This window comes from Tinamus guttatus, unplaced genomic scaffold (assembly GCF_059628265.1).
Source record: "Tinamus guttatus ecotype Peru unplaced genomic scaffold, ASM5962826v1 Tinamus_guttatus_pri_ptg000047l, whole genome shotgun sequence".
Classification (NCBI taxonomy): Eukaryota; Metazoa; Chordata; class Aves; order Tinamiformes; family Tinamidae; genus Tinamus; species Tinamus guttatus.
The window spans coordinates 648,724-1,225,439 of NW_028288581.1; the positions used below are offsets into that span (position 1 = coordinate 648,724).

Here is a 576,716-nt window from a genome sequence, read left to right on the forward strand (position 1 = left end):
GTAGGAGAGGAGTGTTCTCTGCTTTCAAGAATGTTGAACCCTTATGTCTGGGATTTTGTTGGTCTACTTCTTTTTTTTTTTTTTCTTTAGAGTGGCCACTCGGCTGTTTTATTTCTTTTGTGAATTATCCTTGAAATAATTTAGTACGGAGGAAGTGTAATTTTCTTGATCTCTCTAAACATCTAGGCCCTTTAGATATTTGAACATAATTGGGTATGTTTTCTTTTGAAATCATAATGAAATACAAAGTATTGCAGTCAATATTAACGCTATCTTTTTATAGAGCTCTTTGCATAGACAGCAGTCATTAAATATCTGAATATTCTTCTTATTACTATCTTTACAACTACTAACATTCTCTAAAAGTTATCTTTGAGTAGTCGGTGTAAATCACCCATAACTTGACTGTTATAGACTATATATACACTATGTGTTGTATAATCATATAGCGCCCTTTAGCATCAATCTTGTGTCTTACAACTTCATTGTAAGATGTTGTTTTTAAGTTTACCAGACCTTTTGCCCAAGAGTTGAGCTTGGCAGGAAGAGCATCAGAGCAAGGCGACACGCATGGCTTCATAAGCAACGTGGGTCTGTTGCTTCTCGCTTCACTGGCTCTTAGCAGTTTTTAATTTTCTTTCAAATTACTGTTTGTCTTCAGTTATTATGTGTAACAAAACAAACCCCCCAAATAATTTTACTCAAAGTTCCCAAATGCAATTTTTTTCAGGCAGAGATGAAGCATGGGAAGTCATCGCCTCCAAAGGTAAATGCCTTATAATGTGGTTAGTGTGTGAAAGCAGCAGTTTTTATGCTAAAGAATAGATGAAACCTGAAAATATGTAACAAAGTGGTGGCAAATATAAAAGTAATTCTGATTGCCATTTAAAATAAGCGAAAACTGTCTATAGGTACCTCTTAGTCTTGTCTTCAGCTAGATATTTAAAATGTTCAGTTGTTAATGATCTTAGCTATTTAACAATAGGGCACAGCAGATAAATCTGTACAATAGAGATATAATATTATAATTCTCAGAATTTATGTTATGAGTGACTTACACAATAATTATTTAGAAGTGGGATCTGTAATTCATCTGTGTCATTCGTCTGCATTGGTAATTCGTGATTTGTGGATTCAGAATGGGATATATAGATAGAAATAGATATATTTATCCCCATGGGATAAAAAGGTGACTGTAAGTTTTGATTGAGACACATGACTGTCAGATTTTTACCTATTTATTTTTTTCTCTGTCCTGAGAGGCAACTTGAGGCTGTTCTGTAGCTGTGTAAACTGAAGGGGTCTCTAATGGGCTTTAAAGCAAATGGATTGGTTTTATCAGAGTAACACTGTGGTTAAGTCTTCCTTTCAATTAAGTCTTAACAGTGGCATAATGTTGACATGTGTCACATAGTGGGTTTTTTTGTTTTGTTTTCTTTGCTAATGGATATCTTGGTTTTGGAACCTGGTCTTTCGATATGCTTTTTTTTTTTTTCTCTCCCCTGTCCCTGCTTGCCCCTTAAGTTTTGGAAGATACTTTAAAAACTTACCTTGTGAGAACCACTAGCATTCACAAAAGCTGGCTTTTCTGATGCAGTTCTGAAAAGCCTTTTTTTTTTTTTTTTTTCTTCCCTACTCTCATCTACACCAGCAAGACTAACTGCTGCAAACTTCATAGTATTCAGCAGGAGGGAAAGGTAGAAATGTGAAGCAGAATCCAGAGGAAAGGGATCTGATGATTTTTTACACCCAATAAAACATGATCTGAAAGCAAAGAATATGATCTGAGAGCAAAGAACAGAGGAACTGGTTTTGTATAGTCTAGGAAAACCAAAAAAAGATTACAGGTTTGAAAAGAGGTACATGTTGATTTGGAAGTACTAAGGTTAAATCTCTTAGTCTTGGATTTTCTATCAGTTATCTAGGAAAATGTCTGGCAGATGAGACTGTATGATTCTGTTGATGACTTCATGCTTGTCTCACCTATTGACTTCCATGACAGCAAGCTTAAAAATAGACAAGCAACCTTATGTTTGTCATCATAGCCTCTATTTTGGTCAGTTTAATCAAATACCTGTTTAAATCGTCTACACTTATCAAATACTGTTACTGTATATGCTGTAAAATAGGGAATGGCCTTTTCACATAGGAAAATCTTGTCATAGCAGAAATTATGGCAATTACTTGAAACATAGTGCAGCAGTCTCATGTTCCTTAAGTCAAGTGTCAAACAAGCAGAAGTTTAAGAAAGAAAGCTTTTCAGGTGGCTAATGTTTTTTCTGGGAGATCTGAAGACAAAGTCTGAAGAGACCTAATCCAAAAGAAGAACTGTAGCAGGTGCTCTCCATAATTCAACACAGTTTTTAGTGCCTTAAAGCCAATACTTAAAACTATCTGAAAGACCATCTATATAAACTCTTAGGTCAGTAGTATTTACTATGTTTTGTACAATATGCATAGCTTTCTAACCAGCCCAACAATAGTGACAAGTGCAATGAGAAATAAAAAGTTTTCTTTTCATCTTACAGTATGCTGAGCACTCATGATCTTCAAGAAGTGCTGATGTTTTAAAAAATGCCTTATTAGTCAGTGATTACCACTTGCTGAACTACCATGTTAGTTTTTTTTTTTTTTTTTTTTTTTTCACGTCCTTCAAAAGGAAGTCTGGTTCTGCTTGTGTCATGTTCTGCTCTTCAGGTCAAATAAGGTACATTTGAAAGGCCTGCTACTTTTTTGGACTGCACAGAAATCACAGTTTGTAGCATTCGTGAAAGTGCGTTTGCATTCTCTGAGTTTAAAGTATTTCAGGCCCGAGTGCTTGTATTATGAAACATCATTTTCTATGCTTGTGATCTTTCAGATAGTATTGGAAGGAGGCAGGAATCTAGGAGCAACTTGTATCTTAGCTCTCCAGCCAACAAAGCTTTCAGGAAAATGTGAATTAGCAGACATCACCTGATTCAAGCCTGGAAATGGAGTTAGCAGAGTTTCACACAGCTGGGAAGAACACCTCAGTAATCGTGTACTTGGTCATTAGTGTGAGGTTGTCAGGCTTGCCTAAATGAGAAGATTGTGTTTGTATAGTTTATTCTCCCTGCCAATTACCATATTAAACACAAGTTACAAGTTTGTTTGTACTTTCTCCCTGAAGTAGCCCTTCATGTTATTGGGATGGGTTTCTTTTTGATAGCAAGAAGTTCAATTTGTTCTACACATGCTCTAATTTTACCTTCCATTGCTTCGCTACCTGCACGCTGAACAAAGTGGTGACACATGCTAATACGTGGCCATGTTGAGCTCTAGTTTTAGGATCAGGATTGTCTTTGTAACTTCACTTAGTTTTAAGGACAAGATGCATTGGCTTTGCAGCTGTGTTTGCAAAAGATTTGTATATGTAAAACATGAATAATCAAATTTACAGCAGTAGTATCACAGACTAGTATAGCACTTCGGTAGTTTTATATATCTTACTGAAATTAGGGAGCTGTGGAAAAGTGAAATCAGTTGTAGGGTATCAGTCTACAAATAGCAGTCCTTGGAGTATATGTGATAGGCATTCCCCCCAAAAAATTCATCTGAGGAATTTTGTCACTCTTTTGTTTTTAGTAGTGATTCTTAGTTATGAGTCTGTGCCTCTGTAGTGATTGTCTTGGTGCAAAAGTATTTTGGCAGCTTCTTTCATTTGGTAAGAAATTTAGTAAAATTTCATGTCGCGGATGAGGAGAATGTTTTTACTGTGTCATTATCAGTTTTGCCATTCCTCTTACAGCCTTTAGATTTAATGCAGGAATTATCAACCTTATTAGGAATTTCTACAAATCAGGTACTTGATCTTTGTGACTTGCTAGAGAAGTGAATCGCAATAATTACATTTCTATATAGACAATACCTTTTCAACTTAGGTATGCATTTTGAATGTGAACTTGTAAGTAAATAATATGAGAAAACAGTGTGGGGATAACTGCAATCTAAACTGCTTCATATTCTACCAGGTTTTTATATTGGGAACAGATATACTGTACAAAAGCTTAATTTCACTTTGCATTTGATTAATACTAAGTCTGAATACTAATACTAAATCTTAAGGAGTGGCTGACATACTTTTTGGTGACCTATATATTCGTCTGTCTATAACCTTTCATAGAGCTGGCAGTATTTCTTTGTCATTTGGTGAGGAAAGAGGCCGTGAATACAGAGGTGACACTTGATCGCTCAGTTGTGCCAAAATGGCTGGTGTAGTTGCAGCCTCCCTGGTAGCATTACCCCATACATCCTCTCAAACCCTATAGCATTCTTTGGTTTGAGCTGAACGACTCGTAGCAAACACACAGGCTGAACTGCACAGCACCTGAACGCGTCTCTACATGTCGGACTCCTTTGGAGATAATTAAGTGTCCCAATGCACTACATCTTTCCAAGGAGGCTACATCTCAGGCTGTGTCTGAACTGTTATTATTGTCTGCAGCGTGACCTTGGAGACAGCCGGAATGTTTCTATACTAGCCAATTTGGGGGTTTTGCCCTGGCAATGTGCTTTTTCAACTTAGTGCCAACTCACAGTTACTGTAACTTTCATGTAGGTTTGGCAGTTTTTGCTGGTTTCTGTACTATGCAATTCCCAGTGGTGAATAATGTGAGAGATTGGGTATGCTGTCAGGCATGTATGTCTGTTAGGACTGAAAAGATTTAGTCAATTACTGTTGACTGTCATTCCTCTCGTGTCATTCTTCTCGCTGTGTACATCTTTTTTTTGGTCATGAGTCTGTATTCATATTTGGAATTTTCAGTAGTTGTTCATTTTATGGATCAGAGGATAATGCAATTGGCTGACTGTGTCCAGTGGTCTTTTATAATAACAAAATAATACAGCAAAAGGCAATATGATTTGATTAAAACTAGTGCAAAGCTATCAAATCAGAATCAAAACAAATGTAGCAAAAAATTACTTTTATGTTGAATTGTACTTAAATTTATCTTAACTCTGGTTGAGTTTCTTCCATTATCTTGTTTGGTGTTATAATCAAAGGTTCATCAAGATGCTGAAAAATACAGCTGCTACGTGATATCTGACCCTGCATGAACTGCTAGCCTGGCCTGGTTGCAGAGGGAGGTGCATCATTCGTGTCGGTTAGAGTTGTGACAAGTTGATGGTATCATGTATCATGGTCTGTGCATGTCATGGTCTGCTGGTTGGTACAGATGTCTGAGGGAAAGCAGGAGTTCTGGTGCCAGTCAACTAATTATCTAGTGTTATTCACATGTATTAAATGTTGAAGCAGTGTTAATGAGACTGTGAAGAATTCTAAAGCCTTTCTATTATTGGTTTCTATGTGTTTTACAGAATGACTCAACCATTGTTTTTTCTAGAAGTCTGAATGCCTAAATCTTTTTTTCTTTTTTTTCTTCTTTTATTTCCCTCTGCATTTATACATGTATGTTTGGGTTTTTCTACAGGATTTACTTGAAGTAAAAGATCACTGACTACTACAATGGAAAAGTCATGGATGCTTTGGACCTTTGTTGAAAGATGGCTGCTAGCTTTGGCTTCCTGGTCTTGGGGTCTCTGCCGTATTTCTCTTTTACCTTTGATAGTAACTTTTCACTTGTATGGAGGCATTATGCTACTCATGTTAATATTTGTATCAATAGCAGGTATATTATATAAATTCCAGGATGTGCTGCTTTACTTTCCTGAACAGCCGTCTTCATCACGCCTTTATGTTCCTATGCCGACTGGTATACCACACGAAAACATCTTCATCAGAACCAAAGATGGAGTTCTTCTTAATCTTATTCTGCTGAGATACACAGGGGACAATGCAGCATATTCGCCAACCGTCATTTACTTTCATGGGAATGCAGGCAACATTGGCCACAGGTTGCCAAATGCTTTGTTAATGCTGGTGAACCTGAAAGTAAACTTACTCCTTGTTGATTATAGAGGGTATGGAAAAAGTGAAGGAGAAGCAAGTGAAGAAGGTTTATACTTAGATTCCGAGGCTGTCTTAGACTATGTGATGACTAGGTCTGATCTGGATAAAACAAAAATCTTTCTCTTTGGCCGTTCCTTGGGGGGAGCAGTAGCAGTTCACTTAGCTTCTGAAAATTCCCATAGAATTTCTGCCATCATGGTGGAGAACACCTTTCTTAGCATCCCACACATGGCCAGCACTTTATTCTCTTTCTTTCCGATGAGATACCTTCCTCTGTGGTGCTACAAAAATAAGTTTCTGTCCTACAGAAAAATCTCTCAGTGCAGAATGCCTTCTCTCTTCATCTCTGGGTTGTCTGACCAGTTAATTCCACCAGTTATGATGAAGCAACTTTATGAATTATCCCCAGCTCGGACTAAAAGATTGGCGATTTTTCCTGATGGGACTCATAATGACACTTGGCAGTGCCAAGGGTACTTCACTGCACTCGAACAGTTCATCAAAGAAGTGATAAAGAGTCACTCCCCTGAAGAAATGGCAAAAACATCATCTAATGTAACAATAATATAACTGATACACTTTTTTTCTTTTCTTTTTTCTGTGGGGGGAGGGAAATACATGCACTGTACCTTGATTTGTGACAAGTGGTAAAAGAATGTCCATTTTTAAATGTATATCATGTCTGTACTTGTCTAAAGAATGAAATTAAAATTGGAAAGGTCTAATGCTTTATTAAGATGTTCCACACAACTTTTACATATGCAGCCTTGTAAATGAACCATTCTGTATGTCTTTCACATACTTTTTTGATATCTCTGTCCATATCTTCCGTTTGTTTTATATGTGCAATGGATGCTATTAAAGAAAAAAAAAAAAAACTTGTTACAACAGTAGTACAGAATGCATTAGTTTAGAGCAATGTCAGGCTCTCCAATATTCATTGCTGCTATGTGCAAGCCTTTCAGCCAGTCATGGCTGGCACAGTGTTTTGTTGATTCTCTTGGGCTTTCTTTAAAGTCTGCCATGCATGAGATAGTGTTTTATTTCTTGACATTTAATATGCAAAGATGGGGAGGCTTTACTCTGCTATGTTATATAAAATAACATTAATGGTAGAATATACTTATAGGCATACCATCCTGGATTGTTACTATTTTTTATGGTTATGTATTTAAATATATATTTATATGTGTTTGTATAAATACACATGCATATACATACAGAATGCAAGTGAAAAGGAAAAGTCATTTTCCCTGTTTTTATTTATGTGCCTATATGGAGCGACTGTTGGATGTTCCCGGGCACTTTTTTCATCCAAAAGTACCCTTCAAAGAGAGATGTGCAGTCTGACTTGTAGAGCTATTTTCTGCTTAAGCTCTCCTCTCTGGCTTCTTGGCAACCTTTTCGTTAGTAGAAGTCTGCTCATGCGTTTCCAAGGCAAAGTGGGCAGCAAAAGGGTGGGCGAAGGGGTAGAAGGGAGGGTTGTGCAAGGTAAAGGTGCACATATTTGAATTTAATTTTTTTAAATTGATATATTTAAGCATTTGTGCCCTTTATTTATCCTACAGAATAAACAAATCCAAGTAATTATAAATAATCACATGATTAGGGATTAACGTGTGCAGCTGCTATGATAAGGGCAATAAAAATGAGCAGTGCATAACTTCGTAGACCCAAGTTTGGTAGTCTAAACCAGACACCACTTATTTTAATACTTTTATCCATTTGCTTTTAAAATATCTTTTAAAGTGTTGTTGTACATTGCAAAATAGTTTAAGCATTAATGAAGGTGTTAGTTTTCTTTAGCTGTGTTGAGAATTTGAAGCTAACATTGCACCATTTTATTCTATTAGATACTATCAGTATTTAGTTTATGAGAACTTGATTCTGACTAGATGTTGTTTTGTTTTTCAGATTTTAAGGAACCTTATGCTAAGATACCATAACAACGTTTATGTGGTATTAGCTCTGTCTGTACTGGGCTGTGTGACTATATAAATCTCTAGCAGGCCTAGTTGCTCATTTCTTGCAATTGATAGTTCACCCATTCAAAATAGATTTTCATGGGAAGAAACTGGGAAGAAATTTTCATGTAGAAAAACTTCCTCCAAATTGCTACAAATTCTTTTTCAGATTTATTGAAAATCATTCTGCTGCAGTTTCCTGATTTAGAAAAGTTTCTTAGCATATCTTAATAGTTTTCCCGATGGACAGTGGTATTTTAAGCATGTACCTAATTTCTGTCATTGACTAAAATTGCTTTTTGAACTGGTGCATTAATGATTGTGACTCCAGTGACTATATGGAGTTACAGGTATCGTGTACCTATTGGGTAGTAGTTGTCAGCAAACAGTAGATAAAGAGATACATCTTTATTAGAAAAACAAAACAAAACAAAAACAACCACTCAGACATGGCCATCCTTTCTCTTAGAACAAAGAAACAAAACACTTTATATGTTGCTGATCTCTCTGGTAAGTATCCTGTGTCATACTACTATTAAAGTTTGTTTAGAATTGCAAAAGCTATAGGCCTGCACAGATAGCTCAAATCTTGAACATACTGTGGCTTTGAAAGTTTATGTCAAACCAGAGCTGTCTCCTCAGCAATCCAGTAGTGTATGGTATATATAGTATTTGGTGGTTGTTTTCTGTGTATTTTCTTTGGGAACACTTGTTCGTGTAACAAAAAGGATGGTTAAACTGTAGCTTTTTTTTTCTTCCTTCCTCCTCTGTGGAGTTTCTCTAAAAGCACAATGTGGTTCTTGCTGTATTTGCAATTTTTTTTCCCAGCTCCTTTGCGATGTTTTCGAGTTAGCATAGAGGGATGAAGGGAAAGAGAAAGAAAAATAGCTGGACATGGACTGCTTTTCTAAAAATAACCTGATAAATCCAATGGCATACACTGCTTGTTGAAGATAGAATGCAGATGGACAGCTATTTCAGAAGTCAAAACTTGCTATTAAGTATCATGGTGTTCTTCATAAAGTGTGAATTTCCAGAGCACCAAAGGACTTTTTTCTTTCCCTTCCGCTTGCTTCAAATCAGTCCAAAGGGACCAAAAAAAAAAAAAAAAACCGCCAACCCAGAACATGCTGCTGTCCTTCTGACCTCCTATGTAGTGTCACTTGTGAAGCATTACTGGCACTTGCATATGAACAAGACATTGTCCTTATTGGGAACCCACAGTTGCCATGGTCATGTCTAACGTGTGGTATTAGATGATGGCAGCCTAGATACAGGGCACTTTATGAGCAGTTTTAAACAGTGGTTTGGGTTATCAGGCGCTATCTTTTGGCTCTATCTTTTCACTGTCGTGTCTGCAAGATGTGAAGATGAAACTCTGCAAATAGCAAAAAGCCAACTGCAAAAGACAACCGTTGTACTTTTAAACTTAATGTGGTTTCCTTTGCTTTTGACTTTTTTATTTATTTTAAATGGGTTGGACACGTACTTTTGGATGAATGCCTATCATTCTATTTTTATTTGCATTGGCTGTGAAATACCCTGAGAGAAAAGAGGAAGAAAACATTAATAATCACCTTATGTGAATATTTCATTGCTGTAAATATGATCTTTTCCTTTTAAGTGGGGGGGGGAGAGAGGAGGAGCAAGAAACTTGTTGCTGACCCTTTAGAGCTGACAAGTCAAGGCATGATTTTATGTTACCATATGTGTATTGGCAACCCACAGTTATCTACTGCCAAAGCTGTTACCAGACAGTATTTTGCAGGAACCATAGTAGCTTTAAATTGTTGTATTATGACTACTATTGCATTTATTTCACTTGATACTATTATATGATGAACCATGCTGGTTCTCCATTAACGTACAGAAGTTTCCCAAATGTTTGTTTTATATACAGATTTCTAGTCTAGTTTGGGAAGGGGAGTTGAGTTTATTTCAGAGGTTTGGAAGAAAGTCTCCTTTTGGCTTAAATATGCTCTTTGTGGAAACTCTCTCTCTTTTATAAAAGAGGAACTTGGAAAAAAAAAGTCAGGAATTGAACTAGCACAGTTGTAGCAATAGAGTCCTTATAAGGAATCATCCAGTATAAGACCATGTGTCTGGTTTTAATTAGAGGAAATACTTGAGACTTCCTACTAACCCAAGTTTACATTCCCAATACCTACTTCCGAACTGTGAAATATAAACTTTATTTTTCAGATGAAAAAAACTGATATAGCTACCCACATGTCCATTTCTCAGGTAAAATTAGAAATACAGCACAAATCCCTTTGAAAGATTGATAGAGATTGGCTGAGAGCAATCTCTCAGTCGAAGGGCAGGTGGATTAGCTATTTATATAAAATACGCATATCAGCATCTCCTAGCTAATCACTTGTGTCACCTTGGATGTTCACGGTGGGGCGTGCAAGGCTGAAGTGAAATTCTAAGGTATGGTCTCTTCTGTTAGCAAAAAGATACAGGCATACCTCCATTTATACTTCATAATTAGTGAAAAGTCCATTTTTATTTTTGTAAATGAGGGATGACTTATCCAGAAGCACTTCTGCCAAATATAAAATTGGTGTCTTCTGCATGCTTTGGGGCCAACCTGGTGTTTCCCCTTAGGACTAGTATCACCATTCTCCTTGTGTAATTTAGAGTAGAACCCACTGTAGTGTAAATAGAGAAAGTGTATTCAAAATCTAAAGAACACTGATGTTTTGAATTCAGAAACAGCCACTGAGTAAATAATGCAAGGATTTTACTTGAATTTTTTCTTGATGTTTTAAGCAAAGATAGCATATGAAGTATTCTTAACTCCTAAGTTTTGTAGACAAAGCATAAGTGTTACCAGATGTGTGCTAAGCGTGGTAGAGTTTTACATTCTCATTCTAGTCTGGATTTTACAACAAAATTAATTTTACAAAAAACACTTTTATATTTTTATGTACTGCGATATGCAATAAATTGATACAATAAAAGTGATATTAATGTCTTATTCAAATTTGTGACCTCTCTTCAGTATGAGTGTAGGGGTGCCTTTGTATGTTAAATGATTAATTTTGAGATATAATTTTGCCCTTGAACCAGCGCACACAGAAACATCTGCATTGTTGGATGTGGGGTTGAAATGCTATTACAGTAGGAAAAAAGTTAATTGACAAATATTCATTTCTAATTCATGTCCTTGCTTTCTGGAAGCATCAAGAGTAAAACTGATATCCAGTAGCCTCTGCTGCTTTCTCATGTGTTGCATGTTGTTGGGGACTAAGAGATGAACTCAATATTGTGTGGCTTCAATTGAAATACTTTTTCTTTTTTTTAAGTCTGCTTATGACTAGTTTTACTTCCTACTGGTGAAATTATTTTAAAAGCTACTTTTAAATGCTCTAACGGCGCTTTAGTCTGTGTATAGTTAGATATTTCGTATAGCTGCTGTATTGAGATGCTCAAGTTGAAGCAAATTTCTCTGGGTTACAGAGAAATGCGAAACTGAGCTTAAATTCCCTTCACAGATACAACCAGTTGTGCGAAATGCCTCACAGATAAGGATCTACTGCTGTCTTTTCTAAAGTTGCAAAGTACATGACTGTCTTGAGCTGCAGGACTTCTACTAATTTAACCCAATACCTAGGGAACCCAGTGCGCAGAGGAAGCCTCTGATGTTTCTGATTCTTGAAAGAGTGAAAGAAGAGGAGAAACTTGGATGTGGGTACTTGATATGTATAATACCCATGAATAGACAGCAAGTTATCTGTCTTGAGAACTGTGTCACTAGAACTTGCTTGGGCAGTCTGCTCTGGCAAATCCAGGACTTCCCTCTGCTTTTTTTTATCTGAAAAGTGAAGGCAGCTGGGCTTCATAATGCGCGTTTGTCCTGGAACGCCTCATGAAGTTATGTGTTTAAGTCTCATGCTACTTTCCTCTGCTTAGCAAATGTGTGTAGACCTTTATAGCAAAGATATGGATGTGTATACTTGAATTTTTCTCAGAATTTGCAATACTGCTCAAAATTATGTATTAATATATTAAGAAAACATGTATTAAGAAAAAACTAGATAAAAGGCATGGGGACATGCATCAAAATTGAATGCTGTAAAGGAAACCTAAGCCAAAGGCAGGGGGCTTCCTGTGTATGACAAGATCAAGTACAGGCAGGTAAAGTTCTAGGAAAGCATCGGTTAAATAAAAATTACCTGTTCCAAAGATCTTGTGTGCCTATATGGTTTTAATCTCCGTGCCTAAGCCCCTTAGGAGGCTTGGCACCTGAATCTTGCTGTATTTAACGTTAGGTTCTTTCTTCTCTCAGCAACAACAAAAGAACAATTTAAAAGTTAAGTATGCTGCTGGCACTGTCATGTTAGGATTGTTATAGTCGGATGTTATCGATCGTTTACTAGTTTCTAACTTAGACTTAGTTCAAAGCTTTATATCCTTTGCGGCTTGATTTTAGATCTATTACAGAGATTCCGTATCTACCTACACAGAGAGAAGATGCCTGTTTTAGAATAAATACAGAATATTTTCTGAAAATCTGCTAGAAAACCTTAATTTGGTTGCTTTAACATGTTAGGCTTCAATTTGGGTGGGAGCAGAATCTTTTTTTTTTTTCTCTCCTGGATAACAGTAATCTTCCTTTCTGTGACAGATGAGGAATCTTAAAGGCAGGCCTGTTTAACATGTAACAGCGCTTGATTTCACTCGCAAGAATTTCAAGTGCATCTTTAATAGTCTTAAGTAATGAATTCAATAATGCAAAAGTACAAGGATATGATTGTTTGCATAAAATGTGACTGCATTTCTGTGTCAGGCTCCAGAGAGGCATTTCCCTAGTTGCTAGCAGGAACAGAGGGCAGATTTTGCTGCTTGGAGACAGAAAGCTCTGCAGCTGAGAGACCTCGCTGGTGCGGCCTAGTTGCTTACAAAGCCTCCAAATGAAAGGTCTCACAGAGTACCCTTCTTTTCCTGCTCTTGAAGACTCAGGGCCAATGTAGCAATTAAACGTGGCTACAGATATATAATGCTATGAAGTGAACATCCGTGTATCCCTGGCCTGTCCCCTCTGCTAAAAGTACTTGGTGTGTAGCAGCAGCAGCAGAGTAACCGCTCCCCCGTGAATGGCGGTGGCTTGTTGTTTGTTTTGCCACCCCGCAAATCCGTTTTCAGCCCGTCTGTGCATAGTGTTGTAGAGGTGAAGTGCAGTACCCCATGCTGCTGGGAACCAAACCGGTGCAGCGAGCTCCACCAAACCAGTGACAGAGCTCCTTCCTTTGGGCATTCAAGGCAGCAAGAAGAAATTGCTGTAGCATCAGGGGTAGTTTAGTCATTAAGCTTTTGTAATATTTATATTTTGTGTTTTCTCCTTTTTATGTTTCTTGTGGGCTCTGCTACATACCTTGAGACAGACCTATGATTTTTTTCCTTCCTGTTCCATTTCCTATTCTCTTTCACCGCACTGTAAGAACCATGTTGTACAAAATGTTTAATGATAGGCGTTGCTGTGGGTTTACTTTAGATAGGCATGCGCGTTCCTGCTTTGGATCCAAGCCTGCTGTTCTCAGAGAGCTGTTGCTGAAAACAGCTTTAATAAAATCATAGGTGCTAGATGCTTTTAGGTAAGTAGCATTATTTGGTTATGTTAGAATTGATTTTTTAAGTAATGTTAGAATTCTTTGAAAAATAATTCTAGTAATTATGTTATACTTTAAATGTGAATGAAGAAAATGAAGTCCATGTCTTAACTTTCTCCCAGCAACTCAAATTAAATTTCATTCAAGCTAACTTTTTTCTTTTTTAATAGCAAAATCCAAAATAGCAAAATGCGTCCTTTCACATTGTTTGTTTGAGATAAGTGTTTAGCACTTATCAGGAAGCTGTCATATGGAATTTATCCTCATCTCTTCCTCCTCCACAATAATCTGTTAGTACCATTTTCAGAGAAGGTTTGAAATTAAATGTGCTTTAGCTAAAAACTGCTTATTCTTTGCTGTTCTATCTGTTCTTTGCTGTCATGTGGGGAAAGTTATTACGGCTTCTTTGTTTTTGTAATAGTAATAGCAACCAGTTCTGTTTTGCAGCAGCTTCAGAGATCTGTGAGCAATTTAGAGATCTGTTGCTAATTTAGACCTATGCCATTGGAGATGCACTTCTATCATGGCTGTTGCCACTGGCCAGGGTCTCTGTGTTGCAGCATCTGCACAATTTGCTCTTTTAAAAACAGGGCATTTGTTTTTAAATAAACTTTTACATTTCTTCGGGGAGTTGGGTTTTTATTCAGGTCTGCTTATTTAAGTCTTCTGCTTCTCTTTTGTTCGTTAAACTTCATTATGGGATTTTCCTCCCCCTCTAATAAAATGCTTTTGTGGTTAAAACACTGGACTGGATTTCAGGAAATCAAGAGTTCAGTTTCTGGTTCAACCACAGACTTCCTGTGTGATCGTTTACTATCTCTGCTTCGGTTCCCCGCAGATGTAGTGATGATGTTTCATAAACTTGCAGGGTAGCAGGGCACATCTTGATCATATAATCATATATTCTGCATAACAGAAACAACAGAGATAAATCTACTTTCAGAAGTTAATTGTGTGTTTCAGCTGTAACATCTTGGAGGCTGGTGGATTTGTGAATAAGATTAAGTGTGGCTATTTATGGCTAACAGTCTTTGCTGGAAAAGTACTTTTTTTTTCTTGATTTGAGTTTTACCTAGGTGGTACTTCCACTTTCAACCCCCTTAAAATTAGACTGAACTAAGTAAAATTTTTAGACTGATCAAAGCATTTTTAAATAGTTTTCCTTGACTAAATTAAAGAGATTCCATAATCTCTTGCACTAAGGCAGTAATACTCACTCTGTTCACGTGAGTGATTCAGGAAGCATCGTATGACTGGATTTACAGTATGTGCATGGATCAGCTGTATTATGCATGCAAAATTGAGTCATATTTTCAGAATAACATTGTTAGAAGGCTCTATCCTTCTTTGCTTCCAGATACAGATACCGAGGACTAGATTTCTGTTTAATGCAGTAGCATTTTTTTTCTCTAGGGGTAGTTGGGAAAAAGCTGCTTGAACTGTCTTGAGATGGCTGCTTGTCACCTTAAGATGTTGCTGTATACGTGTAACGTATGTGCCTTGCATTAAAACAATGATATGGAATAACATTTTTCTAAAGAGTTTTTGAGAAAGGTGACCTGTAGAAACAGGTTACTAATCACAAACTGATTAGTATGCTGTGATTCTTTAAAACTCTTAAATTCATTATGATTTCTTTTCTGAACCCCTCTGAACCCCCACCTTGAACCCCGCTTTTAGGTTTTGGCCATTGTAACTGTATGCAGCATTAAGTAATGGTCTTGTTAACGATAAAGCTCAATTGTTATTAGCTCTTTTTTTTTTCTTAATCTTCTCCATCATATATATAAATATTTATTACATTTATATTTCAACAACAATGATCCACTGACAGCTTATGTTTGTCCGGAGTCATCACCTTTTCAGGTCTGCAAATGGAAGGCCTCAGCTCAACAATCCTTAGTCTTCTTTCACCATAACTTATAAAACGGGTCTTCATAGAATGGTTGATGTTGGAAGGGATCTCTGGAGCTCATCTAGTACAACGCATTACTCAATCAGGGTCACCTAGAGCACTTTACATAGGATCATGTCCGGGCAGGTTTTGAATACCTCCAAAGAAGGAGACTCTGCAAATTCTCTTAACCTCTTCCTGTATTCTGTCACCCTCACAATCAAGTTTTACTCATATTCAGATTGATCTTCCTGTATTCCTGTTTGTGCACTGCCTCTTGGTCTATCAGTGGGCACCACTCTTGACACCTTCCTTTAAGATACCAGTTTGTACAAATAAGATTGCCCTCTCAGTCCTTTCTAAGCCAAACAGGCCCAGTTCTCTCAGCCTTTCATCACCGGAGAGATACTCCAGTCCTCTAATTATCTTTGTAGCCCTATGTTGGACTCTCTCCTGTAGCTCCATGCCCGTCTTGTACTGGGGATCCCAGAACTGGACACAGTAATCCAGATGTGGTCTCACCAGGGCTGAGGAGAAGGGGAGAATCACTACCCTCAACATACTGGCCAATGCTCTGTAGTGTATCTCAGGCTACCATTGGCCTTTTTGGGCAACAAGGGCACATTGCTGGTCAGCTTGTTGTACACCAGAACTCCCAGATCTTTCTCTACAGAGCTCCTTTCCCACAAGTTAGTCACTAATCTGCATTGGTATATGGGGTTATTCCTCCCTTGGTGCAGGACCCTGCACTTGCCTTTGTTGAACTTCATGAGGTTCCTCTCTACCCAACTCTCCAACCTAAGTTCCTCTGAATGGCAGCACAACCCTCTAGTTCATCCAACACTCCTTCCAGTTTTGTATCATGAGCAAACTTGCTGAGGGGATGCTCTGTCCCTTCATCCAGGTCACTGATGAATAGGTTGAACAAGGCTGGACCCAGAATTGACCCCTGGGAGACACAGCTAGCTCCAGGCCTCCAACTAGACTCTGTGCCACTAGTCCTAACTCTCTGAGTTCTGTCATTCAGCCAGTTCTCAAGCCATTTAACTGTCTGCTCATCTAACTCCCACAAGCCTTGGTGAAGTCAACATAGACATCCATCACAGAAGGCTATCAGATTGGTATAGCATGATTTCCCCCTGATGAATCCATGCAAACTACTCCTGATCTTGTCCTTCACATGCTTAGAGATGATATCTGGGATGACCTGTTCCTTCAGCTTTCCAGGGATGGAAGTGAGGCTGGTTGGCTTGTCATTTCACAAGTCCTTCCTCTTTTGAAGACTGGAGTGACATTGTTTTTCTTCTAGTCTTCAGGTACCTCTCATGCCCTCCCTGACCTTTCAAAGATGATGGAAAGTGGCCAAGCAATAATATCCCCCAGCTCCCTCAGCACTCTTGGGTGTATCCCATCAGGTCCCACAGGTTTGTGTATGTCAGGTTTGACTAAATGATCTCTAACCCAATTCTCTTCCACCAAGTCTTCCTTCCTCCAGATTTCCTTGCTTGTTACAAGCGTCTGGGATTCCTGAGGGCTGGCCTTAGCAGCAGACACAAAGCAGCAAAGAAGGCATTGAGTAACTCTGCCTTCTCTGTATCCTTTAAGACCAAGGCACTCATTGCCTTGGATGGACACATATTTTCATAGTCTGCTTTTGCTACTGAAAGGCCTTTGCTACAGGTCCCTTTTTGTTGGCCTTGACATCTCTTGCCAGATTTAACTCCAAATGAGTCTGAGCTTTCCTCATCATATCTCTGCATACTCTGACAATATTCCTCCTCTATTCTTCCCAAATAGCGTATCTGTATACCTTTTTTTTTTTTTTTGAGTTTTGCCAGGAATTCATCCATGAAGGTCTTGTGCCCTTGTGCCTGACTTCTTACTCCTAGGCATGCACCAACCTTGAGCTAGGACGAGGTGCTCAGATACTAACCAACTTTCTTGGACTCCACCTTCCTTCCAGGGCCCTGACCCATGGGATTCCTCCACGTAGGTCCCTGAAGAGGCCAAAGTTTGTTCTCTTAGCAAACAAAGTTTGTTAAGCCCAGGGTTGCAATCCTACTTATTGCCCTGCTTCCTCCATGCAGGGTCCTCTACTCCACCATCTCATGGTCACTGCAGCCAAGGCTGCCCCCAGCCTTCATATCTCAAACCAGTCCTTCTTGGTTTGTTAGTAGCAGCTCCAGCAGCACACCTCTCGTCTTTCACTTCTCCACCACCTGGGTCAAAAGTTATCATGAATGCTCTGCAGGAAATTACAATCAATTAGTAGTCCTTAATTTGCCAACATGTCATTTGTGTTAAAATGTAAATTGTTTAAATAGTATGTTTCCAGGAATCTCATGGTATTTTTCATGACTGACTCTTGCTGCCATTGTTCAATTATTTTTTTGAAATCTGCAAAATTTGGCTAAAATTCTGTTTGTGTTCTGATCCCTTCATTAGATCTTAATGGAGCTATAGAACAGCACCAGATTAATAACAGAGTGATCCCTTTGCAACTTGGCTAGAAATATTTCGGAATTAAACAATTTGTCATCTGTAGGCTGTGCTGGTTTTTCTTCTTTCCCCTTTGTAATTCTAATTTATCAAAATGATGAGCAAGTCAAAGCCAAACGTCTTGCAGAAGTCCTCCACAATCACTTTTGTCAGTCCATGTAAGGAAGGCATGGGTGATTAGAAAACAGCCTATTTTATGTAAGAGTAACTTGTGTGATGTTAATTACTAAATGTCAGATATTTTCTTATACACTAATGACCACAGAGACCTCTCTGGCCAATTATATCTTCATGAATCACTGATCATAATTTGCATTCTCTCCCTTGGTTTCATTTGCTTAAATAGCACTTCTTTTCTAGCAGGTATATTGCTTTATTTTTGAAACAGTCATTCTTTGTCCCACAATAACAATGTTCTAATGTGAAACGGTACCTCTAGGCACATCTTTTTGTTTCAAATAATAGCTGAGTATGTTCCACAAAATCTACCTCTTAAATTTGCTTTAAAATGCAGCCTCATCAACAGCTACACCTAGCATATTCTTGAAAATAGATCTCGTGGTATTCTGTTCTTACTATTCCACTGTTAGTTTCACTATCTTTTTCCACAGTATATATCTTCTAGGAGCATGTTAAGACAGACGATAATTTTTTTCTCTGCTTTTTCTTAAAAAGAGAGAAAAAAAATTATTTGTTTTTCCTCTGTTTCTTCTTCTTCCCCCTTTCCTTCATTTTAGATCTGAAGTTCTTCTGGCAGGTGTTACTGGGAAGATTCATTGCACACTTTTCAGACCTGTGAAAGCTTTATCTCCTGCAAGATGAAGTTTGCTTTTGTGGTAAAAGAAGGTGTCAGTGTTTAGCAGGAGTTAAGTCGTTGATTTTAGTCTTAGCATGATACTTTTGATTTTCTGGCCCAAATCACTGAAAACCTTAACAAAAGAATAAAACTTTAGTTTTGTGTATGTATGAGAAGACATTGTAAACATGTTTTGGGTGTTTCAGGTACCCTTGCTGCTGAAGAGGGCAAGTATGTTAAGGAAGGAATTATTAATGGAGGGTTTTAGTATGAAAGAAATAGTAAGATCTTAAGAATAGTTGAATTTAGTGCCAATCCTGTAAAATTCACCTGAAAAATTAAGCATGTATTTTCATATTTAAAGCTTTTTTCACTCGCTTTCTCTTATTTATTCCCTCTTCTGTTATTCTCCTCCCCTTGCACCAATCCAGCAAAGTCAGTGCATTTATTAGGTCGGTTTAATAAGAAGTCATCCCTTTTCAAATTAGTATGATAAATTTGACTCACAGAGCCTGCCACTTCATACACCCGAGAGAGCAGTGGTTTGTTACTCATGCCTGGGAATATTTGTCACTGTTTAAGGACACCACAAAAATTATTATATGAGCCATTGCAGGCATATATGCACTTTAGGTATGAAAATATAAATGCATATGTATGTATATATTTATAGACACACAACACCACAGGCTTATGTCTGTTGGATAATACTGCCAGGAAACATATTTCTTCTGCATTCTTAGATAAGGCTGTAATTACAAGTGGTACCAGTTATGCCTAAATTTAAAGATAGTGGGAAATGGTAGTAGCAAGTTGGCACACAAATAAATAGTTGAAAGTGAAAGGAGGAAGGCAGATTGAGCAAGAAGCTCATGAGAAAGTATTTGTTGCCAAAATGCAGCACAGAGAGAAGAAAACTAAAGGGAGACCTAATCTTAGACACTCACTGTACATTAAGTTTAATGGTTATATCAACTGCTTCATATGACAGGAAATGATCTGGGCGTTTTGTTCACTTATTCTGGATGCTCTTAGTTTCAGAGAGCAACGGGTAACATGGATTGCACCTCAGAAGGAGGCAGCTGAACTATCCCTCTGGCTTTAGTGTGGAAAGAGCAGCGATGAAATCCGTGGACTGTGTGCACGTCATCCCGCAGAAGGATACCGCCTCCTCTCCCTCTGCCCCCCCTGGTGCTGCCTGGGGCACCAGGGGACTTTTTTCTGTCACATTCCTGTGGCTTGCAATGCTCCTGTCCTCTTGTCTTGCAGCAGTGTCTCTTTACCATGTTATCACCCTGAAAACAGAAGTAGAAGCTCTCCGTAGCAAGCTGATCTACAGGGTCCAGGCAAGCTCCCGCCTAGACCAGCCGCTGGTGTCCCCTAAAGACAACGGAGCGGGTGCCCCCGCTCCTTCCTTCCCGGAAGGCTCGGCGGCTGCTGCCAGGCAGGTAAGCTGGCAAGGTGGATTCTGGTGGCAGGGGCGAGGGAGCTGAGCAGCAGACCCGGGGCTGCTTTTGCTCACTGCTACTCATCTCCACTAGGGAAGCAAGGTCCCCAGTCCTGCCACAGCCGAGCACTTCCAGTGGGGAATCTGGAATGGGAGCAGAAACAGGAGGAGGAGGTCCATAATCCACACTGAAGAAACGGGTAAGTAGCACCCAGTGGAGTAGCTGGGGTCACTGTGGTCGGATGCTTTTCTGAGATGGGTGGCAATACTTGAATGGAATCTTCTGCTGTAAGCTAATTAATGCTCCAATAACCTGTCTTTGTATATACATATTTCTATATGTATATATTTGTATATGTGTATACACACACCAGAATGCATGGTAATAACCGAAAGTGTATTCCTTAATGGTTCCCTTCATAACTATTGGAGATACTCATGCTATCTCCATGTTAAACTTTAAAAATTAGGTCCCAAATCTACTTCTCACAGCCCCACAATTTCTCAAATATGAGTAAAGACAGCTTTGATTTTCAAAAAATTTAAATTGTTCGGTTTTAATTCCATTACTCTCAGGCTAATGTCCAGTTTCGTTTTCTGTAGTCAACATTAGGAAGGAAAAACTGTGACTAAAAACATAAAAATGCAAGTCATTTTTCTGGGAAAATGTGCTTATCCTGAAAGAGAGAAGTGACAAAAAGCTCCTTATGTTTAGGGAAGTAGGAGCATTCAAAGAGAAAGTCTTGTTTGTACCTGTCAAAGGAGGCAGACTGTGAGGAATTCGGGTTATTTTTTTCTTATGGCTTTCTAAAGGTACTAGAGAGCACTGAGGAGTGTGCTCTGTTAAACACCTTTTGAATGTATTATAATGCTGGAATATTCATGGAAGAAATCTGTTTCCTTTAAGGAAAAGTCCCTAAACTTTTTGTTTGCTTGTTTGATCCTGACTTGTGGTAGTATAAAATGCAGAGTTTTAATACAACAGTACCTACTCTAATTACAGTGTATTACTAAAAACATTCCTGAATTGCTAAATTAGTTCAGTCCTCCTATGGATACTTTCAGATTGTTTTGATTGATGAATGCTGACATTTTGAATCACTATTTGACTATGATAAAATGGAGTAACTCTGTAGGAAAAGCCTAAATTAGACTTCATGTAAAGCATGTTTTTCATTGATCAGTTAACCTAAACAGTATTTCACTTAAGATTCAGCTTGCTAAATTAAAAATTTAAATTTAAGCAGAAGTATTCTACTTACTTCCACGTCTCTCAAAAGACAATATTCACATAAGGATCCAAGAGCTGTCTTTTTTGTTGGTGTTGGTGGTTTTTTTCCTCACTTATTGATAATATTTAGTTCAGGGTCTTTATTAAAAGTGATTTCACACACAGAATTAAAGACAAGATTGCTTATTTGTCATTTTTTGTAGCCTGCTTCCCGTGGAATATCACAGGAGTCACGGAGTTTCTCTTTTTTTCCATTCCCCAACACCTTCTAAATAAATTTTTGAGATCTTTTGTACCTAAAGCCCAAGCACCATCAAAATAAGGAGACATTTCTTCTTTAATCGAGTTAACATTCGAGTTACTTGCACCGGTGTTCTGCAAGTTACTCAGTACCCTTCACAGTAGCTTTTATCTTTATTCTTAATGCTGTTTATGTTGTATGATGGATGGGAGGTTTGTGGATTCTCAGCTGTGCTTCTGACAGAGATAATTTTTTTTTCATTAGGTATCCCTACTTACCTCACATAAGAACCAGCTTATTTAGAATTTTATTTCCACAATATTTATACAATTCTTTTTCTACAACATGTATTTTGACTATACATATATATGCAATGTATATTTAAAAATAAAAGCTCTATAAAGAGCTTTTAAATTGTCTAGATGGATAACAGAAAACACAGAACATAAACATTGATTAAAATGACTAAGTATAGTCAACTTAATAGTCAATTACATTGACTTATCTACTACAAACTATTTCCTAAGAAGACCATGCTATTTTGTGTGAGAATAAATTACAGATCTTGGACTTAATATGGAAGACCATCTCTTATGCATCATTACTTTTCTGCATGTTTAAACTAAAACAAAATAAACTTGTCAGTAAGATGTTACATTTTCTCAAATCAGACTTTTCTTCACTGGTGACTATTGCCTTCCCAGTCAATTTGTCAAATTATTTTTTTTAAGCGAGAGATGGGAAAAAGAGGGGCATATGGTGTTGTTCGTGGTGCTGAATCCTGTCCGTTACTTGGTCAGACACACGGAACTGTTATCCCTCAGTTTTATTCTCCTGCATTTGTTGCTCAGTGTCAGAATCCTGCCAGCCTCCAAATTGTCCTGCAGCCTCAGTGCTATGACTGATAAATTGACTTTTTTTTTTTTCATTCTATTTCATTCTATTTCTGCTAGAATAAGGGCTCCAAATAGAGTCTGGAGTCTGGTTGGATAATTCGTTGTCAAATCGTTTTTGCACTTCAATGTGTACTGATTTCTTAAATCAGAGAGCAGTGGTAAAAGATAGAACGGTTTTTGTTAATAAATAAAAAGCCATGGTTTGATTCTGTTATTGTTTTTAAACTTTAATTATTAAACTTCAGAAATGAACATGAATATTATGAATATTATGAATATTTTTAGGAAAGCCTTTCTTAACCATAGAGAATTTCCATTTTAAAAGTTTTTGTTGTTATTTTTGTTTGTTTGTTTGTTTGTTTTTGCTTAATATTATGTCTGTAAAAGTGGCCAAAAATAGGACTTAAATTAAAATGGCAACTGAATGAGAACTGACATCTTATTTTAATATTTTTGTTCGGGCATGCATTTGTACATGCTTATGCATGAATACAAGAGACATCTGTACTGTACATTGTGTGTCTTGAAAAAGTTTCCAGCTCAAGTAACTTGCAGAAAGGCATTTTGAACATCAGTTCCAAGTAAAGCTATATAGTTAGCAATCAAAACCAGAGGTCTCAATGCAATGAGTAGGTGTTAGTGGGTGATTTCAAAAGTCACATATTATTAATATGCAGACAGATAAGTCATCTAACCGCTTCTGGTACACGTAATTTCAAGATACTTAAGAACATAGATAATTTTTGTGTGTCTTTTTTTTTTTAACAAATTTCATCAGTGCAGGAAAACTGCTACATGACAGAAACCATTTCTAAACCAAATGCCTGAGCCACAATTATTCATTGCATTGCCCGTATGTTTCTTGCTAAGATATATGTCCACATGTCCAGGAAAAAGATACAGGTTTTGCTACGCAAGCCAATTCAGTACATGAATGCCATGTTTCCTTAGCATGGGCCTAGTTCTGATTTCTATTGTGTGAATCCAATTCCAGTCCTGAGCTAGAGAGATAAACATCAAGTCCTCTGTAATCCCAAATTCTAGCAAGGTTTTGGTGTTGATCAGGTTAGTAGAATATATTAATTTAGTGTATTGAGATTATCCATACCACTCAGTTTAATTGACTTGATTGAAAAAAATTGAAGAGAAATTCTAACTAAGCTTTTAAAGCAATGAAACAGGCAAACAAGACATAAGACTCAGATATTTTTTCAGCTAGCAGTTCTCAAGTTTGTCCTCTGATGTCAGCTATGACCACAGAGAACATAGTGTCCTGCGAACCTGAGTATAAGTTATAACAATATATCACCTTTGCCATTGTTCTAGATACAACCAGCTTTTTGGAAATTCACCTATTTGCTGGGTAGAAGTGTTTTGATCTTGTATGTTGTTAGTTTAGGCCTCTGTGAGAAAGGAATGAAGCAAACTTTTAAAATTAGAGTCTGACTTGGACGATGTTTGAATCAAGAAATGTAACCTTTGCCACTAGACTAAACAAATACCAAATGTGAAATTCCCTCCCCAGTTATTCAAAATACTTCTTATATAAATTGTATGAAGAGAGGAAATGTGAGAGTTCTCTAAACTTAAAAATAAAGGCCTACTTCTTGAAAAGAGATGTTATTCTTTTGTTTCTGCTGACAACCAACTAATTCAAAAGGAAGTAACCACTCCTGCGTGGAAAGACAAGGACTTCATCCAATACGTTCAGTTTTACATGAAGAATTGCATTTACTGAATGAATGAATGAATGAATGAATGAGTGTTGCATTTTATGAGGAACACTGCAATGAAAAATATGCAAAATAGGTTCTCATTTTGGGCTAAAAAAATGTACTTTGTTTTGCATAATAGAGGTCCGCATAAGCCATACTTAGTAAATAACTAGTTATATCTATTGTAAGAGTCTTCTAAATCTATTAAGATAAATGTAAAGCTACAAATACTTGAGGATATTTATTACATCTGAGTTGCATCTGTAACTATTGCCAAACCATTTTAATGAAGAGATGGACCTAATCTAACTTATGTCTCAAAAATCCTCTTCTGTTAAAAAGCACCAAATTAGCTAGTCTACATAAAATACACCAGCAAAAATTAAAGGAATATTTCTTGCGAAAATAATTAAAGAAGTTATGGGAATAAAAATCATTCAAGAACATACACATAATCTATAAACAGAATTATCCACTGTTTAAGCTTGTTTCAGGAAGTCTATAGAGAACAGATCAAAACCAAAGAAGGAACCTAAATAGGCATGTCTGGTTTTTAAAGTTCAGGGTGGTTGTTTTTTTTGGATTCAGCAGAAATTGAGATAGATGTCTCAGATCTCAGATATCTAAACATGATTTTCAACCCATGCATAGATATTTGACAAACCAGCAATTTTCTTTGGATGGATTATGAAGTTAGATCACATGATACTAAAATGATTAGGCAAGTTAAATGATACAAAAACTTGCATGGGCGGTGAATTTGGCCATGCTGGTATCAGACCTTAAATCATGCTGATGTGCAGAAGGCTGAGTTCCTATCCTGCGTCAAAAGTAAGACTTTGCTAGCTTTTTTGAACTTGTGGTCACATTGCTCAACTAATACAGATTGCATCCCTTCATGCACTGCCTATGGTTTATGAAGGCATATGGGGTCACTAATTTCTTCAGAACTGGCTCTCCACTACATGGAAGAAGATAGATTTTGAAATGTTTTCTCCCCGCCCATACCTCACAGAGCAGTATAAATGAGAAAAGAAAAATGTCATGAAAGCAAAGCTGTTGTCTGAAATCACAAGCCATCAGGCATATGTTGTTGTTCTCGATCCAGCCTGTTCCATCCAGCTAGACATCATGGTGGTATTCAGTTTAAATATTATTACATATTTTAAAGAAGTATTTCAGTCATCTTGTATTCTGAGTCCATTATTAATTATTCAAAAACCCCTTGGCTGAAGCTCAGATTTGATTTACTCTAAGCTGAGAGGCATTCAAGTAGAATTTTTGACCCTATTGCTACATGCAGTGTGGCTAGAAGTGTGTACTGCTTGCAACTTGATGGTACCCTTGGATACCTCTGACAGATGTAGTGACCGGATCTCAGAGAGTAAAGCTCTTCCCATTGTAGCAAGAGTGGCCAAATCTGGTTGAGGCAGGGATTTTTACCTGAAAAAAAGGTAAGCAGAGATGAAGATTTAGCAATCCAAAGCTGGTTTCCTTTTCTTTTCTTTTTTTTTTTCTTGATTCCTAGTAAATTACTAGTTTAGCAGATTCCGAGGCTTGTCAGATTTCAAAGTACTACTACAGCCAAAGGCTGTAAGCAAATTTAACTCTCAGTTTTTCAGATTGCAGTAGATTTTAAAGATCTTTTGTTTCATGAGCCATTATCTTAACATATAAATGTATTTTTCTGTGATCAAACTTCTAGTTTAGTTTCTCTTCAGTGTCAACATTTGACATGAATCCATCATGTTTGACCAGTACTAGGGAACTTGTTATGTATGTATTTGCCAAACAGCCTCTCTGTATCTTTCTTCTTGTTCTCAGTAGAGGTCTATTGATTCTGTGTACCTGAAAATATATTGAGAGTACATACATACTTATTATGAGAATTTGGATTTATTACTTTTACAAATGTCATGTAACTATCATATGTATGATTAACATCCTACAGAAACTGTGAATTGCAAACTAATTTCTTTAAACAGTACAATGAATTTCATTAGAAAATCTGATATCTGTCATGGCTGACCTTTTTTTTTTAGCTTTTGTTTAGGAATTTAATAAAGCTTTATTGTAATGATTCCTAGCTCGTTTGACTTACTGCTACATTATTCTATTGCATTAGAACCAAGGATTAGAACAAACAAATATAATTTGTGCTACTGTTTGAGGCCTACTGCTTAGACGCATGATCTCTGAAAGTTATCTAGTATGTTGAGGTATGAATTTGGTTATGGTGTGTGTCTGTCTTAAAATGAATAGATGGACTCTATTTGCAAATACACAGTGAGACTGTTTTTTTTGTCATTTCCATTTTCCGTTTCTTTAAAAGCATTTCCAAAAACATACTCCATTCTATTAATGATTTATATTCTTTTGATTTTTAACTGATTTCACTTTGCAGTGTTGCAGGCCTGCTTACAACTGATTGCTGACAGCAAAAGTGATGTCCAACAGAAAGGTAAGAATATACGACAATTTTTAGTTACTTGATGTATTAGCCTGTCCATCCAATTTTAGAAAACTTCAAAGTAGTAACTGAGTTATGTGGCATGATATTTTTTGTAAAAAAAAAACAAAAAAACAAGAAACTCCAGAAAGCTCTATGCAGCTGGACATACATGCAAATATTCTCTTTTCAGTGGGGAAATCCCACTGTTAATAGTGGAAGTCAGCATTGTTAAATTTAAGTAGATGAAAATTAAAGAAGTAAATTTGTTTTTCTCATTAACCCCAAATTCTTGTTTCTTCTAGATGACTCAAGCATTGTCCCATGGCTCCTTAGCTTTAAACGTGGAACAGCTCTGGAAGAACAAGGAAATAAAATAGTGATCAAAGAAACAGGATACTTTTTCATATATGGACAGGTAGAAATGCTCGATTCACTTCAGTACCAGATTCAGATCACTTCAAGTTTTTAAGGATTTGTAATGTCTTCATAAAATGTGTTTGAAGTCTTTTCTTCTTCCTTCTCCAGGTTTTATATACGGATACAACATTTGCTATGGGACATCTAATACAGAGGAAGAAGGCCCATGTGTTTGGTGATGATCTCAGTTTGGTGACATTATTTCGTTGCATCCAAAATATGCCACAGTCTTATCCGAATAATTCTTGCTATACTGCTGGTAATCATCTAAATTTTCCTCTTCTTTGTTTACAAATAAACTGTATCAAGTAGAATCTGTAGTAATGGGTGATTAAGTATTGTAGCAGTTGTATGGGCTACATTCATGGATGAACTTAATTGTAAAATTACAGAATACCTTCAAAAAAAGTATAGTTTCATATATGGTATTTATAGTCTGACTATAAGCATCTAATTTATGTGATCTGAGTAACTTATCTCACTCTCCATCCACTCTGTAAGAGGCTTAGATACTTCGGTGTTTCCACAGTTAGGTGCCTGCCAAAGGCACTCGGCCAAAGAGGAGTACACACTGTCCTTAAGGAAGAACTCATTTTAACCTAGGGGTTGAATAGAAGATTTAGATATGCCAGTAAAACATTTAGGAGTTCTGCTTTAATACATAAAACATGAATTTCAGACATCCAATTTTTTGTACTTTCTCATGGAATTTTCAAAGATCTTCCTTTCAGGTTAATTCTTTGCACCTAGTAATGACCATTGCAGTTTTACTGTTCGAATAGATGGGAAAGTAATTAGTTTCTATACAAATCTTATTTTCAGTGACTTGCACAAACCAGACACACCAAAATAATAATAAAAAAAGACATTTTGTGCAAGTCTATCAGGGCAAGTGCTCAACATAAATGTATATTCCCATACCAGTATTTAAAGGGTTATTGTCAAGGCCTTTTTAACCTCATTCAGCATCCCTTTTACTCATCTTTCTTTCTTCCCAGTTGGTAGATATGGAGGGCTTTTTTTTTTGTATTTTTATTTTCTAACAAGGGCTCTATGAATAGAAAGTTGTCTTTTCTAACACCTTGTATTTAAACTGGGTGACATTCAGTGTCAGGAGTTCAGTTTTGGCACATATACACATTGACACGTCGGCTTTATGCAAAAGTGACAGGAAAGGAAGCTCATTTTTTTTCCACATAAAAATAAATTAGCTATTTCCTCCTGTCAAATAAGACAATCCAAACTTTTTCTTTAACTTTCTGCCCCTCCTCTCACTCATTCTTGCATCATAACCAGCCTCAATTGCATGTAGCCTTCTTTCTCACCCTTGTTTTACACCTTCCTTCCTAACTAGGATCTCTGCTCAACTCTGCCACTTCATGGTTCCCGCTTCCCAAATCCCCGCTCCCCACTTTCCTCTGGAGAAGCGCACCTTGGTGTAGCACTTCACACTGCTGCCCATGCATGGGCAGTTACGGGTTCAGCTCCATGGCTCTGATTTTGGAGGCGGGCCGCTCAGCTGCCATGTCAACTGACGCGTGGTTTGCAGGAAGCAGCCTGTTGTGTGCTGCAGTTGCAGTGAATCAGCTGATGTTTGGTAACTTCAAATGATGGCAAAGCTGATGAAACTTCCTCCAGAAGTGTGAGGCTGCGGTGGTTTAGGACCAACAGCATCCAGTGCTGTCCTTGGCTGTTGAGTCACCGTAACACAAGAACATTTGCTTAAGCACAGGAGGACAGAATTGCTAGGGAAAGATAGTCCCAACTCCACAGATGTTGTTAAATATCAACTTTGGGTGGGCTTAAATGTGTAGGATTTTGTCTAATGATAAAAAAGCAAGAAATGCTTACATTTGTGAAACAGTGTATAATAGTGTATTAAATACCATTTATGAAAATACTGTATATGAAATATTGACTTTAAAATATTCCAAATCTCTTGCCAGGCATTGCAAAATTAGAAGAAGGTGATGAGCTTCAGCTTACAATACCACGAAGAAGGGCCAAAATATCCTTGGATGGAGATGGTACCTTTTTCGGTGCAGTTAGACTCCTCTGAAGCCCCTTTTTTTTCTTATTATACTTAGTGCAATTTTCCTCTCTTCCTATGCTTCTGAGAAAAAAAATATTGGATTTCAATAAAGCTGCTAATTCAGTCTCTCACTTTCCTCCATATGCACACGCCTTCCTAGACCTTTTCTTCATTTTAAGAAACAAACCCAAAAATGAAACCCACCAAACATACTTGTGAGATATAACCATCATGCAATCACCCAAAACCAAATTTGTTTTAGACAATGGAAGACTCTAAGTAACATCTGTAAATATATGTGTTTTGATTTTCTAAGGAATACAGTAAAAAAAAAAAAAAAAGAAGCCAGCATACAGTTAAGAAATTAGATTTGTATCCCATAAGTTTCAGTTCAGTTCCTAGGCTAATTATAGAGTTACTGTGTACTTTCGAGAATATTGCTCAAATCTGCCTGTACACAAAAATCAAAGGTGTAAGCCGTTCTAAGCAGATTTCTTCTTTTGTCTGTCTGCTTTGTTCACTAGACAAGATTTTTTTTTCTGTTTTTTTTTTTTTTTTTTCCCCCATGAATGCCTGTATACAGGTCAAGGCTTCTAGAAGTTATTGTAATACAAACATTAAATACTTATTTCACTGAACTTCACAGAAGTATTGAAGTGCTACTGAGATAGAAAAAAAATAAAAAAAAACACAGTAATGAACGCTGCTTTATTTGAAAAAAAAAATGTTCTAGGAGCTGACTGTTCTGTCATTAGTAAAGAAAAGGTTCTTTGTGTACTGCAGTCTCCTTATCCATTTTTATAAATAGTACTGACTTGATTGAATTGTGGTGACTGACAATAAGTGAAAAATATTGGGAGCCTGGAATTTCAGATATGGGAAACTGATGAAGCAACCTTCAGCTCTCCTGTGCTTTATGAGGCATTTCATCAGAGAGCGTGTGTATTGGATTACCACACTGGTAAGTCCTCAGCGAGCTCTGTCAGATTGAACGCTAACCGCAGACTGTCAGGAGCATCACCAGTAGAAGAAGGGGAACAGTTATTGCCTTTTTCTCAGTACATCTGTTAGAGCACATCTAGAATACTGGATCTTGTTTGGACCACCTCCACGTGGCACTCAAATACAGGAAAGATGGTGAGAAACTTGAGGGAGGCAGCTGGAATGCAAGGAGGTGGTCGGAGTGGAGCACATGCATCTGATGTGGAGCAGCTGGAGGAACCGTGTTTATGCCACCTGAAGAAGAGGAAACTTAATGGCAACTTTCCTACCTAGTAGTAGATTAAGAAGAGGTAGATGGTGGTGTGAGAAGAGACATGTTCAGAATTCAAAATGTGAAGTTCCAAGGTGACATAAGGAAAAAAGTGTTTGCCAAGGGGACAGTAAAGTGCTGAAGCGGGTTGCCCAGAGAGACAATTCCCATTTCTGAGGGTTTTCAGGACTTAACTGGGTAAAGCTCTGAACAACGTGGTCTGAATTCAGTTTTGATCTTGATTTGGGCAGTCTGGAATACAAACTTCCCCAAGTCCCTTCCCATCTGAATGACTCTATGGTAAGAACCAGAGGGATGCAGGAGACAGGGAGAAGACTAAGGCTGGAGAGAACAGGTCAGAAAGGGTCCTGCTGGTGACAGAAAGATATTCATTTCCTGAGTGTAAATGAAATTCAGATTTCTCAGTGTGTGCTCCAACAGTGTCATCAGATATTTATGAAATGCCCGCTGCTGGTTCCAGTTAGGCACAGCAAGCTGCTAGCAGTCATCAGGTAGTGCATAATCTGAAACTCAAGAGTGTAAATTGAATCAGAACACATGGCCAACTGTAATAATCTTCATTCGCTCACTTGCAGGTTTCATCTGACTTCTTTTTTCTGGCCCCCTTACTTCACTCAATGGATAAAAGACATTTGCTTCGTCCTGTGAAAGCTGGGATATTGATGGGAACTGTGTTAAGCTGGGCCACTGGCTATTTTTTTTTTCCAAAAATATTGTTAGGAGATAAAAAATAAGGCACTACTTGAAGGAAAAGAGGTTATAGTCTCCTGGTCAAACAGTTAAAATTGTCCCTGATAGCTACCTGAAAAAACAGCCTTATTTTTCACGTGGTTTTTGTTGAATTGTTTGTTTTCTGGAGTTGTTCCAAGCCTGACTTAAAACCATTTCTCCCCAGACATGCAGGTATAGTGTGCAACTTAGAGATTTTTTTGTCCTGGGATGTGGGGCTGTCTTTAGATGAGCTTCTTTGGGACTAGGGATGGCTACTTCCAGATTCTTGGAAAACCTAGTAATAACCCTTCAGGAATCCAAGCTGAGTTTCCTCCAGATCTCGCTTTGATTTTGGTAAGAGTTCCTTCAGCATGAAATATTTTAAATAGAACACTTTGAGCTTGATAAACCCATATTTTTCATGAAGTGCTGTTTTGTCAGAAAATTTCCAAGCTACTCTTATTTTTACCTCAGAGGTTCCTTAAACCAGATTTTTCACAGGTGGTCACTGATTCAATGTTCCTCATTCTCCAGCTGGCTGAATGATGTGATCTGGTTTGCAGAAGTGTTGAAACTCAGAGCTGCAACTGACTGTAGCAGGAGCTGTGCTTTGAGTATATAGAAGGCTGTATAATTCTACTTAGAGATACTACCACAACAAATTTCTGGAAAAGCCCAGGGGAAAATAAATCCTGATCTGGAGGCAGAAATAATTAATAGTGTGCAGTGAGCCAAGAGCTATGCTTTGGAAAAAAAAAAGCAGAAGGAAAAATTGTTAAATCCATCCTTGGACTGTGAACATCATCTACTTCCTGCATTGTGTGGTGTGGCTCTTAATAGGAAAGATAATATGAAATGATATGAAGTAATTTCTAATATAAGTGCAAGAAGAGATTATTGAGACAATTTTGCCCCATCCTCATTGTATAGATTCATTAACTTTGCATTGATGCCTTAAGTTTGGCATGTGGTGGGGGTTGGAGGCAAGACCTCCAGACACTTCTTTCTATTTCCCATACTGAAAGAGAAGTTTGAGTTGCAATAAACCATGAAAGATGAGTTGTGTGTAGCTATTGAATAGGTGGTGACAGTCCTTGGCCTGTGTTTGTCTTTCCTCTAGGGGAACTACTAAGTTCCTAACATAACCACAGAGCAACCCTAGCAGTTTTAAAGCAGGATTAATAAAAGAAATAAATAAATCAGGTTGACATTCTCGATCTGTAAAATCGTGATACTACACTTACCTGCTGGAAAAATATCTGCTCTACCATCAGTAGAAATAGTGAGTAGTAGAAAGAGGAGAAGCAAATGACACCTTTTCCTACACTTTTTTTTTAAACTCTTTTTTCATTCTTTGCCTTCTTTTTCCAGCATTTTCTGGCTGTAGGCTGACTCATATTCATCATCACTGATCACAGAACATGAGGGGGGAAAAAAAAAGGACTAGAATAAGGGCTTTTGAAACAGAAAAATAGCTACCTTAGCTTTCCTGCTCTGTTAATTTTTGGTAGTTAACCTCACACAGCCATAATCTTTTTAGAAATGTGCCAAAAATGCAGGGAGATGGTGATGAGACCATCTCATGTTGTTATACATATGTACTTTAACCCACCAGAGGGCAGCGGTGTCCCGTGTCAGCAGCATTGCTTTTACCTTTGAGTCTTACCTCACAAGACACTGGTAGTCAAAATCGTTTCTCCTTCCATCCATTTGCGTATATAAGTCCTGAAAGAGAAAAGAGGTGCTTCTGGAGCACAGTGCTAATAAAATAATCTATTATGCCTGTGACATAGCAGTGAGCCAAAGCCAGCAGCTGTGTATTTGCTTCCGAGATTTTGTTTTTCCCGCTGAACTTCCTTTGTTTTGCCTAAGGGAAGAAAAAGGTTTCGGTTTATTTTCCAAAAGACGGTAAGACATACGAGCATGAGCATACATGTAAAACCAGCCTAAACTACCAATCTCTTTAAATGGAAAAAAAAAATGGATGTATTAATTGGAAAAAAAAAAAAAAAAAAGCTTTTAACATCTTAAGTGTTATGGCCACTACTACAGCACTGTAGTATAAGGCTTGCCCTGTCATTAATTTCACTTTTTTTCATTAATTTCACTTTTTTTCTTTCTTTCTGTCCTCATATCTGAATCTACCTACTCTCAATGTGTATGCTAAACAGTAAACTCTCTGTGGTATAAGAATTTTGATTATTTATGTTTATACATGCATACATTTCTAGCATGAACTGATCCTTGTGAAGACTTTGAGCAATCTTATTGCTTTGCTTTGTGTTGTTTGTTGACCAAATTGGAAAAATTAAGGTGGAAAGAGCATTTTTCAGTCACTTAGAAAACAGTGCTTTGAGATATTTTCAATAAATTAATTCTCCTCATTTCAACTTAGCAGCACAGTGGTGAGAAGAGAAATCCAAACCTGTTTAGCTATTAACATTTTTAAATTTGTATAGGAATTATTTATATTTCTATAGCTACCTTCATATTCTGATACAGATTTTGTACTAGCTGCAAATCTATGCAGTGCTGGTAAAAGAATAGCAGTGCAAATCCCATCCCTTTAATACTACTCTCGAATTCACAGCTGCCAGATCTGATATGTTGTTTTAGTCTCTTCAAATATTTGCCTCTTCAGAGAGGGCGGTTGCTTATGTATCTTCATTAGTTTCTGCACAGAGGCATTGTATTAAAACTGATCCTCTGGGAGGTACAAGCTGCTGGGCCATGAAGAAGAGCTGAGCAGAATGGCAACATTATGCATAATTGTGCCTCGCCAGCGCCTTATTGCTCCGTTTCCTTCCACTGCTGATTGCAAATGTAGCAGATCACATTAGCTAAGTTTAAACACCCAGGGTGGGATTCATCCGACTTAATAAAGACATCCGCAATAAGGACACATCTCCTCATTTTGAGATGACCATCTTGCATCCCTCTACAGTCAATGGAGAGAAATCGATACTTGCATGTCACAGTTTGTCTCCTTTGTCTCCTCCTAACGCAAACAACTCATGGGTTGGGTGAATCATACTGGAAATTACCTTCTTTTCCTCCCTGACTGTAACAGCCTCAAGTTACCAGTTCACACAACGTAGCGGTACAAATTGAGTTTGCAATCTCACTCCTGATTACTGCAGCAGCCAGTGAGCGAAAAAGGATACATGCTGGTTTATTACAGCACTTCACATACTGGAAAGGGACAAGCTTGTTTCCAAATGCTTTACTTGTTGCTTTAAGAAAAATGGACATTAAGAAAGGAAAAGGAAAGATTGTTGTGTTAAACACCAAAACCAAGCCCCCGGATAATAAGATTATTGTATTTTGTTCAAGTACTGAGAATGAAGGGCGATTTAATTGGTTGAATTGAAGTATTGACTTGACGGTTAAATGGGTTGGGGCATGTCTTGCAGGAGAGAAAAGCGGTAACTGTGAGCAAAGTGAGAGATGGTGGCATATAAAAACAAATGAAAGAGGACAGTCTTTGTGGTATCATTTGGTATTAAGTTAAATATTTTAAAGTGATTTTTTCCCCATTATTAAAGACTGCTACAGAAGAGGTGTATTGGGCAATATTTGTTAATAAACTCTGTAAACGAAGTAGTCAAGGAAATTCTGACTGCACAGTATGGAATAGGAATATATCAATAATCCTGACAAAAATTTAAGCAAATTCATAGATGGCTTCTAAGGCTGTCTGTTGTTAGTGCATTGAAAACTAGAGAAAAGTACAGAAATCATGTGGATATCCATATATTTATATTTAAAAAATGAAATGAGAAAGCAGGTGGGCTCTGTGATTAAACTTAGCAAAGACCTTATACGCACTTCTTATCATGGTCATAAGCCTTGGTACCACTACATGTGGAAACCTATGGCCTTCACAGGAAGAGTGGTACATTTTTATGCCATGAACCGTTTCTCTTCCCACACCTCCCTTTCTTGTCTCTTTTCTTGTAAATCTGCTCAAGCATCAGCCTTTCATATCCTTCCTCTCTAGGGCCTTTGGATATATCTTCCAAGTCTTTCCCTTGACTTCGGCTAGAGGAACACTTGCTCTGATGGGTCCTGTTCAGAGATGATGGTCTTATGACATTGAGTAATTTATACTATACGTGCTATCACATGAAACACCCTATATTAACTCAAGATCATTCTTTAGATAACTTTTTTGTGCTTTTTTGCTGTATAATTCCTTTTCAGTGTTTCATCAATGGAAAAATACCTCTGAAAGTGCATTTTTGCCTGTCATGTACCTTTTATTCTAAGCTAATACCTATGTTTTCTCATAATCCTTTGTGTGGCTGGAGTTCCCAATCTGAACACAGCCCACTGTTACCACATTATATATTGTAATGTTCATATTAATCTAGAGAGATAGGGATTGTTTGTGCTTGTGTCTGTATCTGCACTCAAAGTTTTACAGTCTGAGTAATACTTAGACTTAAGTAATACTTAAGTAAAACTTAAATAATGGGAGGAGAAAAGAGACAGTGACATATTACAATCTCGTATTACTTTCAGTGAACTGCATCATGAAGAAGGTGCTCAATTTGTCTAAGAAAGTATGTGGCAAAGCCTTATACCTAAATTGTTAGCTTCAGTGAAAAACACTCACTATCAGTTTATTATAATGGGACATTCATAATTATTTAAATATGAACTTTATATGAAATCTGAAGTACCAACACATTAACATCAATTTTCAAAGCCTTTTAAGAGTGTTTATGAAATTGTGCAGGTAGCACTTACGCCGTGAAAGACTAATTAATGGAAAATAGCTAGAATCAGGTGCAGGAACAGATTTCAAGAGCTGAAAGGAGACCTGTTTAAAGGTAAGGTGAGTACAAAATTAATTTGAATAAGATTTGATTTCAGAGGTTGTTTTTGTTTGAGTAAAGTTACATAACTGTGTTCAAGTCTGACTAAATTTCATGTCTAAGTGAGCAAACCTGACAATAACTGTTGAAGTGCCATTACAGAATGCACTGGATGGAGTGGAGCCACATTTATGGACTCAGAACAGTTACTCTACTTATGAATATTTTGCATGTTATTTGTGCTTTGTGCATTAAGCTACTTTAAGTGACCATTAAAGTGTAGGTCAGGAAACCAAAGATGCTAAGCCTGGATACTGGCAGTGTGGAAAAATTTAATCACTGCTGTGCACTTTCCGGCATCTCCATCCTCAGATGCAGAGTCTAACCTTTCTCTGGGTCTGGTGGTCTGGCTGGTGCTCCTGAAACCATTTCACATGCCCAAGACAAAAGAATTTGTTTCTATTTTGTTTTATTCTGGGTAGTCTTCTGTCAGCTATCTGAGCTTGAAGTGACCTGCTTCGTAAAATCTGTGGGGAGAGGTGGATTTCTCTAATGGTTAATTCAGTTGTCTGAGTCTGATGCTTAATATAGATTATGTGCCCTTGCGTCTGTATTATGTGCCCAGCAATACTTAAAAATCAGATAGTTGCTGCTGCACCTTGGTAAATGTAATTTTATTTCCCATTCTAAATCATGTCATATATGACAGAGGCTAAGAGCCACCCTCCATCTCTATGTCTTAGGTTCAAGCTACAGAAAGGTAACTGATTATATACTCTTGACCCAAGCACAGTTGTAGAAGGCTAATGATTTATTAAAGCCAGGCACCGCATCCTCCTATTGTATCTTACCATGATAGAGTTTATTCATCCCAAGGTGTTCTGAAATATCTGTTCTCTCTGGTTATGATATAACAGAGCATCCTAGGAAGAATAAATTGCAGGTGACACTATAATGTTCAATTCTACAGACAGTTCCTGGATTTAAAGCCTATACATCAATTACACTGAAAGTAGACTCTTCCCTACAGCGGAGCTTCTTCCCTACACAATTTATGTGACTTATTAACAATGTATCATTACTTAATCACCAACGAACTCTGCATTTAATATTAGTATCAACAACACAACAGACAAACCAGTGTGCAAGATACTTACAATTGTTAATATGTACCTTTGAATTCCTAAGCACTCTTTTATAACTCATTCCAGGAGGTTCTCACGCCTTCAGTGACAGGGCACCCACCAGCCCTGGGGGTCAGAGTGTGGTCCCCTCCCCTGGGAGTGGGGTCCTTTGGGTGCTCAGCCCTCCTAGAGGCAGTGGGTGCCCCAGTCCCTGGTTCTCCCTGTGCTGCACTCTGTGACCCCTGTGCTGGTGGGAAGCCCCCATGATCCACGTGGAAACCCAACAGACATCCTGGGGTGCAGCACCCCTTGGCCTTTGAGATGAACAGGGCCTTCTCTCCTTAGCAAGCAAAGCATGGGGCCCAACTGTAGTTTGTTGGGGTACAATCAGCAGTGGTAACGATGAGTTCTGGCTCTGTGCCCATCCACATGTACCTGCCATAGGCTGCAGCTCGCTCGCCCTCGCCCTGCCGCAAAAACCTTTCTCCTGCCAAAATTAAGGCTCCAATGTCATCCTATTCTGAGCTTTCATGTACTTTTCTCCACTCACAGTGTAAGACTAAATTCAACAGCTTCCCTGAGAGCAGGTTTGGATCAGCATCCCTGCACAGGCAGTTAGGAGCTACATTTGCATGTCCTCTGAACTGGCCGTATTACCCAAAATACTTTTTGTGTGAGTTCCTGCCACAAAGTATCATGGAAAACTGAACTCAAATTATAGAAAACCACTTAAGGATTCATTTAGGTGAAATACAAGTAATTTAAGTCCAAGTGCACAATTCAACTTAACTCTACATGACTATTTAGGCAGACAAGAGTCTGTAGGTTCTCAACTCCCCATGTGTAAAGTTCCCTAAGTGTCTAGCATTCTGCTGATGTGCATGCCCCCAAGCAGTTAAATGGAATGTCTCAGCGCTTATCTCAAGCTTAAATCTGTTTGACATTCATAAATTAGTCACTCCTATTTATGACAGCCCAAAGCATGACACATTTTCATTCCAAAACATGGCCACAAGAGGAGGAAGTGGTCGCCTGACCTTATTATATACAATAGCTTAGCAGTTAGTGCACTTGCTGAAGAAGTAGGGCACCTGGAGTTCAGTGCTCTCATTAGCCTGGGGGAGCAATCAAATATTTAGCTCGGGTCGACATGTGCTCTGAAAGGAAAGAGCAAGGCAGCCCCTCACAAGCGAAGGAAGGATTTAGTTGTGGAAGTCAGGACAGAATTTGGTACTGTGAAACAGTCTTGTGTTTCTTGAAATTTGAAGATTTAACTCAGTGGTTTAGAGTGCCAAAGCTGAGTTCCGAGTTTCATGGTGTTGTCCACAGGCAAGCTTATCTGCCAGATGCTAGCTGCTGTAAATCCCACAGTGAGGTATCTACCTGGGTCTGCTGCTTTGATGTGGTGATTCTGGGCCTTTTCCAGTTCTGGGTGATAAGATCTTAAATTACTTTCACATAATGCACTTTAATCTTTCACTTTTAAAATCAAAATGTTTTCTAAAATGTATATATTCAACCAAATCACATTCAGGGGGATGTTTATTTTAAGGGACCTTTCAATGGCCAAATGCTTGAACTGATAAAACTAGTAGGAGTACAGTAGTATTTGTTTCAGATATATCTAGAGATAAATTTAAACAGCTAAATCTTTTTTTTGTTTGTTTGTTTTTGTTGTTGTTTTGTGTGTCAGAAATACTTTAAAATTTTGACCAGAGTATCTTGATGCTTCCATTTATGCATTGGTAATGCTTTAGTGTTATGACATTTGCTTACTACTATTTTTTTTTCAGTGGGTAGCAACCTCAGATTTGTTTATCACCAAGAACCATAATTTCTTTACCAAAGTTGGACTTGCAGCAAGCTTTGTTTCTTTTAAAAACTGAGATCTCTGGGTAGCAGATCATCAGAGCAAGAAAATTTACCAGCTAAATCTCTTTTCTTTAGATTACAGAAATCCTTTTCATTGTAGCTATATTTTCATTATTTTGATTAGCATGGGAATTTAAGGGTGATGTAGGGAATTTAGATTCTCCTCTGTCAAATTACTGTCTCTGATAACTAATGCTTTGTTTGAATAAATGAAACAACTATATATCTTTGTAGTGTTTAGTATCTTTCAGACTAATTTGTTTTAGGAGAAAATGGTAGCGTGATGCTTTTTATTTAATGACCTCACTGCAAACTACCCCTTTCTTCCGTTCCTTATGTAAAGGCATTCTTATCAGGTAGGTGACAACTCACTGCCCAAAAGTTTCTTTTTATTTCAAGCTTTCTGTTGTTTCCTTCTGTGTTTTTTGTTTACACATTCATCAGCTCTATAGTTGGCATTACAGAAATTATCATCCTGCTCAAGTATTGAGAAATTCTTTGCACCAGGTTTCCTCTGACAAGCCTGTGGCAATAAAACAATGGTGAAATGCTTCTCCAAAGCAGCATAATTAAGCACTATTTCTTTTAAATGGCAGTAGTTGACTGGCAGATCCATCACATAATCAGTTAACCCCTGTTGAGGCTACACAACGACCTTGGAAGATAGGCATGCATGTCAAATTTAATTGTCTAGATCAGAGATTCAGATTATGCAGCTTGCACTGTACCTTCTTTGTCAATTTATGGCATGGTTCATCTCTTTGGGGTGTTCAAAACATGGAAGGTTTGACTGTTAAAATGAGGGGCATTTCCTATAATGAGAAGTAATTGAGTCACCTGCCAATCTTGTGAGTTTTCTCTACTCCGCCTAATCTAGTCACTCTTGCAGCACACAGCTGCTATTTTGGACTCTACAGCACCTGCAGAGAATAGAGGTCTCTGCAAAAAGATAGCAGGAAAAATACAGGACAATAGCTGGTCATCAGCAGTTTTTGGCTGTTGCAGATGTCTTGGAAACTGAAAATTTTAGGTAGAATCTTGGCGATCATGCACTGAACGTCTAAACCCTTCTCAGTTTTATCGTGGGCAGACTTCCTGCCCTTATTTATGATTTCATTTTTGCTTTCAATGTTGTCATCTCATCTTTGCACCCTGAGAAAAACAAACAAACAAACAAAAAAACACAATTTCTTGTTATTCCTCTTAGGCCTGAATCCACGCATCTCTAGAGGTGAAAAAAGGAGATCCATTTTTGCACATAAGCTGTTGATCACTGTTGGTTATTGATGCACCTTTTAACAGCTGTGGCATCAGTATCTGTCTTGCTAACACAGACTTCAGACTAAGAAAAGGTAGTGTGATTTTAAAAAATTGTTTCAGTAAATGGCACCAAAGTGTGTTCAATTGTCTAACAAGCATGCATGAATAAGTAATACTGAGAACCTTCTGGAAACTGATTTCTCTCTGAATTTAGTAGCCAGGATACTGTATGTCACAGTATGCAATGGAAATGCTGGATATACAGAGTTTACCCACAGTAGAAAGGAGTCTATCAATGGGAGTGTTCTTATAAGTGATTTCAAAGGCATTAAAATATCTTGAGGCAGGACTTGATTTATCAACATAGTAGAGGGGTATAAAAGGAAGAAAATAGTTGCCCCATAATAAGACATTGACCTGGTTACACAAGTGTTATTTCATTTGAGATGTTTAATGGGAGGAAGAGATCACTTTTTTACATCTCTAAGTGAGGCACACTGTTATATATTTGGGTATATTTGTTAATGAGCTGAAAAAGTAGAATGTAAGCAACTAGAATTGTTTTGCAGGTCCTCACAACGCACTTAAAGTTCAGGCAAGTGAAGGCTTAGAGGTAGCTTGGAAATGTAGGTCAGGGAACTGTGTGGTTACAGCGAACTGGAACATGCAGAAGTAGTGTGAACTCAAAATGAATTTGTTTCCTCCAGTGCAAAAACTAAGCTGAAAATGCAAAATACATTAACTAAAAAAAATTCTCTTGCATTCAGACTAGCTGTGTATAATCCTGTTTGGTTTCTCCTCCCTTTGATGCCTTTTCTCCTAGGAGGGAAAAAAGAGATAAGGCATCAGAAACGCACCCGCACACTGAAAGACAGTTAAGACATCAGAAATATTGATTCTCTAAGAGGCAGCTTGGATTAGCTAAACAATATCTCCTGCTAGTCGGCGTTCTCATTCCAGAGGCTAATGGGGTCACCAAAGGCCTCACACTGTTGCTGTTTGAGAAAAAGGAAAGTGGCAACATGAGGCTATAATGAGCTTCCAGAAAGAAGCTGCATTTGCCAGTGACCTCTGCCAATCGACCTCAGTAGGGTCTACCCCCACTGGATCTGAATTCTCTCTGAGAGCCATCAGTTTTATCATGGTTTAATTACAGTTTTGCAATGCTTTAAATACAATGTGCAATGCTGAATACTGTAGCGTATTTTTTCTCTCTTCCAGGCTCAATTAAGTCAATAATTATTTTTCAAAGGGTTTTGCAAAAAGATAGTGCTTAACACAATTGAAAAGTCAAAGAATAACCACCAGAATATTACATGAATTTCCAACTGGAAGCTTCATCACAAACCTACCACCTATTCTGTCTTCCAGAGTGAACATTTCAAAAAGTGATGCAAAATTCCATCTCTTCATAATATTATCAGCTCAAAGTATACTACTAAATAGTGATGTGTTTTATTAGGAAAACTCCAGTTATCTTCCTTGTGTATAATTTTCTATATAAAAAAAGTGAATGCCTCACAATGTTTTCATGAAAAATCTTTCCATGTCAGAATTTCTTTGGTATATCTGAGGATATTCCTGATTTCTGCAATAACTGACAAGAGTTTCTTCAGCTTTTAAAAGTTCTTTCACCTCTTACTGCCACAAGATGGTAGACTTCTACTGTATGCTGCAGTGAGCAGCCTGGGAAAGGGAGCTGTGCAGTGTGTGTGCTCACAGTAATGTCAGCAGGAGTTATGATGAAAACTAAAAGAATTTGTGGGAAAAAAATATATATAGTTTACACTTATAAGTAAGTGTACACGTTAATGTATCTATTTTCAAGTATATTCTGTATCTACTTTCAATTAACTTGTATATGTAATAATTTTATGAAAATACCAAATAATATTATTAAAATAATTGTTCATTTATTTAATGCATTTAACTAAAACCAAACAAAAAGAAGAGTACTTAAGATTTTAAACTCTTGAATATCTCTTAATGTTTGAAATGTGTGCTTTCAAAATGTTTGCACCTGAATATTCCCATAAAAGAATATTTCATATTCTTTTATTCAGGTCTTGTTGTAAGCTTTACATAAATCCATCCTTGGCATGAAACAATTGATTCTAGACTAAGTGCAAATATTTACTTTCTGTGGGAAAAAAAAAAGGAAACTGAAATGTCAAAATGCAAAAAAAAATTGAAATATTCTTGCTATTGATAAAATACCGTGATCTTCAAAAGGTGGGGAAATAAAAGACTAATAAAACCAGCAGGCATCATTCTGAATGCTATGTAGCTTTTCTTTCTTTCTTTCTATCTGCCTGTCCATCTATCTATCTGTCCATCCATCCATCTACCTACCCAACTGTATTGGGGAGAGGGAAGAGGTGGCTGGACTTAGAAGGGAGAAGAAAATATTTTCCTATTTTAGTCTTTCCTGGTGACTTTTAGAGTCATTTAAAGCGGTTAAAGCACACTTTTCATAACTGTCACAATTTACAAGGCTTACCTTATTCCTAGGCTCCTGAGATGTGAAGGGAGCTGTAGGAGGCAGCATAATGAGGAAAATTATTTTTGGCTGTGAGTGACTGATGGGCTGCAGTACATATTTTTATGTATTTGGGGATTTTATAACATTTGTCTGATATTTATGCCTTTAAAATAAGAAAGCAGAAAAAATATTCCATTTTCATGATTTTTGCTCCCTGGAAACTCTGTGTACAGAAAATGTATATGGACGATACATCGACAAAGGCAACTTTCTATTGAACATGTTTGCCTTGTCTTCTAATGTGGTTGCAAAAAATAAACTATTTGGGTTGTTCTTCAGTTTTTTTGGAAGTTGCGACAAGATTGCTAGAGTGTGTGCCCTGAACAGGGAAGCACAGGACACTGGCTGGTGTATCACAAATTAGCACATAACCTTCTAGCTGGAAAGACTCTAAGGAAAATCTTTTGTGTTTGTCTTGTTTGTTTGTTTGTTTTTCAAATTTTTTGAAAAAGAAATTTTCACTTGTCTGTAGAGATTTAGGTTAAAATAAAATAAATGTTAATTTAAACTTGTTTAAAATATAGGATGCTTTGTTCCAAATTCTTCAATATTAGATTGAAAAATACCTCAGCTTTGTTAAGAAGGGTTTACAAGATTGCAGTGCAACTCAGTCCAGACAGCCTCGTGATTTATGGAAGAACAGGTAGAAATAGTGCAGCAAGAACAAATTAGGTGACATTCCATTTTTTTTGACATTGAGAGTCTGTGGTGTCATCATAAGAAATTAGGATATTTTACACAGGTCTTGCATCTCAGAAGGCACAGATGAAGCCAGTGAAGTATAATTAGCATCTATGCATGTCCTATTTATTTTAAGGATACAACTATACTATTAAATAACAATGTTTATACATAAATTCTAAAATCCAGTTACAATGAGGAGAGTGGTAATATTTTGAATATAATGCCCATGAAACAGAATAATAAACTTATTTTGCAAAAGAAGAGGCATGTTAAAGAATCATTTGAATATTAAAGAGAACAAGATGTCTGACATCCTTAAATCTTCATTAATATTGCAGTGATTTAAAATTTTTATGATTTCTGGGCCTGTAGCAATTTTATTTTGACCTTCCATAGAGGGAAATCTCCATAAAGAAATTACTGAACCTTTCTTTTGTAAGTAAATCTGTAGAGGTAGATCGGATACTGATGACTCAAAACCATTGCAGTAAGTACTGAGAAGGTAGCTATTTCATATTTTTTTGTGAAAAAGGTGCAGAAAAACAGAGCATATTCGTCCTGGAAGAGGTTTAATATGTACACATGTACATATAGACAGAGATCTGCTTTATTTTTTTCCAATAGTAATAATAATTTAATTCTGCATTGCCCTGGGCTGGTTGAACCTTATTCACTTCTGAACAAAACCTTATATGTGCAACTGTGTTAGTGTGGTGCTTTATCCAAAAGGAATAAAATCTCCTCAGATGCTTCTCTTTGAAAGCCTTCTTGGTGTATGTTTCCCAAGTAGCCAGAACAAACCCTGAACTCTCTGCAAAAGTCAAGATAGCCACATGTTTAATTAGTATTTTGGAAAAGGTTGTTTGACACAAAGCAGAAAGTTCTTCTGTCCATACCAGAGAAGTGGGGATTCCTGTTCAATTCAAGCATGCCCACAGAAAGAGGACAGCTCAGCTCTCTAGTCAAGGATGGTGGATAAGCTAATACGGCCATGTAAGCTGGGATCTACTTTTATAGTCACAGATTCTTAGCTGTCAGAATAAAGCAACTACTAGCACAAGATTTGCTATTCATTCATTCATGAAAGATGTACTGGTCTCTCAAGGATTTTTTTTTTCATTTCATGGAATTACTGGAAAGCATTAAAAACTCTTTTAATAGCTTAATAAGTCCCAGTTTTAATTTGTTAGACCTATGTAAAAACTAAAGCATTGGTGTCCCAGGCATAATCCACAGTCAGGCTTTTGAACTTGCAAATGTTATGCAAGAGAGACAACTCTAGCACTAGGCATCTGCATGTATTCCAAAGAAGGTGCTCCATCCTGCCAACATTACTTGCAAGCAATACTACTTCACAGGAATGGGATTTGCAAAGTTAACAAAGCTGACACTGCCTGACAGATCACATTCACTGACAGATTTTTTTCTTTCCTTCAGTTCTTCCTTAAAGATACTTTTTTTTCAAAATCCTTTGCATCCAGTGAGAACAAAACCTTGTACCTTAGTATCATATGTGCTGGGGTGTAGGGAGGGAAAAAGTTCACAGAGATTGACTCCAAGCTGCACTCCAGAAAATGCTGGGGGTAAAGCATCCAATGTGCCTTCACCAAACAGACCTTTTTTCTTTGGAAGCATCACCTGGTACATTGCCAGCATGAATTTACCAGACAGCCTCATAGTGCCCACCTTATATCCTTTTTAGCAGAGTGCTGGCACTATACACAGACCTGCACTTGATCCAACATAACTCTAGCACTGTGTCAGGGAGTCAGAAGGAGAAGTAAGAGGCAATGGAGGAAGAAGGTTGCGTGATTCCTACAGCTCTGGGGAGAGAAGCACTGTACTGGCTAAGTCAGCACTTGGTTCAATCAAGGACCTTGTAGCAGAGAAACCCTACTGCAGACTGTAGTGTTGCTCTTACCAAATCTGGTCTCCCAGCTGTGCTGTGCTCTGTCCCCACCATGTGGCCATGGTGGCAACCAGAGAGGACTGCATCCCCTTGTAAAGCACTGTGCCTGGTTCTGACTATTCCACCCTAAGGAAGCTGCGGAAACAGCTCAGAGAAAAAACTTAGAGGAGACCACAGATAATGACAAACAACTTGGAAAAACAGTCAGTTGTTCACTTCTATTCACAGAATAGGAGCTTGGCATAACCAGCGGCAGAGGAGTTTTGTTTTGTCATAAAAGAATTTTTGGTTTTAACATTAAGGATGTTCCTGCATCTGGGAGGAATAACCCCAGGCAGCACTACAGGCTGGAGACTGATCTTCTGGAGAGCAGCTCTGCAGAGAAGGACCTGGGCGTCATGGTGGACAAGCTGACCATGAGGCAGTAGTGTGCTCTTGTGGCCAAGAAGGCCAATGGGATCCTGGGGTGCATTAAGAAGAGCATCTCCAGCAGGTCGAGGGAGGTGATCCTGCCTCCCTACTCAGTCCTAGTGAGGCCACATCTGGAGTATTGTGTCCAGTTCTGGGTTCCACAGTTTAAGAGGGATGTGGAACTGCTGGAGAGAGTCCAGCGCAGCGCCACAAGGATGATCAGGGGCCTGGAACATCTGCCCTATGAGGAGAGGCTGAGGGAGCTGGGCCTGTTCAGCCTAGAGAAGAGAAGGCTGAGAGGGAACCTCATCAGTGTCTATAAGTATCTCAAGGGAGGGAGCGTAGAGGATGGTGCTGGCTTCTTTTCAGCGGTGACCACCAACAGAACTAGAGGTCACAAACTGAAACACCAAAAATTCCATAGGAACTTAAGGAAAAAATTCTTAACAGTGAGGGTGACAGAGCACTGGAACAGGTTGCCAAGAGAGGTGTCCTTCTCTGGCAATCTTCCAAACCCGCTTTGATACAGTCCTGTGCTACGTGCTCTAGGTGACCCTGCGTGTGCAGGGGGGTTGGACCAGGTGATCTCTAAAGGTCCCTTCCAACCTTAAAGACACTATAATTCTGTGATAATGATAGAGAAGATACAATGGTTCTAATGGGAGTGAAAAGGTAAAAAAAGCACCTAACCGGGGTGATCTAGGTGTACCAGATCTTTGGGACAAGGAGTTGAGCTTTCTGTCCTCTGCTACCATTACTTTTCTGTGAGTTTACCAGACTTTATTACAAACCAAAGAAGATAAAAACACCCTTTTAAGATCCCCGAGTGCTCAGAGATGAATGCAGTCTGTCTCATGTCTTGTCATTCAGAGCACTAAGTGTTAATTGCTGCTTGAAGAGGAAAGGGTGGGAAGGATTTTCCCTTCCTTCAGTACATCTACACATGCCTGTAACTATGGAGTATTTTGTGCTCTTTGTGGATGCAGTTATCTCATCAGAAGTGTGCATTCACACCATCTTTAAAACAAAACACAGAATGTTATCTTTTGGGTCATTCTCTGAACTTAGAGTTGCACACACCACTGAACTTTAGGAGAAAAAGTAATTTGTAATGAAAAATGGTATCCATTGAAGACATTCATGAATTGTTTCTAGGTAATTACCCACCTGCTCTCAGAAGATCCTTGCTCACTACAAGACAGATGCAGAAGCACAGTCGGTTCAGTTTTATACACTTATTTGTGGCCAAGTGCTTTGGTAATAGCTTTGTGACCTTTCATTTCTTGCCCAGTTTAAATCTATTTTAGGTGAACAGGGGCTAAAACTGGTTTCCATCTGTTCAGGGGGTTCTGAAGTGGTATTTAGGGTCTTGGGCCGTTTCCTTTCATTAGTTATTCATACCAAGAAACTCACTGCAACTGGCAGACTTGCTGACAGCTTTTTAAAGAGAGACTGAGGACTTAACAAGTTCCTATGCAGGCAATAACTCTAAACAGAGTAGAGGCATGCTGATGCAACTGTTACTGTTTTGTTCTGTTGTTTTGTGCTGTTTCAGTGTAGTGTTCAATCCAAAAGCTTGCAGTTGGCTGAAATATCTTAAAATAAAAATTGTTCTCTTAAACAACCAGATAGCATTTTAACATTTGAGTACCATTTCTCATGTAAAATTAAATACTGTTCCTATCCCCTTCTTTCCTGAAATACACCATACAGTGAATAGAATTACCATGAATGGAATTGAAAATCATGGAGGTTATATATATACATATATATATATATATATAATCTGATCTGTATATGTATCAATATATACAGATATATACATTGATTGATACAAAAACCAGAAGGAGACACTCTTAAGAAAGTGGTCTTTACAGATTTAATCTGTAAAGAGTTAATCGGTAATATCTTGAATGTAGTTCTGCGAAGTTAAGTGAGAACACTCAGGCATGACTGCGATACATAGCTCTGAAACCATCTTTCTTTACTTGGGAAAATTGCCAATTAGTGATTACACTCTTGTTATCATAAGCAACCTTTGGACTATAATTAGTCCGAAAGGCAAAAGTCAACAGAGGTGCACCATTCATCAAACCCATTGCCACCGGAGCCCGAGAGGATCTAGCAATGGAGCATCTAGCATCTCTCACACTGTACCATGTTAATAGTCATAAAGTTTTGCCTCCTGTTTAACAGACTCCCCTTCTTTTGATAAATAGATGATAGATAAATATAGAATAGATGAGTAGACAATAGATAAATATAGAAAAGAATTTGGCCATGAGAGTGAGGTAAGACTATTGTATTTTGTTTGCTTTATGCAGCAAGTCCCACCTATAATTTGATATTTTTGAAGTCAGACATTTCAGCTTTTTTTTTTCTCTTGATTGGAAGAACTCTCTGTCTCTTCATGCTTGCCTTGGTGCATTCACTCAAGAATAAGCTCTCTTCCCTTTAGCAGCTACTGGCAAGACTTAGACATTCTCACTCTTCATTGTCACCACTTTTCTCTCTTCTGTTCCATCTTCCTGCCCCTTTCTGACATGTCAAAAATTCTTAGTTGCAGGAGCCAAGAGCATAAAAATAGTGCTGACCAGTATGTAATTTCACAAGGTAGAAGTATGTGTGCAGAAAATGACTGCAGTAAGGCACAAATAAACCTTACATCAAGGACATTGAGTGCTCCCATTAAAATAAATTTTAAAAAGGAAACCTAGAAAAAAAAAAGTATTAGTGTCTTAAAGATACATAGAAGAAGTAGAGTAAATAGCACTGTTGCAACACAGTTTAGCCTGTGTGAGAAATCAATTTTGAAATCTATTCATGAACTTGTTGAAGCTATGGGTAGTCAGATCAGGCTCTCTGGAACCCACAGCATTATCTCATTTTCACCAAAAAGCCGGGAATTTAGTTTTCCATAAGAAGAGAATTGGTCCCTTCACTATTTTTGTAAAGCACAATTTGTTGCAATAGTATATAATTATTGTGCCAAAGCAAGCTTGGAACATATGCAATTAAAGTAGAAATAGTGCTTGTGTCATTACCAGACTGAAGACGAGCGACTTCTGCTGACAGCTGCCCTGCTAGAACATTTCATCCATATCATGGGAAAATTTCTGATCATCCTCTAACTGGTGCTAATTGGTAAACACTACCTTAGACTGGACTTGACTCAAAGCTTGAACTGTTCAGATATAACAACTTTCCCTCTGTCTCAAGGGAAAATTTTATGGTTTCTAACTTGGAGCACGGCAGATAATTACAGGTGGAACTCTAAAGCTGCCTACTATTAAATCCCTGTTCTGAGCCGTTTATAACATTGCCAAATCTTGACCATTTAGCCTGAAATTTCTCATGCTGACTATCCTCCAGGGTGAATTTTGCTTCCAAGAGTGAAGAAAGAGGAAAATACTTTGTTTCCTTCAAGTTAAATAACTTCTCTGTGAGCAGAACCTTTGAAATCCTGTTGTTATAGGGTTTTTTTGTGTTTGTTTTGAGGATGAATGCATGCATGGATTCTTGGACAACTAATATATTTTGAATTAATTGTCTTTTATCTTCACTAAGAAGGTGTCTCTCCTCTACCTATATTTTTATGAAACTTGTAGGACCTTGATACACCTGTGGCTTCTGTCTTTGGAGAAATTTGGTAAGTATTAGTAAAGAGATAAAGAGACTATCCGACTGAGGGCTGCCTGATATGCGTGTACGTCCACACATTCTTTCCTTTAGGAAACAGTTAAAAATCTACTGAACGGGAAGAATTTTGAAAACTCCCACAATCTACCCCTAGTCCAAGCAAGTTAGAAATTTGCTTCTCAGTCATGTAGAGAACAGTAGCCTGAAATTGGATAAGCAATTCAGTGAAAGATTGTGAGTCAGGAAGGGTGGAAGGGAACAAAATAGATTAGCTGAGAACAAGCTGGGTTTTTCTGGACAAGTGAAGTCAAAGAATGCGTACAGAAAGGCCTAAGGGAGCTAAAGCAAATAGTCACAGAGAATAGTGATAAAGACTGTTGGGACTGATGCAATTAAGGCCAGCTTCCTAAAATACATTCACAAGAGGAATGTTTAAGGTTGCATAACCTTAACATCTTCTACATGCTAATTTTTCAAGTTCTTGACTTTGCAACTTTGAAGTTTTCTTAATGTAGTCTTTTGGGGATATATTTTCATTTATAGTGATAAAAATAGGCCATCTCAGTCTTTTGGGCCTTGCAAGACTGACCTGATCCCAAAAGCTTTAAAATTCTGGGTGCAAAATCCAGACTCTGTGAAGGAGACTTGACATGTGTCTAATCTGCTCAAATCAGGATCAACTGTAAGATCAGACCAGGTTTCTCAAGTATTTGTGGGGCTTAGTCCTGAAAACCTTCAAAGATAGAGATCTCCCTTGGCAACGTTTTGCACTTGTTGACTCTCCAATATCTGTCCATTTCATGCCCATTTCATTGACATGATGATTGCCCTCATGGTGTAAATGTTTCTCCTTATATCTACTCTTGAGCCTCTCTTGTTTTAGCATATGCCTGTTATCTCTTATCCTCTCTCCTGCCTTGCACCATTGTCCTCTTGGTTCTCTCCTCGTAGGTATAAGAGGGTAGCTGTGAGGTGCCTCTGAAGCCATCTCTGCTTCAGACTGAACAAGCCCTGCTTCCACAGTTTCTCCTCACATTGGCAAGTGCTCCTGCCCCCAACTGTCTTGGTGGTCGGTGATGAAGTTGCTTCATAGTACCTGATATCTTTCGTGGATTTCAGGGGTCCAAATCTGGATGCAGTACTCTAGAGGAGGTCTTTCCATGTCAGGTAGAAAGATTATCATCTCCTCCCTTGAGCTACCTAACTTGCTAAACTGAAATCCTAAAGAAGCCAAGAATTATGCTTCTCTTGGTAAAAGACAGGAAGAATTCAGGCACTCTGCTTTATTCCTTTCTTTGTTGTTTTCTTAGCTGTTTTTATCTCCTCCTCACCCTTTTGTTTCAAGTAAGTGCCCCAATTGCATCTGTTTTTCTTTTCCTCCTACACACATACACTTAAAGGCTTTAAAAGATCACACTGGGTCATAGTTACTGGGGCATAATTATCTATTATTATTTCACAGTAGCCAAGTGATCATTATTAGCAGTAAATTGAAATAGTTACTGAAGAACAAGAAGATAGCATTTGGGTACTAATGAGGGGATTAAGTGATATTTCACTATTTGTTAGACCAGTATAGGATTTAAAGTTTCAGCCTTTTGCAATCTTTATACAAAAATTGACATAAAAAGATGTATGAAAAGTAGTAAATAATACAGTGTTAGTATAGTTTTGTATGCCATTTGAAGCAATCTTCTTAATGAGGGCAAGTGCTTAAATAGGATAACTGTATCCACCAAGGATGTTCAAACTGAAAAGTTTGATTATAACAGGAAATATAACTAATTGGGTAAAAAATTACCAAATCATTAAAAAAAAAAGAGAGATTTGATTGCAGTTATTGGTATACACATCTTCAAAAGCTATACAGTATGCATAAGCGGTGTGCTTAGCTTTTATGCACCATAAATGTGTGCTTAACTTTTGCTATAGTGGTGACTCTTTAAAATTAAGGAAACATTTTTTTTTGGTGTCACTGTCACACCATTACAATGTTGCACTGCATATTCATTACCTTACTATTAAAAACCTTGTGTTGTACAACTACATTATTTCCATGCAGCATCTTTTTGTATACTCTGCTAGGCAACAGGAGATAACCTAGAATATAGTGAAAGGATGCCATTTGTAGACCTACAGGTCAAACTAAAGGTAATCATCAATGACAGATGAAGTCATAACTGTGTCTTTCATCTTCCTGTTGTTTTCATTTACTTCAGTTTCATTTATCTGTAAGAGGAAACAAGCATGTTTTCCAAGTTAAAGCACACATTCAGGTGTTTTACAGATGTGAAGCTGTATTCAGAAATGGCCCCAGCAGAGTTGTATAAAGCAATGAGCACAGATGGAACAACTGACAGCAAACATCGTTTTAGATAACACAGTTTGATGATGAAGTATAAACTCTTAAAATCTCCAGATGCACTTGCTCATGCATCCATTTCCTGCAGATGAAAGCACTCATGCGCATAGTAAGAAAGCTTTAAGGCATTTTCAAAATCTGCCAGAATAAATTGATCTTCCAGTCCTACATGTTGGTGATTTACCCAACAGTAATGAAAATTCCAAAGTGGATTAAGATGTTTGCAAATAGATACGAAGCATGTGAATTTGCTAACAGTTTAATTAATATTACTGGTTGTTTGTCTTAAAATTGATGTGAAAATCAGGAGCTTCATGGACTAACTGTGAATGAACACATCAAATCCTTAGTCTTTCTTTGGCACTGTGCTTATATGAAGTGTTAGGCAAATATTATGCAACATGCTACTTACGGTTTTGGTACCTATGACATACTTGGAATTGTAGGCTATTGTAACTGACAGAAATGGAGGGAAAAATCTAACAATAAGCCATGAATCTATATCATTTCTTTACCAAGATTACGTAGGAAATTCAAGCCCATGTACAGTATCTTGCTCATGAAATAAGGGGTAATCTTTATTTTGAGGCAGATCCTAAGTCTTGCTAGAGAAATAGCTTTTCCCTCCTGATAATGCTGCTCCAATTACAGCTCTTCAAAGTGCACTCCTGCTGTCCTTTGAAGCAAATCTTTCCCAGTTCTTGGACATAAACGTTAGTTTTCTTCTCATTCTCCACAATTAACCATCCTTCCCAACTAAATGTTCCAGCTTCTTTTAATTTTTTCTGCTAGGCTACGCACAACCTAAACTTTATTTGCCTACATTATTTTATTGGTGGTTATTTTTGCCTGAATTAATGTTGTTAGCAATCTGTACAACTATGAATACATCACTGATCACATATCCTGATAACACTTTTGGGAGTACATTTTCATACTCTACTGTACTTGTGTATCAGGTCATCTTTTTTGTTCTTCTACAGAAGATACCAAATTATTTTAATTACATAACTTTTTATTTTTTATTTTTAAATCTTTTCTCATCTTTTTGTCTTTTTGTTTTATTTTTATTTTTTATTACAAGCACCCAGGCTTTCTGCCTCATATACTTTGCTTTGGTGTTGTTTATAATGCATTTCACTTCCACTCGTTTTGCCTTATTACCATGTTTTTCTGTCAAGCCCCACAATTCTTACTAATCTTGAATGAAGTTAACGTCATCAATATATTTAGGTAGCCTCATTTACTTTCATCATTGACAGATGATGAAGACAACCAAATGGAGTGCTGTTTATAGGTGAACTTATCAATGTTTATTATAGAAATTGGACTTTTATTTCTATTCTTCCCTTTGTGTATTTTAGCTAGTCTTTAATTTCTGTGGAGTCATCATTTCATACCACAGTTGCCCGCAATAAATGCAAAAGCATAAAATACATCTTCAAAAAATCTTCAGTAAAATCTAGCAAATATGTTACTATGCTAACTTCCTCCCTCCATAAGAGAAGCTAATCAAAATAAGATAACATAAGAGAAGTTAATCTCTTAAACTGTGCTATTCTATTGCTCCTATAGAGTTGTAAACATGAAATATTCAAATACATGTACTCCGGCTACCCTCACTCCATTCTATCCCACTTCATCATTTATGCAAAGACATGTCTAGACGCATCCATTCCTTGAAAATGAGCAGCCTTAAAGCTGTTTATGAACTTCTGATATTACAGACATATGCGAATTAACTAGTGTCAGATCCTCAAAGGTTGCTAGCACAAGAATTTTGTATTTCTGCTCCCACCTGATCCTAGGTCTCTGAAATCATTTTTATCTGAGCCAGAGGATTGTTTAATTTTGGTTATCATTTCTTCAGCTTTCTGTATCAGCAGAGTATCTCTTGTTTTCCTGTCCCCCAGGTTGCAATAGCATCCTTAAATGGATCTACTCAGAAGTCATTTCTGCATTATTAGTTTTAGAATAAAGACACTGCATGAAATAAGGGAGCCAGTGAATTGCTGCCTATCTCAAGATATATACAATTCAAGCCCTTCATCTTTGAGAAGAGCATCTGGCATAATATCTTACTTCTGAAATTGCAGAGTAGTCTATAATATTGAACTTAGAGAAACAGTTTTTTATTGAGAGAATGATTGCTTGATAGTAGGCATTTTTGAGATGAATGTGATTCATATAACCAAGAAATTAAAGGAGAAAATAATAATGCACATAATGATTGACCATGTGTTAAAAACTAAGGCTTCTGAGTGAGGTTAAAAACCTTGAGCTCTTTTTGAAAATAGAAGTAATGACACGATGTAAAGGAAGCTTTACACTCCAGGAAGATATTTAATCTTTAAAATGCTCTTAACAAAATGGTGAGAGGTAAAACTCAGAGAAATAGTGTGCATGAAAGCACACTTCATATGTCAGTAAGCAGAAATAGATGTATTAGCAAGTTTTTTTTGTTTGTTTGTTTTTCCCTGCAATTCCGCTGATATTATCAAAAAACCAGAAATGAGGAAGAGATCTAAGCCTCATCCAAATCTGTCCTGCATGGTTTTGCCATGTACATTGGATTTGCTGTCTGTGTCTGTAAATGAAAGGCTTCTGAACCACAGAGCTGAATAAAGGAAATCCATCTCACTTTTTTTTTTTCCCTATAAATTTGAGTTCTCTTTTGTAAGTAAGTGGAATACTTTATAAAAGAAGGGTGTTGCCTGTTTACATCCAGCTGACAGTGCTAAACTGAGAGACAGAAAACATGAGTTTGAATCAACTTTGAGAAAGAGAACAAGTGAATTTTTGTGCCACCAGCAGGATAAGCAGTCCAGCTACTTGACTGTAGGAACAAAGTCTAGTTTCCTGTTATACTCCCACCACTTCAAGGCCACCACTGCAGTTTTTGTAGAATCCAGATGGCAGATATCTTCAGAGCTTTCTACTATATTTAATCCCTTATTTCAGAAAGTGAAAGGGCTTTCACTATAGAATTCATCTTATTTTATATGCTACAGTATAGATTGGAGGTAGTGACCTAAGGCATCTTCAGTATTGCCTAGGGAAAAGTAGATCTTGCATGAGGCAAAGAACTGCCTCATCTTGAAGTAGAAATGAAAAATATGTCAGATGAAATATCCCTGGTAAACACCTATGTCTCTCCATTAACTATATTGGCAGTTTCACATTTCTAGGTCAGATGAAGACATTTAATTTATAGATATCTATATTAGGCAAGAAAAATCTTATCCCTGGTTCTTGAATTTTACTGATACTTTGTCCTGATCTAGTCACATAGTTGCTTGATTCTTCCAGGGTTGTGAGAGCAGAATTTTAGACAATTTGGGATCAAATATAAAGGATTAGTTTAGATCAGATCACATTTGATTGACACGGCTTTTTTGGATTATAAATTTTGGCTGAAGAAAAAGAGCCACATCTGGCAGTAAACACTTCAGGAAATGCTGCTGTTCAGGTGTTAAGTAAGTGATTTGGACATTTTATGTACAGAGAAATAAATTATAGAGAGCTTAAAGTAAAATGAGTAGACAATCATAAAAGCTGAAATCGTTCTTGTAAGGGAATAAACCAAGAACCTTGATCCAAAACATGGTAAAATCTGCTAAAGTCATCTGCTAATTCATCTCATTTATTTCTGGGACTAAATAAGCTGATAACTCCTGTTTTTATCTTTGCTGATTTTCAGAGATTATATTTTTCAGTTTTCCTTTTACTATTAATTCAGATGTAAAAGGAGCTCTTTCAGATGCATTTTATTTCCTTCTTTTTGGTAGAATAGTGTTTGATGTAAATTGAATATTCTATTTGATGTATACAACAAAAAATGTATGACCTTGTAATTAAAAATTTCAGTATAAATAAGGCATTCTACAAGACTTCGTTGTGTGAACAGAAGACGTGTTTTCTTTTTTACTTTATTTTTATTAAACCAGCCTTTAATAGGTTTTGTTCTGCAAAATCTCAAAAGCTCGCAAGTAATTCACTAACTTAATCCTTGAGGCCTATAAAAATATTTAAATGGGCCCATTTATTTTTGCAGCATCAGCAAGAGAGTGCTTCTTTTTTGCTTGTACAATTAAAACTTACCAGTCAAACTGTGTGTCAGTCTAGTTCCAACATAATTTCATAGTAAATCAAAGTCATCAAGAAAAGCAATTGTAACTCTGACTATACCTCTTCCACTGCCATGCTTCATTAGTTACAGTACCAATATCCACAGAAAGTGTATATGCAGCATAAATGTGGAAGAAAGAAACTTAAATTTAGCTTGCAAAGCTCAGAATCACTTGAAACTTCACACTTAGAATAATTAATATCAGAAACGGGTCAGGCAAAACCCTGGCAATCTATCATAGCTCAGCAATTCACTTTCAGGCACATCCTGTGCTTTGAGCAGTTAGCTCCATCCATTTCTAAGTTATATGTTTCAAATCCCATGAATAATCTGATAAGGAAAGATCAAACTATATAAACATTGCATTGAAGATATAAAGAATTCCCAACAATACCTAGAAATAACTTAATATATCTTGTTGAATTTCCTACTCTCTCTCCTTTATGCGTCCTTGGGTTCTTTCTGAATTTCTGTAGTTACTTTTCTAAGGTACTTCTAGCAGTAAGTAATGGAAACTCCCTGATAAACCACAGTACTTTGTGTAGTATGCTTTTTTTTTCTTTTTACTCTTCTTTGCCACTTCAGGAACATATTTCATTTCTGTGTTTTCTGTCTTCACAAACCATTTCTGCTTTCATGTTCATCTCCGATCTATACCAACATAATTCAGAGCCCCAAAGCTTTCAGTGCTGCTTAGACAAGATACGTGCATACCAGCACAGCAATTAAGGCCTCAGCCTGCATTTAGAAAGGCAGGCTGAAATTCCTACTCTAAAGCGGGAATCACAATCTTTCTCACATTCCAGGTAAGGAGTTGATAAAGACTGATGTCTACAAGGCTGATGACTGTACTTGGCGTAGTGATTGTCTCTCATTTGTGGATCTCAATATGGTCAGTTTTATTTAGAAGGAAAATCTTTCCTCAAAAGCATCTTGCTTTTCATTGGGAAATGGTGAATGTAAAAAAAAATCTACTGAAAAAATCTACATTAGAGTTAGCCTTAGTTTATTATGCCCTAAATACTACCTGAGTCTGGCAAATCTGCCTGTTTTTCTGAAGCTTCTAGCTGTATTTGCTACTGCATATGCAGGGTTACCCCCACTGTTACAGAGAACTCTTTATGACACATTAATGTGATATGGTGAATTAAAGCCATTAGTCTCAATTAAGTTCTACACATTTTACAACCTTTTTGTTGATGCTCTAGGTTTAAGTAGCTCTTGAAAGACTTCTTTTTTTCCTTACATATATCAGTTAATGGCATTTAACTCTGATTTAATGTATAAAACTATAAAAACATATTGGAGACTTAAATAAGCTTTCACCTCTCCCTCTTCAGCAGGTGCTGAAGATTCACCTGCTACTGGAAAAAACATTTCAGCTTCCTTTTCCTGATGCTGCATACCTGATGCAGCGTGTTGGAGTGATGCTGCCGTGCTATAGGACAATCAGGAGCATATTTTACACCCCAGCCATAAGTCCAATGCTCCATGGCTGTACATTTTCTTCTCAGATGCATAATGGAAGAGCTATGTTAAAAACTCTAACTGACTTTTAGCCTTTCACTTTTTGTAGAGGAATCATATTACAGAAATAAATTATATGCTTTGGATTAAAAATAAGGAAACATTTAAGCAATTCTTTCATGAGGGAAGACCCTCAAGCATTTGTCAGTTCTGTGCACAAAATGGAAAATAGCAGAAATATATACCAACTCATATATCCTTAAGTATAACAAGTATATAACAGTATAACAATTGTTCTTAGAAACTCACCTATTATAAAAGGAGTTGGTTAGTTCGTATATGATATTGAAGGTTCATGCATATTTGTTAATCTTGCAGAAGACATCTTCTCTATTTAGAAGAATAATGTCATAGAAAAATTCTTTAATCTTTAAGAAGAATTAACACAAAGAGATAAAATTGCAATAAAACAACTGACTGTCTTTTACACCTTCCCTCAACAGCTCTTCTGAAAGTGCTGGTAAACAAGGCTATTCTATTTTTACTGCACTATTACAAAAACACCATGAAATGAAGTAATCGCTTGGGAAAACAATGCTAAACTGAAGCAGGGAAAATGGCACGTTAGGCAAGTCTTTTCTCCATAGATTTGTTCTAATAAGTTATCTTCCCCTAGATTAAAATTAAAAGGTGCCATGAGCTAAAGTCTACTCCTTCTCAAGATTAGAAGAATTTAGTAATGGGATTAGGGATAATTTAGTAATGCAAATGTAGAGACAAGAATTTTTTTTCATTCCAAATAAAGTATTGTCAAGATGAAGTTTAGGTCACCTATTTCTATGTACCACTTCATCTGGCTAGGAGAATGTTAAAGGAGGCAGACCACTGATTTTGCTGAACTCCAGAGGAAAAAATATGAAGAATATAAATGAAGTAGCAGAAAGAAATGTGTGTGATGAACACTGGAAAACTGTAAAGGCAGTAAAGGAAATGGAACTTTAAGCTAACTACATCCTAAATATATAGATAATTAGTGTGAGGGACAGACCAGAATTTGTGATCTCATGCATTTCTGAATTGAATGGGAGACCTGTGTTATTGAGCACCATCTTTTGTTATTTTTTAACCTATATCTTTTGGTTTTATGTATTAACAGTTCCTTGAAAAACCTTGGATAACCTGCAAAATATTTTTCCCAATGCTTTTTTTTTTTTCCTTTCCAGAGAGATATGACAAAAGCAACTAAATGAGAGGCAAAAGAGTGTCCACAAAGAAACACTGGCAGAGACAGAAATTCCATGTGATGAAGATGATGTTGGAAGGAATTCCCATTACATTGAAAATTTATCTCCAGACAAATAAAATCAAACCTAGCTGCACTGTTTTTTTTTTGACACACTGTGGAATACTAGTCATTGACATGTTCAGTTAAGTTAAATTTTAAAAGATACATTCAGAAATAGCCCCAAATTTCTTGAACAAATAGTCCTGGATTGTATGCAGCATTTATTAAAGTAAATAAAATCTTGTCTCTGATTTTAGTGGGCATATCTGAAAAGATTTCTATTCAAGAAATGCCTGCCTCTAGTATTTTTCTAGATTTATTTGTCTTAATTTATAATATTAAATCATTTCTTACTAGAAATTACTTTCAAAAATTTAATTTGTGATAGGATTCTAATGCAAATTTGAGGTTGGGCCACAGACCAGAAAATGTGAATGTAGGTGTGACATTCTTAAATTCTGAAAATTTTGGAGACTATTAGAAAGTATGCAAAATGCTACCATTTTTGAATTTCTTTTCAATACAACATGATATTTGTGGCTGGCTTAATGAATAACAAAGACATAGCATGGCTTTCTAAATCAAATACAATACTCTAGTTGATATTTACATTTTTACCCAAATGGGACAGTGAAGAATTTCAAAAACCTCTGTAGATTCTCCTGTTAAACATCTTCCTGAAATGTGACAATGCATCCAATAAAAACCAAGCAAACAAACCAGCAAACAAAAAATAAAAAAGACCCAACACTTTTTAGGGGTTAGAATATGAATCATCACAGCACATACACACTCACAGAATCATCACAACACAGTGAATGCACTCAGCTCAAACATGAATCTTAATATTGATAGCACTAATGTCACCTCGTCAAATGGAAAAGCTAATAGCTGAAAGCAAGCTGGAATGTTATACATAAGTTTAATTCAGAATTGCAAATTATGCTAACAGAGTAAAAGTAAATAACCTGAAATATTCCTTGATTATAAGTTTTAATATTGAGAGAAGAGCAGAATCCTGTAAAATAGTGGTGAACACTACATGACATTATATGCAGATAGTTTTTATTTTTATTTTTAAAATGTCATAAAGCAATTTTCACTTGAAGGAAGCAGACTATAAGGTAAGAAGAAAGGTGATTCCTATGGTTATTGTATTCCACGTGTAAATGGGTCCTCATTTGTTTCCTTAAAGATTATCATCCATAATCTTTCATATTTGAGCATGATGTTTTCATAGTGGCTAGTTTTGGCATTTGTTCAGTAGACTATGAGAAATACTTTTTGATAGTTTTCAGTCTTATATTCCTGTATAGTATAACCAAAGTTTTGTCTTGGAATAGAGTAACTAGTTTTGTGTAACGAATAGAGTTCTTTTTATAGAAATGAACTTAATTAGATGATTGTTTGAGAAGTCTGTCTTAGTATCTAGAAAAGTTTTGAAATATTGACATTAGGGGGGAAAAAAAACTGTTTTTCCTTAAAGGACTTGAAATGGATTGGCAATGGCTTGTGTACAAAAAGCATTGTATAAAAAATCAGGCTGGGGACATAATAAGGAAGCGAACAGCAAATTGACTTAAAAAATCCTCTGTAATTTTTAAGATCAGCACATGAATGCTGAATTTAGATACTGCTTCTGTGTAACAGATATGACTTCAAGTTTAGTTTTAAGCAGCCTAAGAAAACTTAGAAGAGTCTAGGATACATTGTATTGGATATAGCTGCTAAGAATGTCACAAAAACCCTTTGAATCTTTCCTCAAAGTTCAAGAGAACTACACCAGCTCTAATAGTGACTTAGGCCACAGAGGTTACTTAGGTTAGTTAGGACTTGGGTCATTTTATGGTTAGCTTTTGCATGTATCACATTATGCATGTTTCAGTCTTTTTCACACTGATATATGGAAGTCTGTTTTGTAAAATCATTTCACATTGATGATTTCACATCTAGGACATGTGCAAAGATAATCCTCACAAGTAAACTTTTCACTCAATTCTGGCATGTTTTTAGTAGAAATGTGTGTAAGATTGATATATCACTGCTACCACTTGTCTCTGTGAAGCTGGGTTTAGAAAGGCAAAGCAAGAGGGGAAGTTACCTGAGTGACATCAGTGAAGCAAAACTAAATAGCCTTGTGCAGATCAAAACATGCTGATAAACAAAAATCAGCAGCCTGTGTGCAGAATAACAGGGAAAAAATCTATACACAGATGCAAAGACTTTATCATAATGGCTTTCAAACACCTTGACTGCCAATGTGTTATATATGCTAAGTTAATTATCAGCAAAAATATGTTAAAGCAACATTATCTAAATCCTACATTAACAAAAATACATACTATATATGCATCCTGGAGGCGAGCTAGTAGATAAGGTGATATAGCAGATTCTCATATTTACCATGGTTCAGCCAGTGGTTTAAAGCAATCGTACTATGACTCAAGAGCAAAAATTTTCTCCATTACTTGTATAAAAATACATGCAGACTGCAGGAGTTCATTTGTTCCATGCTTCTTTCTTGAACTTTTAAGATATTTCATTTACTATGGGAGCGCTTCCATCTTGAGGAATTATCCAAAAATGCATTTGTGTTTTTTTCTTCATCATGTTCTAGAAAGCTAGAAAAGTATGTAGCAATTATTACTAAAAGAATACACCTTAAGGTAACTAGACAATTGTTTTGGGGATTGGTGACAGACAAATAGTGTAGCAGTTCATGTGTCAGTCAATCGTTTTGTTGGCCTTCCTGCACATCTGGGTGACTTTCAGAAATGGGAGAAGATGCTTAATTTGGACTTAAGTTGTTGGTACCTGGAAGATACCATGCCTGACTGTCCTTCCTTCACTAGAAAACCCTGCCATACTCTGGACTGCTTTGTAAAGCCTTGGGGGTATTCTTTCTTCTCCCTTTCTTTTCCTCCTTTCTCTTTTAATTCTTCTCCTATTGTAGGTCCAAAATTAGGTAAAATCTTTGGAATATTTCAAACCGGAATTTCATGGTTATAGAAAATAATTGAATTTTCATACTGACTCGGAACTAAGGATTCTAAAATCTGAAACTATTCACACAAAAGAAATTCTATTTCCTCTACAGCCCTGCCCTCATCTGCCAGCTATGTAGAATGGGACAATTTACAACAGAATCCAAACCAGCTATAACAAGTTGCACTCCAGGCATTTCAGATGCATTTTTTTTCAGGCTGCCTCATCTCTTCTTCTCTGAAGTCTTTCATCTTTGTTCACAATGAAAACCTCCACTGGCATTAAAAATCTTTGGAGACTGGATGAACAGTAAAGCATTAATTTACACTGCTAATTGATGTATAAATTAAACCATATTCTTCTGAGAGTACCTGCTTTCCAAGTCAGATTTTCATGCGGAAAGTTGTCCTGTCGGTTCTGCAACAACATACCTTTCCCTATAATGAAAGGCTTTGTAGCCAGAAAAAATCAAAATTAATAGTCAAAATGAGAGTCAGAGAGAACCAGAAGTTGAGAAGTGGAAGTCAAAATCAGATTATTAAAAGTAACTTAGTTTCTGACAAAAACTTTTGCCTTGTCATAAAGACAATGAATTTGCCTAAAAAAATGCCTATGTATCCTTCTCGGTAGGCTAACTATCTGTCAGAGTTGCTTACATTTGCACTGGGAGAGTGGTCTCTCAGATATTCCAGTCTCTGCCTGGAGACAGGACAGATTGCTATGTAAATGCCAGTCAGTATTGCAATAAAATTATTGTTATGCCACCTTCATCTTCTTCCAGTATTGCAGGGTGGGATTGTTTATCATCACTGTGTGCTTTATTTTCTAAATATGTAGTGCTGGAGGCAATCCTTATTTGTTAACAGATGATTTTTTAAGGAAATGTTCTGAAAAAAACATATGGGAAATCTTATCACTACCTCCTACTGATTTTTGTGGGTACTCTACTGGTGAACCAGAATTCACTCTGCTGTTCCTCATTGTGTTCCTCCCTCCACACAAACTGAGACATCCTTCTGAAGCATTCATTCCCCAGCCATAATATACAAAAATCTCCGCCTCAGATTCAACACTTTCCCTCAGATCTGTCCTGATGCCTCTTTGCCAGGACAGGGGAAAATCTGGAGAAGTTGGGGTTTTCTTGTGAATAACTGTGGTCTTTATGGACCTGTTTGTCTGCTCAGCTTCAGAGGAAGCAGGATTGGTGTGCCCACTGCTAGTTAACATAGCACTAGTACTGACTGGTCGGAGAGAGATGGTTAGGAAATTTCTTCCCCTCTTAAAATACTAACTCGCAGGAAGTAGATCATCCTACAGACATATACTCCTTGTGACAAAGCTTTGTAAAGAGCACAAGTAGGTTTCCACTGATCTTCTGGACTGCACCAGGGATTTGGTGTAGTATTGTCAGAAAGATCGCTTAACAGGCTTTCAGAATCTTTTTGATGTTTCATTCTTAGTTTACTTTCTGAGATCCCATCTAGACATATTTCTTTTTTAATCTGGAATACTAAACAAATTAGAGTTGTACTTCATAGTCTAGTTCTAGCCAGTAGCTCTTCTTTGAGCCTCTCATGGATTCTTGTCTAGAACTGATTGTTCTTTCTGGGAAGCATAAAATCACTTTATTTTCGTACTGGAGACATCCCAGGCCCCTGCTGAATAAAGACAGTATCATTTTTATTGACTTAAATTGTATAGAAAAGGTGAATTTCAATGTTATTTCACTGATTTTATATCCTGAATGCTGCATAGGTGTTAGACATCTAGAAATAAACTGTCTCCATGACAACCAACTTAAATTTTAAGAACATAGTTATCAGGCCACTTATACATATGTTTTTATGTGTGTTGGGGGAGTATAAAAATATTTCTCAAAAAATGGCTCATACAAGATTCGTTCTGTCTCAGGAAAAAAAATACTTTCTGCAATAGATTTTCCTCACATTAAGTTTAAAGAACGACTCTCAAGCCATTAGCATGAGAGTCCTTGCTTATAAGTAATATAAACCATATTCTTCCTAGGAGAGATTGGAGATGCTGTTTGGATCATCTTAGCTGAACTGTGCTCAGTTGGTGGGCTCTGAACAGTTCCACCAGCAGGTATTACCACAGCCAATTTCATAGGTGAGAAGATGTTGCAACAGAGCAATAATTTTTACCGTGGCTGAACACAAATCCAGGAGTAACTGCTACTTTCATTGCCTTAGGCCAATTCAGCAATCTTTCTACTGGAATTTCACTTTGTTAAACAGCAAAATACAATTCTAAAGTTTATAATACTTCCTAGACATGTCCCAAATGCTATTGCACATGATCTTTGCCTGCAGCTTTATTCTTTCTCTTTTTGAGGATGCACAGAATGACTAGACTTAAGATGAGACAACAGCCTTGGCCTCAACTTCATAGTTGACCATGTGAATTGAAAGATCTGTCTTCAGCAAAGTAATGAAAAGTCCAGCTGTAAGAATCTCACTATCTTCTGCATATCCTGTTTAAGATGTGCACATTTAGGTGCACCCACAAATATCTTGTTGATATTGACACAGACTTAAAGAAATATTGAGGAAGATATTGCCCAAGATGAAAATCATAGCCAGCTTCAGTGCTGCAACATTCAGTGTTGCTAAGATTTAATTTTAAGTGTCATCTGAGACTCCTTGATAGACAGGCAGGCTACCTCATATATCTCATGTAGATATTTAAGATCCAGGGGAAAAAAGGTTGCTCCTCAAGTAGGCTCTTGCAGCAATACGCTGAGGAGGAAGTATATGGCAATTAAGCATGTATTTTTAAAATCTACTTCCATTCAAGCAAGGCCACATACAGCACTTTCTTTTGTTTGACATTTAATGAGTTGCTTCTCCACTAAATACATCTTTCTCCAAATATGTGGTTTCATTTAGCAGGCAGTGCAGATAGAAAGAGAATACCATGTCAAACGGCAAATTTTCTCTGCGCTGTGCTTATCCAGTCTCATTTAGAGGGCTTGTCATGTACTCCTTCCACACCATACAGTACAAGAAGACCATATGGCACCTTATCCAGCATGAATAAAATCCAGCACAATGATGGATTTTGACCAGCAAAATCATCAGTCACTCTTTGTCTGAAACCTAGTAATAAAGTATACAGGGCTCTGGCTTGGGACAGGGGAAGCATTAGTGTTATAAGCCAAACTCTTAACCATTTTATTCTCAACACTTTCCAAGAGCATCAAAATAGGATCTAACACATGACAAGAATGAGTAAGCTTAACGAATTAGCTTGTTAGCCTCCTACAAAGAAGACCTTGCATAAGTTGCAAGAATTATAATTTACTTCTGGCAAGTTCCTGCCTAAATACTTTCCCAGATCTTTTAAAAAAGTGTGTGAAAAAGGCAGTGACAAATGGTGCCAGATGATTCCATGTGATGTGATTTGCATTGAAATGTACAAAGTGAACTCCACATAGGAAACAAAAGCAACATTTAGATTTGAAATTGGAATAGATCGTTATTTTTTGCTATTGTGTTCCTCTGCATGAAACCAGTAAGGTCTTAGCAGGCCTGTCAGCAAAAATGAGCACCAGATATCTCTGTTCAATATACATTCTCTTGTAAGTATTGTATCACACAGTATATTGGATTTGTAATGCTGAACATAATTTGCTAGAAATTACATAGTTCCCAAATTAGTTTGTAATAGTGCCATTTCACCCACAGTAATCCACTTTCCTGGACTGTTCTGATGTGTGCCTTATCAAAGTCTGAAACTTCAGGCATTTGTTTTGCCTGAAAGGGGATAATCTGTTTATTACAGCGCTACTGCATGTGTGTGTGTGTTTTTGTCTGTAATTTTTTTAAAGCATATACGAGCAAACGTACATTCTTCGTTTATGTATGAGAGAGAAAATAAGAATTGATTCCTGAATCTACTATTTCATCATAATTGAAAATCAAGAACAAACTCAAAATCACCTTCTGCTAACGGAGCATTTTAAGTACACTTTTTTAATGAAGTGAGGCTTATGCAATTGTGTTCTTTGTCCCTGTGCATCATGAACGGATGGCTAATTTCTGCCAGATTTGACAAAGAGTATAGAAAAGCCAAACATATTCAGTGCTTTAGATTTTGTTAAAAATGGGCAGCAGGGCGCTGGGTTATTACTTGCCACACAGAGTGTAAGGTTCATAATCACATCTTTTGTTAAATGCTAAAGACTCAGAGTGCAGGCAATATGTGGGGAAATCAATTTGATGATTAGCTCTGCTGCTGACAAAACTATCTTTTGACAGAAAGTTTCAAGTCTCTCTTTTTTTTTTTCCCCCTTTTTTTAATGGTTATTGCTAACAGAGGCTAATAGCCAGGGAGCTTAAAGAGATAGGGAGTTTTCAGGAGATACTCAAAACAAGGAAGCAAGAGGGAGTCTCAGGCACTAAGTTCAGAAGCTATGATCAATGAAAAAGGAAATGGTGTAGGTACAAGTCAGGGAAGGGAGCAAAAGATATGGTATGGTCGGCTAGTCAAAGGCAGAAGTCTGAGGATTATATGGGTGTCTGACAAAATAACAGTGTGACAGTGTAATTTCTAAGCCTTCTTTCTTACTAATATTTAAAGGCACAGCATTTACTGTGTTAATTAAGAGACACTCCTCTGATTATTTTTTTTTATGTGACACAAATCCTGCAATAAGTTTCATTCAGTCGGGCTGAAGTACCCACAAAGAACTTCACAGAGGTGGTCTCTTACCTTTCATCTAATTCCCTGATAGCGTATCCCTGAAAAGTCACTGCACATAATTTCTTCGTTTACCTGCTTGCAGGTGCATGGTGAACCTGCCAGCAGGCTTCGCGTGCATTACACGTGCAGTCCGCTTTCAAAGAGGAGCAGCCAGCTCCCCCCAGGGCCCTGCACTGCACCTGGACGTGCACCCGCACCAGCTCCCCAGCCCCGTGTGCCCGAGACGTTTCCCACTCGGTAGCGGCTCAGCTGGCCAGCTGTGTCCTGATGCAGCCCGGCCAGCTCCTGGCCAGCACGTGGCTCTGCGGCTTGGCCACTGCAGAGCCAAGGCATGTTCACGGGAGCAGCCAAGAACCAGGCGGACCCACCTCCACAGTCTCCATTTCCATGCTCTAGGGGATTGAAAGAGATTCTTACGAGGCTCCGATCCTCTAAGTTCTTCCCCTCACTTAGGAAATGGGGATGCTCTAAAATTAGCATGCTTTCACGAGTTGTTTAATAACCAGCAGAGATGGATAAAGTGTTGCTTTGTTGGTTTTTTTTTAAGGTTTTTATTTTTTTTCTTTTTTCCCTCCACAAAGCTATTACTAGAATTTCCCATCTGAACTGAAACCTACCCAGGCAAATACTGTACTCAGGATTTCATTCAACCTTTATCTGTTATACCCCCCTTATATATATATACATATATATATATATATGTATACATATATATATATAGGTGAATTGCTAAGGTAATTGCATAATCTGCCTGAGCAATCTGTATAGCCCCAAGAGATGCCTTGTGCATCAAAATCTTTAAGTGGGAACTAGAAATAGATTGCTGTGGTGTTTTCACCTACTAGTCCTGTGGCTCTTTCTTTGCTATTTTTTGTGGAACTGTGATCATGTCAGAAATACTTGCCCTGTTCATGTTTCTCATATAATTGGATGGCAAGAGTGGTAGTGACCCTAAGGGACTAGATTAAATATTTAATGTATTAAATCTCTTGCCACTTGCAGGAGTTCATACTAAACATGTTTTTTTTCTCCATTAATTTCATTAATGTGAAATAATTCCATTAATTCAAGACCAAACACAGCTATGTTATGACTACCAAGGTTATTATTTTTGTGTTTGTTAAAAAAAATGATTCTATTAAAAGTAAAAATCAGAATTATCTTGATTAAAAATGAATGTTCATGACAATTTGAGTTTTTGAAATGAAAAGGCAACCATATTAATTTCACTTCTGAAATATATGTCGGTCTTGATTGCCATTAAGTCAGACAAAAAAAAATAGGAGCTTAAATGTCTTGTATTCAAACAAATATGTATTAGACATGTCTATTGCCTATGATCAAGCATATGCTATGATTTGTGTGTGGAAATATGCCTACAAGTCAAAACACATACTAAGTGAATCTAAATACACATGTAAATTAACTATGACAAATGCTTTTATTATTTCATATTGTGACTTTCATTCATTTATATGTATCTGATTTTTGTTTATAAAATATTTAGCTTTCATTAAGCTTTTCATATTAAACTTTACATTTAGAGATCTGAAATCGCAGTACAAAGGCAGGCAAGTATCATTATTCCTATTTCGCTGAAAATTAATAAAACCCAGCAGGGAAGACTCAAATCATTTAGTATGGCTGGATAAGAAGTATTTAGAGATTTAGCTAGCAAGACAACGATTGAAAGCTGGATACAAGAAAGGCTGTTTCCCAAGAATATGTTTGTCAAAGGTTTTCCAAAAAATAAAGAAACAGAGTCATGAATTTAATCACAGTCTCACGGGAATAATAGAGTTGTGGTGGAAGAGACCAGACCAGGATTGAGAATCCACCACAGTTAACAGGAATTCTGTCATTCTTTTCAGTGGATAGAGCATCATCCCTGGTTTCCTGATCCCGGCTCTCTTAGGATTTCCTACACTGTCTCACAGCGTTAAGTACTATTGTAGCTACACTGGTCTTTATCAAAAGATGATCTTACTGCACTTTGCAGCTTGTGACTCTCTTTTGGGTGTTTTTTTGGTCTTGTTGCATGCATACATTTGTGTTTGGTCGAGAGGTTAATAAGCAGAAGGAATTGATACTCCCTCAAAGCTAATGTTGCCATTTGTTTGTCTAAAACCTACAGAAAAATAACAGCTTTCACTAAATACAGAAAAATTGCTTGCTGCTTAATAGGTTTCTAAATGAATTGTGGTCCCAAGCGACATTAGCATCCTCCACATTTTGCTATTTATATGTAAGTATCTGTCTGCTGAAGGGATGTGGGAGGGTGACAAATCTACAAGAAAGCTTTTCATTTATGATTGCCTCATTTAGACTGGGTGGATTAATTTTCTGTACTGTTTAGAAGCAGGTTAATAGGCTCTCCTATTTAAATCCAAGAACAAAGTCAGTATAGCAGGCAAATAGGTTGCAAAGATTAGTTCATTTACTTCACAAGGAAGATGTTCTCTTTTTCTCTTTTTTTTTTTAATTTTCACTGCTTTGCAACTATGCTCAACATCATACTTTTGGTAAAAAACACACAACCAGGCTATATTAGCAATGTGAAAGCTTTATCACTATTTCCCCTACACTGAGCACCACAGGGTGTTTTGCTTTTATTTGGAAATATGAACCATGGCAGAAATACTGCCAGAAGTACTACTTTTATATCTTTATATATGTATATATATATTAAGAAAGACTGACTTCTGTATGAAAAACAAGAAGATATGACAAAACTACAATAGTCCTATGGCTCTGGTTCACAAAGAATGTCCTCCCTGCAAGAAACTAAGGTGTAAAAAGTGAGGAAATCCAAGTGCTGGGCTATGCGGTATCCTAATTTAGTTAGAGACTAATGAAAGAGAATCCTCCAGATCAACAGCTCAGAAAAACATTGGTATTAGAGAAAGGTGGAAATTTTAATATATTTTGTAAAAGCTTTCAAATGAGCAGAACTCCTAGATCCATAGCTGCTTATAAGCATTTCTATCACTCTTAGCAACAAGGAAATCATATTTCATCGAATTTCAGCACTGACTGCTCTCTGTCAGAATGAATTCTACCACAAAGAAGTGAAAAAAAAAATATTTACAGCATTTTTCCTATAGTTTTCTTACAGATTTTTAATTAAATGTATCATTAATGTAGATCATGTATAATCTATTGTCATAAATCAGCAGGTGAATTTTCTGAGGGAGGAACTAGACATTCCAGAGGAATGTATCTAGAAAAATAATGTATTTAGAAAGAAGAATTTAGAAAAATAGTGGTACATTTTAAACAAGGGTAAAGAGAGGACAGAATTCAGTAACAGTTGCACTAGTTAAGCCACTAAGGATTACAGGATTACAGATAGGAGTTTTCCAGACTTTATATATAAACATATATATATATATATATATATATATATATACACACACAGTCTCTCACTAGTTTTACTCTGCTCATTTTTATTCAAGCAAATGAACCTACTGTCTCAGTTTCTACAACCAGAAGGGGAAAAAAAAATAAAAAAAGATTCACTCGAAGTGATTGATTCTTTTCCTCAAAATATTTAGGAGAAAAAGTGATGCATTTTTAAAGGAAATGACACTGCAGTGACAGCATGATGAATGCCAAGGTCCATGAATACCCACAGAACCTGTTGCTTTTCAGAGAAGGTAACAGGTACAAGCACCCACTCTCCCGGAGAAGGAGGAGTGGGACTCATAAGAGAGTTTAAATTAAAAAAAAAAAGATGAAGAAAGTAAATACGAAAAGAAAGTAAGTCCAAAGGAAGCTGCAGAAGTTCTTAGAACATGCCATGATCATCACAAGTTTTGTGTGATAAGTTCTTCCTGTCACAACCTGCCTATTACTTCGGTTGATCTGGTTTGTCCCATGAGTAATCAGGTAAGTATCTACTTCTATGAGCCTTTTACTTACATATTAATCATCTAAAATCAAAGTTAAGGAGACCCAAAGAAAGATTCAAAAAGGCTCAGAAAGGCTCTTTTTCCCCACTCCCCACACAAAGTTAGCCATTGAAGGATGCTAAAAAAAAAAAAAAAAAAAAAAAAAAAAAAAAAAAACAGAAAAATATAGTTAATTGATATAAACTGAAATATATTTTAAGAAACACACTTGAATGAGTTCATTTTGTTGGAAATGTGACTTCTTATGGCAGAGAAGACACAGAATAGGTTTTGAAACTGTTTTCCAAATTAGATGTTGCAGCTGCTATGACTTCCACTAGCTACAAAATAGCAGCAAGATGAGAAGTGCTTAGGGCATGAGGCTGACACACTTTATTCTGTGCTGCACAGATTCGTTCAAAGGTTAAGGAGGAATAAGAGACATTTGTCATCCTGATGGCAGAACATAACCTTTCATATTCCTGTGGTGATGCTTTAATGAAATTTATCAAAGGGACTTTTCACAGACCTAAAACCTGCCAAGAACATAAGAAGATGTGTAATAAAATCCAGTGGTCCACTGAAAAAAGGCATGCACGATGTGTTAGAAACGTAGCCGCCTGAGTGGATTTTTCTCTGGTACATGGATTACCTTACTTCACTCATTCTTCACCTAGAACAACAGCTCTTCTGCCCTATACAATGCTTACATGTTCTACTGTGCTTTGAAGAAATACTGGCCTATTTTAAAAATAACGCTTACATTTATTTAGTCATTTACTTACCCTGCAGCAAAGACTAAAATCATTTTGACAAGTTTTGACAATTGATTGTGCAATTATTGGTTCGCCAGTGCTCCCATATCTCTTACATTACATAGCCTTTAAAATGAAGCACTTCAGTGCTTGAGGAAGAAAAAAATCTGTTTGTGCGGAGGGAGACACACAGTCAGGGCTTGGGAATTGGGGGGCGGAACGCTCTATGCTGGCATGGTGACTACTGAGGGCACTGCACGAGGGCTTGGTGTGAAAGCGTGGCCACATTCAGCGCCAATGAGAAATTTGCTGTCACGCTTGAGAGAAAGGAGACACCGAAAACAAGATTCCTTCAGCTAACGCATTTACAGGAACAGAGTGTCTCCTCTCTTTCTCTTCATGAAGAGAAGCTGGAGCGGAGAGGAAGTGATGAGGGGCTAGTGGAAGAGGGGCTAGTGGAGAGTAGAGCTATGGTTTGCTCCTGGAGTTATTGGAAGCTCCAACACTCTACTAATGAAAGGGTCTCAGTCTAGTGCTTCAGAAAGCTTTTGGTACATGCTGCTCCTTAATTTTTAAAGGAAAATTACATATGAATTCTTGTCATCAAAATATGTTGCCCTCTGGCTTTTACAAAATGCCAGGCTTTTAGTCGTCTTTTGTTTTAGTATCTCTCTCTCTCTCTCTCTTTTTTTTTTTTTTTTTTTTAACAGGGAAAAAGTGTTCAATAATATTGTTAAACAGCTTTTTTTCTTTTTTTCTTTCTCTCTTTGCCTGTATTCTGCATTTTTGACTATGGTAGGAATATGTGGATGGCAAGAATGAATTTCTCCATTATGACAGGTTGGCAAAGTTCAGAATTATTTAATGTTTAAAAAAAAAAAGGAAAAAAATTACAAAGGGAAAAAAAAAAAGTAATTTTACCTGATTAATAATGTATAGTCTAAAATGAAAGATAGAAGTGGCCAGGGGTGGGAGGGAAGCTCCTGCTCTAAATAATCATTTGGTTTTATAAGATGTAAAACACATAAATGTGTTATGTGACATCTACAGGCTTTGAATAGCACTTTATCCATTTTTAATATGTGAAAAACTTGTTGTAGATCAGGAGACATAGGTTCTGTTTGCAAGCTGACAAAGTCTGTTCTACATTCTGCTCCAACTACGTGATCAGGTAACTTAAGAGTATTCTGAGGCAGTCGGCAGCTGTACTGTGTTTACAAATAAGGCCCTTGGTGGGTCTTATCTGCCTTATGCAGGATCTTTTTCTTTGACAGCCAAAGGCTTGATACTAGTGAGATTGTTTGAATGGTACAAATGTTCTTAATGTAGAATTTAATATGCCAAAATGCATATTAATACAGCTACTGGAGATGTTTTTTATAGAGACAATTTCTGTCTTTTGTTTGAACTCTTGCAGGAATTTCTTTTTAAGATTAAAAAGATATAAATAGTGCACTTACTGTCTGGGAAGACATGAATTTACATTTGTTCTGCTATACAAAAAAAAATCAGAATTTATTTATTTTGGCAGCTGTGGATAGTTCACTGTTGGGATGAGCAGATTAGCATATGTGCAGTACATGTACAGTACATAATCTGCTCAATCTTTTAATGGGAAACAAAGCTATGCCTCTAAATTTTATTTTCACATCCTTTATTTTTTCCTCTAGGCTTCAATAACTTCATATAAATAAAATGTATAGGGGATTTTATGTTGGATCTCTGCCAGTTTCATTCTCCAGATCAAAACCAAACGTAATAACAAATTATCATCTCATTATTCTGAATGCCATGATTCCATGCATATTGTCTGCTTTTTTTTCCCTAATAAATAGAATAGCTCAGTAAGAACTGTGCTATATTTAGGGTGTAAGAATGCCCAAATTTACTATCACTTCCTGTTGAAATAAAATAACTAGCCCCTTTCATCTTTATAATGCATAGGCTATCTGTGCTAGGTAAAGAAACCCATAGTGTAATAGTAAAGTAACCATTCTCTGGGGGTCATAACTTTGGAAAGCTTTAGGAGCTATTCTCTGTTTTCTGTCAAAATATGTCATTTATTTTAGACAGGTCTTTTCCTGTCCTAAGTTAGAGCTTATTCTCAGATGAAAGCCTTTATAAAAAGTAAAAGTCTGAGATGAGACTTGGTTGGTTTTAAATATACTTTTCTGTGCTTAATCAGCTCATTATTCATGAAATAAAAATAATGTTACCCGCCAGCAGACACACTTCCTGGTCTTCTCCTGAAAATGATGATAAAGCACATGGGAAGTATGACTGCATTTTTGTTTTTGCTTTAGTATTTGTCATAACTGTTTAAAAAAAAAAAAAACTTAATCCTTGCCTTAGGTAGCATGTTACTCACACATTCAGAAATAATCAAATAGCACTGTAAATAAAGTTTCCTGCTCCAGGGGGCCTGAGTTTGTTAGTAGGTGTCAATATGCTTTGAACATCTGCTCTACTCAGACAATATTTTACAATATTTATCCAACTCCTTATTGAGACATGACAGAGACATGTCTCTGATTTCTCAGAAACACATTCAGGGAATGTATTTCTTCCTGTAGACAGTGCTTGTGGTAGGAATCTTTATGCTTGGTGAATGATCAGACCCCTTAATGAATGTCAGTTGCTAGAGGAAATTATAGCCCACGGCTATGCCTGACCCTAGGAAATCTCAAGCATCATTCCTGCAAGACCCTCATCAGAAGATTGATAGATGATGGATAAACCTCCCCTCCCTCTCCAGAAGGCGTGAATAAGTAAGAAGCTGCCATTCTCCAACTTCAGAAAAGCAGAGGGAGTTCAGGTATCCTGCAATTTTGCCCTGTTACAATGATCACTGACTCTCCTTTGAGTATCCTCTCATCATTTACCAGCTCTGTTCTCTTTGCTTATATCTCTTTTCCCTGCCCTGGTATCTCCACAGTTGCTGTAAGAATACCTGGTGCATTTTACTGCTGTTAATCCCGTTCCCGTGTATTTTTTAGTGTTGCCCAATGACAAAACTCTGCTGTCATCCCCTTTCACTCCTGAATGAAAAAGATAAGAACAGTGGTAGACTGTAAGGACCTGATTGTCTTCAAACCCATTCTTGCCCACCTTTGCTGTTGTCTTTCAAATGAGGTTTGTTTGTCAGCCCATGCTGGAGGGGGCAGTAGTGAATTTTCCAAACATAAGCAAGACTGGGAAGGTTCCTCAAAGCATCATAATATTTTCCTCCGGCAACTTTTTACTTGCTATAGGAGACTCAGTGATTTCACATCTTCAAAGTCATTAGTCATGTTGTTAGGTATGTTTCAAAATTGATTATAATTTCTTTAGGAGAACGCAATAATGAATATAGGTTGATTTAAAAAGAGGTGTTAATTACGTCTTTGGTACCAAATAACTTTCTCCAGCTGGAAGTTGTTAAGTCACCAATGCATTACTATCGTTAATAAGTCTTTTCAGTTCTCAGATGTGTTATAGCTTTAATTTGTGAACATAGCATTTTAGACTATTTTAAAGTGCAAAACACTTCCTTGGTTAATTAACACTAGCTAGACACCCAGAACAGCATAGCCCTATAATGTGTCCAGATAATAAGATTTAATTGATTCTTGTATGTCCTATTAAAAATGTATCAAGAATCTAAAAGATTAAAGTTGAAAAAATAGAAACACTACCAGTCTGGCCTACATCTGGCACTGAGACCACATCTGAAAACTTTAATTTCAAATGCAAATCCACTCTCCATGCAAGTTTCCAAGAAGTAATGATATGGCTTTTAAAACAAGAAATTGTTACTTAAAGCCAAATATAGCCTGTTATTTTGTGGCTTTTTAGACTGAATGCAAGATGAGGTGAATAAGTTGAATTCAGCCTCATACATTATTCATAGGGAGTGAGCTAACATGATCATTCTTTTTAGCTAAAGCCACTGCAAATAGCACAGCTATTCATTTTAACACCGTTAATACAATGAAGACATGTTAATATGGAATCTCAGTGTCTTAAGTTTCTGGTACTATTTTATCTGATCTTTGTATGTTTAAATGATTTTTCTATGTACTTTTATCTTTTCCAAATGCTGTACTTTCTACTTAACTTTTTTAATAATTCCAAATGAATGCAAATACAGACAAAATGAAATAGTTTATCTACATTTATCCAATAAACTCATTAAACCCTCTCAGCTGTTCTTTATTTCTTGCAGCAGTCTTATATTGAAAAGAAATAATTAATGGTGAAACCCTTGTTAATGGGTGGCCTGCTGACAGGTCGTCTGAGTTCACATTGACCTCTGCTTGTTTGCAGGCCAGAAAACTCCCATTTTGACTGTTTGTAGCCTTCTTGACCAATTTGGATACTAAGGACCTGATTAATTGTTTGGGACGCCCCAGAGAGCATAATCAGACACACTCAAATGTTCTAGTAGGCTAAATTTATCCTTTTTGCGTGCACATAAGTGGCCATACACATAGTAGCAGTGTCCAACCCCATAGTTGTTACAAAAATAAGCTAAATAATGAATATTTGGGTTTCTATGTTTTATGGATGAAGATAGGAGGAAAAGTGATGAAATAACTTCCCAGTGTCTTTCACAAAAGCTCTATCAGTGCTTGAAATGCATCCCAAAGTCTGAGTTTTAGTCAACTACCCTGATTGCAAAAATGGCCTGTACAACGCAGACCCATGATATTTTTATGTTTGTTGTTGTTATTGTTGTTGTTGGTTTTTTGTTTTTTTTCCAGCTTTGTTGGATTTTAAACTATTTTGAACAAGCATGAAGCAGCAGTGACCATGATGTTTTATAATATCCTTAACAACACAATTAAATTACTAATTCTTCACAGGCAGAACTTCATAAATAACGGCAATCCTTGTCACCTTCCTATGTGAATGCACATGTCACAGGGAGTGTGTGCAGCCCATGCAGGGTATACATCAATGCTGGAATGTGGGGGTTGTTCTCCTTCCCAGCTTTGCTCTAGAGACGACGATGATGTGTCAAACCGGTTAGGTGGTGGAAGGGTAACCTTCATTCCTGGGTGAGGGGAATTTGTTAATGCTAGATTGATACTTGTCTGGATAGGTTTTATAAGTCTAGTGCTTAGACTGAATCTGTTACAAATAAATATGTTATTGGAGTAAAATCTTCTTTCTATGAGAACCAAGGCATTTATAATTTTCCTCACTACATTAAAAGGAAAAGCATCAAGGTTTTAGCTTGGCTTTAGCAAGGTTTATAGGAAGGTTTAGTCACAGTGCTCTGATGATGAAACCTGTATTTTTAGGAGAATAGATAGTTATTAAAGGAAAGCAAGTGAACATCTCCCTCCCTCTCTCTTCCTCTCTTTTTTTTTTCTTTTTTTTTTTTTTCCTTTTTGGTTTGGTAATCATAGGCTAGGCTTTTCTTTCATTGCTTGAGGTTAAATTCCAAATATTAAAGCATGACAATATTTTCCTACTTGTTTCATTATGCACTAGAAGTTGCTGAATAATTCCTATTAAAAACTCAATCTAGGGCAAAATGCAGTATACTGTGGCAGTGAGCTCTTTGCCAGAGTTTCAAAGTCTGGCACGCAGTCAGGTATGAGAAATGTGGCTTGCAAGTTCTCTGTTATTTACTCACTAAACTTGCTTTCTATTTCTGACTGAACAATCTGCCATTTTCCTGCAGCCCTACTAAATGACATGATTTAAAAACTTCATCTTAGCACTACTCCTGTTTTGGAGGTGCTGTTTGGCAGCCTAGCACAGCTCTACAAATAGATGATGAAACTGGTCAAAAATATCTCTAACCTCACGTGCAGGGGAAAAGAGAAAGAAGCTACAAGTATCCTGATAATTTTGTTTGAAAACATGTAGTTTCAGTTCAACCACACATTCTGAAGTGTAAGGATGACAACTTTAAAAATTATGCATTGGACTGAGAAGTCAGGATCGGAAGCACTTTCTGATAGTCCATGAGAAGGGCTGGTCCCCTCTTCTGTCCAGGTTTCTACTTTCTCAAGGCCCATGTTTCACCATCAGCTTTGCATCTCTTACTGCTTTTTTCCACTCTCTAGCCAGACCTCAGCAATTCCTCTAATCTGTGCTCTGTGGAATGTCCAAGGGCCACCCTTCCAGCAGCAAACCCTTCACGCTGTGGAGCACATTCAGAGTCCTGCTCTCTGTCCAGCAGACACATGGTATATCCTTCAGCCTCCTGTGCATTACTGATCTGACAAGACCAGGTCTCAAGACACACTCAGAAACTGATTCTCACATCCATCCCTCCTTTCTCCTCTGGTGCTCTAATATACAGTGACTTGTACTCTGCTGGAGGCACAATTTTATATGAAATACTGTGAGATTTCACAGCCAGTGTTAGTTCTCTCTCCTTTTTATCCCCAGCTATTCACTTACCTGACACCTCCTCCATTTAATGTTAGTTCATATAACGTCGTCACTCTCTTTTTGAATTGCTTCAAATAAAAATGTGCATGCAGAAATAGGCAATTATATCTAATGTCTATATATGTTTATGTGTATGGCTCGAATGTGCATTTGTATTTCTCAGGGTGGAAGGAAGACAATCCGAACAGAAAGAGTGGGATACTGAGATAAGAGGAGTGGGAAAGTGTGTGTGAATGTGTTGTAATTGTCTTTAATGGAGTGATGAATGATGAGGGTGGTGAACATCCATTCAGCAGATATAAGCCAGATGTTTGGCAGCGTTGGGTAGGCCCACTGGTACAGGTGAAGGACATTGGATAGAGCTGGGTAAAGTAATCATCTCCGGGATAACTTTTTAAAACTAGCTTAGAGCAGGCTCCAAATTATGTAATATTGACTTCTCTGCTCATCAACGGACTCTTTAGGTAGGCATGAGAGAGAGATGAGGGCTGAGAAAATTGCAATGACCTAAACTGTAGGAATTTGAAACAATCGCGGGATCCTCAGCACCTAAAAAATCTATTTTGATGTTGTGTGCTATGAAAATAAAGCAAAACAACAGGAGCAGACTCAAAAATGGGGGTTCATCACTAGGAACTGTTAGGAAAATAACTGAGGGCAAAGAAAGAATATCATCATTATCACTGCTACGTTTTGTCTCCCGTGCTTAGCTGTGAATGAGACTGATTCTACATGCTCAGCCAACATAAATAATTCATATTAGCAAAACTGATGTGTGAACAAGTGAAAATGATGCAGTATTTTGTACCGCTACTTCCTACCCTCATTTATTTTAATGCTGCTATAGTAGAAATGAATCTGTGCTGTTTTGAATTTGTCTTATTTAATGCTGTAAAATGTTATTTTACCTCATAGTAATACCTTCACTACTGTCAGTATCAGACAATATTTTGATTTTTTAAATAAAATCATCTTTATAAAATAGAGGATTTGTGTTTTTGTTTTTGCTATGGCATTTCTAAGCAATGGGATTTGGAAAATCTTAAACATCTCCAGGATTTTTTGCAGTAGATCAAACTTGAATCACCTAAAAAAAAAAAGTCTACCTTTGATTTTGAATAAAGAAAGAAAATTGCATTTCTGGCTTTAAGCCAGAAGATCAGCTATTGCAAAAAGGACCAAAAATAACCAACACAGATGGGGAGAATAATACAGAATACAAGCAATTCTTCTTTATCATCTTCACTGGAACCTTTCTTATAGTTAAATTATTGTTTTGTTCAGTTTTGCTTCTTTCTGTGTAAATATGACGGAGAAATCATTGCTGTTAAGTCAAAGTAAAATTTCATCATCATTTGAATTATAGGTAAAATGATAAAACAACTGATCTCTCATAAGATTGTGTGGCCGCCGTTGGCCAATAATTATTCTCAGTGCCAAATTCTGTATCATTATTATCTAGATCTTTTGTACCTATTGAAAGCTTAAAATTAGTGTCCTAAATTTGCTGTGTCTGTAAAACACACCTTGCCTCTCAGTAGAGAGCCTACTGAAACTGAAATTAATATGAAAAATCTGTAGGTCAGGGGTAGTGCTCAGTTTTATCTCCTCCAATTATCACAGTTATGACAGCATGTATGATATAGAGAACGAGTATTCAGTGCCTCCAAGGCTAGTAGATGCTGCTTTTATATGTAGGCAAGGGAAGAAAATAACCTCCATGACTAACGTAGGTGGTGGCTCTAAGTCTTCAAAGGCACATGACTGTGGGGCAGCAGCTGAACACCTGTGCTAAGTAAGGACAGTGGAATCAAAAGAGCTCTGAATACCTGCAAGAGTGCAGATCTGGCAAGGTGCATCTTATGAGGGGCCAGATCAAGTTTTCTTCATAATTTTACGTGGTGATGAAATTTTAAAGATTGCTGTTTTCTTTTGTTAAATGAAAGCTACTGTCACTTTTGGGTTGTGATGATAGCACTTTCTACAAAGTAGAAACCTGTCCATTCTCCTGTGTGTGTCACAGGAAAGAGCTGACAAGAAGTTTCGTTCGAATACAGACAAGTGCATGAGCTGTATTGAAACGTACAATTTTTTTATTTAAGGGCCTAAATATACCTAGTCCTGCACCAAAAACACACCATAAACATGAAAAAATCCTCTCCTTCTGTGGAAAAAGGGACTGCATTCTGCCCACAGAGCCGTGTGAGCCAAGTGAGGATGGTCAAGCAGGCAGATAGGTCACTGCAAAACTTGGGTCAAGAGGCATTATCTGAGCTGCCGACTCCTTCATAGTGCTAATGCTACTATATAAGGCAGTTTTATTTTTTACATATCAATCTTTTATATAGAGGCAGATAAAATCCTAGATGAAGTTGATCTCAAAGTAGAAGTCAAATACTTTTAATGGACGAATATTTTAGTGGGAACACAACAGCTATACGACATGAAGGTGGAGCTGGAAGATATGAGGTTAGAAATATAGTATAGAAGTTACAGTTTTGAAATGAAACCACAGAAGATGAAAATCATAGATTTCCTATTTGCTGTCAGTTTATGTCCCAAATTGGGTATCTGTTCTTGGTACTGTCACACCTTTGCATTTACCAAATGATGATTAAATAAGAAACCTCTTAAAAAAAGACAAAGTAAAGCTTTATCTTTGGAACAGGGTTCCAAACATGAAGGCAAAAAGATCTCTAGCTTTTTCTCCCTATTATTTTCCTTTCTGACAACAGTTGAAAGGAAAAAAAAAAACTCACTATCAACATAGCAACTAACATTGTAACAAATAGGAGAACATAAAAGAAACTAAAGTGTGAAATCATTACCAAAAAATTCTCCCTAAATATTCATGTATTTCAGATATCCTGTATAAATGTGGCTTAGAAAATTCTGCAGTAGAACATACAGAACAGACAAGATCAAATTTCAGAATACGAATTATTATTCTCCTTCTGGCATAAGGAAGACAATAATTTATATAAAAACTGATCAGCTGACTAGTATTTTATATTTAAAACCAATTTAAAAACTTTCATGAGAGACTGATGAAAAATGTCAGTGTGGAAATGGAACAGTCTTTCATACCTATGAAAATAATGGCAGGCTGAATGAGGTGATACCTACCTTCAGACAGACATAGATAATTAAGTTTAGTTTTGATTTAGAATAGTTCATATATATATATATATATATGGCAGAATTCACAGTCAAAATGCACTATTTGAGTCACATAGAGAAGTCATTATCCAAAATCAGTTGCCTCTTATTTATAGAATGCAGGGATGTTTCACTGCATGAACATTCATGCACTGTAAAAATATTCCTTTGCTTTTTATTCACTCCTTTTCCTTGGCACAGAGAATGCAGTGTAGTAACTTAGGAAGAAGTGCTGTGGAGAAGATCTTTTCAGTTGTTAACTTAGTCCTTTCACACTAGTTTTACAGAAACCTGTAGTACCAAAATCGGGAGCTATCTGTCGTGAGATCTTAGATTCTTTCCTCTCTGACTGCCCTCTAATTTCTTCTTTCCTTCGGCATCCCCTGTAATCACTGATTAGAAAACAGAGTTGACATGGCCATGTCCAAAACAAGAAATCCATTTTTAAAAAATTATTTTTAGGAAGTGGAAATAACCAGGAAATAACACCAAACTTCTGTTTTGTATTATTTATTTATGTCATGAGAGAATATTGATGTCATTTGATTTAGCATTTGTTTTAACGAGTAAAGAAATATCACACACACACACGTCTCACACACAAATACACACGCGTATGCCACCTTCGTTGCATTGATATGATTTTAAGGTTTCCAGGTTTTCTGCGTTTTGCACTGTACTAAATATGACACATTGTTTTGTGGATTAAACTCTTATGGAAAAGGTGCTGAGCAAATACCAAAAGAAAGGGGTCACCTAACAAAGAAGCCATCTGTTCTTATGCCACAAATTCCCCCACCAAAGTCTATTTTCAGTCACTTGTATGGCTTGGACATCCTGCCTTCTCAGTGTGCATATACAGTACATTTAAGCTCACATCAGAGACCTTCCTGGTTGGCGCTGGTTAAAGACTCTGTGAATGTGCTGAAGATATGGGCTCCAAGAGAGAGGAAAAAAAACAGGCTGCTGAAAACAAAATGTTAACACTTTTGTAAATCTGCCAAGTTTTTCAATATAACTGCCAACAGTTTGATGTTTAGAGGAACTCTGCGGAATTGCTAACATGCATGCTGCATAAATGGCTATTCATTAGAAAGATGCCGTAGTTTATATGTGACTGCTTTCTTTGGCTAGCTAATATATCAAGTATGGTACTTGCTTTGTACTGTGAAAAACTTTCACCATTACCATAGTAACCTCTTGCATGTTGGCGGAAGCTGATGTCATTCATGGTATTATTCATTCTTAGTGAATTGGTCCTCAAAGTGCTAACAAGTTCCAGGGAGATAAAGAAGACTAAGTATACATTCTGGTTAAACATGATTTAACCCTCTCACCTCACAAGGTCCCTGCAAATATACAAATACCTATGTTTTGTATATACACATACGTATATACAGTTTCTCTAGAACCTCCTAAGGAAAAGGTCATACTGCCATTTTTGTGTGGCATAATACTGGAGTAAAGACCATACTAAAAGGCAAGGATCCTCTGTCACTACTTATCTTTCTCTCTGATATCTCAGCATTACAGGTAAAACAGACTTATTTAAAGAAAAATAATTTAGGCTTTTCTTATATTTGTCTGTTCACCTTGAGTTACTTTATTCTTCACCATTATTAATAGTCTTTATACTACAATATGTACTGTGTCTTCCTTAAGTGCCTTTACAGATACTATTGCATAAGTCTGAAGTTTAAATAGTTTTTTAGTGGGATATTCCACAAATATTCCGTTATTAAAATGATAGTACAGACTTTAGCATTTTGCTCTTGCACACTAAAATCAAATGAGCATTTGCATTTGACTGGAGTGAGGACAGAATGTAATGATAGACAGAAGCAAACCTTGCCCAGAGTTAAAAAATAACCTAGAACACTTATAGTTCCTTCATCCGTTTATTTCTTGGGTCACACATACTAGTGGGAGACGCATGTGGTGACAAAGGGCTCTCTAACAGTTCCAGATCAAGAAAACGGAGACAGCAGCACTTCATCCTGCTGCTTTTCTCTTTCCTTTTCTGTGTGTACACATGTGTAGGGAGAGAGAATACCCATGTAAAACAAGCTAAAGAGGGCAGAGAAGAAAGAGCAAACTTCCCTTGCTAGACGGAGCACACATGGATGAGTACAAGGAGAAACGAGGGCAGCATGGAAAAGAACCAACCTTACTGAAAGCTGATTCTGCTGGATATGATGAACTCACCTCCAGTGTAGCCTTGCTGGAAGACACATAAATTTTGCTTTACTTCTCTGCTTAAATCCATATGACAATTGCTGTCACTTCACCCCTATGACTGAATTTGCTCTTATTAACCCTTAGTTAGACCTGAGGGAAACTAATATCTTGCATTTTAGTTTCTAATATAACCAGGCAGCACAATATAATGTCACTTGTGGACACAGCTTATGAACCTGGATGTCCTAATTAGGTCTTTTTGTAAGCTCAGAGCTAGACACATTATAGTTATTGAAACCTGATAGTCCTTTTTCCTCCTTTTACTTGATGATTACATCTAAACTGGGTTTAGATATTTTGTAGTTCATTTTAGTGGATTGTAATGATTAAAGGACAAAGTCCTCATTAAAGATCTTATCCCAAGACATGCATCTTCAACAGGGACTTCGAAAATTCCAGCCCAAATAAATACCCAAGTTTATTTTCTTGCTTATCTATTTCCATAAATAATATGATCTAAAGTAAATCAATCTGATCTAAATGTAGGCACCTGAGGTTGACATTCTCCATATTTTTCACTTCCTCCTTCCCTTCCTTCCTTCCTTCCTTCCTTCCTCTCTTCCTTTCTCTCTTTCTTTCTCTCTCTCTCTCACTCTTTCTCTTTCCTCCCTATCTCCTTTCCTACCTCTTTCTCTTCCTCACTCCCTTCCTTCCTCTGAAGCAGGAATCTTGCCAGCTTGCATTCTTTAGCTAGTGCTGAGAATGTGATTCTTGGTATAGAATTTGTAATTCTTGGTATAGAATTAAAAGAACTATATTGAAAGGAAAAAGAGAAAGAGAAAATCCTCCAAGGAATGTTAACATATGAAGTTTGCTCCAGAAGCTTCCCTGGAAGGAGGTGGCATTCTGCTACACACACATACAAAATAAATTCCGTAGATAACAAGGAACAACGAAGATATACGAACAGCTGAGTTTGTACATGTCTTACGAGCTCCTTGCAGTTAGTTTTATCTTGGATGAGATTCACACACTTCAGTGGTTGTTTAATGCTCGTTTCTTCCTGGGCAGGGAAAGTTCTGTGTAGTCTTCTGAGACAAAATCCATCATCAACCAGAACAAGCGATGATGGCAAGCTGCATGAGTCTTTAAAACCAAATTATTTTCTCAGCACTTTTCTTATTTGAATATGAATGATGACATCACATATTTGAAACAGAATGCTAACAAAATGAATAAGAGAGTTTATTATTATTGTTAGTGTTTTTTATAGTCTTATATGGACACTTTCTTCTCTGCTGAGGAAAGGAAGAAAGCAGTATAACTCCTGGATGATTATCAAGGTCTATCATAATAAACAGAGGATTGGACAGCTAGTGCCAAAAGGTTCTACTTAAAGGAAACATCACAATACACAAGATAAGCTGAGAACTCAGTTAGTTCGTTGTGTCAGTCTGAACCCTAGTACCGTATTGGTAAAGATGTCTTTAGATGAACTAGTCATATATACCTGAGCTCGAGTTTTGGAATATGAAATGAATATAACTGGTAGAATCAATTCTTGTCTGGTTCCCATTTATGGCAAGGAAAGCAGTCACTAGTCTGTTTAGCTAAAATGACAACAGGTGTTGACACTTTTTTTTTTTAGTTATTCCAATAACTCCTTCTGAATTTGTAAATTAAAGTTATTTCATCTCATTCTTACAAGGGCAAGGGAATATTTATCTCCTGATTTATGCTTCATTGTCACATTAAAGAATTGCATCCATCTATATCTGTTCACCTGTATGACTATAAAAACTACTGAATTTTGCACATGCATAAAAGAATAACTAGCACAATGTAAGAACTCAGCCTCATCTGCTACTATTCTGATTTCACCACTAGCATGTTTTGATGGTGATTATTTTGCTGTCTGCAAAGTCTGTGATCTAGTAAAACTAATGGAATGGTCAAGTTTTATTACACCTAACTGGTCGGCTAAGTTGTCTGAGAGTGCTATCTGTTCCCTATGTTTAATCTCTTTGGGACTGACAGGTTAATTTAAGGAAGGGTTTATATTTTTAAGGTAATTTAAGGAAGAGTTTATATTTTTACGATAAAAATAGAAGCAAAAAGTCTTCTCTTATCCCAGATGGCAAGCAAATACCTTTTTTACTAATCATAGTAAAAGAGTTGCAGAACTAAATCCTGCAAGAAAAAATATACATTTTGCTTGTATTTCATTTTCCCTAATGAATGTAAAATTAGTTAGCAAAGCATTTATTTTCCAAAGGAGTTTTCAAGTGTTAAGAAACATTTATTGGAAGTTAAGACAATTTTTTCTTTCATAACAGGAAAAGAAATGCTTTCTACCAAAAAATATTTTTCTTTTTTTTCTAAACAAAATAGACACTGGGTGTGAGATTCATTTGACTAGGTGATTACTGGCACCACTGGGAATTATTCAAACTCTGTTCAGACTGCATGTACTTACAAGCTCCCTTAAGGCTATGGCACAGGTACCTTACTCTAAGAATGACAGGATGTACCTCCATTTCACCCCTTCATTCCAATCCAGAGGATACTGGATTCGGAAGATCAAATCTGTATTTGCAGGAGGTAGTAATTACCAGCCATATAAACAGCTCCGTGATACTCTTGTAAAGCTAGTTTCAGCCTGCTGCTATGACAACCTAGCAACTATTGAGCTCCGAAAGCTGCTCAGCCATGGGCAAAGTTTAGACCTTCTACTGACGGATGGTGATCAGCGACCAGCTGGAGATAGCCAGGCTGATTTCCCTATGGAGCAGAGGAATATCATTAATAGCTCGAGGCCCTGTGCTCAGATGTAACTCCACAGCTTGTTTGTGGAAGAAAGGGAACTGGAAGTGTTGGTATTGTGGTCTGGAATAAAGAGGTTGTCATCAGTTCACCCATGATGGTGTACATAGTGAGGGTAGGCCCAAAGCAGTATGGAGATACAGGATGTTTAATTGTCTTTACCTTCTGGAGATACTGCCAGGAAAAAAAAAAAAAAAAAAAAAAAAAGTCCTCTACCTCCTCCCCTCTTCCTCCTGCTCCCTTCTGTTCTCCTTCTTCACAAGGATTATGCACAAGGTGTCAAATTCCTCTGAAAGACTTCAGACCTACACCTCATATATCTCTTGTCAATGTAAGTGAAAATATGATACTTCTGTCATGCTTTCCCCTCCCTATTTGAGTTTTGCTGCAAGTGTCTTAAGTTTCCCTAGTTCCTAGTTGGTTTGTTCAGTCAGCTATCTCTACGTTAGTGTAGTTTTTGGCCATTGCAAATGGCTTTGGGTGCCCTTGCTGGAAGCACAGCAATGTGGTTAGCCTGGACTATGTAAAAGTACTGTAAAGGTTAGATATTTTTGGCATTTCCATCATGTTTTTCCAAGAACATGCCCCAGAAAATGCCTCAGTGCCTAAGCAGTGTAAACTTTTGAGGAATGTAACCTGCAGGGTGCTAGCTACTACATGTACTGAAGCAGCAGAGCACAGATACAGCCAGTGATTTAAAATAAATTCCTTTTGCTGAGTAAGCTGCTTGATGAGGGCTCATGCTTGTAACACAGTATGATATATTCATTAAAACATAATATACTTATTAGCAATAAAAGGACAACTTGTGTGGCAAGTGAGATCAGAGCTGAATTTCTAAAAATCAGAATCACGACTTCTTTTGTCTGCAAACATTTATAACTGTATTAAACTGATGAAAAGTTGCAAGAAAAAAATATGAAGTCATCTTTGTGCATATGCAGCATTTACTAAAATCCAGGAAATCAAGTTTCTATCCAACAGACTTATTAAGAAACTAGAAACACTCACTTTTCTTAGCAGGATGCAAACAAAACCTTTTGAAAGAGTGGAAGCAGTGAAGTATAAGATGAACTGGCTGACCCACCAAGAACAAGAAACACAAAAACACTTACTCGGTGTTTCAGAAATACATACTCAGTTTGTGACTGAGACTTATTCAGACTGGGGATTCATTCTCACTGGAGTAATGAGGAATAGTTTGTCTCGTTCCAATCAGCTACATTTCCCACTTGGCAGCTCTGGACATGCACATTATTATTTGCTATAGCTCATTGAATGGGTAGGAAGTTTAATAATCTAATTGCATTGTTGCATGCCCTTCCCTTGAGACAGCTTTTCTGACAAAAGATGGACCCAGGATTAAGGAACTGCTCTGGGTTCCAGTGAAAAAAAAAACAGTTCCTTTCAAAATACCAGTTTCTAGAATTCATTCACAGAAAAAAATAAAATAAAAAATAAAGAAAGGAAGCTGTGCTGTAACCTGATTTAATTCAACTTGCAGTAAATCTTACCTTGGTGCAGCCATTTTTCATCCTTAAAAATTAAGAAATATTTGCATGTCACTCCTGTAAGTAAATTATTCACATAGTATTCAAAATGTTTAAGAATCTATAGAACAGTTGTCAACAATAAGTATTTCAAGTAAAAGTTTCCAGAACGCCTGAATTCCAGAATGCAAGTCTTCTGAATGTTTAGTCCCACCATATTTGTTTTTATGTGTATGCATAACATATTTGCTTTCATGGAAGCCAAGGCTATCTAACTCAATATTTAAAATACAGTCATCACAAAGCAGCTGAAGCTCTTGGTACCCCCAATTCTCAATTAACACCTAAGTAATTATTAGTTTTTTTGTTGTGATAGGCTCTTACAAACAGTCACAAGTTCAGGCCAGCAGTATTCTTATGCACAGGTTAGTAGCTGTTCTAATATTTCCAACTCTGACAATCCCAGGAATAATTTTCATGAAGATATGTGGCACATCATTGAAATACTATGGACCTTAATTTTCAAATCATGAAAAGGAAGCAATGGTTTTATCAATTTGCCCAAGTTTAGCATTTGATTCACTATACAGAATGAATCTTGATATGCAGAAAACCCATGGTGCTGCAAAAGCAAACCTTTGAATATGGCACAAGAGTTCTATTTTGACACTTTATTTAATTTCCTTTGCTTGTGCCAGTATTAAAATAATCTATCCCTTGTTTGTGCCAGTATTAAAATGATGTATCCAACACTGCAATTAGTTTGTTTCTAGAATAGAAAGTGATATATGAGTTTCCAGGCTAGGATACAAAATTTTAGTCTTGAAAACATGTCCTTATTTATGAATTTAGCTAACAGATCTGAAGAAAGAAAGCAATCTCATCAGACCATTGTCTTATTTGAAAAAAAAAAAAGAAAAAAAAACACAGTGATGAGCATAATTTGAAGTGACAGACACGAAAATACTGTGAAATTCATACACACTTGAATGAATACAAAATTTTTCTCCTTGACTAACTTTCATAATGTTTCATTAGCCTCGGTGGAAAAGTTCAGCAAAGACATTTGTTCAGCAAAGACATTTATTCACCAAGTAAGCTAAGCTACTGTGTACTGGTTTCCATCTCTTCCCTTTTTTCTTTTCCTTACAGTTTTGATGCTGCATGAGCTCCCTTTTAAAAATAACAGTCTCTGAACAGAATATTCTACAGTAAGCAATAGAATGCAATTCTTCAATCTGTGTATTCTAGGTCACTTCCTCCTCTTTACTTACTTCATAGTCATGTATCACCTGCCATAACTGAGATCAGAGTAGATCTTAACAATTATCTCTTTACCTGTCAATTTCTTTTCTTTGGCATAACCTGTCCATTTGTGTCTATGTAGCAAAACTGAAATGCCTTCAAGAGCATGTTTGGAATGTTCTTCATTCAGTTTCCTATTCTTGTGTGACTTAGCTTCTCTACTTTCTCATTTTCAGTTTCCTACAGCATTGTTATGGGTGTCTAGAAGCCTTTTGCTATCCTCACTTCACCCCATGAAATTCATATGAGTCAAGTGTCTCCCAACTTTCAGGCAATGATTCTCACCTCCCACCTAAGATTTAAGCTGTCAAACTACAGAAGTTTTTCTTCCCCAAATGACTGTTTTCCTTTAAGAAGCAGCTAACACATCCGAACAGCATGTGTGGTAGCTGTTTGGCACAAGAAGAGGCAATGTCATGCCCTTATCTTTCCAACATACATAGCTAAAATAGTATTTCCAAAGAAAAATTCTAAAAGGGATGCACAAGTTGAATATATCATGAGGACAGCGTGGGGTTAGTCTGATATCTTGTTTAAACTGATCTGAGGAACATACTACTCAATAAAAGAAGATAGGTGAAAGTTGATCCACTTCAACATGTGAGGACGAGGCATTTGAGGAGCCTCAAAACAACCACAAAGGTTCAGTTCCTCATCCTGCCAAACTCAAAGCTCTGAGCTGCAAGGAGGGATGCTGATCACACTATTCACAGCATTTCGTGACTGTCTGACTGGCATTTCACTAAGGCTCATGCCATGGGAAATCCCATTTCCTCCTATGGCTGTTCTCTACCCTTTTGGTTCGCACCAGAATCTCCTATCGTTTGTCTGTTATGGAGTTTACTGACAGTAGATCAAAATAACTTCAAATTCCTTATGATTCAAAATTTCATCCTCTGATGGATGTATAATGATACTTTCTGGGTGAGAAGCAGAGACTAATCATCTCCTTGCAGGTTAATGTCAGATGTGATAGTAATTTAGATTCATAATTATCAATAAAAGAATGAAGGCAAATTTGCAATAGTATTCTTGGTAGGCTGTCCACTGATCAGAATGATACTTAAGCCACATTCTGTTCGCACTGAAGTTCAAATACACGCAGTTAATACCAGCGGATAATCTTAAATCACTATTATAAAGATTTTACTCACATAAATACATTTTTAATTTCATATTCATATATATATATATATATATTTCTGTGGTGAACCTTGCTAACTTGAAATATTTTATTTTTCTTCATTGAATCTGAATCCGTAGATTTTCAAAAGATAGGTTGTACATGTTTCTATGTTAGCAAACCAATGAATATCAGAAAATTGGGTGGCTTTATATATGTTGACTATTTTGGTAGTGAATTGGCCTTTTTCCTAAGAGGGAAAGGAACTTTAGAAACAGACACTGAAGTATTTTAGGGAGACCAACGTTCAATACCTTGCTCTAGTGCCTATTATTAGTTATTCAAGCAAGAAGCGGAAGGAGGCCTTCCCTCTACCAGATGATGTATCCTAACTATGAAGTAACAGAATCTCTTTTTCTCTAATCCTAGCAGTTGGCACGAAAAAATGTAAAGGTATTTAGAGAAAGGGCAGGATGCACTTCTTCCAAGCTCTTCTTATGAAGGTAAATTTCACAGGACAGTTAAGCCAAACTGGTGGCTACCTGCTGCACGAAGAGATGGTCTCCATCTCCTCTTGCTACTGGCACAGTGGCTGCTCTCTACTTCTTTCCCAGCTACCCAGCATTGACTCTAAGAGTCATGGAGCTAAACTAGCTATAAGAAGTGCTGCTTAGTTTTCCAGCATTTCCTAGCAATTTGTCCCATGCTTTGCTCCAACAGAGGAAGTGGCAGGAGCAGGACTGTCACCTTTAGGATAGCCAATAGCTCCAAACCCAGCTTTGCTTCACTGTAAAACCACACAGCCTTAGCGCAAGCAGCAGCCCAATTTACTGCAGCCTCTTTGGGAGATTTCCTTCTGTGGCACCTCAATCTCTCTGTGCCTTAAGTAGCTTAAGCATGAGCAAAACGCTCTATGAAGATATAAGAGTTTTTTTCTCATGCTAAAAAATTGTTTTTCTTCTTTTAAGAACCAACAATGCATCAACTGCTCATTTCATATTATTAGTTCTAATTCCTTTGTAACTTTTTTGGCCTCCTTACCAGGGATTAGCTACCAGGGATTTTCCTCTCCCTGTTGTCTCACATGACTCACCACAGTGACTTTTATCACAATTATCTTTGTAAATAAACCTTAAAATATGAGTGTTTGCAAGAGTAAGGCTCACCTTTAATACCGGCATTGATTTCTATTTGACTTGAAATTGCTGCTTTTAAGTAATAGTGTAATGTGCCACAATCTGCGGGCCATTCACACTGAAAGCTAAAAAGAGTCCATTTGTTATAAGATAAATGAGCTTCTCCTGAAATACCAAAACAACAATATTGTTTAGGACAAAAATATGTAGTTTCAATTTATTCTATATAATTGGATGAAAAATCAATTGCACTAGGAAGAAAACATAGGATACTGTTGACGTATATAATGATTTTGGAAAAAAAAAATTGCAAAGAAATACAGAACGGGTGTGCCATAATTATGGTACTTCCCTATTGTGTCACCTCCATTTTACATGCCTATTCTTGTGCAGCAGAGGTGTCTCTAAAGTAAAGGCATACATTTTTTGAGCAAAAAAAGAAAGCCAGGCACTACTAAAGACTTGTTAAGAGAGTCATCCCACCGGAGTTATACATCAGTCTCTCCGGGTTGAGTGGAAATCGATAGGAAATGATAGATCTTATTCATGAAAATTGTTCATCAAACACAAGAAAGAAGTTCCCTAGCTTTGGCATAACAGCAGACTATTTAGAGTCTTGGCCAAGGAGCAATAAACCTGTTATAGGCCTTCCTCAGTCTGAGCCAACTTTCAATCCACTTTCTCCATGGATCTAACAAGACCCTAAGGCATGCAGAGAGTGGCGGGAAAAGGAATAGGACCATCTACAAGGGCACTAAATGTTCAAGCATGGGATGACGGGCCGCTAAAACTTCCCTTGAAGCTGGTTGTGGTCAGATCCATGATTGGCAGCTTAGGCATCTCTGGAAACCCAGAGAGAAATCTGGTAGCTGGCTGTGTGCACCAGGATCGCAGCTGGGATTTACATGGGGACAGGGGCTCCTGACCCCACCATCCACTGCAGAGCAGGTGCAGGTGCCACCAACGGGTGAGCAGAGACCATTCAGTGTCAGGCGACACTGAATAGCATAGGTGCTTACACTTATATTTCCAGGTAATTCTGGAAAACATGCACTCATGTGCTGCAATAGGTATGTTCTTTAACTAGATAAAAGTTAAGCATGGTACATCTTAACAACCAGTCTCACCACTAGATACACAGGCAGAAGTCTTCCCCATCACCAGGGACTTGTGGTTTTGCCGCCCGCATGTTTTTTTGCAAGAGTGCTCTAGGTGACCCTGCATGTGCAGGGCAGTTGGACTAGATGATCTCTAGAGGTCCTTTCCAACCTTAATGATTCTATGATTCTATGATTTTTGTCTACTCTGCCAGCAAACGCAGCACTAAAGCGCAGGGTGTGTGCAAGCTGCTCATAGTACTGGGACAGAAATAGATACACCCAAGCTGCCATTTATTCCATAACCACAAACCCTGCAAGAAGTGTTGCTTTTGCCTCCGTCTCACAGGGTGCTAATTATGACATTCCCAGTGTCTCCCTTTTGTTCAGCATGACGTGCCAGCAGGGAATCAAGTGGCTCTTTGTTGCGCTGAACTACACGCGGGCTACTCCGATCTAAACAGTCATCCCTGCCCTTCGAGCTCTTTACTGACAGAAACGAGTAGACAATGAAGTTAAATAGATATATATACACATATATGTACATACATATAGATAGTGTGTGTGCATGTGCATATATATATATAAAAGCAACAGCTCCTCACTATGCGACCCGCAGGGTGGGTGAGCCCCAAGCACCGCGTGTGCGGGCAGGAGCCGCAGGAAGGGGATGGCTGAGCGGGGGGATCCGCGGTGCGCGGAGCCGCAGGGCGGTGCTCGGGGCGGGCGGCCGCGGGGGGTGTCACCCTCTGCCCGCTTCCAGCAGCAGCAGCAGCAGCTGGACGTTTTCGGGAGGAGCGGTGAGGGCTGGCGGGCAGAAGGCGTGTGCGAGCGGCAGCAGAAAAGGGAGGGAAGTAGGAGTGCCGGGGGCGGAGAGGGGGGGACAGGCAGGGAGAGGCTGCACGGAGAAGGGCTGCGAGCACCGTGCCGCAAGAAAAGGTGGAAAAAAAAAAAGGAAAAAAGAAAGGAGAGCGGCCAGACAGAAAGTGAAAGTGTGTCCGGGTGCGGGAGCGCGGTGTCGGGCGCCGGGGTCGCCTCCCGCTCCGCGCCGCCCCGCGCAGCGCCCGGGAGCGGCGGAGCCACGAGCCGGGGCCGCCCGCGGAGGTGAGCGCCGCGCCGGGCTCCCTGCCCGCCCTGGGAGCAGGTTGTGGGCGCGGGGCTGGGGCCGCGGGAGGGTGTGCGTTCATTTATTCGTGTGTGTGCGTGCGGGCTTGCCCGCGGAAGCCCCTGGCCGCTCCTTGGCGATGGAGATGCCGTGAGGGGATGAGGGAGAGGTCCCGTGGGGCGATCACCTCGGTGGTCACTCGGGTCTGCTGGTCACTCTTTTTGTGTGCGGAGGTGAGAAAACTAAGCCTGTCTCTTTTTCTCGGGTTTGCCTTAGCGCTTTCCCTTAAATCAACCCATTTCTTGGCAAGCTATTGCACTTCTGCAGACCCCCCCCGTTTGGGTGGAGCGGCGTTGCAAGCCTGCCAGGGCACCCGGGTAAATCAGTGCTGACAGGAAACTAGATGGGAATGTTCTGATAAACATTTTTTTTCATTGGTAGTGTCAGTTGGTTAAATCTCTGTGTTTCGTGAAAGTGTATCTTCCAACAGGGCGGGAGGCAGCTTTCATGATTTCCACCAGCCTTCCTCAGGTGGCTGTTGAGTGCTCCCCAATTTTTTGCTTTATTTTTTTTTTTTTAAGTGAGGAATTAGGATCCTGTGTGCCTGGGTACCCTGGCTTAAAGGGGTTGGGATCTCTGCTGTTGGTATCCTGCTGGCCTCACGGGCTTCTTTTGGGGGAAATGCTTTTTTTTCCTCCTTGAGAAGACACCAGCTTGAAAACTCACACGTCAGTCCTGTGAAACAGAAGTGTTTTCCTTGGAGCAGTGCGGAGTCCTCAGTGTGATCTCAGGTCTGTGTCTCCTGCCCGTGTTTGCTTTTAGGTAGAGTCTCAGGCGGATCTTGATTTTCTTGTCTTCTTTCCCCCCATCTTTGTAAGAGAGCAATCTCCTGTAGAGTCTTGGCAAGAGTGATCGTTGCCAATATGGTACACCAAGAACAAGTGGGCAGCGCTGTAGTAGTAGCTTTCTGGCAGTACTTTAGGTAGGATTTTGTGGGTGTAAAGCCATTTCCTTTTGCTTAAACTAGACTACAATGTCTGTGTCTTAGAACTGACCTAAGGAAATGCATTTTTCTGTGTGTAGGTATGTGTTGATATGTTCAGAGTGATGGGACAAGTTCCCCTGGCGGGACTGTTGTCTCAGAGCAGTGGGGAATCCAGGCAGACTGGGATTAGGGTGGTTGGTAAAGCGGAGCTCTGAACCGCTGCCGTGCTTTTGTGTTTTTAGTAGCTCGCAGAAATCACTGCTGTAAATCACGTTACACAAAGAGAAAAGCTGTTCTTTGGCCTCAAATGATGACATAGGAACAGCAAGCAATTTATAAGTGGAAGGGGAAATGCTTTGACTCGTACTACACAGGCTAGTCCAGAACCAAAAGTTTCTTTGCTGAAATACACGCCTTATATTTTCTGATCCTGCTATAGAACTTTTTTATTGTGAACTGAATCTTGATTGTGGAATAACAATTTTTCAAGCAGTGGCAATAATGTTTTAATATGCAGAACATGTATTTAATATGGAAAATGGATAAATGATCTAAATCTGACTGGAGGGTATGGTATACAAATTCATTTGAATAAATCTGCCTAGGATATAGTTTTAAATTGTATGGTGGAAATTAAATGGAGCTTGAGTTGTTTGAGATTTGTAGTACTTGTTGAGGCAACTGACTGTCATGAAGCAGTGGTTTATTGTGTTACACTGAAATTGCGCTTGCTTTTTATTCTAGCTCAATGTTACTTTAAGTAATACCACTTTTTCAAACCAGCATAATGAGAGGAAAAGCACTTGGCATGCACTCCTGTCAAACACTTCAGTGCTAAATTCAGATCTTTGAGGTTATCTATGAAATAACATGGTTATGTAGGATGTCGTTCCAAGGAAAACACACATCTACAGCAAAATCCTGTCTTCAAACATATTTTTTTCCCCGAAAATGGCAGTCACATTGACCACTTTTGACCACATTTTTTCCTTGGGGGAAGGGAAATGGTTCTTAGCTTGGAGATGGAAATTCTGGCATGGGATCAATAGGTAAGTGGCTGTAGTAAATAAGGCACTTGCATGAGGTGGATTACACTTGAACAAGGGCTTCTTCTGTCTGACCTGGTTGTCCAAACTAATAGATTATTTCAGCGTTTTTCATTTTGTTTCACAAGAAGATGTGCTGAAATACACAGTTTGTAATGTATGTATACACACAAATTAATTTTAGTTCAGTTGTGATGTACGACAGAATATATATTTCACATCTGAGTCTTTTGTTCAAATGTTAATGAACATGACTTCTTTTTGGCCACTTCTATACAAAGTGACAAGCTAGAGAAATCTCTGCCTAAAAAAACAAACTGAAACAAACATCCACCCCTCCAATACTGTGATCCTAAAACATTTTATAATAATTGTTAGTAGTGTCTCAGGTTAAGACTGTGCTTGGAGCTTGTTATTCTCTTTCAGGGCATAGTCTATCAAACCTTACTTGTATATTCTCTATGTTTTTTTTTTCTTTTTTCCATTTCATCTTCTGTCTGCTATTAACTGTCATTAAGGTGATTGTAGCTAATGAATATATGTTGTAATGCTACAGAAAATTAGTCATAATTGGGCATTCAGTTGATGATGTCTGGGAATATCTCGTCGTCACGTGTTGTCAACAATAACAGTTGCTGGAGATACTTGCCATTTTGTGGGCCAGCCATGCTGGATTAAGAATCTGCCTGTTTGAAATGAACTACAATTTTTGGCATCATTTTGAAAAAGAAGACAAATATTTCTTGGATCAATGGAATGAAAAACTTTCCTGGCAAACTGCTAACTCTATCCTTTGCACTTATATTTGTTAATTTTGCCTAAGGTGTGTTTCATGTACTGCCAAACCTAGCTGTTAATACATTTAGCTTCTTAGAGACATGTCACAGCAGCCAAATAAACAGCAAGATACATTTTTTTTGCTGTTCACACAGCCTTTTCACGGAGTAATTACTAATACAGAGTATGATTCATGCCTATGAGTGTGCATGTTCCTAGCCACTCTAATATATACTGTGAGTTTTGAATTTGTTGTTGTTCCTTCTTCCTACCTGTTTTTACTTTAAATAGTAGTTAGGTATGCCCAATTCCTGAGTCTTTTGTTGTGAATATTAATAAAATTTGGTGAGGAAACAATTTTTCTCTTCCTTAAAATATTTGAGATCTTGGAAGTTCTGTAGTGTAACTTTGGATATTTAGTTCCTCTTGGGATTGTAAAAACCAAGGAAGTTAAAAGCTGTGCATTCAGAATAGTACAGTAACTAACTTGAAAGGTACAACTGGATGGGAATCTTGCTTGTGGAGAAGCTAGATCACATTTACAGCTTGTACTCTTGGGATGTAGGTGAGATCTTTAATCATTGTGTTACTGCACTCTCTCTTCCCAAAATTCTATCTTTGATGTGCAAAACCTTTTGAGAAAAGCTTTTGTTTGAGTAAAACTTTTTTTTTTTTTTTAATGAGAAAACAGCTGGCCTGTTTTTAATAAGAACATCTCTGGTATGAGTAAATGGCTATAGGAAGAGCATGATTGTGCTTTATTTCTATTGTATATGACCAGTACTATATTTTAGGGGGGTTTATTTCTGTGATATTAAACAAAATAAGAATGCTAAAGGGTAGACTAAAAGAAATTTAAACAATTCCAACAATAAGGTACCACAGATTTCCAATTAGATTAAAAATAGTTTGTTTCTGTTTTGAATGAATCTGTGTATGTTTGGAGAAGGTATAAAATACTAATGTTAGTGCTGTCAAGAAGATGAAGGAGCATGTGCTTGTCAGCAGTGTGAGTGTGATACTCAGACTTACGTTGATTCAGAGATAACACATGGTGTGGTGAACAGCTAGTTTTTCTGATACTTTTTGTCATAAGATGTTCTGATCTAGGGTATTGTATGAGAGAATAAGTTTTGGGGAATGATGTAAATTGTTCCAAAAGGCAGAGCGTCTTTTAGCAGTTGAAAGGTATTTAGTTTTGAACATACTCTGTTGGCCTCTTTAAGCATTATTTTCTTCCTCTGAGAAAATGGCTAGGTGCCTGTGGCACGACTGGCACATAGATATGTTTGGCAATGAGGCATTGCTGTTCAAAGATTTGTCTAAAAGCATTTGAACTGTGGGATTTTGGTCATAGCTAGCTGTGTCCCATAGCCATATGAGCCATATGAGCAAGGAAGATCCTTGTGTGGATCCTAGGTATGTTGTAGCTGTGCCGCAAGTGTATATCAGAACCACGTTGGATAATAAAATTAAAATTGGATAGTAAAAAGTGACTGAGGGATAATACTTATGATCCTGAAAACATACACGGTTTTATGATGGCAAATGTCAAAACACAAGCGAAGCACTCAATACAAGAAAATTCTTTTGTCACAGTAGACTTGAAATAAACTGGTTAAAAGTTTTCCAAAAAGAATTTTTCCTTATGATACCTAAAAATCTGTGTGTCTGCTTTTCTGAGATCACAGATGATTTCACTAAGAGCCTAGAATAAGATGCAAAATGTTTGGAAGGACTTTCTGAAGGCTGTGTGAAGTATCTTCTTAGATAATCTTTTAAAAAATCTTTTAAAGGAATAATAGCTATTCCTTTTTGTATTGTGGTAGTTTACTACAGATCAATTTTCAATTGAGATGGCTTTGTGCCAGGTGCAGTTTCATTAGGTGTAATAAAACAAAAGCATCTCACCAAGTAAATTTACCTTAGAGTTTGGGAAGTAGTGTGTAGGAGGAAAAGAGGAGGGAGGACCACACAGTGTAGATAGCTTTGTATTTTTATGGTGATCAGCAGCTAAATTCCATAGGCTGGAAGATTAATCTAAGCAAGTACCTGGACTTGCTGTATAACCAAGAGAGAGATGAATTAGATGGTAAGTATGTGATGTATGGCTTAGACTCAGGATGGTGACCACAGGTTTTGTGGTCAAAATGGATGGGCCTAGGGGACCTTGCATATAATTGCAGAGTCAAATGAGGACTTCCCTTGGAACAGAGTACGTGGGGTCCCTCCATTTTGATCTTGGTGTCCTGAATGTCTTCTAAAAAGGGAGAGTGTGGTCAGTGTGTCAGATATAGCTTATGGATGCAGTGTGTCCTAATTAGGAATTTTATTTAAAGAATATTAGAGATTTAGCACCGTGATCTAATTACTGCTAAGCTTCTTATTAATTTTTTATTAGTACTGGAGGAAGACTCTTTATGGAAAATAAACCCTTAAGGAAATTGGGACATCTAAATTCCAATATTTATAGAAAGCTTTATTTCTGTGACAATGTTCAATAGAAGATGGCTAGAAGGAAATACTATTTGTTTACTCTTATGCAATGGCAAAGAAACCTATTATATACAATCATCACAGCCCAAATGACTCTGGCTTTAGACACAGGTAGGTAGGGTCAGATTCTGCTCATGTGGATTCTTCTAGTGGAAAAGTAGTTCACAAATAACATTAGACCACAGTCATCCTTGGCCTTCAAGGGGTCAGAAAGAGAAGTCAGGGTGTAGTCATATTGGTTGCATGTTCCTGCAGTTTCTAGCAGCCAAGACAGTTTTTTGTAGACATAAGGGTGCAACTTGGAGCAGTTATAAGGCTGCTCCAAAATGTATTGTGTTTCAAGAATAAGGTTATGTTTGTACCTTGCTTCTACATAGCTAGGAAATGCAGTTCAGCTGGACCATAAAATAAGGTAGACAGTATTATGGCCCATCAAGCAGATGGTCATAGAAGCTTTCCTCTCATAGGAGGTTGCTCAGTTAAAAAACTAATTTTGGTAGGCAGACTTGCTCTTTGCAGAGATTAATAAATTAGTCTAAGCCTTGGTTCTGGAAGGCAGCTTATGCTTTGTAGCAATAAAACTTAATAATTTGGTCTGTGTAAATGGTAAATTTTAACATTTTGGGAGCTTTGTGACCAACCTGGAGTAATATAATATAAATAAGATTTTTAGAGAGAACACGAGCTGTTTATTAGTTTAATTGATCTAACTGGAAAAGAAACAAACGTGCTCTTGGAGCTCAGAGTGCCCTCCCTTGCTGGACCTGGTGAAGCAATTAAGCCTAAAAGCTTGTCACTTCTTTTTCTTACTCTATTGCAGTAGTAGGTTTTTAAATTAATCTTTTGTTTATTTGTCTTTGCAAAGCAAAGTGCTCCACTTTTAGGCCGACTTACTGTATGCCTGGGGACAAGAAGTGTGAAAATGTGTATTTATTGCAAGAGGAGTAGGATTCATTTCAGAATGTGAGATGGTGCCCCGAACTCACAATTCCTCAGTCCTGTCACATCCCTTCCTTTCCCAGCAGGACCTACTAGTCTACATCCCTGTGTGCCAACACAGCCATATAAAGGAAAGCACACAAAAACACTGCAAGCTACTCTTCTCTGCTTCCACTTCCTACCACAGATACTGTTCTCTGGTGTCAAGTGGCCCAGTACTTCCTTGACCCCTTTCACTGTTTCTCACTGGATGTGTTTCAGTGTCAAAGGCTTTGGCTCTCGCAGTAGTCCCAGGTTGAAGTCTCCTGATTGTTCCCACTACATATATGCTAATTAATTCAGTATCCCTACCGGAGATAGTGAAGTAGTTCCTTCAGAAGAGCGGGGGGCCGGGGGAGAAAGACGCCGTTGGCCGGCTGATTTGCTCCAAGGTCTGCTCTGGATAAACAGTATGGATACAGATCCTGCCAAGTTTGGCTTGCTCTGCCTGGGACATTTCTCTAGCGCTCTCCCAGGAGGTCTTCTGCCCTTAACTGCCCCCCTCCTGCCTGTGATAAAAAGAACTTGGAAACACTCCTGAATTTCTGAACTAGCCGGATTGTGGTATGAGCATTTCCTGTAAGAAAACCCTAACTCTGATGGTGACTGCAGCTTACCAGGCAGAAGGATAAGTAGAGGTGTAAGCGTGAAGGGCAGTGACGTTGGTGGTTGTGCTCCAGTTCTGTATCAAGTGAGTCTTTAGTATACAGTGGACCTTTCTACCCTTACGGACACATCTTCCCTCTTTGTGAAAGGAACTGAGGGTACATACAACTGCCATGTGCTCTAACAGACACCGAGTCCACATGACTGGGACCAAGACCCTTCACAGGGCTGGTGGTTCCTACTCCAGTGGGTAAGCGTTGAGGAAGCCAAGCAGGTTCTTGGTAACTTTCACACACAGGGCCTCAGTTTGTGCCTTGGTGGCTTTTTTCCCCCTACTTGCTATCATATTCCCTCAGTTTCTGGATGAAAAAAAAACGTGCTGTATTTCCTTCACAGGGTTTTAACAAAAGAGGAAAGAGTCAGGATTAAGATAACTCTGCAGTTGTTGCAGAAAGAAAAGTCTTGGAAACCCAAGGGCGTGCAGTGACTGCACGATGTGGTCTTGGCTGTGTGAACAGCCCCTAGGCTGTAGTTGTGCCTTCATTTCTCCACCTGATGGAAATCATTGCGTTCCAGCAGATCTGAATATCTTGTCAGTATTAATCTAATCACCAATAGAGTAAAAAGGCAGAATGGGCTGGTTTTAGTATTTCCTTTATGCAGTTTTCCAAGAATGGGGAGCACCACTTCAATTTTTTTTCTTTATTAATTTCAAATGTAGCTATTGTGAGTCTTCTCCACTAGAAAGAGTGCTAGAAATGCACTTAATATCAGAAACCAAAGGCTTTCGTGATCTGAGTCCTGTGTAGAAATGTAATAAATGACAATTCTTGCCCCAAAACTTTCTATCAGAGAGAAGAGCAAGGGGAAATCAGGTATTGTCTACAAGGACTAATGAGATGATAGCAAATATAATTTAAGTTAGAGGAATTTCATTAGCTAAGAACACACTCAATTTCTATTTTTTTCTGCTGAATATAGTAAGCCATCAGACTAGCTAGATCTTAATCTTTTTAAAGCCTGCAATTTAAATAAAATACATAGTGAGGATTCAGTCAGTTCAGCGCAAATGAATAGCATGGAATTACTCATCCTTTATATGCAAGGACTGTACACTGTATTGCCCATTGGGAGTTGAGGAGGGGAAATAGAAAGCTGGTCCACTTCTAAAACTCGATTACTCTGAGGCTGTGATGCAGACATACCAAGTTGCATATCGGATCATGGGAAGCATAATCACAAAACATAGTGACCACTGTGGCTTTTGAATTTGGTCTACCTAGTTTGTAGTTGCCAGGATCCATCCGTCCCGTGTTGCCACATGCTGTAGCTGGGGTTAGCACAAGTTGACCAGGTCTTGAAATCAAAGTGTGCATCCAGCTGAGGGCAAGCACCATGGCCCCTTCCTATGCTCCATATTTTGCCTCTTGATTTGATGCAGTGGCCTGCGCACTGGAGACGTAGATATCTGAGAGGCCCATCGGAGGCCGTGGGTACTGCGGTGTTGGTGAGTGAGCTGCAAGGGTTATTTGTGGTGATAAATACCGTGGCATTTTGGAATGGTTAAGGGTGGGGCTGGTTTAAATATTCGGTTATATCCAGGTTTAAATATTAGCTGGTCATCTCATAAAGGAGGGGCAGCAATGCTGGGGCTGCTGCAGTGCATTTGCTGAACCAGCAGCTCTGGAGGAAGCTGTGTCCTTTTTTTATCTGGCTTGTGGGTTGGGTGCACATGTGTGAATTCCATCTGGATTCAGATGCAAACAGCTCGCACCAGGAGCCCACCCTTTGGAAAAGGCAAAAGTCTGATTCACAAGAGTTCCAGAGATAAAATGCAGAACTGGACCAAAAGAACCCTGTTGATGGTACTAAAAAATATTGGTGTAGTTGTGTTGCTTTCGCATCTTCCTTACTTTTTTCAGCATTATTTGCTTCAGTCATTCTTAGTGAGACATGAGCAATTCATGGATACTGCCTATAGGAGTATCCATGTATTATTTAGTCTCATATAGCTTTATCTATGATGTCTATTTTCACAAGAACATATCAACCACAGAGAAAAACAGATTGTGAAATTTTAAAAGGGAGCAGATAGAACATAATACAGATTGCAGTTTTGCTTCAATATTTAATTGTGGGATATGAGTCAGAGTTCTTCTAACCTGGGAACCAGTGAAACTAAACAACTTCAATGAAATATTTTATGCATAAGTATAACGACATGGCTCTGGATTGCTATTAAAACCCTTCATTCACTTATTTGCTCTAGCCTAGAAAAAGCTACAAATTTGCAGCTCACTTCATGTTGGCACTAGTTAAATTTCAGCCAACATCTGACAGCTGAAGCCCACAAGTGCCATTTGGAGCTCCCAGCTGGTGCGGCCACTGGCTACTGATGACCTTTCCTCTTCTCTTCCACAGACATAATGGTTCAGGAGTGAGATAATAAGATATATTAAAGAGAAGCAGAAAGAAAACTGATCCCTGTCCTCACAATCTATGCATCATTTTGTAACTCCAGCATCTGCTTTTGTGAAAATATAGCCTGTGACTGATTCTGTTTCTTGTATTTCAAACGACCTTCGGATTTCTTTTCAGAACAGCTCCTTTAAAATGTACTATAATGATTTTTGAAAACTAGAGCATGAATGAAGGTTAAAGGGCCTATCGATGTATCAAAATATATAATAGTAATTGAGATAAATGGTTAATCTTATTCCGTGTTAAATGTTCATAATTGTATCGTTTATTGCTATTATCACTGCAATTAGCCCAGGATCACAGATTTCTTTAGATGACCATTCTGTGACCTGTCACCTTCCCCTCCCGCTTCTTAAAGAATGTGGCTTCTTCCTGCTGGGACTTGCTAGCAAATTGTCTGAAGTCTGTTTGTTGTAGTGTCCTAAGCACTGCTAAGCAGAGTAGAGCTGTTCTCATTAGCTGTCTGTTACCCAAGTCTCAACACAAAACTGTTGAGGATTTGCTTGTGACATGAATATGTCTTGATTTGTTTAAAATACATTTTGATCCAGCTGCATGGATGGCATCTAACTGTGCTCTGGCTTTCAAATCCTTTGTGAATTAGACTTAAGTGACCAAAATCAATGAAAATGTCTGAAGATTTAGTGTGATTGATGGGCATGGTTATGTTTGCAGAATGCCTAGATTTTAGAAGAGTTCAAGGTTTGCCTGAGCAATGAACTAGATGATTGTTTACTTTCAAGGAAAGAATTGCTGGTAGCTGTTCTCCTGCCTTCTTGTCAAATGCAATTTTTTATTTTTCATTTTTTTTTCTTGTCAGGGTAATGCTGCTGTTGCAGCAGTGCAGAGCAGCTTATTTGATGCAAGATTATTACTGTATTCTGTGATGCTGCATTCTCTGATGCTGCTGGGGTAGCCCGTTTCTTCTGGATACTGTTTCAAAGGCGTTCCCATGCTGAGAGCTGATACTGAGACCTCCCATGCTAAGACTGATCATCCTGGAAAAGACTGGAAAGTGCTTTGATGGTTTGTGTGTGTGTGTATCTGCATGTGTACGCGCACGCATGTGTGCGTGATCATGCGGTCGTTGAAATTTGCCAGATATTACTGGTGGTTCTCAAAGCACCAGGAATTAAATATTCCTTGTTCTGGGTGTTCTTGGTGGAAAAAGCAAAGCAATGTTATCTTAAAGAACAAGAATAATTTTAAAAAGGGATGAGAGTGTTAGAAGTTATTTTCTTTATCTGTTTACCCTTCCTGTTAAGGGGAATTAGATCCTTTTGGTGTAAATGAGTTCTAAGGAGTTAGCCAAATCAATTTAAAGCGTGAAAAATTGGATTAATATCCTCAGCTTATCTGAGGAATTGTCTGAGCGTGTAATAGTCAAAGATTGCTTTAAATATTTTATTCAAAATAATGCTGGTAATTTAATTGTGAATTATATGTGGGAAGGTGTGATGACTGTGTGTTGTTAAGTTTACTGAACCATGCTTAGTTAATGCACTCAAGCTGCAACAAAGACATGGTCAGGCTATGTTTTACTTTGGATAAAAGGTATTTATAATATTAATATGGCTAATGTACCCTGAGGTGCAGCATACCATCTTGCTCTCTTTCTGTACTTGAGAGGAGTGAGGAGTGTGTGTGTGTGTGTCTGCGATCTTGTTTTATTTAAATTGCAGGATAGACCAGCAGCACTTTGTGCCTTTGTGCTCCAGAAAATGAAAGCATAAGCAGTCTGTACCTGTGACACATGACAAATGGGGCCACTCAGTCAGTCCTACACAGCATGCTAATAGCAGAGCTCAGTCAAAGCTGGAATGCGCCTACATCATCACAAAAGTTCAAGTATTTGTTGGTGCTGCATGTGGCTTCCTCCAGGGTTGCTCAGCCCTGGCAAGTAACTTCCCAGTTCGCATCTGTGACAGCCTGGCTTTCTGTCTGTCATCCTTGGACATTAAAGCCACAAAAGCCTGATTATATTTATCCAATACAGCAATATATAACATACATACATACACACACACATATATATATTGATTTGGCCTTATCTAACTCTTCCAAAGAAACTGGAAGTCACTCTATCCCACTAGTGAAAGTTTTCCTCTTAGTTTCAAGTAGCAGGTGGTTTTTAAACCTTAGCAGGAATATTTTCTCAAGTTAAATTTGGTAATGCTTGCACTTTTCTGATTCAAATCCTGTAGAGAAATATTCTTGTTAATACACTTCAAAAGGTTAAGAGACCACCTTGAATACATTTTATTAGCTTGTATTGAGAGCTGAAGCATTGCTAGACATGCCATTTCAATAATAAAAAAAATCTGTACATGCACTTTAACAATTTGTCACTGCTTTTCAAGCTTATTAACTCATTAAGTCGCATTTAATGAGGATAACCACAAAGTAATTAATTTATACAGTATGTTTATTGCTTCCCTAATGAATTTATGTATTAAATTTTGATTTAAGAGTTCCTCGATGAATATCCTGATCTACTTCTATATATTGATGCAATTTGTTTGTTGAATAAATAAAAATATTTTTCAAGGTCTTCATTCCAAGGTCTACTCTGGCTTTCGCTATACCACTCGAGTTAAGAGTGGTGTGGGTTTAGGTTTCCTTAAACAGACTTTATTAGTGCCAAAGTCTGTACGGCTCTGTTTCTTTTTTATTAAACTGCTTGGGAATTGCACTGCAGAAAATCTTTTCCTCAGTTCCTCCCTAGAGCTTCTCTATGGACAAATTTAGTTTGCTTTCTCTAGTAAACTGTAGCTTTAGGAGACTGAAGAACTGAGTACTAATGCATTATAGTATTCACTTCCAAATAAGTTCTCCTCATTTGCTTACTTTCTCATAGAATCATAGACTCATAGAATCGTTAAAGTTGGAAGGGACCTTTAGAGATCATCTACTCCAACTCCCTGCACACGCAGGGTCACCTAGAGCACGTGGCACAGGACTGCGTCCAGGCGGGTTTTGAAGATCTCCAGAGAAGGAGACTCCACAACCTCTCTGGGCAGCCTGTTCCAGGGCTCTGTCCCCCTCACTGTTAAGAAATTTTTCCTTAAGTTCCTGTGGAAATTTTGATGCTTCAGTTTGTGGCCCGTTCCTCTAGTTCTCTCAGTAGCCACTGCTGAAAAGAGGCTATCACCGTCCTCCTCACTGCCTTCCTTGAGGTGCTTATAGACACTGATCAGGTCTTTTCTCAACCTTCTCTTCTCCAGGCTGAACAGGCCCAGCTCTCTCAGCCTTTCCTTATCGGGCAGATGTTCCAGGCCCCTCATCATCCTTGTCCTGTCCAGTCCTGTGCTGGACTCTCTCCAATGGCTCCAGCTACTATGGAAAGCGCTGAAGCCATTAATATTATGCAATCATTCAGTTCTCAGGCTTTTCTTTTAAACAATTAGTTGTACTTTTTTTTTTTTTGTAATTATAAATGATACAATAATTTAAAAGGGAGTAAACTTATTTTATGAAGTAGTAGTTGTCGTCTGTGGTACTAAAGAGAGTAAAACTGGAGTACTTACATGTCTTCAAGGACATGTATGTTTAATGCATATTTTTCTCTTCAAAACAATGCTTTTGTACATTATCAAATGATGTGTGAAATAGATGTTGAGGATTAAAACATTATTCTGTGTGGGGGAGAACACATTTTGTCAGAAATAGTCTGAATTTTGAAAGATAAATAGTCCGAATTTCGAGAGATGTTGTGTTATGGTTTCAAAGTAGATGAGAGTCTCAGTTATGTAGTCATAGAGAATTTTTCCCCTGTTCTGTGTTTTTGTACATATTGGAGCTCTTTACAACTTAATTACTCAGCCTTTGAGGGACATCATACTGATCTTGATTTACTCTATTATGCTGTCTGTGAATATCTGATATTAATTGAGTCTGTTTAAAAAGCACATTAACAAGTATAATTTATTCAATATCTTCTTAGCAAAGAAAATTGCATTTATTAAAAGTAATTCAAAAAAGAAGCAAGAGCTTCCCTTTATTAAATAAGGTATCTGCAATGTGTTGGTTAGTCTCTTCCCTAAGCCCAGAGAAAACAGTAATGGCTTATTTCATACCGTATGTGGTAGCTGTGTGTAAATATTGTCCTTTTAAGTGCAGCCACTGTAACACAGTGAATGCCATTTGCAGAAGGGTTGTGTGAACTGTTTCATAGGACACTGTATGGTAGAATGCAGCAAACAAAATCCATTAAAATACAATGGACTGCAGCATGAAATTCTGTGACAAAATCTCTTCAGTTGAAATGTTATGTTTTAATCACTGAGTATCTCTCTCTTCCTGACTTCCCCTCAAACATGTACACACAAAAAAAAAATCCCCCCTTGCTTCACCGTGTCTCCACTACAGCTATCCCAGTGGACTGAATTTATGTGAACAATTACACACTGCACAGACCTAGGTAGCTTCCACAACTCGTCCGGCTTTGCCTCTTAGTGACACTCACATTTTTTTGCCAGACATTGCGACTAATGTAGTAAACTGGATATGACTTCTTTTCTGATTTCCTTTTCCTACCAGTGAAGGGATTAAGCCATTCATTGGCAGATCAGTTGCAAAGTAAATACTATCAGTATCAACTCTGCAAAATTAAAGTTACACTGCTTAGGTGTGGATTTGTTTATTTCCAATGTAAGTAATGCTGCTGTAATTCATAAAGGCAAAGGTATGATCTCAAAAGTATATTTACCATAATGCTATTTATGTAGGTTTCCTCATCTTCCCACCCCTTTAATGATCAAAAATGTTATACAAGTGGACTGAATTTGAATAAATCTGTTTTTGGTGTAGATATTCAAAGTCTACATTTATAAAAGAAAAAAAAAAAAGACATTTTTTATTCATCCAGCATGAAGAAAGGTTTCTTTTTCTGCCTCCGAAGAATCTCTACTTTTATGTAATTCGCATTCGTGCCATTGAGGAAGATAGTGATTAAGGCTTAGAGATCTTCCCTCTACTGTGGTGTTTTTCGAGGGTAAAAGAAGACAGGCACCTTATTAAAACAGCATGGAACCAGAGATAGCATTTGTAAGCTGATAAAACATATTCCTGTGGATGACATGAGTCATGTGACCTGTCAAGGTAATGAATGAAATATTGTAATAATGTAGGGATATTACAAAGGCTACTGTATGCAGAGACAATGTTTCCTAAATTGAAAACAGGTTTATTAATGGTGTTCTTATAAAGAAAGGACTAATCTGGGATTCTGTTACCGTATTTAATTAACAAGTCAACCATTAACGATCCGTGCAGTTCAGCCTGCAAAGTGAGTGATGATCAATTTTTTAGTTGTGCTGTGTTCCTGGCTATGAAAAGGTGGTTGCGAACCTCAGAAAGCTAATTCGGAAACAAAGATCAATATTTCATTCTGTCTTTTGCCAGTGATAATATAGTAGAAAGAAATGTTCACATGTGCTTAGACTTGTTTAGGATTTAACCTTCCTGCTTATTTGTTTGGATATATTATTCTTCACCAAATAGCTTAATCCAATCATCTTGTATCAATGGGAAATTCTTGGTGGAAACGGGTCATTCGAAATATGAAACGTTGACTCTCCCGTCTAGAAATCTGCGATTCATAAGGAGCACAGTATGAACCAGGTGAGGAGGAGCAAGTTTTCTGCGGCACCGGAGGCTCAGCTGCCCCTTGGACATGGTTCTGAGGGCAGGCGGGGAGGTGCTGGGCTGTGACGGTGACAATGGGTGGTGGCACAAGTGGCTGGAGCGCTGTGACCTGCCTGGCGTTCCCTGCAAACACATGGAGCAGCGCCGCAGCCAGCACAGATGGCCTGAGCGCAGAAGGGGGACCCAACGGGAAGCGCGACTGATTTATCTGCCATTGCCTCTCCTTTTGTCGCGGCGTTAATGGGATACAGGAGGAAATGGAGCAATAAAGGCCCACTTCGGAGGGATGCGGTGGTTTCAGCGGCAAAAAAATGTTAATGAAGTGTTGAGAAAGCTTTTGGGTGGTGTGGTGTGTTCGCATATCAATATATTGCCTTTTTAATGGGTGAGGTTCCCTAATGTCAGTGGGCCTGGTCATGATTTAATGCCAAAGGAGCTATTATTCAGTTCTGCACAGGCAGAAAGGGAGGTGAGAAAGGGAGATGAAAAGGCAATTCTTCTTTATTTAAAATATTATTACACTTTTATGGGCTGTGAATATAAGACATAAATGTGTGATGTGATAGAAAAATCCAAAGAGATCAATTTAATATTTAGGATTAAGGCAAAAACCAACCAACCAAAAACCCCTACAATCTTGCAATTAATGCAAGGCTTCCAGTCAAGCGGCATAAAGAAATCAGGGGTAAAGGGTGACCTGCATAAAGTTCTCTTTGAGCTGAAGCTGCTTCACAAGGCTGGTGCCTAGTCCAGTTAAAGCAGACTAAAATTGCTAACATTTGGGTATCAAGAAATTGAGAAAATCCTCCATACTACAATACTGGTTGATAGATGATCCAGTGAGCTGCTTTAAGAACGTAAATATTGGAGTAGCCCCTGGAACATCACATTTTTCACTGGATTGCTTGCACACAGCAATAGTTTCACATGATAGACACCTTATCTTCTGCAAGGACAGTAACAGAGGTTTGACCCTATTAGTTAGCTGACAATCTTCTCTTACCTACCTAGGTTTGCCCCATCATATCAGCTCTGTCTCTACAAAGCTGCTAGACTTACATGCAATATTACTATCCTATTTGGCTTAAAAATATGTAAGAACCAATGAACACTGTTGTAGCAGAGATAACTGACTGCCTGTCCTGAAGTTTGGCATCTTATCCCAGGCTCCTGTTATTTTGTGGTGGCCTATGAGTACAGATATTTGAGGAGATTTCTGTAATAGTGGCCATTTCCCTTCAGTATGCTTTAAATTATTCCAGAGATTGGATACTTTTCTTATTTGAGTCTTTTTAGATTGTCAGTATTTTTTTTCCCAGTGCTGCATCATCATATAGCTAAGAGCAAAAACATACAGTACTTGGGGAAGGGATCTACAGCTGCCTTGTTTTTCTTGCTCTTTCATTATACGCCGTATTAAAGGATTCACAGCCTTTAGGCTCTGTTCTTCTTTTGGTGAGACTATGTGTGCAAATATCCATGAACGGAGGAGAGACTCTACGCTGAATGCGTCCTGATGCCTGCACAAAGGTGTCTAAAACTACAGACCTCAGCTAATGGAGCAAGCAGGCTGTGCATTGTTTATTTTAGAAGGTAACAGGCTCTAGCACCTAAGGGGGAAAATACTTGCTGCACAGTGTGTTCAAAAGAAATCTTTATTGCTATTCTAAACCTTGGGTATTTCAGCTGAGCATATGGAATTTTCAAAGAAATGTCACCCCAAATCATAAATAAGTATTTTTCTGGTGCCCAGGCTAGTAAAGAGGTATGAAAACCATGTTGTCTTGACTCTTCTTCCAGGTAAATTGTCAAACAAATGAAATGGGTGCAGCTGAAGCAGCACATATTCCTGTAACTAAAATGTGCCCAAATTGTGCACAAATTTGTATTTGTGTAATACAAATTAAAACTCATATAAAACTGTCCCAGAGAAAGGTGCCAGATGCATTAACAAAACTTGCACATATTAGGGCTCCATCGAAGTGTGGCAACTGTTTATGCAGAAAAATGGTTTAACTAACTAGTTTTATAAGTGATTTTGCATTGGTTAAATACATACCAACTGGTCAGAATTGACTCCCGTGCTAAATATCCATCAACCTATTAATTAGGTTAACCCATCTAGTCTTGCAGTTATGTTAGTGCAGTTACTCCTGTGCAGCTCTGCTTGTGTCTACACATTATATTGCATGGACATGGTCTCGGGAGGCAGGTCGTGAGCTGCCAGTTTGGCATATCTGCTAGTGACAAGGATGTGCACTGTGAAAGGTGATGTATTGTTGGCAGACCGATTACTTTTTTCCTGGAATGATTACTGGCAAACAGGGAGAAGAGTGGTGGGTCACAGTGCTAGTTTCCCTTTTCCCAGTCTTTCAAATACAGAGCATAAGAGAAACAGAGCTAGAAAACCTGGAGAAAACCCTCCTCAAAAGATCAGTTCTTATTTTGTTCTCGGCAGCAGTTTGTCTAATTACATGAACCTTGAAGGCTGTGAACCTTGAGAGCAGCGCTTCTCCGAACAGCAAAACATCAGACTGCAGATGGCACTTTGCAGAAACGGACCAAGAGAGATCAACAGGACTGAGAGGTCTGATGGGATCTCGGAGACTGCATTTTGGTCTCTGTGTTCTTTCCTGTCAGTTAGGGCCTCAGCAGCAAGTTTTTCTCTCTAAGGAAAGAACGAGGGCTACTGCAGAGATGTCATGGATTGCGCTGTGGGTTAGCTCGGTGCCTTGCCACTCTTGACTCAGCATTAACATTTGCTGTGGCAGAGATGTCTGTGTCGGGTTGTTCAGATGTCAGCAGCAAAGGTGCTAGACGAGAATTGCTCTCAGCTTTATGCCAGGCTCTGTTCTTCTGTGACTGTATCCCTACTTCTAGATAAAAAAAAATCTCCTATGGGATGTGCAATCCCACCCCCCTCCAGCTTCTTACTCTTTCACTCCAGTATTTCCAGCCTTCTGAACACAGGGCAACCCAGCCTGTGCTGCCTGCATCACCTTGTCTTAACTGTGATCAACATCTTAGCTGTGACCAAGGGCCAGAAAGGTGGGTTTTGCTCTTGTTAAATTTGTGCCTCAGGTTCTGTGAGTGGAATAAGCTTGGAAAACCTGACCTACTGAGATTTGGCAGTCTGCTGCTAACTCAGCAGATGAGCTAATCCGTGGTTAATGCTAATCAGCAGCAGTTGTGGAGAGGAGCCTCTTCTGTCGCAGAGTGAAACATCTCCACGTATTCAGAATAAGGAGTTACTGCAGCTGCATGCCTTTTTTGAGTGGATGCATTTACTGCCAAGTTCTCAGTGTGCCACAGCTTAGAATATGAAATCATACATTACTTTGGGAATTTATTTTGCTTTTTCGAAATCATGGTAGACTGGAATTTGACTATGGTGTCCTTCAGCATTTACATTTCTTTAAATTTGTGCTCTTATGATCTGCCAAGAATGTTCTTAGTTATTGTTTGAATATCTAATCCTTTATGTTGTTTCCAGAGTGTATTCATATCCCTGACCTTGTACTTATTAGTGACAGTTGCTTTAATACTGCCTTTGTCTCAGAGCTGCAAATCCTATGGGGTGTGGAACTATCCTCAATACTAGGTAACCTTTCTAGGAATAAACGATGACATTCGGCTTTGTCCCTCCCAACACCTCGTAGGTGGTGTGCAGTCAGCAAGGCAAAACAGTTTGCATTTCCTGACATAAGGTGCCTTTAATCTACACACATAATGCTGTATTTACCATGTGGGAACCTTCCTCCTGCCACACAAATAACCAGCTCCCCTAGTTTTTGTTGCTTAATGGCTGTTGTAAGTTTACCCTTGAGCTCCAGTTTTAATATCCAACAGATCTCTTGCAGAATCTTGATTTGATTATATTCCATTTACTGGGAATATTAATTCTTCTGATCTTAAAACACCATGCTGCGGGCCAGCTTCCTTTCTCAATATATTGTGGTGATACTTTTGTTGCCAGGAATATAGCAGCATCATTTTGACCTCTCACTGAATTCAAAAACATCTTTCAGTGAAGGTGTTACTCTACTTTTGGAATTACATAGTGCCTCTTGCCAGGTTTCTGCTCATATATTTGTAGCCTGAGAAAATCCCATAAAGTCAGTGTTAAACCTCCCACTGATTTCAGCAGTGCCAGGATATATCTGAAGAGTAATGAATTAAAATGCATAAACAGATCCACGGTGTTTCTGTTTGATCAGCTTAATGCTAGCAAATAGTTTGCAGACGTGCCTAATCCCAAAAGGTCATAAATCATGATTAATGCTTGCTTAAGGGGATAAATGACTATTGAAAAACTTGGCATTTTCTGATTATCAAGTTTTTATGAAAACAGTTCTCTTTCACTTTAGCAAGTGTTTTCAATTAAATAAACCTGCCTTTACACAGATTAAAAATTGTGATAATCCTAGGTGAATTTGGAATTGGCCTTTTCTCTGTGTGTCATTTTTTTTATTGTGTAGCATTTACAATAATGTTATCACATTGGTGTTTGAGTTCTAAAGTAGCTTCTGGGTAAAAACATTTGTCTTCCCCATACATACTAAACCCTATTTGCCTGTATGATTTATTATAACAAAAATAATGGTTTTTGTACAAAAGTGAAGTTTCACTCTATGTTAACACGTAGTTCAAGTCTACCTTGTTTTTTAAAGTGCCCAGAATGTAGGTCATGCATCTAGGAAAGGAAGGTGTGAGGAGATGACGAGGAGCTTACAAAGCTTTCATTTTACCTGGGCTGATGGTGACATGTTTCTTTTCTCAATTTTGGAGCCTTCCAGCTGGTGCTTGGGAAGTCTGCAAAACGGACTAAGGAAAATTCAGAAGTTTGTACTTGCCCTAAGGTGGCCTGGCCATGCTGCCATTTCAGGTATTGGATACTTTGGCAAGAGAAAGTCTCAGCTGTGTAATATTCAAAGAACACGTGAAAACACTGTGTTTAAAGCCTCCAGGAAAATAAATAGCATCCAGGCACCTTGACCAGAGAGGTCAAGAAACAGTAACAAGTCAGAAAGCAACTGGCAGAAGAACCTGTGGGCTTATACTGGAAGGTATAGTAACAGTCCACTATGGACACAATCTGTCTTGTCTTAGCATAAATTTATTCATCACGTAAGTAAACCAAATTATATCTGCTAGGATAAGGTTGTACCAGATCAGTGATTCAAGCTGCATAGTTATTATGTTGACGACCCAGTGTTTGCACTGCAAAACCAGGATTCAGTGTTGGCTGCATGTGCAGTCTGTCAACATTATCTGTGACCTCCTGATGTTTCCCTTTCTCTTCTGAATCAATGAAATTATTGTTGTGAGGGAGATGGAGCTGAGAAAACAAAAATGTAGGTGTAGGTCAAATGGGGACAAGGGAAACCCAGAAGAGATTTGGGAGATTTAGAGTTTTTGTTCGCTGACAGTAGAACTGTATGTTTTATTACCCTGATCTCTAAAAACACCTCTAAAAGTAGGTGTTTCTTCAGCTTACTGACTTAAAAGATTTCTTGAAAGAACGATATAGTTTATTTGTCCAAAATAAAATTTTTAAAATGTGGTTTAGATAGTGATGAGCTGCATGAGTTGCCTTGGTAACTCACTGCCTCAGAAGTCTTACCGTAGCTTTAAAACATAAAAAAAAAGAAAAACAAAGAAAACAATCAGCATGCAGAGTAATTTGAAAAAGTGAGAGAACTTGCAGAGATGTTTATTTTTGTCTCATCAAACTGCATCAGAAATTATTTTTACTAAGGTGGACAATTGAAAGCTATTGTGATGCTGGATCCACCTCACATGAAATGAGACTTTTTTTTTTTCTAAAAAAAGAAAAAGGATTCTATAGCCCTAATTAGAACAAAACACACTGCAAAAATGTGATATCATTTGGCAGAAAGACATATGGTCACGCATTTCCATTCATTATATAACTCAAAACCTTGTTAATTCTGTCCTGTGGGTCAGGTGTAAAGGGGCTGTCACTAGTTCTACTGTATTTCCTTTCTCTCATGAGGAGCTCTGTGTGTTACGTCCAGTTTTGTGAATTCACTGGGTCTTGTTCAATCACCAAGATTCTTCTTCTTCTCCTGGTGATGGATTGTTTGGAGGACAGGCAGAAACAGAAAGCTTTACAGAACTTTCTATGGATTCTAGAGAAACTTAGAAATTCAAATGTTAGTTTTTCAAAACACATATTTCTCCACTCTCTGTCCTGTAACTAATAATGCATGAAGCATTGGTGGTTGTGTTAGATTTTAGGGTCTGGCCTTGAAATTTTTTAAAAGGCTTATTCCTCTCAGTAGGTGATTGCAATATAAAGAGTTTGCTGAAGCTAACAGTAGACTTGGGCTTCTGAAAAAATGAAACTAGAGCTAGAATTATGTAATTAAATCCAAGTTCTTGCTTTAAATTACAGAGTTGTATGGTTGCAGCAGTGGCAATTTTGTTTCTTTTCTCAGCATTCTATTCTCAGTGTTGGAAGACAGGAAACAATGGGGAAAATAAAATTCCTCACTTGAACAGAGGATAGTCATCACAATGGAGGAAAAAGTCATCCTAATTACTGTCATGGAGATAGGATATACCAGCTGACAATCAAATCTTGATGATTGAACAAGTCTCAACTAGTACAGAGAACTGTGGTTTTAACATGCTGTTTAGAGTTTCTGTGTCTGGCCTGACATTTTGATGAAAATAGTCTGGTTTTTATGCTGCCCTTCAGAAAGGACAAATCAACATATCTAAACAATTTTAGGTATCAATAGGTATCAGTTGATGAAGTCTGCTATCCATGAGATGCTAAAAGCTCTGTGAATGCAAGGAATCAGGAATTGGGCCTGATAACTGAGTCTTCCTGATTTCTACTGTTGGGGTCTCTGTCCAGTGTAGAAACAAACAAAAAAAAAAAACAAATAATAAGGAATAATACTAAGGAACTATGTAGAGGTTAGGTGGAACAGTGTTCATATGTATTACAACACAGTCACAAAATTACTGCCAGAGTGCAGTGTGCAGGGCTGTCAGAACTGAATGTGTCTCCTGAAATGAAAATGGTGCATACACAAGTGTCCTATTCCTTTTTTTTTCCTCTAGTAGGAAAGAAGTCAATTATTATGATCTTTTATTTATTCATAACTTGCTCGATCAGCTAGAACAAAGAAAGAAAATTAGTATAACTATTCATACATTAATAAAAAGAGAGACATTCTAATAAATCTGTAGCCTCATTTCTGCAGAAAGGATAATAACTGGAGTCAAGAATTAATCTGATATAATTTGATTGCTTGGGACTCCTATCGGTCCTTTCAATCACTCAGCCACTACTGCATATTTAATGCTTGCTTCCTAGGCCGTGTTCGTTATTCACCTCATGGTTTTCTGCATGATTTTGATTGCTCTGGCTTTCAGCTGTTTGCCACTACAAGGGTTATATGGGAGCATTATGAAGTATGAATAACAAATTGCACATCTCAACGTAGCTGCAAAGAATGTCTGTTTTCAGGGCTGATGTAGCTCTGAAATACAAACAACAGGAATCTTCTTTATGGGATAAATTTGTTTTTGGGATAAATTGTTGACAGCAAGTTAACCATGAGGCACCAATGTGCCCTCGTGGCCAAGAAGGCCAAAGGGATCCTGGCCTGCATCAGGAGGAGCGTTGCCAGCAGGTTGAGAGAGGGGATCCTCCTCCTCTACTCAGCTCTGGTGAGGCTGCACCTGGAGTATTGGGTGCAGTTCTGGGCTCCCCAGTACAAGAGGGACATTGAGCTTCTAGAGAGGGTCCAGCAGAGAGCCACAAAGATAATTAAGGGACTGGAGCATTTGTCGTATGAAGAAAGACTAAGCGAGCTGGGCCTATTTAGTCTGGAGAAGAGAAGGCTGAGGGTAGATTTGATCAACATGTTCAAGAACCTGAGGGGTGATTGTAGGGAGGATGGGGCCAGGCTCTTCTCCGTGGTGGTCGGTGACAGGAGAAGGGGTAATGGGTGTAAGTTGAAACACAGGACATTCCATCTCCATGTGAGGAAGAACTTCTTTACTGTGAGGGTGACAGAGCCCTGGAGCAGAACAGAGAGGTTGTGGAGTCTCCTTCTCTGGAGATCTTCCAAACCCGCCTGGATGCCACCCTGTGCCACGTGCTCTAGGTGTCCCTGCTAAAGCTGGGGGATTGATCTCTAGAGGTCCTTTCCAACCTTAAGCATTCTATGATTCTGTGATAAATTTGTTTGTGGGGTAAAGTTAAATACTCTTGCTCATATTGGATGGGTACTCCAAAGTAAATTCCTTGCCTTTGATACTGTTCGAAGTAGATTTAATCCTGTTTTCATCTATAGATATCCTTTGGGATAAATCCTTCGGGGATTTAAAGAGATGCTGGACATGTCCCAAGGGATAATCAAAATCCTTCAGCTTTGACATCCTGAATTAAATCATATTAACTTTACTTTAGCATAACTTGTTGAGTTTATATCAGTGTATTGGAAGCAAGGTAATAATTTTGTTAATAATAGCACAAATAAAAATATATATTTGATAAGTATTTCTTTGCTAGAAATACAGAGAAGAAAGCAGTAGGGGAACCAGTCACAATGCAAACTAATAATCCTGTCGCATCTGCTGTTTCATTATCTTTTTGAATGCTGTGTATTAAACCTTCTGAAGAAAATTATGTTTCGTTATGGTGGCTGTTGCTTTTCATAGATGTTTTCATAATTGCAACAGGAACTGATAATTCTGTATTTAATCAGTGTTAGATGCTAAATCTGCTCATCTAATGATTCATGCCAAATTTAAATGTATGATGAGGTGTGTCTTTTTAGACTTGCTTTACTTGCTTTATAATAATTCTGCATGTAAGTGTATTTCAAAGCTTCAATGTCTCTTAAGAAAAAATACTCTTTCGAACTTTTCTTTTTAACCATTTTAACCTCAAGCATAGCCATTCTGAGTGTCCAGCGTTAAAACAAAACAGTACTCCTTTTACTGGGATGTTAATACCACTAATATACCATCAACATGCCTGGATAAAGGAATAAAGCCATGAAAGCAAGTTTTAAAGGACCTTATCTGGCAATAAGGAATGTACATGACTCTGCATAGTCATGTTTGTGAGCCTTCTCATGTGAATTAAGTTTTACAGATGCCTTACTGCTTTGTGTGTGGCACGGGCTGTTCTGTAGTATTATTATTATATAACTGGTTAAATGAAAATGCAACATGTATGTGTAATGTGTGCATTAGAGTTAATATTATCATGGGTATAGGACCTTCTTAATAAGGAGTTAAAGCTGCTAAATCCTATGTGAAACTTGTTAGTATTTTGCTGAAATAAACCTTTTAAAAGTTCTCTTCAGAAATCTATAGAAGACTTTGGCTAAGCTTGTGACACAACAGAAATCTGAATGCGTTTTCTGCAATGATTTTTTTTCTAATTTGATTGTCTAACTGACTGTCTTAAATTTTTATTTTTATTTATTACTATCAGATGTCCATATTGTGCAGTGATGGTCTTCCCAGATGGTAATTGGGAATGATAATTACTTGCTATTAGAGGCAGTTACAGTTAGTTATCTGTATTGGTTCATCCTGATGTAGAGAAGGGTGAGATCAATCAAAATAATATCACGTCAATGGCAAAACATGTCAAGTCTAAAATAACACCTCTAATAAATATCTGCAGATACAAATAATGCTATCACCAATTGTGTTTTATTAGGTAGGACATGATTTGGAGTCCCTTCCTTTTCTGCTTGTACAGCTTCCCTGATGTGAACTGATGATTACTTATATTGGCATCAATTTATTTGCTGACAACCCATTTTATCTGTTTGAATCACCCATCTTATCAAGCTAATTTTCAGTTGTTGAAGTAATGTCTGCTGATGAAGAGAGGGCTGCTTAAAATATGAATGCTGTTCATCCAGGGAATTTTAAAAGTTGTAAGACATATTTGCTGATGTATTTATTTATTCTTTCTTTAAATTATTTTTTACAGATTAAACTCCTGAGTGCCTCACTAAGTCAAGGATCCAGCTATAGCTGCTATAGGTGTATATCTGCACCTCTTCTGGGAGAAGAAAAAGGTACCCATAGATGTGTTTATATATATATATATATATAAGGTATATATTAGAATTAGAATCTTTATGTAAAATCAAAGTTGTCATTCCTCTCATTTGGTCTAAATTATCAAATAGGTGAAATTAAAAGTGAAGTCATGTTGTGAGATGCCTTGTTTCAGTCCGAACAGTCTGACTAGCAGTTCCTATGACAGATATCACTGGAGATGATAGAATGTTTTATGAACTGTGGCCTTATAGAGAATGGAGATAAAGAAAAAATATTTCTGGCTCTGCATGAAGCCCAAAGCTGTCAAACTATCCTAATATAACTGAAGACCTTGACGTTAAGGTATGTGAATACCTACAGTATCAGCTAGTTTTTCTCCTGGGAAATGCCAAGACTGGAGAGCACGAAGGTGCCCCAAAGATGACATCTGACCTGTATCAAAGGCATGAATAGGTTGTCATGATTTACTGGCCTGTATGTCTTGTCTCTGTGACTTGAAGTAAGTGGCACAGCTTGATAAGTAACTAAAAAGTGGCTTTTATTCTAGCAGTCCCTCTCTTTTTTGGGGGGGAGGGGAGGAGGGCCCTAAGACTGGCATAGGAAACCAAGGTAGAGTTAGAAAAGAGAAGGAATGAGCACTAAACATTTGTGAGAGATAATGTTAAGGCTGCAAAGCTAAAAGAGACTAGGAAACAAAAAGTCACTAGGATTCTATACAACCTAAAGTTGGATTATACTTTATGTAACTACAAATTTGATGTTTGCCAAAAGCTTTTTGCCATCTGAATCCATATGTTGAAATGGAGGATCTGTCTGTTCCATATGTTTCAGGCCTATAAAAAATTACTAAATCTCACTCAGTCCCATTTTCCGTGTTTAACTTTCTTCAATGATATTTAGGAACTGAGTAATTCTTGTTTGCTTCTATGGTTGTCAAGACCTTAGGAGCAAAAGAGAAGGTGAGGACAGTATTTCAGTGTCTCTTCTTTATCTTCATGTGGAGTTAAGACAGCCAGTAACATCTAGATTTGGTTACTGAGCAGGAGTTTGTTTTACGTGCAGATCCATAACTTTGGGATTACTTACAAGTTAGGTATTCATGTGGAAACTATAGTGCTGTACAGTACTACATATTTTCAGAATATATGTGCATTACTGCCTGTGGGGATGATGCAGAATATCTTCATATGCTTGTGTCTCATTTTCACCCATGAGTGTGCATTTTGTGTTTGCCCAGAGATCTTCCATGTGGCCCTATTTGAAGTCCCTTAGATGAAAGCAAACAGATGTGCTGGAGCTAGGAGATTCAAATGTGCTGAAAGGACGAAGGGGACCAGTTGCTAATGTTTAATGTTGCTTAGATGCCCTTGGCCGTGTGCTTGCTGTAGGGATTCCGGCAAAGGTGACTTTAAAATAAGTGTGTACTCAGACCAAATAGACTCTTAGATTAGGTGGAATGTAATTTTTTATTGAACTCCCTTTAGAGCTCCCAATCTAGGTCAGGGAAAACAGAATGTAGTCAGTAAAACTGCTAATATTGCAAATTGCCTAGGAGCTTAGGGCATCACAGCTCTTGCTAGAAGGAAAGAGAAACCACTTAACTATACACACTGTTTTAAAAAAGCTGTCCATAAGCAAAGGAAGGCATGATTTTCTAGAAGTATGTGCAGATCACATAAATTCATAGTTTTGCTTTTTTTTTAGTACAAAAAAAAATGGTGTCTCAGTTGAAACAACTATTGCAGTACATTACTGAGTGTAGAGTACTTATATTTACTAGAATTTGGGGTATTTTTGGTTGAGAACTAATCAAAGCCAAATTACAGGAAAATGGTAATAGAAATCCCTTTGACTGTTCTGAACAATTAATATTGCTATTGCTCCACTTCAGCATAATGGAATTTTTCATATGTAAATTTTCCAACTCTGTGATTGCTCATTGGAAAGAGTAGTCAGGAATCAAAACAGCTTTTTCTCAGAAATTTTCCCCCAACCCGCCTTCTTTTTTTTTATTATTTATTATTACTACTATTATTTTCTATGAACTAAAGAGTCTTCAGAGCAAGATGCTCGTTTTCTGCTTTGTTGGGGGGAAAAAATGCAACCTCATGTTGCTAGTTACCGCAGAGATTCTTTAGTGGTGCATCTTGGAAGCATGTTAGCAAAAAAAACCTTCAGTGTGTTGAAGTAATGTGGCAGTAACTTGAATTTCTACTGTGAAGCACTTACTATCATCTCACAGATTGGTTTTACACTTAGCCTGAGGCCAGCAGTGGCTTTTAACCTTTAAGCTCAAGTGCAATCTGGTCTGAAACAATTGCAATGTTATTGGGTAGGTAGGAAGGAGGTGTCCAGCCTGTTACAGCACTCAGAAATGTTTTTAGTCCCATGGTATCACTGGCCTCTGTGCTGTTTTTCTGTGTTAAGTGCGGTCAGATTCTGTGTTTTATGGGACTTGTCCAAGAGTATCTGAGAGCAAGTGAACCGCTTTTCTTAAAACCCAGTTAGGTCAGGCTGTGTGGTACACCCTCATTCCAACACATGGTTGTTTCTCCTCTGCGAGTAAGCACAGTTGTGAAACAGTTGCCAAGTCGTGGAGATAAAAGCTCAGTCAATGAGACAGTTTCAACTCCCACTCATACCATTGCCCTGGATGTTTGCCGAGTCTTCCGACTATGATCCAAATTGGTGTTCGGGGATGCCCCTGTTTGCGTACTGTTGAGCTGATAGGCTTTGTAGCTTGAAAACCTTTAGTGCTTGTTGCAGCCCTGCGTTGGTGCTCACACATTATTTGGTTTGGAGGGTTTGTCCCCATTTCGTAGTTCAGAGTGATGCAAAGGTTAGCGGTGGGGAGTGTGGAAAGACAGCCCTTCCCAAACATCTCCCTGTGCCAGAGCAGCGGCTCCATCACCGTCACGTCCCGACGGGGGATGAAGCGCAATCCCTGTGGCACAGCAGCCCGCTTGGTGCCCTCTTCAAGAGAGGCACGTCGGGATTAGCTCCTGTGCTCCCTTCGGCAGCAGAGCCAGCTGAGAAAGCTGCTCAAACGGTGCTAGTCAGCGCCTGGTTGTCGGTTCGCATACGCTTGTGTGCATGGGGCAAAAAATCACCAGAGAAGCCCTGAATGTGGGGCCGGGGAACAATGCTATATTGCCTTTTGTTTTATTTTTATTTTTTTCTTTTTCCTAACTAGTCAAAAATGACTGAAAATGATATTCAAAATGTATGCTGGTTCTAAAACTGAAGTAACAGCTGATTTTTATAATTGAGCTAAAAATCACTCCAGATTCACTACTACAAAGGTCACGATGAAAGATTATTAAGTACAAAGCTAGAAGTGGTGGTGTTGAAATAGTAGGTTAATAGCAGGAAGCTGAAATCAATATACATTAAAATATTATGCTATATGTACCAGACAGCTATTCACCCTATGTGAGGGGGTGAACAGCATTGCTGGGCTAACATGTTACCATGTTGCAGAGTTGCTATGGCAATATCAAACCAATGAATAAACCACATCACACAGGCAGGGAGTTGAGTAAGTGTGAGATTGATTCAGTTCAACACAGGAATATGTGGGAGCCAAATTTGTCAGGCTAAAATTTCTGGTAGGAATATCAGTTTCTTTCTACACTTTCAATATTTTATTAGAATGATTTTTTTAATGAATTCCTAAAAGTAGTAGTGGAGGTATTTTTTTTCAGCATAAACTATACTTCAACTGATGTTATTTCTATATTTCAACATATATACAGCATTTAAGAAATGTATCGATGCTAAATGAATATAGCTAGACATGTGTTTTTTATTTTTGTAAAGAAAAAATACATATTATTTTTAAATAAACAAAAATAATTGTAGTGAGGAAAATTCAGGTAAAATAAAGTAACTCATAATGAATTCTGTTATCAGCTGGATACTAATATTGTAGAAGTTGTGTTTGAAAGCATATTTTCAAATACATCTGATTAAACTTGTTCTTTATTTGTGAATGTGAAGTGTTAGTGGCATAATCCATAAAATTTCCAGAAATGGTATTTTGAATTATATAGCATGCATGTAACAAAAGGCAGATATCTGTGTTTATAAATCGATTGTACTGATCAATATCTCAGTGATAAAATCTTTTTTTTTTCCAGTTATTTTAAAACATCCTGTGAAAGGAATGATTTTAAGAAAATGTACTGTCAGCAGTATATTTCTGTTATTTACCAAAAATGAAATATATATCGGGCGTGTTTTTATTTTATTATTTCACTGATTCATCTTAATCCAGATGGACCATCAAGTACGATAAAGATTTTAGTTTTAGTTTTTAAAAGTCCTGTTGTATGTTGCAGAGGACTGACAGGGCAGTTCATTGTATGCAGGTTCTAAATGTTCCAAACTGATATTTGTTTGTGTAGATAATGCAAACTATTTTTAGAGCTTTTTTTATTTTGCTTTTAGGTTTTCTGATAGTTTTGGGTAGAAGGTGTGCCTCTTTTACTGTTGATTACTCCAAACTTAGTGTTAATTTATAGCCTTAAAATATGCCTCTGTGTATGTGCTTTTCTGTTTCACCCTCAGTTTCCTCTATATTATGTCCATGCTATTTTTATTTTATAATTCCCTCCCTAAAATGTGTAGTTTATTAACATTAAATTAAACAGTGTTCAGTTAAATTTTATTTTAATCCTTAAAATGCCAGAATGGTCTTACCCAGTACAGTCAATAAGATGAAGAATGCCATTTGACTGGGGTATTTCTATTCTGTTGTGTTCGCTTCGGCTTTCTTTAGTTCAAGGGACAGAATTCTATAGCTCAGTTTGTTTACTGAACAGAAACCGGTATTTGTTTGCATTTACTCTTTTGGCTTAGATTCTCAAGAGCGGTGTTTGCCAGACTGCCCTCAGTAAGTTGTTTTGCATTGGGGAGGAGTGATAAGGCAGCGGTAGACCCAGTGCAAATGTTGGCTGCACTGTTTTTTCCCAGAAAAGCTTGATTTGAGGGAAGGAAGACAGAAGTAAAATGGTGTAATAAAGATCTTTGGAGGTCTCAGTTATGTGTTTTTCTGAGTTTTACTGCAAGTGTTAGCTCTGGCTAAACAAGGCTCCTAAACTACGTTCATGTGATGGCGAGCAGCTGCATCTCTGGAGACTCTTCATTTGTGATATTTTTACACTTCAACATCTGAAGGATCTCAGCAGGACACTGAGGGAAACAAGAGAAGGACTTGCAGTGCAGATGCAGCCGGTGCATCCTAGCTACTGTGAGAACTGTGAGGATGACAGAGCCCTGGAACAGGCTGCCCAGAGAGGTTGTGGAGTCTCCTTCTCTGGAGATCTTCCAAACCCGCCTGGATGCCACCCTGTGCCATGTGCTCTAGGTGTCCCTGCTGGAGCAAGGGATTTGGACTAGATGATCTCTAGAGGTCCCTTCCAACCTCAAGCATTCTGTGATTATGTGTGATTAATGGAGTAAACCTAGATAAACGTGAAGGTTGCACAGATGGCAAGCAATTAACATGAGCCATAAACTACTTTGTGTGGCAGACCACGGATGCCTTGCTTTTCTAACCCTCCCTGGCCGAGGGGACGAGTGATCTGGGAAGAGTGGGAAACACGTGCAAATGTGGCCCAGATACCATGCTGCTCTGTGCAGCTCTGTGTGCAGGAAGATACGGTGCTGCAGGGTTGAACCTCTCCTGGAGGACGCATGAGGTGGAGGCAAAGTTGTCATTGCTGGTGCTTCTGCCCCGTGGGTGTCCTGAGCACGTGCAGGTTTCCATGAGCTCAGCTGTGCAACTAAAGTGGAAATACTGTCACTGAGGAAAAGTGCTTTTGAGAAAGACTCAGTTTCCTGCCTGTTGCTTGAACTTTCTCCAGTCTGATGTTCCCTTTAGAAATACTCAGAAGCAGTTTTTAAAGTTGGAATCCTTGGTGATGCAGACATTGCTGAAGGAAAAGCATGCTTCGGGGGCAGGCAAGGAAGAAGCATCTCTTTAGGAAAGTCTCAGATGAGGTGATCTTTTTCTCTGCTGTGTTTATTGCTTCAGCGGCAGGGTGCCCTCCCCTCCCTTCTCCACCTATTTCAGTCTATTAACTCCTGTAAAATGACATAAATTATAGTATCTTGCCTGTCTTCCTCCAAGATGGCTTTCCTGTCATTGAGCTGGTGGTGGGGAGACCTTCACCCCCTCTCCTGCCCTCTGAAGCAATTGGTGACAATGGTCCCTTATGGGTAGCAGCGTGTACCCAGTGTTGTAGCACATCCTAAGTGCTGTGTGAAGAGTGCTCTGTGCTTAATCAGTAGCATTAGTCCTCCCATGCTAGCTGCTTTCATCTTTGTGCCGCAGAGCAATATGCATCAACATCGTAACAAATACAGAAATGAAAGGATTTTCCCAATCTGGGGGAGGCACAGAAACATTCGCTTGAGATAAGCAGTGGGGGGCTGCACAACACACTGCCCTGGAAATTATCTCCTATCTGGACCTCTTTCAGGTGTGTAGCTCCTTGCTCTTTCTTCATACCAGTCCTTTTGATAAAACTCCCACTGACAAAAATCATGTGTTCACGAAAATTTCTGAATACATTTCTATACATTTCTATTAGCTTTTTTGTTTTTTTTTGGGGGGGTGGGTCTAAAACTCAGCTCTAGTGTCTTCCTGCACCATTCTCTCCTTTAACTCACTCTGCATTTGAGATGGGCTTCATCTTTCTCCACGGTATCTTTGTGCCAGCTAGGGTACCACTGTGGACAGTAAGGAGTGCCCGTAGGTCTTTGCATCCCTCTTCCAGAGCACCCACTGCTCACATCTGCCCAGGGGCAAGGGGCTCATGTTCACTGCAAGTGGTGCATTGCCAAGCAGTATTTCCTCTAAAAAATGTAAACTAAACAAATATAAATATTTAAAAAAATATTTTTCAAGTCCTTCATTAGATAGATGCACTTATGCATGCTAACACACAAAAAAAGAAAGGTGCATAAGGCAATTTCATATTCTCTGAAAGTTCTTGCTTAGGACTTACCTTGTGTAATTGCCCTGTGTTTTCAGTGATTTTTACATTTTCAGTGCTTGCTTCATATATGTCTGCATGCTCAGTTTTGTAAGTATGTGTGGAGTAGGGAGGTAAACACTGAATCTGATGATGACCTTTATTTATAAATACCATTTCAGCATTGGTTGCTGACTTTCAGAATTACAGAAGTGTACTGTCACTTTATATTTACCCTTAGTCCCTTAGTTATGTGATCTATTTTCTAGCTTTACGTTTGACTTTTTTACTATTTCTTTTGGAGTTTTGTGTCACAGGTCTCTTACTAAGCACTGTCTTCTGTCTCTCTCCCCCTTTTATTTTGTGTCTTCTTCAGTCTGATAGTGTGCTTCTGTGCATTTGATGTATAGTCTCTTATAATAACTGCCAGTTCTCTCATGCTCCAATATCCTTTAGGTTAGCTTCCCATGAGAGGCTGTCTTGCTGCTGCTTAAATCTCTGAAGTCAATTATCCTTGTTCTTCTTTTCACATCTTCCTTTCCTAGAATCATGAATTCATTTCTTACTTTTCTACAAATTATCTTCTTCTTTCATATTCTGTACTAATTTTTTGCTATTAGAATGTGTCAAGAGCAGCTTTGTGGAGGCAAAAGAAAAGAAGGCATTAGGGGGGAGACTATTTAAGTTTTAATTCTAAATTGAAAACGAGGCCACAGATGAGAACTTTATCAGTGCCTCAGTATCCATGGCTCTTTTTCTCAGAGCTGTCTAGTCACTGCTGGTCGTGTCAGGGCTGGCCAGTGAAGTTAGCGGCAGAGAGTCTGAGAAACTTCCTTTTTTTTTTTTTTTTTCCCCTTCAACTGAGGAACATGTTTTTGGCATCTCATGAGTTCTCTTGGGTCCTTAGTCAATAACACCTTCATATCTTCCTGTTGGAGTTGGTGAGAGTCTCTTTCTACTCCTTTTGGGACATCTGGCTCCTTCTTCTTGAGCATAGAAACTGCTTTTGCGCCTTCTCTGTAGGTTCAAAACTGTGTTCCTGTAGCTGTTTGTTTGGTAAGACACTTATTGCAGCACTGGCTGCCAGCTGCCATTTTTTCCTGTAAAGTTGCTGGTGGTTCCTGTGACCCAACTTCAGTTCTCTTTGGTACAGCAGGTTTCCTCTACCATTCTTCTTGGCATCTATTTGAACACTATGAGTTTCTCAGACAAGCTGTGCTGCCCGCAGCTACTGTTTCTGTTTCTTGAAGGACTGCATTAGCGGTTGATTTAATTAATTTATTTAATTGTATTCCAAAAGCTTCTCTGCTGGCATCTCCTGCTTAAATATATGTCGGATGTTTCTGCTGTATCATTGTCTTTTTTCTATAAAAAGAACAAGGCAGAAGAGCTACTCATAGGCTAAGTGGAGGAAATAAGAGCACAGAAATAGCAGCAAGCCTGCCCCCTCCCTGGCAGTCTAGAGCTGGCTAGTGAGTGGATAGGAATGGTCTCTTGTAACAGCTGTCATTGTACTCTGCAGTGTAAAGGATCAAAGCTATTGGATACATGAGCTGCAGTTCTGCTAAACGTAGATAACTTTATCTCTGTTTACACTCCTATTACCATGTGTCACAACTAAAACCTGTGTCTGGTGGATGAAGCCACATGCTTGTCGTTGGTTTTTTTTTTTTTTTTTTTTGATTTGGGCAGGCATCAATGCATCAGCTTGTTTCACACTTATGATGTTCTTTGCCTGTCTACCTGTGTAATGGCTGGGGTTAGAAATGCCAGGTAGCACTGAGACGTTGTTAAATACATATCCAATGTGAGGTGGAAGCTTCCCTGGAGTTCATCTTCAGAAAAGATGTGCAAAGATTGAAGAAGGCCAGTAATTACGTGGATATGTAGCTTTGGATCAGACAATAGCCACTTGGTTGACTGAAATAAATGCATGATCACATAGGTAGTTTTAGTGTGCAAGGAGAAATAAATCTTAAACTGGAGGCGCTTTAGTATATTTAATGCTAAAGAGAACCAAATATAGAATTACTGATCTTATAATTGGATCTCAATTTTGACACTAGTTGGTAGTTCTTATGGTCCATGGTGCTTCATGGTGAGTCCTACAGTCTTGGTTGGCTACTCGTGGCAACCAGAAGACCTCTCTGACTTTGTTGCAGCTGCTTTCTGGCTATGTCTTTAAGAATTGGGCAACCTGAAGACAATCAGCTCATCTGCTGCTAGTTCACAAATTAAACTGCCTTAGCAACAGCTGGAGTGGATAAGTGGGAAAGATGATTTTCATATGAAGTACAGATAATTGTGGTCTCTACCAATTAACCAGGCTTATTTTCTGGTAGGAAACTTGATGTAGTACAAAAAAACGAGGAATGGTCCCTAAAGGCTCAAAAAAACAATGAATGCATGCCCCCCCAAATACAGATGTTGGGGTAGCCTTCCTTATTTAGTTTAAAAAACATAAAATATCATAGATTATGAGGGCATCAATTTATGCCTTTATAATATAACTGTATATGTATATATAATATAAATACATATATACAATGCTTTGCAACGTAGCTATTGCATAAATTGCAATAGTTAGCTTTCAGCAATAGAAGCTGAAGACTTAATTCTAGTCTAATTTTGTGTAAACATTTGAAGCTTGGTCTTGGAGTTTTTGTATTGAAGGGAATGCCACAATTTATTACAGTTCAAGACTGGTGAACATAGGATACAGAAATTAACTTTTCCAAGATTGACGCACAGTATAGATGGAGAAGTCCTAAAGAGTGGTCTATCAGGCCAGAAAACAGTATTTATTTCTGTCTGGGTTATACTCCAGCCTTTGTGGCTCTTCACTGGTGCCAGGAATTAAGCTTGTAGGTTTTCTTTGAATGACATGGAGAGATTTCTTGCTATGAGAAAAAAATAAGGACACATTTTACAAAAACAGTACTCTTTACTCTGATCCTGGATGAGTTACAACTCCTTTAGTTATAAGCTAATTAAACTTTCCCTTTGCTGTTTCTACTAACAGAAGCAGATTTCATTCTCATTTTAAACTGCTATGAAATGTTGTCGTGCTTAGCTGAAACTCCCTCTCTTGTTAACAGAATTAATATAAGGCGTGAAGACTTCTGTACAAATTAGGTATTCATATTTGAAAAAATGATTTCTGAGGAGCTTGAGAATGTCATAAATATCTCATACATGTTTTAATGTTTACAAATGCTATCTCTATACTATGACTGTGAACATATAGCTGTGTCAACAGAAAATTATTTAATCCGATAGAATAACAGTTTATACTTGCAGTGTAGGTCACAGATGAGAAGTTGTTCCCACAGAACATGTATTTACATCTTACAGAGGCACGTAATAATACTATTTGATTTTAAATGGATTAGATAACTACCTAATCGTATTCTACCTATGGCAGTCTTTGTGTTTTTTAGTAGAATTGCTAGTATCATTTCCTTCTGTCAGGGGAACTTCTGGGTTCTTTCTCTCTATTGTAACTTCTGAGTTTAGAACTTATATGTGAAGTTTTATCCAAGTTTAAATGTTTTAAGTGAACTGTAGGTCTCTGGAGATGAAATTTCATGGTGAATTTCTGTCACTGACTGTGTCACTGTAGTGTCTGGTACAGCAGTTGGACCTTAGGTTGACTTGGATGTCCCTAAATGCTCATTGCTGTATGCACTTGAGTGCTGGAACAGAAAGTTATGGTTACTTTGAGCATTAAAATTCACTTCAAGTATGTTGTAATTCTTTCACATGTGCTTGGGTAGTACAGTCCATTCACTGAAATAGAATTTGAAAGCGCACAATCATGCCATAAAGTTTATTAATGGAACCATTGTTGCTGCTGCTCACAAACTTTCCAATTTTTGTCAGCATTCTTCCCACACCCTGCTGCCTGATCTTTGTTATTTAAGTTAGAGATAAAGGAAATAAGTTACTGTAACTATTGTGAAAGATATTTAGAATGGTGGTTGAGCTGAAGCACCTCCTATGCAAGTTGATCAGGGGATCTGGGGTGAATGCCTTTCTGAGGAAGCAACAAGACCACAGGAAGGCAGCTGCGGAGATAAACTGGTCACTGAAGTCATTCATTAGTGGTCTACAGTGATCTGAAGATATAAAAGCGATAAAGTTGCATTATTTTTTCCTTAGGGAGCTTGAGTTTATTTTCCTCTGCAGATTATCCCTAGATGTTACAAATAACCAAGGATAAGTATTTAAAGATAAAGGTGGACAATCTAGTTTCAAGCTGAATATATCTTAGTATAATATAGAAGGTACAATATTTTTATTTACTTTTTAAAATAAACAGACAAAGCAAAAAAATGTCAGTTTTTCTCTCTAAAGATAGAATGGCAAAACTCTCAGGAGACTTCATGCTCCATCTTCCCTCTTCTTCCATTTAAGAAACTCTTCACCAAACCCCCCAGATCCTACACCCCAGGAGACAGTTTAATTGGAAACTTAAATCAGAAATGAATAAAAAATAAGATCCTAATCACATTTCCCTACAGTCTTTCCTCTAACCCTGAGGATAGCAAGACTGTGCTTTCTTATAATGAGAGAATTAATACCACTCGCTTTCACAGAGATGCTGTCAGGAGAAATCTGTTGAGGTTTATATGTATAGGCTGGCAGCCTGCCCTGTGAGCTCAGGAAGTCATGGCACCATGCCCTCAGGGCTGTAACTTTTTCTTTCTCATGACTGTGCAAAATCAGTCAATATTTTCTCCTAACCTTGGTTCTTCTGCAGAAGACATTTCTGTACTGCTGCGTTTCAAGATAAAATTCTCTCCTACTTCTCATTGTCAGATTTCTTCCTACAGCCAATGCATCTTAAATTTCTCACACAGCCCAAGTTTCTTAATTCAGTTCAGCTTTTCAATGACTTTTCTCTGAGTACTGATCTCTGAGCCTCTGATAGAGGTAGCTAAACCTCTGGTATTGCTGGAACTCGAGTCCAACTTACAGAAGCTAACTACTCTATAAAGTTAAATGCATGGTAATACATGCTATATAAATACCTTGAATCAGAGTTTCGGAAGAATTCAGTTTGCCATAAAGTGGTTGGATTATCAAAAGTTTTCATTGCTCAACATCACTTTCTGACACTATCAGAAGGAATGAAGCTTTCTTGCTATTTCGTCCCTAACGAAGAAAAAAAGATAAGGAAACAACACTAAATAGTAAGGGATGAAGTGAAAACACGATCCTACTGAGGCTAGTATTTTAGAATGATCCAAAATACTTAGCCAGTGTGACAGAGAGTTAGAATATGCAGCTTTAAAAATGAAATGAATAAAACCAAAGAACTTATCTTTAAAAAGGAAACACTGAAGACAATTTTACACACACACACACACAGACACACACACACACACAAAGTTGTGCCCTGTAATTGAAAAAGGAAGATATTCAGAGAGGTGATCTCAGGTAATAAAAATCTATTAAAGACTGTAAGTCTGAATCACCTGCCAGTCTAGGCTGTCTGTTTGTTTGTTTGTTTTTTGAATGCCTGATTTTTTTGGCTATTTGAATGGAATATTACAGTTGTAGAGAGAACATGAAAGCAGGTGGCACTGCAGTGTCTTCTTTGCCAACATTAAAGATAAGGAAACGCTTCAGGTATCACATTTTCATTTGAATTAATTCATCTGAAGAGAGAAACTAGAGCCAAAGCAAACAGATTCCAATCACATTTGTAGACTATTCCAAACAAGTATTACAAAAAAAATCTACTGAAGTATTTCATGCATGTTACCCTGGGAGCATTCAACATGAATATTGACAAGGTTGCACTAGTAAAGGTTCTGGAGTGATGACATCCACAAATCCCTGAAATCAACAGCTTAATGTATAGCAGCCAAAGTTGTCAAAGTGTTGGACATGAACATGAAGAGGGAAGAGTACTGAGAACAAGACAGAGAGCATTTGCTCTGTAATTTGCTGCTGTATACAGCTTTTGTGTGCCCAGATCTTGGGAGCTATGCATACATCTGGTGTTCTAACACCAAAAGAGAACAGAGATGGGGCACTAAAATGATGGAGTTGGGTGAAGTTGCTTCCTTTGAGGACTGGGATGGAAGTAACTTTTTCTTTTGGGAAAGTCTGAAGGGAAGTAAGACCCTTGTAATTTTGTAAAATCATAAAAAATTGTAAAATCATAACAATGTTGTAAAATCGTAAGAGTGGAGCTGTTACTCCTGCGATATTAGCGTTAAGAGGTACTTAATTGGAGGAGATTGGTTTAGAAAGGATAGAGAGACTTTTTAGCAGATTTTTTTTTCTGTAAGAGGTTATGTATGCAGATATCAGGAGGTTAAAAAGAAAAGATGAACTAGTTGGTAGGGGGCCTATAGACACATAGACAGATGTTAAAGGAAGCATTCAAAGTATTCTTTACTATCCCTCATTCCATGATTGTCAATAAAGGAGAATCTTGGGGAAAAATAAACTGACAGGGAGGCCTGTTTGGATGGATAGAAGCTTGTTTGGATGGATAGAAGGATTAAAGCTTAAAAGATGACTTTAGTCTTCTAAAAGTACAGAAAATGTGTAGCCAGAGAGTATAATATGACAAAGAAATCTGCCTCTTGACTTCTTAAGGAGCTGCCAAGCCCAAGTCTAGTTGCTATGCTCCTATGGTGCTAACCTGCTTCAATCATTGTTCCCATGGCTGCTGTTCTAGACATCCTAGGAATATTTCAACCTAAGATCTATCAGGCTCACTCATACATTTTACTGGTTTGTCAAAACAGATCATGGATGTATGGTACCACTCTTGACCAAAATAGCCATTGCCTTATTTAGAAGAACATTGTCCTTTTTCTTAAACACATGACATATTCCAAACACTGAAGAAACTCGCATTAGATTCACAGGCTGTAGCTTATATAACTCTCACATAATGTAAAACCTTCCTGAGCAAGTTACTGGAGAGCAAGATAGACAAGAAAAAGTGTATTTACCTCATAGAAATTGTTTCGGAATGTAATCAGAGGTCACTGAATTGCTGTAGTTTAGCAAGGCACCATCTATTGAAATAGAGTCATTTTGTAGAACTTCCAAATTCAAAGTGGAAAGCAGCTTAAGTCAACAGGAAAGGCCAAAATTGTGTGTATATTGTAAGCTATGTGAAAGATTATGGGTTATAGTCATTTTTTTAGAAACTCATTTTCATCACATGTTCAAAGAAAATTGTAGACCTTTGACCAATCTGAAACTGCTTAAAAGATAAAAATTGATGGTTTTTTTGTTTGTTGTTTTTTTTTTTCTGCTAATTGTTAAGGCTTCTTGCTTCTTCTAATGAAGCAGAATGCTGCTGTGCAGCAATTCACACTGCTGACTGTGAGATGCCATTTTAAATAATTTCTATGAGAATATTGGGGTTTAAATAAATTCTTAGTTAACTTAGTTAGCTAACACTATTCCCCGGAGGGAAATAGAGAGTGAGCAGCAGTAAAGTCCTTCAGCTGTGGAGCTACTTAAGCAGTGTTGTCTGGCAGATCCTTTGTTAGAGTCAGTTGACAGCCTGGACTTGAGTGCTGCCGATACAAAAGCTAAACTAAGGAAGGCCCTTTGCCCTGTTTGATTACAGCAATGTCATTAGCTTGGTTAAACTGATATTATCAGTGACATTTTTGATAAGAATCAGTTCATGAATGGAGAACTGTTGCTTGAAACTAAATACGACACATGTTTTAAGTGAGCAAAATAAAAGCTTTCGAAGCATTTGCATCCATGGTATATCCTTTCACACAGCAGACATATCTTCAGAAACGGGACTTAGTAGGAAGGCTAAAGTGCTTGCCTTCATTTCGATAAGCTTTTGCAAATGTCTCAGAGCAGCAGCTACCCCCTCTCTGGTTCTTCTGGACTTCTACAACAGTATTAGGATATTGATGCTAAAGTTGCTTATTGATTTGGATTTGGGATCTCAGGAGGCTGCTTGAACCTTTACGATGAAGAATCTTTAAAATGAAACCCCTTTAGGATGTAGGGATTTGACAGCTGTCACCAACTAAGGATCAGCTTTTTCAAAACATGTTTCCAAACATTTGTACATGATAGATGTAGATGATTGTAGACATGATTTGTAGATGTAGATTTGCTTGATCAAGAACTAACCTTTCTTCCTCTTCTCTCGCTTAAATAGCAGCAGACTTTTGAGACTACTTGTGATTGTTTTCTTTGTATCACTAGGGCACTTTCCTTATTACTGCCTCCTTTATATATTCCTCCTGCAGACACAGCATAAGATCTGTTATGATATTATAGTTGTATGTAATATCTGCATATTTTCCCAATGTGGTCATTGTGAGTCTATTGAGACCTGTTTCTTACTTGCCAGTTTTTATGAAAGACAATAAATATATTTTAAAAAACCTAAATAAATACTAATTTTACTTGTGGGGGATGAAATTGTAATTCTGTCCCTCACAATTTTCATTTTGCCTGCTCTTTTGAGACTCATTTCTAGATATTAACAATTCACTTGGGTTGCACACACAGAGAAAGAATAAAATCTCTAGTATCCAGTACATAATCTCACTTCTCAGTGTTCTTTATTTTTTAACTTTGTCTATCTCTTTTCAACCATGTGTAAACAGATATAATTTTGATGCTGACACTACTTACTTATCACATTACTTATCCAAATTATCTCATTATGGAAAGACTAACGACATTGATTTCTTTTTTTTTTTTTTTTTTTTTGCTTGTTTCAATGACTATTTGCACAACGTGATACTTTTCTAACTTTCCTGTGTCTTATACACAGCAATAAATTATCGGTGCTGTAGAAAATTGGAACTCTCCTTCTCTCATTCCTGATTTGAAAGAGGACATTTTTTCCACACTTTTAAAATTATGTTTCTTACTGCATCATCTGTGTGATTTTTCTTTAAAAAGTGTTTAAAATTGCATATATGAGAAGCTCAAAATGTGTACTATGTAAGAACAGAACTGAAAGCATTAAATGTGTATATGAAAGATGACTGAGAACTTAACCAATCTGTCACTTAAGAGCAGTGCACTTTTGAACAGTGACATTCCTATTGTGAAACAACAGGCGTAGTTAGTATACATAGTGATTGATGACCTCGTTGCTACTAAGAAACTGAGAGAAGCAGAGATTCTTAAAAACAGTAAACAGTTTTCAGTAAAGATGGAACAAGTATAACCAAGGCTAAAATAGAGGAATTACTGAGCTATTATCATGAGCATTTTTCATCAGAGTCTGCTTCCAGTTATACTCACATATCATAGCCTTGTGTTATCTTGTCTGCAAGAGGGAGCAGATCCTGCTGTGTCCTCTGTGTGAGTTTGAGAGGGGTAGATGGATGTGTTAAGACTGACTTACTGTCATTTATGACTGCATCTCTGGATCCTGGCTTTGCCTCCCTTTCTAAATGAACTTTACCACAAAACAAGTTTTCCAAGCTGAGGTGACACTCATGGCCAAAGGAAACTCGGCAGCTCGTCGCTCCAGGTCTCGGTTTCTGTGGCCCTGGTGAACACAGGCTGTGCGCAGCCTGAAGCATCCGCCACGTGCCAGCAAAAGCAGATGGTGGCTGGCAGCAAATCCAGCTCACAGCCTGAAGTTTCCGCTGTCCATGTGCTTCCCTCCAGCCCTTGTGCCTCTCTTTGCCTTTCACCTGCCTACGACCTGCTTGCTTTTGTGTTATGGAGGCTGATTTTTATTCTTGCAGACTAAGAGCTTGATTATGTTTTTCTAATACAGTTTATGCAGTTTTGAGACATTGCTTTCCTAGCTGCAGCAACCAGAGGACACTGCCAAAATGCCAGCTGAAAGGCAGATAGCCAGGTGTTAGCTGAGCTCTGTCAAGATGGTCAGGATTAGTTCTGTGACTTTTTCTCAAAGACTTTTACAATCAGGCTTAGATTAAAGGCCAGCAGTCCCTGCAGTCAGGTTGGCAGAAGCTTTAGCAATGAAGATCAGGGCAAGCAGCAGCCCCTTAAATCACTTGAAGCTAGGAGAGAAGCTGACCATTCCCAGCATTCCAATAAAATAAGCCAACAGATCAAATTCCACATTTCACAAGCACAAACTGTCCTAATGCAAATGGTATCTATGCTGTTTTTCAGCCTGCTAGTAATTTGTTATCTTTGCTTTTTAGTGCTGATACTTTAAAGGCAACAAAAATGAGTAATTCCTTTTAGACAGCTGTGTATGCATCTGTTGTGCTAGGCAAATACGAAGGAATTGGCTGCCTTGACCTAGAGCCATTAGGTGAGCTGTAGAGGTCTACATATGTTTGGGAAAATAGTGTGTGTTAGAAATGAATTTTATATCTTTTTATGAGATAAATTTTCTCCAAAAGATAAAATCTTATTGGTAGCCAATATTATTTTATAAATGCTAATTACAGACAAGCAAATAAACTTTATCTATTCTCTGTCTTTCTAAAGGAGGAGCTGAAAACGTGTTTAGTGTCAATGATTTAGGTTCAAAAAAGGCATTTTTGAAATCTGCATGTTTGCTGTTCTTTATCATCTCCTAAATGTTGCTGCTAGTGTTGGGACACTGATATTGGAGGGCAGACAGTGAAGAATTTGTGAAAATATTCTGTTCTTAAGACCTGCTCCTGGAGTCCTAGAAGTTAATGTGAAATTTGCAAGTTATACGTTGTAGTGCTTACACGGTGGCTGGATCCTTACACTGTAATTTAGCATAGCATGATCCTAATCGCAAGATGGGTGAATCTAATTTCTTCATCAAACAGGACTCTTAAATTCTTAGAATTATAGTATAAAATTTCATGCAATTTTCCTTCTGACTTAAACTTCTCAGAAAGTTCTTGAGTCAGTTCTACTGCCATGAATTTTTTTTAAATGAAATTTTTCTCATTCCTTTTTTGGGGGGGCAGGATGCTATTAGTCTAATTTTCTATTTTATTTTCTTGTAGAAATAAATTATTTTTGGAGGAAAACATGTTTAAATGTGCCATGCATTTACTTCAGAAAATGAGCACTCTGACTCTAAGTATTTTAATCTGGAAAATCTTCCTGTTCAGAGAGGCAGGATATACATTTGTTGTAACAGTAGGTGCTCAGAACAGCACTTAAATCATAAATCATATATTCCTTGAGTTTGTCCTCTTTATTGAGGTGAGAATTTCAGTTGAAAACAGTTCTGAAAGTTCATTACATCTTTCTGATATGAATGTAATTTTCAGGTTATTTTTGTATTGAAAAGAGGAAAGAAAATGTATGGAAAGAAAATACCAAAGTTAAAGATACTTTATTTTATGTTATAATGGTTAAAAAATAATCTTAGAATCATAGATTTGTTAAGATTGGAAGAGGCCTCTAGAGATCATCTAGTTCAATATCCCTGCAGGCGCAGGGTTACCTAGAGCATGACCCTGAGTGTGCAGCGGGCTTGGACTAGAAGATCTCTAGAGGTCTAAATATCCCTAAATATATATGTATATATATATCTCCAATAGAATTTTTGTGTGTTCACATACATGTAAGAACTGTTGTGTTGAATACCACGTAAAACCTGCTGGCCACTGATTCTATCTCCAGCAATGGTCAGAAGCAGATATTTTAAAAGGTAGTATAAAAAGCAAGGCATGTGCACAGTGGTTCTTTTTCTTTTCTGGGACAACATCCAGGTCATAATATATGGATGCCTAAAAGCCATTGGTAGACATATTTAATTCCATTTGCGCTTGCCCTCCATAAAATCATATGGCAGTAAGTTCCACACTTTAATTATGTGCCATGAAAAAATATAACTTCGTTGTAAACTTCCTTCATGATAATCTGTGGCACTGCTTGGTTATTGTATTGTAATAAGCCGGGAAGAAACTGTCTCTGTTCATTAAACTTATTTACAGCATCTTTCCCAAATTATTCTAAGTATTGTAGTCACTGCATACTTACGACAATCTGTATCTTTCTTTTAACTTTGCTAGTTTTGCTACCTTTGTATGGTTGAAGTGACCAGAACTGCGTAGAGTATATAAGAGGTGGGCGTATTTTGGTTTCAGAGAAAATGTAATAATACTAAGCATAACATTAATGGAGTAATTTAAATTTAATGACAGAATATTGAATGCAAACAATGTAAGCATGAAGTAAGGTATTAGATAGAAAACCCTAAATGGGATTGATTATGCCCACACAGTCTCTCTGTTGAGGACTCTGAGGTCCTCTCTTCAGGTACAGCAGAAGCTGAACCTGAAACAGTAGAGACAGAACTGAGTTACAACTCTCCAATCTGCTTGTGTGCCAGAGACTGGAGAGATTACTTAGTCTAGACTTATGAAAGTGTTCAGTAGTCCTGGATTTATTATTCTACTGTGAGCCTACTTAACAATGAATGACAGCACTGCATTAGGTGTATAATTCACATTAGGGTCTTCATGTATTAGGTTTTTAAATGCATGTGTATAAACTTGTGAGAGTAGGCAGGAAGAGTTTTGGCAGTTAAAAACTATGCTTATTATGCCTTAGTGTTTTTCTGCCAACATTTCTGTTTTTGTTAGACAATTACACTTGTTATCATTAATTTGTAGTACTACTATGAAACTATGATACACCTGCTAATAAAGCTTTTCTTTTTTTCATCTAAAGGTCCTTGAAATGGGCAGTTTTGATACAGTACGGGGACAATCATTTCAGGAATGCTGCAGGACATTCTTGAAGTTGTAGTTCTTCTATATTTTTTCATTCCTTAAAAATACTTTCCTGGGAAATAACATGATGAGGACAAAAAAGCTTTTAAAATAAAGTACAGAGCCTAGCAGAGAACAAATGTGTATAATGTATCCAGGAATACTGTCTTGAGATTAAAGATGTCCAATAAAAGTTGATTGAAAGTTGATATAATCAGTCAATAAAAAAAACTGTGATTCTGGAGAAAAATTGTTTTAGAAAGGCCATGAAAAAGAAGTGCACATTGATGTTACCTCAATTCATTTTCGAAATAGTGATGTGCAAAGTCTTTTTTTTGGTTTTGGAAGTATAAACCAAATGATACTCCAGTGGATTGCAGTCTCTTTTCCCAGCTGCATTGCTCCCAAGAGAAGCTGCTCTGGGCAGGCTCTGTGACTCCAAGACAGATCCACAGTCCATCCCTGAACAAGGGAGCTTCGGAATGGGGACTCTCTGCTATGTGTGTCAGAAAGTGAATGGCACTTTCAGAAGAATGTTTTAGGAGAACAAAGTGCATATGGTTGATTTTAAGAAGCAATTAAAAACAAACCAACAAACAAAAATGCCCAAATAAAGGTGTGCCTTGGAAGCAGGGAGTAAAACGTCCTAAAAAAGACAGAGGGGCAGCTCCTGGAGAAAGCAGTTCCTTTCTACCTGCAGAGCTGGTGCAAAGAGGAGATGAGGTTACATGACTGGGGTAGGAGACAGAGTGTGCAAAGCAGAAGCAAAAAAAGCAGTCTGAAGGTGGAATTTGACAAGGTTAAGGGGATTATCTGAAAGAAATGGGACAAGGTGGTAAAGGTATCACATTTTGTATTTTAGTGTGTGATGTACTTTGTCCAAGTTCCTGCTGCACCACAGCCAGGGGCTTTTATCGTATCACACCAAAGTAATAGAGAGCTGTGTCCCAGTAAGGCCTGACAGTAGAATATAAACTTCAGCAACTCAAGTAAGACACTAAATAAAAGGCATCCTTTTTTTTTTTAACTTATGTTACATACTGAAAATAAAGCCCAAGTATATTTAATTCCTGATTTTACTGCTTTCAGTAATCTTGTGTTTTAAGACCTGTATATTTTTGTTGTTTCATTATTTTATTTTTGTCCACCCTCCTCTTGTTAATTTAGATTGTTACCAAACTTAAATGAGTTACAATTTAGAAATTTTTTGAGAACTGCTAAGCTATTTTTTATTTTCCTTTTTTTGATCACAATTTTTTTGCCTACATTTACTTGCGGCCTCATCAGGCAACCCTGTTTCACACTGCGTTATAAATCTGCTAGATATTTTTATTGAATTTCAGATCTCTAGGAACCTTCATCTTAGCTGATTTGTTACTTGAATATTTTATTGTATGTTATTTTAGTTTGTGTCACAAGGAAGTGTATTTTTTCTTCTCCTCTTAGGCTTTATTTCCTGAATTTTGTGTTTGACCAAATAAAATAGATTGATTTTCCTCATATTTGTATAAAAATTATCCTTATATGACTAGATGAGTATCCTTATATAATGTAGATGAGTAGATGAACCTTGAATAGCTTGCATAATGTTTTTGAGAGTCTTATATTCAAGAAAGGATCCAAGACGCCATATGATGGTTCAGTGGGGATAGTTGTAAATCGTAATCTCACTAGAAAGTGAGCTCACGTATCAAACTGATAATACATAAATGGCCATATTCCATGGAAATGCTTTTTTTTTAAAAAAAAAAATATTTCTAGAGTTTCAGTAAGAACTTTAATAAGAAGCCAAATCATGATGATCTTTGATAAATGTATGCTATCCTCCCTAAAGCATTTAACAAAAGTTGAAAAGTTAACCATACAAAAATGACCAAATTCTACATATTGGACAGACTTCATGTGTCATAGGTTAGACTGAGTTCAAGTACGTAGTGTACAAGCAACTCTACAGTAACTTGACATATGAGTTGCTATCTGGTGTTTTCTGATAGTTCAAAAGCTTAGGTGAAACCTTTATCACACACACAAACTTCCATTAAAAGAGAAAGAAGAGAATTTGACCTCCAAAAAAGTTTGTTAAGATTGCACTGGCAAACATCAGATGGTGTTAGGAAGAATATTTAGAGAATGGTATAAAATATTAATCATAAATAATATTTTTGGAACAATTTATCACTTGTGTGTATATTTTCATTTCCAGTACTTATGTGTAATAGTGTGATGTGCTTCTGCTGCTTATTCTTTGTATATGAATACTACATCAAGCTTTCTTTCCTGGTAGTAGTAGTGCATGTTCTAGTGATTTATCCCAGATTTAACTGAGGCATTATTGCAATAAGTGAGAGACATATTCAGAATGTTTTCTGTGTTTTGGGGTCAGCACTGCAGTTTTTTTTTTCCTCTAGAACCCTGTGGGCAGAAGTATGAAATGTGAAATGCTGGCTCTTACTTGGAAGAGCCCACAACAGTCCCTGGAAGCAGGACATGTGCTAGCACAGTACATTTGGAATCACTTTGGTGTGGGGAGGTGTATCCTTTCTTTCCAGACTGGCCTTATATGTGTTCAAAGGGAGCCTAGACAATTCATGGGAAGAGCAATTTGTTAGTATTGGTAAGTACCCTATGACACTCAGGAATGCCTCTGAAAGTAGCTGGAGACTGGACAAATAGAGAAGATGCCATGAATGCTTGCCCTGATTTTACTTTTCCTGATGGCTGCTGTTGGAGATTCTTGAGGACTAGATGGTTCAGTAGAGCTGTTCTAACATATCTGTTATTCTTCTCATTCCTTGAAGGCATACTTTGCCTTGAGTGGGTTGTTCAAACTGCAAATTTTGGTGAAAATTATCCACTGAAGTTGTTCTTCAAAAGAACTTGTTCAGAAAGATTAATAAAATCATCTTGGCAACCCTCTTTACCTGTGAGCACTTCACTTTGAGCTTCCCTTGCACATATAACTTATACTAGAAGAAAAAAAGAAAAAGAAAAAGAAAAAGAAAAAGAAAAAGAAAAAGAAAAAGAAAAAGAAAAAGAAAAAGAAAAAGAAAAAGGGGAGGGAGGGGAGGAGAGGGGAGAGAAGGAAAGGAGAGGAGAGCAGAGGCAGACTCGCATAATTATTTCAAATTTGTGGAAGAAGTCTAGAGTCCAAAGTTGTGCAGGAAGTTTGAAGACAAGTGAGAGAATTAAGCCATTTAGGAGCATATAAGCCAGTTGGAACTCACTGTTCTGCCTATGTTCATGTTATGCATCACTAATATTCTGTAATTCAGATGCTGGCTAAAACAAACTTCTGGAAATAAATCCCCAAGGATAAAGCAGAGGGCCTGGTTTGGTCTCATACAAAATGGGAACTGTATTTAATAAAGTTAGTCCTGTAGATGAGCTTGCCTGAAAAAGCAAGCCATGAGGTAAATATATTCGCAATCACAATTTTCAGTTTCAAGGAGACTTTCAGACAAATAGGTTTTCATTTAAAAGCTGCAAAACGGCAATTTCTAAGATGTTATCTGGAACAAATATTGTAAATATAGTATTCATTTGTATACAAATTGTATATACATATAGGCATATACATTTCTATACATTTGAATATATAGGAATTTAAAATATCCAAATATTTTATGCTAACCTCCAGAGAGTCTTTTAATGAAAGATTTAAGCATATGGTCCTTTCTCCAGAAATACAGGCCTTTTGGGTGTAGGATAACTGCCAGCTTGGGAGCAGAGTAGTTTTCTATAAAAATTGTTGAGAGGAGAAAATATATAATATAATAAACTATATTTTACCTAAACTGCTTAAACTTTTGCCCACTAAAGTGTGGCTTGTGATTAGACATTAAGCGGAACTTCAGGTGTGCTTTATAACTTCAGGTTTGTGTGCTTTCCAATGGAATTGTTTGGTGGAAAATAACATGAGAATAATAAGGATCTCTCTCAGAAAGACTGTAGAATGTTGATCCATATTTACCACTATTAAATAATCGAATGGAGCAGTGAAGCACAAATTCTCAGCTGATTACGTATTTTTGACAGTTGAATGGACAGATGCCTATGCCATTAGAGATTGATCCTTGCAGTCACTAAAATTTTTATGTGAAATCAGATAAGGAAAAATAAAAGCTCACTGGGGCTTGGCATTCCAGAAGCTGACACTACGTAATTAAAATAATGCAGTAAAATAATCAAAATAAGAACAAAACCAGGTCTGACACAGTATTTGGATGTAATGAAGTTGTGTTTTTGTATCTGTACCGCTGTTTTTCTTCTACTTGGGTGTCCCTACAGATCTTCAGAGGTAGCTGTCTGGACAGGCTCTCTCCTTTGTCCATGAGAGTGAGAAAGGGGTTGGAGGCTGACTGAAGCAGGCCTTGTCAGCTTTTGATATCATCGCAACTGAATAATCTTGCATAATCTTGTTTTCCTGCAGTCCTCTCTTTTAATCGACTGGACTAGGATTAGTCCAGATTATGCTTTTTACCCCATGTAGGCAGTGTACCCAAGTAATGATATAGCAGGGGTATCTAGCGAGACCCACTCCTGGGACACACTCCTATATTCCACAGTTCAGAGTATCTCCATTTTGCTCAATAATTCAGTCATTCCTTACCATGCAAGATCTTGTCTATTATATGTGATTAAGAAAGGAATGGGCAATGGTAGCTGTGAAATAAGGTTATGGACAGTAAAACACTTGTTCCTTTGTTTTTGTTTTTTCTCCTGAGCACTTGTGGGAAAGCTCTTTTCTTGGTATTTTTGGATGTCTGCATGATAGTAACTAACAGAGGGCAAATTACACTCTGTACTATTACAATCAAAGCCAGTAACATTTTCAAGTTGTTTCCTGCAGTTTTTTCTTTGGTGAGGCCTTCAAAGTGCTAGTAAAGGGCTAATAGGCTGTTTCTGTGCTAATCAGGCTATTTGTGTCCTGGATCATCTACTTTACATAAGCTTTTTCTCAGTCCCAACATTCATGTGCCTCACAGTCTGCCAGCCAGCCAAACATTTCATTAATGATGCTTCATCAGCTCAGTGACAGCATCACTACCTTGGTTTTCCTGCAGGATTTTACAGTGGTTTTATCAAAATGCACAGGACTAGGCAAACTTGAGACTCAAACCACAGGTCTCCATCTTTATACCCTATTTTTCAATGAACACAATGTCAGTCTGTATTTTAAGACAAAACTATGTTACACTCTTTGTATAGAAAGTAAATTGTCTGCCTTGTAATTCATTTGACTCTCTTGTGTTTGCTACAAATCAAAAGACTGTTGCAAAGAACTGTACCTTTAAAAAAGGCTTTTATTTAAGAGCTAAATAGAATATATTATTTTGTTGTACAGAGGCTCTTGAGTGTAGGTCAACTATAATGCAGTCACTATGTGAAATTAGGTTGTGCCAAGCTTGCTATCTCAGAAAAACTATTCAAAGGCACATCAAAAAATGATGGTAAATACTCCTTTCAGTCTGTTTTAGTTTTCCTTTAACACCTGTAATAGTTATAAAATACAGGTTAAGGTTTCCATGTGTATTTTCCTGCCCTTTAGCATTTTTTTAACTGAACGACAGCTTACTTTTTCCTTTCCTGTTCCCTTTGTGTAAGAAAAATGAGTATGACTTTTATGGAGTTTTCTCAGTAATATATTAGGATTCCTTCAGTCTTTGTTTGGAGCCATTAGGGAATGTTTCACTGCTAAGCGTAGCATTTGAGCTCAGGCTTTAGAAGGGGGAAAAACAGACTTAACTTATAGATGCTTCACATAAGCTTGTCTGCTAGCATTTTCCATGGCAATTCATTAGCTGCTAGGAAAATGTAAATGGGCCCTTTGGAGCTATTATTTTGACAGCCTTATGCTGGAATTTTCTCTTTAAAAGTTCTATACATGCAAAGTGATCCTACTTGGATGCTACATGTGGCATATTTTAAGATTTTCTATTGTTTTTTTATGTCAGTGACACCATTTTAACAAAATAACAAAGTAAAAAAAAATATTTTGCATATCTTGGGCAAACATTTCCCCTGTCTTTTCTTTGTTTCAGGGAGTGAGATAAAAAAGCTTGTTTTGTTCCTTAAGCTTACAATGTTCACAGGATCACTGTTATTGAATAACATGACATCCAGATTATTATTTTTGTATGTAGCCAGATTTCTCCTTTATGATCATTAATGAGTATTCTTGATATTTCTAAAAGACTCAGGTTTTGGTACAGTACACGTGATTGGAAATATCTATACAGCCAAAAGCAGCTATGAAGAAATTCTGTTTCTGCATAAGTGTGAGAAATATTTTTAATGAAGAAAATCAAAACCATATTGTATCTTATATTATTTTATCTTTTCATATTGTAATTTCTCAAGGAAAAATAGCTTTATATATTTCAGGACTTTAAAAAGTCAATGCTTCTTCTCATTCCATGTGATTTTTTAATACTCTTCTAATACAGGTATGATTGTATTCCAGTGTTCTTTGTGCTACAGCTTGATTTAGAAATCACAGCAATGCTTTCAAAGCCAAAAATGCTTTGTCTTCTTTTTTTGGCACACAAAATTAATTGCAGAGAAAGTAGTATCTTTTTGTTAATGAAGCGACAGTGTTAAAAATGTGCCACAGTGTTATTGTAGAATGCTACAAAACTGTCACTCGGAAGTCTTTGGGTCATGCTGAGTTTCTTTGTTTGTTTGTTTATCTTTTTTAATCCTATTTTCTTTTGAGTACCCTCTGACTTTGGCCCATAGTAGTTTTTTTTTTTCTTTAAACAAGATCCAGGCATTAGACCCTTTCAACCCAAGCCAGGAGAGTGGTTCCCAATGGGAATATTTGTGTTCTGTTTAAACCTACTCACCCAGAACGTGGTAAGTGGGTCACTTTTAGTCCAGCCTACCTTTCAGAGTGCTGAGAATTAGCACTGTAATAGGCTCAATTTTGCCCGTGAAAAGACAAAAAAAAATAATATGTTTTTAAATGCATGGTCTCTTGTGGGAAGGAGGGGAACTATAGAAGATTGCTGTTCTCTAACAGGTTGATTCTGATTAGAGTCCAATGTTATTTGTATTTTAGAAAAAATTGCTCAACTACCTGTTTGCTAAGCTTCTTATTTTTTGCTTCTCCTGAAGTACTTCTGCAGTGCTTTAGTTATACAAGCTGTTAATGCACTATGGCCTTCCCTTTCATAATTGATCTTGTCAGCAGTGAAGTCTGCTAATTTGTGGGATAGCCCAAGATGAGGAATAGGAAGTACTGATTTCTGCTCATCTCCACTTGTTGCCCCTTCACTGTTAGCTTTTTGCTCTCCATGGTATAGGAAGATTTAGCCAAATTAAAAGTTATTTCTCAACTTTGAAGCACTGTGTTTCATTTTTTTTGGAGATTCCACAACAGTCCTTCAAGATGCTTAGGAGTGACATCCAGACCCCAGGGGCTACTTTCAGGCTGCAGGAGATGGCGTAGTTCAGGTGCCCAGGCTTTCCAAGCAGGACACAGGATCCTGCTGTGCTGCAAGGCCACGGGTTGTGCATGGTTGCCTTCAGGGGAGCGAATGCAGCCCCATGGAAGCATGAATGGGAGCGTTGTGCAGCCTCATGGCTGATGCTGCCTGCAGGAGCTGAAGGTCCTGTTAGCTCCTTTTTACATACCTACTTAGGCAGAAGAAATTTGTTTGTGTGTCATGAAAAATGAGAGTCTTGACAGATCTCAAGTTACTTTTAGGTATCTTGGGGTCTGGGTACTTCCGCTATCAAAACCAACAGCTGAGTTGCAGATCTGAATCTAGTTCCTCGTGCCACTGACCTGCACCACTGCCGTGTCTTCTGCTTGGTTTCACCTGGGCACAAGGACAGTGAGGCAAATTCATCCTCATTTCTTTTATTCATACAAATCTAGAGTAATGAAGTTAAAAGTATGTACAGTGTTTACAGTGATATCGTATCTTGATCCTTTGATAGGTTTGATTATTGGAGGACTTTTCGCCAATGACAGAAGATTTTAGTATTTGTTTAAGTGCTGCTATATAGTGATCGGCAAGTGCCTTTGAGGCCAGGGTAGTTATTTGCTTCCTGGAAAGTAAGTTTAAGGCACTTGTTTGGAAAGTTTCAGGGAAAATCTTCAGTGCACCTGTAGTCTGGAGCAGCTTGCAGAGCACACTACCAGTAAAATTAACAGACCTAGCAATTTCCTGCAGTGTCCAGCTCAGCAGTGTGTATAACTTGGAGATGGTGATGATGACAGCAAAAGCGAACAATCAGCAGCCTTGTTTTCTAGGGTTTTTATTGTACAAACTACAAAGTATTTTGCGCTAGGGCAGTAGCCATTTGTAAGAGTTGCACAGTAAAAATAATATAGTCACTGGGTGCTAAGTGCCAGCAGTGCTATGAAAGCTGGAGCAGTCCCAAGAGCACTCTAGCAAGCAAATATGAAGCAGGTAATAGTAAGAACATTTTCATAAAGTAATCCCATCAGTTTTTTTCCTGATGGTGGTATTTGTGGGGCGGGTAAAAGAGCCTATTTTGTTGCCCAGCATCATAGATGTATCAAACATAACTTACCTGCTGAGAAGCTAAATATCCAATATATGTCATAATGATCCTTTAATTTGAGTGTAATGTCTATGGAATACTGACAGCAGCTTAAGTAGGTAACTCAAAGGAACCTTGGTAAAGATTTCATCACGTTTAACTCATTTGTCATTAAATGTGGTATAGAATTAATGTGGATTGAGAACTGCATTACAATTTACCAAAATACAAGATGGAAAATAGCTAGCAAGCCATCTGACAACCAAGATCTATCATTGCATGAGAATTAAGATCAGCAAAGCAAACGGCCTGACTTGATATAGCTACTGACATAATGTTCCTCCGAGTGTCTCAGAAACTTGATAATTCCAGTGCAAACACAAGTGTGTGCGCCTGCATTATGCATAGTGTTAAATCTCCCCTCCCACATTGTAAAAATACTTGAATAGTTAACTCCTTGGCACCAAATTCTGAGCACTGTGTGCTGTGACAGCTGTTTGGAAGCAGGCTGTGTGGTAGAGATGAAGATCTCTGGCAGGCTGGCAGCGGGTCCTGGCAACTAGAATGAACTAGCAAAGGGGAACAACCGTGTCAGCCTCGGAAGATCACCCACACTATATCCCCAGGGCTGAGTCGTAGTTCACACTGGATGCTGCAGTATTTGGGAACTGAAGAATGTGGAAAATGCAAGTTAAATTTAAGAAGCAGGCAGAAGCCCAAAGTTGGTTGGCGTTGGATGCATAACAATTGCTAAGCAGCTGGTCTGCGCTGGCTTATGCAGTTTGTTTTCTCTAATATTTTGCCCTGCTTCTTCTTGCTTCAGTGTGATATCCAGCCCATTTTCCCATTGTCCTTGGACATTTAGACTCTCAGCAGCTTGGGGAAAGATTGCTCTGCCTTACAGTCCCCGATGGACTCAGGCTTTAATAACCTACTGAGGCTTTGGTCACCTGTAGAGGCATGATTACAATTCATATAATTAATGATGTTTTATAATGACAGCCCTGATTTCCTCAGGGCTGAAGTATATATTTTTTCTCTCATTATTGTGCTACTTTGTGTTTGTTCTTTATGAGTATTTTCTCACTAAAAGTGATAGGAAAGCAATTTTATACCCTAAAACATGATTTTGGAGGCTTATGGCTCCAAATTGCCACAGGCAATTTGTGGGGGAAATTGCCACAGGCAAAAAGAAAACTTTAAAAGATGTACAAGCAGACTGAAAATACTGGGAAAGAAAGCTTCAGCAAGCTTGTCAAGTGGACATGTACAAACTCCCAAATTTCAGTTAAATCCCATCTCCAGTTTTGCAGTGATTTTCATTTTAATGTGTGGCTGCACTTAATTTTGGAAGTGATATAAATCAGAAAATGTTTGTCATCTGTCTGTTTTAATGGTCCTTCCTACACTTTTATATTCTGTGAGAGAATGCTGCTAGGCTTTCGCACCCCCGTAGTCCTTTTCAGGGAGTGAAGAAGAGTAGGAAAAATGAGGTGTCTAGACAGAATTTTTAAGAGCAGGAAGTGAATTCCACAGCTTTCAATTCTCTTTAATATGCTCAAAAGCTAAAATAGCCGGACTGTGCCTGGGATGCTTTAGGAAAAGCTATAGTTTTTTTTTTTTTTTTTCTTTTTAAAGCAACATAAGCTGCTGTGGAAACCTATTTATTCTCCTGCCCATTTCTGCAGATACTGCTTCCATGGAAAGAGCCTGTGGCTGCCTTGCTTGTTGCCTTCACGGGAAGGATGGTGGTAACTGTAGGATGTAGGAAACCATAGTGAAAAATTAACACTGATGGACAAATACCATTTCTAAGTTTTACTGGTACACTGATCTCAGCAAAAGCTGATGTTGTTGCACCGCATAAGAAGCAGAATTTATTAACACAAATATAATTTCTTTGTCTTTGTGGCCTGACCCTCATCTTTTTAGCAATAATACTGGAAGGGATACCTGGGTTTATGGAGGCCTAATGTAATAACTGTTTGGTATGAAGTTTATTTAAAGGCATCTATTGGTATTTATGTTCATCAGGAAATTCTTCCAGAAAAAGACACCCTTCTTTGTTGTCTCAAAACAGACATGTAATTTCCCACAAAACAAGTAAACTTATTTAGGAGCATTCTATTCAATTTTTCTATGACACTTTAAACCTAAGACTAAGGTCTGTGGCTAAGCCCTTGGCGCCTGGTTCTTTTATGTTGTTTCCTCACTGTTGTCTTTAGCAGGAGTCTGACAGTCTTGGGAGGCCGGACCTGCAGTTCAGAGAACCTCTTGAGAGAGTGACCTCCAAGACGCCTTCATGGCAGGGCTTCCCTGGAACTGTAGTCTCTAGTGACCCTAGGATTCATGATGTGGAGGCAGTCCAGATGGCAGGACTGCCTTGAGACACTGCAAGCTTTGTTCCTTTTCAGCTCACCAGCCAAACTGGCGGGAAACCTGGCAGGCTTTTGGTGGGACCTGCTTCTCCTGCATCCAAGTAATATATTGAGCACTGTGCTGTTGCCCCTTCTGGCGCTTTTGTTTTATTTTGACCAGAAATACTATGTTGGGACTGAACAACCTTGTCAAGAAGAGATTCACTGAAACATGTACATTTCTACAAATGCTGCTGTTTCAATGAATCTGCATCTTGCCAAAATCCCATCCCACCTTTTTATCCTGTTCCTAGCATGGGCTGCTGTAAGCTCATCAGTTCTAATTCCCCATAGGGAACTTCCAGTTCCAAAAACATTCCTTTGACCTCTTTGGAAATTAAGTGGATAATGAAGGCTGTGTGTGTTGCTTGCTCTGTGCAGACTTATCTCGGACATGAAAATAGTTCTGGTTCTTCACAGTAAGGTGAGATGTGGCTGCTTTATTACTTAATCTGTCATACAAAAGCTAACCATGAGTTTTCATCATTTGACTTTATAACTATGTTTTTCCTTCTTAGTCTTTACCTCTTCTTTTTTTTTTTTTTTTTCTTAAGAAACAGAGCTAATAACATTTGAAACTAGAGATCAGATCACTACCTGTGTAAACAGGCTCTAAGACGTGTATTCCTGGAAAATTTCAGTTTTGTTTGTTTGCTTCTTCATTTTCAAAAAAATAATGAAATTTTAAAGGTGGTGTAGTAGTCTAAGAACTTCAGATTTTGCCCAAGAAATATGAGTGTGCCAGAGGAACCCATAATCTCCTTTTGTTAAATTACCTTTAAAGAGGTGGCTTCTAGCCTAAAAGCAAACCTTTTATTTTTTAAAATAGATTTTGTTGATAGAGAGGGAGGAATACCCAATAAATCTATGGTTCTTCAAACTTTTCTATGCCAAAGACACTGTAAGTCACTCTAGCAGCTAAAATATCATTTTTACTTGCTTCTCAATATTTGCCTTATATATACACTTTATAATGAGGCATTAGAATGTTTGGTACATTTTGTAACTGTTCAGAGAATATGGATTGATATATTAAGCATGTAAACCCAGATGTCTCCTTCTCTGGAGATCTTCAAAACCCGCTTGGATGCTGCCCTGTGCCCCATGCTCTAGGTGTCCCTGCTGGAGCAGGGGGATTGGACCAGGTGATCTCTAGAGGTCCCTTCCAACCTCAACCATTCTGTGGTTCTGTAACTCTGTGAAAACAGATCTTATTTGAGTCTTGACTATTGTATTTCCTTGAACTTGTTTCTGGCTGTTCTTTAAACCACATAGAATTCTTACCAAGATTAAGGATCACTGTGGAAGAGCAATTTTATTTGTATGCCCTGTATCTTGCAGAATTTTATAAACTATTTTAAAATGGGTGAAATACAGCAATGAATTTTAATTTTCTGTCCAGTTATTGAATTCTTTGATGGTTTATTTAACTGTGTCCTTGGATCTCTGCAGAGTTTCTTTAACCATAGCTAAGGATATTCCTCCTGGATTTTTATTTTTTATTCTATTTCTACATTATCTGAGCAGCACAATAGAATAAAAGCTTATGCTACAGCTTCTCTATCTAACTTAAGTACATCCGGCATACTCCTTGGAATAATTGTCAAAGTCTGTAAGTTCTCCTCACATTCTTCTCATATTTTTAGTGGACTGTCTGAACTTGGCAGAACTGCCTTGTGTAAACTTACCTACCAGCAGTTTCAGTCTGCAAAGACAGTCTTGTGCTGTCTTGAGAGTGCTTAAGTAACTTTCAGCCCCTATCATGTACCTAGGAAAACTTAGAGCACAGCAACTCGTTATCGGTTTGGCAAGTCCCATACTTTGAACACAAGATTCCTACTTTTAACACTAGTCCTGTAGTGCCTGTAGTTCAGATTTTGGGAAAATCACAATCTCCCTTCCTCCCTATGGTAGAACTTGCCCTACTAGACCTACTAGACCGTGGGTGCTGTTGCATTTAATCAGATTTATCTGCTAGACTTGAGGAGAGGATATACTACCAGCAGGTACCGTAAGATAAGTGTGTCACTGCCACCTTAGTCTTTCCATTGCTCATGTTCACCGGATCCCCGATCACACATCTCTACTTTCTTGGAAGAATTAAGAGTTTAGTCTTCTCTGCCAGCTCACATCACAATCGTTATTAGGACTATCTATTTCTGTCTGCCACATGGAGCCAACATAGCTATCCAAAGTAGAAAAAGAAGTATCGCATGCCAGCAAAAGGCCCTGCAAGGTAACACCCAGGCTGTAGCTGAGCCAGCTGTTAATCATCTCTCTTGCATCCTGGGTGTGAAACACACTTCAGGTCTCATTTGCAGAGACTCACATGGTTCGGAAAGGTAATTTTAGAATGGGAGCCAGGCTGTTGTCTGCTATACCAAGAATGCACAAGGAAATCTGACTGCTGTGTGTACGTTTAGTCTGCCATGAGCATCAGGGTTGTGCTTCGTATGGATCTGGTTAAACTCTTGCTCTAACTGCAAAGGTTTCCATATTCTCACATCAAGCTCAGTAGGTTCTACATCTCAGGAACCTTTTATCTGTGTACTTTAATCCCAGTTCTTCAATCCAGAGGATACCTTTCCCCCATAACCCATAGTCTTCCTGTTCTGTCTAAGTTTTCAGCATCTTGGCGTGTGTAACTTATCTTTATGTATTCCCAACATTGTCTATGTCTGTGCTTGTTAGGTCTGAATATCAGTTTAGAAGTATCTGCAATAAGTCACTGGAGAAATTTTGCAACTTTTCCAATTTTGTGCCTTATCCAAGTTGAATCAGTCTTTTAAGAGTAATACTTTAAAATTTTGAAAATTCTGAAAAACAATAAGTTATGTTGTGAGGATTTTTTGTTTTGTTTTACCAAAAAAAAAAAAAAGGGGAAAAAAGTTTGGCCTTCAAAGACCAATCCAATATAATTTCTACAGAGAACAACTGGGGTCCGAGTGGAGTGATATCTCTGCTGCTGTGATTACACAGCCTGACCTTTCTATTCTCATGTGCACAGATTTCCCAGTGTATCTGTGGGAATTTCACCTAAGAAACCTTATCTGAGAGGGGCATTTGTGAATACACATTCCCTTTTAATACTTTGATTGTAAAAATAGTTTGATTGAAAAACAAATCAAAAGAATAAAAATCTGATTTTAAAAGAGCAAACACTGAGGATTAAATTAATCTGTGAATGAATTGCTGAAGACCTTATGTATAATGTAAACTCCACCTAATCCTCTCTGCAATGCATGCTAGCATTCTTGCCTTCTTTTTGCTGTTATGGCTTATTGGATTTAGTATTATCCTAACTCCAGTGTACTGTACATAATGCTTCCAGCATGCTTTCCAAGATAACACATTGTAATGAAATTGCTGTCTGTGTATTTTCAGTGTATGAGATTTTCTTGTTTTTAAAGATTATTATTATTATTACATGATCTATCTAGTTTTACATGGACTGACCTAAAAATAGTTTTGATTGTACAAAAAGAAGTCTTAAAAAGTCTGAGTTTAATGATTAGAGGTACAGAATATGTACAGATAACATTCTTTTTAATTCAAAAAAATCAGAAAATAAAAAAGTACAGAAGCTCAAGTTTCATATTTTACATGTATTTTCTTCCATTTTACACATAAAGGCTTTTGCTTCAGAACACCTAGCTAGTTAAATGGCCTATGTACTTTGCAGATGTCCAAGCTTCTGTTAATCTATTCAAGTTACTCAAGAATTTAAAGTTATTTTTGACACTGATTGGCTCCTCGTTTTCTCCAAATATACACGTTTGTCCTCATAATTCTCAATTTCTTGTTTTGTGCCAAAGTTACTGTGGAATGAAGGAAATATGTTCCCACGAGTTACACTGTTGATTTTACAGTTCTCTTTTCATGGCTACAGAAGAAGGAACTTCAAGTTCATAGCAGTTTTCTCTGTGCAGAAACTTGAAACAAACTATTATGTTTTAGGGTCTGTACACTTCCCTCATGATCAAAAACGGTAAAGCAGTAGAAGATGTGTGTAACTGATGCCTTGTCTGCTTGCACAGCATTATGCACGTCTGAGGCAATTTTGCACATGGCCTCGCCAGTATGAAGCCTGACGGGTGAGACAGGCTGGTCACTGAGGTATCTGATCTGTCAATCAGTTGCATTTGAAGCACCTGCTCACCAAGCCAAAGAGAGGCAGTGGTGCTGTTTTTTAGGGAAGAGATGTTCAATTCCAGTTTAATTCTAAGTAAATTAACAAATACTTTTTACAGTGTTGTGGCTGGTTCAGGAAGAAGGTTTTCAATAGATAGCAGTGTCACAATTTTGTACACCTTTCCCTAGATACATATATGTATCATATATATACATATGTATATACATATATACACATATACATATATATATGTTTCTCCAATTTTGTCTACTATGGGTTCAAAGAGTCTGCTAAAAATAACTCCCTATTCACTTTTTCCATTCAACTTCCTAATAAAAATGCATGGTCGCTATGTAATGCAATGTTAGTTCTTCAGTACCCTTCTTGACATCTCCACATGTCCATATACCTTCATATTATTTTTACATGGAACTTTGGTGTCAGTATTAGTTATTTTGTCTAGTTTACTACTAACCCTTGATATGTAAATCGTGTCTTTCATCTAAGACAAAAGTTGAATCTTTCGTCTTTCATCTCAGCTGCAGTTAAACACATAGATCATCTAAAATCACTAACCTTTTCTTACTTAGTTTAGCATCAAATAGCTGCCATGCTATTGATTTCTATCTGTGGAGACAATCCATAGACAGTCTTTGTGCTACTTTTCAAAATTTCAATATTAGCATAGCGAAATTGTTGGTTATTATTCCTTTCAGACACAGGTCTGAACAGAAACTGGAAGGAATGTAGTCTTGCTCTCACACTAGTTTTCTTTTTGAATACTTTATAAAATGAACACTGCAGTTCTTTGTGGCATTCCTACAAGGGGATAAGTACAATTGGGTCATCCAAGAGCAGTAGATGGACCATGACATTACCTATTCAAACAGTAGCCTGTGTGTGTTTGCCAGCAAATCCTCTTTGTGCACAACAAACCTACTGTTTAGCAAGTTACACAAGAGATTTTGTCTCCAGATTTTGTTTAGTCTCCTTGAGAAAATTAATTTATTTATATGAATATTTATAAAAAGACCCAAAGAGATGCAGCAAATCAACCGTAGAGGTGCCTGTTGTCAGAAGAAGAGTGTTTTATTAACTTCACTAATCAGACAGACTATTCCACAAGTGCCCTTCTTGGTACACAACTACACTGGTGGTGACCAAAAGCAGAGCACCTTAACTGAGGAGAAAATGCCTCCTTCATTCGACTAAGAGTAGGATATGAAAAAAAAAAAAAAAACAGAACGGCAGGATTCCAAACCGCTAAAGGATAAAAGTGAGGTCCTATGGTTGGTGATTTTGGGAGATTTCTAACGTATTTTCAAAGTTGATCAAGAGAAGATTAATTTCCTCATGCAAAGGAATATAGCACAGTTAATCAAAGTGCAGAGTTAGACTAATGAATGACATCAAAGCAGCATTAATTTCACATCACTGCTATCTAATCTCTGCTCTTCGCCCACCTCATTGTTTACACCTGGTTTTCAGTGAGGACAGGCACTCTCCTGCTCCAGACTCCCTAGCTGTAGCACTTACCTGCCCCTTCTTACCCACCAAAGCTCATTGCAATTGTTTAGCCTTGAGTCCTCCTATGCTCCAGTGTGCCAGTACCATAAGATGTATTTGATAATGAGAAGAATTGCTCTTAGACTGTAGGTCCTAGAGCGACATTCCCAACAAAGATGATCTCTGACGACTGTGAAGTTCTGACTTGCTTGTAATCCTGAGAACAGGACCGTGAGCCAGGGGCCTGTGGATCTGTGCCTTTCGCCTCGGTCAGCCCTGACTCTGCTTCTGCTGTGTTTGGGATCCAAGGGTCAGGCTGAACTAACACAATCAAGTCACAGGAAGCTTGCCAGCTGGAGCTGGATTTAGTTGTCCTTCTCAGGCCCTGTGGCTGTCATCCTGGCTCCCTTCTCTGTGCTTTCCCTACCCTAGATATGCCTTGGGCAGCTGGCAGGAGAGCCGAATAGCAGCTGCTTATTTCCCATTCTCTTGGATCTTGATCAGCTCAGGTAGTCAACCTAGCAGGACTGGAAGCAGTACATCTCAAAAACCTTGTCTGCCTTTATTTTGATTATTTTGATATTGCTATCCTTAAGTTGGTGATACTCTTCTTCTGCAAGGAGATTCCTAGGAATCCTGCAGATCAAACAAGACTAAGTGCTGTCGTTCCTCTAGAACCTGATCATATGAAGAATAAGCCAGAAGAACACAGTACAAACTGCCACAGATCAGAGTGCAATTTGAAAGAACTGTTGTTATTTTAATCTTGTATTTTTTAAACCATTTGTGGGGAGAAAAGCTTTTCTTTGTCCACTGTGTACCTCTGTTAGTATGGAGGAAAATCAAGGGAAAGATCTGTGAGGAGGGTGGCAGATTTCAAGCCCATATTTCTCACAGAGGGTTAGGGACTGTTTGTTGCAGGCATGTAGATAATAACTCAACTTCTAATAACCCAGATAATCAGAGTACAGCTTGCTCCCGTCACTGTGCCTGCTCTGAGATGAGAGCGTTTTTGACCTATACACTCTGTTTTCCCCTCATTGCCACTGTTTGCAACATCTCAGAGAACATCTTGGAGAGCTGCAGGGCTCTCCGTTTACAGGTGGGGGATAGCTGGGTAGCCAGGAGCTGCCAACTCATTTGAGAAATATTGTGAGGGCTGTCAGCCAGTTTGTAGCAGTATGTTGCTTTATTCCAGTAAGCTAGAAGCTCACTATAATGTCCTTTTATCTCCTGTATTATGAACATCATATTTTTAGGTGTAGAGCACTTTGATGTAAGGTAACTACCTTCAAATCGCCTGTAGTCAGATTAAGATAATTGTAAATAAAAATATTTATTTATAATTTTCAAAATAGTGTACAATTATTTACACACAAAAATGAAACCAGTGAAACAACAGCAGCACAAGTCGCTATTAATTAACTATCACAAAGATAAATCAGAAAAGCCTTGCTCTTTCTGTTCAGCTGCCTTGCTGCAGAGAACTTCCTGACTTGTCTCAAGAAGGACGCCGCTATTTTTGTGTCTTACATCTTGGACTGTATTCATCAGATTGTACTGTTCCTGGTGAAGAATACCATCTTTTAGAATCAATTTCTCTGTTGGAGGTTTCCAGTCACATTTCTTTTTCTTGAATATATTTGTTGCTTACTCCTGATGTAGATTATGCTATACTTCTTGATGATTTGTAAACTGAACCTTCCTGAGATGCAGATCAAGTCCCTGTACTGTACTTCACCTCTCTATTAGAAGCAGCTGAGGGAGGATGACCCTTTTCCCAGCCTTGTTACCCTCCGTCTCAGTCTGAAATGTCTACATTCACAGAGTCTTATTTTCCTATCACCTTTTAAACTGATTAGCATATCCCACATCACTATTTAAATGGAATTTTTAGATATAGCTCATTAGTAGGTTTTGACCAAAATTGGATGCAAAAAGACATTTAACCTGATGTAAGAATAAGAATAGTTAGATCTCCTAAGTTAATCATTGAAGAATCCCATTCGTTCACTCTTTGATCTGGTTTGCCAGTTTTGAGGTGTACCGACTATAGTTATGCATGTCAGATGAACCACAGAAAACCATCTGTAGCTTTTACTCTGCAGTTATTATGTATGGTTTCCTAATCAAAATGAGAACCAAGTTAGAGGTATACAAAAAAAAAAGATTTCTGATATTGCAAGGCTTCGTACCTTTTAGGATATTATTATTGGTATATCTGTGTGCTGAGCTTTTATAGCTTTATTTGTTTTTTTTTTTAAATTTATTTAAAAATATATCAGTCCAGTTTTAAAATTTGTCTCTGATGTTTAAGTGCATGCTAAAATGAAACTGTCCTTAGCACTTTTCTCTAAATATGCGCCAGCATCACTCTTAATTGCATTCATCAAATGCTGATGTTCTTTAGTGTATGTGATATTTTCCTCTTTAAAAAATCACCAAAGAAATTAAATTCAGTAAACCCTTGGCTATGCAACATTAAATTTGCATAGATAAAAGACTGACAGTAGAAGGTGCTGAGCATTTTCCACTCTTTACTCCAGCCAAGGCCATAAGATTAGACCTACAATCAACTGATGAAAAAAAAAATCCCACTAATTTCTCTACTCGAATGTATTAATTCAGCATTACCTGGTGCTATACTGTCCTTGAATTTGACAAAAATAGGTGATAATGACAAGGATAATTGTTTTTAAAACCAGAAGGACTTTCAGAAATTGAGAAATGCCTAGTCTGTAGTTAATACCGAGGTCAACACACACATTTGAAAGATGCTATGCAAACTAGTCATGGTGTGCTGTGCATAATTACTCATTCTTTCATCCAAGATAGCTCGTTTATGTCATTTTCAACTAATCGTAGGTCATCCACTTTAAAGGGTTTAGTTTTGCTCCCTTTGAAGGCTATGACAGAACCCCTACTGCTTTTGAGGTTAAAATCTAAGCCTTCTAAAAGAAAGGTTTATAGTCAGTGCCAGTTTGCATGTCTTCCTCTTCTTTAACAATTTGCATTGGTAAGTGGCAATTCTTGAAGATTTCAGCATTACATATTTCAGCTGAAGTGTGAAGGGAATAACTTCTCATGCAGCCTGTCCTCTGCGAGTCTGGCAAGCTACTGGGTCACACTAATGCTCCTGAATACTTGCTTTTATTTCTCAAGGAAAGCTCCACTACAAATGAAAGCACAAGCCTTAGAGGTAGATCAGAGTGTTGTGATTTATCTCACGGGATAATTCTTTTTAGACATGTTTTACCAAGTTATGCTTTTTGCTTGTGTTGCTTTTTCAGGTATCCTTCACCATTTGAAAGAGAAGGTAATTACTATAATATTTCCCAAAAAAGGATATTAGAATATAACTACTTCTCTAATACAATGTCTGACTGAAAAAAGTGATCATTTGAGAGGGAAGAAATGAACCTTCCAATTTTTCCAGAAATAGATTAGCCATTCCAGTAAGAAAAGAAATGCATTATTCTCTAAGAATAGGATCCACAGGTTTTCAAATCATTGGTGAATGAAATATAACATAAAGTACATTGTGTTATAAATAGGAAAACCGGTTTCCATCTTTCTCCATTTTCACTGAATTCAGAAAGTCTGCCAGTGTTTATTGTTGCTCTAATGGCATGTGCAGTAACTGTACAAAGCTGCCTTACACTTTGCTTGTTCATGTGTAAATCAGCTGCTTGCTGAGTTCAGAAATTTTTTTTCTTTATTTGTTCATGATTGTACAAAACACAGAAATCTGACCGGAACATTTCAGTTATTGCTGTTTGGATGAAGTTACTGCAAAGGCACCTTAGATTTCCTTCTTCAGCGGATCCTCAGCACCCACTACAGCCTAATGGAGATTTCTGTGTCATGTTCCACAAAACAATTCCCTTTCTACTTCTGAAGAATTCTCTCTTTCCTGCTTGTTAAGTCACTGGCATCACAGCTGTGACCTGTCTTTTCCGCACATGATTCTGGGAGATGTTCTTTTCTACCACGTTTCTGATGGCTTTAATTTATAGCCTTCCTGACTGCCTTAAATTGACCTCATCACATTTTATAAAAATACATACATACTATTTTGTTGCTGTCTCGGTATTGGTTGGATGTCCCTACAGGTGGATGTCCTTAATGCTCACGTGCTAGTGTACATTCATTTCTCAATGTTTTGCACATCTCTCATTTTCCCTCTACTTCAACTACCAAGTGTTTAATGCTCACCAGCTCCTAATTTATCTCTTGCTAATTTGAGGATAAGACATTGATTCTGTTATGCTTGTGCTGTCTGCAGTAAATTCTGCATCTCTCTGAGCTCATTCACTGAGCTCAGCTACTTGTGCATGTCATCTTCAAGTCATATCATTGTATCTTACGTCATGTTAAAAGTTCTTATCATCATGCACTTGATCATCATTCTCTTCAGCTCAGACTGCCCTGATCTGCCTACATTAAGGCCTGAACTTAGGATGATGAATGCTTCAGGGACTGATGTGGACAGAGAAAAGAAGGGACTAAATAAATAAATATGACCATCAGAGACTGGAGGATGTGCAAAAATCAGAACGATCATTCCAGCTGCCTGTACTCACACTTTGCAAGTTATGGCAGCAGTGCTGATTCATTAGAAGTGACATCTCTTTTGCCACTCTGCATTCCTTTTCTCCCTAAGTCCTGTTTCTGCTGTTTGCTTCATTGATAAGAAAGAACTGGGAGCAAAGTAGGCATTAACAAATTGAGCCGAATTGCATGAAGGATGGAATGCAGAAAGGTTTTGGAAAAGAAACTATATGGCATTTAGTGCAAGACAAAAAAAAAAAAGAAAACAGATTGAAGATAAAATAGATCTTGTGTAGCATCTTGGTTAGTTTTAGTTTTTTGTTTTTGGACTATTTGTATTTTATTTAATTTAATAATATTCTTCTTTGATTGCAATGCTTACATTAAAATATGTAACTGTTATTTGTCAGTACAATAACAGCTATCCAGTATTCATCCTGAATCTGTAGAAGTATTGTGTGATGCCAGTGTGAAGTATTGTGTGATGCCAGTTAAACTTAGATCTAATCCATTTTTCATTTATAAAAAAATGGATATGGAATGTAGCTTACTATTCTGTAAATATTTTATTTAATATTTGTTCCAATTATTCTGTGCTATTTCCTGTTCAGACTTTCCCTTGTAACTTCTGTGCTGACATTCCAATTACCTTATCCTACTATATTTTTCAGAAACACCTATAAAAACTAAATCATCACCTGTTTCATAATAATTTTGTTTTTTCTTGCTTGTTTGTCATTTTCTTAGGTATGAGCAATGATTTAAGGAGTCACTTAAGCAACTGGATTTTCACAGCCTTCATTCAACTAAATTCTTCCTTTTTCTTCCCATATATAGGCAAAGTACCTCTAGAGATATACCAGTTAGTCTTCTTTCCCCCTTACTCAATGTAAGGTTTGCTATTTTTTGGAACATTTAGGATTAGAGTTGGCTTTGAAATACCAATTGTTGTACCATCCCCTGTTGTATGGTCCCTGCTCTAGTACGGTCCCTGAAGAGACTGATTTTATCATTTGATGCTTAATTCTTCAGCTCTTTCAACTGTCAAATATAGCTTTTCATAATTTAATCACTTTCCGTCTTAACTACTACAATTCTTTCACATTTCCTCTAACAATATTTCAAGGGGATTAGGCTGTTGTTAGTAACATTTGCCCAAAGTAGTGCCTCACATGTTCTCTATCCCTGACTTTTTAGCCAACCCTAATACTGTCAGTATTTGTCTCCTGGTTTTAAAACTGTCAAGTCAATTACAGATGAAAAAATAAGAATACAAAACAATGGATAATGGTATTTGCTAATTATTAGGAGGATAACAATAAACTCTGATGTTGAACTGAGCATCTTTTTTCTGTGCATTTATTTCCTGAATACTGTAAACTTACAAGTATTGCTGATCATGCAATAGCTGTACACATGTGAGTTTACTGTGGCTTATTCTTTTTTTTTTTCCCTGTGTTTTGTAATAGCGATGATTGTCATGTTTATCTGCTTATCATTTTAATGTGCCTAGAGAGTTTCTTTTCAGTATCATAACCATCTTTTCTTTTTGAAAAAAATGCAGTAATTTGGTAACACATCTAATAATAAAAATTGTATACATATTCATTGATAATGAAGAAATTAATTATAAACTACTAATAATGCCGAAGACAGGACTAGCCAGTCAGAGAAGATCATTTTCCAATTATATCAAGCCATGGGGTTTTCCTTTTTGCACTTGCCCTTGTTCTAGTGCTTTTCAGCATGTATGACAGCTTCTTCATGATGTCTAGTTAAGAAACTGCCAGGGAGGTCTTTGTCTCCAAGTGCGCAATCTAAAAACAGTCATTTGGATGTGGAAGAAGCAATCAGTTCTCTCAAATGATACCTAATTTCTGCTGGTAATCCTGCTAGAGTTCGTCAGTACTGGGTAAGAATGTAAGTAACTGTAAGTGACTTTAACCTATTTTTTTTTCCAATCCATTACAAAATCACATATTGGTGATATCTTAAGTTAACAAAATATCTTAAAATATCTTAAGTTAACATTAAATGGAGAAGAAGCAAAACCATTTTCTTATTCTACAATGTTTTGATCCTGTGGTAGAAGAATGGAAGGAAGATCCCTTATTTCCTGAAAAAAAAAAGGTATTTCTAGTGAAACAGGAAACAGGAAAGGAGGAAAGTTTAAAGGCTGGGGGAAGGGAAAAAGGGGAAGAGGAGAAGTCCAGTTCTCTGTGAGTCGACCAAAAAGCTCACATCAATCTCATAAGCCAATTCCTTTGAAAATTTATTTGGAAATACTGCTCTGTTTTGTTCTGCTGTGGTGCATATAGAAAACATTTGTATATAAAGTGTATTTTGCTAAGTGTTTACATCTGCTGTGGCTCATTCATGCCTTCCAGAGGAAAATAAGGCTAAGAGATATTATCTGAAAAATGGCTTCTTGGTTGCTGGACTGAACAGCCAAGGACAGTTTGCTAAGTAATATAATTTGTCAAAACATATGAGCAACGTTAGTGCTGTTCAACATTCCTTTTTTTTTCCCCTCCTTTTTTTTTTCCTCTTTCTTTTTTTCTGGTGAAGCATTGCAGCGTTAAACCTCTAAATAATGCAATGAAATTGTAACACTGAAAGGGAACTATCAAGCTTTGGTGTACTGAGTGAAAATGGTGTAAAACAGTGAGCATCTGTCATATAGTTATAGTGTTTTTCTCATTATTCAAATTGCTTTCAAGTAGTTCTGCACTTGCCTATCAATTTTTACAATTATAGGTGAAGTATAAAATACTGAGTTTCTAAAAATACTAGATATTCAGTTGTTTGTGGTAACTGAAGACACTAAAAGGAGGGTAACAAAATATTTAATGACATGAATTCAGTACTGAGTGTCAGTTTCTGACAACAAAAACCTTATTTTAAGCAGTGTTTTGTTTGCTAGATTAATCTAGGAAACATTCATAGGTGTTCCTTCTAAGATAAGCAGTGAGCCATTCAAGTCAAGATTTGGAAGTGGTGTGTGCTATGAGATGTCAGTTTGTGATAGCTATCACAGTGATGGCCAACTAGGTGAAAAATTGACTTTCAAAAATCTGTAATTTCATTGAAAGCGGAGTTTGTACGTGGCATGAAAGTGATTTAATTTTTTTTCTGCGGGGAGAGGGTTGATTTTTCCAGAAGGGCTAGAATTATACTCTTTTCTGACCTTGATTCTCTTTTATTATTTATTCATCTTTGTTTTTGTGAAGCCGGACAAGGTCAAATATATGAATACTCCTGGTTCTAACCACCAGATTTTTAACCACCAGATTTGATATCAGTTTTCTCTTTGTCCTCAATCCAAGTACGCTATAGGCTTAAGCACTGGAGTAGTCCTATTGAAACCAGCAGCGCCGTGATGATAGAAATGCACTTGTGTTCCCTAACATTTAGAGAAGGTGCTTTCACAATGCACTTAGAACTTATCTAGATATTCTTAGCTTATATGGTCACATTTTAAATGTTGTTTAGGTCTTTGTTTTCTCTTTGTCTTCAGAATTCCTTTGTCATTGCATGACTTTGCAGTCAAGAGAAAGTATCTAAGATCCAGTCTTCTTGAGGTGAATAAACAAATTATACAATTTGTACTGTAAAATCACTGACAACAAAATACTTTGCATTTTGAATGCATTTCAGAAACCTATATCTTCCTGTTTGTTTTCACATCTGAAACCTTTGTTTATGGCATAGACATCCACCACTGTGAATACTACATTTTCTTCTCTCTCTGTTCTTTCTCTATCTTATACAGTAGCAAAAGGCTGCAGTGGAAAGCATGTTTGTTTCCATCAGCTGGATCAGATTTCCTCCTCTTTAAATATTTCTATTCTGGCTTCCTTGGTCTCAAGTTCATCTACCATTTCTCAAGGTCCATCTGTCTCTGCAGTAGTGTATATCGCTTCTTCTGATTTCTATGCATTTTCCATTTCATTCCCCCTTCTCTACCCCGTGCTTCCTTTCTGTCACTCCCCTGGGATCTTTTTCTTCCTCCTTTTGTGCTGCTTTTCAGTCTGTTTTAGAGATTCCCTGTTGCTAGAAATACATAACACAATCTTCTTTTATTTAAAATTTTCCTTCTTCTGCAAAGCCCAATAATGAAAATTACCCACGTAATGAAACTAAACATTCCAAAAGAACACACACACATGATATCCTAAAGGTCTGGAAAGGTCTTTTGAGGCAGCTGCCTGCCAAGTGTCACATCTTGAGACTGAAATATGTTTGGGGCCTGTCTTTCATTCACCTACAGGCTGCATTCATACTTGAGCAGCCAACCACTCGTTTTTGGCACACAGAGTTGAGAGGATGGGGAGAGGCCACAGGGTGAGAGCTGCAGGTGGATGTATGCGACTCAATGGAGTCACACAGTCCAGGGATCCAGCTGAAAGGTGAAATCCCCAGTATTATGCTATGTCATAATATTGCAGCCCCTCTCATATCAAAATAGCCCCATGTGCTTCCTTGGTTACATGGCTTCATGTACAGATGCTCCTCACATGCTAGGAGAGAAGAAATTGGAGGCATCTCATCTGTGTATAGAAGGCTCTGTGTATAGAAGGTCTGCTCCCAGTTAGCTTGATGTAAACATGAAGTCTAGTGTTAGAAATGTCCAGGCGTCCATCCTGTACTTTGATAGTCTCTTAAGAGAGTATCTTAAAGGGAATATGCTTCTCCATTGTTCTTTATAAGGTGGAGTATGCAATCTAACTTCTTACATAAATGATACAAGTTGCACCAAACTAAATCTCTGTTATGGCCATGCAGTAAATAAATGCACAAGTTCGTCAGATCTAAATACTGTTTTTGCTACGTTTGGTTCAAGCCAAAATCAGAAATTTTTCTCCTTCCTTTTATCTCTGTGTTAAGGAAAAGGCCTTTTGCCTATTGCTCTTGTTTGCCAGTGTTTACCCAGAATACTTCCACCTTTAGCCACTGTGTGTTGGTGGATCTTAGACAAGGCAGTCTGTATGCTTGATAGTACCACGAGATGTAAGGAGCATATCCATCAATAGGAATTGCTTGAAAGGCTTTTTGTCAGATTACCTGACACTTGCTTATGAACTATGACTAACACTCCCACTTAAAACACTCTATATGTTTATTTTATAAGCCATATGGCCCAAACTGGGCTAGTGTTTTACAGGTGTGAAAGGAAGTCTGGGTAAATTTAATTACTTTTGACTGCTGAGCCATACAGTAAAAAGTTTCCATAGTAATATAGTTACTGTATTGTGTTTTACATAATTTATTGCTGTTTCCCCTGGTTGTTTCTGTATTCTGTTTTTCTTTCTTTTGAAGAATCATGTTTTCAGGGGAAAAAAAAAGAATACTAATTAAGTTCTGCAAAACTATTGTTGCATATATTTTATCTAAAAGAAATTTTGAAATGTATAGTCATTAGCTAGAAGTTGAGAGATTTCACCTAAGGGTTTCCTAATGGATTTTTTAAAGCCTGGAATACCTATCTTTCTTTGTGACAATTTTCAGGAATAGTTAATGGAACCTGAATTAATAATTCTTACTAACCAGGTAGACATTTTCCCCTTCGCATAGAATCATAGAATGCTCAAGTTTGGAAGGGACCTCTAGAGATCATCCAGTCCAAACCTCCTGAACACATAGGGTCACCTAGAGCACGTGGCACAGGACTGCAACCAAGCGGGTTTGGAAGATCTCCAGAGAAGGAGACTCTACAACCTCTCTGGGCAGCCTGTTCCAGTGCTCTGTCACCCTCCCTGTTAAAAAAATTTTTCCTTAGGTAAGTTCCTGTGGAACTTTTGGTGCTTCGGTTTGTGGCCATTACCTCTAGTTCTGTTGGTGGCCACCACTGAAAAGAGGCCAGCATCATCCTCCTCACTGCCTCCCCTGAGGTACTTACAGACACTGATTAGATCCCCTCTCAGCCTTCTCTTCTCCAGGCAGAACAGGCCCAGCTCCCTCAGCCTCTCCTCATAGGGCAGATGTTCCAGGCCCCTGATCATCCTTGTGGCCCTGCACTGGACTCTCTCCAGCAGCTCCACATCCGTCTTGTACTGTGGGGCTCAGAACTGGACACAATACTCCAGATGTGGCCTCACGAGGGCTGAGTAGAGGGGCAGGATCACCTCCCTCGACCTGCTGGAGACGCTCTTCTTAATGCACCCCAGGATCCCATTGGCTTGGTCGCCATTCTTGGTCACAAGGGCACACTGCTGCCTCATGGTCAACTTGTCCACCATGACACCCAGGTCCTTTTCTGCAGAGCTGCCTTCCAGAAGGTCAGTCTAGAGCTGTACTGGTGTCTGGGGTTATTTCTCCCCAGGTGCAGGACTTTGCATTACCTTATGTATACAAAACAGTAGTTAAGAACCTTTCACACTAATGTAAGATTTAGATATGTGTAGCCTATCATTTTTGCTTGACCAGAGTGCTCAGTGAGGTGGTGATTGTGGCAGGATTGTGTTTGTGGGTGACTGTTCTGGGAAAGGCAATGCAGGAATTGCATGTAGAGGATGATGCAGCCAGAACGCTTAAGATACAATGCAGGTCTGCCTTTTGTGTGCCCTTAATCTGAAACAGGGTAATGCATCAGCGTATTGATTTGTTATTGGAGGGTTGCTAAAAAAAAATGTATAGATTTGCTCTCATTTGAGTTTATTTCATATTTAAATGTGATGCATTTTACCAGGCATTTTTTTTCTTACAATTAGTGGTTAAGATATCATTAGATAACACACACACACATGTTACATACCAGGGAGAGGATGCAGCTCCTTTCTTCTGACATAAATATTGCTTCCATAAAAAAGATGCCATATGCTGCAAAGAAATGACAAAACATTTTAAGGAATGTACACACAAACATGTTTCTTAGCTCAACTGAAATGCACCCATGCATAAACCAGGAGAGTGTGAAGATGGCTGTGAGCTCTATCTTGATTTTTTATCATATAACAAACTGACAAAATGGTCTGTGATGGTAAAAGGTGGTTATTTTTGGCAAGCTATATCAATTTCCTATTCACACAGCAACTGGTGGCTACTAAAAATAACCCTGTTTTAGTACCAGCTAGGAATCTGGTCACACTTGGCACACAAACAACATGCACAAATAAAAATTAAGATCCCGTGTTCTGCTATTTCATTCGAGCCCACTCATCAAGCTTAGTTTGCTGCCATTTGAAAGCTATTGAAAAGCCATTAACTGGCAGGACTGTGAGAGCCGCAGTGCAGCAGCACACCTCAGTGCTGGGAGAATGTGGCTGCAAGTGCACACCAATTAAATCCTTCTATTCCTGGGGACGTGGGATTAGGAGCGGTGTCAATCAATTCTGCTACAATAGCACGTGCAGCAGTCATGGTTGGAGACACAGAGAGGTTTATCATAACTCCAGCAGCCGGGTGAGGATGACTCGGAAGCCTCTGCAAGATCGTGGAACAGAAGCTACGTTAAATAATCTATTCTGAGGTGCACTGGATACCTGAGGAAGTGCTCTAAATAATGCATTTCCTGGGCATGACAGTTGTAGCAGAAGAGAATGCTGAAACCTGTAGCAAGGCTGCAGCCTGAGATGAAAGAATGTCTCATTACCATTTTATCAAATGCTGTAAGTAAAAAGCCAAATGATTATTTTGATTATAAGTCTGTCTTTTTTATTTTCTGAGGTGTGTCTTTTCAATGAATATGCAAAAGTAGAAGGCAGATGCTGCATGATGTCAGTGTGGCAGTCAGGAAGGGGAGTTGTTACTTTGCATGTGAATATGCAGGCAATGTTTCTCTTTTCTTCTCTGTTCAGGGGTAACCTCATTGTGTGATAATGCTCTGATTCTGAAGTTCATAGTGATTAGCTTTTAAACTTTTTTTTTTAATCATTCACTGAAGAAAACAGCATCCCAAAAGAAGCAGCATGCCATTCATAATGCTGTGTTAGAGATTCCTGTAAGAACAACCTTGGGCATGAGTCTGGTATTTATGAGAGCAATACAAATGAGAATATTTTCATAATTAAGAGCATACCTCATCATCTATTATAGATCAAACCTTTAACATCACTTCTTAATGCCTATTTGATGTGAATGACTTAAAAAAACCCCAAACTTTTAGCCTTGAATCATGCAGGCTACCCCCCTCAGGACAGAAATTAGGAGCTATGCTTATTGTATTGATTCAATGCAGAGCAAATTCCTAGCAGCATTTTTTTTTTGGTCTGCCTATCAAGACTGTGCTTGTCTTCATAGTTTCATGGTTTTCTGGCTTTTTATTTTTGCCTTTTAAAACATACAGTGTTTGAAAATAAGATTGATAAATTATTGTTTAAATGCTTGTTTTAGACAGTGAGAAGTACTTTGTTAGCAATGCAAATTTTTTTTTTTTACTGCAGGACTTGGCAAACTTCAGACTCTTAGTTATATATGAAAAATGGCATGCATCTGTAAAAGGTTTTTTCCCCAAATTATCGTCTTTGTGTAGTAAGGTGATTTCTGAAACTATTTTTAATATACTGTGTTACTATTAAGAAATCAAGAATGTTGTTCTTTGATATTTTAGCATGCAAGTAAGGTGCCTTGGAAGTCATTTCCTAATTCAAGGAGAAATGAAATATTAGGGTTTCCTCTTGTCTAGATTCTGTGGGATTTGTATGTGGAGCTGCTTTTCATGTCAGTGAGACTTAAAAACTGAAATTCCCTGTTCATGCAGAGAAGGATGGGTTCCTTTAGTTTCACTGTGCAGTTTTAAGAGTGCATTTTAGGAATAAGTCTGTAGGCTTGTCATGAAACTTGATAAATGCAAATGAGGAATTTGCAGCATAATAGCCATCTTGAAGATGTCAGAAAAGTATTGTTCTGTCTATTTTTACCTTAGAATGACTTTCTTAAATTTAAGCTGTATCAATCAATTATATATGTCCCTGTGTGTATGCTCAATAGCATATTATAAATGCAACTCCTCAGTGAAGCTATAGGTTCTTTAACTGGAAAGAGATAAGGATGACTCTGAGGATATCTCATTAAAAAGATGCAAACTGTGACTTGTTAGGTTGCTTGATGCATTGACTAGAGGGCAGGGATGAAGGACCAAAATACACCACAGGGAAAGGTGAATGTATTTTTGAAAATATTATATGCTTCCTGTTCTCCAAATTCAGAATTCAGTAATAATTTCTCACTAAATCAGTATTTTACCACATAACGTGAAAATTTGTAAAGAGTGACAGATAGTGACTGTAACTGGCCACAAGGACTTTTCCCTGCCTGTGCTTCTCCATACAAAATTAGCAAATGTGCTTCCTTGGATCTCCACCTGTAATTAGAGAAGCAGAAATGCTTCCTTCCTGTGTCTCTCCTGAGCATTGCCATTTCACTCAGCATGCCAATAGCATTGCTGATCTCTGCATTTGGCAGCTGGGGTCAATTGTGGACAAGGGCTGAATGCAGGATGGCAGCACCAGGGATGTTCTAAGATCTGCTGAGAGCAGCTGAACCAGTCCTTGGCTAGAGGATAACTCTTTACACCCTGCGTTATATTTAATCCATTACACTGGCAATTTCTTTATCAGTGGGAAGAGATATTGAACCACAGGAAATGTGCTTGCAGAGTGTGTGGCCTCTGAGTTGACTTTGGGGACAGGGGAAATATTTAAAGGGTGTAAACTACTGGTACTTGAAAGTTGATGTTTTATGAACTGTAGTGCTTTGTGCTTGCCTTTTGCAGGCCTTTGCACTTTTTTATTCTTTTTTTCTAATTTCTGCAGACTAGACTGTGGAGAGGTCAGTTGTGACCTACTATTCTTCTCCTACCACTATAGCATAATTGACTAATATTCTCATTTTATTTATTTATTTATTTATTTATTTAATGTGCTGCTCCCACTAGGAAACTGTTAAGACACGATATACTGTGTCACTCTGTCACCTTGATCCTGTTGTCATAGGGTCATAGCATATTTACGTTTGGGAGTGACCTTGGGAGGTCACTAGTCCAACCTGGTCTAAGCAGCTGTAGGGTTAAAGCAGGTCAATGACCAGTGGGAGCTTGTCCCTACTCCCATCCTTGTGGTGCTCTTGGATGAGGCCCTCTACTGCTTGATGCCTGCCATCATACCAAGCTTCAGCTGGGAACTGGAGCATTTAAGATACCCAGACAGTATTTGGCCCAAGTTTGTTATTCCTGTCCATCCATTGAGGGTCCACCTGTTTTACATTGTTAGTACTAATGGCCATCTTCTTTTGTAGCCAGATATCTTTGCAGCCTAGAGCTGTCCTTGTCCATGCTAGTAGTTTCTTCTTTGCAAAGGGTAGGGTAAGCAACGTAGTATAAGCTATCTAAAAGAGAGAATACATAAGAGAATACCATGTTATCTGCCTTCTGCATAGCATCTTATCTCAGGGTGTGTGTCACAGACTGCACAGATGTATTTACTTTTCTAAATTAAGCAGCACCTTGCTGCTATCCTCTTTCCCTTGTATATCTAGTTAATGAAGTAAATATCATCATACCCGTGTTATGGCCAGTTTTCTACCTGTCTTCTGGAGGTCTGTGGATTTCTTGTATGGGATCTGACAAGGTAACTATGAAAACAAGACTATTCCCAATAGTCTTAAATTCATTACTCAAGAGTCTAGTTTCCACTGTAAGTATTCCAGTGATCTGTAAATCCAAAAAAAATTAAAATCTTTGTAACAAGTTATTCACATACGAGCTAAAAATCTGAGCAAAGTAAATTCATCCAAATATTAGATCATAAAATCTGAACATCAGAATCTACTTTTGGGGGGGGGGTCTTTTCTTGGTTTCTGTTTCATTTATGTCTTTTGTATGAATTTCGGAACACAGAATGGTGTTTGTAACAGACCAATACTTACAGAGAAGCAGGATGAAAATATTAATTTGATGTTTATTGGTAAATTTCATCCAGGATTTGAATCAAGAGAAAAAGCAAATACAATAATTCTGTCCAACATCCAGACCTCATTACTCCAAGCATCTGAATAAGTGACAAAAATTGTCAGTGAAGAAAATTAATTAGAAAAGAAGATGATCTGAAAGATTTGCCCTTTAAATGTTGCTATAACCTCTTAAGAGATTTTGTAATTTGTAGCGATTTATTCTTTCGTTGTGTTGCCTCCTTCTCATATAGTTTTGACTTGTCTGCAGTCTCAGAGATCTTAATTGCATTTTTTATCTTGAAAGGCTGAAGTGAGAAATACTGTGAATACCAGTGAAATGCTTGGAGGTGTCATCTAGAATATTTTTCACACTAATTCACAAAATATTTTAGAATAAAGTTATTATAATATTTATGAATATAGAAAGGTAAAGTTTGTGCATTACTGTTACCGTTTCCACTTAATTTAATTTTACCTCATTTTTTTCACAACTTGCTGTTTTTATGCTTTTTTTTTTTCTTTCAACAGAATTATTAACCACTAGAGGACTTAAAATAGTGGGCTGAACTTTTCACCCAGGGTGTCTCTTTCACCAAGGTTATAGGATAGAGTGCATTAGAATGCAGCGTTCTGGAATATTTTGGTGGAAAGAGATGCATTGTCCAAAATCCCCAGTTAGCTGTTTGAATTCAGTCTGCGAGCTTTTGCCAAGTAATTCAGCAGTTCTTACATTACCAGAATGTTCTGCAGCCCCGGTTTTGTGCCATGATAAACCTTATGCACCTCTACCTGAACCTTATTGCAGCTTGGAAAGGTGTGGAGGAAGATGGTACATGATACACTAGTGTTAGTTTACAGGCAAGTGGGAATCGAACTTGGTTCTCCTGTGACAGAAGTGATGATGCTATGCGTGAAACACATTTGATACACTGGTGTCATCACTGATGTGCTGAGATAGGCTGTGAGATTTTCATCTATATTTTGGTAGAGTGAACATTACAATTTAGATTGAATACAAAAAGACCAAGAGCCTGAAAAAAACACTGGAGTCCCTGAATTGGTCTATGATAAGGGAACACATTGCTCTTAAGGCAAAGTGTGTGCAGGATGTTTGATGAGTCAACGTGTAGAGGTGGTACATAGGTCATCTGTCACACTGGACCATCGGTGACATGGAAGAACTAGCAGAGTTTTCAGTGTTTTCCCCTTCTCCTGAACAGGATTTCTTCTATCCCAGGGTTGAGCAGGAGATGATATTTGTTCAGTCAGTCTCTCTGATGATGTTTCTCTGACCTCTCATATCCTTTTGCCACATGAGCCTGCTGCTGCCCAGGACCTCAGGGCACAAAGAAACATTTACACAGATTGTAGGAAGAAGAGCGACAAATAGAAGCAAGATGTCTATGCCAGCATCTATTCACAGAATCACAGACTGGTTAAGGTTGGAAGGGATCTCTAGGAATCATAGAGTCCAACCCCTCTGCATAAGCGGGGACACCTAGAACAAATGGCACAGGGTGGCATCCAGGTGGGTTTTGAAGATGTCCAGAGAAGAAGACTCCACAAACTCTCTGGGCAGCCTGTTGCAGGGCTCTGTCACCCTCACAGGAAAGAAGTTCTTCCTCGCATGGAGGTGGAACTTCCTGTGTTTCAGCTTACCCCTCGTCCTGCCACCAGCCACCACAGAGAAGAGCCTGGCCCCATCCTCTCTACAATCCTCCCTACAACTTGAACATGTTGGTCAAATCTCCTCTCAGCCTTCTCTTCTCCAGACTAAATAGGCCCAGCTCGCTTGCTTAGTCTTTCCTCATAAGATAGATGCTCCAGTCCCTTAATTATCTTTGTGGCTCTCTGCTGGACCCTCTCTAGAAGCCCAATGTCCTTCTAGTACTGGGGAGCCCAGAACTGCACCCAATACTCCAGGTGCGGCCTCACCAGAGCTGAGCAGAGGGAGAGGATCGTCTCCCTCCAGCTGCTAGCAACACTCTTCCTGATGCAGACCAGGATCCCATTGGCCTTCTTGGCCATGAGGGCACATTGCTGACTCATGGTTAACTTGTTGTCAACCAGGCCTCCCAAATCCCTCTCCACAGAACTGCTTTCTAGCAGGTCAACCCCTAATCTATACTGGTGCCTGGGGTTATTCCTCTCCAGGTGCAGGACCCTGCACTTGTTCTTGTTGAAGCTCATAAGCTTCCTCTCTGTCCAACTCTCCATCCTGTCTAGGTCCCTCTGGATGGCAGCACAGCCCTCAGGAGTGTCAGCCACTCCTCCCAGTTTGGTGTCATCTGCAAACTTGCTGAGGGTGCACTCTGTGCCCTCGTCCCAGTCATTGATGAACAAGCTGAAGAGCCCTGGGCCCAGTGCTGACCCCTGGGGGAAAACCACCGGCCATAGACCTCCAACCAGACTCAACAGCCTTCCCTTTTATTTAAGCTGATATTTCATGATTGTGTCAGCCAACTCTAGCTCTGTGGTTTATATCTGCAGTCAGAGAGCTAAGTGCAGTATGGCTGCAGGGGAAATTACCTTTAACTTGTACATGCGTATGACACAGTGACACCTATGGCATAAGGTTAAGATTATTGCTGAAATGAGAGATTAAGCATAAGTGAGAGAACCTGCCTGTACGAAATGAGATTGGGAGAAAAAGTGGGGTTTTCGTCCCATGAATTCCAGAAAGAATGAGGGGACCCCTGGATGGGACATGAGGAATGTGCTGATTCTCATGAGTCATTCCTCTTTCTCTAGTTCTGGGACAATAAATGTTTTTTTAAGGAAAGGTAATTGTTTCAGAAGTTTGTTGCCCAGTTAAAATACAGAAGAGTCATGCTAGTACAGTGCATAATATTTCTCATTCCGTTTTGACGGACTGAGTCTGAATTGTAAGTGTATAACTGATGCACAATGTATATAGATGAAAAAACATGTTGTCAGTATGATAATTAAGATATCATGATTATTTTAATCTTATAAACTGCAATAAAGAATCTACATCTAGAAAATCACATATAGAAAAAAGTATACTTCTCTTTCTCACTGTTGCTCTCCTTCTAATCACAGGATAGGTACAGGACAAAAGGAAAGAAAAGGAAAAAGAAAGAACTCTAGTTCTTTTGTACCAGCTCATGACACTAGATTTATTTGCTTTTTTAATTTCAAGTTACTGGTTTCATAAGATAGAAACTCAGCTTTTTAAAAAATTATTATTTACTTAAACTGAAGTTCTACCTTTCCACCAAAACATTGGTAAAAATCATGAGAACGAATACCAGGAAAGACATAAAAAGAACTTTTAATTTGATATCTGTATTTAGACATGAAAGGTGATAAATAGTACAATTATAATATTTGCCCCTTTGTAACACTCATTAGTGTCTAAGTGAATAAAATGTTTTCTACTGATGGTAACAACTCATTGCTTTCAGTAGCATGTGGAGATTATAAATAGAAGATTTATATTAAATTGCTATTAGGAAAAAATTGCAGCAAGAAAAGCAATATTAACTTTGACATTTGAAGACCACAAGATTTCCAGTGTCATATTATACTAAGAATAGATTCTGGTAATAGCATTTGTCATGTAAATTACAGTCATTCCAAAAATAATTGCCCATTTCATCATTTCATTTCCCTCTGTAAAAAATCTGTAATGACAGAGACACAGCAGAATTTTCTGTGGAAAACTTTATCATGAACTTCACAATATAAAGAAGTCTCTTGTATTTGCAGTACTTTAATCACTTTTTTTTTTTTTAATTAGCCAGTAAGGAAATGTAGCTATCTGGAAAATAAGATGAAAGAAGATTGTAAAGGTCACCATACTAAACAGGATGCTTGAAACTTCAGAATTCCAGTTTTACCACTGCAAAAATAGAAAAGAGACAAAACAGCCTGAATTTTTCTATTTCCAATGGTGCAAATTTTGCTGATTTGTATTACCTAGTTTGTGAACATTTTGAGGATATGAAACCTATTTTCATTCTTGAAAAAAAGTTCTTATTCTAAATTATCACAATTGCTTTTCTCATTTCTGAAAAAAAATAGTGTTACGTGGAACTTTGTGTCTGCATCAAAATTGCCACAGTATAAACAATAAAGCAATTAAATTTTAAATTAAAGTAATTCTAATTTGTTCTTACAGAAAAGGATAGAAATTGGTGAAGTCAATGGGAGTCTGATTTGATCAGGAACAAATAGATAGTTGTCCTGATGGAAATTTGATGGTATGTTGTAATGGAGAACTGCCAAAGCTAGTAATTTCGTATTTGATTGTTTCTTAAAAGGTATCATTTTCTTTTATTTGTTTTAAAGCAACTGCCTTTAGTGAAAACAGCAACCAAATAAGACTTACTAAAAGAAATCTTTAAGTTCTAGCATTTTATGGCTAGATTCACCCTCAGGGAATAGATAACATGGGTCAGTCTGCTGTAATTTGTAAAAATACAAATGTCAATAGTACCATGGTATCTGCTTTCTTTGCCAATTGCATTCTTGTACACTGAAATCGGCTGCATATAACAAATTCTCCCCATCTGTAAGGTGATGCAGAGGCCTTGGATTTAGGCAATTTTAATCTCTTGTGGTCCAGTAAGACGGTTGGCAAGGAATGTGGTCAGGAGGGCACAGTACAGGAGTAGAGGAAAAGTATTTGTCATCTGTTACTTTTTTTTTTACCCAGTTGAATAAAAAAGTTCCCACAGGCTTTCCCCTTGGAAGTATTTTGTTATTTTTTACTTCAACTGGGTTTTGTTTTAAAATGGAAAATAACATTTTCAGGAAGAGGCAAAATGTGGGGTGTGACCTCTGTGGCTGGAAATCCCGCTTTGAAGGTTTTCTATGCAGCGTGGCTTTTCAGAAGCGATCAAAGTCATATGTAGATTATGTAGACAGAGGGGCAGATCTGGGGCATACCACCTCAGGATGATGGAGTGCTGCTGTGGTGCCATTTGATGAAAAACCTGTTACGACATATGACATATAAAGAAATCCGAGACCTTGTAAAGACATCTACTGAAAACAGTGTGCTCTGTTAAGGTTGTATTTTGAAAGCTAATCAGTGGTTTTCAAATATAATCGTTTTAATAGACAGGGAAACTGTAAAGGTTTTGTAAATGGTGACATCCAAAGATGTCACCAAAGAGATGCTTTGGATCCAAAGCTGTCCTCCAAAGAGAAGGAAGCAGGGAGACAGGTCTTTAGAAGCTGTCCCTTTTTTCTTCAAATTTTGTAGAGAGGATAATACTGTCTTTAGGTAACTTACTAGAGGAGGCTATAAAAAATGCTTGATATCAGTGCATCCCCTAACTGACACTCAGTTGTATGTGAAACAGGAGAAATTTTATATTCAAACTGCAGTTGAAATGAATGCTTAGCTCTTCAGATATTTTGCCTTGTACATAAATATTTGATTTGTGCTGTTAAAGTAGTTCCCAGTGTAAATCATGGAAAATGTGAAAATAAAGCACATACATAAACCAATCTAAACAACGTAATTATTCCTAATCACCAATGAATATATAGTTTTTGTCTCTGAGAGACAGCTTTTTTTGTCTTTTGAGTCATTGGACTGCAGTAATAATTTCTATGATGTCTACTCAGTTTCTTTGATAGCTTTGAAGCATCCTTTGTATGTTTGTCTAGTTATTTTCTCAGTAAAGAGCTTGGAGGTTCCTGTAAAGTAGGAGTCCATTGGTTGTCACTATGCCTTTTTACAGTTTGTCAGAAGATCTGGAGGTGTTTCTCCTTTCTTTTCCTCAAGAAATGAATGATTTAGAGGGTTGTCTGTTTTTACTTAATCCAAAAGTGATAAAGTGATGCTTCTATCCTGTGCTCACAGCCAAATATGATACAGTGCTCCTCTGTGCCTATTTTATGTTATAATCCCCCATATGACTATGTTATAGTGTAGTGTGAGGCAACAGCATGGGGTTAGCTGTGAATGTGAGAGGTTAACTGAAGATACTATGGCAAACTCTGTCAGGACAGCTGCTCAACCTGCTTTAACTTTCATTCATGGAGGTCTAGTGGAGACTGGCCAAAGTCCTTGGCATGACAGTCACAGCCCAAGCTTAGCTAGGACATAGTCAGTAACTATGCCAACACTATGAGGGGAGAGGAAAGGTCTCCTGCGTGCCAATAGCATAGCTCCACATAGCAGAGGCCATGCCAGTGGACTTTAGGGGGTAGGGCTGTCTTTAGCAAAGCTATGCAGGACCATCCCATGCAAGGCTGCCGTGCTGGCTGAAGGAGCTGCCTTGATTTCCCAAGGTAACACACTGCCATGCCTTTTTTTGTTCCTTTTCTATAATGATCCACCGAGTGTGCCAAAAAAGGAATCTTGAACTACTTGGTGATCTCATCTATGTATGTTGTTTTTCTCCTCATACTCTGCTTAAATGTTTGCTATATTAAACTCATTTTTTCTTTCCTCATGCATTTCCTTTTTATGCTATATAACCTTCCCTTTTTTCGTCTCACCCTTCACATTTCTGTTAACTTATCTCTCCTTAATCAAAGCTTAGCTAAGCTATACATATTTAATTCTTTTCATCTTTCCTCATAAATCAGTCCCTCAGGCCCCAGAGCTATTTGTGGGGGTCTTTTTGAACTGCTTCAGTTTGACTGTCTAGCACAGAATACAGTATTGCTGATAAGCTGCCATTCTGCAGAAAAGAGGAGGGCCTGTTTCCAATCCTTTTGCCATTTGAAAGCTGAGATGGTATTCTCTTGACCTACACTGAGCAGAGACCAAAGGCGTGCATATTAGTTCTCTTGCAGCTGGTTTTACTTTGCAGTAATCTCTGTAAATGATTAAATTGCATGTAGAACCATTTGGCACAGGATTTCCTTTCCTGTGTGCTTGCCAGTCCTTATGACTAGGTCTATGAACCACTGTTTCATTTCTGGCTTTTGACTATCTGTGATGTATGATACTGGATATCCTATTTTTCTTGAGCCATATTTGCTTTCTTTTTGCTAAGTTCACTGCATCCAAGCTTCTGCAAACTTTTGACTTATGTATTTTTTGCCTGAATTTTCTGTAATTCTCCTATCCTGGAGGTCCTATGTCTCTTGATCCCCAGCATGTTTGCAGCCTAAATAGTGATACTTTAGAGTATCTGTGATGAAATAACCGCGTCAGGTTTTGAAACATTATTTTTGGTTTCTTTGTTCAGTCATTTACTGTACAACAGTTAGCTGTTTCTGCTTCTGTTCAGCTTTTCCAGTTTCTTTTTTTTTTTTTTAGTTGAAAGTTACATAAAACCTTTGAGGTGTAGCAATAGTAATTTTTGCTTCCTGTCACTGTACACCTATGTGTTAATTCACCCTTCAGAGTTCCAGATTTACAAGCAACAGCAACTCTCTTAGTGTTTTACATCACTTACTGTGATCAAAGTGTCCTTGGTCTGCGTAACAAACCATTTATATTTATTGTAACGGCAAGGAGATTTCTCCAATGCAGAAGAATTTCTCCCCTCCTCTTCTTCTTGTATCTGAAAGAACAGACTAAAGATGTGTGTATGACTATGTCTCCAGTTACAATATGGTATTGAAATAACTCTTATATTCACAACTTAATTGTAACTTCCTAAATTTTGCTCTATAGACAAACAAAGACAATCAGGTCTCTGCAAAGACTAAAGAGAGGTATCACTTCTGGAAGATTTTTTGATCTCTTCTTTCTTGTCTTTCTTATTGTATTTTGATAAGCACAGATCATCCTTTCTGTCATCGTGTTTTCTAATTTGGAGCTTCTTGAGTTTTAATCACCATTGCTTAGTATCTCTGATGCAATTTTCCTCTTATTGCTGTCAACTTGATGTCAGCATAAATGCGGGGATCGCGGCACGGAGAAGGGCCTGCAGTCCTGGAGGCAGGCCTGTCCTTTGGCATAGCCAGTGTCCTGAAAGGAGCTTGTGTTTTAATTGCATCTATACACAGCCTGACTTTTGCCAAAGTGTTATTTACCCTTTGCAATTTGGTGAGCATAAAAAGCGCTTCCCAAGGCGGAAGTCCTGGTGGGACAGCAGCTGCTGAGGATCAAGGTCGCTTACAAAGAAGGGAACTACCTGATGCAATAGGTATGGACAGATGAAGAAGAACAACATGCTGCAGTTCCCTTCTGAGGATTTGCCTCTCAACCAGAGGAAGTTTGAGCAGAGGCCTGGACCAGATGATCTCTAGAGGTCCCTTCCAACCTCCACTGTTCTATGATTCTGTGATTCTGTGATTGATGTGATTTATAGTAATTCAGATTACTAAAATATGACCATATATACGTGGTCCTGTGCCATGTGCTCTAGGTGGCCCTGCGTGTGTAGGGGGTGGACTAGATGACCTCTAGAGGTCCCTTCCAACCTTAATGATTCCATGACATGCTGATGATATTTTCTCAAAGGCTTTGCAAATGACAAAAATCTATATTAAATTCTCTGTGTTAATCTAATAACTATACATTTATTGCTTTTAGAAATCCCAAATAATGGGTGACAAATTCATAAATCCCGAAGCGAACAAAAGACTATAATATTTCACACAGCCAGCTTGGAGTTTTTCTTCTAGCTTGCATATATCTAGATATATCTTAAAATGTGTTAGTAACAACAATTTGCATCAGATGACCACTTTTTGATTGATTGCTTTAAAGTCCCTCTTCAGATCCTGTCGTGGTGGATATTAACTATTTCTGTGAAAATACAACAGTTTTAACTGCTTTAGGAGCAGCACCTTTTCTCTTCGGGGAACAGATGGGCACTTTTAGCTTCATTTTCCTAAGGAAACAAAGCATATATATATTGTGCCTTGTAGCACCAAAATGTGCGTTTGTCTTTTAGCTTTTGTCCCCATCATAATTTCAAAACTTGCTGTCCAGATTCAAGAAAATGTCACAAAGCCAGATTAATCTTTACAGATTTTACTGAAACAAGTGAGCAATGTTTGGTAGTACATTGTCTAAGAATGATATACAATTATTTCATTATGGTAAGAAAAGATGGTTTATTTATTTATTTATTTATTACCACATGGATATCTGGGTTAGTTTAATAGCCATTAAGTTAAAGCTTTTTTCACAGAAGATATTGACAGAAGATATTGAATAATCTCAAGTATGTTCCAAGGAAACTGAAGCATACTGTAAAAAAGTTCATTTTTCCTTGGTGAAATATATTGCTGTTCAGAATGATCCACTTATCTCACTGTAAGCACTGTAAGCAAAGATCTGGTGGTTGGACAGGAACTTTCCAACCACCTTCAGATGGGCTTCACAAGAGACTTTCATTTAGCCTGAAAGGGTCTGTCTGCACTTCATAATAGAATAGGGGAAAGGCCTTGAATGGCCTCTAGTTCAAATTTGGACAGATTCAACTTGCCTGTCCTGTGACCAAAGCAGTGTGTAGAGGCCACTCTCAAAAGACAGTGTGGATGAAATTGTCCGAGATTATACACTCTATGTCCTGTTCAATCTTTCTTCTATTTCAAGAGGCTTGGTGGTCTCAAATACTGTCCCCTTCCCACAGGCAGTCTCATACTGCTTACTAGACTCATACTACACCTTCATTGCCGCATTATGAAAATACCTTTCTGATATGTTGCAGCACAGACTTTGCTTCAGAAGCTTTGACATGCACAGAAATTATGATTATGTCTTACAGCAAAGTAGCATCATATGATGCTCACAGAAGAATCAGGACCATGTACTATGCAATCAAGCTATGCCTCATTTGCTATACATGAACCTTTGCTGGTGTGAACATGAGCCATTCCCTTCCACTTAGCTGGAGAACCAGAGACTGCTCTCTGCCATTCTTTTATACACTAGTATAGAGGTATCCAAAAATCAAACAAATGGTGTTTTTTTTTTCCTCTCTCTGCTTAGTAAGAAGCTACTGGATCCCAAATTTCAAGGTCCTTGTTCTTCAGAGGCTTTCCTTAAAGCACAGAAGAGCAGTAGTGGGTGTTTCAGCCTGTAGTCTGGACAGTTATCGTTTGGAGAAGCTACTTACGCCCTTCAAACCAACTTGAGCAGGAGAGATGTTCACATGCTAAAAGCTCTTTTTTTATTAGGGGTGGAATCTTATTTAGAAAGAGGTGAATGGGTTGATGTTTTTTCCTCATCTCTGAGCCTTTTCAGTTGGAAACTCTGGTGCTGTAGAACAGTCAATGACATTTTAGTTCTGTTTCACAAAAGTTCTGGTATTTGAGCAGAAGCAACCTAAGGTATGCTCAGGCTTGTGGAAATCCTGAGTGCACCACTATCTCATCCTCCAAAAGTATGTACAAGGATGACACCTGTAAGGTGAATATGGAGGCAGCAATTTTACAGTTGCTGAAAGCAACGGTATGAACCCAAGCAGTGTGTGTGCAGTCATTTTGTTTTAATTCTGGAAGTTGCTGCATGTCACCCGCATGTGGGAGGAGGCCTCTGTTCTGTAACACACGCAGCTCCGCCAAGAGCATTCGTGCCTGTGACCTCCTTGTGCTTCAACACAGGCAAAACAATTTTTATTATTATTATTATTTGTAAAAGTGGGGAGTACCCCTTTTCATCTGTACTTGAAACCCACATATTTTTGCATTCAAGGCCAGTGTTTGTGCAAAGTCGCTAGGTTGTTTTTCTTGAATAAGTGCCTTTTCCTAGCACATAAAAGATTCACGTGTTACCGACTGCTATGTGATAAAAAATAAAAAAGGCCGGGATAGGGCCCTCTGTTACGTTTGCTTCCTTATTACTCACTCTCCCTTCTACAAGGCAGAATCCTGAGTTGGTTGACTGGCTGATTTAGGTGTAATAATTTTTTTTATGGAATGTTGCCGTAATTTCACTAAATCACTGATAGATAGAGTCTATTAGAAAGCATATAGAGTTGATTAATAGTTTCTGATAAGTAACTTTTCCTTGGTATCAGGCTGGGAATTGATTGCAGTTCCTGCTTAGCAGTCTAGTCACATCAAAGGGCTCTTGAAGAGCAACATACAGGAGGAGGGTTTCACGAGAGGATGGTTGCTTGAATATGCTCAATATCGCTCTTCAGCAAAGACAGAGTTGAGTGTTAAGCAGAAAATCGGGAAGCTTTATATTAAGTCATTTGAGAGGCCTAGCTGTAATTGCATCCAAAAGAGGCTCACTTGAGCCAAGAACAGGAGAACCAGATCAGCCCCTTTGCTACAATGTAATTTATTCTCAGAAGACTTGGCATTAATTGAATGCTTTACATGAAGGTAAATAGTTTACATTTATACTGCTCCCTCATGGCTCTCTGCTTGCAGGGAGAGGACTGGAACCAAGGAAAAAAGGGAGTAAGCCCACTACTACTGCAAACACAGCACTGCTGATTTAATGAAAATACTTTAGCTGTTAAAATCAGGCTGAGTAGTTAAGAGTGCTATGCTTCAGTTACAGCTTAATAAATGTAAGAGAGGCTGTTCAAGTTGTACATATTTTTTCCTGTACTGAAAAAAAGGATTTTTAAGTAAGTCCAAGTATTTTGATACTGACGCTAGTATTGCAATTTGAGATGTAGCCTCTTCTGTGGGTAAGAAGTATTTATTTTCCAAACTGCAAGATCAGGAGATAATACATAATAATTTTTTATGTCAGAAGATGGTACCTTTACTCAAATGCACTGATATGTATTGTGGGCACCGTGAATTCAGATGTTACAGATTTCACATGTATTCAACTTCAGCTGCATAGATACTGATAAATTAATATTACTAATTTAATAAAATAAATTTATATAATTTTCATTGTTGGTAGCAGCAGATCACTATTGTAGAGTAGAATCATTGTGTATGTGCATATTACAACAATGCATGTTACTGAAAGGGTTAGTCCTTTTCTGATCTGATTTCTGTTATCAAAAATGAGGTCTAAACGAGTACAGTTTTTTGAACCAGATGAGGCTGCATTGCTTTACACCATCTGTGCATCTAGTTCTGTAAGGGCCAGATCACTTGCTGCTCGCTTCATGCTTTTCCCTTGTATGTTTATTAATACTCTGCTAGCCAGCTTTAAAACATACTGTCCTGCAATAATGCAATTATTTCAAAATTTGCCTCTATCTTACTTAAAAAAAAATAAACTTAAGCACATTTTTCAAACAGATATGAGATACAAGAAGATGGTTTGGGATATGTATGTGTGGCTATATCTAAATGAATGCAGAGTTGGGTTTTTTTGCCTCAAGGGATGTTTTTCTTAAAGATTTGAAAACGTTTTAAAATTTGAGCTTAGCCCTGAGAAGGATTTCTCTAAGTTTGCATTTGAAGGTCATAGTCCAGCAAACACTTACCCAAGGGCAGAATTTTTCTCCTATTAAAATAATATTGAAATCAACAGGAATGTCTACATAGATATAGATGAGCATATGAGCTAATATTTGCAAATTCTTAATTTTCAGCATATTGTGACCTAGTTTTATTTCACTTTATTTGAGATGCCTGCCACAGTAAGCAATGGCAGTATTTTTCATGCTTGCATGTATTTAATGTAAAGAAAAGTTTTTTTTTTAATTTACTTTTCAAAACAAATTCTTCGCAGAATTTGTTTCTTTTTTCTTACTTATTTCTCAGAATCACAAGAGCAAATATCTGTATCACAAGAAACAATCAAAATACCATATATGTAAGCACAAAAGGAAACTGTTTTTTAGTGCCCGTGAACTTGAATATAGGTAATTCTGCATGCAGCTGCAGGTCCTGAAAATGCCTCTTGTAATGTGATCCAGATAAGATAGGAAAATTACCACCCCCAGGCTCATTTTAAACCAGTGGAGGAAGACAAGTGTGTCCTATTGCCCTCCAGAGACTGATGGGATGTGCAAGGTGCCTTTTGTCAGGATCCGATTTAGATGCCAGAGCAAATGCTTAAAATTAGGTGAGATAAAGCCATAAGAGCAGAAAATATAAATGAAAGCTATATAAATATTATTTGTGAAAAGAGGTATGGCGACAAGGCCCCTACAAACTTACTTGGGCTCAAATTACCTCTAGGAGATAGAAGAAAATTGCTAGCAGCAATCACATTCTTCCTCTTTCTATTTCCCCTTATCCTTCTCAAGCTCTTCTTCCAAGAGTTAGTCCATGTGATGCCACAAAATATTTCATTTTCACAGTGAAAACTGGAAACAATTCAAAGCAAGCGGTTCCTATTTACTCAGAAATCTCTCGTTCATACAGGATCAAGTTCATAATTTGTGTTGTAATGCAGCTGGCACTCTGGCCGGTTGTGAGTAAATTGCTGTGATTTTATTAACAGGTTTGATAAAATAATTATTCTCTTCATAATGGCTCAGAGCAGACCTGGTTGGTGAAGTGACTTTGCGCTAGCAAGTTTCCTTGAAACCACTTATTTGTTTATTTATTGGAGTGGCAGTGGCTTTCTTTGTGCTGTGCTGTTTAATAACCATTTTGATATAATAAAGGTCTCTCTGCTTTTGACATTTCAGTGTTTGCTAAACATTTTAGTACTATGTGACTGTGTGGAGTGTAGAGACCTTAAAAAGATTTATGTACTGTCAGTCATTTTCCTAGAGATTTCAGTCCAGGGCATCTCATTATATAAATCATACCCTAGTAAGCTTTCTCAATGTTTTGATGGAGGCAATATTGTCATCACACTGCTAATGAGTTATCTGGTGCAATCTGCTAGTGACAGTCACAGTGACCTTATCAAATCCCTCTACACAACTGTAATTTGTCATACACCAACTGAAGCAAGAAAATATGTGGAATAATCTTCAATTGGTATCACACACAAATAATGAGATAAGAGTTTTTATACAAATTGACCCAGATGGCAACCTTTTTTTTTCTGTACCTAAAGATATTTGCTCATGTTGCCACACTGTCTCTTTCTTGATTAGCACACTCAGGAAGAGCTCTTCTTAGAAGCCTCCTATACTTCTCCTGATGTTTGAATGGGTTCCGTACGATGGACAAGGTTGCTATATCTGCTATACTTGGGCTTTAGTAGCGCGTCTTTTGATCCTGGCTGTAGCCAAGTATCCATCTCTAAACAGGCACAGTTTACATCTGCCTAAGAGACTCATTAATTTTAGCATCTACTTTTCCAGGAGTTTTTCTTTGCAACCTAAGCCGTGGCTGATATTGGCAATTCAATTTAGGATGGAGAGCTGGCATGCTTTGAATGGTAGATCTTAATCCTGAGGATTGGGCCAAGAGAGACTTGGGAAGTTCAACAAAGAAAGTGCATATTCCTTTGCCTGAGACAGACTAAGTCTCTGCATTGGTACAGGGCTGGAACTGACTGACTTGGATTGCAGCCCTGCTAGGCATTACAGCGGATGCAGAGCTGAATGTGAGCCAGCACTGATCTTAATTGCAATTAAGATAAGCTGTATACTGGGCTATTTTGGAATCACGTGGCTAGGAGACTGAGAGAAGACCTTGTCCCCTTCTTCTTTGGGCTGGTAAGGCTGCATTTGCAAGTTCGTGTGTAATCTTGGACTCCCCTAGTGTAAGATGTGTATAATCCCATAAGAAAAAATATAAAGCTGCACATACACAAAGGATATAAAGAAGTACGGCAGTGGAACAGGTTACCCAGAGAAATTTTAGAATTTAATTTGCAAGAAATTTTTAAGACTCTGCTAGACAAACATAGGAGACCTAATCTGAGGCTGGTGATCAGCCTCCTGCTCCAAATGGCATTGAATGAGTGATCTCCAACATTCCCCCCAGAAGCATGTTTATGGGGCTGTAGCCCTCCTGGTTTTGAGCTCAGGTCTCTGGTGATGATAGCCAGGAAGCTCTGCTTGCGGGGCTGCTGGTGGTTGCCCATGCTTGTTAGGTTTCCGTAGTGCAGGGAACAAATCTGCTCGGATCTAAAGTTGGGTCTAAATGTTGCATGTCCTAGAAGTGGGTGTCTGAATGATGAAGTCAGAGAGTTTGCCTTATTGTCTGTATCTACACTATATTGTTTAATCCAGGTTCAACCCAACAAGTCTGCTGACCTGCATCTATTAAATCTGCAGTCAGATACTGATCTCCTCTAGGATGTATCAAGTTCCAGGTGTGCTGAGAGGAAAAATCCCATCTGCAGCTCATCACTTCTCAACTGGGACCAGTGCCCAAGTGGATTAATAGTCACCTTTTGAATCTGCTTAAGCTATCTGATTTCGTCTGCACCATGAATACTACCTGCAGCCAGTTTGGCAGCCCAGCAGCTCAGCCTAATTCTTCATGGAGCTGCTAAATACAGAAGCACTTGAAAAAGTTAAAAGTCATCTCACTGGATAGGCAGAGCTCACTAGGTCAGACACATCCTAGTTAAAACTAGAGACTGGCTGTGCAATCTCCTGCTCTGCTGTACTGTATTTAACCAAGACTTTAAACTCGTTTCCTTGATTTATGGCACTAGAGGAGCTGAGTCAGAGAAGGGGTCCAACAGCTGGCACCAATTTCCGTTGTTACAATGAACAAAATGAAGTGCCTCCTAAGCGCAGAGACTGTAGATGAGCAAAACAGGAGAAAGGGAAGATGCAGTCTGCTGTCAGCAAACCACACCACACTGATTTACAGTTAAGACTAGAGCACCAGCAATAATTGTTAACTTCTGCTGAGTTTCCTAGAGGTGGCCTTCCAGAGTCCACGTACATGAGTGCTGCGTCTTTACGGTCTTTTTGGGAAGTAAAAAAGAGGAAAGAACAGAGCAGAGGCAAAGCTTTTTAGGTACAGAAAAGCTTTTTTAAGCAGAGGCAAAGCTGGCTTCTTAGCTCAGTGGGTTGCAAAGCTCGCTTCCTCCAATGAAGATCTGAGCCCATGTGCATGACCATCAAACCAAGGAGCAAAGGATAAGCCAGTGGCTGGTGGTCTTCTGCATTCTGCTGGCCGACTGGTCCAATGCTGGCCTATAGGCAGCTGCTTCTTCTAAAGTGTAGGAGCAGAAGAGGAAAATTCCTGCAGTAAGGCTCCTATTGCAGTCATGAAGTACTAGTGAAGAACTTCTCTTTGCCTATTCCCAACATTTCAGTCTGTGATGTCAAACATGTTCAACACAGAAAGCTGGTTCTTCTCTGAAGCTGCAAACCTGGCTGGCTGTCAGTATACCAAGCTCTGTGGTCAGCACAGTATTTTTTGCTAGGAAGACTAAGACCTAGTTATTGGTTATTGGACCAAGACCTGGTTATTGAAAGATTAAGCAGAATGATTCTAATATGGAAGATCTGAAGTTTGCTTATTCCTCAGACAGTTGTATTGTGCGAGCAAGAAGATTTAGTCATAAACTGCCTCAAGAACAAACTTCTAAGAATGGTCTGGACATATAAAGTGAATGGTGTGATCTCTGGGAATGAAAAGGGAAATAAAGCTTCATCTTATTAGCTTTATGCAGTTGGTCTTTCATTTCTTTGTCTTTTACGAAATATGCTCAGAAATGAAATACCTCATTTAAGGTCAATAGAAGATTTTTTTTCTTACAGAAAAGGTTGTTTGCTTTTGACCAAAAAAAAAAAAAGTATTTGCATTTTGTTTTAAAGAAAGGTAATACTTATTTCCAGTATTTTTAGTCTAATAGACTTGTTTTTGCATAACCTGAATATGTACTAAGAAAGGACCTGAAATTATAGTGAAGGAAGGGTGATATAAGTTAAAATATGCTGACTGAACTTGATCTATAAAACTGTATTCTGTGCCTGCTTGTGTCTTAGAGTTTATCAACAAGATACTTTAGCAACCTTTTGCATAAATATATGTTCCTCAATTTTGAGATTTCTAACTTAAGACTCTGAAATCTAATTTATAGGGGTGCTTGGCATTCATATCCGCAGCTAAAGACAGCAGGAGTTTCACTTTGATAGTGTTTTATTATGGAATTATCTAACAATATTATGGTATAGAATACATCATCTTTAAATCAAAACAAGAAAAAAATAAGAAAAAACACAGAGCTCTTAAATTGAACACACTAAATCAGTTATTTAAAAAGAAAATACCTGTCTCCATCTCAGTTCTTTGGGACAGAATATGCATAGTAATGGCCACTTATCCTTTTTTTTATTGAAAATAATAAATATTTGTGATGTACTTATGTTCTCTGGTGATGTAAATTTTGTGAAAGCTTGGCAGGAAATTATTAATTATTCTTTCAGAGCAGAGTTTGAAAGGTATTCAGTAGATTAAGCATGTGTCAAGCAGCAAGGAAAAAACAATAGTAGTCATTTGGTCAGCACTACCCAGCCGTGCCCTGAACAAAGCAGAGATCCTTTTATCATGTAATTAAAGATTGAGAAAAATGGGTAGGCAAAAGCAGCCTTAATTAAAATTGTACAGGCATCTTGTATTTTTTAACTGCCCAAGGTGATATGAGCCCACATCCCCTTCAAGAGCTCTTCTGTCAACCAAGGAGAACCAAAAAAAAAAAAAAAAGGAAAAAAGAAAAAACTCGTCTGATGTGTTTGTCTGCTGAGAAATGAGAAATTTGGGTACATCATTGATGGGGAAATTGTGGATTCACTTCCCAGGACTTAAGCTATAAAATTATCTGGCAGTCACTAGTCTCCCTGTGTAATGGAGCTGTCCCCTGAAAAGCAACCAGCAGCAATGTTTTCTTATGGTGTTCACTCTCAGTGGAATAGAGAACATATGGGGAAAGACCATTACTGTTATTGAAATGTCAGTAAAAATAGCAAATTTAACATTGACAACAATAGAGGAATATAACTTGAAGGTAGGCTATGAATGTTAAGAGTAACTGAATCAGAGCTATATGTGATCTGTTTCCTCATGAAGATTCCAATATTTGACATTTTCATTAGACAATTCAGCTTGGATGGCATATATAGACTGCCAAAAATACATTCCCACAGTGACGATTCTAGAATGATTTTGATGTTTTCGATAGTTGCTTGAGTATCCACTGCATGTTAATGAACTCATTGTGGTTGTGATTTGAAGATTTTTCCTCTCACTGCATAACGTGAATTTGCTAACTCAAAGCAAGATAAAATGAGCAAAAAAGAAGTACAGACATCAGATTTGCTTTTCCTTAAATAGCAGCCTTTTGTTTATAAGGAGATGTGGACTACTTCAATTGTATTAAATTAATTAGCTATTCAGCCATCTTGTCTGCTGAACTCTTCGACATCTTTCTGCTCACATTTGTTTCTGTGAATTGTGTTAGCTTTAAAAAATGCATCAGCACTTTAATGGAGGTAACTATGTGGTGTTTCTAGAAGGTGTGTAATAATTTTATGTGCTCTCTGTAATCGGCATTGGTCAAGAAAAGCACCCAGAGCAGAGCCTTGCACATGGTTAGAAGGACCCCTAGATGCTCCACACCCAGGTGCCCCATGTGAATGGCTCTATCTCTCCTCTCTTCCAGGCTGTTTCCAGCTATGTAACATTTTCCGATCCCATGACATGGAAATAGACCAGTGCTTGCTGGAGTCGCTCCCTCTGGGACAGCGGCAGCGGCTGGTGAAGCGCATGCGCTGCGATCAAGTAAAGGCCTACTATGAGCGAGAGAAAGCCTTGCAGAAGCGGGATGGTTCTGCCAAAAAGCTGAGACACGGCAAGAACCACCGGGTTCATTTCCATCTTGCTGACGTGATACAGGATGCCATCGTACGTCACGATGATAAAGAAGGTACCCAGTAACGTTGACTCATTTTTTTCCAGCTATGTAGGGGAAAGTTTCAGAGGAGACACTCTGCTTAGCTGTATTTGAGAAACAATTCTGTGTTTGATAGTTATCATAAATGCAGTAGGATATATTACAGGCAGTGTATTATAGCGTGTTCATTGGGAGGTAGCCAATAAACCTTCCAAAACCGAACAAAACCACTCTTAAAAACACTTATAATATATATGTAAATTAATGTATTTCAGTACTGTTCGGGGCTATTATCATGATTATATGTGGTCCCCTTATATATCATCAGATAGAGAATTTCATATATGTTACTTTTCCAGTTTGACTGCATGTAATTTCTGACTCGCTCTTGAGCCTTGATTTTACTGTAGGAGAGTGTGAGTGTTCTCTTTAAGCATCACAGGGGCCTGGAAGTGCCTGTATCTGGTGTTTGCAGGTAAAGAGAATCACAGAATGGTTGAGGTTGGAAGGGACCGCCAGAGATCATCCAGTCCAACCCCCCTGCTCCAGCAGGGACACCTAGAGCACATGGCACAGGGTGGCATCCAGGCAGGTTTTTAAGATCTGCAGAGAAGGAGACCCCACAACCTCTCTGGGCAGCCTGTTCCAGTGCTCTGTCACCCTCACAGTAAAGAAGTTCTTCCTCATATGGAGAGGGAACTAACTGTGTTTCAGATTATACCCATTACCCCTTGTCCTATCACTGGCCACCACCGAGAAGAGTTTGGCCCCATCCTCTTTACAAATTCTCCCCTCAGTTATTTGTACAAGTTGGTATATCACCCTCTCAATCTTCTGAAGTCTCAACAGGCCCAGCTCACTTAGGCTGTCCTTACAAGGTAGGTGTTCCAGTCCCTTAATCATCTCTTTTACTCTGCTCTGGATCCTCTCCTGTTCCATGTCCCTCTTGAACTGGGGAGGCCAGAACTGCACCCAATACTCCAGGTGCGGCCTCACCAGAGCTGAGTAGAGGGAGAGGATCACCTCCCTTGAGCTACTGGCAACACTCCTTCTAATGCAGGCTAGTATCCCTCTGAGCTTTGCCATGCAGCCAGTTCTCAATCCATCTCACTCATCTAACCCACACTTCTGAGCTTCCCTGTGAGGATGTTATGGGAGACTTCAGCTACCTTGCTAAAGTCAAGGTAGGCAACATCCACAGCTCTCACCTCATCCATCCATCCAGTCATTTCATGGCAGAAGGCCATCAGACTGGTCAGACAAAACTTCCCCTTGGTGAATCCATGCTGACTACTCCCGATCACCGTCTTTTCCTTCGTATGCCTAGAGATGGTCTCCATCACCTTTCTAGGGACGGAGGTGAGGCTGACTGACCTGTAGTTTGCCAGCTCCTCCCTCTTGCCCCTTTTGAAGACTGAAGACCATTCCCGTTTCCATTGCCTGTCCTTCCAGTGCTATCCTGAAAAATATTAACATGTGGGCATATGTGAACACATTTAATATGTGGTCATACTTTTAAATAAATGTTTCTGTTCTGAATGACTTACATTTTGAAATTAATTCTGAAAGTAATCAAGATAATGACTCATCACTCCTTCAAAAATACAGCTGTGTTAAAAAACCCCATTTATAATGGAAAACAGGATATTTTAATATAGTTTGAGTGTGCGTCGTATTTTTCAGAGGTAGTGCAATTTTTCTCACTAGAGGTGTGCTGCAGTCTATTCCTTAGCCAATTAAATCGTTTCAGTCAGTAAAATTTTATCAGGTGACACCTTTCCTTGTGGATAATTAATTTTGTGTGCTTGAAGTGCAAAGGTTTTGAGAGGATGAATTCCACTCAAGGTATTTTAACTCATCTGGTTGTGAATGAGCCTGATCGTGCCACGTAGAGTATATGATCAGACTGTGGTGTCCAAGAAGAGGACTGTGGAAGCTAGGTACTTTAAAAAATAACGCGTACATATATACAATCATGCATGCAAACAGTGAAGAGAATATATATTTTTTTCCTAATTTTCCTATTGGTTCCTATTTTCCTTTTGGTTTCAAACGCTTAGAAGTGCTCAAGTTTTCACTTGATGTTTAAAAATTCAGGAAATAGATTAGCCTGAAACTTGTTTTTTTAATAGGTCCACTCACTATTTGCTTTTACTTCCTTATTCTTTCCTAAAGCAGCATAACCCATGCCGCTAATGCTTACACCTCCTTTTTTTTCTTTTTTCTTTTCTTTTCTTTTTTTCTTACAGTTTTACCCTTGGAAGAGGGTATACAGTAACAGATCTATACAATAGCAGATTTTTTTCCCTGCTAAAGCAGAGGCGTTGAACTAGATGATCTCTAGAGGTCCCTTCCAACCCTAAGCATTCTGTGATTCTGTGATCCTGTGATTTAACTACATAACAGCCTCATCTATTTTCTTCATTTTTGAGGCCTATTTAGGAATTATCAGAAAATCCTGAGATCTTAAAGGTTCTACCACAGCTATCTGCTAATCGGTTCTTTAAACTGAAGCAGTTCCCAAATCTGTTTAACAGCCCTGTCCCTGGCACTGTTTTAAGCAATTTCTTGTTTGTTTATGAATCCTGGAAGAGTTTTACTTGGTTTGAGGGTCTAGTTAAAAAAGCATGTCAGCTACAAGGTTAGCAATTAAGTGGAAATTGGGGGTACCCTGGATAAAGCTCATGAAAAGGCAACAAAACCAGTAAGAACTGGAGAAAGCAATCTAAATGAAAGACGAGCTAAATTTGAGAGCAAGAAAGCAGTGAATGTCTTTGAATGAATTTGAACTCATCTCATAATAATTCAGCAAGATGAAATGCCCATTCTATTGGCAGTAGGTGTTTTACAGTTGCATGAAGAGATTATCATTTAGTATAAAAAGTGGAAAGAGGAAACAACTGTAGAGTAGACTAGAGCTAGTCCCCCAAGTAAAACTTAGGGACTTTTTTTTTTTTTTTTTTTGAGTATCAGAAACTATATTGACTGAACAGCAGATTTGGAAATGATGAGAAATAGTCTGGTTAGACAGATGAGGTCAGTTGGATAACATGGATATGTATATGAAAATGCATTTATAATGGGAGTAGTGTAGAAACACACTTCACACTTCAACCTAATGGGAATTTTGCTTTTAAGAGTTCAGTGCCACTGTTATTCATGCAGCATATATATTCTCCAAAATTGCGATAGTACTTGCTACCAGGCACAAAATGCATTTCTGCTAATGTATGCTAATAGATGGCATCATTAGTTTGGATTAAAATTAATTTTAGAATTAATTTTAGATGTTGCAGGAGTGACATGCTTTGTCTCCATTTTAATAACAAAATATAGACTAATTATATTCACCATAAAGCTAAAAGTTAGCAAAATGTTGTGATTTTGCTCTGTTTGGAGGCATTTTAAATGATCAGTTCTAGTTTTTCTATATATGATTTGTAACTGAAATCTGGTCTTTCATCTGATCCGGAAAGACTGAAAAGAAATCCTCTCTCTTCTTCCCCACCCCAGCTCTGCATCTGGTCCCTGTGGACCAAAGTCACCCACACCTCCTAGCACTGGCGATCATTTTTGGGGATTCTGCAACTATTGTTCTCTGTGGTGGTATATATAGTTGCAGAAACCAATGAGCCAGTGAGCATAATGTTTTGTCTAACACAGTTATTTTTTACATATCTACTGCTAGTAAGAGAACAACTGCAGTTCAGTTGCCTTTAAATCCTACTCACCGTTGTTATTTGAGATGTCAAATCCATATTAAGAACGGACACTAGGATATTTGTCCTGCTGACATCAGCCATCTAGTGCTACTGTAAGGTGGAAGCCTAGGAGGCTTTTGCAACTTATTCCTTGTACCGACATGTGTGATTAGTGCAAGCTCATATTTTCTTCTTTAAAATATATGCTTCAGTATTTGCTCAGAACCCGCACATCAGCTTAGACTCATGTATGAGCAATTAGGAAATAAACTGAGACTCTGAGCTTGCATTTCTGCTTAACATACGAGATAGTCATGCCCAAAAGATCTGGATAGCTTGGCCTCTTGAGAATATTGGATATATATTCGAGTTACTACTACTGACAACAACGGGAAATGATGACAGCTTTAAAGAGGTGATTTCTGAGCATCTATAGGCATTGTGAACTAATAGATAAACTTGTCCTGATGCAAATGGTATCAAAAAGTGAACGTGACAGGCCTGTACCCTACACCTGACAGAGAAAGGGCACTAAAGGATTGGTTTTTTTTTCAGTCATCTCTTGGAATATTCTGTAACCCAGCCTTTTAGAAATCTTACAGCAAATCCAAAATCATAAGGCTGTTGGAGATGCTGCATGTGTAATATTTTTTGTTATGGAAACACTAGGTTGAAATGGAGCCATAAAAGATACCATAAAGATAAACCATACCATAAAGATACCATTCAGGGGGACCTGAACAGACTGGACAACTGAGCAGTGAAAAATCTCATGAAATTCAACAAGGCCAAGTGCAAGGGCCTGCACCTGGGGCACCCAGACACTAGGACAGGCTGGGGACTAACCTTCTGGAGGGCAGCTCTGCAGAGAAAGACCTGGGTGTCATGGTGGACGACAAGTTGACCATGAGGCAGCAGTGTGTCCTCGTGACCAAGAAGGCCAATGGGATCCTGGAGTGCATTAAGAAGAGCGTCTCCAGCAGGTCGAGGGAGGTGATCCTACTCAGCCCTGGTGAGGCCACATCTGGAGTATTGTGTCCAGTTCTGAGCCCCCCAGTACAAGAGTGATGTGGAGCTGCTGGAGTCCAGCGCAGGACTACAAGGATGATCAGTATCCTGGAACATCTGCCCTAGGAGGAGAGGCTGAGGGAGCTGGGCCTGTTCAGCCTGGAGAAGAGAAGGCTGAGAGGGGATCTAATCAGTGTCTATAAGTACCTCAAGGGATGGAGTGAGGAGGATGGTGCTGGCCTCTTTTCACTGGTGGCCACCGACAGAACTAGAGGTAATGTCCACAAACTGAAACACCAAAATTTCCACAGGAACTTAAGAAAAAAATTTTTAACAGGGAGGGGGACAGAGCCCTGGAACAGGCTGCCCAGAGAGGTTGTGGATTCTCCTTCTCTGGAGATCTTCAAAACCTGCTTGGATGCAGTCTTGTGCCACGTGCTCTAGGTGACCCTGCGTGTGCAGGAGGGTTGGACTAGGTGACCTCTAGAGGTCCCTTCCAACCTTAAGCATTTTATGATTCTATGATAAAGTCTGTCATGCTTAAAGGGCATGGAAAGTCAGGATAGGAGGCTCAAAGAGCCAAGAACTCAGTGTTGAGACAAAAGAGGTACCTGTGAAAATCAGGATGTCAAAAGGGAATGCAGAGTCCTCAAAACTAATTAAAGTTCACTTCATTCTTTTAATGGGAATTCATTCTTTTAATGGGAAATATGCGGATTTTGTGGGAGCATTGTGATTCCAAGTGGGTTGGATAGCAGAGTGATTGGATGCTGCTGCACCTGTAACATATAGTCCTTCCTTAAACACTGGACCTGGATCTGCTTGCTTTATTGAGCCCTCCTCAGCTCCACTTCCACACTGCTTGGGTATCTTCCCACTTCTGGGGCAGGGATACTAGCATGGCCCTTTCCCTTTAGCTGTGAGAGAGTATGGTGACTGGGGACAGTCTAACTCCCCCTTCTCTCACCATGGGGTATCTGGAAAAGCTGGGATAAGAAGCAGAAGATAAAAATACCACTTCTGCTTCAGTGTCCACTGCTGAGGGAGGTCCCCCAGAAACTGGTCCTAGTCCCAGAATATTGGCTCTAGATTTAGTGTCTTAGTGCAAGGAAAAACAAGGATTCTCCCTGCCCCCCCCCCCCACACACACACACATACACACTTTTTTCCCCTAGAGATCTAGCTAGGGTCTCTAGCTGATTGGAAGGTTTAATGCTGTTGTCAGGTTTGGTATTATCCCAACTGAATGCAGACCTGGGCAACCTGTGGTAGAGCCTGCTTGAGTAGGGGTGTCCAGAGGTGCCTGCTAAAGTGATTTAGTGAGAAGTTGAAACGGAGATGAAGTACATTTTTATTACTTTGCATTTTTAAAAAATCTAGTAATTAAGTTGTTTTCTTTGAATTTTACTATATTTCTATTGCTAACAGCTTGGCTGGTTACCGGGATGGTCTAGAAAATACAGGATTTCACTGCCTGTGCCTGGCAAACCTGTAAGGGTGAACTTGCTGATCCTCAGAGCTCAGATTTCAGAGCAGCCAACAGTCTGTTTAGAAAGCTGCAAGAGCCCAGATATGGGCTGTGGATACAGATTTGTGAAGAGAAGACTCTTGGTTTCCTTGGACAACTGGTTTCCTTTATATTAGGGGAGAAATTTGTAAATTAGATGATAATCTAAAAGTTGCTACTGATGAATGTTGATTTACTAGGAACCACTTTAGAATAAAACACAATACGTATGTATGATAATTTATACAATTCAATATTGATGGGCCCAATTGTTAAGAGATTTGAATAACACGCATTCTGAATAGTGAAGTCAAGGGACTATTCACAACATGTGAAATTAATGAGGTGCACAGAATTTTGCACAATCAGGACTTTAGATACCATGGCTGAATTATATTGACAAGACAGACAATTATATGCAATCTGCATTAGGAACTCGTAGGGCAACTTTGGTAAACACTAACAGCTGACCATAAGGCATGCTGCGAGTGACATAATCACCCTATGTATGGAAATATGAAGTAGCAATCAACTATCTCAATCCACCCATGGAGGAAGAAGATGTTTTAAAAGCCCAGAAGGCTGAGGCACACATGAAACCAGAGTCAACCTTCAATTCTATAGGTTCAGCATGGATGTTAACCTTGTTTAGTTCCACGTGTGCTGAATTTGGCAACACAGGGTATCTTTTTGTTACGGCACAGGGAAACATAATGCCTTTAGTTATTAGGTAACAGATGTTAAGTAATTAAAGCAGCCCATTCCAAAAGCAATCATAAAATCACAGGGAGATGAAATGTGAATACATTTGAATTCCTACAGGATAATATGTGTGCTTTTTGTTCTTTTGTGTGTGTGCTTACATTTTTATTTAGTAAAACTACAAGATGAGAACTATATGCTAAGCTACTTTTTGTTTACCAAAAATATGTGTGATTCCAGATAGTTGAGGTTTATTTTCTTGAAATAAGCAAAACTTATGTAACAGAAGCTTAATATGTCATTGAAGCAAACAATAGACTTGATGGTGTAAATTTTATCTAAACTCTTCCTTCTCCCCGTGGGCTGTCTAACCAAGAGGGCTTTTGCCCATACTACTTTTATTTCAGTCCTGAAAGCTCCCTAGGCAGTTGTAACTGCAATTTTGTTTCTGTGCATGCCCAGAACTACACTAATTCCAAGTACCTATCTCCTACTTATACTACCTAGGGAACTAGACACAAGGCTTCCCTCCATTTCAGGTCTTCTGGAGATGACCTAGTAGAGGTGTTCACAACAGAGGTTCCATCAGAAAACAGAGGTACAGCTTCTTCATTTTTTCCCATGTAAGTGGGAGGAGAGCTGTCATTCGCCCTTTTTTGCTAGCCTAGAAGCTGAATTGCTTTGTTGACTGTTTGTTGGCATGCAGAATCCTGGTGATCTTGCTTGGTGCATCAGAAGCTGTAGAAAGTTGACTGTCACAAGCTATTGTATGAAAACCTTGATGTTGTTATTGTCCCTACTACTAGCTGTGTTTTGAAAAGAATCATAGAATCATAGAATGCTTAAGGTTGGAAGGAACCTTTAGAGATGATCTAGTCCAACCCCCCTGCACATGCAGGGTCACCTAGATCATGTGGCACAGGATTGCATCCAAGTGGGTTTTGAAGATCTCCAGAGAAGGACACTTCACCATTTCTCTTGACAACCTGTTCCAGTGTTTTGTCACCCTCACTGTTAAGAAAATTTTCCTTAAGTTCCTATGGAAATTTTGATGCTTTAGTTTGCGTGCGTTTCCTCTAGTTCTGTCGGTGGCCACTACTGAAGAGGCCAGTACTATCCTCTTCACTCCCTCCTTTGAGGTATTTATAGAAACTGATTAGATCCCCTCTCAGCCTTCTCTTCTTCAGGCTGAACAGGCCAAGCTCCCTCAGCCTCTCCTCATAGGGCAGATATTCCAGGCCCCTGATCATCCTTGTAGCTTTGCACTGGACTCTCTCCAGCAACTCCACATCCCTCTTGTACTGGGGGGCTCAGAACTGGACGCAATACTCCAGATGTGCCCTCACCAGGGCTGAGTAGAGGGGCAGGATCACCTCCCTCGACCTGCTGGAGACGCTCTTCTTAATGCACTCCAGGATCCCATTGGCCTTCTTGGCCACAAGAGCACACTGCAGCCTCATGGTCAACTTGTCGTCCACCATGACACCCAGGTCCCTCCCTGCAGAGCTGCTCTCCAGAAGGTCGGTCCCCAGCCTGTACTGGTGTCTGGGGTTATTCCTCCCCAGGTGCAGAACCTTGCACTTGGCCTTGTTGAGTTTCATAGATTTTCTCACTGCCCAGTTGTCCAGTCTGTCCAGGTCTCTCTGGATGGCAGCACAGCCCTCTGGGGTATCAGCTACTCCTCCCAGTTTGATATCATCAGCAAACTTGCTGAGGGAGCACTCTGTGCCTTCATCCAGGTCATCGATGATTAAATTGAACGGGATCGGGCTGAGGACCGATCCCTGGGGGACACCGCTAAGGAGCTTCCCTTAGTTCTTTGGAAAATAGAAGTATATTCAAGACCATTTGTAGCCCTGTTTTCTATTTTTAAGGTCTGAGAAACCAACCTTGAGATATGTATTTGAATTTATCACTTCCTAATTGAAACTTCTAGGTGTCTCTAAGTTCATCCTATGGGATTTGTGGACCACCTTTCTGAAATGTATCTCTGTTGTAAGCACTGAATGAAATATTTGTGAGGAAAACTTTATCAAAATATGTACTTTTATATATATATATATAATCAAAACTGGTATTCGTTTAGATTTGAGCACTTTTTCCCCCCAAATCCCAAGTATTTCTTTTGATGGACTATGATAGAATGCTTTTCTTCAGTGAGACTGGTTTGTATGTAAATTCACCATGACTTTGCTTGGTCAAGCTCTAATTGCTTTGCTTGGTCAAGGCTTTAACAATTTAAAATGTGAAGAAAAACTATTCAAAAGACCATTACCTTACAAAAGCATCCAGTTTTTTTAGGGGTGTAATTGGTTTGAACTGCTTATCTTTATAGACATCTTATCAGCACTTCCTTCAGTTTATCGTTTTCATTTGTTTCACTCCATACCGTCTTTCCTTTCCATGTAATACTAAAAGCAATTTTCCGCTTTAGCATGCTCTGGCACACACAAAAAAAGCAAGAAACACCAAGACAAATCACTCATAAACTCACCATGATGCCAATAAAAGGTTGTTAAGCCACTCACTACCAACTAACCAGCGCCTGGCAGTTTTCCCATTCATTTCAAAGGGGATCTGTGGTTGGTTTTCCTCACATCATGCACTGAGATGAGAGGCTGTAAATCAGCACCATTCAAAAGCCCGTTCTCGCGATGAAAGAGGACATCCACTGAGTAACAGGTACTGCTGGCATTCCCTGAATGCAGTTAGACGTCACGCTGGTTAAAAGGGAATTTTTCTGTGATGGATGAAGACTCTATAGTCTATACTTGTGAAATACAAAGACAGAAAGATTCAGATCTTCCCTATCCATTCTGAAGTTGATTTCTCTTTCAGTATATTTCTTTTCCATGATTCAGATAGATTTCCAATAGTATTTCAATTAAAAGGGGAAAATTTTATGTATTTGACTTCCAATGTCACTTATTTTAAGATATTTTTATTTCAATCACAGATTGGTCTAGCATAAAAATCAACAGAGAATAACCTTTTTCTGCTTCTTCCTTTTTTAAAAACTGCAAATCCTTAAAGCAATAATACTATCTTTATTAAAAATGTGGGTGATTTGTTTGCAGCTTCTTAAAAGTATTTTTAACTTCTCAATTTAAATTATGCTAAAATTTGGCTTTTTCAACATAGTAACTTCCATTGTTGCAACAAAAAGATGTTGATTTAGTGGAATATTAACCATAACTGAAAAAAGGCCGCATTTGGGAATCCTGCAACGTATAGACTTGAGCTGATCACCAATGATAATTGCCAGGAGGCAATATTTCTTTGGAAGTTTTTAGAAGTGGAATAACTGTGGAGAGTAATTTCCTTTAGAAGTTCTGAAAGTAGAGCTAGACAAATATAGCTAAAGCCATTAAATGCAACAGAGGCAATTTTTAATTGCTAAGCTCTTTCCTTGTGCCTGAATTGTAGTATTTTTCTCAGTTAAAACACAAATATGTGAGAGAGAGAGCTGTACAGTGTTTATGTTTTTTCTTTAGACCTATCCTTCCTCAATAAAAATTCTAAACACAAAGTATGTATACTACTTGTTATTTCAGTCATTCCTTTCGCTGATACATACATTAATACATTTAGGTATCATAACTTGGTGTGCAGGGTTTCAGCCTTTTGTACATCAAGTTGTCAAAGAAGAAGGTCTGTAGTTCTGAGAGAGAAATGAATAAAATGGTTCTATGGCATAATGAATAGACAACTGATTTTTCTTGATTTTTCTGTTTGCAGCCATCACAGTAACAAGTTATTACAGCTTAAACTGAAGCTAGCAAGAATGCAATCAATGAATCTAAGGGAATAGGTAATCTAGCTTGTATTTTTATGCAGATTGTGCCAAGATCAGAGGCAGGAGGGTCAGCAGATAGGGGAACATTGACAGTATTTCTAAATGTCATGCCTTATACATGGATTTTAAGCATTATGTAAACAATGCAAGGTAGAATTCTGACAGTCAGCCTGAGGCTGCAGATTGTTTCTTGTTTTGTGGCTTTCCTATGCCTGTTTATTAGTGTGGTATATATGTGACCTTGAAGCAGTACACACTGTGATTCTACATGAGAAACAATAAGATGGTTGCAGGAGGTGATTCTCACACTGTGTACTGTTTAGGGTTTTGATTAAATTGAGACTCAAAAGGCAAACATGACAGCTGCAGCATTAAATCACTGAGCTAGGGTCTGTGCTCCGAATTTTAGCAATCAATCACAACTGTTGTTACATAGTGGTAGTTTTTTTTAGAATTTCACTTTAAGACACTGAAAATAAGGAAAATATGACTTGCAGTTTTCTTAAAACTAAAGGGATCTATCTGAAATGTGAGCTACTGCTTTGTTAGTATACCAAGGAGCATCCCGTAAGAAGGCACTAGCTGGTATATGGTAAATTTTTTAATAAATCCTCTCTATACTTGACTGGTTTCACTGAATTCCCATATGGGATGAATGCTGCACTTATTTTGGTCTAAATCTTTCCCCCTTCTCCATCCTCCCTGCCCTCCAAAAAAATTAATTTGTGCAATTGTTCACACATACAGACAGAAAAGATCTAATGCAAGGAAAATAGGTTTATGTAGTTCCACTGATGCTTACGTAGGTGTGAATTTGTTCTCTCTCTTTATATATATATATGACTTTAATTATATACATGCATATTCTTTTTCGATTAGTCCTCGTCTCGTTCTCTTGGTGCCTGGTAACATACATTTCTGGTACAGAGTTCTGGTTTCTGCTTGATTTCTCAGTTTGGTGTGCCAGATAGAGTGTGTGCCTCTGTAACTTACAGGTCTGGCACATAGGTTGTTTGAGCAGAAGAAAAATTGGCATTACATATCATGTGGGAGTTACATTTGTACAGTGCAGTTCAATTATAGTTACAATTACAATTGTAGCTCAGAACCTCAGCCCAAACCATATTACTCCATATGGGCTCATGGTATATCTTGGAACTGGAAAGCACTCTTCTGTCAGATGATGTGATTTTGACTACCCTTTTCCTTTTTTCGCTTCATGATTGCTGAATTAATTGAGTTGTACAATCATTCAGGTTGGAAAGGATTTTGGAGCTCTCTTCTCCAACCTCCTGCTTTGGGCAGGGTTAGCTATGAGATCAGATAAGATTGTTCAGGGTTGTCTTGTTGAGTCTTGAGAAAGTCCAAGGACAGACATTGCACAACTGCCCTAGGCAGCCTTCTCCACTGTCTGAAAAACTGTCATGAAAAAGGTTTTCCTTGCATTCTGTTGGACTTGTTTCAGCTCATGTCTCTTGTTGTCCTGCCATGCACCACTGTGATGAGCCCAGCTCTGTTTTCCACGTAACTTCCTCATTGGTACTGACAGGCTGATATTAGTTCTCCCTGAAGCTGCCTCTTCTCTAGGCTGAACAAGCACTGCTCCCTCGGCCTCTCCTCACAGAGCAGCTGTTCTAGCCCCCAACCATTGTGGTGGCCTCTGTAGAACTTGCCCCACTTAATCAAAGTCCTTCTTGTATTGAAGTCCCCCAAACTGGACACAGTACTGTAGATCTGGTCTAAATGAGTGCCGGATAGAACAGGATAATCACTTCCCTCAAGCAACTGTTGATATAGCCCAGGATGTTGTTGGCCATCCTTGCAGCTCACTGTCCCCCAGGACGTTTCTTGCAAAGCTGTTCCGCATCCAGTCAGTCCCCAGTCTGTAATGTTGCTGGTTGTTATTTAAAGTTTATTTGCATCCTTTCCTGAAACTGAGCGTATGTTTTTCTGTGTAGATGATTGGTTAGCTGAAGGTAGTGTCTGCATGCACGTGATTGCTGATTTTCTCATTTATAGTCCTGATGTTGCCTTCCCACCTCCACAAGAGGCAGCATAGTTCCCGTAAGCTCTTCAGTGGGTCTTCAGAGCTCTTAATGGGTCTTCAGTGGGGAGGCAAGCAGTTGGATGGCTGTAGAGGCTTTAAATAAGGGGCAGAGAATGGGGAAGACAAATCAGAACCAGACGCCTGCAATTCAAGCCTCTGTATCTGAATTTTGGAGAGGACTGAGCTGAGTAGAGTACTGAGCTAAGCCAATTCTCAGTGTCCTAGTGCACGGACACGTTACACAAAACACAGGGATATTTGCTGGAGGAAAATCAATCGTTCTACTTTAAAGCTAACTCGTCACCTTGAATGTCAGTTGTCTGATTCCATCAGTCATGAAACAGACATAATTACCTTTGATGTGATGTTTGAGTATAATTTTGCCCTCTACAAGCTTGCCCATAACTGCGGTCCACACCATGACAATCCATCCGTATATAGGCTTGGCACCTCACAAGTAATGCTATATTTGCTCTGTAGTTTACTGATTGTCCCAACTCCAGCATGGTAGTTTGGCTCTTCTAAGGACCTTATTGGTGTCAGAGGCATGAAGCACTAAGCATGATACAGAGTGTCTGCTTTTCCATACCTTGCCCTAGATTCCCCAGATCCCCACATACTTCATTAATAAATCAATGTAGGTTCACCCTGACTCAGACTGGTCTGCAAGCTTCTGTGAACTTGATGATACTGAGTGTGGAACTGAATATCTTCCAATTTACCTCTTTTGTTGAAAGATGAACTTAGAGGAAATGTGGCAAAACTGTCACTTCAGTCTCATGTCTCTCTATGTGACCTTTTTAAGGTCAAATACTGGAGACTGAAATCAGATGAAGTCTTAAAATTGCTGGCATTTTCATCTGTCCCATGTGGTAGCTCTACCTCAAGACAGGAATATAGAAGTGTTTTTCCTTCAAAAAGCTGACATTAAAAGACTGAGCTGAGTTGATAGATTTAAATTTACCATACAGGAGACTATGCCTCAACCAGAAAATGTCTCATAGCCTACAATTTTTAAAATACTAAAGGTGACATATGTGCATAATAAGGAATTTAGTCAGATTGCATGGGCTTGCAAGGTACAAGGGCGCAATAGCAGCAAAAAGGGATCTGATGACTGCAGTGCATTCAACCTTACCTATCCGAAATGGATACAAGTTGTCTAAGTGAAAGGTAACAGTAAAGAATGGAATATTGAGTTTGGGAGGCGGGAATCTGCTTTAGGCTTGCTCTTACAGAAAATCTGTGTTAATTGTCATACTATTTCTGGAAATCATTTGAAAGATAGAGTCAAGATTGGAGAGGAAAATACAAGGAAAACTAGCAGGCAGATTGATGTGATTTTTGAGCACAAACTGAGAGATACCCAAATGACAAGGGCAAGTATTAATGAAAGTTTGTTATGGTGATCTTCTTCCAGCACCTAGTTAATGATTACATTAAACTACTATAAGGGGAAGCAGATTGTAGCCATATTAAACTACAAAGTTTCTGTAACACATAAATATGAAGTATGGGGAGGAACTGTAGAATGTAGCTAGCAGATGTAGAAAAACAGGGGTAAATAAAATCAAACAAATATGCATGTTGAATTTAGAAGGTGGAGATAAACTCTTGAATAATGACATCTGCTGGGTAATATATACAGTATTCATTTTTCTGGGGACACTTAATCTTTTTTTTTCACAATACATCAGTTTTGCTTTTTTTTTGTTTGTTTGCTAATGTAAACTTCCTCAGTTATCATTGTTTTCCATACAGCAACAATTTGGAGAAATATTATACTGATTACACCACATAGTAGCCTTCTGTGTATGATGGTTTGCCTAAAAAGAAGAAACATATCACTGAGCTCACACTGCTTTAATTAAAATTGTACTGCATATGAGTGTAGGGAAATCAGTAGAAAGGTTCTTCTACAAGAGTGCAATCTCAGTAGGGAGTCAAGCTCTCATATCAATGAAATGCATGCTGTACTTCTGTATTCACTGGATGCCACACTAGTGTTTTTTGTCTCATATTTTCTAATTTAGAATTTTGTATTTGTACTTTTACAAACCTTTTCCGACCACAGCTCTGGCATGGCATGACATGTCTATCTGGCATGGTCCTTGTATCAGATCTATCAATTGTGTGACTGCAGAGCAGTTTGGTTCAGCAAACTGGCCCAAGGCAGAATGAACCACCCTCAGAAAGGAGCATTATGTGCTGTGTCACCTTACTTTTGTGTACCCAATAGGGCAAATGCAGAAAAAGGGAGAGGAAGGTGCAGGCAAATGGGAGCCATTAACATAATTTTGACAGTAGCCTAAGGTTACATTACAATATCCAGCGACACTTGGAGAGAGTATGTTTCTGACACAGTTGGAAGCAAAACTAAATTGCAGTTGCCCTGAGTTGCTCTCCTTTCTGCCCTTTTTGCTCTTTTCCTTATGCTCCCCTTGAAGCAAGCCAGTTTAGGGAGCTTAATCAGCTTAAAAAACATTTCATAAGGTTACCTTGCAGCTTGTATAGCTCCCCGTACTAATCATGATGGTCAGACACATGCCACTGCTGGGCAAGGTAGAGGGAAAGAGTGCATGGGTAAAAACATGAACAAGCATCTCCGATTTAGATTGGCAGTGTAAACTGTTACAGACTACGCTGTGTGAAATGGGATGCTTGAGACAAATGTGTCAAGTGATGAGATATTCCTGAAAGGAGGTGTTTCCTTGATAGCCTTGGCAACTCACATGCCATATGCACAACTGTTTTGGATTGATGTGTAGATAGTTAATATCCATAGTTGTTCTGTACTGTCTGCTTTTTGTTTTGTTTTGTCTTGTTTTTTTGTTTGCTTCCTTGTATGTGTTCTGGGAATTCCACAATACACAAAATGTACACCACCAGTAGTCTACAGCTGGTAATTAGTACCATTTAGCAGTTTCTTAGCAGTGTTATAGCTTGTTATTCTCTAAGATTTCTAATACAGATCATAATGACTTGCTCACACTGCTTGCAAAACAGCTGGCATAAACTTACTCTGCATGGTAGGAGAGCTAAAGGCAGGATTGAGTCTCACTTCATGTGGAATGTAAGTTAAAAGTAATTTGATTTATGACAAGTAATTTTGGTAAAAGTTCAGTTAATTATTGGTGAATCATGGAGAGTATACAGTCTATTCCGCAGAAAAATTGAGTTGTTCTTTAACTTTCACTGTTACAGTAAGGAAAAGCATGTAAAGGCAATGTGTTTCCAAATTAATCTGCATTGGCAATAATTTTTCAAGCTGTAAGAAGATAGCTGCTATATGGATCCAAACCTTTGTATTCAACTTCACAAATATTTACATGTGCAACTGTATGAATTTATAGCATAAGAGTTATCCTTCACATGTAATCGTAGAAATTTTAAGTTGATAGATGCTCCTAAAATACTCCCTGTGGAATGTGAGCTTTTGTATAACCAGCTGTAGCCTATTGGCAATGTTATTATTTCTTTTCTTTTTTAATTCCTTTTTTCAGGGCCCTCCAGAGAGCCTACATTTGAAAGTCAGATAAAATACAGATGGGTGTATAAAATAAAAGAGATGACCTAAATGCTAAACTATTAGGGGTTTTTTTTTTGTGTGTATTTTTTTGTGAGCTAGCTTGGGGTGAAAACTTCAGAAAAACCTTCTTAAAATTCACTATGTGATCAACTGCTTTCCCCCTAAGATTAATTTTAGAGTGCTCATCTTACGATCTTATGGTAAATTAAGAAAAAAAAAAGGCTTTGTTTTTCTTGTAATGTTACTTCCTTAGCAGAAATTCAGAATTCAGTCAGGTCTGTGCAAAACCCCTGCTGGGCTTCTATCAGCTATGCTGATAGAAGCTTTATTTTTAGTTAATCGTTTGTTATTCTGTGAGGTAGCATAACCTGCTGCAGCAACACCTCTGTAATATAGATAGGTGGATTTGTATCATGGTGCTTGGGTACTTCAAGAGGTACACACTAGTGTTTTTCAAGCCATTCAATTTGTGGCCTCAGTATTTTCCAGTGCAAGTTTGGGCTGCACTATAAATTTCATATATATAGAAATTAATATAGAAATTAAGTAAGGGAGGATATGAAATGAAAAAGAAAAAAATAAAGTAGTTATTAAATAATAGTAGACCCTAAACTGGTGAATTATTCTGACTCCTGCTTGAAACACCTTCCCCACTTCATGAACCCTCTTCATGATTCTCATTTGGCTTTGTCTTAGTGTTAATATATTATCTGAGATATAACCATTATTTTTATGTGGTTTTCCAGTTCAAAGCATCTCATATAACAGTAGGGCTGTGCTATAAACCTCCAGAGTAATAATGTGTAAGCTTGATGCTGTTAAGGTTGTTTAATGCCTACGCATGAAAGTAGAACAGTTGAGGGTACAAGGCTTAGTGGGAAAATAGCAGAGAACTGTGCAAAGGGAATAGATCTAAGTTGACCTATGCTTATCTATGATACTTAAAGTACACTTGTACAGTAGAGTGATCTACCCAATAAACCACTTCCTAGCTTGAGATTTGATGATTAAATCTACCAATAATGCTATGTGAATTTTAAAATTTCTTTTTATACTCTTCGTAGTGAAGGTATCAAGGCAAGTATTGTCCTAAGACTGCTTTCTTCAAAAATGTATGACATCTTACTTGGTTTCATTTGCTGTCTGATTAAGAATCATTTACCAAATATTTGCATTCATCTGCTCTCATAAACAGTTTCTTTGTATAACAGTTTCTCATAACTGCCTTTGATACAAACTGAAAATACAGTGTGACTGGAATAAGAAAAGAACACTAAAGGGGCATGAAGCTGCCAGCACAAGGGAGGTGGTGGAAACCTGCAGCCTGAAGCAAGAGGAGAATAAGACAATCCTTTGCAGCAGTATCATGGTCTCAGCTAGGCTTTAACAGTTTTGTACAGTGCATAACAGATAAGTAGAGCCATCCAGACAGATTTATTCTCTATAAACTAAAGAACAGAAAGAAACTTTGTCCTTGTTAATGTTTATACCGCTAGTTGCTGCTCCCAATAGAAACATATACTTGTACCCTGTATTCAACACACCAGATGGCCAACAGTGTGTCTTAAATATTTTAGATACTTGCCCTTTCTGTTACTTCTAAAACTAGTTTTATCCAACTTCTAAGTTGCATTGCCATCAGAAACTGACCTCAGGTGAGTTTTTAGTAGTGTTGGAATCTCTAGTATCATCTTATTTCCACACCTCCATGTCTCTGCTGTCACTCCACTTTTGTATTCTTTTAGTGTGAAGCATATTTTAGAGTCAAAGATAACTTTACAATCTAGAATAGCTAAATGCTATTCTATATAGCAAGCATATGTTATTCATGCGTATGTCAAAATTATTAACTTGTTATTCATATGCATGTCAAAATAATTAACAGTAGACACAACATTAACTTTGGCATTAACTTTATTGTACAAAGTTAAGTAAAACTAAAACAAGTTAGGTAGTTGTTATCAGCTCATTAAACAATTGTCGTAACAACTAAACAAGATAAACTAAGTTCCAAGCAAATTAAGGCCAACCCAGACAAAATAAGACTGAGAGTCCAAGTCCCAAAACTTTGTAAAGTTAGTACAAGGTGTGTGACTGGTAGCAAGCATAGTATTACTGTCTTGACTGGGCTATAAGGTTACATAATAAGTTGTTATCAATTCAATACAACCAACGGCTTGTGGAGAGCTATTGAACTCATCCAGAGTCATTTAGTTAGAACAGTAACACAACATATGTATAAATGACTAGCTTAATTTTTATTTTACTTGATAGTTGGGAGGCTGACTTTATATCCTTAGAGCTTTTCGAAACACTTCTGCTAGATAATATGGCTTGATTGTGAAGGATGGTTCTACTTTAAGTAGTTGAATATTTTGTCGATCGTTAAATCCAAAGACATCAGAAGAACAGATGTGCATATTTGAGCACAGAAGCCAAAGGAAAGTCTTGAGATCTTACTGAAAATTTTACTCTCAAATATTTTGTTTCAAGTAAATGTCAGCTTCTGGTCTGGGAAGTTTTAAAAGCAAGCCCTGTAAAAACTTCCATAAAAGGACTCTAATTAAGAGATGTAGAGCATTTCTGGAATATAGTTATCTATGACTTTTCCCTCATTGGAGCTTTGGATCTAAAATTCCTCTAGTAGCAACTAGAGTAGTTCTATAAAAATGAAAAAATATGACATATGGTAAAGATTTTCTTACTGACTAGTGAAGTCTTTGATGAATTCCATGTTCGGAAGGGGTTTTGCTTTTGTGATCCCTTTTTTAACATTATTATTTATTACTATTGTTGTTGTTTTGTAGAGAGGCGAATTCAAGGAAAGAGAAAGTTTTTATAGGTGACTTTTGTGCTGAAGCAGGTAGCAAATTATTCTGTTTGAGAACAAAGACTCCTGCCCAGGTGATATGAGAGTTCACATATACTGGTAGTCTTTGTGATACGGATTTCCTATAGTGCTAATGAAGCTACAAACATGAGGAGAAAAAAAAAAAAAACACAAGCAAAGAAAAGAACTGCTGAGTTCTTACCCACTGACCCTTAAGTTTTATATGTAACATAACCATTTGTTTATGGACATAATTAGGGTCCATAACTGCAGCTTAAGCTTGCAGTTTATTTATTAATATTTTGTGATGTAACCTTGCTGTGTTTCTCCTGTGCATAAAGAAAGCAAGGCAGGACCATTCATTGTAATCATTTAGGGAGTTGAGGTGGGTGATTATTTTGTATTTTTACTAAATTAGAAAGTTTCGTATTTAAAAATACCCTGTATTTTTTGTGTGCTTGTTTGTTTTTCTTTTTGTTTTTGACAATAACGTGTTGCTGAGCAGATCTGAAAACATATTACTTAATTTTGCAAAGCTTTTCTGTAAAGAAGCAAGTCTTTGAGGGTTTGATGGAGGTAAAGATTCAATAAATTGCCTCTATTGTGTATACTCAGGCAGGCACAGTTTTTGTGTTTTTTTTTTTTTTTTTTTTTTTTTTTTTTTTTGTCACTTGGTTACTTATTGCCTTAGGCTCTGGATGAAACCCTTGTGGAATATTTTTAGATCAGCAGTTTCCCAATGCTCAGACCTTGCTGTGAATTCAGCCAAAAAGGAGAGCTTTTCATTTTCTCTCTTTGCCAGTTTTGCTGCTCCCAAGACCTGTGGTGAGTGAGTTCATCTCAATGACCTAACAAGAAGCTATCCAAATTTTTTCTGCTGGGGTTATTTTCTGCTGTTAAGAGTCAATTCCCAGAGGCAGAAGTAGGCAGAGGTAAATGATGTGGATGGTCTTTTGTGAACGAGGGAAAGGAGCAGGGCCTTGAGGCTGGCTGCTAAGGTCACCTTATCGTATCCCATATCCTCTGACAGTGCAGCCTAAAATTATGATCTCATTATCAACCTCAGACCATGTAATATAAGACCGCATTGCCATGAAAATGCTTTGTGCCTCCTCTGCTTCTACCCAACCTGTACGTTCGTGTCCTCTGTGATGATGCAGTTATGCAGCTAGATGTGTTGATGGGCAGGAAAACCTCCAAAAATAATAGTAGTAGAAAAAAAAGTCTTACTGGTCTGGCTGAGCCTGAAGCTGTGTGAGTGGGGAGAGCTGGCAAAAGGGAACAGTAGAGCATGCAGTGGAGAGAATGCCTTCCCTTTCTTGGCAGAAGGGAAGGCTGTGAAACTGCAGCATAAAAACGGCATTTTCATAAGATGACATATTCCAACCGATGTGTTAAAATCTGCTTGAGGACAGAATTATGGCAGTTTAATGCCTGCAACCATGCTTTTAAGTACTATCTGCCTTAATGGACATATTTGCAAATGAGTATTTCTTTGTGGGTCCAACCACAGTTTATACGATTAAGCCACATGCAGAGTCTGTAAGAAAGAATGTTACATAAAAACACCGTGTTAGTGGCTTAGAGACTGGAATGGGTGGGACTTATTTAACTCCCCTCCAGAAATGCAGGAAGGGGAATGACTGTAAATGTTAATTTGTTCAGATCAAATCCTGACAGTTTTGGCAGAATGAGATTACTTTTGCAGCCCCAAAAAATCCTTTGTGGTATCAATTTCTTATTTTCTGGCCTACAAAGAAATAACATATAAATATCAAAAATACCAACTCTTGGAGAAGTAATAACACATTTTTTAAGAAAGGAGGATTCAAAATAAGGTCTTTACACTCTGAAACCTGAAGTAGAGGAACTGTCTCCATTTATGATCAGCACTTTAGGTAATAAAAGTAGGAGAAGGAAGAAACTGAGTTTTGAACATTTAATTTTAATGGGTTCTGTCTGGATGAGGACAATTGCATCCTTCAGTATTGGATTTCTGCATCCGAGAGCAGAAAGAAATCTGTTGTTTTTGTCATTCATCCACTTTCTGCAAGGTTATGAAAATTTGTGAGTCTTTCTCCACCCTCTCCCTCTCCTTCAGTGTTTTTTATCTTGCTTGGCAGTTGTTTTACAGCTCATTTATTCCATGTTACTTAATGTTCCGCTTCTACTTTTAATGGATATGTTGGGGACAGACGTGCATTCTAATCGTAGTTACCTTTCAAAATGGCATTTGACAGAACATAAGTCTTTTACAGTTATGTAAATTAAATGAAGCAAAACCTTGGGTGAGGTGAAATAGGTGCCATAGAACTATTCAAAACGTGTGTTTTATAATTTTTTAGTGGTTTGGATTGATTCTTGACTTTCGAAGTCTTATTAAAAAAAAGAGAAAAAGATTAAATAGATGTGTATAAGCACTGCGTATATGTGTGGTATGCATATATATGCATATGTATGCATATATATGTGCTATGTGTGAAGCATTTAATAATGATAGTGTCAAGTCTTTCTGAATTTTTGGTCTGCTCTCATTTTAATGCTACCATTTAGCTAAATTTTCTTTTTTTGAGATTAATTTTTCTAGAAAACCTAGTGGAAAATTCAACATTTTCAGATGATATTGCTTGTATAAATTTTCAGTATTTGAAAATAAATGCGATCAGTTTAAAATAGGTCAGCCACATGTTTGAAGGAGGTAAGAAGTTTCCATGTACAATGGAAAAAAAATGAAGTTAAAACATATTCTTAAAAGAAGAAAAGCACAGAAAGATGCATGGGCAAAGTTTAGTCTCCTGACAGATGCACAGAAGTTGCAACAGCTTTGAGACAAATATATGGCCCTCCCATATGACAGATGTTGCAATGGTGCAGATTTCCAGGGAATTCAGATCTTCAAAGCTCTGTGAAGGCCTTTCAAAACTCCATCCATGTTTTTAAATAGAAATTAAAACCAGGATTTACTTATGAGGAAGGAGGTAGAACCAACTGTCTTCCTACAGAGAGAATACTATTGGCATTCTCCTAGATAGAAGCCATTTAAAGGGGATCTTTATATCAGGGGAATGACGAAAAGGGTGCAATACAGGGGTGAATTCCCCTGATAATATCTGTCATTGTCACTATGCAATCCTGCTCCTGAAAAGACACTGATAGCGTGAGTCCGTCAGTGATTTAATTCCAGGTGAAAAGGTTATAAAGGCAGTAAAGACCAAGGGGAGAAAGCACAGAATTTTCATACTTGAAGGAGCACCAATGTGCAGGATTGTTTTCCGCTTGCATTTAAATGCCTACTTTCATTTCAAAAGGGCTTTAATATCTGTAACTAGGAGTGGAATTCAGCTAGAAAATACCATTTTAAGAATTATGCTGAGTCAGTGATGTGACAATGCAATGTAGAGGAGGAATTGAGTGCGGTTCATTTAGCTATGGCATGAAGATTAATTTTGAGCAATATAAATGGTGAACACTGGTCTAAGTCATTTACTGAAAAAGTCAATAGGTCTCATGGGAATTCTGCAAAATAAAATAAAACCTTTTGACTTTGATTTTGCTGCCACATGAACTAACCGAGCAATTCTGACCTTGAGACACAGTCTCTCTTCTAGTTTTCCCCTCCCTTACCCTATATACAGAACTAAATATCCTCATCTTTCCTCTTGAGAAGGCCTTGATATTGTTTGTAGTTAACATCATTATCAAAGGTGCTATGCTTCCAGGCCTAGCCATTAATATAGATGAGATGGGAAATGCTGACCTGATAGTTTTGCAAATGTTGTCTCAGAGGTTTGCATATATTGTTAAATCTGTTAATGAAGATGGTGAAGAATCAGGCTATTAACAGCTCAGAATTGGGTATATTGCTGCATTAATTCTTGTTCCTCTTTTGTTTTATATTTCAGTGCTACGGCTATTGAAGGATGGTGCCGACCCTCATACGCTCATTTCCTCAGGAGGCTCCTTGCTCCATCTGGTAAGAGTTATTGAAGATTAGTTTTAGTGGCTGTGAATAAATATGGTGGGATACTGAGTTGATTGGACATATTAGCAGAAATGAAGGTTTAGTAATAATTTTTTCTTCGGTGTCCGCAGTGATTATGATTGCATCCAGCTATGCGTGTCAAGTAAGTGGTGGTTTTTAAATTGCTTATGAAAGGATGGATCATGTCGTAGGAGTAGTTACTAGCAAAGTAGAACAAAACACTTTGTATGTTAATTATCTGCACAGTAAATAAGAACGAAGGAAATAACATTGCTTGATTTCACAGAGAGAATAATCCTATGTGAAAAACATGGTGAAGCAACGTCTTACTGTTAGTATAATTTCTTACATTGTTTTCCTACATACAGATATTTTATACATTAGGTGCTTTTAGTTTATAATTATTTGCACATCAATTTACATTAAATAACTGGGAGATAAAAGGAAATGTTTGTTTATATTCAGTGATTGAAAGAGAAGACATGTATAATGGCTTTTGCAAGAAAGACTAATAATTAGCCAGGAAGGAAAAAATACTGCAAAATAGCATAAATTCCTAAGCCTTGTGATCCTGTACTTTGCTCTGTAACACCTCTATTGCACCTCTGTATTCAGTCTGAAACACTCTTAAGATACTTGGATCCAAGTTTTTTTGCATAATTTGCTAAAATAAATGTCTTCACAATTACAAGGATATAAATGATCAATTCAAAAGTCTACTACCAGAGTGTTTCATTTTAGTTCAGTTTTTCACAGTAACTACACAAAACAGAGCAGTTTGACCAAAAAAGAATCCTATAACATTACTGGACTTTAGCTCACGTTCAATCATACAAGACATAACCTGTGTAATGAGTCTCTGTTCTCCATCTTATTCCGTGGCAATGCCGCTTACCAAAGACTTTGGGAAATGTGGGACTATATAAAGGAAGGATGCAATAATAAGGCAGAACTGGGAAGCTTAAGTTTTCTTGTCTGTTCTCAAAATCTTTATCTTTTGAGAAGGTGTTGAATAATTCGCTCTCTAAAAAATGCAGCCCATATGAGGTGTTATATCTCTGAGACTCCCAAAGCTAAAACATTCCAAATTTTATCCTGAGCTGAAAGCCCTAGAAGACAACATGGGGCAGTAGTGTGGCTGATGTGCCATCTGTCCCATTGACATTTAAATATAAAAGAGGAAAAAAAAATGTTCATCTTCAGGGGATTTTAGCTTCCTTTGTCTACTTCCACTGATACGCACGTTTTAACTCACATTTTAGTGAGCAGTGTCTTTTTCAGGTTTCTTGTTCTTCTGCTTTATGCCTCATTACTCTAACACATTCTCTCCATTGGGACCTGCTACTTGACAATTACAGATAGACTTCAAAAGGGGGGAAAACTCCCTGCAGTAACAAAAGTGCTATATAAAGCAACGTGTAACCTACTGCCTCAGTTTAGTCAGCGTTAGTTGTAAGCATTTTTAATTCATTTACAGCAAAATGCTAGAGACAGGGGCAAAATGCTAATTGATTTCAATGAAGCCTGGATTTGACCCCTGTGTAGGAACAATGCAAATAGGATAGTCCGGGTGCAGGAAAACAGATAAGCGAAGTTACTTTTACAACAAGAATCTGACTTTTTTTTTTTTTTTTTAAGCTCACCTGGATCCATTGTATATATTAGTTTAATTACTAAGTCTAAAATTCTATGCAAGCTACTGAAGGAGCTGAAGTTTGTTGTTTCTGGGTATAGGATAAACCTTTTTGCTCCAGAATGAATTAAAAATATATTTACCTTCATATTTAATTCAGTGATAACCCTGGTTCTTGATATATTTATTTTACTTTTTCCATTTCCATACTCTCCCAGAATTTGATATGTTTCTAAAAAATGTGACACTCTGTAATAGGAACTCTCTGTTGATCTCAGACATCACTATCTCTGTAGATAGTAGCTCAAAACTCAGGCCATGAGAGCTTCAAAGGTGCTCACTGAACTCTCATTAAAATCCACGGGAGGAGAAACAGCAACATCCAGTACTTATCTAAGCTGCTCATTCAGGAGGCACAATAATATCATACCAGCTCGCTCTGGCACTCAACCCACTCAAATCAACAAAGCGGACTTTTGACTGGGATTGTTGAATTGCTTCACAAAGGCAAGGAGCAGCAGTAACTATACTTCTATTGCAAATCTAGGCTATTTTCAAACTGGTAACTAACTACAAAAAGCATTATAGTTATTATTCTTACACAAAATGTCACAGTGACATTTGTCATTAGTTTTGTATGCATGCTCTCAGGAAAGGTTCTTTTTTTTTTTTTTACCTAATTCGTTATGGTTATGCTGCTTAACAACACATGGAAAATGAGACTGGTATGAGTTTGTGTTGACCTATTTTAGAAAATTTCTTATCTCTCATTTATTAAAATTTGAACATTGAATAACTAATCCATGTTGTACAGTGATACTGATACACTCGAAACAAAACAGTGACCCTGGTCATCAAAATGAAGATAAGCACACACACACATACACACACACACTCACTAGTTTGCAGAGTATTTATCTGTCAGATACCTGAAAGGGAATCAGTACAGCCTCAGTATAGAGAGATGTGAGAGACTGCATAAAAGGGAGGAGTTCATATATGAGTGAACATATGCATGTGTGGTGTGCATATATGTAGACTCTTCTAATCACAGTGTGTTCATTCAGTGCCAGTGCACTGATTTGGAAGGACAGCATTGAACTGAAAGAAAATCTTTGCTGTAGCTTTCAGCAAATTTCATAGCAGTGCTTCACAGAGAATAAGGGACTCTGTGAATCTTGCACATGGAACCCGTAGTCTCCACAAAGGTATTTCTATGGATTCCTCAGCTTTTTGTCCTTACAAACACAACCATTTAATGGTAACTGGAGCAAAACCAAAGGTTGGAAAGATGTACGTAATAAATTCTCTGATGTTCTCTTCTTTCTTCTAGTGTGCCCGCTATGATAATGCATTTGCTGCAGAAATTCTAATTGATAGAGGAGTAAATGTAAATCATCAAGATGAGGATTTTTGGACATCTATGCATGTAGCCTGTGCGTGTGATAATCCTGATATTGTCCTGCTACTGCTACTAGTAAGTAAAGCAATCCAATGCATGGTGTACTTAAAAGGGAAATTTTTAACAAAATTTAACATTTTAATGTCTGAAACTGCCATGTGAATGTCATATATAAATATATATAAAAGTGTATCTAAATATGTATATATATATATAATATATATATATATATATAATCATGTCAGTGAAAGCATACATTTCCTCCTTTTCTTGACATTTTGGAAGGTTCCAATTTTTAGAAGGCATATAGTAGGCCATATTTGGGTCTGTAAAGTGAATACAGTATAAATGTCAGGCCAAGTCTCCCCTCTCTCTTCACTGTAGTCAGAAGCTTATAGTTCTGATAAGCACTCAGTCCCAAATGGGATATTCAGATAATTTCCTTTCTCTTCTCCTTGTCACTTTCTGTTAAGGGCTGAGTTGGCAGACAATCTTATCAAAAGCTCCTTCTTAAAAGCAAGTGTACACTCACTTATACTCAGTATTCATAGAGAAGCACTTGTGAACTTGGTCAGAATAAGGCCAATTTAAAATTTCTAAAGGCTTTGAATTTTTGAAGTAGAGAATACCCAATATAGCAAGAGTTATGGCATTCAGCCTTTGTTAGAAAAGAGTTTTTTTTTTTTTTTTATACTTTCATGCCTAGGAACGCAGCCATTAATGTTACTTTTTATACTAAAAGAAAAATTAACACAGCTGATTGTCTCATTTTATTTTATATCTCTCTTTAAAGCAATACTGCACAAAAGTATTTCACAGTTTGATTTACTGCTTTCTAATCTATTTATTTAATTTTAATTTGTGTAAATGTTTTTAAATAAGTCATCACAAGTAGATCAGCATTTATTGGGATTATTTAGCCTGGAAAAAAGGATGCTCAGGGGTGACCCTATCACTCTCGACAACTACCTGAAAGGAAGTGGTAGTGAGACAGGAGTCAATCTCTTCTCCAAAATACCTACCAAAAATGGAGCAAGAGGAAATGGCCTCAAGTTGCACCAGGGAGATTCTGATTAGATATCAGGAAAAACTTCTACACAGAAAGAGTGATGAAGCATTGGAACAAGCTGCCCAGGGAAGTGGTAGAGTCACCATTCCTGGCAGTGTTCCAAGAAATGTGCAGATGAGACACTTAGGGACATAGTTTAGTAGGCATTGTGTTGAACGGCTTATGGTGGGACTCGATGATCCTGAAGGTCTTTTCCAGCCATAATGATTCTTTCATTCTATGATTAAATGCTCTTCCTAAGGCACTACAGGAGGCTACAGCTACAGGCATGAGAGCGGAGTATTGAATCATGGACAACCTGTTGTCAACTAAGATGCCCAGTATCCATTCTGCAAAGATGCTTTCTAGCTTGTCAGCTTCCAGCCTGCACTTGTGTGGGGGTTATTTCTTCCCACCTGCAGGACTTGACATTTCCCTTTGTTGAATTTCACAAGGTTTCTGTTGGCCCATTTCTCCAGTGTTGTCAAGATTCCTCAGAATGGCAGCACAGCCATCCAAGATATCAGCTACTCCCACTTTTCTGTCATCTGCAGTATTGTGGAGGGAGCACTCACTCCAATCATCCAGATTATTAGTGAAAGTAATTAACTGTATTGGCCCTAATATCAATACCTGTGGTACTAGTGACTGGCCTCCAGATGGTTCTTGTGTTGTTATTTGCAGACCATTGAGCCCAGCAGTTCAGCTATCTTTCAGTCCACCCCACTATTCATTTTGTAATCATAGAATCATAGAATCATAGAATGCTTAAGGTTGGAAGGGACATCTGGAGATCATCTAGTCCAACCCCCCTGCTCCAGCAGGGTCACCTAGAGCATGTGGCACAGGGTGGCATCCAGGCGGGTTTTGAAGATCTCCAGAGAAGGAGACTCCACAACCTCTCTGGGCAGCCTATTCCAGCGCTCTGTCACCCTCACTGTTAAAAAATTTTTCCTTAAGTTCCTGTGGAACTTTTGGTGCTTCAGTTTGTGGCCATTACCTCTATACTTCATGAGCTTTTCTATGAGGATTGTGTGAGAGACAGTGTCAAAAGCCTTGCTAAAGTAGAGATAAAATTATCTTAACTTCTACCCTCATTGAGCTAGTCATTGTCAAAGGCTACCATGTTGGTGAAGCATGATTTAAATCCATGCTGACTACTCCTGTCACCTTGCCCTTCTTGTGTTTGGAAATGATTTCCAGGATTATTTGCTGCATGATCTTCCTAATGATCAAAGTAAGGCCGACTGGCCTGTAGTTGCCCTCTTTCTTCGTCTTCTTGATGATAGGAGAAACATTTGCCTTTTTTTTCCAGTCCTTGAGAACCCCTCGTATTGCCATGACCATTTAAAGATAATCAAATTTGGCACACTGACATCAGCCAGTTCCATCAGGATGCTTGTAGGCATCCCTTCAAGTCCCCTGGGCTTACCTGTATTCAGTTTAAGTGTACACCTCTAAACAAGGGCCTGAGAATCTTGAACGCTAGTTTTTCAAGAGCAAGGAAAAAAAAAAAGAACTACACACACAAGGAAAGTGAAAAGATTTTGTTGTTGTTGTTTTGGAGTTTTTTTACTAACATTAATAAGACCCATTGCATTCAGAATCTCATAAGTCAAAGTCAGCATGTTGAAGTAGACTTGAGAATTATACTTTATGGAATGTGTAAAAGTATAATATTTTCAATTATAATGCCACCACTAGTGAATGGTCTTTTATATTCTTCAGTAGTTGAGGGAATGATCATCTGATTTACTTCAGCATAGTGAATTAGAGTAATATGATTTTGAGTTAATGACTATGCTAATTATAATATAATGTCAACTATCTGAAAGAAGTACTCTGTCTACTATCCGACCTTCTGTAAATGGCATGGGCTTAACTAAAACCTTAATTTTCATATACTCTTACGTATCTTCTGGTTGTGCTTCTTCTAATCTGCAATCAGATTTTTATTTAAGGTTACATCCTGAATTATTTTTCATATCCCATTATTTGGGTGTTGTTTAGTTAGCTCCCTGTTTATTATAAAGTCTCCTTTTCTGACATTTCTGAGTAACTTCTGATACTTTGGGCTAAATAAGTCATCCCATGTATTAAAGTTTTCACTGAACATTGGTATATCCATATGGACTTTTGCAATACTTGTTTAAATAGTGCGTATTATTTGTAATAACTTTTGACATTTTTTCCCATATTCTAGGTGATCAGTTCTTTTCAAGTAGAGTTTCCTTGACTGCTTAATTAATAACTGTATACTTTCCCTCAGGGGTGGGAATAATAAATAGAAAATTGTGGCAAAGAGAAGGAAATATTCTTAGGTAAGCAGTAGTTTTTGAACCATGACATTAATATTGTCTTTAATAACATTTCACTAACTGAAAATGGAGATTTAGGTTGGAGAGAACTATTTTTCACAACCATGAACTGTCTTTGTGTGAGCATTCGATATCAGAAATTACTTTCCCTTGAGGTCAAAGTGTTTCATGGGCCATGTCTAATATGTAGCATGAGCCCAGATAATGTTAATATGAGCTACAGGCAGCTTCTATTGTGCTACAAATTATAGTTGAAAGAGTAAATAACACGCTCAAGAATTATTTCTAGATTTGAATTCTTCTTATGTGACTTTTATAACTTAGACATTGCCATGTACCTGTTTTAAAGATGTGAACTGGTAACAGCAAGGTCTTGAAACTGAAACCTGTGCAAATTCTGATTCCTTCCAAAATGCTGTAAAAGTGGAGGTTTTCCTCAGTAGGGACTGCAAAATGTTTTCTACAAGGAAAATAGAATGAAAGGAGCATAGGTTATGCATATCCCAAAATCCCAAAAGACTATTTGTGAAGGCTTAATTAAGCATGCCGATATTTGGAAATGGTTTGTCCATGCTTTGTTAGCTGAAGGAAAATGTTCAGTCCATTCTGTGCCACTTTTAGTGAGTCTCTTTAAGTTTGTACACATAGATAACAGCACAGTTTTTCCAGCACACACTTTCTAGCTTCAGATGTTTTTGTTTGACACTTAACAGGAGCTAACCTTCGCTTTGCTTGTGCATTATTCAAATTATGTGATATAAATCAAATCTGATAAAATTCATCTGATATAGTAACATTAATAGTGCTAGAATTTAGTAGATTAACCTTAGCGACTCAAGCCGTAGGAGATGTAAATAAATAATATTTTGTAGAATCTTGCTCTTCCTTTTTCTGTTCATTTTTCTTCATTTCAACAGTATTATTTGCTGTCATTAATTCTTTGCTGGAAGAATTATTACTAGATCTTTAAAAAGGCAAATAAAGTCAAGCTATCCAGCTGACCTCCTCTCTTATATCCCCTCTGCCTAAAATCTCACCAAACTCAGACTTGTGTTTGTGCAATCCCATGATGTATGTAGGTGGATCCTGGCCCACTGTTTCTCTCTACTTTTGAAACGTACTGTTTAGGTACTTACTAAAAGGATCACAGTTGTGTTAATCTCCTATGTCTAGTTACTTTTCATAAGATAACTGTGATTATAACTATGGATAACTATGATTGTAATACGAATGATAAGTGTATGGCCTGCTGTTATTCCCTAATTTCACAGTATGTCACAGACTTTGTTGGGCTGTATTGCTGAACATACACATAATAGGTTGATGGCTATGAGTTTTCTTTTTTAATACAATAGGTTTTAATATAGTGGGTTTTGGGGTTGGTGGGACTCTTCCACACCCTCAAAATAATCATGGAATTTTTAAAGTTCTTTAACCTAAAATTAAGAGCAGCAAAAAAAATAAAGCGAGGAAGAATGCATGTTTATAGTGTAATTCACTTTATTTTACTATCATCAGGAGGCATCTTTTAGTGGGAAACATAAGTACATAGTACAGATCCTGTCAAATGAAACCATGAACACTAGACTGCGTTCTAGTGTTTGTACAGCACATTGCACAATGATGATTTTTTGTTTTCATTGGTCCCAAGGCATTACTGTAATAAACATGACAGTTATCTAACTAGAATGGCAGAGACATGTCACTTCCTCAGGTACTCCTCAGCACCGTTAGTAAAGGAAAATAGCTGTGGGGAGTAGAAATACAGTCTTGATTTGTTTGTTTGTTTGTTTCTTTCTTTCTTTTACTAACCTTATTACAGAAAAAAAAACACACACATATAAACCTTAATTGCTGTCTATCAACCATTTCATCAACCAATTCAGTGTTTTTTCTTCATGAGTTTTTTCAAACCTAGAACTGAGGAGCAAAATTCAATTTTGGAATAGAAGGATAAAACTACAATTTTTTAAAAAAATGAGTTATTTTTTTCCTCCCTCATCTTCTTGCGTTAAGAACTTAGGAAAATCAGTGCTTTGCAGCGTGCAAAAGGGAGTTAAGCTTGAATCATTCCTTAGATTTACAGTCCACAATAGTGAGTGAATAGTGTTGACTAGAATATTTGGTCAGTATAAAGCTATCCAACACTGAATTTATTTTTGCATTTAGAAATGTTACGAATGGTCAGAATGTCTTCTAAATATAATGATCCCGTTCTGAAAAATGTTTTATGCTGTGAGAATAAACCATATGACTTAACTACTAATGCAGCATTCAAAAGTAAATGGGAGGAATACAAGAACAGGAGGTAGTTTTAGCCAGATTGAAAAATGATTTACCCTTTGAAAAGAATGCTTTAAGAAGTTAATACTTCATATTTTCTCAGTTTAGAATATGATTTTTACAGAAATAATATCAGCATAGTATAGATCTAACACTACTTCATATAGAGAGATTTTAAAAAGAGTTAACTATCTCTAAGTGGTTATGCATTTTTGGAGTTAAGTTTTAAAAATGTTAGACCTACTTTATTTATTGACATTCATGAGTGTCCCCTTTGTGGTCTGAAATGCAAAAGAGGTTTTCTTTCATACTTTCTTTTTTTTTTTTTTTTTTTTTGCTAAATATATTACCCGTATCAAATAGCTTCAAGACTTCTCATGACTTTATCCAGAAGTTCAGTGCTTTTGAGTGTGATGCTGGGCTACTGCAGAAGGCAGAACATCATCTTACAGATTTCTTCCTACATGTATTTGAATATTGTCTATCAAAGTGCCATGACCTGCCCTGATTCGGATTAGGCTGTGTGAGCTAAGAGGATTCTATTATTTGTTTGGGAATTTTGGAAACTCTTTATAAAAAAGCCTTCCAGCAACCCTGACACATTTTTTCCTGGCAGGATGAAATCTGTGTATATTCCATTAGCCAAATTTGACTTTATTAGTTACTTCACTTTTGCCCATTTTAGCCTTAACTTTTTGGATAGATGTTTTATATTTTCAAAGGATGTCTACTTTTGCCTTTAAAAGCAAATTTCAAAAACCAGATACAGGAGTAAATTTACTGGAAATAACTAAAGGAAGAGATTTAGTCGTGGGAGTAGGAAGGAAGTTTTAAGGGACTGTAACTGTCTTTTCCCCTTTCCCATATAGTTGTATGGCATATATTTCGGGTCATGTAATCAGAGAACAGTCACATAATTATTCAGCCCTTGTTCTTTGCAGCTGCATCAGTCTGTTTTAGCAAACAGAGATGAATGATCACAATGTTATTAGCTTTAGGATTTAATGAAAGATTTTTATCTTTCATAGTTTCGGAAATAATTAAACCAGGATAAGCAATTGTTTCTTCAAAAGAAAATAATTCTGCCTTACACTCATTCCTGTCCAGTATTACTTCCTTCTTTGTGATGCTAATACAAAGAACAGTAAAGAGGAGAGAATGAGTAGCACTGGGAGTCAGGGAAGGGACTTTGGATACTGGTTTAAAGTATAAATATGTACTTTATACCACTATAAAGTACATCTTAAAAGAAAAAATGACTATTTTGTATGGTTTTTCTTCTTTTGTTGTAGAGACAGTTGGAAATATCTAGTAGTTGTAAAAGGCTTTAAATTAAAGTCTTCTATATAAAAAACTATGAATGAATATTTAACTATTTTGTTAAGGGGACCATCCACAGAGAGTGTACTGCCTGCCTGGCTTCCTGCCTTTCGTCATTGCTAACCGTAAATGCTGACTGAGCTAGGATAGATGAATCTAGGGGACAGCCATTAAAAAGTTTCTAAACACCAGATGGCAACACTCAGGGGAAGCTCTAAATATTATTCTTTCTTCCAGAAGGCCGAGAGGCAGGATTGCAGCACTAAAGGTGGTACAAGGAGAGACAAGAAAAGAAGCTTAACTGGATACAGTGGCTTTGGAGCGTATTTTGTCTTTCGAATACTGTTGTGAGAGTTGTGTATGTATAAATATTGCTTGGTGCAGTGCATTTGTCAGAGGCAATCTAAGAGCTAGACATTCCTTGACCATTAAGTTCTTATGGAGATGTGGAGAAATTGCAGTAGAGAAGAGAAGTTTTTTTTAAAAAAACAAACAAACAAACAGATTTGCATAGAGCCATCAACAAGAAAACTTAGACCAAGAAAGGTGCTAGGCAAGGGAGATGCTTATGTCAGAAGAAGAGACCAGCTACTACTGAACAGGTAGATTTTAGGAATAGGTTTTCTTAGAACCAAACAGAAGATGGATGGCAAAACCAATGAAAACTTCTCATCAGAATAGAGAAATAAGGAACAGAATTAGTCCAAGGAATGTGTCCTAGTAAAGAAATGAGGATAGTATGAGAGGAGAAAAACATCAGAATCTTCTGTAGACAAAAAGAATAACCAGTGCAACAGAATGTGCACACAGTGTGGAGAATGTGAGATCATCTGCTGAATGAATGTCATTTTGCATAAGAAAGAATTGCTGTTTTCAGACATAAAATAGCAATTTTAGGTATGCAGAGTCTGTAAATGCTAACAGGCGAGAAATTGCCAAGATGCCAATAGTCAACAGGAAGAGAAATTAATCTTTTGGCTGAGACCTCATAAGGAAAAGGATTACTTGATAGCAGATTGATGCTATCAAGTCCTGCATGAACTGTAGAGATTTTGGCTACTAGTAACACTTCTCAACATTAATTTCTGGTGATATAAGGTATAGCAGATTTACAAAAAAAAAAAAAAAAAAAAAAGGAATGATCTTAAAAGATTAGTTCATAATAAAGCAGGAAAGAAAAGGACATTTCTACATGAACAATAAATAAGGCAAATGCCTTTAAATTATAAGAAAAAAATAGAGCTTCTTGGTCTGGACTACAACTTTACGGTGTGAGTCTTCTTTAATACATTTTAAAGGCCACTTAGTTCAGAAGATAAAAATACATGGAGATAAAAGATGTACACCTGAGACTCAGGAGGACCTTCAGGAAAATGCAATATGCATTAATTGCTGTTCATGTTGGGAAAATGACACCATCATTTTTGTCTGGAATGCATCCGGGCAATTATGCCAGACAGAGGACAGATGTGGAATTTTGGATTAGCTTTAGTGTAATTCTCTTGATCCTCAAAGAATGAGGATGAAGCAAGACAAGATAATGAAAGTCAACATCTGTCTTTTTGATCTTCAGCAAATATTTATTGTTCTATGAAAAAAAAGAGATCTGGGAATGTTCCAGATTCAGTCTTTCTGCCAGGTGGCCACTGCTTGAATCAGTGAAACAATCTGTGAGTAGCTGTTATGGAGTAGCTAGCAAATAAATTAGAGAAGTAAAAAGCTGTTTGGTATTGAGAATTGGTAATATCAAGACAACAAGTATTTTAAGGATTTAAGAAAGAAACTCTGGAGATGGGGGTTAGTAGTGGGGATTTTGTCTGGAGCTTTGGCCCTACTGTGCTATTTAATGTGGAGTTTTCAATGATAACCTTGGGAGAAAAAATAGGAATGTGATAATGAAATTTGCTGACAATGCAGAGCTGAGATGCCTTGTCAATTCAGATGAGAACTAGCATGGTGTATATAAAGAATAGGATATCCTTGAAGACTTGAGTTATACAAATGGGAGTGGAATTTTAGAATACCAAGTATAAGGTCATGCTGTGAGCTAGCAGTAATAGTCATTTCTGTGATACACTCAGGAATCCTCCTCAGAAAATAGGAGGACCTGGGAGCTCTAGACAGTTGTAAGATGACGATTGTATGCTGCCAATATGCAGCTGCCAAGAGGGAAAAATGATTCTTGGCTTTCTGAGAATGGAAATGCTTCCACTAGAGAGGGAAAATAATTATTGTTGGTGCCTTGGTACAAAGCTCTGAGTGCCTGTAGTTGCCATGTTCAAGAATAGTAAATTGTACAGAGGAAAGCTGCAATAATAAGCAGGGGAATAGAAAACCAATCTTATGAGAAGATGCTAAAAGTAACTTTAAAAAAAAATTAAAAAAAAGTCAAGGAGAGATAGTATAGTAACTGTATCAGGACAGAGGAGGAAGTAAGAAGACCTATTTAAGCCTGAGGTTACTGTTGGCATGAAAGCAAATGAGTATAAAACAATCATGAATAAACTTAAGATAGAAATTAAACTGATTTTTCTAAATGTTAGGAGACAGTCTGGGAAACAGCATTCCGTGTAGGAATAGTAAAGGACAAAAAAAAAAGCCCTAATTGATTTTAAAATGGAGCTTGAATTTATGAAGGACATAATGTGCTATGTGTTTACCTGCATTAGCAAGGTAGTGTCTTAGGAGATTCATTCTAATATTACATTCCCACGTGGCATCTATTCAGAGTGTAGTGTAGATATAATTATCCTGGCTGTGTGCTTAAAATAATAAACTGACATACAGAGGATATTTAAAAACACTAATTCAATTGAATTGAATTGCAGCAAATAAATTTTTGTGGGGGGATATGTGATGCCTGCTAGGTTATGGGTAAACTCCTGTGGCATGAAACCAGAAAGGAGAAAATTTTTTAAAAATGTAATTCATAAAAAGAGTTTGGAAACTGCCAGGAAAAAATAACTAAATAAAATCTGAAAATCAAATCCATGACAGACAAGTGGTATGAAATCAAGGACAACATTTTTTTCTTTAAACAGAGGTTACTTCTAAAAGAAAAGGATCCTCAAAGCTGTAAAAGTCAGATACAGAGTTCCTGGCAATAAGCTGAGAATGATATTTAGATCTGCAATTAATTCTTTGCCTCAATAATATTTATAAGAGAAACTGCACACTGGTACATAAATCTGAATATTGATCAAATAAAAGGTATAAACAGGTAGACAAAAGAGAAATATACCAAAGACATGCTTAGTCAAAAAACATGATTAAAGTGAGAATTACAAAGAGAAAAGAGAATCCTTTGATGAAGGCAATTTCAATAATTTGAAATTATTAAACAGTTCCTGTTGATTTTCGTATTCTTACTGGTTTACATTTTTTTACAGGAGCTAGACAAATAAAAGAAAATTTGAAAGGATAAAGACTAGAATTTTGCCAGGTATAGTAATTAGAGCAGTAGCCTGAGGTGTTTAAGATTTAGAGTGGTGCAGACTTGCAGTATACCTCATATCTGGGACAACACTCAGCTTCATATGAAGGTCGGCCATCTGCAAAACTACTTGAGAAAACAGATAAACTGCTTGTGCTAAGTTCTGTGCTACCAGCACCTGAACGGTTGCAGCTAGTTTGGCTAATTCCTGCAATGTGGTGCTGCCTCTCTTGAAGCCTGGGGAGATTAGAGGGTAAGAGAGGGCTTTGGCCGTGTGGTGGGTTGAGCAGTTTGTTTTCAATGATAGTGTGCCATTGGTGTTAGATCTAATGGACTGGGGTGTACACATAAATGGTATATCTTCTTATGGGAGCATTTGCTTACCTAGATTTGCTTCCCCCTAGTAGGAGGAAGAAGGCTGATTCTGCCATTTGCTTTAGGCATTCCTGCTAAGTATGAAATGTTACACAACAGACAAGGCTCCTTCAGTTCATTTTTATACTCCCTTCTTCAATAATTAATCAAGTTTTTAACAACCATAACAAGTCAAAAACAAGTTTCCATTCTTTGAGATCTCTCATTATCACCATTTTCCTGTGTCTGACAAAAATGGCTAGCTCACAGAAAGATGACCTTGCAAAACTCTAGTAACCAAAAGCTATATCAAGGATGGTAGATATGATTTCCAGAGTTTAGGAATTCTTGTTGAATCCGTCTTGTGAACTGCTGTGCTTCTCTGAAAAAGAAAAAAAAAAAAAAAAAAAGAGAGAGAGGGATATTCTTTCTGGGTAGAGCTGTCTTGCAGTGTTCAAAAAGACCACCCCTCTCCCTTTCCTCTTCCAAAAAGTTTTAAAAAAGAACCCACTTATGTGACTTCTTGTGTGTTTTTGTTTGGGAAACATTGGAATTAAATAGTTCTATGGTATATTTTGAAATGCGTAATTTAGAAAGGCTAGTAAACATGGCAAAAAAAGAGCCATCAAATGAATCTTGAATTTGTGAGTGAATTAGTAGGGGAAAATACAGCACTGATACTACTTATGAAAAGTTCAAGGGCAACTTGTCTTGATATGCCACCCTGAAAATTGATGCATAAAGGCATTGGAAAGAAAACTGCTGCAGGAAAAAATGGCTTATGGATTGAAAGCAGATGGTTTTGGTAAATTGTAACAGTGCAGGGTTAGTGGAGGTGATAAATGAGGTGACAGGAGGGTCAGTAAAAGTGTTGTGTTTGCATGTGTTTCTGAAGTCTCTTCAATTAGAATAGAGAAAAAAAGAAAGGAGAAAAATACTGACATCCCAAATAAATGGTGTAAACCTTGTGAGGAAAAGTAGGTAAGTCAGTTCAGTGCAAAACAATCTGAGATAATGAGACTGGGGTGCATAATGAAGCATGGGAATTAAAGCCTTAAACTGAAAAATGCTGAAAAGTTATGTGTAGTTTGGTTTTCTTCCTTTTGATAAAGAGATTAGACAAGATACAGTGCTGTTTGCAAGAAAGAAAGGCTGAGAGAATGGTGGAAAGCAAGAATAAAATTTAATTAAAAGAATTGCTTTCTGTGGGATTTATGAAAAACAGATGCACCTATGTTAAAGTCAAAATTTATTGTCTCATACTTTATTTTAAATGACTCATCAGGAACTAAGATTTACAGCAAACTTTTAAATACTATGCACATTTTTTTTTTCAAAAATGATAAAAAAGGGAATATTTGTTGGATTAAAAAATGCAAGACTATGGTATTATAATAAGACTAAGAATAATACTTCTTACTTTACAAATGTAAAAACACACTTGATGGCAAGAAGGATGTTCATAAAATTTGTAGGAACGAGAAAAGCTTTGGGGGCAGTAAAGAAGATCAGAGAATCATGTTGCTGGGCCCTGATATGGAATAATCTTTCATGCCCATCATTCATTTTGTGCCCATCACACAACATTACGTTGTGTGAACACAAATGATTAAAAATAAAATGATCTGTTAAAATATGTAGGTAATCTATGATCCATGCAACATTATGTCTTTAGGTGTTTTTATGTTTTTTTTCTAAAATTCTATCACTTTGTCAGAATATTCAGTAAATAACTGACAGCACTTTATGCAAATAGACCTGAAATCTTATGGTTGATTAATATGTAAATTACAGCTGCTGATTATGCTCCTTTTGATTGAATGTATGGGTATATGCTATTCTTTTTATGTAACTGATGAGAAAAATTGGCATGGATTATATGTTTTTTCCATCAGGGTTGTTTTTTGCACAGTAAGTCCCACACAGAAAAATGCTGTTATTTTGTATGGCTGGAGGTTTTCTACAAATACTGTACTTCATGCGTAGCAAAACAGTGGTGTAGCATCCTTGTGAGTTGTGTAGGTACACTCTAGAGTTCAAGACAATTGCTTTCTGTACTCAGATGACTGGCATGTTAAACTTTCTGAAAACAGTTGGTGTGTCACGCAAGGACTTGTTTGTAGAGTGAGTGAGATTTAATTACTAACCAGCAGGACAGTGTCACACTAAGTACTGATTAAGCTCCTACACGCTCTCTCCCCTATACGCGTGGAATATGCTTATGTTATCAATCAACACAATGAGGCTGTCTCATAGCAAAAATGCAAATTAACTGTGTTAAATTAGTGGTTTTGGACTCTTGGTTCCTAGCATGAAATGAATGCATTTATCTTTGCAAAAACTGTATAGTGTATGCAGCTATCATTTTCTGTGTACTGTTTAATCTCTTTTCTAACAGAGATGCGTAATCCACTTTGTTTTTGCAGTACATATCAATACGTTAATGTAGGCTTTGTCATTTTCTCTTAATATATATATTTGTGTGTGCCTATGTAATCTCAGCAGGGACTGGAGTCTGATAATCAGTGTCTTCAGTATCAGTGTCTTGAAATTGTGTAACTACAGTCAAGGATATGAGAATGTGCATTGAAAGGAAAAAAATGCTTATTCCCCCCACACAGACTAAGTAGAAGACCATCTTGTTAAATAACATCTAAAGTTCTGGTTCCAATCAGATGTTTTTTCCACTATTTGCATCATTTAAATGATCCTGGAAACATGCATGCAGGCAAGCATACACAGACATGGAAACTAATAGAAAATGTATTAGCAAAAGGTAGTACTTACCATTGTTTTTATCAGAAAGATTTATTTCATTGTTGCTTGGTTTATGCCCTAGTTGTGCTATGGTTGATTGTCAGAGGATGTTTCTTACCCCTTTTTGCCTCCAATAAAATTGTAACTTATTTACTGTGTAGGGGTTTACATTAATGACAGTTCTTACTAATTCTGGCAATCCTTTTATTTCCTGAAACAGGAGATTTTGTTTTGTTTTGAGGAGATTTTTATTAATTGCCAACTTCATTAACGATTGTAAAGTAAACCATCCCAGTCGTAAAGTAAACCCAGTTGTAAAGTAAACCATCCCAGTTGTAAAGTAAACCATCCCAGTAAACCATCCCTTGTAGTAACTGACTCAAAAGATATTTGACAGGCTTACTCCCCGCTCTGTGAAAAAATTCTTTCTACTTGTTCTAAAACTAACAGGCAATAATTTTGTAAAATGACCTTTTATTCCAATATAATGAGACAGGGACAGATCACTTTTCAGTGTGCCTGTGCATTTTTAATGATTAAAATTAATTTAGAATTGAAAAGAATGTGTGCTTCTACACTGTTATCAGAAGCATTCAGTACTTGAATCACTTAATTTCCTCCTGTAAGCCCTGCTACTGATGGGGAGTGTGCAAGTCCCATGTGCCCAAGCAGATGGGGAAATTTTAGTCCGTAGCCATAAATGCTCTTTGAAGGTTCCCTTCTAATTCTCTTTTCTTGCCAAACAATTTAAGGGTTGGCAATAGCAAGTTATAGGCAATAGCAAGTTATATACCCATCCTTCCATACTTCAGCCACTCTTTTTGATGACCTTGTTCTGATCATTAGCATTTTTGCTACAGTCTTTAAAATAGAACTGAGTGCTCTTCTGGACAAATTTTTTTTTCTCTGTGATGTAGTGTCACACAACTATTTTTTTTCTGACATTTCTTTATGTTCCTCAACTTCAAGTATAGATACTAAATTGTTTTATGAAAATACATTTTGGGAGTGTTTCTTGATTTTTTTCTTACTTGCAAAGAAAATGTTTCGAAGAAAATTTAAAGGTCTGAGACAATTAAACTGCTCCATCTAATTCTAATTTAAACTTCTGCTGACATGCTAAGCAGGAGGTTCTTCATGCTTATAGCACCTGCTCAGATCTGTTAGTGCCTCATCATTATATCTCTTTTTTGAGAAAACACAACACAGCCAATATCTTTACTTACGAGTACACAACTTGCAAACAAGATACTTTCCAGCCATTTGTGTTTGAATAAACCTTATGCATGGCGACAGAAGAATTTGATGTGTAATCACCTGGCTAACTGGGGACGTGGTCTTGAGCTTGAGCACATTCTACCCATAACCCAAAGCGGCTGTTAGAGATCATCACACCTAAATCCCAGTACCTTCACTTGTCTAACAATGTGTTTAAGGCACCTTGAAATCTACCACCCCTTTCTGAAATGCAGCCAATATGAAATGCAGGAGAAAAGCATATTGTTTTTGCCCCTTTCCTCATAGCTTTAAAAGCAGACAACTAATCAAGTAGCTATGAATACACGTAAGGAGGACACATGAAGGCTACTGCACTTAGTGTTCAAATCTAATTATAAAGTTTGGTCATATTTTTGAGCTAAGAATTTTGATTATTAAGACTGCTTAGCTGAGCTTGCTGGAAAAATACTGAAGACTGGTAGCAAAAAAAGGAAAAATGGATACACCAATAAAATTCTGTCATAACTTCTAATTCAGCTAGCTTGCTTGTTCTGCATATTTTAAGAGACTTAGGTGATAGAAGTTAGGAAAGAAAAATAATTTCCTGAGAAAAATCTAGGTCAAGGAAACAGGAGTTTATTTAGCTCAGAAATTAAAAGATTGTATTCCAAGAAACCTTGGGGATGCATAGGAGGAGTCAGAATATGGAGAACAACCATGAAAGTCTACTTGCCAGCTTATTAAGATCCACATAAATAGCTATATGCATTTTGAATTAATAGGATGTTCCCAAATCCTCATGAATGTTGTGGTGATAGGCTGTAGAAACAGTTATAATTTGAGAAATTTGCATTATTTTGAGCTAGTAGCTTCTGGGTTAGCAGGTTTTAACTTTTCATTTTCTATCTCTATGCTTAGTTGTATTTTCTCTGAAAGAAGTTACTGAAAACAAACTGACTGTGGTGTTATCAGTGGAGTTCAGTAGTGGAAGTCAACGGTTTTGCCTTTTACAAGCCTTCCAGCTGATGGGCAGAATTTAAGTCCCCATGCTGCAGAAGCAGATGGGAATATGTTGGTCTTCAGTTTTCAGTCATCAGTGCTAATTCTTTTATCTTCTGAATACATTAGTGGAACAGACTATGCCTGTCAAGCAATCTGCAGTATGTCCCATGGCAATATGTCCCTTATTTTAACTTGTTGAAAATCCTTTCTGTGGTTTGACATTGCCTGCAATTACTAGTTTAATAAAAATTGACTTCTCCATAAATTAAGTGATTATCAAAATAATTCTTGAGCATTGAATGATGATTTTAAAGTACTATTTTATTAGTTTTGCCACATACTGCAACAACAAAGAAGTGTGTTTCCAATAAAATCGTGTATTTCTGTAGACACTGCTGGTCTTATATGGGTACCTCTATTTGAGAGTTTTTATAAACAGCCACTTTATTTGCACTTTTTTACCACTTCTTAACAAAAACATCTTTTACAAAAGTTAAGGTACTTTGGATTTCCAGAACACTATAATGTACACTGTATAATGTGCATTGCTATGCATCCAGAAATCCTAATTTCTGGATTAAAAAAAAAGTCTATTTTGAGATCAGAAGTTAAGTTGCCTGTTCAGATCCTGATGCTTCTTTCTGCGGTATGGAACCCAAGAGTGCAATGAATGAAAGAACTTGTCTGCACACAATAGCTGAATCACTTTACTTACATAATTATGATGATAAAATTCCCAAGTGTGTTTATGTGAAGTTTGCTTGGCTTGTCTAGCATGTAACTATATTGGAAAAGAAAAATTGCAATGGTATTTTGTAATACTTACTATAACATAGATACTTACTATTTTGCATAAGCATCTTAATATATGTATCTATGCATAATTATGCTATACCATTACAATGTATATGCATGTGATGTTTTAGCAGTTATGATTGATAGTTTATTGTCATAAAATTAAATTCCTAAATGACGCAGCTATACTGTTACACAAGGGTGTTATCTATGGTTTTTTGGAGATCAGCACAGTATATGAATTCTCCTGGGTTTCAGCTCCTCCCTTGGAATCTCACTTGATCACCGCGGGACCTGATCTTGCCTTTCCTTATGCTCTTGGACTGTAGACTGCTTAAGTCCTGTGTTCCCAAGCTTGAAAGAGGAGTGGTTGTCTGCACTGACTTCTGTCCTTCTTGCATTTAGAGTGTCTTGAGGGAGGCAGATAATCCCTGATCCAACTTATTTTCTATGCCAGGAGAGCATTTATATGGCAATGAATTCGGCTTTGGTTCTAGGCTGTGTTTTCATGGGCATAGCATAGGGATTGAGTTTTGTGTTTGGATGATGCTGGATGAGGCATGTCAAAACAGAATCCAGGCTTTACCTTATTTCACAAGTTAAGCTTACCCATATGGCAGACAATTCCTCCATTTTATGGAAGAGTAATCTTGGTAATGTGACAGGCATGGGCTTATGCACAGTAGCACCTCCCCGGGAGTGCAAAACCCCAAAATAGAACAAAGATATCAAACTGCTGATTGATAGTATCTTTCCTGTATGAGGGAGAGAAGCTCTGGAGTTGCTCAATTTCCTGTAGTTTGGAGGAAACCATTGATTTAAGATTTTGGAAGAAATCTTGGGCCTGTATATTCAGCTGGCTGAGTTTGTACTGCTGTCCTGGAGTTCTGTAAGTCCATGGAAGTAAATGGAAGAGGTTTTTTTGTGTTAAAGGAGAATTTGTCTTCCTGAGAGAATATGCCTAAACATGCTGCCCTACAGAAAAGGGTATCAGCTGAGTACAAGTATGTGTTCTGTATAGTGTTTCTGTAGCTTCACAAGTCTGTGCATGAACATGTGTTCGTGTATCAAATTGCAAGAACAATACATGCAATTAGATCTTTACAGTTGTTGTTTTGATTTGTGATCCCTATGTTTAAGATCTGAATTGTGTTATGGAACTTTACTTCTTGTAATTCAGATTAGTTTGATCATCAGAGACGCTCTGGAAACAAAGGAAGAAAACATTTTCAAATTGAAAATCCATACATTATAATGAGAGTTCTATTTGCATTTTTTCAAGGCACTTAAAAGTTCTGATTTCAATAAATCAGAATTTACTGAGGAAAGCCTATAATTCAGGAAAAGTTACGCCTAGGTCTGGTTCCCATTAGAGCCTGTGGTGGGGGTTGGTTTGATGTGGAACTTAACTACCTGGAAGCAATTGTAGTTTATTATTTACAAAACATAACACTTTGAAGCTTCAGTCATCAGTCTTGAATGCCTGAAGTTCCTGTTTAATCAAAGATCAGGTGTGTTTCCTCAGGGTGCAAAAATGGAAAATGGCCCCGAAGAACAGGCTTGTGAAATGCCGGTTTTGTACAGCTGAAATTTTAATTCCTTTCTGTTCCACCAAGATATATGAGAGAAAACCCTGCTAGGGTTAGCAATATAACAGCTATTGCTCTTTGGTGGATGACTTTCCAGCAGTGCCATTTCTGTCTGCCATACAGGAGGAATGTTGTGCCCTATCCGTGTTTTGTTTGGCAGGCTTCACTAGCCTCATAGACTCTAGTGGAAATTACAGGGCTTTATAGGTGGCTTATAAACATTTGTTGCCCCTCTTGCATTCTCTGTCAAGTCCTGGCTGTTAGGAATAGCAGTTAAAATTTAGAAGTAGGAAAGCATCATGATAGTTTCCTAGTCCTGAATCAGCTCAAGGGAAGTTCACTACCTTATCATGGGCTTCTGGGCATCTCTTCTGACATTTTATTTTTGGACAAGAATCCATGCTTTACTCCAAAAGGAGAGATATTGATTATGAAGAATCAACAATGCCTTGGAGAGGTAGGAGAGGTCCTCAAAGATGTGTGGAAAAAGTCAAATTCAAAATATTAAGACTGCAATCAACATTCAGAGACAATATCCGCATTCACTAAAATAGTGCCTAGATTGTCTTATATCCAAAAAAATGAAAACAAAAGTATTTGACCAACTTATGTGTGTCAAGTATCTTCTTAGTAAGTAGAACTGCAACATGGACCAGCTAGGGGACCTGTCAGTGCACATCTGTAGTTGGTAAACACTGAATACTCGTTTGTTTTTTTCCCCCCAGCTCTTCTAGTAACCAAATTGTTACTTCTGTGAAATACCCTGCCTACAGGAAGTCTGTTGTTGAAATTAGTTGGAAGAAAAAGATGCTGTTGAACTGAGAGCAGCTGCTCAGCCATTCTCATTTAATGTTTAATTTTATTTCTTTGTCTGCGATTTTTCTAATGTGAAAAAGCCTTTGACCTTTGTGAGCCCTCCTTAAGAGTTTTTCCTGTTCTGCTTAGCATCAGGAATTTGCGAAAAGCAAGATCCATTGCTAATGATGTGTAACACAACACTATCCTGAACAACATTATACCTTTTGCTCTGTTAATGAATGAAAGTCAAAGTAATGAAGGCCAATATAAGCTGCAAAAAGAGGAGGCAGATAGATTTCTGGGGTTTGGTGTCTTGAATAAAAATTCATGCAAGTCTTTGAGATTACAGAGCAAGATCAAATGGAACCCATAGAGCCCTTGGGCATGTTGGATTTCCTGTATGTTGCCCTGTTAACAAGCAAATAGAGTGTTATATCCTGTTTGCTGCTACTTTCTTCTCAACCGATAGTGTACTACAAGACTGTTCACACTTTGCCTCACAGTTGGATTGCCTGTACTCAATCCATGGTATACATGAGACACTGCATATATGTGTGCGAAACCTTTGGATATCCATGCACGAACAAAACTTTTTAATGAAACTAGTGCAAAGGTGTAGGTCAATATGGATATCTATTTGTGTTATATATACACATACTTACGTTATGGCAAGTGAAATGTCACAAATGCTTAGTGGGCTAACTCTTGCTGTTACCATACTATCATGTTTTGAATTGCTACTGTAGCGTTTAGTAAAAAACAATGCATGTGATTGCATAGTGTCAGACAAGGGAAAATGCGACTATGAACAGCATGTACAGATGTGTTCATTGTTTTCATACCTCTTTACTTGAACTGAAGGTGTTCTTGTGAAGCACTTGTGTTGATACACTCCAGTAATGCAGATTCCCGCTGAAATGTTGAAGAATACAAGGTTTTGCTTTTCAGGTCATATATGCTAAAACACATATTGTGTCAATCTTGAAAAACGCATTTCAGATGTGAATGCAGCATTTTGTAAAAATGTATAGGTCTTTAATAGTGCTTGGACTTCAGAAGCTATTGGGTTCTACACTTTCTGAAATACTATTTGGGAAGGAAGAGTTCAGGTCCTACTGCTCTGACTTTGTGTGTAAAATGCTGCTCTCCCCTTTTACTGTATTATTCTGAAATAGATTGAAATATAGATAGATACAAAGAGACACGAGCATGAGATGTTTAAATAAGTTACATGTGCAATATGCAGCATGTGCATATTAGTGTGTGGCAAAATGAAAAGACACAAATTTATGAGGGGTTTTTATATTAACAGGCCCCTATATTTCCTTGATTAACATGAAGTGTGCATTATAGTTTACCTTTCTTTGGGTCACTGGGTATCAGTTACTGGCAGAAAAGTGCCTGGTGAGCCAGTGGAAACATCTGGGAAATTCTATACTCTTTCTCATCTGCTACAGTAGCCGTATCACTAAATCTAAATGAAATCGATATTGTGAGCACTTGTAAAGTGGTATAAATTTGCAACATTTCACATGTACCTGGATTAATGAATTTGTTTTTCATTAGCTTGATTTGAACGTTTGAATGATAAGTACTAAGACCTGGTGAGAGTGTTTCATCTATAAGTATTCCAGAATCTGTTTCAGAATATAAAAAGTTTATTAAAAGGAGTTCCTCGCTATAAAGTTTTTGTTAGCAGGTTACTTTCAAATGGTTATAGTTTTCCATGGTGCCACGTGAAAGAGGAAAATGAGAAAAAAAAAAAGGGATCTTGGTAAAAATAGAAACTGTTAAGAAGCATTCTGAGAATGGCTAAAGAAAGTGAATTTAAGAAACATTTCTAGTACCTGAATCCATGTGCACCTAAATCCTCAAACACATAGTGCTCAATAGGATGCTTCCTCTCACAGAACAATGATTATATTCTTTTATATGCTATACTTAAGATCACTTGCTTTATGAAATATATTGGACTTTACAAATGCTGGTATTTCTGACTATTCTCAAAACATTTGATGTGGTTAATAAAATCAGATATCCTGAAGTCAGATGAATCCAGCAAGTCTTATCTTTAATTTTAATAAAGCAATGGGTTTTGTTTATTATGATTTTGGAAAAAAAATGATAGTAATAATAAAATAAATACATAAATAATCAGGCAGATTTTAAAGGCCTAGTATAGTTTTGATTAATTCTAATGATTATTTGAAGCCTCAGTCATTTGTTTTGGTACTTTAAAAATCGTGAAAGGAGAACAAGTTGGCAAGTAAGTCATTGTCGTGGAAAATTGGATCTTAGGGTTTTATTGTATGTAGCCCATATGAAGCACATACATCTTTGGTAGCTGATCAAATCTATTAGTGAATTAAGTTGGTGGAACTACTTGGGGTCCACATTAAGTAATTCCTTTGTAGACTTGGCACCATATAGAGGAAACATAAAAGATCAAGAATGTGTTTGTGTGCTGCTGAGGTTTCATATATACTAACACTTGAAATATTTGTAACTTTTGGTCACTAAAGGAAATTATTTAGGAATTGAAGCAATTAAAGAAAGAAACAAACTAATGTAGGACCCAATAAAAATTATGAGGAGCTGATTCATTCTCAGCATCATTCAATGACATTACACCTTGGAGAAAGAGTGAACAGTGTGCTGCTGGCCAAGTTAAATATCCTACTTTTTTGAATTTTAGTATTTTAAAAGTATGCTGGTTTCATAGCTCAACAAGGAAGAAAGTATGTGTAAGTTTGTTTTGTTATTATCTACCTGAACTTCTTCTGACCTTGCTCAGAAATTATTTACATGCAAGGAAGTGTAGGTACCTTCAAGGCTTTATTCCTCTTTTTCATCACATGGTGAAACATCCACAAATCATGTGCTAATTCTTTGACTCTACAATTACTACCAAACCCTCATGGGTCAGCGAATAGAAGCCAAAACACAGAATCTTGCTGCCTAGTAGTGCAACAGATACAGTAAACGTGATTAAGCCATTCTGCAAAGACGTTATGCTCTTTGCCAACTTTTTTATTGTCTCTTCAATTCTGGCCCTTGTAGGATAGATAAACACAACTTTTCATAGCGCTATAATGAATAAAACATTTTAGATTTTGAACATCTCCTTCCATTCCTTTTCACTACAGTGTCAACTCGTCTTATCTATTCTCATTTAGATATCTACAAATTATGCATTTTATCTAAATTTGCTGTCCTGACAGACACTAGCAGAAAGTAGTGTACCTTGTTAGACAGGTTATCTTATAATGTAGGATATCCTCTGGTAGGATATCTCAGTGTTTGAAATAGTTGGGGTGAGTCCTTCTTTGATGCCTGTTTGTCCCTTCTTTCACTGCATAGAGAACCCAGGGGATTAGCTCAGACTAGCAGTCCATTTTAACAGTTTAAGGCGGATGACATGAAACCCACATTAATTTTCCGACTTTCATGTCATACATTACCCAGAGCCAGGAGCTGACGCACTAGGAGGTTTTATTTGATATGATACTTACTGTGCAAGCTCCTGAAAGAATATCTTTTCAGTCATATCTTTTAAAATTAATAATTTATTACCAGTTTACCTTTGCCACTCTCATTTAAAGAAAGACTGACATTGGTAGCCGTCATTTTTATTAGCTATGCTTTTATCATACAAGTAGGTAAGAAAAGTAATTAAATTTACCAGAGGTCACTTTTGTCTCATAATTGATTTCAGTTAAAGCCATAGAGAGAACACTTGAAATGAATTAAAATTATGGCCTGTAAAAAATGAAAGGTGACATTTCACTGTAGCGTAAATTTTTATGTCTACCAGATATATGTAATATTTTCAAAGAAAAAAAAAGCTGTCATATTAAAAAAAAAGGAAAAAAATGTCCCTCATATTGAAAGTTCTAACAATATTCAATATAAAAAATATGAGTTTTCATCATCCTGGTAGTTTCTCTTTGTGGTTCTCATGTGCCTATCTCTGCCCCCATTCTCCCCACAAATGGTTTTGTGGCTCCCTGTATTTGTCTGTCCTTTATGTTGGATTTTGAATGAAATTTATAGAAATGTCAGCTTAGCTCCTTTAGGGAGTAGAGCTGAAATTATCAAGATCACTTTCATTGTCCTCAGTTGGTGACAAATGGCAATTTTATTTAGCACAGGATGATTCTCTTTGAAGTTTGATTGATGAATGAGGCCATAGGGGTTGGCCCGGCTGATGAGGTTACCCCTAGCAGCTGTCTACCCATCACTGCTGCATGGGTGTCCGTGCTGCTTGTCAGTCAGCTGTTGAACCACTGCTGTTTATTGTGCAGTATTTTAAAGGCAGGCTGTAATTGATGACAGCTTTCTTTACTTTGAAACGCTGAGCTGCAAACCGTGGTGGTTCCAAAACTCATTGATGGGCAGCTCAGACATCTGTGCAGTACAGGCAGGCTGGACAGCTTGGGCGCTACCCATGTCAGCTGTGCCAGCTCTTTGTGACAATCAGGAGTCCTTCAGTTTTATCTTTGTTTTTATTTTATGCTTCAGGCTACAATGAATCAACTGTCCCCAAACTCAAGTTTTGAAATGTTTTTGAATGGGAATGTCAACCAGTCCCAATATGTAAGAAGCCCTATAGTGTACTGAAACTTCATTACAAAATCCTGAAGTGTTCTTAATTCTCGTGTGCAGGCTGGAGCAAATGTACTGCTGCAAGATGTTAATGGAAACATTGCACTTGATTATGCCATTGAAGGGACTGAATCCAGCAGCATCCTTCTGATGTACTTGGAAGAAAATGGTAAGTCAGCTCTTCAGATTCTGAAATGTTTTTATTGAGCATGACATAAAAGTAAAAAGTCTGGATATTTGTTTAAAATAAGCCATCACTGAAGCTTCTGGAACTATATTAGTTTAGTAATGAAGAGGATAAAGAGGATTTGGAGTCATAAAAGATGTCAGTGTGTCTAGATTGGGAAAGCTGATATAGGTTAGTGACAATTGGTGATTGCCAGATATGGTTTTGCCCATTCATATGGAGATGCTAGAGTGTGAATTAAAAGAAGAGAAACAGCAGTAGCCCAGAAGCTTTTAGAACAACTAATTGAACAGTTTGAAGGCTAGGTTTCACATTTTGTTTTATTTTACATAGCAGTTATGCATTCTCCAGAGATAAGCTGTTAAATACAAATTTGTTCAAGTGTTCTGAAAGGTAGTGTATATGAAACTTTTCCACTTACTTCAAAATATTACTATGGGTTTGTTTTTTATTGGAGAAAATATTATAGGTAGATTTATATTATGTAATATGTTCAATATGTTGTATACATACTCTGTATGTATAGTGCCTCTATACCAAAAAATGCTTTGTCATTCATCAGCTACTAAATAAGGTATGGGTTCTGAAGTGAAATATCTAATATTGCTTTTGACTGGAATATTTTGCATTCAGACTTCATATGACACACCATAAAACTGAGGGTAATGTATTAAACAGAACTAATAAATAGCTATATCATGAAAACCTTTAACATTGTCTCAATCGAAGAAATCTGTTTTAACTTAAACCGAGTAAAGTTACATCCTGTTAATGGACACTTAAAAGCTAACTTAATCTGGCAAGGAAATAACACTCAGTGTCTGATCCTGTGCGTCTAGTCAGTAGTGTATTCAGTGGGTTAGACATCCTGATATTTCCACAGTTTTGTTTTTGTAGTATCTAGAGAAATCCTCTCAGGTCATGGACTCTGGTTTTGAACTTTTTTTATGGCAGGACAGGTATAAACTACTAAAAACCTTAGTGTCTGGCAAAATGAATATATTTGGAGGTCTAAAACTTTTGGCTGATGTTTTATAAAGTGTGTGGTTATACAACCAAATGTGGTCTGCAAAGACTAATGTAGTTTGATCAGCAGGAACTTGCTGTATCATTGGTTTGCCTCTGTTTAAGTTTGATTGCAGAAAGAAAATTTAGGAATAGAAAATTTTTAAAAAATCTATCTTCTTTGCAATACATTGAAAAAGGTATATGAAACAGTAGATTTTTATGACTTTGATGTTATCACTGTTTTTATTTTTTAATTTTTTTTCTCCAGTAGATAGCAGGGGTATTATCCCACACTAAGACAATGATTCTGTGAATGTGGAAAATTTCTGAAGAAGGAAAAATAAACTTGATTGATTGAACTTTCTACATCTATTAACTTTAGACTGCTGAACCTGAGCTAATCATCCAGAGCTTTTCTTTTGGTCAATGGAGAGAAACAGGAAACACATAGAGCATTTCAGTTCTAAGATTGCTTGTTCTGAAGAAGTGAATTCCAGGACTGCCTTTTTTCTGCTGACTATAATAGGAACTTAGGTTGGCAAGTTCTAGTTGATTGGTTTTAATTTTAGAAGGTTAAAGTAGATCAATTCTGCCCTTTCATTGCAGTTCTGGGTGAAATTCTGACCTTTTCGTGGTCACTGACAAAAATCCTGTCAAGTTTATTTGACTGTTGCAAGTGTACTGGTCTGTTGCTTTCCTCCTCTCTTTATAGGCAGTGTAATGTACTTATTTTGTCCTTAGCTTTTAAAGTTTAACTAATATTTTCTGAAGTACTGAAGTAGTCTGCCGTGGATACAAAACTAAAGGTTGAGAGGAAATCATTAAGGGAAATAAAGATATCTGAATAAGTATGAATTATTTTGGATTATATAACTGAATTGAAGAGTTCTTTGTGGATTGTCTTCCTGAATCCGTTGTTATTGCAGTGTATGCATACTCTCATGCAAAGCAATGTCTTGGTACAAAATTTGGTTGTACAAGAACATTAAGTGATCCCATAGTAAATACCATCTTCAATTTGTAGTATTTTGAAACACCCACATCCAGTCCCACCCTGTAAATATAAAATGGAATCCATTTTTCTAATGTCTGTACTTCCTCTGCATTCCTAAAAAGTTTCCTTGATGTTCTCTGTTCAGCCATGCAACCTATTTTACAGCATGAAGTAATTGCTGTGTAAAATAGACTGTATTTTAGTCATTGCCTCTAATTGCAGAGAGTTCACAGAGATTAAAAAAAAATGAGGTCCTTATGACTCAGCTAGCAAGGAAATTAAAAAGATATCAATTTACTTTCATGAAACAAAGTTGAAATTGGACCTATTAGCTTTGATGCTATAGAAAACTTTGTTAATTGGGGACATTATAGTTTGTAAAACTCATGTGTGTTTATAATTTCTAACAGATCTCATCCCTGTGGTAGTTAACTGCTTCCAGTTGCTAGTGATCCTTGTATGATCTAGGGCATGTAACAAACTGGTTTTGGCTTGGTTTGGTTTTTGGTTGTCTGGTTTTGCAAGTTGACTTACCAAAAAAAAATAAATAAAAGAATATTCCCTCTCTTTTTATTGGAAAAGCATAATTTAAATTTCTTTTCTTAGTAGGTAAGCATCATATTAGGTAAGCATCACACCGAAGATAAAAAAATGTTGCACTTCTGTGTAAATGGTAGCTACAATCTTGTGTTTCCATGTGTGATTATTTGGTAAGCATTCTCCTTCTTCAATATCTCAAGTACCTCCTGAGAGGTTCTAAGTTACTGAACCTTTCCACTTTATTTCTGGAAATAGAAATATACTTTAGTTTGTACAGGCCTAACCAAGCTAAATTGCCAGCCCTGCAGATATGAAGCTCAGATTGGCCAGCTGCTTAAATATTTGTTCAGGGTTCCAGACAGCTTTCTTGAGTAATTCTCTTCCACATCTACATGATGTGTAGCATTCAGCCTAGCTAGGTTGAAGTTAACTTTGCTCCATTTACCTACACTGCAAATCTTAGTGCATGACTTCAGTTCAGAGCCTGAAGGTGTGTGTTGAGAAAGAGGAAGAAAACTCAAGGAAACGTAATATAGCTGAGAGGAAATGGAGTCCTCTAAGTTCTGCTTGTAAAATACTTGTCAGGCACCAGAGTATAACAAGTGCAAGAAACAGTTAGTCCTCTAGCAAATCCTTGAAAAAATTTATATATTTCATGTGACATGGCATATCAGAATTTTAAAGACATGTTAATATTGGTGTTTACATGAAATTAAAATATTCTATTTTCCTATAGATACTAGCTTTATAGCAACTTACAGTAAGTCCTGTACTGAATTTATGATGTCTACTAACGCTATCAATTGGAGAAAGTAAGAAGCAGTTTTTGCTTACCTAGGAGAAAACAAGCTGTGTTATATATCTTCCGCATACAAGGAACATTCTTTGTATTTGGTTGTAAGTCTGATTTAAGAGATCCTTAATCAAAAGTAGCAGTAGGACTGCAGCTTTCCCTGTTGTATTTAGACAAGTGGTGGAAATAGCTTAACTGCAAGAGAACTGATCATGTCCTGGGAGCACTCAGAAGTCTTGTGTGCTCCGTGGTTTGGATGAATCGTGACCTGAAATCATGAATTACCATGTTTTTCTCTGTGGGCTATGAAGGAAGCCCTTAACGGCTATGTGAGCTACAGATATCTACTCTGTGGGATGTGATTCAGTTTAAAGTTATGATATTTACATTTACAGGTCTATAACTTGGTGCCTACACATTAGCTTAGGTGTCTAAGTGCCTATTACAGTTAGTGAAGTTCTAGGCAATGCTACCAGTACAGATACAAACTGTGTTGAAAAAAATCTTAAATTTGTTTTTTGCCACTGCTTCATCGCTTTTGCATGCTACTGTTTTTATCTCAGTGTCAGAAGAAGGTTATGGTGCTAAAGAGCTTGAGAAGGAAGAATGAGTCTTTCTGGTCCAGTTTCCTGACAAAGCAAGATCAACCTAGGGTAGCTCTGCTTGCTCAGGGACATGTACATTCAAGTTCTGAGTACCTCCAAAGTTGAGAGGTCCCACAACTACTCTGATGTGCTGTTGCAGTGCTGAAACATCCTCATAGAGATTTTCTTTTGCAATAATCAGCTGTGGTTTTCTTTATTGCAACTTGCCGCTGTTATCCTTTCATTGTTCACCTTTGAGAAGTCCCTTATTCTAGAGGTGAAATGGAAATATTGGGAAGTGTACAAAGGCTTTGCGTTTTTATTGCTTACCCTATTTTGTTCTGTGCTTTGTAGATTGTTGGGATCATTGGGAGTGTCGACTTGGAACCTTTCATTAGCTTATTTAGAGTAACATCAGCATTTTGTTTTAAGAGAAAGACTTATTTCTTAATGCTATTTTCTTAAATGGCATATTGTGAGTTAAATAGTACCATATTTGCAAGGTGCAGTCTGTTACGAGTTATGTTTTAAATAATATTCCATTTGTTTTTGGAGGCAGAATGTTCTACTGTAGAAGTATGGCAGCAAAATACTTAATGAGGCATATGACCCTCATGCATCCTTTTTTTTTTCCTCTTTAGGAAGCTTTAAACATGTAATTATTTGAAAAATACTTTTTTTTTTGGTCTGTCTTTTTCATGTTTAGTTTCATAGTGGGTTAAAAGACTCATAAACTAGAAATGAGAGACAGGTATATCTTGTTTCCATCTTCGGCATGAGAGCATGAGAGAGGAGGTGACAAATTCATTGGGTATATTTTTTCCAAAAAAGAAGAGTTTCCTTTTATCCTCCAAGATCATAGTCTGCTGCTTTCAATAGGATAACTATTGAATAACTATAGGATAACTTTGAACGTCAGACTTCGAGCTGACGTTCGAAGAATGTCAGCTTTATTATTTCATCTTAGAAAATAATATCTGTGTTTTTTTAGTTTGCTTTTCTTTTTTAAGAGCTTTCCAAGTGTCCTGCACATTGGAAAACAAAATAGACTCTTGCTTGTCTGTTGTATAATACCACCATTAAATTATGACAAAAATAAAAGAAAATTAGCTGTTCTAAAATAATTTTTGAATGAATGCCTATATGTAAATACTTTTTTCTACTGGAAGATAGAGATTTTTCTTTTACCCATAGGATGACTCATATGTTGAAATAATTGTTACTCCTCTATTACATGTTGGCTTTTTTCTTTTTAGCAATTAACTTGCCATGCAGCGAACTACTTTAAAAGTAGATTATTAAAGTTTATTGACCTTTGATGATAATAGAGATTTCATGTGCTTAATCCAAATCTTTTATAGAATTCCAAGCTGCGTGAGTAATGGATGTGTTTTGTTTTGCGAATATTAAGGGGACCATGTTTAACTCTCTAAAAACCTCAATGGAAAATATACGGAACCATGTACAAGTCCTACCTACTTTAATAGTTTAATATGGTTTAATTTGTCAAAATATTATTCAGATTTTGTGAAAATAGACCACCGTCCATTAGAATTTGTACAAAGGATTAAAGATATATGAGTCATAAGACTAAGGAAATACAGTAATCTATAATTTGAAACTAAGAAAACATCTCAAAAGTTATTGAAGTTTAAAAGTTGAAATAGTTTGAAGTATTTCATAAAATCTGGTCAGGTATTTCTCAGCACTCTGGCATTTTTTATGAGAATAGAATCAATATAAAAACCTCAATTACTTGTGGGATCTCCATTTTGATCAATTATGTTACTTGTGTTACTTGGTTACTTTTAATTAAAAAAAAGGAAGAATTAACATGATAAAATGTTCTAGCATTGAGCTTGTGGGGGAGAAGGGGGAGAAGCTATTAAACCTATAAGAGGAGAACGAAGTGTTACTTCGTTCCTTCAGCGCCTTCAAGGAAAGCAATTGTTATAGGTGAATTAATTTGATTTAAAAAATCTTTCAATTTTCCTATCTAAATATCTGAAAGGCTTTTTTTATAAGCAGTAATGAATTACTACTAAGATGCTGCAATAAGAAATGACTAAAATGTCAATATATTCAGATTGTTAGCACTAAAGCTGAACGAAGTTCAGCTAAAATGTATTCTTCTGATTTCACAGGCTGCCCAGAGAGGTTGTGGAGTCTCCTTCTCTGGAGATCTTCCAAACCCGCTTGGACGCAGTCCTGTGCCACGTGCTCTAGGTGACCCTGTGTATGCAGGGGGGTTGGACTAGATGATCTCTAGAGGTCCCTTCCAACCCTAAGCATTCTATGATTCTATGATTTTTTTTTTCTATTTTAGAACAGTATTCAAAGTGATGCTGATTTCTGCTTGTAAGTTTTCTGTTGAAAATATTGATGTGGTAGGTTGATAGTAAAGTAGGCAACCAAAACCAAGCTAAACAGCTTCAGCACAGTTGAAAACTTCAAAAATTGTTTTTGCTGATTGGAGAAGACCTACCAGTATGGCACACAGAGAAATCTCACTAACTTCTGAGTAGAGTTGCATTAATCAGTGGTAGGAGTTACCTGTTGCTGTTGCTTGTGAGAACATGGGATCAAGCTAGCTGTTTCAGAGAATCGCTTCCAATCCTGTGCATCAAGCACATACAACATTTGATAAATTGAAAATGTCATAGTTGAGAATGCACATCTGTCTTCCTTTGGCCTTTGTGCTTTCTGATACAAGCTTGAACAGGCCACCTTAGATCTTATATTTCCCAGCTTCTGGGTATTTGACTTCGGAGATGGATGCTAGAAAGGACATAGCATCAACGAATAAGCTTTTCAGAAATTTGAAAAACTGTGGAAAATGTCACAAACTAGGGGTGTGCTTTTAGTATCCTTTCAGAGAATTTAGCAATGAAGAATCTGTTTTTATTGCCATCAGAAATAAAATACCAGTGTTGATGAAAATTCATAAAATATAATCTTTAAATAGTTAGGAGAAAGTTATCCTAAAAAAAAAAAAAAAAAAAAAAAGACGTTATGTCAGGCTCTAAAGGCTGTTCACAGAGGTCTCAAAGTGCAGCCATCTGCAAACTGGGATCAGAAAAAAACAGCTAAAAGTTGTGAGAAGGAAATTCCTTGTCAAAATCATAATCTTTCACTCATTCATTGTCTCGGGAGGTGCATTTAAGCTTGGGACATTTCCCATGGTTCTGGACCAAGCTGCATCAGAGCCCCATGCTGAGCTGATTTCAGACATCATACTTGTGGCAGCTAAGCAGAGACGATGACATTCTAGCTACCCTTCTGTGTTCTAGTATTAATGTTAGGAAAGACTAAAGAGACAGGCAAGCTAGTAAATGTGTAAGATGTGTCCACAGGTGAATGCTTTAGTACTTAACCTTCATGTTGTGCCAGTGTGTTAAAATAAATTGCCAAAATAATTTTCCTCACTGTACAAAAAGGAGACAGAGTTCACAACTATTTTTTAGCTAGAAGGGACATGAATTTCACTCTTGTAAAGCAGAGGTAAAGAAAACCCAAAAAGCAGCATATTTCACCGGAGGAGGATTATCACTTTGATATCTGCATGGGAAGGAGACAAGAATTTCCTTCATGGTAGCATTCTCTCTGAGTAGATGGAGATAGATTTAGCTCTCTTCACTTGCCTTCATAATATTTTTAATGCTAACTTTAAAGACAGGCAAACACATAAAACCCAACAACAGCAATCAGTAATGACTAACTTATGCAATGGATTGAAATTAGAGCTATGGGCCTCAGCATTTTTACTAGTTTTCTTTATTTTCAAATTTTCTTTTGCAGATACTTAGAGATCTTACTGAAATGGACTTGTTCAAATGCTGAACTTTGAAAATCATTCACACATAATGCTAAGTGACATAGGCGAGAGCTACTAAACAATGTAATTTCACGAAGCTAATATCCTTTATAAAGGTATCTAGTAAGCTTCCAGTAAAGTTCTTCTCACAGTTTATGCATCTGAAGCGGGATAAAGTCATAGCTACCAATAACGCAACATGAATATTTTGTTCTCACTGATTATTTGTGAACATGACTATTTTAGAGTAATGTGGAAGAGGAGAAAAACAGAAATTATAAACCATGGCTTAGGATTTACAGCATATGTATGAGGAGCTCATCACACTTTGGGTGAAAGGAAGTTTGCTGTCATTACGACTCTAGGCAGGGGAGCTGGTATAGGCAGGGAATGAGGATAATTCGATCAGAGGAAGATTCGGCTTATCAAATCTGCTGTACGTTTTTAGTGCATATTTGTGTTTTAAAGACAGTATAGGATTGACCTCTACTAAAAACTACTATGCTCGCTAGGAAATGAGAAACGCAAGTTACAAAACACGTGGCTGCTAGGTGTGTGTTGCTGGTGTTCAGCAACGAATGCTGGAGCATATTGCTTTGCACTGAGTACAGAAACAGGTAGAAAGATTTCATGGGTACTAGACATCTCTAAAAAAAAATATTGTTTACAGCAGTTGTGCATTCTGCTTGCCATGTATTTCTTTACCACTGTAGTTTCTAGAGTTTGCCCCTTTTTATCCAAGGTTTCTACACTCCTTTGGTTTGTCAATTTTATAATCATATGCCAGAGAGGGTGACATAGCCAAAGGTCATGAAATGTCCTTGTCAGGTGTTTTTCTAAAGCAGTGAGAATTGCTATAATCTCTAGATTTTAGGTTATGCCCCTGTCTGTCAACAGCAGTGATACTCATCAGCAAATGATGTGCCATGCAGGATCACTACTTTTTTTAACTATTCCTTTTCTTCCCTATCTCCAAAATGGATCTGAAAGCACTTTAGGTCTCATTTTCATTTTAGAAAGTATTTGAAGTGTATTTTCAGTCCTGTGCCTTTCTCCTCGACTTTCCTTTTCTTCTTAATGTGAATATGTTCCCATAGTACATGCCAATTTTGTTTTCTTCCTCTATTCATACTGGCTGTCGTCCCATTTAAACTGAATATCTAGACAGTATTTTCCCTCTGAAAAGCAATGTGAAGGTCACTCTTTGATTTAGCCAGCAAGAGTTACTGTATGAGTAATGTTTTGTTAAACCAAATACATGAAAAGTATCACTCCCTGGGGTGGGAGAGAGGACTCTCTGGAATTAAAAACTTGATTAATGGTCAGGCAGTTACTGGCAAGGTCTCCTTGTCCAAGTCTCATGGAATGGCACATGTGTATGTCTGTTAAAGCTGGTAACCAACTCCCTCCCCACTGGAGAAGCCTTCACACTAGCATCTAAAATTTTCTAGGTTCTTAAAATTCCAAACTACAATTTTAAGATTGCAATTTTGATTATTTTTGATGCACCGTTCTGTACTTTAAACAGACAGAGAAAAGGGGTCTCTATTGCTTCAGTAGCATTTCGAAAAACCTTTAATGTCTGTGGAGCACGTCACTGCGGTAACACGTTTGACAGACAATTTCTACTATTTGTGTAATGAAACATGTATCATTATTTCATAAAGCTATTATTTGAAGCTAGTGAAGCCATCTTGAGATTCTCTTAGACTGCACCTTTAGTTTTACTACGTGCAAAACCTTTGCTTATGCATCTTCTCCAACAGAGTTAGTTAACCAGGGAGTTAGCTCCTGGTAAGATAAGAATAAAGGGGATCCATTTCACTCTCATGCCAACCTCGTTCTAGAAGACAGGCTTCATGAGGCTGGACTGAGCAAATAAATGATAAAAGAATAGGGAGTTCTGTTTCTTGACAAAGATTATCATTTAAAAATCCCACGGAAAATCTGAAGAGAAAACCTTCTGACTCTTCTGGTGAAGGAAATGCTAAACTTCCTGGGTGGTGATGTAATTGAAGCTATAAATAGATATGTATCTGGAATCTGAACTGCGTTTATGTGGAAGATAACACATTTTAGCCAAAAAAAAAGACAACAATTTCTTAATATATCAACCTCATTTTCTCTAGCTTATTTTTATATTTGTGTTTTACATTTTTTATCATTTATTGCCACTTAGTATCATTTAGGTGACAGGTGTGAAAACATAAGAATATGTGGGACACTAAGTTTATGCTCTTAACGCTTCACCTCAGAGCTGAAACTCTTTGAAGGGCTGCATGCAAATAATTTTCAGAATATAATGCAGTGCATGGAGTAGGATTTTAAGAGAAAGGAAATGAATGGGTTTCTTTACTGAATCATAGAAGCATAGAATCATAGAATCCTTAAGGTTGGAAAGGACCTTTAGAGGTCATCTAGTCCAACCCCCCTGCACACGCAGGGTCACCTAGAGCACGTGGCACAGGACTGCGTCCAAGCGGGTTTTGAAGATCTCCAGAGAAGGAGACTCCACAACCTCTCTGGGCAGCCTGTTCCAGTAACTACACATAGTATCCTTATATACACCAGTTTCAGCTTAAAGCTGAATGGCTTAAAAGCAGGAGACTTTTATCTTGAAACAATCATTATAACAGCATAAAAGTATATATTTATATGTATAAGATTGAAGAGAAAATGTAAAATAAATTGATCCAACAAAATATTAAGCTTGTAAACAAATCATTTGTCACACTTAATCTCACTGACAAATGTAGAAGAGAACCAAGAACTCATTTATTCATATGGTTTTGGCTAAGTCATGGCCAAGACAGCAAGAAAGGATTATTTTACTCAAGTTTCTATTTGCGTTTATGGATGCAAATCACCATTGGAAGCTACGAGCAAGACGATCAATTTTGGTTAGATATTCTGATGAAGCCATTTCTAGTTCCTAATTTAACCACTTTTAAATTTTATTGTATCCTCCATTTCTAATTTTAAATCTCTTCAGGCTGGAGACTATGCTTCCTTTTCGTTATATATTGCTTTGGTTACTTCCATCTAAGGCTGTCCTTTGACAAGTGTTTCTTTCAATAGCAATGCTGACCTAAGCTGTTCTGGGCACTTCATGCCTTTCGTCCACTCCCATTAGTTGCTGCTGCTACACTGCATTTTCACTTGCTTACAGAGCTTTGCAGTGGTCCGGACCTAGTTGAAAAGCTATTCCTTTATGAAATGACCTAGGTTGTTAGAAAACTGGTGATTTTTAACGTCGGTTGCTTCATTTCCCGATCTCTTCATTAGCAGAGTTGACACATTTTATAAACTGGTCTGGGGGTGAAAAAATGGAGCCAAAAATAATATTCATTAAATAAGAGCTGAAGACTTGGAGTGACTTCCTTCAAGTGCTTAATTATTTCCCATTTGCAGCTATTTTACATTTCACAGTCCCAGTGGATTTAATGATACTACAACTGCTTTACCTACAATTGCTATTGCAAGTGAGTAGTGAATCAGGCACGTGTATTTGGAATTGCTGACTGATATTAAATCATCTATGTAGTAGCTGATAAATAAAGATAGGAGTAAGCTTGTTGGTAGATACAAGCAACAAACATGTTCTATATATGTATAGTGAATTCTGATTAAGCTGTTGATTAATCTTTTACACATCCAGGAAACAAAATCATTCATGTACTGCTTACTGATGAATGAAGTAGCAGAAGGTTTTAGTCTTTCCTTTTTATTTCGTGCAGGTGTAGAACTGAATTCACTGCGCCAAATGAAGATACAGAGAGCTATGACAATGCTTACCGATGTTCGGCAACTCATATCAAGTGGAGGAAATGTGAATCAAAAGAATGATGAAGGAGTTACGCTGGTGAGATGGAATACATAGTAATCAGTTTTAGCCCTGGGTATATGCATGCATGTCAGCTGTTTACCTGTAGGCATATTTGCAAGTGTGGAGAATGCAAGGCAATCCACCAAGATAGAAGGGTCTGCTAAAATGGAAACAAATGTAAGAATGAAAGATTTTGTTCCTCATCAGACCTTTAAGGAATAACTATATTTCATTATCATTTTTAAAAATCTGATGAAGCATCTGTGTTATGGTAACTACTTTTACTTTTAGATCTAATTTTATCTCCAAAAAATGCACTGAATACGCACCTCAAAAATTAATAGCAAGGGAAAGTATTGTGTACTATAATTTAAAACTAGAACAAATGTTTATGATCCCTGATATTCTGTTTAACAGATGTTCTAAAACTTCATTGAGTAATTCTCACAATTCTAAGCTTGTATCTACTGGCTGAGGAAGGAGGTATCCCACATTGATTAAATGTAATTAAGCATCCAACATATCAGTGGACAAAATATTCTGTCTTCAGAATTTGCATATTATTTCTAGTCGCTGGTTCTCATTGTAATTTTTTATGCTTTTTTTCTTCTTTTTTTTCAAGACTGATATTTTTTCGATTGTTGAATCATCTTGGTTTTTTTCATAAGCTGCATACATCTGTGAAATGTTCTCTCTGCATAAGAAAAGTCTTTACTATTGTTATAAATCAGTGAATGATCCTCAGTAGCATTCAAATATTGAATCCTTTCTTTTTGTTCTTTTGCCTATTTTTTTTCTGAAAATACAATAATTAAAAATGCAAATTTTACTGAACCATTGCATTTATGTAGATTTGCATCCAGTGATACTCATCATATTCATCCAATGAATCATTAGCCACATTTTTACTACATTTTTAAAATCTGTGGAGCAGTTAAACTATCAAACTGAAAAAATGAGCAGCCTCATATTTAGGGTTATTGAATCCGGATACTAGATGTCACTATACTGAAAATAATGACTTTTGGGATGGCCAAACTGTAGTTAAAAATAAGTGAATAAATAACAGGAGCAAGAGGTGAGGAAAAAAAGCAATATGGCAATTTTAGTTTATTTCATTAAAACATTGATTTAACTTCAAACTTCCTGGTACACTTAAGCTAAGCTGCTAACTCATCAGTAAAATGCAAGTTGTTTGCATTCTGCTCTTACTGCTATTTTGTCTGAATTGGTTTAGTTAAAGTGAAATAAGAACTTACATAATTATCACTGTATAAAATTTCTTTGGTATTTAGCTGGAGCAGTTGAAATACATGACTGAAATGTATATAGCTGCTACATATATTAGGAAAAAATATTTTGGATACTTTGCTTTTTTGTTGTTTGCTTGGTAGAATGTAGACAGAGGGAATGTTTTTGTGTGAATGGGTTTAGTGTTGAACTTTGATTTCTGAACTTCTTTCACAGTTTTGCAACAAGTAGCTACAGAGTGAATCATTTTGCTTTTGTTGGAGATTTCTATTATGTGAAACTTTTGTCTTACAAACCGGTGGGAAATCCAGAGTTTGTGAGGCTGCTCTGTCTCTATTCATCACTGTGGAGTCAGCCAGTCTGCGATAGCTGTATGTGCATCAAAGGGTTCTGGGAATACGTTTTTGTTGCTCTAAATCTGTCTGTACAGAAACAACAAGAAAAATAACTAGTTTTAAGTAGTAAGCATTTCTGATTGAGTCAAAGTTGATACAGTTCATGGCTGGAATATTCTTATATGTGAAACTTCACCCAAAAGATGAAAGTTGTTACTACAATCCTATTGACTGAAGAGCAATTTCTGTGCTTTCACTCTTTACTGAGTGTAATCAGTTGATTATATTTTACATTCCTTGAATATTCTTCATTTCTGAAGGTGGATTGTAAACCTTATTAAGAACCCTGGCACAAGTAGATTATTTATTTTATAACAATTAGGTGTACCAAAGAGATAAACTTGTCCAAACAAGCTGCATCAAACCCGCTCTCAGTTTGTTCAAGCAACCTGGCACAGAGAGTAATCTGCTGTAAAGCTGGAGAAGGTTCTGCAAGTTCCAAACAGGGAGCAGTGAATTAGAGAATAATGTTAAGTCCTTTTTTTTTTTTTTTTTTTCTTAGCTGGATGCCTATGGTGTTTTGGTATATCTCTGGATCACCTGCATCAGCAGTACAAACATAAAGAACTTTTCTAGTGGTGGCAAACCCTGAGGAGAGTGACACTGAAGTTTGCTTCTTCCTCTTCATATACTTATTCCCCACAACCAGTCTCCTCTTCCTGGAAGATACATTACCTGGGTCCATGTGTAAATTGGGATGAATAAGAACAAAAAGTGATGTCCACAAATAGATATGCACAAATTTCTAGTGAACTTTTTCTAGAAGACATATTTCAGTCATAAGATATGTATTTTTTCTCCTGTGAAGTTTTAAAATAGCAGCTATCAAATCAATGATTTGATAGAAAATATAATTTCTTTTGTTAAAAGCAAAAGGCTGCAGCTAAATCAAATTAGGTGAAATTTTTCTTTATTTGTACACTTGAGATGAGAACATTTATGGTGTACAGAACTAGTACTCCGCACTACCTTTTCCCTCCCTGCACACGTTTCCCATTCCATTTTTGATACAGAATTGCTTCTCTGTGGGAAAACTTTCTACAGTAAAGTTTTGTGAGCTGTGTGTTACATCTTTCTGCATCAGGAATGTTCAAATGAAAACTGAATACTTTGCAGATGCAGCTCAACCAAAAATAGCTGGAAAATAATATCTAGAAGTCATTTTTTTTTTTGAGTTTCCTATCCTGATAGTTACTCTGCAACTACTCAAGACTAGGAACAGGTTTATTGCAAGAGTTTTTTTTGTCACAAGCCACCCATTCCAGTTCTTATAAAACTTGTTACTCTGTTTCTTTAGATAACGTGGCTTCAAGGAAAAAGGACATACAGTTCTGCAGAATATCTCCTACCTCAGTCAGTTTCTCACCTTGTAATCTCAGTCTTCCATTCCTGCAAACTCACTCAGGCCTGTTTTTATTGGCCTTGTGAGAGCTGATTCCTTGTAACAGTAGAATAGCTATTAAATTGTGCTGATTTCCAAATGCAGATTTTGTCCCCTTTGCTCCCAGAAGCAATGGGAATATTTGGAAACATAGCAGAAATCCGTGAGAAAATAAATAGCCCCAACCTGTAAGCTGAATGATTCAGGTCATATGAAATATGTGACTCAACACACTTATTCAAAATAAATATAAACCACTTTCCAAAAAGAACCTAATGCCCTAACAACAAATTTTCCCAGATGTAGATCTTTTTCTTTCATTTTCCTCTTCTACTTGATTTACAACACTAGATCAGGAATTTCTATTGCCCTCTAATGCATGTCTTTCCATATGATTAGTTTGTTTGTTTCTCTTCACAATCTTGTTTGGTTTTATATATTTATATTAGTTTTATATTTATATTACATACGTGACATTTTATATGTATTTATTTTGTGTGTATATATAGCTATTATTTCAATCCTATTTTATAGATACCATCTACAATGTGTTTAATTGCTATTAAGAATGCCAAGCACATGTAGAGCGTTTTTTATCTATATATCAAAAATATATCAAAAATTCTTAATGATAGAATATATTTCTGAGCTTCCTCTTTCCTCTTTTCACTACTCTTGTCCTCACTACTTGATCTTTCATACTGTCCTCCCTGTTCAAGATGACCAGCTACAAGCAAACAGAGCTAACTTTAAGGTTGCCTCTGCTGTAACCTCCCAAGGTTGCTTCATACCTGTTTTTCCATCATTCTGTTAATGTATTTTCCCCCCTCCCTCCTTAGGGAGGCCTTAGTTCTAAAATGGTGTTTACTAACCTAGAGAACCAACTCAAGTTATTAAAGCAATACCATTGAAGTTAATTAGGCAGTATCTAGTGAAGCAAGATAAATAAGAGAAATAGAATCGTAGAATCATAGAATTATAGAATACTTAAGGTTGGAAGGGACCTCTAGAGGTCACCTAGTCCAAGTTTTGGTGTTTCAGTTTGTGGCCATTACCTCTAGTTCTATCTGTGGCCACCAGTGAAAAGAGGCCAGCACCATCCTCCTCACTGCCTCTCTTGACATACTTATATACACTGATTAGATCCCCTCTCAGCCTTCTCTTCTCCAGGCTGAACAGGCCCAGCTCCCTCAGTCTCTCCTCCTAGGGCAGATATTCAAGGCCCCTGACCATCCTTGTAGCCCTGTGCTGGACTCTCTCCAGCAGTTCCACATCCCTCTTGTACTGTGAGGGGCAGAACTGGACACAATACTCCAGATGTGGCCTCACCAGGGCTGAGTAGAGGGGCAGGATCACCTCCCTCGACCTGCTGAAGATGCTCTTATTAATGCACCCCAGGATCCCATTGGCCTTCTTGGCCACAACAGTACACTGCTGCCTCATGGTCAGCTTGTTGTCCACCATGATGCCCAGGTCTTTCTCCGCAGAGCTGCTCTCCAGAAGGTCAGTCCCCAGCCTGTACTGGTGTCTGGGGTTATTCCTCCCCTGGTGCAGGACCTTGCATCTGGCCTTGTTGAATTGCATGAGGTTTTTCACTGCTCAGTTGTCCAGTCTGTCCAGGTCCCTCTGGATGGCAGTGCAGCCTTCTGGGGTATCGGCTACTCCTCCCAGTTTGGTATCATCAGCAAACTTGCTGAGGGAGCACTCTGTGCCTTCATCCAAGTCACTGATGAATAAATTGAACAGGACTGGACCAAGGACTGACCCCTGAGGGACCCCGCTAGCTACAGGCCTCCAACTAGACTCTGCACCGCTGATCACCACCATCTGAGCTCTGCCATCCAGCCAGTTCCTAATCTACCTCACTGTCCACTCATCTAAAATAAAATCACTTTTTGAAAATTGTAAAGGTATTTTCTGTGACAGATTTCTTACTGCAAACCTGCTGTGTTTAGTATGAATGTGTACTAATGTGTTCAATCTGAGGTGTTTGAACAAAAGAAAGTTAGGTCTAGGCCAAGGTCTGCTGAAACTTATGAATATACTTCATTTGTGAAAAAGCTTAATAGATGACTTTTTAAATTGTGTGGAAAATGTCTGGAGTTATCCAAATAAATATCTAGACTGTTTAATGGAAAAATAGATATAAATAAGCTGGCGTTCTTATTTTCTGACAGGTTTGCTTTAGGAATGCTAAAGATTCTGCAGTGGTTTCCTAGAGTGGTGTTTTCAAATGTGTAGATTTTGCATTTTTCATTGTTAAGATTTATAGGGCGAGGCCGGTGGGAAAGCCAACCTGTGTTAGAATCCCTGAAGAATTCTAAGAATTATGTATATTGAACTGCTTTCATATTGCAGCTTCATGTGGCCTGTGCAAATGGATACAAGAATGTGGCATCTTTGATTCTGGATCATGGGGCTGATCCCAATGCTGTGGATAATCATTACTGGACACCCCTGCACTTAGCTGCAAAGTATGGGCAGGTAAAGCTTTTTTTTCTTGCCTTTTTTTTTCTTCCACTTTTTTTTTTTCTATGATTGCATTTTCTAGCAATACTAAATTGTTCAAGTTAGGGAATTCCATTTTTAATGGAATTAAAGTATTCCTTTTTTAACACAAAAATTATAAATATTTCTGCATTATAAGTCTCATGAAATGACAGCACTTGAGAATAAACATGAAGATCTCAACCTGCTACATCTTGTTAACATCAATATATTTTCAACATTTTCTCTTCAGCAAAAATTAAATTTACACTGAAATTTGAAAGGAAGTGAAAGCGTTGGCTTTTTTTTTTTTTTTTTGTATATTCTGATGTCAAAGGCTTGGTTTTAGCTAGATGATTTGTAATATCTGTGATGGAAAGTCCAGGATTCTTGTAATATTGAAAGCACTCTGGACACTGAGCAGTGGATGGATGTGCTGAGCTGGGGTTTTGGGACCACACATAAATGTGGCCTGTGCCCTCTTAACATCCCCCCACTTCACATTTTGTTCACTCTCATTCTTCCAGAGCACCCCAGGCACCTTTGTTACATTCCAGAGATATCCCTGGCTGCTAGTCCAACTCATGCACCTCACACCCCTATCCACCACTTGCAACCTGCCACTTAGCCCCAGCTGCCTTCCTAAAGCTCCTCTGATGCATCCCCACTCAACCCACACCTTCCTGCCCCTGCTTCTGCCAGGCTCCATTGCAGCCCCTAGAAAACTCACCCCTTCCCACCTCCATCCTCCGCACCAGGCACTGGGTCCAGCTTTGGTCCAAGGATGCAGTGCAGAGCATCGTTGCCTTGCTTTCAGCTTTCTTCTGCTCAGGTTCATGCTGGTGGCAATTGTGATATGGATTGGGGTCCACAGCCAGTCAGAAAGGGCTGGGACTAGCTGTCAAACCATTCCCAAGTGTATTGGAATTTTCAAATGTCTATCACTTTGCCTTAGAGAAAACTTTTCTTCTGAAAGTAAATCAAAATGGCAAAGTGTTGATGATCCTTTATATAATTCTGTCTGCTGTCCTTTTTCTTTTTACTTTTCTGTAAATATAAATAAAAATGTTCCTGGATTTTTGGCGAGAGTATGTATTGCATTGTTATATAAGTCTTAATTCCATTTCTGATCTCAGTGGAGATCATGTCATTCATTTACCTGACTATCTATGTGGCAATGGATGAGAATTATGATTTTTAATGGTATCTGTTTCTGGTATCTCAGTTGATCTTTTGGTACTTAGGTGAGTAAGCCTCTGGATTGTGAGATGCAGATGCTTATACAAAGCAGCCTGATAGAATATGTAACTGTGTTGGCTTGTTTACTAATTTATTTTTTCATTTGAGTCTTTCATTTTAGCTGGTTTAAGGAATAATTTTTAAGCTCCCCAACAGGTTAAGTGAAAAGCAAGAGAGAAGTGTATATACGTAGGCAGATGTAGTTAAAGTACTTAATTCATGTATGTTATATTTCAGTTGTCAAACTGTGCATCCTAGGAAAATTGAAAAGTCTTATTTTAAAAGGACTAAAAAAGAACTTTTCTGTGGTTATATATAATGTATATATGTATTTGCAACATCAACTTTAAATGACTTAAATAACTATTTTTTGTCATGGTCAGGTATATTTCTATATCAAACAAACCCAAGGACATAAAAGTTTGTGATTACAAGTGGCTAATGGAAAAAAAAAAGAAAAAAGAAAAACTTTCCTTTTGAAGTACTGCAAGAGCTCAGCCTGCTGTTTTATGAGATGATCCTTTTAGATGACTTTGTTGTAGAGCTGTTTCCCTGTGCATCCTAGATGATGACGGCAGTGATTGCTGTTACCATTCTATCCCCATAGTTCACAGTGAGAAACCAGGGACTAATTGTGCTCAGCATTTTACAAGCACTGCTTGTCTTTGGGTAAGAAGACAAATGATGTAACACATGTCTTTCCTCACTAATAACAACAAAATACCCAGCAAATATGTTCCTTGTGTATTGTTAATGAATAATACAAACTTGGAGCTATGTTATTAACATGATAGATAATTTGCCATCCTTATTTAGAAGATAGATGTGCCTGGCATATGGATTCTGTTTGTAAGAAAAAGTAAGATGTATTTCAGTAGCTATATCAAGAGGGATTCATTAGATATGAGGGAAAATATTCCATCCAGTAGCTACATCATCAGAGTACTTTTAGTGTTTCTGTTCTTAAAATAATAGTTTTGAAACCTCTTTTAGCCTTGCTTTGTATATATATCGTATTTACAATTCCATTTTGAATAATTAGTTATAGACAAATATGAGCAATGCTACAGTTTTGGAAAAAAAACAAGCAGTAGAGGAATAATCTTAGTCAAGATATGACTTGGGAAGGTCTGTTTTAAATAGAAGTATATTTACAAGGAATTGGTTGATATTTAACAAAAATATTAATTTGTTTCCTAGGGAATTTATTAATATAAATTTTGCACTTCGTTTCTTGCAATTCAAAATTGTAAGGCTCTTACAATTTCTTGTAATAAAAATTTGTGCTTGTTTTTGTTTAAAATCTTACATAGATAACACTAGAGTGAGAAATCTGTATCTTCTAGCTAACTAAATAAATCTGTTTAGTTTGATGCACTGCCGTTTGTATTTATAGTGCATCCATTTTAAGGTGTGATAAGCTCCCTTGCAACCTCATATCTAAATGAAACACAATTTTGTTTAAATTTAAGGAGAGAAGCAGATGCCTTTTAAAATGTGAATATAGAGACAGGAACTGTCTTGAATCTTTAACTGTCTTTTTGGTTCATGGTTTTATATATTTTTTAAAAGTTTATGTTTCTTCCACTCCCATTGCACTGAATAAGCATACTGCCCTGAAAGTTCTTTTCTGTTGAATTGTTTTCTTTCCTTCTAGAAATGTATCTGAACAGAACAATAGTAGTTCTTGTCTAGTGTCTATTAGCTTGTCTAATAAGCAATAATCCTTTAACAATTGCCTAGGTGTTCAAAAAAAAAAAATTCTGTGGTGTTTGTATTTAGCAGTTCACTAGCACTGATGCTGAAAGATCTGTAACTAACCCCCATCCCATATATTATTATTAGTATCATTATTCCATAAGTCACAGTGGTTGACAGTTTTCTCATTCTGGTTATAGTGCACCTGCAAAATTCTTCATTGTTCAGCGATATATTTTCAGCCAAAGTAAGGGATGAACAGGCCAAGAGATGGGTAGATTGCCCTTTGGGTGGTGTGTTTCTCCCAGAGGTCAGGCATTGGCCATGGCATAGATGTTTTACTGTTAGACAGCATTGAGTTGCACGAAATGAATCCCACAGAGGAAGTACAGAAAGAGTTAATAATTTGAAGGAGCATCAATCTTACCAAAATCAAAAAAATAAGGATTTCCTCATTAAGGAAAGGAAATTAAGAAATTAAGAAAGGAATAGCCTAAGGTTTAAGAGCCTTATTGATGTGAAATAAAACCTGTAGCTATTTCTATGTATATTTTCAAAAGCAGTTTTATTCTCATCACTGACAGATTTGCTGTCTAAATTGTGCATAAAATTTGTCCAAACCTTAAAAATGTTTATCTATATATATAGGAATTGTTGCATTAGGTCCAGAGTGTGTAAATCCAGTAACATCTTTGTTCCTTGCATAGGAGTACAGGATATTACTACTGAGTCAGAGGACTATATGTACGATATATTGACTATTGACTGGAAGATAAGGCTGCTGAAGCTGCTCACTGAAGATCACTCTCCCTTTTATATGATAAGGCTCTGCTTTGCAGGGACAGATTAGGTTACAGTGTGTGCAGCAAACTAGTTACTGAAATACTACCATCTGCAAACATTAAAAAAACAGTAATAGCAGAATAAAAAAAGGCATATTTTTAAGGGATAGTCTTCTGAGTTTTTAGCACTGTTGTTGTCATTTAACACCCCTCTAACTAGGAGGACTGAAAGCCTATTTTAATGCAAACTGAGATTCTCACATTACACCAAAAATAGATATTATTTAGGTATTAAGGTCAGAGTGGCTCAATACTTTAATAAAATGATGGGGTATACTAACCTCTTCAACACACATGCAAGTCTGCATCAGTTATACACCATAAAAAAAAAAAAAAAAGCTTTTCAGAATAAGGTTATGAAGGCGGCAAAGTCAGATGTCAAGAAGTTAGAATATGCCTAGGGTTGGCTGCATAAATTTAATGGAGCCCTTTGACCATAGCCATGGTGAAGCTGTCGTTGGCAGCAGCTTTGGGCCCGTCCCCTTCGCAGCAGGCTGGGGAGTGCTGATACGTGTGTGATGGTGACGGAGCGTGCACGCACACCGGGGCTCACCCTGTCCACGCTGCAGTCAGCACCAGCTGTAGAAGGGCAGCTTGTGTCTTTTATGCTGAAGCCCTAATCTGAATTTCGGGATGTGTGGCAATCCTTTTCTGAAGAGCTGCCCTGCCAGATGCCTTGCAGGCTGCTGCGAGGAGGAGAGCTCAGGCTTGGCTGCCCCGTGGTGGGAATAGGCTGAGCTCTCACATTTTCCTTGGGTACTTTGGCACAGTGCCCAGGCACAAGCTGTTTCTTTGTTGTTTATCACAGAAATGTCACCTTTCAAGCCAGCTATCAGAGGCGTGCAGGTCAGAGCTGGCTCCTCAGTAGCTTAAACACGGCCTCTCCCAAAATGTCATTCTTGGGGGCATGCTGACTATGTCTAAATTGTTAAACTGCTAAATAAAAAATGGCCAGGGATTAAGCTAGACAACAGTCTGGCTCAGGTCCATGTTGTTTAGACCTCACTCCCTCTACAGGAGATTAAGCTCGTTTGTAGAGATCTCCAAGGCAGAGCCAGGCGAGGAGCTAACAATTAATCAGTGCGGTTAACAAGGGCTACTTAAGCTTGCTCTTTGGTGTCCTCTTTAACAAGATAGACTTAGCTTAGGGCTTGGAGGCTTTAACAGTTTCATGATGTCAAATGCAGATAAGAAAATCCCTGAAAATCCCAAGAATAGCAATTGCACAAGCAAGGGTCTCCCATTAAGCAAAATTAAATTTATTGTAATTTATGAGCTCACACGTACAGTTGTTATTTAGGCATTACATGCATCCTGCATCATTTTCAAAACAAGTGAATAAAATTGTCATCCTGGAAGAATGTTCTCCATTAATGCAATCACCTGGCTTGTTTGGTTGGAGCAAGTAATACCTGTCTAGCTATCTAGTTTCTCCAAATACAGCATTTCTTTCATATCATAAAAGGGACTGCATGTCTGAGAGCAGACCTAGGTACTGCATAGTCTGATGTGTTCATCATTATCCAGGCACAGTAGCCATTTGATACAATAATGGACTGTAGTTTCATTTTATTTTCTCTTAGTGAACTCTGACATCTAGATTGAAATTTCACAGTCATTAGAATATGATTCAACTTAAATAAGATACCTGAACTCCATGTAAAAAGTCATACTTAATCTCATTCAAGTTTGTCCATGGTTGTGACAGTTCCTTTGGATTCGATTTCTGGACTTAAGCAAACACATTCCACAAATGTTTTTGATGAAAAGAAGCATAAGGGTATGCTTGTTCAGCATTTCAAAAGGGATATAGTCACTCAGGGGATACATATTCTCCCTGTCAAGCAGTTGGAATATTTCATTTATGGTCAGAATATCCCCAGAGAATGTTTTATCCAGATACTTCTTACCCTCTTCAGTCTTTTTGTTCTTCTTTGGCATGCATGATGATACTCAGGTAGAAGAACAGCATTTCCCTTCAGATCAAATTACACTCATTTCCCTCAAGCAGAGGGAGCACTTTGGGATTTCTGCCTGTGATTTCTTTCCTTCGTCCTCAATATATTCAAGAGATTTCTATAAATCTTTCAAATGCTAATTGTGGATGCAAAATATTAAAGCAAGAGAAGCTAGATTCGCACAATACCAACTGATAAGAAAATAGATTTACAAGCCTGAGCTTCATAAACAGACTAGGGGCAACCTCAGTTCACAAAAACAGCTTTCAGTATTTGTATTTATGTTACTAAAGCTGAGGTGTTCATAGACTGCATTATATATTCTGCTCAATCGTTGCAGTACCTTATTGATCAATATAAATTTAATTTTCTGTGAAATGCCAACTACAGTATCTTTCTGTCATATACATCTGTGTGTTTATATGAAAATACCAGAAGTGTATGTGAAAAACGAAGTTAATAAGACAGTACAGACACAAATTTCAGGAAATGGCAAATTTAACACTTTTCTGTGTGGTATTGGTATAGAACATGGATGCATGTGAATCACAAACATCTTTAATCATCATCATCCTCATACTGTATTTTTGCCCGCCTTGTTTTTTTTTTAATTTTAATTTCCTGGGGAGATTAAAAAAGTAGAAATGTCGGTTATCAGTCTTACAACTACGAGTCTCAGCTGCTGAAGAAAAACTTTTAATTGACCTTAGTCACTTCTTTATACAGTTGAAAACATATAACATTGTCCTTCTTTATGTGAACTATTCCAGAGATAGAGGAGAGTATATAGGTAGGCAGCATATGCTAAACATACTGACAGGGACCGTTACAAGCTCTCTATATAAACAGACACAGACATTTTAGTTAATTCCTCCCACATGTAACCTTACTTGTTCAGTTTTCTGTGATCTGTTCCATTCTTCCCTTTCTAGTAGTTCCCTTTTAACAGTACTGGTCTATTCATTTACCTGGCTTCATATCCCTTTCTTAGCCTTCTTATCCCAATCCTTATTTCTTGCAGAGCCAGGTTCTGTCCTGCTTCTCTCCCTGGTTCTCATCTCTGTTTTCTCACTTCTGTATTTTGGCTTCAGGCCAAGCTCCCTGCCCTTCTGTTAAGCTTATCCCTTATTTCCACGTAGTCAAAATCCTGTCCTCCCCTGTTGAATCTCAGTGGGCTGTTTTCTTCATCATGTCACTCTCCTCTTTTATTTTCTTTGTCTGCCTCTACCTATGTCCTGGTTCCTTGCCAAATCTTTCTTATTCTTCCCTTTTACTTCACTTCTTTCATGTTGTTACTCCCAAACCCCAGCATTTTATCCATGCTGTGTTCTATTTTTTCCCTCTACTTTTTCTTTCCCACTGCTAGTCTCATTCCTCTGACCTCCTTTTTTCAATCTGTTCCACTTTACTGACTGCAGGTCATTAAACTCCTCTCTCCTCTGCACTCAGATAGGAAAAAAATGTTTACCTCCTCTCTTCTGTATTAGGAAGGGAGATCTGCAATAAGTTTTAGATGTGGCAGCAAGCGGTGGCAGATGTGATGCTAATGAAGAAGCTCAGTAGGGAGTTTTAACTCAAGAAGAATTGAGGTGTGCGTGCCAGGAGGGAAAAGGAACTTGACCCAAGAAAGTGGTAATGGCACCAAGAAAAGGAGAAAAGAAGACAGTTAGGGGAATAGGTGGAAGTACCTGTAGAGAGCTAGGAGACTCAGATATAGGTAATGGAAAGAGAGGGCTTGGGGTGGAGTGGGAGAAATGAACAAAAATTTGAAGGTGATCCGATCATGAAAGGTGGTAGGAAGTGTCTGACTTCAAAACTGAAAAAAGGTATGGAGAAAAAACGTTGCATTTGGTAGGAAAGAAGAGTGAGGGATAGAAGGAATTTACTGTTGTGGGGGCATGTAAATTAGATGATACATATTCATTGCTGTGCACACCAGTCCATTAGCATAAAACCTCCAGGTCTCTGAATTTGCAGCTTTAGCAGTTATCTCCCCAGTGGTAGAAAAGAGGGAAAATGGTGTAAGTAGTGGCCCTGCGGCTTGGATAGTAATTCAAGAGTACAAAGCTCAGCCAGAGCCCACAGCTTATCCTTTGCAGGTGCTGGCACAGATGTAGCATCCTGTGTGCTGCTTCAGAAGAAAGTACTAAACCAGAAAGGAGAGGAAGAGGGACACTTTTCAGGAGTGTTGATCCTGCTCTCCAGCTATGTCACTAGCAACAAGACTAATATGTGGCTTGAGAGCAGCTTGGAGCTGCCTTTGCAGCCTCAAGTGTATAGGGAGATTCCTGAGGAATATCAATCACTAGTGTTCATCGCTGTATTCCCTGTGCTGCTGCTGTCGTCTGTCTCTTATCTGTGGCAACAGGCCTCACATTCTGTCAGCTAGCCAACATTTGTACACCTAAGCTTGTGGCTTATTGAAACTGTGCTTGGCTTTCTTAGCTAAACCTTTGTATGGGGTGGAACTTACTCCCCCACCTTCAATTTTGGTAGGAGGAAAGTGTAGTTGAAGTCCATGTGATGTGCCTCTGGCATTTAACTTATTTATGCAGGTTTTTTCCCCTTATGGCTTTTTAATTTATTTCAGTACTGCACCCCCTGTTTCATTACCTTTAAAGAGCTGTTCAGCTCCACTCCCCCTCCTTTCAATATTTTCCTTGTTCATATATGTGTATATATGTTTCTAGCTCTTCAGATCATAAGCATTATTGTCATTAATGTAAATCACATTTCATATCCTTCTAACATTTCTTTTGAAGACTAAAGCTTAAGCACGCATCAGGAAGACTGTATTTTTAACTAGTAAGGGGTCTTTACCCCCAATCTTTGTTAAAAGGTGAAGTAGAGTTTGTGTGTTTAGTGCCTGCCCTTATCTACATTATTGGAGGATGTTTATGTGATCCTTCCATGAATGCACATACCAGTGTGAGTTATGACACATGGGTGCAAGGAAATCTACATACTGGCACAGAGTTGTCTTTTTTACAATGAAAGGAAGACACTTGCTGTATGAAGCCCTCTCACAAGCTCAGGTCAGTGTTCACTATACTTAAAATGCTATGGTATAATGAGTCCAACCAGAAACAAATTGATAACTCTATCAATTGATAATGATAATTCCACCAAAGCTCCTTCATATGGAGCTTTTTCCAAGGCTAATCCCTAGTTGAATTTTTCATGCAGATGACAGAAAAAGCCTTCAATGCTTTTTTTTTCAGAAAATGGCTTCTCTGTTTCCCTCTGCCTCTGACTATATTGCAGTTTTTGAAAGACTTTTTATTTATGGCAAATAAAATGTTGAATGTTCTTGACTAAGTTTATGCACCAATCTGATCTCCAAAGCAGAACAATAAAATGCCAAGTTGACTTCCCCAAAAGAATAACTCAGATCATAGGCATCTTCATAAATTTTGATTAAACTCAGGAAAACAGTGTTTTTAATGACTTGCTATTATGGGAAAAATAGTTTTGGTTTTACTAATAGGTTGTTTTTACTGTAGTAGTCTGTTTGCACTTCTGAACATATTTTCAGTCTTGTTTAGCTCAACACGCAATTTTTTGTTTAATCTGGTCCGTGTTAAGATTTGATTGATATAATCCTTCTTAGTAAGTTTTCATTAAGAATTTCCTGTGTCTGCAAATACTCAAATTTTAAATTGTTTGCTAGAAGATTGATTCAGATGGAGGAGAAATGGTCTCCTTTAGAAGAATCATAGATGACCTCTGCTATGGTAAGGTACATGTGATGATGCTGCAAAAGAATTTAGGGAAGTTAAATTTGATAAGTTAGAACTTTATAATAGTAGAGTGCAATCACTGTTGAAATACTACAATACTTAATATTTTGTTTCCCCTGACACTGGTCACTTTTAAATAAAAGGCCTGTGTAACCAGTATAACAATGAGGATATTTGAGGAAAATAAAATTTTGGAGGCTCACATGTTTCCAACTATGCTATTTTTCTATTGGAAATGATATTGAGTGTAACTTTACTGTTTCTTTTATCACATCAGATTTTGATAGTTTCCTAAAATGGAAAGCTAAGCCGAGGATGATAGTGAAAATAGATGAGTACATAGCAAGTAGTATGAGAGGACACTTTTCCATTAGGGATGAAAACATTAGGGTCTATTTATCCATTCTGTCTCTGGAGATAATTGTATTGATAGTGAAATTGTTATTTTAAGTGCAGCCAGCCTAGTGTAGCTTTAAAGTTGCCACACAGTCAGGCACCAGATCCACCAGTTTTGCAGCTAAACTATATGCGAGATTGCTCCAAAACCACCATAGTGCAGAGCTCAGCTCTAAAATACAGCACTATAGATGGTGGCTGCTGTCCAGGAGAAAAAAATAAAAATATTAAAAAGAGCAGATAGCAAAGAACCGGATCTTGTCCATGAAGGCAGGAAGTGCCTGGGCAGGTTGTCCATGTTGAGGACTCTCATGAGGACACACTGCCAGCAGCATCAAGCCAGCACCCTTCAAGCAGCCTCTAATGGCTCTACAAGAGCTACAGTGAGGCAGCGAAGGCAACGAGAGCCCAAAACTAAAGCCTGTAGGAACAGGAATGGGAAAACCACTCCCTTTCAGAGGCTTATTCTCTGCCTCATCAATTTAGTGATTGATTTATGTGGTGAGGGTTTTATATTTGGGAGAAGAGAGAAGCAGAAAGTCTGTTTAGGTGGCTGACTTTATTTTACACCATAACTATGAGTTACAATCATTCCCAGCAAGCAAGTCTACTAAAGAACCAGAACAATATTTCAGTATGCTTTCCAGTTGCTACAAGAAATGTTTCATTGTTGATTAACTATGACATTAAAATATAGTCATGCAAGTATCAGGGTTTCTGAAGCTTCCCCTAAAACATCTAGCCAGTTCTTATGTTACTGTATTTGTACACAGTCTTCTGCAGGAACCTGGAGAAAACTTGGCAGGAAGCCTCACAGTCGTTGTAGTAGCTTTCCAATTTTATTCCTGTAATAGACATAATCCATACATTCTGTATAATTCCAGCCTACATATATATGAACATATTTATTATCTCAGGCACAAAGAAGCTGAGATTTTCTCCAGGAGCTTCAGAATGGCAGTGACCGATCTGCTTCTCTGCTTTGTAAGCATCACATCAGAACTGGTGAATAGAGGTTAACAATGTAATTTTGCAGATGTTATGATGAATTTCTTACTAGTGTGAGAAGTCACCTGGAAAAAGGCCAGAAATAGTAATTTGAAAATGCAATTAATGAAGGCCACTGTCACAGACTGTTGATGTGAGGTGGGAAATGAAGACTCTGGAAGCCTTTTGTAAATGAGGACCAGTGGCATATGTTTTGTAAAGACAAAAAGGAATCAGTGGACAATGTAAAATCTAATCCTTTTCAAATTAAAGGAGCGAGATAAGGAAATATTCCTTGCAACAGCACTCTCAATGCAGAAAAATCTGGGCAAGAAATCCAGGAAGAGATGTCAGAGATAGAGGGAAAAAATTGCAATTTGGACAGAACACCTGGACTAGTGGATAGAGCTCTGCTTTGTTTGTACAAAGGGACACAGGAGAAGGAACATGAAGGAGTGTACTCAGGACAAAGTACTCAAAAGAGAAGAGCAGGTCTAAAAGGTTTTCTGGATTCCTTTCAGAAGAAACTGAGGAAATTATTAGAGTGGATAGGGGAGAACCAGGACAAATGACATCTTGTAAGCACATATTTTAAATAATAGCCGTTAGTATTGCTCATGAGCACTCAGTCCTAATGCTAATTGACAAAGACAACACAGGAAAAATAAGGATTAAAATAAATCTTTGCACTTCAGCAGCTTTCTGGCATTTTATACTTTGGGTCTACAATACTTTGGGTCATTAGACCCTACAATTTCTCTTAAAATAAGCATATACACTTTATTAGTAGCTGTTCCTACAGTCAAAATGCCTATGGATAGCAGTAATTTGCTGTTATTGTTTTAGAAATATTCCCAGTTTTTGGCACAGTTCTGAAGATATGTGACAGCTGGATTTTAGCTGACTTATAAAACCTGAACAAATTGTGTTTAAAACTAACACAGACAGACTCCTGTATCCAAGAGAAGGTAATTGAAATTAGCAGTGACCTGAATATCTTAGTCTTGGTGATGTGCATCCAGGATTTACAGCTTGGGTTATTTCTTTGACAACAGGGAGCATTGATGTTACAGCACAGAAGGGACCTCTTGTGGCATAAATCCAAAACTTTGGGAACCCAAAGTGCTGTCTATTGTTATTAAACTGAAACAGTGTTAAAAAAACTACTTTGATACAACTACTGCCACTTTTCAGAGTTGCTGGTAACAAGATTATGCAATTGCTGCTGAGTTAGTCTGCTCAGCTTGTTGATTTTTTCATAATGAAGGAAACCGCAGAGATGTATGTATTGAGGCTTCTAAGTTGAAAGCAGGGCTAATTGGATTGGGAAATAAATCCGTCATGGCTTCCTTCCTGTTTCCCCAGTTTGCTGAATTCTCTGCTGTTACTGCCAGAATGGAAAGCCAGCATTAAAATGCTGAGAGGCTCAAGATCTTTTTACTTGTATAGAAATTTGAAACAGTATTTTCTTGCTTTATGTCACTTGAGTGTTTTTTTGTTGTTGTTGTTTGTTTGTTTTTGCGAGAGTCCTGTATTTAGATAGCACTTGCTCATCACGGTCTTAGTAAATTGTCTCCTACTGTTTGGATTGAGATTTACTATTTATTTGCAATGATTTCCTTCATTCTCAGTCTTCTACTGTCCTTCCTGCCTTCCTGCCTTCCTGCCTTCCTGCCTTCCTTCCTCCCTCCCTCCCTCTCTCCCTCCTTTTTTCATGCCACATTGGTATTCAGTTTCTACTGCCTTCCAATCAAGGTTCTCATTTTTCATTTCCCCTCTTCTTTTGCTCTTTTTTCCTCTCTTCTTTTGCTCTAAAGAGCACTTTCTTTGCTGCACAGCTTATTTTCCCCTGTGCACAACCTTGCTTTCCCCATAGGTTACATTTATATGCTAAACTCTATTCTCTTCAGTATATTTTGCAAAATGGGAAAACTTTTTTTTCCTTTTCAGGTTTCAGCACACACTCTAATATATTTTTGCTCTTTTTTCACATTTTTTACTCCTTTCTGATCAAAATAATTTTCAAAGTAGACATCCCTAGAGTCTTTGATGGAGAATATCTCTAGAGATGTCAGCATGCTGAAACAGTCATTTCCAGCATTCTTGGAGAAATTGAAAAATATGCCACAAAATATATTTCTTTCATTGATGATTTCTAATGTTTAATTGCTGCCATTATTAATAGATTAACTAGGTTTGGTAAAAACAAATTTCTACTAGTGATAGAGAACAGATTTCCAACCATGGTGGCTGTAGTTTAGACCCCTTTGGAAATGATGCTACACATTTGTTGAGTATTGTTGAGTAAGAAATGTTTGTCATCTAGGTCATGAGAGGTGGTGATAAAAGTTTTTTTTTCGAGTTTTTATGGATTTCTTTCCATCTATAGGAGTGGAAGAAGTCTTTGGGGGAATGGGGATGAAGTGAAAACATGGGAGAACTGGATATTAATCTGCCTGTTGTGAATTACGCAACATGTGCCTATAGGTGGCAGCTTCAGGAGCTGGAATTTTGGAGGTGTCACCTGTGGTGATGCGTGGAGTGGGGTGGTATCATGATTTCATCCACTGCAGGAAGGACAGAATAAACTGAATGATGGCTGCAATACCCCTATCCTCATTTTGCCTTTTCAAAAATTTCTATTTTTTCCCATTTTTAGACAAACCTTGTGAAGCTGCTTTTGATGCACTGGGCAAATCCCAATCTTCTCAACTGCAATAATGAAAAGCCTTCAGGTAGGTGAAAATCAGTACACATTTTGCATGCACTAATTGTCACGAAACTGTCTTTTTTCCTTTCTGTTTGCTTCATCACACATGCATAGACACACATGCATGTGCTTTTATATATATATATATATAAAACAATATATATACACAGTATATATCATGTAGTTACATACACGTATGAATATGTGCATATATGGTTTTTGTATGGTGTTTAAAACTGCTAGTGATAATTACACAGGATACCACACCAAATGATGTAACTTTGTTGCAGTTTTATTCCTCATTTATTCTCAGCTCCTGAGTTTTTCAATGCATTTAGACTTCTTTGGTGACTTTTTTTTTCTGATTTTTTTTCTCTCTATCTTGACTGATCATAGTGCATGTCTGCAGGTAGCCATGAATCGGAATCCCTGTAGCTGCTAAATAACCACAAATTCAGCATTCAGTTTTCAAATTTAATATTAATTGTTTCCCATAGTATAAAGTACTTCCGTAGTTACCCAAGTGACTTAGAGAACTTAAGAGACCTTAAGCACTGGCTTTAAAGGAAATGAGATGATGGACTATTTCAGATTGGAAGGCTCTTGAGATGATCTGGTCCAGTCCAGTGATCAAAGCAGAGCTAGCATCAGTGATCGTTTGGAGAGAAAAAACAGATGCTTATGCAAACTCCCAGGCCTAGCCTAAAATGAATAGGAGCCCAGGAGTGTAGAAGATTGAGCAGTGATTCTGTCAGATTAGAAGGAGAAAATCCCTTTGTGTAATATACTAAAATATGTTATGCTTCAAAACAGTGTATCATCTAAAAAATACTCTTTGAAACTGCACAACAACTTTTGAAACCGCACAACAACCTCAGAAAAGTGGTTTATGATTAGCCAGATGCTGGTTTATATTTAGCTAAAAGACTGTGGACCAAACAGAATGGTCCACACTAACAAAGTTAACTGCCTGCAAATTTAGCTGATTTTACTGCTTTTGTGGGTACAGTATGTATATGCGAGTTTTGACGATTTGCAAATAATTACTTAATTTCATACCAAATGTACCTTGCCTTTTTTTTTTCCCCCAGTAACTTCCACTATTATTTTATGATCAATATTGCAACAATTCTTTCCATTTTAACAAAATGCTTATCTAGCCAGATGCTTAATCTTAACGTGATCTAGAGCTTTGAATTGAAAGGAGCTTTTCTGCACTGTTTTCTTTGGTCTGATATCTTGCCATTTCAATGTCTTAGATATTGCAGCTTCTGAGTTTATTGAGGAAATGCTTCTAAAGGCTGAAATTGTCTGGGAAGAAAAAATGAAAGATCCTTTATCTGTTTCTACTTTATCTCAAGAAGAGCCATATGAAGAGATCATCCATGATCTGCCCACGGTTTCCAATAAACTGTAAGTGTTTCTTGTTAAAAGTGATACACTGAGGCCAGATTATTGTTCAAATTCTGTTTGATGGGTCAAGTAAAACTTCCATTTTGGAAGAATCCTCTTTTGTGTTTGCATCTCCCATCTCTTTTTGTCAACTTTAATTTTGTACATACAGTCTATGAATATACATTGTTACAATTGCCAACAAAAATAGCCAGAGCTTTCTTAGCAGAATTATTACAGGTTAATACTGTAGACCAAGTCATCATAAGGTGGTTAGGAGTAATTTAATAAAACTACCATTGCAGATGAAAGAAGAAGGTGCAAATCCTAAAAGTAAAAATAATATAAGCAATAACAGATAAAATGATAGGACTTCGGACTGTTACAGAATTTGTACTGTGTAAAGTGCAAGTGTAATTACATAGAATTCAGCAGCATGAACTTAAAATTCAATATTGAAGAGAACATAGAGTCAATTAATATCTTAAATTTTAGTTCTAATTTATGACCTTTTCCTATGTTTTACAAATCTTAAGCCTACCATGGAACATCAACAGAAGTGGAAACTATATATGGAGCAGGAGTGATAGCTTATAGTGGTGCAGGACAGACTAGTTTCTCATTTCTAGATATTCTGATCTGTGAGAATTTTAGAAATTTCAGATAATTTCTTCGCACACTATGCAAATGCTTTGTAATTGAAGGCTATTGGCTGGGTAAACTTGTGAAATATTGTCATTAATTTTCCTGTGTTGACCACCAAAGCTTATTTCAGAAGCAAATTAAACAAGAAACCCTTAAATTTTATGCATAGAGATGGAGAACATGTATTTCCTTTTATTTTATAATACTTATATTTTATGGTCTATTGAGAGTATTTGGAATACATTAAAATCTGGAAGAAATAAGCAATTATTGTGAAATGGTCCATCTGTTGAATTCGGAACTCCATAAGGTATATGCATATTTCATCCAGATTTCATGCACCCAGAATATTGTTTCAGATAGGTGTTTATTAGTCACAGTAATGTGCATTCCTGGACATAACTGCTTATGGAATTACTTGCTTCTTGTCAGTTGGTTATGAAATAAGCAGCCCCGTAGTCTAATCCACTGTTAGAACATCCTGAACCATAATTTTGAAAATTAAGTTGCTGTCAACAGTTTTAAAGTAAGTTAGAAGTTTGAATTCTGAGGTATTAAAAATAAGGCAAATTTGCAAACAAACAAACAAAAAGAACAACAACAAAACACCCCATTTTTTATTATTGGTAAACAGAATCACAAAATCGCACAGAATCACAGAATGCTTAAGGTTGGAAGGGACATCTAACCCCCCTGCTCCAGCAGGGAGACCTAGAGCACGTGGCACAGGGTGGCATCCAAGCAGGTTTGGAAGATCTCCAGAGAAGGAGACTCCACAACCTCTGTGGGCAGCCTGTTCCAGGGCTCTGTCACCCTCACAGGAAAGAAGTTCTTCCTCACCTAGAGATGGAACTTCCTGTGTTTCAGCTTGTACCCATTACCCCTTGTTCTGTTGCTGGCCACCACCAAGAAGAGTTTGATCCCATCCTCCCTACAATCACCCCCCAAGTACTTGAGCATATTGATCAAATCTCCTCTCAGTCTTCTCTTCTCCAGGCTAAACAGGCCCATCTCACTTAGTCTTTCCTCATATGATAGATGCTCCAGCCCCTTAATCATCTTCATGGCTCTATGCTGCACCCTCTCTAGAAGCTCAGTGTCCTTCTTGTTCTGGGGAGCCCAGAACTGCACACAGTACTGCAGGTGCGGCCTCACCAGAGCTGAGTAGAGGGGCAGGATCCCCTCCCTTGACCTGCTGGCAACGCTCCTCCTGATGCAGGCCAGGATCCCATTAGCCTTCTTGGTCACAAGGGCACATTGCTGCCTCCTGGTTAACTTGTTGTCGACCAAGACTCCCAAATCCCTCTCCACAGAGCTGCTTTCCAGCAGGTCAACCCCTGATCTGTGCAGGTGTCTGGGGTTATTCCTCCCCAGGTACCGGACCTTGCACTTGTTGTTGAACCTCATGAGGTTCCTCTCTGCCCAACTCTCCATCCTGTCCAGGTCCCTCTGAATGGCAGCACAGCCCTCGGGAGTCTCGGCCACTCCTTCCAGCTTGGTATAATCTGCAAACTTGCTGAGGGTGCACTCTGTGCCCTCGTCCCAGTCATTGATGAACAAATTGAACATCACTGGGCCCAGTACTGACCCTTGTGGGACACCACTGGCCACAGGCTTCCACCTAGACTCAGCCCCGTTTATCACCACCTTCTGAGCTCTGCCATCCAGCCAGTCCTCAATCCACTTCACTGTCCACTCACCCAGTCCACGCTTCCAGAGCTTTCCTATGAGGATGTTATGGGAGACTGTGTTGGAAGCCTTGCTGAAATCAAGGTAGACAACATCCACGGCTCTCCCATCGTCCACCCAGCTGGTCACTTCATTGTAGAAGGCTCTCAGGTTCGTCAGACATGACTTCCCCTTGGTGAATCCAGGCTAACTACTCCTGATCACCTTCTTTTCCTTTGCATGCCTAGAGAAGGACTCTAGGATAAGCTGCTCCATCACCTTTCCAGGGACGGAGGTGAGGCTGACCAGCCTGTAGTTTCCCGGCTTCTCCCTCTTGCCTTTTTTGAAGACTGTAGTGACACTGGCTTTCTTCCAGTCCTCTGGCACCACAGTTTCATATCAGAAGTAGATTCTCTTGTGACATTATAATGATAACTATCAAACAGTCCTACTGAATGGAAAAATGAATGAAACAGATTTACATCTGGAATCTCACCAAGCATCCACTGTAGGATCTATTGGCATCTTACTCCCCCAAGCTAGGCTTGGAGTCCTTAAATAGCCTACATGAGAACACAGCAAGAAGTCAAACCAAAGGTCTGTTTTGCTGAATACACTGACATCAACAGCGCTACATTGCAGATGCGCAGAGGGAAAACACATGGCTTTGGTAAACTTGAAGTAGTCCCTGTTCAGTACATACATTCTCCAGACTTTTAGCGCTCTTCAACTCAGGATTTTCTTTGCACTAGCCAATTCACGTCCTGCTACCAGTGCAGGAGGGCAGCAAAGACCTTGGTAGTCTTTGTCCCATTCACAGCCTGGTTGTGACTACTGAAAATCTGGAAAACTGTGGATAATCCATACAACAGTACCCATATCTTTTCAATTTGTTTTGAAGCAGTACGTGTCATGTGTATCTACCTGAAAATCTGGCAATTTTTCAAAGCAGGTCACCTCAGTAAGCTTGTTCAACAGTAGAAAACAAAACCTGACATCTGTTCAAGGTATATTGAATCGTGTGTTCTCCAGAGTGCCTGTTTCTCTCAGCTAATTATGGATGCACGTATATGACTTGGTTCAAATAGATTCCCACCTTTTCAATGAACAGTGTTGAAAGCAAAGATTCCATTGCTTGTGGTCTATTAAAGTAGCCCTTAGACATTAATGGAATGAACTAGGATGAAGATGAATCTGTCTGTGCCGTTCTTGCATACTGAACAGAACTTTTTTTTTTTACTACAAAGAGGACCACATAATAAAAGCCCACATTTAATCTTCCTTTAGCATCCACAGTAAATGTTAACTGCATTTGGTGTTATCTCCCTTGATTTAGGGGTGAGCAAAGTTTTGGTTTTTACTCTCCTTACACATTGTTTAGTCTGCAGTGATAGTTTTACAAGACTTGTGGCCATATTTGAACCTACCTGCTAAACTCACTTCTAAAGCAGAAGAAAACGATGTTCAAAAGGAGACCCAAAAAATGATGAACAAACATTGTGAATAGCTTGTGCTATGTCAACAAAACCTTATTTACCTTGTTCTAGATTAAATTACAGTATCGATTTCTGGAAGAACACTACGGAATAGATGAACTGAAAGTCAATATTTTTACTCAGTTAAAAAAAATAAAAATCAGTTGTCAGAATCCTTTCATTATTCTAGATTATCAAGCATATCTAATTTCCTTTAGGCAACCAATCTCAACTCCTGTTATTAGGAAGTTGTAATTCCAGAACTAGAATACTGTCCTCTCGTATTTCTTAGCTCCTGAGTCTGTTCGTCTGTGTGATTTAGGAGGCATGCACTAGGAAGACAGTTCTCAGGAAAGGTATTTTAACAGCATCTCACAATAAGGATTTACAATTTAAGGTCTCTACACTTAAATGAGGTCTCATACACCTAAAAATCAAAGCGACTATTCCTTCATATTGCATTATAGAATTTTTAGAGTAATATATCCCAGTAGTAGTAGTATAGTAATATATGCCAGTCCTCCCCTTCTTTAAATAAGATTAGCCTAGATAACTCCCATTCCTGCCTATTATGCAACATTGTTTTGGCTCAAGCCTCCCTTTGTGATTAATTATCTATTAATTATCGTTGAGGATGACAGTTCATGCTAATTCATCTGCTTGCATTAACATAAAATCTTCTTTTGCACTGTCCTCTCTAGTGGAATTTTCAATGACACTTCTGGACTTAATCTTGTGATTAATAAAATCATTTATGACTGTTAAAGATTTTTTTTTAAAGGCATTTTGTTTCCTGGAAACATTTATTTCAATTTGTTCTATTTTTCATGGTGTCTTCTTGAACCTAAGTCAAAAGCAACTATTTGAGTGATTTTTTCTCTTTTGCAGTTATTCACATTTTTGTTGTAATATGAATTATATGCTAGCATTTCCATCACCTGAAGTACTATTATTACTAGATGTACGTAGTTGGTATATTCATCTGTACATCACTACGTGGAACATTTCTCCTTCTTTAAGTCACATTCAGTAGTTCATATGTATACATGTCTCCCAATAAATGAGTATGTTTTGCCTTTAATGCATTTTTGCTCTTTGAAGTTAAAGATGCTTCAGTGGAGAGAGTAAGTATACTTTTCCACACACACTTTGCTGCCCTCTACAACCTACTTCGCTTCTGCCACTTGAAAAGTTTATTTTTATCTGAATAGTGTTATGTGTTTACAGCTAAAACTTTAAAAACAATGTTTCTAAACTGTGTTTTATGATCAGCATCAAAGTGGTAAGAGTAAATGGTAAAAGATAAATTTCATAACACAAAACATCCTGGTTCTTTTTAAATTGTGAACAATTTAAGAGAGGCATCTTATGAATAATAATAATAAAAAATATGAGTGGCAACACTAGCATTTTTAATATTTGATTGCATTTGGCTTATAATTTTGTTTAGTTTTCCCTCTTTGGTTGTGGTTCAATATGAAAATAAGTTTATCCAAAGGAATTTGAGCATTTTTGGAGTATAGCAAAAGGCTATTCAAAAAAAAAAAGGTGCTTAATTATGTTTTGTTCAATTCTAAGTGTGAGGAAAATGTGAAATAGTGCCAATCACTCCTGCTTTTTTAATATAAAATCTGTGAAGCACAACATCATTAGTAAAGGAAAAAATGACAATATTTAATTACAAAATATTTAAATCAATTATTTTAATATTTGTAGAACATTTTTTCTGTCTTTACAAATCAAAATTTCATCATAATTGATAGGATTTCATGAAAAACTGTTTTGCCAGTATGACTTCTTTTTTTCCAGTAGAAAGCTGTTTGCCCCTGATTTCCTAAAGTGTTTTGTTTAGGTATTTTATCTCTGTTTAGGACTGTACGTTTCTAAAATTGTGCCCACACTTTATTTCTTATGCAACTAGCAGGTCTTAATCTGAGTTGAAATCAGTGTTAGCTGTGAGTTCTGCTTATGTGAGTCCTTATTTCATTTCGGTCAACTTAAGTGTTTGTTGTTCAGCATAGACTCCATACTTGAGTGTGTATGTATAATCCTAGGTTTATTATAACCAGTGATAAGAATCATATAACTTAGAGTAAAAATTAGATTTTTTTAAAAAAACAGAGATTAACATCTGGGCCTTATGCAGTGGAATGCACCATCCCCATATTCTCACATTTACTCCACAGTTCCTGTCAAAGAAATTGTGCGTGCATCATGGCAAAGAGCTGCCCTGGGATTGTCTCATTTGCAGTCTGAGAGGCCAGGAGGTTGTTTCTGAGATTTGTGCACTCAGCTCCTGGAGTTAATTCCTTCCTAGTTCCTGTCGATGTACAACATAGCCAAAATCATCTAAGATTTTTGTATTGTTGTTTTTCAGATGTGTCGTATAATCTGAGTATCAATAGGGAAAACATTGCCATTTGCAGACTGAGTATATATATTTGTATATGTTTATGTGCTGTTTTTTTTTATCGTATCACAAACTCAAAGCAGCTTATGTTCTAAGTAAAACATAACTTGCATATTGACTTGTATTAAAAAAAAAGGATTTTATTTTTTTTAATTGCAATGTCAATAGCAATATTGGAATATTTTGAAATATATTACTTTTCAAAAGAGTATCAAGCAGGCTAATTATGCATTTTAAATTCAGCTTTCAAATTGCCTATTGATTTGCCAACCCAGCACTGTCAAATGCAAACCCATGGATATTCTGCTTGCTGTGTTCAGTTCTGCTTTAGAACAGATATGCATAAAGGTGGATTTTAAATCAACGTATTTTACTGAGACCTCTATGTCTTTGAGTATAGACCAACCCATACGAACAGTTTTGTCTCTTAAGTTTTTCCCCCCTATTTGGATAGGGAACAGGTTAGTCTCAGCCCTGAATTATATCTTGGTTCAGTGTTTGTGCCCCCCACATGTGGGAATCTTTTGTTTGCCGGACCCCATCTGAAGGAGCGTGATTACTGTATTGATTCTCTCTGCAGCAACTCCCTGGCGTTACCGATTGCCAAGCAGGACAGCTTGCTGGAGAAAGACACAATGTTCAAAGATGCAGCTAAAGGTTTATGTAAGCAGCAATCTCAAGATGGCACGTCTGAAAACGTCGCGGTGAACAGTCCCACCAAGCTTGAACAGGTAATGCATGCAGGTTTCTGAAATGCTGCTTTGTACTTAGGCCTGGAAAGTGCAAATTTAGTGATCAAGGAAGCCTAAGAACACCGTGATTTATTTTTTCCCTCTCCACATGGCAGTAGATCTGCACTGTGGGGGAGACCCTTGTCTCCTCGATCCCTCCCTGCGATCGCGATCTGGGCCCTGCAGAGAGTTTCCGTTCTGGGAATTGAGCAGCTGATTTTCTGCCAGTCGCTGGCAGCGGGGCCAGGCCCACGGCAGGCGGGGGCTGGTGGAAGGTCACACTGTGCTGGTGGCTGTCAGCGGGGAGGGACAACTACCTGCTGCTGTCCAACTTCGGGTTACAAGGCAAAGAAACGTAACCTAAAGCGAGAGGGCTGCTGAGGGAATTTTACGTTGCAAAGGTAGTAACTAAATTTAAAGATAGGAATAACCAGATTTACAGCTGCTGATGTAGTGTTAACTCCCTTTCTTATGCTTATATACTAGTATATAGGCATTAATTATCTAGAGACTTTTTTTTTTTTTTGCTATGGGATTGCAACTTCCCTGAATATCCTCAGCTGTGGAATCTCATCTAGCACCTAAGTTCCTGTTCAGGAGGGACCACTTTCTCAGTTGGCAGGAGTTAATACATTTTAGCTCTTCAGAGGAAAAAAAAACAAGCAAACAAACCACCACTAACAACAAAAACTTAATTACTTCAAGAATTAACCCAGTAAACTAGAGAAATCATCATTGCCTTTACTTTGACTTTTAATGTTCCTGATATGAAATCTTAGAGGTCAGATGAAGGGTTAAAAGAGGTTTTTGCCATTACAGCCCAGTTCCAAAACTATCTTTTCTTACTTAGCTGAAGGCAAGATGATAGCTTCCCATATTTTCTCAAGTTGAAAAGATGAGCACTTTTTTTTTCTTTTTTTTTTTTAGATAAAATAGATGACAGCCAGAAAAACTGCCCTTTGTCTCTAACGTTTTTCTTCTTTCAGTGGGCTCTTACTATTTTTTTTTTTTGCCAAATTTATTGGCAGTCTCAGTTTTTATGGAACAGCAAGCTACAGTAACTTTACCCTGTTGCTTTGTAGTGCTTTGTTTCTTCCAATCTCTTCTCTTTCAGAATTAGGAGTTAATGTTCACGAGCTGGCCCTAAGAATCAAGAGATAGTAAAAAACACCATAGTTAAAGCAAAGTTTGAATATTCTGGTTTGAATATTCTTGTTATTGTAGCAGCAACTTTTTTTTTTTGTTGCTGTGTGAGAAAGGGATATTATTCTGTACTATTCTGTAGGTGTATACTATTATACCTTCTGAACTGTAGGTATATACTATTATACCTGCATATATGGAAAATATGCAGACCTGAATTTTCAGAGCTGATCTTTCCAAATAGCACATTTTATTATTTTTTTGTTGTATATTATTACTGTTTATTATTGAGATTTGAAGTTTTTATTTATTGCTGATACCAGCAGAAAAACTTGAAGACCCCCTTTCCTTCCAGTCCCACGTATCTCTTAGATATACTAATTTTAATGAGGTTCACTATCATTTGTCCTTACCAGTTGCATTCCAAACTACATTCAATGTAATTATGTTCTGTTTAATTTTTCATTAGGATATGTGGAGTCATTACTTGGATTTTATGTTCATATATTATTAAAATGAATCAGCATGATATTTCATATGCTTTGTGTCAGAAATATCATACATGCATAGGCAATATGGCATGTAGATGAGGCCTTTATTGAGGGATCAGAGAGAAAATTTTCATGTTATTACATCTGAAACGTATTTTAATACAGAACTCTCTAAACTTTTTTAGCTTTGAGAAAAATAACTGCTCAGATTTATATTCTTAGCTTCTTTTTTATTACAAAAAAATGAAAAAGAGCTTTATCAAAACATTATTTCTCATGAAGTAAGATTTTTATTACATGTAATATAAGAGACTACATTGATGAAGCATTTTTATTCTCACTTGGCTTATACTACTTTTTTTCTAGGTAAAAGCAGTTCTTTGATCATCTATAATTTCAAGGTCTGTGCTGCCAAACAAAGAAAGCACTATGAATAATTCCAAGAATTTTAGCATAGTTGGCAATTTTCTTTTCCTCACAGCTGGGAAGGACTTTTTTTTTCTGATAGTAGATTGAAATCGCTGGCCTGGAATTGAATTATGTGCTTCATTCTACAAAGAAAGATAGATTAAATATTTTCTTTTCCTTAATTAGGCCATTCTTTTTTTTTAATATTTTGTCTTTGGCACATAACTCTTGTTTACATATTATTGGCCACATAAACCGTGTGACCAAGTATCCCCTGGTGCCCTTTTTTATTGTTTCAGTATCACTTACCACATACACAAGGGACAGCAGTGTGTATCACAGTATTGCATATAAAACCATGAATGCATACTTATTTCAAGGACACAAGTAATTAAAAAATAAAAATCGCTAGAGATTATTAACTGAGCAGATTGTGAATGCTCTTAAGTGTATCTAATTTAAATGTGTAAACAGAAATCTTCATTGTCAGCATTGAAAGATCTCAAAACTAATCACTTCCTGAGACATAGTTATATCAGACAGAATTTATATTGTTTTTGTGATTATTTTTCTTTTATGACTGTCTTCTAAAGTATGCATCATATTACTGTGATATTGAAGTAGAAGCAGCAAAGGAGAAAATAGAGAATACTCATCTGTGCTCAGAGGAGGCAGTGAGGAGAATCGAATTTGAAGGTGCCTTCAAATAAATTATTAATAACATAAATAGTGTTTATGCCTAGGTCAAATAGTTTGTGAGTTAAATGTAAATATCTTCCTTCTCATTCTGCTATTTCAGTTTAAATGCAGTTTTTAGCTTATGTACTTGCTCATTGAGTTTTCTGTGAATTTTAATGAATTGAGTTTGTTAAAAAAAATGCATCCCCAAACCCTAAACTTTGCAGAAAGATATGTTGGTTGTCAGAGATTTGGTTTCTCTTACTTTCTCAGCCAGGAATTTGACTATCTATAAACTCAGCATCTGTGGCTGTTACCTGTAGTATAAAATAAAACAAGGCAGCACTTTTTCCCTGGTTCAGGGCCACCATGTTCAATGGCTCTGTAACATAATATATTGTGTAGTACATGCTATATATTATAATCGATGTCCAAACCTCTCTTTTGTTTACAAATAAAGACATAGTTACTTTGTTTCCGGCCTAGTATACTTGATCTTTATATAAAATGAAAGCTTCAGAGGATGAATTATGAGAAACTTGTTCTATGGCATTTGATAGGGGCGTTAGACTTTTGGTAGGAAACAAGAGAGTAAGATGTGTATAGGTGACCTGTTTTGTTTCTGCAAATGAGTTGAGTCCTCTTGTAAGTGGGGAGGCCATAGGCTACTGCTTATTATTTGCTTCCTCTCTGTACAAAGCTTTAAAAATCGCTTGGAATTTATTTTGTGCATTTTGTTCTATTCTATTATGCATCATCAAGAAGAAAGGTCAATTTTTATTTTATTTTATTTTTTTTTTTTACCAAGTGGATTTTTTATTTTCTAGCCAGCCTGGCATCTGACAGGCATGATAAAAAAAGCAAAAAATGCCATCTTCTGTGTGATTGAAAAATCTGCACTCACTTTTGGTGGTTGAGGAATATATTTCTAGATGGGCAGACAGAATGATGTAGACCAAGCAGGCAACTGGTGGTTTCTGTCTCTCTGTCCTTGGAAATGGAAAACATGATATTTTAAGAAGAAAATTAACAATTCCCAACTGGGTTAAAAAAAAAAAAAAGAAAGAGAGAAAGAGATTAGGAAAGAATAATGATAGTATCATTTTGATAGTTCTTACTGCTCCACTTTTTTGAATACAACTCTTCTGAAAGAGATAGGTCAGTGAAATGAGGACAGTGGCAAGGCACATGAGAAACAAGCTCGTGAAATCTTCAGCTGGCCTATATGCAAATCTACACAATTTATGTGGGCAAGTAACTACATTTTACAGATATATTCAAGAAATTAGATAAGATAAATTTAGTAAATTAACTTAATGACTTATTGTTGTATTTTTGCACATTTAAACCTTTTTGGACTTAATTGAATGCAAACTTTTTTTCACAATTTTTTGCAGGGAAAGCAGAAAATATAAAGCAACATTAACATGACATGTAATTGGGTTCTACTGCCTTGCTGTCATTGTAGGTCTACATAGCTGCTTTAATACTGACTCTTGTAACTATGATAAGGCATGTCATAATTGAAGTATATAAAGAAAGTATTTTGGAATTTGTTTTCCGTAATATAAAAGTATGAACTTAGAACACAGCATAGCTGCATACTGAGAGAAACCCCAAACCCTTTGCTGTTGTTATTTTGTAGGCTTTGAAAACAAAGAAATTTGTTCTATTTCTTGAGTCTTTGTCTCTTCATCTCAAACTTCTTCAAGTAATTTTAAAGAGAATCTGAAGTCAAGCTGAAGTGTGTTGATGAAGTGTGGGGAAGCATTGGTGCTTAATCTTTTAGTGAAATTTGAATATAAGAAATCAGGTTAAAATTTTCAGGAAACATGTGGGTGGTGGCGAAGTGGGAGTCTTCACTTCATCTATTCAGGTTGTACGTTCTATAGATCTCCCAGTTGTTTGTTTGTTTTTTTCTGGCTTACTACTTCTCTTGTCCAACAGCTCCTGCAGGTGGAATGCAGATTTGATGTCTGCCTTTCCTCTCTTCATGGCTGAGTGGAAAAATGTTGAAAAAGATATTCCTGCTGCTGCATGCACCTGAGGCTTGCAAATGCCAGTTTAGCAGTCAACACCTCTTGACTGTTGGTGGAGCTGATAAAAAAGGGAGACAGCTTTCTATGAGGACTTTGTCTCTTTGCTCATCTACTTATTTTAAACACTGTGGTTTTTTTAATGGAATTTATTTTTCTTGAGAGATCTGTTAGGAAGTTATTAAAGTCTAGAGCAAATTTTTCCAGTCTCTGTAACATTCTGAGTGTGGTAGATTTTTGAAGCCTCTAATTTTAGTAATATAAGGGGTAGGGCTACTTACAATTAAAAAAAAAAAAAAAAAAGGCAATAGTAGCTATATTATGCTTTAAGTGGACAAAAGAGTAGAGATGTGTCCCTTACAGCCAAAAGGCACTGCAAGGGCTGTGGAACTGCAGGATCAGGGAGCTAACAGCCTCTGCTACATATGCCTTTTTCTTCTGCAAGAAGCTTCATGCTTCGTACGATTTACTTCTTAGAGTTACTTTTGCTCTACTTGGCAGTTTCTTCAGAGTGATTGATCTGGCATCTGTTCTGCACGGAGCTAAGATTTGACAGACTATTTGTATTTGTCTCTGACTATTTGTATTTGTCTCTTTGTAGATGAAAGAGGATTTCCAGGTTTTTAGCTTTGGTTGCACCATTCCAACACATGAATGGGAACAAGAGTGGTGATATATTTAAATAGAAAAAAAAAGATAAAAGAAAAAAAAAAGATAAAAGAAAAAAAAGTTTTATCTCACAAAGGCTAGTGGTTTTGTGGTTGGAATATTTGCTGTGGGTTGCTTATTTTTTTTTCCTAGAGGCAAAAATACTTCTAGTAAGGATACCATCTGTTTTATGTCTGTCTCTTGATACTAATATTAATACTCCTATTTTTTAGAAGCAAAATATTAATAGGACCAAAGCTGTATGCATTAGAGAATATATAAAATCATATATATCATATAATCATATATAATCATCATATATAATCATAAAATCATATAATATCACATCAGCTTGTTTACTAGTACAAGCTCCCAGGTGTTTGCTCATGGTTGCCTAACCTAGCATGGGAATTAGTGTCTGTATGTTTCAAGAAACTTGGAACAATGAGCCAAAGTGACAATGTCAGTCTTGTTTCATTGTGATGAAAGACAAAATAACTCAGCAGTATCACAGAGGGCAGCACTGACAAATTTAGGAAGAGAACCCAGAATGTTGTGTTCTCCAAATCAGGCTGTGAAGCCATGAAAACTATGTGGAAGTTCAGTAGGTCAGAATCAGGTGCCTAGTATTTTGCATCTCTATGCATAGTTCTGGTCTGCCCCTTGCCAGAAGCAACCTCTTGCTCCCTCAGAAATCTCCCCAGGATTCTTTCTGCTTCCATCCCTGCTCTCTGGGAAGGAGCACTATCTGCCTTTGTCCCAGACATTTCTTCTCCTTATCCAGAACAACAGAGCAAACATTTCTTCTTAGTTGTCTATCTCCAAAGTAGACCCCACAGAGTACTTTTGCAGTAAAATTCAAATCGTTCTACTATCACATGAGAATTTGCTATTTCTAAGTGTTCTGCTGATGTGCAAAAATACTTTCCTTTGGGCTGGTATGAAAAAAGAAAGTTTTAAGTGTGCATCACAATTTATAACCCCACTGCTTGGCATGTGGCTCTTTTTATTTTGTCTTTAATCACATTTCTCTTATCACTGACTCTTTTTACTTCTGTATCCAAATTTGTCTTTTGGTAATTATTTTTATTTCCTTAGAATTTACTTTGTCTTGCAGGGGTTATATTGTTCCTCCTCCATCTGAAAAAATACTCATTTCATTCACCAGTTTTGGCTACAGTAGGTGCTTCTGAATCCCTTCTGGTCTCCTTGGCAACATGATTACTCCTGTTTATTAGCTTGCGTTTATCCTGCAGAAAAAAGTCTATTAGAATTTTTAATTCTCTGCGATGAAGAGTAATATGAGAGCTTTGTTCAATATTTGTCAATAAGTAGTTTACAAGTACATTAGCTTTTATAGTCTTGATTTCTACTGCCATAAACAGTTAATGAAGAGAGCAGGAGAATTGCACTTGAGCTGGGAATCTTTATGGATTCGGAGATGGTAAATGGCACTCAAGTTCGAGTCTGTGTTCTTAAAAGCCCATCAGACTCATTCAGTTTTACACCTTAGCATTGATGATGGTGTTTGATGTGCTTCTATTGCTTAAGATTAATGATGTGAGGTTGTCTGGGAGGAGTGACAGCTTCCTGGTTTTCCAGTGCATTTTTCATAAATTTCCAGAAATTCTAGTGACCTAATCTAATATTTGAGGTTAGAACATTACAATACAGGGATGGTCATTGGTTGTGAAGTTATTTCATTTCTCTGTGTAATTTTTCTTTTCCAGATTAAGTTGATGCCTCCAGCCCCTAATGACGACTTGGCTTCTTTGAGTGAGCTAACAGACAGCAGCCTGCTTTACGAGATTCAGAAGCGTTTCAATAATAATCAGATATATGTGAGTTGTTTCGAAACTGGCACTGCAGTGTTGTTCTTCACCTGTCAACGTCAGCTTTCACAAAAGAACAAATGAGAGAATAGGAAGAATACAATTACTGTCATAATTATTGGACACTTACCTGGCCCGTACCCATGACTGGCATTTAAATGGCACATGACATATGAATAACATTTCTCAAGCTTATTTAGGAATATCAGATTTAGTAATCAGATATAAAATAATGGAATAATGCTTCAAAAAGGTTTGGAACAAAACAGCGTATATGTTTTTTTCTTTCACAGAGAAAATCTATTGATAAAACGGCATGGGCTCAAGTAACCTTTTCTATCAAACTACCAAAAGATTCCTCCATTATAGAATATTGTTAGCTTATTTTTAATTGAGCATGTGATTACTAGAAATTGAAAATAAGGAATTTAAGAATTTAGGAATTAAATATCAGCAGATTTGTTTTCTCGTTGTCATTTCCTATCTTCCACACAAATCATTCTCTCTGTACTGAAATGTTAGTCATTTAGATACCAAATGAAATAAGTCTGAGGAGACTTCTCTACAGCACATTTTTCTGCTTTTGACAAATTAAAAACAGGAAGCATTTAGGTAGATATAGATAGCTTCTGCATAAAAATATTCACATGAAAATTTTGGCATCCTTGTTCATAATCCCTTTTTCTGGTTGTTGAACCTGCAAATGTGAAAAAATGCCAATCTGTTTTAAATGTATGAGTTGGTTGCAGTGTTCAGACTAAAGGAATACAGAAAGTTACACATTTGAGTGATTTGGTTTACAGTCTGAGAAGGAAAGTTGGACTCAGTTCCAAATAGAAATCCCCCTTAGCACTGTGCACTTCCTGGTCTGTGCTTCATGAAGCTTAAGGAAGTTTAGCCCTTTGGAAAATGCAAAACTGAGATCAACTTGGGTGAGAAAGAAAAAATGTGTTACACCACTTCAGAGTAAAAAAGTACATGCATTATAGAAGGCAATATTCACCACCTCCCAAACACAAAATATTTCATTCTGAGAATGGGCTGTTCACATGCTAGATTGCTGTCTTTTTCAAGGATAGAGGCCAGGAATTTTTCCATTCTAAGAAAGAATAAATTTGTGATATAGCAGCAGGGGTGTGCAGCAGGTAAAGGGCTGGGGAGGAGAGAAGTCTGGTGTCAAGGGTGAACTACACTTTTGTATTTAAGTGTGTCATTCATTTACTATGAAATAGTAAAACATTGGCAGCTTTGGAATCAGTAAATTTTTTACTGATTTTAATATAGCCAGTATGTTTTTGTGTATGTATGTGTGTTCATATACACATAAACAAATACAGAAATATTTGTAAATGTACCAATTCCTTTGGCTTATTCCACAGGAAACGCATTTTAATGTAGCAATTCAGCATAAGCAATTTCAGCATTGCTACCTTCTATCGTCTATCCCTTAATAAATTTATTGAGGAGCTTATGTATGTGGTAAGGATGTCACATTTTTATAAATTAACAAATGGTGAATTACAAATTAACTTTCACATAATCTAACAATAATATATGCAGTGCCGTTCTTCTATGCATAATTCTGTATTATGAAGAACTCTATTTTGTTACAAAAAGAATAATTAATGCTATCTGAATTGTAAATTTGGATCTTCATTTTAAGTTAGGAATTCAAAAAGCCCTGAATTCTCAAATTATACTCGATATGTTGATAGCTAGATTTAAGTTGCTTTTACCAAAACTCTTTTCTGAAGAAAACCATTTACCCCTTTAAGGAATTAATTTATTACTTAAGAAAGCAGTTATATCTTTTTTTTTTTTTTTTCCCAGACCTACATTGGTGATATCCTGCTACTTGTGAACCCGTTTAAAGAACTTCCTATTTATTCTACCATGGTAAGCATTGCCTGTTCAATGTTACAGCATGGACCTTTTCTAGTGGTTTCATATTTGTGGTTTTTTTTTTAGTGTTTTCATATTTGCAATGCCAAAACCCCCAAGTTAACATACATGCCTGTTTTTATGTTGAGAGTTTAGCATCTCAGTTTAATGTTTCAGCAGAAGGAGTATGGATTTCTTCTAAAATACTGGTATTTTTGCTCCCCGTGTCTTAGCAGGCACCTTCCTACTTTTTTTTTTTTTTTTTTTTTTTTTGGAGTAGTAGCACTTTAAAAATATTTCCTGCTCTATAGATCTTGCCCTTGGTGGCTTCTGCCAATGCCAAACTTCAATCTTGCAAGAAGACACAAGTGCATTTCACGTACTGCTTATCTGAGGTCATGGTTCCTTCCCCCTCTCCTCCCTCCCTCCCTAAATGTAATTGAGGGAGTTACAAGACGGTAACTTACAGAAAGGCTCAAACTTGGTGTCTGTGCTCGACCAAGCTGTTGGGTCAGGCACCGCAGAGGCAGCGGATCAAGAGCGCTCAGCAGGAGCTTAGCTGTGCCCTGGGCCAGTGGTAGCGACTGCTGGGTCTGCTAAGGGCAGACGTGTGAGATGAAGACCAGTTCTTTACCAAGAGCTTCATCTTTTCAGTACCTATGCACTGGCATGAAATTAAGTGGTCTTGGTAGTGGTCTGTGGGAATAATGTAAATTCAGATTGTCTGCTCTCTGCCTCATCCTCACTCATCTGCTTCATAGACAGAGTATTAACAACTTGATTTTTCTTAATCTTTGCACTGATATCAGGTCCCCTATTTTGGTCAGCAGTGCAAATATATTTATTGAGTTTACAGATAGTATAAATAGTTTAAAAATATGGTTAGAAAGCTGTGGCTCTTTGCTATGTCATATGGCTTTGGGTGCAATACTACTAAATAGGAAATAATAGGAAATAAAAAATAATTGGGAAATAAATGATATGACCTTTGATGGCACTAACTGCAGATTCCAATTTGGGATTCCAAATCTGGATTGTAGAAATGGAAATCATCCATCAGGTTTTGGGTAATGATAGTTTTCCTGCCACTGTGTATTTTGGGTTAGATTTACAATGAGTTTGTGCACCGATATAGAACTGTATAGAAGAAGAATTTAGGTGGTAGGCTTAAATATTAAAATGTTTCCTGAATGTTTGCTGCATCTTCTCTTGATCTGTCCATGATAGGCCTGTTTCAGCCAATTATAGTAGGAGACTCTTAATGTCCTGCGACCCTGTTTTGGGTCATCTGTGATGGCCATTGCCTTCAGGCTGTCATTATTTCTGCGTAGTATTGTGCATTAGATAGGTATTTCCCAGCCGATCAAAACACAGTTGTAAAATAGCTTTGTTTTCTCTGCTGTTGGTTGCATAAAAGCTCAAATATATGCCAACAGCTTTGTTGGTATTATATCACGGTCTATAGATATTAGATGATCTGCGAATGAAAGTAATAAAAACTGATGATGTAAATTCCTCTGTAGACACTGACATGCTGCATGATATGGCTCATTTGGTAGTGTTATTCTTTCAGGTATGTGGTTTGTTAGCTATCAAAGACTGTGAAGATATATTGGGTTTGACATTGTCTTTAAATTCAGGGTGAAGCAATGAAATCATTCGATCGTGTAACGTGTTCAATAGCAGCAACATTTTATATTTGCTTTTTTTTTTTAAATCACTTTACATTCTTATTGGCAATCTTTAATGTTTTATATTGCATTGACCTCCAACACTTACTTCCAATAGACTTCTAATGACTAAAATAAATCATTTTATGAGCAGTTTTTCATTCTAAGATGGCATAAAGAATCATGCTAATGAACACTGATATGCATTGCTTCATCTGGTGCGATTGCAAGATGATAACATTAATGCATTTTCACTCTGAAGTACACTGCAGCTAATAGGAAGTTGCAGATATCATTTTGGAGGTACCGTTGTAGCTACTTTGTAGAAACAGCTTGTATTACAGACGTCGTCCTTTGTTACATATGTTTAGTCCTTATTTGTGATTAGGACAGGGCAGAAATAATTTGTTTAAATTTACCCACTAAAAAATTTGCAACATTACGCAGTGAGAATAAATAAGTTCTTTCGTGCTTGTGTTATGCTGAAATGATTCCATGAGAATTGATACGAATGTATTCTCTTTTAATCTTGTTTAGTCTTGGTTTTGTAGGTGGTCCAAGATTAAAGAGTTTAGTATCTAAATGAATAATACAGGCACGGGAACAGGTGATAAAAAGGCAGAGGTCAATGAGATGGCAGTAAATACTCCATGGCTTTCACTACTGTGGGGGAACAGCTCTACTTGGCAGGGAAATTAAATGAAAGGAAAAATGAAATGAAACTGGGACTCCCTTTTCAACAAGGTAGGAAAGTGGGTTTTTAGACAGGAGCAAGTAAAAACCTGGAAAGGCTATTAGAGAAAGTGGTTAAAGCTAATCATGAAAAGGAGGGAAAAGAGTTGTTCATCTGTTGTCAACTATTTTAGTGTCCCAAACAGCCTCCACCTGCCACTCCGGAAAGCTGTGGATTTCTGTGGGACCTGTTTTAATTTTCCCATTCCGTGAGGAAATCTTAAAAAGCGAAATAACAAGACATGTAAAATTCTTTAAGAATATTTGTAAAATTGTCGGTGCTTCTGCTCACAACTTCATCTAACTCAAATTCTGCATTTTATTTATTCAAAGCATTTATTTTGAAAGAGCTAATTTGTAGATATTAACAGACTATCTAATTTTCCTAAAATCCGTATGTTATTAGTTCAAAGACTGTCAGGATATTCTCAGAAAAATTGTGGCTTCAGAGACAGATAACTGCTTTTATCCATACTTAAGCATACTTAAGTATATGTTGCCACCTGTATATATGGCAGAAATTATTCCGTATTATACAGAGAACATAATGTGAAAGACTCGTGAAAGACTGCTCTGCCATATAATAGCTTAAGTAACTTAAAGCTTAAGCCTGTTGATCTCTATTTTATTTTTTCGTAGTGTGGTCATATTTTACAAGTCAAATAGGTATTCAGGACATTGGATAGCTATATGCTTGACCTGTAAGTAAAGTAACTTATTAGTTTTCTTTTATTTAATCCACAAACCAGTATTATTGAATTCTCTGGTGGAATTAGAACTTCTATGTTTCCAGCTATGTTTTCACTAAGTTAAACTCTTCACAGATAGTTTAAGGACACCATTCTTATACACACAGATGTTTTCTTCATCATGCTTAGAGAGCTTTACAAGATACCGCGAATTTGGACACAAAACACAACTGGTTTGAAATGTATTGATCATTGTGTGATTAATTTTCAACACTTTTTCAGGTCACCCAACTTTATTTAAGCAACACTGGAAAACTGTGTTCCTCGCTTCCCCCGCATATATTTTCCTGTGCTGAAAGAGCTTTCCACATGCTATTCCAGGAGCAGCGTCCTCAGTGTTTTATCCTCAGGTGAGAATCTCTCTTTTATTAACTAATGTATGACTCTTGTCTTTCAGTTGTTTTCCCCAGAACTCAGCAGTTCCCTTTCTTTTTTTTTCTTTTTTTTTTTTCTGACTGATTTTCTATGTACTGATCTCTGTCTGTTATGTTAGAGCAAAATGGAACTGAAAAAGGTTTAATTACATCTCAAGTTCATAAATTTTCTTGAGGAATTGGCAATCCACCTAGTAGTATTTAATTGGAAAGAAAGAGTTAATGAAAAAGAATTCCAGGTGCCTGTGTGTTTGCTTATATAATATGGAACAGGATTAGAATTACAATTTAATGAAAATGGAAAGTCCTTGACTAAGTCAAAAGCCTCTGAGTTGTGGCATTGAGACTGCAGCTGCCGCTCTGCCTTGTATGCTGTGTAACCTTGAACTTTTGTTATTCAGTTTTCTATCCTTAAAATGCAGTTAAACGGCTCAATTCCTTGTGTTGTTGTGATGACAAATATAATTCATGGTAAAGGTGTTAGAAATCTGCAGTGAAGCAGAATTTCATCCAACTGTGCCAATTTAACTTCCAAATCTTTGGGGATTTTTTGATCCCCCCAAATCTAGTCATCTGCTGCCCTCCCTTTTCTTTCTCTGTCTACCTGGCAGCAGAGTCTGGTGAATTTGATGTAGTTCGAGGAAAGGAAACTTGTTGCTTAGTCATATTGGTATCACTACTGTTGTTGATAATGGCTAAAAGATTAACTTTGATGAACTCCATAAGTTTGATGAACTACATAAGAGAAGGCAAAAAAAAAAAAAAAGAGAAAAAAAATGAATTTGCTTTGGCCAGGATTAAAGTCATCATCCATTTGAGAAAACTTGTAACTGCTCTGGATCCATCTCTTATTATAGATTCCTTATATGCTGTGAAAAGGGAGAGAATATGATAGTCAAATAAACAAAAACCGTTAAACTGTTGTAGAGTTATGAGAGTTAAAGTGAACACATAAGTACAATCATATGTATACCTTCTTATTGCATTCTTTTCATGTAGATACAGAATCTTTTGACCATTTGAAGTTCTGTAAATGAAGTCTTCAAATATATCTGAATATTGTAATTAGTTTTCATAGTCTGTAATTGCTTATGTACAGAACTGACTGTTAGTTGAAGCCAAGTGTTACCATTTCCATAACCTAACCAGAATGGAGATGTTACTTAATTATCTGGTGAGAAGTGACATTTAAAAGGAGGTGCAAGCAATATAAGGAAATCATTACTGTATGCTCAGATTTTTTCTTCGTAAATATTATGTCTCTTTTAACTGAAATAGTTAATTAGAAAAAGTAAGAAAATTCCTTATGTAGCATATTCAATGTTTTCTTCAAAGTAGGAGTTTTCTCTTGTTTTTCTTTTGGAACATAGACATAACAATGATTAATATCTTTGAGAGGTTTCCTTTAAGTGCAAAAGGAGATGAAACAGAAAATTTATTCACACTTGAAAAAAAAAGGCTAACTGCTAAATTTATGATTGTATGGTAATACACATTGAGTAGTCTATTTGGTAAAGTAGTAAATGGGTTTGATACTAGAGAATGTATGCTGGTGATAATTTTATATCAGGATGGCAAACCGCATGTTAGAAAACATATACTTTATCCCTGCCCAGCCCACTGGAGCTTATTATAAAGCAGTGAGTGGATGGCGGATGTGATAGGAGGGTGTCCTGCTGATGGCATTAGCATTTGGCCAGGCATTTCTGTATCACATCAAGGCAATCCACAGATTTAGAGTCCTGAAGTATCCTTTGCCTGGATTTTAATTAGATCTAAAGGTTAATATGAAAATGGGAGCTGAATGGCATGAATCTGGTAATTTTAAATAGGGGATAAGCATAGCTGCAACTTAACAGCATCACAGGTCTAATGGTTATGTGTGTAAAATTCAAGTTTGCATTTCCTTTGACTGATTGATATTCTCATTATTAGCCCATTGGTAGCATGTGAATAATAAACGTCTGAAAAGTAAATCTGATAAAGGTGAGAAAACCTGATAAAGGAAATCTGCATTGCTTCCTGGGCCAAAAAAAAAAAAAAAGAGTATTCATGACTCTTGATGTATTCCTCTACCCCCTTGCCTCTATCACCTCAGTATGTGTTTATGTGAATATGTGTATATGTGCAGATGAACTTCTGTGTGTGGTCAAAATGGATTTCTGAATTCTCCATATTTGAGATGTAAAATAACATTATTTTTTAGCAGGACAAGGTGGCTCTGCCACTGTATGGAATGGTTCATTGTCTGTTTTTGCTCTAAAAAGTAATGTGGAGCAAGGCACACCTTCTGGCTCTAAAGCATAGCATCCAGTTAGTTTTTCTTTAATTTTTTCATTTGGACGGGGCTTGTTGAAAACTTTGCAAGTTCTTAGTTTCCATTGCTATCAGATTAGATAAACTTTTCTGCTGCAATTCTGAAGCTCAAAAACATACCAGCAAACTCCTGTGCTTTACATTGCTTTTCTCCAGTCTCTCTTATCAAGCCTGCCCCTTCTTTCCTGAATCAGAAATTCTGAATGTGTTTGGCCTATTGCCTGCAATTTTAAAAAATATCTCCAGCTGTAAAGCTGAATTGTGAATACATTTGCATGCATATACATAAAATGCACCTAAAAACAGATTGTAAAAATAAAACAATACATTTCCTTGGAATCACTGGAGGAATGAAGCTGAGGAAGCATACATTAATGCCCCCTAGCTAGAAAGGCCATTTCACAGAAGAGTTCAGAAGGACGCAGCCTGTGAAGGAACAAGTGGAAAGGTCAAGTTGCTTAGTGATGCCATAGATCCATGAGAACTTTACTCTGAAATAGCCTGGCATTATTGCCGGTTAGAGTGTTCCTGTCCTTCTCCTACTCTTGGTTGCTCTTTTCCTCATTTCCACACTATCTGTTGTGTCAACACAAACATTGGGGTGGTGACATGGATTGGGGAACTGAATCGGTTCCCAAAACAAGTTCACATGGAGGTGAAATGATTTTCCAAAGCTGGAACAAGAAGGTTTTCTGGTTTTGGTGGTGATTTTAACTTCAACTAAAGCAGCTCCTGGTATCCCCATACTCAGGTCACCCAGGGAATTTTTGCTACTACTGTAAGATCGAAGCAGTGGCCTGAGTCTTTGTCCAAGTCAGAGCTCTTAACAGTGAGCAGCATCAATATGTCCTCATGTAGTAGAATAGCTACACTGAATCAGAAAGGTGCTATTTTTTGTTTGTTTGTTTTTATTAGTAGCTAATTGAGTGGAAATAGATCATCCCTGTGTGTATGCGCTAATTCCAACATGGAGTTCTCTTAATGCCTTCATTTTGGCAAAGAAGCATTCTTTAAGTTGGCTACCAAGAGTACAAACATGTACTCTTTTTGTACTCTCAACATCCTCATTAGTAAGTGAAAGATGATGCAATTATAGAATAACGTTTCATACCCCTAATCTCTCTGTAAGTCTACTTTACTTTTAAGTATATATAATAAAACTTTATAGTATAAGTATATATTTTGTTTATAAAAGTAATTATGCTTAGCTTTATTACAATAGTGCTAGTATACTCTGCGAAAAGGCTACTCATTTGGTGTACATGCATGCTATGGAACAGTAAAGCTTAGCATCCTACCACTAATATTTTACTTTTCATGTGCAGTCCTTAAAACATATCTAATTAACTATTAATTGCCACAGATGAACCAAGTGATGACAGTATATATATCTCATTCTAATTCTTATTCTAAAAACAGCAAGCTGTAAAGAAATTATGAAAATGTATCTTATGAAGCCACATACTGTCTTTTCAAAAAGACTGGAGATCATATCAGAAAATGTACCTGTATTCTTTTTAATACTATCATCTTCATCAAGCATGCCAACTGCTTAATTTGTGGAGATGATGTTTATTTTTCTGCTTTCTCTCTACCAAAGCTTAATTACAAGAAGAAACTTCCCATGAATTTAGTGGCCATTACTAATGATTCATGAATTACTCTTCATTGGACACATACTGTTGCTAATGAATTCTGCATGCAATTTGACTCTTAACAGTACTTTTTTTCCATAGGTCAGAGCCTCCCAGCACTATTTATTTCATTCTTAAGCCTGACTGGGATCCAGAAATTAGATATTTGATATTTTTGCACCAAAGTCTGTGCTTATTGTATACGATAGTACTCAAAGTTATTGTATTTTTCTCTCACTCATACATCCTCCATCACACGATTGCAGTGTGTTTGATTTTATTGGATTCTTCATCTGCTTGTATACAGTCATATGTTTCAACTGGAAGCTCTTCAGGGCCAGGCCATTCGTATGCTCTGTAATTGGCCAGCATATGCATGGCTGGAGTCTTCTGACTCCAAATAAATGACTGTAATAATGGTAGTAATTAAACACACAGAAGCAGAGACCCCATTTTCTCTCTGGGAATAAACAATAGAGATTTGGCTTTGAGAAACTCCTGTGCTGTGATAACAGGGAAGGGGTATTTGGCTTAAAATCTACTGTGGTTTCTCCCTGTGCACAAAAGTCAATCAAATAAAAAATCAGCACTTCTCTCATGAGTATAGCTGCTCTCTGTGGCCAGGCTACTTACTATTTGCAAAAAGAGCGTGGGCTTGTGACGGATAAAGAAATGTCCTCCCTCCTGTAGTATAATATTGACCCTTTGCATTTCCTGTTCCTAAAGACACTGTAGGAATGAAAATGTTTCCACCTACCTGAAACATATAGATCACCTTAGGACTGTGTTTATCATTAGAGAAAGTTTAAGGCCAAGAGAAAGTCAAAGGAAATTATTCAGCCTAGGCTTCAGACTTTTAAAATTTCAAACAATGTAAAAGTACTTTATTTTTGAAGAAATTTTGTAAGGTCCTGTTCAGATTGTGTGAAGCTGGGTTTTCAGTTTCAGATTTATTGTAAATGATTATTTAAGTAAAACTGTTGATTTATTTTTAGTTTTCTTTGTGAGTCCTGTCTTCTCTCTTAAACATCCTATCATATTTGTGCTACAGAATTGGTTAAAGAAAAAAAAAAAAAGGGCAATCTATGGAAAGCTGTCAGGATGACCTGAACCAGTCTTTGTCTTTCCACTCTCCTTGTGTTTTCTGGCTTTATTTTAGTATGATTCTTTTTGTCTGAAATAATTTCCTCTGTAGGGTTAACTGTTGGTATGAAGAAAAAAAAATGTATTTTGTTGTCCTACCACTTACTCACTATCATTTTTAATCTATAGGCAAACCACCATCCTTCACGTATGTTTAATACCACCTGATATAAACTTCTATGAAAGTTATAGAATACCTCTATTTTATACTCTTAAATAGCCAATAGATAGGCTTTTCTCCACCATAATTAACTTGCTTCTAAATGGATTTTCCCTCCATGCTGTTCAGAATATGAGAATGTATTAAGCACTGACAAGATAAGTGAGAGCTGTCTAGAAAGCTTAAACATAGTTTATAGGCTTGTTAAGAGCTAAGCATCCTTAGTCGATCAAACCAATGGTTTATGGGACACTGAAGACTAATTTGGTGATTTAGAAAAAAAAAAGAGCAAATAAATATATCAAATGAATTGCTATAATTGTGTGCATTGTAACAGCCAGAAGTGTCAATATCCAGTGGTTTTATGGTGATATAAACTGCATTTATAAGCCCAGTAAACTGGAATGAAGTCCTCCCCTCTTAAAGTAAAATGTCTTGACAGTCTTTTATTTCCTCAGTTTAGCATCAGCATGTTAATTCAATTTAAATTAATAATCTGTAATTTTTAACTATCTAAATTCAGTGTGTTACAACCGTGATGGGCTACTGCAGTATAATAATAATTTAGATGTCCTATTTTTAATTTAAAATCATTTAAAAATACTCTTTCTGGTTTATTTTAGAAATATAATTTCCCACTAAGATAATGGGTAGTTTGGTTACGGTTATCACTACTGCTGATACAAAACGTGTTCTTTTACATTTATGCTTATACTATTTTCCTATACAATTCAAATCTCAGTCATGGAGCAAAAGCCAGTATTTTGCTTAGGCAGTGTGCAAACTGAGAAGAAAGGAATGATCTTGGCCTCCCGAAAGTTCATTAACTCACACTGTCTCCCCTAGCTATATCTTACTGTCAGAAAGATGAATTTCAATTTTCATACAAAACAGCAAGTGTATCTGTGCTGTTCTGATTCTTGGTGTAACATGGGTGGAAATACTACATGAACAAATACTGATTATGAGGAAAGTACTTCAAATATAGTCATTTTTTGTTTGTCGTGTTAAGTGTTCTTGCCTTTCTGAATGTGGTACCTTCTCCCAGAACTGAAGCTGAAACAAAGTCAATAAACATCCTGATTTACACAATCTGGAGTGACAGGTACATGCTTTCCTACTTGTTTTATGGTAGGTTGTCCTGCTTTTCTCCAAGCAGATCCTAGCAATCTAGGATTTAGGTTGCAGCAGAACTGTCATTTGACCAAACAGAAATTAGGAAACTATTTGAATTCACATGGATTTAGACAAACCTGGCTAATATGCAGAAATCTAGGGTAAGCAAAATGTACTTTTCTCAGTACTTTCAGGAATCTGTTTTTAAAATTTTGGCTGGAGGTTGTGGTTTTCTGTCTATCTCAGCCCAACTTCTTCAGCAATCTACTTTCATATTACATTTTTGTCCATCTATCTCCCAAATTCTGCTCCTTCCCAGTGAGTTCTGGACCCATTGGTCCCTCCAGCTGTGGAGGTCTAAGGGCTGTGGTGTCTCCACGGTGTCTCCAAATATCTGTGTGCTGGTTGTCTCTTTTTTGTGTCTCTTGTCTCTCTTTGTCTCTTTTCCTTCCTTCTCCATACTTAAATTCTACCACTGAATTCCCTTCCCCTATTCTTCCACTTTTCTGTTGTTTCCTCCCACTTTTGTTATTCGTATTGCCTGTTAACTTGTTTTCTTTGTTCATTCCTCCCCTCAGAGATTCTCATTCTTTGGAATATTTATTCCACATCACGTGAAAGGAAAGAAATGAAAAAGGATTCATCATCTCTGAAGCCAAAGTATATTGCACTGCAGAGACTGAGCAGCTTGTGAAAGCTCTGCAGCTGCAAAAAGAAACTGTGCACACAGCACAGTTGGTCAGTGTCAACCATCCCTCAGATATCTTTCTCTTTTCCTTCCTGTATCCTCTTTTATTTCCTCCGCCCTTTCCTATTATTTTCTACATTTTTTGTTTCCTTCTGACTCCTGTCATTAGCCCAATAGTACTTCCCCATCTGCAAAAGGAACCAGGCAGTTTCAGGATAAGCAGACTTCTTTGCTGGACAGGAGATAAAGGGAGATATAAAAGCTTTTAAAGTACCTTAAATATGTTTGTGAGCTTCAGATTTGGTTGCCTTGGATTTTTTTGTAAGACAGTACAGTGCAACAGCTCTGCTGGCTACTGTGAACATAGAGAGTTTTCCAGTCTGCCTCCAATGTTCTGTTCTTTATTATTTGCTATCCATAAACCTTCCATTTTAAATGAAAGTTCATGTGAGATACATTAAATCTGTTCCAAGAGAGACAGCAGAGAGTAGAAATAACATAAAATATCAACTGTGCTATAGCAGTGATTCCACCGTCTCCCCTTTCCTGTCATCTTGCAGTGGAGAAAGTGGCTCTGGGAAGACTGAAGCCTGCAAACAGATAGTGAAGCACCTCACTTGCAGAGCCAGCTCCAGCAGAAACACCTTTGATACCAAGATAAAACATGTAAGTAACATTCTGAGCACTGATTAGAACAAGGTGAATAGCCTGTTGAATAAGCAAACACATTTCAACTGCAAGGAGAAAGGTATTAAAAACATGGAAGTTCATAGTGGATTTGTTTTTATAATTAAGAGTCAAAGGAGATTTCTTTCCTTGCAGTGACCTGAATGGGAATAGGATTAAGCTCACATAGATACAAAAAAGTGGAAACTGGTTCAGTTTTGTATTTATTAGTAATTTTAAAAGACTGTGTTTCAATGAATAGGAAATATTTGTGTGATATGGTACTGTCATCTAAATATGTACTAATAGCCTACAGTAAGTAAAGAAAGAAGTTTATTTCTGTTTGTGGTAGTGCCTCTCTGGCTACTAAAAGAAGTCCTGAGGTATCTGGAGTACCTAAGATAGAAATTGGGAAGTTATACCCAGGAGAACTGCAAAACTGGACAAAGTTATATGCACTAGTCTTTGTGTACTAAATATAGTTATGAAGTAGGAAAAAGAGTTATGAAATAGTGAAATGCCCACATCAGAATCAAATTCCTCTCAGTGCATATGTGAAATTATGAGAACTTCTTCATGTATCAGATTAATTTGTTGCCATGCTGTTAAATTATGAAGTTTTGATTTGACATAATGAATAATTTGACATTGCAACTCAATAATGTTTTATGTATTTAAGTTTTTAACATTACTGTACAGGTTCAGACTGATGTTCTGCACTAGATGTTATGCACTAGATTGACAGTTCAGACCCTTTCAAAAATATATCTTTTTCTGCTGGAACTTCTCATTTGAGGTTTTAGCTCAGCAACAGATTTACTTGGAATGTTTTAACACAGTCTATATTGTTGTCGCAGAGTTCTGAGTTTCATACTCAAAAAAATACTTAAATCTTTTCACCCACTCTGTTGTCCTTCAAGTAAGGACAATCTTACAGTAAGCTCAAGATGCTGTTTTTTTTCCACCCTTGCCTTGCTAGATGCATGATATCCAATAAAACTCTAGACTCCTGTTCATTGTGTTTGCTTTAATAACATTTGACAATGTCACACGCATCATTCAAACACGCCACTTTATCCCTGAATTCTGCATGATTCAATCCAGAAAGAAGATAAAATAGTGTCAAAAGTACAGCTGACACAACACACAACCTACAAACAAGGACTACAACACACAACCTACAAATAGGGATATGGGGAAAGCTATAGATTTACTGATTCATATTTTATACATTCCAGCTTGTAAGCAAATACAGTGGTTTTTTTTGTGGTTTCTAGGAAACATCTGTGTTTTTGAAGACTTACTAAAAAAGTCATTGATGGCACCGAAAACACTACACTTGAATAAGCTTCAGTTTTGCTTTATTTAATACAGTCATAAATTACCACATTAAAGTGTTTTTACCGTGTTATCTGATTCATTGATGATGCTCCTAAAATGACATTTAATTCAATTTTCATGCAGCAGTGTCAAGAATACTATTGTTAATTTTTCACTTTTCCGATTAAAATTATGAAGTTCAGTGTTGCCGTCATATTGTTATGTAGGAACAATACACTTTTAGTTTATTGCAAACATAAGAGTCAGATCTACAGATCTCTAGCCAGCATTCAGAGGACATCGGGACATTCAGAGAATATGTTGGGAATCTTTTATAGCAGTTATTCCGAAAAGTTGTTAGGAAAAGTTGTTCAATGTTATGAATGTGAACCTCTTCATGCCACTTATACAGGTTAGAGTGTGGTACCTGGTCCTTTTTAGTTTAACAGTGAAGACTTAATGCATATGTCAATGATTCTGACTCAGTGGAGGTAGAAGAGAATCAGATACTAAGAAAGATGAGTCGTCTTTTGATTATAGGAAGATCCCTCCTGACTTGTTTAGTGAAGACAGCTAAAGTAGATGTAGCTGATCTCACTCGTAGGGAAGCAGGTGGAATTTCTCATTTATTTGCCTTTTAAAGTGCTCTAATAAGCATGATGACCTGTATTCCCTCCTGCTGCAGTTAGGCACAGCACCATTAAAGTCAATAAAACTCCGCGAGGGAAAACATATGCTGAATTTGGCTAGTTTGGGCACAACCAGCCTTCTGCTACTGGAGGGGAACCAGGAACAGACTGGCTAGTTTTCTGCTGCCACCTACTGCACAAATAGCTGATTTGAAGGGTCTGATTTTTAGGCTTCTGCCTGCAGTCGTGCCTAATCTGTGCCACTTTCTGGCCCACTTTCCTCCTAACTCCTGCAGCTATGGTATCTTAATCCAGCAAATTGCTGTTTTACAGAGGAGTCGTATATTGGAGCCACTTGGCAGTCAGTTTCTCAGGACATAAACAAGAAAGTACTGAAGATGTTCAATATAGTGTAAGAAATTAATTATGCCCAGGAAGAGCTAAATACAGAGAAATAATTGAAATAATTATTTCAATTGAAATTGAAATAATTGAAATTATTCAAATAATTGAAGTAATTCTGACACATTCAATACATTTTATTGCATTCAGTGTTTTGAAAATACTATTTAAAAAATAACAGAACCATGACCATGAAATAAGGACATGCGTTAATACTGGGATTCTGGGGAGAGGAAAAAAAAAAAGATGAATGTGATTTTCCTAAATTTTGTGCTAGTATAAGGCTGACTAATTATCTTTGAAATCAATAATTTAGGCCCACTTTCTTTTTTATAGTTAATTTATACCATCATAAAAGCATGTGAATTCATTTGCCTGGTTGTTATTATCAGCTGCCTGTGACTTTGCTAGCCCAGGCAGCATTAAAAATCCTTTTGTTGGCCGAGCCAGCTATGGGCATATGACTCCCCTTACCCTTACCTGTATCCATACTATCTCTAAGGGCATAGTTTGGTCTTTCATTTGTCACTTCAACTATTCTGACAACATTTTTTTTTCTATTCAGCTATCTAGTTTTAATTTTGGTATATGAAGAAAAATCAAGGAATTTGTTAAATTCAAAGCTAATAAACAGTCATAAACATTTTCTTCCTTTTTTTTTTTTTAATTATTGATCCCAAATTATTCTCACTGACCTGTTGAAATATCTTTCTATTTCTTACCTTTCTTGACTACCATTTTGTTTCAGGTAAACTGTATCTTGGAGGCCTTTGGACATGCAAAGACACCCCTGAATGATTTCGCCAGCTGTTTTATAAAATATTTTGAGCTGCAGTTTTGTGAGAAGAAGAGAACCGTATCTGGAGGTAATTATGTATGCTGTCTAACAATATTATTACGCTACTACCCACAGACTAGGAGATAGGGATGCCAGTGTGCCATCCATAAACAAAAATGGGGGCTAAAGTATGGGAGAGAGGCAAGGTGGGAGGCAAAGGCAGCAGAGCAGCATGGTTAATAGCAGGTGACTAGTTGAAGAAGAGTAATGCTCAGTCTTATGAAGGAGATACCTGCCCCCTGTAACCACTAGATGGCAGAGAAACACAAGAAAAAAAGTTAACCTCGGCTAACTCCCCTTACATTTCCCAGGAAATCGTGTTTCCCTTTACGCCTGAGATTTACAAAACATGACAGTAGCGTATTGCTTTGTTATGAGATAACAGTCACAAAGGAATTACTGTTTGCAAAGCCCATTAAAAATATCAACGGGTGACTTGCGTGCCCTTCCTTTCCCCAGTTATTCAGGACTTGAATCAATTACTCCTGTTAAATATAAGGTAGCCAAAAGTTGAGCAATAGGCAATCAAAAGTCAAAAGCCACAGTAGAGCAACATAACTGATTTTTGTAGTGCTGTATGTAGTTGTGATGCTGTACTTGTTCATGCTATATGTTTGCATTATTGAAGTTACCTTCAATTTAGGCCATGGCTAAACAACACTTTCGAGTGAAGTTGTCCCTGATTTACCCCACTGTAAATGAGAAACAATCAGGCACGTTGGCTTTGGCTCCAGCTTAAATCCCACTCAGTGATTCTGTATATCTATCTGAAGGATCATTTGCTGCAGTATTTACTTTGTCTTGCACTATTTAAACATGAATGAGCAGTGTAAATATGTAGCACACCTGATCCTGCTGAGACATGACTTTATAACTCATTTATGCAAACTGGGCTAAATATGTCTGATTTGTAAATAAAAATTCAAGTGATACTAGGCTGCCTCCAACGACGCATTTAGGCTGTTTAAACTCTTTAACAGAAAGAGCTTAAGGGAACAGATGCAAAACAGTTTAGTATGGAAAATGCATGAAGAGTACATATGTAAATTTTTATCACAGAGGGAAAGTTCAAGTTAGCATTCCTTGCATTTTAAGTGGAATCCAGCGAAGTCTGTGACAGCTCTTTTGTTTGGGCTGAAATGCTTTTCTGCCTGTACTCTGAAAGTGTCACGTAAAGTTTATTCTTATAGCAGAAAGCCCCCACTATTCCCAAAGAGCAGGAATACTGCCTATGGTTATTATATGCTAGGTTTGGTCTTTCAGCTTAACTGAGGCTTTGCCACAAAATTGTGCGGATAAGGATGAAGCCTTGCATGTAGCTCTACTAAAAGCCAGCACAGAGAGCAGTAGGGGTTTTGTTTGCCTTCTCAGACCTTCTTTTCTCATGAATATTGGGTTTTCCTGTGGAGTTAAAAAAAAAAAAAAAAAGGTTTATTGGTCAGATATCTTTCACATTACAGTCTAGTCAAATAGGTAGAAAAAGTACAACCAAGGTTAAGTTATTGTTCATCAAGATTAGCCCTGGAAACTAGTAAAAAAATGTTACATGAGCACAAATACACAATAAACTGCAGGCCAGCAAATTCTTTAACTTTCTTAAAAAACAGTCACATCTAACAGAACTCACCTACTGATCTTTGACCTCTATCAAAAAGCACAATCCTTTGTAGATACCCACTGTATAGCAGCGAAAGCTTATGTATTTTCTGAAGTAAAAATAGTGCATTTTATTTTTATTTGGGAGCAGAGAGGGTAAATTGTCTCCTGAGAAGGTTGACATCTGACCTGTGATGAAAGGTAAAAGTTCAGTCAATTTCCTCCAATGACTTAAAAAAGAAAAAAAGAAAAAAGAAAGAAAAAGATTAGGAAGAGAAAATCAGTCTTAGCAACCTGGCAAACTTAATTTTCTGCTGTTTTCTGGCTTGAAAATCCTGAATTCATTAATTTGCATTAAAATGTCAGGAGCAAACTTGATTTGTGAAAGGAAGCAGAATGTGTCTTCTTTTGTGTGTATGTTATAAACATTTTTGATCAACTGAAAAAAAATTAAGTTGCTTTTTTTGGTTCAAAAAAGGCTGCAGTTAACAAACTGGTATTTTTCAACAGTGTTTCAACTCTAAAATTTCAAGTGTTCTTTTGTCTTTATTACAAGCTGTGTTTAAGGCAGCAAGGCTTTCAAGAAGGATATGTAGTTTCAAATGCAGTGTTGGAGGAAAGAAATCACCGGGCACAATTTCAGTACAAGGTCTGCTTGCTGACTTTGTAGCTGTCCAGCAGGTCAAATGATCTGTGAAAGAGATTTTCTTTTAACTCACATTTCCTCAAATATCCTCACATCTATAGGCACAGTTAGCATTGCACAAAAATGACAGATTTTGCTTTAGAACTCTATTATCTTTTCTTTCCATTTCACTCAGTTTAAAGAACATATAATTTCACTTTGTAGAAAAGTCATATTACCATGCTCATTTTCTCTCAGAATAAATTCAGTTCCATTAGGGGAACAGTATGTTTGATTCTTGTTCATCAGAAGCCTGACTGTTCTTAACAACTCTTCCTATTGCTGGAAGTGCTAACTAAGATTAACTGTATTTAGCCATATTGAAGTGGATGATCGGAATTAGCTGAGAGGGCCAGATTGGTTTGTGTCATCTAAATAAATGGTGCTGTCCCACTCAGGTTAAATGTATTAATTAATCAGATGACTTCCAGCATCATTTTTCTTCCATTTATTAATTAATGAATGCTAAATACATCTATGTGATAATTAAGACAACCATTTCTTTCTTGGGTTGAATACCATTGCACCCAAGAAGGCTGGTAATACAGCTTTGCTGTGCTGTTGTCCTACTGTCTCTTCTTAACCAGAACCTCAGTCACGATTTTTAACATTAGTTAATGTGTGTGGCCATCCCTGTGCTTCTAAATAAATGAAGGATTAAAAGTGGCCCTGAGTAGTGTAGGCCACTGATCATCCGTACTGCTTAAATAGTATGTATTTAGACTGTGTCAAGTAGTAGCTTTCTGAGACATGGCTGTGATACATGGTTATACTTAGTGTAGGGACAACGCTCACCTGTGACCATCCTTAAAGCACTATGTTCAAGATTTACCTGTTCGTTTTCCCTCCATTCTGCACTGCCCTTCAGCACTATGTAAAAGCTCTGCCACATTGCACAGAATTGAAAGCATAAAGCTGCAAAAGAATGTGCTGCACGCATGAGCTGGGGTGCTCGGTTGTGTGTTTATGGACCTGATTCTGGTCTTACACCTCAGGCTTTATTTTACATTGAACGATCATTGGATAAAGTGTGCATGTAACGGAGTAAATGGAAACTGGAGTCGGGTCCCCACTCAAAGGAGTACCCTGAGGATTAGCTGCAGTCAAGTGTTCCCTTGCTGTCTTTATACTGATGCATGTGGACCTGCATGGTAGTGTCCTCAGGGAGGACTAAAGAAGAATCTACCCACATGAGTAAATCTCCTTTTGCTTCACATTTAGCTCTAAAATGCTGGAGAAGCAGGTGGATATATATTATCATGCTGTATTTTCCCTGTTTATTTTTACTTATTTATTTTTTTGGTTTTTGTAGTCAAGCCACCTTCAGAACCTTGCTGGACATGATCTTGTAATCAGCATTTCCATAGGCAAGTGATAGGCAGGTTCTTCCTCTTCCCCCCTTTCTCACAGATGTGCTGACTTGCATGGCTTCTCATCTGGTATGCTCATTGCAGCCCTTCTAAGATGCCCGTGTTTGCACAAGCACCAGTTACAAGCTTCTTAACCACTGATTCCACCCTGGGTTTGTCTCGTTTATATGTAGCCGTTTAGAAGCCGGGTGGCTAATCCAAACTATTACTCTGAGCTTTCCTTCTAGCCACCAGAGAAAGAGGAAATGATTCCAGAGGCAGTTCTTCCAAGATCTCTTAAACCTCTCTTGCATATTTCTCTCCTCACTAAAAGGGATCTTAGAGTAGGTGCTAATTCTTAGACGGGTGAAGTTAGGTGAGGTGACTAATAGCTGGTCTCTTTGCAAATGTTGCCAAATATGACAGCAAGTTCCTCAAATGTGGCAAGGTATAAATCACACACATTATCTTTAAAATTAATAGAAATAAATTTATGCCATGAATTTTAGTTGAGTCAGGGCTTTATATATGATTTGTATAGAAAGCCATGCTAGGATGAATGGTAGTATTTTTGATGTCATGCTTTCCTCAGATTCCTTCATGAGAAACATATTGTCTATTTTTCAATGTCGTGATGACAAACTGTTTAAAATAAAGCAATCAGTTTAGAGCAATCAATGTAATGATGAATTTATTTGTTTGCTTATTTCTTAATCAGCTAGGATTTATACGTACATGTTGGAGAAGTCTCGTGTCATTATGCAACCTCTCAACCAGAGCAATTTTCATGTTTTTTATTTGATGATGGATGGACTGTCTGCTGAAGAAAAGTACACCCTGTACCTCAGTAATTTATCTGCACACAGGTAAGAGAACGATTCTGTATTCAGTGTAAAATTAATACTTTCCTTATTTTAGTGCATCTTCTGAGTTGAGGTGCTTCCTCTGATAGTTGACATTTCCATCAATGACCTCTAAAGGACCTTTTCAATGACCTCTAAAGTTATTTATTGTTAATTTCCTTTTCACAAGGATTTAATTGTGGGGAATATATGTACTCTCTTAATGAAATGACATTCTTAGGTCTGTTAGGATTACTGTATTAAAGGAAAAAATGGAGGAAAACTTCTTAGTTTGCTGAGTTTTTCCTCACCTTCAGTGGACCAGAGTAGATCTGGTTCATTTTTTATGATTAAATGTTTTGTCTTCAGGAAAGTTTGCTTCATTAAGATCGGATTTTTGTCCTAACATATATTGATTTTGATAAAATTCCATTCCAGTGAAATTTCAATTTTATATTTACTTCATATTACTAAGAAAAACATAAATTTTTTTTGAATGCTTAAAACTAGATTTCAGCACCAACAGCTGTTTTAGGTGTCTGTGTGTGTTTCTATTGCAAACTGGTTGTTCTGGCTTCTATCCACCATAGAAAGAGGACAAGTCCATGCCATCGGTGGAGTGTAAGGAGCTATTCAGGTCCTTGTAGATGCATGTGTAGATGCATGCTTCAACGTGACCTGAACCACTTTTGTGGTTTCAGAAACTTTTAATAACTACATTCCCTTTAACTATAAGAGGCTACATAAAAAGAGCTTTATATATACGCCTAAATGTACTGTGTATAAGGCTGAACCAACCTATTCCGAATGTTTGGCAAAAAGTTTTTTTTAATCTTTTTTCTTGAGAAAATTGAGATGTGTTGCAAAATTCATTCGTTTAGACTCCTTTCTGTAAGAATAATATATTCCTGGATTAGATCATTTGCATATCAGTGATTCCTAGGAAATATCACTGAAATAAGAGAGACTGAATGATTTTTTTGTAAGTAAGTTCAACAATTTTCTAATAAGTAAAGTGCACAACAGCAAAAATTCTGTCCTCTAGCTAGTATTTGAATAAAATAATATTTCTAGATTTGGGGCCTGTAAAGAGAAAGATACACTGTTTATTTTCTGCAGAAACACTTTGCATGATTCTGATTGCTTCTTAAGCAGAAATCTTTAGAATGGTGTTGTTTGCTAATGTATTAAGCTGTTAACACTTCTGATATGTAAATAATTTGCCACAGTTCCAGGCAGAATATTATCAGGCACTAACTTTGAAGAAACCTGAGGCTAAGTTGCTTTACTAACATGACCCACTTCAAAGAGGGAAAGAGAGAGTTAAATATTATATTTTAAGTCCTTTGAAGACCAAAAGGATTGTGAGCTCCAGATCATTAATTTATTTCTCTTTTAGCACAAGTTGTTTGGAATCCCTCAGCTTATTCAGAAAATGAAACAGTTTGAAGTCATTTTGAGAGAAGCTCCAACAAGAAAGAACATAGGAAAAGCTTGAATAATTAGATTCACATGAACAAAGCTTTATCTGATAAGATATCTGATAAGCTTCCAAAAAGAACAGAATAGTGTTTCTACATAGATGACTATATGCTGCAGTGCCAAAGCTTTAGAGGTAATTTATAGCTGAGGGTTTGCATAAAGTTGCTTTTATCAATAAAGCTTTGCTTTAGTAGGGTAGATTGTATCTTGTATTGTTGACAGAGTTTGGGCCAAATATTTCTTTGTCTAAAGTGTAATAGTTCAGTGGACCAGATTGGTGTTGGTTGATAGAACTGAACAGTTGAAAGGGGTGAATTTTTACTGCATTAAACATATGCATAAATCAGGAAGGCAGGACTTGGCCTCTGTTATCAATTAATGATTTCAGGCTTAGTCAAATTTTGTTGAGATCATATCATTCTGGTAAGACCAATAACTGAATTTGTCATGTTTTCTTTAAACAAGTGTAATCTTGACTCCTCAAGCAAATGTAATTAGATAACAGCCCTTTTGAAACTGTAGTTTGTTCATGCCCAACTGTTTTTTGATATTTTTTCTGTTCCTATTTAAGTAGTTCAATATAGCACCATAAAATCGATCTGTCTTAATAAGCCTACACACCTATTTTTGTCATTTTGATTGCACAAGCACATAATGTTAATTATTGTTATGCTATATGTTATGAAAGGTGGGAAGTTGCTCACATGCTAAGCAGTTAATTCAGCATTAACAATTAGTGTAAATAAGAGGAGAAGTTCCATCCCATTGCACTCACAGAGAATTTCGGTAAAGCTGGGCTTTCACCCCAATCTCTAGGACAGTAGGTTGTAGTTTTGTGGTGTTTGATGCCATCCTGGAAGGAGGTTGAGCTCAGAAATGTAAAAGGATTTGCTTGCAAATATGATGACTCTTAAGGTAGTGTACGAAGACAAACAGATGACCACTTTCTGCTGAGCCTGGATCTTGAGAGTAATTAAAACTATGTGGGAAGGAATCAGAATCAGTAAGTTTCCCACCAAATCTGCATGTGGATCATGATGGGTAAGGGTGGAGGAATTGGGGAAAGTTAATACCAGTTTTCATGACCAAGCAGAGGGGTGCACATCAGAAAAGGACATAGAGTCTTGACAAGGCAAGTCAAAGCTTTTTGACTGTCAGCAACTCCTGCTCTGCATTTAGGAACTGATTTTGTCATCAGATCATAGACTGAAATTTCCATCCTTTCACATTGCATATTTCAAAAGATATGCAGAATTTTTGTTATTTTAAAGATGGCAAGTAATACTTGCCAAAAAAATCAAGTGCAAACCAACAATATATCTTGAAATTTCTAATATTTCTAAGATATGTTGTTGGTTTTCATTTGATTTTTTGGCTGCTGTAATCATTAAAATTTCTCCAAGCATTGCTCTTCTGGCATGTGAAGTTTAGTCTCAGAGTTACAATATGTACTGCTATCCTGATGAATTTCACAACTGAAGTGAGAGTCTTGAGAAAATGACAGTGGCAAAAGATGAGCTTGTAAAGCTCTTCAACAGAGTTGAAGAAGGATGACCGGAAAGATTAGAAAGTCAGAGAAAAAAAAATGTGGGAAAAAAAATGACGGAAAGAATGGGAACCCTGCTTTTATTATTTTGGGCTATTTACTTCACATTAGCGTTAACATTTCAAAGCTATAACAATATCTTGGTAAACTTTATATTACAGTTTATATAAATTTCAGTACATAGGTATTGCCATTTAAAAGCATCCTTATGTTTGTGTATTGGTAACACAGCTTCAAACTGCTTCAATACAGGAAATGTTTTCAGAAGAGATGGTGAGTTTGGCAACTTGGTCAACTCAATGTCACTGTTTTCAGTTTAAACAGTTTCTAGTTGTCCTAACTGATTGCACTGTTGTGGGGTTAGTAGCCTAGACAAAGTGATGCAATGGTCTGACTGCTGCAAGATGATGCTTACAGATAGGCATTTTTAGTCCTCACCTTATAATGTCAGAACTCTGTCACCCTACATCCATACTTTGAAACAGACTGTTTGTATATAAGCTGTATTATTCAAAAATGAACTTCAATCGTTCAACTGGGGAAAATGTAAATGCACAAAATGAACATGCAAGAGTTGGACTGTGGTTGGGAATTGCATTTTGTGTTGATTTTCAGGCTGCTGTTCCCAGGTGTGTAATACTTGCCTTCTTCCAACAGAACAATGTGCACTGTGGGGTTTTCTCTGCCTACCTGCGCTGTTTCTGCTGCCCTTTAGATGTAATGTGATTCTTATTTAAAGATAGGTCAGTTCACAGCATTGGCCTAAATCGTGTGTCTCCTTTTACAGCTTATTGGTGCAGATACCCTGTACACTGACAGTGAGAAATTTTTCCATTAATTTCATGTATAAGGAATTTCAGTGAAGTGATTTAATTGCTTATTAAATCTGAATTGATCAGGACCTCTTTTCTTGATCACTGAGAATATAATTTCTGAATGTAATGATGAAATGTGGTGGTCAAAGAGGACCTAGAGAATACAATGAAGGGAAGCGAATGGTGTAGAAAAGAGACGAGTAGATATCTTTTCAGACACATTAACTGTAAACCCTTTCATGTCTGACTTTTATATATATATATTCAGTCATCATCTTTTCTAATAAGTTCTAACAGTGTGATACAAAATAGTTATTATTCTAGGATCATCCATATGGATCCCCACTTCGGAGATGAAAGCATCTCCCTCACGCACAAGAAATTTTCAGCACTGAGAGGCCACTTACCCAAACTTTCCCCAATTTGCTGTACTTAGGAGAAGCTTCTTTGTTTTCTAGCTGCTATAGATATAAAAGCAGGATGACACTGCATGTTCCCATGTTTTCTCTGTTTCTCTTTTTCCTTCCTTTTATCTTTGGATATCATTTTTTTGATTTCTAGTTGTTTGATTTTTTTTTTCATTTAACATGCAACAGAGAGAAGTACTCTTCTTGAAAACAACTAGCCAATTTTCCATAGCTGTGTTGTTTGCTTACAAACATAGCTGTTACAGTCTAAAAATATAATGCTAATTTGTAGAGAAAGGTTATATTTTTAATTAGTCTACATATTTGGAGAAAAACAGAATTTTAAGCATGTTCTAGCCCTCTGATGTTCTTTTTCTTTATGTTCTGACCTGATGCCCCCCCCACCTTTTTTTTTCTCATAGTTATTTATTTTTGAGGTGAGCTTTCACTACCCACACAAAACTCAGCTGCACCTGTAACAATTAATTGGGTGGTTACTGAATACCATTTTGATCCCTTTGCTTCATTAGCTGCCTGTTGCAGATATCTCTATCTGATGATTAGAGTGAAATCCAAACAGGTATTAAAACCTACCTTACAAAATTGGATCCAAATATTGTGGATGAAATAGCTACATCTGGAAGGGCGACATGAAATTTTCCCATAGGTGATAGATCCTGTTGGAATAATCACTTCTGCATGAAGTACCAAGTTACATCACATTTCCAAAGTGCTTACAGATCTTGCGTGTCAAGAATCACTTTCACCATAAGTTAGTTGTATCAAAATTCTCAGTCTCACTTCACTGAAGAAGTGCTGAAGATCTATTACCTTTAACAGTTGAGGATCAACGTTGCTTTAAAAGCCGACTCACAGAATAAGCCTCCTGAGAATCAGAAAAGTAGCATTTAAACAGCATGGTATTTAAGATTAGGATGAAAGTAAAGACCAGAATTCGAAGTTCCTTAGGGGTGTTTTGCTTTTCCTTTGTGGGGGTTAGGGCATGGGCAGATGGGAAGTTGTCATAGGAGATACCAGGCTTATCAACATCGCAGCTGAATGGCCATGAAGGTCAGATTGTTCCAAGTATTCTTGCCTGACACCTCTTCCTACTTCTTCTGGGGAAATAGTAGCCTCTCATTCCAACTTTTCTTTTTATTTATATGATTTTCAGACACATCTAGGGAACTCACACTGTCTCAATCTTTAAACCTTAAAAAAAATTAAATAAATAAAATGCTAGGAACAGTTCTCTTGAGCCTTCTCCAAGTTGTGAGTTTCTACCAGATGATTCCAGGGATTTAGGAAATTTGGTGTAACAGCCAAAGAACAGCTGGGCTAGCAGCTGCCCACACAGGATGGGAGCCACGGGGAACAACAAGTGAGGCAGGGAGGACCATCACCTGCCAGTGTGCAGACTCCAACACCCAGCAGAGCTGGTCCAGGTGCTGTTACCAGGTCCAACATGAACCACAGTAGCCAGGTAGGGCTGTGGAGAGGGGGACAGGCGCAGACATGAGTGCTCTGGAGCCAAGTGGACTCCGAGAAGGCTTCTTGCGTAGCCCAGGCAGCTAAACCCTTGAGGCAGGGTTCATGCAAGGTCTAACAGTAGCATAAATCATTCTTCATCAATTTCTAATGAGTGCTAATGAATAGCTAATCTGTTTCCCCACATTAGCAAACCACTGCTAAATATTCAGTGCCCTCATTTAATTGCTCTCTTTGCATATGTAGATTCTCTTTAATATATTTTTTTTTCTTTGAAATTTTCCCTCTAAACTTGTGTTTAATTAACACTACCAGTACATTCTTTCTTGTGGCAGCTATTGTTGTGACAACTATTAAGCTAAAAAAATGAAGTTTGTCTGTCACCCCTGCAATTTTTTTTCACCCTGAATCTTTTGACATTTAGGTTCTTACTGAAAATGTGGATGAATAAAAGGAAAAGACTGAATCAATCTCCCACTTCTTTTTGTCCTTTACCAAACTGTTTTTTATCTTACTTTAAATCATACAGCTCACTTATCACTCACTTTTTTTATGTTCATTTTCCTATACTTAGCATTGTTCATTTCTTAGAAGGGTGGTGTAAGAACTTGAAAAAAATAGAAGTGCACCTGATATATTATAAAAGATAACAATTTTAAAAGACTGGGTGTCTTTAAATGGATGATTCTTAAAGGCATCGTCTGAAATCACATCATCTTGTCATTTTTCCGCTCCAACATACTTCTTCAGCATTGAATGCTGAACAGAAAGTTAATTTTCAAATTTCTATACAGACATCATTCTCAAAAAAAAAAAATTACTTTGCCAAAAGTAATTCTGGAGTAATCTGAAAGTTATTATAAAGCTAAATTGAATTTCCTGTCTTAATATCATAAAATTCTATCTTTTTTTTTCTTTATTTTTCTTTTATTTTTCTTTTTTTTTTTTTTCTGCTTATGAATGTTATGGACACCAGCTGTAAGGTTTAGAGTTGAAATACAGATTTTTCTGAAACGAGACTGACCATCTGCAACACTTTCCAACTACCTACAAGCATTGTTTGCCTTCATTAGGCTGATAAATGTAGCTCCTCACAATGTATGGGGAACTGGAACAAATTAATGAGATAAACTATACTTCAAGGTTACTGTATTCCAGAGAACTAAATGAAAACCGAAATCTGAATTATTTTCCAATGATTTTGTTGGCTGTCATTAGTTGTTGCTTTATAGGCAAGACAATTAACAACACTTTAGAAATATTTGTTTTCGTGATGGTGTTTATTTCATCTATCTATTTCCTTTGCCTTCCTACACAGGGACAAATACTGCTAAAGTTTGTACTCTTTTTTACAACAGCCTCTGTTGTACTCGGACTAAGATTTTTCAGAAGAAATTTATTATTTTTTGTTTTATTCAGTTTTTATGATCACAGTTGGAAGAATTCAAACACCTGGAAGTCTAATGTTTCTTTTTTGTCTCATGTTGAGAAGTCAGAATAGTCAGACATTCTTCAAAACTGTATCAGTATTTTTCCTTTTTATGCTGTAGCAAGGCCTACATCAGAGTTGGATAACTTTATCCCCTTACTTTAATTACCATTTTAAATTTTTTTTGGAATTCGTCTGGAGTTCATTTTAGTACACGAAGTAAATATGGATGAAGTCCTAGGTAAAAACAAAGGAATTTTAACTACATAGAATCAAACAACATTTAAATTATAAATTTGAATCAATTATTTAAGTCATCATGATATGTTTTACTTACATGTCAGATGTATAATGTAAAGCCATAGCTGCGAACTTTTATTTTCTAACTATCCTCATTTTGTCGTTTCCTACGGTGGAAATATGAATCACAACCAGCCATACTATTTTGAGGACAAAATCTGTAGATAATTCTGTGTAATAATATGAACAGTAGGAATGAAGCAATTCCATTTACTTAAATGCTGGTGAAGTCTGACAGCTAAACTGCACCAGATAGTTATTAGAAAGCTAATGGGGAGAGAAGCAGATGTATTTGTATGAGTGTCTGAAGCAGGTTGAAACTTGCTTCAGTGAACTATATGTCTACGTAAGCTGCAATCGTTTTAACATCAAAAGAACAGCCTCAATCTTCTCTATTGTATTTTCCTTTTTTTTATCTTTTTTTTGGTTAACTTTTTTTGGTGTATGGCCTTTTCCCATATTTACCCAGAATTTTCTGAAGCCTAGTTTTTCTTTGCTGATATTTTTGGAGGTTGAATTTTCTGTTCTGGATGTGTAATATTTGCATATTCCAGAAAATATACTTTCACATTATTCCTTTTAATGTGTTTTTCCATGCCCTCTAAAACTTCAGCTGGTAGCATTCATTACTATGCACTCTGGTACTCTTGCCTTTTTATTTTTCCTTTGTTTTTTTTCATTAATGTATATATTCTGAATAAATAGGGTTCATGGGATTTTCCAGCTTATTTTACTCTTTTTTGTTCCCCAGAAATAAAGATGAATCAAACCAAAATGAGCGTGTTTTTTTTTTTTTTTTTCCTCAGCTCTCTTTTTTTGCTGTATTCCTTCTTTGAAATTCAGGCTCCATTATTCTCTTGGAGCATGATCTTTAAGCATCTGTGTTGTTCTTTTCACTTCAAAGGAAGAGCTGAGTGTCAGTGCCAGTAAATGGCTGATATATGTGATTTTTTTGTTATGCAGCATGGTAATAATCATGATTAACACTCTTGTTTTTGTTGGGGATGGACACTGGGAAATCTTATATTTTATTTTCAGGACTATCTTCTTGTTATAAAGTCTATAAAGCTAGTGATTGATCAAAACTATTTTATCTAAATGTGATAAAATCTGATCTGAATTTTCCAGTAGGTATTTTTAGCTGTATCTTACATCTTAAAGAATAGAAATTTTAACAATGTTTATGGGATTTTTCCATCCAATACTGACTTTTCTAAGCAGTTACTTGAAGATTTAATACTTCTCTCTCTTTTTTTTTTCTTTCTTATTCGTTTACTACACTTCTTTTCAGCTAAACTCAACAGCTAAGGTCAACAATTTCTTAAATTTTAATGTAAATGAAATGGAACTTTAAGCAGTTTATTACTCTATAACTAACAAATTATTTATTTTAATAGGCAGTTGTATGACTGAATTGTGCAGACTAGCAATTTTCCCCTAAGATTATCACTTTGTCCTTAAATATTCAACAAATAACTCATGGTAGTGTCTGGTATTCAGGGTTAAAGTTAATATTTACCTGGAAATCAGCTAAATTTTCTTTGTGTTAAATTCCCTCTTTGTGTGATGTATTTACTGATAGTTACATCCTACAAGATGTATTATTAGGAGCTAGCATTGCAAATAAAGGACATGAAATAGCAATCCCAGCTCAGGTTTTCAAACAAAACTGAAATATTATTTTGGTTAATGTATTTGCTTTTGCAAATTAATCAGTTAGATTTCTCTCTATCTGCACATACCTATACCTCAGGCATAAAGTACATGTCCGTGCTGTTAACATTACTTCACAATAATGTAGGCAAATCTGTTTTGAGTGTATGACTTGGCAGTTGTTTATAGTGGTTCTTCCTGAAATCCAGGGTAGTTATACACACACACACATATGCTCAATACGCTCTAATTACGTGTCAAGATATTCAAAATAGTACTTTTCTTCTTGAAAGCACAGATGCCGTACCTTTGGATTTTGATGTTTAATTTATTAATTAATTTCAGTTCTGATAGTTGCTGTCATTACTGCTTTTTCCCAAAGAAGCCGATAAGAAAATATAACTCCAGCAGCATTTGATAATGATTAATTTATATGAATTCCAAGAAAAATCTTTATTTAACAAAGAAAGGATAATAAAATAAGCCTGAAACTTAGTGCAGTGTCTTTGTCTTAGATCCCAGATGGACTTATTATTTGACTGGCTTTCAGAAAAAATGCTGTAGAATTCTTCTTTGTTTGAGAGTATAAATGTGAAACTCATATTCCTTTGGGTATATTGCTTCATCTGATGTTAACAATCCACTCTTCATTGTATTATTCTTCATACATATTGATTGAATAGTGGCAGAGAATGTGAAGCACTCCACTGACAGACTCCCAGAGGTAGAGAAATCATTTATTAGTGTTACTTCTCTTTTCAGCAACTGCTTTTCTGTTCCTTACAGTTCTAACAAGCTGAAGATACAGAACTAACTATGTATAAATAAACAAACGTCATGCTTTATCAGGAATAATTTGCATTTATAGGGGGGTACATATTGCACCCTTTCTGCTGTATTATCCTAGAGGAGTCAGATAACTGGTAATCTTTAGTGTTTTGCATTCTGTTGGTGCCAGTAGACTGTTCAGAACAGAAAATAATATCCGATCACATAAAACTTGTTTGATTTTTGTATGTCGATTCCTATTCATGTAGTAGTTCCTTTTATAGCTCTACTCCGTTTATTTCTGCATGTTTAGTTTTAAACTGCAAACTTGGATTTATTTCATTTGACCTGGCATGATATCATTTGCTATTTATTTGATTGAGAGAGGCTTTATTTCTCTCCTTTCTCTTGGGGTAAGCATGATAGGGAAACACATGCAGAAAATAAGAGTAGAATGCCCGTGGCATGAAAGATAAAGAGAGGGAGGCAGGAAAAAAAAGAAGAAATCTGTTTAATCCAAGAGAGAAACAAACTCGGTAACTAAGCTCTTCTTTTATTTATTTATTTATTTATTTATTGGTATTTGTTTTTTAAGAAAAGACATCTGCTCAGAACCCTCAGGACCTATAGTATACAGTATATTCAAGTCCACTGACAGCAGAACATGCATTAGCCTTAGTTTTAACAGAAAACTAAACCTATAATGAAAAAATGTCTAGAATAAGTTGGCTGAAATAGAGAAAGCAAAATATAAAAATAAATGCAATATGAACCAAGTGACTTTCCAGTTTGTTGTTAATTCTGCTGATGGGAATCTTTCCTTAGATTTTCTGGGCAAATTTCAACCTTTTGTGAAAGAAAAAGACTTATTAGGTCTGTGGCACTTACATATATCCAGTGGCTAAATTTGATCCTCTGTTGAAGAAATTAAACTCTGACTGTTTAGGTAGCCCAACAGTATTTCATGTCAGACTGAATATAGATGTAGCTCCAAGGGGGTGAAATTGCTGTAGAAACGGCAGCTTAAAACTAGATGTGATTACTCACTTATAAAAATGGTAGAGGAACTCATTTGGCTTTTAGTTTAAGTACAAAATATGTCTCTGCACTTTACTAGGATGCTAATCATCTCATATGTGGGGGGAGATTCAGTGGATTCAGCTCCTGAAACCACTTAGCTCTTACATTGCATAAATCTAGAGTGATAATATAGTTCTGCAATTTATATTTCAAAAGTCACTCTTAAAATCATCCCGATACAATTACTGCAGATGAATTTCCAGTCAGGAATGGGTCATTTAAGAATTTGTTATTGGCAGGCAGAAGTCCCTGTCATTAAACCTAGCTCATCTCCACTTAATGGTAGATCTAAGAGAGATGACACCTCTCACTATTATTTGAACTTATTATCTGAGCTCCCTGAGCCAACTTGATTCTTTTGATTGCACTGGAATAACTTTACTGTTACTCTAACCAACTCTCTCTGGGAAAGTCAGACAAGGTCAGCTGAAAGCTTAGCATGGTTTTCTTCTCTTAGTTCTTTCATTAATCATACCTCAAAAAATGACCTCAACACTGATGCTAAATCTGATTGTGTCAGTTTGGTGCCATTCACAGTGTTCCTTTGATTCCTGCTGAAATTGCACATGGATTTTTTATAGCTGAAATTTCATTACTTAAGTTGAATTTTGTCTAAGGCCTGCATGTAACCAATCCATTTCTTGTGATCATGTTAGGAGAGTGCTAATGGACAGAAGTTGTTAGGATCTGAGTGTTGTATGGCTTCTAAAAATGAAAGCTCCATCAGTCATGCCTTCTGAGATGATTTTATGCAATATAATACAGGACAGAACAGTCCAGGAATATCATGAACTGCATCACCATCACCCAGATGGTCTTTCAAATTTCTTTATTCTATGTGTAGATCTGTTTATCTCTAGTTGTGTGACACATCCCTTGGAATCACAGCACAAAGTGTTATTGCTACAGCTTAGTTCAATACAATGTAAAACATATAAAACGATGTACTTGGTGACTCATAGCAGAATTAAAAATAAATTTTTTAAAAAATCATATTTTATTCAGATTCAGAAATTCAGATTCAGATTCAGAAAGAGATTTAGAAAAGTCAGGTTTTTCTGGCATACTTAATGATTTTCATACATGCATTAGCCTACCTTAGCATGGAAATAAGTGGATTTTTTTTTTTTAAGATTTGTGCAATCAGAAGTCTGAATCAGACAAGGACACATACTGGGAAAAGCTAGCTGGGAGGAATTCAAAATATTTTTATCTTGGGTTTGTACTTCCTAACGCACCATTTTGGTCAATGACCTGTTTATGCTATCAAGGCCTCTGCTTATCCAATTGGCAGATTCATCATTTCTTTAGTAATATGGCTGAGAAAACTTATTAGATTGAATCCAGTTTGCACAAAGAATTATGTAAATCAAGAATCCTCTAAAATAAAGAGCTTAGTAGAATTTTTCTGTTGATGAGATCGACAGAAAAGGGCACCTGAACAATATACAAATACCATTTGACAAAGTGTATCGGGGTTATTGCTCAGCCGCTCTATATCATCTTCCAGAGGTCATGGAGGGCAGGGGAGGTGTCAGAGGACTGGAAGAAACCAATGTCATTCCAGTCTTCAAAAAAGACAAGAGGGAGGAGCCGGGAAAATACAGGCTGGTCAGCCTCACCTCTGTCCCTGGAAAGGTGATGGAGCAGCTCATCCCAGAGACCATCTCCAGGCATGTCAAAAAAAAGAAGGTGATCAGGAGTAGTCAGCCTGGATTCACCAAGGGGAAGTCATGTCTGACGAACCTGAGAGCCTTCTACAATGAGGTGACCAGCTGGATAGACGATGGGAGAGCCGTGGATGTTGTCTACCTTGATTTCAGCAAGGCTTCCAACACAGTCTCCCATAACATCCTCATAGGGAAGCTCTGGAAGCGTGGACTGGATGAACAGACGGTGAAGTGGATTGAGGACTGGCTGAATGGCAGAACCCAGAGGGTGGTGATAAATGGGGCCGAGTCTGGTTGGAGGCCTGTGGCCAGTGGTGTCCCACAAGGGTCAGTACTGGGCCCAGTGCTGTTCAACTTGTTCATCAATGACTGGGACGAGGGCACAGAGTGCACCTTCAGCAAGTTTGCAGATTATACAAAACTGGGAGGAGTGGCCGAGACTCCCGAGGGCTGTGCTGCCATTCAGAGGGACCTGGACAGGATGGAGAGTTGGGCAGAGAGGAACCTCATGAGGTTCAACAAGCAGTGCAGGGTCCTGCACCTGAGGAGGAATAACCTCAGACACCAGTACAAATTAGGGGTTGACCTGCTGGAAAGCAGCTGCGTGGAGAGGGATTTGGGAGTCTTGGTTGACAACAGGTTGACCATGAGTCACAAATGTGCCCTTGTGGCCAAGAAGGCCAATGATCCGGATCCTGGCCTGGAGAAGCATTGCCAGCAGGTCAAGGAAGGGGATCCTGCCCCTCTACTCAGCTCTGGTGAGGCCGCACCTGGAGTATTGGGTGCAGTTCTGGGCTCCCCAGAACAAGAAGGACATTGAGCTTCTAGAGAGGGTGCAGCATAGAGCCATGAAGATGATTAAGGGGCTGGAGCATCTATCATATGAGGAAAGACTAAGTGAGATGGGCCTGTTTAGCCTGGAGAAGAGAAGACTGAGAGGAGATTTGATCAATATGTTCAAGTACTTGGTAGGTGATCGTAGGGAGGATGGGGCCAGGCTCTTCTCCATGCTGGCTGGTGACAGGATGAAGGGTAACGGATGTAAATTGAAACACAGGACATTCCATCTCCAAGTGAGGAAGAATTTCTATACTGTGGGGGTGACAGAGCCCTGCAACAGGCTGCCCAGAGAGGTTGTGGAGTCTCCTTCTCTGGAGATCTTCAAAACCTGGACATCACCCTGTACCCTATGCTCTAGGTGTCCCTGCTGGAGCAGAGGAGTTGGACTAGACGATCTCTAGAGGTCCCTTCCAACCTTAACCATTCTGTGATTCTGTGATTTTTAAGAGTAGTTAGAGAGAAATGTAATTTATGACTTATGAGAAATGCTGTTACCTTTTAATATCTGTTTTAAATTTCATAAACTATTAACATAACCAAATTGTAAATGAATAAAAGTCTGCCAACTTGTTATTGTAGTATATTCAGCATATGTAGGAACTGCAGGGTTTGTTTTGACTGTGGTGCATTGATACAAGTTTCATGATCTGTGTTATTCATTTGAGATGAGACCAGTGCTGGTCGCCTGGAAAAAATTACCTGTCCTCTGTCAGGGACAATCTTGCTGAACATGAGAGGGCAACATGTAACTTAAACAGGCTTGTTGAAATCCCCTTTTTTTAAAAAAAAAGCTCCTAACATTGAGATAGTGTCCACTAGTGATATAGGATGCCTGATTGCTAAACACTAAACAGATGCCTAAGTTTATACATACATATTTACTTACTACATTTAAATCAGAAAGAAGAAGCCTTGCTTTGTAGAGCAAGTCAGTTATGTTTCGTGCTACACCAAATCATATTCATGCATTGCATGAGATTTTCTTAGCCTCAGGAGAGAGCTGTTTTTGTGATTTACCACTGCCTCTTAAAAAAAAAAAAAAAAGGTCTTATGCCTGATTCTGGTGTAAATAATATGTATATTTCAAATGTTACCAGTGATTTTGGGTCATTCAATTTTTTGTTTGTAAAGTTAAAGGACTTTAACTCGTACAGAATTATTTGTTTACTGTACATTTTTGAAAGCACACACTATACCTGCATAAACAAGAAGAAGAGGGCATCTCTTACATCAGCTGATCAGAAACTAATCCACTACAGTCAGCTGTTATGTGAAATTGGTTTGGAGTATTAGCAATGTCTTAAGTGATTAGTGAAGAAAGATATAGGAAGGCACCAAAGCACTTTTTAACTTTTCGATCTTAACCCAATAAGCTTTATTTCATGAATCATCATTTAAAAAGTAGTCAATGTTGATGGAAAAATTCCTTGAGGCTTGTAAACTTAATGCCATCTACCTGGAAACTTGTGCTGAAGTAAGTATGAACTCAGAAATACCAAATTACTCCTGGTTGTAGGAGCAAAGTTCAAACATATTTCGGGACACTGACTGAACCTGTTTTCACTTGTAGGCAAACTGACTTTGCATATTCAGACATGCTCAATGCTTCCTACTCTTTTATTATTATTTTCATTATGCTTGTTATTTAATGTATGTTTGACTTGAAAATTTTTCTGGTAAGGTTCCAGATAAAATAATGTGAGTAGGAGAAATGTGCACTATGACATATGCTGCCTTTATTATTTCTTTTAAGGTCACCCAAGGTATGAAAAATCCTATTTTGAGTCATTGCTGTCATGCATTCATTTTTTTCTTTGATGGAATTATCCTAGATTTACATTGTTATTTACCATGTACATTTTTATGTGTGATTTTAGGAACAAAAGGCTAGAGTTTGCAAATTAAATATATTCTACAGGAATCCGTGCAATTAAAAAGAAAAAATCTTAAGTTTAGCCTAAAAACATTTGTCCTTTTGAGAATAGAGACTATGATGTACTTCTTCATTTACCATTTGAGTGTATCTGCTGCCAGATAAATGATGCATATGATGATAAATGTAAAAGTTATTGTACGCTTTGCAATATAGGTACACTACATACAGAGCCATTTAAGATTTTATATTCTGCAAACATCAATGCCAAACATCAATGCCAAACAGTATACAGAACAGTGCAATGGCTAATATAAGCTTTTTGTACTAAATGCAGTTTACTTAAGACATACTGTAGCACGTGATTTCCTTAGTTTAGAAAAATAAAAGCAAGACCTCTGATCTGGCTATCATGAAAGCTGTCTGCAATGTTTAATTTACTAATAGTGTACTCTTACTTCCTTGACTGACATTAACAGTTTTTCTTATCTTTAAAAAGCAATTTTTGGTGTCTTACTGGTCTAGTCATGAGCAGAGATCTGTGTGCCTAAATGGCTGGCAGCAATTTCAGTTCAGTACTACTGCATGACATGGGTCAAAAGATATAAAATTTGCTCTGTTTGGGATAGGTTTAAACACTGAAGACACAGGTAAAAAAGGCAGCAAAATATGCTCCTTTTCTCTCAAAGAAAAAGCCAGTAGCTATTCATTATCATGTTCTATAGATGTTGTTGGCTTCATTGATGTCAACTGTTTTGTTTTGTCCTTATCTCGGTTCTGTTTACATACCAAACAGTGCTAAGTGCAAGGCAGCTTTTGCCCACTAACATCGACCTCTCATATTCACATGACAGATCTAAAGAATTAAAAATGTTTGTTGTAATGTCTTATTATGTGACTTCAGAGATGTAGTAGGGATTATTATGTGTGCTTATCTTTTAAATGTGTCCTATATTTATACTCTCAATACCCATGAACACAGTAATTTTAAAAGCATTTTTCAAAATATATGTAAACACGATGTCATTCATTCTCAGTCTGGCAAAACTGTCCTTAAATTAAATGGTTACTTCTACCTTGCTCAGCTCTTGGATTTAGCATATAGGCATGGGAATAGGTCGCCTTGTAGCAAAATTCGATATATTTTAGAGAAACGTTCCACAAATATTCAAAGGAAGACAATAAACAGTCCTCATTTTTAGAGAACTGGTTGTATAAAAGGTTGTATTTTCCCTTGATTTGCCATATACTTATACACAATAGCAGGCTTAGATATATACTTACGTGTTGCAGTGATATAGTGTCCCCTTAGCTTAAAGTAAAAATAACTGAACTGATAATGTTGTATTTTCAGTGATGACCGTTGTGTTTAATCAGGGTGACTATCCTGAGTTGAATAGGAAGGAAAGACATGGGCTGCACAGGCAAAAGCCACAAACATTTCACATGACTGTGCAGGCATATGCTTCGTTGGGCAGCACTAATAAGGGAAAGGAAGGGATTTAGCTTCTTAATCAGTGCTTCTTAACACAGTGTCACATTAAATGACATCCAAAACATGAATACTGACAGTGCTAGAGCTACCACCGGGTTATGAAATACTACTTTTACTCTCCTGTGACACTGGCTCTCTTGAGAATTTTCTAGCAATAAAGAATCAATCAACGAACATCAAAGACTTCTTAATAAGAAAGGACCAGTCCGTACTGGTTTTATTTTATAGATATTATCCAAAGATAGGTGCGAATAAAAGTTATGTCCATGTGGATCATAAAACATGCACTTATAGAACGGCTAGTGCAAAGCAGGCAATAAAAAATTTACTTCTAACTACAACAGAATTATAAAAAAAGAAAGAAAATCTGCATGTTAGGAGAATTTTGAGGAAAATCATGTCTATATTTCAAAATGATATTTTAAAACAGCATTACTTCGTTTCTGGATTCCAGATTTCTTCAACAGGACAGTGCAGAGTACTTCTGGATAACAATGACAGAGATTTTCACATGATTCCAGCATGATATTCAGTAACAAGTAGAGTGTATGAGGAGATGGTTTTGGCAGCTATTTCAAATTGTGAATGAGTGTAGAAAGCTTTTTAATAAGTTGTTTCACAAGAGAAATAAGAATTTGCATACAAAATGCAAGATTTCTGAATTTTAACATCATCTGCAATTATTTATATTGAAAAATTATTATTCCAAATCCTGCATTTTGTTAATTATTTATTTACTCTTAGTTGCTTCTGTCTGAAAATTCTTCACCTGTTTATCTAGATTTTCTTTTAACAAAATAAATATATTAGGTAGTATGAGCAATCATGCTAGCACAAGAATTGATTTTTTTCTGTTTTTCTAGAGTTAAGCTAAGGCAAGTCAGTTACCAGTTACCCTGATGTATCTGAGAAAAAACAAACTATGGCATTCAACCCTTCTTAGGCATTTTGTTCCTTCATTACTGAAAATATAAAGAGAAAAAACAAATCCCATGTTATTTTACTCTTGGTTTGAAAGAGTTCTGCAGAGAATTGATCCAACTCTGCATCAAGACACACTGTCTGTTGTACAAACAGGCAGGTTCTTTGAAAATCTGTTGCAATAGCCACAGAAAAGGAAGAGATAATATACTGATTCTTAAGCTAATATTAGGACTGTTTTAGCTGCTTTCCCATTCATTCTCCTTGTTCTTACCAGGAAGGAAATTTATCCTTCTTGGATCTTGAAACTTGCAGATTTCTGCCTCAGGATGATATTTGGAATAAACAAACTTTCTGTAGTCACTCAGCCACATCTTTCTTCCAGTTTACCCAACATAAATCTAACATCTAAGATGAGCTCATTTTGTGTACTGCATCCTGCTGCCCTCTTTCAGTGTGCTTACCTGGGAGCGCAGTAGAATTTTTCAAAATAAAAGTTCTATCTTCACTTAGTTATTTTTGGTGGAGAAATTCCAGCCAGCAACAGCATCAAGATAATTTGGCTTAAACTCATCTTGTATCTGGGCAATAAATGTTTTGCACATTCTGCATGAATCAGTGATCTTTCTATGTCTGTGCTTTTGGACCCAACATATTCAAGGAACTGTAGAACTCTACCTTTTTGAATTATCTTCTCTTAGTCTTAAATAGACTACAAAAAGCCTACTCTTTTGCTTTAGGTTATATTTGCTGATGTATTTCTAATTGCTTGCACCTACATTTTCTATAACTGTACCTATTTCCTCTGAAATGAGATTCCAAGATTGATGGAATAGTCTAGCTGAAGCTTGAGTAAAGTGTTTTATTGCTGTAGTACTGGGATATGTAAATAAGGATGTTAATATTATGATTGCTTTTTTGATTATTACTTTTTTTGCAATATTATGATGTAGGGCCTCCCATTTGGTTTGTGATACATTCTTTTCTGAAGATCCATGACCTAGCCAGTGTTGCCTGCCTTAAGTCTATACTTTCAATTATTGATATGTTCTACTTTTTATTTGTTCTTAATTGAATTGTATCTTGACAGTACTCATTCATGTTTGCCTTAGCTCCTTGAAGAAATATGTTTTCATTTGTTTCTTTTCCAGACACTTTCTTTAACTAAAAACTAGTTTAAATAATCTTAGTCATCACCTCATTCCTTTCTGTTTTTATATTTGTATTAAACACGTCTTCTGTTTCTAGTCTGAGCGTAACCTGGAAGACTCTGAATACTCTGAGACCTTAAATGAAAAAATTGCATATAAGCAATTTGAAAATTAATCTTTTTACCTATAATCAGAACATTTTTATTCAAAAGGTTAACTGTGATCTGAGATATCCCAAGCAATACTTATTGCACTGACTTATCAGATATAATAAAATTTCAAGACTAACAACTGATCTTTATATTTCATTGCCTTTATATCAAGCCTTCTGTGGCCCAGCAAGCTTTACAAGAGAATTCATATGTAACAGTACTCAGCTTCTACCAGGAAAGGATTCGTGATCTAGCAAACAGCTAGATGTTGACTTTAAAAAAAAAAAATCCATTTTCTTTCATCATGCAGCTTCATCCTAAGTCTTTATAGTGACTTAGAACCACTTAATGATGTAATCCCACCAAGAATTCTCTTAATTATTCATGACAGAATGTATTTCCTTCAGGAAAGACTCCTGAAAAGAAGTGTCCATCTGGCAAAAACAAGCTTCCTCTTCACCCCTAATTGGAAGCCAACTTTAGCTATCCTGATGAAAGGGAATTTCTGATCAGGTGGACCGAAACTGGTAACCTCTTTCAGACACCTATGCTGTCAGATACTGTAATGAACTATATACTTTTGTGTGAGAAACATGTATGTTGCATAGATAAAATGATTGTTCTTACAGAATATTTGAACATTTCAAGTGTCAGATTTTACAAATGCAGAGTGGTTGGGAGTTGAGGAAGTGTTTTGGTATGAGGTCTGCTATGACAGGGTCCCTGTGGTAGCCCTTGGCTTCTCTCTTTGTGGTCAGTTGTGTGTTCCAAGGTCTTTTTTCTCACCTGACAACAGTAAATAAAAGATCCTCAATTCTGACTGTAGTCATCTGCAGAGATGATTAGTGTAAAATATCTTTTATTTTCAGCCTTTTTTGCTAGAGAGAGAATAAGGTCAAATATATCCGTATAAGATCCTTTGTGCCTTACATCAACACAGATATCTTTTGAAGCGCTAATGACTACAGTCAGTAGACTTTGATAACTATTGTCTGGAAGTTTATGGATGTATCAGATTGTGATTAAAGTGTGAACCAGCTTTTCCAGATTGGGGAGTAAACCCATGGCATGAAAGATTTTTTTTTCTGGCTTTGTTTTGACTCGACTTAAAATCTCAATAAAAATATTAACTTTGAAAACCCTTGATATTCTTAAGCCTCACACTGAAAGGTGCTGAAACTTCTTGAATTCAGCTCTGTAAAAGTTTCTGCCCCAGAATCTTTTTTATCAGCAAACTAGAAAGTTGCAGCACTTACATAGGATGTAACATACGAAGGCTTAGTATGTTCTTCTGCTTTAGATGCTTTGAACTTGCTTTGAGATGGTCTGTCTAACACAAGAGCAGGGAAGCTGCAGGTCTTTACTGTGGATCAGTAATGAGAAAACAGATACCCCTTTTCCAAATGATTACCAAATTTGCAAATCTTGTGAGGGTTTGTTTTGTTTTGTGTGTGTATATGTGTGTGTGTGTTTTTCTCCCTCTAGATAGGTTCTAATAAGCCACTTTCACCTTTTGTGAAATTATTGTTTTGTGAATCCTGCCTTTCATTTCTTTTGTTTTCCTTGTCTTTCCTTTCTTTTGTTTTCCTTGTAATGAAATGAAATGACATGTTTTGTTTATGTCAAATGAAGCAAAATACTTTGTTTGTTACTAAATGCTATTAGGTTGCAATTCAAAAGAATAGAAAAGAAACAAAAAGAAATTAATTTACCTTCAGTCCAGATCAGATATTGTTTTTCTGTGTTTTGGTGGAAGAGCAAACTGATAGTCAAACTTTTGGTTTTGGTCTCGGCTCCTTGTTACTTGCTTTATCATCTAAGTAAGTAGACTGTATTAATTTTTTAAGAAAAAGTTTATAACCAGTAGTTAAGAAATCAAGGAATTTTGAAATGTGCATATGTGAGAAAAACTCTTAATTGTTCAAGGAAACTGATATTTTTTCCTATGTAATTCCTCATTGTATTTGATAACTATATACCAAATTGTGAATTTGAATGGAGGTGTAAGTGTAATAATAAAAATGAATTGTGAGAGTTATAATGAGAATGGTAATATGCATAATGCTTGTCAACTTATATGTGCATGAAAAATTTAATGTCACAATAAGTAACTTTTTATAATCTTGGGCAAACCAATCATGCTTCTCCATGAAAACTTGATCTATGTCCTTCAAATTATAACTGAAAATTATACTATGATGAGCAATATAAATAAAAATTAGCACCAGTGATTTTTTTTTCCTAAATAGCTCATTCTTTTATATCCATTGGTAAATTAGGATAGATATGAGAATGTTATAAACCTACAAATTATGGCTTTTAGGAAAAAAAAGAAAAAAAAAGTCTCCATTTTTCAACTAGCTCTGTATAATGCATCATTATGTTTTGCTCAAAGTTACTGTGGTCTACTATAATTATTCATTAGTTTATCTTTTAAATTAACCAAATTTTGTGGATCGATGAATTTCTTTTTGCAATTGACAGTCACTGATCACGTCTTTAAAACTTTTCAGTGTGCTGATAAGCTGTCTGCCAGGAATACTAGTCTAGTACAAATGTTGACATGGCATCATTTAAACAGATGGTTAGACAACCAGTAGAGCAAAGTTAATTATTAGAACTACATTGGTTGATTCATCATTTTCATCAGAGATATAAACATTGCTTGTCAGAGGAGCTACCTACAACTAAAAGGTTCAACTACAGCCAAAATCTGAGAATATTTTTTTCTAAGGTACAGTAGAGATTAGATGCATTTGTGAAATGAATTTGCACACATAAACGTGCAAATAAAGCTAATAAAATAAGTAATTCTAGTGCACAGTCTGCATACATCAAATATTAGAAAAAAATGCTTCTGGGTTGTGTAAAATAGTGTTTTGTGTAGACTATCTTTTTTTCTATTTTTTTTTTTTCCAGTAAGAAAGAAGTCAGAAGTGATTAGGTCTGGTTTGTGTTTGCTTCCAGACTTTCCAAACTTTGCTGGAAACTTATGGGACTATCAGACACACTCTAGTAACTACATGGGATTCTAAAAATGTGTGATGACCGTAATATTTTAGTTTATGGTAGCAAACAAGTATGTAAAACTCATAACCCAAAGATACATGGTGAGTTACACTGGAAATTCTAAGCAGTTTAATCTCCCTTCAGCAGCAGCATTATAATGCTGTGCGGGTCACTCAAAAGTCAAAAGACAAAAACATTCTGTAAATGAGAGAAAAACTATGCTTATTAAAAAGAAGTTTACGTTTTATGGAACAATGACATATCAGCAAGGTGAGACTGTTACATGAATATTTAGACTATAAAAGTCCCTATAAGACACCCCTTTTCCCCTTTCTTATTTTTACAGGAGATGCGGCAAATTATAATTCCTTTAGCACTCTGCCTCGTAAGTGTAAATAGACAGGCAATAATATTAAACATCTCAAAACTTTCTTATGGTCTTCGGGGAAAGGAAGGTGAGAAGGAATCAGCAGGGAAGTAGAAAGACATTTGTTCTTACTTGTGTCTAAATGTCACTATGTTTCTGAACTAGAATGTGCTGATCATTAATCAGAAAAATATAATATGTGACTGCTTGTACCTATAGTATGTACACTCCACTCACTCTCCCTCACTCTGCTACACTGCATATTTTGTGCACTTATTGGAATTTATATAGTATCCTTCTGTAGATCTAAGTGCTTTGTGCAATTATTTCAGCCTTAACATGCTTGACATTGCAAACATACAGCAGTTAAATGGGCACATCGTTGAAGCAATTTTGATCTTCAGTCATTAAATAGCCTGGAAATGAGTGAGCCTTGTGATATGTTGTAGAAGTTGAGGAACCTCATTGCTTTTAGACTTGATTCTAAATTCAAATGCACCTTAGAAAATGTCCAAATTGAGCCCTTTCCAAGGGGACCAGTACATCTACTGATTAGATCTTCAGGAGATTTATACTGGGAAAGTCAACTTCTCTTCCAAGAGGCATGTCCTGGCAGATGCTGCCATTTATGGCTGGGTTTGAAGGAGCCACAGGCATCTGGTTTGGCAGGTACCTAGTTTGCCCCTTGCCGTCTCAGCAGGAAATGCTTGCACTGAAGGCTGGAAGTGCCTCATGCTACATGTTGGTTCATACCATGGCTTTTTTTGTTTGTTTTTGTTTTTTTCCTCCAAGGGGAATAAACCTTCTGGGTCACTTTGCAATGCCATAGCCTCTTTTGGCATGGATTAGCAGTAGTTGTAGACCTTTTGTAGACCAATATCCGCTAGCACTTTACCTATGCTTGAAAAACAGCTAATTAAACGGGATTGCTTAAATAAGAAATGTCTGCAATCCCATATTCATGGGACAGGGAAGTGTGTTTCTTGTTCAGTGCAGAGAGAGACAGTGAGTTCCTTAGCCAGAACCAGTGAGGAGTCTTTTTTTGCAAACAGTAGCCATAAGCTTCCAGCTCCTCCAGTGAGGACATTTGGATGACAGAGTAGATGAGTAGATGCCACTGGAAAGCTCCTGATGATGCATAAAGAAGCAACATGGACACATGATGCACAGCACTGAACTGGTATAAGCTTACATTGCAGGTCAGAGCTATGGAAAGTGTTCTGGTGAATTAACCTTTAAACCAGTAGGTTCTAAGCCAGGCTCAGTTTCAGCTTTATTCTGTCCTCTCTTTGACAAGGTTAAAAAAAAAAAAAAAAAAAAAAAAAAAAAGAGAGAGAGAGAGAGAGAGAAGAGAGAGAAAGAAAAACAGTAACAAAACATAAATTTGGCATAAACTCTGAATCATCTCTTCAAACTAATTTGAAAGATGTGCTTAAATTCTTGTTTGAAGAAGAAACACTGCAGAGCTCTTGCATTGGTGGTCATGGACCTGTGTTCATAGGCTGTAGCCACTGTGATGTGAGGCTTGTTTGTACTTGAAGTATTTGCTGATTGAGTTGCGCTGTGGGCGCAAGGAGTCTTTATGCATCCACGTGCTTCTCCCCATCATTCCCTCTCCGTCCACTTTCTGAGATATATTATACCCATATCAATCCAAGGTAAATCTGCACTAGTAAGGCCAGTATTAATCCACTGCAGTCACACCGTGCATTTCATGACATAACACCTCATAAATCTCTATGTCAGTTAGAAACTTTGTTATTTCAAGCAGGTCACGATACATTGTTGTAAGGGTTGCGTTGCTCTTTTCAATAGTCTGCTGGGCTAGTTGCTGGTTACTGTGTTGTGTGTTACTACTCTTTATGTTGGTGCTCTCTGTTTTTTTCTTAGTTGTTGCACTAGGTGCCCCTCTCTCTTCTAATCATTATTTTTGAGGGAGTTGCAATGTGCTATGTTGTTTCCTTTTGAATCACAGTGTATACTGTGGCGCAGCTTAATGTACATAAAGTACAGCATAAGGTAAATGTACATATATTTACCACACTTTCTACTTTATTCAGTGTGTTACCTTGGCGTAAGAGGCGCTTAGTATACCTGTCACCCCTCTGTCACCCCTTCAGCAGTTTAGGTAGCAAATGATCTTGGGATCCAGTGCATAAGATCTGATGAGGGAGCTTAAAGAAGGAAATCTCAAATCTTCCTTCTGAAGGAGAATCTCTGTTAGTGCAAGAACAAGTTGTATAAATTAAATCTGAAGTTTTAGCTTATAGTTGTGACTAGAGCTGAGAATCAAGGAGCCACAAAGAGCCCTTCAGGATTTCTTTTCTGAGCTTTTTATGGGCAGAGAATATCAGGATCCAAAAATGAAATTATGTCACCTGACTCTGCACAAGCACAGAAGTGCTTTTGTCCGGAGACAGCCAGTGTCACAAGTACAGCCTGGGAGCTAATATCTGTATTCGAGAAATGTACAGTTCAGTAAGAACTTAAGGAAAGAAATATGGAGCATTCTGCCAAAAATACCATTCCCTCCAAAGGCAGATAAAACTCTGAGATCAATGTGTGGTTGGCACTTAAGTGCCTTGGATATGTACGTTTGTGTCCATCTTCTACTAAGTTAGGAGGGGAAAGAAGACTTTAGCATCATGAATTCAGTTCTGCACTGGCTTTGTAAACACTGTATGTGTTCTTCTCCTTCTGCACAGGTATCTAAGCCGGACAGCACTGGAAGAGACCGTGTTCACAGCCAACCCTCAAAGCAAGGAGAAATTAGCTGTGCTAAAGCAAGCTCTAGGTGCTCTGGGATTCAATAGCCTGGTAAGTTCCAGATGCGGCCTCAGCAGGGCTGAGTAGAGGGGCAGGATCACCTCCCTCGACCTGCTGGAGACGCTCTTCTTAACGCACCCAGGATCCCAAGTTATACAAGCTGTGTTATTTCTGGCTAAAATCACAGTGTTATTTAGTTAAAAGCTCTTCATGAGGAACTCTTACTGATAAACTTTTGTGGGGAAAAGAAGTGTCTTCCTGCCTCTCTCTTTTTCCGTTGGTAAAGACCTTGAAACAATATACAGTGCTAGTTCACTCCAGGGAAATTACTGTAATCACTTTTAATTAGACACAGCACCAACAATGTAAATCTTTTTCATTCTTAAAGATTCACAAAACAGCTGCAAGGTATAATACTCTGAACAATTAAATTACATAGATAAAAAGAAGCAATCAAATCCCATGTGACAGAAACCTCATAAAACCCACAGGAATTTTTTTCCCCTCCCTGATTATCTCCCTGTCCCTTTTAATTTTGTGAAATACACATTCCAAATGCCTTTGCTAGCAGCACCTGAAAAGAAGCACGTATATATTTATACCAAAAAAAAAAATTATATATGTGTAACCTGAAAGGACTGAATTAAGCTCCCCAAGACCATCAAGAGGAGACAGGCCTCATATTTGTCTTCAATACTAATGAAGAAAATTTGGGAAATTAATGAAGAAAAGTTCTAGAGAACAAAGATGTGAAGGGAATCTGAGGTCTGAACTCACATAAGTTATATAATTTCCTTCAGGGTGCTAGAATATTTAACTGACTTTCCTATTTATTACAAATGAATGTGCTGCATAACAAAATGCATAAACAGCAGTAATTCCAGAAAGAGGCAAAAATTTACTTTCTTTGCCCCTAGATGATATTTAGTGTCATAAGAAAAGAAGCTGAGGAAATGTTATTGTGCCAGTATGCTATAACTTATAATAAAAAGGGATCAAGGAACATTAGCAAAAAAAAAAAAAAAAAATGTGACCCAGTGCTGAAGCTGTTTCTTAGCTGTGGGGTAGACTAACTTCTCTGGCAATAGTATATCATATAATTTCTGGTATTCACCAGTGAAGATATTAACAAGTGATGTTTGCTAACCTCTGAAAGGTGACAAGCTTTCAAAATAAAGATTTTTTTTTTTACATGAGTATTCGTGTGACCACTTAAGAAATCAAACACATATGGCTTTATTTAAAAGAATTATTTTTTTCTCTATTTTTTTCTCTTAATAGCTCAAACTCTGTACCTGTAGAACCTGGTATAAAAGTTCTGTTCAGTTCTTCATTAGGTGTTCACAGACTGGTTGATCTCTCTCTTATTAACATTTCTGTTCAATTGAGGAAGGGCTTCAACCCATAAATAAATACCCAGTGCATAATGAAGTACATTTTGAAAGCCTGCAGAAACTGTCTGGGAAGTCTTTTCTTAGAAAAATACAGAATTATTTTGGATTCAGCACTACAACTTCAACAATCCTTTGTTCAGAGTTCCAGAAAGGAAGTTGCCTTGTGAAAATAAACTTAAATTGGTTTCCAGCTCCTCCACATACACGCAGCACCAGAATAACCACTTAGGTGACTAGAAACTTGTGGATCTGTACACAGATTTCCTATGGTAAAGGATACAGATGGAGAATAGCGTCAATAAAACACATCTAAAGTAACATTACACCATTTCTAAAATATATGGAAAGGTTGGTGTGTTATTCTTGATCATCTAGCCACATTTAATGTTAGAGCAAGTTATCTTTATGTAGAATTAAGCATTCCTAGACAATCTGTAATGAAATCTTGCAAAGTGCATACTTACCTGAAAAATAAGTATATTGTAAGTTACTATAGATAAGTTATTTTACAGATAAGTATTTGAGAATTTGGGCTAAACCTGAGACCTTACCAAATTTGCCAAAATCAATAGCTGCTGGGGCAGTTCAGTACCATACAGTCATACCCACACCTTCTCAATGCCCTAACAAAGAAGCAAGAAATACACAGTATTGCTATGGCACTTCACGAGAAGTAGGGTGTATCACCTTAGCTTGAATGCCGTGTTAGCATGACTATTTTCCTCCTGCTACAAACGCTGTCTTATTCAGGGTTTTCCTGTGAGGAAGGGTAACAAAATATCTTGCTTTTTTTTCTGGTCTTCAGCATGGGATCTATATATATATATAAAGGAAAAAAAGGTATTGACATTTTTATGTCTAGCTCACACAGTAAGAAATTGAAGCACTTGCCTTCAAATGTAGTTTGATTTAGAGAATCAAGCTTACTTAAACCCCATTTATTTTTTTTAGTGTCCTTTGATTAGTGACATATTTATTAGAGAAAGGAACAAGAATGAAACAGATCCAAAACAGATCAGGATTTTTTTAATCCAATCTGTTGTCTCTGCAAACCACTTACAAGTTGTCCAAGATCAGTTTCAGCATTTTCAAAATTCAGTACAATCCCTAAGGTTGTGCTGCAGTGCTGAAAATAAAGAGGATGCAGTAGCTAAGTATTTCGTTTATAGTGTATTTTTGAATCTTATTCTGCAAATTTCAGTAAGTGAGTCTTCTCACTTTACATAATGTTTCAGTAGGATTATGTTCCACATATTATTTCTCAGAAAAATTTCAAGTAAAAATTACCATATGAATTTGCTATATATAATACTATATCATGCCATAACATGTATTGGGTTTCCTTGCTTTATAAGTTTTGGTTCATTTTCCGTGGATCATTTTTTTGCTGGAATTTAAAAACACCATAAACAATCAAATGAAAGAATAGTTCGCCTACTTGGGTAAAAATCTTGCATTCATGATAACTGCTTCACAGCATTAGAGGCATCTGAACCCATTAGCCATGGAGGGAGAAAGATGTGGGTAAGAGAGGTTTTTTGATTTCTTTTAAACATTAACTGCAGCTCCAGGAATCTGCTACAATTTAAAACTAAATCATTTGGTTGTGAATGTAATTGGTTGAGGGAAAAAACAAAAACAAAAATTAAACTTGCTATTTCCAGGTTATCTTTCCTGCAGAGAAATTCTCCATGAGGAAGAACTATCTATTTCTCACAGAAATAATGCATCCAATAAAGATATTTCAGTATTATTTTTCACATTCTAAAAAAGTTATTAACCTAGCAGTTAATGTGATTTGTATTCATGCAGAAGTTAAAAAAAATAAAATAGAAACTTACTGTTTTACATAAACTATTTTGTGATTCTGTTTTATACCCTAGATGGGTTTCAGTTTGATTTCTAAATCCATATTTCCTGTATATTAGCATTTTACATGTGAGCCCATACAAATGCCAGTGATATGAACAGCTAGCCCTTGCCTGCTTTGCGAAGCATTCCCTTTCGCTGGGCTGCCCACCCGATCTCTTATTTATTTCTGTGTCTACCACACACGCAGGAGGTGGAGAACCTGTTTGTAATCCTCGCTGCAGTCCTGCACCTCGGAGACCTCCGGTTCACCACCCTGACCGACGCTGAGACCGCGTTTGTGGCCGACCTGCAGCTCCTGGAACAAGGTCAGTGGGACATGACGCGGAGCGTCGCCGCGTGTTCGTGTGCGGGGCTGTTGCGCTCATCGGCCGACAGATGGAAACCCAGCTCCAGCGAGACCAGGATCTGCCTTCGGAAGTCTCGTAAATGATTCTGGGAAGAGGGCATCCAGCTGACTCGGATGCTTTATAAACTACGGATTTTTATGGGACTGAAGGAAATGCGCTTATGGCAAATTATCTAATTTGGTGTCACGCTTATTGGTGTCGTTTGCCAAAAGGAATTGCATGGTGCGCTTTGTGCTGTCTTATTTTAAAACACTCTTGCACAGCTTGTCAACAGCTGAACACTATGCACGGAATTGAATCCCTTCCATGCAAATCCTTTGTCTTAAAAGAGGCTCTTGCCCGCGTGCTTTGAAGTTGCCCTGTTGGTTACTTGCAAATCTCTTCAAAGTGGCTTATGGATAGGGACTGTCAATAAGCAGCATACCTTAATACTGGGCAGAGCCTGCCAAGCCCTGGGGAAAGTCCTGAGTAATCTGTAAAAGGGAAAGCTGTAAATGTAATACAGAGGTGCATACAAACTTCACAAAGTGCTGTTTAGAGTAATTCAGTTTTACAAGTTCATTAATTTTGATTACTGATCTGACCATGCTTTTTCTCCTTTAGTGTGCAGATTCTTCCACTGTACAGCAAATAGCACCTACATATGAAAATCTGTTCTAAAAAATGCAGCATGATGTGGAACACAAATCAGTCTCTCTTTTTATTTCAGTGGCAGGAATGCTGCAGGTTTCACCAGATGAATTTGCTTCAGCCTTAACAACTGATGTTCAGTATTTTAAAGGTAATCTCTTCCAAGCCTGTGTTCTCATAGATGAGACCTGGTGGTATTATGCTTCTTCTGATATCAGAATTTAAAAAGCAGATGATTTCTGTTTCAAATTTCACATGGTCTTGTAAAATTCTTTGGTGAGGAATATCTAGGATAATCTGCCATGAAATGTCGGACTGAACCTTTGAAATAGAGTAGACTCTGTAACATGGAGCAAAGCAGCGTCTCAGTCTGACACTGATGTCCCCCTGGCATGGTTATCTTACAAAACTGTATCTTACAAAAGTGCATAGTTATCTTACAAAAGCACTTGGATATTCATACTAAGAACTAAAGTCAATTGGAATGGCCTTAAAAAAGAGGGGACCAGGAGAAGAAGGGAAACACTTCATATTTGCAGAAATGTTTTTCTGTAAAATAATACTTGTGCATGATTTGCATACCTTTTTTGTGGGAAAAGAATTCTAGCCTGTATATCTTGCAGGTATGGTTTAGAGAGTCTTGTAGGCACTGAGCTTTCAGAGAGGCTCAGAGGCTTTCAGAGGTTTTGTGTCTAGGTTTGGCAAAAGGAGAAATAAAAAGGTGGAAGGACTTATTATGGTAACTAAAATTATTTAAAACAAGCTTTACATCAGGTTATCCTTTTCATCTTCTGCTTTCTGTCTTAGGTGACATGATTGTACGGAGACACAACATAGAGATTGCGGAATTTTACAGAGATCTCTTGGCAAAATCTCTATACGGTCGTTTATTTAGCTTTTTAGTCAACACAATCAACTGCTACCTCCAAAATCAAGATGAGACTGGCAGGTAAGAGTACCATTACACACTAATGGATGTGGCGTTATCTGTTCAAATCCAGTTCCATGAAAGAAACATAATGCCATCATTTAAAGTTTCTTATTATAGCATGATGCTGCCATTTGGTTCAGTCCTGAGAAATTTCAAATCATTTCTTCAGTGATATATTTCTTTATTTGCTTGTATGCAAACAATTACAGATCAAAAAAATATGTCAGTAACTAAGGTTATACAGTTTATTATACAGGTAATAAATCAATTTATACAAACCAAACCTAGTAATTGCTCTAAGTATGTTAGGCTTCCTGTGGCACTATATTTTATGCTAGAAATTGTGTTTTGTGCAGTGAAATGTGGTACTTTATGCGGTAATCTAGATTGGTGGTTAGAATTGGTAATCTTTAAGAGCTGGCAAATACAGGATGAACCTTTCAACAAGGAAAATCTGTTTGGTGTTTATTCAGTGCAAAATATTTTTGTTTCTTCTCTCAAAACCTATGACCTTAGCACAAGTTATTAAAAAAGAAAATTCTGTTTAAAGACTTTCAAATGCATGTTTAAACTTTACTTACCACTGAATTAAATCTTTCCAGAATTTTCTGTGTGTCTCTAGGTTATCAATTGTGAAATTCAATGCAGTTACTATCCACTGGGTTTCTTAGAAAAAAAATGAATGCTAATTAATGTGCATCAGTGGAGCAGTCAAGAAGTAAAAAGGAAGCAAACTAAGACAAGAGACCTAATTAGATTATCATATGCATGCAACATAACAAAGATTCAATATCTCACATGCTCAGATGGGCTTTCTTATGAACACTACAAACAAGAGGTCTTGGCATTAGTGATATATGGCAATCCACAAAAGACAGATGTGGGACTCCCAAAACTTTTTCCTTGTTTCTTAGCTGCATTGACTTCATTAACAAATTTTTATAAGAAGAACTCTTTTAAACATGTGAAGAATTTGAAGACTTCACAACTTTTTTGTACCTGTTCTATCTGTAAGCAAATTGGGACTAAATGACATTTCTATAAGCTTAGCTAACAGGAAAGGGTACCATGCCTGAGTAACTCAGATCTTTGTGTGCATAAAAGCTTTCCCTTGGTTACAATAACACCTGCATGCTTAGCTGCATACAGCTTCCTGCTGGAGGAAAAGGAAGGGCTTTCCAGTAATGCTGAATAGCTGTACTTGGTCTCCTCCTGATCATACAGCCCCTTAAAATTGCAAGCAGATCAACTGTCCAATACATGTGTAAATTTGAAATAGTCTGCTTATAAAATAAAGAAGGACAGCGACATATAGGCACAGGTGATTTTTCCCTATTCATTCCTAGGACTTAGGAAATGTGTGCCCATCTCAGCTCATGTCTGTTCAAGATTCCAACTCTGGAATTCTTCATTACCGTGAGCTTTTTTGTAGTGGGTTTTGAGGAAGAAATCTGAAGAAGGAAGGAAGGAAGGAAGGAAGGAAGGAAGGAAGGAAGGAAGGAAGGAAGGAAGGAAGGAAGGAAGGAAGGAAGGAAGGAAGGAAGGAAGGAAGGAAGGAAGGAAGGAAGGAAGGAAGGAAGGAAGGAAGGGAAGGAAGGGAAGGAAGGGAAGGAAGGGAAGGAAGGGAAGGAAGGGAAGGAAGGGAAGGAAGGGAAGGAAGGGAAGGAAGGGAAGGGAAGGAAAGAAAAAACCCCTCAAATTATTTGAAATTTTTGTTTCAATTAGGTGTGTAATTCTAACACATCTTTGATTTCTCAAGATCTTTCAGGATAAAGGGTTGTGCATCTCTGTTATATTCAAAGCTGTAATTTCTAGGTATTATAGAATCTTAAGATAATGAAAAGTAAAAGGTGTTTGCATATTGTTTATCTCTTATTCCTGTCTTACTGGAATCATATGTGTTTGAGGTGACTGCTACCTTGTAGAAATATTTCTCCGTGAAATTATTTCTAGCAGTCTGGAAACTAGAAGAATATGTGACACTGTTTAATCCTACCTAAAGCAAGACAGTTGTTTGATGCTGTCAAGAAAAAAGAGTTTATAATAGTCTTATGTTATTCCTATATTTGGAAAAGGAGAGTTAGATTTGGGTTGGCTAATGTGAACTAACTAGCTCAGGATAAATTGGCAGTGCAGGTAAGACATAATAGATTTTTGCAAGTGAAATTCAGCCTCAAGTCGCATTCTAATCCTGAAGTCAAACAGCTAGTTTCAAGTAAAAGGGAATTTGACTGTCCTTCATTGATATTTCTGTCTCAGGTAGCATATATGGGTTGGTCAGCTTGAGGTGATACACAACTTCTTTTTTTTTCTCTCAATCTTGTCATATTGTATAAGCTGTCAGAGTAGATCAAGACATAATGCTGTTTACGATGAAAGTAGGATTAATGCAAGTCATGGCATGAATCTGATTTTTGGTGCAAATTTCCTTTGCACACACGAATCACTACATCAAATACCAGTTTATCCCACCAACTTGGTGTGATTTCAACAAAATAATTTGCAACCACATTTGACTCCAATTTGATTCTATGACTCCATATATAGAATTCTTTTAGAGATCTTTTAATAAGTCACTGCCTAACAATCCACCAAAGGCACTACATAATGTGGTTAAATAAGACTAATATATTTCAGGCCACACTTCATTCCCCAGCTGGAAAGGTATACAATAGCTACTTCTCAGATGGGGTAAAACTTTCAGCAAAAATCTGTAATAAGGTCTCTTATTTTGTTGTTAGGTAGCTTAACTATACTTCCATCCCATTTCAGTGAGAATTTATGAAGCAGTAAAATTATATTTATTGGTTGACCATGGTCTTTTTAAGGAAGCAAGTTACCTGCTTTTAACTTTTATGGTGATGCTGCTTAGATTTTGGTCATCCATATTGATTTAGATTTACCATGAAACAGCTTTAGGTAAAGTAGGAGTGATGATATTCATGAGATTTAAGGGTGAGGGAGGAGATTCTGTGACCACATGCAAAGACAAAGCTCTAAATGCAAAAAGTGTAGAGGATAAAAGCATTGACAGAATCCAAGAAATGCATTACATTATAATACTACCCAATAAATATCTAGCAAGACTTTTAATGGCAATTCAGAAATGTTCTCCTTCATAAGAAGATACTTTTGATTTTGTCTAATTAAAGCTAAATTATAACCATGCATGCTAGTTTAGACTAGCATTCATGCCTCCTTTCAAGGCACTTTGATGTTTCTTACTTTGTTCATCATACTTGATATTGTTTTGAAGAAATTCACTGGAGAGAAACTGTTTTTCAGTAATTGGACTCTCGAATGGGAATAAAGCTATTAAAATCCCTCACAGGTATTTATCATTTTTTAATGATTAATATTTAGATTAATTGACATCAGTGATTTCCCGTTCTGCTGATCTTATTATTTTACAAATCTCATAGTTTAGCATCTCCCCAAGAGTGTTAACTCTTAAAGTTTATTATTACTTAGCATTTTCCTTGCAGTCAAATAATTAAGCTGCTTGTCAGTTTTGTGGATGGTAAAGACCAGAGGAGCCAAGTGTTTCCATCAAGGCCCTTGACTTGCATTTTGGCAAAGCTGGACCTAGGGATCCAAATATTAGTAAAAAAATGTCATAAGATTATGTATCAAGAACTTATTGATACTTCATGGAGGTGTAAGAAAGTTTCTGAACTCTTGGGAAAGATGAATTTTTTTGTCTTTGATAATGAAAAGCATGCTTAATTGGATGTATTTACTTTAGAAAATCTAAATACTGTCTTCCTTGCTGCTTAGTAGAAGGCACTGTGTTTGTAACTCCCAGTTAGTAAAAAATGTCTCTATTATGCGGCCTGAAGATGGGGCTAACGCCAATGTCAATGTTTTATCATAGACAAGTAAAAGAAGTTAGCATTCAGTTATGCCCTCCATCTGTGTCAGCAGGTCAGCCACAGATTTCTGTTTCAAATATAGCATATAAAATATGTTTAAATCTGTTCTGAAAACTTGTGTATTCCAAGTATGTAATCTTGCTTCTAGTGAAATTAAATATTGACAGGGACTAGTAGTGGCAATATCTGAGACAGAATGGTATTTTAGGAGTCTCATTCAGAAAATCCTTAATACGCACCATCTGATTTACAACATGACCATGAGTGAAATATCAAGCAAAATTCTGCCCAGGCTAAGAATAAAATCACTATATAAATTAAAATGCATATTCCTTCTTTACTAAACTCAGTAGAAAAATGTTGAGAATATGAGAGGGACAGAAAGAGAGTCCCTGCTCTGTGCATGAACCCAGAGCATAATGAGAGTTATCTCTGGCTGTGAGGGGAGGAAAATCTTTAAAGCAGGCAAGTAATACAAAGCATCCAATACAATATGGTGCATAATATCATATTCTGAGATCTGCCTCAATATAGATCATTTCCAGTGTTTCCTTAAATAAGATGATATTGCTTTTTTTTTAAAGCATGGAACAAATTTTGCCTTAAAGAAATATGTAGTATTGATAAGAAGCCTGTAGGTTTTGAGTCTGTTAGTAAAAAAAAAATCCTTCCTCCCTGCCATACTTGCCCTATCACTCAAAATAAATGCCTGTCAGATAAGAAGCCAATATTTCTCCCCACTATGTCCAACGGCTGCCTGTCTGCAGCATTCCCATTTTGGTAAGGTAATACTAAAGGAAAAATGACAGTTTTTCAGCAAGATGAGAGAGAGAGAGGTAGTAATGCCCCTTAGTCTCAGCAAAAGTCTGAGGAAAAAATATCTAAAAAATCTCACAGAAATCTGTGCCAAAAGCCTTAGAAATGAGTTTGTTTCAGTAGCTGTTTGAAGGCAACAAACATGTGCTAGCAGGAGCTCGTCAGCTCCTCTCTCACAAGCATTACCCTTCAAGAACTGCATTATTGACAACGGGTGTAACTGTGCCCCTGGGAACAGCGAGGGGTCGACGAAGGATTCATAAGGTGATGGCAAATGCTCTCCTGTGAAGGACATGTTATATATTTCATCTAATCCTAGAAGTACTCCTCATTAATCAGTGTCACTTTTGCTTTATCCAGATCAGACATAAGCCCACTGACTTCCTTCCTGGTTACTAGTAGAAGTGGAGGAAGAAACCTTATACCTGGGCCAGGTTAAAAGGCATGTTAGATCATAGTGCCTCAGCAAATTCCCCTCAATGCTTTATATAGGACAGATTACCAAAAAAATAGGAAGACAATAGGAGTGAACTCTGAGGTTTTTTTATAGACAAAAACCATCTGGAATGACAAAATCATGATCAAATATCATCCTGTAGGTTTGTCTGAAATGATCATTGAGAACTCTAGTAAAGGGAATTCTGTTCACCTCCTCCAGGAATGACAAATGGGTCAAAAAAGCATCTCTTGATGAATGCAAAGATGTCTGCCAAGACAATAGATCATCAGACAGGATGTCTGGTATATGTGTATTTTTCTTAAGAGCTGCCAAGAATTTTTATGTAGTTTCTTTATAATGCTGTTGTTCAATGTATAGGAACAAAAGATGTTTCTAGCCTACATGGAGCGTCTTTACAAAGACTTCATTCTGAAGAAGAAAGCAAAACTGGAGACATTGTAAAACTTTATATCAGTTGAAATGTTGTTTGGAAAATCACAAAAATCAAATCTTGCATAGTTCAGATCCACTTCGTGTTTTTCACCATTCACAAATGTGTATTGTTCTGAGAGATGGCAACACTGTCCTAATATGGACAGAATGCTGCTTTTTTTTTTAAATTGGTACACTAGGAAGTCTGTCAATCTTGAAAAAAAATATTCAGAATAGGAACACATATCCAATTACTACGGAAAAAAATAATTACTACTTTAAAATTGAATTTTACATCCATCCAAAATAGAAATGGAAGTGTCATTTTCCTTATTTTCTGCATGGAAACAAAACATTACTTAGGAAATCGGAATCTCTTTGTCCAGTATTTCATGATATTGAATTGAATTAAATATTGAATGTCTGAAACGTAGAAGGGAAATGTGTCAGTGATGCTAAGTAAACATAAAAGAATAAAGTAGAATAAGGAGATTCTTCAGAATAAAAAGTCCTCTTTCCTAAGTGTTTTAGACATGCCCTTTCATTTGTAAACACAGAATTATTCATGCTTTATTTTGCCTTGGCCTATGATTAATTTAAGGAAAGTAATTTTGCTGGAATTAGTGTGATTGACAGCTAGTATATGGATCCTTCCTCTGAGAAGAAATGTAGCATAAGACAGAGTAAGATATGAAGACAGAAAAATAAAACAGAGTATTGTCTAGCCAAATATATGGTGCTTTTGACTTTGCTGCTTTATTGTCTTTTCATATTCAATTTGCCAAATCTGGCTAATTATTTAATATAGAGAATTACTATAATTTTGGTGAGATTTTGTGCACAGGTGCTGCACCAATAAATTGTCACTCCTATAGAGGACGGACCCATGTTCTTATTTCTTTTCTTTCTTGAAGAAAGATTTGCTTCTTTCTTGAAGATAAGACTTGCTTTATGTAAAACCTCCCTCGTGTAGCATGTGCATCTTTCAATAATACAAGGCCAAATGGAGTTCATCAAATGTTTGAAATGACTTGCATTTTTTGTCAAAAAGTACTTTCCATCAAAATCAAGATGTTTCCCAGAAATATCACCGTTTTGACAAGGAATGTTATTTGAGATAACCAATAAGCCAATGCCTAAGGCATTTACCCAGATTGTGAGAAACCAGCACCAGGTTCCTGTTTTGTCTAATTAGTAGGCCAGTTTATTTTGGTATTTTCCATACATAAATGCTTAGATTTTCCTTGAGAAAGAACAAAAGAGACTCATGTGACAAAATAACAGTCCTGTAACTCAGATCGGATGTAAGCAATCCAGCTTCAAGTCCATTCATCAAATTAGATAGAGAAGCAGTAAGCTGTTCCATCAGTGCTAAGTAGCTCTTAGTAGTTGTAAAATGCAGTGCAATATTTCAGGTGTTGTGCAGTATTAAACAGCAGTCTGTGTTTCGCCTGCCTATAAAATAGGTTATAGATAAATGAAAAAATATTTTTTTCAAAAACTTGTGTAAATAATGTAATGAATCTGTTTTTAAATGTTATTTTGAGGTAGTTTGTTTTCAAAAAGCTTCATTTTTCTTTATGAAAAATTGCCTTTTTATGAAATCCCATTTTGACAAAAAGTTTATACCCATCTCTAATCAAGAATGCCTGAAAATGAGACTTACTTACATTTTTAAGCATAAAATTTAAATTGCATTCATGGTTAGAGATAGAGGTAGTGATATATCTTTACGCTTCCTGTTGTAGAAATTCCCTTGGAGGCTAATCGACCTCACAATAACCTCTTCTGCCCAACAAAGTCATTCTAGACTGGATTTATTATGCAGCTCTCTATGTCTGACATTTACACGTAGAGCCAGTCTTGTGAGTAGTGCATTGAACTAGCATGTCTTAGAAACGAAGGCAGACATCATGGATATGCTATCTGTAGAAGGCTGTTTCTGACCCTGAGGAAGGCTGCAAAGGAGCAAAATATTCTCAGGGTTGTTTTTTTCAGTCTGTTTGGATCATGGATCCATGTCTAATTAAATGCTTGCAGTTGCCTTGTCTATTTTAGAACTGTGCCAGAGTACTTCAGCAGCGGATCAGCCTTTCACACTCTTTTGTCATTCACCTCTATGCCCTGATATATGCATAAATTTTTACATAGAGGAAAAGGGCAGTATGCACCATAAGTAGGTTTCAAACCTGCAAGCTGCAGTTTTATTTGTATGCATATACCCTCAAGAAAATACAAAATATACAGAAATTATGGGAAAGAGAAAGGAAAACTCATCTCCCTCAGAAAGTATCCATCTCATTTCTTGCAAAGCTGAAGGATTATCAAAGGAGAGAGACACTGGCTATAGTGCAAAAATCTTCCATTCTGTTGCTAGATCATTTCACCCTGAGGCATTCCCAGTGGATTCGTAAAGGCAAGCTCCAACAATTTCGTGGTGTCACCTTTTCTTCTGAACTTCTTCCAAAGCACACAAGCAGGTATCCCAAAACATCAGTTCTGCTTCCTTAGTTTATCGTCCAGATCTGGTTGAGAATGATAGAGTCCAAGTAAGAAGAGAGTAATAAAGACTCTGTCTCATTCCCATATTCCCTCTCAGAAGACTAGTTGACTGCACTACCCAAAGCCCAAAGGAAATGGGGCTTTAAACAAACTATTATTTTTTCCTTCTATTTCAGTTTTCTTTTTAAAAGTGTCTTCTAAAACAATCTCAAACCTCACATGTTTATTTATTTATTTATTACTTTGATATAATAGATTGGTGGGTAGAAATGAAGCAGTCAAAATCAGTACTGTTTGTTAGACCATTATGCAATTTTGATTCTGTTGTTTAAATTCTGTTTGATTCTGCTTGTGTATTTCATAACATGTTTTTGAAATAGAGGCTGCTTTCATGTTAGAACAACAACAAAAATTGTTAGAAACAGTAGATATATTATTTACTTCCTTGAATTCTTATAATATGTTTTGTTACAGTGACCAGGTATTTGAAATTGGAATACTGGATATTTTTGGATTTGAAGAATTCCAAAAGAATTCCTTTGAACAGGTAAGTAGCTTTGTTTTGTCGATTTTACTGTAAGTATAACTGTCATCTGTGTATTCAGCTTTTGATTTTTCATCAAAATGAGTGTTTTCATTAGAACATAAATATATATTGAGAATAAAATTTACTCTTAAATTATACATATTTGTATTTTTCTTCTATTCTGCCTGCATGGATCTGAAATAAAATCCAGTCTTTGCAGAGTTCTTAAAAGAATCTAGTAAATATAACCATAATCACTTGAAGAAGAGTAGTATTAGTATTGAAGGCATTTTGAGAAGAGTACTTACTTAGTGTTGTCTGTTTTCATGCTCGTAGAAGTGATACTTCAACTAGATCAGTAAGTAGGAGTACAGAAGACTGGATTAGAAGTAAGATCAAAACATCTTCAGATGCCCCAGAAAAATAGAATAGAAATGCTACATGCTATTACTGACATATTCACCTCTGTTTGACTTTACAGCATGTGATTTAAAAACAAACAAACAAACGAATTGCATCTGTGGAAAATAAATTAAACTTTAGCTCACTGAATGCTTAAAGTCTCTTTAAAATCAAACATTTTTAAAAAATTACAGAACCGTGTTCCTGTCTTTAACACTGATCTCTGAACACTGAAGCTCTTCTGAACTGAGTATTTTAGAAAGCATTAGCAGCCCTCCACGAATCCCTGAGAGATGTGTTGAGATGTGTTATTGTTAAGTTGTTCATCCTTTGTGTAATGCAGCCGAAGGAAATTAAAGCAGTAGAGGAAGAGCTGATGCCATGAACAGCAGAGGACCTATTCCTCTCTGAAATGAGTAGAATGGTAGAAATCGCCCCTTTATATCATTTAGCATTCTACTAAATGGGTGGCTAAGCCTTCTAGTGAAATGGAAATCATACAACTGCATTAGTTCATTGTCTGTGGCTGTCTGTTACATGACTACTCAATTTCCAGATATCTAGGAACACAAGCAGGGTGAGTTTACCTCTGCCTTCAAAGACCAGGTAGGTATACAGTAACACTTTTGCACAGGAATCACAGTTCCCCTTGCACAAAACTCTTTGAGCTATTAAATGTTACTTTGCTTGAAAGCTTTGCTGGGTTAAGCTGGGTATTGATGCATCCCAATCTTCACAGTCATGAGTACAGATATCTGTTCTGGGGGAAAAAATGAAATGAAATATAGAAATCAATTTAACATACTGAAATATTTGATAAAAAATCCATTAAACTTTCTAATAAGGATGAAGTCACTTTTATATATTTTAAATGTGTCTCAGAGGAAGCAGTGCATCTCGGGACTTACTAGTTATGTTCCTTGTTCTGTATTGGTTTTTGTCATCAAACTCACATTCTCTGACTGACCTCCTATGAGATACTATGAGTTCCAGTTTCTGGAGTAGTTCATTTTCTCCTGACTGAATTCAGAGAATGCTGGAAAAGCAAATAAGGATACTTAGAGAAATAATTAGATAATTATTTATTTTATGATTTCTGTGTGACGATCATGGTAATTTCAAAGTCAATCTTGATTTTTTTTTTTTTTGGTAAGCAAATACATTTCAGTAGATAAGACTGTTGTTCTGCCTTGACTGACTGCATTTTGTTGAGTAATGTTTGGAGTCATTACCTCAGAAACTACTGAATTTACTGAATTGCACTCCTGACATCATAGAATGAGGATTAATGAATTACCGTGTCATTTTGATATGGACTCTCTAATGTGGGTAGTACCCTGGAGTCCTGCAGAGGTGTATCAGGGAAGGGAAACTGTTGGTATCTCCATGTGGCACAATGTAATCAGGCAGACCAGTCCCAAACAGTCTGCCCAAAGAAGCTTGAGCTGTCTAGCAGTCTAGTCTAGTTCAGTCTCCTGCCTGGGCTCGTTAACCCTGATGGGAAACAGGCTTATTACTCCAGATAGGCTTCTCCTGCAATGTATTGCATAACGTCTACAAATAAGGCCCACGGTCAAGATCTGTGGTTGAAAAATATTGATATTAAATGGACCTAAAAAGTCAAACAGTAGAGCAGCCCTAAAAATACTACTGCCTTTTTCATTACATTTAGATTAACATATTGTAAGATGGCATTGGAAAAATAATTTTGGGAAAATGGCCTTTTTGTTTTGAAGGTTTATGTCTTGACATCTGTTTGCCTGCTTCCTTGAGATAAGTTTGCAACTCTTTTCAAGAAAGATTAAGACCCTCTAATTGCACAAGCCTGGGGGACATTCCAAGCAGCTGCACGAACCTCTCTGGTCCTTCCGTCAGATCAGTTGACAGACATGTTAATGTAATAGTTAAAAGAGCAGTACAGGACTGAATCATATGTCTGTTTAAGCAATTAATTTAAATAGACTATGTTTGAAGGTAGTTCAGGAACAGAGAGTTGGACCAATCGAGTAAAATAACATGTACCCTCCAATGAGTGTGTTGGAATGATAAGGCATTAGAGTGTTGAAAAGTCAAAAGCAAGCAAAGAATTACTCTAGTGATGGTTAATGAACAATGCATAGCAAAATAGATGTCAAAGGACTAGGAAAGTAAGGTTAATTATCTCCATACCAAGAATGTCAAATGATGTAACTGAGAGCTTACAAGGAGGAAGGCTTTATATAATGCCAGAGAAGAATGAATTACAAGTAAAAAAAAGTATTAATTAGGTGCATGTATTAGAGGAGCGTTAGTAGGCCTTCATTTTAAACAACATATATGTGTGTTAGATTATATTTAAAAAATAGCAACTATTTTTTTCTAGTATACTATTAGTAAATGCTCATATAGAATAAGTGACAGTGAGTAGAGTTGTGATTTCTAGCATGAAAATCTTATAGCACAGGTTTAAATACTGAAAGAAGCCACAAACGAAGGAACTCATTGCTCAGGAAAGACTGAAAGCTTTTGAATTGCCAGGGCTCAGAGAATTACTGCTCATCAGTTGGTCTATGGTAAATGACTGCAGCACACTTTTATCTCATCCCAATTACAAATTACAGTCACTCCTTAGCAGAAATCATTAGCCTGGGCACAGCATTTTCCTGGAGCATCTGCATACCTGCTCTGCCAGAGCAGCCTTATATACAACCAAATGAGAACATGGTCAAAAGTGGACAGAGATTTGTCTTTCTCATTCTATACAAGAATGACCTCACTCTTATGGTCATTTTGCAAAATAAGAGTGAGGTACCAAAAATAGCAATGGCAGTTTTCAATGTTTTCTTAGGTTTCATCTCTGAGGGGCTATCTTTGCTTACATTTTAGTTTGGATTCATTTTAAAGCAGAAAATGGCCACTTTTATTCCAGTGGAGGTTAAAAGTAGATTAGTTCTTATTCATGGTCCTGCATGGTGTACCCCCTCCCCGCCAAAAAAAATTCAGTCCAGGTCAAGTCCCTTCTGTTCTGGTATAGGCCTTGACCACAAGAACACCAAGCCTCAAGGCTGATGAAGTTGCCTGTACCATTTTTGCCAAATCATTTCTAAAACACTGTTTTATCAGGAAAAAAAAAAAAAAAAAAAAGGCACCACTTCTACTTGCATGAAGTTAGAAGAGCCACTCAAGTCTTTACCCATTACACCCTATGCAATGTTCTTGGTCCAGTGCGCTACAGGACCGGGAGAAGTGCAGCTCCAGGGGCAGCTCTCTGCTCGCCCCGAGCACGCAGAGCACTGAAGCAGGGCAGCTTGCTCAACATAGGTGTGTGCACAGGAATGTCCTTCTACCCTTTTTACTAGGCATGGTAAATGTTAACTTCTCCGTGGGTTCTTTCTTTAGTTAACCCTGCTGAGATGGTGCGTGCCCTTCCCAAGACAATATAGCCATGCAGGATATTTCAGATGACATTGCATTGCCTAAGACACAAGAGTGTCTAGGCTGTTAAATATCTACCTAAATGTAAGATACTAGTGCCTATTATATAGAAAAGCAGATATGAATAGATAAAAGTTACACAACTTTAATTTTCTGCTGTCACTGTGGTCTCAGTGATCGTAGATGTGAGGACTTGTATACAAGTTCTGATTTGTTCCTGGACCAAATTAGTGAGGAGCTTGCACTCTGACTGGCTTTGGTCGTGGTGTTTTCCTGTTCCCTCCCAGTCCCTTTGGGTTTAGTTTTATTATTTGTTTGTTTTGTTTGTTTTTTGGTTTTGGATGTTCAGGGATTGTTGTTGTTTTCCCATTCTGTGCACATTTTTTTTTTCATTGAGCTTTTTTCATTTACTGTTTTTCCAGTAAGCTCATTTTTACAGCTGAATACATCATACATTTTATCATATACCTTTATGGATGCATTTTATCATTAAAATGCTTTAATTTTCTTTATTTATTTTACAGTAGATATAGCTGGAAATAAAATCATTTGTCTAAAATATAGATTTCCAGACAGACTCAGTTTGCGAATGGTAAAATATTGCACTAGGACAATTATTAATTGCTATGTTACTTTTTCATAGGAGCAGCCTTTTATATCCGATAATGCTTACTTGCTGGACGGTATGATACTGAATGATTGGCCTTAGGAACAATTTCAAAATCTTTAATTTCTAATTCTTTTGAGGAAAGACTGTTGTTACCATGTTTATGTGGGAGTTTATTGTTACTCTTTTTATTATACATTCAAAACGAAGTAAAAGAATTTCTACTTTGAATTGAAATTATATCAATTGTGGAGCACTTTTCAGGTGAAAAGCATTTCAAACTACAATTGTAAAACAGTATTCAGTTGTGTTTTCTATATATGGGAAACAAAGATCAGCTAATTGAAAATGACATCAAAGACAACTTGAATTCTTAGCAAATAAAATTCTTCTGTCAGAAAGGCAGGACTTTGAATTGGTGTTCAGAGAATAAGTTAGTATTAGGCCTGGTTGTCCTGAAAAGGCAGAGATGTGTGATGGGTTTTGGTTTTGTTATACATTCATTAAAAATATTCTGAGTGCTGGCCTATGTAAAGATGTGGAAATCTAGTAACATACACATAACATCAGTAGACACATACATCAGTAAAGGCAAAAATAGAAAGAGGAACAGTAGCCAAAATATTTCTGAGAAATGAGTGATTATCTACATTAGGTATAAAATTATTTTCTGAATCTTACTTCAGTAAATAGGTGATTCTGCATTCCATTATCTCAGAATGATATTTTCAAGAAAAGCTAGAACACATCCTTGCAAATTAAACCTGTCATTGGAGTTTCATCATCTTGGCCCGTAGCACAGATCTTGATAGATAGGTTGATATGTTGCTGTAAGCTTTACTTGATGTTCTGAATACACATCTCTAGAGAGCTAATCCTTCTGCATGACCAAAGCATGTGCTTTCCAGAGGGTGTTTACATCCATCATTCCATCACTGATTGATAGTCACTGAGTTTTCCTTTAACAAATTCACATTTATTTTGCTATGCTTTTTTTTTAAAGATATATATATCGCAAAGAGTGGGACATCAGGAAATTTTAAATATTAAAAGGTGCTTGGTTTTCTTTGGAATACAGCACCATTTTGGTCTCCTACCTAGATTTGGATTTAATGTATGTGAAAATGTTTTAAAGTTGACAAGTATTAACTGCTCAAATGTATTTGTGAGAGGGCTGGGACAAGTACTAACTAACAATATCAAATGCATTAAATATCTCCAGATTTTACCAAAATTCCATTATAATTTCTTACTAAATTCTTAACAAATACTATTGTATTTTCTCAAATTCCGCAGCCCCCCAAAAAAGTTAGTTATACTTAGCTTGTTTAATTACTTGAACAAGAAATAAGTGCTTTTTTTTTTCTAGTAATAGTTTCTTTACCTAGAAACGTTAGCAGTGAGCAGCATTAGATAGAGGATTTCCTACAGAAGGTCTTACAGTGGAGTCAGTAAGAAGAATATAGGTGATGGTTTAACAGTGATGATTAATGAAAAGAAGCACCATAAGTAATGTTGAGTAGCTCTGCAAAATGAAGCAAATATGCTGCTCAAAGGTGACGGGAAAAAAAAAAAAAAAGAGAGAGAGAGAGAGAGAAAAAAGAAGGGATAGATTAGAAAAGTTAGCTTAGTTCATTTTCATCCCATTTCTGCATTTCTGCCATTTAAAATATTGCATCAGCTGGTGTCAGGCTCTTATTTTGAAGTGTTCCTTATATCACCTTTTCCTAGCATGCTGTATAAAACATATTGAAATGGGGAAAAAGTGCAATCTGAACGTCCTGCTTTGCAGCAGTCCCTGGCTGGGCTCCTGGTTCTCATTCTGCAGAGCTGTTGCTCACAACTACTGCTTGCTGGAGCAGCTTTCGAGCAGCCTGCATTTTGTGGGAGCGCTTGAGCTTGCTTTCTGATCTGGTTTGCAGCACCTTCCTGTCCGGAGGGCGCCTCTGCTCTTCTGGGTGATGCTGCTACTTACACTGCTGGAGAGCAGACCTGTGTATTCCATAATAAACTGATTGGGAAAATCTATAAATGCTTTTTGTCTTAACTAGTGTGTTCTCTGCCAATATGTTAGCAAAATAATGTCTTTTACTTTTGGCAGCTGAATCCAGTGTTATTTATCAGATCTTTCTAAGATATGACTAAGACATTCTTACCCTCCAGCTCAATTTACACAGTTTAATAATCTTGCTGCACAGTCAGATCTTAAAGTACCTTTATTCTGTTTATTTATTTTAGGGGAATTACAGGATAGGGGAATCACAGGATAAAAAGGAAACTTGATTCTATAGCCTTTTTTTTTCAGCTTCTCTAACTGTAAATAGAGTTGTATAAAATTGAATGCCATGATTCTCTGAAGTACACTTTTGCAAATGGAGGTGTGCAAGCAGCATAAGTTCATTTTAAAGCTTTGCATATCCTGTGAGAGATAAGCTTGTGACCTGATGTCTGTCTTCTAAAATAATGTTAAGAAGCTTCTGAAAAGATTTTGTAATTAGAATTAGAATTCGGCAAGTGATCAGTAAAGCATATTTTGACTGCCTTAAAATTTAAAAACCTGTTTCTTTCCTTAAATTATAAATCAATCGTATGTCAATTTTATACTTTCATTGTTAATCAAATGAGATAAGGAAATTTTAAAAATCCTATTTTTAAAAATCTATCATTTTATTTAAGACTCTCTTTGTCTGCAATTTTCTGTATTAGTAAAGACACTCAATTAATGAGACATTTTGTTCGGTTTTTCTTTCTATTATTCATACTAGCATATTTCACTATACAGCAAATGCAAGCAGACTGTATTAGCGTAAGGTGTTAATGGAAAATTCAGGCAGATGTTATACATTGCTTGAGTTCTTTTCCCTCATCTGGATGTTAAGCCATGTAGTTTTATGATTGATCTGAATATTTCATATTTTTTTAATATTACTTGCTGTTGGAATTACTTTTACATACTTTATTCATGGAAGATACCATTTATGGCCAAAACAAATATGTGCCTAGTTTAATCTGAAAAGAGACTGTGTGCATTCATTTCTTGCATCATTCATCATGTATGAGTTCTTCAAACCCTTTAAGAGTTTCTATTTTCTTAATTTCCTATTGTTTCTCAATATAATAATTGAAGAGATTTTATAATTTTCCACTAAATTTTCCATTTTGATTTAAATAAACCAATTAAAATTGAATCCCACAAAGTTATTCAGCATTTACTTTTGCAGGTTGTGAGCTTTGAAGTAAGAAAAGACCCAAAATAAAGTTGATACAACCCCATCTGTTTTCACCTGAAAATTGGATTCCTATAAGCTGTTTGTTTTGTAATAGTGATGTTGTATAGATAATTGGGGGAATATTTTTTAAGTAGAAATTGATACGGCAAACTTCATTTTCAGCCCCAAATCACACAGTTTAGCTGAGAACAGAAGCATCTAGAGACGTTAAATGCTAGTGAAGCATTCTGCAGGAGCTGCAATTCAGCTATCTTTGGAACCCCTTCCTCCTGCACCAAATTAAAGGCTTAGCCTTTAGCTCCCAGATGCTCCACTGTCATAAAAGCCAACCCTCCCACCCCGCCACACACGCACGCTCCGTGCAATGCTGTATTTCAGGAGGTGGGGTGCGTTATTGGAGGTATTAAATCAGGCAGCTGGTCCCCTAACAGGAGAATGAAAGCATGAAGCACTATAACTCTCATAAGGCACTCAGTATTCAAGGGATTTTTATATTATTATTTCTTGCCAACCTTTCCTTAGAATGGTGATAAAATGCAGGAAGACATCCAGTAGACTGCACCTAGTTGTTTTAGAAGATATATTTGGGCAAAATGGAGCAAGCTCTTAAGAGACTGTTTTAGACTTCAGTGATATTACATGCAGAAGCAGAATTTGAATGTCTTTGTTAGTACTGAGCTAGCTGCATAATCTGTAGTTGTTTTTCTAAAACACACTATGACTGTGTAGTCTTCCTAATTATAAACTGCAGAATATTAAGTGTATCAATTTATATGTAGTGTTATTCCCTTTCAATCAATAGAATTAGTGTGACTTTATGTTATATTTGATAATTCTGGTTGAAATTGGCATATATGAAATTCTTATGTGGAATTCTCAAATGATCTATACAGACAGAAAACTGTTTCTTCCCAATTTAATAATAATGGTTGTTACAATGGAAATTTCCCTGGGGGCTTCCTAATCTGTGGTTTACCGAGAGATAACATGTTGTAGATTGACATTTCATCGAATTCAATATTAGACATGCAGTAAACCTTATACTGATGAATTATCCAGTAAACTTCTAATACTCATTTTTTTCTTCCTTTTACAATAGCTGTGTGTCAACATGACCAATGAGAAGATACACCAGTATATCAATGAGGTGCTTTTCCTACAAGAGCAAGCCGAATGTGTACAAGAGGGAGTTACCATGGAAACTGTGTATTCTCCTGGTAACCATACCGCAGCCTTGGATTTTTTCTTTCAGGTAGTCTTCAGATCCATTTTCCACCATGCATATTTATGCACATACTCTGTGTGTTAGACTAATAAAAACTTGTGCCTGTGTTTTCTGATTTATTAATCTTGTTGAGAACTCTATGAGTCCAGTGAGACCATGGAGAGGGGCCATCATAATTGCCCAGCGCATAAGGACTAATAGAGATTTGTAACAGTCCTGGGCAGAAGAAGATAGAACCAAAGTTCCTTCCCCATACAGGTCCACACAGAGGATCTGTGTGCCATTTCATGCCCTTTGGCCCCTGTTGTAAGCTTGACTGTTTCTTTTGTGCCTGGAGCTAGTTACTGGAGTACAATAACTATGAAAAAAATAGCCTAATTGTTTTCTTAAAAGATCAGCAATAATTGCCACTTTAGGGAAAGGAAATATTATTCCCTGTATTTCTTGTAGAATTATCTGATGTGCGTAGACTGGGAGGCTTACCAGCATATTTTTTCTTTTCTTTTTCTTTTTTTTCCCGAAAAGGCATTAAACAGTTTTGTTTACTGAATTACAAGCTGTGTTAGTCTGCAACAAACAACTGGAATTCTATTGGTCCTGCATAAAAACAGAAAACAAAAACTCTTTATTTTATTCATTTCAGAAGCCATCGGGCTTTTTGTCAATGCTGGATGAGGAAAGTCAATCGATTTGGTCAATGGAACAGAGTCTTTCTAAACGTGTTCAGTCTTACCTGGATACATCAGACACAAATACAGTATATTCCTCCGCAAAAGATGGAAATGGTAACCTTGCCCCAAAGGATCAGAGCTCCTCTTTCACTGTTATGCATTATGCTGGGCGGGTAAGTTGTTTGAATGGTTGCATACACATAGTTAATGCACAAGGTTAAACAAAATGAAATTCTGCCAGGTCTTGCCAGCTTTTGGTTGTGAATGTGATATTTGCCTAATCACTTCAGTTTTGTTTTTGGTTTTGGTTTTTTTGGTGAAAGGCTAAGGAAAACAGGAGGTGCTTCAGTATAGCAACTAACCCCTTAAGCAGAGACAGAAAAGGCAAGGTTGGTAAGCAAGAAATTGGTCAGCTATGATAAAGTGTTTTGATGAGAATTCATATTACCAGTCTGAAACAGTAAAATGCTTCTGTCTCAGACAAAATAAATAGAAAAAAATCAATAGGAATGTTTAACTGTCCTTCTTGGAATAGTGATTTGATCAGGATCCTTAAAGATATCTTATGAAAGTATCATATTATGAACATAGGTTGTATTTTTCAGTGATCTATATGTATTTACATAATGCCTGATGCTAGCATTTATGTACTAAATAATTACACAAGTGTACTAAATAATTATACATATATCCTGATAAATTGATAAAAATGGAATTTTTAAGGCATTTTAAAATTGGTGATGCTATTCTTGAGACTGTGGTATTATTACATTGTAGCACCGATTTTATAGTAGTCATTTGTGATTTATACTTGATAGAAATTGTTAATAGATCAGACTTCTAAATATATCAGGTTTTATTGGCACTTTCATGTATAAAGTAACGGTATAGTTAGACAGATTTTGATAGCCATTATTATAGTCTTATATCAATTAAATGAGTCTAAAGTAAGTGAAGTATAAAACATTTTTTTCTCTGAGTGATTACCTTCAGAAATACCCAAATTTAAAACCAGAGGATCTGATTTTATTCTTACCGCAATTTTTCACTGATGTAACTCCTTTAACTTGCTAAAGCTTCTCATTATTTACATGAATGTAACTGAAAGATGAATCAGACCCAGAGGGTAGAAACAGAATTACCAGTAAAATGTGACAGGTAATTGAATATGAAATTTTCCACTTCTCAGCTTATTCATTTATATTCTGGTGGTGTCTAGGTTGGTATTTGTGGAGGAAGTTAGTGTGAATGCCGACTTTATGTTAAACAGAAGGTGAGGGCAGACAGCCTGATTTCCCTGGGTATCAAAAGTTGAAACAGTGATGTAGTTCCCAGTAAATGTGAAACAGCTGGTTCTCCATGTCATCTGGATCACAAAAAGACTAATATTCCACCTTGGTCCTGGTGTGACCTCCAAACGGACCCATGTAATTTTGGCTTTTTCTTCAGTGGGATACTCATGTAGCTCTAAGTCTCAAAAGATGTGGGTTCACATCTTTACACATACACTTCCAGTTGCTGGAAGTGCAGTTATATTGGAAAAAGCAGGTGTTGAAAATGATCCTTCCTCACAGAAGAGGAATTTAACTTATTTTTGCTTATTTTTTTTTAATGGAGATTAACAGGGAGCCTTTCATGAACAAAACCGAGATCTCTATTATGAGGGAGTTTTAGCTGATGCTACAAGCATGTCCAATAAATACAACTAACATCTTCATAACTTAACACTTTGTGTCAGCATTGTCATGGGAATATAAATTGTCTTTTTTTTTCCACTAGCAGGCCCTTTTGTTTGATTGTAGTCATGCATTATCACGTACCACCCTTTCCCATATATTTTATACCCAGTAGTCTTTTCTAGAAATAATGATGTTAGCCCTAATGTTGTTCCCAACCTAATTAAACTTCCACAGGAAAGGCAGTACTAAGAGGAAAAGAGTGGAAATAATAGGAAGAAGTGGAGGAAAAAAGAGCAAGAGAAAGGCATGAGTCTAAGAAGGCATGTGGGAAGAGAAGGCTCAGAATAATGTCTGATGGAAACGAAAATGCCAAGTATTTGGAATACATACTTGATGTAGTGGGGGGGACAGTATATTAGGAAAGTCATGATTCTGAGAGACCTCATTTGATTTTTTTCTTGATTACTTGGGGATAAAGAAGGAGTGTGCAACTATCTTAGGGATGAAGAACGAGTGTGCACATGGAAGAAATCAGAGTATGTGTGAAGTCTTTCAGTGGAAACTGAGAGAGAATGCTGTATTATAGAAGTTTGACAGAATGGGCCTGTGAAAGAAGGCAAACAACTTTTTCCTCTTTTCATTTGAATTTTATTCAATACTATGCCTGCACAGTACTAAATCTGCCATTCTGTGCAGAAGTAATATGATACAGTTGTTAACTATATGACCACACACTTAGTAAAGACCACTGAGAGTATGAATGCTTGATCATATCAAGTATTTTACTTTATCTCCCAGTTTGAATTTTGCAGCTGAACATTCCACAATGCTTTGATATATTGTGAGTCTGTTCTGAGAACTATTTAATGTCTTGACATCTGAGTGCTATAAGACAAAAAGCTTATCTCTGTTCTGTTCAGGCAGAAGGCAGAAAAGAATGATTTATGCTGTGTACGACTTAAAAATCTAGTGGAAGGCTTTTTCTGAAAGTTGTTTTACACATTATTCTGAACATTGGTATCATCTGATCTCTTCTGGAAAAAATCTGCTCATGTGGGATATTGTTTTATGTCAGATTCCTTAACAGGAATGTGGGTATTCTCAGCTGCTTTTGGAAGAGGCTGTGTACCTGGCAGCATCATGAGGGCTGTGGCAGGTTGGTTCAGCACCATGTACTGCACACTTATGTTGTGGAGACAAAAGGTTTTGTGGGTGTAGTTGATCAGTGCATCTTATCATCAGCTGAAACTGTAGTAAGAATGTGTCATACTGAATTTCTCCATACTTTTAGGATAACATATTTTACGGGCTCTCACATGACATAGGGCTTTGCATGAATTACATTACTGAGCTATTAGCCCTTCTGATAGTAGTGATTTTTGAAGGATAATCTTCCATTCTCTAACTTTCTCCAGGATTCAAAGTCCTCTGAATTTTGTGAAGGCATTAACATGTCAAGAAGCAAATTTGAAATATGTTACCCTAACACAATACCAAGAGATGCGTTATTGGCCAGCAGTGGTATTTAGCATGCTGATGTCTGAGATAATGAACTACTTGCCCCTTCTTCATGTAACCTGAATAATCTGTCATCATAATTTGAGTTTTATGCAGTTTAGATTTATACTTGTATTAGCAAATCTGGTAGGTCTCCTCTCACTGTTTCTCTTGCCACTGTTCTGATCTATAGTACCGCCATAAACTGAACCAAAAGACCAACTTCTTTGCTCTTTAAAGAAGTGTTCATAATGTCCTTTAAGTGCAGATCAATGTCTGTTCAATTTCTAAGATATGCACATTTCAAAATACCTCTCAGCTGTCCACTCATCTTCTCCAATGAAGTCTTCTCTGAAATGCTGTATATATCCCAGGCAGGCTCTGAAACTGAACCTCTAAATCAAAAGACAAAAGGAGATGGATTAATCAATAAGGACACTTTCATTTTCTTTATTTTTTTCCCCAGGCTGAATCCCCAGACATAACAATCAAATCAGTCTAGTCTAAGCCATGCCAAAGCTTCTAAAGGTTATTTGACAAAGATTATCTTTTTCACATAGACAAGATAGTTGTGTTTTTCTCTTTCTTTCTTTCTTTCTTTCTTTCTTTCTTTCTTTCTTTCTTTCTTTCTTTCTTTCTTTCTTTCTTTCTTTCTTTCTTTCTTTCTTTCTTTCTTTCTTTCTTTCTTTCTTTCTTTCTTTCTTTCTTTCTCTCTCTTTCTTTCTTTCTTTCTTTCTTTCTTTCTTTCTTTCTTTCTTTCTTTCTTTCTTTCTTTCTTTCTCTCTCTCTCTCTCTCTCTCTCTCTCTCTCTTCTCTCTCTCTCTTTCTCTCTTTCTTTCTCTCTCTCTCTTTCTCTCTTTCTTTCTTTCTCTCTTTCTCTCTCTTTCTTTCTTTCTCTCTTCCTTCCTTCCTTCCTTCCTTCCTGCCCAGATCCTGTTGGCCCCCTTGGCCACGAGGGCACATTGCTGCCTCATGGTTAACCTATTGTCAACCAGGACTCCCACATCGCTCTCCATGGAGCTGCTTTCCAGCAGGTCAACCTCTAGTCTGTACTGGTGCCTGGGGTTATGCAGGACCCTGCACTTGTCCTTGTTGAACCTCATGAAGTTCCTCTCTGCCCAGCTCAAAAAGTTGAGCAAGAAAGTCCCAGCCACAGAGGCAATGTTTTGGCAATGCCAAAAGTATTAATTTACAAAAGCAGTTAGGCAGGCTCATGGAGGAAATATCCACCAAGACCAAGATGAGATACAGTCTCCAGTTCAATAAATCCCCGATGGTCAGAGTTCTGACTGAGGTGGGAGCTTGTGGGAGACTTAGGCTCTATTTTTCCCTAAATGTCTAGAACAGAATAGCAGGGCTGAATGAACATTTGGCCTGACACACTACCAGCATGAATAATTTAGGTAGTTTTCCTTTCTGAATTTAAGTCAAATAGGGAGACAAATACAATCCTTTTTTTTTTGTTTTTGTTTTATTCTGTTTTTTTGTTGATATAAAGTGCTGTGTGGAACTTTAAGCTATTTTATTTTTAATGGAAAGAACTCACTGAGATATCATCTAAGGATCTTGTTTCCTTTAGTCAATATAGAAATGTAGGTTTACATACTCTGTACCCAAAGAATTCACCATGCAGAGCAAGATAGAACAAACAGCTGTAATAAATAATAGAAAGTGGAAATAATGGATATGTTTTCTGTTACTAGAACCATGAGCTAAGTTCACATTTCTTGTCTGAATCATTCAATGTTTGTTGTTTTTTTTTTTCCTATTTAAAATAACTACACACTATATTTGAGCACCAATCAGTGCACCAATCAGAGTTTTAGCCTGCTTTATTATAGAAACCCACTGGAAAAAAGCACTGTGGAAATGTATGCGCTTTAGGTAAAATTCCGCTGTAGGTTGGCACCTCTGATTGGGGCAGGATGCAGTTTACAGAATCAACAGCTTGAAAAGGACTTCTTTTATTCTTTCCCTTATTTGTGGAACTGACAGTAAACACTGAACCTCAAAGTGGCATGTAATTGGGTGAGTTTCAGCTTCTTTAGCCAGTGACTCGACTCACCAGTTCTCTGGAAAAAAGTGTTAGCAATTTCTTCATAAAAGGGAATCCTATTAAACTTTATGTACTTTAGGTGATATGAGAGATGTATTAAGAATACAGTTCTAGAGGTCGGTGATATATTATACCAATACCCAATTTCCCTCTGTTTCAGTGTAGATATTTAATCATAATTTATTATCTCCCACTGCTATACTTACCTACTCTTCCCACCACTCACTTTTTCTAATTTAGTTAAAGACTAATACACTCAATTAGTAATTGGCATTATAGATTTACAGAATAAGTTTTGTTAACTATATTTTATGGGCCACGGCAGCAGAACATTTACTTTAAATATACTAAAAGCATTTAATAGTATACTTAAATTATCCTAATAGTTTACTAACTGTGTAGTATTTTCTTAGGAGGTACAATTAGAAAATTGCATATTACAACTGTCACAGAAAAGAATATAATACTATCGTTACCCCTTTTCTATGGCAGATGCCATACTAATTGCATCATTTGACAATTACTTAATATAACAGATTATGTGGATTCAAGTAATATAGTCTTTTTCATGATTAAGATAGCATTACATAATTGTGAAATGACCCAATGGAAAAATAATTAATGTACTGATTAATATTGCTAATCTTAATTATGTATTTACAGCTTTATTAATTATATTTAAGCAAGGATAAAAAGCTCCCCAAATACCTAAGTGGCTTAGGATAGAGATACAACAAAAAATTACAACAAGATTTAGATAGAAGCATAACCCCTTGTTAAGTAATCATTTAAAAAAAAAAAAGGAAAAAAAATCGTGTTCTGAGAGGCTCCCATCAAGAGTTTTCCTAATCCTGGAGGTATGAGTCATCATAATTTTCTTCCTATATAACTTTACAATTCTCTTTGAGTTCTACTACTGTGCAAGCCAGAGCTGTTTATTTCCAAACCCTAACCCTAACCAAGACACTGGCTGTTTATCCATCAGAAGCCATGCTGAACACCCTTCAAGAGAAATAGGCATCCCGTGAAATTTCTCTTTTATGAATAAAGTAGCATGTACCTATCATGTAGTAGTTTGGTGGTGAGAGATTTCATCTTAGAAGTAGGAAGCACTAGTTTTGTTACTGTTTCAATCCAAGGGGACTCAGGTCTGTATGTCCTGGTTAGTATGGGAGGGATGAAGGTCCAGGTTAGGGATAATGATTGAGTTCAGAGAGGAAGTGAGAAGAGCACTTCCTTCCCTAAGTTAAAGCTAGATTGACACGCAGTACAGAATTCAAGATTAACAACATATTCAGAAAAACTTCAATGGCTTAATTACAGTCTTGCAATACCCCAGTAGAAAGGAGAGGACCATTTCTTTCAATCCTGAGAAGTCTATCCTCCCATTTACAAAATGGCCTTTAGGGGGAAGAACTCTAAATTCCCGTCTCAGTGTGGGGAGGGAAATTCATTTCTGTCTTCCTTTACATTTCTGTTTGCTTTAAAAACTGAAGCTGGATCTATTTTTGTAGGTTTAGCAAAACTGGCTAAGAGTGTGTAAGAGAGTATCACTTGGCACTTCAAGTTCCGTATCTACTTTTTGGTCTCAGTGCTGCTTTTCTGGACAGTGGCTCCCACTCTCAATACTAAGAAGCCACTGGGTCATATTTCTTTGGGCATATTCTGAGGGATTCTGGCTTGAGTTTGCTCCCTTCTCAGAGTGCCCTCCACATGTGTTAGTCTATGTGCACTCAGAGAATAGGTGGAGAAATGCACCGTCTGTTCTTGAAGTAATGGTATCAGGCAGCCAAGGTGATCCAAAGTGTTTTTTTGGTATTTCTGATAGAAGAGTAAATGGAGTTTGTACATAACCTGTAGACTGAAGGCAACTTTCCCCCAGAGGCAGAATAAATGGCTGGAGCTTGTCCTGGTGTAAACTGGGATTCAGATTGCATCAGGAGTGTTTTGTCATGGTGAGTGTGGCGAGTTTCCCATTGACAAGGAAACCTGTGGACCAGGAGTAACTTGCTCATCCTGGAGGGACAGTGATATCTACATCAGTGCTTCCTGCTCTGTACTACACCTCTGAGGCTTGCACTGTGAAAGTGTTTTGCAGTCAGACTGATGAAGTTTCTTCTGTATGTACAGAGACACACAAACAGTTTTTCTGGCTAATATTGTTGGTCTTTGAAAGAAAGGAACAAATGACACTACCTGGTGCCAGGTTTTAATTGTGGAGCAGGAAAAAAAAAAAACGGGTTTAATTTCTACTGCTGTAAGTTTTTTAATGAATGTGTTGATCATTACTAATGATGTCACAATATTTTTTCATAGGTTACTTATGAAATTGCTGGCTCAATAGAAAAAAATAAAGATTCCCTTTCACAAAATCTCATATTTGTAATGAAAAGTAAGTAAATAATTGGTTTTGTGATTGCTGTTGTTAGAGCAACATTCTCATGACTTGGCTGTAAATTTCATTTTACTTTTTAGATGAATTTATGTATAGTTTTGTTCCCAGTGACAAAAAAGCCTCTTCTTTTGATATATACATTTTTTGAAATCTACTCCGTTTATAAAATATATTTATATAATGTGATGTGATATAAAGATGGATGTGTTGTAATAAGATATAGTGTGATAGATAAGTATGATTTAAAAAATATCATTGAATGTGAATTAAAAATGTGAATTCATCCCAGAAAATAAGTAAATAAGGCTTCTGAAATCATAGTGACTGCAGTGGAATGCACTATCCTTTCTAAAAGTAGCATCTTGTGGGTGTTCTTTTGTTTTTCAATGAATAGATGCAATGTCTAATGAATTGCAAAATTAAGTATCTTTTCTTGTGCATATTATATAATTATATGTCTAAAAATAATGCATCCTAGTTTATTCATTAATTATCTCTAATTAGATCATTAAAAACCTCTACAATTTATTCTTTCTGTTAAGAAAAACAAAACGTTTTCCTTGAGGAAATGTCAGTGTATCCTGAGATGTCACTTTTCTTCAACCACTGCAGAATTTTTCACTTAATGTAGGATATAGTTATCTTTCCTTCCATAGAAATAAAGGTCTTTTGGAGGTCATATTTGTCTTTCCAATCAGCACTACTATTACAATATATTGGCTTTTAGCAGTTTTTCTGTGAAATTAGCTAAACTCCCTAGTAAAATCATTGATGCATTTTAAAGGCAAGTAATATGCACTAACAATGAAAAAAGAAATGGAAGAATTGATCTTGAATATAATTCTCTTGATTATAGTTTTAGAGAGATTCCAGTTCTCACTAGTTGGAACTTGCATAATAATTTGTCAAACAGTATAAGAAGGTGTACCATTTTTCATTATATTCTATCAGTGCAGCAGGGCATTTTTCCGTTCTCTCAAATAATCTCCTTTTGTATTTTCTTTGCTACTTTGTGTAATCAGCTATGGAACTGTTAAAAGGGAAAATAGACATTGGGATTGGATATAAAATGTTTGATTTGAAGAGAATATATATAATTAAGAAGTCACATAATAACGAATGTAATGAATGGGGAAATTCTGAAAGCAGAATATTTGAAAGTATGCAGGTGATTTAAGGGTTATGTTCCTTCTTTTTAGCTGACATAGGCTTTGAGGAACTTGAATATCAGTGACATATCTCCTTTGGGGCCAGTTCCATAAGTTAAAAGTGTTTACTTCTTTCTATTTTCATTGAATTTAGTTACTTTAATCAGTTCAAAAGCTTTATATACACTAAAGATATCATCTACTGTGTTTCAAAAATATATGGAATGGAAAACATACCTGTCCCCAAAATAAAATAGGAAACACTATTAAAATAGGTTTTATCTGCTTTAATTTAAAGGAAAACTTTAATGTCTTCACTAGCCCTACCTACAGCATCTATCTTCATTTAAAATATGTAGGTGGACCTTGTCCTCTACTGACTGTGCTTGTGACTGTGCTTCCACAACTTTGTGTTACTGAAATTGATTCAAGTATGTTTGCTGTCCTTCTCATAACTTTATTATTTATGTTAAGTCAACAGTAATGATTTCCACAACAAGTGGGAAAACAAATCTGTTATATTTAAATGTCTAGTAAATATATCTTTACACAGGTAATAAAGATCAAAATGAAGCCTTCTGCCTGTTACTAAACTTACTGACATTATTTATGACCCTCCTCTCATTCATCTATTTTTTTTCTTTTATTCACATTATGGGTATATCATGCTCCCAGATTGTTAGTTCTTAAAAGAAATTGGTTAAGGATATATAATGCACAGTGGATTTTCAGTGCTTATTGATCCTGTGGCAGTACAAACAACATGTAATTACCATGTTCATCTTAAAAGCCAGTCACTAAAATCTTATGAAGTAGAATTTAACTGGAATGAGTGTGACATGTCCTCTTTGTCTTAAAATTTTGAGGTGTTTAAAAAAAAAAAAAAGGAAGTGTATTCTCTTGTGTTAGTTGCCACAACTACATCAAAAATATGTATGTCATTATAGGCTATTTTTTGAAAATGTAAAAGCATGGTATTAAGGCAGAGAAGTGTGAATGTAGCTTTATATGGGTCTATCCTTCTCCCAACCCATTATAATCCATTATATTTTGTTTTGTATAATTATTTTCCTTTGGTGCAGTGACTGTCTATAATTGGCATCTGTCAAATATCTTGATCATTGCTAAATGTTTTATGTTAAGTAAATGTTATATAACATGTATATATCTCAGTTGTATTGCTTTAATATATGGATAAATAGCTGTAGGATGTGAGTCTGGAATGGAACAAAATTCAGAAGGAATTATGACAGTTGTTTTATGTTTTTACTTTTCTAACTATGTCTTTTACCTTCCAAATACCACATATATACTTTTATTAAGTATATGCTATCTTCATGCATTAATTTCTTCTTTTTTTTTCCCAGCCAGTGAAAATATAGTCATCAATCAGTTATTTCAGTCCAAGCTGACACAAACAGGATCACTTGTTCCTCCATATCATTCTCTTAAAATCAAAGGGTGTAAAGCAGCTTTGCTCAGTAAAAAGCCATCAGTGACCTATGCAAGCAGAGAGGCAAAAAAGTATATGGAGCTCAGCAAGGTAAGAATTTAGGACTCTTTGTGCTCTTTTTCTAAGGTTTTACTCAGTTACTCTGTATCTTCAGAAAGTTTCATTTCCTTCACTTAGTTCTCTGTATTCAGTAAATTGCTGAAATAATCTGGTTCATGAATAATAATTTATTTATTCTTTATTTATTATTACTGCCACATAATTTTCCAAGTCCATTCTTTGGAGTTTGGAATTCTTCGTTTTTTTTAGAATGGAAGCAAGCAGTTGTTTCAGTCAACTGTCTTTCTAGGCTTCTTGAAGCTTACAACTTTATTTTGGCATACAACTGCATAAAGTTGATTTGCCGTGGGATAAAGGAGGCTGCTGTCATATGCCTTTGTGGCATATGAATGTGTGTGTGACATTATACGTGCCTGTGTGTCTTCATGGAAGTACATTCAAAAAATGTCATGGGAATTTTTCTCATAGCCAACCCCTGCTTGGTGACGTAATTTCAGTTTCAGATGCTTCAGTAATCTCAGTAGAAATGCTGTTGGTTTAAAGACAGATTTATCAAATGACTGAGGCACAGCAGTGCCTACTTTTCAGTGCCTTTCTGCTAGAGTAAAATTCATAACTTCCTAGTAAAAGTTTCCTAAGGTCTTATTGCTGAGGCCATTGTTGACATATTGACATCCAGGTTTGGAGAGGTTTTTTTTTTTTTTTTTTTTTTGTCGTTACCTTGTTTCTTTTCTTTTTTTTTTTTTTTTTCTCCCCCATTCTTACCCAAACATTTGTTTCCCATGGAAAGAACTATGCAACATAGCACAGCAGGTAGGAGTTTTAGTATCTGAAATTTTGTTCCCGGCTCTTCTACTGACTCAGCAAGTGGTCTTGAACAAGTGATTTAAACTGTTGGGAGGAAAGGGTGACTGCGTTATCTGTCAAGCGGAGAGAACTGTTCTACTTCCATCCCTAAAATATTTTGTAAACTTTGACTGAGAAGCATTATAGCCATACTAGTGATTTCTTTTTTTATGAGAAGACCTGGAACAAGCACATCTCTTTTACTTGTGTGGCTTGAAGTAGGAGGTGAATTTGCCTTTAAAGTCTTGTTTCATTCTGGTAAGTGAGATTTAAAGTGAAAAAGAGCTCCACAGTTAAGCATAGTGAGTAGAGAATTACTGGCACCATGTTATTTTTAGTGAAGTTTGGGGCAAATTGAGGAAATATCCTTTTTTGATGCCACTAGAAAAAGATACGAGCAGACCAGAACATGCTGACCTGAAAGAGAGTGAGTTTTATGGTATAAGTGGACTGGAAAAAGGCAATAAAGAGAGGTTAGAGGTGAAAAGGCTGTCACTGGTACAGATTTGAATAATAATCTCTGTCTGGCCACATCGTAGAATGCAGTGGTTTTGCCAGCATTTCTGCAGGTAGAGCAGAATAAAAAAGCGAAAGGAGAAGCAAGCAATAAAAGCTTGCTTCCTGAGACCACTTTTAGAATGATCTTTTTTTTTACCGTTTTAGTCTCAAAGTTAAGAAGGATAGGAAATAAAACAGAAATTTATTTGCCACTCCCAACTCTGTTGTGTAGTATACTATTGGTTCTAATGGGACATAAAGCTATTAATAATTTATGGTTAAAATAGATTAAATCGTTTTAAAAAGAAAAAGGTTTAACTAAATTCACTTATGCAGGAAGAAAACAGAAGGTATTTTTATAAGAATAGTATTATTTTGTATTCAAAAATTTTCAGATCTCCTCGTTTATGTTTATTCACTTAAGCATCTGCCAGAAACATAAGGAACCACTTTAGAGAGAAACAGATTTGCACTATTAATATGCCAACTGAATGGGATACTAACTGCACAAGTTCTGCGTCTGCAGTAGATATTGCGATCATATTACATTGCTGAATTATCTGGAAATGGAATTTTATCTTTACCATAGCACACATCTGCTTTTGAAATCAAAACTTTCTAGCCAGCCATGTGTCAACAGATACTTAAGGATATTTAGCCACTTTCTCAGTTCTTTCTGAAATGCAAATGATTTGTCTATCTATGTCTGTGTGTGTAAATATTTGCCTTTGTTAGTAAATTATATACCAGTGGAAATTAAGGTTCACTGCTCATCCTGATATTGCATGTGTGCTTTTCTCCTGACAGCTGTTGAAGAAGAAAGGAACTTCCTCATTTCTTCAGAGACTGGAACGAGGGGGCCCAACCACTGTGGCAACACAGCTCAGGGTTAGTGAATATGTTCTGATCAGAAATTTAAAAAATAAAAACAAAACAGTATTAGACTTTACCGACTGCAAGGACAGAAAAATAATATACTTGAGTAAGCAACTTACCTGGCTTTTAAGAAAATGGTATTCAAAAGTGTGGAAAAGCATGTATGTGTTGCACTGAAAAACTGCTTTTGCTGCACAGTAATGACTGATAACTGTTTTTTTTTTCCACAGAAGTCACTCACAGATATTATTGGGAAGCTGCAGAACTGTACACCACATTCTGTTCATTGCATAAAACCTAATAATTCTAAGTCTCCAGATACTTTCGACAATTTTTATGTGTCTGCTCAGCTGCAGTATATCGGTGTCCTAGAGATGGTCAAAATCATACGTCATGGATTTCCAATACGTCTCTCTTTCACGGACTTCTTGTCAAGGTAAATTCTTTTGAGCTGACAAAAGCTTTTTCTTACCTACACTACAATGCCTTCTGCCATGTGCTGAAAGTGCTTGCAGTCTTGTTTTGCTGATGAACCTTGCAGACTTTCTTCAGATAAAAATCATATCTGTCAGCATGGGTTGTAGGTTTGTCATTTGTTTTTTATTTGAAATAATTATAAGCTGTGTGAAAATATATTCATGAAATATCATCAGCAAAGTATAATCAAACAATTTAAAAAAATAAAAAGCCAAAATAAAATAGAGTCAGATGTCTGGTTTATCATTGTAGATATAGTGGGTCCAGAATTTTTATTTCACATGCTAAGATCTATTTCTGCATGGTGATTAGTTATTAATGTTTGTCCTACAGCTCCATTTTCATTATTATTGTTAGAAATGAGTGAAATTTTGAATTAATTTGAGGAAAGGAAGAAAAGATTTATGTTAGCAAATATGGATGAAAGCAGACTTTTGCCCCCTTTTCCTTTATTGGGTTTTGGCTAACTTCTTACATTCTGAAATGCGTCAGCACGGACAGAGCACTACCTAAGAGATACAAGCTAAGCAACATCATGCACATGCACATATTCATCCTCTCTGCATGTTCTGTGTCTGGACTGATGTATCAACCAGTCCGAAACCGGCTATGTATTATTTTAATTCTGCACAAGCACGGGAATATTAGCTGCTTACTCATATCTAAACTTCCAGTTGTCTTCTTGGGAATACATTGTATGGGAATACATAGGACTTCTTGGGAATACATTGTAAGCCAAATTATGGTTTAGACCAGGTCATATTGTGTTTGAGTATTCTGTGAATATTCAAAAAATGCAGGACCAGAGGAGCTTATAACCCCACCGGTTTCAAAAGTGGCCAATCAGTTGTGCAACAATATTCATCTTGCAGTGTGAATGCAGAAATGCAGGCTGAGTGAAGCCAGTGTGAATGTTGCAACTCAGTTTTGGAGTGTGAAAAAGGGTGACTGTATGTACAAGGACCATTTCTTGTCATTCATTTTCAGTCCCAGAGAATGGTCTTCCTCATCTTCCCTCAACAGTATAGGCATAAGATATGGATTTTTTTTTCTGGAGAAACTTTATTTTAAAATAATACTAAAATAATATCTGAGTATTCAAATATTTTATAGATTCTTCTCCTCTGCTTCTTCAAGGACTTCTGAAAGACAGACTTCACCTAGAAGTCTAGAGGCCGCCTGGTCTACCAAATAGAGTACAAACAGTTAAAAAAGTCTCAGTTATCAATAGTATTGGTCACTGTGGGCCACAGTAATGCACAACTCAAATGTATTTGAAAAGACTCCATGATATTGAGGAGCCAAGGGAGAAAAACAAACAAACAAACAAACAAAAACACTTGAAAAACTCCTTTTGCTCTAGATAAACAGGTGCATTGTAAGAGGTTGAATAGAAACTTCACATATAAGGAAGGATCACAAGCAGGAATAGAAGGTAAGAAACAATGAAGACTTACTAATTAACCATAGAGTACAGAAAAATATGCCATCTAATATGTTGGCTTCTACTTTTTGTGATACTTTCACATTCAGAAAGATGCATTATACCCAGAGTCCCAGAGGCAAACTAGAGCTCTATCCTAGTGAATGAGAAAGATGCTGTTTTGTTTGCTTTTGTTTTGGTTAGCAGATAACCTGGTGCAGTTGTTTGTAATGATTTTACTGATGAAGTCAGAAAAATCAGGAAACAAAACAAGCTGAAAGAGTTTTTCATTATTCAAGGTGGGGAGCTGTGACCAAGTGAATGCTCTTAGCAAGCTCCAGCCAAGCTGAAAAGGCTTAGTCTCCCCATGGCTTGGCCCAAGGAGCAAAGGAAATGCTGTCTGCGACTCTGGGGAGAAAGACTTTGACAGCTAACAAAGGAAACACAGGCAGAGAGAAAAAAACATACAGTTTGCTGCTCTCGATTCAGAGATGGATGCACTGGAGTGAAATGCATTTGCCTATGCCCTAATCTCTTCTTGAATGACTTTTAAGAAATAGGAATATAAATCATTTTTGATTTTTGTTCTGTTCTGTGTGCCTGTTTGTAAAAACTAAAAATATTCTTTGCTTTCATGTGTGTTGTCTCTTTTGGAGAGGAGAGTTTCTTAACCATTCAATTCACATTAACTATAAATTTGACTATGTGATCCCAAAGGTGGGGAAAAGACCTATAATTGTAAGAGTTAAGCATTTGTCTTGAAATTTCTCTTTGATGGGCTACGTTCCAGTGAATGCAGCTGTGTGGTTCACAGCTTCGCTCAGGTCAGCCGCAAAGTGTTTTGTGTTAGGAATGCAAGGAGATCTTTTTTTTTCTGGAGCTGAATGTACTGTGCAGTTCTCCTGGGCCTGACTGGCCTGAGAAGTAAAGGATATTAATGGCGTGTCTGAAAGCACTATACAAAATCAGAGAGAATTTGTGGCCCAGATCCCAATTTGAATTCCCAAGTAACAATAAATTGTTACATTCCTCCCAGTCCCCTGCAGTTTTTGTTTATTTATTTTTAGGCTATTGCTTATTGCATCAATAATGTGGTCCGAGTTTAAAAAAAAAGATAATTAATGACAAGTTTAAAAACAGAAGCTTTTTTTGTAAGCAATTAAAAGACAGCATGCTTGAATTGGAGACCTTTTTGGAGGAGTAGTAGTACATCAGAACAACTGGATATTCTATCAGTAATAGGGATCAGACAGTATCATTCCTTTTTTAATTGAATTAAATTAAATGAATTTCAATTAATGTCTAATTAGAGATAGATATGACTGGTCTCCAACATATACCTATGGGTCGTATTTGAACTCTTTCACTAGCTAAAGAAAGATTGTTGCTAAGGAAAGGTCATATTTTGCAGGAGCACTTCTTCCTAGTCCACAAAACTTAATCATTTTTTCTATCGCTATCCTTCTGGATTCACCAGTTCTGATTCTGTATTGTGAAAGTAGAAGTTGACAGCTGCTAGGTGAACCCCTCAATCGCCAAGGTTCGTTGATCATAAGAGAAATTTTGTGTAAATTAGAGTTCTTAAGTGGTAGCTGTGACAGTTACTGTCAATAAATATATAATAAAAATGGGAATTGATAAGGTCAGATGCTATTAAATGTTGTAATAACAGGCAGCACCAATATAACTGTAAGATGATATATATGATTTCAAAATGTGCCAACTCCAACTGCAGTGTTTCTGCTGAATTTGCCTGCAGTGCTGGCTCAATTTCTAAAATTCTTTGAGTAGTCAGACAGAAATCAGGCTTTGCCTTATTTTTAAAATAGGAAGTCTTAAATAGCATGCATTTTGAACTTCAGGAAAATTTTACTCAGATCTTTTTCATTAAATCATAAGAATCACTTTTAGTGGGCTAGATTTTGAAAGTTCAGCTTTCAATTTTAGACAAAAGAGAAGTGCGAATAATGCTGTTAAAAGCTCAAAGATTCTAATTTGCAGCAGAAATTGTATGGCGTAGCTAAAATATCCTCAGACATCCTTTTCCTGAAAAAAAAAAAAAAAAAGGAAAACAGAGTAAACCCTGAGAAAGCCTGGGAAAAGTTCCTTCTTTTTTTCTGGTTTGTACACAACTATTACAAAGACCATAGTGAGAGATGGTGGAATTCTTCTCTTCTGCTTAGCACAAGCTAGCACAAGTGTTTAGGTCAAAAAAAAATTTTAAAGGTTATGTTTGTGGTATCTGGTGCAATGATAAAACAAGTGAGTGTCCAGCGTGTGTTCTGTTAGCAGGATGGAACAGTGGGTCACAGGAACTCTTCAAGGTGCAGACAGAGCCTGGCTCTGCAAGCTTAATATTGAGGATCTAATCTCTTTGCATCAATTAATAAAATGGAAACTGGCTGACTTTTGTGTCATTCACCTCACTTACTGCTCAAAGAAGACATGTAAAAGTCATTTGGAATATAAATTTTTAATAATAATGATAGTGATCAAGGACCCATCTACAGCAATGAGCTAGTCTTATATTTCTTGCTCAGTGAAGGAGAGGAATACAGCTGTTCAGGCGTTTTCAGGGAGAAATGAGGCAGTGGGGTACTCTGTTTCACTCATTCTGGGTGATTTTATTTTGATCCCATCATCCTCAAATGATTTTCTCAACCACTAGTCTGTTACAAATTGAATTAGTAACTAAAAATATTTTTCTTCTCTTCTTTTCTTTAAAGAGGTTTTATAGCCAGTCCTTTGCTCTGCCCAAGTTTTAGTTTCCTTGGTTAAGGCAGAATTTATGAATTCTCCTTTGCCTTTGAGATTGAAGTGCACATGGCAGACATAGGTCTTGTGGCTGGGAGCCAACTTAACCACGGAGATTACTAGATCCACTTGCACAAGTCCAGAAGTAACAGCATCCATGTTACCCTTCCCTGCCAGTTGTGCCACGTGGGCTCTTGACACTCTGAATAATCTTTACGGGCTTGGTGAACTGGCTAGCAAATTCCGCCTTTCACTTAATAGCTTATAAGAACTGCAAGATTTCTCTAACAGACCATATATTGTTCAGAAAGCTCAAATGATTGTCTGCTAGTATGCTGCTCCTTCTCTTCCTTTCTGTGATTTTTGAATATTTCTTAGGATTTCATCACTCTCTGACAGGTTTCCAGACTGCTTTGTACAGTCTTAACTCTTTTAGCTCTGTCTTGTCTTTTGCATGATGGAGCTCCCATCCTGACGCCTGTTGCTGCTTGAGGAACAGCACCTAAAATTTGGTACTGTCAAGTACAAAATTTCAAGTACTTATAAGCTATATGTAGAAATATCTCTATGTTACAGAAGAAAAAGACATGGTTCTTTAGAACAGCATGGTTCACCATTTCCAGTTATTTTTAACAATGACTTAAATTGTATCATTCCCTTTTTTGTTGTCATTTTACTTATGCTTATACTGACACACAGCTAGATAATAGCAATCATTTCAGCTAATGGCTGTGACAATGTTCTGTGTAGGTTTGGAGACATGGTGCTAGACCTTATAATTACTATTTTTCATTAGTTGGCTAATCTTATTCTGTCCTATGCACAGAATACATTAAAATATCTAAATTATAACATATAAGCCATATGGAGCCAATTAAAATAAAAAAACTTTAAATTTTTAATGTTTAAAAATAGAATGTTAAAGTAAGTTAACATTCTGATGATTTTTGTCTTTAAATAATTTTTAAAGAGATGGCAAAACATCTATTTTAATAGGAAATATTAGGGATTAAGATATGAAACACAGTAATAAGATTCATAGCAGTGAGCTTGAAAAAAAAAAGTATATTCAATGCCTCTTCTAATTACAGGTTTTACACTGATTTCAGTATGAGGTTCTACTTAGAAGTCATGCTTAACTGCAGATCCTGAAATTTGCAGTTCCGCTCAGGACACTGTGTATTGATACTGAAATGCCCTAATAGTGGATTTTAGTAAAATTTTTCTTTGAGGATTGTTTCGAAGAGCTACCCTTTTCCCAGGAAAGTTTATGTTCGTCTCAATTTCAAAAATTGCCTGTCCTTCTGCAACTGGTATAAAGCCAACATTAAGTCTACTGTAAGCTTTTGATCCAGTCTGCACTGCTGGCACAGATGCATTGTTAATTTGTGCTCTTGTGGAAGAACCATTATTCCATTCCTTTGTCCAGGAGCTTTTCAATGGGCTTTTTTTGCTTTTTTTGTTTTGTTTTGTTTTGTTTTTTGTTTGTTTGTTTTCTTCCCCTTTTTTGTCTCCTTAAAACTAGCTATTTTTTAAATAACATTTGTGAACAAAAGAATGGAGCAAAACTTTTCAGACATTTGTGAGCAAGTTAGGTTGGGCATTAGTGAGAAAGATGTACTGAATAGACTGACTGGCCCTTTTAGCTTTGCTGACTGTGATACTGTATTATCACTATTCTCATAAAGCAGTAGGATGATATATGCCATGATACCTTTAATCCTTGCAAGAAAAGCAAGACATCGCTGGTGGTAAAAAGCAATGTCCCATTAAAGTCGATGTAGTGGTGCCAATTTAAACCAACTGGCATTTCAGCCATTATGTACGTTGCATCTTCAGAGTTAGAGTTGGAAGTAATATTTCTGGTTGATATAATAATGTGATCATTTTTGTTTGTCTTTCAATAAAGGAAAATGCACATTATTTAAGAATGCAAGAGAAGATGAATAAATAAAGTATTTTGAAGCTATCATTATGAGATCACTTTAAATCCAGATTCATAAACATGGTGATGACTAATTTCCTGTAAAGAATGAAGGTCATTCACAAAGCTTAAAACAGTGATTTTTAAAATGACCATCTCTTTGGCAGTTTTTGTAATCATCAAATTCTATAAAGAAGTTGTCGTAATAGTTGTACAAAAGAATAAAAAGTAGAGGTCTTGTGGAGGAGGCTCATTTTGTTAATGAGGTAGCTAAGTGTCCTAATATCAGAGACAGATCTTGACCTTGGCCATTCATAAGTCTGGACCTGCAAAGAAATAGAGAAAATAGAACCTTACCCTTTCTGCGATGTTCAAATATGAATGGCGCTCCAAAGAAATCTTAGAGGAATTGTTTATTTTCCATTAACGATGGAAAATAGGGAGTGGGAGAAATGGAATATATCATCTTTGTCCTTTTTCGCCCAATCTCACTGATAACAGTGTCCACTCTAGAATGTTTTACAGCAGTCTCAGAATTAGTCTAAATTAGTGGTCCCTTGTGAAAACTTGTTGATGTGAGAGATTTATTATGTTTTAAGGATTGACCAGAATTCAAAGCACTCTGGCATTACCCCTGGGAAGCCACATACATATATTAGAACTGCTGCACTTCACCTAGGGAGTTCCCAAATGTGGCACTGTCCTAGAGGCCACAGGCCATTTGAATTATAGCAGTATCTGTTCTATTCATATAATGAACAAACTAAATATGTAGTGAACATTTATTAAATGTTGTTAGACTATATATTTTTTTACCTTTTTATTGGTGCTTACTTGTAGCTGTTTAACTTTGTTATCTCCCTTGTTCTCCCTAGGGCCTGTATAATACTCAAAATACAAGAAATAAACTATGACAACTTTATATGTCTCTAGTGATTCAACTAGGACTTTATTTATAGAGAATGGATGGGACTTTTAGGTCATGATTTGACTAACATTTTTGCATGTATTACACATACTCAGTGTATAGCCACATTTATTCCCCCTTTTATGGCAAAGAATTAATGAATTTTAACATGCTTAAAAAATGGAGTTGAAACAGAAACAGGTTTTGAAGTTACCACATTGTATCATCAGTTCTACAGTCCACAGAATTAGCAGTATTGTACATGCAAAATATCAGTCCTTAAGTAACAGTGTTGGACTATGGGGATGATAATGGTGCCAGGGTTTCTGGGACTAACCATCAGTGCAGCAATAAGTATAAAAGAAAAGGAAGATTCTCTTTTTTTCAGTGGAATTTTCAAGGTAGATCAAGCATTTACTCTGTATGTAGGAGATAGATAAATATTTCATCTACATTGCTGGCTGGGCACAGAAGACACCCTGATTTGCTAAAGCCATTGCAATTGCATGTGAATTGTGTAATTCTGCTGAAGTCAGTTCAATTTATTCATGTCTGGCATGTACTTAGAGTTCTTCGGGAAGACTCACTTGAGGCAGGGGTGGCTTTTGTGTGGGAAAAATAGAGGTGAGATAATTAAATATACAGGTAAAAGGTAATAGTTAGTAAGGAAATGGAATGTAGTAAGTACGTAAATAGTAAGTAAAGAAATGGAATGGAATAGTAAATTCTGTTACTATTGATATGAGAGTGATTTTTTCTCCATTTCTTTTCCCCCGTTAGGTTCATTTTCTTACATAATTATAAATATACTGAGCACACACAAACATCATTCTGGCTGAACTATTTCAGCAGTTCCAGTATTTTATTATTATTATTATTATTATTTTAACTAAAGGGAGTGTGTCTAAAATTTTTAAATGTTTGTTTCATTTCCAGCGTTACATGCCGCTGTTGGTACCTCTGGACTAGCATCCAGCTCCCACTAGCATTTGACATTTCTCATCTTTCAAGGTTAACTAAACATTTACTAAATCAATAAATAATCCTGTTATTCTGCATATCCTTATAATATCTATGCATATTTTATATCCATGAATTTAAAAGTTCATGGTGTTTCTAAACATGAAGAAGAAATGTTCCCACAGAGTACTAAAATACCACAGTACTGGATTCCATCTAGAGGCTTGGATAATAAAGACAAATGTGTACAAATACAAATATTGAAAGTTCCTGACCCATATCTCATCAAGCTTCCTGAGGTCTGTGCGTCCATAACAAGTAACTAATAACATTAAATTATTTTAGGACCTTGATGTTTCAACTAAAATAATTCTTGAGTACTTCGTAATTTGCTGACAACACATAATGACAAAGATAATGGACATAGATTTATGTATGGTAGTAAGAACTTCAGTTAAAAGCTTACCATAGAAATAAAACTGTAAAAAGAAAATATTGTCAGCCACTAATTTCTCCACAAATTCTTATGCATTTCCTTTTAAGGAAATGCCTATTAAAATAATAGACCTTAAATTAATACAAGAAGACTATATCAGAGAGTAAACACTTAAAGAAGTAAATGTGCTATGCATTAGTTTATACTAATAGCAATGTTTAGGTAGCTTGAATTATCCAATTATGGTGTAAGTAGTCACATGGATAGATTAATTTTGCCATAAAACATTTTTTAAGTAATTCCTATTTATTTCTTGATTAATTTGATATAACTGTGTGCTTTCAATGCCTAGGAAAGTATGACTGTTTTCTCTTATCCTGGCACCTTCTTGTTCTGCTCATGTGTAAAGGTAGTCCAGCTGCCCCACACTCAAAACCCATGGTGAATGTACTCCTATTATTTGTTTCTGTGATACTGCTGCTGTTAAATTCTTCACACTCATCACAGAAATTCACTGTTCTTTGTATTTTCTCTCCTCTTCTCTCACCTCCCAATATTCCTTGCAACCATTTAATCTTCAACAGAAGAACCTGGTTTGAAGTAAGTTTGCTTAAAGCCAGGTTTCCCAGTCTGACTGAATAGTTGTAGGCATTTCATATTGTCCTTATGGGGCTCTGAAGTCTAACTTAGGGAAGGTTGTGCACCAGAGGAAAAAAAAAAAAAAAGTAATTAATTCAAGAATCATTTAGATGGATTGTCAGGCACAATACTGTTTCTCCTTGGAATACATTTTCCATTTTACTTAGCCTTCTTCTTCTGCAATAGGTATCTATCCCAGTGTACTTCCAAATAGACTGGGAAGTGCTTTCCAGGCAACTAATAAGCCAATGAAGTGACATCCGCTCTCGTGTCAGGATGCCAAATGTGGAAGTGCGCAAGCACATCTTGGCTGCAGTGTTTCAAAACAGGGTCAAATCATGTCTCTGAAAAGGTCATATATTCAGAAAAAGTATGAGCCATTTTGCTTTACAAAACCTATTTTCAGTTGTTTCAGGTAGCTGCTTCTAGGTTTCCCAAAAGTGATACGGAGGGTTCAGCCTCCTCTTCTCTGAATACCACCCCAAGGTCCTTTCATAATTTCATCTCCTTTCATCATCACAATTCACACTACTGTCCTTGAAAATCCATAGACCATGGCCTTGCCCCATTCTTCTAGAAGGGCAAATTTCTATCTTGACCACTTCAAGTTGCCTGGTTTGTGAGACCCAGCAACAAATGTTGGTTCTGCTGGAGGGCAAGTATGCAACAGTATGGACCTCATCAAAATGTTTGCCTTATAGCATGATCTAAAAGAAAAGGATGCATAAGGTTATAGCGTTAGTGAGATGTGGCTCAAAGTTGAGTGTCACATTTCTTCCATAAGTTATGGAAGGGAAAAAATGACCCATTTACCCAGCCTTAGATTCCTTTATTCTAGTCTCCTAAAGAGGGTCTCTTGAAAAAGAATGTGCCTTTTGTTTTTTTTTCTGTAATTTCAGATGAAAGACTCTTTGGAAGAGAGCTTGTATGCTAGATCCCCTATTTTCACAAAGCTAAGATTGTGGAGGAGGGAAACGTAGCTGTCTTCATTGTACACCAATGCAGTATCAGCTCTGTGCTATACAGAATTAAATTATCAACTTCATAAAGAAAGCTTTTTTTTTTAATTCATATATGCTGCATACAGTGAAGCATTTCACATCTTCTTCACTTGATGTGTACTTTTGTGGGGTGCCCAAGCAAGCATGAAGTTAGCTATGGAGAAGGGTAACTACCTTGGGGTAAATGTAAACATTTACAGAGTTAGAGGCAAGTGTTCATCATGTAATAGGACTGATGGTTTGATGCTAGTGTAATTCTTAATTAACATGTCATTTTACTGATTTCTTAAGTAAATTTATTTTTACATTGCTTTATGAAGATGGAATGAGAATTTCAGCTTTAAGTAAGATGATGCAAAAGTATTGTAATGCAAATCTCTAGCAGATGTTGTGAATTCAATTTTTATTTGCATAGCTGAATCCACTAATCCCAAGAGCTGAACTATAATTTATATTCTACTTATTATTCTGCTGCCACATTGTCTGAGATGAGGAAGCCCCTGCTTAATTGCCTGAAGTATATGAATAAATATGCTAGGATTAAGACACACGTATCTTCGTTATTTCTTTTCTCCAGAAATCGGAATTCAGATGCCTAGAAAAGATTGAAGGTGGTTAAACACAAAACCTAACACAAAAGCGTAAAAATTTAAAAAGAAAAAAAAATCCTTGTCCGTCACTCAACACAAAGTAGCATCTTTACTTCGGGTACTTGTTTTAGATTTTGTCCAGTCTAAATTAAAATATTCCAAGTGGCAACATCCTTTGCATGGATATCCTGATTTAGTGGATTTCATGGCTGTGATCATCCTTCAGAAGTCTGAAATGAGCTCTGTGAGAGTTCAATAGCTGACCCACATGCAGGTCACTGTCAAATTTTACCCTGAGACTTTTCTGACTTCATTTTATTTCTTCGTCTCTGATTTTCCTCTCTCATCTCAGTTATATACCTTTTTTTTTGACCCTAAATGCATTTTCCTTTTTTTTTCACGACATGTTAAGCCATGCTTTATAGGCACCTATACCTTTTTGTGTAAGAAATGAAGTTTTAATTGCTGAAGTAGAAAACGAGACTATTAATTTCATCAGTAGGAAAGTTGCTGACTTACAGTGACTTCTTTCCACTGGACTGTAAAACTATGATACCTGGTCAGTTTGCCCTAAGGTCACTCTCAGTATTATTATTTTCCAGATTTCTTTTTGTCAGTAAATATCTGTCAGATTAAATATTTGTCAGATTAACCCAGAGAAAACAAGGTAACAAGGTTGCTTGTGGAGTTTTGTGTTTTTTGGTTTTTTTTTTTTCTCAAAATGATTCCATTTTTGTTTTCTCTATTAACTCTAACTTGTCTGCAAGTGTAGCTATTTAATCCCACATTTTTCAGTATCAGTCTAAGACTGATTAAGATATTTAAAAACTTAAAACTGATACTTTGGTTCACTGCCATCTATAGTTATTCACTGTGTCAAATCTGCCAGATAAATTACACTTGCATGTATGTTCACATCTACAGGAATTTAAAGAATTTCTATAAGCCTCTATAAAGCAGCTTCAATATAAAATGCTTCCTCTGAGGTGAACCTCACTATATTTTTGTAATCCTATCAAGTCCTATCAAAGAAAACCCAAAATGCATTTTTTTCTGCTATGATCTGATTGTTAAAAAGGCATCCTTTTCTTCTCCTTGTGGATGCATCCAAGGATTTATGCTGTCCAAAATCTTGAATACATGCTTTTGGTGTTAATATTTCGTGTCATATAACTGAGATTTATGTTATATATATGTTGTACAGAAATTGGCAGAATCAGTCTTCTTTTCTTGAAAACTCTAGTACTCCATTTCCCTTTTTAATTATCTGGAATTTCCCCTGTTCCTCATATTTCAAAAATAATTAGGTTATTCCTTTAATAAAAGAAGATATAACACAGGGAACTGGATTAAGTATGTATCATTTATATATACATAACATTAATCAAAATTCTGTCCTGTTCTCTGCTAGTGGCTGTTTTTACAAGATTTTTAGTATGGGCAAATTTTCCAGACATCCTTTATTTTCCTTAAAAAAGTTTCCTTTGCAGTAGATAGGACTACTAGATATTTCTCACTTTATAGTTTTTCTTTCAAATACAAACCATGGCTAACCCACTCTTCCAACCTCCCCAAATCTAAATAAACAGAGCATTAACAGAACATACTTGAGGTGTGAGCGTGCAGTGACAGGTTTTGCAAACAAAGTCCATCTCAGTCATGTATTTCACACAAATAACGATACATCAATCTGTTATTGGTTGTAAAAGGAAAAAAAGAGGAAGTTTACAGGGAAAGAAGGGAGAATTTAGCAAGACAATGCAACCTGTTTTTACTCCTTTCTGATGATAATTTTTAAATTTTCTGGGAGAATCACAGGATACAAATTAGTTTTGATTGTCTTCTTTAATGCCTTCCCTTTTACATTGAATTGACAGAATCCTGCCGTTTTAACTTGGCAAACAGAATATGTTGAAGTAAACAAAGGAAAGAGAAAATGAAGCAACAACATAATGAATTAACTGGCAAAAATGGTTATTTTTCCTTATGTAAACTGTGCTTGAATGTTTACAAGTGTATTGCTTAGCACTGTTGAGAGGGAACTACATTATAGCCATGCGTGATTTTCAGTTTTTAAGTAACGAGACCAAGACGTGATGAGCAGAAGGTGCTTTCAGGAATGATTTGAGATCTAGTGTTTGAAGCTATTACCAAGGAGTTTGGATTGAGTCAGTAGATAACTCTGACTTCATTGGTCTGGGACTTTCTTTTTCTGATCAGATGAGACCCTTATAAAAAGTGTAGCATAAATCTGGAAGGGGGCTCGTGGTCTGAAGCGTTAGTTCAAGGACTCTTCATGGTTTGTTCAAGCTGTTGGTTTGGAGCTTTTGTGCCCTTTGTACTTGCCCTGTTCTTTCCCTTAGCCTCTTCTATCATGTTGACATGCTATTGAAATCGAGTGTGTGGTGCTTATTCCGCTGCTCACAGATTTGCGGCGCGTGCAGAACTGGGAGTGCAGCCCTGCGGCTTATTTGTGCGCTCTCCACGTAAATCACAGAGCGCGCTGGGCCCGAGCACGTTGCTGTGGGTTGCTGTGCCATCCCCTGGATTGGGGGATATTCCCTCTCTGGAAACGGCAGCTGCCTGGATCTCATCAGCTGTGCACTTAGGGAAGTGAGGGAGAAAATGATCAGATAACATGCTTATTTGCGAAGGCCCAGGAGAACTGAGCTCTCCATATTCACAAACTACCTAAATATTGGCAACAGCAGCAGCATTGTGTCTGAGCAAGCAGAAAAATCTCCCTGACAGAGGACATGGTTCAGAAGCAGCAGAGGCAGCATGTGCAGGCCAGCCTGGACTGCTTGGCCAAAGGTTCAGGGTGTATAAAAATGAGAGATGGGGATGAGGAAGATGTGAAGAAGCCCTGTGGGCAAAGCAAGGCAAAGTGGGGCTCTGGCTGATTTCTGGTGGCCAGGACACAGTGGGACTTGCTCCCCCGCTGGTTTTTATGTGAATTTTCACTTGCTGCAGGGAGAGATTTGCCTCATCTGCAGCTGATGTCTATGCTGGAGTGAACAGAATAGAAACCTTTCTAATGCTTTACACTCCGTGTTGTTTTGATAGGGTAATGTGTGTGACCTGCCATTTGAAAAGCAGCCTGGTTTTTAACCAGTTTGGCAATTCACATAGGAATGAACGAAGGCTGGGCTTGTGGCAGAAGAATTCTCCAGTAAGGAAAAATTTCAAAGTCTTCCCAGATTACCTTTTCACAGAAGCAAGCCCTGCTGTTTACAAATTGTCCATACAAACCTGTTGCATGAATTCAGTGTACATTTATTACTGTTTGCTGTGATATGATAAATTTGACAAAATTAGGCATTCTGTGATAATCTTGAGGTTGCAAAAGCACTAAATTTAAGAGGACTAAATTTAAGAGGACAGATAGGCATGTCAGACAGGTAAATTGATCTCAGCCACTCTGGATTCAGTCATCCTCTCTAGTCTTCAAGCTTCGTCTATAGTCAGTAGAGAAGGGCACCTCCAGAGGGCAATCTGTCCTTATTTAAGAAAAAATGTCCACAATGTATAGAATAAATCACCGTATGGGCATACCCATCTCCAGAGATTATAGAGAGCTAGATGACTGAGTGACAAGAAGCATAGCATAGCTTTCAGTGGCTAACGCAGAAGGAGGTATATCCCACCCTAGAATCCTGGTCCTGATCCTTCCTGTTCATAGAGGAGGTTTGTGGCAGAAATGGAAAATGTTTTTTTGTTGTCTCTTTCTCCTCTGTTACCCCAACAGTTAGTTCGTTCTCTTTCTCTAAGCTAGAGTCTGCTTTAAGGAATAGAAGGGAATTATGAACCCTGTTTAGAATTTTAGGATGATGTGATGAAATTTCAAAGGCTGTTAAGGGTGAAAGAAACAATGGGCCATTTTTGTCTGGCCGCTTGTATGAAATGTTTGGTTATTCTTGTTTTGAATCCTGCCACTTGTATAGATCTCAAAGCAAGTCCAAACTTAGAATTTCAGCCTTTTACATTTTGGTTATTTTTCAGGAATGAAGTATATTTCTTTAGGGTTCTGCAGTGAGTGAGTTGACCATCTTCACGGTTGCTTTTTTGTGTTGTGAATCAGCCTTGAATAATTTTAGTCTCAGTCAGCAGTGCTAATCTGACTATGTTTCAAGCCTTCAAGCAGTTTTCTCTCTAACACACACCGCTGTTTCTTTGTGATCCCAAGGAAAATCCAGTTTCCATATAAATATGCAAAATGGATGGCCTCAACCTTAATTGCAATGTTCTTGACCATCCAGCTAGCTGAGCTGTCAGGCAGCTAGGGTTTCCTGGTTTCCTGCTGCTCATCTGGAGCGTTAGACTGACCAAAATATTTTTCTTTTCCTACAATTTTCTGTCTTTGAAGGTACTCAAGGAAAATGTTCTTACCTTATTTAACAATGTCACGGTTGTATGAATTGCTAATGTTAACATGTAATGAAACACATATTGAAAAAATACTTTTCTCCTTTCACTAACCTAATTTGGTGATGATAAAATCATTTGATGAGGCTTTGTATTTTTTTCAGCATTGGAAGCATTGGATTAATGTGAGTCATCAAAAGAAACAATTAGAAGTAAATCTGGGTTTTAGTCCTCACTTGTCTCACACCATTATTAACCAAGGCCGTGTAAAACAATATAAAAAATTTGAAGAGTTTGGCCTTCTCTGTTTTCTTCACCTGTATCAGAATCCTGTGCTTTCAGTTTGGTATCCCATTGAAAGCTAGAGGTAAGCGGACAGTATTGGCCAGCACAGAGTAACAATACTTCTGCTGATTTTTACAGGTATAAAGATTTGGCTGATACAGCAGCAGGAGAGAAGAAGAAACTGCCTGCCAAAGAGAGATGTCATCTTGTTCTTCAGCAGTGTAAATTACAAGGCTGGCAGGTTTGTGATCTACAAAGCAATTAAAATATCGTTCTTTAAACAAGCTAGCTGAGTCACTCCCATTGTGGGAAGCCACCAGATCCTTTGCAGCAGTGTATTCCTTTGACATTAATATCTGCTTTGGGATAGAATCAAAATGATTTTCTGGGTTTTCTAGCATGTGACTGTGATTATTGTGTTAAAAGAAGCAGTGTATTCTTGTGAGAAGCAAAAGAGTTCAATTAAGCATATTTACTTTATGGATTTGAAACCAGGTCTTTTAAGGTGTCAAGGTTTACACATTTTTAGTGCTGGAGTGTTTTTATACTTTAATTCTGTTTCCAAATTACAAAAAGATCTGCATGTTTTCTTTATGTAAGGCAATGCACCAAATGCTTTACTATACAGGAACGAGAGAGAACCAAAACATCTACTTAGATCTTTCCATATAAGTAGTGCCTGTGTAGGCAATAGCATGCTGAATCAGAGCTTGAGTTAGGTACCTAGATCTCTGTATATCAAGAAGGAAAAAAAAAAAAAAAAAAAAAACCACTCAACAAGAAGCTCTCAACTTCCCATCCTATCTCTTTACTTTGTTTATGGCATATTTTATCTTCTCCAGGATTGTAAAGTGGATACCTCTGCTTATTCAGATAACTCAGTTATCATAGGTGGTTTTATAATTGAACAGGATTGATTTCTTTAACATATCCAATTTCTAAAGAAAACAATGCTCCCTTGCACAGTATATAAGCTATTGTGCAGAAAGGAAGCTTTCTGTAGCTTAGTGTATAGACTCGCCTGGACAGCATGAGAAAGAGCATCCAGACCAGCTTCAGGATCAGGTATGAGCTGTAGGGACTGACCAGCAAGTAGGGCATTCCTGTAGGCTTTGGAAGCTTAGCTTAAAGGAAGGGGTTAACATAAATCTTCCAAGTCATGTAAGACCTCTAAGCATTAAGAGGCCATTAATATATCATTAGTATATAGAAGCTGTATCTTAGCTCCCAAGTACTTGGGACTAAAGGTACCACTAGCCTTCAGAACTTTCTTTGGGGGTTTGGGGGTTTGGGGCTTAGCACTGGGAAAAAGCTGAATAGTGGTAATGGAACACTGTGCTCCTGTCAGAAAACACACAACCAGAGGTCTCCACAGCTTATTTCTGTAGAAGCCAATAACAGGGTTACAGCGTAAAAAAATCAGTTGGCCTTCAGTGAAAGCCTGCCGCTCAAGACTAGTGATTCTATAGTGACTGACATTTGAAAACAAGCCTGAAACCTTGACAGACATCAATGTAAAAAGGTAACTGTAAAACAGAATCTCTCCATTGTGCTCATGGACTGAAGCTTGTGATCTCGAACAGATTTTAGAGGTGTTGCCTCCAGAATAGTATTAACACCATGAAAAGTGAGGTGTGCACAGCTACAGCGCTGTGCATCGCTCTGTCCTTCAAACCAGAAACGCACAAGACTCTTAAAAGATGCTGTGAAGTTAAATGGAATAGGAGGGTTTGTGGATGAGAGTTATACCATTGTCACTTAGTGACTAAGCTCTTAAGAACAGAATAAGCTAAAAGGAACAAGGTCTGAAAAAATGAGTGACCTTCACCTTACACCCTCTTCAAGCCACAGACAGCTATGAAAAACAGATGAAAAGGTGACAGTGACTGAAAAGAAAATAGGTTAAAAAAAACATTCTAAATTCAAAGGATTTCTTACAGACAAATGCCCAGTGAATACAAGCTTGACACAAACATAGTAGGTGATACAAAACCATGTATCTAACTATCCAGCATTAGTGACTAATGTCTATGTCACATAATCTCTCAATTACCTTCTTTGATTCATTTGACTAATCGTGAAATTTGCACGGTCTAAATGAGGAAGCTTATACAATCTGCAGTTGTCATGGGTGCCAGAAGAGGAGAAGGAGGGAGACGAAAGAGAGGAATCCAGCATGATGTCAGCTAGAGAAAAGGAGTTATATCACTAAAAGTCATCCGAAAGGCTGGGGGTTGCATGTATGACCGGTTTATTCAGCCGCTGTTGCCAGAAGTGATGACTTCAAATGAATCACTGCCGGAGCTGAAAATTTATTTGCTACAGATATTTATTAATAATTCCAGGAGTGTTTTCCTCAGTACTATTACCTGAAGGACTGTAGGCATATATACTAACAGTAGACAGACAGACAGACAAAGAGAGGAGAAGGAAGGATGGATGGATGGAGGAAAAGAAAAAGGAAACGAAGGAGAAGAGGGAAAGGAGAGGGAATGAAAGGAAGGAAGGAGCAAAGATAATGGTTGTTTTATATTTATTTCCTACTTGACATTTTTCTTTCCTGTATAGCTTGTGTTTGGGGAGTGTGCTGTTAACAAAATCCAGAGCCTGCTCACAGAACAGGTTCTTCCTCCTCTTGTAAATGCTGCTATTTACTTAAAAATAGAAGGCAGATGAACAAAATCCTAGACCAGAATCCAGTCATGGTTTATTTTCTGCTATCTTGTAGAGCAGAAGAGCAAACACTACCAGCTAAGCCAGTATGTGGTGCTTGATTCAGCAGCCTCTGTGTTAGAAGAAAGTATTTATTAGAGAAGTGTTGATAGGTTTATGAAATGTTGCAGTTGCTTGGGTAAGCTGTGCTGGAGATAGCTAAACTAGGACAATAAAATAGCTGTTTCATTGAAGCCAACATACAGTGCAGTTTCAGTCATGCAGTTAGCTGAAATACTAGAATTACAAAAGTTCAGAGCTATTAATGAAAGGCTATTTTTGCCTCCTGACTCTGTGTGCAGTCTAGATAAGGTGTTCTTTTCAGTTTAAATATATACCTGATCATGACAAGCTTAGCTACTTGCTATGACTTTTAAGCACACCCTATGTAAAGGAAAACCAGGATTTTACATCAAAACAAACTGTTCCTACTCCAGACAAAGTGAACGTAATAGACTTGTTTAACCCCCAGAGAAGTCAGTGAGAGTTTTGCCACTAATATAAGAGGGAGCAAGATGATATCTAGTAATTTTGGAGTCAAATGCAATAGAAGTACTGAAGGCTCAATGTAGAGCTACAATACAGGAGCTCTCTTGGCCCGAACTGTGATGTCCTTTATGCTACCCAGTCCACATTTTCTTTACTGTATTCGTTTATTACCATTAGCTAAGGAAATTCTACAGTTCCAACAGAAGAATAAGCTTGCAAACGTTGCCACAGTTTAGGCGAAATACAGGGCACAAACAGTCCTCGGCTTGTTCTTCCTGACAGATGGAAACCTTCATTTATTTGGGCTGTTATTCCTCTCACCGTTGAGCTTGCAAATATGAATTCAGTAAGGGTAAGTTAGCTCATAGCTTACCGAGCTTTCTCATCAAAACTTGGAGCTTTATATTCTGTTTAGTTAAGGTCAGTGGTCTTAAGATAAGGATTGCCAAAATGCTTGCATTATACCAAAGATAAAACAAAGCATCAGTTTAAATTGCTGTCATTGTACAGTTCAGCTGTTAAGTGCAAGAGCTGCAAGGACCAGACTTCACTAAAAGTGGATCTCTCAGCCTTTGTTTTCTAAAAATGCTTGTCTGGGTAGATATGGGATTCTTTATCCAAAATGCTTTGTCTGAATTTATCCTTTCATTTTTTAGCCTATTTGTTCTGATCCCCCCCAATTTCTTCTTATTGGTGACCTTGCATTCTGAACTCCAGGGATTGCTTATTTTGGAAACCATAACACAGGTTACGGTTTGAGTGAGATGATCCAAAGTAGTCATAGGATATGAAATAAGCAGAACAGCTCAGTAAGAATGTTTTTATGAAGTTCCAAGTCAGAATCAAGTAGTTGCAAGAAACTCTATGTTGCTGCCCATCCACATTTATTCCATTTATTCACATATAGACACTGTGATAGTTGTTTCAGAAGTCTGCAGAGTTTCTGGAGAAATCGTCCTTGCCAGTTTGGAGATATATTGTAAAACTTTTTCCACTTAAAAAGAATGCAAAGCCAGAGAATAGGTCTTAAATAAAGGGAATTCCCAGAAGTCTCTCTAGGGATTTTAAATTCTTCTTGCAATCTTAGATTTGCAGAAGGAAAATGAAGAATCTGATCCTCAGTTCTTACCAGACACAGAGAGAAACATCATATTTCATTACTGACCTACAGGTGTTTAATATATTGGTTTTGATATAACTGTCTTTAAATATTTTTGATCTTCAAGGCATTAATGTACTACATAAATATAGCAGAGGCCTTTCTTAGAAAAAGTGTACATATGATATAATACAAAATATAGGACAGAGACAACAGATGATTAAGTCATAAAAACAGGCAAAAGCATGTGGAATCATACAAATGTAAATTATATGCTTATTTCACAACAGTTTTTTAAGATATTACTTAAACAATACTGTTTATTTTGGCTTAAAGTGAGGTGGTTATGATATGTTGAGATATGAATTGCTTTGTACTTAATATGATGACGTATTCGATTGCTTTGAAAGCAATGTAATATATAAGATATTCTTAACTCTTTTCCCTCCTGAATAGGAAAACTTCAAGTACACATAACTTATGTTTCAGTTTATTCATTTGTCATTGGAAGTAAATGTTCCTTTTTGTTTCAAGTGTCTTATTTTAATAGTCATTTTCTTTTAGGCAATTTTAAAATTAGGTAAATTATGAAGATCACATGAAAAAATAATCCCAGGAGTTTTCAGATTAACATTAGATGAATAAAACACCAGCATCTATACTTTCTTGCTACTTTGAGTTGTGTCACCAAAATAGCATTGCTCAAGTGACAACATATCATCCTATTATGTTCCTGGAAATAATGTTCTAGCAGCAGAAACACTCCCTGAGCTTATTGCATCCTCACCAACATTATCGGTAGCCCAGCCTGAGCCAGATGCAACCTGCAAGCTTTCTTAGCAATTACTTGTGCCATCCCAGTAGGACGGATCATTCTCTTGGACCTCGGAACTCTCACAAGCTCTCCATCTTTCAACACGGAGCTCTATTTTTGATTTCCATTGCTATCTCTTTTTTTTTTATCCCCGAATCCCCCTGTCAGGATTTGCTTATAATCACTAGTCTCGCAAACTATTCTCTGAGTTCTTTTTGCATTCAAATCTTCTCCCATGTCTGGGTTTCAAGGTTTTAATTCACAGCTGATTTTCTCCCTTGGCTCTCCTTTTCTGGGTGCTTCACTTCTGGATATTCTCATCTTCATCTCTTATTTTTCTGGTCTTCCACCTCAAAGGCTGTTTTCTTCACTATTGCTATGACTCTTACTGTTGTCTGTATTTCTCAGATCACACACAGGGACACTTTCGTGTCATTTCTTTCAGTACCTATCAATATCTCTAGAATTTTCAAATATCAGAATAGTACAGAGGTCTCTTGAGATAAATCCAGAGCTGTGTTTTCTCCACTAAGTATCTCTCAAATGCGTTTTATATTTTCTGTACCTTTCCTTTCCTACGATGCAGCCCTTTTTGCTGTCTCACAAGTGGAGAGAACTGTGAGATTTGTTCAGTTTTTGGTAATATACTTTGTGCCATCCTTTCCCAAGCTGAATGACAGTTTTTCTCTCTAAATTCCAAATCGTGACAAACGCTTACATAGCGTTCCTTGAGTGAATACTAGATCACTCAGTGCCTCATGTTATGGCCGTGCAGAAGCTGTGCTAAATTGTGGGTTTACTCAGCATGTACCACTGTGCAAGGTCAGTAGCTTGCATGCAACAGAGTACTCTTAAACTGCATTTGTTAGCTTAAAAGCTAACAAATGAAGCAGAGAGGGTAAGATTTTAAGAACAGCATTTCAGCCCTTATAAAAGATCAGTCCCCTGTAAATTTATTTGTCATTATACTATTTTTGCAGACATGTTCACTGCAAAAGACATATTTTACAATACTTTCAGGGATTTTTTTTTTACATTTCATTAATGCACTGTGAAAATGTGTGTCATTGTGTAAAATATCATTAGATTATAGTTCTCTGTCTTTTGTAGGTAGCTATTTTGAAAGTACTGCCAGAAACACACAGCACTCCCACAAATTGCCTTTTTTAAACTAAAGAACAGCTTTACAGATTCCCTTGACACCTATTAAGTATGAGTTAATACTGCCTCCATGCCACCTACACACCATCTCAGCATCCATTCCGTAGTTTTGAATGTCTGTACTTCTACATCCTACACCTTTTCTGTTAAAAAAAAAAAAAAAAAAGGAAAAGGAAGGGAAGGGAAGGAAAGGAAAGGGAAGGGAAGGGAAGGCAGGGGGAGGGGAAAGGAAAGGAAAGGAAAGGAAAGGAAAGGAAAGGAAAGGAAAGGAAAGGAAAGGAAAGGAAAGGAAAGGAAAGGAAAGGAAAGGAAAGGAAAGGAAAGGAAAGGAAAGGAAAGGAAAGGAAAGGAAAGGAAAGGAAAGGAAAGGAAAGGAAAGGAAAAAGAGAAGAGAAGAGAAGAGAAGAGAAGAGAAGAGAAGAGAAGAGAAGAGAAGAGAAGAGAAGAGAAGAGAAGAGGAAGAGAAGAGGAAGAGAAGAGGAAGAGAAGAGGAAGGGAAGGGAAGGGGAGAGGAGAGGAGAGGAGAGGAGAGGAGAGGAGAGGAGAGGAGAGGAGAGGAGAGGAGAGAAGAGAGAAGAGAAGAGAAGAGAAGAGAAGAGAAGAGAAGAGAAGAGAAGAGAAGAGAAGAGAAGAGAAAGAGAAGAGAAGAGAAGAGAAGAGAAGAGAAGAGAAGAGAAGAGAAGAGAAGAGAAGAGAAGAGAAGAGAAGAGAAGAGAAGAGAAGAGAAAAAATCTCCCTTCAGTGCTCTGTTCCTCCTCCCAGAAAGAAAGAAAAAAAGGCCTGTAGCAGTAATTGAAGCTTTGGAGTCATCAGAGATAATTTTACTTCATTTTTAAAAAAATCTGTCATTTTGAAAAATAACATTTAAAACCCTAATGCTTTTCTAATTAAAATAACTATGACTGTAATTCACAGATGGTTTACTTTTACAGAAGTCTGAATGACATTAAAATTTCAGACTCAGATCTCAGATGAGAGCACTTTGTAGTCCAGAAAGTACTGAAAAGTGAGTGCTTTCATTGGAGAACATTTTAACCTTTTTTTTTTTTTCCCCTGGAGCAAGCAGGAAATATTCTGTGATTAGAGAAAAGATCAGAATAAAGACAGGTGGCAACCTAAAAAACTGGCTTGATAACAGGCACATCACTACTGTGCAAGGTATAAATTCCAACACTTTTCAACTTTCATGCTCTTACAGAGCACCAGGTCCGTGCAGAGGGCAGTGGGACTACGTTGTTCTCGGTCAGCTTCAAAGGGTAACATATATAGTTTAAAGATCAAGTCATACAGCTCTCCAGCTATACTGATGTAATCAAAGGTCTCACAGCAATTTCTTCTAAACCTGCTCTATAGAGAACTGCGTGCTAGACCTGGCATGTGATATAAAGGTTGTAATAGTTTTTATGCAAATGTAAAAATGAATTTGTGTAAAAATGAATGTGTGACTGGATTTTGTTCATTCGCTTGTAAATCTTTGGAGGCTTCTACTAATGAGGATCTCAGTAAAAGCAATGCAACACTAACCCCATTTATGCTGTCTCTGGCTTGTAGGACAGGAGAGAGCTAGAGCGGTAGGTGTCCCGTAGCTGGCTTTGTGAATCAGCCATGCCACATGGCAAACACTGGTAGCTACACTGACTATCAACTTGAGCGGTCTTCTTAAAAGCATTTTTGTGGCGAAACACTGCCAAATAAGTTAGAATTGACTGTTTTGTTAAGTCATATACTTAAAATGTAGCATAAATGTTCTAGGCATGTTAATTATGGGATTAATAGAGAAAGGGATTGTTAATTTTGCTGTCAGCATTGCAGGTAATCAGACTTTTTATAGGCTTTGAAAATGTAATCTTTCATCCCTTCTGAATGTTTTCCCAATGTTTCTGCTGTCAAAGTATTGTCAAACATTGCCCTTGTAGAGGGCAATGTTTAGAGACTTCCAGTGAGAAAGACAGAGAATAATGATCATTTCGAGGAACGCAGGGAAATAAATAGAAATGAGAAAAAATGGATGGTTGAGTATAGGCTGAAGAGAGGGAGGAAAAGGCTTGAATGTGATATAAAGAACTTGTGGAAGAGAGTGAAATATCTGTAGCTGATCCTTGGTCTTCTGAGAGTTACTTTGATAAAAATACTAATTATGATAATTAACTGATATCTTTACTACGGTTAACCGTGTGAATAATAATTCAGTTACTACTTATAGAAAAATTCTGTGTGTGAGGTGATGTGAGCGAGAATAGCTAAAGCTAGAAATAAGGAAAATTCAATGGATGGATGGAAAAAAAAGTGTTGTTGCATGAGCATCTATCACAGAATTGTCAGGGTTTAGTGACAGAAGAGTGTCACGAAAGGAATCAAGATAGAGTTCTGCTATCCCAGAAAAAAATGAAGGCATGAAAAAGATAGAAGGCTTAAATTTTGGATAAAGAGAGTTGAAAATTGATGAGGCTTGATGTGGGAAAATTTAAACATAGTTTAAACGTAGTTGAACAAAGTTTAAACATAGTTTATATGTGCTGGCTTTCTGTAGTTCATCGTTACCAATGAGGTATATCTGGGTACGGTATTTGGATTAAAAAGTTGAAAAAGTGTGCAAATCTTCCTGCTAATACTTGTCTCACACATTTATACAATGAATAAATAAATAAATAAATACAAATCTTTCCTATTTCTAAGGAGTGAAGGAAAGCTTCTTCTAAAGAATTCCTGAGATGAAAATGGGGTATAAGAAAAAACATTACTTACTCACTGATGCAATTTTTTATTAACTTGCTATTTGTGGAATAGCAGATCTGTTGGGGCTTTTACAGGCTATTAGAAAGGAATGCCTTTGAAAATTATACATAAAAGATTTTTAAAGGGTTGTTTCAGCATGTTCAGAAACTATCAAAAGGAAGGTGTTTTCTTTTGGTCTAACTAGCTGAATTTTCCTGTAAAAGAGGAAGAATGTTAACTGTTGTGTTTATTAAGACCTTCAAAGAACTAGGTGAGTTAAACCATGCAACTCTCCAGCACAAAAATAAGATTATAAACTCAGTCAGTACTATATTTTTCACACATAGGTCACTATCTCTGACCTCAAAGGCTTGATCCTAAAGGGAGATTGCAAAATAGATTTAATAGGCAAATTTTGGAATTAGGATTACTGGGCATTAGAAATCATTCTTGCTCTTGGCACATTTTCTCCTATCCTCCAACTTCAGTTATTTTTTTCCTTTTACACAGATGGCAGCTGTCTGTTATTCTTTTTCTGCTTCACATAGGTTTATGGTTTTATCACCATTTTCCTTGTCTACATCCTCATGATATATAAATGCCAAAACATATTTCTATTACCTTGACGAGCACATTTGCATAATTAAATTGCATTCAGAATACTTTTTTTATCCCAACCTTCTCTTAGCTTGAATTCTGTGGTATTTGTTTTGAATTTGAATCTGAAGGGGAACTATGTGCCTTAGAGCTTTTTTGTCTTTTCCCAATTTATCTTTTAGGAAACCAAGTGATATTACCCCACTGAACAAGCACTGACATTGTACTATTCCTGAATTGCAAATCTTGCCTCAACTCTTTAGCTGGATTTTAAATGTACTATCATTATTTACCTGTCATAATTTTGGCCTTTTCTTCTTGGTGTGAAGGTTTACCCCTGCTGTTTGTATTCTAGATAGGAGTTCGAAAAGTGTTTCTGAAATACTGGCAAGCTGACCATCTCAACGATTTGTGCCTTCAGCTTCAGAAGAAAATTATAACCTGCCAAAAAGGTAACAATTACAGAACAAATATTCATGAGCTATAGCTTTGTACACTGAGCACAAGAACGTTGCAAAGAATGTTTTCTCCTTGAATAGTTGTTGTATTTTATATATTTCCCCATAGACATATTTCCAGCTAATGCTTTTACAGATTTCTTGGAGGCCAGACTGACATTGGTAATACTTGCACTTTCCATCTGTCACACATGATTTTATAAAAACTGCTGGCTGTAATTAAAACTAAGGAGATCTTAAATATTTCCTTTTTATAATATGTTCAATAATTTTTCAAGGCATCAGTATCACCTTTAACTTCTTGTTCCAAATGACACGTAGCAACAATGATGGAAAATAGGTATGTATACATATAGCAACAGTAAACACAAAGTTAATCATTTAATAGTTTAGATTTCTTTATTTTTCTCTTTTGTTATAGCTTTCGTATCTAGCCGCACTTAATTTTTATGTCTAGGCATTTTTATTTTCACTTATACCAGTGCTTTTATTAAGATCACAATGCCTTTAAAAAAAAAAAACAAACAAACAAAAAAGGAGATATTCGCTGCACTTGATTTCCTGCCACATCTGCTACTTTTCCTAGCAAAAACTCAAATAACTGTTGAAAATGTGAATGTTGCTTTGCATGAAGAAACTTCCTTCACACAATACATTATATATGTATTTGACTGAAGTGTTCAATAATTCCCATTAGCGCCTTTTTAAAGGAGAATAGAAAGGCAAGCACTTATCTTTTTTTCTTTTAAATCAGATAAATAATATTGTAGGTATGAAAGCGTGTAAACCACTATTCATTTGGATTAGCTGTTCCTTACTAAGAGGATATAGGGAAAATGGAGGAAACCAAGAGAAAACTCAAAGCAAGTAGAACCAGAAACAGCAGTTCAGAAGTGAGTGTTGAGGGCGACATTATACAGACTACACCAGTCAATTTCTTAAACTTCTGCCTGTCTTTTATGCAGCATAGCTGTGTTGTATTCACTATCAATAGAGGTTTATCCTCTTTGCCTTCATATACTGAGTTATCAAAGAATGGAAATATTTATCTTTCTGATTCAAATTTATACAGAAAATACTTTAATATAACCTGACACCAAAATGTAAAGTATCCTCAGATAAATCCATGTTTGATAGAGCCAAAGAACAGGTGTCTGCCAAACCCTGCCTGAATGGTGAAGATAATTTGTTTTCTTGGCTCCTCACACATTTCTTTTTTAATTAAGCTAAGCTGAAAGGGCATTTTCCCCAGACCCATGCATTCAAAACTTCTGTCATATCTACGGCTCATCTGCAGTCTGGAAGAACTGAGTAAAGAGCTTGAATGAGTAAGGGTAAGCTTGAATGTAGTTTGATTGAATGAGCAAACTACACTAGCTCACAGAATAAACTCTTCCTAAGCAGTTACAGTTGTAAACTGACAGTAAACTGGCTTTTTGGCACATCAGATTGCTCTGGGAAGTTGTGAAAGCGCTTAAGTCAAAGGCAAAAAACACCAAATTCTTCTTAACCAAAGAGGCCATTTTTACTTCATTCTTTCTAGCAATCCTTTCAGTATTGCCACAGCTTATGGAAAAAAAATAAAGCAGTTCAAATAAGCCTTTTCTGCTCTTCTGAAAATTAACTGATGCAAAGAAAGAGGTCAAATTAAAGCAAAATTGTGTGTAGGAAGCTTTATTTAAATAAAAGATCAAGAGGTTCAGGGATTTTGTTGTATTTTTTCACAGCTATAAGTTCTACCTATGGGAAATTTTCATCCTATCAAATCACTGCAAAAGTGTTTGGACCTGTGGAAAAGTCTATCCTTTGGAAGTTCTTTCCTGAGAGCTCAACCAGATTAGGAATTAACTGAAATACGTTGTGTACACAATAATTACTACATTTGTCAGAGAAGCCAGATCCACAGCCTGCTTTAATTTCCACAATTCTGATATTTATCCTTAGATGAACTGTAAAGAAATAGATAGTTCTCTTCCTTTAGGGTGCTAACCTCAATTATTTTAATTTACATAAGTGAGAATTACTTGAGATTTATGTAAATGAGGAACAAGTGCAGAAGATAGGCTGGTATAATAGTAGGTGAAACTAAGAAGTAAAGGTCTAGGAGATAACAGTCTCATTTCAGAGCATCTTTTGAGGTTATGAAATTGAGTTTTTTGAGTTTTTCTCTGTTTTGAACTGAAGACAAAATCTTTGAAATGCTCTCATAAAAAAAGGAATTGTTGTGAAATGTCCGTTTCCAAACCTGAGCTCTCTGAGCTATTCAGTTCATAAAAATGTGTGCAAATACAAGAAGGAGAGTGTGTCTGACACCCTTCCTGACAGAAGTTTGTTGAAGATTTCTTCAAAGCATCTCAAATTCGATGTAAGTGCATAGTTCAGAGTAGCTGCATGATCTGGAAATGTTGCCATTGGCTCTAAAGGATGTCATTTTACTGGACCTTTCTAGCAGGCTACCCTGCATCGCTCCTACCTGGAAACAATCCTGATGGAGGATTAATCTCTGTATTTCCTTCTCCTAACCCATCTTTGTAGTGTTACTGTCCACTTATCTTTCTTTTTGCTCAAAGTGCACACATATACACATACACACACACATACACACATACACTTTTAAAAATGTGTTGGACCTTTTAAAGACAGGCATTTTCCAGACTCATGCAGGCTTTGATGCTTAACCATTCATCAATTATTCTATCTGCTCTATAGCAAATGGTCTTAAAGAAAATTCTATGGGAGAAGGAGTAATTCTGGCTTATTACGCTCTTTCCAATTTTACATTCTTATGAGTAGTGAACTCTGATAATGCTCTATACATGTGTTCATTACCTTCTCAACAACAACATTATGAATTCATACTCAGTGATGTGTATATCTAGTGTGAATTCTCATAAAATTGTCAACAGAAGTCAGCTATGAATTTTCTTTTCAACTAAATTAGGTAAGTGAAATGATGTTTCAGGTGTTTAAGGAGTCTTTTTTTATTATAGGATGTAACTAAAGGAATTTGAAATGGCATGAAAATGTAAATCTTCAAATTTTCCTTTCTCCAAATAGATAAACCATTATGTTTCCAAACCACTGAATTTTGGACACAAGCACTGCTAGTATTTTAGTATTACCCTTTCTTGTATTTCATCAGCCAGGCACTGAGCATCTCTAAAACAATCTTGTTTTAAATATATAAACAAGGACAGAGATGATGAAAGAAAATATCTTACATTGCCCTCTGCATCAACAACAACAAAATTCAAAAGCATGTTCTTGCTAGTGCCTCTCTTCCAAGTCAGAACATAAGCTCAAAAATACCAGTACTACTTGTTGCAGATAGAGTGTCCAATTTGGGGACATATTTGCTAAGGGCCACAGAAGTCCCTATACCTTCTATTTATGATCAGCTGAGTACTTTGGAAAATTCAGGAGATTAGATGGAATTTAGTTTGCGGGCTGCGTAGTGTTTATACATAGGAAAATAATACAGAAAATACACCAAAATCTTCTCTCAGCATGAGAGGGCTGTCAGAGTATAAAGCTGATGCAACACAGATGAAAATTTTAACCTGGAAATTGCAGACTTGGTGTAGAGAAACATTTCAGAAATTTGCAAGAAGCTTATCTCATTGTTTTGGCTGAAAGAAAATGGGAGAAAAAAAGTCCTTAATATGATTTCTCATTAAAAAATCTTGTGATGGTTTTGATAGTTTCTATTTATTTATTTATTTAGTACTCTGAAATATTTAAAGCATTATTTTAGATTGAATATGACCAAAAAAGAGAATTTTTTATTCTTACTAAATTCAATCATAAAATCAGTTACTCAAGATTTTATTTGGAGACATAGGAACTTTGCAGTGTATACATATGCTTTTTCATTCTGCAACATACATGTGTGTTTCCAGTTGTAATATAAGGAAGGATAATATTCAGTGAAACTAGACCTTTTGAGTTCTGTTAGTTAAAATGTATAGATGAATGAACTATCATACTTTCCTTTAAGTATTGCCGATAAGAAACAGAAAGAATTCCATTTTAGGACATTTATATATAGTTGCATTTCTTTCATTCTTTGTACAGGGTACCAACTGGACTTGATTTACATGCTTTTACAGCAGAACACACAATAATACTGTATTATTCACTAATGAATTAGTTCTCTTTCATTGATCCTTTTTTTTTTTTCTTCTGATAGTTGTAAGAGGATTTCTAGCCCGTCAGCGTTTGATACAGAAGATGAGCATCAAACAAGAAGAAGTCACCTCAATCAAAAGCTTCCTGCAGAATGCTGAGGATATGGGACTGAAAACATATGATGCCTTGGTCATTCAAAATGCATCTGACATTGCTCGGGAAAATGACCGGCTCCGCAATGAAATGAATGCTGCTTATCACAGGGAAAAGTTAGAAGGTAGAATCCGACCAGAAGAAGTCCCTAAAAGGTAAGAAGAGAAAACATATTTGGCACAGTAGAGTGAAGAATTAAAGCATGTCCCCAGTTTTAGTGCGCTTCTTCTTCACAGTTTACAAAGTCGTAGAAGTGATAGAGAGTTGAAAGTGGATTCTCAAGTATATGCTTATCTCAGATCAATCTTGGACACTGTTTTGTTGGTTTATCAGTTCATGTATTCCAGAAAGTTAAAGAGGTGTATTATATCTGATTCAAGAGTTACTGTTTTACAGGACCTTGTTGAAGTCACTGGGCATTTATTATCTATTTGTATATATAAGTTTTAAGATGAATCGATTATAGTGGGACTTTAACCAAAGCAATGAAATAAAGCAAAAATCCTCTAACTTCCAACACTAGGAAATTGCCAAGATACTGAACAGCTAGGAAACCGTTAAAATGCAGTGAGGACCAAACAAATAAATCCTGATTATCCACTGGACTACAGTGATTATCCACTGGACTAGAGAGATTGTCAAGAGGATCCTTTTCTCTCATTTAAAAATATACCAAAGTTTTTTTTTTTTTTTTCAGAGTCAAGGTTTACTTCTCACCACAGTTTCCAGAAATACCTGTGGTACAAATTTATCAAGTACAGGAGAGCTCCTGCCTGGGGATGAAGCCCTCCATCTATTCAGAGACACCTGAAAGGGCAGAAGTAGCCTTTGCAATACCTAGAGCAGGGAGACACATTGTGTTTGCTTCTAATCTGCTGGACATACAAATGTTTGTTCTTCTGTAGGAATATAATTCTCATCAGGAACAACTCCCTTTTTGCTTTCATTGCTTTTGTCAGTAATTTTTATTAAAGTGAAAATGGCAGTGCATCTGCTTAATTAGCTCCAAACATCCCAGTGATTACATATTGGAGGAAATGCCTTTGTAGGAAAGACTGTAATTAAACATTACAGTGAAAACAAATTATCCACTGAGCACCAAGCTTTCATAGCTTTTTAGCTATTTCATTTACTACATGGACAGCTGGCTATATCATGTAGTTGAATTCTAGCTCTGCTGGAAATACAAAACCACATTTTTAAAATGTAAAATTACAGCTGAAAAAAAATGCTTTTTTGTAGAATGACAACATAAACATCTCCTACCTAATATAATATTACTCAAAATCAAAAAAGTTTTCAACATTTTCATTTTGGGGGAATTAATCATTAGATGAATATTTTAAGAAGGCAGTTTATTGTAAACAAGTACTAAATCATTGTTTCTCAGTACATATTAAAATAACATAAGCAAGAGGAAAAAATAATGCAGTAAGTGAAACTCTCTACAACTATGATTAAAATGATAAGATATTTATTAATGCCATAGCCAAAATCAACAAAATAATAACTTGTAATGAACCTTAAAAAGATGTGTGGGTATCCAGATAGAACAGGCCAAGAAGCCAAAGTAACTAGTTAGAAGGTCATCTAGTATTTTAAATCCTTGGATTATCTAAATAGAATTTACAGTTGTCTTTTAGAAAATAATGATAAAGGCTCAGCATTCACTGCCTCGGTAACTTTCTATTAAAATGGATTTCTGAGAAATTATCATTCAGATTGAAAACTCAGCTTTTCATTGTGTGTAACAATCAAAGTGTGAACAATTCATTCAGTGAATGTCCAACCAACAATATGAAACTGCTAAAGGAAAGCTGCATTTGTGTGGAAAAAAAGGGCCGGTGTCCTGATTTATCATAAATCAGGAAATGGAAGAAAGCTAGCAGCTTGATCTGGATTTGTTTGTCAGAAGATTACTACACACATCCCCTGGGCACAGCAGGGGAGCTGTGAGATTGTTTACCAAAAAGCTGCTGTTATGTTTGCATGAACAGGTTCATTGTTATCATTTGAATAATGCATCTGGGCCTCTTTTCTGCACTTTCAGAGCCGAGGACAAGGGTGGGAAGGTCCCCGAGGAGAGCTTTGCCGGCTGTCGAACGCCCAAGCACTTCCACTCCAGCTCTGTCCCTGTCCCCATGGCGGTGGATGGCTTGGTACATTCTGCGGCTGGATCATCCATCAGATCCCCCTCCCTGCACTCCGTGTTCAGCATGGATGATGGCAATAGCCTGCCGTCACCAAGGAAACAGCCTCCTCCCAAGCCAAAGAGGGACCCCAACACACGACTGAGCGCGTCCTACGAGGCTGTTAGTGCTTGCTTGTCGGCAGCTTCTAAGGAAACCGCTAATGAAGGTTAGGCATAAAAGGGAGAGACCGGCACAAATGTTACTTTAGGTTATTGATTTGCTTCTGGCTTTGATGCTTTTAAATGCAGACAAGCACCTTGAGGAGCCCCACTTCCTTAAAACGTTTTCAGTGGCAATAAATAAAATTAGTCAATTTGTCATTTGTTCCCAAATCAGCAAATTACTGCTCACGTGTTCTAATTGCGTAGTTTGTCAACAGCCAAAACAGATTTGCACAGTTCTCCCTAGAGACAAAGGATCTTTGTCATCTTCAGCTCTCTTACGCTGTTGACAATTTCATTTCACCTTTTAAACTGTATGTTAGAATATCTTGGATAGTTAAAACAGAATGTTTGAGTGTTCAATTTTAGCAAGTTAAACATTAAATTTTGTCCTACATTTTTAGATTAGCATGAATAATTTGTGCATTCAGTCGTACTATGTTTGTGATATGCACAACTTGGTTACAGTGACTTTTTTTCAGTTAGAATGCAAGTTCTATGAAAGTCCCAGCCTGTATCAGTGTATGGAAAAAAAGTATTTGAGTCAAACTCTTATGTCCTTCTTCACCCCTGAAATGAATGAACAGAAGATGAATAAGGTGGATGTATTCAACATTTCCCCAATAAGTTGAAGTAGTCATGTTTTGTTGGAAGGCTCCTCCAAGTGTACCAGGGAAGATCCTTCAGGTTGGGCTTAAAGCTATGTACAACCATTCTCTAATCTCAAAGCTCCTTCCTGCATAATAATTACTGTTCTCATATTCTATTTAGATGCAAATCATTTTTTTCCTAACCTCCCCTTGGTCAAATTCCTTGTGGAGAGGGAAGCACTTCGACCAGTATGGACTCCAATAGAGCTTTCTGAAAGAAGGACAATTTGTATTTGCATCTGTGGCCTTTACACTAGTGTTTATACACACTTACAAAATAACTATGGAATTCTTCTGTATATTTGAAACAATGGGACCAGCTTCTCTGGTTCTGTCATTTTCCAAGACTTATGGCAGTTTCCTGAATCTTCATCCAAGGCGAACCATGATTTATGCCATCTAATTTTGATCTTAAAACACCTGTCACCTACCGATCATAGCTATCTACTCTTTCCACCACTTCCTTGCCCGGAGGATGTGAAGAGATGCCTAGTTTTGTTATCTGTATACTCAGTTGGGGAATTCCCCTTAGGCTATGGCGTTCCCTAACTTCATAAATTATTTCTGCACAGCAGCACAAAAGAAGCAGAGACAGGCATAGTATAATGCCTGTGATTAGGATTTTATAGATATTTACATGAAAGGAGGATATTTCAGTCAATATATATATGCCAAAGTAGCAGCATGCTGAAACTCTTAGTTACTTACCCCTCTATCTTCTCGCTTGGGGGATGCCCATTTATTAGAGACTTTTCAGTGAACATTTGGATTCAAAAACTAATCCCTCAGGTGTTTGTGTCTCACTTTTTAGTGACTATAGTGACAAGCAAAGCAGATTGTATACCATGTGGCAAAGGCTTGTGGTCTGGAAGCTGAAAGTTTTGTATTTTTTCTCTGGAATGTGTACACTTTCGATTAGCTGCCTGCTTTCATGACTTCTGCTCATTGTAAAATATATGCAAGATTTGAAGGCTTAAGTACTGTAACTGTGCAAGAGAAAACAGACTTGGATCTGTTAATAACACATACCTTTTTCACTCTCCTAGTACTGACCCGTCCAAGACCACACAGTGATGACTACAGTACAATGAAAAAAATCCCTCCCAGAAAACCAAAACGAAGCCCCAACACAAAACTTAGTGGGTCTTATGAAGAAATACCTGGCCAAAATGGCCAAAAGCCAGGGGATGTGAAGCAAGCAAGTACTGTAGCTAAACCAGTCATCTATGACACTGTGACTGTACAGAGAACAACATCTACTGATGGGCCGCAGCATGGCACATTGAGTCTGTATATGTCACAGGAAGAGGAGGAAAATGAGCCTGTGTATATTGAAATGGTAGGGAATGCAATGAAGAACAGTTCTGCTGAAGCAGAAAGCCCAGAGCAAGGAGAGTCTGTATATGAAGAAATGAAGTATTTTCTGCCAGAAGAAGGGAGCAATGGTAATGGAATAATTCCAGTAGTGACTGGATCTCCCCCACTGTTCTTTGAAAGCAAAAAAAGGGTCAATATCGAAGAGCTGGATGGAAACAGTCAAGCAGCTTTCAACTATAAAGACTCATGTGACATTCCAGCCCCTTTCCCTAACCTGCTCCCTCATAGACCACCACTTCTTGTATTTCCTCCAACCCCTGTTACGTGTTCACCTGCTTCTGATGAATCACCTCTAACACCGTTAGAAGTCAAAAAGCTTCCTGTCTTAGAAACCAACTTAAAATACCCTGTTCAGTCAGAAGGCTCAAGTCCATTATCACCACAGTACTCGAAAAACCAGAAAGGGGAGAATGAAAGACCAGCGTCTCCTGGCTTGGTTGTGTTCAACGTTTCCAGCAAAGTGACTCCTCCTTCAACACCCCCTCCTCCTCTCCCACCACCTCCTCCTCCTGTGCCACCTCATATTTCCTATCGGGCTTCCACACATTTTGCATTTCCTCCAGAGACTTGTGCCAGTTTTCTGATTAATACAGGAAAAACAGGAACAAACTCAGATCTGTCAAAAGTACCTCAGAGACCAAATCCTGCTCAACCTGGATGCTCATCTTCTCCATTCCCTAAACTGCCGTACTCCCCAAAGTTGGCAAGAGCAGATCACAGGAAATCAAACTCTAATTTGTCGTCTTCATTTCCATATAGTCCTACAAACTCAAGGTCATTGACCAGTCCCCTTGATGAGTTAACTAGCTTGTTCAACTCAGGACGGAGTGTGCTACGAAAATCTGCAGCAGGAAGAAAGATCAGGGAGCCAGAAGGTAAGACTGATCTGTATGCTTCTGTATCGTCTGTTCCTTCTGCACCAGTCTTACATTACAAACTGATAGAGTTAGTAAAAGTACCCCCAAAAAGGTGCTTTTTGTTTGTTTTTTTAAGATCCCTTGTGGTCATAAGGAAAAAAACGAGGAAAATTCATTGTGTATGAAAAGCATAACCCTTCAGGTATTCACTGTGGTATCACCATTTCTGTCATTTGAATGACACACGTATTTAAATGGAATTTTTTCACATACGAGCATGTATGTCAGATGATGTGAAAACTATGGTATCAGCCCATAGCAATGCCTTGAATGAAATATATAATAGTATTTCATTTTACTAGCTTCCTGGAAGATAACATATTTTAAGATCACATTATTTAATTTCCATGAAAGTGTGAATTTGATAATACTGCCATATTTCTTCTCCTAATTAAACCTGAGACAAATATGCTGCCACAAGCTCTATTTCCCTGTGCTGTCCTTTTATTCTAACTCTTCCTATTGCTCACATATACTAATGTACATACCAACATATTTAGTTGGCTTTCAGCTGTCTGTAGAACATCTTTTGTACCTGGTGCAAGAAAACGACAATAAAAAAACAAAACAAAGCTTTCCATTTTGCTAACAGTTTTTGAAAACACACTCCTCAGATCATATTAGCTACTTTTTTGCCTTGTGCAGATAATGGAGGATATGATGATATTACTATAAGATATATAGATCCTGTGAGTTACAAAAATTCATCCTGATATATAAAGATTTTAGATGCTCTGTAAGGATGAGATGATTTTAACCTAAGTTTGTCCATTTAAAGCTAAATATCTAGTCATCAAACTAGACTATAAACTAGGCATTCATTCTGAAAGCTGGAATCCTCCCACATTTATCTCTCCGCTGGAGATAAGGAACATCTAAATAGTTAGCATAGTAGAATTTAAAGTTCTCAAAATGTTGTGAATTTAAAGTTCAGTGTGACAGACACTCCAGACTATTTTCTCTGCCTCTTCACTTCTACCTGTCCTTATTGCTGTGTGTAGCATGTTCCAAATGGGAGATATGAAGCCCCATTTTTGAAGTACAATGCCAAAGAGAATGAGATAGATTGTCTTTTTTGTCACTATCTATTTCCTTATATATGTCCTACTCATTGATTTCAGTAACATATTCTGATTTGCGTAGATATAATAGAGGAGAATCGGGGGCTGGAGCTTATTCTGGATATGAATGTATCTGTATGTGTGCTGGCCTGTCACTCTCTGGCTAGGAACCTTGGCAGCCATTGACCTCTTTCAATCAAATATGACAAGGAGGCAATGATCTCAAACATAGGGAAAAAAAAAAGGTTTGTACCAGTCGTCAGAGAAAACACTGCAAATAGAGCCCTTGTGGATGTTCCAGACCTTGAAAAATCATTCGTTGGAACCTGTATTTCTTTCACTGCTGAATTCATTCCCTTGTGAGTTGCAAATCCGAAGTTCATCAATTTTCAGTCTCAAAAGAAAGCCTTGTTTGTTATTTAAATATATGAATGCATGAGAATGTAAAGGAGATGTTACAGTGGGTTTGTTTGCTTTGGCAAAATTAACAGATAACAATAAAAGTCAGTGAATATGGTCAAGGTATTTTTATGTTGGGGGTCTTGTTATATTATATCAATAAGACATTCTATTCACTGAGAAGTAACTCAAAGATTTTAAAGAAGTGAACTGTTTCCATGCAGCTATTCAAAGTTCACTGTATATACCTTCTGAGTAAGTATGATAAGCCCACTCCAGCCAGACCAGCAGATTTACTTTTATCATATACTACAAATGTTGCTTTGGGTTTGAGAATTTCTATAAACTCAATTTTCAACTAAACATGACCAGGGATAGAATTCAACCTCTGTCTCTTGTGGGTTGGAGCTAGTACATTAACAGATCCTACCATCTAAAAACTCTGAATTTACTTTTCACATGGAAAATATTTTACTTCTAAATATTTCATCAAAGCAACACTAAATATGAAAGATCAAAGTTCAAGAAGGATATACAAAAAAAAAAAAAAGGAATTAATATTTTATGAGCCAGGGAGCTACTGTATAGCTAAGTGCTGTTACATATGAATAGCTCAATGATGAGTAGATGGACTGGAAGGAACAAAGAAATAAAATTGAATGTGTGAAGAGTTTTTACAGTTCACCATGTTGTGTGGTGCTTGTTTTCAGTCCATTCTGGAAGCAGCTGGAATAAATGTTAGCTTTTATTTAACATTTAATGCAGTGTAATAAAATGGCAAGTAATAGCAGCACCATGGCACCATGTTATGTAAAGCTAGAAGTTTTCCTGGTCTTATCTTGTGAGCAGCCTTCTATAATATTGAGTGATTTTGCTTATTAACATAAGTCATAACATACCAACAACCTGAACTCAAAATAGGAAATGGAACTGTGGATCGTTTTGAGGTCAAGGAAAACTTTCTATGGAAATCAATAAGTTTCTATACCAGTTCATCAACCTTGGAGATAAAAGCATCTTTGCCAATAAAAGTGCAATACGGGCAGACCTCCAGCATGCCTCCTTCTTACCTGGAGGAGTAATTTCAAGGCCTGAGAACAATGATATCCTTGTGCCTCCTGACACGTCTGTGGGAAAAGATCATCTAGAATGGCATTAAAATGGATTCGTGGTTTTGTGATGGACTGCTGGCTTATTGTGAACTGAATCAAGATCACCTTTCTTTCCCACAGGCAACAAAACAATAATTAAATGGCAAAAACTTTCATTACTTGCCAGCTTACCTTGGACATATCTGACTTTTTTTTTTTTTAATCCAGTAGTATGCAATAGTAGCATCGAGATGTTCGAGCAGTGATAGAATCACAAAGTTTGCAATTTCTTGCAAAATATTGTACGTCAAAAAAGAAATTGTCTGCAATTACGTTTACATGTTTCATGTTTAGTATTTGTGGAGCAGGGACAGAATTTTGTTCCTCTAAGCCTGGATGAGTACTCAAACTGCTAGGTTATAGTGCTATTTCTCTTGATTTGATACAGTTAATAAGCCATTCCATGCAAAATTGAATAGTTTCAACTTCAGAACAAAAGATTGAGTAATTCCCGCTCCATCATCCGTGCTACATCCACTCACATTGGCAGAGTCACTATTCATATGGCTAAGGGATAAATATGTATACAAGGCACACACACCCACACACATATATATATATATACAAATACATATATACATATTCACAAGGGTACTGAGCAAATTAAATATGTTTTTTTTCTTAACCTAAGAGAATTTGCTCACAATCATACTATAAAGATAAAGCCTTCTGTGCTTCATTTTGTTTAGAAAAAGCTTGCATAGATAATTCGCGAGCCTCTGAGTCTGAGTGTAAGAAGGTGTGCAAACTTGCCACAAAGATTTAAGTGCCCAAGTCCTAAGAAATAAAATTAGGAAGACCTTTCCTTTATCTAACTCTTCAGTGTATGGGACTGAAAGTTTCCTCAGATGTCATTAAAATTTCAATATAAGGAGGCCTGTATGGGCAGGTCAATACATGCTTCAGCGATCCACTCCTTTCCAAACCTTTCCAAAGGTTAGCCACCTACATAGTAGTAATGTCAAAGGTGTACAAACAGCAAACTAATAACAATATATCAATACTATTAATGAGATGTTTACCTGATATCTTTGGCATACATTAATTCTCTGAGTGCCTCCTGTATCTGCTTTCTAAGAGAAATATTTTCAAGATAGGCAACTTTACAAATCAGTGAGTTATTCCATCAACTCCAATTTAAGCACTAGAAGTCAGAGGAAAAGAGTTGCAACTGACAGATACAGATATTTAGTTGTACCTAGTTATGACATAATCATGCCAAATGCAATTGGCTCAGATTTGGAAAATTACAGGATTTATTGTATATGAATGTGGAATACTATCCTAACAAAGGCAAGGATGTGGGTAAATAAATTCCCTTGATCAACAGATTAAACTACTGTTTTGCAACTAACTTCTCAGTAGTGGATTGCAAATTAAATTATCACTGGGATTTCTGAGATGAAATCCTAGGTCCTTATCCTCTAAGCCACTCAGTTTTTCCTCTTAAGCAACTTAATAAAGATAATATTCATATCTGCATCTTAGAATTCCTACGTTATATTGATGCAATATAATAGTTTTACTTTCTTTGTGGCAAACTTTAACAACTTACAAAACATAAGTAATTTTAAAATCTGCATTGTCACTTTTCATTTTCTTTTGCCTGAAAAAGCTAGAGAAATGATTACATGAGGCATTGCACTTCTGTAACATCTTTAAGGTAAGATTCTCAAAGCATTAAAACTTTAATGAATTAGGCTTCACAACACTTCTCTGAGAGGGATTAAAACCTGTTTATATAATTGCCTTAATTGACAGGGAATAAGGATGACTTTCTATGACTAATTTTCAGATTAGATATCTAAGCATAGAAAAGTCATCACTCTGATTCACCATAGGTTACTTACAGCCCTCGATCTGAATCTCGGTTTTTTTTACATTCGCCAAAAGAATTGGGAAAAATGCCAATAAGAGCTTAATGCTGCAATGAGTCATAAACAAGCCCCTTGCTTGGCTAGCTGTAGATGCCCTATGTAGAAAAGAGCAAAGAGAAGATCAAACTGCTGACAGTGCAATTGCAATACAGGCCAGAGAGTCCTGTGCAGGTAATTTTTTTTTTTTATCCTGGAGAAATAACTGTGATTTTCATTACTACAGCAGGAAAATGGGATAAAAGAGACTAGTGAAATGCTTCTTACACTTCATTCCTGTTCACTTAATATTATGAACTTTTTACCATCTTAAAAATAGTCTCCTTAACCTGTAGTCTCTCCATCTATATATTTGCCTTTTTCTGCATAATTTGTTATAGAAAAGATTTATTGTTTAAAGTTAAACACATTACACCAAGCATAATTCTCCATTTCTTTTACAGAATTTCTGAAAAGCAGTATTTTTTTCTGCTGAGGAGATAATTTTGGATTTCTATCCAAAAAAAAAAAAATCACTGTAGCTTTCCGTGAGGTGGAGGCCAATTTCACTGTTTTGTTCTTACAGCCTAAAATCATATAAGGTGTTATTTGCTTTGGTTTTCTTTTGTGACATGATAAGCTTTGTGTATGAATACTAAAGACATCTTTTTTTACCTGGAGGTTATTAGAAAAACACAAATCAAAATTAATTTATATTTCAGGTGAAAAATGAATTCATATTGTCCTAAACCTTTATATATTTATATTACAATTTAAGTATTTTTAGTTAAAACAGCCCCCGCCACACATCCAAAAGAGTAGAGTATGCAGGAGGCTGTGAAATCCCAGGGTCACAAAGGAAATACTTTTGACCTGGTCTTATGCTCTATCTACAGTTGTCAGAAAAGGATCCTGGAGATCTTTGGTTTGACCCAGCGCAGGTGTTCTCATGTTCATACCCAACACAGATTTTTGTTGTTGTTCTCTTTTGCATAGTCCATTTCTGAGATTTTCAGGCATTCCTTTTCTAAGCTAATTTCCTTTTTGGTTAGACCCTCTTGGATTTGAATTATTTTATGTCTCTTCATCCTGCATGCAACAGGAGCACAATAGATGCATTGTAGTGGTTCAGCTAAGTCAGAATTCAAGCCCAAAGGTTTTTAGTAACATCCCACTTGCAATGATGACTTTAGGCCTTCAGGTAGAGATTTAGAGGGGTTGTTTGTTTGTTTGTTTGTTTTATTGAAAATAGTAACAAGGAGAAGATTTGACTTTTTTGACATAAGTGTCAAAAGTGGCCACTTGCACAGTGGTCGGTGTGTCGTATAGAGGCACGTCCGCAAAGCAGCCAAAGATCATAGAATGCTTAAGGTTGGAAGGGACCTCTAGAGATCATCTAGTCCAACCCCCCTGCACACACAGGGTCACCTAGAGCATGTAAGATGTGCTTGTGTCTGCTATAAACAGAGATGTTTCTGAACCTGCCAGCTCAGGTGTCCAAGGGCAGCCCCTCAGTGGTTACCGCAAGTTCTTGGTGGAACTTGTGCAAATCATCATATGAGATTATAAAGATCTATATGATCTATATGTGTCTATCAGGATGGAGAAGCAAGAGAAAACAGGACAGAGATTGGGAAACGGATGCGGTCAGAAACGCAGGGGTGCCCCAACCCTCATGCTATCTCATCACAGCTGCACTGTATCAGTAGGATCCATAGGAGATTTGGGGCATCCACCTTCTGCCTTGATGCACCACTGAATGAGATAATAAATGAGGCTTCAGGTTCAGGACTGTTCTGGCGAGAGTTTTTGTTTTGTTTTAAAATTACTATCCTCTGTGTAGGGCAGCTTTTTAAAGGAAAAACATATTAAATAGATTTTATCCCTGAAGTTCAATGCTAAATTATTTTAGCACTGTTCTTCTAGTTTATTGTAAGGACTGGTTCCAGTATGATGCTGATGTATTAGTAGTATGTAGTGACAGTTTTTAGCTACATTTATGTGCAGTACAGATGGTTACCACACTGCCTCTGTGAAAGCCATATGATCTTGCTTGGAGGTATATGGACATGCCATTTACCATCACTCTATCCCTTCAAAAGAATATAAAGACAAACTAAATAAACATCTGTAAATTCAGTTGCTATTTGGGAGACTGATTTTCAAAACTGGGAACATTGTCTGAGGTGTTTTCCAGAATACCTGTCCCTGGTTGACAGGGTGAATTGCAGTACAGGTCACCAAACCATATTCCCTAGATTATCCCTAGAATTCACATAAACAATCCTTCTGCCCAATCCAGCCACATTGTACTAAGACTTCTGTGGTGAAGTCAGTGCCAGAGCTGGTATGACAGAGATCCTGAAAAATCTCTGTAGAACTATTCTGTGGCGAAACCTGATGTGATGCTGTTGGCAGTAGCAAATCCCTGTCTGTCTGTTTGTTTGTTTGCTTTCAGTTTGTTTATTTTCACAGTATTTGCAACTGTGTTTGAGGAGGAGGAGGGCTGAGACAGTGTCTCATCATATAATTCCTTCCAACAGCAGCTGAAGCCCAGAAGTAATGGCTGTTCTGTTACTGAGATACCACACACAAAAGTAAACAAACTTAAATGCCTGTCTTCAAAAAGAACTGTTTTATCCACATTTGTGAGAAGAAAACAGTTTAAAAAAGGGAAGCTGTGTTTCTCAACAAATTGCCTCCTCCTTTTCCAGCACACCAGCAGTTTATTAACCACACAAACACAAGAAATAGCCTCTTTGGTCAGCCATTTAAACATATCTAACAGTAAACAGAACTATTACAGAGCAAAATCAGCTGCTTTTTCCATATTAGACGTGAAAAGCTGGGGGAATGGAGGGAGAATGATGCTTCTTCTAAGGGAAGAACGTGTCTTAAGCAGTGCTGTGTTCCTTCTTACTTCTGTGGCTTATTTAACCTAACCTATTTATTTGGCCTCAGAAAGCTCTGCAGAGATCAGGTCATAGACCAGGTAGGTTGAAGAAAAGCCCCATTTTCTGAAACATGTATGCTTGTCAGACTCTGTTGTACCTGCTGCCTTAGTAAAGTGTTCCAAGAGTGAGTGTAAATGCTGTTAAGCAGAAGAGATTCTTCTCTTCTTTATTCTTCATCATTTGCAACATTTAAGAGGGTTGTCTTCTCCACTTCAGCAGCAGTCTTCTCAAGTTGGGAGCTGCTCTGTTTCAAACAATCCAAGGTCCTCCAGGCAGTGAGAAACAGTGAGAAAGTCTATCTCCCACACCAAGTTTGAAAGTTTGCATGGCTTTGAGACATTCCTAACATGGAACAGGAGTGGACCAACACAAGTCCATCAGAGGTGAAGCAGAAGAAACCTTCCTTAACATTTTCAGCTCCAGGTGTATACTGTAACGTCATTTACTAAGGAGGAATTGAGCTGATGGTTCCTAAGGGCTGGACCAGACCTTGGAGTTAAAGCACTTGCTCGAGCAACCTTCTTTTTACCAGCCTTCCCTTCTGAACTCTTATCGATCACTATCACCTTAACATTCTTTAGAGATATATTATAATCTTCAGAGGAGCTCTTTACCTCCAACAGAATTGGTTTTGTCAGTTTAAATTCCTCATGGCTTTCCTCACCTCTCTCTGCTTCCTGGTGTTCATGCACCATTTCCACAGTTGCGCCTTCCCAGAGCAAAGCAGATCGCTCTCTGTTCCCCTTGTGCCGTATTTATTTGCTCCATTTAAGAACGTAGTTTCGGGAGTAGCTTGTAACACAGTCTGATAGCTCTGAGAGAGAGGGTACTGGAAGCAATGATACAAATTTGTTGTTGCTTATCCTCGGAGCATCACTGGGGGGAAAAAAGTCTTGGAGAATGGCTGCTCTGCAGGCGGGCTTTGTGAGGTGAAATAAATCAATGAATAATTCTTGCCTCGTGCAGCAGTGGCAGCCAGCAGCACCGCGATGAGGGCGAGACACACAGTGCACACTAATGGGCTGGGGGAATCCTGTCTTGACGGTCTTCATCCTGCTCCATTTCTTTCAGCAAATAAGATGCATCTGTTTGCCTCCAGCTCTCGGCAGACAAAGTAAACAGTCATGCTACAGCAGGTCACAGTGTGACTGCGTGTGGGTAAACTGAACTAATCTGAAGCAATACGCATTCATCCAGCAAAAGGACACCTCAGGCAACATGTGCCGAGGGTAGCTAGCAAGCCACACTGACAAGGAATTTCTGAGTACCAGGTCAGGGCAAAACAGGAAATGCCAAGTGAAATTATCAAGGTGCAACAAGACCAAGCAGTAAACACTGGGACCAAAATAAAATGACCTGTTCTTATTTAACCTTCCTCTTCCTTTCCCCCATCAGAAAATATCTGCCTAATTTGTGCAGTCATCATCATTTTTTTTTTTTTTTTCTCGGTACGTGTGTCCAGCTACCACGGTAAACGTAACAAACATTCAGGGTTGGCCACTAGGGTTCTGCATTTTCCTGACTCTCCCAGAGCGCATATCCCTGCTGTCCGTGAGGTCTTTTATTCCATATGCCGGCTAAGAGGATTCATCACTTCTCTAATATTCGTGTATATTGTGACAAGCTGCTTGATTTGAAATTTTTGTTTTGCTGGACACAAGTCATAGGTTTCAAGAAAGTCAAGCTATTCAGTTCTTAGATGCCTTGCTAGCCAAGCTGCAAAACACTTCTTCTCTAGTAGCACATTAATTTCTCTACTGGAATTGAAGTGTTTTCTAGAATTCACAGTTACTTGTACAATTCATAAAGTGTAACTAGCTCTGGTCCATGATAGCAATAGATGAAAGTCATGTATTGATTGTGTTTTACAGAAAGTCTTATTTTTCTCCCATGCCTTTTTTTTTTTTCATAACTCTGTTATATGTTTTTGTAGCATTGGCTCCTTTGTGGCAAAGCTTTTAAGCTTTTTGTACAGCGTTTGTGGTTTCTGGTTTCTGGAGTTGATGTTTTGCGGAGTAGGAGAGATTGTTTCCTAGTTTAGTACCTGCCTAGCTTCTGGCACTGAAATTCCTCAGCTGGGAATATACTCAGCTTAAGTTCTCTGTTTAATTAATGAAAAGGAACATGTGCCTTGAGAGAGTGGTCCAGACAGAAGGCAATCACGAGGGGTATATTACTTTTCATTAACGCTAGAGGAAAGCTAGGGTGACTTGCTCTCTCGCATGTTATGTAATACCAGTCAGGATGAAACTCTTCATGTGGCAGCTTTAGCATAGACTGAATAGCAATTCAGTGCCCTATTAGTCCCATCCAGTCTGAGCATCCTTCTCTTTATTTATTTGTTTTATTTATTTATTCATTTATTTCCTGAGATGGACTTAATATTGGTCACTTTCTCCTTTGATGCAGATTTTCTTTTCTTTTCTAACAGTGGCAGCTAATGCTGCCAAGGCGAAGGGCTATGTCTCTATTAGTCAATGAGGCAGTGCCAGGGAATGTCCTGGGTATTCCAGCTCAATCATCTGAGCAGTTAAAGCTTAGAGCAGACTCTGGCATGGTTTTGAGCAAGACAGACTAGCTGCTCAGACAGATCCTGGGCAAGGCTCAGGAAATGGCCAGGGACAGTTCCCAGGAGACAATTTGGATACAGCCATGGAGAGAAAGGAGGTTTAATAGCACAGCCCTGGGTCTCTCTAATCATCTGCCTCAGAGCCAGGGAATAGTTTTAATCACATTTAAATGACTAGCAAACACAAAGCAAGAGGCGCACTAGGTTTGCCCTGTATTATGCATCCCTTAGTGCACTGGCATTGCTGTACAAAGCATCTAAGGTAAGCATGAATCTGATCCAAAACCTACTGAATGCGATGGAGGCCTTCTGTCACTATTAACGGGTTTTTACTCAGACTTTAAATGAGTGCTAAATGCTACAAGGAGAAGTATTTGTAAAAGGAACATATGGGGAAACATGTAAGTTATGGATATGCCTGCTTTTAAAGAGAGGAGAGTAAAAAAAAGGCATCGACAGTGAAGAAAAATACAATCCAACCAAGTCAGTTACGATTGAATTTTTAATAACATTCTGATTTTTCATGTCTTGCTACATGAAGAGTCTATGGAGAGTCCACCTAAATACTAGTATCAATCAGTCCACAACTGATCAATTTATACTTATACTTTGCTTTTGACTTTATTAAATAAGCTAAATATATAATTCTTTTTAAAAAATAATAAATGTTTTCTCAAAATGTTTCAGTACTGCAGTTTAATCTGTCATCTGGATGGTTCTAATATTAGTTCATTTTGTAATGTGATGAGAATAACATTAATTCAACCTAAATCCTATTTGAAAAAATAACTTTAGTGTTTGGAATGATGTTTCTACATTTTATGTTTGAAAGACAAAGAAAAAAAAACTTCATAATAGGATGTTTGGGACTTTCAGCTCAATTAGATGAAGTCAGTTTGCTCTTTTGAGAAAGAAGTGAGATCATTTAGACTTTAAATGTGTTTAAATTTTAAGAGAGAGATGATTATTCAAAGTATAAAGCAGAAAATAATAATTAAAAAATGGATTTATTAAATCAATTCTGTGATTGCTGTACTCTGATTCTTCTTTCCAAAATAAGCAAAACCTCAGCACACTCTGTGTCTTACGACTTTGTCATCAGTTCTAAACACAGTCTTTTCCAGGAACTTTGCGAATAGTGTACCAATGGGGATTTCATAAGCTGCCTCTATTGTATGACTATTCCTTTATAATTTACAAGTACTGTTAACGTAATTAATTATGGGTTTAATTATGGGAACACAGAGCTTGCTTGCATGAAACAGTTTCTACACTTTGCTTTGTCATATTCTGGATGGAAGTGCTATACATATATACATGAGATTGCTTCCAGCTATTGACTATGCTACAACTGAGGGGCAAGTTAGAATCCTCTTTTTATAATCTGTATCCTCACTAGCTACAAATAGAGTGAAATATGGCAGAATAAGAGATATGTTTTTTGGTAACGTCAGTTTACCAAATAACATCCCAAGCAATGTTCACTGTTGCACATAGTCAGTAGGTGTTCGCTTGAAGCTTGTCTTTCTTTTATAATCATGAACTCCCACCATGCTTTTGCAGCTGAAACCTCTCTGTAGCAAGTCTCTCACAAGTAGGCATGGATAACTCTACAAATAACTTTTATTATGAGTTGGCAACTGTGAAGACATTGCTACTAAAATAAAATGGAAACTTCTGGGAGATAATCCATCTGGCTAAAACAGAAGAATGCAGGTCTGAACAAAGAGCTAATATTCAGCAGATTGGTGAATATATGGCAACTATTGGAACCATAGCTTTTTTCTTTTCCTCTCCCCTTAACCATTTGTGACTGTTTCAGAAAGTAGATAAGGAATGGTACCTATTTTTATCTGCACAGATTCCAGGCAGCAGGGGGGATTTGGAAATATAGAGAGAAATTCAAACTCTTCTATCAGATGGTCAAAAAGACATGAGGCTGAAATACATTTCAGAGCAGTATTTGATGGGTATTTTCCCATAAGCCCTTAAAGTTACCAGACTGCTTCCATGTATCTTTTAGAATATCCCACAGTGTTCATATCTAAGATGAATGCTGTGCAGTGCAGCATTATGTGAGATGCATTTGCTGTGCTCAGAGATTTTGGGCGGTAGTGGGTAGGGAGGACAGAGAGGTCTGAAGGTGAAGGCAGGGCATTTTAATATGTTAGAGCCTATTGGGAAAAAAAAATCACTTGTACCACTGTAGGTTGAGGAGAGCCTGGCTGGGGTGCAACTTTGCAGGAAAGGCCCTGGAGGCAGCGAGCTGGGCATGAGCTGGCAGCGTGCCCTGGCAGCAGAGGCAGCCGGTGGCATCCAGGGCAGTGTTAATGGAAGCACAGCCTGAAGGAGCAGGGCTTGTTCAGCCTGGGGCATGGACAGCTTTGAAGGACCCCACAGTCACTTTCCTGCACCTCTGAGGAAGGCAGCGAGAGGATAGTGCCAGGCATTCACAACGATAACATGACAGGAAGACAAGATACAGGGGTCTTGAATGCAAATGGGAGGTTCAGGCTGTGTATTGAAACTTTCTCACCAGTAGGATAGTCAAGCAATGGGCCATAGAGCGCAGAAGAGAGGTGCAGGCACCATCCCTAGAGATTCTCAAGACCCAACTGGGCAAAGCCCTGAGCAGCATGGTCTGATCTCACAGCTGACGTTGGTCAGAGTAGAGGATTGGATTTAGAGACATCCCAAAGTCCTTTCCAACTTGGATTACCCTACAACCCTACATAAAGTTGACAGGATGGATCCAGTTAGATCTGGTTAGGCCTGATTAAAACATCCTCTTGTTATGCTATTAATAGAAAAAAATATTCATAGGAAGCACATCCACTTTACACAAAGTCCAAAATAAATAAACAGTAGTTGTTGTCTAGAAATACACTCTGTCTTCTTCAGAGTTCTTTTATAAGTTACCCAACATACGGAGTTATGTTTTTTTTTAAAAAAAAGCTCACAACAGCTCCAAAGAGGATCTGAAAATGTCTACATACAGAAAAGTATTAAACATACCTTTATATAATGCAGATTATTTTGAAGTACAATCAAGACTTATTTTCCACCATGTGGATTATGTTGAGGGAATAAGACACTGTAAACTCCTTAGGAAACTCTTTTCTCTTTAGGAAATAAAGGCACGCTGTGCTTACAATGACTGAATAGAGCAAATGGGATAACAAATCTGTATCTAAACAGCTTTCCTAAAGGATATACCACCTATCAGTCCAGTATCTGTTTTTGCCATCTTATGATGATGTTTTAGCTGGATTTAACTGTCCACAATGCGTTGTAGTATTGCAGAGTACACATATAAAGGAAAAAAAAAGAAAAAGTAATCTTTTTCCCTTCTTGATTGACAAAAAAAAAGTCAATGTACCTATGAAACAAAAGACATTTGCAAAGTAGGGATGCAAGAAAATGTCTTTCTGCTTACATGTTCTTAGATGAATTGCAGATGTCAGACAAATCAATAAATCTTTTGGATATCAAGAAAAATAAGGATCCCAATCACTTCCTCCGAGACTCTTGATGTTAGAGGTGGCACAGTAATTATGTAGGTGGATTATGATCTATAGGCAAGTGCACTGACTATTAACATCTGAAAGTGACATTTCCTTTTCAGACAAATTTAATATGAGCTGCAAAGATACATTTTGCAGTCAACTTGCTTGTACGAAAGCTAAATCAGGCACGCTCTTATAATTGTACTGTGCGCATTTTGCATCTCAGACTCTGGGTTCTAACTCCCTTTCCAAATCAGTTACTGTGGATAGAGCTGGCCTATTTTTTTTCAGTGCATAGCACATTTGCCTAAATATGCAGTTTATGAAATAGTACAATTGAAACACTCCAGTTGAATCTGGCATAAAATAATGATCAGGGAATGAGGGCAAGGGAGGGAGAGAAAAACACTGAAATGCTATATATTCTGACAGCTTGGAAATGAACTTTTTGACTTTTCAAGACAGCTGTGTAGTTGAAGAATGAAATATTAAATAATATTTCAAGTCAACCAAAATTTCCATTTCCGTAGTTTGTTCTAAAAAAATTTCATTCTTTGTGATCCATTTTTCAGTTAGGCATGGAACTAATAAATCAATCACCCATTCAACATTCAGTCTGAAACCTGCAGGTAGAGTATAAAGATGTTTTCTGGTAAGGAAAAAGATGTTTTTCACAGAACTACAGAGTGGCTGATGTTGGGGGAACCTCTGGAGGTCATCTAGTGAATCTCCCCCACTCAAACAAGGTCATTTAGCACAAGTTGCAGAGGATCGTGTCCAGATAGCTTTTGAATATCTCCATGGATGGAGACTGCACAGCCTCTATGGACAGCGCTCAGTCACCCTTGCAGCAGTGTTTTTCTTCATATTCAGATGGAACTTCCTGTTTTTCATTTTGTACCCATTTTCTCTCTCCTATCACTGGGAACTAGTGAAGAGTCTGGGCCCATCCTCTTTATACCTTCCCTTCAGATACTTTCACTGATTAGATTCGCCACCACCCACTCTCCTTCTGCTTCCCCCTTCTGCCTCAATCTTCTCCAGGCTGAACAGTCTCAGCTCTCAGCCTTTCCTCATATGAGAGATGCTCCAGTCTGTTCGTCATTTTAGTAGCCCTTCACTGGACTTTGCCTTTTACTGGGCAGCCCAGAACTGGACACAGTGCTCCAGATCTGGCCTCATCAGGGCTGAGTAGAGGGAGATGATTATCTGCTTTGACCTGCTGGCCATTTTCCTAATGTGACCCACATATTTGCCTTCTTAGCCACAAGACATTGTTGACTCATTTGCTGTCTCATGGTCAATGGTCATTGCTGACTCATGGTCAACACATGGTCCTTATTCTCCCAGGTCTTCCACAGATCTACTTTCCAGCAATCTGGAAAGTATGGCCTATAGTTCCCTGGGTCCTTCTTCATGCTGTTTTTAAAGACTAGAATGACAATTGCTTTCTTCCAGGCCTCAGGAATCTCCCTTGACCTTCATGGCATTTCAAAGATGATGGAGAGTAGCTTAGCAATGACATCCACCAGCTTCCTCAGCACTCTTGAGTCCATCCCATCCAGGAACCACGGAAACAGATATCAAGTTTGCCTAAGCAATCTCTAACCAAATTTTCCTCCACAAAGGGAAAGTGTCCCATCCTCCAAACTTTCTTTATAGGGTCTGGAATTCCTAAATTCCTAAAGACTAAAGCAGAGAAGGCATTCAATATTTCTTCCTTCTCTGCATCCTTCATCTTCATGGCCCCTAGGCCAGTCAGTAGCAGGCCCACATTTTCCCTAGTATTCCTTTTTTATTTCTGATGTATTTAAAGAAGTTTTTACTGTCATTGACATTCCTTGCTAGATTAAACTCCAAATAGGTCTTGGCCTTCCTAGTCCTGCATGCTTGGATAAAGTCCCTATATTCCTCCCAAGTAGCCTGTCCCTGCTTTTGCCTTTTGTATGAGCAAGGGGATCCTGGCCAAACACAAACAGAGGAAGGAAATCCTTATTCCTCCTTTGGCCAGGATCCCCTTGCTCATCCATGCATGTCTCCTGCCCCCTTTGCTTGACTTCTTACTCTTAGGGATGCACTGATCTTCAGCTTGAAAGAAGGGAAGCTTGAATATTACCCAGTTCTCTTGGACCCCCTTTCTTCTGTGTCCCTATCCTATGAGATTCTTTCAAGAAGGTCCCTGAATATGCAAAATTTTGCTCTTCTGAAATCCAGGCTTGTAATTCTAGTTTTTGTCCTGCTTCCTCCTTGCAGGTTTCTGAACGGCACCTCCTCATTGTCACTGCAGGCAACGTTGCCCCAAACTTTCACATCTCTAACAAGCACACCAGCTCAAGGTCCAGCAACATGCTGCACCTTGTTGGTTCCTCCATCTTCTGTGTCAGAAAGTTATCATCAGTGCTCTTCAGGAACCTGTTAGACTACTTGTACCTTTTGATCTCACTTGTGTCTTGCTGTTATTATGTCAAAGCTTAGAGGGAACTAACAGAAATCAAGGAATAGCTTTTTGAGATCTGTCACAGAATATAAATATTTCCATTTAATGCTGATAAGTGAGAGCCTTTGTACCCAGGTCAGTCATATGCCAGACCTGCAAAAAAACCTGTGAACCTTCATAGCAGGTGGAATGAGTTAGGAAAGCTTAAATGGAGATAATAAGAATTCAGTTCTGCAACACAGGAGTGGAGCATGGAAAGCTTAGGATGTCAGGATTAAATTGCAGCTCCTTCCTACCATCCTCACCACTGCCATGTGACGTCTTTTCACCGTTCTGTATCTTAGCGCGCAAGCCTCTGAACTGCAATAGGAAGCACCACTTGGGCACACCTCATGCACTATTTCTTACTGTACACTGAGCTGACACAGCCAGGCAAGCTCAGAGCCAGCTCAGGGCGCTTTGCTGTGAACTGTATTGCTGCGAGTAGATGTTTTGCCATCAGCAAAGAGAAGAGTTTTTCTTTTTTTGGCAAAAATTTTGTATGCTGAATGCAGCTTGTTAACTCCTACATGATGAGGGCTCTCCTTGATGTCTTGAAGAGATTTAATTAAAAGACTGTGACATGAAAACCCAGATCTATATAGAAAATGACAGTTGATGAGTGGAGAGCCCTTAGGCAGGGTAAATAATGCCCAGAGGGAGGCACTGCTGGGGAGAATCTAGTTGGATATGATTTTCTATCAAAGGCCACTTCAATCCTCCTGGGAGGAGATAAGACAAAAAAATAAACTCATAGTTGTTTTGGCTGTTGCTCACATCACATAGTGCAATGGTAAAAGACAGACTGCAGTAATGACAACAATATGTGAATTCATATAAATAGAATAGATCCTAAAATAGAAGCATTAAAAATATTTTTGTTGCTTTATCTCTTAATATTTGGGGGAAAATAAACACTACGAATGAGATTTTGTAAAAGTCTTTCATAAATTTTAGAAGGCTACATGTCTAACCCTCCAAAAAAAAATCTTACTAAAATCACTGTTTTAGACCTTCCATATTTATCACTGGTCTAGTGACTGTAATGATTAACTATATAAGTAATTTGATTTCTAGATGTTATCTCTGCCTATTTATATTTGAAAAAAACAAGAGTAAATAGGAAACTGACAAGCTTTTTCTCTTTGTATCAGGTGTTGAAACTAATCTTAACCTGAGAAGCAGGGAAGATCCAAATACATCAGATGTTGGATCAGAAGCCCAGGATAAAAATGCAAACAACCATGGAACTCAGTCATCTAATCCACTGTCCAGTTCTGTGACTGCTGAAAATGGAAATTCAGTGTCAAATGGTAAGCAGTTTTAATCCTAAAGCTTTTCTAACATAAAATTTCTGAACCACTTCTTTGAATGAGCAGTTTAATATATGTTGTCTATATCTTCTTCTCTAGAATCTTTTGAGCTGTGAAATATCCATCTTTCTGAAATGGGCTCAGTTTTGTGTTATCGGGTTAGCATCTTGCCTATAAAAGCTGGATGGGAAGGATCTAGAAAGGTCTCCATTGAGAAATTTGTGATTAGTTTACCTCCAAGTCTGTAAGTAGACTGAAGCATTGAGGACTGGGATGTGAGATTCTTGATCCTATAGTCAATACAAATGGGACAGAAAATGGAAACCACGATCTCCTGTTGGTACTAACGCCTTATCAGTCAATGGCAAGTTGTTTATAATTGCACCAAGGTAGTCAAAATGGTGTAAGAATAATGACCGAAAGAATGAAATCCGTCAAGGTCATAAAAGCATAAATCCTCAGGATATAACACTTGTACCATGTAAAGTAACTCAACTTCCTATTTGTTTTGCTGGCATGTGGAGAAGCAGGTGCCTAGATGCTTTAAGCTGGGTACAGTTTCCTTCATACCAGTAACTTATACGGTTTGTATAAGCAGAACAGCTGTATTGCCTTAACTGTTAAGGGGAGAACTGCACATAATGCAGTAGGCAGCTTGAAAGCTACACTATTTTGAACTGAAAAATGAAGCTTTTTTAAAAATCAAAATCAAGACTTTCAAATTTTAAAAATTTAATTAAAAAAAATCCTTTCTTGCCAAGAAAAATTATCCTCCAAATTCTTCCTGCTTTCTCTGTTAGTCAAAGCAGAAAACTCTTCCAGTGTGAGTAGTTATACCAATGTAAAGATACATTCATTCCTGGGTGGAACCGGGAATGTACTGCAACAGCAGAAAAGGCATCTTTGTCCCCCTGTAAGTGTGTCCCCACTTGGAGAAGTAGCAATATAATAATCTGGGGAGGACAGAAGCATACTTTCAGTATGTATAACAGTCATACTCTTATATTAATGTAAAATCTGTGGGTAGACCAAGTATTTGATTCCTTTCTATGTAGGATTTTAATCATATATGCCAGTGCCCTAGTGGGACCTGTGGGGGATCAGCTTCTTATAAGAGCAACCATTTTATTCCCAGATCCCTTAAACTGGGAGTTTAATCACAAGAGTTCTGTTCCTTTCAGCTTTGAAATGAAAGGATACTTTATAATTTGTAATGATTGTAGTTACATTAGTAAGACATTTCAGTTCTTTGCTTGTAAATGGCCAACTAGCAGGTGAGCTGGATTCTTACAACTGTTTTCATGAAATTTTTTATTCGCATATATTTAACCAGCAATAGCCAGGCTTATTCATATTGATCATGCGCAATACCTATATGTGTAAAATAATTCTTTTCAAACTATTTTTAAATGGAAGGTTTAATCATGAAGGTGAAATGTTTTGCAGTTAAATTTTCCAGTTAGACATTTTTTTTCCATTATAGAACACTGATTCATCAAACCCAAATTTTTCATGGAAGGTTGCTAGCTTTGATGCAGCTTTCATAAGGAATAGCTTTAACATTCATTGTGGACTAAGAGCATAAAAGAAAAGTTTATTTAGGTCTGTCAGTTTCCCACTGATAAGGAATTAACACTGTTTGTGACATTTCCAGGGTTAAATCCCCATTTTGCTAATCAGACTGTTGTAGAAATGAAGTGAGCTTTGGTTTCCTATTGCTGCAGAGCAAAATCAGATCCTGGATCCTATTATATTTTGTAATATGGAATTCTGGTTTTCCAGTCAGCCTTTATAATTGAAAGACTGAACAATATGGAAAGTTTTGGAGGACTTTGATTGTATGAGAATTTCAGGATTCAGCCTAAGCATTTTTTTTTCCCTACCATGGAAGATAGTCATTTTCGTTTCTTTGTTATGGAATACCAAACTCCTCTGGCTTTGTGGAAAATAAAATTTAAAATGCGTTATTAAATATTTGATACTGAGTTATGAAACTCCTGACTATAGACTATAGAGCAATCTGATAACCGCTGTTACATACTGGAACTATATAACCTACTTTATACTGTTTGAGCTAAAATCTAAATCCATGCATTACTCATATAAGTTAGTACAGAAGCAGTTTCTTAAATAAGACTAGTCTGTTGTGGTCATGAAGCAAAGTGTCTGCATCATTCTCTGAGGCGTCCAGTATAATACAAGAAATGTAAAGTCATTCCGCTCCTAAGAATAATCATTTTGACCAAGACCTTAATCTTACTTATAAAATAACCTGATCAATTCTTTAGAAAATGATTACTAAACAGCTAAAAAGCTGTCTAGCTCAGTTTCCATACTGCTTTTAGAAGCTTTTAGAGTTTAATTCCTAGCATTGCTGTTAGTTTGGAATTTTAATAAAAGGGTTTTTTTTCATATAATGTAATACTTTTCTAGTTTATCATTAGTATTAGTAGTTACAGCCCTCTACTTGTACTAAAAAATGTGAATTCTTCATCACAAGTTTTCCACACCTACAAGAATTTTTAGTCTAAAAGGAAGAACTTTTTAACTATTTGTTGGAACACAGTTACAACATAGAGTAACACACAGTTGCACACAGACTAATAACCCTTTATATATGTTGCTGTAAAGTAATTGAGGTGTCCTAAGCATTGATTAGTGCTAGAAAGAAATTCTCCGAATATCAGACAGTACTTTACCCACAACAAAGTGTGTTATAGAGGTACCCAATATATGTGAAATTTAGACTAAGTATTGTCCATAGATGAACAGATAGATGAAGCCGAGGTGTCTGTACTAACAGCATTGTGCTGCTTTGTGCTATCTGGGCATTTTGCTCTGAGTTATGCATCCAACCCTGTTGTCACAGGGGAAGCTTCCCTGGTTACTGCTTTTCTCCTCACTTAAAACTTTGTGTACGGAGACAGATATGAATGAAGAACAATATTCCAATATGATAGTACTTTTACCTCAAATTGGATGGGCAGTCAGGGACTCATAGGCGACACATCTGGTTAGTTACGCAGCAGCACAACTGGTCAGTTACAGAATGACTCACAGACTCACACAGACTCACAGAATGGTTGAGGTTGGAAGGGCCCTCTAGAGATCATCTAGTCCAACCCCCCTGCTCAAGCAGGGACACCTAGAGCACGTGGCACAGGGTGGCATCCAGGCAGGTTTGGAAGATCCTATGAAGTCTCTTACAACTAAGGAGAGTTCAAGTGTGCCCAATTTCCTCTTATCTTCTCTCAAAGACATACCCAGGGATAAATGCAACTCAGATTCCTGCATTTCCTTCCCAAACAACCATGTTTCAGTGGCAGTTCCTGGATTTGTTGCCATGATAGCTGGCTATCAGCCTATATTGAGTAGTTTTGATGCCATAGTTTTTGCTGATCAGCTTAATACAATAGCTGTCATGATTCTGCCTGTTTTACCAGGAGTCCTATGCATTATTCAGGTAGGGGAGTTAGTCCCATCCAACTGTAGCTGTCTTCAAGCAGCCATTCTATCTAGGCAGGTCATCTGCAGGCTGCAGTCTGCTGTGGAATCTGTGGAAACTTTCCTCCAGATCTAAGCAAGTCAGACAGCAAGTCACATCAGCCTAGAAGGTCACAGAATGGGAGAGATGTCATATCAGAAATCTGACAGAAAAGGGGCATGCTGCGGTCATGTGGTAAGAAACTACCATGACAAAGGTTACATCCTGCTGAACATGGAGCCTTATGGGAAATCCTCCCTTGTGACATCTGCTTTTTCACGCCATGGCAACTGATGTGTCAAGTGAACTTGATCATCAGCTCCAATCTGTGTGTAAGCAGACTCATGGAGAAGGGTAGAAGCTTTGGGGTAGGATGTATGATCCCTATTGCGAAGACCCAGAGCCTCTATGGTATTGCAGTTGTTTTGCAAATGTGGATATTGGAGGTTAGGGGTGAAGGGGCGCCAGACCTGAGGTAATATAGCATATGGCACTATGGGTTCTGTGAAACCAGATCCACTGCTGGATTTCCAGGGATCTAGATTTCAGTAATTTTAATTATTTAGTTGAAGAGTTAGGATTCTAACAGAGGTATTTGAGAACAAGACAGGCAGAGGTGGAAGGAAGTATTGGAGGGAGGAGATTAAAGTTTGGGTATGAGATCTTCCCTTGAGAAGATGTAGAAAATGCATAGGAGAGTAAATGGGTAAAAGACTGCATATCTGTTTTTCAGATATGCATTGGGTGAGACAAGGTCATACTCTTGACTGTATGAAAAAACTGAGTTCATTTCTTAGGTTCCAAAAGTTTAACTTCCCCCATCCATAGATTATTGAACCATGTACTCAGCTAACGTTTTCCTCACCTCATATAATTTCTGCAATAACTTTACCAAGCAGAATGTTTTTGCCAAATTATACTTGCTTTGGGTAACTTAAGAATACCTGCAAGAAAGGCCAGTCCAGATGATGTAATTGTGCTCCAGTCTGAACCTCTGATTAACATATGTTCTCGTAGTTCTGCCCTGCTAAATTGATGCTTCCAATCTTGTGCCAGATTAAGCAAGGTCTTATTCAGTGCACAGCTGTGGTATCCTAATATTTACTTAGGTGTATGTAAAGGAAAACTTTCGGCAGGTAATCAGCTACTCCATTTATCTTTCCAAACCCCACCATTTCTCTTCTTGCCATGTCTCTGCTGACGTGCCTTTGCTGTACATGGAAACTTTACTTATTTGATAAGGCCTCTTATCAAAGTGCTTTTCACAGAAATACTGTAAACAAAAAATCATTGATAAACTCATGCTTAGATCAAGGCTGCCATGTATTGTATATCCTAAAGTGTATAAATACAGAGTGCAAGTGATTTCATTTCTGAAAGCATGCTGGTGACCTAGGAAAATAATTTCCTTCATTTATGGTGATCTAGCACAATCAAAGTATGTCACATTGTATCTTTTTTTTTCAGTTGCATGAATAACAGTCACTTTAAAAGACCTTTAGTATTGAAAATGTGGATAGTATTCTTATTGCTTTATTTGAGAGGTATCCACAGTAACTTCATGTGAATAAATTGTTGTTCAGTAACTGAATAAGAAGGAAAAATACTACAATGGTGTTACCTCATATATGGCATATTTTACAGACAAGTGTACTGGAGACTTTGAGCATTCTTGCCGCAGTATATACTTAGTACCTCACAGACTAGCTTCAAAAAGAAATAACCCGCCTTGAAACTATAAACACATAGTTCAAAGCACTGAGAGAAAGGATGAGACTGCATGATTTGGAAAAGGGATGAAATGCTAGATTTTCGCTAGATTTGGCCTAGCTGTTGAGCCCTATCTTCTTCAATGCCTGTGTGCATCCAAATGAAGTCCAAATGAGTTTGTAGCTGTACAAAAAATAGCCAAATTTGTGAATATCTTTCTTCAATCTTTTTTCAGATGACGAAAAAAAAGTCTAGAAAGTCCTAACTAAAAAGCTATGAAGATATGAAGGGAGTGGGAGACTGAAAGTGAGGGGAACTTAAAGGAATTGCCTTCCTTCTCTTTACAAATCTTGTTCTATTTCTGTCACAGGATCAGATAACTTCATATGATTGTTCATACAATTGATGTTTTCAGGAAATAAGTTGTTTCAAAATCAATGATGCAGAGCTTTTGCTATCAAAATAAACATTTAACAGCATTTTTAATTCTAAAAAAAAAAAAGAAATTAAGAAAAAAATACATTTCATGCAGTATTTTTTATGCCAATTGTGTGACCAAACTTCTCAGTACAGTACATAGCCTCATAAACAGTTTATGATTCATTGCATTTGAACTTGGAATTGCTTCGATTGCTTCTGTGTATGCTGTGTATAAGATGCAAATAATGAGAGTAATTTTCGGTTTTCCTTATCTAACAGTTACATATTTGGTTCCAGATTCGTGTAATATGTCTTTAGCCATCTGAAAGGTACATGTCTTATCTACTGTAATAGTTCAGAATAGATATTATCTGTTTCTAGTTGTTAAAGATGATTATTTACAGAGAACAAGTGAAACAGCTATCTTTTGAAAGAACAAATCATCTTGTAGTGGTGCCTATCCCTATTCAGTTGACTAAAGAAGGAGTAAAGATATGCTATTTATGCATACTCTGGTAGCGTGAAAATCTGGATGATGTGCTATACTAAGCAATATCAAATTACCGGTAACCAGTCCTACCAGTCTAGATTGTAAGTGGCTAATGAGACCTACAATGCCCTCACCGGGTTTCTGCTGCTACCTTTGCTTCCCTTAATCCCACCTTTCAGATCCTTGGTAGCACTATGGGGATGGTCCTGGTCCAGCAGAAGCGATGGGAAATGAGGGCAGAGTGCCTTGCTCTAGGATGACAATACAGAAGTGTTTGTTTCTCCTGGCTGCAGAAGGAGACAACCTGGCTCTTTTACCCTGGTGACTGCTTTTCACACAGCTAAACTTTGAGCAGCTAATTCCCACACAGAGGGTGTACCAGCAGTGCAGTAAGTGCTGCACTGAGGAGATTGAGTTGTAAATCCTGGCCCTACTATTGGCTTCCTGAGTGACTCTGAGACATTAATTTCAAAGCAGACCACAGGCCTGCTTTGCATTCCCTTTGCATTGCTTCTGTGATGAAAAGGAGCCAAGGGAGAAAAGCCAGGGATTTCCGCACTGCAGGAGGAATCTCTGGCCAGTATATAGGTAACATTATCTATAGACTCTTTCAGTACAGTGTCTCCTTCTGTACACCAGCATCTATACCTATGATGCTTTTTATACTTGATAAACAATAAAAATATTCATTTTGGTTTCTGTACGCATAGGGATCATAAATAATCAAGAAAAATTATGATGTTTAGCATTCTTATTTAGTAAAACACGTAAAGGTATTTTGAAACTCCTGCCAGAAGCAGCTGGGATAATATGCATAAATGCCAGATTATAAATTAGTACATCTCTGTTCTAGGTTTAACAGAGGAAAATGAATACTCAAGACTATCGGCCAGCACTACAGCAAGTTCATCGATTCAAAGACACAGGGAGAGCCATACGAGTCAGGTAAAAATTTCATTGTTGGGCTAATAGAACCCACTAAAAATGGATAAAAAAGAGTTCACAGCAACTGTATGTTGTGGTCTTTCTTGATTCACATTTGTGTGTTGAGTAAGGATTCCCTTATGGTATTTGATATGTGTTGAACGAGGCACAATAATTCATTTACTCTTAACTTTTGTCACCAGGAAAGAAAAATGTCATGAAGGGCTCCCATAGCAGAGTTCAAAGTTAATAGCAGTTACTGTTGCAGGGCATGAGGATGTTATATTCAGGCAGGAAATATGTCTTTTCATCCTTAGAGCAAAAAGATGTTGATCTCCCTCAAGATATTCTGTCATGCCAGAAGAAGTGATATAATAATCAACATACAGGAACAAATGCATGATTATTTTATCTCTTTGTATATAACGGCAATGAAGACAAGGAAAATATCAGTAGATGCTAAGGTAGCATGAGTTTGCACTTTGGCAGTTTTAAAATTCTCATTTGATTAGTGCCACTTCATAAAGACAACACAGAATTAAGTCTGAAATGCATTAAATGAATAACAAGCAAAAAAAAATGCCACAATATATTTTCTTCATTCCTTTGTTTAGCATTTTATATCTAAAGTGAAACATTTAACATTCAAAGTAGTTAGTTCAGACATTTGATCCGTCAAACAATTTTGTTTTATATTTCACTTAAATGGAATTACTGTATTCTCTTGTAATATTTATATCTTCAGTCTGCATTTTTAAGAGAACTCCTAGTTCATTTTTCATTTGAGATTGTGAGAATTTTACAGCAACTGCCAAATATTGTACAAAGGGAAAATATGTTGGAGCAGACAGAAATTTTCTTCAATAGAAAGGTGTCATTAACCAAGGCTACAGTTTCCAAAATGTTTTAGCAGAAGATAAGGGAAGTGCTTTATCGTATTTAGAAGATGCTGATTGCCTGGGAGGAGGGCTGGCATTTCTAAGGCCAGTACTCTAGTAGAGTACTCTAGTAGAGTAAGATCCTGGCCCTAATGAAAGTTTGTTGAATGTTTAGACATTGATTCCAATGGGAGCAGGACTCAACCCCCAGTGTAGTATTTGGTCTTAAGCCAACTTTGAAGAACAATGGGTTTTAACTGGCTTTAAACCAGTAAATATGTGAGTAGAATAGTACTAAAATCTTATCTTCACTTTGATTTTATGTCCCACTGTCTGAAGCACAGGCATAACTACAAAAATTGTGCCAGGACAGCTCTCAGCAGTAAGTCAGTCTCTTCTGACATACAGCAAGACCTGCCAAAGTGCCTTGGCAAAGGTGTGTGCATATGCGCTTTGCACAGAATAACAGATCTTCACCACACTTCTCAGACCTTCAAAAAGTACTTTTTTCATACCATGAAAAAAGAGATTTTAGGTCTACTATCTTCAAGTCGAGATACTGGATGAGGACATGGGATTATAAGGACTACAGGGGTTCATTGGTGTTTTCAAATGTTTCTCTTTGGGAGACTTTTTTAATTTCTTGTTCTTTTCGTTGTTGTTGTTTGTTTGTTTTTAATGATCAAGCAAATGTGCATGACAGTAGCCAAAAAACATTTTCTACTGAAAGAAAAATCCAAGTTCCAGAGAGTGCTCCTGTGATAAATCTCATGAAGTGTGACAGCTTCATCCCAGAGTCTCACTACTTCTATTGCTATAATACTTGCCTAGGAGGTAGAAGGATCATGTTGAAATTATTGCATCAGTGCCAGGTATGGAGAGCTAAATGGACTGGATACAGCAGAGCCATGATCCTCTTCTTATCTTTGCTAATGGAAACTGCATCTTTACATAAAATTAGTCCAAAACATTCAAATCCTTTATTTTAGAAGTCTTTCACCATTTACAAATAATTGGTTTTGTTTCTTCCAAAACTACTTCCAAAGCTCAGCACAGATTCAGGTCAGTAGTTAGAACCGAACACTTTCCACTAAATGTATGCTTTGCCAAAGTGTTCCACAAATCTTTAAAATAAATTCTGTGCCGCATATGCAGAATTACATGCAGAGGCACTCCTTAAATGCAGCCTTAACAAGAGCTGTGGCACGATGAGGAAAGAAGCTGTAGTTTAGTGACTTTTTTTTGCAATTTGATATAATGGATATACGTGCTGCAAAATAGGACTGCAAGCTTCCTCCCATTAAAAAAAAAAAAATCTGTTCTCATAGGTGTGAAAAGCTATAGAGAAAAAGCACTTTTCACCCTTTCCAAATGTGGCATGTAATTGAAAGTGATTGGTTTTAATTACAGTTGACATTTCTCAGCACGCTGCTGGTGACACTAACAGCATACAGCCCTATTGTAAAACTCTTTGCCAGGCTTCATTTCAGTAACCTTATCACTTTGAAGTAATTCTTGTACAGGCATATAAAACAGGACAGATTGTTTCACAGATCTGTGAAGGTACTGATTGACTAATTTCTTTAGAGAGAGAAACATAGACTGAGTCCTTGGATTTTTGGCAGACATGCTGTCATTTCAACTAAAGGAAACTGGTTCATTAGCCTTCAGGGACTTCTAATATTTGTGTTTGTGTGTGTGTATTTTTCAATATCTCCCTGCTAGTTCCTTACTGAAGTGACAGGAGTTAGTTTCATTTTTGTCACAGGATCTCAGCACTCCCATACATATAACTAAAGTTAAGGTATTGTGGCTCTTGGTGCTATCAAGTTGTCACTTCATGTGATAATTACCTGCATCACTGCCTGATACTGCTTGCACACTGCCTACAGATGCACTGTAGAGAGAAAATCCTTCAGCTTAGTTTCTGTGGAAATATTTGGTAGGGATCAACCTGTAACAAACATTTTTGGAAGCAATTTCTAGTATGAAGTAACTTGCAGATGTGAACCCAGCAACTTAACTGTTCATCTTTAAACTAAAGCATGTCGACTGCAAAGACATTCATTGTGGACCAGGCACACTACTTTTCACAGGCAATTATTGTTTAAAAAACTCTACTTTTAATCGATATGAAAAAGGACACAATTTTAAAAAATGTTAAAAGCATTGACTTCTCATTTAAAAGTTATGGGAACAAAGTCTACTTCGTTCCGTCAGAGGATAGGAGAAGGGAAATAAAAATCAAGTCTGATTTTTGTCCCTTCAAAATTACATTAAAAGAAATGAAAGGTCTTTTTTTTTTCTTTTTTAAACACCTTTATATTGTTTTATAGCTGTATGTTATATAAGTGATTATATACATAGAATACAAGCAAGCACCACGTAAGAACAGGTACAATTTATAGAACATATATAGAAAAAGGAATGAGACCCAAAAGAGTAAAAAGAAAGTTGATGTGATATATTACGATATATAACATTCATCTTCAGGCACATATCAATATGATATTTTATTTTCCATTAAATAAAAATAATTTCATAATATACTTAATATATCTACATTCATACTGTAGGTATAGAAGGTAGAAAATTTCTCATTAACGCTGCTAAACCTCTTTGTGGAGTTTATTTTTGTAACAACTGCTTGTTGATTCATTTGAAATCAGATGAAGTCTCACGCATTCAGCATCCTATGAAAATACTCTTAGAACAAGACAAAAATAAACAAGCAAGTTTCCATTCCAGCAGGTAGAATAATATCAGGCTTACAATACATTCTAGCATAAGATTTTGGTTACCCACTTCTGAAATATCTGTTTTATCTGTCACATGCTCAAAGAGGTAATGTAGAAATGATGGTTATTTTTTCACATATTGTTTTATTAAAAAATCTGCAGTCTTATCTGTCCTATTTTGTTTAAACCCCATAGTGCTGGTTGGCAGATTGCAGTAATACAGGAGCCAACACCTGACAATGAAAAATTGGAAATGTCTTTTCATATTCGTGAAGAATGTATTTATTGTTTCATTATAGCTTAAGCCATAGCTCTTATTTTGTGAAATCTCATTGCTTTCAGCGAGCTCCTCTCTCAGAAAAAGCTGCATATTCATTATACTTTCAAGGGCCTTCTTTGTTCCCTCTTGATTTAATATTTGTTGCCAATCACTTCTTTTGTTGAGTGTTCAGTAGTTAAAAAAATGAATACTGAAGAATGCAATGAGTTGTTACACCTAGCCCATTGTCACAATTCTAAACATGGGGCTCTAACATTCATTATTAATGTCTGTCATGTTTGACTATTAGCTGGAAGGAATCTTTGATCATCTTTGTAGAAAAATACCACAATCTAGCAAGTCTGATATATTAACAAAATCATTAACATCTTTTTAACACATAACATCCAAAAAGGACACAGAATGCTATATACTTATCATGAATCTGAATCAATATATTCCCCTAAATCATGTTTTGTTTATTGTTTTGACAGTAACATCAAAGAATTCTCTTTGAAATGTCACGTAAAGACAAAAATCAGAACTTGCAGTACAGTGCAGCTTTATTTCTTGGAAGACTTGCAGCCAAAAATATATTCCTGATATGTTAAATAGCATGAGGTAATGCACAGTATAAATTCATCATAGGTACACACATCTTGGAACTGCTGTACTACTGGCTTTGTATGTCCTAGACATTACTGCAGTGATCTCCAAAAAAGAAAGCTCAGATTCTACCCATTGAACCAGTAGATGATGTGCTCGGCTCTCTACATGTTTGAGGCCACTTCACTCTCCTTCTGCTTGTTCATCCTCATTACATTTTCCCGTGCTAGATAGGTGACTGTGGCACTGTGTTGAGAAGAAGGGAACACAACCTCCCGAGCATCCCTTTGTGCTCCCTAAGCTCAGGTGCTTAGGTGAGATTTGTATCTAGTCCCATTGGGCTGCTCTAACGGCCAGTGGCCAGTGGGTCATGCAAAAGGCCTCCTCATACTCGAGTGGAATGGGAGGGTGGCCCTCTTGCCCCTCTCTTCTGACTTACTTCTCAGAGATGTGATGGACGGGAGAATAAATTGGTTCTCATGTCCTTCCTGCACTCTTACACTCTTCATTCATACTAGCAAAGAGACAAGTATGTATGCAAATCATCAGCGATTTAGGCTCCTAACAGCCCATAAATCTAATGATTTTTGATCATAAGATTAGCCTCTTCATGAAATAAAGGATTATACACAACTTAAGGAAATATGACTTGGTGTTTTTGTTCAAAATTGCTTCAAAAGTAAGAGTAGTGTGGCAAAATTAGTCTCTAACTGGCCAGAGACATTTTTGATAATGTCAGAGGAAAATGATTGCCAGTGTAATTGAGGCTTGTTAAGGGAGAATATCTCTGTTAATACTACAAAGTAGCAGTGATTCAATAAATGGAAACAAGTTTTCTATTTCTCAGTTTCTTTTATTTTTTTTTTAGTGTATTTACAAAAGGGAATCGCTATTGTTAGGTCAGCTGTTCTGAAGACATCTACAATAGATGATTTGTTTTCATAGCTCGTCTGGAGAAAGACACAGTTGCTATCCTGCACATAATGTTTTTCTCAAGAGTCATGTGGTGAAATATGAGGATGCTCCTGAAGGTTTTCAAAAACATCTTGTAGTCTATCTGGAAGACAGAAATATTACTTTATAGGGGAAAAAAAAACAACAAACAGTATTTTTTAATATTATCTTATGTTTTAGTCACTTTGGGGAGGTATCATTTTCTAGCTGTTATCAGAAAACTAGAGCGGAGGTAAAACAGCCAAAACAAATAAATAATTAAGAAACACAATATCAAAATAAATAAATAAATAAATAAGCGTACCCCTGCTTTGAATGTGTTCACTTGTTCAACTGTATTTCTAGCTCAGATAGTCAGGATTCCTGAAATGTGTACAGTCATCTATTATTGAATATTTTCTAACTTTTTCTAATACTTTATGCCAGTTTATACATTACAACTATATTGAGGTTTCGTATACATTATTTTGCAAAGTTATGCTATTGGTTTAGGATAGCATATAGCATATAGCATGCTATGCTAAAAGACCTCCAACCTACATGGAATAAGATTACCCTGATTAATGTAAAATATTGTGCTTTCTGCATATTACTATATCATTGGGGCAGAAGATCTGAAAAGCAGCTCCTTTTTTTTCTGACTAAAAATTATACCTGAAAAAAAAATGTGTATGTGGGAAAAGCACAGAACTTGTGCCAGAAATGGAGTTATGGTCAATTAGGAATATAAAATCATAAAATCTTCCATCTGAGTCGCATCAAAGGTCTCTGACTGGAGATTGTAAGGTTGCTCAAACCCAAAAGAAAATTATCAGCAGTTTAAGAGAATAATTAGCTAAAAGCATTTAATGTTGCAGAACACATATCAAGTTATTATGTCCAGTGGGTCTGCATTTGCAAAAAAAATCCATGTCCCAGCATTCACAAGACAATTGAATGAATCAGCTTGGATCCCAATGGTACATTTGTATTTAAAGATTTTTAATTGGAATTTAGAAGCATGTAAACTCATTTATCATAGCAGCTGTTTGCTCCCTGCTGGGGTCTTATGTGACCAATGCACGTTTCCCAATCAAACATAAATTTACATATTGATTTATGTTGAATGCTTATCTAGCCTTCTTAGCATACCTTTCTTTTTGTGTGTGCTTTCCCCTTGTATCTTTAAATGAATGTGGTATTGTTAACTAACATGTAGACTGATTTTTTTTTCCTGATTCGAGGATTGGTGGCAGAACATTCTTTTCTGATTTATACTTTTTTTTTTGTGACACAAAGAAAAGCATGTCTATTTCGGTACCTGAAAGGTCAGGATTTTTGAGAGGTTGCACTGTGTGTGTCCTGTAGTTAGGAAGAAACTGTGTCTTACATTTTTGAAAACTTTCAGTGCAGCAACTTGCGAGATGCAAAAGGAAAAGAGAGGAAAGTTAAATCATATAAAATGTGTTAGAAACATTTCTTTATGTTAGAAAGATGCATGTCTGTCACAGACTGAACCCAAATGTATTGGTCTCACTAATAAACATGTACACTAATAGTTATTTCCAGAGTTACTGAGTGAAATTCTATGTCCTTAATTGTGAAATGAGAAGTGAGAATGTCCTGGTCATTCTTGTCTTTAATACTGATGACCCAAAACCTACCCACTGGGGTCCATGAACTAGTTTTAAGATTAAAAAAAAAAAAAAAAAAGTCTCTGAAAGAGATGACCATATATTGGTTGCATATATTGGCTGAAATATCTTTTGCTTACGATTTTAGAGGGCCTATAAAATGAAAAAGATTAAACCATGGGTTTTGTCAAGGCAGTTTGTAAGTTAATTATGGTAATTCATCATCAATATTTTACAACTATGGCATAAGTCATTTTAAATCCCAATCAAGTTTTAAAGAGGGAAATCACTACCTTTTAATCTCCCTATGTTTTTTCTGTGATGGGACTTCAGCTTTACTAATAATGTAAAACACTGATAAAAGAGTAATACTGACAGTTACTTTAAAGCATCAGAATTGGCAAATCTATTAAAGAACATAATGGCAATATTCCTCTGAAAGTAAAATATGGAGCAGTTAGTTACCTCACATAAATATCTCCAGAGTGCAGGTTTGTATGATTAAAGTATCCTTAAACTGTACTATCATTAAAAAGTTATCGTCTATAGTAGTTTTATGTCTTTATTAATGAATATAACTAAAACTTACAGAAGTAATTAAAAATAAAATAGTAATAAAGCACGCACAGTTATGTTTTGTGGAAACTAAATTATTTGTATATTTTAACAACCAGAATGTAATTAAGTGCTTCTTTTCATTTTCTTGTGAATAGTACTAGAATGATCAATGAGATCAAGAATGACTAAAAACCTGTATATATATGTATATATAAATATATTTATGTCCTGGAAGAGAGAAAAATGGGGTGAAACTCATAAATACCTTTAAAGCATATAATACTGCATATTAAGGAACCTCTGTTTGACAGAGAGATTTTAAAGAGTCCATTTGCCATAGCTTGATGGCTAAGTTTGTGTTGGATTTCACACAGGTAGAAAATGTAAGCACTTTATTATTTCTGATTGTTACAGACTATCATCCTTAAAGTTATAGCATTTGATCTTTTAATGAAGAATGAATTTCTTGAGATTTTGTAATTAGGTCTGTGAATAACTCCAATTAAAGTAAATGTTAAATGGGCCTGTTAATCATTTTATCTAGCACACCTTTTATCATAAATTATTTGAAATTGTGTAACTTTCAGCTTCCCATAATTAAAAACTCTCTGAATTTCTGCACTAGCCTAAGAAATCAGGTTATAATTAAGATAATTTATTGACTTATAGTTACTTGTCTTAATTCTAAGACAGGGTGTAAATCCAGTGTGTCCATTTTAGCTTCTAAGATGAAGCTTACACAGAATTTAGAAGCCTAAATCCAGCAAAGCAAGGAACTCACACTCAAATGACCATCTAATACTTAAATTCTCATAGCTGAGTAGACACAATACTGCTCCATCTACAATTTTCATAGTTGCCAGCAAACACCAAGAAGTCCTCCATCTCAGTTTTCTCATGTACACTACAACTGCGAGGCATCCACTCTGAAAGAACTGCTATTAGTTCACATGGATAACTCACCTTAGCACAACACAGAGGAGCCAAAGTCCTTTCTGCTCAGAGCCCACCTCTGTGTAGTTGTGGTGTCTTTAGCATGCTCTTAGGATGTAGGAACCCAAGTCTCTTCCATAGTCTGGAAGAAGCCAAATCCACATCGTCTGCTTTCCAGATATGCCTAACAACTAGATTATGCTGAAAAGATCAACTATGTTTTTCCTATTTGAACAGAGCCATCAGTGCTCTGTCACCAGCCAAAATCCGTAAAGCCAGAAGGAGAGTGCTTGTCTCTACAGTACGATGGGTTGGACTGTTAATGTTGAGTATTTGAATGCTATATTTCTTGGTGAGTCTAACCCAAATATTGTGTTGCCTATGTCTGATTTACTGGCCCACGGTTGGTTCCATCTCTGTCCCTTAATGGTTAAAGAAGTTGTTTGTTCAGTGTGCATTTGAAATTTGAATACTCTTAAAATAATTACTTCCTACACAGCTCAATCAACCTACACAAGGGTTCAAGATGTAGAATAGTATAAAGAAACATAGCTTGGTAGTTTACACTCTTGTTTCATATAAAATAATTCAGCAAGTCTTTTGTATAATGAATATGTATAAGAAATCTTGAGCTTGTCACAGGTCTAATCATGAACAGAAAAGACAGGAAAAAAATCATCCTGTTGTTCAAATAGATCTAATTAAAATAATTGATTTATTTAAAGCTCTGTCAGTTGTTGTGTATTTTCTCTGTTTAATTTCTATTACACTTCTATTGTATGCCCTTCATGCAGGTTGAAATATGAACTTTTGCAGCTTATTTACCAGATCAATCTCATAATGAATAAAAGTATGAGGTATTTTTGCATAATTGTTTTAAAAAGTAGAATAGGAGATGTACACTTTTTTGCAGACCGGACCAAGATTTGTCCACTACCCACTGGAAAATGAGCTGTAAGTGGAACTGCTGACACAACAGTAATTTACAGCATGCATAAGCAGTGTCAGAATAATAAAGCTTCTTCAGTGCCTATAAGCTATAAATAGCATGCATTTGTCAATTGCCTTGCCCAGGCAAATTGTACTCACTTTCCACCCTGCACCTGTGTGTCTTTATGTTTCTTAGAATAGCAGCAAGGCTGTCTCAATTCAAATACTTCATACATCTTTCAAAACTGAAAATGCCTCCAGACTTTGACTTAGAGTTAGCCTGTCAAACTTTTGTCACTTTAACACACCCAATAGCATCTACAGAATTTAAAATGTTTGCTTCCTCATAGTTATCTCCCAGTATTCAGGCATATCTTTGTTTATTAATCTCTGAAACTCTTACACAGAAAGCTCTTGTATTGACTGCCTAACATAGCTTCCTTTTTGCGTATACCAGCAGTTCTAGAAAAAAACCTAATACAGGTTCATGAAATCCCTAAAATTTAGGTGCAAAAAATGGGCATCTAATTGGAGGAAAGTGGATTTTAATCTACCTCACTCCTAAATTGTATTATGCCCATAATCTCACACATAGAATCACAGTGAACCACAATTCCCCTCAAACTGTACACTGTAGGATAATACTACCTGCCATCTCTTTCTTGGTAAATTGCTTCCAATTACAAAAGTTTCATTGGTCTTCTTATCTTCCTTATCAGGCTGAAAAAAAATCTAGTATGTTTTGATATGTTTTGGACTCCCTTTGAGTCACTGGGATACATTAGTGCATTTTGTTTTAAAACAAAAAACAAAATGCTTGTTTGAATTGGTAGTGCTGTCTAACTGTGTATCATGAGATCAAAATGCAATGTAGCAAAGTCTTTCAAACATCTTCCTCTCTTATCCTTTTTTTTCTAACACAGAATTCAAAACAGTAGTTGAATTTAGAATGCCTTTTAAGTTAAAATAATTATCTTGAAAATAGTAATATCAACCAGCCAGAAATTAAGCAAATTACCATAGACCTTCAGGCATATGCATGTAAGTGTTGATTTTTCTCTGACACCATGTGTTCAAGGTCAGACTTACACATGACAGATGAAACAGTGTAATAAAACCTGTACGCCTTTTTGTACCCACCATCTCCTTCAAGGAATAGCGGGAGCCACAGGCGATATCACCCTAGGAAGCTCACTGCCCATTGGTGAAGAAAATGTCCTTCACATTACTCAACTGTCTTGCAGCTGGAACGAATCACATACCTCGGCTCTCACAGACACATTTAAGAGAGTGCACGTGAATGCCCTTGTCATGGTGACAAAAATGCAGTCATGCCACAGAAGACAAATTCAACCTTGACATGAACAGCCACACTTCTCTTGTGACTGGATATGTGTCCGTCGCGTGAAGGGAAGCATTTGTATTTTGGTCACTGGGGGGCCCTGAAGAAAGACGGCAGCAAAGTGAAGGGGCTTTGGGCTGGTGGTTGTGATGGGTTTGGTTCACAGTCCCTAGACTGGACGCTTGTGCCATAGAATATGCTGAAGCAAGCTGCTGTAGATGCTGCGTAGAGGACAATTAGGTCCTGAAGGATGGTGAGGCTGACTTCCTAGGGAGTGACACACGTAAGGGCTGTATCGAATAATCTTTGGAGCAGAACAGTTAAATGGAAGGGAGCAGTTTATTCTAGATGGTTTATGAGTCTAGCTCAAAACATTCACCATGAGCCTATAGTTTCAGGCTGACTGAAACTACGTTTTTAGTGGGTAATGTATCCTCTGAAAGAAGTGCCAGATCCTAATTCTAAGGATAACACATACCTGTGACGAATAGCAGCATTACTAATATAAGTAGCAAAACAGGTTTTAGTTTCTGAGTTATGGTAACCTGGGTATTTATACATTTATAGGCAAATCTTGCTACTCCTGCAGCTACTATTTACTCTGTGTAAAAGGGTAGTCTGTGAGTATAGCAGTATTACAGGTTGTTAGAAATATGGACTATGCGTCAGGGCAGGCAGTTGTTTCATGTGTTTCAAAGAACTGCGTTGCAGTGCTCTTTGCTGACGTAAGGGTGTTTTTTCCATTCATTTAATTTTTGGCAGCTGCTTCATACAACTTGAGTCCTATGACTTTTAGACACAAGAATGATGGAACGCTATTCTAATAAATCTTTTTTTTTCCAGTGCAAATAATAATAAATGGGAGAGGAAGTACTTGTTCTCTTGGTGAGGGAGAGTTAAACACCCTCACCAAGGGTGTTCAAAACCAAGTTTTAAACCCTCTTGCAGGGGAAAATTGCTTCAAATTATTAACAGGAGTTGATGGATCTTTTTTTCTCTCAGCTGTAGCACAAATGATACCACCAAAGCAAAGCTGTAAAACTTGACCACTTACCTACATGCATCTCTTTTTCCCTCTAATTGTAAATATTAGAATGGGAGAAGTCACCAGTCAGTCTCCATCTAGAGTGGTTTAGGCAGGCCACACTGTAGCAGATTTCTAGATCCTAGCAGATCCTACTAGAACTTGTGGATAAGCTTATAATCCTCCCTGGTGCTCTCTGCAAATAGTAGATATAGTCTGTAGAGTAGAAAGTGGTTCTCTCCAACAGAGGTCTTGGCAGTATAAAATACCTCTAGTAAGTTCAAGGCAAGGTTATTTTGTTAAAAACCATTATTGTTTATACAGCATTATGTATGTCACTGAACAATTTGGAGAGATTTGCAGAGATAAGAAGAGACCTGATTACCGCTGGTTTACACCAGTGAGAGAAGAGGCAGAGGATCTGCAGTTTTACACTTTATCCACTTTTCTCTTTCATTTCCTTCTCCCTAACAGGTTATTCATCAGCTTAGACTTTCAGAGAATGAGAGTGTGGCTCTGCAGGAGCTTCTAGATTGGAGGAGAAAGCTGTGTGAAGAGAGAGAAGACTGGCAGCAAATCTTGCACAACACTGAGCAGAGGATCGCAGCCCCACCACCCCCGCCTTGTAAAAAGCCTACACTGCTGAAGAAGGTAGAAGACACCTCCTGCAACAGACTCTCTTCAGGGCTGTGGGATAGCACCATGTGAGTTAGATGTGTTTGTCTGCAGACTGATAGGAACGAAACTGTGTGATGATTTCCATCCACACAATCAGCAAGTTTCCTTCCCTCCCTCCACAAAGCGTGCAGGGATTTTTTACAAGCACTCATTCAAGAGCACAGGAGGCAGGAGCTATGTAGATCTGTTGTGTGTGTGTGTATATGTGTATGTTTGTTCTTTCCATATATATACATACGCACATGTATGTTGCATCTGTGAGAGTATATATGTGTGTGTATGTATATATGTGTATATATATATGGAGACAAACTGCACTAAAAGTACTTAGCTTAAAAGTACAAGAGGTCACTTAAAGCTCTCCCATGGACAATGAGGAAACTCTGTATTAAGTAAATGGATAGGCAGAGCTAACTAACTGACAGGCATTTTGGAGAGATCAGGAAAGTCTCTGTGCACACTGTACAGCTGTTTTATATAGTACAAAAATATGATGTTTCTTGTTCTGCAATGAATGGTTTTATTATATTACATGTATACATATATATATTTCTTTGTAGATGTCTGTGTTTTATTGGAGTTGCAAACCCAATGATTATTTACATGTTTATTACTGGTGTTTTATAACTTTATGCAATTGGTGCTGTTGTTCTTTCTTCAAAATACAAGTAATAAATACAGTACTCGCATTTTTCTTTCATAGTTTATCCTTAACAACATGCCAGTTTCAACTCTGTGTTGTTTTCCCAGAACTGACAATGCTGAGAAATTCTTGCAAAGCTTCTATTTGCAGGTATTGTTTAATGCTGTTCGCACTCATGAATTAGAGAGCATGACTTTTTTACAATGGGCCTGTGTTTCTGAATGAGTGAACTGTGAATTCTTTAGTTCCATCTCAAATCTTACTTTACTCTGGGTTGTGTAAAATAATGAGGCGCTCATTTAGATTATAAGTATGGTTTGAAATTCATACCTGATTATGCGTAAGGTCAGATGTCGTTGGAAAGATACATAATGGTAATGAGGTATGAAAGTAGGGCTGTGATTTACTGTTAAAAGCCAGGAGGCTTTACGGAGATGGGTATATCAAAGGATCATATCCTTTTAGTGGTACAGCGATGCATTTATACTTCAAATTTCAGGTAATGAAATGGTTTCAGAAATTGAAGCATTCTATGGGAGGGCATGTGTTCTGAGCAGTAATGTTAATATATGAAAAGCATGCTGCTGGAAACTTGTTAGCTACTGCTCAGCAGTCTTTGAAATAACTATTTTGCTGATAAAAGGTGTAAGTTATATATACACAAAGGTATTTTGTCAGAGGGGGTGCTTATTTTAAGTTCTTGAAGCATCTAGAGCCAACTATCTTCTTGGCTGTTTGCCCCATTCCCATTGGGAATCAGAGAAAAGTGCCTGTAATTTTGCAAGTGGATATAAAAATGATGTTTTAAAAATGATGTTTTAAAAATGATGTTTTAAGCTAGACTAAAAAAAAAAAAAAGCTAAAGAGCTCATCCTTGGTTGAAAGTTGTTGAGTGGGAAAAACAACCTGCATAGAGATGTAGATTTTTCTGTTATATGTGACAGAAGCTTCAAGCAAGCTGAGTAGCACTAAGCAATGCTATGCTTGCTTGCCTGCTTACCTGCTTGCTTGCTTATTTGGGGAACAGCAAAACTCAAATTGCCCCCCTGAGTCCCTGAAGATCATCAGGAAGAACTCAGTGCCTGCCCTTGCTGGAGGTTAAAATAACCTTTCTGAGTGGAGGAGGAAAGGGAGGCACCAGGTCAACTCTCTGTTTAGCTCTGTGCTGATTGGTGTCTGATACCTAGGGCAAATACCACCCAGGACAGCATTTTACCTTGTCACCAGTATTACTCTCCCAGCAGTCCCTTGTGTGAGATTACCCATTATTTCATGGAGAAGCAGGGATTCTGGACTCAAAACGTTACCCTCAGCTGATGTAAATGGTCGCAGACCGCTTACTTTCCCCATAGGGGCAAAAGGCAACTGTGTAGGTATGTAGAAACCAGCTGCCAATCCCAAAATGGTTATGCCAGAACTAGGCTAAGACTGGCAGGACTAAGCTAACCTGGCTAATCAGGGACATGCAGGGATTCCTGCATGACAGTTCAATGAACTGGCTCAAGAATTGGAGGCAAGAGAGCTAATGAACCTGCCCTTGCCTTGACACTGCTTGCAGCATGCAGGTTGCTCTCTGCACGACACAGCAGTGCTGCACATAACCATAACAGTTTCTGCCCTGCTAGCTCAGCCATCCCTAACACCTCACTGCATCGAGCCAGACAGATGTGCCCTAGGGCTTATCGCTACTCAAATACGCCTGGCAAACTGCCGTCGCATCAGCACTTCCCACATTGCTGCCTCTAATGCCCACTAGCTGGCTGGGCGACTGGTAGCAATCAATTCACAGCAGCGTGGAGGTTGAGGGCAAGTGGTAAAAGCTGTCTGAGAAGCCAGTTTAGATCACGTTGAGATCTCTGCTGCTGCAATTAGGCTGCTAGCAGGCACCACGCTAGCTATTTGTAAGGTAAGCTGATGTATCTCCAGACTGCACTGTAGTCATCACTGCGCCCATAATGTGGGAATGCCCAGAGGGCAGAGACTGCATTTGTCAAGTGGAGGTCAGAATGGCATCAAGCACATTATATTCTTTGCAGTCTTTACTAGAAGTTTTCTCAGAACTGTGTTGAGCCTAGTTGTCGGGGCTGAAAGGGGGTTTAAGGAAACCTTTTTGGTATGCTTTCGAGGTCTGTAAGGTATTCCAGTGTAGCTGGGTAAGCCATCTGGGGAAGGAGAAGTGCATAGATCTAGTGATTTCCTCAGTACAGTTAGCAGAGGAGAAGCCAAGATGACCGCAATGCAGGCACTTTGATTTTCAGACAAAGGGCAAAGCACATTATTCCTCTCTGTGCAAAACGTCTTTGCCCTACTTTTTGCAAACCAGGGTAAGATATATATTTTAATGCATCTCTTAGAGCATGTAACCACAGTACAATGCTACAAACTATATAGCAGAGGACATGAGATCTTTTTTTTTTAAAAAAAAAAAAAGTTATTTATTCCAGGATGTACAATGGACAACTATTACTTTGGAAGATTTTTCAGGATATTCAATTTAAATACTACTAAAATACCCAGGAAAAGTAACTTGTGTTAAAAGCATGTATTTCTCTAATTGCAGGAAGACGCTCCAGAGCGTGACTTATTATGCCATATTTCACACCTAGTGTGTTCATTGGTCCCTTGGCCTTCGGCCTCATGCCTAACAGTGCCGTTGGTGGAGAATTATTGTACCATAATTCACACCCTACTGTGTCTTATTGCCTAAATAACTGTACCCCCGGAGGTGTCTTAAAACTACCATTAAAGTTTATATTGTGTATCAAAATGTGTTTACAGGGCTGGGAAAATATACTATTGACATTTTTGAAATGTTGAGAAGTAGTTTTAGCAGAACTGTGCAGTGCTTGTAAATTAATCTCCCCAGAGGATTACGCACCAGCCCATTACAGTATTTCTTGTGTATATGAAGTTCTCATACATTAAGAAAGAGCTTAGACAAAAAAAAAACCACCACCACCAAAAAAAAAAAACCAGCGCCTTATGAATTTTATGAATTCAGTATTCTAAAGGGAAAGATTAAACTCTATGAACATGCTAATGCCCTTAATATCCAACGAAAAATCTAGTATATGTTTATATTCGCAATAAAGCAATTTCAGGAAGCTGGGGTTATCATCAGATAATCACACCTCCACATTGTGCCTTATTGCTTATTTTTTCCATATGTGAAGCACAGAAAACTTCTAACAAATGGTCATCTCTTTCAGTGTAAGACAATAAAAATCAGATATGTTTTACGCTTTAAGTGAAGTCATTGGTCTTAAATCCAAGGGAATTCTAAAATCATGTTAAAAAAAATGGCATGAGAAATTTTTAAAGCCTGCCTGCAGATCTTCCTTTTTACTCCTGAAATAGCACTTGGAGATTTTTAGTCTCTAGTTATAATCCTATTGCAGATTAGAAGCAAACCTTGCTTCTACTTTTCAAAATTGGGTTTAGATGTTTGGAGAAATACATGCACCAATATTTTGCAAAACATCTGTGTACAGCATGAAGCGATAAGCCTTTTAAAACTTTGTATTGTTTACAAAACAATAATATGATTGTTGAATTAGTGAATTAAATTTCCTTTTTTTGTCAGTGATCCTTTTTATTCCTTCTAAAAGGTTGACTTATGTTCATTAATAACTTTATTAAATTGCAGGTCCTTTATGTGCGGGACAAAGAATTTCATTAACTTGCTAAGAAAGCATAATAGATGGTAGCATAGTTCTAAAGTGATAGTAATAGCCATGTTCATTGTAGTTTTTAATTCTAGCCTATACAGTATTGAGAGCCCTAGTAATCACCTTATTCTTATCTTTTTAAAGCCTGCTAATATCTGAAATGCTTTCAGAAGCCTAAAGTAAGTTCTGCCAAATAATAAATTTATGTCTTGTCAAATAATAAATTTATGTAATTAAACTCTGTACAAGTCAGGTTTCAAGAACAGTATTAAACATTTCATGGCTTTGTGCTCTATATATAGTTTTCAAGCAAAAATGTCACCTCAGCACATTGGAACAAATCCAAGGTCATATAAGGAAATGCTTTTCTTCCAGCTTTGCTGTTCTATGTGTACTCAGGATTTTCGTTTTTGGAAGAAGTAAATAAATCCCTATGCTGGTTTATACTATGACTATGAGAATTAGATCATTAACAAAGGTTGTCTGTTTTTCCACCTGTGGTTAGGTCCCATCCCTGGCCACATTATTGAATGCTGGATCTGACCGAATCATAGATTTTGCTGTGAAGTGTCTGAGGCAAAAATCTAGCCAGAAAAGGATTTTGATTTTGATAAACAATAACAATAACAACAACAATCTTGAGCTAGCTAAAAATATTTAATTTAAGCTAAAGTAGCGTGTTTTAGTACTTATGTATATGAGTAAAGCCCTGTCTAAGCCCTTTTTTATTTCCTTTACTGTTATCTTAGGTTAATTTTCAAACAAACTTTTTAATATTAAAGAAAGTACACATAAAGTTGTGTCAAAATTTTTAAGTTTAATTTTCCTTTAAAAATAATAGAATATTTCAATATTTTCAAAATGCTTTCCACCTTTTCCAGATGAAACTATTTGTTGATTGCAGTCGGAATTTACATAGTTTCACAGACATCATTTTTCACAAATCTACTCTTTTCTGAAAACACCATGCTAATGAAAATTTGTTTCAAGTTAGAAGAGGACTTCTGAGGTCCTTGCAAGTACGAACACTGAAAACTTGACAAGCACAAGTATATTGCCATTCTAGCAATATTTATATGACAACTATTAGTGGCGTCCTTACCGTTCTAATCTGGACTCTAGCTCCTTCCCTGTTTACATGTCTCCTGAAATCTATTAGACTACACAAAGAAAAGAACTGAATCTTTCATCAATGGGGAAAAAAACACTGCCATGGAAGGGAGAGAAATACCCTTCAGGTTCTTTTAAAATTCAATTGTTTAAAATATTTCTGAAAATGGGAGTTGGAATACAATTCTCTCACTGGCCAGATGTGAACAATCTACTAGGTCAGAAAGTATCTTCATTTTGCCAATTTTATTGTCTTTGCAAAACAAAATATTTTCAATTAAAGGTTGTGGACATGTAGCTTTTCGTAACATGGTGGTTACAAAAATCTTCTCAAATGCAGGAAGCTGTTTTGAATTCTTCCAAGAGATGTATCCACATGTGTCTTTTTTGAAACTAATTCTTCTAGCTGTGTTTCTTCTAGCCAATGACCCTGGTGGGGTCATTGGAGCCTGACAAGGCAGGTAGACAAGAAACATCTAGTGTTTAATTTGACAGGCATAGGACAGAAGATTTTTCAGGTATGGATAGGTAAGTCTGAGGTACCTCGATGTTTCTCGAGTCAAATTTATGGACCCAATTTCAGAAATGGAAATCTTAAAACATTATGACTTTCCTTCACCATCCTGAACAGCTATCTGAAGCCATAAAGTACAATATTGGATTTCAAAAGGACCAGCCAAGACAGAAAGTACAATAAATCACAAGAAATCCATGGATCCATTTAATCTCTTTATTAATTTATTTAATGCATAGGGTATGGTCCCTGGAAAAGTCCAGATCTTTGTGAGAATTTGGGTCCATAAAGAAAATGATACCAGACCTTCCTTTTAATTGCCTTGTCCCTGGACTTTAAGCTGGTTTTCCATACTGATCGTTTTAGACTTCCATTTTTCTCTCTTGCTGTGAGAGTTAAATGTCTAAGAATAGCACATTTGTGGTGAAAGACACTTGTAGAGTGGGAAGCATCGAATCTGACACTTGCACAAGCAGGCACTGGGGTTGACAGAATACTTCCAAGGGATGGTGAACTAAGGAGCTGCTATGAGCTCTTCAGTGCAGTGTTAGAGCAGTTATGTCCATGGAGCAAAAAGAACTATAGTTCAGAGAGAAGAGTAGACAGCAGCAGGCTGAAATCCTTGTGCACTGGTCTGGGTGTACCCACAGCACACAGAAGGAGATGAAAAGAACAGAGAGTTCATCTTCCCAAGATGTTTGAGAGTTTCTGAGACTTCACAAATTCATCAAATTTGTGAAACTTGCCAAACTGTCATGCTTTCACTTAGTTTGACCTTGAATTTAAGAGAAGTGATGCAGACATAAAATTTGAGAGTGATAGTATCATTAATGAAGGATAGTGTTCTTGAAAATGCTCCTAGTTAGGAACAGAGTGGAAAGATCAGTTCCCTCAGCCTGCTGGCTGCAATCTTCCTAGTCCAGCCCAGGTTGACTTTCATTGCCATAAAGTCACACTGCTGACTCAAGTTCCACCTGTCATTCCTCAGGACCTTCATGCCCTTTCTGCAAAGCTATTTCTTATCCAGTCAATCCCCAAACTGTATCATTGCATAGGAGGGTGGGGGAAGGTGGGGCTTTGCCCAAGATGCAGAACAACTTACAGAACAAAATGCAGGAGGTGACAGGATCAGACTTATAGAAAACCACAATCTAAATGCATGTCATAAAGTGAAAGGAAAATGCCAAGGGTTTTGTATACATAGGACACCACAGATATTTAGTATGCATTTACTTATTGAAATCTTGTGGTAGGGGAATAACTCAGATTTTGGCTTTGCAGTATGTCCACAACACAGGGAAATAAGATACACTCCTTCTTTCCCTCTGCTGAGAAGAAGCCTGCCCACAATCTGAGAAACAAGATGTCAAGATTTGTAGGTCTTCTAGAAAAACAGAGAAAAGCTCAGATTGGTAAGATCATATCTAAATTGTTGAGTAGACCCATGGACTGTGCTGAGTCAGCATGAACAGTGGCACTCAGCATTTGGTATGAATGCTAGAAGGAGATCCAGGAAATATAAATAATTTGGGTGGGACATGAGGAAATGTTTGACAGAGGGTTGAGTAGGATACAGCCATGGTGTGGACAGAAACAAAATGCTCTAAGGAAGTGCATGAATTTCACAGCAAAAAGTTCAGAAGAAGGGAGAGAAGATGAGGGTAAGATGTCATAGCTCCCTATCCCAGAGACCACAGCTTGGATTATCCTGAAACATTTGCCCTGAATCAGCTTTGCTAGAAGCGTAGCCAGTTTCAAAGCACAAGCAGCATGCTGGAGCTCAGGGACCCTTTGGATTAGGCAGTTTGAGTCACTTTTATGGAGAGAAAATTTTGAAAATATTGCCTTTGGTATATATAAATGTGCACATACACACACGCTCACACGCACACACACACATGTATTCTGGGAAGAGGAGGAAGCACTTCTCTCTTACGCTCAATGTTTGTGCATATTGTTTGTGCATGTGCTCCTTTATACCAGCAAATGTGTTGTAGGAGTTGTAGGATTCTGAAGTCAGCCTCTACAATGGGTCTGCAAACATGGTTCTGCACCCTTTTATGACTTCTGAGAAGACTCTGAAAGTGTTCCCCATGCTTCCCTCCTCACAATCCATACTCTGAGGCCAGTTATTTGGAGAAATAATACTTCCCGTGTCCACCTCTTTTTCTGAAAGGAAATAAAAAGTGTGTGGAAGTATAATGAGGAGATAAAGCAAGATTTAGCTCCATTAGTATATGACTGGAGAACATATTTAAGGTATCACTGGACAAGGAAGTATTTTTTTTAAGACCATGACGGAAAAAATGAGGAAATGGATGAGTTTTGTCTCTACCTTTCAGTGTTGCTTGGCTAAGAGGGAGAAGAGTTGGTTTTAATATATTTCACTTGGAAACAGTGACATAATTAAAATCTGTTATGAGAATGAAAAAGGTCTTGGAATTGCCCAAAGTCTAAATTAGAGCAAAGAGTCATCTTTTTACTCCAGATACTCTTAATACATGTTCTGTTTTGCTGTGTTGCAGCCTTGACAGGAAGATACTGTCTTTAAAACACGATAGGGTAAACCTCTGCATTCATTCAACTTTTAAGGTCTGTGGGATAGCTAGCAAAGGGTGAGCTGTGATTGCTCCCTAGCAGGTGATGAAGCCATGCACTTACTGCCCACAGGATTCCAAACTGCCAACAAGCTGTTGCAAAAGTGTTCACTTAGCTTAAGAATTCAATGTTGTCTCCATATATAGAAGACAAAAAGCATGCTGCTGCTTTCAGAAATGGTCTTCTGAATTATAAATAGTTATTTAATAGATAAGAGAATGCCTCTCACCTTCACTGAAATTAGTTGGTCTTGAAGAGGCTACTTTACTATCAAAAAGAAATGGGAACTACCACAGAAAGCATTTCCCACAGCTTGTCAGGGTCAAGTGACTAGCTCTGAGAACTCATTATGTCCCCTAATAAAAGAACTGTTCTTGCTTCTAATCACAGAACCTAATTCAGCACAATTCCTAATTTAAACATGTGTAAACACACAGAAAGGAATGTAACCAGAATGGGTCACTAAGACACAGGGAAGTTTCTGATTTCATTCTGATTATTGACCTCAATACTAGTGAACTTTATGCAAAGTGTGCCCTGAAAACTTCTGTAGACAAAATGCATGTGCTTTTGAAAGGTTTTTTTTTTTTTCTTCTTAAGATAGGTAGAGTCATTGTAATAATTTAGTTTTTAAGTTATCAAATGTATGCTAAGATGTACTGAGGTACAAATGTGAAATGTAGAGAAATGAGGTTTAATATGTATAAAGATCCAATGGAAGCCCTATGTCTTTTTGCTGTAGATTGTGCAAAATGAGGCTGAAAATTACTGCTGAAGTATAATTTGGTTCTGAGAACTGACAGGCACATTATTACTTGATAGATCTGATCATTCCATGTATTTAGTTATATCTGATTGTTTTAATGACAAAAAAAAGAAGTTTTGTTACTTTTTGTTCTCCTGAACAGTCAATGCATCAAAAAATAGCTATGTGAATTCATTTTATATTGTTTCACTTCAGCTCCACTGAATCATTGACACTTTTTGCAGACAGAATGAAGACTGTTACTGATCATTCTTCAGAAATTAAGCACTGCATGTCTTCAGTGAGGTAGGCTTAGCTGACTCTGTGCCTGGGAAGAACACTCCTTTCCTTTTATTTATCCATAATATGGTCCAAGACAATTCATTTCACTCACTCTGCTCCAACCTCGTAGTCAGGTAAAAGCACTTCTACTTCCTCTGCACAATTCCTACTGTAACAATAAGGCCCTTAGTAATAACATTTTGAAGCATCTATTGAACATACTCAGTGCTTCAGATTCATTCTCAACATAACAGACCCAATTTCTATAGCAATAAACATCAGTAAATTCACAGCTCTTGTTGAATGTCAATGCAATAAACTGTTAGCGTACATTATGGGTAAATTGCAATGAAATCTCTATCCCAGAGATGCAGACCACCACTCACTTTCATGCATGATACATTAAGAGAGTTTTAGCCCTATCATTTGTAACTATTAAACTGTATCTTTGCCTTTAGTTTACTTGTGATCTTTGAAGAGCAGTTCCATTAGAGATCTAAGGGAACTCTATACTCTGAAATAATGGAAGACAAAGATTAACCACAAAGTCCTAGTAATTTGTTAGAAGCAAACAGGCTAGCAAGCAGATTAAAACAACCTGGAACATTTTCTGCTTTCATTTTCTTATCACTTTCCATTCAAAGGGAAGATTTGACCTTTTAGTATCAAAATAAAAAGGATGTAAAAGACACATTTCGACTTCATTATGTGCAGCAAAAAAAAAAAAAAAAAGGATTGTACAATGGAGAACTATTTTCCATCTCTCATGTGGATTTGGTCATTATTTACTGGAGGCTGTTCTGAAACACAATGACCATCTGTCAGTAAGCACTGAAAACACTCAATCATGCTGGCTGTTATTGTTAAAATGCCAAATCAGTGACTGCTGCGAGGGATTAATAGATTTTTTTGCGCTAAGAACAATTACATATTTAGAAGGCCAAATTAGCTCTCCTTGGCATTGGTATAAATCCAGAGCTGCTCTGCTGGAATTTAGGTATCACCTCTAGATTGATATATCCGGATATACCAGGGTAACATATGTCAGATTTTGACCCAGAGTTCTAATATAACGATGTCAGGGAACGACTTCCTTTGGAATTAGCTATTATTTTTAAAAAGTTGATTGTCCATTAAAAAAATACATTTACATTCAACTACATCAAGGAAAGAACTAACAGATGTTTTCTACTCTGCACTAAAGGGATAGGTCAGAATCATATTCAGCTATTCAGCAGGAAGGTAAATATCTTTCATAGTGATTATTGCTGTTAAAGACATGTACTTTGTAGCTGTATTTACTAGCTTTTATTTTCATTGCTGTGTCACATTTGTGTATGCACACTTGGAGTAGCATGTAGATGTTCAAATAAACCACTATCCGTATGAGTCCATCTGAACAACAAACCCAAGTTTTTCTGGGGAAAAATAAACAAACAAACAAAACTCCCCAAAAAACCCAACATAATTACACCCTTCAGGAAAAGTCTGGAATGAGATTCATTTAAATGCAGCAATGTCATTACAACTGCATTATTAACATTTTTTTATATATATAAAGGGAAATGGTGCCCTTAGGCTGGTAGAGTTAGCAAGAAAAATGGCCTATACATTGAAGGTCATTTTCTGTATGGGGAGTAGAAAAAAATATCTTAATTAAAAAAAAGTCCTCCTCCATATCATTTATTATGACCATGGGCAATAATTATTTAGCCTATTAAAATACTTAGGTGAGTTAATGATTGAGTCAGTAAACTTCAAATATTTCATTTGAAGATGGTGACAGGAAGGTTAAAAAAGGAGTGAGTGGGAGAATCCAGCATTGAAAGAAGAGCCAGGGAGTGTTTGGGAATTCTCAAATCCTTTTGGCTTCGTTAACTGCAGGGTAGGTAGGCCTTTACCTTGAAAGCACTGTTGAGTCCTATTAAGTCCTCAGTGAATTGAGTCCCATCTCCCACTATTTTACTACTTATCCTAACTGCCAAATGCTAAATGGCATCAGACTTTCAAAGCAAGTGATCAACATGTAAAAAGTGTAAGGTTCCCCACTGTTGTATGAACATATAGCTCCTCATCACGTGTGTGTGACCAGGGTGAGTGTGCCAGGGATGGGGAAAGGGACAGGTAATGTCCCAGTGTGTGACCTAGCACGAAGACCTCAGCTCTGCAAGATCCCTCCCTTGCTCCTGACCTACATGCCCTACATGCCCTAAGGAGCAGGAAGAGGAAAAGGGAAGTGGCGTGGGATGTTTCAGCCATCTAGCCTAACACAAGCATATTCACTGTTCTCGCAAGAGGTGAAGAAAATATAAAGGCATAAAAATAACAACAACAATAACAAACATATTTAGATAAACAACCAGAAACATTTGCTTTGTAACTTTATTTCCAGATCTATCCATCAGAAGCAAAGATCTTTTGAAAGCAGTATCCCTCTCTCTCACCCCCATGGGAAAGCATGATAGCCACTTTCACAAAAGACCGTAGGGTGTCATTTTGCAGTTATATGAAAGTTACTTCTCCTTAGAATATTAAACATTTGTTTTTTCGATTTTGTGTATTTTCTATGAAAGGATAGCATGATATGGACTGAATATGCCTGGAGAAATCGCTTAACAAGTTTACATGATGGACATAGCCTTCACCTAACACCTTTTCCAGTCTGTGAGCTTTGTGTGGACCAATGATAATTTCTCCAATCCTCTGCATTGCTCACAGTCACTTGCTAGTCATATGTCTAAACAAATTACATCCTTTGGTAACCAAATTCCATAGCTTCTTGGCTAAGAAGTTAAAAGAGGTTGCCCCAGTTTCCCACACAGGTGACCTAAGCCTTATAAACATGTGCTTGACAAAATTGCTAGGCTTTAACTCACAAGTTGATAGGAAGCTACAAGCATGGTAAGCAGAGCAAGCTACACAGAAAGTGAAGAATTTCATAGGCCAAAAATCCTCAGATACCCTGTTTTTTCATCTCATTCATACTGATAATTCCGAGTCTTCATCAGCAGATTTCCAAGAGGTTATGTTCTGTCTGATTTGTGAAAAGAATTGTTCAAACCAAAATGATTTAGAAAAATAAGTTTCAATAAATAAGCTTCAGAGAGTTTCAAAATAAATTATGCGTAAATTGCTATATCTGTTATTTGCATGAGTATTGCCTTCAATTTCTTACTCTACCGATATCAGTTAAAACAACCTATGATTCAATGCATTTACCATGCACTTTTTACATGATACTTAATCTGACAAAGCACTGCTGATGAATCCTTTTAGGTTAACCCTACAATGTTTGACCTTTAGTTTTTGTGACATGATGAGGTAATATGACATGACATGAGTGTATGCCATGAATCAAAGGTCACAGTGGATTCAAATGGATATACCTGTTTTCAGCTTGGCTGATGACCATCATTTTATACAAAGGCCTTCCTGATCAGCGCACATTTCTGGCAATACCTGGTGATCATGAAGAAGATAAATTAATTTATTCTACAACAAATCTTAACACTTATTTATCCATGGCATCTTTCCAAAGCATGACATTTGATTAAAAAAATGCTTTCCTCTCCCCAGAAACTTTACTTGCATACCTGTCTGGGTCAGATTCACAGAGGAAATGTCTATACTAAGAGGCAAAAAACTTTCCTTTGGCATCTGTTACTGGCTTGTGCAGGAAATGTAGTACCATACTGTCTTTCCTTCTATGGCCTGAAGGATCGCATGCTATATTATAAGACCTCTTTTGGGAAGTTGTTACAGATTTCCATGTTTCATCACATCACCCTGAGCTACAGAAAGTACAAACCACAGTATTTTAAGGCCAGATCTCTAAATATATTCCCACTAAAATTAGCAGATGCCCTGACACCTTCCTGGCTCTGCATCTCAGGATGTGATTCCTTCCACTGAACTTGAACTGCGTAGAAGTGAGATTAGTTCTTTCATATTTTCTTCGCATTGGCTGAGAGGCAAGGACATTTTAAAAACAATTTGTGGCACCTCATTGGACATCTGCCTTAGACATCCAACTTTTTCAAGTCTCATCAAAATGAGACAACTATCTTAGACCAGCCACTGAAATTTTAGATGTTAGATATAAGGAGGGATTAATCCTAGTCCAAGTAAATCTATAAAAATAATCTGTGGGTATATTCTCCTCAATTTGTTGAAGCAAACGAAAGCAGCTTTCTTAGGCTTCTCTCTCCTAAAAAGCACGGAGATTTGTACCATGATAAATTCCAAAATTACCCATTATTTTTGAGTTTTTAGCTATAATCCTGAATTGGAAAGTCAATTACATTTTGAGTCAATAAAACAATGCATTAAAGACAGACCAGATGTTTTAGTTATACTAGCCGATTTTTTTTTATCCCATCAGTTGTTTTTAATTATCTTCCTTATGAAATTTAGAGCCACAAGTCTTCAAACATCTAAACATTATCTTCTTTTTTTTTTTTCCTATTTATTATCCATTTGCTTCATCCAGGTTTACATAAGGACCTCGTTCTTGATGTAAAATGGGTTACAGCAATCAGAACAGTTGGATTAGCGAGGAATGGTAGGTACTGAAGTGGGGATTATATGCCTAAATACCTTTACACAGTTGTTGTCAGTGTCCAGGTTGAAGAACTTTAACTGAGATTTTAGATAGCCTCTTAGATGTGGTTTGAATTTATACTCCACACTGTTAAGAAGAAAGAACAAATATCAATTTTGTCCTTTCTAGACCCAGCTTTAATATGTGGCCAAACCTGAAACAAGCATACTCTAAAAGCATCCACTGGCCAAAACACATTGACCAAAACACATTGGCCAAGCTCTGCACTCTTCCTCCTCCCTTCTCTTTTCCTCATTTTTGGCATGGGGAATGGGAGTCACAGAGCATGCTAGGCCATTTGACTCAATATCTGCTGCTTCCTTTCTGCTTGCAAAAAAGCCTCCAGGAGTCTGTTTACACAAATGTGGCTGAAAATATGGCCCTAGTGTTCATGCTCAGATTTAAATATGAAGAAAACTCACATGCATGAAAAAATAAAGGATGGAAGGAGAGGGAGAAATAGCCTGGGGAAGAGATGTAGTGAAGCACAGATATGTATGCAGACACACAGTAAATGGCAAGTGAAAAGGACAAAAGAGTATCAAATAAGAACTAGAAAGATTTTCTGCTTTCTTAAGGGGCAGGGATATCTTTTAGGTAGATGTCTCAAACACCTTGGAAGATATCTTTTCACTGTTGATCACAGAATTTCATGCAGTAGGATCTGCTTTTACTGTTTTTCTTCAGTGTCTTTAATTTTTCTATTCATTGTTCCCAACTATAATTTCAGTTATTTGATTTCGTCCTGGGCATTTTTTTAGTTCTCAAAACTGAAACTACTTTTAGTGACTTCTTTACTTGTTCTTATTTTATTCTATCATAAATGACAAATAGGCTGTATGGCACATTCTCAGAGGAGAAAGCTAAATATCACAGAAACAGAATTTGAAAATGTTTTAAATAAGGACACTATTCTCCAGACCACATAGTAGAGAGATGAGTCAAAATTGGTTTTGTTTGCCTCCGTATAATCAATGCAAACTTCATTAGGTTTGGTATATTCATTTTTCCCATTGATTTTTTTGCTTTTGTTGTTCTTGTTGGACTGCTGTCTTTCTAGTATTTCCTAGGATTTTTGGTTATTTTTTCTCTTCCATATGCTTTTTTTTGGGGCCTTTTTACCATTCAGTTGCCCTTGAATTCTTTTAATAAAAAAAAATCACAAACAACAAGTTTTATCTTATTTTATTAGATTCATTTTCTAAAATCATTTTCTTCTGGGAACTGTCCGTGGGAATGGTCCGTGCATTTGATTTATCCTCTTTGTCTTCAAAGGACATTGTAGGGTCAAACAGTGCTATATGGTGAAGTTCACCATAGCTCATGAATTGTACAGATGAAGACCATTTCAGCCATCAACTGACGTTCAAGAGCCTTTTATGAGTACTAGTTTATGTGAAAAATAATTCAATGTAAACTGAGGTCTGTCTTGACTAAACAGTATCTTTTTTAAGTATCCCAGAGGAGATCATCTTCAGGAAACTTGAGTGAATGATGTTCAAGTACTAGGTTACATGCTTGCTCTTAACATCTGAGCCATGGTCTTTCCGTACAGATTGTGCATGCTCTGAAATCTCTTAACAACTATATTGAATGTCAGGCCATAGAGTGTGTTGGTGCCTTCCTGCTGTCCTGACCACTTGCTGCCCACCTGCTGGTGCCTTATGTGGATTAGCTTGCTGCCTTGTTTAGTGGTTTAGAATTTACATTCCAGATGCAGAGAAGGCTGAGAACAAGAGAAGAGGAGGAAACATAACTAGGATACCCCCTCCTGTTGTTATGCAAACCCTGATTCCTCTGATACCCCAGTGACAGCCTCTAGCTACCAAGGTCTGCACATTATTAGAATAATTTATATAAGCCTAAATGACAGATAAGCACTCCAGGAAAGTGCGTTAGTCCATCCTATTTCCTTATCAATTCTCTAGATTAACACTAGCTGCAGCTGCTCTTCCACAAGTAACTTCCTGATGAGCTCACCAAGCAAGGCTGATCATTGCATCTTTATTTGTTTGCCGGAAAGTGCCATGGTAAATTCTTCATCATAGGGCAGTTAGATATTTTAATTAAAATTCTTTATTGATGTATTTGGAATTTAGCACTTCACTTGAAAGGAAAACAAAGCAACAAAAAACAACTCCAAAAATATACCACGGAAGTGTTGTTGTTTACTTTTTCTAAGTGGTGGAAAAATCTATATATGACATGAAGTGTTTTTATTGTCCTGTGGAAATGCTTTCTTATTTTCATTGTTACATTCACACGATACATAAATTGGAATTAAAAAAAAAAAAGAAAAAAGCCATGAGTCTTATATCACAGTGCACAAAGTAAATCCTACACCAGCATTTCACAAATCTTGACTCCTGAATACTTGCTTTATGATGAAACGAAGTTCCTTTCATATCTACCAGGAAAGTGTGGCCTTTAGAGGTTAATCTTCTCAATGGGCACCTTTGTCGGCAGCTTTTGGAATGCTTTCGAGCCCGGGAGGTGCCTCCTGCTCTGCTCTGCTCCGCTTGCTGTGCTCACTCTGCAACACTCTGCGCGGTGCAGACAAGGGCCTGCACGTCAGCGCTCTGGCCCTTAACACTCCGAGACAAACCTAATATGGTGTTAAACCTGCGCACCAGTTGCTATTTTCAAAACTGTCCTGTGGTACTGGGGATCCACATCGTTTCAGCGGCAATGTAAAACTCAGCTTTTACATCTCTGACCTATCTGCAAAGAAATCTGAAGCAGGGTCCCAAATGCAAACTTGGTCAGAGAATTCAGATGCAATTGCACAGCTTGGTACAACCCTAGTTCAAGCAGAAAAAAAATAATGTGTTTATAATGGAACAGTCTTACAAGGAATAGACGTGCTACTTTATTAAATAAATCATGAGTAGGACACTCAGAGTGATTTCACACTGGGAGCAAGTGAATAATAATAAAAATTGTGGGTGATTGCTTTCAGAACACGAAAGTTTGGCATTTGTAATACCTTCTGCTATGCACAAAAAATGAGCATGATTTATTTCTAAGAGGAAATGTAAAAGGATTTTAGATCCAGATGCAGTGGAACTAGTTTAGGCAATTAGTACCAGACCCTTAAGTGTAGATCGATGAGGGAAAGCTGGAAGTATAGAGGACAGAAGGTGAGCCACTACTCATAATAACTGTGAACTTTTGTATACACAATATAAACTGCACTTTCATAAATTTGGGAAATAATCAGTTTTCAAACACAAAAGTTTTGTGACTTTTATCTTTAAAAGCCAACGCAACATAAGTTCCTGGAGGCAGACCATGTCTATACCATATAACTCATATGCCCCAGGCTACGTTCCCTCTCCTCCTACCTAATTCAGGGCAGAATGTTCCTAATTCAGGGCAGAACAGACAGAATCTTCCCTTCAAAATGTTTGATTACAGACTGTGCTGTAACTAATAGACAAAGAGCAAAGATAACATTGTACAGAAAACTGAAATATACTGTTTTGGATTATGGAATCCAGGTCTCCTGAAATGCATTATTATTTAACAGGCATCACTTGGTTAATCTGCAGATTTATTTATTTTTTTAATACAGATTCTTGTATCTAGAGAATAATACAGGTTATTCAAATATTACCATACACGTACAATTTGTCACTATTCTATTATTTTGCCACCTTAAAACTAGTTTGAAGCAGTTTTACTTTAGCTTTGCCTTGGTTTCTAAGCTTACACCGGCATTTGTCTGCAGAGAGCAAGACATGCCAAGCTTCACTACCTTGAGAAATAGACATAGTTTTCCAAAAAACTATGGGGCATTATCTGGTGAAATCTTACTTCTCCATGAAAATGCTCTGCTGAGAAATGAAAGCTATACAGTGTCTTAGTCCATAATTACAAAAACTCTTTAAAAAGCATCAAGTAACACAGCTAGAGATGGAGTCCGTTCTGGCCATCTCTCTCTCCTCCCTGGTCTCCAGGCAGTGCTGTCGGATACCCTGTGTCTGCGCCAGTGTGAACTGATGTGACTGAATTGTGAACAGCAGTGGGAAACAGACTTAAGTTTTTAAAACTCAGTTGCTTTCCAAATGGATCATTGACCTGCTCTGATTTACCATGCTGTAACATTAATAGTGACAATAATAGCGCAAGAGCTTGGGGGGTGCAAAGGAAAGGAAAAATGGAAGAGAAGGAGGCAAAAAAAAAAAAAAAAACCAGCTGCCACTTTTAGCAGCACTTCTAGCTTGCTCCTCATTAGAGGGCTGTGGAAACCATCAATTTAAAAATCCAGACTTGCAAAATGTAACTTGACTCAGTCCAGACTAGAACACTTTAAGAGACACTTGGGTTCCCATTTAGCAATAGATCAGCAATTTTCTAGAAAGCAACTACCATACATTCTAATAATAATAATAATAGCAATTTTTAAAAGATTGATTATTTTCTGGTCACTTTCTTAGACTTGTCTCTTTGTAACATTTGACCTACTCTTAGCTGAATCCTAGATAAAACTTGTGGAAGATACAATGTCATTTATTAATTTAACAAGGTAAACAATGAAATGAAAGGACATCTGTATGTACAAAATTTTGCTGTCCAAACAAAAGGAAAAATATGAAGCTTATCAATATTTATATTTATTGGCATGTAGTGATCACCATATTAACTCAAGAGGAAAGGAAATTCAAGATTTAACTTTTGTCTAATGCATTATTGGCTACTCTGGCCTGTTTTTGTTGTTGTTGTTGTTGGTTTTGGTTTTGTTTTTTTCTCATAGGGATAGAAGCCTGAGCATTACATAGACATTGGTCTACATCTGATCCAGAGTGGAAATTACAATGTTCCGCCTCCTGGATAAAAAGTGAATCCCTTTTAAAGTTATTGCAAAAGCCCCAAAGTCAGAAAGATCTAAGGAGTAAATAAAATAGAACAGGGCAGCCAACTCGCATAGTTTCCATGTCATATTCTCACAGTCTAACATTCTGTTCTCTGCAAGGAGGAAATAACAATATAATGTACAGCCCTGCCACTATTGCTATTAATATCTTGGAATGCATCCAGAAGCACATGGGTGCAGGAGAATATGCTGTTCCTAGTAATCACATAAATGTTTAGATGTTTTTCTTTATGAGTCTGAGCCTGGATCTCTTCTGTATGCTGCATTGCATAGGTCCTTATTTTCCAGCTTCACAAAGGCTTGGACCAACGAGACTTCACTTTTAAAGTTGAGTTAGAGCATAGCAGAAGTACTACAAGTTCCAAAACAATGTATGAGCTATTTTAGCTATTTTAGTCCTCCAAAAGTAAGGGAAGGAGGGGGGAAATGGGTGGAAAGTAAAATAAAAACAGAAAAGCAAACTAGGGCAAGCTGAAAACAGCTCTGCTAAATGTTAAGCAGAATGCAGTCATTAAGACATGAAAAGTCTTAATGATTTGATATTCCAGTTTTCCTGGTTTCAATTTCATAACTTAACAACGTTGAGGTTCTTCTCTGCATACAACTATGCAATAGTCTAATATAGTGAAATTGCCTAATCAATCTTTGTATGGTGAACTTCCCCAGTACTGCCTGTATGCTGAAGGCCTTAATAGCTGGTTGGGAGACTTCAAGCTGTGTTTAGCCATCACTAGGTGACCCGAGTCCCAGAACAACAGAAAAGGCTCACTTTCTCCTGGCAGAGGCAAAAAGTGACTTCCAAGCACAGGATACAGTTAGGAAGCGCTGTACCAGCTGCAGTATTTGAAACTTTTCTCTTCTTACTCTCTCCTTCTTACTCTCTCCTTTTAGTTCTTCTGTTGGGTTTCAGTTTTAAATCAGTGGATCAGTGGATTTAAAACTGAAACCCAACAGAAGAAGTAAGAGGAAGCCAGGAAGACAAAATGTCAAGTATAGAGGAACATTCAAATGACGTCCAGCTTGTTAAACTAGGTACATAAACATGCATACAGTGCCTGAAATGACATATGCCCTTCACAGCAATGATCCTGCTTTCTCTATGTGCACCTGCCAAATCACAGAGTAAGAACTGCTGAGTGTAGGAGGAAGTCCTAAAATCCCAAAGTCCTAAGAGTTTCAGTACCTCTGCTCACATAAGATATGAGGATCAGACCACTTTCCTACTAGAACTGTAAAAACTGGTTCTGCACCTTTTTATCCTATATAATTGTCCATAGGACTAAGAGAGTGACAGAAAACACCAGCTCCATTCCCTCATCTGTTTGAGATTGTTTGAACGTATATCTCTCACTTCTTGCACCATCCTGGCTCCATTAACTGTGAGCATATGACTGAATTCAGCTTGTGAAGCTTGTCTAGCCACCTACAGAAGTGACCTTTCCGCAGCAGTCCATGAGAAGCTTACTCTGACTGTTCATCAGCTGTGTCACAGATGGGGCCAACTCCATCTCAGGAAGGCTGGTTATCTTATCAACTTCATAGGAACCCTGCTTTTGGTCCAGAAGCAACATAGCTGTTTTTAAGTACAGTTTCTGAGGCAATTAGCACTGCTGAGGCTGTACTGAGAGGAGGCAGTTTAGTCCCTAGCCTTAGATTGATGAAACCTGGTATGGGGCCTTATGCTTATGTGTTGTGACATGTCATCCAGGGCAAGTTTCTGGCAACCCAGAGCACTAGAACTGAGGAGCAGAAGGAAACCTCATGTGCCAGCACCACCACTAAACCACTGCCTTGATGAACCTGACCTCATCCCAGGAGAAAAGCTATCTAAGCTCCTAGCTAGTTCCACTAGCTGAGCAAGTTATTTTGAAGCTTCCTACAGTAGTCTAGATGTCCCACCCGGGATAGCCTCCATTCATTCATCTGGAGAATGCCAAGGGTACACTATCTTATTTTGTAATGGTAAAAAATTATGGAAAGGATATAAGAGAACTCCATCACTGACATTGCTATGCTGATTATAACAAAATACCTGAAGATCGAGTTTTCCCTAAGAGCTCTGGCTACAAAATTATTAAACATTTTGACATTTTGGCAAAATATTTCATGACAAAAAATGGAAACAGTTGTCTTAATATAGTTTTCTTTGCAATAAAGAAGGATATTTGGTGCTAGTGGGCAGCACATAAAAGAGAGGGTATTGAGCTCCTGGGGCAAACCCTTGCAGCTAGCAGGAGCCTGCATAAAACTATGTGAGCTTTCTCCCAATGGTTAAAGAAGATTCTTTAGATTTTCATTTTGATCTCTTTTTTTCTAGTTCAGTGTGTTAGTTCATTTATTTCTAGTGTAGTCTAATTTACAGTGATTCAGTCAATCAGTAAATGTGAGTCAAGTGTTGCACATATTCAAATGAGATGCAAAGGCATGAATGGATACAGCTTATTGTGATTTCTCAGGCAAAGAAAGAGAAGGGGAAAGAATCTCTTCCAGGGCCATGTAAAGTGACCTTTTGGATTTGCCATTCCTGACATCACAATAATTAGGAAGGAATCTGAGAGCAATGCAGCTCAAAGAATTTGGCCATGAAACTCTCACTGCAGTTCCTTGTCATGAGTACCACAAGATGTCTTGCTCTTTTCCATACTTATCTTCAGTTGTGGCCACTGTAAGCAGGATGAAAATATCACAGATTCACTTTCTGCTTTGTTGCTGCATGTGACAGTAAAGGGTCACCATGGACTTGGCCAGACACAGATGTATGAGGGCACCATAAGGTCAATTTCCCTGCCAGAACTTACGCAGATCACACAGAGGTGACAGCCTGTGAAAGAATTATGTAGACTTGTTGTGCTAACAGTAACAGATGTGTCAAATAAATAAATGTAATTAAATCTGAAAAGTACAGTTCAAGGTATCAAAATTTGCGCTTCTATTTAATAAGCACATTTTAGATTCACAGGAAATCTGCTTAAATATAAAAGATCATAGACACAAACATAGAGGGAGGGAGAAAAACATAGTCTTTTTCTCATATGTTGCTCCACTGTAGCAACCTCCTGTCTATCAAAAAGAAAATAAATCTCAAAATCCACTTAAGGGACAGAAGAAACCAAAATCAACTTCTCTCCCAGTCTGACCCGGTGAAAAAGAGACAAAAGAGAACAAAAGAAGCATTCAAACAATAGAGCACTCTTCACACAAAAACATGAGAGCTTATGCCTATTTTGCCACACTGTTTTGTTTTGAAGGTGAATAAAGAAGAGACAGAAGCAAATAAATGAAAGCCACAGATATTTTTGCCTTATTCAGCATACAATTACATGTTGTAAACACCTTCAAGTGGCCCTTGGGGCCATCTGTTGTTGCTGTTGAAAGCCTATGGGCAATATTTTTTGTCCACAAAGTGACAAAACACACTCAGAGCAAGTCAAGAGTAGTCAGTGGAGAACAGAGATTTATCATTCTGCTTACCCAGTTTTGAATCTGTCTGGCAAGTCAATTCTGTCAAGTCGATAAGAAGCATTTACATTGGTCACTGTTGCTAAGGCTCTGTACACAGCTCAGCATGTTGGGCCAAAAGAAGATGGAATCTGACACAATAAGTCAAACCAACAGCCAGCATGAAGGGAGCTAAATGGAGACCAGGAAAGACTTGTCATCAAGTGCACTGAGTGCACTAGCCACAAACTCAGTTATATATGGACCTAAGATGTGCCTCAGTTTCTTGCTTCAAAAAGGCTGAATTTATCAATATGAAGAGAAGACAATACAAATTACAATTTCTGCAGTGTCCTAGAGCTCTCCTTAGAAAGGTTAAACCTCTAACATATAGCAGCTAGCATCACTGTGGTGGGTAGGATCCAGAATGAAGATGATCTTTCTCTGTTATGTATTTTCACTCTGCTAGAAGTGACTTTCTGTCTACAGAAGCATCACTTCAGAAGAGGATGTATAGTTGTGATGAGCTACTCATTCATTTAGTCTGTGTTGTAAATAGGTCACTAAGGACCCACTGGATAAGGTTTAATGTGCATCTATGATACAGTCAGTGTTGTCATAGAAACAGAGAGTTGAGACGCTGGAGTTACATTTAAACTAGCTAGTCATGTGGTAGAAATGTTCCTGTCAGAGCAACACAAGGCTCACCAGAAGTTACAAAAGAGAAGGATACATATTTAAGAGATTAGCCTACACTGAGCTCTGGGTTTTGCAGCTGTACAGTTAATAGAACCCACAATAACTACTTACAGCTGTCAAGTATCTCTGACAAACTCTCCAGTTCAGACACACTCTGTTTATGCACTTCATTACCAACTTTTGAAGAGCCTGAAGCTATTGCTATAGTGTTCATGAGAGTTATACAAGTTAAATATAAGTATGGACCTTACAGATGTCAATGATTTAAAAGAAAGTTAGATCAATTGGATGGGAAGTCTTTATTTCTAATTGCAAATACTGAACTACAACAAAATTCTGCTTAGATATTAGGTTTTGCTTGAAATAATCTGAACATTTTGGAGGAAGTATAGTCATATTAAATGAAAGTGAATTAAAACAGAAGTGTTTATGGCTGTTTACCAAATTTGGAAGCAGCTGGAAGAATGAATTTCTTTCAGTTTTCTTTGTTCTTCCGCAGGCATGTACTGAGAAAATTTGCAAGACAAACTGGATTTCTTATTATGCCCATGGCACTGTGTGCACATATTCGTCCACATGGCAGAAGGGTTCAAAGCTCTGACCTAAGTTAACTCTGACCTAATTAAACCAACTTCTGTCGGAAAAAAAAAAAAAGGATATACTTACTGGGTCAGGAACTGACCACAAGCTTACATTTACTGACAGAAATGAATCCATCCAGGGATGACTCCAACTTAGCTTCTCATAGCTGTGCGCAAGTTAACAGCAAGTCTTTTATATATACATATATGTATTTATTTGTATTTATATGTATATGCATATGCCTATATGTATATGTAAAAGTTAGCAGGTATATCTAAACTAATTTTCGTTGTCGACTGATGATTCATACGGCAGAGACTATCAACCAAAAATCTCTGCATCGTATGAATATATAAAGACACTAGCAAGTGAAAACTCCAAGCCACAGTGAAAAAGTGAGAGGCTTGTGATCAGTTATATGTTCTTCTAAAGGAGTATCAGCAGGAAATGTGCTATTTAATGTAATCATTGACATTGTATAGAAAGAAAAAGCAACAAGTTTAAGATCTGGACTTTGGCAGAAGAAGGCTACCAGTAGGCTTAGGATGATTTATGCCAACTCTGTGTCTGAACTTATCTTTGATATTAGTATTATACATCCATTTGCTTCATGAAAGATGGAAGAACCTTCAGAAGAATAAAGGTGACTATGCCAAATGAAATACAATTCAAATAAACACACACCTGAAGTACAGTGCACAGATATGTACTGAAAGATAATCTGTTTTCTAAATGATCTAAGAGTTCTAGATCTGCATAATAATTTATGAACACAGATTTATGGCTCCCTTTGTACATAATGTAAGGAAAAATTAGCTTTCATTTTCACAGCCCAGTGGATACTTAGCAAATAACAGCAAATAGAGAGAGAGAGAGAGATTCTCTAATTCTCTAAGTTGAGAAAGATTCTAAGTTGAGAGAGATTCTCAATTCTCTAAGAGTGATATCAGATCTTATCTGATAGAACAGAGAGAGGAACAAGATGTTTCGCAGGTCGATTTGCCACTCAACTCTATTTGATATTTTTTGGCAAACTAATGTATCACACTCAAACTAACTGTTGGGTTAGTTAAGTATGGATTTAATTCTCAGAGTCAAGAGTCTTATGGAAAGGTTATGAAGAGAGGATCACATCTGCTTTTTTGCTCAAGTAGCTATAGTTAGTTATGAGTTTTGGAATTGGAACAAAGGAATCCCCATGCCTACTACTGAAAATAGAAATTTGTACATTCCTAATTCCTCTGTGAGAGTATAGATCACTCACACAAAGAGAACAGGTACAGCATGCAGTGACAATAAGAAATAAGATTCCTTGCTAAAACTGAAACAACAAAGGATTGATGATGAAAATATTCAAGGGTGCTCAGATGTCACTGAGCTCAAGTTGAGGGGCTCCAAAATTTTTATACCTCCTGTAAGGAGAGGGTGTATAAACTATAAGCAGTTTTGTTCAAAGTGCACCATTGCATGGCAAAATTCTGTCTTGCTTCTGTGACAGCTTTCATTTGCTTTGCGACATCTTAGTAGTCAGTGATTAGCTATGGTAATATGTATTGTTAATACTAAGACATTCAATGACCTAAAATCAGTTTCTGATACTAGATGTATTTTAGCTTCTCCTCTGTCTCAAAGGCTAGGAATGAGTATCTCCCGTGATAGACTTTCTAATGATATACATTTCCTTTTCCAATCAGGGAATATGAAATTTAATTAATACTTAGAATCTTGTGATTCTGAGTGTGAATACTCCATTAACTAGTGTAACAAAAGACAAATTCCATTATCTATTATGGAATCAAGATATATCAGGTTCTTCTAGTAAGAAGGATTCTGATCATGTCCAGCCTGACAATATTGCAGTTATTCTTTTTTTAATCCTCATTTTATCACCAGTAGGCTTGGTGCTGCATAAGGAATGCCTATGAATAGGTCATCCTGAACCAGCTTTAAACTAGTCGAGGTACAGGAAGAGTCTAGATATGGTGATGAGAACATCAGAGCAGGGTGCCAACTCTGGCAGAGAACCCAGAAGTGTCAGTGAACCAGCTGGGAGGTTAGCCTGCCCTCAACTTGTTCCTGATTAGGACTACAACTGAGTACACACACTTCAAAGTATAAAGTCAGCATTGATATGCCACAGTCACAGTGGCGGTAAAGTCTGTCTCCTTGTGGGATTACTTGCAGGAAACAATTTTGATAAGACTAACACAGCCGAGTACATTTTTTTTTAATGAAAGATGTAGAGAAGTAGAGAAGTGTTAAAGGAAGCCCCTGATGTGTTCATTTCATAAAATGCCACAGAAAGATGACTTGACTTCCTTCAAATGAAAATAGGTTTTTGTGGGATTTCTGAAGGCCAGCAGCCATGTTGTGAGCAAGCCAGATCTAGGTGAAAGGGCAGAAGGGCGCCAGATCTAGGTGAAAGGGCAGAAGGACCGCTAAGGGATAACGAATTCGGCCGAGGGTCAGATAAGGAGTAAAAGAGTTGAGAAACAAGTAGAGGGGGACAGTCGTTAAACGTAAGGACGTGTGGACACTGCTAGTTAGCCTATCACACTGTGTAGTTAGACGCGTGGATGCGGGGTCTTAACCAATGCTTATAAAGAAGCACTCGCGTGTTCAGGGAAGCCTTGCATATAAGCGCGCTTGGAACCCTGAATAAACTGGCACTGCTTGATCACATTGATCGTGTCTGTGGTGTCCGAGACCCCCATGTCATGTTTTTGAAAGTTAGCCATGCTTTTGCAGGAACAATTTGCTACAGAATAGGGTGATTAAGACATTTGTTTTCTGAGCTTCTACTTCTTCATATAAAGACTTGGCAATATTGTTGTTAAAATTGTTAGCACTATATTTTTTTCAAAGATAAAATGAGTGTAGATAACAGGAACAAGTGGAAAATTAAGTTTAAAGATTTCAATGGGACTTTGTGATTAAAGTTTGTATAGAAGGACAAGAGAATTTATTTGCCTAGAAGGGAAATGCACTAAGAAACATATATAATATTAGTACAGCAGAAAAAAAAAAAAACCTATAAAATTAAGTTTCAGGAATTTTGCTTGACTTCTGGAAGTAATTCAAGCACTAGTATGGGGGGGTAAAACTAATCCCAAATTACTGCTTAGAGGAGTCTACAGTCTGCTCTAGGGCAGGACTCATAATGTGTATGAAAAATATCCACATAAAACCAAAAAGCCATAGAATTAATACAGTAGTTTTAAAGTTATATTTTATTAAAATATTTAAGTTGGAAATCATGAATCTTCAGCAGACCTTGGATGAGATGAATCACAAAAATACATTTTTTGTCCATATATATGAAGAAATATGCATATGTGCAAACACATATGTATAGACATGCATAATATTCACAAATATTCATCTTTAGACACACATGCTGTTTTCAATATACAAAAAGCTTTTTTCCAAGATCAAAGACAAAATTTCTTGCTGACTTTATCGAGAATTATTTTCTTCTAATTTTGAAGGATAAAATTAAATCACTTGAAATTGATTCATAACTTCCAAGTTTTAAGAACTCTCAATAAAATCTCTCAATAAAAATATTATCCAAAATTATAAATTTTAAAATGCTGAATCAGTAATGTCTTCCTTTCCCAGACAACTATATTTGAGGCTTTCACCAGATCCTTTACACACTATGACAAGGTACATAATGTGGATAGGGCATTAAAAAACAGTTCCTTCCCTGTGAAACAGGAATGAGTAAGATGAATCATACAAATTGTGGATTATTATCATTTTGCAGATAGTGTGGGATTTATATTCCACTTGCAAAACATATATCAAGGTGAACAAATGAGGGACCATAGAGAATTTCCAGCATATATGTACTCATGACACTAGTTAATAGAACCATACTTAACTCTGTGATGAATTTCACCACAATTTTGAATGTTTCTTTGGTTATGCATTTGTCATTTTTTTTGTCCTGCCCTTAAAGTTTCTGGTATTTCCAGAAATCTGTAATTCTATGTTATTCTGATTACTGAGCTGGACTTTGCAAGCAACTGCTTGAACTGCATGAAGTAAAAAAAATGAAAACAGCCCAAATAGACACACTATTTTTAAAAATAGTAGGTATTTCATCATATTTTCTCCCTCAGTTTTAGTAATTAATATTGACAAAGGTCACACTGAGAGGTACTGAGTATTTTTTTTAAGAAAGACTTTATTTTTATTTCTTTTGTTTCTTTTGCTGTTTTTAGATGTCAGAAGAAGCTATAGACAGACTTATATGCAGCAAACAAGCATAAGTTTCTGTTAAGGTTCTTTATAGACAGTTTCTACAAACATGGGAATATACAGCATTTGTATCAACAGAAAAGAAAAATGCTTCAGGTTTCCTTTTTACCAAATCTCATTCCCCAAGAGCTTCTTCCTCACCTAGAGAAATGTACCAGACCCAAAGGGTGAAATAAACAGAAGTAGGACGAGACTGGGACAGAGGAACAGTGCTAGAAGAGCCAGTAAATAGAAAAATGTCAAGATCATTTGCACAAGATTTCTCTTCCAGAATTGTCAGTATATTCTCCTCAAGGCACTTGTCTAATCTTTTCCTGCATTTTATGAAAAGCATATTGAAAGAAACTTTGAGTACATGTAAATACTAAAACAAAATGTGTTTTATTTTGCACATAAATAAGGTGTCTTCTAAATACTGTGAAGTTAGTCAGTTGAAGTTAGTAATTAAAAAAAGCAAATCAACTTAGCTAAACTATGCTGTCAGGTGGACAAAAACATGAAGACTAATGAATGAAGTAAAACTATCCAGAATCTACCTTTTAATAGATGAACACACCTGCAATAAATAAACTCTATAAGTTAAACAGATTGGATCAGACCAACTCTCTAGTGCACCCGATTTTATGGGACAGTTTACATTTCAGCTGTATAGGTTTCATTACTTCACTCAAACTAAATATCTCCTAACTAAGAAATACTCCCTTCTCAATAGCCCATATTCTTACAAAAAGTATGGGGGCTATAGTATTGTTCAACATAACACACACCCTTAATCAGATGACAGCTTCTGTCCAGCCAAAAGTTGGGTTGTTTCCTGTCTCAGATTCTAACTGCTACTTGGAAAGCAATCAATGAAATATTAATACTCCATTTTACAAATAAATTAGATAGGAGTTTGCACAAAGCCGCTTCACACACTATCACAAAAAAAAAAAAAAAGAAAAAAAAAAAGAAAAAACTGCAACATTATACTATGCTTACTGAGCATAGAATCATAGAATTGTTACGTTTGGAAGGGACCTCTAAAGATCATCTAGTCCAACCCCCCTGCACACACAGGGTCACCTAGAGCACGTGGCACAGGACTGCGTCCAAGCGGGTTTTGAAGATCTCCAGAGAAGCAGATTCCACAACCTCTCTGGGCAGCCTATTCCAGCGCTCTGTCACCCTCACTGTCAAGAAATATTTCCTTAAGTTCATGTGGAACTTTTGGTGCTGCAGTTTGTGGCCATTACCTCTAGTTCTGTTGGTGGCCACCACTGAAAAGAGACCAGCACCATCCTCTTCACTCCCTCTCTTGAGGATTTATATACACTGATTAGATCCCCTCTCAACCTTCTCTTCTCCAGGCTGAACAGGCCCAGCTCCCTCAGCCTCTCCACATAGGGCAGATGTTTCAGGCCCCTCATCATCCTTGTAGCCCTGCGCTGGACTCTCTCCAGTAGATCCACATCCCTCTTGTACTGAGGGGTCCAGATGTGGCACACAGTACTCCAGATGCGGCCTCACCAGGGCTGAGTAGAGGGGCAGGATCACCTCCTTTGACCTGCTGGAGACGCTCTTCTTAATGCACCCCAGGTTCCCACTGGCCTTCTTGGCCATGAGGGCACACTGCTGCCTCATGGTCAACTTGTTGTCCACCATGACACCCAGGTCCCTCCCTGCAGAACTGCTCTCCAGAAGGTCAGTCCCCAGCCTCTCCTGGTGTCTGGGGTTATTCCTCCCCAGGTGCAGGACCTTGCACTTGGCCTTATTGAATTTCATAAGGTTTCTCACCGCCCAGTTGTCCAGTCTGTCCAGGTCCCTCTGGATGGTAGCGCAGCCCTCTGGGGTATTGGCTGCTCCTCCCAGTTTGGTATCATCAGCAAACTTGCTGAGGGAGCGCTCTGTGCCTTCATCCAGGTCCTTGACGAATATATTGAACAGGACTGGACTGAGAACTAACCCTTGGGGGACATCACTAACTACAGGCCTCCAGCATCCTCAAAGAACTTTTACAGGAGTTCAACAAATGAAAAAGACTGATTCCACAGAATGTTAAGAAGTCAAACGACGTCAAAGTTTCTTATATATATGTGAAGTGAGAGGAACTGATATCATGACAAAGCAGCTTTTTGCAGCTTCTTTATTGACCTGATCTATCAGGGCTGATAGTTTAAATCCAGAGCCAGAAATGCTTTTGTAATAATTCTGAAACCAGAATACAGAAACCTTTTCCATGGCCAAGGTCTATAGGTCTATAGATCTGTTAGATCTTTTGAATAAAAAGCATATGATACTTCCCTGGTTCCCAGACCTGCAAAGTTCCTTTTGTGTTGCTTTCATTTTATTTCTTTCTCTTGGAAGTTGTTTTGGGACAGTCAAAAGGACTGTTAACTTTAAGAAGTATTTAAGGTGCATTTTAAATGAAGGTGGAAGAGCACATAATTTATCCACAGGCAAAGTTTATTCACCTTTAGCATCCTGTAACATCTCTTTCTTCTATGGAAGGAGAGAGACAGCAGAACTTCCATCGCAGTTAGAAACGGGAAAATGGAACTGATAATTAAAATAACTTACTAGTGGAAAGAAGGATGATCTGTGTTGTCATGAGACACCAATACCTCTGAGCAAGGAATTTATTATTTTTACTTCCTGATAGGAGAAAGCAAATAAGTGAAAAGCCTGCTTTAAAGACCACAGTTACACTTAAATGCAAGAAATATAAATGGTGAGACAGTGGCAATGGAATGTTATAAAGGCTGAGTTCCAATAATTCTAATTCTCATATTATGTGACAAGAGATTAGTTAATAGAACAAGAAAGTATTTATTCATTTTGTAGGGTATTTTAGGGCCCTTTAAAGTGGTTTAACAATTAAAATAAGTAAAGCTGCTATAAACAACTTTACCTAGCATTTGGCATAAAAAAATCCCTCGGCATTTGTAATACTGTGTGTATAACAACAACAAAAAAGTAATACCTATTACATCTAAATCAGATAAATACTTACATCAGAACCTTTGTCATTAATTGAGTAATGAGGTTGATACTTTGGCAATAAACAGAGTTGTTTGTTCAATTTTGGGACTCAAGCAAACTTGATTAATATATTAAATAAAAGCCAGATAATAATTTATAAAATAAACTTTTCTCTCTTTTCTCCTTACAGCCTGTTTTGGTGAGTTTGAGGTATTATACTTTGAGGTATAATTTTCTAATATCAGTGCAGGGAAGATTTATTTGCTTAACTGCCACTCAAATAATAGGAGATATTGTGCTGGATTTTAAAGCGAAGTACTGCACAGTTATGTGTGGACATGTGCTTTAGTTATAACCTATCTCCAAATGTCATAGAATGTAAAAATACTACAATAAGGCCAAGAAACAGCAGAACAGGAAAACAGGGGGAGCAATGGTGTCACGAGAGGAAAAGGATTAGGTCTAGATCGAGTGGTAGAAAGAAACATGGGGCCAAGCTGGAAAATCACTCTTTCCTTCTCTGTTTATTGACATTTAAACCACAAGCTGCAGTGCTTCACTAAGATTATACCTTGATTAGCTTAAAAGAGCCTGAAGCACCTGGAGGCTATTTCAGGGTCCAGTGCAACACCTGCTCATCTTCTACTACTTCTGTTGATCGTGGAACTCTGGACCAGACCTTCTGTTTGGGGAACCAGTGCCTTCTTTGGACTCTTTTTGGCTTTATACTTAGTGATTAATGGTGCATGAAAATTACAATCGTAACATTCATTTTGAGGCAGTAAAACAGTGGAAAAGGAAGAGGTACACAAATAAAGTGCATCTTTTCTTCAGCATCATGATTCCAAACAGATTTGAACAAGTTGTAAGTAACAGAGGCTTATTTCGGTTATTGTTTACAGGGCTGCAGCAAAACTCAATGAAAGATTTTGGAAAACAGCAGCTGTATACTGGTTGATATTGACAATGCGAGCACAGTGACCTCATGTAGGTGGCTCTAGAATCCCTTGTACTTAAGTATTTGTTATTTCAGAACCAAACCCACTTCCTAGTGAGAAACTGACATTCCTTATCATTACCCTTACAAATCATTTCTTCTTTTGCCTAACTGAATCTTCTTCTTTTGCCTAACTGAATCTATAAGTATATTCACTGGAATCTGAGTTAGTTACATTACTTGCAGGGTGACAGTGTAAGCAAGATGCAACAGGAAAAAAATATTGCTACAATAACACCTTCTACAACAGGTAGAGGCAAAAAAAAAACCCCAACCAAACAAACAAAAACAAAACAAAACAAAACAAAAACCCCCAAAATGTGTAATGATTACCTCACAGTGTAATAAGGAACAGGTTAAAAGGCATTGGTCAAACTTAAAATACATTAACATGTTTGAAGGGTATAAACATTTTAATGTGAAGCTCCAAACTGGAGAAGGGAGTAGAAAGGAGAGAGTATGCAAAAACATTGATGCTCAGAACAATTTTGCGGGTCCTTAGGTCAAATATTGATGGTTCAGCTTCAGTTTTAAGACCCTGTTCTGCCCAGATCAGGAAAGTGACTTAAAAACGCTCATCTCAGCATGAGTGCTCTCTAAGGTAATGTGTGGTTTTTTAATGAGAATTGTCAGAATGTCATAGTTTTTGTCCTGGTGTGGAATGGAAAATATTTCAAAATATTTTGAAAGGTCAAGCATTTTGTTGGAAAGAAAATCCTTTTGCTGCTCTATACAGTTTTCATATCTAATTAAACTGTGACAGAACTTAGGTAACAATGTGTGAATAAAGTTTTAATACTACTAATAAATGTTATAAAATTTCTAGTATTTGTCAAGTTTAGCTTCTTAGAGATTTTTTTTTGATTGTTTTAACTTTAACTTCCCATCATGGGACATGAATGAATGTACGCATTATTACTCTAGCTATTTTCAGGGAATTATTGTATTTTCATTTTCACTCAATTCTCAAAGGGAAAAGAAAGGAAAAAAATACAGGCAAAAGTAGTCAAAATAAAAGGCTGTTTCTCTCTTGCATGGATTGGCTGCATCATGGTTGAGATCAAAGCTCATTAAAAAGTTTTTTGTTTTTTTTTTTTTTGCCATAGAGTACTGTTCTGTATGTTAATTCGTGCAGCATATTAACACACCCCTAGTCTTACTACAGTTCAAGTAAACAAATTAAAGATATATATATTTATATATATATATATTATATAACAATACTTTATATATATATATATATATGTAGTATATATATATATAGGGCTACTAGAGCTAAAGTGTAGTTAAAATATACTCTGCGAGAATATTGGGATAAAGGTGTATAATTATCCTAAAGAGAACAAGAAAGATTAAGAGATAACAGTACAGTAACTTGTATAAATATAGTAAGTCTGTTTTACTGTATTTAGACTGTTTTGGGGCAAATTCCTTGTTCAGGAGCAGAAAGATGTGTATGCAGCTCCTGCAATCTATGAGCCATCTACAAATATGAATTCCTTTAAGGCTGATGGGATGTGTAGTATCTTGCTCACTGCCAGGACCTGAAGTGGCTTTATGATGGCTGAAAGAGGAAGAGGGCTCAGATTAGTGCTCACAAAGGAAGTCACATACCTAAATGCAGGTGTAGACTAGATATTTCTGGCTACAGGAAAATGCAGTACTGTAAACATATGCAGAGCTGTAAGACCTACAGCTGGGTGCCTACCAAAGTAGAGATATCTGTGATTAAAATGGAAGCTAAGCAGATGTATTCAAAACTTTGGATTTGAATTTAATAAGTTTGGAATGGCTGCTATAATGATTCTAGCCTTCTTGAAGGCAGTGATGGTTAGTCCCATATAAGTGTCAGCACTAGATGGTTAGACTCATGGATGACTGAACAAGAAGTATTGGAATGAATGGTCAGAACTGAACATACCAATCAGGCAGAAAAGGGGAAAAAAAAAAAAAAAAGAGAGCGAGAGAGAGATTGGTGGGGGGGAAAGAAGGGAATTCTCTCCCTTCCTTGTGTTCTTAGATTTGCCAACATCTTACTTTGTCAAATGCCTTCTATCAAGATACAAATGATCATCTCTCTTTTCAGCAAAACAGAATTTGAAGTCTTCTTTCTTATTTAGGAGGCCTAAAGACAAGTGTGTCTCTCCAGTATTCTCAGGGAAGTTGGTTTAGGGCACTTCTGGGAGGATGTAGATATTTTCACTGGTCCCTGACTATTAAGAGATTCCAATTTTTGGCTTATAGTAGTACCATCTTTACTGCAACGCAGGGAAGAGCTTTACTAATGTTAAAAGGTTATTTCTTGTGTAGATTTGAGTGCATTTTATCAATGCATGTCAGCTTTCACTGATAACACCTTCTTTTTGTATTGAATTGTGTAACTGAATGGTGTATGAAGGAAAGCAAAATTACTCCTGCAAAAATATGTATTAGAAATGAAAAAGTTAGTCAGTGCTAGAATATTCTCTTGCCTGGTATTTTATGTAAGTACAACATGATCTTGTCATCCAACCACACACAGAGCACAACCAAGTGCTCTAAAATATTGGGCTAAATTCATCAAAGGAACAATAAGCAGTTTTGGAGTGTGGGGCTTGGGGGTTTTTTATTTGAATTTTTATGAAAAAATGATGATCCTATTTGTTTTACTTGCTTTCCAAATATGACGAGTGAACATGGTCATGATTATTAACTTTCTATAGATGATGAAAATGTAGTAATTAATAACTCATTTCAAAATATATTATATAAGGAGGCAGCTAGCAAATATGTCTGGAACTAGCTGTTATATTGTACAAATAGATATAATGTGGTGCCATTCATTCATATTTTTCAAAAAAACAATGTTTAGTGATTATTCTTCAGCTGGATGTACAATGTGTTGCATTCAACATATAGTGTCTTGTGTGATTCAAGTTTAGATTTCAAAGATATTGGAAAAAAATTAAAGATACCAAATTATAGTTCTGCTCTAAACAGTGATTATGCAAAAATGGCACCTTCTTATGTGACTGATCTTTGCATTATGTTTACTTGGGTTCATTGGGAAGTACAGTGTTGATAATGACCATGCTTGTTCAGCTTTCTATTCCTTTTAATACCAAAAGGCCCATTCAGGCTGGGAGAATTCAATTCACTCTTTGATATCCTCAGTAGATGTATTATCAACAAAACGGTTTATCAAATTGAAACTAATTTTGCCTGTGTAAAACTATTCAAATCAGAGTGAGTGAAAGTCTCAGTGGGAACCCATTCTGCAGTTGGTATGATCATTAGCTTGATCTTTTTATGTGTGAACTATTCAAAGAATAACCACCTAACACCACAGACAAGTGAAACTGAAAAAAATATTGAACTGACAGAAGAAAAGTAAATCAATACACAAGAGTCAGAAAAGAGGGGGTTATTGATTGAATACCAATTTTCATTAGAAAAAAAAAATCTAAGTTTAATAAGTTTAAAAGCTTTGCTTTCTTCTAAGTAATGCTTCGGTACCATTTATTTCACAATATAACTTCAATATCAGGTGTATGAACAAAATATATTTTTATTCACTAAATATGCCTGACTGAGTAAGAGCTTCCAAAAAGGGAATAGTATAATGGCTAAGATTATCCAGGTCATATGTCATAGTATCTGCTGGTGTTTCCCAATAATGCTAAGTAAGACCTATTGAATCCTAAGTAAAGTTTGCACACTACTAAGAATCATACATGCTGCAAATGAGACCAGTGCCTTATGGCTAATGCCATTAAAAGATCAAATGGAGACTCTGGACGTGAATGAATGAACACACAAATGAGTGAGGAGCACCCAAATTGCTAGGTTTGTTTTACAGAACTCATATAAATTAAAGCATTTATGTATGGCATTGAGTTTCTAAAACTGTCAAGAGTTTAAGCACTAGGTAAGTCACAGTGTTTAAGAAAATATTTTGAGAAGAAAGCACATAGTTCAAGGTCAAATATCAATATCAAATTTCTACATTTTTAGAGTTACATAAATTAGTAAATATCTGAGTATGACCAGGACTCCTAACGAAATGTTACAGAGATTTCTTGATTTTTATCTGATCACCTTTTAAGCTTCTGGCTGCCTGTGGTCAAATTTCTTTTTCAATCTGTTCTGTAGCATACTAATTATGGTATATAAGAAAAAAGTTTTAGTTTTCTCTTGTCCAAAGTTTTCTGTTAGGTGAATCTTCTAATCAATGCGTACTTTGTTCAAAATGTGACACTGATTCTTGTTTTCAATTTTTTTATTATTAGTTGTATTAAATTTGTGAGACATGATCTGAGCTTCTCTATTCAACTAGACTATTTAGGGATAGATAGATGCATCTAGATTTTGAATTCCAAGTGACCATGTAGAAAAAGTTAGTTGAGATGGTAACATCTCTGTCAGAAGGGCTGAATGGCCGGTTTATTCATTCTGCTTCTTGTCTACTGACCTTTTGGTCCTCATGAGCTGGTTGTCAGCTTTCTTCAGCTGTTACAGATACTCACAAGTCTGGGTTGCTTCTGAAAAGTTGTTACTGCCTTCTCTTGAATAGCAGGAAATCATGCTGTCCTACTTGATTTGAAATGGAGTCTCAGAGATGTGCAGCCGAAGGAGAAACCCAGCATGCTGTTACTGACAAGTCATATTAAATGTATTTAATGATCATGTGCTACTGACAGTTCCCTGAACTGCAAACAGCTCTGAATCAGCTATTTTGCCTCTCTTGTACGTGTGTTAAAATCAGCATCCACTTGACTTCTTGCCTTGGTATTTTCTCCCGCCTTGGAAGGCAGTCAGGAGTGTCATAAAAGTACTTCACACAGACCGTGGGGAAGGCAGGAGATAGCAAGGGCCTCTCTTTGCTGAACAGTGAGCTTTAATGCTGTAAAATACCCCAAAAGAGGTTGTCTCCAGACCTTCTAGCTATCTGCCTCGACTGTTTTCAAACATGTAAGTTTGTAGAAGGCAGTAAATTATTCTTTGGTTATAGGTCAGATGATAGGCTAATAATATTCATCAGTTCATGTGTGGTCCTGTTTCCAAGTCAGATGTCATACATCAGGTTCTTTGCAAAGATCTCAAGAAAGCGGCAGTTTCATTCTGAAGTGGACATAAGGGTTACATTTATACCTCCTTCAGTAGAGATCCAGAAGCCATTTTCTGATAGATTTCCTCAGTGAGGTTACTGATTCCAAGCATGAGGAAAATCTTGAGAAAGTGAGATCATTTTAGGCACAATCAGTATAGTGTCATAATCTCCAAATCAAAGTAAAGTCAAGAAAAGAAAATCTGCAAAGCATTAAAAAAAAAATCCGCGTTTTCATTCCTTGTCTCTTTTTTTTCAGATATCTTCATCTTTATTATTCTATCCTCATCACTCACTGTCTCCAGGGGGATGACTTTAGTAAGTACGTGGAATTTTAGAATACATACTTAGGGGCATCTAGGTCTTCCTAAAGGGAATTCCCAATGTTAACTGTAACAGAACTGTAGCTCTGTTATTCCTCATGTCATTCAACATATCATTGACTCACTGGTACATACAGAGGCTCATGAATGGAAACAGAATTAGTGTAAAAATAGGACTAGAATTATTACTAGGTGATCTTTGATGTCAGGAGCATTGGGCTTAAGCAAGATGCAATGAAAGACTTGAAACAATGCTTGTTTTAGAGTTACCATTTTGCTAATGGAGAAGATGTCAAGAATGAAGAAGGTTTATTCTAAAGTGCAAACTGAGTGACCTGAAGGAAAAAAATCTACTGAAAATGAAAGAAAACAGAAAGAAATTAATAATGCTTCTTATAAGCCTAAACCTTGCTCCTGCTGCTGCTGCTGCAATGAGCAGATCATACGTATTTATTATGCAACAGTAATTTTGAGACTGCTTATGAACAGTCTTCTGTGTTTATGCAATGTCTGATATTCGTTATTCTAGTTGTGTTGATTAGTTGTGACTGGTCAGACAAATCATATGCTGTTGTTTCTGTTCTCAGATTAGAGGAGTGCACAAATACTCTCTGATGTGTCAATTAGTTTTGCTAATACTCTGCCAACTTCAAGTCCAAGATGCATGATCACAACCCATACATGTTTGGAAATGAATATGAAAGGGGAAAAAGCACAGCTGAAGCAAATTCATTAAAAAAACCCTGAGCAAATAGTCATATAAATTGCTTGCCATGATTGCCTGCGGAGCTATACACATGCTCATTCTTTTTTTTTTTTCTTGTTAAACATGTGCATGTGCTAGGAATTCAGGTCATTATTTTTACCCTTGAAAAAGATCAAAGCATCTTTTGTATTTGTTTTATTTTATATGCTTTTTATTTTCAATTTTTAATGATTATAAAACTATACCAGGTTTGGAAACCCACAATCTTGCTGCAGGATTCTGGACGCATCTCTCTAACGTGCTGAAAATTTCAATAGCATAGGGAGAAAGCACTTGTTCCAGGAATACTTGAACCAAAGAAAAAGACAGTCTTACTTTCTAATTCCATCTGAATATTGAAGTAGTTACATCTTAGCTCTGATAAGAAGTGCTGGCTTTCAAATAAAGAACAACTTGTTTCAGATCCTTCAGAATTTCAAACATTTTCTGAAATGATGACATTTTCTTTATTACTTTTATTAAGGTTAGTTTTGTCTCTGAGCCACAACATCTGTAACAATAAAAATATACTTTGTAGGATCTTACCAAAGATGAAAATACTTTCCTGAGAATGACCAGTAGAGTTCTGACTGCCAGATTAAGGTAATGAAGTTTTAGCTATAGTTTTAACTCAGCAATTACTGTCTATAACAGATGTTTTGTCTAAGGGTAACACTCTCTGCAATTTTATAAAAACTTATTGGTTCCATTCTATTTTCCATATGGTTTCAGGAAAAGGTTAGGAGATTTGTACTGCTTTTGTCTCACAGTCATTCACAGACACAGTCACACAGGAAGCACTCTCTACATATTTTATGTTTTGGAAGAAGATTTTTGTATGCATATTTCAAATATCCTGCCTGAAAAGATATAGAGAAGCTAGAGAGTAGGTGACTGTACTCATCATTGAACTGATTAGCAACAACAACGACAAGATAAGCTATCCTTGCCATAGTGATGCATGACAGTGGTGTAACAAATCCCTCCCACACGCAGAGAATAACATAAGAATAGCATAACAGGACATGTCAGGAGGAGCCTGTTGAAGAAAACCTTGAGGAGCCCCCTCTCTCTTCTTTACCAATGCCACAGGCTGGTATAATAACTGTGATCATTCTTCATGATTATATCAAGACTTTGGGACTTCCATTGGTACAACACTTCTCTGAGCAAGGTGTGCAGAGGAGTAGGTAGAACAATCTGCAAGCGGAGAAATGATTAAATGACTAAGACCAAAAGAAGTTAAAAATAAAGCACTTCACAAAATGGATTAAAAGGGACAATAAGGATTGTCTGAGCTAATTGTTAACTGAGCTATGAAAATCTCCTTTGATATAGATTATCCAACTTGCATGGGTAACTTATTTCAATACTTTAATCCCCTCCTGGTGAAAACGTCTTCCCTAAAATCCAATATAAACCTCCCAAGTCACTGCTTGTGGGTGTTCTCCCTGTTACATCACCTGCCATTATGGAGTACTTTGTCTCTCACTTGTTTGTCTCTCACCGATAGTTTTAGGCAGCTTTGGCTCATTCCTTAGTTAGTTTTATCCAGATTAAACAAGTCAGGTACTCTTATCCTCTCCTTTCATGTGCTCTATACCCCAACCTACTCACTAGCCTTCAGATAAACCCTCTCCTTTTTCTTGCTTCCATCTTTAATAGGGTGCCCCCAAACTTGAGGAAATATTCCAGGTACAACCTCACCAGCACAGAGCAGAGTATGAAACAAGTAGATCAAATTTTCTTGGCTAAGAACCCGCTCAGGTGGTTCAGTTACTCATGATGCAGGTGCACTGTTGGCTCACTTTCAGTCCAGTGTCCCTTGAAACATGCCGCTTCTCAATCAGTCGGCTCACAGGTAGAGAGTATTGCACCCCACATGCAAAACTTTGTTTCCCTTTGCTGAACATCAGAAGGTTTCTGCTTGCCCAGTTCCACCATTTATCATGACCTGCTCCTTGTCATGGTAGTCAAGCCCTCTATTTTACATTTTTGAGGGTGCACTGTGAAATCAGCTAGGTTGTAGATAAGTACACTAAACAACAAGGGCCTCAGTATAGACCTCTGTGGTCATTCTGATGGTTGCTGGCCAACAATCAGACCTTGAATCATTGATTATTATCCTTCAGACCTGACACGTGCCATTTTCAGTTCACCTAAAAGTCTAGTATTTCTTGTCATGTGTTGCCTTAAAGGTAAGATTATTTTACTCTCAATTAAACTGAATGTGGAAAAATAAAACTGCTTGAGAGTTCTTTTCAGCCACGCGTACTCTGAAGAGCACACATTTAACATAAGGCAGGTAGAGCCAGGCTCTTCTTGAAGTTAATGGAATATATGTAAGGAAAAGGTTATAGAAGGGAAGCAATCACGTTACTGTGACTAAACAAGCTATTGCTACTCTGGCAAGCTGTGATAAGGCCTGTGTGTTTGCTTTTAGCCTGCTACAGTTGCAAAATAAAACACATCAGATCAAACCACCAGTTAAACCACAACTCCTTCATGGTGATTTTCTTATGCACAGTTCTTTCATCGTGGTTTAAGCTAATGGATTTTTTACTTGCCAAAGAGATTCTACTAGTGTGTGCATTTTGCCAGTTACCACAGCTCAGCTGTTGAGTAGTAATTCAATACGACAAGATAATTAAATCATTTTTGACCTTGTAAGTACATTATGTATAAGGATAGAATTTGACCTCATTACTAAAAACTTTATTCAGAAAATCAGAGAGCATTTTTTGTTGACATCTTGGCATGCTGAATCAGGCTCAGAAGGGCATGAAAGTAGTGAATGCAGCTTTGGAGGTTTTTAATAGAAAGTTCAAATGTTAGAGGTGCTATTCTACAGGTTTCAATTTATAACTAGTTATGGCAGAATTAGTGAAATGGCAGAACTTCCGTACATGTGTGTTAATAATAAACAGTGTTACTTTTATTCCTTTTATTTATGATATACTTGGGCATATACCACTGTGACCTTCAGCAAAAAGTCACTATTCTAATGTTTGATCTACTCATCAGCTGATTTTTTTTAATTCAATATATGGCTCTGCATTTTCTATTTTACACTTACTTTGATTTAATGCTTGATGTTCTTATCATGAGACGTATTTTTCATTCTACTTAGAAACTGAAGTCTTTCAATAATATTTATCTAATAATAACATTTAGCATTATTGTTTGCTTTCTTTGAGATGTGATTGTGATTTTTGAATGGGGGCAAAGAATACAGTTTTAGTATGACCTAAGCGAAACAGTGAAAACATGTCCCAGCTTTGTGTAACTGATGATGAAACTCCTTATGGTGGAGTACTATAATTATGTGTTAAGAATCTAGCACGTCTCAGATACTGTGATAACACCATTCAACCATAAATGAGATGATTGGTTTGCTTGCTCAAGATCAAGACTTGGAGACCTGGAGAGGGAATGTAACCTCAAGACATAATTGCTAGATAGGCTTGGCCAAAAGAATTAAGCTGTACTTATCACAGCACACTAGTCTTGCTTTTAGGATGCTTTTAGATCCATTTAATCTAACCAGACAGTCAATAAAATTGCATTCTTATCCTTCCACCCACTCACTTAGGAATCAAAAATGGAGCAAGGTAAGAAAGTATCATACGCATGCTGCATTTCTGCTCTTGAAAAATGTTTTGCTCTTTCACTGAAGTAATTTTTTTTAAGGGAGTTTTTTTTTTTTGACTCTTATATTAGTATCTTTTGTACATCTTTTAGTTTTTAAAGAGACAGCACTCTCTTTTTAAATAAACTGCCTTAAAATATTCCTGAACCTCTTTATTTCTTTGTATGACTGTTATACTCTGATGTCTTCAAAGTTTTGCCAGTTGAATTCACATAGTTCAAGTTAAACTGAATCATATGCAAAAGGTAGTTTCAGGCAAGCTGGAATGAGGAACAGAACTCAAATATTTTGAGTGTGTAGCATTAATCTGGAAATCTCTTGAACAGACTTTTATACAGAATCTGTAGGACTTGCTATTGAGACAAAATGATCTGAAGAGCTGAGTCCATTAGCAGTTCTGCAGCATTTTACAAAAGTAGAAAAATCACTCTATGCATTCATTTGCTATTATATTAAAAGATCACTGCCTGCTAGTCTTACTGGTTGTACTATGCCATCTGTGCTCATAAAAATAATAATAAGCAATGAATTGCATATGCCATCTGTAGTTAGATCTTTAATAACAATTAGGTAATAATAATCCCTAAGAAATCACTTGTTAACTGTGATAATTGATTAAATTTTTTTTTTTTTTGCAATAAACCCTAATCAATGCTTTACAACATTGTTAATTTTTTTCTCTCCTTCTTTTCCTTTTTTTTTAATGGTAAATGCCCCAGCATGTTTGAGCAGATGTGCCATAAAATTGCTGATTTTTCTGAATTAATGACTGATTTTCTACCCAATCAAAATCCAAGACACGGTTTGCTAGGTTAGTAATCAGGACTTACAATTATTATTTTTATCTATTTATTTATTTATTTTCCTAAATGGACACAACATAATACAAAAGAGTGCAGAGTAACTCCGAATATGTTTCAGGTTGAAAAAAGATTGATTAATTGAGTAAAAAGGACATTCCGATGCATTTGCACTAGCACTGTAGACATGGTGTTTCTCCACAGAGCTGATGATATGAAATATTCCCAAGACAGAGGCTAGTTATTGATTTGTTTGCAAATCTAATCCTAAAGCCTGAATCTTTGCAGTACCATCAAAGATTCTTCCCTAAACTGGGTAAAGCATTCAATCATATAGTTAATGCTAGAATATGACTGACTTTAAGCTTAAGTTTAAGCATACTTTTGTTCTAGTAAAGCTCTCCACTTCTACTTATTTGTGCACAGATGAGATTAGCAGCTACATCTGAACAGCAGTCTAGAATGTATGCTCCCACAAAAATGTCTTGAGAATTGTTCAGACATGCCTTTTCAAGAACAAGACAAAGCATCATATTTATACAACATATTAACACAGTGCAAGAGGAAGAAAAAAAGTCTTGGTTTAGTTACTGTGAGAATTCAAATCCTTTTTACATGACTAATGTAATTAAATCATGCATACATTTGTAAAAAATCTTTTGAATTTTTTTTCATTGTAATTATTAATAGGGATATATTGCAGGATGAAATACAAGACTCACAAAATCCATTCTAGAGTAGTCCTTGAACATTCATTGGATGGGAGTGATCTTTATTCCCTTCAATGAGTTCAAAAAGTAAATCAGTGCCCCTATGGCAAAGAAGTCCAACTATTTCCTGAGCTGTTGGACTCACTAGGAAGAGTGTTGCCAAGGGAGGGTCAAAGGTGATCCTTCTCCTCTTCTCGGCACTGATGAGATCTCATGTGGAGTGTTGGTTACAGAGTTGAGTTCTCCAATACAAAAGAGTGGTGGACATGCTGGAACAAGTCCAACAAAGAGCCACTAAGATCAGTAAGAGACTGGAGCATCTGACATATGGGGAGAGGCTGACAGAGCTGGGACAGTCAGGCTGGGAAAAGAGAAGGCTTGAGAGGGTCTTGTCAACGTGTATAAATACCTGATGAAAGAATGAAGAGGACAGAAACAGACTCTTCTTGGTGGTAGCCAGTGATAGGATGAGAGATAACAGACACATTTAAACATGAAAGACTTATTTTATTGTGAGGGTGATCAAACACTGGAACATGTTGCCCAGAGAGCCATATATGCTTAGTCATATTCAAAACCAACTGGACAGAGACCTGAGCAACTGGCTCTAGATGATCCAGCTTTCAGCAGAGGGACTGGACCAGGTGATCTATAGATGTCACTTCCAATCTCAGCAATTTTGGGGTTCTGTGAAAATATTTTGAGAGGTCTTTTTAAACTTGCAGAAAGAAAGAAGAGAAAGTGTTTCTGTAGTGAGAGACATGGTCAAAAATGACCTTTCCCTAAAATGAATATATTAATGAAGAGCTGTTGCCATTTTTTTAGGTTTTGCAAGTGAAAATACCTTAAGAAGTAACCCATGTAAAATATCTCAAAATCAAAACTTCAAATATCTTTTACAGACAGTTTTTTTCAACTTTTGTTTACACTTTAAGTAGAGATTACAGTTCTTGCAAAAGACACTTGCCTCCCTGATCTGCACCAATTAGTCTTTCCAAATAGACCAAGAAGGAGATGGAGGATAAGGAAGACATTACTCTTAAAAGTCTTAGACTAAGAAAAAATTATTCTGAGGAAAGAGTTATAAAGAAGAACATTATTCTAGCTTGCTATCTTATATAGAAAAGGACGAAATTGTCAAACAATGTTTTTACTGCTTTTAAGATACAAAATTTGCATATCTTCAAATTGTAAATATTAGTTTTGTGATTCAGTATAAAATGCTGCTAAATATGTAAATTAAATGAATACATAACTTGCCTGAAATTCTAATTCAATGGGAATCACATTTGCTTTCTCTTTTCAGTAATGCTTGTTCCTGCAAAAGATCCTAGAGATCACTTGCATTTGTACCTACATTTTGAATTCATTTCAGGCTGAATTTCAACTTCAGAAAAGGAAATATGAGTTTTGTTGGAAAAGTTTATTCCATAGACATTTTAAACATGAGGAGACCTGACATTCCTTAGACTCCCACCCATTTGTTTTTTGCTTTCTCAATATGTCCCACAAATTTTTTTTAAAACTCATAAGACTTCCAGTATCACTTTGCATATGCTAATTATTTTCTAGCAAATTGTTTGGGTGCACATATGCCATATAAGTGCTAATGTTATTAATTCCAGTTCTTTTCAATTCAATGAAATATTTCCTACATTATACTTAGTATTATTTATACTCAGTATTATTTATATTTCTCATATTTTCAGGGATGTAGACAATTGTGGGGAAAGAATGTGCAGAAAAATGTTGTATGTAAGATTCTAGTTTTTGCTGAATGGTTATTTTTAATTTAAAAAATGCATAAAGATTATTGTTTGTGGCTCAAAGTCAATCTCAGAAATGAACTATAAAATATACTTCTTTATTTTGCTGTTAGAGTTACACTAATGTCTGGTCCAGCATCATTATCCACAATTCAATATACCATTAAAAAAGAAAAAGAAAAAGCAGGAATAATTATAACCCAAAACAAAGAAGAAATTGCAGACACATGAACTGTGTCTTTTATGATTTTATTCTTTTAACATACAGATTACTGATTACAAGAACATAGAGGAAGGCAGAGAAAGTTTTCACAACTTAGTTGAAATTAATATGCCAGACCATTACATAGTTTTTATATCAGTATTGAGAAAACAGCTTGCCTATATTCAGACTATACCCACAATGCAATGCCTTGCCTATCCTATTATAAAATAAAGGAATCAAAGGATGATTTCTTATATTGCCAAACTTGTTGTTTGAACAATCTGACATGAGAATGTATGAGCCCCTTTTCTGATAGCATTAGCCAGGATTGTTAGTAGTACACTTGGCAGGATTAGGGGAGGGTATATCCCTAAAATACCAATATACTTAATTTTTACAAAACACTAATATGATAATCTTTATATGGAGTTTTTTTATTTTATTGCAGACCTATAGTTCCATTAAGTACAGTACTTAATAATAGATAGAAAGGATCCAAATCTCATAATTTTCAGAATAGTTCTCTACTCATCACAATGGTAGCTGATAATCTTGAAGAGAAACTCGGTTGATTCCCTAGCCCTACAATTGGAATGCACTTACTGCAATGGCACTTTACCTTGCAAGATGAGTAATGACAGAGGACTAAAATACTTCTCACCAAAGATAGTTCATCTGGGTATTTCCTTATGCTATAGTTTCTACAGTCTAGGGTACAGTCTAGCCATTATGGGGATTTTCAAGAAGTAGTTCTCTGTTTCACTAGTTCTATTGTTGCTTTATATTAACATAGATTACATAAATATTTAGACTGCAAGAGAAGTGTTGCAATGCCGTGGTTAATAATACTGTGGTTACTTGTGTGTTTTTAATTTTGGAGACTTTATATCTTTAATCCATTGATATGATGAAATGGAAGATACTAGTGCTCTTTTGCTCTTTCTTTTCCATTTAAGTCACTCTAAGTGTGTCAGGATGAGCTCTTACACAATTCTGCCTGGTCTACAAAAGTCAGCAGGTTTTTGAGCTGAGAGATGACAAGAGGTGAATTGTTCTTCTATACTAAGAGAAGGAAGGGTGAGAGGACAGACCCAGGTAGCAGCTGTGGCAGAAAAACGTACTGATTTCAAGTTGGGCAGCAGATACTACTGGATAATGTCCAGTCCTGGGACAAACCTCTGGCTAGCAATAGGAGGTGGCTGTTGTCAAAGTTTCCTGCCTTATCCCTGCTCCACATTTCTGGCATTGCGCTGTGTGCTAGGGTGACATATAAAATCTCTGACTCATGAAGGTCTCTTCTGAGTGCCATAACACCAGCACAGACCAGCCACCACATAGGCTCTCGAGGAAGAGCAGTGCATGGTGGCTTGTACTGCCAGGGTGCACAGGTGCTACCAGCACTGTTGCTGGAAATGACCTTCCACAACCTTTCCAAAAAGATGAGGAGGGATAGCAGGGGAGACAAGCTACAGAGAAAAAATAAAAGGGACTCTAGAAAGAAGAATCTTTAAGAGGCTCAAAGGGAGGATGCCTTCCTTAACCTGAGCATAAAATGAATGGTGAAATGCTTTACTAGAATTGGAGGAAGGGAGAAACAAAAAGTGGATTTCTGAAGTTCATTTTTTTCTAAGCTATTTTTCTTTTGTGTTTCAGAGTTCAGAATTGGAAAATCAAGCAGCAATGCCAAAAAGCTTCCATAAAATTTGTGAAGCTAAAATTGCAGTATTAACCTGCCTCAGGAAACAAACTCACACGCTTGTAGTGTTTTACCTTTTTACCAGAGTCAGGAATCTATAGCAATTTTTTCTTCCAATGTTTAAAGCAGAGGCACTGGGTCACTCAGGTGTGGCCAATGGCCTAGAGGGCAGCTGATAAAGTAGGAGAGAAAATCCATGTCTTTCTTACCCTTGAATGGTCAGTTCTCTTTGCACAAAATGCATTTCTTGGTCAATAGCTGACATCACATGGATGAATTTCAAAATTGACACACTGGGCAGAAAATTTGGTTGGGAAGTCACTATGCTGGGAAGGCAAAACAACCAGAGTCCAGAAAGTCTTGGCCTAAATCATGCACTAATTTTCAGTAGAGGATCAGTTAAAATCCAATTTTCATTATATAAATCAAATAACTTTTTGTTTCATATTTTATTATACAAATTACCAGTTATAAACGGCGTGAGGATTCTCGCAAAGAATGGAGTGACCCTTTAATACAGAATCAAACTACATGCATGTCATGGAACTGTTTGCTTAAGTCTTAAAAGATAAACACTTCTCTAAAATAACTATATACAGAAGAAAGTTCAGATTTTTTAAAGTCTGATTTTATGCAGAAAATGTGATATTTACTCCTTTCCCTTCCACAAACTCTGATTCTCAGATGAACCATACCTGCTTCAAATCCACAATAAAAACATTTGTTTATACACCCTCTGGATTTACGGTCTTGTCCCCTCTCAATCAACCTTACACTAAATCTATTTCCCTTTCAAAACTAGCATATAATTGATTTGTTGCTTGTAAATCTATTGAAAAAGTATGTTTTGAGAGGATTTTGCAGGATGCATGCACATACATTGTGATATTTATGCATCAATCCTGGTAGAGTTTTTTTTAGGGTAGGTAACACAGTGCAAAAATACAGACATTCTGTTCCAAAAACTTCGGAAAACCGAAATGCCCAAAGTCTTTATAAGATTACAGTTAAGGTTTCAGTGGAATTCATGCCTTAAATTTCCTCATGAATCTGGATATTGCCAAATCTGGGCCACTTTCTTACAGGGGAGAGTAGCCCAAGAAATAGAGCTGAATTTGTGGAAATTGTTGTGCTTGTGCTCTCTCGCCAACACCGAGCTGTTTTCTTGCCTTCTTCTTACTTTGTTCTCCTCTGCGTGCATGCCACATTTTTGCTATTTAACTTCCACATCTAACCAGCACCTCTTTCAGAGAGATACTTCTCTGTTTCCGTATTAGTTGTAGAGAACTTTCGTAATAGTAGTATAGAAGGGGCAAACAACTTTTACATTGTGATGTTTTTTAAAAAGAGTTCATATATCTGCAACCAGAGCATTAACTTCCCAAATAGACCGTACTACCTCATCTGCATTACAATCTTGGTTTGAAGTAATAACGCAATTTTGAAGCACTGCTTCCTTGAGCATCACCATGCAGCAGATCAATTTGCAAAGTGGTTTGCAATTGGTGCACATGATTCCTTTCAGAAGAACTGAAGCTTTATTCTAGGTGCATTCTTTATCATTAAAAGCAATATAGAATAATGCAGTCCTCACTGGGAATGTTCCAGAGCGACGAGGGGAAAGGATAAACCTACATTTGGAGAAGCTTGAGGCAAAACACCGGGAGAAGTTGAATCATCCCTGAAGAGCTCTTGCCTGGTGGGGGCTGTCACAAATGTCCACTTGCGGACTGTTTCATACAGTCACTCTGTGAATCCTGACATGTAATGGCCAGGCAAAGAGCAGTTCTTTACTGCATCTTACACTGTGATTTTCTTCCCTCTCATCATTTTTGCTCTTAACTTTCTGATTTTTAAGATTGCATGTTTCCCTATTCTCTGTATGAGATCGAATCTTATGTGAAATTCAAAGAAGATTGATTACAAGAGTCATCAAGTTTGGGATGTTTTGGCCAAGCTGCAAAACAAAATCAATGCCAGTTGCTGCCTTTCATAATCTGTTTACTTCCTGGCTGTGTGATACTATTAAAATGCTTCATCTCTGAGTAATCTTATTGGCCTTTAAATTTATGCTATGGTTGACAGGATTAGCTCTGAAAAGCACTTACATATTACCTGTGATCTAAACAAGCAGATTAATGGATGGTGTGTTGGGCTTCCATTTAGCTGACGATATTATTTTCTTTGCAATTTGTGCAGTGGATCCCAGAAGCAAAACATACAGGTAAAATGCTTATCACATGGTAAGCTGTTCTGGAGAAAAATCCAGGTCCTCTTCTCAAAGGCCATCTTGGACACTTGCTGGGAGAAAAATCCCTTTCCCCTGAATTTGCAGCAACAGACTGCTTGGACACCTGGTGCTGGCATAGCTGTCCAGCCACATGCTCCAGAGAGCGTGAGAAAACAGGCCTGGCACAAGCTGACACGTTTTTCACCCACTGTGTCACTTTGCCCATCTGAAATATGAGGCGATTCTATAGGCTTAATTTTATCTGTCTGAAATGTAAATTTTGAGTGAGATCCTAATTTTTCAGGAAAAAGAACAATTCAGGAAACTACTGTTTGGCCAAGTATGCAATGAATACTTGCCGACTTAGGAGATGTGGCACATTACAGAGCTATATATACAGCTATATAAATAAACATATTTATACATAAAGGTAACACATGAATTAGAGATGGGACTCTATGCTGAGAAACTTGTTTCCATTAGTCTGCTCCTGCTTTTTTTTTAGCTAGTCTTTCCCTTTAACCTGATATGTAATTTGATAACCTTGACACAGTCATAATCAGTAGAGATCAAACTACCACTAAAAGAGAGATGCCTGTCACTCCAGAAGCACTGGAATACTGCTAGAGAAGAAATTCATTACATTTTTTTTCTTATTTTTTCCTTATATTTACCAATAGAAGCATATTCTTCAGGTTAAGTTAGGAGGTGATATGTGAGTGATGGGTTTTTGCGATAAAGTCTGCTTTCTAAAACAGGGCATTTATTTTTCCGCATTGCTAAACATCCAGCCTAGTTTCCTTGGCTTAGAAGGCTGAGGTTATTTTGAGATCAATGCTCATCTCCTATTTAAATCATATGGCTGCTGGTTCAAATCCAGCTTGGATAAGTAATTTAGATGGGTTTTCTGCCATATATATGAAATGACTTGTTGGCCAGAGCCAATTATTCCTGTTGAAGAGGTTGTCATGCTACATGAAAGCAGTAGCAATTCCTTTGGCATTCCTCTTACCCGCCTCACTGGAGACATTAGTGAGGAGGTGTATAATAGAGTGATTCCTCCACGTCAGGACTCGGAACTGCATTCCCATTTGAAAAGCACGGTGAAAAAAAAACATTAAGAAAAATATCCTTCACTGCCAAAGCGAAAGACCTAAGCCACATACTATTAACGAATGAAATTGTTATCTTGCAGATACAGAGGATATTAAAGTTAAATTTAAAAATAAAGATGATGACTTGTCAGGCATAACAAATTATTAAGGTAAATGGGGTTTAAGAGAAATTTAAAAGAAATATTGAAAAACCTCTAAAATTAGCAATACTTCTTTCTTTTTTGCTGTTTTTATCCATTTTTTTTTAAAAAAAACTTTGTTTTACATAGATATTAGTTCCACCATTGTATAGCAATATATAAGATCTGACTTACTTTTGTCAGACGACAAGGTTGCACACACCAGCTTTGTGATGTGACCATTTTTAACTCTGAGAGGCCTCTGTTTTCAGGATAGATTTCAGCCTTGATAACACTTGCCTAGGGAGCAGGAAGCCCTTTTTTTACGTTCACACATCAATTAAACCTGGAGACTACTGTGTTTTTTTTTTTTTTTTTTTTTTTTTTTGCATATGTTTCCAGAGCATATTTTACCTTTCTGCCTGCATGTGCAGTTTTTGCCACCGCGACCCCTTGCAGGTAGAAGCGCGCTGCTCTCGTTACAAAGGTGAGGCCAATGTCACGCCACGGCCGTGACAGCGCCGCGCGAGGGGACAGCTGGCAGCAGCCACCCGCCTCTCCCCTCGGGAGCGCGGACGGGCTCGCTGCAACGAGCGGGATGTGGCCCCGGACCTGGTTCGCGCAGCTGCCGGCACAATCTGCTCGGGCTGGATGCAGATGGTCCCGCGTGCAGAGTGGGTCTCTGGGAGAGAATCAGGAATAGCGGATGCAAAGGCTTAGCGGAGAGGAAAGGTTTCTCTCTGGGAAGCATATTGCTGATTTGGCAGGTGCCATGGCGCAGCAAAGTGCAAGTTTTCTGGGATCTGCATGAGGCGCTGGGCATAGGAGAGGATGGAGTTGCTTGGGCAGCCAGTCTCCAGCTCAGGCTCCTTCCTCTGCTCAGGCTGAAACAGTCTCATATTTGCAGAAATGCCTTGGTTCTGCAGCTATGGGGTGGGAATACAGCCTGGGGAGCATCCCTTCCCTGCACTGCTAGGGGAGCATGCAAGTTTTACCCTGTCCAGGCTTTCACCCATGCTCAGCCAGCAACCATATACCCGAGAGGGGGCTCTGATGCATTTGGGTGAAGCACAGAGTGCTAAGTGGAGCTGATAATCTGCCCTTTCGCGTGACACTCCACAAGTTACCTGAATACTCACTACCTCCGGAAAGGACATAGAATCTTAATAAATAAATGATCAAATAAGGCTTGTACCATTTATAAATAATGAAAATGGAATGTGTCTGATAACATGAACCCATTGGTAAACAATAATGCTTTAAAAGGAAACTGCCAGAGTCAACAGGCTACAAAGCTGACCTTTTATTCTTGCGTCCATTTGTTAGATCTCTGCAGATCTCATAATATTAACTTGCGTGTTTGGAATAACCTTAACTTTCTGGAGCAAATAAAGTAACATTGGTTTGGCTAAAAAAGAAAAAAAAAGAAAAAGAGAAGGCAATAGTAGAAATTCTACAGTCATAAGCTTTACTGCAGAATAAAAAACAAAGCATAAATCAGAAAATGATAAAAAAAATCATATGCAGATTTTCATGCGATCATTATGAAACTATATACATAAAAAGGAATTTTATGTTTTGAAAAAGAGCTTTAGGCTGTTCACAAAAACTTTTATTGCATATTTTGAGACATGTACATATGTTGGTTTTGAACGTGTTTCATCAAAGAAGCAGTGGGATTTTGTATCTTCATGAAAGACAGACACTTGATTAGCTGTCTTTTGAATCTGATTGCTGTATGTGTAATGATATTGAAATTCTGATGCTTTCTAAAGGCAGCAACAATCTGCAGGTAAAAAAAAAGAATGAAAATGTAACTAAGGAGAGCTATGTAGAGAATATGCAGTTATTTAATTATTCAGCAGCTGAAATTAAAAAACACACAATTGTCTATGAAACTGTATTTATGTTACGTACTAGTCTGAACTTTGCTGTAAAGCTGAAATTTGAGACAGAAAATTGCAGAGATTTTGATGTGAACCTTTGCTTAACGGTATGTGTAGATTATTATTCCGGGGCGGGATATATAATTCTGGAAGAATTTGGATGTATTTCATAATATTTTACCTGATTTCCAGAAGTCTATTCTAAATCTCTTCATACTTTAAACCTTTTAATAGTAGCTCTCAAGAGAAAATAGAATACGTTTATTAACTTCTTACTTTTAAAAATAATTTTTTAAAAGCCACTTGAAGAACAATGCAATTTCTACCATTGTAGAGTAGTGAATAAACATATTCTCAGATGGTTAATAAAGACCAGTTCTCTCCTCACACCCTGTTTTTGTTTAAAATAGGTATTTTCATGCAAGGAGTCATTTTTTCAGTCATTCTACTGCAAAGCAGAAATTCATAATCAGCATGCTTTGCTAAATGCAGTGATAGCAATGCTGTTCTGTTTAAGTAGGAAACAAAAATTATCACTGTTCAATAAAGTTTTAAGCATGGTAACTAATGACTAAGAATGTCAAATAGCCATTAAAATTCTGAAAATGAAAACCATCTGTCCATTATCCTTTCACTGAATCTAGCTCAATGTGTCATTTTAAAGTGCTCTGTCAGGCTACATAAGTCACCTCTTGTTACTCTACTCCATAACATTCAGAGACATGACAGGCACTGCCTGGAATTGTCTCTGCCTCTGCTCAGTCTTTCCACATTTTTAAATGATCAACTTTCTATCAAAATTTTCAGTTCATGCTGAATTAGAGGCCTGATCCTGCAAATCTTGCAAATACCTTTCAATTTTAAGGGCTTGAATAAATTCTTCCTCTGTCATTTCTCAGGCAAACTCCCCTTGACTTCCCAGGTGATTTGCCTGACTGACAACTGATTAAGCACAGACTGGAAGCACCAGGGTTTAGTACGCTGCCCTCAGTGGGACTAATAGGAACTGTTTACCTCAATAAGGGGAGGAAAGTTAGGACATGAGGACATGATTCTTTCTTTAGGCTTTTTTTCACCAGACCTACAGCACATAACTTTGAATAGCTTCAGTGACAGCAGTAATCCACTTGCCTAATGTAGTTCACATTTCTATTTTCATCTTAAAATCTCTCTTATTTTAAAAAAAAAGAAGAAAATATATAAACTTCTTTCCAGAAAAAAAAAATCCTTGTTAAATTCCATCACCACAGATAACAAGTGGTTCTCTGTTCACAAGCCTTTGCAAGGAAACAAAGTACAGTGAAAAATGAGACTGAATTACCTGGGAAGAGTTCTTCCTGTAAAATTCACACGAATGCTTGAAGCACAGAAAGGTCGGTCCAAGTGTTTCCTTGCTTGCAATGGATTTGGGGTGGGTAAAAGAATTGAGGCAAAACAAAAATATGTTTGAACAGGTAAGTGTGTAAAAATAAAGCCAAGTCAATCTTTGATGAATTCATTAAATGTGTAAGTCATATGCAACTCTTCGCCTCTCCCTATGAAGTTATAATTACTCTTCCCTTTTAAAAAATTCTTCCAGGTCTTTACAGCAAAGTTTGGGGTTTCTGTTATACTTTTCTTCATCAGAGAGATCCTGCAATGAAAATCAAGAAGGAGAAATTCCAAATGTTAGCCAATTGTCCGGAATTCATCCCTCCAGCTTCAGTAGCAGCGAAAACAGAAAAGCTTTAACTGAAATTAGGAAGAAGTAATCTTAAATTCAACCCCAAAACTGAGGGTTCAGCTTTGTGCCTCTGTAATGACATGAATTAAAATTCAAGTTGTTGTATTTCTCAGTTTGAGCCCCCTTGGCTAACTTTGATGAGCGGAGGAAATATTGGATCATTTCAAGTAGTGGTATAGTGTTATAGTTTAGATCTTTTAAAGATTTAGAAACTTTATTTTTTTTTGGTGTGGATCATTTCAGAACAGGGATTACCTGAAGGGATGAGAAGCTAAATCCATCTTCCTGGTAAAATAATAAAGCTGTAAGCTTAAATAACACATCTGAAAATATTTGTATACTGGAAACTATCTATCTTCCACAGGTCGCTTTTATAAGGGATTTGTACATATTTAAGAATATTTAAAATGTTTTAGAAACAGTGGTTTAGTATTCACTATCATATTAGTTACCTGAAAATAAATGCTGACAATTTAAAAGAAGAATCTTTCTCTTCTAGAGTTGGAAGCACAGAAGTTCACCTCTCTTTTGTTGATGTTTTTATTTTTTTCTTTGTTTTGCAGAAATACTTTAAATATTGAAACATAGGATATAAAAGTTAGTTACTTATGTGATCCCTAAACATAAAGGTCTGCTAGTTCAAAAACTGTGAGTAAGGTCACATAATGTAGCCTAATCATAGGCATTTCAGAGACACTCATTCCTTTCTCTCTCCTTTCTGTATACAGCAGTATAAATCTGTATTTTTAATATAAATCAAATGGCTATCAGTTTATGACCTCAAAGGCTCTCAACTTGGAAAGGAATACCATGCATTTTAGGAGACTCAAACAGCACAATGTTACCATTTATTGAAAATATCTTTTTTATTCCTGAAACATACAGAGAATACACCTTTATAATGAAATATAACCCTGTGGTATGTGTGAAATATTATTTTAATTTTCCTTCTACATCTGCTAATTTCTGACCTGACAAGAAATCATTGTCATTTGCAAAAAAATAAAAATAAATAAATAAAATAAAATGCAAAACAAAACAAAATTCACCTTCCTCCTCATACTCTTTCCCTCCCACTCCCAAAAGAATTTTCAGACTGCAAGGAACCATCATGATCATTTAGTCTGACCTTCTGTATAAGTCAGACCGGAAGACCTGATCCATAATTATCTTAATCATAAACTCTGATAGAACTATGGGATTTAGTAGTCAAAAAAGAAGTCTGTGGTCAATTAAAAAAAAAAAGAAAAAAAAAAAAGAAAAGAAAAAAAAAGCAGTGATGGAGAATCAACTGTATGCACAAGTGAGTTGTACTTCACAATTGATTATCCACACTGCTAGAAACCTACTTGCTAATTCCCATTTGAATATGCATAACTTTAGCTTCCAAGTACAAGTTTCAAGACACTATATGTGTTCACAACATTACCTTTGTTTTCTAAACTAGACACTTTAGATTACAGCTGACCAAATGTAATTCCTGAATTGGTATCAGGTATACCTCTTTTTGCTGTCTGTAACTAATATTGATCGTGTTATTTATGGGTAAGTAGTAATCGTTTTAAAAGCAACAATCGTGAATGTATTTGAACTGGATATTATCGTGTATAAGCTGTTCTCAGAGTGCTTTTCCTTATTTGACCATTAGCCTAGCTGCGGGATTGGTCACATTATTAGCTATTTTAACAGAGATGTGACATGTATAAATTCTGTAATTCCTGCCTTGATGAGCTTATGAATGGATCTCAGACAGGAATGTAATTTTTAGGCATGACAACAGAATACGGGAAACATCAGTAAAATTCATGATGCAACAGGACGGATTATTTCAGGAGGTAAATTAAAAGGAATATGAAGAACACTAGACTATTTTAGCGTTTTAGGCCCTGTGAGAACTAGATATTGTAAGAATAAAAAAAATAGGGACTTTTTGGTTAGCATAGATTAGACAGTATGCTTTGGAGATTGTGGAAGAAAGTGCAGAAGTAATTGTCAAAATTGCCAAAAAGAGACTGTATGAAAACCAGCACCTTCAGTGTGGACTATGTGAGGTGAAGCTGAAAAGACACTTTCCATAAAAAGTACTCCACAATATACAGCAAAGAAAGCTATGTATACAGTATGCCTACTGACGGTGCCTGTATCTCATAGTCAGAGAGGCCCAGAGAGGGAGTGTGAAGTGGCTACGGTCCTAATTTAGGCATCCTCGATAATCCCATAATTACACAAGATGAATTCAGACCCTCGTGTCTTTTAATAATGCAGCGCTGGAGGCAATTTCAGCCTGCAGGCAGAGACATACGAGTGTAAAGATCAGTTAAGACCCAGGCACACCGTGTCCACTTCAGGGGCTGATCCTGTCCCCAGGACGTGCCCAACGCTGCCTTTTGAGGCCAAAACACGCTAAATGTGTCACTAGGGCAGAGGCTTTGCCACCACATCAGCATCCACTCCGCCTCGCTTTGCCACCGTCGCCTGTGCTGACCCGAGGCTCCTCGTGAGCTGCTGCTGTTCCCACCTGCTCCTTCCTCTTTGGATCTCAAAATATCTCTGTCCTTCACTCACATGACCGGCAGGTACACGGCGTCCAGATGGGAGCTCTGAGCATGACTTTCAGTTGTTTGCTTAGAAATGCTGCATTCATGCATGAAGACCCATCTCTGCTCAGATAAAAGCACCTCTCCAGTCAGGTGAATTAAATTTGATTGCATGAATATTCATAGGCAAAGGGGAAAAGCGCTAGCCTGTATATAACAGGATTTCACATACTTGTTTGCAAATAGATTTTCCCAAGTATTAACCTAGTTCCTCTTGAGAACATAATAATAAAAAACACCATTCTCTTGTTTTCTCTGTTCTACAATAAAAATCTGCTTATGTCTGCATTCCCTCTATATAATTTCACTGGCAGGCCCCCATCAAAAGAGGGAACAGTGTGTTATGCCATGCTATGCTATGCTGGCAGTATGGAATGCATAAAATTGTCCTGACAATAAGAACAAACAGTATGTCCAAGAATGTCTTGAAGTCCTGGTGCAGAAGAAAGAATTAAATCCAAATTTCCCACTCCTCTAGTTGGTGGCACCTCCCTGATTTCTTATGGGATCTGGCTCCTGCTTTGACAAGACCTCGGCCTTCTCCCAGTCACTTTATTCTGCAAAGGGAAAATTATCAGCATGCATTTGTAGCTTGCTGTCCTAAGGGAGCAAAGCCTTTCGAAGCCCAGTTTCCTGCTGAGCAGCTAGCCCATGGCCAGCAGCATAGCTCCACGCTGCCGAGAGCCCAATGCAGCTCAGAGAGCCCTGGGATTTTGGTACAGAAGGCAAGGAGTGCAGCAAGGGCCAGAGGCAGTTAACAGAGAGAGCAAGGGATGTAGCAGCATGCTTGCTGCACAGCCCTGGTATAAGAAACATCTACCAGCAAGGATCCATAGGAAACGAGGCTTCATCCATCCTGGTGTACACAAAACTGCTTGTTAAAAAGTGAGGTGCTTGCATGCTCTGCTGAGACACTGATTAACTGGAGGGGTGCTGATTTAGTGCTGATGCATTGCTTTTATGAAGAGGAAAAAGAGCTAATGGTACATATCCTGAATGCAAATAAATGTGTTGGCTTGGTCGACTTTTTTTTTTTCTTTTTAAAGACTCATTGCTCAGGTAAGGAAAAATTTACCCTTAGCTTGCATGTCAGTTAATTTTTCTTCTTCCTTTTTTTTTTTTCTCAGAATACTACATTATAGTGAGATAGTGAGTCTCTTTCTTTCCTGACATCTTACATGTCTTCTCCGTGGCTAAAATAAAATAAAGTCTATTTCAAATGAGATAAATGATTTTCTCCAGTGGCCATAGTTTGTTCACGCTGTAGAAGTGGCTTAGGGCAAAAGGTAATAAATATGTTTCGCAGTGATTTGGATGACAGCAGGCTTAAAGCCATGTGTACTGCAGTACAACAGTAGTAACTTGTTCTGGCAATAGTGAAACACTCAGAACCATACAAAAGAACTGTTTCTACTGTCAAAATGTAACATTTTCTAAAACATTGCAAAATTATATTTAACTGTTTTCGAACACACTTTTCCATAAAGTTGTGGAAACCAAATTGGCCATTGTAAATAATTCTATCACTGAATCCTTTGTTCTTTTTGTGATAAATTCCCAAATATCCCAGCAAGTTTTCTTGCTCTAAACTGAGTGCTCTTCAGCATCCCTAGCAAGTGATATGATTTAGCAGATTGCTACCTGATAGTTTTTATATCCAGGAGAATATATTTTTCCCTAGCAAGTTCTAAATAGGAACAGTTATTAGGACAGAAAAATCTTATACAAATGAGCGGTGCTCAGTGCAAAAGTCAGTAAAAATATCAAGATTTTATTTCAGTTCAATCGTCTCAACTATGACAACTTCTATGAATTATATATATAAAAAAATCTAAGCTGAAGCAAAAGAACAAAGGTTTCGATAGGCTTGTAATTTTACTTATATAATCTCAGGAAGTTTATAAGTACAAAATATAACTACATACAACACCCAACCTCCTAAGCTCTTCTCTTCTTCAGCCACCAGTGTGATGAACTTGTTAGTAGATATAATACAATCTAATATGAATTCAGGTACATGGCTACCAGTGAATAGATTTTTTTTTAAACGCCAGAGTGCTGATGAGAATATTCATAAATAAATGGATGAATGCCTGAAAAGTGCATTCTGTCATTTGTTTTATTAAAAATAACTTAAGCAAGAAATTTATTTTAATTTTGTGGAGGGGAGGTTGTTTCTTTTTAGATCCATAAGAAAGTCTGTTTCCTTTTTACTTCTACTAAATGAAATTGTTTCCAAAATGCCTGTCACACAACGATAGATTATTGCAATATGCTTCTAATGAAAGAGCTAAATACACTGAATAAATTCCTAGCAGTTTTGGGAGGATGTTGATTGGACAAGTATTTGCTATTGTTTGTTAATTTTTACCTATTCAACTTAAAGTGTGAATTAAAAAATACAATAACAACAAACAATAAGCCCACAAAATAGGTATATCTACAATGTAGGGAAAAGGAAAAGACAAGTACGGCTTTTACTGATGATTTTAGGAGGAGTCACCTCAGCATTTCTTCTTTATTTGATTGAAATAGCCAGTTTAGAATACATTATGGAAAACACCTGACCTGTGAACTAAACCAAACATTCTGTAAAAACAGTGGGATCTTTATTAATGTAAATTAGCAAGCCCGAATATTTTGCTACGGAGGGATCAGTTGGAACCACGGTAATCTAATTACTCTTCAGTTTTGTTTATGTGCATGGACATTTGCTCCTGTAACAGGGAAGACTGTTTCCTTTGGCAGCCTCTGCAACGTGGAAGCCTCCAGTATTTGCAGGCTGATAATAGGACTAAAATGCTGGCTCTCTGACAGAGGGCACAGGAGGGCATGCTATTAGATAAGTGTTTCTGCTACATTACCCAGACAGCGTTGCCCTTCACAGAATGTTCCAGCCATTGTGCAGTTTGATATCACACAGCTATAAAATGTTAATGCCAAGAAAATTATATATTTTGGCTTCCTTTTTGGCAATAGTCCGCACTTAAGCAAAATTTAGTGTGATCTCGTACATTCCTACAGCTGGATAATTAAAGGGCATTTGAGTTTTCAGAACAGGAAACTAATGATATGATGATTGGTGGCTATTTAAAGAGTTATTCTTTAGGGAGAGCTCTGACAACCCTGTGTGTTTTCAGGCCACCAAAAAAAAAAAAAAAAGAATAGCAAAAGGATGATGGTTTGGTGCAAATTTCTTTCAGGTTAATGTGTGTGCCACCTAGGCTTTTTCTCTCAGCAAAGAATTGTTGCTTTCAAGTTAAATTTGCAAGCCTAGAGTTGGGCTTTGAACGTGTGTCAAGCAACATATAACAGAACTTCAGGATACTCGGGGAAAGAAGATTGCAGTGTCACAGACTAGTAGTGAATGAACAACAAGACCCTTGTTGCTCTCCCAGTGGAATAGTTCCACTGATCAGTTTAAGGAAATCCTGGTGCTGCACAGGATATCTTAAAATGAGATAAATCTGCAAGGAGTGTGAAAGTATTAACTTGATTTATGGACCCTCTCTCTACCTTGTCCTCACGGGCACCCAGCTAGAAAGTTTCTTTCAGTTCTTTTCCGCAGGAGGGTTTCAGCATGAAGATGTCTGAAGAGAGCAGCTGGGAATTCCTGCTACGTGCTCCAAGCAAAACCTGCTCTCCATAAACCGCTTCTATCTGGGAGCCTGGTTTGGTCATGAGCGTGCAAGGAAAACCAAACTCGGCTTCCCACGTCAAACACAGTGTAACTGGTGGTGTAGGATTTCACCAACGATGCATCTGCAGACGTTTTGAGATGAATTTTAACAGCCTGCAATGAGTGTGTCTCCCCACACGTGACACCTCTGTGTTAGATATCCTGTGCTCCAAAAGAGGACCGGAGGGCAGAAACCTTTGGATCCGCGTTTATCGGCACAGTGGCAAGAGGAAGACGTGCCCAGCATCGTCTTGCTCACAAGCACAAAACTATTAGAATTAATGTGTGCGAGTCCATGGCCTCGGGAGTTCAATCCTGCAGAAGAATGTGTGAAGTTATTACTTCATTCTTACACTGCATGACTTTTGATAGACAGTGTGATTAGAAACAGTAAGGAACAACTCATCAAATAAAGTGTATCTAATCAAAATATCCTGAATTCTAATACTTAAAGATTATGAGCACTTGGAGCTTATTTGGCATTGATGCACAGAATCAAATATATATATAATATATATTTTTCAGCTCTTGCAGTCAACTAATAAGACATTTTACAATTACATATTTGTTAACAGTCTCACTTATCCTTTGAAAGTGTGAATCACTGAATGATAGCCACTCTACTGATGGAGAAAAATTACTAGGAAAGCATATCAGAAATGGGAACAGAGTCATCAGCAGATGATCCCTAGGAAATACTATGTCTGAATATTGTGCCATCAACAATCAGTTTGCCTCATACATTAATAGCAGTCATCATTAAAAATGTAAATATATCACTTTTTTGATATATTCATTTACTCTCCTCTGCTCTTAAGACTATTCAAAAAGAAAGGAGAATGAAATTAGGGGCTATATCACATCTCAATCTTTAAAGTTTCATCTTGGGTTTTCAAAAAAAAAAAAAAAAACAGGCTCCATTTCAGCCTGAATAAGGACAGGGGTGCAGAGTGACAAGGGTTGCTTCAGTCATATCACCCAGAGAGGGTCTTCATTTTCCTCCCAGCACTTCTCCCACTCCTATTCTTCCTTTCTGCTCTCCTCTAGTAAATCTGGTCGCAACTACAAATCCTTTGAGCAGATGAGTAGTAAAATTATGTCTAACGGTTAAAATAAAAGTGTCCGACTTGACATTATGAGTTATATTATCTAAACACCTTGTGTTGGAGTCTCTACTTTATATGCCTGTATTTTCTAAGTGTGAACGATTTTCTGGTCTAACCTTTTCTTTAAAAAAAAAAAAAAAGTGAAGTGTTTAGAGATACCCAAGCATCTGAGAGCCAAGCTTCACACCATATAAGGGTCTGTTTTAGAGTCAGAGCCAAGAACTCTCCGTTTTGAAACAGGCCCCTTTTAGCTGCCTCAGGGTGGCACCGAACACCCGAGGCTCTGGAGAGCATTCCACCTCCCAGCTCGCACTTTATATATTCCAGCAACTGGATGTGCACAAGTGTTAGGCGCTACACCTGCAAAACCAGTTGTCCCTATAAATTTTACAAGTGCAAATTCTAGCACTTGCATGCCCTGTTGCTACACTTCCAGCAGCTATAACTCCTGTGAACTGCAGGGAGATTGGAGTGCAAAAATTTACCGTAGCACATATGCGAGTGAATACTAAACCCCGTGCCAAACATTGTACTGTAATGACATTATTGGAATTCCAGGCCTCACACTATTCTTCACTAATGTTAATTGCAGTAATGCTAAATAGGCTTTAAGTAAGGGAAGTCTATGAACTGTTTTTTCCAGATCTCTCAAGATGGGAGATACCACAACTGCCAGACACTCTGTTTTGTGTCTACTGAAACTGTTTACTTTAAAAAGCATCTTAATTTTGACAGAAATCAATGAGATCTATCTCCCAAACCAATGAAACGTGACACACTTTACTCTCCAAAATTCCTGGCAGCATTTCATAATAAGGTATGTTATCATAGTTGGTTGTTTTTTTTTTTTTTTTTTTTGCCTGAGCCCTTTTGTTCTGTTTTGTTCTGTTCATTATACTGCATTGATGTCATTGTTGTAATTCTATTTGCAAATAATAAGATTAGATAAATGTAAAGGCTTTATGACTTTAAAGTTACATGATAAATTCCTCTTGGCCTGATGGCCATAAACAGGACTGAAAACAGGAATAAGCCATTTATGAAAGCAGAACTCATACCTGTCACCCAGCCGAAACTGGGAGCAGTTTGTTCCTAGATTTATTTTTTTAATTGGATACAGTTTGAGCAGATGCCTGCAAGAGCCATTACATAGAAGCTACTTGAAAGGACTGTGTGATTCATTGGAGAGCTGTTACAAGCTGAAATTTAAAGGGCTAAAATCATTCTTTTAATAGACAAAATGGCTGTAAAAGACACAGACAAATACATTTTTCCATCCTGTTCTTTCCATCTTAAAATTAAATTGGAATCTAGAAATACGTATCAGCAATAATCATTCTCTCTTCTGCCAAGTCCTGTACCACTGAGAGAATCTGGGAAAAGTTAAGCACAAGTGGACTTCCTCCACTGCAAATATTTTTGCACTTTCTCTACTGCCATCTTAATGCTATTTCCTCATTTCAGCATATGACAGCAGTAGTCGTTTAAGTCTGTATAGCTGTTGTTGTCTTCTTCATGCTTTCAAGATCTTTTTAACAGCATCACCAAAGTCATCTCTGCAGTCCCAGGAAGTGCATCCCCCTTCCTGGGAAGTCTCCTGCTTGAGGAATCGCCTGCATATTCAAACACCTTTCTGCTTTTCACGTGGTCATAACCTTCTTCGTCACATCTGGATCCATTCCCCCATCTTCTCCTGGCTCCCTTACTTGTTGGAAATGTTCCTGCTTCCCTCTTGTCTTCTCTAGATATCCTTTGGACTCACGCCTTCATGCATTACTTAGTTTTAGTCGCTCTCTGTTGACTATTTCTCCTTAACCAAATTGTAAATATGGCTAATTCTTTTTCTATCATCACCATGGTTAAATATCCCCAACATGGCTTACCTCTTTTGAAAACCTGACGAGATGAAAATATTTTTCTTATATATCAGGAGAGCAAAATTTATCACACAGCTAAAATTTAGTCTAATGTGTTACATATATAGTGTGTTTACCTTTGCTCTATTAAATTTAATGCTCTGCTGCCTGTCATAGATACTATAATGTTTATGTGCAAACAGTGAAGAATATTCACCTTATCTCAAATGAGAGAACTTGTTCCTTGAAATCTATCCCTGCTCTCGCCTCAAAACACCTTCCTTGCCTGATGATGCAGGTTTTAAATCCTGGTAGAAAAAAGATTTTGCATACTTTTCTCTTAGTGGCTCTTGCAAGTTGGGATTCTGTGTTTGGCCCAGTCTCACCACAGACAGATTAGGACAGTCAGGTACTGTCTCTGCTGGGTGGCAGAAGCCAATACCTGAAATCTGATATAGAGCAGCTTCTTAAACCTTCTTAAGCTCCTAAGCACTCTTCCTCTGTGTCACTTTGGAGCACTTTGGATCCTTCCAATAATTTAAGCTAATATGTTTCCACTGGATCACAAGGGTCAAAGACGAGGATTCACGTCTAGATTTAGCACACCAGCATCAGCAGGTGACCCTGGGAAGGTGCCACCATTCCTGCCCAGCCATCATGCACAAGGTTTAATTTCGGCAGACATAGAGGAGTAGCCTGGAAAAAACTTTGAGATGGGGTTAGGATATGGCCAGAGCACCCAACCAACCTCAGAAACATGGAAGCACTCTCTGATCTGCTGATGCAGCAGGCATAATTAAATCATGTCAACTTGAGACTCAGCAAATATCAGCAACCACCAAGTTTCAGCTGTTGTTTTCCACCTCTCCCTCCAACTTTCTTTGGCCAGGTCAGGGCATTCCAGCTATGCAGCATCGTGGAGAGGGCTCCAGCTCTGGACCTTGGGCCTCCTGGAGGGAGAACAAACAGAATGAATGGGCAGCAGGGCAGGATGCAAACGCGAGGTCAGCACAGATGTTTATCTGACTGTCTAAGCATCCAGGGAATGACAGGGTCACTTGATGGCCATTGATTATTACAATACTTAGAAAGGTCAGAGAAACTCAGGAATATCTGCTTCACTGACTGGAGCACATGTTAACGGCATGAAACCCAATATTATGAGAGGTCAGTCAGGACTCTTGTGTGACTTTCACAGTTGAACCCTGCTCAAGTGAACACATTGCTGACAAGAGTTTAAATAAAGGGGGAAAAATCAAATGTTAACTTCTGGGAAGCAGTAGGCTCACTTTATTATACTTTGTGCAAGTGACCTTGTAGAACACTTCTCCATTGCCCAGAATAAGCTTTTGCATCATTAAAAATGATCAGAAAAGCGGACTAAATTTTGCTTGGGATAAACAGTTCCTACCATACAGCAAAACTACACCAGGTTAATTCTGGCAACAATTTGGGTCAAGGTGATAAAAAAAAGGGGGGGGGGGGGCGCTGAAAACGATCCCTCTACAACAGGAAGTTTAATATATCAATATAAGGCTGATCTACAGAACACTCAGATTTATTCTGTAGGGAGCAACCTTTGCCGGCTGGGGCATGGGCTGCCTGACCTAATATGCCTTTTCCATTTATTTCTGTGCTGTACAGTTATTTTAGCAGCTCCGTTTCTCTTCTCCTTGGCGGTGTAACAGTGTTCGCAGTGGATCTGCCAGAGGAAACCAGGGCTCTCAGGCAGCTGTAAAAATAGCACGATGCATTTGAAGCACGTGAGCTTTTGAAACACCTCACAGCCCAGGCTTGAAGCAAGCTGAAAAGGGAAATTTAGACCAGGCTGTGATCTCTTGTGAGGGGAGTGAGGGCTGATTTAAGCCTGCAGAGCCAGGGGCATTTCGGGAGCCACATGTGCACTTGTTTACTACGGCACTGCCTCACTGCTCCGCTCCAGTTCAGTATTTCCCCTTGCTTGTTTATGCTGCGGCGTTTCTGGATGTCCCTCTGGGGATCCGAGGAATCACATTAAGGACTCGTCCATCTTGCCACGGGAGACAAGTGTGTGCTACAGGGCTCTGTCCTTTGGGCCCAAATCAGGAGGAGGGAGCTCCGGGAGAGCCCTGAGCAGTGCTCCATGAGGAACGGATGCCTTAACCCTTCCCTGGCAGAAGCTGTTTCCAGCGCAAAGGAAAAAAGATCCAATGGCTGAAGCGGCTCATCCGCGGGAAAGCTATGCTGCTTTAAAGGCAGGTGAAGGGGCAGCAATCAGGGTGATTGCTAAAGCCATAAGCCTTAATGAGGTAGCCAAGGCTTGCTCAGGATAAGGGTAAGGCTAAGGAGAGGAAAGTCTGTGCTTTAGCCTGTGTGGGTACCACCCTGACTCTCTTCCCAGGTTTGGAAGCAAACTACTTTTCCATGCTATTCCAACTACAATATGTAATGCAAACAGATGAGCCACCATCAGAACTGGCAAAAGACAGTCACTATTTTAACTGCTGTATATTTTTTGTTTTGTTTTGGTTTGGTTTCTGAAGTACTAATAGGACAGCAGTCACTCAGCTGAGGCACTAGGGACAAGTGCATGTTTCACCTTATCACCACTTTTATTGACACAGATTCTTCCCTATCTGAAAAAGAAGGAGTCAAAATAGACTATGAATCCTTCTACAAGGGCTGTTCCTTGTATAACAGGAGTATTTTTCTTTAGCCTATGAAAGCAGCTCCCTGATTCTACCTGTGAATTTCCATTGAGCATCCTGGACCTGGAGACTTCCAAATTCTCTGTGCAGTATTTGCCATGTTTTAAACAGGAAAAAAAGATCCTTCTAAAATATCCTAACCTACTAGCTGTTTTTAAAAAAATGCAGATATCATGAGGGATGTGCTTCCACATAAAACAGAATTTATCCCTTAGCATATAATTAGTGTGATACAAAAACGGCCTGGTTGTTTACAGCTGCCTTTCAGTTGACAACATTAATGGTAAGAAACAGAAAGCCCGTTACAGAACTCAACAGTTTCATGTAATGACAGTATGATCAGGACCCCCCACAGCTATAATGCTAGTGTAGGGAGCAAAACTGTCTGTGCTCACAGCTTCTCTGCACACCAAGTCCTGTTTTGAGCAGAAGCCCTAAGGATGTTTTGCCGTGTTCTTAAATTGTATTTTCAGACAGCAATAAGATGTGGCATGCTAAGAGAGGCTTAGTCCAGCTTCAGCTGTGCTGAAAGACAAGCTGAGTGAACAGATTCTTTACTACCGTGTGAGATCAGGAAGATTGCCGATTTTTAGCCCTTTCCCTCTGCAACCTTAAGCAAACATAGTTTAATTAGATCAATAAGGATCAAAGTTACTGCGAGCAGAGAGGACTTTCAGTTCCCGTAATTGTGATGAATCCACTGCCTCGGTGAGGAAAAACACAAAAACAAAACAGAAGAGAGAAAGCCTGGGGATTTTTGCCAGCCCTAATCATTTAAAATATTTGTGTTGTTCTCCTTAGTTCAAAATGCTCCAACCCACCACAATAGCTCTTTGATATCGGACACGGATATTGATCGGGGTGCATCTGTCTCACTCAGCAGCTGATAATGACAGCACACGTGATTTCCTGTTATTGAAGCCCCACGGACATTTCTGGAGCCAGCGCTTGGCAGCTCCAGGGATCCTTTCCCATCAGCAGCCCGGTGTCCAATGCTCTCATTGCCTCCCAGCCGACGTGAGGAGGATCTGCTGCAGCCCCGCGGAGTCGTAAACAACTTGTTTACCTCCTTCTCGGTGTAATCTGTCCCTGCCTCTATCGGCTCCCGTGGCATCAACGGAGCATTAAGCACGCCGAGCTCATAGGCTGCTGCACAGAAAACAACCCAAGGAGCCTTTCCAGGCTCTTGCTTTCTAGGGCAGGGGAGGTTATTTATACCTGTTGTTTTCAGTCAGCCAAAGCAGCCCTGCTTTTTACATGCACTTCACTTTGAAGAAAACTAGTTTATAGTGTTCGTTCTGCTGCCATGGAAATGTGAGCAGTACGGGCCTGATGCTGCTCTTCCTGCAAAGCTGCACTGGGTCAGGCGACAAAAGGCACTGCTCCTTTTTCAGGTGCTGCTTGCATCTGAATTGAGAAAGTGAAAGGTGTGTGATCATAGATCCCCAAATGCCAGAGGAGCACCAATCAATAGCACAGCAGAAGGCAGGGTTATGGGGCAGAATCCTCGTGAATTTCAACCAGAGTGCGAGAGAAGGGGAAGCTGAAAATACTTGAGAAGTCTTGAGTCTGTCCCCTCCGGATTCCCAGCCAGGACTTCGGAACAACTGTACAAGACATTGACCCAGAAAATAACTTCCCTGGGGTTTCATATAGCGGGCAGTGAATAGGAGTGACAGGGCTCCCCGTATGAATGCACTCACTTTGTACGTGAGGTGCGGAGCAGCACTCAGGGGCCCTCAGAGAGCAGGATCCTGCTCCTATGGAAATCAAGGGCAAACATCAAAGCAGACCTAGGGGTATTTAAGAAGTGGGAGATACCCACGCAGCAAAGATATGGAGCTGGCTGTACTTCACAGCGCTCTGCTCTGATGCACAAAATGCCTGTGCTTTTGAAGCACAAGAGTAGCCATGCAGGGGGATACGTGCCCTGTCTGTGTCACTTCTGCACAGCACAGAGGATCGATAACAGGCAACTATTTTTGGAGATGCTCTTTACTAATGATTTGGAAACTCTTTTGAAAACTTTTTTTTTTCCCTGGGAAGTAATTGCAGTTAATGTAAGACTGCTTTTCACCATCTTGTACCATGCCTGCTTGATCAGTTTGGCTAATGAAATGATATAGAATAGAAAAATCCAGCAGTTAATTTTTGATGCTCAGCCTTGAAAGTAAATGCCTAGTTTCTGTCACCATCATGCACAATGTTTTCAGGGCTTTTTGATATTAAAATTGAACTGGGAGTCTTGCAAGATTAGGACAGTGCATTTAATGGAATAACCTGAACAGGGTGATAATCCAGACCACTTAATTTAGGCATTGCAACATCGCAGGTACAGGCTCCTAGGATGTACATCTAGGAGGAGACAGGCACTGGAGGTGAGGAGGAAGAAGGATCCGCAGAAGAAGAATCCGAACAGAATTGTCTAGTCCTAGGAACATCCCTAATATCTGCAGCGTGAGGAACTCGGGTGCCTCAAGAAGGTGGTTCAATCAGTTGTTAGACCACTCCTTTAGGGTTGAAGTATCTTGACCCAAAGCTCCAGGTGGTGCCTTAGCTTTCAGGCCATAGCCTGCCCTGGGTGAATGTAACCTTTATTTGGCAATCACCTGCCCAGAACAAGCTCAATAAGGAGATACAAGTGAAATGAAGCATTCCCAGAGCTAACTCAGTCCTATAAAGCCATGAACTAGATTACTACCTCAGTGTTAGGCAACATTTGTATGAACTGGATCTTGACTGAGTCCTTAGAACTTGACTATAAGCATAGGAAAACAGAATTTCCTTTTTCCTCTCTATACATTTATTTAAAATCTTTTTGTTATAACTGGCATTGGAACACTCTTGAGATCTACTTCAGACTCTACTGCTTCTGCACTGTATGACCTGACTAATCCAGTTAACATCTCTATTTTACCTAGCCCACATATAAATGGAAGTTAGTGTCTTCTTCTGTTCACAGTTTATATAACGAACTGATCTGTGAAGTCACTGTGAAATATCTAGTTCTTTTTAAAGTGGTTGACAAATTATTTTAGCATTTCCATTTTCCTGGTTTCATTATAATCATATACTCATGAAAATGTCACAAAAAAACAGTGTAAAGCTAGAGATAGAAAAGTACAAGTATTAATTATGCTTTCAGAAAGTTTCATAAATGATTTCCCTCTTTGTTGTAAATAATAACTTTAAAAAAAACTGCTGCTTCTTCTCAAGAAGAAGAGTCCGTAAGTCTTGTTTTTTAAATGAAAAGAAAAATATCTAGATATAGACTTTTATTTTTCTTTGTGGTTTGTAGTGATATGTTTAAGAGAGTACATAATAAATTAATGATAGAAAATTGCAGAATAGATATCTACAGGTCAAGGTCACTTTGCGCATAAATTGGAGGTCTAGGAGTTGTATATTTCATGCTATCTATCTGACTTATACCACTTTATTGATTTTTCACTCTGAGGAAAAAAGAGAGAGAAGAACTTTAATAGATTTTTATATCGTCACTCTTTTCTAAATCTGTCTTTGTTCTGATCTTCCTGCCTCTCATGGCAATAGCAAAGTCCTGCTAAAATGCATTGCTGCTGTGCTACCATGACTCAAGAAACAATGACCATCTCACCTTTAACAGAAATATTGCTAGAAAAATCAAGGAAATAGAACTGTGTGAATAGGCCAGACAGGAGGCAATGGCCAGAAAAAAAAGACTCCTTTAGACTTTTGCCTGATTCAGATCCAGAAACCTGTTATCACCTCCTTTTTTAACCCTTCTGCTGTCCTCGAAAGGAATCCTGCAGTGCAATGTAGAGGTCTAATTACCACACCCACAGGTAAATAGCACCCACAGTAATAATGTTGTATTGTGCAGTGTCTTATACAATTGAAAATTCACAATGAAGTGAAGGTTAAAACGGACCTGCATGAGTGGGCTACGGTTTCTGAAAGGAGTGAGCAGTGCTGTCACTGATCGCTGCTGGGTAGAAGCAAACCTTTAGATCTCTGCAACAGTCTTTGCTCTTGGAAGGGAGAGTCAGCATCAGGAAGCTGATATAAAATGAGGCTGCTTGGTAACACAGGAAAGAGAACATCTAATGAAAACCACTAGGTGAGTTCCTCAAAGATCCGACAACTAAAGGATTGATTGCAATGCATTTAAATAATAGATTTCTTCAAAAAGATTTTTGGTACTAAGTGATTATCAGGGAGGGTGTTAGTATGACTACTTGTCTGAAGAGACGAGTCAAATCCCAGTCAATACACCAATGTCCAAATAATTTTTTTTAATGAGTTCACGTAAGCAAAGCTGGGGTTTTATTGATTTTCTGCAGGAAAGTAATGACAACAGTCAAATGGAAAAATACTTAGTCATAGGTTGATTTTTTTTTTCTTTAATCTTCTTCCCTTTTCGAGAGTGGAAGGAAAGTATATAAACAGCCTTCAGTGCAGCAAGCAGTCAAACATTCAGTTGTGAGATCACCCGTCAGCTTTTCATTTTTATCTTTGCTTGTTTTCTGTAACATAAGCCTAATTTCTCTGGCCACTCTTAAATATTTTTGTTCAAGCCTGTTGGACATAATAATCAAATGCTCCTTGGTCCAAAGGGAAGGGCAGCATGCGAGTCTGCTTTCTGAGACTATTAGCTGTATATCACAGTCATCACAGAGCTACAAAACAAGCAACATATGCTCAAACAATGGAGTCACAGAATCACAGAATAGTTGAGGTTGGAAGGAACCTCTAGAGATCCTCTAGTCCAACCCCCCTGCTCCAGCAGGGACACCTAGAGCACGTGGCACAGGGTGGCATCCAAGCAGGTTTGGAAGATCTCCAGAGAAGGAGACTCCACAACCTCTCTGGGCAGCTTGTTGCAGGACTCTGTCACCCTCACAGTAAAGAAGCTGTTCCTCGCTTGGAGATGGAACTTCCTGTGTTTCAGCTTGTACCCATTACCCCCTGTTCTGTTGTTGGCCACCACCAAGAAGAGTTTGACCCCATCCTCTCTACATTCTCCTTTCAGGTATTTGTACAAGTTGATAAGATTCCCTCTCAATCTTCTCTTCTCCAAGCTAAACAGGCCCAGCTTGCTTAGTATTTCCTCATAAGATACATACTCCAATCCCTTAATCATCGTTGTCACTCTGCGTTGGATCCTCTCTAGAAGTTCCACATCTCTCTTGTCCTGGGGCGCCCAGAAATGCACTGAGTAGAGCAAAAGCATCACCTCCCTCGATCTACTGGAAACAGGATCCCGCTGGCCTTCTTGGCCACAAGGGCACATTGCTGACTCATGGTTAACTTGTTGTGAACCAGGACTCCCAAATCCCTCTTCATGGAGCTGCTTTCCATTAGGTCACTCCCTATTCTGTACTGGTACCTGGGGTTATTCGTCTCCAAGTTCAGGACCCTGCACTTGTCCTTGTTGAACCTCATGAGGTTCCTCTCTGCACAACTTTCCAACCTGTAAAACAGTCCTGTGTGGCTCTGAATGGCAGCACAGCTCTCTGAGGTGTCAGCCACTCTGCCTAATTTTGTATCATCTGCAGACTTGCTGAGGGTGCACTCTGTGCCCTCACCCAAGTCATTGACGAGCAAGTTGAACAGCACTGGGCCCAATATTGACTCTTGTGGGATACCACTGGCCACAATCCTTCAACTAGACTTGGCCCCATTTATCATGACCCTCTGAGCTCTGCCATGCAGCCAGTTCTCAATCCACCTCACTGTCCACTCATCTAACCCACACTTTCTGAGCTTCCCTATGAAGATGTTATGGGAGACGGTGTCAAAAGCCTTGCTGAAGTCAAGGTAGACAGCATCCATTGCCATCTCCTCATCCAGCCAGCCAGTCATCCCATCACAGAAGGCTATCAGGTTAGTTAAATATGACTTTCCCTTGATGAATCTATATTGACTACTCCTAATCACCTTCTTTTCTTTGACATGACAGAGAGCCTCCAGGATGAGCTCTTCAGCAATCCCGTAGTAATCCTTTCAGGATGAGGGTTGAATAAGGCCCGTGGACATTAGCAGGATCACCCACTAACGAGGAATATCAATGTTAGCTACTACCGCTGCCCATCTCTTTGCTAGCAGCAGGGAATATGATTAACCTATTGCTACTAATATGTAATAAATTTGGAATAGGAAATATGGATCCTGGCATGCAAAGGTTGTCTGCCTCTCACCCTCTGGAAAGAAAATTTATCTAGGTAAGAGATTGCATTGCAATCCATTCTGCCATGTGATATGATGCATTCACTGCTTTGAGTGAAACCCGGTGTTTCCATCCCCTGTCAAGCACATAAATTCATGTTATGTGTCCAATGAATTCTTGTTCACTTTCTTTGGCACCATGATTCTTTGTCTATACCTTTACTGCTACATAAAAGATGTTCAGTGTAGATATACCCTTTGAGGACAGTCTATATTTATTTTCTTGACAACAGGTAGCTTGGCACAGCTACCTGTGACTGGATTTACCAGACCCTCACCAAATATCTCTGATTCAGTCTTCGTTTTTTTCCCAGCAATGACCCTCATCAGAATTCCTCATTATATTATGGTAAATGTTGCAGTCCAACAATTTCCATTATTAGGAGAGGGGAGGAACCATTCCCTCCTCCCAAACAGACTTCCTCAAATTTAACTCACACCACTCCTGGATGGTTTGTATGGCCATTCAGTTGTCAGACGACAACAAGGTGAACTTTTTTTAGGAAATGTCTGTCAAGTATGACAAGCTGGTTCAGATCAAACCAGTGAGATCAACACTGTCTCAGTTACTTTCAAACAGAATGGACACAGAAAGTCTATTTGCCTTTGATGCTGTAAAGTGCATTAAGATTGCACTTTTGTGCATCTAAAGTTCATCTTTGCTCTAAAATGCCTTTGATGCCAAATGATTTTAAGACTAATGTAACTACATCGACATTTGTGGTGTTAGTCTATGGCTTCATACTAGTCCAAGTATCTTATGATTAAGCCCAATGAATCTCATACCAGGAGTGATTTATCTAAAAGAGCAGCCTAATCCTAGTTTCATTTAAATTGGTGTTGACTGAGTAGATTCTATGCCAAAAGTTGTAAAAGGCATTCAGTTCAATTGTACATTTTTTAAAATCTGGTTATTATGTTTGTATTCCTTTCCATTAAAAAAGAGAGAGAGAGAGAGGAGGAACAAGAAAAAAAACATGTTTTCTATTTAGATAGGCAAGATTAAAAGTTAGCAGGAGTTGGGCAAGCTACTACATCTGTCTAGGCATTGTTTATACAGAACTATGGTGTGTATCATGATTCTGTATCATGATTACTACAAGAAAAAGCAACTTGTGATTGTGATGCAGCTCCTCTTCTGTATAGTTAGAGTTTCATCAAAGCTAGTTTGGAGTAGAGGGATCAAACAGATCTAGAATATCTTCAGGCAAAATGCAGCCAAAATGTAGCTCTGGTCTGAAATGTGGTCTTGGTAAAATGATGTTGTGGAATTGTGTAATAATTATCAGTCAAATTTTGTACCTATTTTGCTTAATTTATCAGTAAAAAGGTGGGATTTTTTTGTTTGTTTATTTGTTTTTACTGTCATCTTCCAAATGAAACCTGGGATAGCAGAATCAGTTAAACCTGAATAGCAGAACCTTTATGTGAATCATAGAATTTAGCTCCTGTAGCACCAGATGCGCAATAAGTCAGCTGAGTAAAATGGTACTGTTCTAAGGCTTTAATTCAAAGCAGAGCTAGCATTAAAGGAGGTTTTAGTGATATGTTTTCCAACTTTCATATGTAAGTATAAGAATACAAGCACTGTAAATATGAAAGCTTGTTTATTCTGCAATTCTTCACTTGGTCTCCTGTATTACTAAACTATTTCTGCCATAGATATTGTAATGATAGCAACATTCTTTAATAGATAAATAGCACATTAGCAACTAGGTAGAGATGGCTTTTGCAGAAGAAAAGCTCAAGAAGAGTAGTTGGCCAATTTACCTTTTCCTTACATAAATACGTATGTGCATGTTATAGTAGAAGGCTCTGGGCCTTGAAGTCATTTTGTGCCATTTTATGTCCAAAATAAGTACATTTTATTTATTTTCAGTGTTCACAGACATATTTCCATGGCATTATGAAATAGCATATGCTATATTTTGGGGAAGAAAGGGAGAAAATCAGCTTTTTTTTATTAAGTCTTCATTTACAAAATATTTTTGCCCTATATTGTGTCCTATTTGAAAGTCACATTTTGCCAGCTTAAATAAATATGAAGCAGTTTTACATGCATATTTTTATTAGCTACTTAAATATCACAGATAACAAGTGCTAAAATATTTGCTTTCTGCAGATTATGCAAACTAAGTGGCTGCTCTTATTTCTGTTGAAGTTAATGGGAGTTTTGACACTGACACCAGTGGGAACTGGCCTTGGCCTTTAAGAACTCAAAAATATTATCAAAGTAAATATGTATTTTTCTTTTTCAAATAAAACTGTGATGAAGCCACAGTTGTTTCTGTGCTGATAGCAGTCTTCAAAGGAAGTCAGGCCTTTCAAGTGGTTTGTGTTAACTTTAATCTGAAGGCATCTAGCCTCTAGGAATCAGTGGTGCAGTAGTAAATAAAAAAATAGTGAACACATCCCTGATATTTGAAGCAATGAAAAGTGAATAAACACTGTGTTACCAAAATGTTTATAAAGAAATTCGATTTAGCCTTCACTTCACCACCATGCCAGGTACCGAATCTAAGCCACGCTTTGTTATTTTTCTATGGAAGCATTTCCAGCTGTTATGTGGAAAACCACACCAGTGGATTTTTGGTTGTTAGAAGGTGTAAATAGCAAGATCTTTATTCTCAGCTAAAGGGAAGCAATTTGGTTATAATGAAAAGCTGTCTTCATGTATACTGTATCCCACACTTGTCAGTGTTTTATGACCAACAAGTCTCCATGGAAGATGGATGAGGTTGGCCTGAAAGCACCAAAGTTTAATCAGTCTTGCCATGATAAATTGTCTTTCAGATTCTTTTTCAGACCTGCTATATATAATATGAGTAAATATTAGCCATTTTCTGTCACTATAGGCTGTGGTACAAACCTCTAATTAGGAAATGCAATGCTAACTGCTTCTAATTCAGTTCAGGAGGAAGAGGAGGAGTGGCTACGTGAGAAGCATAGACCAGGCAAGAAGTGAGAAGGGGCATGAGGTTATGCTGAGTCATTATATTCCCACAGCAAATTAAAACAGTCATTTTTCCTTTTCTCTTATGGAGGTTCTGAGTCACAAAGAACCTACTCATCTATTTCATCTATTGTGTATCATATTGCTTGGAGGAGGAAGAAAAGAAAAGAGGAAGATGAGAAGTAATTTGGAAGAGAGGAACCATATCAAAATGTTTCTTCCCCAGCCTTAACATATGACCCATCTCTTTGTACTACTCTAGACAACATAATTTCTTAAAGACATTAAAGAAAGAAGAAAATATGCTTATGTAGAAATAGTTAACTGGGAGTAGATGTGGCAGGAGGTTGACATGGCAATACTATTGCTCAAAAAACTCCTTTTAGATCCCAAGTTGAGTTACCCATCCATTGTCATTACAGAGAGTGACTGGATTTGGATATCCAGACTGGCAGTTGTGAAGAAGGTAAAAATATGTTCTTTGTGTCTGTTGACAAGGTGTTATTCTTTGACAAGATTTCTAGTCTGGCCAGTACAGGCCAATATATTATTGACATAATATATTTTCTCTGGTTTCTTGAGAGTTCAACTTCGTATCACAGGATCAATAAACATTAGCACTTCATAAAATACAAATATATGACACGGATTAGAAACAAGCTGAGAAATCACCAAACAAGCTGAGAGATCATACAAAATATGAATGAGCAGAATTATTTGACTTTTGCTGGTCATTTTTGAGCCTGCTTTTAAGTCTTTTATGAATAACTTGGAATCAAACGTTAAGTTAATTCTGGTAAAACTTGCAGATGATATAAAGGTTGACTAAATGTTAAAATAGATTACTGGTACAGAACAACCTGGAGGAAGGAGAGGAGAGGAGAGGAGAGGAGAGGAGAGGAGAGGAGAGGAGAGGAGAGGAGAGGAGAGGAGAGGAGAGGAGAGGAGAGGAGAGGAGAGGAGAGGAGAGGAGAGGAGACGAGAGGAGGACTGACTGCTCCCCTCAATCCTTTCTTCCCCACTGCAGCCTAAATTTTTCACCTCCCTAGTCTTTCATACTTTTTCCTTCCCAGCAAACACTGAAACATATAATTGGTCTCAAAAACAGTATGAGTACCTCCTAAATGTTGTGTTATCCTGGCTGAATTTGATCTGTTTTGTTGTTTTTTTTTTTTTTCTTGTACCACGGAGTGGGACACAAACCTGGATGCAGTACCCTAGATGAGGTCTTGTGAGTGCCAAGTAAAGGGGAATAATCACCACTGACTGTTAACATTAATTCTAACCCCAGATGCTGGTGACCATCTATTCTGCTGGGGTATGCTGCTGGCTTGCTGACCCCCAGGGGCATTTCTAGCAGAGGTGCTCCCAGACAGTGGTCCCGAGCATGTGTCATTGCACAGGGCTCTTCCTTCTCAGGTGCAGACTTGGCACTTGTCCTTGCTGAAATTCAAAAGGTTCCTCTCAGCCCATCACTCCATGCTCAAGGTGGAGGTTTAGGTTCCTCTGGATGGCAACCCTGCCCTTAAGCTTGTTGATTGGTCTTCTCCATTTCATGCCATCTATAAACTTAATGAGAGTGCCATCACCACCCCCTCCAGGTGACTGGTATTAAATGGCACAGGTCCCAGGATGGTCACCTGCAATACCCAGCTTGTTACCAGTTTCCAGACATAGTACAACCTATTAACCACCACCCTCTGCACCTAATATTCACCTCTGGGTTTTTCCTGACAATCTGGTGATCTCGGTCCAGGGTCAGGCAAGCTGCAGAGCCATGCTGAACAAAGGGGTATCACCATGCAGCCAGGGGTATTGGAATGAGCTAGCCTGGGGCCAGAGAGTGAGCGATCCCATTGACTTCACTGTGTCAGCCACAACCATTATGCAGCAAAACACTGTCTTTTTGCTTTTTTTTTTTTTTTTTTTTGCAAAATGCATGAGTATTTTGTTTACGAGCATCAGGACCATGCAAATACGAACAGCCTGGCTGTTTCTTTCCGAAGAGCTTTTCCATTTTGCATCCTCAGTGAAGACAATGGAGATCAGGCCTGAGCTGGGGTAAATACTGAGATCGTTAAATGACTTGGAGGAACTCACTCCACATGCTGCAAATAAACCATAAGCAGAAGGGAATGCAGCATCTGAAATGTAATACGAGGCCAAATCCAGAGAGTTTTCAAGCCTTCAAGGAAGCTAATGGTACTTTAAGATATCAGTCACAAAAATGAAATTAAATGCCTTTATATAAAAACATGTGTGTAATATTCTATATATGTATACATATATATGCATCTATATGTGAATGTTTATAAATGTGTATGTATCTATTTAGCATATAGGTAATGTAGTAGGGTATTTTCTTATGTTGATTTGGTTAGTCTTGCATCTTGGTATTCTCCTTTCTGCAGTGTTTATATTGTGATTATATATGTACAGTAATAATGGTTTGTGAGTCTGTAAGACTATAAAAGGGGAAAGCTTTTAAAGAATAAGAAACCCATCGTAAGGATGTTTTAAACTACCATTGATCACAGGAAATTTAAGCTGATCCCTTTTGTTTACATTTAGCGAAAGTTGAAATACTGTGCTCAATAAAATGTGGTTGGAAAAAATAAAGGAGAGAACACTGGGGTGTCTGCATGACAGGAAAATCATAAGCAGCACTGTGGGAGGGGATGGGGAGAGACAGGGGAATGATGACTGTTTTCTAGTCTGGGATACCACTAAAATAATCCAAATTAGAAATAAGGAGACACTTCTTACATAATTTTTCATGATGATAAAAAAAAATCTCCCTTCTTGCTGAAAAATATGGTGTGTTTTTTCAGGAGACATAATATGAGAGTGTATACTAAGCGATCCAATTCCCCTTCAACACACAGATATATACATTGATCATTCCTGCTAGTTTTACTAGCAGTGATGTGCATAAAACCCAATACATCACCCTGAGATGTTACCCTGAAAAATGTTTTTATTACTGGCACACAGGAGAATATTCACCGACTTCATTTCCATCATCTTTCTTTGGTGTTATTCTCATTTTAGGAATTTTTAAATCCTTTAACATGAATTCTTTGTTCAAAGAAGCGTGAGGGTGAACGCCATACAGTGATCTTTATTAAAAAAATAGAGAGAGAGATAATAGCAAAAAAAGGCCTGAAAAAAGGCACTCAGAGACATAGTCAATGAGGGAACTTTGTGTATGATGGTTGAATATATTCCCACATTTCTTCAGCAAATGATTTTGAACATTCTCTAAAGCAAAGTAGTAAACAACACTATTTTATCACTTTGTCAAATAACTTGGAAAAGACTCATTTGCTGCTTTACTTTTTTACTCATGATTCATTCTGAATTATGGAGATACTGCCTTATACAATTCTAATTGTTCTTTCTTTCTTTGCTTCTCCCTTCCTTCCTTCCTTCCTTCCTTCCTTCCTTCCTTCCTTCCTTCCTTCCTTCCTTCCTTCCTTCCTTCCTTCCTTCCTTCCTTCCTTCCTTCCTTCCTTCCTTCCTTCCTTCCTTCCTTCCTTCCTTCCTTCCTTCATTCCTTCCTTCCTTCCTTCCTTCCTTCCTTCCTTCCTTCCTTCCTTCCTTCTTTTTCGTCCCTCCCTCCCTCCCTCCCACTTTCTCACTTTCTTTCTCTCTCCCCCTCTTTCTCTCTCTTTCTGTTTCTCTTTTTCTTTGTGTGTATCTATCTCTCTGCTTCTCTCTCTCACTCTCTTTCTTCAGGATTGTCAAGAAAAGTTAATCTGCAGTGCGTTAATTGCCATGCAGTCACTGCAGTTGTTTTCTTATTTTTGCTCCCTATCCTTACCATAGCTTTAAACTCTCGGCAGCCTAGTACTACATGAATAGTTTGGCCTATGGGGACCTTTCTGTCTGGGACAGTACCATTCTGTCCAGACAGGGAGAGACAGGGGTTTTTTTGTTGTTGTTGTTGCTGTTCTCTAGAAAAAAAAAAGGGGCGGGGGGGAGGGGGAGAGCTTTCTGCAGCCCTTCACTTAGGATTCTTCCTCAAGAATTCTAATTCCAGCTGCATACTCCAAAAGGGCTTGTGGCAGTGATTATGCTACGGGTAAATCAACATTCAAAAGCTTCACATTCACAAACCAGTTCTGTAGGGATTTATGTATGTATGTATGCTTTGCTTTTATATATTGTAGTATACGTTTTTTGTAAATCGTAATCTAATATGGCAATTGTGAGGGACAATCAGAATTAGTAAAAGCCTTTTTTAAAAATAATTGCTGATTTGAGAAGCACATTTGAGAAATTATGGAGAGCACAGCTGTCAGTAACACTAATTATTCATATATTGAATGCATGCATTTGTGTTTTACCTACATGGAAAGACATTTTATTTATCCACTGCTCCCTTTCTCCAGGAAATTTCTCCTGGCAGTTTTAAGGCTATGTTGTGACCATCCTCATGAAAACAATTTTGCTTTATAAGAAATAAGTTTGCTTATTAAAAATAAATGTCAAGATATGTCCCCTAATCTCCAAAAGGCAGGAACCAAAGATGGGTTAGAACTTTGTGTTTTACCTGATAACAGTTTAGCACAGAACATGCCCTAAACTCTCTGCTTTGTTCCGTGTTTGGATCCAGATGTCCTAGCTTGGCATCTTCGGAATTATTATTTCTTAAGCATCTATACACTGTTCCATCCATATAAAATGCCCTCCAAGAGTTTCATCATGTGGATGCTTTGCTTAATGAGAACGTTAAAATTGCAGTTTTTTATAACTAAAGAAGATTATTTCCTTGAATTAAAATCTTTCATGTCCATAATTATCATACATAGATCCTTGACATACTGCATGGTCTTCATTTGCCTATAATCATATCTCCATAAACTAAAAATAAAATCCTGTGTTAAGCACTTCTGCTGACTGCATTTCACAGATTAATACCCAAAGAGCAGATAATTCTTGTGTTGCTATTTATTAAACTGCAATGATCACTGCACACTGAATTCAGAGTCCACTGGTATATGTGTATATACACTGTAAGAGAACTAATAGGTTTCTGTGAATAGTGAGGCAATGCAACCATATGTGTTTGATAGAAAAATGTGACTGATGATAAACCTAGTTAGCATACTATAAACTAACAGCACAGTCAGGGAGGCAAATATATTTCTCATTCTCATGTGCACAGTGTTTTAAAGCCTATTAACCTGGGTTAGGCATTCCTGTAGAAGGGACTTGAAGCCTGCCTCCCTATCCTTCCTGTGCCCTGTTGTCACAGCCTGGGCTGGGGTCTTCAGTCCTGGCCAGGGGGGGCTGGCGGCTGCACCAGTCCATCCCCACCATCCATCCGTCTGGGTCGAGGCTGCACCCAGCTCTCTACTAAAGCCATTCCAGAGGAAATTCAGGGTCTCTTTACACAACCACCAGTGCTCTGTTTCCCCAAGACTTTTTATCAGAGCTAAGACTATGTATGCAAGCTGCTACAGAGCATAGGTTTCCAAAATATCAGATCAGTTTATCTGATGGGTGAACCAGAACGGGGTAAAGCGTATAAAAACCATGGAGGGTTTTGATCTGAGGCCGCAGAGGAAGCTTACTGGGGAGTTGTGCTTCGTAAAGAGGCAGGAAGCTTATTTTACCCCAAAGATTTTGTCGCTCTCAGCTCTCAGGGGAAGGAGTATTGTCTGCAGTGGTGCCTCTGACTTGATCTTTATTTGTACGTCAAACATTATGCATGTTTGAAGTATGATGTTTGAAGTATATGATCCCAAGCTTGCTATTCAGTGAGACATTTGTTGTGACACCACCAGGGTCTTGAGGCAAAGTGCAGAAACTCACAGATACGGAAACTCTTGCTAGCTTGTAAAGTCTCTTGCTAACTCGCTCTCTTCTCTGTCCCCAGTAAATCCAAATATTTCCATAGCTTCTACAATTAATTTCAACAAATTGTAAGTTCTGCAAAGACAGGCAGTCGAGGGACGCTGACCACGATCCATATGAGGCATGAAAATAACCAGCTGAATCAGCCGAGCTAGAAAGAACTCCTTGCCTGAGTCACATATTGCTTTTGCCAGGGTGTTGTTGACTCTGCAGCAGTCGTGCAAATTCCTGTGTTAACAGAGTCCACCCAGGTTCAGAAGTGTGCTCTGCTGTGCTCACTACAACCAAGTAGGTGCAAAGGAAATTGCGGTCATGAGGACATGGGTTTCGACTACCTCAGCAAAATTGCACTGATGATGATTGTAACAATAACAGCAATAATAAGAACAAGAATAACTACTGTTTTCTAAAAGAGAATATTCTTCATATATTTCTAAAATGACTATCTCTAATCATTTTTCCAGTTGGGCTTACTATTTTGTATGCCGTTCATGGATACAATAACATTTTACTAGTCCAAATATAACTTGTTTTCAGCAATAGCCAGATAGTGCCATAAATGTCATGGTCAGCTTTGAGGATTTCTTTTTTGTTTGCTTGTTTTGTTTTGTTCAGTATGCTAAACAACCTGAATCATACACTTCTCATGAAAGCTACTAGAATTTCTAAACCAGGAAAATTCAGACTGCTGTCCTAATTATGTATGGAATATCTGTCCTTGGTCTAATAACTGAAAGTTAGTTAGCATTTAGTAAATTTATATTTTGGTTAATAGGAACAAGTGAATAATTGTGATCTGTGAGAACAGTGACAGCTGAAATAAATTCATCATTTATTTTGGAATCTGCATACCTGGTGGCAATTCTGGTTTAAATAATGGGCTTTAAGAACTCAGTTTATGCCAGTTAGATATTTTAGTACACACTTGCTTGTAAACTAGTTCAGGTTCAGAACCATGAATTCTCATACTGAACCATAGTGCAGACCCCACAACAGTTTTGCAGTCATAAGTCCTATCTCCTGGAGTAAAGACATTCATGATTATAAGCTTTGCTATCAACTGCCTTTCTTTAACAACTTTTCTGTAATGACTGTTTTAAGTAACCAGTTTACAAGAGTCAACTATATAGCCCTGTTGCATCCTCCAAAGTCCTGTTTGATGACTATGAACCAGCTTCAGTATTCTGCAGACGTTGCTTTCCCATCGCAATGTGCTCACCTAATCCTGCCACATGGCAGTCTCAAGACTTTAAGTCTTGAATTTTATTCGGCTACCATTTACTAATATGCCCCATCCACTACTGACACGACAGTGTTTTATTTTATCAAATAAAAATGCCTGTTGCAAGTCTGTTTCTGGTAGAAGTTATCGGCTATTTAACAACGTATTATGGAATAGTATTTAATAGCTCAAGCAGCATTCCAATCACATTCATAAAGGAAAAGCCACCTTTACATTTGCTACTGTGCAATAAACTCCTAAACTCAGACATTTCAACTGGAAGTATTACAATACTTGCAATAAATAATAGTGAAATATAGTAAACTGTAACAATATACAGAGAATATACTCTTACTATACTGTGGTTCCATTAGGACATTACTATGACCTCTGTTATTGTAACTTTCTTTCTAAAAATTAGAGTACAATCAGTACAATAATACAAGGATTTTTGTTTTATTTTCATAAATAAAATACAGAGCTGGTACAATATGAGAAATTATCATTCTTGTTTTTTATTTTGATACAAGGAAATAACTTACAAACAGCATTTCAGTTTTTCCTGTGAGAAGCAAAATGTTAACACTAAAAAAAACATGGACATGATAGACTGCTTTACGATCAGGGCAATCCCTTGTTTTAATTAAAAAAAAAAAACTCTCTTTTTCCCTATCCCAAGTAAATTTGCATATTAAAAAGCTACAGAAATTAGATTTATATTTGTTCTTTATGGCTATGACGTGGGGGAGAGGGCAGTTATTGTTCAGCATTGACATCAGTCTTAAGACGGCAGACTGCAGTCCTTTACAATAGAATCAGACTTTCGTGTTGCATAATGAGATTCATTATAATTGACATGCATAATTCCAATCATGTTCTGTGTTGATTCAGCCTTTTGTTGCCAAGACAGCCTGTTATTATATACCAAACTAACCTTACTCACATAAAACCATTAAAACAAAACATATTCAAGGGTTGTTGGTTTGGGGTTTTCTTTTTCTTAGATGAATGCAAGGTACCCCTTCTCTCCCCACTGCTGTTTCCCCTGCAGCATTTTCACAGTGAGGCTAGAAAATCCAATGTGTGGCATAGAATATTCTTTCCTGAGTGTGAAAAAACTATTCTCAAGGGATGATCCCGTGGGACAGTTTCATTAATGTTCTGTCAGCTTTGCAGTAGAGGAAATAACACTATAATAAATGTATAAATTAATAAAAACAGGAATGGATCTCCAGTATTCCCAGGGTTGAGAAACATGGCAATTAGTAAGGACCAGCAAAGATGTTAATGTTTATAAAGTGCTAATCTAGGTCACCCAGGGGGTTTTATTCACTAAAATATGGAAAATTTAGAAGGCCTGACCTATTCAGCTGCTATGTTTTCCTTCTTTGGAGGATAAATAAATAATGGAAAAAAATGCCACAATAACACAAATTTTTGCTCCTAATGTATTTGAAACAATCTTGTTGATTTTGTACTGTTTCCTCATTCGTAGTTTTCTCACCAGTAGAACTCACAACAATTGATCCTTGATTCACTAAGATGCCCCAATAGACAGTGAAGTCCCATATTTCTGTACCACCAGGACATTCACAAAAGCCTCATTTAGCTCTCCCTAAAACTCATGCAGATGGCATTCTTCTGACCAGAGACATCTATGATGGAGACATCAACATCTGCGCAGATTACCATAAGCACCCTTCATATTTAGTAGAGAAAGATAGGTATTTCTAGGGAGCAGTTTGTCTCAATTTAAAACAGACATGTAAAATAAAGCAATTGAATCACATCCCCAAAATGTCATTGACTTTCAGAAAAGTCAGAAAATGCCATAGACTTGACATAACTCCATTGACTTTCAGAAAAGTCTAAGTTGACTTCCTGTAGATGTAGATATCTGTATAAGGGTGCATTTTCATGTCTGGTATTCCTTCAAGTCCACGTTCACCCTGACAAGGTCATGGGAACATGTGAACAACCAGGAGCATTCAGATATTGCCAAACATGCAAGCAACCTAATTTTTCCCACTATTCGGCAGGCTTCACAAATTAGATGTTCCCTTATTTATTCCATGTGCAGACAAGTCCCACGTATGCTGACTTCTCTGGTCATAGCTCAGCACACAGCTTAGAACTGCAGTCTATTTCAGAAGCATGAATGGACACATACATAATGGTCACTGTGTCTGTCACTTAGGAGTCACTAAGGATGGAAAATTAGGCTGGAAGCAGAAGATTTGTGTGCCAGAACTTTATTTTCCCACAAAACAGTTGAAGCAAATAATTTCCTTTTGTTGAACTACAAATGAAAATTAGTTTGAAGAAAAACACCCACGTCACAGTTGAATCAACAGCTTTGGCAGCTCTGAAGAGGAATACTAGAGAGGTTCAGTGAGACATGTATTGACCGCTGCTGAGAAATGAAAATGTAACTTCCAGTAAGCAATCTCTCTGATTGCCAAACACTCAAATTTATCAACCCCTCTTGCCACAATCATACTACCTACAAATAACATCCACAACAAAGGGAATGGTCATGAGGAAGTGGGTCAGGAACTGGGTCTATCAGCTCAAAGTCCAGGTTAGACTAATGCCTTAAGAGGAGGAGAAGGATGAAGAGACAGGAAGGAGCAGGCTGGTTCTTGTTAGGGGCAAGTCTTCATAAACCTCTTGGAAGAGACAAGAGATGGTACTTGCTGGAGGCTAGTTCAACCTAAATAGAGCAAACTCTTACACAGCCCTGCAACTTGTTGAAAATACTTTTTGATAGTTGCTTAAAGAAAAATCTTTTAGGTGTTTCCTAGGGATGAGGAAGAGGCTCTAGGAACTCGTTTAAAAGTCTTAGTCTAGAAGAATGTAATTGCTCTTCACCTTCTAATGTTTTCATTTAAAAGGGGTTATGCAGGAAATGTTGTTCCTTTCTGCAGTAGCTTTACTCATGTTCTGAGAGGACGGGGGACTTGTCTGCACATGGAATAAATAAAGGAACGTCTAATTTGTGAAGCCTGCCGAATAGTGGGAAAAATTAGGTTGCTTGCATGTTTGGCAATATCTGAATGCTCCTGGTTGTTCACATGTTCCCATGACCTTGTCAGGGTCAATGTGGACTTGAAAGAATACCAGACATGAAAATGCATCATTACACAGATATCTACTCTTCTGCTGGAGGCCAAGTCATGGATCGAAAACTTTTACAGACGCTTTCTTTAAGGTTGGGAGTTCTACCCCCTCTTTCAGTGGTGAATTTCAATGCTTGTTGAAATCGCATTGCAGCTTTCTTTTGGTCAAGACACTGACGGAACAAGAACAGGATCAGCAGACAGGATTTACAGGACCCCTGCCCTTCTGGAGAAGCAATGAAGAGACAGTGTCTAAAATGACACTGATATGAGGCAACTACATTCTCCTCTTGTGCTGGAATTTACTGCAGATTTAGACATTCAAGCATAGCTATGTGCTGACTCCAGTCAGTGGAGATCTAGAGCTTGATTTAGTTGCTCTTTCCAATTTGTAAGATATTTGAGATGGCCCACAATGGATTATAAGGATCTGGTTCAAGATTTTCTGAAGTGGCTTCTCTGGTGGAGCTAAATGGCTATGTTTAGAGAGATGATTACCAATCCAGATGGCCATACACTGTAGTGGGAAATGGACACGTACATGTAGGATCCTAACTGTAGGGGTCTGAAGAGAAACTGAAACCATGCTGAGGTTATCTCTTTTCAAATCACCACAGGTAAACAAGAAATTTCTTCTCCTGGATAGCCCTGACAGAAGATTTCCTGAGTGGCAAAAGAAGGATAATTTTCCAGGTAGTCACTTTTATTCACAAACAGCATTACTCATTTCTGAATCAGACTAGATTAAACTTTTTGTCTATCATTTAAGGTCTGTAAGATTTTTTCCAGTTAAAGCTTTCTTACATATGCACATATGTGTGAAATTGAGACATGCAAATATAATTTCGCATTGACATTTACTTCAAAAAGGCTAATTTTTTTAATCTACAAATTAATTAAAAGATGGCATATGCAAGAAACATTGTGAGATAAAATGATGAGACCCTTTCACCTTTGACAAACTAGCCACTCAGATTTGTACCCAGATTTCACCTTTATAGCCAAAAAAACAAATGGACCAAGCCGAAGTATAGTCTTGCTTACATAACCATCAGGTAAGTCACTGTCAATAGACAAGTTTGGTAAGGCTAGAGAAATCTACTTGAAAAACAAATGGGAAAGGAAAGGAAAATAGAAATTCTGTATATTTTTTACTACAGCACATTGCTCAGACACTTTGTCACCTGATAGCAAATGTTATTTCAAACCTCCTATAGGCATCTACTTATAAAATGATTATCTTTGCCAATAATGTTACCTAGAATCTGCATTAGCAAATATCTGCAAATATTTACACCTGTATCTATATCTATTAGATTAACAAATCAAGATTTCAGACACCTTTGTGGATCTATTTTTTCAGTTTCTGCTCTTAATTAAACAATTTTCAGCCTCCATGTTAAGCTTATCACAAGTCCAACCATGTGTTTATACTTTTTTTTGCTTTAATAAAAATCTTGAAATTCAGTTTGCTTCCTGATTCTAATTAAATCTTTCTAAATGCCAGTGAAGAGTTTGAACTAATGTGTAAACCTGCTAGCAGATTAATAGTAGAAAAGTGTAGAAATGCCTTGACTGATTAAAGTCTTCTTCTGCTGACTATGATCTATCTGCAATATGTGAGTAGCATGCACTATTGACGCTGTTTTCTCCTTTGCTTCCAAAGCTACTCCTATCAATAAATGGCAGTTCTCCAGAGACATTTTAAGCTAGACTCATTAGCTGAATTATACATATAATCCTGCATATACAATAGCACTTTTTAAGTCATTCTCAAAACCTTACATTTCCAAAATACTGGTACCTTATGTCATGCAGCCCCCTGTTATGGTATTATAAACAGTATGAGACGGTGAAATAAGCAACAGAGTCTCTTACAGAGTGAAATTTTGGAACACGTCAATGTTATTCAGTTTGATTTTGAGTAAATATCGGAGCTTTCCGCTTGTTTACCTTAATAAACGAGTCCCGCACCACATTTTTATATGAGAACTCATTTAAACTAGGCTAACAGTGCAAGAGAATCTTCCAGTGGAAGGAAATACAGCTATGTTAGAACTTAAAAAGTTATTATAAAGTCTTATTAGAGTATATTAGAACTTATAAAGACTCCTTTTCCTCCTACATGGAGACAATGCAGAATATGGCTTTCACTGAAGAAACACCTCAGTTCTGCAATGTAGTGGATGCCCTTAAAGAGGCTAATGGAAATTGAGGACTCTCAGAGACTTGTAGCTTTTTTTCTTTATTTAAATGCGTTCCTCTTATGAAGTTGTAGTTTAAGAGTCAAAAAAAAATCATCTGACAGACAAGGAGTTTCCTGCAAGAGGTACTCTGCACTCTAAATCTTCAAATGAAAAATGTCTGTCTACACACACATAAAACCATATATATACAAAAAAAGTATTAGACATTCCATTGCTGGACAAATAGGTTTTAAGGCCTTAGGATTGTCCTTTCCCTAATGACTCTCTAAAATATGAACAGCATTCATTGCTGCTTGATGATAATAGTGACCTTATAATAGTTTCCATGGAAAGAATTCTGAGATCATAAACAGTGACAAAGTGAGTTTGTTAGTTACCAAACATACACATTCCAAAGGTACATGACATTTAATTCTAATCTATTTTTAGAAATCGCAAGAAAATGAAGACAAATTAACTTTTTCCAGCAGAAGCAGTCGCATTGTACTTCCAAATACAATTACAGAGGAGAACTTCTAATTGACTATTATTAGAAATCAAGTCATTTCTATTACACACTTAAGCTCTTCTCTAGAACAGGGTGTTTAAAGGCAGCATTTATGAGGGACTCAGTGAACGGAGTGTCTGAGTCAGATGACCTGAATTCCTCTAAGCCCCTGTGTCTAATATTTTTTATTAGCTGACACTATACTCATTCAACTCCTTACTTAGCCCTTCTGAACTCCACTTCATACTAGGGTGCTGTGTGTCCACACATGCAGAATCCAGAAAGCACACTGTTGCATTTGGGACATTCATGTGGGACATGAGTGTATACTTACTATTTACTGAAGGGTATTTAATCCCTATATCTTCCCCACCCAGTGCCCCATCCGCTCTGCTCCATAAAGAGCTTCACCTGGAGCAAAAGGAGAGCTTCCCTTTAAGATGAAACCTTGGCACTAATGAAAAGACATGCCGTTTTTCCCAGGCACCTGTTCTTAGAGGTAATGAGAACCTATAGAAGTATGATTCTTCCTTTTCCCTTTACAGTGGCTTCACAGCTATGTCCCTGAGAAATCATCACATCTCTCAAGATCTTCTCAGTATTATCTTGTAAAGGCTGATATCAACAGCTGAGCTGATGCTGGGCTTTGCTTTAGAACAGATTTTGTACCCAGAGAGCCCTCTATCTTTGTAGTACTCTGTCACTACATCCACTTTTTTTTTTTTTTTCCTATCTTCTTGATAGTTTATGTGCACTGGAAAAAAAAACTAATAATTTACTGGTGTGGTCATAGTGTTAGTAACTCTTATCATGAAGAAATTAAACCAGAAAAAAAAAATTCCTTTAGCAAAGATAGGTTATTCCATTCAGAGAGAACTGCTAAGACTACCTCTGCGGAGAACTTTTTCCTCTGGGAATGTCATCTGAGAGAAGAGAGAGGGAGGTAATGGTTAAAGGAGTTATGTCACACAAACCTTAGTAAGTACTGACAAACCCACACAGTCTCACTTGCCGGATGGGAGGTAATCATTTTCAGCCTGATAGGGTATTGTAAGGCTAAATAAAAAAAAAAAGGGGATCGTTTTAGATTAAGGCACTCATACATCATAGGGAAAAGGGCCATAGAAATATCTAGAGATAGCAAGAAATATTGTGTTAAGGAAAGAAGGGGCTTAAGGGTGGAAGTAGGTTTTGTGGAAAAAACAGCAATGGGAATGTATGTATTTAACTAGTTGTATGTAATCTGTAGCCTATGTATATAGTGCACAAAAACACTGGCAAACCCCAGAAACAGCATTCCTTTGGAAATACAAAGAATAAGCCTGATGGGGAGCTGACATTCCTAATGACTTCTAAAATTATATACAGTTTAGATTTACAAAATTTACATTATGATATAGCAGCATGGTATCAAAAACAGCAAAATAAAGCCAAAATAGTGGTAAGTAGCTAGAAAAGGTTCAAACCTCCCCTGTATGGAAGCTGGAGACCTTCTCTGCCACCTGATGTGTGGGTCATGGAAACTCTTCCCAAGGGGATATTGACAGCAGCTTCCCCTTGTACACCGAGGAAATCCCGCTTGTGTTATTGAATTCAGTTGCTGCTGTTTTCAGGCTCATATCCTGCTTCTGACAATCTTTAGCAATAGAGATTTTAAAGAGAAGCTCTAACAACCCATTTCTGGAAAGACAGGGATAAAGTGCGTCCTCCTGGATTTTACCAGCTAAAGGCTGTCTTATGTAGATTAGTGTTTTGGTATAGTCATATTTGTGTAAGGGACAAGACAAGCAGATTTCTTTGTGTTTCAGAGGGTATTCAGCTCACACAATGATAGCTATTGTAGTGTAACTTAATATGCTTTACAGTAGGATGACAGGCTGTAATTGCAGAATGCTTTGTTGCTAATATTAATAAACACATCTTATTTAATTTCCAGAACAGGCGCTGTAAAACAGCAGTTTGAATTAACTTTTTTTTCCGAGAGTTGAGATTATCTCTCATTTGTGGATGCTTCTCTTGCTACAATGCTGTCTTTTACACATTCAGATGAGTGTAAAGTGCACAGAGGAAGCACTCATAAAAGGAAGGAAAGTTGTTTTTTGAAGCAATAGGAGCCTTGTAACATTTGGCTTTTTGCTTGTTTTATAAATAGTTCAGTGAACCCTGATGCTCACTCTTCTCTAAAATGTCTATAATTAAAGGGTGATGGGCCAGATCGTGAATGCTGTATTCAAAGTGTGACTGCCCATGGTACAAAGTACTCTCCAGATTGAGTAAGTGCATCATAATTTGGGCTGCCGTTGTCAGAGTTTAGTAACAGACTGCTATATATAAATAGGTCTTTGGAAAGTACCGAAGTATTCAAGCCATTGTAATTGCATTAATACAGCTGACACTAATCGGTGGGGAATATTCTAGTGCCTTCTGATGGATTCTGATTGTATCTAGGCAAAGGTAAATTTTGTCAGGCTGTGTTGATATTGGGAATAGGATTTCTGGACAGAAGTAATTGTGCAGACACAAAAAGTCCTTTGTATAGCTCTAAGCCTGAGAATCCAAACTCTTACTTTATTGACATCCTTCTGATGAACATGTGAAACAATGACGTTTAGAGACTATTATTGTTGCTGGACTCCTCTGTTGTATTTATTTTTACTAGACACCAAATTTTCTAGGTAATTATAATTTTCTATTGAATCTGTGGGGATTAACCTAGAGAGAAACTGAAAGTTACTTCTTTCTGTGTGGATCTCGAGACTGGCTCTATAAGGTTCTTAATCTCAAATTGTGCTCTCTTCTAGCTTCATTTCCTCATTACAGTAAGAACAATATCGTTATTTTGTGTGCACATTACTTTCTTATCTATAGTTATAATAAGTATTTGTAATTTTTTAAGGTCATTATAATAAACAATATTTCAAGAGTTAATTATTAAAACTCTTTAAAAAACATCTAATAAGGTACTATTTGCTGGATGCTATTCACGCTCATTCACTGTTCCTGCTCCATTTGAATTATGAGCTCAGAAGCTTCCTTTGGCTGCTGGTCTCTCTGATCTGGCCTCTCTGGAACGTGTTCTGGCACTTTTTTTTTTTTTTTTTTTTTTTAACCTTTCCACATAAATGGAATGCCACAGCACTCTTGCCCTAGGTCAACACAATAGTTTTGAGTGGCCAATTTACAAGTAGCTTAAGCGTTCCCATTCCCACACCTGTAAGGTCAATGATCACATGACAGCAGATAGAGACAGTCACTACACATATAAAGACCTCAAAATGTACCTCAAGCTAAGACTTTATTTAAACTAGTGGATCTAAATATGCGGATCTAAACAAAGCAATAGAATGCTTGTATTCATGCATTTGCCATTTTCTTCATAATTCTGAAAAAATAATTTAGGTTAATTGTGGGCTCAGAAATTCATAATTTTTCTTCTATCTGTGACTCTTTTCCTCAACTATGCTGCTTTCTTCCTGCTTAGCCAATGTAAAAAGTGTCCCTCTGCTGCAAACATGTTGTTGGATCACACCAAAAACATGTCCCTTCCTTTTTTTGTGTTCCTTTTGTGTACCTTGCCTTCATTGCCCTACTCCTCATTGCTCTTGTTCTCAGTCTGATGTGTGCCATATGTTATGTATTTCAGGCCTAGTGCCATGAACATTTGTTCTTCTGGTGGAACAGTCCATGCTACTAAGGAGGTCTGATCCAGAGACCCAAGGCTAACTGACATGGACTGGCTCACTTTCCACTGTTTAGGGCTGACCCTCTAGAGGAAAGCAGCTACATCTTCAATATATAACTTATGCCTGGACCTTCTCTTGACCTCTTATTTGCCCCTTTGTCTTGAGAGATAATTATCTTTTCCTTTTGAGGTGGAGGAAGTTCTATTCAAACTGGCTAAAATAGTGTGAGGGATCAGTGTTTGTACAGCATGAAACCAAGAGTATGTGCTCCACCTTTGGGTATCATGAGAGCACAGAAGAAGATGCAAGGCCTGATAGGACAGTGCTGGAAGAAGCACAAAAAGAAGTATAAAACAAAGTCTTGCCCACACAAGTTGTGGAGCTGAAGACCATGCCCAGCTAAAGACCATGTGTTTCAAACAGTTGATTGGGGGTGCCTGGAACAGAACAGAGCTAAGAAAAAGGTAAGTACTTGTGAGGAGGATCAGTGCTTCAATACTTGAGTTTACTATCACACCCTCTTTTATTTAGCAATATAAATGGACTCAGATGACCAGAATTCTAACATTCTGATCTCACCATTTTGTAGCTTCATTAGCTTCAGTTGAGACACCCTTTATTTGAATTCAAAGAAAAGAGAAGCAAATAATACACAGTGATTTTAACCATCAGAATTCTCTATTAGCTTACTTTAATATTTATATGTTATTTTTAACATTAACATTTGTCAGATGGTCATCCACTCTGTAGACAAAATATAAACTTTTCTTTCCTTTGCTTTCTAATATACTGTCTTAGTAGGATAAGCTCCAAAATTATTTTGGATATATAAGTGTTACCAGAAAGGGAATTTTATTTCTTTCAGCAGTGGTGACTGATTTTTACTGTGTGTTTTCTTTTCTTTTGTTCTTAAAAAAAAAAAAAAACAAGTTTTCTGGGATTCCTGCTGAGGTTCTTACTGCTACGCGGTAGAGCATTCCCATTGCTTATGTCTCTACTAGTACATTTAGCACAGTCTTTAACCACAACAAACTGTCTCCTGGTAATTGTCCCTGGCCTATAGTAACACTCAGCTCTTTGCAGAAACTTTCTCAATGAATACGAGTTGGATCACGTCAAAACACACCAGAGACTGTTCTAACACTTTGAAAGTATAAAGGACTGAATTTCAGTGACCAGCAAAGTTTGATGATACTATTTAATTTCTTGGTATACGTGCAGCCGTGATGAAATAGGTGAGTGAAACGGAGTCAGGTCATTAGACACATTAAAAACACAGATTAGCATAAGTAAGTGTAAAAAAATAATAATTTGTAAAGGTTCTATATTAACAGAGGAAAACATATGAACATTGAACTATGAACACATACTATACATAGTTGGCAAATCACAGTATGACCTTTGACTCTTGGTCCATATTTTTTAATAAGCTTATACATATATTTGTGCAGAGGAACTGCCTGCTACATGGATAGTTGCTATTATATAATGTAAAATATCTGTGCTTGCGACATTTTGGTTTTCATGATTATTTCAATTGTAATCCCTCATTGTAAACAGTTTATATCACTATAGAAGTTAAGTTTTTGGAGGGTACTTTTTCTGGCATGTTCCCTCTTTGGAGATCATTTTGCTTCTCTATTTTTTAAGACAGAAAACAGAACTTGTCTATAGAGCGAGTAAGAAAAAAGTCTAAGCTCACCTAAGAAAAACTAAAATCAAATCAAGCAGAACTATACTTTAAAAGATTGAAGAGCATTTCGTGCTCAAGTTTTTATTCTGCGCACGTTTAATGAATTGTTTTTTGAATGTTATAAAAAAGTAGATTGTGAAAATAACATATGTGGCATACACGGTAGACTTCTCGTGTTTTCTCACTCAGTTGCAGTTATACCAGAAGCCATTTCTGGGTTTTGACTGCACCACAGTCCTCCCATCTTCACAGTACAGCCTTAAACACTGTTTGGTGGCTTGTGAAATAAAAACAAATAAATAATACTTAAATAAATAAATAGCAGGAAAAGCGGGCTGGCTGTTTCTCTAAGGTTTTCTTAATTTCTTGTCTTTCTTTCCAATTTTCACTTTAAAGGTGTATAGGAAAAAAAAAAAAAAACTTAAAATATCCAAGGAGAGCAAACTGATGAGCCATCAGTGTAGAAAGTCTGTATTTGATTTTCTTCCAGACGCAGCTTCCAAGCCAGCCATATAAGCCCAAGAAAACATAAAATAAAACTGGACAATTTTTATGTGGATTACTATGATAATTACCATCTCCACTAATAGAAGGTCTTTTTTTCATCTGTTTTGAAAGAGAAGTTGATATTGGATTGCTACTTTAAAACATTCTACATCCAATCATACAGCTCTATTCCAAAATAAAAATACTTGGAGCAAATCTTGCCCTGTTTTCAAGCTTGTTAAAATTGCATTAAGCTTGGTTCATGCTTTGACTAGCTGGCAAACCTCCATTATGAATTAGCAGGGAGACGTGTATGCGCTCTTCAATGATAAGGAGAACAGCTGAGAAACTTTCACTGTGGATTTGTGAATGAATCTCGAAATTCAAAGTCACAACAGTACTTCTCTGGGTTATTCTGGTCATCAAGCTATTAAAAAGTTTTAGCAAGTAGGATTCTGATATTATTATTTTATTCTTTAACTCCTTGCATTTTTTGAAATAAGTTAGAGATGCAGGAGAGAACAGAAAAACAGCTTACTGGAGAAACTGTAAAAATTTAGGTACAGAGGCCTCTGAGAAAAAAAAAAAAAAAGATGGGGGTCTCTGTTGAGATGAAGACTGAATTAGCACAAAAACAAACATAAGTGGCAAATATATCCCTACAGTCTGCATATCAGAAAAAAACAGAAACAGTAAGGAAGAAACATCCATTGCTACAAATAATTTCCACATCAGCATTTTTTTCAGATTTTCGGGGGGATAATTTTATATAAACTGAGTATTATGTTGCATTAGTTAAAAACAAAACACAAAAAGAAACAAGAAACGCTTAGGGAGAGGAAGTATTCTTTATTTCTAAGCCATAGTCCTTTTTCCTTTTTTGCAAGACCTAATTTCCTGGGCCTCTTTTATACCTCAGTGTGATTATACGGGAATGAAGTCACTGTCACATAGAAAGGACAAGGTCAATACAGATGAAAAAATAGGCACAACAATAATCTTTTTTAGAAAGAAATAATGGCATTCATATTCATAATGGTAATTTTTAATCAAATAGCATAAAAAGACCTGGGAATACAAAGGCTAGATAGCTAATGAAGAACTTTTCTCAGTTATTCTCAGTAATAATGACAGCATTCATCATTAATTCTCAATGTCAGAATGAAACAAGTTCATAAACCATCTTCATGAAAGAAGGAAGGAAAGAAGGAAAGGGAGAAAGAAAGAAGGAAAGGGAGAAAGAAAGGAAGGAAGGAAGAAAGGAAGAAAGAAGGAAAGAAGGAAAGAAAGAAGGAAGGAAAGAAGGAAGGAAAGAAGGAAGGAAAGAAGGAAGGAAAGAAAGAAGGAAAGAAGGAAGGAAAGAAGGAAGGAAAGAAGGAAGGAAAGAAGGAAGGAAAGAAGGAAAAGAAGGAAAAGAAAGAAAGAAAGAAAGAAAGAAAGAAAGAAAGAAAGAAAGAAAGAAAGAAAGAAAGAAAGAAAGAAAGAAAGAAAGAAAGAAAGAAAGAAAGAAAGAAAGAAAGAAAGAAAGAAAGAAAGAAAGAAAGAAAGAAAGAAAGAAAGAAAAGGAAGGAAAGGAAGGAAGGAAGGAAGGAAGGAAGGAAAGAAAGAAAGAAAGAAAGAAAGAAAGAAAGAAAGAAAGAAAGAAAGAAAGAAAGAAAGAAAGAAAGAAAGAAAGAAAGAAAGAAAGAAAGAAAGAAAGAAAGAAAGAAAGAAAGGAAGAAAGGAAGGAAGGAAGGAAGGAAGGAAGGAAGGAAGGAAGGAAGGAAGGAAGGAAGGAAGGAAGGAAGGAAGGAAGGAAGGAAGGAAGGAAAGAAAGAAAGAAAGAAAGAGAAAGAAAGAAAGAAAGAAAGAAAGAAAGAAAGAAAGAAAGAAAGAAAGAAAGAAAGAAAGAAAGAAAGAAAGAAAAGAAAGAAAAAAGAAAATGAAGGGAGAGAGAGAGAGAGAGAGAAAGTGCTGACTTTCATTTACACCCTTAAAAAGGGAAGGGGGAAGAATGGAGAAGAGGGGCAAAGAAAGACATTTAGAAGCAGCAAGCCTGAGAATAAGGATGTACTGCCATGAAAAGCATTCTTAGGCATATTAAGAGAGAAAATTTGACTTTCCTCTGAAATATGTTGCATGTTTTGCAGCGACCAAAAGCCTCTACTACATCCACCTATTATCACTAGCTTTTCAGGTAATTTCATAGTAAAAATAGAAAGTTGATCGTGGCCTTTATGTAGCACACCGCATTTTTTAACATTGATTCTCACTGCGGCTGTTCTTTCCCATAGTATTTATAGTGAGCAGAGGAGGGCTGCTGTTCCAGCTGAGTTTTTACTATTGTTTTGGTTTTCGCTGCCAGGAAAAAAATGACCTCTTATGGCCTTCAGCAAGTCTGCCTTGTGTTTAGATGGATGATCTACATTTCAATTTAAGTGAAAATAACTTTATGCAGAAATAGATTGAGGGCCAACTTAGGTCCTGGCCGTGTAGAGAAAGAAAAACTAAACAGTCTCCTTCTTCCTCTCTTACATGACCAGCATAAAAACAGATAACCAGAATAGTTTTAGCCTTCGAGGGAGGAGAAGGGCTTCCACAGTTGTTTTCCTGTGGAGTGCCTCTCCAGAAAATGGTGTGGCGGCAGACTGTGATAGGAATAGCAATTGCTCTTTTTCTTCTGCCATTCCACAGGCACCGTGGCTCAGTTGTTGACGAGGGGAAAGGGCGCTGCGCCAAACAAGGGACTGCAGTACAGAAAAGCTTCTCACATTTGGGAAATCTGAGGGGGTGCCGCACTTCTCTCGTGATCCCTCAAGGACAGCGCTCATTCGGCACCTCCTCACCAGAGGGCACCTGCCCGAGAGGCAGTGCTTGCTGTGGAGTACTGCATACACAAAGCAAGGCATAAAGCAATATATAACCCTGGATAGAAGACTTGATTTAGGTTTTTTTGTGCATATTGTCTAATAATTTACCATAGGAAAAGACAAGAAATAAAATGAAATAAAAATGACAAAAGCTTTCACAGGGGACCAAAGAAAGGAAAATAACCAAACCCTGTCAATATCACAGCTCAGGCGGTGATATGAAATGAAATGTTAGGAGACAAGGGAATGCAGTTCATATGTTCACCTCTAAAAATGAAAGGAAATATTGAACCAATATCATCAAATTGTGATTACTCTTCCAAAATACTTCATCAAAACACATGATCAGCGCAGAATTATACAGTTCTATTCACACATGAAATATCTTAGTCATAGCCTGACTGTGTCTCTGAAGGTAGACAAAGTGGGAAATATATTCCCACAGAGAAAAAGTATGAGTAGTATTGAGAACACAGAAAGATTTGTTTCCATAACTGCATCTTAACAAGTCTCATGAACTCCTTCATGAGGAACCAAATGGGTTGTTCAGTCAGGCAACTTTTCTTGTAGATGGTCATCTCTTTCCTCTGAAGTCATTTAAAGGAAAAAAGGAGGTACAGGCCCGCAGGGTTAAAAATCTAAGAAAATATCTTGGTTCACATTCATAGAAAGGAGAAAATGGAAAATTAAAAGAACTTGCTAGAAACCACTATTTATTTCGTTGCAGCTATAAACATAAAAATATCACACCAAATTATTTTTCATTTTGCAAAAACAAAAGAAAATTGAATGCTCACCAAAGCCGTATGCTTTGTTGTCAAGTTTTAGTCTGCAGACAATCTTTATGGTAAATTTATAAGCCATGTAATATGTTAGGTTTTAGCAGGACTGCTGACACAGCCTTTTGCTATGTGCTCACAACAGCAATAAATAAGTCTTGCACTTTTGATTTATTGTAGCATAAGAGCTTGATCTATGTTCAGTCAAACTCAATGGGAGTCTCTCCATTGACTTCTCTGCAAGCTGAATCAGGCACTTAAATGGGAAGGAAGACAAACCCTGAGATCAAAGTTCAGAGCGGACACCCATGGATATCCAAACAGATGGGATTTATTCGTTTATTCTCATTTTTGCCTTATGAAAGATCACCTGTAAGCTGGGTCGTGCACTTGAGGTTCATGTTGGTGTGCATGGGGCATGAATCAGCCTTTCCCTTTGAACACGCAGGAGCACTTACTGTTGCTCGGTAGGCGGGAAGCCGTTTTGTTGTTAAAACAGTCATCAAAGGGCTGCCACCATCCTCTAAAACATAGAAGGGCTGTGGGGGAAGGATAAAATTGTGGCAGTTTAGGCCATGAATGAATCACAATTGTCAACACAGTCCTTCAGCAGAACAGCTTCCCTGCAAAACCGGGGCCAAGGCCAAGAAAAATGTCAAGATAATTGTTGTCAGTGTCATCACAGGATGCAGAGGAAAATAAGTAGTAACTGAATCATCCAGGAGCAGACTTTTCTTGTCATGCTAGGTGTCAAAACACAACTGCCTGATCTGAAGTATGCCTTCTCTTGTGGAAATATGAGGCCAAGAGATACATGTCGGTTGACCAGTTACTTGCACACAGGCAAATTCCACTCGGAATAGGTGTTGTTATGAAGCTAATGTTGCTTGTCACAGTAACATTCAAGCTGAGGTAACTGGTAAAAATCACAGAATAAATCATTTTCTTTTTTTCTGCTAGCTTTTACATCCCAAGCCAGACAAGCATAGTGGTTGTATAATTGATGCCCCAGGGTAAAAGTATCAACCCTCTGTTAAGTTGACCAGGAACTTCAAAGCATTTTAAAAAGCCTATAAATTGTATACAAGCTTCACACCAAATGGTACAATGGAATACATTTGTTCCATTTTGCAGTTCGGCAAGGTTTAATCCCATACCCTTTCTGTGTCATCCAATACTGGTTTTCTTCCTATTATTTGTCCATATTTTTGTCAGAGCACTCTAACATTTTGCTGCTGCTTTTGATTTAAAAAATGATTACAGTTGTTTAGGCTTGGTGGCTAAAAAGCCACTTGGGCTAAAATTTGTGTCATAAAGCTGCAGCCATTTAAAAGGCTGTATAACGGCTGTGGCAGCATAGATTTCTTCAAAAATTTCCAAATAGATTTGACATCAAGTTCATAACAACTGCAGATGAGGTCGTGCAAACTGAAGGTAATGGAACATGTATGATGGGTGAGAAATTAAGAAAATGAAAGCAAATTCATTTCATCCCTAATTTCTGTACAAGTAAATATTATGCAAATTTAAAATAATATTAATATGAATTAACATCATGAATCTAACTCTTAGATTCAGAACATCTCACTCTAAATTTAAAAATCTGTGGCTATGTATCTGGCTGCCCAGTTTTATTTCCCGAAAGAATTCAGCTGACATTACAGCTGGACAGAAATCTACTACATAAGGCTCTATATCTTACCAGTAAACAAAAAGTCATATTAGGCAAAGAGCTGTTTAAAGTGCCTTAAAGATTTTGCACAAATGGAAGTTTTCTTCAATGAAAATATTTGTGTCCATTTTCTAACTTCATCTTTCTTTGAATGCCTTTGGAGGCTATGATTTTAAAAGCTTTCAATTAAATTCTCTTTTTTATGACTAGATGGAAGGTATATTTTTCTCTTCTATGAAACAAGCACCCAGTTGCTGTCCAAGACCTACATGTCTATTAAAATTTAACTAATAACAGCATGTGCTATGGTAGATAGTGCATCCTGGGAATAACTCCAGAAATGCAAAGCACCACTCTTTTTTTTTTTTTTTTTTTTAAGGAACTTTATTTACCGGTAAGATTCTCATCAGAACACAAATGATTTAGTCTTCACCATTACTTTTCTTCAAGTTGATGAGCACCTAGTCTGTGTCTAGGGTAAAATATACAATAGGGACATGACAGTGATCTGTGTAATCAATGCAAGGTACCTGTTCTTATTCCAGAAAGAGTGCAGGCACAAAAATTCTTTAAGCTTTTCTTCAGATGTTTAACATAGAATCATCTTGCCTTTTAATACAATCATAGGTGTTGTCCATTATTATTAGCATTGGACCATTTTTGTATTTAAAAAAAGCAGAAAAGTACATATTATCTTAATTATCTTAATTCAGTATAAACTAGATGATGCTGTTTATTATTTATTCAAATTACAACTGGCTATCCCTGATTAATATTAAAAAGCCAGCTCTTTATATGTTTAAGAAGTTTTAAAAGTTTAATCAGAAGAACTTTATAGAAGTTAAGAGTTCTCCATACCTCTGGAAACACTAAGCCAATTTTGATTGGAAGTCTCAAGTCATGTGGATTTCACAGAATCAGTGAATCAGAGAATGACTAAAGTTGGAAGGGACCTCTGGAGATCATCTAGTCCAACCCGCTTGTACCAGCAGGATCACCTAGAGCACATGGTACCCAGGCGGGTTTTGAAGATCTTCAGAGAAGGAGAAATCACAACCTCTCTGAGCAGCCTGTTCCAGGGCTCTGGAAATCCATGGGAAGTTTTGCATTCTTCTTTGGGAAAGAGAATACTATATATTATCCTATTAGTTCTTCCTTATTTATTCCTTATATTTTCTCTTACTGCCACTCAGGATTTAACTGCCTGTATTTAAAAAAATGCCCTATGCCAAGCAATTACAGTGAAAATTTCCAGTTGCAAAGTATCTATGTACTTTTACCAATGAATACTTTTGATCACCCCTTCCCACAATTTTCTTGTGGCTTGCTTGTTTTCTTGTTCTGAGTCTACTGCATTCTTCAGGAATGTCTTCAAGCCTTGACCGTCCTTTGAATCAGCTAGGGCTTTCCATGGACTTTTTGAGAAAGAGGGCACTTTCACTGACCCATGCAGAACAACATGGAACCTAACTGTGAAGCCCATCTATATTTAGGTCTGAGAAGGAAAGACTATAAAAGGCTGCATAACAGCTTTGGAATTTGGCCAGGCTTTCATCCATTCAATTATTGGCCTGGACTCAAATTCATCACTTGCTGAGACGAAAACTGGTAGCTCCAAAGCAGTGCCCAGCAACTCATTCTAACAGTTCAGTCCAGGAAGTACAGAGAATTATATTTAGTTAAGACCGCAAATGACATCTGAAGAAGCAAAGTAATACACTTGAATAGTTTCAACTGTTGTTTGGCCGTGAGGCCTTGCTTCCACAAAAATATGAGTGGACTCTACAGCCAGGCCCTCAAAGTCATATCAACAATCAAATATAGTTAAAAGCACTTTTTATTTCAGCTGAATTCTAGTCATACAACCCACCACCCTATCTTAAACCTCTAACAAGGTAGTCATCATAGTGGATCTCTTTAGCTGTGCAAAACTCAATATAACCAATTTTTTTTTTTTTTTTACTGGAGATAGGTAGGCTAATTTCCAAAAAAAAAAAAAATGGATTGCCATGGAACAAATTAAGTAAATGACTGTATTCAAATTTCCCCAAAAAGGAAGACTTCACTTTTTGTTTACTTAAAAGAGTGTGCCAATCAATCCTTCTGGGCCAGTAGCAAATTCTTTGCTGTAACAGCTAAAAATCGTTCATTTTAGTAACCCTATTACTAAATAATCTCTTAGTCCACCCACACTCAGACCATAGTAGTAGTCATCTTAAATGAAAAACTGTTCATGAATATGAGCAGGATTTTCAGGCTCTGGTGCTTTGACATCTGCATTTCATGTATAGGAAAGGAATCCTTCCTGTTAAACACTCAACACAAGCATGTAAAGCTCATGGGTAAGACAATCCTAACATATAATGGATATTAACATACCAATATTTAATTTAAATGTAACAGCACAGTTGAAAGCTCAGCATTTCCTATCATTACATTTTAGATTTCTAGATGGCTGTCAGGAGACTTACGGACAGAATATACTAGTGAATACATACTGAAATAGCCAACAATAAAATCAGCTTATCCCGTTTATACCTGTCTTAATGCATTGCTAATATGTATGTTGCTGGAAAGGAGTTTTTTCTCATAGAGAGATGATCAAGGACAGGGATAGAGAATGTGTCTGATATGGTTTTGGATGCATCAGCATATAAAATGCTTTCCACAAATAAATATTGCCACTGTTCTATTATTTATAAAACTTCCTGCCTACACAGGACTGTTTTACAGGTTGGAGGCCAGAGAGGAACCTCATGAGGTTCAACAAGGACAAGTGCAGGGTCCTGCACCTGGGAAGGAATAACCTGAGACACCTGCACCTGAGGAGGGATAACCCCAGACACCAGTACAGATTAGGGTTGACCTGCTGGAAAGCAGCTCTGCGAAGAGGGATTTGGGAGTTCTGGTTGACAACAGGTTAACCATGAGTCAGCAATGAGCCCTTGTGGCCAAGGAGGCCAGTGGGATCCTGGCCTGCAGTAGGATGACTGTTGCCAGCAGGTCAAGAGAGGTGATCCTGCCCCTCTGCTCAGCTCTGGTGAGGCCGCAGCTGGAGTATTGTGTGCAGTTCTGGGCTCCCCAGGAGAAGAAGGACATGGAGCTTTTAGAGAGGGTGCAACATAGAGCCATGAAGATGATTAAGGGACTGGAATATCTATCTTATGAGGAAAACCTAAGCGAGCTGGGCTGTTTAGCCTGGTGAAGAGAAGATTGAGAGGGGATCTGATCAATATGTACAAATACCTGAGGGAAGAATGTAGGGAGGATGGGATCAAATTTTTCTTGGTGGTGGCCAGTGGCAGAACAAGGGATAATGGGTACAAATTAAAACACAGGAAGTTCCATCTCCATATGAGGAAGAGCTTCTTTACTGTGAGTGAGACAAAGCCTGGAACAGCAAGGTTGTGGAGTCTCCTTCTTTGGAGATCTTCCAAACCTGCCTGGATGTGATCCTGTGTCACATGCTCTAGGTGTCTCAGCTTAAGCAGGGGTTGTTGGACTAGATCATCTCTGGAGGTCCCCTTCATGCATAATACACATGCATATGTGTGTGTGTTTAGATGCAAAGCTATAGGCAGATGGTTTCAAATTTGGGAATTCGAAGTTCCTTTCCTGTTCCTGATATGTCTAACTCGGATACCCTCCTCCTACACTCCCATTTATGGCTTTCCTCTCAGTTGGGCTCATTTCAGCTATTCCTCCACTACTTCCTGTTTCCTTGATACTGTCCCCCCTCTTGCAATGTTGCATGCACAGCCTTATTGGTTCTTTTTTTTTTTTTTTTTTCCAGTATTTAGATGGATGGGCTTGCTACCAGCAATAGAAAGGACTTCACAGAGAGTTGCTGAAAGCCCCTACTGACACCATGAAACAAGCAGTCCCAGATCATTAGTCTGCCTGAAGGAGGTGTGTGTGGAGAGAATTAAGTAAAGCTATTTGATTCTAGGCTGGTGGGAAGTTTGAGGGGGATTGCTGAGGTGGATGACAAGCCACATACTATTTGCCTGCACATATAGCACTGGTGGCAAAGCAGAACCGTGGTACTCTTCCTGGAGGAGGTTGCAAATTCTGAGGATGAGGGAGACCTTCAGGCTCAGCCTGCATGTAGGGAGTGGTTGAAGCTGAGATGGTTTGTGAGACAGGTGAAAAGAACAGACTGCACATAACTTGGAAAGAGATATTGTGGCTTAATATATTACATGATAAAAGAACTCCCATGGATTTAACCTAACTCACCACCAGTATGTGGTGAGTCCTATTCCCTACATTTTGGAGATTTGATTACAAGACATTCCTCATCTTTGCTTTGTATACTGCGGATGGTGCAGAAACATTAACACTTCAGCTTAAAGTACTGGAACTGAAGAACCATAATAGGATCCATAGGAAGTATAATTGGATTTTAATCTATGAATCTTTGCTTTCTAATGGAGCAAGTTAAAAGAACAAGTTCAAGGAAATGCTGTAATCATTAAGCCTTGAACACTTGCATTAGATTTTAGACTGACAGCCAAGTTATTGACATGTCCAAAGGTTTCATTCCAGACATCACCTGGGCTTTCTGTTTTTCTAATGTTATGTAGTTTCTTGTGTTCTACATTTTATCATTTTGTTGCCTTCTAAAACCAGTGTTATTAAGGACCAGATATCTATGTTAATTTTTCCTGCAATGTTATTTTTGAGGTGACAGAAGGGAAACTTGTAAATACACTATTTTATCCACAACTGTCATCACTTCTGTTGTTTATATTTGGCCCACAAATGACTCAAAAGTTTTTATTTTCTCTCGGATTTTAGGTATCACCATCTATTTGACTATTTTTGTGAAGATCAGCTTTTGATCTTTGTATATTCTCTACTACTACAGTATTGAAGCAGCCCATAATGATTCCTGATTTTATTCTTCACAAAATCTCTGTTATGGTAGTACAAAAAACCTCTCTGATTTACATAAAAGGAGTGAAGATCCAACAAGACTAAACATTGCATAATATCGCATGGCAAGATGACAATTAAATCCAGCTTTTTGGCTAGCTCCCTGGACTACCCCTCCAATGATGCCGTTCTCTAGAGTTCTACATTTCACGAGACACACATATTAAACTTCCTAAACAAGCAATTACTTTTATCCTGTCCAGAGGCACAGGAACAGTTTACTTAGCCATGGAAGAAGACTTCAATGAAAAATATCGTATGCAAAATTCAGTAGTGGTCTTTGCCATTTCTAGATTATGATTTCTTCAGCCACAGTCTGTCAGCTAATGTTGTGGAGCATCAGAAATCTGTGGTAGCTTATGTCTACTAAGCAAAATGTCTTCTTGGCATCTGATCCTCCCTATATCTAATGGTGTTAGTATTCCCTATATGGCTGAAGACTGCTTTGAGTATTTGATGCCCTGGAGGGCTGGATGAAATATCTTATGTTTTTCCTTACAGATACTTGGGGTATCATCCAAATCCATTGGATCACACTCCAATACACACTTCTGTGAATTCTCAAAGAAAGCTTTTATCTATTCATTGCTGACATATCTGTCTGTCTTTCAGATTTATTGTAATAGCTATTGGTCCCTAACAAAATAAAGCACATACTGTATTTGTTTCTTTTTTTATTCAGCTCTAATGATTTACATATTGACAATTGTTTGTTTGTTTTGTTTTCATTTGGGGATTTGAGGTTCTTTTGTTGTTTTGGGGAGGGCTTGTTTGTTTGTTTCTGCAGGAAATTCATCTCTGTAAAAACGTACGTGAAAAAAAATCATCCCAGCATTGAGTTGTTAGAATCCTTAGAGCCACTCATACTTCTTAAATCTTAAAACTTCAAATCCCTAAATAGCTCATCCAGCTTTTGGCCATCTTCACAGTGTCTGTCCCTCTTTGGCTCCATGTTATATTGTCTCTTTTTTTTTTTAGCTTAATTTTTGTATTACATTTACCTTCTGTAATTATCTTTCAAATGCCACAAGATAAGTTTTGGCTTCTGCTGGGCTTCAAGATGTCAAGGGAAGGGGAGTTCAATAGTTCTTTTGTTGAAGGTAAATTATTACCTTAAAAAAGATAATGTTTTGCTAGCTCCAGAGGTATTCTCACCTTGGTCACTATGAGACAGTTAGGCTCTTTGAAGGTCTTATTCATTGTCTGTAACTTCACTTAAGATGGAGACTCTTCTGTATATTCAGATCTTTAGGACACCAAAAGCTAAAACTATTTGTTTTTAAAGTCTTGTTTTTTGACACACACTTATTCCTGTAACATTCTCCTTATGAACTTTATTAGTAATGTGCCCAGGATTATTTTTGTTTATTCGTTCCAAATTCCATGCCACTCTCACTAACCCAGAATTTTAATTCTTCCCTGCTGGTGGTGAGGGGTCTTGTTAGAATACTAGAGAAATAAATTAAAATAATGTGTTTTTTTTTTCATTCTACACTCCAAATTCTTCATGTATGCCAGTTGTTTGTGGAGAAATTGTCTTTATGAATCATTCCAAGCTAACAGAGGCAGAGGAGGTTACACCTCCCGTGAAGCTTAAGAGCAGAGAGTGAAAAGTACCCTTGACACAGAGCAACTCCATAGCCCAAGGAGAACTCAAGGTTTGTGCTGTCTGCTTCCTGGTTAACAAATATGCATGACTGGGATGTTTCTAACTCTGCAATCAAAGCTTAGTTGTTTAGCTAATCTAGTTCAGGCTAGTGTTTGGAACAGTTTCTTCATGATGGGTTCTCAGCAGCACATGTAACCACTTAGGCAATGTGTACCTTCCACTCCCTCACTTCTTTATGCCAGTTTATGCCTTTGATTACCTCTAGACAAAACACTCCCAAGCCCTTTTATAAATAAACATGGCTATTACAAGATGAACAAAGATGCCATTTTGTTGAATAGTGGCAAACTACAAATGTGCCTTAAACTGGGATTAAGCATTTCCATGTCTGAGGGTGCTGTGTCGTGTGTGGCAGAGCTTCCCCGTGGGGCTTCCCCAGCTGCTCCATTAATCCCAACTGCCTGGAGGGGCACAGGAAAGGACTCGTTAAAGTTTCAGAAACAACATCTTGAAGTAATTTTGAGTTACCAGCAGAAGCCAGGGGAAGGAGCAGAGCTCTGGTGTGATCTTCTGTCTACCAACTAATCCTTTTAGGAGGCAAGTTGCTGCAGGCTGAACCAGTTACTGCTTTCATGTGGCTTTCCACTTCATCCTCCATAAAAGCCAATTATGTTGGGGTTTGATTCTTAACCTGGCCTTACCTGGCACCTCTTTCACATTTTTTGATGATGAAACATCTGCTATTCAGATGCTTCACTGCATGGTTATTGATATAATAGGTAGACATACTTCCCTTCCAAATAATGGTAGGTGTAAAAGACACTAAGTTTATCAGATAAAAAGTCTGGTCCTTATTGCTAGGATTAGCCCCTCTGTCACATACGACACATATAAACTCATTAGACTTTCAGAGAGCTCTTTGGTAGTTCTGCCCATCTTTCAGTGTAAATGTTATAAAGGAATGCCTCTATCAGTATCCAGAAAAATACAGAAGTGATTTAGTCATTATAGTAAGACCCAAATAGCTTTTTGACCTCGTTGTTTAGCAAAGATGATCATAATACTTGATAGTGGTCTTTATATACATCTACTGAATGCCTTTCACTTCATTGTCATTGGTGGCATCTTTTATCTCTGTACTAAACTGGATTTACACCTGCTCTTTGCATATTATTGATTTAGAGAGATGTGAAGGCACTTTCTCATCAGCGATGTTGAATCCTGGCCCTTCTCCTAATATATTCCAGGAAGTGTGCATTTCTAAGCATCAGAAACATCCAATGATTATGACTCCTGTCACCTTCACTCACAGAGAAAGCATCAGCTAGAAATGTTTTATAACAGGAGATTTTATTTCTCCATCAACAGGCACAGCTTGTTTTCCTGGAAACTTCAATATATTAGGAAAACTCATCCTGCTAAGGAAATATAATCATCTGGATTATTCATAATATGCTTAGTCTGCTAGAGAATGGACCTAAAGAGCAATATTAGCATTTTCATCCACTAAGTAGAACAAAATACAGTAACTGAGTTTAGCTATGCCTTGGTTGATAACATGATATGATGAACAAATAGTGCTTTTCTTTAAAATAAAACTGTTGACCTTTTTTTTTCACTTTTAATATGGAGCCTAAAGAATTTATTCTGTCTTTACCAAAGCTAGGACAATTGCATAACCTTTGGCAATCCTGCCTAAAATTTCAGAATACAAGGGGGATTATTTTGTTTTTCTGTTTTATTAGGGATAATTTCTGTTATAATAAGCCTGAAAGTGTCACTGCTTTTATTCAGACAATGTCCTCATTCACAGTCTGGAAGGCTCAGGCCAAACTCAGTAATCACCTAAATAACCTGTTATTCAACAGATTAAATGCAGGATTTCTTGAGATCATGATCTTATGGAAGTTTGAAACCAAACTTCTGCTGCTGTCCTAAAACAAGATTCCACTTAAGACTGATTTGGAATTTCACAGATTATATGAAGAGATGTAAATATGCAATTGAATTCCGAGTTTGGCTACTCTTCTTTCATTTTATATTTCCCTTTGTTCTTTCTGGTTTGCAGCTCTTCTCTTTTAGCCTAAAATGATGATTTGGTTGAAGGTGGGGAGAGTTGTTTTACCACGATTCTGAGCTGAGCATTTTACTGTATTCTTTACTTAGCTGTCAAAATAATAGGGAAATATCTCTCTGCATGTCCACTATCAATTTCTTTAAAGAAGATTTTGAATAGTAATCCTATTTCTGAGGTATGTTCTCCCTCCACAGAAACACAGGAAAAAATAATTCTTTTGTTGTGACTAGTTCAAAAGAAGTCCCATGTAGAAAGTAAAGTACCTTCTTAGCTTGTTTTGAAAATCACTACTATGGCTCTTAATGATATGGTGTCATAGCACATCTAGTGTTAAAGGCAGTAATTTTACTTTGTGTTCAAATTAATTAGCCAAAAGCTCATTCCACAGTCACCTTTTAAAAAAATGTTTGTTCCATTTTAGGAATACTTACTCCCTGTTGTGATGTGACTTCATTAGCTCTGTAGAAATGTAACAACCTGTAAGCCATAAAATCCCCTGATTAACCTGCTGCAGGTAATGAAGAGCCAAGAATTGAAAGGGAGCGAATGCTTGGTATGTGTGTTTGGGGTGGGATACGTACATGTGTTTTCTTCTTCTCATTTCACAAGCAACAAATGACTACAGCTCTGAAAGTCTATGCTTTCTTATCAAATTAAGTGTTAATAAAGAAATTGAACATAGCAGAAAGGATATGTTATTTTGACATAGACTATAGTCCAGAGAGAGAAGTAGTAAAAAGTTGTTTGGACAACATATTTAAAAGTGTGACATGGAGATAAAAATATTACTAACTAAAATCCCACCTTTCTAACACCAATTAACTGTCCCTGCATTTGGTGACATAAACAAACAAAAAAAGACATCTGACTGTGTCTGGTGGCACACTATATATGCTGATCTGATCCTGGGAAACACTCACATGCTTCCCTAGGCTTCCCTGGGATTTCTTTTGTACTTAAATTATGCTCTTTAGCACTTGTCTCCATCAGTCCCAGAGCTTTCAGCACCTAGAAGAGTAAGCCTTGGGTTAGCTTAAAGTGACTCCTCCTACAGCTCTTAAAGGACAAAACAATAGCTGATTTTGAAATAGCTGCTTTTCAGGCTCATTTGACCATATTTAAAGTAAGAGCTTCACAATAGATATGTCATCTACCATTTGGAGACATGGATTTGACAATTGGCAAGTCTTTTCCTCACAGCTATCTTTCCCATCCTAATTCCTGCTCCCAGTTTTTGTAATCCTGTCATGCAGGATATATAGGTGAAAATCCTATACGACATAGATGTGGCCTTCATAGTCATTTCTAAATAACAGAGTAGTTCTGCAGTCATCCAGATCACTGTCCGATCCCTATTCAAGTACCCAGTTTTGCATCCAGGGAAAACGAGGACACACAAAGCATGAGGGTAATGCACTAAGAAATTTTCTCTCAAAAGGCAAATCAGGATATACTTAGAGGTATATTCTAGATTTCTTTTATACATAATTAAACAGGAAGTCGTTACACATGACTAAAAGTTGCAGAGGTGAAGTAAATTTGGGTATTTCTATTGTGAACTCTGAAGTAGTTGGTAGGTTCTGGGTGGCACCAAAATAGTAGCTACTTTAAAAAACATAATGCTAACACCTTGGTAGAATGATGGAGAGGGAGAGGGGCAAAGTGGGGCGTGCAAGGTCTCGAAATGGTAAAATGCCATTCTGAGCTATTAGTAGAAGGTATCGAGTAGGGCTGGACTTGGAATGACAAGGAAGATGCCTGGCCAAACACAGTTTAGCATTAGTGGAAGACAGAGGTAAGGACTGGCAGAACCCACACATTGAACTCACTCAGAAGATGGTGGGGAATCCCCAGCAAGTAGAAAGTTCCTTTCTACATCCTCCTGATGCACCTGTTTTCACAACCTCAGGACTTGCTGACCCCTGCGTGTAATACCCTCAGGCTGAAGGGGGAAAGTATGTGTTTGGGAATTGTAGGGAGATAGGGAAGCACAGAATCAGCCTGATGGGTCCAGCACAAGGATGGGACATGCTGAGAGGGCTGTGGTTGCAAGGTTGCAGAAAAAAAAGCAGAACACCATCTGCAAAGTCCACAGCCATGCTGCATTATCTATGGTTTTCACATCAACTTGAGGTGACAAAGAAGCAGGTTAGAAGCACAGCTGAAGAGATGGTGTTTTTTTCTCACAAAACCTAACAAACTCTTTTTCAATATAGCGCCTAAAATATTTCGCAGTGAGCTCATGGTTAAACAGAGTTTCTCTGACAAGGTCAAAGTATTCATGCTGATGTAACTAATAGCAAAATTTGGGTCCCTATGGACATGTTTTCCATCCATTCACCCTGTTTGCTACTGCTCCTCCCCACCTCCTCTGAAATGATGGATTTTCATTAAACTGAAAACATCTCCTCTCCTCATGGTGTCATCACAAGCACCATAATGTGCATGTCTTGTATTGCCAAGCATTGCTTAGCAACAGGACCCTGTGTTCTGCCAACTTTCTTTTCACGCTGTCAGTCTGAATTTAACTGAACTTGCTGTGTTGTGTTTCAGAGGACTGACTACATGTCAGTAACGTGACTGATGAATGCTCCAAATATACAAACAAAAATTGGCACTGACCCCCTGTATTTATTAGAGTGTGTGAATTTCAAGTCGTCACTATACATTCACGTATTCAAAGGCAAATTATTTACAATCATGATAATTAATCTTGATAAATTTTCATAAAACATAACCAATTGGAGATTATAATTAAACTCATTCTGTTGAAAAAGTAAATTCAATATGAAGATTCTATAGTGCAGCACTTTATGGCATCTACTAGTCAAGTGTCCTGCTGTCCTCAAAACCACCAGTCATTTGCTACTTAGCCAAAAAAAAGTGTTGAAACTTCTTCAGATTTGTGTTTGCAAAACAGCCTAATTGGTGGCAATATTCTCCATTAAATAAGCTATCTGGACTCCCATTGAATGGCTCTGGAGTGCGTGGTGGTGGCCTCTTATGGTATGCAGAGGGAAGGCTCATCTTAGCTATGCTCAGAGCACTATGAAAGCAGATGGAGAGGCAGGAATCCTGGTGATTTAGACTTGTACCTTGCAGAGCTCAGCCCACTTCTCAACGAGGACTAGTTGGACAGATCAGCTCCTAGCTCAGTACTTTGTAAATTCAACGCCACTTGAGAAATCAAACTTGTTCTTGGTTTAAAACCATGTGACTGGAACCTCAGCTGCTACATTGTCCTGGTTCCATTGATTTCCACCTGAATTCATTAGCTGGAGATCTGACTATTTGATTGTGATAGGTTTTACTAAAGTAACTGAAACAGCAGATTTATATTCCCATTTCTATACTATTTGTATTTTTCAACTGATTCCATGGAAAACACCATGAAATATTACAGATGCTTTCTTTTTAGAAATCAAAATGGAAATACAAGATACATATGTAGGACAGGTTTCAGTGCCATGTGGGGCACAAAAAATAGAATTAATAACATTGTTTCCTCATGTTAATAACATTTATATTACCCCAATAATTGGATCTAGCTAGATTTTATTTTCTTTGAAAAAAAAGGAGAGATATCTGTCACAAAAGGCGAAAGATATTCAATACAAAGAGAACCTACTGTATACTGATATATATATAGATATAGAGGTCCTATGTCTGAACTATGAAGTTCAATGCCACATTGTAGCTCAGATTCTTCTTATGTTGTCTTAGGAATTCAGTTCTGTTAGCTAAACATAGACGTTCAATGTCATCTGAAATGTACTGTGGTAACCAAAATATCTATATAGGGGTCCAAGTATAACACAAGACCTAGACAAGTCTTGTGCCTTTCTGAAAGGGCAGATGGAGCTCAACCAGGATTCCAGATGCCAGATGTTTGGCTAAACTGAAGGAGCCTTAGATACCTACAGTGAAGGTATCCTCAACAGACCTACACTGTTAGGATTCAACACCACATTCGGACTGCTGGATTTGTCTATTCAGTTATCTATACATAGTTATTGTTATGTAATCCAGGTATTTTGACATGTTTTGGAAAACCCTTGAGATGCTGTTCATTTGCTGCAGTGGAGGTTCATCAGAGATATTCCTATTACTTCACCAACCTACTACAGCACTGTTAGTACTGAATACTCCAGAGAAGACAATTACAGAAAACAACTTGCTGCCAGTGCTGCTTCCAAAACCAGACTGATTCAGAGATCCTTCAAAGATTAATTTTGCATGGAAGCTTTTGAGTATAATGGGAAATAATTCTTGATGTGTAGACAGTTTACCTCAAACCTACTCCCAGAGTGTATGTTACCAAATCTCTCCTTTGTCATATAACAAAAAGACAGGCCTCCACTGACATGACTCATGTGTGTTTTCATGGGGACATATCTAGACACACAATAGGATTATGGATAGAGGACTACTGAGAAAGAGAAGGCTAGAAAGTGTCTACTAGGTCATTTATTAACCTATGCCTTACAATAATTGCAAGGCTGCTTAGAGGATAAATTGTTTGGGCAGGAAGGAACCAGTCTGTAGGCAACAGATTAGTCACCTGTGCTATAAAGTATGAAAGTTAAGATGGAGCTTTGGTAAATTCTCTACTATGTTAAAATGTTCCCATTGTTTCAAAATGTGGTAATCTGATTTTTTGATAAGTAGATTTTTGTCTTTCAAAATCCCTTAATCATTCTTACCTTCTTGGGCATTCTTCTGTAAATATTACTGCTGATAGGACTTTCCTCTTTCCCAATTTTCCTGTATTTCTCCAGGTTTAATATTTATAGTGTTTTTATTTAACTAGAACAACATACTGTGCTCTCCAGTGTAGTAATAATCATAATAACAATAATCATAATAACAACAACTGTTTAACTGGAGAAAGTCTGTCTGTATATGGAACATATGAGCTGAAATACTTATGTGTTGAGGGTACAGACTGTTCAGAGGCAGAAATGATGATCTCACTGAATTCCTGACTTATTGTCCAAGCTTACAGCTTTCTGGCAATCCAATATGATACAAACAGATACCTGTATCTCTTCAAAGAATGGTATTAAACTCTTAGCATATGTAATGTAGCAAAAGCCAACCAATCGTAAAGTAAGAATTGTTTTCCTCTGTTGTCACAAGCAGCTGCTTGGAATGTTTGTTGTGTTTCTTTTCATATTTAATTTCACTCAAGCAGCCTGACTTAAAAATGTAGGTGCTCCAAACCTCTCTTATGTGGTTGGCTCACTCTAGATGTGCCCCAACCACTAATTATGCGGGGATTTAGTAGAAAAGTTCTTTAGCCATATCAGTGTCCCAAGCTGCTTGAGCTAGACTCTTGGGGACTTTACCACAGGGAGTGAAATATCTATTTCATCTGGACTTCCAGAGAACATAGGAAATGTTCTATGTGGCACCCAGCATTCACAAAGCAAGTAGGTGTATACTTATTTCTGAGATGTCCACCATTCTTTTCAGCTTGATTGCAATTAGCCAGTTCATTCAGAATTTATTAGGTAGAGACTGACAGATGGGCCATGTCATCACATAAGCTCCATTTCCTTAGGAAAGCAGATTAAATATTTAATAATTCTAGATGTGACTCTAAACAAAATCCCCATATCTTGGGGTTGAACATTCCAGGAACTTGGTAAAATTTGGATCCACAGCTGAGACTCACAGCCAGCTCACAGCTTTATAACAAGCTGAACAAAAACTCAGACTTTGAATATTTCCTAATTTGGGGAACATTTGTGCACAGGCCAGAACTGTGTGACTCAGAGCCATTTCTAGTTAATTCTGGGAGTAGAGAATGTTATCATTTCTTTCATGCAGCCATGTGACATTCAGATAGAAGCACAGAGCCTCCGCTTTTCCTGTAATTGATACATACAGAAATACTTTATTTTTAAGGCCAAAAAAGAAAGGAATCTAAAGAATAGATAAAGCTAGATCAATGTTCTTAAATATTGCTTGCTAATGCTGACCTAAGCATATGCCAGTACTATGCCACAACAAACCACCTGCTATTCCATCAAAAGCTGAATTAAAATAACATTTCAGTTGCATGGACAGGACTCGGGGGAAAAAAAAAAAAAAAAAAAGAAACAGCATGTCCGTGAAAACAGCTTGTCTCTGAAAATATTACCCTTTCCTCTGGTGCAAATGTATTACTCAGTGAAGGGCATGTCATTTCAACACCTCCTTACACACACACACACATGACATTAACATTGAAAGAGACATCTTAAAACATAATTATACTTTAACCATGGCAGTGACTGAAGCACTCCCTCAGCTAGTCTTAAAAAAGCGACCCTATGTACTTATATCCCGCTTCCTGAATTACCGTGACCTGTGAGTTAATTTACTATGCTTTTCCACAGCATAGACAAATCTTAGGCTCCAAGACTCCAAAAGTGAGACTGACTGGGACTAAGCCCACTGCCATGATTGCAGGAGCACAGGCTGGAGTCTAATGCTGGAAGAACTGCATCATACTTGCATCTTGTTTTGTTTTTCTTGACTGCCATCTCCAATGGCCACCACACTGGCCACCACAGCGAATCGTTGACTAGCTCAGTACTACAAGTTGCATTACCACAACTCAGGCACAAGTCATTGACACAACTCTACGCCTGCAAGGGATGCCACATAGATGGCCACTCCTTTCTTTTGCAATTTATGCCTATTCAAACAGTTATCAATCTACTCTTTTTTTTTTTTTCTCTAGTATTCTGCCAACTCATTAAGTGTGTTTTGAGAGAAGACAAAGACTTTTGTGTCACTTTTGAAAGAGACTGTATGGATGGAGTCCTCTGATCTCAGGTGTGACTTGGAGTGTACTGGAGAGGCAAGATATAAGACATCTGACCTGCTGTCAGGTGCTTACTGAGGTGTCTGACCATACTAAATCCTTATCTCCTGAGTTCTCTCTGAAATGTTTTACAGGGCTTAGACAACTTTTTCAACAAAACTTCAAAATCTTTAAATATTTTTTGATCTTTCCCTAAAGTTACTTTTCTAGCTTTGCCTGAAAAGCCATTGAATTTATAGACATCTTTTTGGACCTTTCATGCATCCATTTGAGTGACTAATTAGAGTGAATCACTTTTTGTTTTTAAAGCACAAGCTCGTGATATGGGAGTTTACTGTTGACTCGCCTGCCTGTATTAGTGCAGTCTATAGGGTAATAGTGGTGGGAGCCACTGCATCCACCCAGTTATTTGGAAGAGTTTTGTTCTGGAGAATGACTATATTTGTCTAAGAATAAACTCTAAGTATTTTCTGTGTAAAAACACAATTCATAGTGTATATTGTTCATCTTCCTATAAAGGGGTTTCAGATAAATACATATAATAGTTTTCTGGCATGCCAAGAGCTTCAGCAATCCCCAAACAGATTAACATTGGATAAACTAAATAGACAGCTCAAACAGTCATCATACACACTCTTCACTAAGTCAGCTTATAATGAAAAAACATGTAATTTAATCATATAAGAACATTTTGACTTGACTGGTATTATACAGTCCATGGTAGAAGCATTGCTTAGAAATTCTCTCTTTCACATATAAATATTTTACTAGGCATTTAAAACCAAAGTTGTGAGAGACAAAAAAAATGTTACTATTTGAGAACTTACCTCCATATTAGCTGATTTGATAGTTGCAAACATTGCCACATTGTAATAAAACACAAATTTACCTGAAACACAGAAGGTAGTCAACCTTTTAAGGGAATACACAGCTAAGCAACTAAATAGGCTCAAAGGACTGGAATAGCTCCTCTTTCAGCTCCTAGAGAAGAAGCTACTAGCTTTGTAGATAATGTTTCTCCAGTGATTAGACCACTTAAGCAATTCATATTTTATACATCTGATAATTTTTCTCTGTCTTAATTTATCTGATCCTAAACCGTACCAGCAGAGGCCCTAAAACTAACGGATCTGGGTACTTTATATGGCTTTTCACAGTAATGTGCTTTCTAGCTTCCAGCATAGTGTTCACTTTAAGAAGTCACACATTCAAAGCAATAGCTGTTTTAATTCCTGCTTTGAAAAAAAACAAAACCTCCATGGGTAACCATAGGCATCTAACAGAAAACTCTGATTCAGAGCATAGCTCTCTAATCACAGAGCAGAAAGAGGCACTTTCCTCAGATGAGATTGACTGTAAAAGTCTACTGACTTAATCAGAAGCAATATGGTTCTAACATGCAACTGGCTGCTGTCTTTCTCAAGGACACTTGAGGTGTGCACAAAGTGCACTTTTTGATAGCAGAATAACAGCAGACTAACAGAAGTTGTCTCAAAATGTGGAAAAAGAGATGTGCAAATCTTTCTTACTGGAGATTTCAAAACAAATACAGGAACTAAGATTTGAGAAAACACTTGTAGTATCCCTGTAGATAACACCACATAGATTTTGTTCTGTAGCTTTTTATAGCACGAAGTGTAGGAGTTGTGGAATATGCATGCATTTAGTAGCCTGTTCCTAGGAACAAGCACTGTACAATAGAGCTTGGAATTAACCAGAATAAAATTGCCTCAAGAAGTCTTGCTTTTAACAAATGTCATTAGCCTCTCCAAAATGCTCACGCATTGACTCATACTATAAATACAGCTAGTTACGTGCATGTAAGGGTATGGAATAAACTCCAAGGATTATGATGCAAGATGATTATTTCACTAAATAGTCTCTTTTGTACTGTGTAATAAATTACATCTTACAGAATTTTGACTATTTGTAGTCAATATTTCTGAAGAAATTAGTTTTTTTCTTCCTGTGAAAGCAAGAGTAATTTTACCTACTGGAACAAAATGTAAAGGAGGTATCTGATACACATGAGGTGCAGGTGACCATTCCAGGTTCTTGAATGTGTCTGAGCTACTAGGATGGCTCCATACCCAAAGGATTAAGTAAATCACAGGTATCTAAATTTCCTGAAGGTCATTCGGCCAAAAAAAGGAAAATTGCATAATAGCATTTACAATTACATAATAAAATTCCCATTTTAATTTGTGTGAAATCCACTGGATCAGTCCCATGTTTTCATCGTTTTCTCCCAGTCACAACTTTTAACTGCATGTCTCCTTTTACATGTGCTTGGATCATTCCTCTTTCAGACAAGGGTGGGTGGTTACTTCAGAACTCACTGATGTTGGAATAACTCAGTTTTCTTCAGCAAGCTACTTTTGTTTCACAGGACTTTGAACTCAGCCTTTTATACATTCTAGAGATGCATTCGCAACACTGCACGGAATGAATATTTTTATGATGACTACATTCATTTTTTAAAAAAGGATTACCTCTAACCAGTGTTTCCTTCAACAGAGATCACTTGATTAGCGGTGTATGATATTCCTCTGATTAGTAACCAGATTGGTACGTGTTGACACTCTATGGAAAGGATCTGGTAACAGATGCTCCGACAATGCTTCTGTATTCTGGTCACAATCCAGAGTTCAGATTCACTCTAAGCACCTATCACACTCAAGTCAATAACAAACACTCCATAAATATGGAGAGCAAACAAGAAGCAAGGGCCCTATTTGAGAAAGAGTTTTTTTTTTTTTTTTTCCCCTTCCAGATAAGTAGCAGTAGCAACACTAAATGACAGCATAAACTCTGTGGGGATTAAGTACTGGATGATTGTGTCACAGGAAGGAGCGTCAGGAGCAAGTGCGTTAAGTTCAGTAAGTAGTTGTTGTTACGGAGACAGCAGTGAGGTCAGAGATGGCTGTGTCAGAGCGGAGGATGAGTAAGATGAGCAGGGGAGGAGCGCCAGCCTGCAGATGGCTCAGAGGGGAAGGAGGATGGCAAGTTTTGACGGTTCTGTGGGGTGCTGCATCTTCTGCAAAAGAAAAAGCCATGCAACTCCTCGCATAAATCTGTAGAAATGAATGGAGGGAAGCGTGCTGGGTACGTGGGAGGGCATGTGAGGAGCTGTGCGGGAACAAGGGGAAAGGAGTCTAAGGCAGGCAACATGAGTCACAGCACCCACCACAAAGAACGTGAAAAGGCAGTAAGCAAGCCCAGGATTACACATGAATATTCACTGCAGGGAGGTGGGAGAAAGAACAGCTGAAGAAGAAGCTGAATGACTAAACTACAAGTGCTTAAGATTTGCCAGTTACATTGCGCTGTGTCCCAGCCTGATGATTTTCTTTTGTGTGGAGAGTTTCAAAGCTCAATATCTTAATCTGCTGGCAACTTGCTCAGCTTCATGATAGCTGCGTGAGGTCGTCCATAGCATGTCTGTACAAGCAGTTGCCCATTTTATTCAGTGCACTGCTCCCTGTGAGAGTCTTCCAGAGTTATCCCCATCTGGCATATCTGGAAACAGGCTCACATGGAACGGAGATGCAGCTGTTGGATGGCATGAGAAAACGCATCTCTTTTTATAATTGGTGAGTGGGCTGAGCCTATCGGGTCTGCCTTCCTTTACCCAGCAGGAGACCCTTATTGGGCTGAACAGCTTAGAGCATCAGAAATGGCTTTTAAAGCCTTTTTTTAAGGGGATAAGAGGGTGCATTACCTTCCTGGTTGCTTATTCATCATCTATTCCAGATGGATAGAAGGTGAAAGCTGTTACAATCTGAATGTTGCTGTTGAAGAGAGTTTTGTGAAATGAGTTGGGGCATTTGGCCAACCTCCGAGTGAGAATGTGTCAGCAATGCAATTGACACCTGAGCTGTTAATCTTAGTTGCAGTGATTTGCAGTGCATCTTGCTTCACGGTGCACTTTTCCATGTACAAGATTATTCCAACACAAAAGATCTTTCAGTCACTGATTGAAAGTTTCCTACAGTTTTCACTTACTCTTAATTCAAAATCAGAACTTAATAATTTTTTTTATAGCAATTGTGTTTGCTGCAGTATGTAGAACAGAAAGTCAATGTACTTGCTGCTAAAAATGTTTTTACCAGCAAATAGAGATAATCCTGTCTCCTTATCAGGTCACTTTACTGAAGTATGCAACCATTATTCTTAAATCACTTATTTAAAGCCTTGTACTCTAATCTTTAACTAAAATTGGTAATATGCTACAGTCCCAGCTGGAATCAGGAAGAAAGCTGTATGCCTTTCTTTGTACAGGGCTCAAATGTACTCTACTTGATTTTGCAGTATGAAATACTGCTTACTCAGAATAGGAACATGTGACAAGTAATTTGATAGCAATCATCCATCACCAGAAGTACAATGTAATGAAGAATCAGGCCCAACATTTCTGGACAGACCAATTTTGCACAACTGTTTGGAAATCTTCAGAAATTCAGGAAAGTGTTGGATTGAAAAGCTGATAGGAAAGAAATCACAGAATCACACAGAATCACAGACTGGTTGAGGTTGGAAGAGACCTCTAGAGATCATCTAGTCCAACCCCCCTGCTCCAGCAGGGACACCTAGAGCACGTGGCACAGGGTGGCATCCAGGCGGGTTTGGAAGATCTCCAGAGAAGGAGACTCCACAACCTCTCTGGGCAGCCTGTTCCAGGGCTCTGTCACCCTCACAGTAAAGAAGTTCTTCCTCACATGGAGATGGAACTTCCAGTGTTTCAACTTGCACCCATTACTTCTTGAATTGCTAGACATGTCATAATACCCAATTCTGCTCAGTAGATATATACATGTCTGTCCTATAAATATGATGTACGGAGCATGAGATGTATAATTACAGGCCATATACTGATGTCATTTCAGTCACTTTCTAAGTGTATCACCATGGTCAGTCATAATGCAAAGACCATCTCAAAGCTCTAAGGTATTCGGGTATTTTACCCTAGTTATCAAAACCAACGCCTATGGGATAAACGTAGCCAAATAAATATGTAGAAAATTTGCATATCTGTCATAAGTATAATTAGTTCACAATGGAACTATTGTAATGAGGTCAGCCAACATTCGATCACTCCTTTATTGATAACTTGCTATTAATAGCTCTGTTAAAAACTCCAGCTGACAGAGAGGGTTGAGGTTTTCATAAAGCGAATCCATTTTCAGAAAGTTAGCAGTGTTTATCTCAAGCACAACTGACCTGGACCCCACTGTAGGGCTGGTGGGCCCCGCATGTCCCTTCTCCTTTTCACCGGGGCTGTGCTTTGTGCCTCCCTTACTGCTGCATGCCAGGGTTTCCTTTACATGGAAGCCAGAGCCCTGAGGCGGGGATGACATGCACTCAAAACTTATCCTCACAGGAATTTGGGATGCAGCCAAAGTCACCTCAGAGCTGGGACTCATTCCCAGGTCCCTCAGTACAGGCACAGTCCTAGTTAGATTTTACTTATATTCTTTGGTTTCCTCTTATTTTCCTCGTCCCTCCATGAGGTTTACTAGTTGATTAAGACATTCAGCCAAATTGTTTTAGGCATATTCATTGTCCCTCGTGGTAATCTCCTGTAACACTTTATTTGTTTAACAGTTCAGACTTGACTGCATGTTGCCATTTGATACAAGCGGGGATATAGATGGGTTCCTTCTTATGTGTACATGAGACTAATAGCTGTTCTTTCATGTGGATTCCTCTGAGATTTCCTCTACATTTTCAGGAGTAAATCACACTCTTCTGTATCATGATTCTAGCTGTCTGTTTGCAGTATTTCAGCATCATTGCAAAATCTACATGTTGTATACCACCGAGTTCTCAATCCTGTCATTCAGACACTCAGTTCCTCTTTTCCTAATTCTTAATGTCCCTCCCTTCCAGGTGCCATTCCACTTTTTTCACTTCCCTTCTTCTCAAACCTTATCGGAGCAGGATGTTTGTGAGCTGAGAATGTTTCTTTACCATGTACAAAATACACACTGCGGTTTGCTCACCAAGGGGATCAATTCAAAAAATCAGTGTGAACTGGTTATTAGGAGGTACTTTAGAATAATATTTTCTTTTCAGTTGAAATCTCATCAATACATATTTCAGTAAAATCTTAGCCAGGCTATTTATACATGGCATAAATCTTAGTTATGTTCTTTTTTATTATCAGTAAAACTTATGTCAATACGATTTTCATGTCCAGTATTAAAATGTATTACAGAAATATGCAAAATATAAATTATGCAACATGTTGGCCAGCATAATTTACAAGGCACAAACACTGTAATTATACACACACGCACGCGCACGCACGCACATACACACTTACACACCAGAGGCACACAGCCTAAAACTAATTACAAAATAGCATTAATCACTCCATGAACTTTGGGCTGACAACAGCTGACACAGAAGGCACAGAAAGTTGTGTAGTAGGACTATATAATATGGCAAGCAGGGCTACTGCTCTCTCTCCTCTAAAAAGGTGGCTTTATTCTCCTAGACTATTTTAATGAATAGCAGCAGCACGTATATTGCCGGATTGCTCTTAGTCATTTGCTTGCTGCATTGTCACAGAGATTATTTCCAAAAATCACAACTCTCTGAGGAAGTACAGACACAGGCTTCAACCTCTGAGCTGTCTCTACAGCTTCAACTCTTTAAGGAAGCTATTTGTAGGCATGTGGCTGCAATGCTGCAGACCCCAAAGAAAAGAGATGCAGCAGCAAACCACTAGTAGATCGGATAGTCTAATAATGAACTTGAATTGCAATATGAAGAGATAAAAAATAAAAGAAGAATGAATGATCATTATGGTCTTCCAAGACCAAGAAACTCTGACAACGGTGGAAACAGCTAAGTGGATGACTCAAGTGCTAAAACTTCCAGACCAGGAATTAACAGAAAGAGTTTTTAATGAAAGAGAAAACAACAGAAATGAATTTGAAGGTGACCTGCCAGCACACAAAGAAAAAAAAATAGACTGCAAGTATTCTCTAGCATTTGACACTTCATTTCTACTTCTTTCAGTAGAATTTCATATCTGATTCAGCAAAATGTTCTCCAGTGAGACCCTTGGTAAGCCCCTTAATAACCTCCAGACTTCAGTGCCAACATCCTGATTCTCAGATGGCCCACCAAGAGGGCTACAAGCTACTGAATTAAATCTCCCTCATCCTTTAATTTAAACTATTGTTTGCACAGTTTTCAGTGTTCTAAATGTTCTCAGTGTTTGCCGTTCTGGCACTGTTTGTACTGACTGCACTTTAAGGACAAAACAGTCATGTTTTGTGAAATTCCACAGCACTTTAATTTTTGCCTATCAGCTAAAGTCCTGCTGTGGTATCCATAAATTGAGTGCAGCAAATACCTACCCAGCAGTAGGCAAACTATTCACTTGTGCAGTCCCAGGTGCTGAAATTTTCTGTGGCTTTCAGTCTAAAGAAGCACATTTAGAATCCAAGAGATTACACAAACTATGTAAAAATGCCTCCTGTAGATTGATAACCTCCTCCACAGCAAAAATATCTACAGAGCACAGCAAAAACTGAAAATTCCCACCCTTCCTCAAAGCAGGTGAAAAAGACATTCCTCATGATGTGTCCTGGCAGTAAAAATACTGCTCTGAATGTCTTGATAGTTTCCATTTCCCTGCTTGCAAGTCTTTGGCAGGCTTTCCTTCCCTTATTCTCACAGCTGTTGTGTAGAAAACAAACACTAATCATTTGAAGTTGGTATTATTCAGCTATCTCAAAGCTACTATCTATTTCTGAATCTCTCAAAGGTGCACTCCAACCTCATGCTACTATTGCCTAGACTGGAGACATAGGTATTTTTCTTTCTCAGATACACATGCTCAGTAAAAAATTCTTCACTTACAGTGGTAGATAGTAAAGATAAAGGCAGAAAAGAATGACAATTATGTTTACATCTTTAACCACAGAACTGAATCACCCTATTTCCATTGGGTTTCTAAACACTCTGTTATCTTTCCTGAGCATCTTGTCTTCATATTGATAAATCTATCATAGTATCTCTTCTTAGAAAACAGGGAAGATATCGTGCTTTTTTTTTTTTTCTGCACTCTGTGGAAAACAACAGTTAAGTACTTGTGTTTCTTTATAGACACTGAGAAATACTAGCCATGCAAAGCCTTAGAAAATTCCCCCGAGGACCAGCAGACTTTAGAGCCTTTACAATAAAGCTATACACTCATCTGGACAGGCCCTTGATCAACATCTAGCGCTGCAAGTTTCCACATGGAAAATTCATATGTTTCTTAATAGTGTTTGTTTTCCTGCTTCTGCAACTCCAGAGTGAATCACCCCTGGAGATAAGGACTTTGGGTCATTAAAGTTTGTGCCAGCATTCTTGCTAATCAAAGCAGAACCATCATTTTTGAACAATCAGACCTTCTTTCTCAGTTCCAGAATAAAACTACTCCGAGGAGAGAACTATTAGAAGTAGTTTATCACAATTCTTGTGCTCTGAGTATTATTATTCTTTCCAGTGTGCCTTCACCGTCCCCTTCTCCTTCGAGTCCAGCAGTGGGCAGAAAGATGAAAGCGCCAGTGCTCTAAAACCCATGCTTGGCAGCTCAGTAGAGCAGCAGTTGGCTTGGCGAGCTGGTGCAGCATATCCAAAGTTGAGAACGCAGACAACTTCCTCATGAATGTTGATTGCTTAGGAGTCAGTCAGGAATTATGACCCTCCAGACCCCAGTGCCAACACTGTTTTTCCAAACAGATTCTCAAGTGGCCCACCAAGAGGAAGTACCTGCTCACTGCAGCTCTGAAGATTTTTGTCTACAAACAGTAAATTCAGTCTTCCTCATTCTTTAATTAAGAGAATTAAGGAATAATAAAGTATTTAGGAATATTTTTAAAAAATCAAAAGATAAACTGCTCTGAAATTGTGAGAGTTTGATAGAAGAATCATTGTTTTTTTTGAAGCATTTTACCTTCCTCCTTTTAGTAATTTCCCCCAATTATTCTACAATGCACCACAGGAACAAATCTACAAAGCAGAGAGTAAAATCTGTAGCAAATGTTCATCAACTTCTAACGCAGATTTCATACTTTAGAAGACCATGCTACAAGCAAGACTATAGTGAAGTGAAAGCCAGCTGTTTTTCTTAAAAAAAAAAAAAAAAAAAGGTTACATCATGACAATTCATTCTAAATAATTTATTTGAAGAGCTATGTAGGTCATACATGCCATAAATATTAGTCGTTTTTTGAGAACAGAATAAAATAGAATTTAAACTACATCTGTAAGTAAATCTACAGAGTTGCTACAGAATGCCCATAGTGGATTTGCTTTTCCATTTCTTCACACTTAGCGTAGACTAAGCAGTAGTCTACACTTAATGTAGACTTCTAAAGCTTGATTCAGGGTCTAAACATACGGGTCTAGCATCACCTGAGATATCCACAGTTCTCCTTCCTCGCCTCCCGATTCCCACAATGGAAGGGACTCCATATGTTCTCCAGCCCTTTGCCAATGCTTCAAATCCTAGAGCTTCTCAATGAGCACTGCACTCTTATGTTTAGGCAACTGAATCAGAGCTGTAGGTTTAGAGGAAGAAAATATATAACATAACCAATCTTTTTATTTAGTCTAATCTTTTTAACAAAATGTAAATAGCTACATAAGGAAATAGGGTAGTGGAGAATTATGTTCAGAATATGTTTTGGTATGTAACTTTTCAGAAAAGCACTGCTTACCATTAAATAAAGAGCAGTTAACAATAGAAATACTGATGCCGACAAGGTATTATTATGCCTGAACACTATTCACACCACTACTAAAGTGAATGTCAAGAACCACCTTTGCCCTGAAAGGCCACCGTCTTTCAGGTTTTGATTGTTTTATTCCTTCTAGAGCATGCCAGAGTAGTGTTCCCTGAGAATAAAACATTTGCTGCATTTAAACCTAAAGGTAAGGTTGAAACCATTTGTTTTTAAACCTCATACTGTCATCTATAATTAATGGTATGACCCTGCCTACAGAGCCTGAAAGGAGTATATACATTTTCAGCTGCAGGTTTTTTTTTTTTTTTTTTTTTTTTTTGGGCAACTAGCCAGTTTCTTAAGCTTTTTTCTTTGAATAGAAAAGGTTATTTCTAGAGATTGAGTGCTTTGTTTATTTTCAGTATTTTTATTGTTTTCTTCTGCTAGGACCAGCAGCAAATAGACTTTTGTTATTTCAAGATGTTTGTTAAGCTAACATCTCCCAAATCAAAAAGGGAGAATAGTTTTCTTTTAGTGAGAATAAATGCCAGCAGCCCTTCTGCCATCTTGTAATCTTTCTTTAAAGAGTCGGTCTTGCAAAGCATTACTCTTTTGCCAGAAGTTCAAGGAGCTGGTTCTTTCATGATGGATGTACCAGCACACCAAAACAATGGCCTTGTCACTCTGAAAGTCAAAGATCAAAAAGGAATGAAGGTCTTGTAACATACTGTAAATATGAGCTATGCAATTAAAGTAACACTTGGTGGTTGAAAGGAATTACACTGCAATTATATTAAGTTGTGTTTGAACATGCTGAACAGATTTGAAAAAATGCACACAGAGCACAAGCCTATTCTCATAGAAGTTACTGGAAGTTTTCCTACTCATTTCCCAAGGAGATTCTGGATCCTGAATTTATAAGACCTTTCTACAAGTATGAAAGAGTCTGTGCAATATAAGATATATTATACAACATCAGTGTCCTCACAAGTGGAAGAGTTCCCCCTTCCTCCCAAAGCCATAGTTCTCAGTTTCCAAAACTTACTTTACATGCAAAGATCAACAAAGAAAATAATGTCCAAATAATGCATGAAGCACAGGTGTGGTATGACAAGGCTTAATCAAGTCATGTGAATGCGGACTAGAAAGAGAAACCAGATTTAAAGAATCCTCCTGAACAAAATAGTCTGCACTGAAATCACCTTTCTAGATGCTGGTTTTTCCTGCCAAAGGAAATCCATTTCATAAGTGAAGGATCCATGCAAGAGAAAAGAAATAACAGTATCAGCTGCACTTACCTTCATAAGACACCACAGAGACAGTGTAATATATCTTGCCAAGAGTAGAGGAGAAAAGATATATTGTCTTTATCAACGCCAACGTAGGCCATGGCTGAAAACTGTCTCAGTATTAGGGTCCTGATAAGTCTGCCCAGTCATGAATATCTGGTAGACTTTCTTCTCCATTCTTCATATAAGGTACTCTTGGTGCTTTCCCTTCCTCTCAGTAGTTGATTAGGTCCACCAACCCTTAGACTTGTCTTGAATTTGCGCGGAAAACAAGCATCAGACTGTGCTGAGGCAGAAACAAAGCATATCTTTGCTTTTCATCACCATAGACACTAATCACTCTGTATTCATTGAAAATGTCAGTATGAGAAAATGAACACATGCACAGGTCCCCTAATTTGCAGTGACTTTCTTCTTCCAAAGGTCTTTTACTTGTAAACAGCAATGTTCCTTTTTCTTTTGGAAACAGGGTGCAAAGGGCCAAGCACTTTCTTCCACAAGGAAGCTGAAAATGATTGCTGTCCTCACCTACTTGTAGGGAAGGTCTTGTTCCTGCTACAGCAAAAGCTCAATTGAGAATCATAATGTTTCACAGCAGTATCCTAGGAGATATATGACATTAGTATAAACTTTTTTATGCATTTCACAAGGAAAGAAAGGCTAAGCCTTCTTTTGCTAAAATAAAGACAGTAAGAGTGATTTTAAATGTCATGCTTGAGTCTTTAGAAATGCTCTTAATTTGACAGAAATAAATTAATATAATTCTCTAATTTTCATCTAGCCAGGGGCCTTTAAGCTCTCAAGAAAGCTTGAAAAAATATACCAAAAAATTGCTATTATTATCTCAGTGGCCCTAGGGAAAAGAAATTAAAAGGATGGTAATTAGTTATTATACATATGTGCATGTAATTAGGTATTTAGTGTGATATGTAAACTCTGTTAATTCCATTGAAAAACACAACAATATTCAAGGATGAACATATAAGGCCATAAATTATATACATTTGCTTTCTCAGTTAGAGATCAAATTTTCATGCTTTTTTGAGGTAAAGATCTTTTCAAGAGTGTTTTATGCAAACTACCCCAGAGCATTATGAAATAGCAACACAATTTTATTTTCCTAGCTTTATTAGGAAGTTCCTCAGGGAACTGCTGCCTTTTTAAGTTTAATAAAACAATAACATAAGAAGGGAAAATAAAATATTTTGGCCTATGAAAAAAGAGAGCAAGTTAAGTCAAATGTATTTTAACTCTGTTATCTGGAGAAAGCTTTTTGCTCTGAGTACTGACACCTACATGATTAAGGTCAAGCATGAAGTATCAGTCAAACACTTGCATTGTTCAGTTACTTATAAAGTCATTTAATCCAAAAGTAGGGTAGGATTTTTTTAATTAAACATTGGGGACAAAAATTCATTTGCTGGTGTATTATTGAAACACATATCAGAGGAAGAATAAGGGAAAAAAATAAAAGGTGTTACCAATAATTACTTTGTCTTTCAGAAACCCAGGACTTAAACACATCTGTTCATTAAATTGCTGTCACATGGTCTTTTCTAGATATTTTTACAGAACATTCTCTATTTGCATTTACACAAAACAAACTCCATGATTTCTCAGGTCTCTGAGAATCTGAAAATTATTTTAGAGAGGATCATCTTCCAGTTAGTGAAACCAGTGTATTTTGCAAAGTGTTTGGTGTTATGTTCAAAGTTGCTTGTAAGTGGATATCCTCCAGTCTCAAACTAAGGCATGCTCTAGCAGTTGAATCTTCGGGTCCATTTGGGGTCTTTGATACAATAAATTTGGCAGAGGCTAGCATGGACTAAATTTCTATTTTATTTTATTTTATTTTATTTTATTTTATTTTATTTTATTTTATTTTATTTTATTTTATTTTATTTTTAAATACAGAGACACTGAGTAATATACAGGCTTACGGAGGTCCTCTCTGCCTTCACCAAGGCTGATATTTCTGCTCAGTAAATTGATGGAAACATTCAAGCTTGGAATGGACTTTCTTAGCAAAAACCCTGACTTGCTCATGCTCTTCTTAGGACAGATTCTTCACAGACATTGTGAAGAAGAAACAAATGGGAAGAAAGGGGCAGCAGAGGAGAACGAATGAAGACAAAAAGAGGAAGGAGAACAGAACAAACAGAAAAATAGCTTGATTTTCTAATAATACATGTGATTTTCATTCGTCTGATTGTACATTCAATTATTGCTGTCAACTAAATAATCATTTATACATAATCAGATTATGTATATTTCCTTCTAAAACAGTTAAGGAAACTGGATTTTAACTCATACTGAATTTGAATTTATTTTTGACACATTCAAGTAAGATTTTCTTTCTTTCGTTTTTTTCCAATCAATTTGAAAGCACTTGGGGGATGGTCTTAGGTAATCAGAAAATAATTACTCCTGTAGATTAATTATTTTATAGATAAAGTATTTTTTCTCATCAAAATGAAATATAATCATGGTATGTCATGACTCTATCCATATCACAATAAATGATCTTCTTTAACACTGTACCCAGTTTCCTTTTGTGCCAAATTCCCAGCCAGCTGATGTAATTCTTTTGAAGGATCATAGGTATAATGTCTATATTAGTTTTCTAAATGATCTATAGGATATTTATGGATTTATAATATCTTGAAGTAGATATTATAAATTCAATACATGGAAAAATGTATCACATTTAATTGTAATCACACATACGTCAATGCAGTATAACTTCTCTGACTCCAGGTAATTAATGTTTGAATAACACCAGTACAAAGTAAAAGAAAGAGCAATGTATGATCAGTGCTTGCAGATGTGGGACTTCAGCTGCAGGGGGTCATTTTTCTGCCACGTTCAAACTGATCATTTGCAACATAGTACATTTTAATTTGAGTATCTCAGAGTACTTTATGAAAACTAATAAATGATACTTCCCAACAGGTCTATCTAGTAAGGACCGCTGCTACTACTGTTTGTCTTCTATTGAAGGTTACAGACGATTTGTTTTTATTGATGTGGCATATTGCTTTCTCTCTTGATTTCAGAAATGGAGTGGATATCTATGTTGCCAGTAGATGTGGTTGGAGGCGCAGTAAAAAGGTTATCTGTATTTTAACATTTTTCTCTTCTACATTTAAACAACAAGCACTGGGGTTGTGCTTGCCTACTAGGCATAGAAGAATGCCACATCCATGAACAGATGAGGACAACCCCAAGGAAATACAGCCTAGAAATGTGCTCTAATCTCTTTTTTCTGTACCTGACTTCCACCATCCTTATCCATGACATTTGTACACCTCTCTTATTTTTCTGCTTCATGCCCCATGGCATTTGCTGCTTCTGAAGAAGCCTGGAGAGCAGCACAAGGCTATCACCTCTCTCTGGCTGTCAAAAGCCTCACATATACAAAAGTCACAGACCTTTTCAGCCTGAAGATGTGCAGAAAGGGTATCTTCTAACCATGCTCTCCTACAGATTACACACAGGTTTACCACTTAGGTGTTAAACTTAGTAACATATCTATATTAAATAGACATTGGCAGAGCTACATGATCAAGACGAGAGTGAGCATCATCTACAGTTTTTCCCTTAAGCATGATGGTTTCAACTGGCCTGGTTTGCATGGTAAAGTTGGCAGCTTTCGAAAATGTGATACTACTTCCTTCACACATTTTTGTTTTGTAAATGTATAGATTCACCATGTCATAAAAATCTACTACTTCCCCAGGGAAAGGGATGACAAGTCAGTTTAGGTTGAATCATCATGATAGCATAATTACTTGCCTAGACCCATATTCACAGCCATCTTAAGGAAAGGCTCACACTCAAGCCCACTCATGGTGTGACTGATGATGCAAAACATGCATAGCATGATCAGCCTCCAGATTACATTTACTTGTGATGAAGAATCACTCTTTAAATATTCATGTAGCACATAAGAAGCCTAACATACTTTGTATTTGGCAATAGGAAGCCTTACGTGGCACCAAGCATGCTGGCATCAGATGGAATTCATCTTTCCTAAAGGGGGAAGAGGGTCCTCGGCCATGAGCTATCAGGGCTCACTGAGAAGGCTTTAAACTTGACTCGATGAGGGACGGCGAAATCATCAGGGAATCTGGTGATAAGGTCCCATACCATGGTACTCATGCCAGCCAAACTCCAGAGACAACGAAGGATGCCCAAAGCCTAGAAAGGCAAACCAGCAAAACATGAGAACTACTGAAGGCTCACATAGTCAAGTTACAGCTGGCCAAGTTACAGCTAGAAACAGAAACACAATGCGATCCCAACTGAAATGTCTCTATGTAAATGCACACAGCATGGGGAATAAACAAGGGGAATTGGAGAGGCATGTGTGGTTGCAGAGCCGTGATCTCACTGCAATTACTGAGACATGGTGGGGCAGCTCTCATGACTGGAACGTGGCCATGGATAGCTTTAGGCTTTCTAGGAAGGTCAAGCCAGGCAGGCAAGGTGGTAGAGTGAAGAGTTAGCTCTTCACGTGAAAGAGCAAGCAGAGTGTGTCGAGCTCAGCACTAGGGAGGATGAAGCACAAGTCAAGAGTCTGTGGTAAGGATTAAAGGGCTGTCCAACAGGGGCCACACTGTGGTGGCTGTTTACTACAGACTGTCTGATCAGGAAGAGGAAGTGGATGAGGCCTTGTACAGGCACCTGAAAGGAGCCTCACAATTACAGGTGCTGTTCCTCATGGGGGACTTTAACCACCCTGATGTCTGCTGGGATGACCACACAGCTAGGAACAGACAGTCCAAAAGGTTCCTGAAGAACACTGCAGATAGATAACTTCTTGATGCAGGCGGTAGATGAGCCAATGAGGAGAGGGGCTGCTGATGACCTGATACTAACAAACAGAGATCATCTAGTTGGAAATGTGAATGTTGGGGGCAGTCTTGACAGCAGTGACCATGACATGTTGGAATTCACGATCCTGCAAGGAGGAAGCTGGGTATGAAGTAGGATTGCAACCCAGGACTTAAAAAGAGCTAACTTTGACCTCTGCAGTCCTGCTTGAAGGATTCTCCTGGGCCAGGGTCCTAGAAGGAAAAGGGGATAGGATAGTTGATTAATATTCAAGCACCAGTTTCTCCAAGCTCAGGATCTGTGCATCCCTGCAAGAAAGAAGTCTAGCAAGGGGAGAAGGAGGCCTGTGTGGATGGGCAAGGAGTTCTTGGGAAAACTTAAAGAGAAAAAGAGAGCATACATAGTGTGGAAGAAGGGCCAGATCACATGGAAACAATATAGGAACATTGTCAGAGAATGCAGGGATGCAGGGAGGAAGACCAAGGCCTGTTTGGAATTCGAGTTAGAGATGTTAGGGACAGTAGGAAGGGCTTCTACAAATACATCAGCAGCAAAAGGAACGCTAGGGAAAATGTGGGTCTGCTGCTAAATGGGGTGAGTGCCTTGGTGACGGGATACAGAGAAGGCAGAGTTACTAAATGTCTTCTTTGCGACTGTTTTTACTGCTAAGGCTAGTCCCCATGAACTACAGAGCCTGGAGAAAAGAGAGAAAAACAGAAGACTTTCTGCTGATTGAGGAGGATTAGGTTATAGATTATTTAGGCAAACAGGGCACCCATAAGTCTGTGGGCCCAGATGGGATTTACCCAAGAGTGCTGAGGGAACTGACGGGGGTTATTGCTCAGCCACTCTCCACGATCTTCGAAAGGTCATGGAGGGTGGGGGAGGTACCGGAGGACTGGAAGAAACTGACATCACTTCAGTCTTCAAAAATGGCAAGGACCCTGAGGACCTGGGAACCTCAGACCAGTCATCCTCACCTCTGTTCTTGGAAAGATGAGGGAGCAGCTCATCCTAAAGGCCATCTCTAGGCATGTGAAGGAAAAGAAGGTGATCAGGAGTAGTCAGCAGGGATTCACCAAGGGAAAGTCATGTTTAACGAACCTGATAGCCTTCTACGATGAGGTGACCAGCTGGATGGATAAGGGGAGAGCTGTGGATGTTGTCTACCTTGACTTCAGCAGGGCTTTTCACACTGTCTCCCGTAATATCCTCATCGAGAGGCTCAGGAAGTGTGGGTTAGCTAAGTGGACGGTGAGGTGGTTTGAGAACTGGCTGCATGGCAGAGCTCAGAGGGTGGTGATAAATGGGGCAGAGTCTAGCTGGAGGCCTGTGGCCAGCGGTTTCCCCTCAGGGGTCAGCACTGGGCTCAGTGCTGTTCAACTTGCTCGTCAGTGACTTGGATGAGGGGACAGAGTGCACCCTCAGCAAGTCTGCAGATGATAGAAAATTGGGTGGAGTGGCCGACACTTCAGCAGGCTGTGTTGCCATTCAGAGGGACCTAGACAGGTTGGAGAGTTGGGCAGAGAGGAACCTCATAACGACAAATGCAGGTTCATGCACCTGGGGAGCAATAACCCCCGACACCAGTACAGATAAGAGGTTGACCTGCTGGAAAGCAGCTGCGTGGAGAGGGATTTGGGAGTTCTGGTTGACAACAGGTTAACCATGAGTCAGCAATGCGTCCTCATGGCCAAGGGGTCAATGGCATCCTGGCCTGCATCAGGAGGAGTGTTGCCAGCAGGTCAAGGGAGGTGGTCCTGCCCCTCTACTCAGCTCTGGTGAGGCCGCACCTGGAGTATTGTGTGCAGTTCTGGACTCCCCAGTACAACAAGGGCGTGTAACTTCTGGAGAGGGTTCAGCATAGAGCAATGAAGATTATTAAGGGACTCGAACATCTATGTTATGAGAAAAGCCTAAGCGAGCTGGGCTGTTTAGCCTGGAAAAGAGAAGACTGAGAAGGGATCTGATCAATATGTACAAATAATTGAAGGGAGAATGTAAAGAGGATGGGACTAAATTCTTCTCAGTGGTGGCCAGCAACAGAACAAGGGGTAATGGGTGCAAACTGAAACACAGGAAGTTCCCTCTCCATATGAGGAAGAACTTCTTTACTGTTCATGTGATAGAGCGGGCTCTGTCACCTGACAGAGCAACAGGCTGCCCAGAGAGCAGTCTACCTCTTTGGAGATCTTCAAAACCTGCCTGGATCCAACCAGGCACGTGTGCCACGTGCTCTAGGTGTCGCTGTTTGAGCAGGGGGATTGGACTAGATGACCTCTAGAGGTCCCTTCCAACCTCAACCATTCTGTGATTCTGTAATTCTAACACATTTTGTGTCTGCGTAGATAAAACTCCCACAGAAAGCAGTATGAAATTTCTCAATATGTAGAATGGAGATTTTTTTTTAACTATTGTACTGAAAAACAAATTCATCTCTGGAATGAGTTGTCAATAAAAAAGGAAGACAGCCTGAAATGTGTTCCTTCATCCTTGCTTAAGGTTCCTGTACATCCATCCCATCATCAGTTGCACTAGTTCCAAAAGTACTTTTTCTTTCAACAGTACTCCCATCCATCAAGACTGATGATTCTATTTTAATTTTCTACTGTATCTCCCTCCACTCCATGATGTTTCAGATGACCAGAGAGCTTTTCACCCCTGTTTAGACAGAGATCCCAGTCCTACTGTAATTAATGATGCTAGGAATATATGGAATGAGCCAAACTTACTTCAGTAGAATTATTCTGACTGTAATGCACTGCTGTTACTGAGATAAGACTCTGGCCCTATGTCATTAACTGTTCTGCAGTTTTAAACTTTAAGAAATCACTCAGTGATAAAGAGGAATTCTCAGTAACTCGCTTTTGACGGCAGAAAACAGAAAATAAATATTTTTATGCATGTTTACCAAATACTACATGCAATTATATGCTTGATGCTTTAGTTAAACTTTTGTGCAGAGTAACTTCATTTAATAAATCCTTATACATAAATACTACTCTTTTTTAAGTTTAAAACAGTTCAGAAATTCATTACATAAGTGTACATAAATGTTAGGGAGAGAAAAACAGTGTTTTAAATCACTTTTTTAAAGGGCAAATTTCAATTTGTAGATGTGTCACTTTGTATCAATTCACTATTTCCAGATCTGCTTATGCCTTGTAAGGTATATTTCACAAGTTAGCAGTAGTAATCTTTTCTTTAGAAAAACAAGATTTTTTTTTTTTTTTGTGACAAATACACGGTTTACAAAGTCAACAGCCATGGAATACACTAAAAGGACTTAGTATTCCAAGGTATCATGGCAATGGTGTTGCATTTGCAAAGGGTTCAAAAGAATCAAATATGACAACTGAAGTATGACTTGAGAATTGTATCTGATATTAATAGTTCTGAAATTGTAGTTCCAAAATCCTACTTTAACATGTTTTCCATTTTGTTGACAGGGATTCAGCATATATGCTACAGAGTGGGAATGGCAGGTGTATGTTAAATCTTTAATCATGGACTACTGAGAGAGAAATAGCATTTGAAAAATAAATTCTTGCCTCAGGGTATTGGAATAAGGATATTTAAGAGATCCACTGGACTTCTCAAAAAACTAAGCAAAGTCTAAACCTACGCAGGAAAGAAAAAATAACAGGAAGCAAAAAGGACCTGATTGTCATTTAAGGTCAAAGGGGGCATGCTACTAATTCACAGGCAAATTAACAAAATCAAAGATGGACAAAAATGTGGCCATATATAGGCCACAAAAATATATGGCCTATATCTTTACTGCAAGAAGATGCATGTCAGTAGAATGATAAGAGTGCATATGCTTAAAGTACTGAGAGATCATCATTGGATCCACAAAGCTCATATTTAACTATATGTTCCAGATGTCAGAAGAAAATAGTCTGAAAGATCTCAGCCTGGGGGCAGCACCAATCTCTGGCAGTGTCATGGCAGCTTTAAAGTCATCTTCCAGTTTGAGGATCCAAACTAGTAGTCTAAGGATTGTGCAAAATGTGGAGTCCTGGAAGATGCTGCTTCCAGCTGGTGTCTTTGAATGAAGCTTAATTTGGTAAGTGTCTCTTAAAAACACCATCTGCTTCATGTGCTAGAGGCAACACAGGAAAGAGAACGCTTACTTTGGCAATCCTTCTATGGCTTGAGTATCAGGCAGGTTTACAAACTCTTGTAGTGCCTTCTTCGTACACATGGAGACTACAAAATAAAGGTTATAATACTTCTGCCCAGAGATTTATTTTTTAATTTTGGACAAATATCAAGATTTTTTTTAATCATTAAAGTTTTCATCAAAAAAATTCTCAAAAGCTTTATTTGAAAACTAAAACAGATTTTTCTGGTTCTGACATATTTCACTAGAAATGATTGTTTGGAACTTACTGTCCCTGTGTAGAATGTGTATTAGCAACAACTACAGACTTTGAATTGTGGGTGGTATTCTCTCTTTTAGGAGCAACATTTTTCAGAAAATTAAAAGGAAACATAAAATGCATGACCGCAATACCAGGATTGGATTGGAGAAGTTAAAAAATAACTTATAGCATCCTTTGCTCCCAGAGTTATTTTATCCAAAACTGTCACTGCTGAAGACATGACATGAGTCATATCACTGGCTGAGCTTTGCTCTGCAAATGGATTTTAAAATTCTCCTGTTCAAGGCACTGCACCACTTAGTCTTTGTCTACATCCTTGACCTGATACCCCAGTCTCTATTCTGACAGCAGTACCAACCTCTACTGACTCCCACACAATCTGTGCCTTCTCTAGGGCCAGTTTCTACACTTTTTGTGAGCTTAATTTAAAAAGCAATCCAAACAATAGAAAACTCTCTTTGGGAGAAACAAGGAACAACACTGCTAATGATTAGAGTAGGTCTTCTCAAGCTTCTGAGGAGCAGTGAAAAGGTTCTGAGGTTTAGCATTTTTCTTTTCTATGTTTAAACAACAAGCACTGGGGTTGTGCTTGCCCACTGGGCATAGAAGAATGCCACATGCATGAATGGGTGAGGAAACCCCCAAAGAAATACAGCCTAGGAATGTGCTCTAATCTCTTGTTTCTATACATGACTTCCACCATCCTTATCCATGACATTTGTATGCTTCCCTTATTTTTCTGCTGCATGGCCCGTGGCATTTGCTGCTTCTGAAGAAGCCTGGAGAGCAGCACAAGGCTATCACCTCTCTCTGGCTATCAAAAGCCTCACATATACAAAAGTCACAGACCCTTTCAGCCTGAAGATGTGGAGAAAGGGTATCTTCTATCCACGCTCCCCTACCGACTACACACAGAAACCTGTGAAGCATTAAATTTAGTAACATATTTATATTAAACATTGGCAGAAGTCTGTGATCAAGACTTAATTGTCACAAAGCCCTACATCTAATTCTTAAATTCAGATTATCAATAATATCAATCTATGCAATTTAAGCTTCCCTTTATTTCCATGGGTTGAAGCTGGTATTTCTGTCACCAGTCTCTCTGATGCACTTTCTAAATACAGAACGTGTGGGGTAGTCTCCTCTAAACTCCAACTTTTGGATAATCAGTGCTTAGATCTAACACAATAAGAAGCAGATAGCTATCCAAGTTTTTAGGGGTTCCAGTAATCATTCATGCTGAACTGAATGTTAGACAAAATCAGAAGATGCTTGCACTTCCCTGAATTTGAATGCGAATCCAGGATATTTCCATTTTCTTGGCCTTTCTGAATGTAGCTGTGTTTTGTTTGATTGATTGATTTTCTAGTCATTATAAACAAATCCCTGATCAAGCAAGGACTTTTTTTCTTCTCCTTGGAAGTGAGTTTCATTTGGCTCTCCCTCCTCTGGAACAGTTACTGAAGAACTTTTCCTTATCACTTGCAAACCCTTTTTGTCATGCAGGTCATGACAAAAATTCATTAGCTTCATTAGCTTCATCATGGAATCAAGTCTTCTGCCAGATGAGTCACCATAAAGTTATTTGTACATTTGGAAAAAAACTTCCTTTTTTTTCTTCAATTTGTACATTGAAAAATATTTATAATGCTGACAAATCAACAAGCTCAAATGTTGGTGGACTTTGGTATTCCCATACTCCAGCCCAGATGTGGTGCCATGACATGCACCAACACAGTGGTCTCATATTTCCTCCTAGCTTGCATATGAAGAATACAACATTTGAGGCCACACATTGAGCAAGAAAAACAGATTCACATAGTTCAATACGAAAATAATTCCCTGTTCTCTGCAAGCATCTGCTCACCTTATCATATACTTCTCTGATGCTACCATCAAATCCTTCAGACGCCTACTTCCCCTTAAACTTTGGAATGTTTGATGATTCTAAGATAGCACTAATACTGTTAATGGCACTGCTATTGTGTAATTTACCTTTAGCATTTTATCAATGTTTCAAATCTGACTGAGGAATGTCTTTAAAACGCTTGACCATAAACAGATATTCATTGTATGCTGTATACTGTGGTTTGATACATAATATTAGATGTCACCTACTGGGTGGTTCAACCAGCTTTCCAGTCATAACAAAAAAATACCTATCTGTATTATCCCATGGGGGCATTTCCCAAGAGAAGGGAATTAAGGGTGGTCTCCCATGAACACTCTCTTGTTGCATTCATGCTCTAAAATTACTTGATCTCTTTGTTGTTCGCTTTTTGTCTCACTCAAAATGCTTTTGGATTTCCTTGAGTCAAAACTGTGGCCACCTTTAGTCTCTCATTGACTTTCAGAACAAACATTAATTGCTTTTCTAGTGTTAGAAGCATCTCTGATGCACAAAACAAAACAAAACAAAAATGAAGAAGATTCAGTGCTTTAATCAATAAAAATTATTTCTGTTTGTGATTAGCAATCTCTTGACTTCTCCTTAAATTAAGGACTTTTGAACATGGTAACTCACTTCCTCTCTCCCATCCTCTAGTGATGATATTCACAAGTCAAGATTGACTCATGATAAGATAGAAGCTCTGAAAATTTGACTTCTCCAGAATAATGGTTTGCCTTCAGATAAATAGGAAAGTAAATTCCATAGAGCTGTCAAGCTGGCAAATTTTATCAATGAAATAACTGAATACTTCCTGAATCCACATAAGTTTCAATATGATTGATTGACTCTTTTTTCTCAGCCTTTATGTTTGCCATTCCCTCGGTTTTGTGGGAGGGGAATCAGTTAAGTTTCAGGAGATCAGAAAAGTGCGGCCCTTACCATCTTTTAACCTTTTCACATTCTCTGGAAATGGATGCCCTTTGCGAGGTCATCAGAGGCTTCAGGGCCCAACCGAGGAAAGCATACTGCCTGATTTATGAGTCCAGCAAATTCATGTCTACGGGATTTTGCATGTTAGTCAAAGCCACTTTGATAAGATCTAACTCAATTGCTCCTTCAAGTGAGAAATGCAGACAACCCTCAAGCAGCAGAAAACTTTAAGAAGATTATGTTCTCAAGGGCAAGAGACAACTTAAGGAAGCCTCATGCCAGGGTAATTCTTTGCATCAAGAATCTTCTCTGAAGACATGTAAAGGAATGAGGCTTGGGGCAGGGTTATGTTTGTTTGAAAGAGGAAACTTGCTTCTCTGTTGTCATCACCATCTTCAGAGTGTGAACAGGACTTCCCAAAAATGGGGCTTATTAAAGCCACCAAGATGACATGCCTTATGACAATGGCTTTTATTTATGATGATTCTGTTACCTGAATTCACACCTCTATGGGCCAAAAGAGCTTGGAGGAATAGACTTTCCTCCAAGGAAATAGAATTTCCTCCAAAAGAGGAATAGACTTAGGGCAGAATTTTCCATGGAGGCTAACTCCCAGGACATTCTATTGCAAATTTCACAATAACTGACATTTTTTTCCAAAGAACCAGTGCTGGAGTTGAGAATTAACGGAATGCATGAGAATCTCACCTTTCATTTTAAATAGTAAGAGACTTCCTAGAAATTAGGATTATGGGAAAAAGAAAAAGTGCAAAGCTAGAACCCTGTTATTTCTAAGGATGTAAAGATCAGTAGCAAAATGCATTCATTTGTTTAAATCCTAAGATACTTATTCCTCCCTATAACTTTTGGAAGAGTGGCTCCT

The 576,716-nt window shown here is 37.4% G+C and overlaps 3 protein-coding genes across 3 annotated transcripts; all 3 read left to right on the plus strand.

Moving 5' to 3' along the window:
• Nucleotides 1–5,401: 5,401 nt before the first annotated feature.
• Nucleotides 5,402–6,657, plus strand: ABHD13 (abhydrolase domain containing 13). Its single transcript, XM_010222117.2, has one exon. The coding sequence runs from the start codon at nt 5,489–5,491 to the stop codon at nt 6,500–6,502; it is 1,014 nt and encodes a 337-aa protein (XP_010220419.1). The 5' UTR covers nt 5,402–5,488; the 3' UTR covers nt 6,503–6,657.
• Nucleotides 6,658–19,580: 12,923 nt separating this feature from the next.
• On the plus strand, nt 19,581–29,272 carry TNFSF13B (TNF superfamily member 13b). Its single transcript, XM_010222128.2, has 6 exons — nt 19,581–20,148; nt 20,242–20,347; nt 26,635–26,691; nt 26,985–27,097; nt 27,208–27,358; nt 29,046–29,272. Exons 1-6 carry the CDS (start codon nt 19,822–19,824, stop codon nt 29,156–29,158), a joined length of 867 nt encoding a protein of 288 aa, XP_010220430.2. The 5' UTR covers nt 19,581–19,821; the 3' UTR covers nt 29,159–29,272.
• A 158,588-nt stretch (nt 29,273–187,860) lies between these two features.
• Nucleotides 187,861–438,841, plus strand: MYO16 (myosin XVI). The gene is made up of 34 exons (XM_010216802.2): nt 187,861–188,116; nt 211,106–211,176; nt 214,152–214,295; nt 237,801–237,909; nt 249,398–249,522; nt 254,872–254,997; nt 268,520–268,595; nt 269,830–269,983; nt 276,741–276,891; nt 284,026–284,136; nt 285,958–286,023; nt 289,382–289,509; nt 297,151–297,256; nt 300,356–300,473; nt 304,794–304,941; nt 330,069–330,180; nt 333,583–333,700; nt 334,452–334,523; nt 335,180–335,321; nt 343,839–343,911; nt 352,643–352,795; nt 353,412–353,612; nt 360,988–361,063; nt 363,582–363,757; nt 365,879–365,959; nt 366,178–366,383; nt 381,847–381,949; nt 391,651–391,747; nt 395,943–396,189; nt 398,085–398,392; nt 400,084–401,289; nt 418,455–418,613; nt 425,571–425,662; nt 437,951–438,841. The coding sequence occupies exons 1-34, from the start codon at nt 187,891–187,893 to the stop codon at nt 438,182–438,184; spliced, it is 5,715 nt and encodes a 1,904-aa protein (XP_010215104.2). The 5' UTR covers nt 187,861–187,890; the 3' UTR covers nt 438,185–438,841.
• The last annotated feature ends 137,875 nt before the right edge of the window (nt 438,842–576,716 follow it).

Coding starts and splice junctions, on each gene's coding strand:
- ABHD13 (XM_010222117.2), top strand. CDS start 5,489: ATGGAAAAGTCATGGATGCTTTGGACCTTTGTTGAAAGATGGCTGCTA.
- TNFSF13B (XM_010222128.2), top strand. CDS start 19,822: ATGAAATCCGTGGACTGTGTGCACGTCATCCCGCAGAAGGATACCGCC. Junction 20,348..26,634: donor AATCCACACTGAAGAAACGG/GTAAGTAGCACC, acceptor TTCACTTTGCAG/TGTTGCAGGCCTGCTTACAA. Junction 27,359..29,045: donor TAATTCTTGCTATACTGCTG/GTAATCATCTAA, acceptor ATCTCTTGCCAG/GCATTGCAAAATTAGAAGAA.
- MYO16 (XM_010216802.2), top strand. CDS start 187,891: ATGGAAATAGACCAGTGCTTGCTGGAGTCGCTCCCTCTGGGACAGCGG. Junction 365,960..366,177: donor CTGTGGCAACACAGCTCAGG/GTTAGTGAATAT, acceptor TTTTTTCCACAG/AAGTCACTCACAGATATTAT. Junction 418,614..425,570: donor TGGAAATTCAGTGTCAAATG/GTAAGCAGTTTT, acceptor TCTCTGTTCTAG/GTTTAACAGAGGAAAATGAA.